Source organism: Ornithodoros turicata, chromosome 6 (assembly GCF_037126465.1).
Source record: "Ornithodoros turicata isolate Travis chromosome 6, ASM3712646v1, whole genome shotgun sequence".
Taxonomy (NCBI): Eukaryota; Metazoa; Arthropoda; class Arachnida; order Ixodida; family Argasidae; genus Ornithodoros; species Ornithodoros turicata.
The window spans coordinates 21,916,202-22,492,917 of NC_088206.1; the positions used below are offsets into that span (position 1 = coordinate 21,916,202).

The 576,716-nt window shown below is 46.2% G+C and overlaps 4 protein-coding genes and 3 long non-coding RNA genes across 8 annotated transcripts in view; 4 read left to right on the top strand and 3 right to left on the bottom strand.

The window, feature by feature from the left end:
* LOC135396414 (CCA tRNA nucleotidyltransferase 1, mitochondrial-like) overlaps window positions 1-980 on the top strand; it is a 1,618-nt gene extending 638 nt beyond the window's left edge. Inside the window, exon 1 of the mRNA XM_064627379.1 lies at window positions 1-980. This exon is cut by the window's left edge and continues 638 nt beyond it. Coding sequence (XP_064483449.1) covers window positions 1-894 — 894 coding nt within the window. The 3' untranslated portion in view covers window positions 895-980.
* A 5,218-nt stretch (window positions 981-6,198) lies between these two features.
* LOC135396416 (probable E3 ubiquitin-protein ligase makorin-1) lies at window positions 6,199-40,860 on the top strand. 2 transcript variants are annotated; one of them, XM_064627381.1, is made up of 9 exons: window positions 6,199-6,299; window positions 11,871-11,999; window positions 12,263-12,429; window positions 20,472-20,594; window positions 22,259-22,476; window positions 27,413-27,627; window positions 32,083-32,193; window positions 35,096-35,255; window positions 39,459-40,860. In XM_064627381.1, exons 1-9 carry the CDS (start codon window positions 6,265-6,267, stop codon window positions 39,603-39,605), a joined length of 1,305 nt encoding a protein of 434 aa, XP_064483451.1. In that variant the 5' UTR covers window positions 6,199-6,264; the 3' UTR covers window positions 39,606-40,860. The 2 variants fall into 2 exon arrangements, with proteins under 2 accessions (XP_064483451.1, XP_064483452.1); XM_064627382.1 differs by lacking the exon at window positions 20,472-20,594.
* A 1,323-nt stretch (window positions 40,861-42,183) lies between these two features.
* Window positions 42,184-342,297, bottom strand: LOC135396417 (adhesion G protein-coupled receptor E1-like). The gene is made up of 18 exons (XM_064627383.1): window positions 342,034-342,297; window positions 158,627-158,853; window positions 102,852-103,251; window positions 73,045-73,323; window positions 63,809-64,246; window positions 63,092-63,226; window positions 62,771-62,976; window positions 61,681-61,818; window positions 60,706-60,800; window positions 60,532-60,652; window positions 60,226-60,321; window positions 59,978-60,134; window positions 58,032-58,154; window positions 57,877-57,971; window positions 55,024-55,148; window positions 54,693-54,961; window positions 44,172-44,241; window positions 42,184-44,104 (listed from the first exon to the last, which is right to left on the bottom strand). Exons 1-18 carry the CDS (start codon window positions 342,095-342,097, stop codon window positions 42,934-42,936), a joined length of 4,209 nt encoding a protein of 1,402 aa, XP_064483453.1. The 5' UTR covers window positions 342,098-342,297; the 3' UTR covers window positions 42,184-42,933.
* On the top strand, window positions 143,443-160,385 carry LOC135396420 (uncharacterized). Its single transcript, XR_010423375.1, has 3 exons — window positions 143,443-143,525; window positions 159,325-159,619; window positions 159,713-160,385. It is a non-coding gene; the product is annotated as an uncharacterized LOC135396420 (long non-coding RNA).
* LOC135396418 (uncharacterized) lies at window positions 156,507-157,098 on the bottom strand. The gene is made up of 2 exons (XR_010423374.1): window positions 156,878-157,098; window positions 156,507-156,822 (listed from the first exon to the last, which is right to left on the bottom strand). It is a non-coding gene; the product is annotated as an uncharacterized LOC135396418 (long non-coding RNA).
* Window positions 342,298-385,867: 43,570 nt separating the features above from the next.
* LOC135397726 (uncharacterized) lies at window positions 385,868-545,615 on the top strand. Its single transcript, XM_064629329.1, has 4 exons — window positions 385,868-386,109; window positions 502,994-503,250; window positions 544,847-544,883; window positions 545,495-545,615. The coding sequence occupies exons 1-4, from the start codon at window positions 385,959-385,961 to the stop codon at window positions 545,599-545,601; spliced, it is 552 nt and encodes a 183-aa protein (XP_064485399.1). The 5' UTR covers window positions 385,868-385,958; the 3' UTR covers window positions 545,602-545,615.
* LOC135397725 (uncharacterized) lies at window positions 410,450-411,149 on the bottom strand. The gene is made up of 3 exons (XR_010423706.1): window positions 410,877-411,149; window positions 410,647-410,742; window positions 410,450-410,523 (listed from the first exon to the last, which is right to left on the bottom strand). It is a non-coding gene; the product is annotated as an uncharacterized LOC135397725 (long non-coding RNA).
* Window positions 545,616-576,716: the final 31,101 nt, after the last annotated feature.

Genomic DNA, 576,716 nt, shown 5'->3' on the forward strand with positions numbered 1-576,716 from the left:
GAAACCGATGCCAACCGCCGTGACCTAACTATAAATGCCCTGTTTCTCGGTTTGGATGGCACTGTGTATGATTATTTTCACGGCATCGAAGACCTCGAAAAAAGACGGGTGGCATTCGTGGGTGATCCCGCTCAAAGAATTCGCGAAGACTACCTGAGAATCTTGCGTTACTTCCGTTTCTACGGACGAATAGCTGTGGAACCAGACTCTCATGACCCTGGCATTCTGACGGCAATACGGGAAAACGTTGGTGGCCTTGCGGGAATCTCTGGGGAAAGGCTGTGGACGGAACTGAAAAAAATTCTTGCCGGAAACTACAGCAAAGAGCTCGTGGGACGTATAATTGACCTGGGCATCGCACCATTTTTAGGATTGCCAGATTCTCCCGACTGGAATCAGTTCGAGAAAGTCTGCAGACGTTCGCACGGCCTCGCCTTGCAGCCTGTACCACTGCTGACAGCATTATTAAAAGATGAAAGTGAGGTCATGAAACTTCATTCCAGGCTCAAATTTTCATCTTACGAGAGGGATTTGGCACTATTTATAGTTCAGCATCGTGAAAACAAAGAGGACGCTTCTCTGAAGCCCTACCAACGTCTACTGTTTGTGACAAAAGGGAAAACTGGAGATGTTCAAGAGTGGATCTGCGAGTTGCTAAAGTATGGCGGCCACAGGGAGCTCTTGGAATCATTTCGGTGCTGGGACATGCCAAAATTCCCTGTCAATGGTACCATGCTCCTGGAAAGGGGCATGCGAAGTGGCCCAAAGTTTGCAGCAGTGCTGGGAAAACTTAAAGAGTTGTGGTTCGACAGCGATTTTAGTTTAACGACTGAAGAATTGCTAGCAAAGTTGCCGGATGTATTGAGGGATGCTAAAGTGGGAAAGAATGGTTGAAGTTGAAACTGTCATTGAAACAATCTGTATAGCAATGTTTCTGGTAGCAGTAGTCATCTGTGATGATTAAAGAGAAAAGAATGTTAGCATTTTCCAGGAGAGATTTCCTCTCATCCATGACTTGAAAAACTGAGGGGAGGTAGAGGGCGAAAACAGACAACGCACCTCGTCTCGGGTTTTCAAGTCATGGATCGTCACCACCAGCTCGCTTGCTACCTAACTTTCCTTTCGTTATCATTTCCTCTCATGTTTGTTTGAGTGCAAGACTCCCGAGCTGATTGCAAAATTGGTAGGCACAACGGGGAGCTGTGGATGACTGATGGCATTTGTTCAGTGCATGTTACATCAGTCTTATTTGTTTTGACATTGTGTACTAGACATATTTATTTAATTCTGTACCTTCAGCACCAGAAGGCATTACAGTAGGGGGGATATCAGTCACACAAAAATGAGCACAAACAAATGCATGAGATACAGTAATATGCTATAAGAACACCCATAACAAAACATCATATAATGTTACTTTGTGTTAATATCAGATATACTACTAAAACACAAATTTACATTGGGTTGGCTGGTAATATTTTGAGGGAGACCATTCCACTGGGTCCACGGAAAAAAGGAGAACTTCAGTTTCGCAACCATATTCTCCAACGTTTTCACCATGATCTGTCCTGGCGGATACATAATCGGGGCCTACTGTGACAGAAGTAGTGCAAAGGAGAAGGGAACGTCATCTTGAAATAGGTCACAAAAATATATTTATTTTATGTGAAAGAGGGGAATGCTCTAAGTACGAAGTATTCAAATACATTTCTGAGCACTTGTAATACGCTTTCAGTACATTTCAAATTGCATGCTTTGTGCTGTACTTCCAGTTCCTTGCGAATCGCATACTTTGCACTTCAAGTATGTACTTTTGCCTGGTGCTTTACCCGAAGTTTTTCCGGAAAGCATCCATTACACAAAAATTACACTTTTGGAAAGGAAATGTGCAGTTGACAGTTTGTGAATATTGATATTGCATCACAACTAGAACATTTTAAAGAAAACACCAATTAATGCTGTCATATTGCTCGGGTGTTAAATGTTGCGAATATAAAAGTATATGCATGGAAAAATAATGGAACTCCCTAATCAGTTACAAATTCTTTACAAGGTCACAAAAGATTGCGGTGCAGCTAAAATGTGTCCTAGTTAGGACGGTGTCGAAGTTAGAGAATAGAGTGTAAAAAAAGTCTCGAGTGTTAATTCCATGGATATTCTCTTCAGCATTGCAGTACAGTTCACTTTCTCCAGGGCTTTGGTACAGTGCAGGGCTGAACACAAGTGGTGACACCAGAACAGGACAATGACCTGAGGCGGTGTACTGCGCAGTGGACAGTACAGTGTAGTATACTGACCACAGAGCAGAGCTGTACAGGTTACCCAAAAAAGGGAACAAAATATGTTACTTGTTACCCCAAAAAAGGAACTAAATACGTTACTCGTTCCTTCGAAAAAATAGTAACTAAATACGTTACCCGTTACTCACAAATAAAAGGAACGCGTTCTCGTTACCTGGAAGTAACGAGTTACTTCTATACGTTACATTTGCATACCAGACAGCAGAAATACGAAAGCATGGCCTATCTGTATCACCTACATATCTGATTGTCTCATGTACACTGTCGACCCGCGCTTCCATCAAATAAGCCCTAGGCTAAATGTACACCAAAGAACAGGGTTGAAGGCGGTGATCCATAAGAGGGATTTTCAGGAAAAAAACGGCGTTCATTAACAAGGAGGCTTTCACATGATCATTGACATGAGTTCACGAGGGGACAGAGAGACAAAGCACTAAACACCCTGAGCGCAGTGAATACTTGAAAAGAGGAACACCTTGAGTGTGCTGAAACACTGTGGACACTGGAGCAACGAGAAAGGCGTTGCTCTCTGGTATCCTTTTCTCTTCGCTGGGGATTTTTCCGCGTGCTTCAGCCTCGTGGAATATCGCCATGTGCGCGGGGAAATCCACAACTGGCGGTCGTGGTTGGTGACAGTGAGCGAAGAGAAAAAGTAAAAGGCAACAAGTAACTTGCACTAACGCGTTACCAATTTTTGTAACTAAGTACGTTATTTAGTTACATTTTTTAGAAAGTAACTGAGTCGTTACTTAGTTACCAAAAACAGTAACGCATTACGTACAGCTCTGCCACAGAGTACACTAACCTATGGGCGTACTGAGAGGGGGCAAGGGTGGGCTGTGCCCCCGCCCTGGAGGTTCAAGATCACGTGCAAAAATTAGGCACTCTTTTATTGATAGGTCGTCATGATTTTTCTCAGATGCCATAATAATATGAACCTCTCAACACCTGCAGAGTTTGCAGCGTCCATCTCCAGGAAAATCATCTTTGCAGTACTAAAGAAGGCTAAGCTTGAGGAAATCAAGACCACGTTTTTGTCCGACACGCAACCCCGTCCTACGTCCGATATAGGGAGGTGTGCGATGTTGGGAATTCTCTTCCCATGTATTTTCAATAAGGTCCTGCCAGTGCAGCGACATCTTGTCTGACATAGGGAGGTGCATGACCCGGGAGGTTACTGTGTTTCGTTTCCTTACACAACAATCGGAAAGTGTCAGGCAGTGTGGTACCCTTTTTTCTGTCTGCATTTTGTTTTCGTGGTTCAGGTTAACAGTTATACAGAACGTTGTATGCTGGCTTGGTGAATAACTCGGGGGAAGGGGGAGGGGAATGAGTAACACTTCATGATACAATGATGCTTGACAATGACTGCATGACACGTGGCATGACCCTTGGACAAACATTGAGGAGGTTCCTAAGTGGTGTCCTCAGTAAGCATTTATGTAAATTCTTCCAGTATTTGTGTGCTTCCAGTGCTTTGCCAGTGACTGGTACAGGTTACCCAAATGTTTTCTCCCGTTTGGTTTTCTTTTTCACGGGAAACTTGTTCAGTTGACTTGTGTGAGTGGCAGAATGAACACCACGGCTCGAGAATCCCAGTAAACCATACACATCCCAGGGATGTCTACGGAATATTGTAAGGTGGATATCCCTGGGACTTGCTCATAGAGCCTAGGGAGAACCTAGGGACGAAAATGGCTGATGTGAAGGCACACAAAATTAATGCTGTATTTACACCCTGTATGTTTATTGTAATCCTTTTGTTTATGTTTCTTAGTCACTCGTAAATTCATGCGCAAAAAAATCATGTAACAAAGTTAGCATGTCACTGCCTTATACCATTGACAGGAGTGGCCCACATGCTGGAAGGCATAGGCCGTCTGATTGATTTATGTAATAACTTTAATACGGTTTTTACATGCAACTTCACAACTTTAATACAGCATGGACAGATTAAAGAAAGCGCATGTCATTTTAGCGAGGTATAATACGAGAAAACTTATTACGTAGAAAGAGGTGAAATGAAAACGGTCCGGAAAAAGAAATGCACAGCAATTGAGGGCATTGCAGGTTACAGACAGCTGGTGACAATGTTGTCGAGTGTCTTCACGACAACAGCTGTTGTTATACTCTGTATGGTGCCCATAACAACTGTTGCGGCAAAAAGCGATGCAGTTGGTGATGGCATTGTATGTAGAAAAGAAAAGTGAAGTCAAATAACGATTGAGAATCCCTGTACAGGGTTCTTTTTTACTATTGACAGCAAGACTACTAGGGAGAGATATAACTCCACCACCCATCCAGAACAGTGGTATTGTTTACACTAAGAAAGGTTGTGCTTTCCCTGACCTCTGAGATACATTGCTTTCAGGGATTTCCCTTCACCCATGGCTCGCCTCCATGGCTTTTTGTGACACACGCCTGAAATTTCTGTTACTGTCCAATACCCCCCTGGAATCTCAGCACCTCCCCAGAGTTCTATTTCTGGCAAAATCACTGCTTCAGCTCATATTTATGCCCTGGCCTCCAATTTTGAAAATAAACATGCGAAATGATCCATTGCGGCCGATTGCAGCAGACCTGGCAGCGGCATTTTTCAAAGCTCCCAGTAAACCAGAAATATCCCAGGTACGTCCCACAAAGGTCGCGTGTTATTTTTCGGAGACATCTAGGACACGTGACCCATAGTGGCATGACGTAAGCAAAAGGGAACATTTTTGGGTTTACTACTTTATTTACCAAGTAATCACATTACAGACGGTAGCTTGAGTTAAAAACACAATATTTGCCAGGATGGGGCGTCAGGAACGTTTGCAGGTATACGCTGACGTCATTTGCAGACTCACAAGCTAACCGCTAAGATGTTGTCACCGTTGCAAACGTGATACACCACGCTACACTTGATGAACGTACTCCAACAATTTGTATTTCAGTATATGCTCACTCTGGTATCTCTTGAAATCCGCGTACGCGGTGGAGGGGCCAAAAAGGGAGCCTGCGTCTCATATGGTGAAAGGCGAAAGCACATTTACTAACGCGCAGTCTGCATTCATCTTGGATCATGGCCGAAAGGTCGCTCGGCTGCTAGCCTTTAAATAAAACATTGTTACATATCTTATGAGAATGTGTGGCACCCCACTGCATAGTATAGCACATTTCTGAAAGAACACATTTATAGCAATAATATGTGCAGATTTGAGAACATCCTGTGAATACCCAAATATCCCGAAGTTGCGTCTCTGGGACATTCGTGGAATGTGGAAAAAGTGGGACAAACCATAGTCGCCAGAACGTACATGCTACGTCTACGGGCTCTCTGCAATGATCTATGGGATATCCAAACATTCAATTTGGGATATCAGGTGACATCTCCTAGACGTCTATGGTTTACTGGGGTACATCTATGCCGTTTGCCGAACATGAATGCCGAACTTGACATGATCCTACCATAATGATCCTAACAACTGAGAGTAGGGCAGTAAACATAAAAGAATGCACAGTTCAACTGAAGTTGGTAGGGATGACAGAATTTGCGAAGGATGAAACATTAAAATTTAGAATTAAAAACGAGCTTTCGTGTGGAGTCCACACATCATCAGGTGTGTGCGGACTCTACACGAAAGCTCGTTTTCCAATTAAAAGTTTTTAATATTAAATTTTGATGCTTCATTCTTTGCAACGCGAAGACTGGCCCTGGTAGGGCCCCAGCAATCCAGAAGATATGGGTTCGAGTCCTACTGGCGAACCGACGAGCCTTTCCAGTGACTTCCTTCGTATTGTAAATTCTGCATTCTGCCATCCATCGCCATCACTCTGGGTCACACAGCAAGCGCTGTTATGGCATATAAGTGAACTAAGTTCCAGAGCACGCGTTCAACGGGAAAACCGTCGAGCTATCAGGCCTGGCGTAAAACACACGGAGGCCTATCGAAGCGCCCCCTAAAATTTTCACCGAGGAAGTAAGATGGCGGAGGGTGGTTCGGAAAGTGTTTTGTGTAGGTAAGTAAACATTCTGGGAATACATTGTAGTTTTCAAAAATAGGTATGTTTCGAACAACGTTGTTGGCGTAGGTAGGACGACAAGTTCTCGAAATGTTCAATTTTTAGAGGCATATGGAGTGTGTTCGAAACTCGAAGTTACAAATTCTCTTCCGTAACCATTCTAGCAAAAAAAAATTGGTCATCAGTTTCATACTTGACAAATTCTGCTAACTCAGTTTTTTTCCGTACAGGAAACGGAATGCGTTTTTATAAGTGCAGCGATCGAAATGATGCAGTGTGACATCTCAACCTGTTGTGATTTATGTGTGTCAGGAAGTCCGCCAAAACGCGGAATGAAGGGAAGATAGACAGAAAGGCTTACATGTGCTGTTTTATAACGGGGAGAGATTGCCTAACGGCTCTTGTTCAAAAGATAGCAAAACTGTCAACTGTGTAGCAGCTGAAGTTGTCACGCAGTATCTGCCACGAGGACCCCGCGTTTCATAAATGCACAAGTGACACCCTAGTGAATCACTTTATTTGGAATAGCGCATTGGAATTTGAAGCACAACAGATTACATCTCATTGAAAGTCGAAATTCCCACGCGCACAATGTACGTTCCTGTTCTTGTTTGAAGCATGTTATCATTGTGGGTATGAAGTGTGAATGAAACGAGCTAATCGCCGAGAAAGCCAGACAGCTGCGAGGCTCGAGCAAATTCTCTTCACCGTGTTCATTAGCTATCGGCTTCGTCGTTGTGTGTTTATGAGTGGTTCAGACAAAATGTGGGAGAGTGTGGGAATTTGGCATGGTATATCATTGCAAAATAAGAGTGTGTGACAAGAGTGCATGCCTATCCATAAAAATTAGTCCTTTGGTAGGATGGCCCGCCAGCGTGATGTAATGGTAGGGCAGTGGTGCGGTAACTGAGCAGTGAGTTATGCCATTGTCTAGCTTTTTTTGACGACTGCCTTATTTGTTTTCTGCTGATGGAGGATTTAGTGCAGCATATGAATGTATGTGCTGCTTCATCACTCCATATCAAACAACACTACATATTCTGTTAAATAACCATTCCCGCCATACTTGCATGTGTTCGACGCAGTGGTGAATCCAGGATTAAGAAAAGAAAAAAAATATGTTACACATTAGTTTTCCTCCTCTCCCCTCCCCAATTATGCGCTTTGACAATGAACCCCTCCCCAGGATCTGCCCCTGGCTCGACGTGACTGTTTCTCTTTTTTGCCGTTGCCATGTCCTTTCACCTTTGGCAGCAATCAGTAGCAGCCATGTTGCAATGCATATGTACTGTTACCAAACAGTACAAAAATTTCTATACAAGAGTACATATACAGGGCTTCTCAAGATATTAGTACCTAGGGCAGTGACAAACAAGTAGGAACAAACTTGAACAGGAATGAATGAAAAAGAAAATTGCCTTTTGGTCCAACTCTTCTCTGATTAATCCTGAGAGGGGAAAAAAAAGACGAAGCAAAGAAAGTAATCTCTTTCCGCCGTCGTGAGGTGAGTTTGTGCCCGGGGCAGGGTAAACGTGAGGTGCCCCCCCTCCCTACCTGCCGTCAGAAGCTCTATAAACAAAGAAAAGAAAACACTCATTTGCACTGCCGAGACTGTAAATTCAAATTCTCTTCATTCCCGCTTTATACTGTCCAACCGACCTGCCAGGGCCTGCCGCCCTCTCTGGCGAGGGCGGCTGCCCCTCTCTCCCCCTTATCGGAATGGCTCTGCTTTCTTCTAAGCCATGTGAGAGTTTGTGTGAGTGGGGTTTTTGGTTAGTTAGGTACCATCTTCAACTTTGTATTATATTTCTTGGGCTTCTTTTTCAAAAATACTGAGCTCTTTTTGTTAGGTCTTTTTTGGTAGCCACACCTTCTAGAGCTAATTTCAGAGCAACCGCTCACAAAACCAAAGGAAGAGGCTTTCGATGGTATACAGGAGGATCCTCTTAATTTCCGGAGGCAATACAGGAACCTTAACAATCCCTGCAGTGCTTTTGGTCTGTCTGTACATTACTTAAGAAAAAGATTTTACATTTGCTGTACCGCAGGCATTTTTGGCAGTATCTAAAGGACTTTATGTTGGAAGGTCCAGTATAAATGGTGTCCCAATTAACATGCACTTAGATTTTGAAAGAAGAGAGCTATGCGGGGTAGATGGTACATGATCTACAAGGTGCAAAAGCAGCCAAAGACAGAAGACAGACTTTCAGTCGTCTCGTCACTCTGTCTTCCGTGTTTGGCTGCTTTTGCACCATGTAAGTCTGAGCACTCTATGCAAATAAAACCAGCCGAATGTTTTTGGCAGTTGTGTATCATAGCCAGCATTTTTTCATTGTGTCTAATTAATTAATTAGATATGGCTAATTAGCTAACTTTTAAATATAGGTTTACAGGCTGAAGTTTTAGAATTAAAATTGTGCAGCACCTTGAGAAGCTCCCAACTGCAGTGTTCAAAACAAGATATGCTTTGTGTACACTTTTTGGCCTCAAAAGAATGCACAAGATGTACACGGTGTCCTTTTTTTCATACAGGTTTTTCATTAGAAAAACTATAGACATGCTGTTTTGACTTCTATCATCTCTGGGCCGGCGGATGTTCTTGGCCATATGTTGCTCGACCGCCAAATGACTAATTACCTAAAAATCGTTAATTAACTTTTTAATTATAAAAGCTATGAAGTTATCCCAATGAGAACATCTGGTCCTTTCGGTGACCTGATATCATAGCCGTTTTCAGAACAAAAATCCGTTCGGTAGATCGCCCGCAAAAAAATCGTGAAGCAACATAATTTTTTTCTTTATTTTGTTCATTGCGCATCTTCGGAGAAGCGTCTTTCCTTCATCCCCAATGTGAGAGGGTGAAGGAGCCTCATGCATCAAAGATGCCGCCACAGTGCCGCCTCATGCGTCGAAGATGAGCTTTAACTTGCGGAAACAAAACAAAAACATGTATCTGGTGACGCTATTTGAACTTCCCTTACCTTGGGTTGCATTTTATGTTTCCATTTAATCTTTTTCCAGAACGCAAGAGGCGACAGTGTGCTCTTTCACCCTCTCACACTGGGGGCGAAGGAAAGACTGGTCTTCGAGAATACGCAATGAACAAAAAAAAAAAAAAAAAGGTGTTCCTTCACGAATTTTTTGCGGGCAATCTACCGAACAGATTTTTGTTCTGAAAACTGCTACAATATCAGGTCACTGAAAGGAACAACTTGGAACAACTTCGTTCTTTTATAATTAAAAAGTTAATTAATGATTTCTAGGTAATTAGTTGTTTGACGGTTGAGCAACATAAGGCCAAGAACGTCCCGCCAGCCCAGAGATGATAGAAGTGAAAACAGCATGTCTATAGCCCTTATAGTTTTTTTAATGAAAAATCTGCATTGAAAAAAAAAAAGGATACCCTGTACAATAGGATACCACGTGGCGATGCTGAAAGACAATACACAAAACTCACTGTCAGCTTTATGTTGTGTCCTTTTGTATTCCACTCCTTCTTTGCATTGGCTGCACTTTCCAACCAGTGTATAAATTTCTTGTGTATTTCATATTTATGAGTTTCTCTTCTGTGGCATCGCTGTGAATCCACACTGTTTCTCTTTTTATTAGTGTGTTAGCATTAGGAGTGTCAAACTGGAAAAAGCTGTATGTAATGTGTGTATGTGCGTGTCCGTGTATGAGATGGTGAAGCCTCTGCGAGGCAGAGGTGTAAGTGGACATGTAAAGGGGATATAAGTGGGTAAATTGAACTGGAGGTGAAGTTGAAGCAGTCGAAGGTAATTAAGGGTAAGAGGCAAGAGTAATTAAGGAAATTAGAGGTAATTAAAGCAAAAAAGTTGAGTTTAAAGGCAATAAATGTATGATATACGTAATTAAGAGAAAGATGAAATTAAAGATTACTGAAGGTAACTACAGGCTACCGGAGGTAATTAAATGTACTGAAAGGTAATTAACGTCAGTTAGAGGGGAATTGAGAGTAATTAAGGCAAGTAGATGTAATTAAAGGGTAATGTAATGTAGGTAATGTAATGTAAAAGGGTATATGTAATTAACTGAAATTCGAAATTATCTCGGATAACCTGTGCTTACCTTCGGTAACTAAGGGGTAATTTCAGGGTAATTGAAAGTAATTGAGGCTAATTAAAGATTCGTTAAATGGACTTACATATAGTAATTGAAAGTGTCGAACCGTAAGCCAAGTTTGACTGGAAGTGGATACCGGAAGTCAAGTATACAAATGGGAAGTGGACAACCAGAAGTCAGGTTAGACCAGAAGAGGACAACCAGAAGTTGACTTGGATCGGTGGCGGATACAGGAAGTCAAGTACAGATGGGAGGTGGACAACCAGAAGTCTGGTTAGACCGGAAGTGGACAACCGAAAGTTTAGTTGGACCGGAAGTCAAAGTATAGACTGGACGTGGACAACCGGAAGTCAAGTGTGACCGGACGTGGAGGACCGGAACTCTTGTTTAGACCATCAGTGAACACCCGGAAGTCGGGTTTAGACCGGAAAAGAAGCTGAATGCTAACGCATTTCTCTTGCGTTTACCGCTAAATCGCCACTGAATTTTTTAATCCTAGAACCACCGAGGCTCTTCAGAAATTTTGTGTTCCGCATCTGTGTAATACTCACAATAGACGATTTCAGGAAATCCCAGTTCTCCTTGCGCATGCCTTACACCTCGTGGGGCCTGGAGAGGAGAAGAGCTTAGAGACCTTTTCCTCTTTTCTGATAAGCAACTTCCCATAGTTCAAAGCAGTGCTAAGCTCTCTGGGATTTTCTCGAGTCATCTATTGAGCAGGGCTCTAATCTCAAAAGTGTTTGATGGTTGATAGCCCCAGTTTGTTGCTTTACTCCTTCAAAACTCGTCTGCTGTAAAATTGCTTAATTTTGCAGTCCTAATAGTACACAAATTTGACTGGAAGCATGTTTGGGGGGAATGCTTTGCCAGACCTTAATTTCATGGTACGCATATGTTGCTGCTGCACCCTCTTCTGAAAGTGGACGTGGAGCAGTGAGATGATGCCCATACTTGGACAGATGGACAGAACTCGAAGTGTGACATACGTGCTGGGTTTACAGGCGCCTCCGGTGCCGACACCGAGCAATGGAACATTAAACGTGGGCGGGGGGTTTTAAAACTTCGCAAGTTGTGTCCAAATGTAAGAATGGCGCATTAAATTGCATACATCGAGGCACATCAAATTCGTGAACCTCATTTGTTTCAAATTTTAATGTCAGTATTTTTTTTCTGTTGTGGCTAGCAATATTTCATGAGACTTGAATTTGTAGAAAAAATGGTGGTTGTGAGGATACTGAGTATGAGGGTACTTTTACAGTATGACTTAAAAGTAGGGCGAGGAGTGAAAAGTTTGCATCATAATGCCCTTAAATTTGTGTGGATGCGATATAGGTGGCTCTCTAGCATGTGCTTTGCAGCCATTTGCAGTTTTCGTGACCGTGCTGCCTGTAGCACAGTATTTCTGGTTGGGGTCCGGACTGTGTCTTTAAAGCCACAGCATTGGTTAAATGTTGTGCCTGTATTTATTTTATCTGTTTGTTGCAGATATTTCTTGAGTGGAGCTTGTAGAGATGGTGCAGGGTGCCACTTCTCTCATGACCGCTCTCTTGGTGTGGTTGACAATGTTTGCCGATACTACCTGAAAGGCGAATGCTTCTACGGTAACCGGTGTCGGTGGGTATCAGCTGCATTCTTGTACCACTCAGTATCGGTAGCATGCCGTTGTTGTTAACTGCTTATTGAAAATTAGTACTGTACACTGGATGATAATGAAAAGTTTTTGGCAGGATTTGCCATATTAATGTGAAGATTACTTACCTACACTTACTTGCACTGTCTTGAGCGTATCTCTACTAACGTTGTTCACTATGTAATTTGTCCCCCTGGTCACCACTTTGGCACCTTGATCGTGGCTGACACGACAAAATGATATGCAGGTACGATCACATCAGGACGGGCCGCAATAACCTTCACAATCGTGGGGGTCGTGGGAACAGCAGAAATCAGGGAGGTCACCGTAATCATGGTAATCAGCAGGGTTGCCACAGAAGAGAAAACTGCGCTACTCAACCGAGCACGGCCAGTGGCAGTCGAGGGAACGCAGGTTGGTTGGCTTTATGAGCTCAAATGTTTGGTTGAGCACATTCGACACTATGTGTGACACTATGAAAGGGACAGTCCGCCTTCAAGAAGAGTGCTACAAAATTATTCGTGCAATGTTCTGTGCAAACACATTTTCTAAGCTGAACACACTTGAACCATTAACGTTGCGTAAGGTGGTTAAAAAATACGTGTCTTGCTGGCGAAGTTGTGCCAAAAGAGTAGCAACATATAGGTGCCACCCTAAGGTGTCTAAGACACAAGAATGGCATCGTCCACATGTCGAGCACTAAATGCCACGCATTCACAGCGCACTTACTGGACATAGTGCACCAGAATAGTATGGCAAAGTAAAACAGAAAGGTTGTCTGTCCTTTCTGCAGGGTCAGATTGTTATACTACTTCTACACTACAGAACAGGGACAGTGAGGTTGACAAAAATGAGGCATCTCACAAGTAAAGCCTGCAGAGATGATATAGCGTACATTTGCTTTTTTGCCGTGCTTTTGCCACTCAGATTTTAAAAGGATTTTCCAGATAAGATGCTTCGCACTGCTTCCGTATGTTCGTAAATAGTGTACTAGAGGTGCGCGAATATTCGAAATTTTGAATAATGATTCAAATAATTCATAATTCGAAGTGCTTTTCGAATTGAACAGTCATATTCGAAAAGTATTCTAAAGTTGGAATAATTTTCCGAATATCCTGCCACGAGTTGGTGCCAATCGACACTGCGGGTATGGGTGTCAGCGGCATCGATACGTACATCGCATAGAGCACTGCACAGGCTCAGGCTTACCCGAAAACCTGAGCCTTCTTTTTTGCAAGCCCGTACATTGCCGGACCCAGGTCGTGCTCGAGCCTGCGTTACCCCCTGTGTTAGTTAGCCACGGTCAGTTTTGCAGCCTGCAATACACTGGGCCAGGCCAGGTAGCCTATAAATTTCTCGGGCGGGGCTTTTGCCGAGAAACCTAGAAGCCTTCAGGCTTGGGCCGGGCCCGGATGGGTAAATCGAAGGAAGGCTGGGGTGGGGCCTAAGAATGCAGCCCGTGCAGTGCTCTAACATCAAGGCGGCAGAAAAAGAGCCCTATCCTCGTGAAGACATTCTGTGGCAGACATTGGGGATGTTGGACCGGACTGGCTGCTACCACCACGGACATCTTTAAAGTAGCACAGAAGTAATTTATAACACCCTGTTTTCTCTTCCTCTAAAACTGTCAAGTAGGCCAGTAAGATGCACCATGCGAAGTACAGTAAACCCCCGATAACTCGAAGTCGTAAAAACCGGAAAAAATTTCGAGATAAGCGGGGTTTCGAGTTAAGCGAACGGCGAAAATTACGTTGCCACGATGTTACCACAATGCGCTATGTTACGAAACGTAAAAAAAAGCGTTCCTACAGTAATAGGGCTCGTAAACAATTCCGAAGCCATTTATTTTTTAACATCATCTGAGACTGAATAACTCCGTAATAGCAATCTGCTTGGCATTTGCGTCTGTGAACAAGAAAGCATCTTCAAGCACTTCAGTGCAACGCATGAGACGCTCCTCCCGGCACGTCACTACCGCGGCCACTCTCGACGATTTCTGTATCACTCAGTTCACCGCTACTGGAACATCGCCGTCGTAAAGCGCATAGTCCTCGATGTTCAAGTCCTAAGTCACTCTCCCCAAAACATGCGAGGCGCATCACGTCGTTGCACAATTCATCACAGCCACTGAAGTGGTCTGCTGGCTCCGGTACGGCGGTGGAAGGCCAGAAACCCGCATGAATGAAACAGTTCATGCTATTGGCTTGATGAACTTGCTACCAGGCCTTTGATAAGTGCCACCTTCCGCGACTTTCATGCGCGTTGTTCAGCCATCATGGCGCCGCGAAGAACAAAACGAAGAGATTCTCGGACGAATGCAGAGGAGGAGGAGTGACGTTGGGTGGAAAGGGGAGTGCTGTCTGCCTGCCACAGCTAGCGGCGCGTGAGGCGTGAGTCACTAGGACTGAAAGGCTTTGACCTTGACCTAGCCTGGGGGACCGAAGAATGCACGTTATCAGCCGTAGGTACGCTGACCTACCGGTGATGGGATTTCGAGATATCCGTACTCGGGCAAAAAAAAGCTTCGACTTAAAAGGGCCCAAATGTATAGGAAGCATTGGGGCATGGATCGGGACGCAAAAAATATTCGAGATAACCGATATTTCGAGATAAGCGAGTTCGAGTTAACGAGGGTTTACTGTAGTTCACACCACTGAGTCATAATTATCGCAGAAATTGAACTCAAAGTACGCCGCAAAAAGCGACTGTGTGCAACGGCGGTGAAGAGCAGTACCAGCCCGTGATCTGCCTGGAACCTCACGCTGACGCTATCGGGAGAACGCTCGCTGACTTGTCTAGAGAAATGTTGTCTGCTACTCCTCTGTCGTTTGCTACTCGGCTGTTCGGGGTTCTGAAAAAACCCGGCTCGGTAATGATTTGGCCGCTCTTTCTATCCCAAATTCTCGGGGAGAACTGGCAAGACTGGTTTACGACGGCAAAGGGACAAGGCGCTGACCCCACTAAACCGGCGAACCAGAACAAGTTCTCCTTATAACGTCATCGGGGACGTGGCATCATATCTTCTCGTCCTCGTAATACCCGGAGTGGCAAGTTAAGGGTGAAGGCGCAGACCCATGTTTATGTGATTTTTTTTCCGGGAAACAAATTGCACACATCAAAACCTTTAGCGCCATTCGGTAAAATGACACACACACTTTCATCAGATGTCTTAATCTGAAAATTTTTTGGAAGGCCCTCTGTACTCCTTTAAACATCACCCTCTGCGGACCTTTCTTGACCACTTCAATATATTTTCCAGACATCACTTCAACCGCTAAGCTCTACCATTTCAGGGCTTTCCATTTCCATCTTGTTTTCTGTGTATCTCCGCAAGGCTCGGAGTCCACTTAGCCGAGGTTCATCTCCATTAACATCTTTCATCACTCACTGGTATTAAACCCATTTACGAATTGTTTCTGCGTAGCAATTCCTGGTCGTGTTACGCTAGTACCGCGTCCCAACCTTCGCTTTGACCGACCACCAGTCACGGCATATCCGCTCCAAGGCAGGTCCAGGTAAAGCTGGCACTGGGAGGCTACTGTCACGTGGCCTTCCGGTCTCCCAACCAACTGAAACAGATGCTGGCCGCATTTTTGCTTAGCATGTGGTATCTGCGCTAATCAGGGACAATGAAACCTGACGCTGATGGATGTGACAGCACCAGTACGGAGACGGCTCCTCGAGCTAATCTCCACAGACTACTTTGTGAGATTTCTTGGAACAAACGTCGTCAGGTGAGGTGAAATGCATGGCCTGCGAGGCAACATTAAAAACATCAAAAGGAACGCTCAATCATCTGAAACGTCATCCTGCTGCCTACAAGTCGTATGACGCGTGGACGCAATAGAGCTCAAAAAGACCAAGCCAGAAGCCACTGAGCTCCTACATGAAACTGAAGGCCACGGATGCCTGAGCGAAGCTGCTGACAAAGAAAATTGCGCTGTTCATTGCCTTCATTCGTACTCCATTGTTGAATAACTTGGGGTTTCTAGACCTAATTGGGACTGCTGCGCCGGAATATGTCGTCCCAAGCAGGACTAAGCTTTCGCGACCAGTCTTTGATATATTGCCTTCAAAATATTCGGTTCGACAGTGGCACTATTCGATTCGTATTCGATTCGGTCCTGAAAACCACTATTCGTACACCTCTACAGTGCACACATTCACTGTAGATGGCACCCACAAAAATGGGCAGTTAGTGTTGATGCTGCACATCTCTCAACACAATGATAGCTTCTAGTATCCAGACACTTGTGAAATGCGAATACTCAGCGCCTGAAATGCACTTTGAATATTTCTCCATACATTTTCATTTATATTCTATTCGAGATCTTCGGACACTTGAAACCGTCAAGTATTCAAAACATTTAGAATATCCTGTGATTCTGTATTCTTCAGTCCTAAAATGTGCTGAAAATTCTGGAAAGTGATGTTTCCCTTCTCAGTTAGCTCCCAATTTTCGTGATTAGGCTCTAATCTGAATTACACCTGATTTACAGCACGTCACATCACTTTTCATGACACTGGGAGTAACTTTGAAGGCCAAGCCATTTTGATAAATCCGTCCGATTTTAGCACTTATAGCAACATTCATTAATTTGTGTGTTTTATGATGCTACAGTTTAGCAGGCTCCTCTGAGGGGTGCTACTCATTGAAGTATGGAAGGTCGCAGACATTGTGGGCATTCAGCTTTGCTCATTTATAGTTTCCTCCTTTTTCTGCCTTTCCTCATGCGCAGAGGCGCAGTTGCATAGCGTACATGAGAGTGGGGACAACGAGAGGAATGTTGAGGGACAGCGAAGGAGATGCGGGGGAAATGGCTATGAACACGCTAGAGGTCACGATAGAAAGAGTGATGACGCATTCGTGCATTCTTTTACTGTTTCCCTCTCATTCCCATCTCAATCACCGTTTTGCGGACGGAGAGCACGTGTCCTTCTGCCTAATGCCGGGCGTCAGTGCAAGCCATGTGTGGTCAGCACGTGATCCACGGTGCAAATGGGTGGTGGGCGGGTTGTTACCAGTGCTGGGCGGATGGATGGACTGGTGGGCGGCAAAACCACTGCCGCCGACCGTGGGAAAGAACCCTGATCATCATGTATGAACAGCTGCAAAATTACAGGCCAGGATTACGTCAACAAAGTAGTACTGTAGAAGTTGAATGCCACTGAACAAGCCTGTTCTTTGACAGCACAAAAAAAACGTTTTATCTAGCTCTTGATCGATGCAGTTCCATGACGGCTTTTTCAAGGACAGCATAACTACTTGAGATTGATGACTGCGTCCAATACTCGCCATCACATAAGTCATCATCATTCACAGTGTCAGTACTGAGTTTCTCATTCGAAAATGCCCAATCTATGGCTAATTAATTGACACGTGTTTGAGTGGCCATGCACAACTGTCTTCCAAATTGGATTTTGGAAAACACTGCACTTGGCAACAAGATTTTGTACCAATATACTAGAATCTGTCACGCATTCTGTCATTCTGGAGCCTTTCCATATCAAAAAGCTTCTTGAAGCCACAGTCACCATTGATGCATGCAGCAACTCAGAAAAAGTTTTATGGGGAGAGAAAGATGTGTAGAGGGACCATTAATTCCAAAGTAAACATGCATCTAAGCCTTGTTGGTCAATCGCAGTTCGATGCACTGCACTCTCCCATCAATGCTTTCGGGGGCTCTTGAATTAAATCTTGTTTCCTGATTTTGTGCCATGTTCACATGTGTGTCAGTGAGGAAGCTGTTTGATCGTTACATTGAATAGTAAAAGCGTATAGGATCCCCAATTTCTTGCCCGACAGAGTAGTGGCTCATTATTATCCGAGCCTTCACGATTTCACTTTGTTTACTATATCGTGGAACATTATGTTACCAGGCGACCACATAATTATTCAGACATGTGTGTTACAGTATTTGGCCAGAAAACAACTAAGCAACAAAATGCATATTTGATGTAGGTTTGGATTTGTTTCCATATGGCTTCCAAATGTGCTCATTTTCTGACTGTTGTTTCATGTGTGGGCTAACTTGAATTTATCACACACCGTGTAGTTAATGCGAAACATGTCCACGTAAGTTACATATCGCTCTGCCGCTGTAAGCAAGCAGGTGCTCTCGGGATAACTTCTCGATAACGAACCTCGATGTAATGTAATTCGCAAGGTACTCTGTTGTACTGAAATTTATTACATTTGAAAAGATTTATGGGTCCACAAATTGTGAAGAGGCAAGCAACATAAATATGCATATGCTGTAGAATTCTGATTATGCGATCAAAATTTATCTTTTCCTGTACATAACGTGTTACGTTTTGGTATCCTTTCTGGATTGCTATGAATGATATGAACAGGCACTTGTCACGCATCACTCATACACACACCGGAAACTGCACTCCACAAATCGACTGCGCTGTTTCGGCCCTGATCTTTTTGTCTTGCCGACAAATGATAGTTTGGGAGAAGAACAGAGAAGCAGACGAAAAGGGGCTTGCACTTTTGCTTGTTTCTTATTAGGAATGGAGTAAACACTGTTTTGGAAACCTTCATTGTATTGTAATGTCAGCTTGAAAACTAGGGGGCGTGCAAATATTCAAGTTCTCTAATTCGAATCGAATATCAAACGCTCGAACTATTCGATTCGCGAACCGATTATAAAATACTCAATTTTTCGAATATTCGACTATTCCACGAATATGGACGACACAAACCAAAAGTGGGCTTCACCTGATGCTTCCGTGCATGAGGTGAAGCCTGCTTTACGAAATTGCCTGTAGAGGACGATGGTCTTCCTCTACACGAGTCCTGACCGGCGATGATGGAATGTCCCAGCGGGCAGATGGTCGTGGCCTCACGCTGGGATGGTGCCGGTAGAACTGACGAGCCAGCATACCAGCGCATGGCAGCAGGGGCACATCGTCGTCGTCATCGGTGGCCACCACATGCCTTGCTGCAGAACCAACACAGGCCGGACGGTGTTTAGTTTAAGATAACATTATCCAAACTTCGTTTTGTAGACATCGTCTGTGGAAGAGATGGCGCGCCTCCCACATAGAGTTTAGCGGTGCCGACGAGGGACTTTAATTTGATCTTTGTGAGGTTGCCTTTAAAAAGTTAAGATTCTTGAGTAATGACTACAGCCCACAAACAAGAAGGGTGTTTTAAAGGTGTCCTTTATGTTTAAAATTTCAGCAGTGCAGCTTCCTCGGGTGAGAGCACAGAAACTAAAGGGTGTTCATGGCAAAGCTGAGGCAGGATGCCAATTTGTTTGTTTCACAAATGGCCTGTGGTTGTCTGAAACAATTACAGCCTCATCCGTATAACATACTACTGCCTGACATAAAATTTTGAAATGAAGGTAACCACTCCAGTAAGTGTTGGCTCACCTGAAAAGCAGTAAGCACTCTGATGTAAAATTAAACAAGTAGGGGCTTTAAACAGAAGAATTGCATGTCTCTCTTGTGACAGTTAATGCCAGAAAAATTACACTAAAGCCATGGGCCACAAATTGGAAACTTTTAGTGCAAAAGTCACATATTGTAAATTTTGCACAAATATTCGATTCGATATTCGGAATTTTCCCCCCCATTCGATTCGATATTCGATTCGATTTAAAATATTTGGATTTGCACACCCCTACTTAAATCTCTTCAGTTCTAGTGGAGGTTAAAATATATTGTTCCCTATGGCAGCCTGACGGGGAATGTCAAATATTTTGTTTTATTGCGAATATCGTTGAATCGCATTCTGCTGTTACAACACTTGACTGTACTGTGCCAGCACATTACGAGGCAAGTTTGTGGACTAAGGTAGAAAAACGGACCTAAGAATAACACAGCTCAGAGACAGGGACAGAGAACTGCACAGTGCAGTTCTTTGTCCCTGTCTCTGTGCTGCATTATTCTTAAGTAAGTTTGTTGACATGTGTTGTCAAAGGGCTTCATAAATGCAGTCAACAGCAACCAAAATGACCTTGGCCTTGAAATGTCTGAATTTCAAATAAGTGCCACGATGACAAGTTTAAGACTAGCGAATTAGAGCCAATTTATATTTGTTCTCACTGCACTGGTGGCGGACTGTCTCTTTAAGTTGTAAACCATCGCATAACGTATAGGTGTCTTCTTTTCTGCAACCCTTTTCTTGGGATTCAAGAGCATCCCATAGAACTTTGCCCGACATATTGTGGGAAAACTAGTATCTTCATATCCATCCAAGCCTTCATAGTTGCAAGTACTAAACGTTTAATGCAAAATTTCTGTGGGGCTTGCAGTCCATCGTATTCAAGAGGCCAAAGTCAATGCCTTTTTGTGCAGAGCTGGGCACTTTGGAATGCTGTTGAAATTGAAAAGCAGAAGAGCCAGTCTGTAAATATAATGATAATGTAACGCTATCTGGGGAATGTCTGGAAATGTTCTCACATGTACATGAGCATTGATTAGAGAATGATTCTTTGAAGGCTGGATGACCTTGCTTAGAAAGAGCAGTCCCTCTGTGGAGCGTGGTGTCGGAGAGGACCCTGTGTCTGAGAACGGCTCCTACTCTGCCAATTGGGTCAACGCACCCGAATTTGTGCCCCGGAGTATGTTTCCTTCTCACTCAATTTTCCACCACTGTATAACGGCTATGGACAGACCGCCTTTTAGGGTATCCGAAAAGGCGCTTCATGCAAACTTGGTGGCACGATACCTTGCCATTTCATGTCATGTATTGTGTGCCTTGTAATGACAAGAAAAAAAAAGATTGAGATGCCCCAAGCACGTGGTGTTGAATATTCCGAGCCTCCTTAAACCTTGGGTGTTACATAATAACATTAAGGGTGACTGGTTCATTCTACTGCGAGAAGAATGAGACATTAATCATAGACACAGTTGCTCCATATGATGGCGTACATCCTACTATTACATTACTTGCATTATTTACAGGTAAGCAAAGTAGCTGTGTGATAACATTTTTTTCCACACGTATGATTTCTTCAGTTTCATTCCACGCTAACGCTTATCATTCGCTGTGGAATCAGTATGAGATGTTGTTGCTTGGAACATCCTGTCACGTAAACACTTTCCAAATGCATTTTGGAATACAGCAACCATAACTATGTCAGTGAAAAATTAAAACATACACTGTGGACACCGTTCTGTTCTAGATATTTACATGTTGGTACATGTATCGTAATTCTTGGAATTAACGAAGCCAGCAAGATAATTACTGCAGTAGCCTTGGGGAGTTGCCAAACATCTAATGCTTCAAAGCACCAAATCACTGAAGCGTGTTAGCAGTCTAACGTGTCCTGCGAAAAAATGGGGCTGTCATTTCAGTTTAATGTGAAAGACCTAAGCCATAGAATAGAGAGCTTTGGAAAATGTCGGAGAACATGATGCTACCTTACATTTCTGGGAACCTGTTACGGAAAAGGTTCTCTTAGGCCTCGTAGTACACGTGGACTGAAATCAATGAAAACATAAAAAGGGCTGTTTCCTATTGACAATAAGCACTTACGGTGTAGTGCATGCACACTGAGCACCAGTGTTCCTTGAAATCGTGTAATGCTATCAGCCAACTATTAACATCGTTTATTACTATTTTGGAATTCTAGAAAATGTAAAACCTCTAAGAATTTGTGGAATTTGCCTTTCGCCATGACAATTCTACGTATCCTATGGTAGAATTATATTGTTTGGGTCCTTCACATTAACCGCACTACTTTTGGCTCACCATTGTAGGGCGTGCTATAGGTGGTCATGTTTGCTGTGTATTTGGGGCTCCATATTTTTGTTGAGGACAGCATAATGTCCTTTCCCTTACTTATGAGTAGGGCCTGACTTTTTAGGGTTAAACCCGTATCCGCCCGATATTTACCCCCCGAACGAAATCTGTAAAATTAGGGTTTAACCCGAATCTACCCGAAAACATCCGGGTCGCGTGGCACACTCATAAGCGTGCATTAAAATAAAGTTTGATAACATTGCTAAACATTAGTTCCATGTTAAGACAAATTTTTATTAAACGAAAAAAAATCACCCGAATACACCCGAATTCCTGACGACAGAATATGCCGTAACGGGATTTAACCCGAATACACCCGAATTTTCAAATGAAAAATATCACCCGATATTTACCCCCCGAATTTGGCCAAAAATAAAACACGAAAAAGTCAGGCCCTATGAGGCTCTGAAACTGAAATGTATGACAGATGGAAATGCCAGCAAGGTGAAAAAGTGGATTTATGTTTAATGCTTGTAACAGTTCCAGCTGGTTCCTCTGCTAAGTCATATGCTTCCATGGTGCGACCTCAGCAGGAAGTAGCTGAGCCGACAGAGTTTCCTCCGCTGTGCCCGTACGAGTCGGCGAGTGGTTGTCCATTTGGGGACAAGTGTACCTACCTCCACGGTGAGATGTGTGACCTGTGTCAGAAGCCCTGCCTCCACCCAACTAGTGAAGCACAACGGAAGAAGCACAGAGAGGTAATGATGTGATGTATTCTGAGTCTGTTGCTTAGAGAAATGCCTGGACACACACTTGAAAAATGCTAACAAAGAATGGGCATTAATGTATTGGATTAACACAGTGCACATCTGTGTATGTATAGCCAAATAACGTTTAGTATTAAAACGGTGAATGTACGCCCTCATGAAGTAAACTGAAAACTGTAAAAGCAACTTCCACTTCGAAAATGCTTCACACATTTCACATTTTGGATTCCTAGCACTTGCATTCGTATTGCAAGTGTGGTGAAACAATAGATGGAATGGAACTACCGTATTTTTTTAAATGTATGACGACCCTGAATCTAGGACGACCCGCGAAGTCAGGGTACACGAATTTGAAAAAAAAAAAAAGGCAAATAATGATCGGGAGGCAGTATGGGCATAGAGGGGGCTCGAGGGTCGCTCGTGAAAATAGTGCGCTATTTCGGTATAGGTCGTAATGGTCATTCTCGGCTGTCATAATGGGGACGTCTGAACACCCGCAACGTCTCCCTCCAGAAAAAGAGGTCGGACGCACTTGGAAGCCCTGGAATCATTTGCCTCCCTTTGGAAAAAATCCTGGGAACGCCATGGGAGGCAGTATAACAGTTAGAAACGATGCACAATACCATTTATTCATCACCACTTTCTTCGACGCTCATTATCCTCCGTTCCATCCAAAGCGTTATGCAAACCTTTTTAAAAGCGCGCATGACAAATGTCATCAGCAACATTGCACCGAGCACCCAAAAATCCACTGCGCTGGCGCAATGCTTAATCTCTCCCTGTTGCTTCAGCCATCTTCTAACACTTGCTTCTGATACTTCAAATCACCTTGCTGCCTCTAAATTGTTGCTGCATTCAGTGGTGAAAGCGATAACTCTGCATGCAAACGTGGCAGACTGACGACGCCATGACAGTGAATGAACAACGTCCCAATTGTGCCCGTATTGCTGTATTTGCATTGCTTCATTGTTTCGTGCTGACCGGCGCCGACAACCACAACATGTGGTATTGGTCCAATCCCGTTGCCCCCCCTCTCCCCTGGCCTCGTTGTGGCACGGATATTCGAATCTAAGATGACCCCCGACTTTGGAACATGGGATTTTTTTGGAAAAAAAAAGGCCGTCTTAGGTTCGAGAAGATACGGTAAATCGAAATAACATATTGGGAATGCGGGATGGTTTATTGATTAGCACATCTCACCTCACAGGTTCTCACAAAGCAAAATCAAAAGGTACTAAGTGTTCTCTTCTTGCACTGGCAATGTCTTCCATATTTGCTGTCCAGTGTGTAACTGTCACTCATGGGCGCCATTCCTGGTGGCAATACACAGCCCTGTAACGCTATGATCCTCTAGCTGTGCTTATCTTGCGCAGTCGTTTCCATGATGTACATGCTTAGCACTTCTTTCCTTTCGTCTAAGGTTAACATTTGCAACAACTATAAACACAGTTTGAAATTATTTTGCAGCACTGTTGTTGTTTTGTTGCTCTTTTTAAGTTGTGATTGCAGCCCATGTACAATAAACTGGATAGGAGCATCAAACTTATTAACAACAAGCTTTTGTGCATGAGTGTGCACTTGAGGTGCCTGGAACACATATACGTACTAAGACATTAGGGGAGGAGTAACGAGCTGCGTTTACACGAATGCGACAGAAGCCCATCGACTTGACTTGTCGCATTGAATGTGCTCATGTAAATGGTCAGTTCACCAGCCGGATAGCGCATCAAATTCAATCCACCAGACAGACGTGGATCGAGTGACATAGAAAGTAAGTTCACATAGAAAGAGTGCATGTAAACAGAAGAAGCGCATCGAAAACAAGAGGAGGGCGCCCTCTGTGCGACGAGGAAGAAGTCGTACAGGTGACTGCAGGGTAGATTTCGTGGACGATGATGAAGTGACTTAATTCCGGTTTCCACTCGATTGGATGCACTATGGAAGCTGTCATGGTTGGGCTGCGTGAAAAAGAAATATACAGAAGCGAAACTGCAAAAAAGCAGATATAGTCAGATACCGTATTTGCTACTTTTTTCTGTAGTGGAATAGCGATCGCGCTACATTTTAAATTAGTAACGGAAAAAGTATTTCCGCTGCAAATACGGGTAATGGCGGACTATTTCTACGCTACTTTTCACAATATATGGAAGATGTGGAACACAGAGAAAAATGAGATAACGATGAAGCAGAACTACTGTTCCTTTTGGTTACTTCTTAATCAGGCAGACTGATATGACAATCTTCCTCAATTTCACTAACTTTCATAAGCTAACCGCATGTGTTTTCTGTGTCTTGTTTTATTCTGTGCGTTTTCTAACTTCGTAGCTCACACTTGCGAAATACAAACAGGTATGTATAACATACTGCATAATATTGGCTACGAAGTTAGTCTTTGTCATACAAGCAGATGCAAAATAGTATGACCGTATTGATAGCACATTAAAATTGTGTTTTGCAGCTGTACTGTTCAGAGCAGATATGCAAAGCGTCGTTTCTTTTAGAACAGGAATACGAAAATATACCCGAAATACAATGAGATATCGCTACAGTCATTCATCGTTCTTCAAACATACAGCCAACTTTGGTTTAAGGTGTTCCGGCGAGATAGAATTACCTAAGCTTACACAGATTGCCAAACACGGTCTAGTTATTTCCTCACATTCCATACGTTACATTATGGGTATATGAGCCACAGAAAATGAATTAGTAGTATTCTTCTGGAGTCTGTGTACGCCAACATGCTTATTAATGTTCGTTGCACACTTGCTTGGTGGCGCTAAAGACAGTGTGTGACATGTTCAGCGAAAAGCTACACGATTTTTTACGAGAGAAGCCGCCGTGCGGTATGTCAGCAGCACTGTGTTGGCCCTGCCGAGAGCAAACATTGACATTTGTTTCATCTTTTCACCTCCTGGTTGCCGCTTATTGATGGCGCGACCAGTGGTCGTTTATGATGGCAGTTGCGCCACTTGATCACAGGGAAAACTGATCAATCTGTCGACAGGAAGCAGACAGAAGAGTTTGAGGTTGGGATTCGCGGATATCTCGGACAAAATACTGTCATTGCAGGAAAACCGTCTTGTGTTTCAAACATTCCGAGAGCGAAACTTATTAAATGCACACATGCGCTACGCTCAATAAATTATATCCTAAATGCACATAATATCAAGATCAATGTGAACCTCTATATAACAAATTTGTAATTGCTGGCTCTTTGTTTCGTTAAATAGAGATATTCGATAAATGGAACACGCCAAGTGAAACAAAGATGGCCGCCGCCACTACCAGCGCCACGCGTACCGCAAAACACCATTTTGTCATAAAACAGGTGTCAAGCTAAGAAGGGCACAAAATATCAAGCTTTATTCACCACATAACGCTAGGTATTACGCAATTTGTGCACAATATCGCTCTGAGCGTTCATAACTTTTGTTCATAACTTTTGAGCGTTTGTCACTCCTCCTCGTTGCACTGTGCCCGTGCATGCACGAGACGATCCGGCTGTGCTACTAAAGTGGATGTGCGGAAAACGAAAAGGTACTGAGATTTTGGTGCACAACTTGGGGTGCATTCAATACACGAGTAAATACGGCATTTCACCGATGAGGTTAGAAAGCCATTTTGCAGCTAATTTAATAGTTCCAGTTTATAAAGACCTCACGAAGGTCCGTCAGTACAGTACTCTCCAGCTACATTTCAGATGGCGCTACTGAGCAAACGGAAGGTCGACGCTGTCGTGTGTCACCGGCATAGGTTGGCGCAATCATGATCGCAATGCCTTACCAAAGCCTGATGATCGCGATCATGAGTGCGATCATGAAGCACTGGCAGGGCTGCCGCGATCATGATCGCGCCGACCTATGGTCACCGGCAGGACCTTTTTTTGGCAGGGTGTCCTTCAAAATTTTAATGGACTCCCACCGCAAAAGAGTTTTAGCTAGTCAGGGGTATTAGGGAAATCTGGGTTAAAGGTTCACGGGTGAAAGGAGGATCCTGCGCCCTCCTTTTGCCCTGTGAACCTTTGAACCTTTTCGGATACAAAATTTGTGAATACAAATCGAAAATCGTACCTTTTCAGCTCGTATTCGAAATTTTGAATATTTGCACACCCCTAGTTTCAACTGTAGAGCTTCACCCATCTGGAAGGGAGCCGAACGTTTGCTTTGTTGATCCCTTGACACGTGATGTGAGGATAGTTCTGCAAGAAAGTAACTGCAGGTGTGGAAGTGCGGAGCTGCGTTGCATTTGTTACGCCAACTTACCCCAGGGAGACAAAACTGTGTCATAATGTCTTCCGCCTTGAGATAGTCCGGATTTTAGGAAACGCACCGCCGTTATCGCAAGTTGTAGTCTTTCGCTGGCAACCCTGGTCCAGTACAATCCAATGTTAGCCAAGCTAAACAAATTTAGCTTACTTGTTGCTGTGTAGCTGTTATGTGGTTGTGGCTGTGTAACACTTTCTCTTGGCCGTCTTGTCGACATAACGTGGTACAATAAACAATATTAAGTGATAGGAGCATTATGTGATACATCACATAATGCTCTTGCAGGCATTAAAGACCACCGTGCTGCAACGGTGGTAGTACTTTTCAGAACGAAACACAAGTTCAGCTATGACATTCTTGAGCAGAACGACTTACACGGCGACCTCGTTTCATGGTGGTGTCACCCAAGTATAAAAGAAATCCTTAGAGAAAAGGACGCAGAAAAGCACATCACAAGTGGAAACCATGTTCCCAAATTCCCTTCCTTACAATTGGCTTCAGACATGCTCCAAAACACCATCCAATTGCAGCTCCAAAAGTTCGGGCCCCACTTCCACCTCTGTAAATGTCAAAATACCTCACAAGAAGGTTTGAGTAAAAACAAGGAATAGATTATGTTGTTTTGCTACCATAGTGGTGTGACAAACTTTTCCCTCTTGCAGGAATGTCTGGAGAAGCATGAGCGGGACATGGAGTTGTCATTTGCGGTGCAGCGTAGTGCCACAAAGAGTTGTGGCATTTGTATGGATGTAGTGATGGAGAAAGAACCACCCCCGGAACGGCGTTTTGGCATTTTGGAGAAGTGCAGCCACGTTTTCTGCCTCAGCTGCATACGCAAGTGGAGGGGTACTCGGCAATTCGAGACCAAGACAGTCAGGTAACAAAGAAGCAAAAGTGCAGCATGCTTTCTACATATTGACAGTCGAGCATGCTTATAACAATGCGACCATCAAATGAAGTTGTTCAAACATATAGAATACAATCTAATGAAAAGGATTTGAACTAAAGAGAGTCAATCCTGGTCCGCACTATTGTATTTCAATGCGTCCATCATCGTTGTGTGCAAACCGATGCAAGCCCCTTCGGAAGGACGAGTTCAATTGTTGGACAGCAAGGAATGTTATGGCCGTGGTTATGTCCTCATCTTCTATTACTTCTGGTATTTATGTAATCTGCTGTAACTGGATATCTGAGGCCATTTCTCGCAAAGCATCGTCCCAAAGGTGCGGACATGAATTGGAAACCCATGCGTCCGTCACATGCAGACAAAAGGACACGTTAGAACGCGATACTGTGGACCAGGCTTCACTCTGAATATGAGCTAACAACAACTTTATTGATGATCATAATTGGGAAGTATTGGGGATTGAATAAGAGCTAGATGCACAAGCACCGCATGCTAGCTGCATTGGAGATGTGCCATAGCTTGAAAGGCCTTAATGTACATTTACGGTCACATGATGCCACAATTATTAGAGGATCACGTGTGTCAAAAATAGGACTGTGCGAATAATGTAGAAAGGTCGAATACGAATATTGTGGTGTTCCCCTACATGAGGCCTGACCGGCGATGATGGAATGTCCTAGCGGGCAGATGTGCGTGGCCTCAAGCTAGTACGGTGCCTGTAGAACTGGCTGGCAGGAGCAGTGGCGCGCGCCAGCAGAGGCACGTCGTTGTCATCGTTGTCCACGGGCCACCACAGTCTACAGCTTCTGTGACCTCACGGTCAACACTGTACTCTGGGCTCTGCATGTTCCAGTAAATGTACTCCTAACTTTCAGAATTATGTTCACGAAAAGATGGAAATATGTGCAGTTTCTAAAAAAAAGTACAGGAATGTAAACATAGAACTGAGAAGAGAGGGCAATGAGTGGGGTGCATGATAGAGCACTGCAAGACTGCCTTCGTGGTCCCGCTGTGCAGCTCTTTCAAAGGGTTCATAACATGTCTGAGGGGATGAAAAAATCTCTTCTCTATTCCAGTATCTAATGTTGAAAAGGAATTTGCTGTAAATGTAAAAAAAAAACGCATTGGCTCAATGGGCGACTGACAGGACCGCGCAAAAACTTTGTTGTAGCGGTATTTTCGTTAAAAAGCCGTTCATTGTATAAAGCAGTTTGACTGTATGTGATATCTTCAGTGATATCGATATAAGACCAGTAACACCTGACGCTTCCAACTTTTCAAATTTTATTATCTTTTGTTGGTAAGTGATGTTCTTGAGTTTCTGATTGAGTGCAAAAACATAGCAAAGGCCAACCCTCCTTATCAGAGCTAAAGAGGTATCCAACACCGAGTGCCTCCATGGCGTGTAATCCTGATGGCTGCAACATGTGGCTGGTGTGCTGCTGGCTTGTCAAGGACACGTTCACTTGTTGCTTACAAGACCATATTTATAAACCAATGATGTCTGCAAAGTACGCACATACAGCACAGCCGCTCGGCATTTTCTGGTCCTTTTAAATGCGAGTTGTGCTGTTTAAATTAGTCATTTCCCACCTCGAAAATTTGCTTTTCCACCCGACATACACCCACATAGTCCAATTTTTTCAGATTTATGACTTTTGAAGTAAAATCCGATATTTACCTCCCAATTTTTTAAAAACGTGAAACCTGGAAACACCTAATTGCCAAGTCTAATTGCTGTCTGCCCGGAGGTGTTTCGACGCTTGCCTGTGCATAAATATTTTGGAATCTGAATGAGGCCTCTTATATTTCCGATATTGCCACGAACGTGGGGCAAGACCCGGCACGTGACATGACACACTGTAGCTCCAATGCAGCTACAGTGGAGATCACTTATAACGTAACCGCTTACAGTGCGGGACTGCTTACAATGCGGCTTTTCCCGAGCCCCAATATTCTTCCCATAGAACATAATGTATAGGAATACCGCTTATAATAGTCCATCCCGACACGGGATACCGGTTATAGTGCGGTCACCGAAGGACAGAGCGCATTTGTCAGCGAATTCCAAAGCGTGAATCACCCATCGCGGAGAACGCTTCTGTTATCTCCTCGTGACGAGGGGGGCGAGGAGGTTGGATGCCCGGGAAAGCTTCCGACTTCTGAGACACGATCAACGCGCAAAACTTATCCAAAGATCTTGTAGATAACTACTTTGTTTCTTCAGTGGTCACTTTTGACGGGCACCGATGTCTGCATCTGCGAGCGAACAGCCACCGATGAAGCGATAGTGTAAGCCATCCGGGACTGTGAGGCGTGCGTCCCAGAAAACAACTCTGATAATGATCGGGACTTTGCGGAAGCAGAGATGTCCTGCAAAGAGGCAATAGTGTGTGTGCACAAACTAAGGGACTTCTGTATCCCGAATGGACTGAGCGACGAGGCATTCAGTTGTCGCGCCGTTGTTGGGGTCGCACGTGCAGACACGGTCAGGAAACTATGCCAGACAAAAATCACAGCGTTTTTCCAGGCTCCGTGAGAACATTGAATAAATTGTTTTCTCTGCAAGGAATCTCCGCGCTGTTCAGTCCGGTGCACAACATGGTGCGACAGAAAGGTGGGTGCTCAATCTCGGGCACGTATTGGCCTAAAAATGTGATACTATTTGGTTATAGTGTGGTACCACTTATAGGGACGTTAACCTGGAGTTTGCCAGCGCGACACTAGCGCCGCGTTTCTCCCCCGGTGGCACGGGGAGGCAAAGTTTCAAAGCAGACTTGTCGGGCGACGAATGTGATTACATGCGCTGTGCACGACCTTCCACCTGCTTCCGTGCAATATCTGAGAACGTACAGCCCGGGGAACGGGAAAAATAAAAGCCTGGACCACATTACTGTTATAAAATGTATTCAACAAAGAACACCGGGCTTTTCTCTTCTTCTTTCGCATTCAAACTCAAGCTGATAGCTGTGTGACTCTGCAAGCTTATAAACTTGAGCTGTCCGGTCTTTGCATCTGCTTTGTGCTGCACGCTCAGTTTTTTTTTTTTTTTATAATTAATTTCGTCCATCAGCTAGCCTGCGTCTGCGCCATTCTGTCGTAGACGTAGACTTATGTCTGGGGCTGCGTAGTACTATGTGAAGATCATGAGTAATGTGGATTACACATTCATTCATTTTATAAAATTCTTAGTTACATATTCTACAGATATAGGAGGAACAAATTTCTAGACAGCGAGTGCGTGACAAGCATAGGAGAAGTATGAGATGTCGCGAGTGCATGTGAATCCCAAAATAATCATACCTGTGCAGGATCCACCGGGACTCAAAGTCAATGTCTCAAAGTCAATAATCTCAGCAGCAAACGTGGTTTGGAGTAAGCAAAGAGGGAAAACAACAACTTTATTTTCGACCTTGGAGAGTGGGGAGTTTCATCGCCACAGGCGATACTCTACCCCATTGCTGGATGGAATGGGGGGATAAATAACGAGCCCCTTCACAATAACGATCGAAGTCCGATGGTGTGCAGAAATGTCAGAAGAGCTTTGAGCGCAGAGCGTTGCTGGCCTGGATTGGGCCAGGGACCAAGCAATTTCGATAGGGAGAGAGGGCGAGAGTCCAGCTGACGAAGAGACTCGGAGAGTGTGGTTCGGGAAGGTTCGTAGTGAGGGCCAAAGAGGGAAAAGAGGAAATGTAACTCTCATAAAGAGATCTGACTACTGGCTACTGACAAGTATGCATAGTGGTCGCTCCATTCATTTTATAAATCATTACTCCACCGGCTCTCACACCTTCTTCGTAAACCCGAGTAAAACATTTGAAACCAGAGATATCCAACTGTATGCATTCATGCTTTATTCTTCAGTCAGGTTTCGCACCGAGCTAGTAGATCTACGGCACCTGGGGAGCAACGGCATTTTACTCATATTTCGAGCCTGTCCGATAATATTCTGCCTTGCGCCAAAAACGCGCCGCTGTTGATGGTTTCCCTTCTTCCGACTTGATGGTGAAACAATCCTCGGTCTCTTTTGCCTTATAAAAAGCGCAACACAGCTTGGTCATTCCGACACAGCACATACCATGCGCATGATGAGGGAGCACGCTACTTTGGAAACTTAGCACTATCGCCACAAGTGGCGCTGACTGCCGTAATCAGGAGCGCCCTCTGGCCCAACCCAACAACCCTATAGTGCGGATTTTCGGCGGTCCTGCGACATACGTATAAGTGGTCTCCACTGTAGTATGCGCTGCCAGCACATCAAGCCCTCATTGAGAGGGACTCAGTTTCGTTTGAACCCCACTTTTTGGAACAAATCTTGGATCCCCTTCGAGTTCACATTAACATGATTGCACTGTGACGAACAAATGCTGTGTGACTTATTTGTGGTTGGACACACATACTCAAGATTCTGTTGCTTCATTTTAGGGCATGCCCAGAGTGCCGTGTTCCTTCAGACTTTGTTACACCAAGTAGTTTCTGGGTGGACATGGGAGAAGAGAAGGACAAGCTTATAGCAGACTATAAGAAGGCGCTCAGGTAAGCCTTGCGCAGTATTTCCAACTTATATGTGCCTATTGACGAGATGTGCAAGTATGCCACTCCGATTACTGTACTCGCTCACATAATTACATTTTTAAACCCGAAAACGTATCACCAGAGACTGGGTGCACTAATTATGTGAGGAGAGAGTTGGGAACCCAACGAGTGATGGAAGTGCAGCGCCAAACTGCTCCGTAGAGGGTGTTTTTGCTGCATTTCCGCCAAAGTTACCTCAAAGCGTGGAGCAGGCGTCTACTTCGTGGTCCACGGAGGTCGCGCGCGGTTTACATATTGAGAAAAGGCGAGGGGTCCCGACACCACAATATTTTTAAACTAGTATTTTCAACGGCGCGTTTATTTTGTTAAAGTACAGCGTGAGATGGTGCCGAAAAACATGTCATTACTCTCGTTAACAGCCCACGAAAACTTCGCACCTCGGCAAACCGACGGCGGCCATTTTTGTTGTGGCACACGTTTGAGGGCAATTTGTTTTAATGTTGGAAGAAGATTAACAGGAAGTGTTTCTAAATCAAAGAAAAACATTCTGAGGAAGGTATTGTGGCGCACGCCTAAAAATTTTGCCGCCGTTTATTCTTATCTATACTAACTGCCATCGCTACGTAAGTCACACTTACCGTGTCGGAAGCACGTAGTGAAAGTGACATTCGCTTGTTGGAGTGCACTACACGAAAGTGACACCAAATCATCCCTTGTGCCAGGGGTATTACTAACCTGCTAATCGGCCGGAGCCGATGCCAGCTAGGCCTAATCTAGCCCCAGCCAAGCTGTGTCTAGACGCACATGTGCACTGTCACGTGGACGCTCAATGATTGCGCTGTACCTTTTTTTGTGTTATCTTTGTGTTTTCCCCCAACCTCAGGGACATGTTGCCAACGTCAAGTAAGCACTAACTAGCTTTCATTTTGTTTCGATGTTCATCGCTACCTAAGCTGAGAGGCACAAGGTGATCTCCAAGCAAAGACTGCTTTTCGATTTCTACGTGTAGCTTGGCGTGTCTCTAAAGATATCATTTGGACCTATTGTTGACGGTCAGTAGCTTGCTGCCTTTGAGGATCGCTAGGCTCTTAGACAACGAAACACATTGCGCATGTGAACACGCAGTTCACGCCTGCTATGCACTGACTCCTAGGAAGCAGGTTAGGCTCGTTGCTCCCCAATCTCCCGCCTCTAAATTGAGTGGCAAATTGCACAAGACGCAATTAAACTGAAATCAACGTGGAAAGTGCTCATTCTACATCATAATTGGTAACCATACGCACCGACCGTGGATCTCGAAGCTGCGTCAAAACTTGATTTTTCCTGCGCCAGAACACTTTGAGGCACTTCCATCACTGAGCTCAACACTCTAAAGATAATTCAACTGCTTCCATCATAGACTGAATCATCACAAATTCGGTATGCTGGTAAAATACTAGCCATATTTGTGTGTCAGGATACTACCATACACTGCTAATTTCTCCTCCTTCTCATATTTTGTGGTTTTACTTCATTCATTGGCTAGCATGGCCTTCCTTTTCCTCAAGAACGTGTCTATGCGCTGTCGTGTGCAGCACTGTCTAATAGTGCTGCTAGAGTCATGGCGCATAAAATAAAGTGCTGACATCTCTGTGTCCAAGTTGGGGTGCATAATTACCCGTGCATGTCAATTATGCGAGTAAATACAATTTTACAGTTAGGGCAGGCATGTGCCACCTGGCACGTGGTCACCTGGCACACTTGCACGAACATTGAGGCTACTCCTCAGTGCTGCACTCTGTAGCTTTGCCAGGAATAGCCTCAAAGTTTGTGCAAGCGGGCACTGACCTGTTGCGACTATGTGAAGTCTTTGTATAACTGTTAATATACAGTTGAACCTCTATATAACGAATTTGTAAATGCTGGCTCTTTGTTTCGTTAAATGGAGATATTCGTTAAATGGAACACGCCAAGTTAAACAAAGATGGCCGCCGCACTACCAGCGCCGCGCGTACCGCAAAACGTCATTTGTCATAAAACAGGTACTAAGGTAAGAAGGGCACAAAATATCGAGCTTTATTCATTACATAACACTAGGTAACGCGTAATTTGTGCACAATATCGTTCTGAGCATTCATAACCTTCGTAACTCCGGATGACCTCGACTGCTTTCTCCTATGCGATCGCGTATCGAAGTTTCTTGGTTGGTTCACTTGCACTCATGACGTCCGGAAAGAACAACTGTACACCGCCGAAAAGAACGAGAAACGGGTACATGTCACGTAGACGTCTGCGCCGATGGAACCTTGAACGGCAGCGGCATCATGCCCATTTTACCACCGTCAGCATCAGCGGCGCGAACAAAAACAAGTAATGAAAAGGCACAAAACCGCAACGTACTGTCGTCTTCATCAACACAAGCAAATTAGACTTCGCGAGATGTCAGCAATGCGTGTTTTCTTGTCCGAAAACAGGTGCGAAGAGACCCTCGCGCCGGTTTCGAAACAGCGTCGGCGCAACGATTACCGGCGGCGGAGACGCACATGTCGGTACGCTCGTGCCTACAGCACGTGACAACCGAAGTAACCAACGAAAACTTGCGTAAGGACAACAGAGAGGGAAGGTTTCTCCTCCTTTTCTTCGTGGTGAAGGGGAAAGACACGCGCAGAAGAGCCCAGAGATTTCGTTAAATAGAGGTGACCAAACGAATGTATTTCGTTAAATCGAATGCAAAAATACATTGGCGTCTATAGGGATGCGTTCCTGCAACGGAAATTTTTCGTTAAACAGAGGATTTCGTTAAATCGACGTTCGTTATTGAGATGTTCAACTGTATTACCTTTCTACGTCAATACTAGAGGAATGTAAAATTTTGTGTTTGTGTACCTGTCACGTACTTATCTCAGGTCGTTCTCTTTCACAGTGCAAAGCCTTGTCGTTACTTCAAAGAGGGCCGAGGGGAATGTCCCTTTGCGGGGGCCTGCTTTTATAGGCACGCCTATCCAGATGGAAGCAAGGCTATCCTCCCGCCACCTCGGCCGCGTCGTCGCCAGAATCAGGAAGGCGAGCTGGAGATAATGGAGGTAAGCCCCACTAGTTGAGCGTGTTTTGACTCAGGTCAAACTGGGGTTTACTGACTGTACCTATATATTGCAGCAGCATTGTGCACTTCGAGCATAAGATGAGTAAATACAGTAGCACGACAATCTGACACTGTATGCTACAGTGCTTATGCGTAGAGCCTTGAGTTGTAAGGTAAAACCCGAGAAAAGGCACAAATGCAGTCACTGGAGAACACTAAGCACTACTCATTCAGCTTTGCGTCTCGTGTTCACCTGAAATGTGATACAAGCTCATTTTTTTATTTCCCACCTTGCGTGAACTGGTATAGCAAGATTTTACGCTATTTTATGGCTCCTGACATAAAACGCGATTTTTATCGAGTAATTTTAGAAGAGCATAGAACCCAAAAACGCTAGAATAGGAAAGCTGTATGGTCAAATAACTTGTATAGAATCTGGCAGGTCAGGTAAACTAAAACAAACTTGCGCGACCAGAACTGCACTAAAATGCGTGGTGCATACAAATGAGACAATACAAATTTTGTGCTAATGTAGGCGCTCTGGGAGAGCAGTGAAAGGTTGGTATTGAAACAACTGTCGTACAAAGTTGGCAATATTTCAAATACTTTGTTCAGTACTTCAATGCATCACTGTGTCAGAAGCAGCTATGATTGTGTTCAACAACATTCAACATGCGAACAACATTCAACATGCGAAAGACTCAATGGGTCACTGATCGATTTGCCCCCAACTAAAAAAAAGTTTTGAGTGATTTTTTTAATAAAACCATGGACGCCGTCCCAGAGAGCCGGTATATTTCTGCTTTCAGAATATTTCTTATTATTAGACAAGCGCGATATTTCGTATGCATTTAGGCTCGAGTATGCTTTGTTTTCTGAGCTGTGCATCGTCTGAAAGCTGAAGGAGCCTAATTGTAGTGACACAGTGCACCTATGTGTCAGCTGAACCCACATGAGTGTGCAATGAAAGTAGATAAATGTTGTCCCCTGTGTCCAGTGGGATAAATGTGTGTGGACAATGACTGTATTGTGTTGGTAGCCTGGTTGGTTGGTAAAAGCGGGTGGAATTATTGGTTTCTCCTGTCAACAATGGAGATTACTGCCGTCATAATCGTGCCTATCACCGTGTACCTCAATGAAACTAACTTACGGAAATTTGTGTTGGTCATATTCGTTAGCAGCAGGACAGACGTTAAGAGCCTTTGAAGTCTCTCTTCCTCTTGCTTGGATAAAGTGTTATTTATTTAAGAGGGGATGCGGGTTTCAATTCGCAGAAAATGACAAAAAGTGTAGTTTTTTTTAAAGTCACACTTTTCGCTTGTATAGTTCATTTTCTTTCTAATCCCGAAGTTTCATTGCTGAAAACTTTCGCGAAGTGTCCCAAAAAATTAGTTATATGAGCAAATGTAGCCAAAATGTTCCTCCAAAGTCATGCAAAATTCTCATTTTTCAAACGCCTGTACAGTCAAAGTCCTTTACAACGAAGTCCAAGGGGCCGCGGAAAATGTTCGTTGTAAAGGTGATTTCGTTAAAAAAGACCGTGGAGCGATATTGCAGTTCAAACTGACGGTAATAGTCGCGTTGCAATAGTACGGGGGTAGGCTCAGGGAGAAACCTATCACGCACGTGTGGAAACCAAAGTCGGAACGCAGAGTCGTAGTCCCTATTTTGGCATCAGTTTCCACTCTGACAACATATTTCTGGGAACGAGTTTGAATACGAACGTCGCGGAGGTTACGCTTCGCGGAGCCGATGACCGGTGTCGTATTAGCGCAGGCTCAGGAAGAAACCTATGGCGCATCGTGTGAAAACAACCAAAGTCAAGTCCGACCACAGAGTCGTAGGCCTCTTCAAGTTTCGCATCAGTTTCGACTCGAACACGAACCGCGCAGAGGTTTGTTCATGGCACGCTTCGTGTAGCCGATGACCTGTGTCGCCACCGTCGCGCGCAATGCGGTTCTTGTTTCTGAATGCACAGCATCGTAGAGCCCGGTTATGAACTCATACGGCTCATGACATATGCAAGCTTATTTACTCATTTATTTCTTCAGACTAGAAAAAACTTACCTTTTTTTGAACAAGTGTGTTCAAAGCACCACACTTGCGGTCAGTACACTGTCAGTCACAATACCAAAAAAAGACAGCAGTCCCTTTCTTTTGTTTGTTCGGCCCCATGTGAGTCAGTGGGCACGGGGTCTTGGGGGGGGGGGGGGGACATGACCTCCGTGTTCTCCGATAATGCGACAAAACCCGCGGAAATCGGAAACTGGGGGCGCGTGACTCAGGTGGAGGAGGGGGTAAACGACGCTGCGCGGCCCATTACCACGCGTCAGGAGCATTTTCTTTGGGAACTTCGTTGTATGGGTCGTGCGCTTCGGCAATCGGACCGCAGAATTACTTCGTTATTTCGGTAGTTTCGTTGTAAAGGATTTCGTTATAAAGGCTCTAATCATACATTACGCCCTATGGAGCGCTGACCGGACCGTAAAAAAGGCCTTTTCGTTAAAAAGGCGTTCGTTGTAAAGGACTTTGACTGTATCTCCGGAACGGCACCACCGAGCGCCGCCATCTTGGTATCTTAGAAGATCGCATTTCATCGTCTTCAAAGTTTGCGCATCCGTGATCTCGTCTAATGAGATGCAACCCCACCAAGAGCAAGAAATGGGAGGCCCTGCGGAGATAGACCACTGGTTTGCCGCGCCACGTGACTCCTGCGCGCTTCGTAATTGGCCTGCTCCGCTGTTGCCCCTAGCAACCGGCGCCTTTTCCATCGGGTCGTCTGCTCTTTGTCCACCGTCGTTTGCTCGCGGGCGTGCTTTCGGAGTACGTATCCAGTGTTCACGTGTGGCGTTTTTGAATTTCTCAAACTATTATGGGCCGACTATCGCTCTAGACAGACATTCTAACCACTCGCCACTTTGACAGCGGCAAGCGAAGGCGCACACCGACACTACTGTCTGTGCACCAGCTCCCTTCTACAGGGTTCCATTGCCCTCCTGGCATATGACTTTCCAGGGTAGCAACAAACCTACATGAAAGGAGTTCCAAATGTTTTTCAGTCTAAACAAGGAATTTCTTCCCCAATACACCCAACACATCCAGGGATATTCCCAGGATTTTCGTCCCAGGATGAGTGGGGGCTGTTCCGTGTGTGTGTGGAAGGGGGGGGGACCCATATTTGCAGCTTTTCTGGCTTTTTGGCCTTCCTTGCAGATGATTTGGAGGGGTGTCACTAGAGAGTTGGGTGTGGTTGGGGGTGTCTTAGGGAAGTATAGGGGGTGCTGGGAAAATCCCTGAAACATCCCCCCCCCCAAAAAAAAGAAACCAAAAAACGAAAAGCTGATATGTGTGTATTTGATTGAATGAACATTGAATATGAATGAATATAACTGGGCAAGGTTACATTCCCACCTCAGAATTCCTCACTCAAAGTGTGTCTAAATTTTTCATTCGGAAGACCAAAAAGATCACTTTTGAGAAGGGCACCAAAAAGTAATACCTCTGGTGCTTTTTAGTGTGGCATATGCCAATGTAGAACTTCAGGTGCTGTTTTCTCAAAAGGGGTTCTTGGGCTTCCTGCTCTGCTTGTGGAGCTGATATCTCAGCAATTACCTGGCATAATTTGATCCCATTTGTTTTAATATGCTAATTGATGCTATTTGTACACCATGACATTCTTGATTTTGCATTTTACTCCATTTTGAAATTGAGATACAGTTATCTGTTTCTACGACCAGTGTATTGATTGTAACCAGATGACAAGTATTGGAAACTAGAAATTCTAGTGCTAGAATGTCACGGCATGCAGCATACATTTGGTGATACACCCAAAGCTCAAGTAGTCTTCTATAACATTTTGTAAATCCTGCAGGCCCTCCACGAGATGTGGAGATCGAAGAAATTGTAAAAAAAAAACTTCCTTAGATATCACTGTGATATCTTGGGATATTCATTTTGGAGGCATTATCAACACTTATACTAACTATCTATCTATCACTATACTATCTTTTTGACTGGTGCACTGCCTAGAAGGCCTCTGGCTGTTGGCAGGTACCGAACAAAAAATAAACTCACTTATCACTTATACCAAGTTCCATCAGAATCTACCAATAAATAAAGAAGTTTGTGTTGAAACCCACGTCCCCCCTTAATCAGGGAGGTTGGAAGTGATGTGCAACTTAAGACCGACGTTTATTCCTTTCAGAGGCTTGTCTTGTGGGACTTCTTCGACTTCCACGATGACCATGACTTCCTCTCTCCATTCAGCTTGGAAGATGTACTTGAAATCATCACAGAGACAGAAGATGACTCTGATTCAGACTGGAGCGACATAGATATTTTCCTAAATTGATTTAAATAGTGGTTGCTAGCCAGCATTTCTTCCTGTTGTTCTCGTTGGTAGTCTGATTTCACGTTTTTTCTTGCCTCCCCCAATTGTGCATTTCTGAGAGCACTCTAGGGAAGCGCAATCTTTTTGCTCAGGGCGCACAACTCTTGAGACCGCACCACCCTTCCTGCACCTCCCTCCTCAAAGATTAGTAGTGTTTTCGTTTTATGTGGGGTGTGCGAAAATTATGTATCCCTTACCTGTTGCTTTCACTGCTGTAGATGGAAAATATTGTAATATGTAGTAAATTATATGCTATAAATTCACTAGAAATGTTCTCACACAATACTGCAATGCAAATGCATTTTGCTTGACCCCATTGGGAACCGTTGCGAGAATACTTCGCTCTTCTTTAATCTAGTGAGCTTGGCATGCCGCTAACAATAGCTACCTCGGGACCGTGTAGACCACCAATGCTTTCCAAATAGACAAAAGTCGCATTGTCTTTCTTCACTTTCTATAGTTACTCCACTGGGGAGAATCAATAATGCCACAATAATACAACACTGAATGGGCCTAAACAAGGTATTGATAGCTTGGCGCATGACATTCTTTAAGCTGTCCGTGCCTTGGACAGCAGATATGGGACATATCAAACCAGGACTATCGAATAGTACTCATGTGGTGCAAGCTCAGTGATTGAATTCGTATTGTTATTCACTAAGCATTTCCTGATTCCAATATTCGCACACCCCGAGTTGTTGTGCTTTTGTTTCCCAAGCATGAGCAACAAGCGCAACTTTGGAGTGGGGAGCATCTTTTTTTTTTTTTTCATGTGGGAGCTGCTCCACATTGCAGTAGCAAATGCTATGACGTCTGTCTTCTGTAGCCACAAAATACTGTGTAACAGTCATGCCTTATGTGAGGCCCAGTGAAAGCAAATTCTGGAACATACTGGAGGTGCAGTTAAAGTAGTCATCACATTTTTCATGCTTAACAAGCTGCTAAATATCAATTGCCCATAGAAGTTCTTTTTGTGCTCTGGATGCCGTTTCTGTTTTCTTCAGTTCCGAGTGCAGCAGCCGACCTTGAGACCCATTAGGTATACCTCAACTTAAAAGAGCAGTAGGAAGGGAAGCAGTTATGGAAATTGTCTCAGGCTTCTTTACAGTTTTGTATAAACATGTATATTTTGAAGTTGTGTAACAGATATTGTACAGCATAATCTCTTCTGGTGATGAATTAGGTTAGAACAAATAAATGTGCTTGAAAGAATTGATACCAACTATGTTTTCAGTCTTTGAATACTTGCAGTTGTGTATCTGTGCAGTCCCTTGCAATCACCACCACTTAAGTGTTCTATTACGTTTTCTACTTATGACCTATACTTAGGGTTCCGGAGGATTATTTTGGCATATTCCTAGGATTTTTTTAGGTTTATTATGTTCTTTTATTTATCACATCTGTTAATATCCGAAGTTAGGAGAAAAGCTACTGCTGTGCTGTGTGCCTGCTTCAAATTAAAGCAGAGCTCCCGCTGATTTTCTGTGCTCAATTTGCGGTCGATTTGAACACTTATTTTTTGCTAAAAATGCAAAATGGCAAGTTCCTGCTGATTATCTGTGCTCAATTTCAGGTCGATTTGAGTGCTTTTATTTTTAGCTAAAAATGGCAAAAAACGTAAGCCTTGGTTGCTTTGGCTTTGGTAAGCCTTGGCTTTTTTAAGGTCAAAATTCGAAGGTGATTTCCGAATAAAGTACAGTAGTGTACAGTAAGTAAAGTGTATTATCATTAGTATCAGTAGTTCGTATAGCGCTCTTCCTGGTAGACTGTTTGATGTACGCAGCGTGGTTTCCAGTGATGGCCACTAACTACTTCTACAGTAGTTTAACTATAACTACTAACTACTTCGCGATGGAGTAGTTTAACTAGTAGTTCAACTACTTTTCAGGGGAGGTAGTCAAAACAACTACTTTAACTACTGCAATGTATTTTAACTACATCTATAACTACTTAACGTTGTCGATTCACACCAATCGCATTCTATAGTGTTCTTGGACACCTAAATATGAATCACAAGCAGTGATAAAAATGAAGATTTAGTACACATGCACAGCACAATTGCTCTACACCTCCGTTCTCATCAAAGAAGTAGCTTAAGGTAAAAGTCGGAAGCACAATCGTGCCATAAAGCTTGCGGCAAAATCGGAAGTAGTTGGCGCCTGCAGTAACCTAACTACTGTAGTTAACTACTCAAAATAGTAGTTTAACTAGTAGTTGCCACTACATTTCTGCAAGTAGTTGATAACTACTTTTTAACTACAATCAGGTAGTTTAACTAGTAGTTTAACTACATGTAGTTAACTACTGGCCATCACTGGTGGTTTCCAACAATGCTAAACAGGAATGGATAATGCCATGTTCTGTGCCTTTCATATGACTCAATGCCATCTTACTTTACCCATTTCACTTACGTCCAATGTAAATTCGTCCAGCCTCCATTCGGCAACGTTCTTTGCACAATGATGACCAAGTACTGCGCAGGAAGGGTGTCGTATATGGAAAGCTAGAACACTTACGAAAGCAACGCATAGGAAACTCAGAGAAATATGACTTTTATGTAACACACCTTTATAGAAATGCATTGTGAACCTGTTCCTAACATATGTACAATGTTTCACGGCAATTGACGACTGGAATGAATATAACTTAAAATATTCCTCGAAAGAACACACACAGTCACACATAAATTACCCACACATTCACTGGACGTATAAGTAGAGGGTTTTCACAGGAGGACGGTGTTTTTGTTCAGTGCAGCACATCCTGGCGACGCACAAAAGATTCCCTAACGATCCTCTGAACAAATAACAGGAGATGCACAACAGTGGTACTTGTGATTTGTCGTTCGTAAGGCAACCCAGGTTCGATCAACACAAACCGCTGATCACAGAAGTCTGTCTTTGGCTATCACAACTCCAGGGATCATAAGCTGTACACGATAAATAATGGCAGGTGATGTCGGAAGTCCCCTCGCTGTCGACCACGACGGGATGCCAACGGAATCAGCGGACTGATATACGGTTGGAGAAGAGTGTGCCATGTGGCTCTCCATTTAGTTTTCTTAACGATGTCAAAAAACCTGTTGGATTGCATGCTGAGTTTAAAAATCGCATTCTAGTTAGGAGAGTATTCCATGTAGAATATTCTAGTGCCTTTCAAATGGACACCGTTTCCAGCCCGGAATGAGTGTCTTTCGATCCCATATTCGCCTCCGACCGGTCACGGTCTTTTCGCCGAAAACGAGGTCTCCATGAGGCCAGTAATGCCTCTGGTGCAGTCTCAGTGACGCTTATGTAAGGAGCGTGTTGCGTTCCGTATTCTCCTGATTTGGGATAAACGGGGCATCCGAGGGCGTCACAGGATTGGACCTGACGTTTTCTGGTATTCTGTCATCGTTTAAGGACGTTCGATTACCATGCAGTGACTGCGAAAGATCTGCCTTCTTGTTTTGCGGCGCAGGCTGGAAGGTGCTGAGACACTCCACTTTTGGTTTGTCGACGGGCGTGTGTACGACACCGTTTATCCTGATTGGCGGCCCGTCGGCGTACGCAAACAGGATATGCGCTTTCTGTACTCCATACCCATCGCAAGGCTGCTGTAAGGTAGTCGGTCTCTCTCCTTCCATGAACATTGCCGAATCTATCACAAGATTAGGCTGTAGCGCGTGCTCTACTGCGAGGTCCTCCTTGTAGATGTCTGGGACCTTGCTCAACGCTGCTACTTGCTCGGTGGACGAGTAAAATTCCATAGGCACAACACCGTTATGGCCCTCTTTGGTATCTTGCTGCTCGACCTTGGCGCCTTTTCTTTTGCGAGGTAAGCTATTAGCTTTCTTCTCTTCTTTCTGAAGGTTACAGTTCTTCAGTAAACTGCCCATGCCTGAAAAACGAGACAGCCTAGTAGGACAATCCTTTCCGGAAGACCTGTTCCATATGTTGCTGTTAAAGACCACCGTACTAGTGCTGTCTGTACTACTGGACGTCACTCGTACCATTGAAGAGTGGCTGTTCTGCTTTGGATTTGAGTTGGCATACCAGGAACCTCCGGGAGGCCCTGTACCACGGTGTCTCTTGAACGTTCCGGTTTTGAACAACTGCGTCCACGCACTACGCGCCTCAGGATACTGCACCACCCGAATGACGAAGATGGTGAAGCCCTGCAGCGAGTTGCAGACGCAAAAGATGTACTGGAAGATGGTCCTCGCTTCTCCCACTGCGAACACGCCAAGAATCCACGTGACGCCAAGTAGGGTCATGACTGTGAAGGCTCCTCGCACTTGGGCCGACGTTATCGGTGGAGTTGTGTTTGTGGCAGCACCGGCTGATTTACTCGATGAGCGTGAAGTACAGAGCACCCGAGTGACCATAATAAACACCAGTAGATTGACAGTCAGTATGAGACAGGAGAGGCCCAAGAAGCCAATGTAGTAGATGTAAGGGTTTGCTGAGGTCAAGTAGCAGCTGAGAAAAAGGAATATATTCGGTGGTTAAATTCTGTTGTTTGAAAGGATGTCAGCCTATAACTTACTCTTCTTTATGTGACCGGTAAGGTTCAACGTCTATAAGAACGCAGGCGGCCACAACTGCTGCTGGCATCCCTGTAATGGAACGAAGTAGCGGGCGATCAACAAGGTGTAAAGGCGCAGAATGTAAATTTTCTTGATTTTGAGGAACATGACGACACAGACAACGGAGAAGCGGATACTGCAAGACTCATCTGCCTTCCACTTATCCGTTGCTTTAATATATCCAAGGGTTCTTGTTCTTTATCAGATCAGTTTGCGTAATGCATGAGTTCACAACTAAACTGAATTGTAAACGAAGCACAGAAGCGTATATACGCTTCTGTGCTTCGTTTACAACCGCCGTGGACAACGTGGACAATGGCCGTGGACAACGACGACGATGGCCACGCGCCTGAAGCACCTGCCTCAGTTCCACCGGCGCGGCCATGGAGACAGGCCACCGTCACCGCCTCTCCGTGGCATACCATCATCGCCGGTCGGGGCTCATGTAGAGGAAGACCACCCTCCTCTACATTTGGTGACCCGAACAATGAACACCATGTTCGGAGCAATTCGGCTCTTTACTATCCCAAATTCCTGATGACGCCTTCGACGAGCACTACCACAGCGCCCTATACATGGACCCACCGCCGGCAAACCCCGCCGTTAACGTACCCGGCGCCTTTCCGTCTGCGGCCTCACCGTCCAGCACGGCCCGCCCACCTCTGCAGCCGTGCAGCATTTCACCGTCCGGCTCACGACGACAGCATCACGACTGCCCTTCTCCTGTCGACTGACGCGCCGACGCTCACGTACTGCCCCCCTCCACGGTACCCATTCGGACGACCATGCAACGCTCCAACCGGTCACTGGTCATGCGGTCCTCTAACCAACCATCGCTTTACGGATCCCGGGGACCGCCCTGCGCTGTGCACGGACCCCGGCACACTCACTACCCGCCACTTCCCTTCCGCCTCTCGACGCACATTCCCAGCCGGCCGCGACAACAGAGCAAAGTGCTCGCCTGCTGGTTTCGGCAGTCGCGGCCGCCGACGCCACGGCCCGCATTAGCCAGCGTCTCGGCAGTCTTCACGGCAATCCTCACGGGTACGCAGCATCACTTCCTGGGACCCTATGAGCTCACGCTCCCGTGCCGGTTGCGGCACCCTAGGCCACGACTCTCACGTCCAACGATTCGCCCTTCATCTGCCTCGCTCATCGAGAGCTTCACGCAACGGGTATTGTGCCGTCCCACGAATTCGTCCTGTAGTGCACGTCATCCACGGCCGCCTTCGCTCTCTCCCTCCGGTATAGACTTGATTCTTCCATCTTTCTTATCGCCGCTCCGCGTCTGAGGGGGGAGCCCTGTAGCGGGCCGTGGACAACGACGACGATGGCCACGCGCCTGAAGCACCTGCCTCAGTTCCACCGGCGCGGCCATGGAGACAGGCCACCGTCACCGCCTCTCCGTGGCATACCATCACCGCCGGTCGGGGCTCATGTAGAGGAAGACCACCCTCCTCTACACCTTCTTTTTTTTCTTCTTTTTTTATGCGTCGGAACACAGATGCATGCTGACTGCAAGCACTTGTACGCCACTGGCAGCCGACTTGAGTTCCGCAAATCTCTGCATCACTTACTGGGGTAGGGCTATAGGGGGACCGCTTGGGTATCCCGTTTGGATATAGAGGTACTGTTACCAACCAGTAGCCTCTATTTACGAATATGATGGAACATATACTAAAATGCAAAGTGTTGGGGTATGCCCGTTAAGTGTAGCAGGGCGTGCAACGTTTGCAACGGTGACCAGGATGCGTCTTTGAAGTTAGTCCTTGCATCTGCAAGAGTCAAGTGTACTCAACAACATTTTTGATATCCCTCCCTGTCATATGGTGTGTTTTTAATTCAGACTTTCGTATCTAATGTGAATACCTACTGTTTGGAGCTGTAAAACGGTAGATTTCCTCCGTGGGTAAGAGTATTACGCAGTGTTATGTTGCTGGAAAGTCAATACACAACGTTCACGAAACGTAAGATTCACAATGTCGCATGAACATTGGTGAGCGTCAACTAACGTTGGTCCATTTCTGACAATGCTGCAGGAACGTCCGGCCGCAACGTTGCTTAAACGTTGCCCTGCCATGTTGCTTGAACATTGCTGAATGTCGAGTAATGTTGGTCCACTTTTGATAATGTTGCAGGAACGTTGATAAACGTTGCCCCACATTGGACAACATTCGCAACATTGCTGCAACATCGAGGCCACAATATGTGCTACTAGGAAGTACTAGTAACAGGGAAAGTAACTCAGCTAGATCCTCGAACGTCCAAGAAATATTGGTAGAACACTAAAGAAAACGATCATTTCGTGCATCTGATAAATGTATTCATTGACAGAATAACGTATGATGGCGTACATATGTTCGAATCAGAACCAGTTTGTGCGCTTGCGTACTCGTATGACTTGTCTTCAACTCAAACGTCGAAGCAAACCGATATCGGCATTCCTTTGGTAGGCGTCACCATTTGAAAGTTGGCTTCATCTATCACTTCCATGTATTGCGGGCAAGCCCACTTTAACGAACGCTTAGTGTACGTTTGTAAAGTTTGCGGAACTTTTCATTTATTTGCGTTGCGGGCAGTGGGCGTAGTCACGGGAGATGGGGGGGGGGGGGGGGCTAGGGGGCGCTCGAGCCCCCCCTACCTGCCACAGACCGACCTACGCAAATCGTGCAAATCCGAGGAGAAAATAATATATGAGGGACAATTGTGGCGATCGCGAAAGTTCTTGCAGTTCATGGCGTCTATTTAAGGAGTACTCTTGAATGGTTTTCAAAGTATGAGGTTTTCAAAATACTTCAAATCGCGTGACACCGCCTCATTGGTCATGACAGCCTACATGTAATCGTATTGTGAACGCCCAAACCATATTTTTCCATCCGCATTTTGCGGTGTGCACAAGTATGTGTGTGTTGTCGCATCCAGGATCAGCGGGGGGGGGGGGGGGGGAGTTTTCGTATCGAGCCTCCCCTACCTTGGAGGTGTGGCTACGCCACTGGTTGCGGAAAAGCCAAAGCCAACTTTAACATATGACATCATAGACTTTCTTTACTGATAAATTAGGTTAGCCTCGCCCTCCCAACTTCATTATCGAAGCGGCTTTGGGGGCGAGGCAAGCTGCCATGGCCCTATTAATCTAACCTAACATCACTAAACTAACCTAAGACATCATAGACTTTGTTTAGTGATCAGTTAGGTTAGATTAGTGCGGCTGTGGCAGCCTGCCTCGCTCTGCCAACTTCATTATCGAAGCGGCTTTGGGGGCAAAGCAAGCTACCATGGCCCTATTAATCTAACCTAACTTCGCTAAACTAACCTAAGACATCATAAACTTGGTTGGTTTAGTGATAAATTAAATTAATGGGGCCAGTTCTGACTGACTGTGTCGGGACTAACCGCTCCATATTTTTCTTTCTTTTTCCAATCCAATCCAATCGAATCCCTCGCCCCTCAAAATGCGTTTCAATAATGAGGTGAAGCCGCCTTGCAGAATGGCAACGCCAACCAAAGGAATACACTGGTTTCGTACCAAAAATGACAAAAAAATCAGCAAAAATCACGCTAAACAGCGAAGAAACAAAGAATTAAGCAACGCTCTGCGTTCCTTGAAGTGGGCTTGCCCGCAATACACAGAAGTGTTAAGTGAAGCCAACTTTCAAATGGTGACGCCTACAAAAGGAATGCCCCATATCTTTTCTCCAATATCGCACAGTGACCTTAACATGTTATGACGTAGGATGTCGTCCTAGCACACTCATTTTTCTACCTTTTCACTCGATTCTACGTGTGTTGACACATCACGTTTTGCTGTTTTGACAGTTGGGCCATTCCACGCCAGATGATCAGAAGTGGGTGCTCGGCCATCACCGCCTTTTCTAAAAAAAAAATTGTGCAGGTAGAAGACTCACGTGCAACAGTAGTTCTGGAGGACGCTGCTCAAAATACATTATCTTTCATTCTTTAGAGCTGTGGCGGCTGGTAGCGCCATCGGTGCCTGGCTCAAGGAAGAAGACAGCATCTCGCGCACCCGGCCGCGGGCTTTTTCCGGTTCCATTAAAACCTCCATCGGCAAATTAAGACTTCGCTCCGCGCGCAAGCAGATCCATCTCTTTGGGTGGACAACATTCCACTGGTACTTCTCGGCCTTCGCGCCGCTCTCAAGACTGACTTACACTGCTCCTCAGCTGAGCTCGTCTATGGTACCACCCTCCATCTCACCGGCGCTTTCTTCGCTACTCATCAAGCCGCTCCCGCCAGTACTGACGCCTTTCTGCAACAGCTGCGTGACACTTTGCGTGACATCCGCCCGGTCCCCCCGCGTCTTTCTTCGGCCCCCTCCCCTTTCATCCACAAGGACATCGACAAAGCGTCTCATGTCTTCATCCGCCACGACCGCATGCGTTCCTCCCTCCAGCCTCGGTACCTTGGCCCTTACAAAGTCCTCAGGCGCGCCTCAAAATTCTTCGCGCTCGACATCGTCGGCCGCGAAGACACCGTCTCTTTGGACCGCCTCAAACCTGCGTATCTCGACGCACATGACCACCACCTCCACAGTGTCAGCTTCCCCGACCAGCCGAGTACCAAATCTGACGCCCCTGTCCCACGCCACGTCCACTGGTCTCCCCACTTGGTCCGAACCACTCCGTGACTGGCCGGGGGAGTGTCTGTGGCGGCTGGTAGCGCCATCGGTGCCTGGCTCAAGGAAGAAGACAGCATCTCGCTCGTCCGGCCGCGGGCTTTTCCCGGTTCCATTAAAACCATCTTCCCTTCTCGCTTGATCCTAGTCTCTTGTGGTCGCTCCTATCTTAGCTCCCACAGAGCCCTAAATAAGTGTGGTAACGTAAGAAAAGTATATACCTCACCTTTTTGCCATTTATTCAGCCACGCATGATATGGGGCGCCTAAACGGCGTCAGTTTGGCAGTTTTTAACTTCTTTCAGTTGCAACTCAGGAGTAAAGTGCCCTTTATTGAGTGGGGTTCCATGTAAAGTTTCATGTTCGTGTACATCGCGCGTAAGCGGAGCTCGAAAATGTGAAATTTGAAAATTTTCCCAACTTTCGACGGCCATTTTCCGGGATGTGGCGCTCCATGTCAAGATGTTGTTATCCAGCCCTGCTCCTTTGGGCCGCAACCAATGCCCGGAAGATGACATTGACGGATTTCGATGAACTGAGTTTAAGTGAGTTTGGAAAAGCGAACGTCATTCTCTTTGGAGACTCGAGTGTTTGATCTACATAAGATTATTTAAATCGAATCCGCTCTAAAGCTAGAGTCTGTGTTAATGTTGTCGTCGTGTTTTCCGTCCGTAAAAGGATGAATGTACGACAATTTCTATTATTTGGAATGAGGAAAAAAAAAGGACAATACTAAACAATAAGCAAGGAAATGGACGATACGCACGAAACACCAAGCAAGGAGATATTGGAAGACATCGACACAATGGCGTAGCCACGTGGGGGGGGGGGGGGGTTCATGCGCCGCCCCTACCTTCCACTCGTCGACCCACGCGAATCGTGCAATTCAGAGCAGTGAAAAAAGTATATATATATATAGTGTGTGTGTGGGGGGGGGCAGTGTGACGATCGCGAAAGTCCTTTCAGTTAGTGGCGTCTATGTGTCTAGTGCAACGTCTCCCTTTCAAGCCTCACACCGATGCACCTCAACGTAGACGTGCCTTTTCTTGCCGACCATCTCTGCAGAGTGATCCTCATCATCATCTTCATCTTCTCTTGAGCATATGATCTCTCTTGAGAGAGTTATACGGGACACAGACATTAGGACCTCGGTCGAAAATTATCCGCTGGGCGTGGGCTTCACGGGTGTTGGAGCTACTTGCGGCGTTGCGCTCTTCTCGTCTGTGTACTTCTCCTGGCCCCGACGGAATACCGAATCCAGCGATTTCAAACCTGGGTCATACAGCCTTGCATGCACTCCAACGTTTTATTAACGAGGCCTGGAGGGAGGGCAGAGTCCCGGACTGCTGGAAGGTGTCGCAAGTAGTGCCTGTGCTGAAGCCTGGAAGGTCACTCATGGCTCTTGACTCTTTTCGACCTGTCACCCTCGCAAGCTGCCTGTGTAAGCTCGAGGAGCGTATATGATCCTCGACCAGGTGGAGTGGCATCTAGAGGCAAACGCACTTCTGCCTCAGGTGATGGCCGGTTTTAGGAAGCCCCGCTGTACGATGGATTGCGTCCTTGACTTGGTATAGAGCATTGAGCACGAGTGTGGATGTGGCCGGTTAACTGCTGCTGTCTTTTGGGGCTTATGGTACTGGAAGCCACGCCACACGTGTTGTATGCATTGTACATCTTGAGTGTCGGTGTGTGAAGAAGTGTAGAGTGTCTGTGGTGGATTTCCTCACCTGGAGGGGCGGACGATCTTTCTGCGCACCGACAGTGGTGTGAGTCACTACCACCTTCAGTCATCGGGAGTTCCACAACGGGGAGTTCTGAGCCCCCTGCTCTTCAACGGAGTACTGGCTTCACTCCCGAGCTTGCTTTCCCGCCGCGTGAATATCAGCATGTACGCAGATGACATCTGCTTGTGGTCGTCAGGCATGCAATGGCAAGCGATACGGCATCCGCTTCCGGAATCTCAGACAATGGCCAACTTTCTGTCTCAGCGTGGCATGGATGTGTCTCAGGATAAAACAGTCGTCTTGCCATTTACTAGAAAGAAGCTTGCAGGAGTCCAACTGAAACTAGGTTGGAACCCAGTACGCAGAGTGACCTCTAATCGGTTTCTGGGCGTTGTGCTAGACAGATGCCTATCCTGGTCAGCAGAGGTATCAAGCCTTCGTGAAAAGGCTGGTTACGCATTAACGTCTTGAGGTTTTTGGCTGGTCAACGGTGGGGATCATATCTTATGCTTAGATGCTTGGCCTCCATCCTGCCTTGATTCGCCAGGTGCTAGGGTATCACTTGCTGGCACTCCATGACTTGTGTCAGTCATCTGAGCAAGTTTTGCACAACATATTGGCCAGAAGCGTGAAGGTCTGCCGTGGTCATCCACGTGCATCTCTGAACGACGGAGCTATTGCAGAGGATAGGGAGTCCCCTTTGCAGGTGCTACGCGCAACAGAGCCTTTTCGGCACTACGTTCGTCTTTCTACGCGTCTTTTCGAGCATCCGTTAGCTTCGGCCATTTATAGACGGTGTTTTTCAAGCATTCAAAACGCAGTAATGCCTTATAAGGATCTTATCCCTGCGCACAAGCCGTCGTCCCAACAGCGTAGTCCACTATGGAGTTTTCAAGCCCCCGTTGTTAGCACGGTGGTCCCCGGACTTCCTGACAAGAAATCTGTCTCAAGCTGCGTCGCCCGTCAGTGCAGCTTGGATCTAATGACCCAGTACAGCGACCGAATGGCTGTGTTCACAGACGCTTCTTGCACGGCAACGGGGTCTACTTGTGCATACGGGATCCCGGAGCTCCCCGTTCAAGGGTCGGTTAAGTTATCGCGCCGTGCATCCTCAACTGCTGCGGAGCTCTATGCAATGGCAATGGCAATGGCTCTTGCACTGAGCTACATCGAGTCTTCCTCCGGTGCCAATTGATGGATTATTTATAGCGACCCAAAGAGTGGCCTACAAGCGTTGCATAATGTGTATGTGTCTGACGCAATTTGTGCCGCCTTATAGGAGGCCATCACATCTTACAACTACTGTGCTTCAGCTGGCCACGACATGATATTGTAGTGGATATCTGGTCACTCTGGAATTCAAGGTAATGATACAGCTGACGCTGCAGCGTGTCAGGCACACCAGCTTGCGTCCACGCGGAAGGATATCTTTTCGCGATTTGACGCGAAATCCATGCTACGTTCCCTTCGGCAGCGGCTCAGTAGGAACCTGTGGTTTTCTGGCAGCGCACTGTCCCCTCTGCTGTTTACCATCGACCCTGAGTTAAGTTTACGCGCCCCTTCCTCTCTTCCGCGGTCCATGGAGTGCGTTATCCACCGGCTCCGCCTGAATGTTCCCTACACTGCTCAGCTACTTCACAAGACCCGCCCAACTGCCCTGAGTTTGGCGTCCCCGAAGATGCAGAGCATATCCTTGTGTTGCGCACGCGATACTCTGTTGCCCGATCAAAACTTCAGCGCTCGCTCGCGGCCCTAGACAGTCGCCCCTTTTGGTTTACCTACGCTTTTGGGTGCGCGACCCCCCATGAAAGCCAGTCTGCACTGCGTGCCTTGGTCTCGTTCTTGTGTGAAATTGGCGCTGACGATAAGTTTTGATATTTGAGCCTGTGTCGATGAACCTCCCCACTCTCCAAAGCCAAAATAAAGTTGTTGTTGTTGTTGTTGTTGACATTTGAGCCTCTGTTTCTGTTGTTTTTCTGTTTCTTTGTTTTTTTCCTCTCCTTTCTTTTCTGATTTTTTGTGATTGCTCTGACTGTGTGTGACTCTTTGTACCTGAGTGTCTGCACTCCAAGTGTGTATGTACGTTCATGTGCTCAGAGTTGTTCACGTGGTGTGGAGTAGCCGGCTTCCACGTTGGTGGCGCCAATTTCACCATGCTTTTCTTCTTTTTACTCACTCACTCACTCACTCAGAAAGAAAGAAATACAGACAAGTAACACACACACACACACACACACACACACACACACACACACACACACACACACACACACACACACACACACACACACACACACACACACACACACACACACACAGACACACACACAGACAGACAGACAGACAGACAGACAGACAGACAGACAGACAGAGAGAGAGAGAGAGAGACAAACAAATAAACAAAAGAGGGAAATCATGACATTGGCAGAATCTATTTCAACATCCCGCCACTTAGCTGTTGCACGGTTTCACTGCAGAACACGGCTAAAAAGAGGACTTTTTTTTTCTCGCAGTAGTAGATGTAGTCGCTCAAGACGTAGTTTCCCATTGTTTGCATGGTTGTTTAGTATTATGTAGTGGAATGTGTCGTTTGTCATTGCACTTATTTTGACATGGACCGCTACATCTCGAAAATGGCCGTCGAAAGTTGGGAAACTTGCAAATTTTCGAGCTCCGCTGACGCGCGATGTACTACGGACACGAATATGAAACTTTTTGATGGAGGGGGGGAGGGGGATATGTTTATTGAAAAAAAAATGAAAGGGAGGAAAGGTTAGTCAGGCGTAGGCCGACTTGCTATTCCTTCAATAAAAAAGAAAAGAAGGAACCTGGAACCCTACTCAATAAGGGGCAGTGAATACTTCACGACTGAGTTGCCACTGAAAGAAGTTAAAAACTGTCAAAATGAAGGGAAATGACGCCGCTTTGGCGCGCCATTAGAGGGTGAAGGAGAAACCCGATTTGCATAACGTACACTGTGGGTGATATTACGTCTTTCCACGACATAAAAATCACATGCGTCATCTTGCCACATCATGCGGGGGTGAATAAACGGCAAAAAGGTGATGTATACTTTTCTGATTTTATCGTACTTATTTAGGTCTGTAAAAAATTCAACATAATGTATTTTCAGCTGCGTCCTTCAGAACTACTGCTCCACGTGGGTCTTCTAACTGCACAATTTTTTTAACAGAATCGGTGATGGTCGAACGCCCACTTTGGATTATCTGGCGTGGAATGACCCAGTTAATGTTAATGCTCTACATCTGCCTTCTTGCAATGTTTTATAAAATGTAATGTGCTTCTGTCTCCGACTGGAGTTCGGTCTCGTTTTGCAGGGGCATACAAGTATATGAGTCGCGCCAGCAAAACAGGCTTTCCATTGTAGCTGCACTGCAGCTGGCCCTGCATATACCGCATTGGCTACGCCGGCCACCAACTTGTCCCTGCACCAGACGTCCATTACCGAAATCCTCGTTCGCGGCGCCAAGTCGAGACAAATAGAATGAAATAAATAATGAAATAAAGAAATCGAATTTCGTTGCACAAGATCCAAATAGGTACCTTGTTAATTACGAGGGATGCTTTCTGTGTGTAAGTGTACTGGGGTAGCCAGTTCGACTTCGTCGAAACTCACATCCCCATATTTTTCTTCATCACATCACATCACGAGGGGTGCTTTCGGATGTAACTTGTTAAATAGAGGATAATTTCCACCTTCTATGACTAATGTTGTTATGCTACAAAGCAAACATAGACTAAATGACTTTCTCTGAATATCGCATTGCAGATGACATGAAACTTTGACGCCGATATTATGCGTGCATGCCTCCTAAAGACTGGCTTACGCATAAGTTGGCTTACATTCACAACATTATTGCACAGCACTGCACATACAAAAGTGGAAAACGGAAAAACATGATTTGATTACAACCACGCAAGCAAATGCATCTTTTTTGATAATGTGCGCATAGCTGGATCTAACGGTTGAGTTTGCAATGGTGCACTTAAATTCACGCCCCCCCCCCAAAAAAAAAGGAAGTAGAAGAAACGAGAGAGAGAGAGAGAGAGAGAGAGAAAGTAGCATATCACGAGATTTGCTTGGCAGATTCCAAAGTTTCTCACCCCATGCGACGATGCATCTCTTGAACATAAAACATGTCTCGGAAGAAGCAAACACGTGGATGAGCATCTGGTACATGTTGAGGGCCTCAGCACCCATCCAGGCCAAGCTGGTGAGAAGAAAGTAGTGCATGGCAATGGCTACAGCAAAGCACAGGTCAATCCATCCGAGCTTCTCGTGTAAGGATCCCACCAGAAAGGAAGCATTTAACAGAAGCATGGACACGCAGAGATTCAAGAGGATTTTTCCAGAGCGGTCCTTGTTCAGACACCTACAGAGACGGCAAGTGTACAGTGGAATACGAACGCCTCGATGGCCAGTGAGAAGACTTACCTGAATAGCGTGTATGTCAGGAGCGTAAGACACAATCCGACGATAGACAGGATGCATCCCACGTAGGATATCATGGATAGAATTCTCATATGATGCGGAAGAGTCTCTACATCTGGCATGGGGTCCTAGAGGACAAGCAATTCAATCATTACGGCACGTGCGCCCATCATGTTGAATCGCGGTGATCGATTTACAGAAAGACAGAGGCAAGATTCCATTAGTGACGACCCAAACTGACTTGTCGTGAATTTCATCGATCGCCAGAAGCGACCTCAATTTCTGAGCTAACATATTTACCTAAAATTACATCCTGTGAACATCATAAAGCTTACAACTTATTCCTTAAGCTTTTGCGAATAATTGGTTGCGTTGTAAACAGAAATACTTAACCGAGTTTTTCACAAATGTGCTCTTGTCATTCGCATGGAAATTATGTGATTTTCGCGATGACGTCACGCATTATTGCTCTTCACATTCCACGTGGGTTGAATGCTGGGGCCATTTTACTACCTCATAATGTTTGCCGAATTTCACGAAACAGGGTATATTTATTGTGAGGATGTCGCCAACGCCAAAACATTTTTCGGCAATTATAACACTATCAGCAGTGGCGCATGCAGGTCTTTGAAGGCAAGTGACATATCTATTTGGTCATGAAACCCCAAAGATCTTTGCGGATATTACGTTCATGCCTACATTTATGTCGGGCGGCACGCAATTGCATTTGTTCGAGCATATAGGTTCTCATCATTTCGACCGAAGTAATTGCGATGAGCGAACTCGTTTACTGATTCAAACGTATCGTGAGCCACCATGCAAATTTTATGATTCCATTACAACTCGGACGCTGTCGCTAACGCAACCTTCGGTGTAATTTAAAATATCCCGTTAATGCAGAAAAAGAGTTGGGCATGACCTCAGTAACAACATGAACCACACGTTTTGTTACTAGTGATTTCCGGAGTATTTCATCATAATATATGATGAAATCGCCGCAATACTATGCAATTATTTCTATTACGTTAGATACTATTCAATTAACGCAGAATCATTCTATTAATGGAGAGTAAGGGCGAGGCTCGGGGGCAAAGCGTGTGACAGTATGTTGACTGTAAAGCGTGCTTTCACTGCAGTTGCGTAGTGTACGCAGGAGAAGCACTCAGGGCCTCACTTATGAAATGAAACTACTACATTTTGCTAATCAATGGAGGAATAAAGTATACGTCGTTTGAGACCAGTCCCGTGACGGGACGTAAATGTTCTATGGATGTGCAAAGTGTGATGGGACTACATCAAGTAGCAAGAAACGGCAGTTCGAATGTTACAAAAGAAAGGGGCGTTTATTGGGACACCTATGTATGGTGACGCCTTTGCGTTACGCCTTCAACCAGGTCACCCTCTTCTGTCACCACATTTTTTTCTGCGTTCAAAATAGAGGCTTAGACCCCATATCTTCACGCTTGTCCCTCGTGAACATTAGTGTTGCACGGTGATATTTGCTACACTCGACTGCGGTATAAATCATCTGCAGCAAATTCCAAACCAATCTCGTTTTCTTTGCAATTAGAGTTTAAACATTTGTGACTCCGTATTCTGGTAAATTATCTCTCCACATTTTCTAGTCATCTATCAAGTTTATATACAGTGTGCCTCAGCTAACTGCGAACAGATTTAAAAAAATATATATATATCACTTTTTTCCCAGATGAAATCAATAGCAACATAGCATATGGTGAAGGGCGCTCCTTAGGAGAGCACCAGCAAACTCCTAAGACAATGTCATCATTAACTTTCAAGAATTAACTTTTTATTATAAAAGCTACGAGGTTGTCCCAATGAGAACATCTGGTCCCTTCGGTCCCCTGATACCTTTGCCGTTTTCAGAACAAAAATCCGTTCGATAGGTCGTCCACACAAAAATTCGTGAAGGAACACTTTCATTGCGCATCTTCAGAGACGCGTCTTCCCTTCACCCCCCAATGTGAGAGGGTCAAGTAGCACAGTGCCGCCTCATGCGTCGAAGATGAGCTTTACCTTGCAAAAACAAAACAAAAACAAATGTATCTGGTGACGCTATCAGAGCTGCTCTTATCTTGGGTTGATTTTCTGTGTTCTTCTAATGTTTTTCCTGGACGCAGTGCTCATTCACCCTCTCACACTGGGGGTAAAGGCAAGACGCGTCTCTGAAGATGCACAATGAACAAAATAAAGAAAAAATGGTGTTCCTTCACGAATTTTTTGCGGACGACCTATCGAAGGGATTTTTGTTCTGAAAACGGAAACGGTATGAGACGACCGAAGGGACCAGGTGTTCTCACTGCGACAACCTCGTAGCTTCTATAATTAAAATTTAATTGTTGTAAGTTAATTAAGATATTGCCTAAGGAGTTTGCTGGTGCCTTCCTAAGGAGTGCCCTTCACCATATGCTATATTGCAATTGATTTCGTCTCGGAAAAAGTGATATATATATATATATATATATATATACATATATATATATATATATATTTAATCTGTTCGCATTTAGCTGGGACACCCTGTATATACTATATACATTACAAACGTATATTTTTCAGTTCTCTTTAGCGTCATTCGAAATAAGTATGGTTCGCGCAGAATGTGACGGCTCCATTGCCTTTCTGACTGGTTACGTACTGTCTAAAGGAAAAAAAAGTGTGCGCGAGGGAGGGAGCAATTTAAAGTGCCACTGCACCTAGCTTTACTCGAGTTCGTTAATTAACCAAAACTGCCAAATGCAAGAAATATGGGTAAGTTTCAGATTCCTCCTGCACCGTCTTGATTCCGATTGTGGTACCATTCAGCTGCAATACACTCAACGTTGGTGTACTTACCAGAAGAAGAGAAAATGCAGTCATATGGGTTGACGTGCATATTGTCACGTTACCAGAAAGGTTGGTTGTGATTCCTTCTGTGGACCATTCACTCTCTGTGAGACAAAAGCAGAAATCAATCTCAAAACATTCTTCGATATTTCGGGCCCACTTACTTTTCTCGTCCCAAAACGCACAGACATAATTTTCAGGAATGTACGTCGGATACGTGTACACCAGAGGATCGGTCAAGTTTTCGATTTTTGTGTTGCCAATTTTCGCTGTTAATACAACTTGACCTGCAAAAGTAAAACGTGAGGTGGATTTACTTTCATTCTCATTTTATTACAAGTTGCTTACCGTGTGTCATGTTTGTGGACATGTTTATATGTTTACCACGTCAATAAATTTGTACACGTGCTTTCACTTGTGTTCTAGATTTTAATTTTCTGCTTGCCGATAATATTAAATATTAGCCGGCGACCCGGCGGGGCGCCGAGAACGGAGAGAGAGAGAGAGAGCGCGAATGCGAAGCAAAAGGAGAGAGCACATAGCGCACATGCGCAGTTCAATCAAGTCAGTTTTGGCGCCAAATTCTGGCTCTGATCGCCATTCGCCACCGACGATGGTCCAGTGGGACGGGTGTTTCCGTGGTGGACTGTGATGCTGCAGCTGCACTCCACTGGTTCTTATTTACCGGGTGCCACCATGTTGGAGAAACTGGATTGGTTTGGACTGAAACAGATATGTCTGGCAACACAACAAAACGATGGATATTGCGGCCACTTTTATCAACGTCATCCGCATTCCGGGAAAAACGCAGAGCTGCAGAAACCGCTTCTTCGTACGCAGACGGCTACCGGTATGAACTTTCAATCACGTAACATAAGCAGATAGAATCAGAGATTGACAAATATGTGTATATAAATAAAATTAAACAAAAGCATTCAAAATTTTTCGCATAAGTGGCGTCTTTCCTACTATATCCATGCGATCGCGGTCCTCAATAGGCCTAAAGTCAACAACGAAACGTACAATTTTCCCATAAATAAAGATGGCGTAACGAAAGTTGAAGCTGATTTTGCAGATACGTACATAAGGATATACACTCACAGTATGCAATTAAAGTCGCCCGTGAATTTTTTTTTTGTCACGAAATCACAGTTTCGCCGTTCCACGCAACAACTCCACGTTGGCGAAATTTTGGTGTCATGGCGGCCCCCATAGAAAACAAGAGCCAATGAAAAACGCTCAAGTTTGATTGACAGGTCGAGCCTCTTTTTTAGGGTCCTCCTAATGGCCAGACTCCCTTTTTATACACGGCACTGGTTCAATGGCCATTGGTTCCAATCATCGTTGAAGACTGCCCGTACATGCGACAGCCTGGGACGTCGCCCCAAATCATTATCATTTACCATCTTCATCTTAGCGCAAATCAGGACGTTGAGTAGCCCATCAACGTGATGTCAATTAAGGCAAACATCTGTTTTAAGAGCGCGGAGCGTTTATTATAGGATATCGTGTTTTGGCGACAAACCGTCAAAACAACCAGCACTTCGGACACTGCGATCTGCAAACGTTCCGACTGGTGTTTCAATGCGCACCCTTCAACGAGAAAAACCAGTGCCTTCAACGACGTTGCGAAAGCATCAGTATCGGTATTTGATGACGAGATTGTTCTCTCCTTTATTTATTATTTTTTTTTGTGACCACCCGCCGGTGCAAGACCTGAATCTCAGGTTCATACAGACACAAAGAATCTTCTCGTAAATGCATTCCATAGAACGCAATGCGGGCTTCCACAACCCACGTCGCAGCGGAATCCCTCGACTACAGTTATTACGGGGCATAAATCAAGCCGTGCCAGAGTAAGCGATGGAAACAGCGACCATTTGCGCCAGGGGTGACGACTATTGCAATCTAGAACATAAAAAAGAAAAATTTTCTTAAAATATGTTTTTCATGTGTGCAGAGCCCTCGGCGTTGTCCCTTTACTAATGAAAAGGGTCCAAACAATGGTCTCATCAGCGTGTGCATTAGAGTTTACAAAGTGTACGTTTGACACACGTAAAATGACACAAGAGTGGTATACTTTCGCCCAGAGTGTTATATTAATTCTTACCAGTAGAGACAAGTGCACCACGTATCTTGTGCCTGGGTCGGAAGAACTTGTCGTTCCGATAAGACACGAAAGCTATTCGTGGACCTCGTTCACTCTCTTTACCCGAGCTATTAATGGCCACCGAGAGGGCTTCAAAGGGGATGGTGATCACTATGTTCTGGAATAAATCGTTAGGACTGTAAACTAAACCTTCGATAAATGAAAAGGGCACACAAGAAAATAATAGATATAAGTGAGAAAACAATTACCTCGCCTTCCTCTTGTTCGTCGCCATCGCCGGAGAAATCTTCGTGTAGGTAGTGGTCTCCGCTGGATCTCAAAGAAAAGCTCAATATGTCTTGTCCCTGGGAAAGGAAAATGTTGGCACAGTGAAGTCAGCCCTGGACAAACGACAGAGCCAAGAAGATCGCCTGGCGCAGGGGAGAGGGTAAAGTTTGGAGAAACCACGCGACCAAGTGTTTGTCCAATCACAAGTTCGCAATAAGGGTATTCGTAGTCCACGAAAGAAACCTTCAAATCCCTTATTTGGGATGTCGTTTCACGGCAATGCCCACCTGGGAGAGCAACTTGGGTGACCACGCAATGGCCTTCACCACCAGGTTTTCATTTTCGATTATCAAGGCGCCTGGTCCGAGGATAACTTCGGAAGTGAATCTTTCCACGATTCCAACGAGCCTGGGAAAAGAACGTTGCGGCTAATTGAAACAGAGTGCGAGGAAGACACTCACTTCTCAACTGCTGAACCATTGGCGTCTCCTTCTTCCAGGACGCTGTCATTCAGTGCCAGAAAATTACTAATCACATGTATCATGGCCTGGGCGATCTAAAAAGGAAAAGAAAGAAATGTGACCGCGGAGAAGCGGACAGCGCTGTCTTATTTACTAGTCTTGGCGCCTCCCCGACCTGAAGCCTCGGACAACGCTATAGAAAAAAAAAAAAAAAAAAAACTTGACGCTCATATTCTTGTTTTCGTCCTCACGCTATAAATACTCCTCATAGATTGCAAGGTGTTAAAAACCATTTCCTCCGCCGCAGCAGATGAAAGGCAGAGCCATATCGTATTTGTTGAAGCATTGTGAAAAGCTACTTTAATGGCGTTTTCTTTCTCTCTTTTTTTTTTTTTTTTTGTATTGTCCGTGTCGATGAAACACCCTAATCATGTTTTGTCTTCATTATGTGCTTACATTCTAAAAAACGGAAAAGAAGTTATTTTTTCGACTTGCCTCCAATATCTTCTGAAACAGTATCGATTTTTAAGAGCAATGTTTGGCATGGCTCTGCCTCGTTCGCGTAATACTAATTAATATTGAATATGTCAGAAACAAGCGTTGATGATGTTTGAATAAGCAGTGTGAGTGAACAGTAAAGGCCAATCACGAGAAAAGGAACTAAAACACGAGCTGCCGGCTAAACGTTTACCAATTCCATAAGCAGAACATAAATTGAGGCTAACAAAAAGAAATTGTACGACATACAAGCACAAAGACACAACGTACATGAGTGGCAGAAATCATTACGCTAGTTCCTTTTTTTTCTTGATCAAAGAGTAATTTGCTGTCGCGGAAAGTTTACATACAGTGTATAAACATACCAAAAAGCTACAAAGAAAAAAAAAACGATGAACCAGAAATTTTCGTTCCATTTTCCCGCGAGTTACGAAGAAGCATGACAGAACTCATTTTCGAAGTCGTGGTTGAACTGACCTTGATGTCCTTGACAGCGTAGTCTACGACTGGCTCGATTTTGTCAGCAAAATATCTGATCTGATCTGGTCTGATGCTGCTGGGATCATGTGTCAGGAACTCGAGCTCGGCTGTTATGTTCTCGGCAGCTTGAAAACTCTGTTACAATAGCAAAGAAAGTCACGATAAGAAAAGACGATACGAAAAGCCTTCGATCTGACATATTTGCTATTTTCTTATCCTGCTGACATTTCCTGTCCATGCGGGTTAGTCGGTACACGTCGCGAAAGTACGAGCAACAGAGGGGAGATTTACGAGAAAAAGAACAAAGAACAAATATTGGCTGACCTTTTTCAACACTTAAAAAGAAGAACTCTTTCTCTCTGTGAAGGATCTTTTGAGGTGATCAATCTTCTCCGGCAATCACGAACGACGGAACTAATGAATCCCGTTCCTTTTATGTTGAAGGTAATGGCATTTCGCGAGGAGAGGTGAGTTGAAGATCGACGCTCAAAAGTGATCATCACATTTGAAAATTGTTACTACTATTTTATACCCGTGAGACTAAAAGGCGCTCTTGCAGACCTCGGAGATGACTCTAAAAGATGGTTTATACGAACCGTCCAAGGCCACGCTGAGGTAGGAAACACTTTCACACCAGCAAACGAGTCCGCCATTCATTCCGTTGTGCGTTGCAGATACCATCGGTCCTTCGCGCACATCGTGAATCACACGTGAATGCATTTCTCTGTATATGTATACCAATATGCAATCGAATAGCGAATGGCTAAAGCAACTTTCTGTGTTACCAGCCAACAATAACGTCATTCGAAAGTATCGGCAGTTTTAGGAAACCGTTGATTTAAGGACTCTACAGTCATCAAGTGTTCCTGTGCAACATGGTCTTGCAAATCATGGACTTGAGAGACGCATGTAGTGTACAATCATGCGCTGGAAACGGCGAAGGATGCCATGCAGCATCAAGCACCCACTGCAGGGGCGAGTTTGTGCGCAGGGAGGCCCTTAATATATACAAGTATATTACGAACAAGGTTACGCTAGAAATGCCGTGTTCATTTAACGGTGACGGTATGGTACATCCGACACCTACCTTATATCTGCAATGCTGTGAAGATACCTTCACCCATGCTGCCTGACCGTTAGAAAGCAAGCGGCACTTTCGCCTCGCATATTTGTAGTCGCTTGCTGGATTGTATGCACCATACGGACACTCCACTTTGGCAATGGACCCATGCGGTATAGGCAGCCAATGAAAAAGTCCTTTGTCGGTTTGCTGGAATTCTTCCGGGCACGACTCTACGGTTGAACAAGGTTATGCTTTGAACGTGCTACCGAAATAATGGAACAAGAAGACGACTTGGTTCACGACAGACAGATTGAATGCACGCTCTCAGAGAACAGTGACGCCCACCTCGTATCTCGCACATGCTCCCTTTGTATCCGCCTTGGCAGTTGCAGATGAAGCCGTTGATGGCATCTTCGCACTCGCCACGATTCTTACAAGGGTTGGAAAGGCATTCGTCAATATTCTGTTCACACACATGACCTGCGGCAAAATTAGACAAATGTTTATGGCGTCAGAGACAAACGCTTCTTCTCATAGTAAGTCCTCGTAGGTTCTGAAGGCAAGAAGACACTTTAAATAGACCGAACCTTGGCCGTTTAATGACTCTCACTCGGAGAACACTCCATGAAACAACGCTCTCTAACTTTCATCATAAGAATTCAGAAAAGGTTCTTCGCAGGTCACAGGGTGCGTACTCAGCATTTATGGCGTGTGTCGAGGCCTAGTTATCGGGACACCCTTATTTGAGGGAGCCACGCACGATAAAGAAATACAGCACAATGCATTTGTCATCACAAGTACGGAAATTATAGCGTAAGTACTGCTCTTTAGCTGGCCATTGACCTCATGGAATTAGTGGAAGTACCTCATGGAAGTACTGTTCACTGCCTACACTTTAGCGGGGGTTTGCCCAAAAATAAGAGACATCCAGCTATAACGGGTTCGACAAAAGCGAGACGGTGCATGACTGCGAAGTAACACCCGAGACAAGGAGTACCGACAAATTAACGGGAAGCATTTCAAGGAGATATAACGGGCGAAGTAAAACGTCGGTCAACTTACCAGCAAACCCTGGGGCACACTGACAAGTGAACAAGGTATCCGACTGATTCCTACACTGCCCTCCATTGAGACATGGTTGGGAAAAACAGGGGTCGTAGTTACGACACGTCTTCCCATAGTAGCCTCCCACACAGTGGCAGGTGAAAGTATGCGATGCGTTAGATATGCAGACGCCATCGTGTAGACAGGGTGAAGGGTTCAGTGCACACGGATTAAATGTGGTGCAGTTGCGACCGGAGAAGCCCGTGAAACAGTCGCACCGATACTCGGCGTGGCTGGTGTTGACACACGTGCCGAAGGTCTTGCAGGGAGTCTGGGAGCACGGGTCAAAGCTGTCACACGACTGGTCGAAGTAGCCCGGCTCGCAGAGGCAGCGGTAGCCAGGCTTATCACCCGTAGTCTCACATGCGCCGTGCTTACACACGTTCATCAGGCAGTCTGCGAATAACATGACCGACCTTCATTAATAGACGACTTCAAGCGTTGCATGCTGGGTAGTTATTGTCACGGGAAAGGGAAACAACAACAGCTTTGTTCTGATGCTACTGCTGATGATTTGGGCGTTTGATCGCCACAGGCGATGCTCTACATTGTTGTTCGAGGCAATTTGTTGAAAATATAATGAGAAGCCTCACATATAGTATAATAGTTAGGAGTAGTGTGCGCGCCACCGTTAACCAATCTCTCGTTTCCGTGGCCTCGCTCCGATACCGGGGAAAAGTGGAAATAGCAATGGACCGGTCTTGCCGGAATGTACTGACACTTTGGAGGTGGTCGGTTGCTGACATATGTAAACGTGCGAACACGCGCACTTTAGCCCGAAGAGGAAAAGCACGGCGCAGTCCGCCGCATGAGTCAGAAGAGGCCCCCGAATCCCGAACTGTTTATGTGAACTTGTGTACCTATATCAGATATCATGTACATCATCGAAAGAGGAGCAGCAATCGAGAAATGCTCCCGATGATGCTCCCGAGGAGATGTCCCGAAGATGCTCCCGAGCAGTCGTCTGTTTTGAGTCTCTAGACAAGCGAGACATTGTCTACACTTGGTATCCTTGTTGACAAAACCTGAGAACGACGGCTAAAGCGCAATGAAAGAAGTCACAAAAAATCATTCAGGAAATTCACAGACAAGCAGCGTTCTTTCATTGCGCTTGAGCCGTTGTTTTTACACGTGCTATTGTCAACACGCGATACCATGCTGGCACCCGACCAACCCCGAAGTGACAATTGACCAGTCCATTGTCGTTTTCGCTGTTCCCCGATAATCGAGCCCTTATCGGAGCGAGGCCACGAAAACGGGAGATTGTTTAACAGTGGCGCGCACAGTACATTTACACGTAAGGTGAATCAGCCTGCATTGTGTGGCGATATCTTCACATGCCGCAGGATAGGAGTACAAATTATTTCTACCACACTCTAAGAAAAAAGGGTGTGAAAAGGTGGTAACTTCTATAGTTACCACCTAGATCAACATAGCGTCTGATAAAGGGTGTAAAAGGGTGGCAAAAGCGATTCACATATATCCAAGTTGCTCAAAAAAGGCGTACGCCACCCTCGCTCACGGAATCAGAAGTGGTAACCCTATCATTCGTGGCAGAGAGTGAGGTAGCAGGTATAGAACTTTGCAACCTTTTAGGCACAACATATGCGACAAATATTATCTCCTAAAAGGTCTAACTGCTCTACCCTTTTTTCTGTGAGTGCAGTTGGGGTTCTCTGACGTCCGCTGGGCGCAACCACACCGACACATTCACAACGAGAATTAACCGTTGTACTTAAGAAGAGGAGGTAAGCAAGCTGGTGTATACGATTGAACAATAACATCTGGTCTTGTGCGTCAGCCAACCTTCCGTTCTGGCCCCCAATCATTTACTCGCCCTACTTTACCCAGTGAGACCTGGATAGCCTCCCTCCTAATCTTGTCTCCAATCTAATAATAATTAATGTTGTAATGTCTAGTCTAATAATAATTGTTGTCGCTGTCTTCTACATGTCTACAGGGTGTCCCAGAAAACGTGTCATTGAATTATATTAAAAAAAAAAAAAAACTACACCACCTAGAGTCATGTGGTCAACGGCATTTGTTCTTACTAGGTTTTTGCCACCTCCTGATGTGAATGTCGTGTAACGTAAGTTTAATTATGTAAATTTTTGCGAACTCTTGCTGAACTTTTGCTGGGGTAATGCTTTCCCTCTCCCAATTTCAGGAACTGTTACTTTTTCTACTATGACTCTGTGGGCTGGGTTTGGAACCTCCTTTCGTCGGACTGAGGTGAAGTAATTGTGAGCTTCCAGTGACTTGTACGCTTGCACAGTATCAGCAGTGAACTGGCTCGGCGAAAATATTAGATAAACTACAATGCGATTGTGACCGGCGGCATGTTTTGTGGCTGGGCTGTCCAGTTGTCGATGTGCAGCGCAAAGGGATCGTCATGTTGTATACCGTTCATAAACAACTTGGTCTTGTAGTAACACTTGTCTCATTCCTTCAGAGCTCTAAATTATTTCGGTTATTGTGGAAAGAGACAGTCGAGAGCGGTGTAGCAGTTCAACACAGCCGATGTCGCACGGCTGCGTTCAGTGTGTTTTGCCAACACCAACCCCGCGCATGCGGAGATGGCGCATCTTTTTTGTAAACAGTAAAGTGGTCTATATGTCTACGTACGAAGGGGTGTGAGAAGGCAGTAAGCAGGCCTTCTGTATCTGCACTGTTAAAACGGAACTTTACCACGTAGCACGCTCGTAGCCAACCACCATTCCGAATGATATAATTATGTGTCCTGATTTGTTCGAAACATGAGGAAGCGCCTATCTGGGACATGCATAATGTATCCCAGATAAGCGCCTCCTCCCATTTTGAACAAATCAGGACAGAATGATGGTTGGCTACGAGCGTGCTGTGTGGTCAAGTTCTGTTTTAACGGCGTAGGTGGCATTGGTACGACCAGTGGGAGGGTGTCGCGTTTCGGTTTGTTATTGTCATCGTTACTCGCGTAGAATGAACGCACAGGCTGTATCGAGGGGGGTGGGTTGTGTTTGGTACGATATTCGCCTATTTTCTTTCGGATACTTGCGAAGTCTCCCTTTAAGAGAATGGTAACAAGAACAGCGCTACCTGTGTGTTATCTTTCCCTGCACTCTAGAAACGCAGAACCTCACGCGTAACGCGTTCAGAACCAATGATCATTTAGAATGATGTCGTTCCCTTTCCTGATTTGTTGAAAATGAGGAGTGTACGTCTTTTTGCATGAATTGGGATTATTAAGTAAGCAGCGTACACTTCTAGTTTCCAACAAATCGGGACGATACCATTTGGAATTACGGTTGCTTCTGAGCATGCTATGCGTATCCCAAGTGTTTCACTTAGGCATTCGAAGAAATAGATTGCTAAGCTGTTCCAACGCGGCGTTTTAAAGCTCTTCCGAGACGCAAATGTATACTCTCATTCGCCCGCAAGAGCTAAAAAAAAAAAAAAAAAAGAACCTGCAGAGACAGAAGAACGCTATAAAGAATCAAAGTGATCGACCACAATCAACTCCAACAGGCTCCAGGTTTTACCGTGTATTCACACGAGCGTGTTTTCTGACGGCGCATCGACTGAAGGAGCGAGAGGGTAAATGATTAGGCGCTGAGGCTACGCCCTTCTGGAATGCCTACACAGATAGTGTTCCAATGTGCTGTCAGCTCAGATGCCGGGGATAACGTTCGCGCTGCGGTTGTAGGTTGCAGCATTAATTTTATGTGCACGGCGCTTGGTACGCAATGGACGAAAGAAAGCGAAGATTGGTGGCTTTTGCTGTTCTCATTGACGATAGTGAATGCTGCCATGAAAAGAAGTGGTTAAGGAAGGATGTTGATTAAAGAGCAAGGTCTGCAAAATAGCCTTCTATGGGAGCTACGACACGAGGACCCATGTGCCTACCGCAAGGTTTTGAGAATGGATGCGGCCGCTTTTGAATACATTCTGCTCCGCATAGCAAAGCGCATAAGGAGAGTATAGAGACGAATATGCGGGACATTATACTAGCCAGTGATCGTTTTTCCTTAACCCATCTGCAACAGGTTCCTTCGAATTATGTGTGCTTAAACATGCCTCTAAATGCATAAAGCGTTCGCAAATAAGACTGAGCGGGAAAGAGTGTAGGAGAGAGTGCTATGAAGACTGTGTGTCTTCGTTTTCTACCGTGGCTCCGCAGCAGTGTTACGGTGATGAGTCTGATGTAAAGCAGAGACGGCTGTGGCGTAAAGGTCGCACCTTTAGAACACAGTACAAACAGCTTCATCCCATAGCACACTCTGCGCCAACCACTGCCGCGAATGATAGGGCTCACTTGTGATTGGAAGACAGAGTGGGGCGTACACCTTTTTGTCTCAATGATGTGTGTGTGTGTGTGGTAGTGTGTGGTAGACTGGTAGTTGTAGTAGTAGTGAGTGTGTGTGGTAGTGTATGTGGTAGCCGCACGTTCTGCTAAAGCAAGAAACCTTGTCATGACAGGCCATGTTTTTGTGTCTACTGCCTTCGTACACTACTCATTGCAGTAAAATGTTAATCGCATTTACCGGTGGCATAGTGAGGTAGAATTCACCACCATGAACCCGCACCGTTGGTAGTGCAATTAGAACGGGAGAAGTACCTCTCTTGGAAGTGACCCTCTCCCATTCAAACAACCCTTATGATCTTTCCTCATATTTTCCATTCTTTTTTTTTTGGGGGGGGGGGGGGAGGGGGTTGTGGGTGGGTGGGTTGGGGGGGGTACGTTCCCGTCCCATCCATACATATGAAATTATGGAACAAAACGAAATTTATTCGAAACGAATTCGCACTTTTTGCATATCGCGTTGTATAAGAAGGTCCCTCAGTGAATAATTACGAAATAATGCTATAGCAAAGCGAGACGCTATAACGTAAGTTCGTCAATATGTTGCATTTACAGCACTAGCTTTATCCAGATTTTAAACACGTTACTTTGAAGCGCTGTGGCAGTTACCAAACTTTGTGGCCGCGATGGATGGCAAACACGCAAAAATAGTGAAACCGAGGAAAACTGGCTCCCTTTATTACAACTGTTCGTCCTCGTTGATGCTTGTAAGGACACAATGTATGCACACAGTGGCCTCCCGCGAGCGCACTGCAAGACGTGATGGTGAACACAGGGTGCTACCTGTAAGTTGGTGTAATTACAGCCCTAAAATATGATAGCATTACACCGTTAATTTATGATGCAAGACAACTATGAATATGTGCGACCTCCGCAGTGGCCGGCTCGTGGATTAAATTTTGAGTCCCTTTGGCTTACCTGGCGTGCGACATACTGCTCACACATTTTCTCGTTTTTTAAACGAAACTACCAGCATCCTGAGTCGATACCTTTTGGTTTGGAATGCGAGCATGCAGCCAACTCGTTATTAATAATTAACGCGTTCTTAACTGATACAACGACTACGCCGTGAATATGAGGATCCAAAAAGTGCTCTGGTGTACATACATACCGTTGCTTCGACATCCAGGTGTCTCTTTTTCATTTCAAAAACGATCTGTTCTCACATGGCATGTTTCCATAGTACATTTCGGTATTGCTCATCGGCAAGTTTCCACAAAATCGAGTGTTGCACTATACCAGGTGTATTACATAAAAACAAAAGCGATCTTCACATTGGCAACATAAGGTGGCTTTTTTTTTTCGTCCTCCCGGAAGGTTCTGCGCGTCAGTCGTCAGATTCTGTGCCCCCGGAACAAACTATCCGCGTGGTTCTTTCTGACGGACGGAGCTGCCGAGCGCAGTGATGTTGCACAAGGCTCTTTCATATCTCGCGAAAAATAAGATAAAAATGTGCGCGCTTCCTAGATTCTGCTGTACGATAAGCCCCGCCCGCGACCGAATGGTTGGATGATTGGGTGATTACGCTGATACCTCCTTCTCCTCCTTCAGTCGCTGCGCAGTCAGAAAAGACGCTCGTGTGAATACACGGTACGTCATTGGAACGCGTTGACTGGCTGACCTAATCTCATCCAATGCCGCGACCAATACATTGTTTTCACGCATATCCTTCATAACTTCCAATGTTAATACAAGAAGAATGTATGTTGTAGTGTCTTTTTTGTTATTGTCGTGAGAAGGGGACTCATTGGGTTACGAATTCAATTTACTTCACACTCAAACCAATCAATCTGAGGAACAAGTAGGTGTCTGACATTAGCCCCAGAGATTGCCTCACGAATCGCATTAAAAAGGGAACACAAGACAGAAGGGAAAAAGTGTGCGCGAAAGAAAGCACTCGTCGGAAAACTCAGGCACCGGAAGGACACCCTTTTTGGACGACTGCCTCCTTTAGCTGTTCTTGTGCGTCGAGGCCTACGTGTTCTGTTTGTTCATTCGTGTATGCTAGCTTCCACTCTTTCCATCACGCTCCTCTTCTTCGTCAGTTCAGAGCCATATAGTATGCGCACAAAAGGTTCTCCAGAGCGGTTTGTCTCTTCTATGTTGCTTCGCTAAAGAAATTCATGGAAAGAGGCTTTTAAACTATTTTCTTGCAGTGCAAAGAATTATACATGTACTAGAATCGAAAATCAATGCCGGAGTCCCCTTTTCACTCAAACGATTCCCAATATCGTTCTCTATATCTATGTCATCATATATTATTCACTACTGCTAGACTTTGCGACATCTCGGTTATGATGAGAGCGCTCGAGCATGGGTGATTTGCGTGTCCGTTCTTGCGAAAGAATGAAACGTTTGTGTTTCACATAGGGCTGAGGTTTAAAGCGGCTCATTGAAAGCTGTAGATTATTGTTATTATTTTGTTTCAATCCAGTTTATTTTTCATGTATGTCTTAATACAAAGTTCTACGCAGTTTTTTTTAAACATATCTTCCCTCCTAAAACGGTTTATCAACACAAAATTTTCTCCTCATGGAATGAAAGATGCCGTTACCTTGACAGCAATGCAAAAGGAACGGGATTCATCCTTCTTTCTTCTCATGAGACCTAGTATACAGTGTCCAATGATGGCGGGAAATGGTTTGCGGGAACGAATGGGAGGTCTCCCCGTATTCTCGCTCTTCTTGGGAAAACCACGAACGACGCGACGGATGAATCTGGTTCCTTCCGCATTATTGTCAAGGTCATGGCATATCTCATTCCCCGAGGAGAAAATTTCGCACTTGAGTGTCCCTTCCTCACTAAAGTCTGTAGCGCCATACACCGCTTGACCTCGTCTCACGAATTCAGCAAACCGTTCATTCCGATGTCGACATCTTTGCTTTCCCTGTTACGTAATTCCTTCAAGGATCTCTCTTTGTGTTGTCTTTTGCATACCCGTATTTTCCGGTGTATAACGCGCACCCTTTAAAATTAGCGAAAATTGAAATAGTTGGGTGTATAACGCGCACCAATAGATAACGCGTACCAACGTCATGTAATTCACAGTTCTTTACTTTGGAGCGTGGGAGGGCATATGAGCCTCCATTGTCATGTAAACTGACAACAGCGGAAGCAAATAAGTTTCCTGATAAGACCATGCATTGCCCAACACCAGGCCTGCTACGCTCAGCCTATAAAGAGGTTTCTGAAATGAGCCATAGTGGGAGCAGATAGAAAGTACACCAAATTATCAGAAGCAACTTGACGACTGATGACCAAAAGGGACAAACGCAAGACATAGTGTTGTTTAAACACTATATATTAACTGACGTCATTACTTTCTCACCTCGTTTCATGAGTTTTTCTAAAAACAATTATAACTTTGCCAGCCAGTCTCAGCAACAAAAGAGACCTTTGCTTCCCGAGAGCAGTTGTTGTGCTTTCTAGTGAAACACAAATTCAGTCACAGGCAAAGTTATAATTATCACCTAATTGTTGTCAAATGAAAGAGCGAGAGAGAAATAAAAATAAAGGTGTTCAACTCTCAGATGTTTTGAAAATTAGATTCCAGTCTCTCTCTCTGTCCCTACCCCCAAAGAAAATATGGCACGTCCCTTTTTACAATACGTTCCAAGGAACTATATACAAGGTGTTTGCTGTATCGTACCTCTGAATTATAAAAAAATCTAGACGTTGTACAAGGATGCTGCTTGCCCCATTGGTCTTTGCGGCACTTTTGCCACCAGGAAAGACCAAGTCAATGTTGAACTGCAGTAAGTTGAATTTTTAAATTTGATCTCACTAGTTTGCAAAGTCAACCCCACGTTTCAACGGAAATGGAAAGCGCATGTTCGATTTACCACGATACATCACTGAAGGCATCCAGCACCACTTTGGAAACACAAGAAAAAACAAAAGCAAACCAAACCAAACACCGCCGTTTTGGGACTCGCAAGGTGCCTGCGCTCGTATTTCAACGCCATGCGGGCTGTCGTTGCTCCACCCCCTTGGTATTCATTCGCCTCACAAAATCTGCTTCCTCTAATCAGGGATGGGGTAACTTCGCCAATAATCCTGACGGTTACTGTGGTATAGGGAACATCCCAATGAGCACTACTGAGGGATGCTCGCATGTTTTCTGTCGTGGGTAGTCCTCTTGGACTACCCAGATCGCTCCCTCTCCTGTGCCACCATCATCTCTCCGTCCCTCTTTCACCCTCCCCTCCTCTCCCTCCCCTGGGTGCACCGAGCCGCCACTTTAGAGCAGGCTGACTGCACCTTCCCTCTACATTCCCCCCTCTGATCAAGTTACGCCTTCATTTTTACCTGGCGCTTCTGTCGTTCGTATTCCGGAGGGAGAATCGCGGCGAAGGAATGTCAAGGGGGTGGAGCAACGACGGCCCGCATGGCGTTGGCATACGCGCGCCCGGCAACTTGGGAGTCCCGAAACGGCGGTTTTTTCTTGTGTTTCCACTGTGGTGCTGGATGCCGTCAGTGATGTTTCGAAGTAAATCGAACATGCGCTTTCCATTTCCGTTGAAAAGAACGTGGGAATGACTTGGCAAATTAGCGAGATCAATCTTAAAAATTGAATTTATTGCAGTTGAAAATTGACAAAATCGGTCATTCCTGGTGGCAAAAGTGCCGCAAAGGCCAATGCAGCAAGCAGCACCCTTGTACAACGTCTAGATTTTTAAATACAATTCAGGGACACGTTAGAGCAAACACCCTGTATGCTGTCCTCCAACACAGCTAATGTAACACGATACTGCAGCGCTACTTGAAAATATTTTGAATTTCAAAGCGGTGATAAACACGACTTATCTAATCTACCAGTTTCTAGAACTCGACATTCGACAAAATAAGCACTCACAGTCCAGCCTGGTGGCGAATCGATCGACGGGACTGCCGAGACCTTCTTCACGGGAGTTCCAGCCGAAGACGCGGTACTCGTATTCGGCCCAGGGCTTCAGGTCATGAACGGGAGTGCATTTATCCTGGGCGTCGGTGGTAACGTTCACGTACGAGGTGGCGTTGTCTGCGGCCGCTCGGTACTTGATCACGTAGCCCGATACGTTGCCCGAAGACGGCCGGAGCCAACAAATACGGACAGCCGTCTCGTTGAACACCAAGGAGCGAACATTGAGAGGCTCTGCAAGAGACAACACAAAAGGATTTACAACAAGAACGGTCAAGAGCAGCATTCAGGGACACCCCCTCTGAATCCTGGCTTGACCTGATAGCAGAGGACTAGGAACCTAGGACTAGGACTAGGAACCTAGGACTAGGAACCGGCATAAGGCCGGATTCACACGACGTTTTCGCACGACCGTTCGTCGTCCGTGAGCCACAAAAACACAACGTAATGGCATTCGAGCCCCATAGATTCCAATGGGTCCGTTTTGCCTCCGTTAAAAACACGGACGCGAAAAACGTTCCTGTTAAGTGCCCGTTTCACACGACCGTGTTTGTCGTCCGTTTACTTCAAAAATAGAACCACAAGCACCGTAGGTTCCAATGAGTCCGTTGTGGCTCCGCCAAAAACACGGATGAGAAAAACGTTCGTGTGAAGCAGGCCTAAGGAAAAGAAAGCGTCACGTGTCTGTCTTCACGAGTGCTCTCGGTAGACGTGTAAGCGATTCACACGTCCGTGACGTTCTCGACGGTCGGGAAACACGGACGATAGGAATAGCTTTTTTTTTTTCTTTTCTCTTTATCTTTTTCTTCTTCTTTTCTTTTTTCTTTTTATCAGTGGGCACCCGTGTGTGCAGTCCGTGTCCCATACGCCTGGCCGTCCTTGTCTGCGGTGTGACGCTTTTTTTCCCCCAAGCGCGCTGCGTGCGCGGCTCCTTTCCGCGGGACAGACACGGACGTTATCCGCTGCCTTTTCAGACGGGACAACTTTCTCGTCCGTGTGGTATCTAAATTTCTGGCGGACATAGAACATACACACAGACTTCGGTGCAATATTTGTTGTTTTAACGATTCTACGTATCCCCGCCGTGAAACTCAGTGCATGCCCTATTCCTGTCCGTTTTTGCACGTACACCGTACAGGAAAGCCTCGAGTTTGAGCGTTCCAACCCATAATATCGCACACAAAAAATAATAACGAAGACAATAAAACGGGACTGGGAATTGTAGGTTTATTGGCGTTTCTTAGGACTTGCCCCATCTCATCATCGTATCTCTATTTGTGTGTGTGTGTGTGTGTTAGGACTTGCGGTAGCGAAAGGTGTGGTTATGAGAACTAGCACCACTCTAAATGCATCTCATATTTTGTGCATTGAGCAATTTTTCATCAATGGTTTCGGGTGATTTGTTGAAATGCTCAACAAATCGCAAATATGTGCTATGTTGCGCTATGGTGACAATGGTGGTGCGAAATCACTCTGAAAACCTAAACGTGCGTTTGTAGTACTGCTATATACCATCGACTGTTCGTCTCTTTCCCCATGTAGCTGTCAACGCATCCTGAATTTTGCTTATAAGATTGGCACAAACGAATGACGGCGAACTTGTCACATAGCGTGAGGTAAACTAATAATCAAAACTCGACTTGTGGGAAATTAACGGGGACAACAGTACTTTTCTTCGGCATTGTTTCGACATCGCTCAGGAGCACTTTGCCTTTCATTGGCAAGAAAACATTAATACGATTTTCACTGGAAAACTTGCTGGGGTGTTCTTCCATCGAAAGACTGCCTTGCGAAGTGGGGCACGACGCAGAATTCCTCTTGTCCTAACTGCGGCAGCACTGAGACTAATATTCCCGTCTTACGAGACTGTGTCGTAGTAGCGCTCTATAGTGGTCTTTAGCGCGCCGTCGTTTTGCTGTGAGACGGAATGATGTGCATGTTAGGAGCCGGTTAGACCCCCTACTCGTAATAACTGTCTGGTATGTGCCTTGGAAATTCCCGTCGTTCAGTGTCGTTCTTTCCGGGCCGTGTACCAGAGGGTCACCTCCGTGATCATATCCCTGCTTGAGTAAATGGAACACCGACTTTGCTGGCTTGGCGAGAAATTTTTTGCGCCAGTCGTATAACAAATATATTGACGTAAAAATGGGCATGTTTTTCTAAAAACCTTCTGTACTGAACAACGACAACAACAAATAAATCATGACTATGACCTGGGGTCATTCACCACTGGAGAACAGTACACTACCCCATTAGGCGCGAAACATTATATGTGAGATATGAAAATGAGGTTAAAGTTATGTGCAAGTACAACAACTGAGCTCTCCTCCACTGGCTGCGCTGTGCTACGTCACAAAAAGGAAGGTGAAGACAAAAAAAAAAAAAAAAAACATGAAAGAGGCACCAATGGTCATTGAGATACAGGGAGGACCCTACAGAGTCTGGAGCACACCGGTAGACAAGAGAAACTCCAAGAACATCAGAAGACCTCGACGGTGTTGCACGTGGCTCTGACATGGGCCAATAATTGCAGCCAAGTTGAACGTCTGTCGGCTAGCAGTACTCAGCTGAGCAGAGAGTTGCCGCCTCTCCGTTTCGTAGAGCTCACATTCTGTTAGGACGTGCTCAACGTTCGCTACGACGCCACATTTGGAGCATAGGCACTGAAACCACATTGCTTGCGACGCGTTTGCGCATGTGAACATAACTAAAACCAAACAGAGAACACTCGTTTGCCGATCCAGGTCTCCTGTCTAAAAACAGCACTCCACTTCATACACTCTAAACACAGGGAGAGGGGGGTGAGGCCGAAACGCACATATAGCACCTAGTAGTCATCGTATATGCCGTAACGTTGTACGAGCAGACACTGAGCATATTCCAATCAGCTGGCATGAAAGTCAAGAAGTGGCTAACCAATGACAAGAATGATTAAGGACGGTGGTGCTGTTCCGCCGAAACAGAGGTGGTGGTGCTGGTGAAAGTGCCCGCCGTTGTCGGCCTCACAGAGGTGGGCAACGTCACGACTGACGCCCTGGGGGAATGTGCGTCCTGGGCCGACTTCTAAGGGAACTGTGCCGACATATGTCTGAAAGCGTATGAGAAAAACCCAGGAAAAACCCCAGACAGCACAGCCGGCACCTGGATTCGAACCCGGGTACCTCCCAGTCTCGACGTGACATGGCCAGAACAGAGCCGAAACAGAGGGGGGGTGTCGAAATAGTTTGCCGTTGATGGCCGCATTCAAGTGGGCATCGTCACGACTATAGCGGAAAAAAAAAAAGAAAAAAAAAGAGGGGGACAGGAGAGTTGACGGTTTCAAAGTGAGGCATAGGCAGGATGACCTATAATGATGGGACGGAGGCACACTGTAGATGAGAGGTGCGCTAGAGTTCCGCGAGGCCCGTTTCTTGAAGAAAGCGCACGAGGCCACGGGTTTTTGAAAGTCGTTCTGCATAAGAACCTTGGGCGAAGAGGACGTCCGTCAGTATGCCAGGCCTGGCGTGGGGAAGGTGAGTTTCCCGCATAGTAGTATGGTATGCACGGCACTCTGTCAGGATATGTGCAATGGTCTCCGGATGATTACAGTGACCGCAACTGGAGTCCTCCCTGCAGCCGTCTTGAACAGTTGCGAGTTCGTGAACGCAGATCCCGTGTGTAACCGATGGAGCATTGTCTGCATAACACGGGGAAGCCGAAACAGAGCTTCACCACATAGCACGTTCTTAGCCAACCACTATCCCAAATGATATCGTTCTGCCCTCCTGATTGGTTAAAAACGGGATGCGTACGCCTTTTTGAACACTTATGCAGTTCCAGAAAAGGCGTACGCCCCGTGATTTTCACAAATGTATCATTCTGTGCAATGGTTGGTATTCACCGTGCTATGTGTTCAAGTTCTGTTCTTAGAGTGTAGCACGCTGAGAGCCAACAGTTTCACGGAATGATATCCTTCTCGCTTGCGATTTGTCAAAAACAGGGGGCGTACACCTTTTTATAACAACATAAGGACACAAAAAAGGTGCACTCCTCTTATTTTGAGCGAATGACGAGTGATAAAGATATCATTTCTTGCAACGGCCGCTCTCATTCTTTTGGAGTTCCCTTTTTCAATTTATTTTTACAGTGCATGACGCGAGGATAAGCGATTGTCCCTTAATGTTCTGTTTTGGGTGGTTGATTAGGGCGAGGAAAGGGGGTAGACTGTGCACTGTGAAAGCAGAACTTCACCACATACGAGACTGAAAACCAACAGCTACACTCTTAAAAATGAACTTCACCGCATAGCACGCGACTAGCCAACCGTCACCTCGAATGATATCGTTATCTGCCCTGATTTGCTGAAAACGGGAGGCATACGCCTTTTCTGTGACAATTATGAACAGCATAAGTGTCACAGAAAAGGCGTACGCCTCCCGTTTCCAACAAATCAGGGCAGATGACGGTATCATTCGAGGTGACGGTTGGCTAGTTGCGTGCTATGCGGTGAAGTTCATTTTTAAGAGTGTACACGAAATGACATCGTTGTCACTTCTGATTCGCTGAAGAGAGGGGGTACGCCTTACCTAGATGGAACGTACATAAACAATTTGCAACATATAATATCAATCTTGTTAGGTTGACACTGGGATTTAATGCGTTAAAGGCTCGTCAAGGAACGAATCCGCGAGTGAAGATCAAGGTGACGAATATAATGACGATGATGATGCAGATGAGGCTATTTCCTTCCGCACAATATGATAATAATGATTTGGAGTTAAATCAAATCAAAATCGTGCAACCCGTTTTATTTTGTCCAACTACTCATATCCGTCTAGTATTACCTTGTTAAAGTCATCCATCGATCTTCCCCCTCTTGCACTCCGTAGAAGATACTTTTGTTTGTGTCTCTTTCACAAGTTTTACATCAATCAAGCCATCCGACCCTCTTTCATTGCACCAGCACACTACATCTCCGCCCGGACTGATCACACATGCAAAGTTGAGCATATCCATTGTCGTTCATCCCAGTTTCTCAATTCCTTCTTTCCACATGCTATTGACATTTGGAATGACCTTCCCCAATCCATTGCCACCATCTCTGATGTTTCTGCATTTCGCAGACAGTTGTGTTCTTTTTTTGAATTATAAAGTGTGTCTCATTTACTTGTATTATTTTGTTTGTGTGTTACTTCACATATGTAACCTCGCGTACTAGTTATATTAATATATTCGTTATGTGATAGTGCTTGTTGTATTATTAGTTCACACCCCCCTCATGTAACGCCCCTCGCGGGCATTTGAGGTATTCACATAAATAAATAAATAAATAAATAAATAAATGGAACGAGAGCATCTAACATATCAACATGTGTTGTTCAATTTAGACTGGCCGATGCAAATGAGCTTTCATAGCTTGTGCATAAATTCAGAGAGGAAATGTTCATCCTTTTCTAGCACAATGCCCACCTGCTTCTTATCTGAGTAGGCATGCACTCTTAGAAATGAACTTCACCGCATAGCACGCTCCTAGCCAATCATCATTTGGAATGACATCGTTATCTGCCCCGATTTGTTGAAAACGGGAGGCGTACGCCTTTTTTGTGACACTTCTGCTGTTCATAATTGTCACAAAAAAGGCGTACGCCCCCCGTTTTCAACAAATCAGGGCATATAACGATATCATTCGAGATGATGGTTGGCTAAGAGCGTGCTATGCGGTGAAGTTCATTTTTAAGAGTGTGGAAGTGATAATATACACTATAGCAGCTGCAGTTAGCGGGTAAATATACCGACTTGTCTGTGCCACGCACTTCCCTGAGATCGCTACGTCTGACCCGAGGATTTGTTCTTTTACATTGTCAACGTGCCCGAATACCAGTAATGTTCTTCGCTTTTTGACATCGCTACTCGAAAAATCGTAACAATTTACCTAGGAACGCCCTGCACTGCGCGCAACAACGCGCAAACATATGCGAACGATACCAACCAAACGGCATGCTAGGGGAAATGTTTGCATATATTTCCCGTAAGAGCCGCTGAACGCCATGGAGCTGTGGCGCCGCCTGTGAAGCGCGTCGTCCCACGCACGTCTGCACGCTGGGACTCTCCATCATCGCCGGTCAGGACTCATGTAGAGGAACATCACCGCCTCTATATTTGGTGACCCGAACGTGAGTCCTGACCGGCGATGATGGAAAGTCCCATGATGTCGCAGATGTGCGTGGCCTCACACTAGGACGGTGCTGGTAGAACTCAGGAGCGGGTGCCATCCTCGTCGTTGTCCACGGTCCTCCCCACCACAAAATGGGCGTACACCCTCTGTTTTCAGCACATCAGGAATGATAACGATATCATTTCGTGCTGTGGTTGGTTTTCATCGTGTGGTGCGGTGAAGTTCAGTTTTTAGAGGTGGCCAACAACGGCAAGCCAGTTTCGACATTACTCCCCTCTGTTTTAACAGTGTGTAATCTCTGCTATACGAGTGACAGTTTCGAGACGCGATACTAAGCGGAGTGGTGTATCAGTGAACAGGGCTCGCTCATGTTAAATGCCATGCATAGGATTTATTTTCAATGATTTTTCACTTTTTTTGTTTTTCAATCCACACCATGCAGTTTTTCAGACTGGAAACCATTTTTGCACACTCTTAAAACGATGGTGGTGGTGGTGGTGAAAGGGCTCGCCTTCTCTCTCTTAAAACGAAACTTCATCCATAGCACGCTCTTAGCCAATCACCATTCCGAATTACATTCCGTTCTGCACCCTTGATTGGTTGGAGGCGTGCGCCCCGCGGTTTCCGGGGATCGGGTGTCATAGCGGCATCATTGTGCACTCTTAAAAATGAACTTCACAGCACAGCATGGCCCTAGCCATGCCGAATGACATGATTCTGCCCCCTGATTTGTTGAAAACGGGGGATGTACGCCTTTTTTGTACCACTTATACTACATAATTGATAAGAAAAAGAAAAGAAAACCGCGTACGCCTCCCGTTTTCAACAAATCAGGGGCGAGGACGATGTCAGAATACCCGGGTTCGAATCCCGGTGCCGGCTGTGCTGTCTGGGGTTTTTCCTGGGTTTTCCTCAGACGCTTTCAGACATATGTCGGCACAGTTCCCTTAGAAGTCGGCCCAAGACGCACATCCCCCCAGGGGCGTCAGTCGTGACGTTGCCCACCTCTGTGAGGCCGACAGCGGCGAGCCCTTTCCACCACCGGTTGGCCTTCACCGTGCATGTGGCGAAGTTCAGTTTTAGAGAACGATCTACAAAAACTCGTAACCTCGTGCGTTTTCTCCAAGAAACGGGACTTGCGCAAAGACCCCAGCGTACCTTCCATCCACAGTCCACATCGGTCTGATCGGCATCTCCTTCTTCTTTTTTTTTTTTTTTTTGTGCTATACATGACATTATCGGGTAAACATAAACAAGCTCCCGCCACAACTTCCGGTGCCACGAAGACTTCCGGTCCTTCCGCGACTAAGGACGCTCGGAACCAACGCCATGCAGAATTATATCTTTCGCTTTCCTGATTTGTTGAAAACGGGGTGCCTACGCCTTTTTGTGGCAATTTGAATTGCCACAAAAAGGCGTATGCGACCCTCTCTCTCCTCAAATCAGAAGCGATAACTGTATCAATCGGCACAGTGGTTGGCGCAGAGCGTGTTTGCTGTGAAACTGGATGTCGTTTTGGCACCAAACCCTAAGCGGTGAAAACGGCATGTATAGTCGTGACGATGCCTACTCGCGTATGGCCAGCAACGGCAAGCCTATCTCGACATCTCCCCCTGTTTTAGAGTGTAGAATGACACAGCATCATTGAAGCATCGAAAACACCAAGTAGGAACGCTTTTGTCCTTTGAACGCTGTACAGTTTGCGTAATGCAACCCCCACAGAACCGCACCTCCTTACAGCAATGAAGAGCAAACAGCAATAATTTGGCGTTCGTCCGCGTTAGTTTCAGCGCTATATGTAGCTTTGTTCGGGACAACCCGGCATACATTGCTTCTGCTGGCCAAGTTTCCACAACAGTTGAGCATGAGACTCAGCCCAAATCTCGATGGTGATGGTGCGATAAAGAAAAAATTGGAAAGAATGAAAAAATGGTGAAAGAAATCTGAATGTGAAAAAATGAGTTTCGAGGAAGTCGAACTGTCTACACCAGTGCGATGAACAGAGATGCTGAACAGAGATGAACAGAGATGATGATGGAGTTCAACATGTAGTTAAACACCGGGCGTTCACGTGTCTCTTCCTCTAATTATTCATTTTTCAGTTCCCTAGCTTACTGAACCTCCAACTTATTTCAACTTTATTTATTGAGTTCTCTCTACTGTGAAATGACACCACGGGAAGTGAAATCGAAATGACACGTTACAGCTAAACTTGTAGCACTGTACAAAAATGAAGGTTGGACGAATTTCTCCTTGCAAACACAATCCGAACTGATGTAGTTCCTCTGCCAAGCTACAGCACCCTCTGTGGAGCAACTTCCGCCATACTCGAAAGTAAGGAGAGAGTGTAGACTGATTAGGGAGGTAGAAAACCGAGAGTCGTGCGTGGGGACCAGCCCGTCCGGTTTTCTACATCCCTATTCCGCCATACTGTCAATTTCTGCTCTTGCAGTGTATTTCATAAAGGTAAAGTAGTTGGCAATCGATCGGCGAGAGATAAAATGAAGAATCAACGGGTATAGATAATGTGTGATCCTTCATGTTTGCGGAGTTCCTTTCGAAATCTACAACGATAACAACAAACAAAAAGGTTATACCTACAGTATTGCGAAAATGGGCAGTGTTTTATAAATTGGGTTCCGACTTTTCGGTTTTATCCTATAAACTCCGATAAATACTAGACGGTAAATTCTTGAAATGATCGAATTTATCTGAAAATCGCCGGGTTTCGTCAGCGTGATGATTGTAATGGATTCGTTACCTGGTCTGGGTTACAGTTCTTGAGAGCTGAATCCCAACATTTTCATGTACGTTTCTACGCGCAAGTTGCCAAGAACGATGCAAGGGAATTTTTTGAAGTTCATCACTCGAGATATCTGCGATAAACTCTGTCAAAATACCCGAGAAATTGACAACCCCGACCTTTGCAAAATGAAAGGTCGGAACCTCTTCTCGCCTTCTCTGGTCCTTAAACGGTACAATAGAAAATATGCTGCATGGTGAATTGGTGGACAGTAATACAACGTCGCTAGGTACACAGGATTCGTCCAAGGCACGGGGATCGGTTACTTTCTAAATTCGAAGCGGAGCGGGTGTACCGTTACTTTTGAGTACCGTTACTTTTGGTTTTCTGAGACGAAATACAATCTTGGTCTCATCCACCACTTCCACTGGCTCAGCCGCCTTTGACGTCGAATCTGGAAGGTGACGAATCACTGCACCGGCGGTTTTTCCCAAAAGCTGTAAGGTCTCATGCTGTTTCCCGAGGAACTTCCTTCTTTCAAAGACTGCACGGAAGGTCCTTACTGCTCTTGGTTATCGAAAAACTTCAAAAACTATATAAAAAAATCTCCCGGTTTCTTCTTTGGTTGCCTGTACGCATTTGTTTGCCCTGTTCTTTTTTTTTCCCCTACTGGACCATGATAACTGAAAAGATGTGACCATGCAGGAACTTTTACCACATAATCCAAAAAGACAGTTGTGCCCAAAAGCCAGATACCCATTAGGCTTTTCTCATACCCAAAACTGTGTCTTCGTTGAGGCTTTCAAACCATTTAACCACGATTCCCCTAATATTACATCAGAAACCAGTTTCCCCCATTCTGCCTGTATGGCCTTTTCGCCTGTTGTGATGCACTGTAAGGTCGAGAGAAGTGAGAAGGCGCAGACAAGCTGGTGCATACTGAAGGCTGGAACCGGAGACACGGAAGAAAACAAAAATTTCTCTGACACAGCAACAGTTTATTGAGAATGAAGCGCTTATATCCCCAAAAACCTCCGAAGGGGGGAAAGGGGTACGAGCGAGGGATTACTTACACAGTTTCCCCTCGTGGCGATCTCCCAAGATTCTAGTAACAACCGTTTCCATGTGTTCCTTTCAGTACGTAAAACAGAAGTCTCTTTAAAAATAGGTTGACAGCCATTACATTACCGAAAGTGGCCCACGAGTTCACTTGAAATATGAATCTCTTCTGTGCTCGGCACGTGTTTTCTAAGACTCGTGTGACTCTCAAGTGAACTCGTGGGCCACCTTCGGGAATGTAATGGGGATATAAGCGCTTGATTCCCAATAAACTGTTGCTGTGTCAGAGAAAATTCTTCCGTGTCTCCGGTTCCAGCCTTCAGAACTGTAAGGTGCCTTGCCCGTCCGTACCTTATCATTATTTTGTTGATTTTTTTTTGTCATTCTCTCTTTTCTGCTTGTTTGGTATATATTCCAGTGTGTGGTCTTTTTTTTTTTTTCACCTGTTCAAGCGCACTTTCTGCACCTATGCTCGTGATTAAAACTAGATGCTCGTAACCGTTTGAACTTTATTCGATGGGAAACCTTATTGGATAGGATTTTCAAATACTAAGCTTTATTAAATGAACACCACGAAATTGAATAGCAAGTTCGAATGCAGCATCTTTCCAGTTCGTAGACTCAAGGATATCTTGCCCTCTTGAAATCCAAAAATAACTCGCCTACGCCATTGTCTCGATTGACCGGTGAAGCATTCAAGAACGGTCCACCTCCGCAATACAGAAGAGAAGCCGCAACCTAATTCCTTCGTAAACTTGGGTTACCCGGGAGCAGATTTGCTCGTGAATAATCCAAGAGAGCTTACGTCAGCCACCTACATATTTGATCGGCTAATGCCGAAGTAGCGCGCACACAGCAATCTCCAAGTGTGTTGTTAGGTTACACGGTCGACGGAAGCTAAAAGCGGGAGCCTGCGTAAAAACGTCGCGTTTCCGAGCCATCATTTCTGTGATACACGCTCGAAAGATGCTGTCTCACGCGTGATGTATGCTGTTTCCTGCCTATTTCTTAAAAAAAAAAAAAAAAACGAAAAAAAGACAAGAAAAAAATTTCATCTGGTTTAGTGGTTTTCTTTTTGTAAAGCAAGGAAAGAGCATCGAAAGATGAAGGAAGAAAAAAAGTAATATACGACGCACGTGGTGAACAAATTGCGTTCCCTATTGGTTCGGGCACTTGACTACAACACGGGAGCGAAAAGGTAAAAAAAGGTAAAAAAAAAGAAAGAAAGAAAAAAAAAAACCAAGAGGTTCGTATTCTGGAAACGTTCGACGGAGCTGCACCGGCCCAAACGCAAGAAAGAAAATGAACCTCCACAATTCGATAGCACTACGCAGTTTTCTTTTCTTTTCGAGTGCCTTTGAATCTGGAGCGTGCAAAGGCGATATTTACAGAGGGGAGCGCGCCTTTTTTTCCCCCCGAGCCTGAAATTGTAGCCCTAACATAAATAACAACATTTTACTGGAGGAAACAAAAACGCCATTTCTAGGCCATCGGTTTCTCTCAGTGCAGTCTGCTCAAGTAAATGCAAAAGAAGAGGGACTGTGAAACGGAGCAAAACGAACCGGAAGAAAGCTCGCAGTGACGTCTTTCCGGTTCGCCAGTTCCCTCGTCGAGAGTCGAAAAATACGTCGCCAACCCCAGAAAGCCCAGGGGCTAAAGTTAAGCAGGTATATATGGGGGGCAAATGTATGAGAATTCTTATACACGCATTTTTCTTTTGTCTTATCCCTACAAATATTCGCCGAGGCAGGATCGAACAGGGACGGTAACGTTCTCTAGCTCTCGTTCTCTTGTCGGCACTGCGAGTGTTCGCCGAAACGAAGAAGAAGAAATAATAAAAAGCATAATAAAAAAGGCGGGAACAAAAACAGCGAGAATGACTTATGGTACTTTTAAGCGGTCCAATTAGAACGGAGAAGCGAGAGAATAAAGACACGCACGTCCGTTTTCGGGAAGTGCTTCGGTGTGGACGGCGTGGGCGTAAGCCTATATTTGGGCCTTAATTAATTTTCTAATTGGCGAATTTAAATTTTGAGATAAAAGGGGCCGAGAGAAATAAACGACCAATTTCCACAGCTGGTTGTGACATGATGGATAAATTGCACCTCTGCGCAGAAAATAAGAGAGAAAGGGGCAGTTTTACGCCCACTATTCAGGTTCGAACCACTTCTCTTTGCACCACCAAAGATGTACCGTCGGTGTTTTGTCCTTTGATACCCTTTTCTCTTTTTGTGGTTACGCATGCCTTAGTGGCCAGACACCTATGTACATGACGTGAGGTACTATACAGGGTGTTTATTTTTATTCGTTACAGAATTTTTATAGAAAAAAACTAGCAGAGCAAAATAACGCCGTTTCTGCAGTTGAGTTCTACGGCCAGCCTGACATTCTCTGGAAGAAAGTACGCAACTACAAGATGACTAATTATCTAAAATCCATCAATGAACTCTTTAATTAGGGAATTCCGGGCAAAAGCGGGAGATCAGAATGAGAGACCATCCTAGTTGAAAGCCATTCCACGTTTAAGAAATCCTGAAACACGCACGTGCGTGAAGATACCCAGCCCCGAATTTTGATATGCAAATGAGCCGAAACCGCGGCGACCTGGAACGCAGGGGGTACAGCCCTCATTTCACGTCAGAAGGCCATGCGATTTGGAGCGATAGGTAGATAGATATATGCTTTATTTAAAGTGCATTTAAAGTGCGATGGAGATGATTGGAGTAGGTGCCGACCTGCGGGCCAGATAAACCGCTTTCTCCCCCAGATAAGCCACTGTCGGCGAAAGTGATGCGCTCCCCAGGCGCGCTTTTTCAGTTTCAGCTCATTTGCATATCAAAATTCGGTGGTGGGTATCTGCACGCACGCGCGTGTTTCAGTATTTCTTAAACGCGGAACAGCTTTCAACTAGGATGGTCTCTCATTCTGACCTCCCGCTTTTGCCGGAAATCCCCTAATTAAAGAGTTCATTAATGAATTTTAGGTAATTAGTCATTTTGTTAGTTGCATACTTTCTTCCAGAGGATGTCAGCCTGGACGTATAACTCAACTGCAAAAACGGTATCTATTTTGCTCTGCCAGTTTTGTAAATAAAAATTCTGTAAGGAATAAAAATAAACAGCCTGTACATGCCCACAGACACACGCGTACACGCAATACGAAGCGCCGAACGCGCAGCTCCGCAGTGTAAAGCGCTCATCGTCCACCAACGAGAAAGCCCGTCATAGGCCGTAAGTAACCGGAAGAGACGTTACACCATCCAACTTCCTCTGCCCAGCACAATGCATACACCACTCCATCAAGAGCAACAAAGACAAGGGCGGCATATAAAGAGGAAATCACGGAAACCATCCATTCCCGTCGGAGAAAATTCAGCGAACATGGAATGAAAAACGCGCTTCGGACACCACAGCGATACGGCTGGACACGATCCATCAACGAAGGGAGCAGCTAAGAATGAGATGCTTCGATACTGGCTGTATGGTGGATGGCCTCCATTGAAGGCACTACATGAGCCAGCTATAAATGCGTCGCTCTTGTGTCTTTGTTGCTTTCTCGCTGGTGTACAGATGGATGGCTGTTGCGGTGAACCAATGTTTTTCTTTAGAAGAACTCGAGGTTCTCGCAACTCTTTCTTTCGCTTTCTGACGTTTCTGGAATGTGGCCCTTCCTTGCTCTCTTTCCCTCTTTTGTTGGCGTCTGCCTGGAGCTCCACGGATATATACGATACACGGATAGAAATAGCTAGCATCAATAATCTCATCCTAAATGCTGACATATGAACGGTAAACGAGCGTTTTTGTATGGCTACAGCTGGGTTCCAATGACATCGCACTAATAAATTCCCATTTATGGCAATTTTCATGTAATGCATTACTTTCATGGTGGAGTTTTTTTTTTCTCGTAAATTGTGATTTAACGCCCAATGTGAGGTTCGCTTCCTTTCTGAAGGCTCTTCCTTTTCACAGTAAAGGGAGGGAAATCATAGAAGAGAAGGATAGAAGAAAACATTCACTGCTGCTGGTGGTGGTGATGGTGGGGATATATGCTTATTATTTAAAAAAAAAGAGGGTAAGGTTAGCCTGCGCTACGGCGGCTTGCTATTCCCAGCGAAGAAAGAAAAAAGAAAGAAAAACGAAATCAAAAAAGGGAGACAACCACGAAATTGATCACAGTTCACCCAGAAGGTCACCGATCCGAATGAACAGAACTAGTGCCTTTGTCACCTGACTATGTTGTGTGTGTGTGTGGGGGGGGGGGGGATATGTTTATTGAAAAAAAAAAGAAAGGGAGGAAAGGTTAGTCAGGCGTAGGCCGACTTCCTATTCCTTTAAGAAAAAAGAAAAGAAAGAAGAAAAGAAAAAAAACACACACAAAAGGGGCCTTAGAGGCTGGACGAGAGGCCGGTGGGGGGGGGGGATATGTTTATTGAAAAAAAGGAAGGAAAGGCACGGCCGATGGCACGAAGAAAGCTGCTCAAGAGGGTAGTCGTAACCGCCCCCTGGTTGAGCAGGACCGCGCCGAACAGGGTGGGTGGTCAAAGAGACGTTAGGGTAGCCAAGCTGTCGCAAGTGGTGTTGGAGGATGAGTCTTTGTGAGAGGTACCGATTGCAGGATAATAGGTAGTGCTCAATGTCGGCTTCCACACAACAAGTTGTGCAATTAGGGGAGTTCAGCTGGCGCATTTTATACAGGAGTGAGGGTGTGCGTGCAACATTCATTCGAAGACGATGGAGGAGTGACTCTTCAGCTCTATTGCAACGGCAGGCAATTGTAAAGTCCTGCAGGTGGTCAATGAGACGTACGAAATGATTATATGAGCTAGAGTTCGCTTGGAACTGCCTGGTACGACACAGCGCCACTGGCAAATGTGCAGGGAACAGGCAGTGGTCGTTAGGGGTAGAGGGGTAGCAGGGAGAGCTCTGATAGATGTTGCGTGTCTTGCCATTGTGTCTGCGCGGGTGTCACCAAGAAGGCCTACGTGTCCCGGGATCCACTGAAGCGTCACAGAATGGCCAGTAGCCGCGAGTTGTGTCAGAGCTTGCAGTATGAGCGTGTGGAGAGTGCATATTGTGCTGGGGCGAAAATAGAGGAGCAGATCCAGTGAAGCCTTGCTGTCAGTCACAAAAACCCATTGTGCAGCCGGTAGACCGAGCAAGGGCTGTAGAACCGACAGGATGCCGAGGAGTTCTGATTCCATAGAGGACATTGGGTAAGGGAGGGCAAAGGGTTGCTGCAAGTCACTATCAGGGTTATAAAATGCAGCGCCCAAGCTGTTTGCCGTGACTTAGCCGTCCGTGTATACCTGGAGATGGTTCAGATACGTGGAGTGCAGAAACTCGAGAGCGAGTTGGAGGACTATAGGTGCGGCAGTGTCACGCTTGCGCTGAAGATCGGGGATGGAGGAGCAGATATCAGGACGTGCAAAGGTCCACATTTTTGAAGCATTAAGAGGAAGCGGTCGAGGAGGAAGGAAGATGATCCTTCATGCGGGCGATGGCCTTGCCGAAAGCTGAGTCAGGGCAGTCGTCGTCAATATGGCGAAGATGAGGGTGACGGGTGAGATAGCGAGTATACAGGGTGTTTGCTCTAACGTGTCCAGAAATTTTATTTAAAGCGAGCAATAAAAGAGAAACGAGCGCTACTTTTCAGCTACTTGACTAAGAAACAGGTGCTACTAGTGAAGCAGTACTTGTTTCTTACTCAAGTAGCAGAAAAGTTCCACTTGCTTTTCTTTTATCGCTCGCTTTAAATATAATTTCTGGACACGTTAGAGCAAACACCCTGTATACTCGAAGGGTATTAGCATCCCGCAGAAGGGGAACAGGCATTTCCCGGGCTTCAGCAAGATTACAGTAAGCCTCTGATGCTCGTTGTACTCCCAGACAAATGCGGAGGCCGCGGGCCTGGGTGTTAAGTAGCTCGCGCTCCTTTGTTTGGCTAAGGGCATGCAAGACAGGGAGGCTGTAACGCAGTGTCCCCAACACGAGGGCCTGGTGGACGCGATGAAGATCAGAGCAGGACGTGCCCCAGGACGCACCAGCGATACGTCTGAGGACGTGAGCTGAGGCAGCCGCCTTTGTAGTGATCATCTTCATATGGCGGGACCACGTTAGGTCGCGATCGAGTATTAGACCTAGGTATCGGCACGACGTGGCAAGAATCAAAGGGGAGCCGTCAAGGTAGAGCGGATACTTGCGGAAGCATTTGCGCGAGAACGCCATTGCAATAGTCTTCGTCGGGGAGACTGTTAGACCGCGGGAGGCAATGTAGGTGGTAATCACATGTAGAGAGCGCTGCAGGCGGCGCTGAATCGTATCTCGGCGGGTTGCAGAAGTCCAGATACAGATGTCGTCGCCGTATATCGTGATGGATGTGTGAGCAGGGAGCAACGGGGTAAGGGAGGCCATGATAATATTCAAGAGGAGGGGGCTAAGGACACTGCCCTGCGGGACCCCACGGGTCACGTGGTGCTTGGTGGTGTCACGGTGCGCACGAAAAGATAGCGGCCTGATAAAAAGTCTTGTATCCACCGCAGAGGGCAGCCGCCCACTTGAGCTGCAGCAAAAGCGTCAAGGATGACAGCATGGTAAACGCTGTCGTAAGCATTCTTTGCATCGAGGAACACAGCGGCAGTCAATAATCCCCCTGCTTTGGCTTGTATCTGGCTGACTAGGGTGACGACACAGTCCAGAGCTGAGCGGCCCGGGCGGAAACCCGCCATCACCTCCGGGAAATGCTCAGCAGTCTCAAGGAACCAACTGAGACGTGTGAAAATCATGCGTTCAAGTGTGTTCCCTATACAGCTGGTGAGGGCTATGGGACGGAAAGAGTCAATGTGGTGCGGCGATTGGCCCGGTTTGAGGATAGGAACCACCACTGCCGTCTTCCAATCCTCAGGAACTTGTCCGGTGGACCAACTCTCATTGAAAAGTCGCGGGAGGTGCAAGCGACCCGACAGGGGAAGGTGCCAAAGGGCCTTATAAGTAACTTGATCTCCCCCAGGGGAGGTGTGCAGAAGAGCGGCTGCAAGTGCAGTTTCAAGTTCAGGGAAGGTGAAAGGTGTGTCCAGGACCGGATGACTTGGCGCGTGGATTGGGACTGCAGGCGTCGCTGAGCTGGGGGTGCTGGTGGTAAATCTTGCGCGAAAATCTGCAATTTGTAGTTCAGATTGTGATGTACAGAGAGACAGGGAGCGGAACGGATTCCGCTGAGATACAGGGGAAGAGAGGACTCGGAGTACTCCCCATATCCGGGAGAGTGGCGTACGAGGGGATAAAGTGCATGTGAACCTGCGCCAATGGTCCCGCGCAAGGTGACGCAGATGGCGCGCAATAGCTTTCTGAACCCGCCGAGCTTCGAGGCGGTCAGCGTTCAGCGTCGAGCATGACCGGTGCGTTGCGCACGGCGTTCCGCGCGGCGACGAAGAGGACGAAGCCGCTCGTACTTAGCATCGACTGCAGAGAAGCACACCGGGACACGGAAGCAGCTAGTAGCAGCCTGCGCAGCACCTGCCATAGTACGGGGAAAATCCTGCTGGTTTCCCAGTGCATTGTTTGACGAAGCCGACTCCAGTGTGGTCTGATAAAGCTGCCAGTTGGTTCGCGTGATGGATCGTGAAGTAGCAGGGTGACGCGGTCGTCGGATGCCCATTATAACGGGCAAATGATCGCTTCCAAGAGTGTCGGCATCTACACCCCATGCGAAGAGACGAGCCACTGATGTTGACACAGCGGTAAGATCAAGACATGAGGAGAGGTACGTGGCTTGAAGAAAGGTAGGGGAACCGTCTTTTAAGACACTTAGAGTCCTGTCGGCGAAGAGGTCCGCAAGGCGCTGTCCTCTTGCATCGGTGCGTGTGCTACCCCAAACGGCATTATGCGCGTTGAAATCACCATAAGGCACAAGCGGCGACTAGAGGCTGGCAATAAGCGTGCCCAATTCAGCAATGTCGTAGGGAACACCAGGGGGCAAATAAAGGGAGACGACCGGGTCCCATTGTGTGGGGCCTAGCAGCGTAGCTAGGGAAAAGTTCGAAATACTGAGGCAGTGATGCGCGACCGTAGGTGAAGACCATCGTTTGTGCACTTCCTCGTCCGTGTCCCTGGCTGCGTTCCGTGTATCATTATGTACATGACCAGAATTCATGGACACGACACAGAAAGCCGGCTTCGCGGGATAAGAGACAACCATGCAATAAAGCCGACTTGACAGATTTGCACGAGGATATGGGAGGAGGAAAAATTCGGGGAGGGACGAGGAGGAGAGATAAGAAAGAGAACTTTTAACGTCATCTGCACGGCAATAACACTGTGGGCACGCGGGGCACGCACGAGAGCTCGTGCTCAGGTAAAAAAAACTCAACGCGTGGCTCAGAATTGAAATATGCATCAAGCCTTTTCTGTTGGTCGAATTATGGCGGGCTTCTAGCCCGCCATAGTCGAATGTCGTTGCGAAATCAAAAATCGCGCTATAGAAGCTCGTGAAGCGAAATGATTGGTCCGCGTGAGAAAGGCATGATCTTAATATTAATAATTGGTGGCACCGACTATGATCATGAGCGACGCCACGGTAGATACATTGGTCTACTTGTGAACAATTTCATGATGCAAAGGCAGCTATGGCCTTAGTGTAGCCTTTAGTGGAAATTAATATGAGCGATGTACTCGAGAATATTTTCTATTATAACTAAGAAAGAGTAGACAGGGACGTCCAGAGATCGCTATTGCAGACCTGCTGTTCGTCAATCAGTACCAATGTAGTACCAATGCGCTAGCTGCTGGGCTGTCGCCGACACACAGGAGCTGCAACTACGCAAGTTAAGCTAGTTAACGAAAGAGTCATATTGGCGAATGTTCAGCCGTTCTGCTTCTACAGGGACAGGCATAAACCAATCGTATACTGTGCTATCTTATCGAAACTACTAAATTACGTCGCGCCTACGGTAGTGATCTGCAGGCAGGTAAAGCCAATTTTATGAGCAAGTGTAAATACTATATGATATGTGTATAAAAAAAAGTACCACACCAAGGATTGAACCCAAGAACGCAAATCCGTAACGCGCTCACTATACCACGAGACCAACAACGCAACAACACAGCGCGAAGAATTTGGTTAGAAATACTCTGAAAGCCATCGTAGGCCTATCACGTACTTTTTTCGTCGTGGGAAAAAAATTAGGACCTCCTGCAACTGCGCGTAAAGTTGCAGAGCGCACAAGATAGGCCAGTCTTTCATGTCCAATGTGGACACTTTTTGGGGAAGCCCTAGTTTTGACGTAATTAAAGGATTAAGACACGCCAATGTATTCTGCCATGAAGCCAACATGGCGAAAATAAGTCTCTCAGGACAAAAAGTGTGACGGTCTCATGCTACCAATCCACTAGTGGAAAATCGCGGAACCTTCTGCCGTCACGCCTAGATGTGGACACTTTTTTCAAACCCTCAGTACTAATGGGTATTTTACGGAAAGCAGACGGAATGTATAGCTTCAATGGAGGGCATCGAGTTCGCAGGTTAAGCCAACTTTAAGAGTAGGTGTCCCGCAATTGTGGGAATGGGTGAAGACCATGTTGGCGGTAACGAGTGCTGTGAGGCAGCAGGTGGGGAATGTCTCCACATGACAGGTGGGGCAGTTGGGTGACGAAAGGTGGCCCATCTTAAGGCGGAATCGCCCCAATGTAATCTCTATGGGTATCACGGTGTCCAGTTCATCTCGCAAACCACGGCCCTTAGGTAGCCAAACTCTGGGCATAAAATAATGGAAGAGACCATGTAGGTATTGACACATTTTTAATTCATCTTCTGCACACGGTTGAATTTATACAATTTTTTGCTTCCTTGGAAACAAATACATGAGCCCTATGGGACGACATGAAAACGGTCGGTATAACGTCGGTGAAGAAAATTTTCCTTTTCATAATGGTGTCCAGCAGTGCAAATGTTGATCCTGATCACCATTCAATTGAAGTTTCGTGTCAAGGCACTCAAGTTTCCGCGGTGAACTGGCCATAAATTTGGCTGTTTGTCATCTGCTAGCAGCAGCTGCATTCTACTGCCACCACATCCAGCTTCCGCTTTGGGAGAGGGACCTCGGCTTTCGCACCTGGCTGGGAGAGGGGACGGGACATGGTGCGCGAGCAAGCGTGTATAGGGCAAACTGTCCGATAATTAAACTACATTACGAATTCCGACTTTGTTTTTCTTTGCAAACATATCCTCTATGTCACTCGAGGGCTCGTGACTGAAAGTGTTAGTGGAACATTTCGCTCACGAAACGTATTAGGGATCGTATAGTGTCTCAACTAAATAAAAAAAGCTACCGTTGTTGGTGCTAGCAAATTTTACTCTTGAGGAAGTTCCCCAGTTGCGTACGATCCGCCAATCCACAAATGACGAGGTAAAGAAAACGTCCATCAAAGGCAAGGAAACGAACGAAAAGAGCAAGGAGCATTGCCACAGCTCGCGAGAGGATGCGGCTTGTTGCCACATCATTGGCGGAAAACTCTGACAGGTAGGCGTCGCATGACATAATTTATAGTTGTCCAATCCCTAAAGTGGAAACATCCCCAAAGCAGTGCAAAACTTGTTCGTAAGAAAAGCACGAAATGCACCGCAAAAAAAGAAGAAGAAAAAGAATGATAAAATAAAATAAAAGTTCACTTCGTTTTTCCTTTTTAGCTTGGAAAGTGAGTAATGACCAGATGCAGCGTTTGCGCTTGCAGTGCGTTGTTGCTGACCCACGTTGGGTATACTATTCCTTACTTTACTAGAGGAAACGAGTGAGCGTTACGGTTACATGCTCTGGTGTTACCTACTCTCGCATACGCTTACAGGTCTTTGTAATTTCACCTCTAGGGATCAGTCCTATGCAGTTGATGCGGACGTGATGGACACTGAAGCACAATGGGTGTCTACCTCAAAACGTCCAAACACGGGAAAGTTGTCCGCAACCTCTGCGTGCGACTTTCCAGAAACCCCTGTCAACACAAGCCAGTCGACGGTGTCAGAAACCGCAGATGGTGAACGAGCCACCCTAGTCATCAACTTTCAACAAGTGATTGAGGAATACGGAAAAGCTGCTGTTACTCATTCACAAGACTGCGTGTTTTGTGGCCAACTCCGTTTCTACAAAGAAGTTAGAGTGGGGCTGAGTGTCACATTGGAATATCGCTGCACCAAATCACCTCTCTGCACCTTTAGCCATTTTGTGCGCACACAACCTCCACTAGATTCGAAAAACAGCATCAATGCTAATATTGTTCGAGGATGTCTCGTGGTCGGAATTGGGTTCACTCAAGCCCGAGAACTTACAGCGTCAGTTGGCTTTCCCTTCCTTTCTTACAAATTGTATTAGAAGTGCGAGGACAAAGTTGGCGAGAGTTTGCAAGCTGCAACGTTGGACTCTATGACGGCTGCCGCTCAAGACGAAATCGAATTGGCGAAGCAACGTAAAAAATGTCCTGATCCTGACGGCCCACGCCACATCCAGTCGAAGCCTGTGGAGCAAGGACTCTTCCTCCCTGGGGTAGCGGCCTACCAGTGTGTGGGCCATCGTAGGATCAATCGAGCGCAGAAAAGAATTCGTCCTGACAGCGTCTTCAGCGTCTGCACTAATTCAGAGACAATTCATAAGTTCTCATGGAACGGAGCACTGCTTTTGTCACGCCTTCGCTGTGACGACAGAGTATTGTCGCTAAAGTACAGACTGTACATCTCAGATCAAAGCCGCAAAGGAAACGCTCTCCCGAGAGCAGCGCCCAGGCTGCGACGAGACTGGGTATCAACAGACACAGCAACATGTTCCTCCGTAAAATTTTCATTTTCTGAGTAGCAGCGGATCGTAATACAAATATCACGAGTTCTCAGAGATGAAGAATCAGCTGAGATGAAATGTAGCGAGGGGTCTTTGTTCAACGCACGATCCTAGAATTCCTCGCACACGTCCCTCATGAGAATCCCATTCGAAGGGATCACGTTCACATCACACTGTAGAGACGAGGGGAGTGCCAATGAGATGGCTCGCGGCGTGACGTCAATCGGCTCGGCGGGAAGAGAGTACGTGATCACTAGTGCGGATTTTTAGGCCCTAGCAGGGTACGCGAGGGGTGATGCTGAAATAGCATGCCGTTGTTGGACGCACACTAGTGGGCATGGTCACGTCCATAGAAAAAAAAAAAAGAAAAGAGAGAAGGAAGAGGAAAGGAGAAGGTTCAAGGTGAGGTATGGGCAGGATGATTGACACTGATGCGGCGAGGATCTTTCCACGAGGCCCGTTTCCTGGAGAAAACGCACGAGGTTGCGAGTTTTGGTAGTTCGTTCTGCATGAGAACCTTCGGGGAATAGCATGTCCGCCAATATGCCAGACCTGGAGTGTGCAAGGTAGGTTTCCCGCATAGTGTGGTATGCGCGGCATTCTGTCAGGATATGTTCGACGGTTTCCGAATGATGACAGTGACCGCATCATCCCAAGAGCCGATCTTGCATAGTTGTGAGTTGGTGAACGCAGATACCGTGCGTAGCCTGGGAAGGCCTTTCATGGGAAGAAAGGGTCGATGATTTTGCATGATATCCTGTATACCAGGATGTCGCACTCCAACTAGCTGTTTAAAGGGGTTGGGAAACCAAATGCAACCCACGAAATGGATGGCGTCGTTTCATACGTTGTTGTCCATGGAGCTGACACGTAATGTCCCACATTCATCACTTGAACGTTTTTTTTTAAATATTATTATTGGGTTTTTAAAACACAATTTTTTTTCAAGCCACCGTCGACGGTGGCGCCGAACAATGCTGAGAGACATTGGAAGGCAAACAGGAAGTGACGTTTTAGTTGTGTGCGCTTGCTCGATGTTCGATCCCGAGGGTCACCGTGGCGAAACAGTGGCGAAACCGTGGTCCGGCGGCCGTCTCCCTCTTTACAACAGCTTCCATCGTCATGGAAACAGAAAAGAATGCGCTTTCTTTCTCGAACGTGAGACGTCACTCCGAAAACCGTCGAGGAGGTTAAGGGCTGAGAGCGATTGAGGAGTTCGCTCCGCTCGCGACCTTTGGATTGCAATAGTTTCGTAACGCGGGATCGCAGAGACATAGCATTTTGACATGCATGTTCGGTACACATAGATCAATATATACCAGGTGATTTCCTCAAAAGTTTGGAAATGGTTTCAGAACCCCTTTAATACCATTTGCCTGTCGGTGTGGGCTGGAATTGGTGAGGAAGGGCTGCAGCTGAGGTGCGCTGAGGATGCTAGCTGGTCCGCTCGTTCGTTGCCTCTCATGCCGACATGAGACGGGATCCATTGGAAAGTAAGGTCTCCTCCGATTAACTTATGCTGGGCATGCGACTTTCTTATACAGCGGGCTAGGATGCTACAGCACATGGGGTTCATCGCGGTACACAGGGAACTTCTCGAGTCCGTAAGTAAAACGGCCCTGACTATTCCTTCTTGACTATTCTTCCAGCTGCGAACTGCGATAGGAATTTGCCTGGTGAAACGCTCCACGGGCATGCCCTTGTGGGGTAATTGCTGCAAACGCCACGGTGGGTAGCTGCCTGGTTATGCCCTGCGCCCCCTCAAAATGAATGGACCTGTCCGCTCCCGCCAACATCTGGCCGCCGCTAGGGTGGCGCGGCGCCGAGAAAAACGCCGCTCGCGTGTTCCGTGGACTTTTTGCGCAAGCTGTACATGTGTCCGTGTTGTGCTGTTAAGAGTTTTGAGAAATAAACGTGGCCGAGGCTACTTCGGAAAGTGGCTTTCGAATCTATTGATCGATGTCATGATCTATTGAGGGCCATCGTGAACGACGGGGGATTCTGAATTTCGTTTTCCCATGCCTCAAGCGTTAGAGACTCCAGTTACGGCGCGGTGACTTCACGTACGTGCGTAAAGCACCCTTCCCAACAATATTCAACGTGCATTACATTGCAAACGAAACATAATTAGAAACCGAAGAATTAACCTTTAACGGGTTGTGAATCCGAATCCAAATATTGCACAAAATCATGTTTGGAATGTAGATTTGCGGGTGCCAAACATCTCCGTCGATACCCTTTCACGCTGCGCTCCCGCGCCACGGAGTTATGGCGCTTTGAATATGAGGTGATCCTTTAACTCTTGGCTCGCCTCCTCCTTGCCCGATCTCGGTATGACGTAGTACCGAGCGCGCCACGGAAGTGCGGAGTTCCCGTTCTCATGACGACGCCTGTAAACAGGGACGCGACGCGGCGAAGTGCAATGAGCGGAAGGGCTATGACGTAGAGCCATAGAGCAACTGGTCAAGGCGTCACTTCCCGCCCACTTCATAGAGCTGCCCGGCACCGTTTGGCGCCACGGTTGGCGGGGGCCTCAAAATGGGAGATTTTTTGAAACTCTGTAACATAAAAAGTAATAGGAGATGGGACTTTGGGTACGGAGTGCGTGGAGTAAGGCGTACAGACTCTGCCAGAGACAAAGTTCTATCCGTGTGGTTTCTCAACCCCTTTAAAAGTTGAAGAGGAAACCATAAAACAACAGAACATGCCACCGCTGCGGGCTCCTTAGCCGACAAGAATGTCTCACTAAACTTTCTAAACTAGCTCCCGTGGCATAGTGGTTAGGATGATCACTTTCCAGGCCGAGACTGGGAGGTGACACGGGTTCGAATCCTGTCACCGGCTGTGCTGTCTGAGGTTTTCCCTGGATTTTCCGAAGACTTTCCAGACGAATGTCGCTACAGTTCCTCCTGAAGTCGGCCCAGGACGCATACTAATCCCCCTGTCCCCCACTCCTTCCTGTTGTCCTCTCTCCATCTGTCCACGTCTGTACGACGCTCATAGTCACAGTTGCTTCGCCGGCGCTAACACGGAATAAAAAAAAATAAAATTTCTAACACCGGCTATGTGCCATGCATTACGCTGTCCCAACGTTAAAGGCAACGCTCATCGGTGATCGGATAAGACATTACCACGTACAGCGGAGGGACGGGACACATTGGATAGAAATCGTATAGCCGGCTATTCATCGTGCAGGACAGCACTTTAATACTGCAGCATCGCCTTGCAGTTGTGCCCTCAGCAAATTGATGGCTTTCCGTTCGCCTCCGCCGAACGGACTGTGCGTCATCAGGTTTCGAGGCTTCTTCGCTGCGCCTGAGAGCGCGATGATGTCGAGAAAGGGGGGATTGCCGACATCTCTCTTCTGACAGCCAAGTGCTGACGGGGCAGGTCTTTCAGAAATAAGCGGGCGCGCCGGGAAAGGATGCAGTTTCACGTAGACTTCAGTATTCGATGCACGAATAAATGTGTACTCATGATTATTCCAAGGGCAGAATGCCGTTGTGTCTCGTTAATGATCGGTTGATGAGGACGGCTCGATTCGCATGACGACGTCTTTTTACGTAAAAAAAAAAAAAAAAAATCTCGATACGTTTATATGTTTTTGAGACATCTTTCCGTAGTTACAATTCGTGCTATAGTTCGCACTGTTCCGCATCAATACAGTCAAACCTCGCTTTACGAACACCCTTCGTTTCTCAAAAAATCGTTCGTAAATCGAGGTATTCGTAAATCGAGGTCCGAGGAGTGCAGTGCACAAATACCTAAAAAAGCACGGGAAATTAATTTGAATAAGTTTTATTTTTGAAAATACTGCGTAATTGTGCTTTGCACCATACTTTCTGCAGGGTCTATCCTGTTTAGAAGAGATGACAGAAGTCTGACACTTGACTCATCCACCCGGTCCTCAAAGTGCCGTATCGCGCGCGGATGAGACTGTTTCCAACGGCAAATATTACGCTTGTCACCGGCTGTCAGGACTGAATGCCTTCTCTTGGAACGGCAAGATGTTTCCATCTCGGAGACCTGGTCCAAACTCACAAACGTTCGGCTGTAAACGCCCGAATTATTCTTTCAGGAAATGGTGAATCATGTTTGTGGAACGTAACGACGATGGGACATTGTATGTTTGACCTTGGCAGCATGTACTGAGGACCTTTCATTATCCTCCGGTCCATTGGCCTGGTCCTCTGTACGTTCATAACGCCCGTTCGTATATCGAGGTCAGAATGGCTTGGCTACTTTGGGTCCGTTCCCTAATAATCCGTTCATAGTTCGGATATCGAGGGTTCGTAAAACGAGGTCAAAATACACGGAAAAAGCCGTTCGTAAGTCCGTTCGTAAGTTGAGGGAATTCGTATATCGAGGGTTCATAAAACGAGGTCCGACTGTATTTACTACATAACTTGTATTTATTGCTGAAAAATTTCCTGCATATTCATGGCGATTCCGTTCGGTACTGTGCAATCCATGTGCGAAAAGAGCTTCTCTCTGGTCCGCTCAATGTAAATGAGTTTAGTAAATGATGACTGCGCAACAGTCGCGAGGGAACACATCGCGACATATCTCGCAGCTAGCTGAAACGCGAAGACATTTTGATTAAAAAAGAAAACGAATTCTTTTAATAGAGAGCGAGCAGAGGGCCGTACCGAACCTGAACCCGAACCGAAAACCGTTATTTTTGGCCGAACCGGAACAGAACCGGACCTAAACAGTCGACGCCATCCTGGAGCTGAACCGGAACTGAACCGTTAAAAGAGTACTAGTAACCGGTTCAAATAACGGTTCACACGGAACTAATGGCGGAACTTTGCGTATTGTGCATGAACATAACTATTTTATTTTTCGTCTTGTTTCCTTTTCTTTTATTAGCTTCGTAGCTTCCTCTCGTTTGCCGAAAGAGTGGTGCCCTACAGGAATGCTCTGGATTTTCTGGAGTCGCGAAATAACAGCAAAGATGCTAACTGAAAACTGTTATGACCTACTAATGTCTAAGACATACACATGAATATACAGGGTGTTTCAGTTAAATCCCCGGGCTAAATAATTCGCGAATGGGTGCTCCAATCGAAGAACTTTCTTTTTTACAAGTATCTGTCCTGTACCACCTACAAGCCGCGCACCATGTGAATAAGGGCGAGTGACTCAGTATTTAAGTCAAAATTCGAATGAGTTTCTTGAAAAACATGACTTCTAAAGCAGGGCGCAGTCGGCATTAAAAAGGGTACTACCCCGTTTGGTGTCCCCTTCGGTGGACACCTTTTAGAGAAAAATCTGTCACTGAAGCGGGTCATTTGTTGGAGTAATTAATTGGGTTCGGTTTACATATTCTTGTCGCGGCTGGTCGCGGTGAAGCGCAAAAGGACGCTCTTCCACTCCACTCCGTTATCCACCAACGAATTACGTGTTCTTGAGCTTACTTCGCAAAGGGGAGTGCTGAAGAAAAATGAAAGCATGTGATATCAAGGTACTATGTGATTATCTGTGTTTCGTCCGTGCGATCATAACAGAAAAAGGGCGCATATCAGTCAGATAAGCGATGTGGGGACTGGCGTAGCCTGTCTGACGCTGTTACTTTTCCTTCAGCACTCCCCGTTGCGAAGTAAGCTCAAGAGCACGTAATTCATTGGTGGATAAGGGAGTGGAAGAGCGTCCTTTTGCGCTTCGCCGCTACCAGCTGCGACAAAAATATGTAAACCGAAACCAATATATTACTGCAACAAATGACCCGCTTCAGTGGCAGATTTTGCTCTAAAAGGTGTCCACTGAAGGTCCCACAAGGGGTAGCACCTATTTTAATGCAGACGGCGCCCTGCCTTAGACGTTATGTTTTAAAAGAAACTCATTTGAATTTTTATTTAAATAATGAGCGCCTCCCATTCAGTCACACAGCACGCAGCCTGTAGGTGGTATCGGACAGATATTTGTAAAAAAGAAAGTTCATCGATTGGCGCACCCGTTCGCGAAATATTTAGCCCGGGGATTTAACTGAGACACCCTGTATATATAGGATTTAGGGATCAACGACAGTTTTGGGTAGCATTCATGATGTGACATATATTATAATAATATACTAATCAGCCTCAGTTGTTCAGGATATCCACCCTAAGTGCAGAAATGTTCGCTGACACATAGCGCTGTCAAAGAAAAACTGACAGCTCTCATATAACGTTTGTGTTACAAAGGGGCTGATCTTACAATGCAGCACCTGTTTCTAACACAAACGTCAAAGGACAGTTGTCTGTTTTTCCTTGATATCATATCTACCGTTATCGTGGGCATCCTGTAAATTCCATCCTGTGATTACGCGGACCAACCGATAGATATGTCGTCGGCTGTGCGACTTTCGGTTTTTCAAATTTTCTTCTCTTCATTTGTTTTTCCTCTTCTTCTGTTCTTTTTTGTGCAGTATATTGCAAAAACAAACTACCTGAGAGCTCAACTACACCATGCGTCCGTGTGTACAACGCAGCAGGATAAACTCCCAACGTGCGTGTGTGAACTTACATAAGCCCCTTAGAAAGTAAAGGGCCAGCCACCCTCATGCTGGTCAGAGTGAAAAGAATATCCCAAGCTGGTTTTCTTTCTGCATTTGAAATAAAAGAGGTAGAAACAACCATACTGACATCGTATTTAAAAACCGCCAATGGGTGGGAAATGAGTCGAACTCTCTGTTTGCACTTGCTCTTGCCCGTGCTGTTTGTTCCACAGACACTTCACTCTAACGGCGACATGCACGGTGGCGGTCAGTGATGATGACACGATAACGCGCCTTTTACGTAAAGACCCCGGACCAGAATCGCACTATTCCAATCGAACTACCATGAAGCGAAGTTTGCTGATTAACGTGTATTCACGCCTCCTGACTGGTAATCAATAATTTCAATGATTTAAATGACTTAGGCTAAGGTAGCAGGCCTGGTTGACTGTTACATTCCTGCCGAGATTTTGTGAACAACCCGGTGGTTTAGTTATCCAGCGCGACATGAGCTACGTGCGGGGACAGTCAAATCAAACCGATAATTCACGGTTATGCACCATGTCGACCACTACTAATCTTGTTTTTCATATCGCGCAAAATCTTTCAAAATCTTGAACGTCCGTGACGTTTCCCTCTCCACTTTAAGCACTGTACCCCACAAACGGAACTGTGTTTTAACCTGCCTGTTGTGCTTCATTCCCAACCGTGGACCCTGAACCGGTTCGTGAACCGAACCGTTTACAAAAAAACAGTTCGAACCATTATAGTTCCCTTCCGGAGCTGAACCGGAACTGAACCCCCATCGTCGAACCTAAACCCGAACCGAACCAATAAACATTTCGGTTCGACTCTCTGGAGCGAGGTAGGATTGGACGCCACTCTGCATTAGGTGTGAAGCACGACGTTGCCACAAAACCAGAGTGGGAATTTTAGAGACAGGCTTGTCGTTGTTGGCCACGCGCACAAAAACAGAGTGGGGTAATGACAGAATCGTTGTTGGCACAAAAACAGAACATAACAGGCTCTGCACCAATCATGGCGTCAAACGAGACGGTTATCGCTTCTGATCTGAGGAGGGAGCGCGGCGTACGCCTTTTTGTGGCAATCAACACGTACCCAGTTGGCCACGAAAAGCCGTACGCCCCTTATACCTATGCTGTCACACGGGTTTCAATGATGATTGAAAGCAATGGCCATTTAACACACCAGCTTCACAAAGAGCGTTGGTAGATTGACATGTTACAGGCCTGGTGGCGCAACGTGCAAGTTCAACGGCCATTGAAGACACCTGTGACAAGCTGGGTATTATTTTTAGCAAATCAGGAAAGAGAGCGGTACTATTCCATATGGCGGTGGATTCTGTCATAATAGAGTCATACGATCTAGGTCGGGATTTAGGGTGCAGATTATGTACAAAGGCAAAAGGAATACGACCAGCTGATTTGATCGAATGGGAACGAGAGCGAAAAACAAAACAACAATAATAGATATAAATCGGCAGATCACTCACCAGAGATTGTCTTCACCTTAATCTCGACTCTGGTCCACGCCCACTTCTTAGGTGAACCTCCGTCTTCAGCCATTATCGAGAAGGTGAGCGTGGTCTCCGACAGGCCTGATAGCGACCGGTTGAGCGTCAGCTCCCCCGTGATGGTGTCGAGTGCAAAGAACCTTGCCGCACCTCCTTCACTGCTCTCCAGACTGTAGTATACCTCAGCGTTGTAAGGCACCGGGTCGGCGTCGTGGGCACGCACCTGCATAACGCGGTAGCCCATCCTGGTGCGCGTCTGATGTACCTCAGCTCGGTACAAAGGCCTCTCGAACTGAGGAGCGTATCGGTTGACCAGCGTAACGCTAATCTGTAGCGTCTTCAGCTCTGTCACTCCTTGGCTCACTGCTGCAACTATAACCTGGAATAAGAAGAACGTAATTCACCGTAAGTGTCTTGAGCGGAGATTACTGGTCAGACCTGTAAGAATTACGCTCCAGAACTAATTGAATTAGAGTTATTTACAACTACATGCTGACAAAAGTAATTGAATTACAGTTGCAATTAGAAAATCATATTTGTAACTTAATTACAACTGTTACTCAGAAAAGGGAACTTAAACAGAGTGAACCATGATCTCGAGTGACATCGTTCTCCCCCCTGATTTGTTGAGAATGTGAGGTGTTCGCCTTTTTGTGACACCTGCGCAGTTATCTACATTACATCTATGTTAGCTACGCAGTTATCTACATGTATGAAACTACATTACAAGTATGCATGGGCGAATGATTTCGCTAGATGTGCTCCTATTTCAGGAATGATGTATACTACGCTAAATAAGCAGTTTATGCAGATATCGCCATTCTCTGTTACCGACCCCGGAGCAAGCATGGGAGATTTTCTGAACAGTCGCCCCGGAGCAGCAGGGAAAAACAAAATAAAGGGAGCGGAACACTGCAACAAACTATGCGTCTGCTTCCCTTCATCATCATCCGTTCTGCATCAATGCATTAATCAAGCAACGCGGAGTGCCATTCATATGCAGCACGGGGAGACTTAGTGCAGCACCAAGTGCGGCATACACGAGGTTTATTTCCCTCTTTGCTAATTGAATTGTGGTTGAGTTTGCACCTACCACGCCCATTGTTCCGACGAATGGCAACACTGCCTGCGGACTGTCATTAATGGGGAGTTGGGGTGGCAACGTTCTGGCGTATGCTGCAAGTAGCTTCTGGTGTCGTAGAAAAATCCAGACACGCTTCGCAGGTGCTAGTGCATAGGTTGTCCTCATTCCCACCCTCATGAAAAAAATTATTGACGGTCTATAAAAACTCTGCTGACAAATGTGAATACGAGTATAAAGAAACACGGTAGGTTGTCTATATAGAAATTCTATTGACGTCCTATTCCAAATTGGCCAACGTGTATGTATTGAGAAGTGTCAATAGATATTATGCAATAGAGACTCCATACAAAGATGCTAAAAAGCAGTTTCGGCAGCTACAATTCGCTACGCCCTGGCATCGTCCAGCCAGGTCAATGTCCCCAAAGGTATCGCATGTGCGTCCTGGGGCCCGTGTTGCCAGGACCTCCACCGGGTTCATACGGCTCTTGTTTTGGGAACCTCCCGATCCTTCATGCCCTCAGCTGTACCAAAAAAGGGCACGAGCTCCTGAACCTCCAAGCCCGCAGTATCCATGTTTGTCTTGGTGTCCCTCGGACAACGGATACATGTTCCATACTCGCCGAAGCTCGGGAGCAGCCTATACCCATTCTGCGGGACTCAGCCGCCCCCCGCCTCTACGCCCGCTGTCTGACGCAACCCTCTCATCCCCTTCGCCACATTGCTGTGAGCTGCCCTGCATCCGCTTTTGCCAATGCAGTTGCCCGCTTACGACACTAACTTCCGTCCTCGACGCCTGCCACTACCTTTGTACCAGCAATGTGGACCTTAAAACGGCCTCGCATTCATGGCACTATACCAGACCTTCCCCGAAAGCAGGCAATCAGCTGTGGGTAGCGTGTTCCAGGAAAGAGACAACGTTCTGGCTAATCCACGGAAACAACTGGCCGAGCGGCCCGTGCGCCGTGCATTTATTAGCGCGACCAATGTGAACGAGCGCTGATGGCGTTGCAGATGGGTCGGCTCGCTACAGGGCTCCCCCTCCCCTTCGACTGGCTGAGGGGGGAGTTGGAGACTGGCTGAGGGCGCTGGCCCAAGATACTGTACGACGGAGCGTGGGGGCCGGATGCGGAGGTCGTAACAGTGGAACAAGGAAGTGGTGCAGGAGAGTCGGACTCCATGTAAGCAGGCTTCACACGGTCTGACGACACCACCCGGTTGTGTCCGCCCATGTCGAGGCGCGACCAATTGCCGCGGCGCGACCAATTGCGGCCGGTGTAGCGCGACCAATGTGAACGAGCGCTGATGCCGTTGCAGATGGGTCGGCTCGCTACACAGCCCTGTGGTAGCCCAACATCTAGCTTTGGCCCACCTCACCTCTACTCATCCCCATTGCCGACAAAGCTTCACCGATGCCTCCGTAATGCCTGACGCATCCGCGCAGCCTTTTACGTTACCGATACAGACCATGAACAGACCTACCTTGCCACCTGGGAAATGGGTCGTCCTCACCGACAGCAAGGCATCCCTCCTCCGCTTGATGTCGCCCCGCCCCAACCTCATACAGGATATACCCAGCATGATATACAGGGTGTCCCAGAAAACGTGTCATTGAATTGTAATAAAAAAACTACACCACCTAGAGTCATGCGGTCAACGGTATTTGTTCTTACTGGGTTTTTGCCACCTCCTCATGTGAATGTCGTGTAACGTAAGTTTAATTATGTAAATTTTTGCGAGCTTAAGTCGGAAATTTGCCTAGTAAAAGTCACTTTTTTACCCCACCAATGTGAAGAGCGTGTCTAATTTACTCAAATTAATGATAATTGACAGGGATATTCAGTAGCTATCGCATCGGAAAAAATAGCCGAACATCATGCTCTACGGAGGTCGCACAGAATAGTGCACGATGAATTTTTCAGGGCAATCTCTGTCAGTCCGACGAAAGGAGGTTGGAAACCCAGCCCACCACGGCATCGCAGAAAGAGATAACGCAGACATGGCTTATCACGTCCGACTTTCGCTGGGATAATGCTTTCCCTCTCCCAATTTTAGGAACTGTTACTTTTTCTACTATCACTCTGTGGGCTGGCTTCGGAACCTCCTTTCGTCGGACTGCGAGCGATTGCGCTCAGAAAGACATCGCGCGTTATGGTCCGGTGCTCCGAAAAGCATGATATTCGGCTATTTTTTCCGATGAGATAGCTCGTGAATATCACTGTCAATTATCATGAATTTGAGTGAATTCGGCACGCTCTTCATATTGGTGGGGTAAAAAAGTGACCTTCCCTTGGCAAATTTCTGAGTTCAGTTCGCAAATATTCGCATAATTAAACTGGGGTACCTGACATTAACTTTACAAGGTGGCAAAAACCTAATAAGAACAAATGCCGTTGACCGCATGATTCTAGGTGGCGTAGTTTTTTTATTATAATTCAATGACACGTTTTCTGGGACACCCTGTATAGCGACTCTTATTTTGCTTTATTGCACGTTCCCGCGTTCCAGTTTCAGGACATACCTTCTACGGTGAACGGGATGTCTGCGGGAGTAAGACATTTATCCATTGTTTTGAACCTTGACCACCAGATTTCCTTTTCTGTTTCTCTATGTTCGTTTCTGGCACTTCCCATAACGAGCAACGAGCGCGGCAGCTTAAAAAGCAAACAGAGAGAAATATAGAGACAACCAAGGAGTTCAAAAAGCTCTCTGCGAAAGGTTAAGTAAATTGTTTACGAGGACCAATACTACAAGCAGTACTGCCCCGCGACTTCGAAAGGTACTGGCATTCCCTTCCTAATAGAAAACAGGTACTATATATTGTTTTTCCCGCAACCTTCCGCAAATTCGAGAGCCCTGCTTCCCTATGACTCAAAAAGAAGGGTGCTTCACTGCGCTAACACGGAATTAAAAAAAAAAGAATACAGAGTCAAATGTTCATTTTCGTAAGGGCAAGAATCCCTGCCAAAGTGGAAAGCACGCTTCACCTGATTCGGCGATGCGTTAGGTTTATAGAAATAGGTGAGGCATAGTTCGAAAGGCCGGAAGGATCAGACAGCCACCCCAGTACTGAAACAACTAACTATGGACATGATGTAGAGCAGGAATCATGCGCACACTGCACGGATGGATCTGCCGGTTCTCAATGCTCGACCGCTGCTTTTACCACACTCTTAAACCCGTACCTTTTATTGTAACTTTTAGAAACATGTAACTTCTGTATAGACGTAGATTTCGAGATTTCTTATAGGTTACACCACTGTAACGTATATTTAGAGGTTAAAAGCGACCAAAGTCATGTCTTTACAACACGAATAGAAGTTACATCTCGGAAAAAACAAAAACATCTTGTTGTAACTTATAAATGTACCCTCTACTCCGACACTGTAACTTCTAAGCGAAATCTCCAACGATAATCTCTTTGTTAGTTTCTTATCGTTTGTTTTCCTTTTGTTTTTCAGCATAATGCCGCGTTTCAGCCTCCCATTCGAGACGACAGTTGCGAATCTACGCTGTTATTTTTTATCTGTTTCAGCGTCACCTATACGTCGACTACATGTTATCAATGCTGTATGAACACAGATTATAAGTTCGCAGTCTGAAATACGGATAGTATGTTTCTTTCTAAAGGGTGGAAAACAATTGTCAATGCCGCAACCACCAAGATTTCCGATTTCGCTGCGTAACCGAGCCTGGTCTAGGTCTATCCACACTGAGAGCGGTTTCCTTGAAACGCTTAACGCTCGTCGTCCGTCCGTTAACAAGCGTAATCTATTTTAATCAGTGGTTTTCCTCGCGTTTATCATAGTATCGTCAGGAACACCGGAAAAGCTAGATGTCGCTAGCAAACAAGTATATTTTCGGTGTTCTGAGGGGAAAGTGTAGTGAGTGCGAAGATTGCAAAGAATATATAACCGAAAACGAACGTCACCACCGCAGCCCTAATTCACACACTTCATACACTGGGTAAGTGTACATTTTGTGCTAGGTACGTGCGTTATTTTGATAGCAAGAGCTCTTAGCGCATGTTTGTTGTGATTATGACAAGCGTTTTGCGGTCCTGCATATGAACGCCACTTACGCTTGCTACTTTTCTGCTCTTACTTGCTCGCCAAGTCAATACACCGGCGTGCATTTTGCGAGCTGCGGATATATGCATCGAGATATATGATTCGCAGCTTCCTACTTGTTGTATTCTTACGATATTCTAAGACTCAATCGCGGAGTGAACGCCTTCCCGCGTTTATGCTGATTTGTACCTTGTGCTTTGTACGGATTTGAATGGTTCCGTAAATGTTACTCTCATTGCCCAAACTTTTGTTCCCAGGATCCCACATGCAGGTTCACATACCGTCACCAGCGCAATGCAGTACCTCACAAACTCGTCCCAGAGCGCCTCCAACGCTGATAACGCAGTAATGTAGTGTCTCCTGCGTTACTGTACACTCATATTCCTCAAGGTTGTGTGCGTTTTATGTAATACTGTATTGCCATTTGCGCTCGCCTCTGCAACACGAATGTGGAATAAATTTTTTTTCTGCTGCAATTCTCCATTTCGTTGGGTGTGTTCAGCTTAGCAAACATAGGTCAGTTGTTTTGACTCGCTAGCTTCCTCGCACTTTTATGCATTGCTTCTCACTTAGAAGATAGTTCTTTTGTTCACATACATGGTAAAGCGACCATGGTTTCTCCTCACATCAGAATCGCACTAGTGCACAATGTGTCACCTCTCTACAGACTTCTGTTTTTGTAATATACATATGTTCAAGATCTCCTTTTCTGCTGGTTCATTTTGGTACCTTGGTGTGTTCTGTAAATGTCTGCCGATATCCCACGCACAGGGTGTTTGTTTTTATTCGCATCACACCAGCGCTCATTTGACAGGTGGGTTATGTTAATTTTCGCAAATTAACCCATCCGTAGTTACAAACATTTCCGACATTTCCTGACGCATGTGTTTGTAACTACGGATCGACTAATTAGCAAAAATTCACATAACCCACCTGCCAAATGAGCGCTACTCTGTTGCGAATAAAAATGAACATCCTGTACAAAAAGCCGCACGTTGGCGTAACCTTTACGGGCAGGTGCTGGATTGAAGGCCGTAACCTCTAATTAGTGGGTTTCCTTGTAACTTTTATAAAAGGGGTCGCTCAGAGGGTACCTGGTAGCTTCTGAAATAGAGGGTAAAATATTGCGATTTTTTACCCTTTACTAAAGGGTACGGAGTTAAGAGTGCATTCCGGATGACTCGGTTACTCATGGCAGAGGTCGGCACTTGTGGCTCCTGCTCACTCATCATCAGCTCAGCTCCTTGTTTGCTCACTCACTCACTTCTTGCTCAGTCCAGTGTAACCTCACTTATGCTCAACTCAGTCGTCACACTGAGCATGGGTGAGCATGAATGAGCATGCTCATCAATGTGAATTTTGTCAGGTATGCCACGTTCCACCATGTGGCAGCTACAAGCGTTTTCGCCATGTTGGTCTCAAATGGCCACGTTGGTCCAGCCCGTGTGGGGTGTTAGGACTGCATGCGGAAAGTTAATTCGGGGAAAAACCGGGTTTAACAACAACTTTATTTTAAGATGATGAATGGGGAGTTTCATCGCCAGGGACAATACTCTACCCCATTACTGGTGGTTATGTGGGGAATGTTGATGGATGCGGGGTTGTGTGGGAATGGACTGGATTTGGCCAGGGATCAAGCACTTTTGAGAGAGAGAGAGGGGGGGGGGAGTCCCCTGGCCTAGCTAGACGTTTAACGGAAGGTTGTGCGACATGACGACGGGAACGCCGAGGCCCCTCGTCCCTCTAGCTTTCCGCCGGCATCTCTTCGACACCTTCCACGAACTCCATCACCCCGGTATAAGGGTCACACAGCGGCTTCCCGCCGCACGCTTCGTTTGGCCTTCCATGAACCGGGACGTCCGTCAATGGGCCCGAACATGTCTGGCATGTCAACGCGTGAAGGTGCAGCGGCAGACAGTCTCTCCAACGCTGCCGTTTCCAACACCCGACAGCCCCCGTACGACGGTCCCTTATTCCTTGTCCACTCCCGCCACGACAAGACGTTAACCATCCGCCTCCCCAACCGTCTGGAGGTTGTTTCAGTCGACCGTGTCAAGCCGGCCTTCCTCATCCCTGACGACCTGGTAGACCATCCGTCGACGCATTCATGCTGCTTGCGCACGCCTCCTCCTCCTCGCCTCCTTCTCGAAACCGACAAGGCTTGTGGAAGGCGTCGCTTTACGATAACTGGTCGGACGATTTTTAAGTTATCTATTGCTTGAAAGGGTGGTTTTGACAAAATGGCTGATAAATAACAAGCTTGGGGTTTTACTGGAGATCAGTCACTGGTTCCTTACTACCAATATAGCGTCAGTGGATGGAACGGGTCACTTGGCGTAGAAAGCATTCTGTTCGATGATTTCTATGGGCAGCGTTCCAGAACTCACCCGAATCGACCCGAGAGTTGCTACTCTTTGCATTCCAGAATCAACCGGATTACGTCACGAGCCGCGTTCATAAAACGGGTCGCCTACACGAGGGTAGCGACTCCGGATCGCCTCGCGCTACACCCTATCAGGTCGGGGTAGCTAAGAGTACTCACATCAGATATGTCGTCTGCATAGAAATCTATGGTCGTCTGCTTTTGCTGCTGCTCGTCTCGGCTGCATCATAGAGGAAGCATCGAAGTTCCAGTGCGGATGTTTTCTTCAGAGCAGCATGCGCGGATCCATACATTGCATGTGAAGGCTGAAAGTTGCTTCTATGCGTTTTAGAGATAGTTGCGGACCAGAAGACCGCTACCGTTTCCCGGACTGCGCAGTAGATACCCCTAATTCATGGCGTGAATGCTTTACGAACTCACGCAGATGACCCCACACGGAAGTCAACACCGTCACAGCAAAGCGAAGCAGCTGTCGTCTGCGTGTCGCATCCGTTCCACAACGCCGACTCTCTTGCTCACATGGTGCCTACAACTCAATTTTTAGTGCCTTAATCGAGCCTTTTGTAGCCGCATAAAGCCAACATTTTCCATGTCTAAACACTCTAATCATCGAATCAAGGACATTTTCTCACCGTCTGAAAGTTCAAGGCGGGCAAATGCTCACCAAGTTTTTTTACGTACCGGCTGTTTTCGAAAGTTATATGTCGTGTTTGGTGGCAGAGTATAATAGGAAAAATTTGTCGCAGGAGAACATACTTCGTTGTGGCTGGGGGGATGACTGGTGGAAAATATAAAATTTCTGTGTAATGGTTTTCAACCACTGGCATGGCTGAAGCTCCTCAATGGTAGTTACTTAGTAGTAGTAAATTAGTAGTAGTTTGGTAATTAGTAAAATAAGATAAACATTGGAGCTTTCAGTAACACACCATGGGTGCTACCTGCTCCATTGCAAGAGCTGTACTGCTATTACTAACTCCGAATCAAAACTCTGAATCACCGCGGGATCCCTCACATGCTCACGGGCACTCAATCAATAGAGCGGGAAAACAAAATAGCACACTACAGATATACAAATACGGTGTCGGCAGTTCACATTAAAAGGGAGTCCGCACTTATTGTTCACAATACAGTTGTGAGACCAGTCTCACTCGGGAAGGCTACCAGCAGACGGATTGCCTTCCGTTGATTGCGCGGAGTGTCCCAAGGACCCAATAAACGAGCCAGCTCCACTGGGCGGTCAGTTATGCGAGAAATGCCGGCAAGGAGTGAATGTCTCTCTGATCTGAAGTGGCGGCACTCCAGCAAGATGTGACCGCCGTCGTCCACCACATCACACTCGGGACACAGCGGAGACTCAGCCAGACCGACCCTGTGCAGTAAAGAACGGCAGAACGGGACGCCAGCTCGAAGACGGTGAATAAGAGCCTCAGTAGATGGGTGCACGCCGCGAGGCTTAAAAAAATCTTAGGTTGGGGTCCATCTGTCGTAGAACATTAAGGTTATGGCTACTGTCTGCAAACCCCGACAGTCGACGAGAAACGTCGTACGTGACGCTCCGTAGTAGTCGGCGGGCGTCGTGCGCTGTGAATGGAATAGCACGACATCGGCGCATACTATGTGCCTCTGCAGCGAGACAGTCAGCCTTTTAATTGCCAGTGATACCGCAGTGTCTGGGCACCCACTGGAACCTACCCTTATGGAGAAATGTATGGGCGTGCTATTGAATTTCTATAGCAAGAAGTCCAAACAGGCAATATACTTTATTTGGACAGAGCTTTTTCTTTCTTTTTCCTCCCTTGAGCAATTTGGAACGGACAGTCTATAGACTTTGTTCTGTTGACCGGCTACAGACACCTTGTCTTTGGAAATGCTATAGACTACTATTACCATTTCCTCGTGACCGTCCAGGACAACAGCGTCGTGAACAAGAAGGGCGTCATACACAATCGAAGCACACGATGAGTATGAGTTGCATAAACATGTGCACAAACATAGAAGCATGGTAGGACTCATGTGGTAGTGACCTTGAAGAAACGCGTCTGATTGACATTTTGTGATACTTTCTGGTCCCTCGTGTGCGATAAGTGCCCCCACTGGTTCGGGAAGTTTGTCTCACCCCAAAAAACAAAGAAACAAAGATAAACAAACAAACAAACAAACAAAAACTACTGGGTTTTCTCCTTTTTTCCCCAACAAACTGTGGCTAAGTGGTTTGGGGTAGTCAGTCTGACTTCGTCGTGACTTAGGTCCCCATCTTTTATTCATCTATCACATCACATCACATCACATGTGGTACAGAGTTATGTCATTAAAGGCGGACCATGACTTTAATAATCGAGGGCTTTTATTGGTCGTTGCTTTACTAAAATATATATATATATATATATATATATTTAATAGTTGCAAAGCATGCAGACTGCTTTAGCTAGAGAAAATTTCGCCCGCCTGACAAGTGCAGAAGCGTATGAAAAATACGTATCAAAGCTGTTTTTACGAAATGCTGTGAGGGGTAATATCGGGCTTAATGCTAAGTAAACTAATCCAGCCACAGATTTTAACCCTGATTTCGCGAAATGCAGTGGGCACGCATATAAGCCCTGTAGTCGTTTTGTGAAAATTTGGAGCCTCTAGGGCCAAGTCAACATTGCTCCCTTCATGTGATTCATGCCAAATATTACTATAGAAAGGGTGCTCATTGAATGCTGTGTACCACCAAAAAGGGTCCGTATAGCTGACCATTGATGACCTCACTTGATTAGATACCGATGGCTCAACCGCTAAGGGGAATTGACACAAGGGGGCAACGGCGTGGAGGAAATGAGACAGGGGAGTTTGGACGGGGACCGGTAAACGAGTTTATGTTTTTTCTGCGGGCGAATGTCAAATCGTGTGTATTCCAATGATTTATGATGCTTCATGATTTGTTAATTCGTCTATTCCTCGCACATTATTGAGTTGGAATCACCGTCCCTCATCGATTTCTAGTATTGTGTGCACTAAACATTTCAACGATGTATTAGTTGACCATTTTTCGTGCACTGCATAACTTATAAATAAATATACAATTCGTTGCTTTACGCTGCGACACAACTGTGATCATGAGCGACGCCACAGTGGTTGGATTAATTTTGCCCATCTAAGGGTTCTTGAACGTGCGCTGAAATCTCACGGAACACCGGCACACCCTCGCGGAAGACGGCGTGTCAAGGCAACTTTTAACCTGCTACCAAGTTGCTGGCATCCTCGGCCGCGTTCGAACTCGCAACCTTGGAATCAGTAGGCGAACAAGCTACCACCAACTGAGCAACCGAGGGCGGTGACGCTGCATAACTATATTGATATGTATCATGGATAGTTTATCATTGCATTTCTTTGTGTTTCATGACTTCACATGCTATGTATACCATTGTATTCCATTTACTTTATAATCCACTTCCTTTTGTAAAGTTATTACCTAAAGGGCATTACAAATAAATAAATAGGGGGAAACTGTTGAATGTATAGCTTGTGGTGATCAACCGAATGACATTTTTTAAAAAGTGGAACGTCATGTGGATTGGTTCAAAAAGGCTAGCTGTAGTGCTCTGCACAAAAGTACGTTTTGAAAACAATGTTCTTGTCATCATTAACATCTTCCATTATATGAGCCGGAACGCATTAGACCAACTCTAGCGGCCAGCCACTAAACATGCTTTACCACCACGCAGTGCCCACAAAGCGCCAAATGATGATGATGAGCATGGACGGCAGCAATCCAGCAACCATTCTTCCGCTCCGTAATTGCTGGCTCCACACAACATTCCGTGCCACCAGTCAAAGAACTGTGCGCGGCGTTCAAACTCCCAACATCATCTTCATTAAGGTCGGGGTAAACTGAGTGCGAAAAGTGTCTTATCGCTTTGTGCGCTCATTTAGGGCGACACTTCAACGTTAACGCAAGAATTCTCTCGCAGGACAGCGTTAACGCGGTTCTGGAGTGGGCCCGGCGCTAATGCGACGTCTGCTTCCAGGACAACGCCGAGTTCCAGCTCGTGCACGCGACTGAAAAAAGGGTGGCGTTATTGTAGAAACAAAACGGTGCCAGGTAAGCATGTTGCGCTGTGCCGGCGTCCACTTGAGTCCACTTAGCGGGCACTCCGTTTTTGTGTGCGTGGACTGAGTGCTCTCCGAGGAAACGGAGCTTTTTCGTCGATGGCTTTTTGAAGAGCACTAGCCCAGATGGCTGCCACTGCCATAAGGGCCGAAGGAGATATATACGCCTCCACACTTTTTTTTGGTTTCCGTGGACATATCCTCAAGATTGTATCATCAGCAGGCACAGACTAAATGTGTGCCTACTGCAGATGCATAGGCTACAGGACAAGAAGAAAGAAGCAGAACACGATGATAAGGACACTTGCAGTGGCGTGTTTTGTGAAAATATCCAGTTTTTTTTTGTGGTGTCTCCAAAATCGTACTGCAATTTAAATCAAACTGAATTGAATAGAATGAGGGTTCAAATGGTGGATAACACTGTTAAAAGAGAACTTGACCATATACACCGGAGCCAACTGTCATAAATAATTATATATAAAACATAAAACAAAATAAAACAGAAAGTGTCTTTTGAACACATTATGCACAGTGTCCAAACTAGGCGGATCCATCCCATTTTGAGCAAATAAGGAGAGAGACTCGGAATGATGGGAGCGTATACTATGCGGTGAAAATTTGCTTTAACGATGAAAATCTTTTGCTTTGTTATTCAGATAAAATTGCGTGACACTCGCAGAACACCACGACGGAAGAGCAGGATTTCCCTGCGAAACTTTTTATAAGAGCCTAATAATAGGGAGTCTAGACGCTCGCGTACGCTATGCGTTAGCACTTGCGTGGCACACCCAGTTTTAGTATACAGCGCAGCGGGCACTCAAGCAAACCATCTCTGTGTCGTGTAAAGTAAAAGCCATACAATGTCCACTTTGAAGAATGAAGCAAGCCCAGTGCAACCAAGAAAATTCGCCTAGCTCAATGCCATTGGTGCCGTGTCTTTCTTTGCATGTTAGCGTTGAAGACTGCGGCCCTCGAGCGTTGAGCGTTAGTCGTGATGTTGCCCACCTCTGTGAGGCCGATAGCGGTGAGTTCTTCCATTAGCACCACCACCACCACCGCCTCGAGGTGTCTCGCATGCCACGAGAGCGGAACGCGCTGTGTACGCACACTAAATTCGAGAAATAGCTATTGTACATACGTGCCCTGTGCGCAAGAATTGCGCTTGACGCATACGCGGTGTCAGAGTAGCTCATAAGCACCAAATGCTCATAACCTCCAAGCATTAAATGCCCAGAACCATCGGATGCTCATATGCAGCGAAAGGCTGGCAACTACAGACGACGGGCATTCCTCTCCCGCATTTGGAAGTATAGGTCTCAGGGGGGAGAGTTGGAATGAATGGCGGCTAACGAGTTAGAAGTTTATTTAACAGCTTCGTTATGGTGAGCCCCGATCGCTAACACACATGTGCACCGTTCCCTTTCTTGTCATGGGCTACAGGCATGCAGCATTTTTCGATATACTGTCAAGTGCTATGAAATTGGTTACGGCCACCCGCTGGGGGGAGGGGGGCATCACACAGTAATGTCCCGGCTCGGGATTATCGGTTTCTGCAGTACCCTAATACATCAATTACAGCTGATAAGGTGCAACTGGACCAGTACTAATTACAGCTCAGAAGATGGGATACACGCTGCAAATACTAAACAATTCGCAGGACGGTTACGGTTGCGTACCGCGAATTTTCCGCGACAGCTGTTGTGGGTGAATGTTGACACTTTTATTGCTATGGTGAACTACTTTAGAGTGGCGATGTGGTCGATATTCTTGACTAGGTCCCGGTTTTGGAAGACCAAATCAATGCGTGCCTTTTTCGAGGTTGTTACGGCCCGTGTTCTGGTGGCGAGTTGCAACATCAGCGCTTGTTGTACATCGGCGATGAAGTTGGTGGTCCTTGCGTCGATGTTAAAGACTCTTTTTTGCACTTTTATGCCCTCCTTTTTAAGACACAGAGATTTTTGCACTTTATTGCCCCTTTAACGCAACTGCGCGCATTTCCGACGACTTGGACAGTGCTGACAAAAGTACGTTAATATCTCGAAGTCCGCGTTCAATGATACAACTCACAAAAGTTTGAACACATCGCGCGCAGTTGATGCGAACTACTGATTCCAATAAGTGCAAGGCTGAAAAGGTTCAAAGAATTCACTCCTGGGTGACAGGACAAAAGCGACTGGCGATCCGCGAAGAAGACACTGACCGCTACAAAGCTTGGAGCATCGATATTGGGGAACACGAACAGATGTTCCCTGGATAGATCTAAGAATGCACAAGCTCGTCCGCACCTCTTCAGCAAAATTCACCGAGAATGATTGCCTGACAGTTGTCATGTCATGCATAAACGGGAGGACGGCGTGGCACATTAGCAGACGGTCGCTTATGGCCGGCGATTAGAAATATACGCTGACCCAGCTGGCATCCCCGTTTACTCAGACGAGATTTATGATGAAGGACCAGAGCAGCAGGCGAGGAAATGTGAGACATATATTTCCTGGCCTTTAGGATAGTACTGGGCCGAAATGAGTCGGTAGTAATGGACAGAGTCTATGGTTGATAGTGGGTCATCAACGATCCCCGATCAACTCCACAGTTTACTGGGCGCCCGCTGCTCAAATACTAATGCAGCCCTGCTTCTTGGTGACTACGGTGCCGACGAGTCCACGGGAACAAGTGTTTCGCGCTCCAGACACATAGTTTCTTCCCTGTATACTTAAACGACCTCCTTACAAAGCGCTTTTTGTTCTTTCTTCGTTTTGCCCTTTTGTCCTTTGCTCGCTTCTTCGCGAGCAACAACTCCGCACCCTGATGCTTTCCAGCCTGCAGCCAATGAGGTTAACCAGTCGCACAATCGCCATCGCGTTGTTTGCGCACGGGTTGGCCGCTGACCATGGACACACTGATAATTAGATTGCTCAGTTACATCGTGCTACCGTGTGTGAACATACTGTCAAGTCCTTTCCGTCCGCGTTCACCATCCTTGGCACCATCCTTGGCACCCATCGTGCGCATAACTTCCAGGCGCTCAATGTCGTGCAAACCAGAGCAGTAAACGTACTTGAACTGACGAGGCGGTAAATCATCTCTTCACCGGCCTTCATGATGTCAATGTTGACGAAAGCCTCGTTTGGCGTCCATCGTTCTTCCACACCTGATCACTAGGGCCAGGATTTTTATGCATTTGCCTAAAAATGCCTATAAATGCCTAAACTGACCGTCTTGTCTTGTCTTTTTATTTCATGTTTTTCATGTTTTTATTTCATGGTTTCATGCTAAGAACCGCCTATTTAAGGTGATTTGGGGCATGACAAGACGGAACGGGAGGCTTGGACCCCTTCAAGCAAGTCTATTCTTGTCACATCCTTCACTGCTGGGACACAAAACCTAAAGCAACACGTCGACAACCACACATACACGCCTTACAGCCTTCTCCTCTGCACCGCTGTGACACATGGACACGTACCCGCCTTGAATGGAATACGTTGACCTCCTCCGATAGCCTCCTTTTCCGTACTTCTGTGACTCATTGACACATAGCCACCTTAAAATGAACTCGTGGTGTGATCTTTCGGTGGTCGTAAGATTAGTTGCACAAGGTCACTCACAGTAGGAGTCAGCTGCCGTCAGCACAAGTGCACGCGACAAACCGAGGATGCCGAAGAAAAAAGCGACACCAGCTGCCCGGTGCAGGTGGTGGGTAGCTGAGTTCGGAGACATGTTTTCAGCAGTGTCCTTTATTGCAAAGCCTGTGAGATACGGGTTTCCGGAAAGAAGCGATGCCATGTTCTCCAGCACCTGTCAACGAACAGGCACATCTCAAGCATAAAAGAGGAAGAAGGTGACAACGCCGCAGCTCCTGGTTGAAGCGTTTAACAGACATCCAACGGCAAACCTATTTCCCGGAGGCCTATGCAAGGCATTCCTGTCTGCCGACATACCGCTGTGGAAACTGAGCAAGAGCGAGCTTCGCAATTTCTTGGGAGAAGCACACCAAGCAAAGTGTACCCGACCAGTCAACGCTCCGTAAAAGGTACGTCACAGACTGCGATGAAGAGCCTCTTGCAAGAAAAAATCGGCTAGAATTATGTATGGGTGTCCGTCGACGAAACAACTGATAGCACCGGCCACTACGTAGCAAATTTTATTGTCAGGGAAGAGAAGGCCGAGGAAGCTAGGCGTCCAATCCTGCTAAACACAGAGGAACTAGAGAGGTGAACCACTCAACTATCGTACGGTTTTGTTACCTCGTCTTTGGAACTTCTATGGCCTGACGACATACAGTACGAGAAGGTTCTTCTCTTCGTGACGGATGGAGCGTCGTACATGTGCAGTGCTGCAAAAGGACTTGTACTTTTGTATTCTAAAATTATTCATGTTGTAGAGGAGGTGGCGTTCCCCTACATGAGACCTGACCAGCGATGATGGAATGTCCCAGTGGGCAGATGTCCGTGGCCTCCATTGAATAACTAGAAACTAAGCCAGCGAAGGGGGGCATCTCAACATGGGAGCCGCCATGATCGATACGGTAGGCCTAGCGCGTTACGAACAGTGTCTCGTGCGAGTTCCGTGCGCCGTTGTTTCATGTCGCAGCACATGGTTTAAACCGTACGATACTCGTTCCCTAGGGAATCCAAGCGCACAGGCGATTGCAGACAAAACAAACACACTTCGCACACGGCATGGCACACGGAGCCAAGCGGAAGCGACTTGCATTGGATTCGATACATTGCGCCGACCGCACCTGGTCTTCACACGTGGAAAGGCCATGACCTACTACTATACTAGAGACCTGGACATCCGCAATACTCCCAGCACCGGGGTAGTAGTTCTGGCAATCGCCGTTTGGCTATGGGATTTGGCGCTAGCTCGCACTATTTGTTACCACGTGACTTGTCGAAACCGCGGCGATATATGGTAGTCTGTGTTGACAACGACGAAGCAGTATGAGAGAGATAATAGCGCGTGCTTAGCAACAGCCTGTGTATCCCTGCGAAGCAGACTAAAGGCGGTGGCAAGGGTGATTCCCTCTCCCCAATAATGCTATGTGGCGCTTGCAGCGGTTACTAACGTAACTAACCCGTGACCCGTCTCTCCCATAGGGGATCGCCAGCTGTCCAGGTCTCTAGTATAGAGTACGTCGTGGGAAAGGCTGTGGCAGAATCCGGCCGAATCCAGAATATCGATCATGGCGTCCCCCGGACTTGGACATTGGGAGAGCGTCTTTCCTCCGTACAACTCCCTTGCTCTCCCCTTCACTCTCTCTCCCAGCTTTCCTTCTAGCCTCTCTCCTTATGATTTCTATGGTGGCCTCACGCTAAGACGGTGCCGGTGAGTGCCAAGAGGAAGTGGCACGTAGCCCAAAGGCGATTGGTCACGGTGCCGGTAGAACTGGCTACCAGGCGCAGTAGCTCTGTGAGGCCGACAACGGCGAGCCCTTCCACCGGCACCACCACCAGGCGTAGTAGCGCGCGGCAGCAGAGGCACGTCATCGTCGTCCACGGGCCCCCACAATGTGACGTGCATAGTTCATGCTACGCACCGCGTCGCAGAAGAAATTCGCTTGGCGTTTCCTTAAGTGGATTCGTCGGTGTCGAATACAAAAAAAAAAAAAAAGCTTTTCTCAAGGCTCCTTCCAGGATTGCCATCTTCAGAGAGCAAGCACCGGACATTCCTCTGCCGCCGCTACCTGTCCTAACACGAAGGGGAACATGGATCAATGCAGCCATATACTATATGCTCAGTATTTTAACACAATGAAGTGAGTGTTACAGCAGGTGGGGGATGATGATGTGACTGTGAAGGGTGCAAGAGACTGCTTCAACAATGTAGAAGTTGAAAGGAACCTCGCTTTTGTGAAGAAGCTGGAAACAGCCGGCCTTCCTCCGAGTGAATCTAAAAACTCTCCAACGTGTCCGATCTGCGCTCCAATACCTCGAAGGGAAATTCTCCAGAGCCACTATAAAGATGGAAGCACTTAATCAGAAGAGTCGGGGCCTGTCTCAAGATTGGAGATGTCCTAAACGGGAGCAACCCGCCCATACCAGCTCAATACCTAAGCCCGCACGAGGTTTCCTGTTTCAAGTTTGCCCCCGTGACGTCGTGCGATGTAGAAACAAGTTTCTCCCAATATAGGGCTCTCTTGGGAGCAAACAGGTCCACTTTCAAGTTCAAGAACCTGCGAATGAGTTTTCTTGTGGCATGCTACAAGAAAAGTGATTTTCCGGAAGAACTGGATCAATAAAAGCTTCCAATGTCATAGTGCCTACATTTGCCTATTTTGCCGTTGTTAGAGCCTAAATGCTAGCCTAATATGAACCTTTTTTAGTGCCTAAAAATTTTGGTCCTACTGATCACAGTTGTGCAACCCTGAGTGAATACATGCTCGAGCATTGCGGCCGGCATTATTTATTTATTAATACTACCTCAAGGGCCCTTGCGGGCATTACATGAGGGTACATAGTTGGCATACTGAAAAAATGAAGTGATGCACAGCAAACATCAGGAGAACATAAATGTACGTAGATGATTTCGAAATGTGTCTGCATTATCGATGACGGCCAAAGCTTTGGGAAGGTCATTCCAATCTTTGCTGCTGCGGGGGAAGAAAGATTCCAGGAAGGATGATGTGTGGGCGACATACAGCTGTACTTTCATAGGGTGATCGCGACGCCGAGAGATGTGTGAAGCAGATGAGATGTATGTGCTGCTCAATGGTGGAGAATGTATGAACTTATGAAAAAGACAAAGACGGAAGAATTTACGACGCGATGCAAGTGGTGTCAGGTCGAGGGAACGTTTGAGTGATGTGACGCTAGAGTGAAAAGAGTAATCGCTTAGAATAAACCGTGCGGCTCTATTCTGAACTGCTTCTAACATATCACAAAGGTATGCTTGGTGTGGATCCCAGATTGAGGCAGCATATTCCAGCTTCGGTCGCACGAGGGTGGCACTTCAAGCTCGCTCTCCGTCCCCTTCTCCAATTATCTGATGTGGAAGATCTGGGTCAGTACCAATACGTCTGGGTCTTGCAGATTAGAACCCCTGCAGCGAAAACGAGCTTCTTGCCCTTCCGTGCGCTCACTGTCAAGAGGAAGAAGTGCGTCTCCCTAGCTAGAGGCCTTGAACCCAGTTCTTCACTTGCGGCCGGACTGGACTGGGTTCCTACTGCTGTAGAGAAACAAGATATACGAGCCGCTTTTGTGAATTATGGCAATATAGAGGAAACCGCCATTCACCTGCAGTCTCCAGCAACAGAACTTCACCGCATAGCACGCTGCGCGCCAACCATTGCCACGAATGATTGGGTCGTCGCTTTTAATTCCAAGAGAGACGGGGCGGACGCCTTCTTGTGACAATTTGGATATATGATAATTGCAAGAGAAAGGCGTACGCCCTCCTCTCTCTTCGAATCAGAGGCGGTAACCCTATAATTCGTGGCAATTGTTGGCGCACAGCGTGCTATGGCGTGAAGTTCTGTTTTTAGAGTGTGGTCCTGGGTTGCGGAACGTTGGTTCGCTTTCCCGTCCTGTGAAGCTTTGACTGAAGCGAGATATCGCGCCTGCGGACGTCCCTAATCTAATTAATATGATTGGCCGCCAAGTGCTAGTCCTGTGCAAGGGATCGGCCTCAGCTTTGCCTGCGATGCAAGTGCCTGGACCATGTTCGTCGTGTATGCCGCGTCCCCGCAGCGCTTGTAGGTGATTCGGACATGAAACCGCCTTTTGTTCACAGTCCATTGCGGCCGCTGTCTCTGCTCAGGATCAAGACACGGAGCTAATGGATCACTGCGCTGATCAAGATGCGACGGTGGTGAATGAACATCCCAGCGGATCATATGCGCTGGCAGGTCTACACCCTGAGCGTAGCTCCCCGAATCTTCCGGCACCGGAAAGTGGCAAGGCACTGAACGCTGATGTTACAAACAACCCATTGGACTCTGGGGCCCAAGCGGCGGCTTCGGTCTCTGCATCATGCACCGGCGAGGTTGAGTACATGGGTTTATCCTCGTGGGCGGACACTATGGATCACTACGACGACCCTTGGAAGCGGAACTTACTGTACATTACATTACTGTGGAACATTTCGGATTAAAATACAACGGTGTTGCTGACTGTGTTTTCTACTTAAATTACTCGTCAAATACGACGATACCTCTTCTTCGAGAAAGTATCGTTGTGTACCCTGGGTGGTAAATGAGCTCAGTTGCCACCCTGAGTTCAGGTTCAGGTTCGCCTGAGTATGTTGTCGACCGAAAGATGGCGTGGCAATCGAGGAGGTAAGCAGTCCCGCTATACCCTTCCGCAAGGGTGCGCTGCTGCCGGGGTGGTAAGAGAGTCGCCTTTTTCTTTTCTTCTATCTTATCTTCTTATCTTTTCAAACTTTTTTCCTAAAGAGTGTATTTTTCTGTTTTTCTTCTTCTTCTTTTCGGGAATAGCAAGCCTCTTGTATGGCTAACCTTTCCGTTACCTTTTCCCCCAACTATTACACACATATCCCCCCCCCCCCCCCCGAATACGTTAAACCGAAAGCAAAATGCGTCGACACAATTTGTTTGTCTAAAAATGGTGCCTGTTAATCGGTACAGAATAAATGAACTGCTACACATGCCCACAATCGTGAGCGCAATATTACAAAACGGAACTTACTTGCTGGATTCTCCTTCCGGCTACGTCAGCCACCCTGTCTACCATCCTCCGTTTCAACCTACGTCAAAGTTATTCCCGTATTTCCCCCGATTTCAGTTATATTCCTATGCAAGGCGTGCTTCGACAGTGACTGTAATCAGCATCTGAATTTCCTCACACATCTTGATGATGATGACGATGATGATGATGACGACAGGAAAAAAATTGTGGAGATGCCTCACACATCTTGTTTATCTGTATTGGCATCGTTTCTCTCTTCGTATTTGTCTTTGCTGCTTTGACGAAAAGGGTAATTATCAAAGCGCATGAAAGATGGCATTGAGCTCCACGATAGGGGAAGAAAATGTGGGCAATATTTTTCCCCGAGACGGAACGGGCGGAGAGAATTGTCGTCCTCAATGTTCCCAATGCGATTCAGAGGGCCGTTTATGAGTCGGAGATGATGTATGTGGGACATATTCCTGTCTCAGAACTACCCTTACGCAGTAGATTCCTCCCCCACTATTATTGGCTGCGGAGATCAATGATGGAATAATACGACGAGCACAGCTGGCAGTGACATCACTTGGCGGCGCTGCGACGGGGAGAGGTACCTCCAAATCGGTATCTGAGGGAAACGATTTCGTAAGCAGGTGTACGTGAAAGAGAGCACGTTGACCTACATACGAGAAACACAGCCAGAAATTTCTATTGTTGCGTGAAAAATTTACCCTACGACTATGAAGAAACACACACACACACGACGGCACTGGCAATGCAATGACTCAACACGTTCAGCCGCTAATCAATTGATACGATCAATAAGTGCAAAATGTAGAAGCGTCCTGTGTCTCAGGCAGACCTCGGCAAAAAAACTGAGAGTTTGATAGAACAAAAAAAAAAAAGAAAAAAAAGAAACAAGAGTGCGATATATCACGACATGCACAATCACAATAACCGAAATGAAGAGTCTGACGTGACTGCAATCATTTCGACAAGGCACTTGCGATTATCTTAAACAAGGCTGATGGAACATGGAGGAAGTTATTACGATTGGAATCAGCTGTGATCTTATCTCGCTGGTCCGAACAATGCGATCACACGGTGGCGCCAAACGACGGTACGAAAAAGTAACCGCAGTACAGCCGGACTACGAAATCGCGCGCTTCATGTAATGATTTCGTGAGTGCGCTATCACAAGCTGCGGCGCTTTGAAGGCCGGTACTCTTTGCTTGTTGAAACAGCTCGCGCGCGTTCACATCCAGAAAAGGTTTCGCGCGGATATGTTTACTTTTTGTGGCATGATCGATTCTTTTGTATCGTATCACGTATCGATGCCGATGCGCATCTGTTGTACTGCGGGAACCGTTGGTTCTTCGTTAGATGCACATTGTCATGTAGCCTCACGTTTTTTTTTAATAACAGCCTCCACCAGGCTTTCAAGAAAATCACGGTTTGGTCTCCAGAACACTATAGTTTGCGTGTGCACAAACTCCCCTGCATGTCACTTGTGGAATGCCAATCGCTATGAAACGTTTGAAACACACTATATTTCTGGAGCCGGTGACAAAGCCGCGGCACAATGTCTCTGCAGTTTGCTACATGAAACGTTGTTCTACATTGCACTCGTATTGGCCGTTACCGGCCTCGGCGGCTCAGTCGGTAGCGTGTTCGCTTTCTGATCCCGAGATCGCGGGTTTGAACCCGGCTGATGACGCCAGCAACTTGGTGACCGGGTACAAGTTGCTTAGAAACGCCGTGTTCCGCGAGGGACGTTAAACACGGGGTGCCGTACAGACCGACCGCTGTGGCGTCGCTCATGATCTCAGTTGTCTCGCGACGTAAACCGTCAATAATAATATTCATAATTATTATTTTGGTCGTTCCTGTGCCGAGGACTGGAAGTCTGCTTTTATTGTAACTCCTATATGTCAGAATTTACAACCAATAGACTGTCGCTATTTATGATAACATAGCCCATCTCTCCCCAAAATGAAATAGTTATTTTCTCTCACAGACCGCTCCAGTATCATATCAGCGATGATACAGCGTCAGCCGCTCGCGCTGTGGGGTGGCAGGTGTGTTGTTATCGCTATCGTATGAGTGCACTAGTAATACCCCATGATCACGCTTTATACTATCGCGAACGTGTGACGGCAATCACCAATGTCACTTGAAACAGTGTTTTTTTTTTCCGGTAGCGTGGTAGCCTGCGAAAACCAGCGATCCCCGGCTGAGTGAGTACAGTATAGGCCTGTTGCACTAACCAGGCGGCGCTGCGATTTCCCGACACATGCGCCACGGGCGCCCAGAAACGAATAACTTCCTAGTTCTCCGGCGGTCGGTCGTGCTGGGCTTGATGTGATTTCTCCGTGGAGGACCTTTCTGCCATTTTTACTGATGTGCAGTACGGTGCAAAATAAATAATATGTTAGTCAACAGACATTTGTTTGATGATGTGAAGTGTAAGTTAGCTAGAACACGAGATCATTTATGTGTCTTATTCACACGTGAGATTAAAGTTACAGGTATGTTTCCGTTCAGGAGAACGTAAACTTTTACGCACTGAATGGCACGTTCGACATGGTTGCGAACTTGAGCAATGTAATCATTATCTTGCATCTGCTACTCACAAAACTGCGCGCTAGACATGAAATTGGAGGCATCAGCAGAATTGGATATTTGTTCTCACTTGAATTCCAGAAAGCCCTTTATCAATCAGTACGAGGTGTCTTGGTGAAATCATCTTAATAAGCTGCTGTTTTTGTCTGTTCAAAGATTCACAACGTATGTGTCATTGTAAAACGTGAAAACTCGTTTCCGTCGTCTGTTATTCCAAAGCTAGAATCACGTTCTTTCACATATTTGTTGCCGAACTTAATCACACCTGCTGTGTGCCAAATGACATGTGAAACGTCTTAGCTGAGTCCTAGATAAAGGTAGCTGGAGTCATTCCATTGAGAATATTGTAAACATTGATATCACACGGCGAACAGCATTAATCCAACGGTGGCTGCGACACCTTTCGCATGGTTTGTTTGTAAGGCTGTAGAGACATGTTTATCTTCTGAATTTCTGTACCTGCGTGGCTACAACCTAACAAGAATAACAACTAAATTTTAATATTGCGATGTTTTCGCTCTCGTGCGCTTCTTCCCTTTCGCAGGAAAATTACGCAAAAATGTACACATGGGAGGCCGCTGAACTAGGGACTAGTTTGCATGTCTGTCGCTAGCTGACTCTGCGAAAAACTCCAGCGCAACAGGCCTATCGCACGGCGCTGCCAAAAGTCTTGCTGTGAGTACGAGATGACGGACGCCATAGAAGCCACCGCTGACTACGCGTGAGACTGAAATGGCCGCACACTATATCAAATGATTGTGATCGTGAGTTATCGTGAGTCAAAATGCCGAGCTCTGGTCTCAGGATGGTATGTCTGTGCACGATAACGATACGAACTTGGACACAGTTTATAAAGCTACATCGAAATACCAGAGGTCATACACCACAACTTGACCGCGCATAGCACGGAGGTCAACCATTGCACAGAATGATACCTTTATCGCTGTTGATTTGTTCAAAACTGGGGGTGTACGGCTTTTTGTGACACTTGCGCAGTTATGTTAATTGTCACAAGGTGGTGGTTGTCATGGAATTGTCACAAAAAGGCGTACATCCTGCGCCTTCCACAAATGAACAGTGACAGAGGTATCGTTCTGTGCAATGGTTGGCCTCTAGCGTGCTATGCGGTCAAGTTCTTATTCAGCATGCTGGCCACGTCACGTCGAGACTGGGAGGTACCCGGGTTGGAACCCCGGTGCAGGCTGTGCTGCCTGGGGTTTTTCCTGGGTTTCCCTTAGACGCTTTGAGACATATGTCGGCACAGTTCCCGTAGAAGTCGGCCCACGACGCACATTCCCCCAGGGCGTCAGTCGTGACGTTGCATACCTCTGTGAGGCCAACAACGGCGAGCCCTTTCACCAGCATCACCACCATCATCATCTTATTTAAGAGTGTTCCGCACCCTTTCTCATTAACGCGAACTGTTGTTGGTAAGACATATCCAGAGGCGTTGGACATCCTTGTCCCGTTTCTAACTTCCCTGTTTCTAAGCCGTCATCAAAGGACAGACACTAACGCACGCAATAGTATTGGGAAACAAGAATTGGTTTTCTACGTGTCCTACATATGTATAAACCCACACGTACGCGTCAAGCCTCTGACGTCAGAGAGCCATTCCCATTGGTAGACGTAAGCACGTGACATCCCTCGCGCTGCCTCACTGGCGGGGACTTGTTGGACAAGTTGTTTTCCTTTTAACTTTCGAGAGTGGTGATCATGGCAGAACGAACAGAAAACGAGGACTGACACCGACAGCGTTCAGTCTGTCAATCGTTGTTTTATGTGCGTTCTACCGTGGATCCGTTTCATCCAACCTGCTCCCAGTGATTTTCCCAGAAATCAACCTTCGGGGGATATGTTTATGGGTATATATTATAGGCGTATGTGTTGGTAGCCGAGCTGTATTGGGTATTCTCAGAAATTTCATGGGGGCGTTGCAAAAAACGAGGGCGGTGTTGGGAAATCCCCAGCGTGCTCTACACCTCCTAGCATTCGAGTGTGCGCTAAGAATTTCGTTTTTGATACCTTATGTTGGCGGTATTAATTTATCTCAACCACCCCGCTTCAGAACCAACTTAAGTTCCATCGAAAAAGCCAGACGAAGAAATGCGATAACATTGCGGCAGACGAACGATGGTCCCTGCGCTGTCACCGTACATGACATCCGTGCTGCGCAATGGCAAGCCCGACCATGGATAGGCTGCTTATAGGCCTCGTACGGAAACACGGGTTTCGCCTGCAAAAGCGTTCACTTCCTGTTGAAGTCACTGTACTCTTTGGTGCGCATTTCTCAACATCTGGCCGTACCCACATGCGGAGAATCTGCGCGGAAACGCGAACGCGGCGCCGTGAACGCTTGCCGCTGAGTGGGAAAAGCCACCTCCACTTTCCGCGTTTTGGCGATCGCGCAGTGCACGATTTTTAGCGGCGTCCGCACATGCTCGGCCAATCAGGAAGTAAACGGAAGTTGCGTGCGTTCTTGTTTTCTTCCGGCCTCCCGCAAGGAGAGCGTCGTTGACTGGAAGGTATGTCGCAGTGATGCTCACGTTTTTCCGCCGACGAATTTATGACGGAAATAAAATGTCATTGCTACCTACATTATAGAGCGCTGCATTAAAATGACTTTTTGGGTCGACACTGGAATAAAGTTTGGGAGTGCAGGTAATTAAAATGTAAGATATTGACTGTCATAGTGTCAGAAAGTTGAAAGCTAAACATTAGAATGCGCTATCGCCACAGCGAGTGAACCCAAAGCCTGCATTTCTTGCGTCTGCGATGTTGATTTTGCAAAAGCTCAGATGTAAGAAAGCAAACGTTCACTACAGTAAGTAGCTCGACTTCGCTATCGTCATCGCCATCTTGTCAAGCTTTCGCTGTGGAGAGTCGCGGGCGGAGGCAGTATAGCTGGGGCGGAATGCATACGCGTCCGCTTGCGGCAGGCGGTTGCGCACATATCTACCGCATGTGGGTACGCGGCCTAATGGCGGCACGCTTTGTCGCTTCCTCTAGCATTATAATACAAAAAACGCACAAACAGAGGACACAAAGGGGACAACTCTCACACACTTCTTCACCAACTAACCCCACATTCATTCCTAGCAATATGGGCTGTACGCCACTTACGTTCCACATTTTCCTCACAGCGGCTGCATCTCCCGCAGCAGCATATCTGACAGATCTGCGAACTACAGGGTGCCGCAAGATCTTCGGACACATTTCGAAAAAGCGTTAAAAATCGTATGCGTGTCTAATAACCATGAGATTTGGTGCACTACCGTAGTTTTGTCAGAAGTTTTCAAAAAACATAAGCTTTAATTTATACAAACAGCATGTTTCGAGATACGAGTCGAAGAATGTCGGAGCCCGTGCATTTTGAATGCCGTATACCACTGTTGCTAGGCTTAGCGCGGAAGTTCTCTCCTTCCCTTCTAATAAATGCTTATCCCCCCCAGTACTCTCCGTTCTATGCCGTACCGGGTGCTGTGGCGCTGTCCCCGAAAACGAAACTAAAGTTGCGGATGTCATGAAGTGACACGAAAGACACTGTCTGTTAGCTGTCACGACGAAAACGAAAGAAAAAAAAACACCACACTTCATCACGGCCGGAGCGCAATTGAACAGACTGTCGAAAATCTTGGATATCGTTCGCTCCTCGTTGCAGACGACACTCTAGTTCTGCTTCGTAGGCTCGCTTCATCTGCTGTGATAGTTTGTGCTTCCTACCTGTTGTTCTTTTTGTTTATCATATTACTACTCTTGTTCAATATCCACAGTGTTATTTACTAGTTTAAATGTTCATATTTATCCATTATTTACGGGCGTGTACACGTTTTTGTCATTTCTCTGACAGCCGGCAAATCTCATGCCGCGTCTAACCACCGATGAGCGTACCCAGGTCGTGCTGTGGTACGCACGCCTGAATAGCGTGACCCAAGTAAAACGAAAGTTCAGAAGGACCTTCGGTAAACGTCCGCCATCGAGGGGTATCATACTACGATGGGTTGATAGATTTCAAGGACAAGGAGACGTGAAAGAAAAGAGACACCACTACAACAAAACAAAACGTAATGAAGAACTTGACAACGTTGTGCTAGGCGCCTTCGAGTCCAACCCCCACATATCAACAAGAGTTGCTGCTAAACTTTTCAGCGTGTCGTGCCGTACCATACAAAGAATACTGCAGGACGCACAGCAGCAGCAGCCATACAAGCTCCAAATCGTCCACGGTCTTCAGGACGGTGACCATGCTAGACGGATAAAGTTTAGCGTTGATGAGCTGGCCCCCATCCGCTCGGACCCCACCCACCTGCAGTTCCTCGTTACGACTGATGAAGCGACGTTCCACCTAAACGGGAACGTGAATACCCAGATTGCCGCTATTGGTCCAAAGAGAACCCACACTGGACAAGAGAGAGGACGGTGCAGTCCGGTAAGGTGACCGTATGTTGTGGAATGTGGATGGAAGGCATTGTGGGGTCATTCTTTTTTGAGGGGAACGTCACATGAGACGCGTACCTCAGTATGCTGAAAGAAGAGTTCTTACCTGTACTGGAGAGACTCCATATGCAAAAGGAGGTATGCGTATTTATGCATGATGGTGCACCACCACATTTTTCGCATCAAGTACGAGACTGGCTGAATGAAAACTGGGCCGGGGATCAGTCAACATGCCGTGGCCGGCAAGGTCCCCAGACTTGACGGTCTGCGACTTCTTTTTGTGGGGATAAGTTAAACACATTGTGTACCGCACGCCCGTTCAGACCGTCGGGGCCCTTAAAGAGAGGATTCAAGAGGCTGTGCTTGCCGTAACCGACGAAATGCGGGACAGAACATTTAAAGAATACAGAAGACGACTCCAATTGTGCATCCGACTTAACGGCCAGCACGTGGAAGTCAGCTCGTCACCTTCAGAGTAACCAGTGAACGCTCGTTACGCTCGTACAGCGTTGAAATGCAACGAACTAACCCACGTGCATGCGATCGACTGCGTGAGACTTTGTGCTGTGCTCAACTCCGTGTCAACTCCTCCCCCCCCCCATACATTTCGTTTTGAGCCACTAATGGGTTTTGGATTTGTAACATTGTTTATTTGTGACAATTATCGAATTCTGGGAACTATCCTTTGTAATTTGCTCGCTTCAGGATTGGAGCATTTTGGAGACCTTTGGTAACGGACCAATCCTGGGGCTGAGAAATGTGAAATTTGCATATTTGATTTTATTTGTGCAATTTGTGGGCGGCACCCTGATTTTGAACAAAAAGGCCCGTCGCCCATGTGTAGGAGTCTTTGATCTGATCTTTTTCGGACTTTCTTGTCGGAAGTCGTCTTGCTGTATATAGATGTAAATAAACTTCTTCCGCTGCGACCTGGACTGGCCTGGCTCTCTCCGCGGACCGGACTCGCGTCGTCCCACCACCATCCTTCACGACAACTCTCTTCCCCGGGACCCGAGGAAGAAGTTGACTGGCGCAGTCGACAGGACGGGATTGACAGCAGCGAGGTGAGCCGAAACCAGCCTGGCCTTTGATCATCAGGATGTCGACGAACGGAGGAGGCAACATCTACGTGAGAAGCCTGTGTCGCCGACGCTGAGTCAAGGCAGCAGCGGAATCACGGAGTGGTACCTTGGAGGGAGGCTTCGTGGAGAGCAGAAACAGCGACGAACAGGAGGGCCATATATACGTGAGAAGCCGTTTCGTCAGGGCTGTCTCCTGTGAGACCGGCGTTATCTACGCGAGAGGCCGGGAACCTTAGTGGTTACCAAGAAGATTCAGAGGTGGAGGCGAAGAGCGGCAACATCTACGTGAGAAGCCTGCTTCGCTGGAACGGAGACGTGCCGGCATTATCTACGTGAGAAGTCGGAGGCCTACGTTGTCAGCAACGGAGACGACGCCCGGGAGGCAGCGGTGAGCGGCGCAGCTTAGCGGCGAGCGACATCTAAGTGAGAGGCTCATCACCGGCTGTGCAGTGTCTTTGTCAAACGTAACGTTCTGTGCTCAAAACGTCACGCTTTTGGATTCATCAGCAATCCGGAGAAGGCATCGGCGTGGGAACATCGACGTGGGAAGATCGAGAGTTGACGGTGAGTCCCCTTTGCTTATCGGGTTCGAGGGCTCACCATGTCAGTAGTCACTAGAGGTATGTCTAGAAACGGGACTACGGATCCCGTTGACGATGCTGTTCAGGATGAAACGGGTGTAACTAACCCAGTGTCAGACGCGGAGGTGCCCGACAGCGTATTGAAAAAGCTACGGTCAGAGGTAGAGTTGTACAAGGCTAAGCTACAGATCGCTCAGCTTGAAAGTGACCGCGCAAGCATAAGTAGTCGATCGAGCACGAGTAGGTCCAGGGTAGGCGAGTACGCTAGGGACTTAAAGGGTGTACTGACAAGGATGCCAGAAATGGAGGCATTAGTACCCGCCTGGTTCACGGCGGTCGAGACCGTTTTCACTAATTTTGAAGTACCCGAAGATGTGCAGGGTCCGATCTTGTTGACCTATCTAAACGAAAAGATGAGGGCCGTAATTGCGAGGCATGGCAACGGGCAAATCCTAAAGTATGAGGAACTAAAGCAAAAAGTTCTAACCGAATTAAGGTTGACACCGGGCGAATACAAACGCCTTTTCTTTCAAGCAAGAAAGGAAGACTCGGATTCGTGGGGTGAGTTCGCGACGAGGCTCGAATCGCTCTTTGATCACTATGTAACGAGTCGTAACGTTAAGTCGTTGAATGACTTGCGCGACCTGGTTATTTCTGATCGGTTGAAAGCTGTAATGCCCCAGGACACAAGGTCTTATTTAATGCTCACAGAGGCGGACTCTTGGTTCAGGCATAGCAAGTTGGCAGAGCTGGCGGCAAACTATGACGACAGCAAGAAGGGCCATAAGCCCCAAAAGAACCAAGACCTTCCTACTGAGAGGAGGACACAACCGGGGGTAAAAGAAAAGCAATCAACAGCGAGTAGCATCAGTAGCAAACCCAGTGGTCCTCCAAGTCATAACTTCAGTCGCGGAAGCACTGTGAAATGCTTTCAGTGTGGTGAAACAGGCCACTATAGAAGTCACTGTCCGAAGACACCACCAAAAACGGGGTCAGCCGAGGAACGAACGTCTAACCTAAAGGGAAGGGGAGATGACAGCGCCGTGAATAAGGTCTCCCTGTTGTGTCAGGAGGTTAGAGAGGCGAACGGGCTGGGAGAAAAGGACCCTCCCACGATGCAACTTTGCATAGATAGCATAGTGGTAAATGCTCGTCTTGACTGCGGGGCCGATGTAACGGTAATTCGTAAGGATGTGGTGCGCGACAAATGGCGGGAAAAAGGGTGTCAAGAAGTGAAATTGAGAGGCGCCTTTGGTCATGTCGCAGAAGCTGAGCTAATGGAAGTTCCGTTAGGGTTAGAATCGGAAAGAGAATGCACTCAGCAGGTTCTGACGGTATGCGCGGTAACAAACGAAGTGTCTGCCGGTGTGGATGTACTGCTAACGCCGGAGGATTGCGAAGAGGTAAGGCGAGTCAAGCAGACTCTTGCGGAGGAAGCCGAAGCTATGACGTCAGACTTCGTGGAAAATGGACAGGGTCCTCAGGTCTTTAAGGATCGTAACGAGAAACAATGTCAGTTTGAGGAAGGGCCAGTTGAGGGCGAGCAGACTAATGACGCTCACATTGAACTAAGTGTAGTGGAAGCAGTCGCGGAAGACCACATTGGGAGCAGCGTAGAATCGCGCAAGTTTGCTTCTGAACAAAGAGCTGACGAGTCACTCAATGATTCGTGGGAACAGGCTAAGGAAGGGACCCATGGCATGGTGGTAGATGACGGCCTGTTGTTTCATGAGGAGAAAACTGATTCAGGGTTGTGCAGGCAGCTAGTGTTGCCGGAAGGACGCCGAAAAGAGGTGCTCACCTTGGCGCATGACTCGCCCTGGGGAGGCCACTTTTCAATGAAAAAGACTAAGCAACGCGTGAAGAGCGCTTTTTATTGGCCGTCTGTTGTGACTGACATAAAGAAATACTGCCAATCCTGCCACAGTTGCCAGGTATTCTCCCGAAGCAAGGAAACCGACCGCGTTCCCATTACTGCGCTCACTCGACCGGAGAGGCCTTTTGAAGTCATATATATTGACTGCATCGGACCGCTGGATCCACCGTCCGCTCGCGGGCATAAGTATGCACTGAGCGTTGTAGATTTAGGCACGAGATGGCCGGAGGTGATCCCGTTAAGAACCCTAACAGCTAAGGCTACGTGCCAAGCCCTGATAGAGCTATTTGCGCGTTACGGGACACCTGAACTGATCTGTTCTGATCAGGGGACGAATTTCACGAGCAAGCTCACCCAGGAATTGACAGCGAGAATGGGCGTGACAATGCGGTTTTCTACGCCCGACCATCCCCAAAGTAACGGCTTGGTCGAGCGATGAAATGGGACGTTTAAAACTATGCTAAAGCATGTAATCGACACGGAGGGCAGAGAATGGGACAGGTATGTACCATGCCTGCTATGGGCGTACCGAGAGGTACCTAACGAAATCACGCAAGCCTCTCCCTTCGAGTTCATGTTTGGTCGAGTGCCAAACGGCCCATTGTCCATCTTTTGAAGACGTGGACGGGTGACTGGACCCCGCCCATTAGCTTAAACAAATCTGCTGCTACATACCTGGCCCACTTGAGGGAACGTATGGCGTCCATGGCTAAGGATGTTAGCGAACGAATTGCTGCCAAACAAAGGGAGTACACTCTTAAACCCGTACCTTTTATTGTAACTTTTAGAAACATGTAACTTCTGTATAGACGTAGATTTCGAGATTTCTTATAGATTACACCACTGTAACGTATATTTAGAGGTTAAAAGCGACCAAGGTCATGTCTTTACAACGCGAATAGAAGTTACATCTCGGAAAAAAACAAAAACAGCTTGTTGTAACTTATAAATGTACCCTCTACTCCGACACTGTAACTTCTAAGCGAAATCTCCAACGATAATCTCTTTGTTAGTTTCTTATCGTTTGTTTTCCTTTTGCTTTTCAGCATAATGCCGCGTTTCAGCCTCCCATTCGAGACGACAGTTGCGAATCTACGCTGTTATTTTTTATCTGTTTCAGCGTCACCTATACGTCAACTACATGTTATCAATGCTGTATGAACACAGATGATAAGTTTGCAGTCTGAAATACTGATAGTATGTTTCTTTCTAAAGGGTGGAAAACAATTGTCAATGCCGCAACCAACAAGATTTTCGATTTCGCTGCGTAGCCGAGCCTGGTCTAGGTCTATCCACACTGAGAGCGGTTTCCTTGAAACGCTTAACGCTCGTCGTCCGTCCGTTAACAAGTGTAATCTGTTTTAATCAGTGGTTTTCCTCGCGTTTATCATAATATCGTCAGGAACAACGGAAAAGCTAGATGTCGCTAGCAAACAAGTATATTTTCGGTGTTCTCAGGGGAAAGTGTAGTGAGTGCGAAGATTGCAAAGAATATATAACCGAAAACGAACGTCACCACCGCAGCCCTAATTCACACACTTCATACACTGGGTAAGTGTACATTTTGTGCTAGGTACGTGCGTTATTTTGATAGCAAGAGCTCTTAGCGCAGGTTTGTTGTGATTATGGCAAGCGTTTTGCGGTCCTGCATATGAACGCCACTTACGCTTGCTACTTTTCTGCTCTTACTTGGTCGCCAAGTCAATACACCGGCGTGCATTTGGCGAGCTGCGGATATATGCATCGAGATATATAATTCGCAGCTTCCTACTTGTTGTATTCTTACGATATTCTAAGACTCAATCGCGGAGTGAACGCCTTCCCGCATTTATGCTGCTTTGTACCTTGTGCTTTGTACGTATTTGAATGGTTCCGTAAATGCTACTCTCATTGCCCAAACTTTTGTTCCCAGGATCCCACATGCAGGTTCACATACCGTCACCAGCGCAATGCAGTACCTCACAAACTCGTCCCAGAGCGCCTCCAACGCTGATAACGCAGTTATGTAGTGTCTCCTGCGTTACTGTACACTCATATTCCTCAAGGTTGTGTGCGTTTTATGTAATACTGTATTGCCATTTGCGCTCGCCTCTGCAACACGAATGTGGAATAATTTTTTTTTCTGCTGCAGTTCTCCATTTCGTTGGGTCTGTTCAGCTTAGCAAACATAGGTCAGTTGTTTTGACTCGCTAGCTTCCTCGCACTTTTATGCATTGCTTCTCACTTAGAAGATAGTTCTTTTTTCCACAACATGGTAAAGCGACCATGGTTTCTCCTCACACCAGAATCGCACTTGTGGACAATGTGTCACCTCTCGACAGACTTCTGTTTTTGTAATATACATATGTTCAAGATCTCCTTTTCCGCTGGTTCATTTTGGTACCTTGGTGTGTTGTGTAAATGTCTGTCCATATCCCACGCACAGGGTGTTTGTTTTTATTCGCATCACACCAGCGCTCATTTGACAGGTGGGTTACGTTAATTTTCGCAAATTAACCCATCCGTAGTTACAAACATTTCCGACATTTCCTGACGCATGTGTTTGTAACTACGGATCGACTAATTAGCAAAGATTCACATAACCCACCTGCCAAATGAGCGCTACTCTGTTGCGAATAAAAATGAACATCCTGTATAAAAAGCCGCACGTTGGCGTAACCTTTACGGGCAGGTGCTGGATTGAAGGCCGTAACCTCTAATTAGTGGGTTTCCTTGTAACTTTTATAAAAGGTGTCACTCAGAGGGTACCTGGTAGCTTCTGAAATAGAGGGTAAAATATTGCGATTTTTTACCCTTTACTAAAGGGTACGGAGTTAAGAGTGTATGTGTCCCGGTATAATCTAAGAGCTCGGACAAAAGAGTTGACAAAAGCCAGGAGATGCTGTTTTGATATTGGAGACAGACAGCACGAGCAAGCTTAAATCCAAGTGGAAAGGGCCGGCGACAATAAAAGACAAAAAGCGTCCTGATAGTTATGTTGTAACTTTGGAAGATGGGACGGAACGCTGGATTTACGCGAATAAGTTACGACCTTACGTAACTAGAGTCAATGCTGTTGGTGTAATCTTTGAGGATGACTAAGAATTTGGTGATATTAACACAGTCCCTCAACTGGCGGAACTGAGAGGGCAAAAAGGAGTTAGCAGTATATCTTCCGACCTTACTGATGCGCAGAGATCGCAATTGGCGGGGATTATCTCTAGATTCCAAGCCGTGTTTGATGACAAGCCGGGAATATGTAAAGTAGGTTGCCATCGTATTCAACTAATGGATGACGCGAAACTGAGTAAGTCATTCCCGTATAAGGTACCCGTTGCACTACCACAGGAAGTAGACCGGCAAATTGACGAACTTTTAAAATGGGGGCTTATCTACCCAGTCGAGAGCGAGGTGGCACACCCCGTCGTGTGCGTTGCCAAACGAGACGGCATCATGCGAATGTGTGTAGATTTCCGAAAACTAAATTCAGTAAGTCTGCCAGACCAGTTTCCTATGGAGAATGTCTCCGAATTGATCTACAAGGTTTCTAGATCAAGATATATTTCAGTTCTCGACATGACCGGGGATACTGGCAAATCCCTATGGAGCCGGAATCGAAAAAGCACACCGCCTTTGCGACCCCCCAGGGATTATACGCATGGAACGTTATGCCGTATGGGCTGAAAAATTCCGCGGCGATGTTCCAACGAGTAATGAATCGCATATTGAGTGCACACAAGGAATACTCTTGTGTGTATATCGACGATGTGGCGGTGCATTCGGACATGTGGGAGGACCATGTGAGACACCTGGAGGCAGTGCTCTCTGCACTGAAGGAATCTGGCCTGACAGTCAATGTAAAGAAATGCAGATTTGGAGAAGGGAAAGTGAAGTACCTAGGCCACTGGGTAGGCTCTGGCAGACACTCGCCAGATTCGGAAAAGGTCGCGGCCATCACTCAGCTAAGGAGGCCTGCTGATAAAACGCAGCTTAGAAGTGTCCTTGGTATGTTTAATTACTACAGAGACTACATACCAAACTACGCCGAAATTGTATTGCCTCTGACGGCACTAACTAACCGTAGGGTTCCTAACAAACTACCATGGAGTAGCGAGGCGGACGCCGCCTTTGAAATGGTCAAAAGAGAGTTGGCGAAACTTCCAGAGCTGACTCCACCGGATCCGACACGAGGTTTCATCCTCACAACTGATGCATCTGAAAAGGCTATTGGGGCATGTTTGTCTCAGAAGGTTGAAGGAAGGGAAATGCCCATTGCCTTCCTTAGCCAAAGCTAACTAGTGCTCCGTCAAAGTGGTCCGCCGTAGAACGTGAAGCATTTGCCGTTATTTGGGCTTTAGGCCGACTCGACACCTGGCTCTTCGGAGCAAAGATAAAAGTCAGGACTGACCACAACCCCCTGACGTACCTTTCCCGCTCTGCGTCTACAAGTGCTCGGTTGACCAGGTGGTCTTTGGGCCTACAAAAATATGACCTCGAAGTGGTGCATATTGCAAGGACACTTAACAAATGCGCAGATGCACTATCGCGACTAGTTCAGTATTCGTTTGTAAGCTTGGTGTGGTGAGCCATCGATTCGATGACAAAGGGACTCATATGTTGCTGAACTGAAGAGAAAGTGTTAGAGTGATTATGACAATTTTGAATTTGGTGCTATGTACGCTTTCCAGAACTTGTTGAATGATTCCCAGTCCATTTACTTTTTGTTTGCTATGTTGTGCTTGCTAGAAGCCCGCACAACATAGTTAAGGGGAGAGGTGCTCTCTCTGGAGAGGCTCTCTGGTGTTTGTATTTTTTTATTTTGTTTGCCGGAACCCGGTTTACTCCGTCGCCTATTTCTTTCCAGATAGTTTTGTTTAAAGTCAGTTTCATGGATACACTGCTCCGTGAATAGATGGGGATTATCTCCAGACATCCGTGTATGAATGGGCATTGTGACATGCGGAACACTGGCGTCTGTCTTCCCTCGGGGACTCGAGAAACATGAATTGAGGCCAAACTTGCCATATGTAGGGAACTCGTTTCCTTCGAGCCCTTTTATGTGTTTGTATACATTTCGTTTTGAGCCACTAATGGGTTTTGGATTTGTAACATTGTTTATTTGTGACAATTATCGAATTCTGGGAACTATCCTTTGTAATTTGCTCGCTTCAGGATTGGACCAGTTTGGAGACCTTTGGTAACGGACCAATCCTGGGGCTGAGAAATGTGAAATTTGCATATTTGATTTTGTTTGTGCAATTTGTGGGCGGCACCCTGATTTTGAACAAAAAGGCCCGTCGCCCATGTGTAGGAGTCTTTGATCTGATCTTTTTCGGACTTTCTTGTCGGAAGTCGTCTTGCTGTATATCGATGTAAATAAACTTCTTCCGCTGCGACCTGGACTGGCCTGGCTCTCTCCGCGGACCGGACTCGCGCCGTCCCACCACCACCCTTCACGACAACTCTCTTCCCCGGGACCCGAGGAAGAAGTTTACTGACGGTCTATAGTTTCCCCTGGTTTTTGGGGCAGAACTTTTGGGACGAATATTGGCATAGTTCCCCCTGAAACCAGCCTACATCAACCCCCTGTGCCCCACTCCTTCCTGCTGTCCTCTCTCCATCTGTACGCCGCTCACACCCATCGTGTGGCGCTAACACGCAATCACAAAGAAGCACACATTACGGAGCTGTGCACATCGGACGTGCTTTACGAAAAGGCAAGCTGGAATCTGTCATGTTCTAGATCAGCAACGTGATGCCATCCACTACAAAGGAATCAGGTGCTTGGCTTATCAGATTTTCAGAACCGTCATCGTAAAGACTTTTGTAAGCGTTCAAGATCTCCCCACTGATCCGGTGCCGCGATAAAGAAACGAACGAGGGGAGAATGAAAAGACCCCTCCCCACTGACGCTACGCTTTACCAAGATCCCAAAATGCGTTAAAGAAATGTTGTCACATTTAAAACACATGAGGACTGGGTTGGAAATTATGAACCGCGTGAGTACGGTACGCCTGTGAAGCGTGCTCTGCCGCAGCTTTTGCCGTTCATGCGGCGAAGACGACTACCTGTAAGAGCGCACCAAATGGGGGGGATCCGAAAATAGAAACAACGCTGTCTAGCTATTGGAGACTTTCCCGAACAAATTCCGAATTTTGACGGCTCAAATTTTCTGACAAGAATTACGCGATGCTTTATTTGTTGTGTAGCACACACGACTTCACAACTGTTCCCAAACAGTTATTTAAAGCAGCATGTATTACTTGTTATCTTACGAACTCCCCATACGAGATCCGTTACTATACAGGGTGTTTGCTTTAACGTGTCCAGAAATTTTATTTAAAGCGAGCGATAAAAGAGAAACGAGCGCTACTTTTCAGCTACTGGACTAAGAAATAGGTGCTACTATAGTGAAGCAGTACCTGTTTCTTACTTAAGTAGCAGAGAAGTACCACTTGCTTTTCTTTTATCACTCGCTTTCAATATAATTTCTGGACACATTAAAGCAAACACCCTGTATAGTAACGGATTAGCAAACGCCCTGTACATATGATTTGCTTGCAGTAAAGGTAGGAAGGCAGGGAGGTTGGGAAATAATAACTGTTTAATAACTGTGAGGATCCCAAAGCCCCAGGAATACGTCCACTTGCTCCGAGCCCCGGTGTAGGTTCTATTGTTCTTCCTCTCCACAGGCCCACGACACCTCTGTCCCGTGCCGATTGGCTGATGCCATGTCGCTGGTCATGGGTCTGCCGTTACACTTGCCTTAATTAACATTATGACTGCTATTTTTTTTTCGCTCGTTCCAGACGCCTAACAAAAATAGCGCACGCAAAAGCAGGTAGAGGGAGAAGCCTCGGGTCAGAGCCACCTGTCGGGTATTGTTCTTCTTGCAGGCCCATAAAAACTGGTCGTAAAGAAAAGTTTATGTCCCACCGTGTGGCGTGACCGAACGGACAAGCACTCTCTATACACACTGGCGTGTTGTATTGCTCGCCCGTGTCTCGGTCGGCGACACTTAACTGTTTCAATTGTTCCTCGCCTGTTTTCAAAACCTGATCGAAATACGCATGTTTACACTGGCCTTTTGTTACAAGAAACGACTGAGGATCCTTGCGTGTGATTGCGCTGCGGTCGCACAATATTGCTACGGTGCACAAATGCAAGGTAAAGTAGGGCAAACAGTTACGTCAACGGCCTTTACGTTCTATTCCGTGTCATGAAGTCGGAAACTAATGCATCTAAGCTTATTTTGAATGTGCACTCCAAGAAAGTAAGCTGGGGAGCAATTATAGTCTCGCATATTGCAATTACCCTCCTAAACCTGAAATTTAGTCCCCAGCACTGCAGATAATCTCTAAACTTGGCATAAATTTCCGCGCCTTAGTCCCAAAAGAGACTAATCTAAACGTCGGGACTAATATGATTGTGGCAATGCATCTTGTCCCCGAAGAACCCCCCCCTTTTTTTTTCTCAGTATGTGTATTCTACAGAGAGCCCTCCGAAGTGCTTCTCACGTGAGGTGTGATGATGCGGATAATAACGTAATTTAAGGTAGATCACTCAATGGATTAAGAACGCCTGTTCTGGGTGAATTGGCAAACGTAGGATAGGATACAGCTGAAAATAATTTTATGCAATGGAGTGTGTCTTACGTCGGTTTAAACGTAAATGGGGTTTTCTGTTTTTTATTGCTTCAACTGACTGAACGTCAATCACCTCCGCCATATCTTCAAAAAACAAAACTTGACCACATAACGTGCTCTATATCAACCACTGCACAAAATAATACCGTAATAATATCGGAGTAACACGCGAGCTACGAGGCTCCGGTACACCTAATATGCCTATTTTCGATAGAACACCTATTAGCCTGATGACTGAGAATGTTCTAGCAGTTGGCATTCAATAATTACTGAAGAGGATTACAGGGTGTACTTTTTTGTACTCGTGCTCGGCCCTCAGTGCCCTGTGATACTCTGCTGACAATAGCCATACGTTATCGTGGCGTTGCGTTCCATCGACCAGTCACGATACAGGACACATTAATTTATTGCAGTACCGGGGGAAGTGAGGTAAATTCGAAACAACCTTCCACTTGGTACCGTACCGAGTTCAAACTGTATCACAAGTCGGCAATGTTTCATTCCTCGCGCGTGCACTACATAATAGAATTGAAGTAGACAGAAAAAAAAAGAAAAAAAAAAAAGGAAACGTAGGTCGGCACTGGGTGCGCGCAGCTGTTCCATGACGCGCACTATATGTATTTTTAGCGCTGTACGTATTGTGCTACCAGAATCGGCACACAGCGGGGCCCCCATTGGCGCCAAACGTCACTGAGTTCCAGTGCCTAGAATGCGCCAATGCGATACGTGGGAGATTCGTGACTTAGCCGAGTGACCAATGGTTAGAAGTAACCGGCCTACAATTTAACTTTCTACCGTCATGATTTCAACATGTGATATAACATCTCATCTCATCCTGGCTACAGTCGTGACGCTGTCCAACAGCGGCAAGCCGGTCTCGCCACCACCGACGCAGAGAAAGAAAAGAAGAAAATTCCTCGTTTGAAGATCCTGTTTCAGCACGAGATGAAACGGTAGAATAAATAAATAAGAAAAGACGCTGTAATAATAATAATAATTGGGAGTAGATCTACACGCCGTCTTTTCTCCTGTCCCCATGACTGACCTTATCAGCGTTCCACGCTCTTTGGACGATTAGCCGTTTTTCTTTTTCTGTGCGTTTTCACTTTTGTAGTTCAGCAGGAAAGCGACCAGGGCGCCTCTCAACAGACACTCGCAGATCGACGCAGCGAATCATTTCTTCGGTGCGGACGTGAAATGTGATGCAAACGAAGGTTAGAGAGAGAGAGAGAGAAGTAAAAAAAAAGACGAAGCGAAGAAGCGTTCGCTCCGTGCCTCTGATTAAAAACGCTTTGCACAAGCGGCTCCCTGTTATTCTTTCTCGCAGCGAAAAAGTTTCGCTCAATCCAACAAAATGTACGTCAACAAGGCATGAAAAAGACGAAGAAAACCTTGGAGCAATTCAGAAATGCTGCTTTGATTAAAGTCACAAATACCGTTAGAGCGAAGAAAGCGCAATACGACGCTTGCTGAAGGACGTTCAGGGTAAAGAAGACGATGCAGAATTCTATAACTGACAGAAGGGCAGCTTTATCAGGGCCGCTCCAGTACTTCGATACGGTCGTGACAGCAATGAGTTGAAATTTAGTGCGTAGAATAATGCGTGAACATATTTTCTCGCGCTTGGGGAACACACTACATAGTACAAGGGTGGCAGCTATACTCATATTTTGGATTACCATACTTTTACAATACGATATACTTTGACTCCGATGTACTCTAATAATAATAATAATAATAGTTTATTTTACCAACGAGTTGGTAGGAGGCTCAGGAAAAAAACTGCTATATTACATAATGCTAATACTTTTGTGTATTACACGTCTAATACTAGTAATACATTGCTGCTTAACCCGTGGGCTCTCAAGAAATAAAAGGCAGACATATACGCAATTTATGTACTGCTTTTTGAATCAGTAATTATACTTCGGCACATGGATGGATGGATGGAGACTGGTAGTAGTCGAAGCTTACTATCATGGTTTACAACTGTTTTTTTTCCTTCGATTATAGCGCAACTTAGCGGCAAAAAATTTCCAATCCCTGTCTCTAGATGGGCCTAAAAAATGTACAATCCGCGTGCTCGTCCCGTGCCATTTCCTCTTCCCTCGTTTGAGTGCTGTGCGGTAACGTTCTTTTGTCGTCGTGCTGTGCACATCGATTTTCGCAAGTTTTCTACCTTCGTAAGTACCCTGTCGCTATTTCTTTCGTTTCTTGAATGAGCTCTACCCACTCAGATCAACGGCTATGTTTTACAATTGTATGCATTTTGATAGCGACTAGATCTAGCGTGTGCTTGATGCAGTTACTATGTTCGCTTTATGTGCAGTAAATTCGCTTTACGCAGCGATTAGACAATATCAAGAACAAACAATAGTACACAGATTTTCCCTTTATTAGTTTTCATTCATAGACTTTCATTCAGCATTCATAGACTTGCATTCTTGTCCTTTGCGACCGTGCGCCGAGTCCATCGTGACTGTACCCTAGATCCGCAGGGACTGAAACCCTAGGTCGGTAGTGAAACACTCTATGTCAATAGTGACCGAAATCCTAGGTCTATTAGTGACCGAAACCTTAGGCCCATTAGTGACCGAAATCCTAGGTTCATTAGCGACCGAAACCCTAGGTCCAGTAGTGACGGAAACCCTAGGTCCAGTAGTGACGGAAACCCTAGGTCCAGTAGTGACCGAAACCCTAGGTCCAGTAGTGATGGAAAATTGAGGAAGTGCTCGACCTACCAGAACTTGATGACAAAGATCCTGTGACCGCCAACCCTACAGCCAACACTGCCACCCCACCTCCCCATCTAGCGGACTGTGAACCAGTCTCTAGCTGGTTAGGGGCAACTGCAGGCCCATCACAATACCAGTACTCCAAACTTATTCCGGACTTTGTCCACGCTCGTTGAACTTTGAGCAGCAGAACCGAGCACAGAAAACATGTCAAAGAAACTTAGAAGCTACCACATCTGGTCTGCCTGAGGGTGCCCAATTTAAACCGGGATCTTGCAATCACGGGCCTGGTTTCAGTCGGGAAACGCAAGTCCTCCCTCAAGGAACCTGCTGGTTGACATCCTGAACCTGTGTTTTCGCGGTGCCATCTCGGGTCCCCCTACTGATGCAACGCCCCAACTCCCTGGTGTAGATGGCAGAGAAGAAGTAGAACAGGGTAGCTGCGTCGATTGCACATCTTGGTCAAGCTTTTGACATTCTTTCAGAAGAACGAAGGCGTTTTTTCATCGCGCAACTGCCTTCCCATCTGAAATCAATTATGCCTCATGAACCAGAGGACGTACGGCTCTATCCTGGGACGACGGTACGTTTTTGCTGAAGACGTACTGCACAGACTACTGAAACAAACTCAAGGAGTCCACGGCCTTAAGGCGGTTTCGACTTAAGCAGGACGTTCTTTCATCGGTGCGACTCATCACAGGTGCGACTCATCCTAAATCCCGAAGGCACTAAACTGTTTCATTCGTCACGCGCACTTCAAATGGAGGGCTGGCACTCTGTCCGTCCTCTCATTCAGCAGAACGCCTACATGGTGCAAATAGACTTAGCAAATGCATATCTCGCAGTTCCGATTCACCCGTCAGATCGCCCTTGGCTCTGCTTCGATTGGAAGAATCTCCTGTTTCAGTGGAATGTTCTTCCCTTCACACTTATATTAGTTCCCAGAGTCTTCACGAAGTTATTGAAAGCAGTTGTGGCTTTCGTCCTAGCTCAGGGAATTCGGATTGTTATCTATTTGGACGATATGCTTATACACCATAAGAACACCCACTCCCTGCTTGTCCACGTTCAGCTGGTAGTCTCTATTTTGGAAAATTCTCGGCTTTGTGATCAACAGGAGCAGATCGGAGTTGCACGCAGTACAGTCACTCACCTATTGGGGTTTACGATAGTCTCTGTTCAAATGCACTTAAGCCTTCCGCATCGGAAAGCCGAGCATCGCTTGCTAGAAATACAATCAGCCTTAAACTGCCCTCAGATTCAAATCGGTACCCTGCGCAGGCTTGTCGGGAAATTGAACGCTACTTCTCCAGCTGCTTTCCCCTGCATCCCTCCATTTACGTGCTCTTCAGCATCTCCAGAACAAACCCTCCCCATTCCAGCCGTTCGGGACCATGATAACAATAGACACCGAATCCAGAGCCGAACTATGAAGAATGGTCTGGTGATTTTAGAAATGGACAGTGTAGCGGCGATCGCAGCTGTCAATAGATTAAGGAGCCCGCACTCGACCAGTCTGGTGTATAGTAGCGAAGCAGCTCTGCGACTGGTGTCTGCAACGAGGCATCTCAGTTAAGGCAATACATCTCTCAGGATCCCTGAACTTCCAGGCTGACGTGGCGTCACGACGTTGTCACGACTCGAGCAGTTGGAAGTTACTTCCGGGTGTGCTCAAGAAAGTGTCGGAGCTCTGGGGCCCATTTATCATGGATCTTTTCGCGGATTGTTCAAACTACCAGGTTCCTCAGTACTACAGCCAGAAACCAGATCCCTACTCAATAGGAGTCGACGCACTAACACAGGACTGGACGAAGCAAGGGACAGCAGCAAGGGACCTAAGGCGGTTTCGACTTAGGCAGGACGTTCTTACATGGGAAAACCCCCAGCCGATATGGCAAGATTAGAGAAGCACCTATACCGTCCAGCTGGTCGGAGCCTCTTTCGACAGCGCTCCTTCCTTTAGAATTTCCACCTTTTAGCTTCGTGAGGAAATGTCTCCAGAAATTATCCGAATCCGCAACGACCCTAGTCATGATCGCAATAGTTTGGCCAACACAGCCATGGTATCCCCTCTTGAACATTTATGCGTCGTACCTCGACTTCTACCAATCACCTCGGACCTGCTACAGAACGAGAATCTAGAATATCACCCTCTGATTCAGACAGGGAGCCTCACCCTCGCAGCTTGGAAGATCACGAGCAACCCGATAGACTTGCAGCGTTTCGAAGGCAACAGACACAATCGACATATACATCTTGCTGGAGAAAATGGATTAGCTGGGGCAGTGAACGGCAGATCAATCCCGTTTCTCCGTCTATAACACGTTCACAATTTTTCAGCACACCTACATACACACGAGACTTGGGGAACATCCGGCAGTTTCACGGCTTCTACGGGGAATCTTCAATTCCAGACCCCCAGCTTGGTGTGTTGCTCAGGTCACTGCATTCCTTGGCAATGGACCATTTCTGGGTGCACGTGTGCGCATGCCCAGCCACTTCTGGCGGCCGCCGCCATGTTTGTTGACATGAAAACATGCTGTAGGCTGTGATGCGATCCATGACGAAAACCCGAGACTGGGAAAAAGACGAAAAACAGACGACACAACACAAAATCTCATTGAAAATTAAAAAAAAAAACTAAAAAAAATTGAGACTTTGTGTTGTGTCGTCTGTTTTTCGTCTTTTTCCCAGTCTCGGGTTTTCGTCATGGATCTTAGCCACCAGCTCGCTTGCTTTTTAACCATTTTATCTGTGTGATGCGAGTTGGAGAAGCTTTTTCTCGCAATGCCTGTATGTGTCAACTGCCGAAACATGAAAGGCATAAATGTCGGTGTATGAATCTTCCCCTTCCCACCCTAAAAGCATCACCGAAAGATGCGGGAGCTTTGCATTCGCGCCGTTGGGCGCATGAAGAAAGATGGTTCCGTGAGGATGCTGACGAAGAACTCTCTTCTTCTTCTTCTTCAGCCACAAAGGAGATGGCCCTTAGCCACACAGGGCGATTGGCCAGGGGTATGAGAGGGGAGTATAGTTCCAGGGGGGTGGGCGGGCGTTGTAGAGACGGGGACGGTTGTGGGGGCTAGGTGGTCAGGCTACATCTTCTTCTTCTTCCACCACTAGGAACAGTGGCCACCAGCCACACAGGGCGATTGGCCAGGGTTTCGTGCGGAGTAATCTCTAGAGGCTCATGGGACCCACGGTGACATGTTAGTAGAAGGAAGCCATAGCAGAGGGGAGGGAGGAAGCGGGAGGTACAAGATGTTTCAGAAGCGGCCGCAGATGGTCAGAAAGGCGGTGGCTCTCGACGAAGAACTCACGTGTCACGCTCTCCGTCCCCCAACATCTTTCTCTTTGCCGGTGTTGGCGCATGCGCTTTGAAGCTTTTCGCAATGCCTGTAATGTGTTGCGTCGAACAGTACGAGCGTCGCCATGATAGTTGGCATGAAAACAATGCGTGTTATGAATAAGCCTTAACAAGTTTCCCTGTGTTTTTTGGGGTGTATCACATGTTTGCTTCCACAGAAGCAGGCTATACTATTCAAAACAAATGTTATCCTGCTATATCCTCAAAAAATGCCAGCTACGCCCACGTGATGTTAATTTGTCATCATTGCTTCGTCGTCTTCTCATCATGCCGTCTCTCGCCGCTAGGAGCGACGCGTACATGGAAATGGTCCATTTGGGTCCAAATTGCCTGCGGCCCGTGGACGACGACGACGACGCGCCCCTGCTGCCGCGCGCTACTGCGCATGGCAGCCAGTTCTACCAGCACCGTCCTAGCGTGAAGCCACGACCATCTGCCCGCTGGGACATTCCATCATTGCCGGTCGGGACTCATGTAGAGGTATACCACCTCCTCTACATTTGGTGACCCGAATAACGAACACCATGTTTGGTGTAATTCGGCCATTAATCATTCTAAATTTTTCGGCAAACCAGCAGCGAACCACCTTCTGGCAGGCAAGTCGCACCGGACCCCAGTTCCGCCGGTGACCCGCAGGGAGATCACAGCAAGTTCAGTTTCCGGCCTCCACCTGTTTCACGATGGTCCTCCCCGGCATTTCTCTGACGACAACCAGCATTCATGCTCTCGGAGCGGTCGCGGTACTGTCGCCCACTCAGCAACGCACTCACTCAGCAACAATCAACGCTCAGCAGCAATCACTCAACGCACTCAACGCAATCAGCAGCTACTCAAGCACCCAACAACTCAACGACTCACACCTCATTGCTGGAACCCGCCCGGAGCAGCGCTCTTGTTTCCACCATCCCGCTGCTGCTGCATTAACTGCCACAATCACAAGCCGTGTGTCCAGTCCTCCATCCACGAGTCGTCCTCATTCTCCTTTTCATGGTATCAACGCGGACCTCAACTGCTTGCACCGCTCCGCGTCTGAGGGGGGAGTGATGTGGCGGCTCGTGGATGACGACGACGACGCGCCCTTTATGCCGCCGTGCTACTGCGCCTGGCAGCCTACCAGCACCGTGCTAGCGTGAAGCCATGACCATCTGCCCATTGAGACATTCCATCATCGCCGGTCAGGACTCGTGTGGAGGAAGACCATCGTCCTCTACAGATGCTAGCCTATAAGCTAGCAACACTTTTCGCTCTCGTTTCGGCATCGAGGTAATCAGATCTCAGCCTCTTTCCGACATGTGGCATTAAACGCGCCCAGGCATGTTGCTAATGGGCTTCAGAGGGCTTACGCAAAATATCTCGACCGGGAAAACCCCGCCCTACTGTTTTCACCGCGTTCTTCCCTGAAAACATACACCTGTGTCCGATCCAGTGTGCCGAGGCTTACTTACAGAAAGCAGACTCCACGTGATCGAGCACATCCAGACTGTTCCTCACAACAACAAAAAAAAAAAAACTTTTAGGGCTGCATCCAAAAACACTATCGCGAACTAGATCAAGCGCACCTTGGGTCAAGCAGGTGCAGACAAAACTCGGTTTTCAGCACATCCAACGCGAGGGGCATCCACGTCCAAAGCTGTCCAGAGGGTCTTAAAATCGATCAGATTCTGGAAGCAGCAGACTGCTCTCTCCCTCAACCTTCAATCGTTTTATCACAGATCAGCCGACTCTCGGGCAGAGTTTGGTCGAAATGTCCTTATTTACTTCTTACTTACTTCGTAGTTCGTAGGAAGCTGGAATTATACGAGGCACATGGAGGCACTTACTATCATGGTTTCTCCTGCCCTTCTTTGGCAATGAGTAATAGCGTCACCACTCTTCTCCGTTGCAGAATGCAACAGGTAAATGATGCCCCACCACAGGACATTACGTTGCAAGTTACGTGAACAGTGCACAAAGGGCGTATAGTTCCCAGGGCATTCTAACCAAGTAAACAGTTTCCCAAGTACTCTGGATCACATATTTCTCGTATCGTGATCATATTGTTACGACGACGACGGCGGCGTCAACAGCAGCGGGCGCATGTCACGACCGGCCATTCTCATTCCATCCATTGAATCATTGCCATCATGACGCTGTGCTGCTCATATCATTTGGTGGAGGTGTGGGCTATCCTTCTTCGAAAGCGCTGTTGTCCTCGTCATCAACGCCACAACCCCGACTCTAAGACCACACGAGACTACGACGACGTTCCGGACACGACAAAGCCCCGAAGGTGCCCCCAGCCACGAAGACGCCCGCGACGACAGCGCCCAGTGAAGGATACCCTCGGCACCGACCCCGTGGAGGCAGCACAGCATCATTTCGCCATCGTCCCATCGTCGTCCACCCGCCCACCTTTTGTACGTCACCGTGTCGACACATCTCCATCATCGGCCCCACCGTCGCTTCGCTCTTCGTCGGCTATATCACCTGTTGTGCCCCCGCGCAGCATTGCGTTCTCCATCTGTCGTGCCCCGGTGTTCACGCCCCCAGGAGGGGGCAATGTTACGACGACGACGACGGCGTCAGCAGCGGCGGGCGCATGTCAAGCACGGCCATTCTCATTCCACCCATTAAATCATTGCCATCATGACGCTGTGCTGCTCGTATCAATATCACCTCCTACCGGTGACATATCACAATCAATAACTGCCCGCCTCAACACATCCCACACTGATGCTGGTCCCCTTCCCATCTTCCCCGGATACTGGGGAAGAGGAAACTGGTAATTATCCAATCACGTTGTATTTAAGGCGGTTATATTTTGAAACGTTCTCGAAGAAGCAAAGGATCCATTGGAACCTACGGGGCTCGATTGCCCTTAGGTTCTACTTATTTTTGAAGCAAACGGCCGACAAAAAGTTTAGTGTGAAATGGGCCTTAGGAGGCTGACAAACGAGCCTCTCCTATCTGATAAGATAGCGCTGGTCAATTTCGAGCACAGCACATCCAGAAGCTGGTGTTCAGAAGCTGCAGAAGTGGTGTTCAGAAGCTAATGGATGGGATGATGGCATCGCTTAGAGAAACAGCTCCACCCAAGAAAGAAATCCACTTCAAGCTCGGCTCACTAACAAAGAAGTCATCACCTGCTCGCTGATCTGGATCATCAAATTGCAGCACTCATAAAACTGAAACTGAGCCAGAGATATGCGACTACTACCTGGAGCTCATCACCCCAGTTACTTAGAATGCCAAGCGCTACCTCTCGAAAAATGGCCTGACAACTAGTCCTAAATGTGCTCCCACAACATCATGAAATACATCGCAGCATGTAAGGATTACAGTTTTTCCTAACCTGTTAACACCACAGTTCATCGAAGCACCATCGCCAAAGCACCAGGACTACGAGCCACTAACATCGGATTTTCATGACGCCCTAAATGATAACGACTACCTTGAATATACCTATATGAAGGTTGAAATGACAGAACAAAATCCATCGACTATCTCGACTACCACCGGGGAAACAGTCAAACGAAACATCAACGAAATCCTCTCGACATGCTCGACACATTCGGCTCTCTTCAATGATCTTCAACTCCAGGAAGAGAAGGTACCACCGAATCTCACGGTCCTTTGGCTCTTCCATCAGATCCAAATGTGAACACCTCAATTGACAAGACTACGACCCCCCTGGATTGCCTGTTACCTCAAGGCTTGCGGCTACAGGGCATACCACCGCCATTGATGTGTAGTGCTACACGGAGTATATACATCGTATGACTTACACGCTGCACACATTGCAGCGCCACCTCTTTCGAAGCAAGACCCACTGCATCCTTTATACGCAACGAATCGCGAGTACTCTCCTTGTTGGGTAGATTGCGACCGCTACCACAGAACTACGAATAGAATGACAACTCTGTTCGGATCTGGCGTCCAAAAGCCAGCTCCTCGTCAGTATTGTTGCTACTGCCTCAAGAGACTGTACCATCTGGCTAACCATAGGCTCCGTCGTACTCTTGCGCCGCCCAGAGTGTAAGAAAAGGGAAGATGATTCGTCCCTTGACGCTCGTGACATGCACACTTCACCGGCAGTTGTTCCATCGTCATCGTCATCCGCACAGTTCTAATCATCCGCCATTAAAGGTTACCTAAAGCTTGGTTGCTACCCCTTTCCATCAACTATTACTGCCCACCTACCAGAACACACTGCAAGAGTATGTCGTCATCATGTGGAGCATGGCCATGAAGCTGGCTGTCTTACTGCTCATGCCGTTAAAAATCGGATATCGAACGCAGACATTGTGCTCTCCTTTTTGGAGATATTCTATCAGATTATGCTCCACGACATGTAATCATGGAAGCTACTCCCATGGCCTCAATTAATTTATCGATCCCTCAAACCACAGAAAATGAAATTTGTTCCTAATTGTGATTTACCGGGATAAAGGTACATTAAAGGATGATTACGACCACTATCTCTACGATTCGGAAATGAAACCTCACTCCGTTCACTCTTGAACCTTGAAAGGACTCTATTGCGTTCGTTAGACAGATACAGCAAAAAAAGCTTGAAATCTCGAGTCAGACCTGAAAGCTTTAATAATGCAGAAATGAACCGCAAGGCTCAAAGGATCTTTCGTTTTTGGCAGCCGCGGGTGGCAACAAGTACATGATGATGACGATGATGACGTGAGGTGTATCACCGTAGGAGTTGCGGTAACCTGCACGATTACATGTGGGTTATTTACGTGATTGAGATGGGAATGAAATGGATGGAACGTTGACGCACACATAACGTAGCAGACGACAGTATGGAACAGGAAATGACAAATCTCGATCGATGACACACGTGAGAGACCTGTCCGTGATGTCAGTGGTTGGATTCATCGCGAACAAAAGAGCTCTCCTGTCACCTTCTGCTAGTACAACGGGCACGAGCACGACTGTCCGGCGCTGATGGGCGGTCGCTGCCACCCAGTCTACTACCTCATCCCTGCTTAAACCACAGTGTTCCGGAGCCCACTGTGGGGATATATAGAATGGCCTTGGTCCCTCACACGCTGAACTTGGTGAACGTCTTTTATGACCGTGGGGCTGGATCCACGAATAACCGTGTTTGCTACGTATTGCAGTACATCTCTCATACAGTATTTGTTTTCATTGCATGTAGCACTGTTCTTCACTGTTTTATTGTATATACCACTGTTATTCACTGATGGTATGTACTTAATTGTACATACCATCATATCAATGGAATAAATTTTCTTATATATATATTCCAGAACAGCATTTCAGTCTGTGAATACTACCTAGACCCGCGGATTCCCATGTGGTACATACACCAGAAACAACAAGGTGGCAGAGGCACGGTTTCTCCAACGCTGGTTAACTTTGAACCGAGATCAAGGTTTGCTAAACCTTAAGTTAACACTCAATTCTTTTAGACAAACATTAGTTGGTGACGCTATGAATGTTTCAGTAACAATAGCTCCCTTTGATGACGCACAGTTAAGCGTTAAATTCAAGTTAAGGGACCGTTGATCCCGGTTCAAATGTTAATCGGCGTTGGTGAAGCCGGGCCATAGAGTTCTGCATAGGCATATGAGTTCGGCATACGATGTGAGACACGGTATCAATGGGACAGTGAGTCCGTCAGAATAACAATAGCGGTCATTGAGCATTCCGCAGAAGCGGATCAATCAGGGAAGACAGTAGTGCAGGGGTCTCCAACTACTGTCGCTAGGGGTCTCCAACTGAAACAGAGTCGCGGGCCGCATTGGCCTGGCCTACACCACGGCGGGCCGCAGATAGTGAACGTACACAAAAACCGCCTCTGATTTGGGGGACCGTGTGGCCGAGGTCGAGTGGCGTAGCGGCAACTTTCTCAACTGTGCCACAGAATTCGTTCTCCAGGCGATACATGGATGTCGTTGGCTTACGATGCTATCGTCTAGAAGAGAAGCCCGAAGGAAATACGCAGTAGAACAGACAATATCTACTTTATTACAGCCAACAGCAGGAGGCTGTGCACCTCGGAATAAACTAAACGCGAACACGGTTACAGGAAGACGGACTCGTAATGATGCGCTGACGACACTTGAGGCCTCTTCTTCCTCACCAGATTCCCGAGGTCCACTTGTAGGTTGACCGCAGTGGCAATTCTTAACTGGGCTCGAAGATGGTCATCAGACAGCTGGGACCTCAGCTTAATCTTGTTGATATTCATCATTGAAAATAATTGCTCCCATACGTATGTGCTTCCAAACATCGACAGAACACGGCTGACGTTAGACATCAGGCAGGGAAACGATTTCCTGTCTACGTATTTGTTGAACTCGGGAGCGCAGATTTCGTCAAACTTTTGTCGAATGGAATTGCACTGGAGATCTATTAGTTCCATTTGGGGCTCGGGAACGCCTTCTGGAAGAACCGAAAAGGAGTCAGCGAACAGTTTAAACATCGCCTCGAGGATCTCGAAGCCATGAAACCTTGACATGAACTCACGCCGCAGCACTAACACTGCCGACGAGTATGTGCGAAGCGTTTCCTTGTTCTTGCAGTCAACGGCTTTTAGACAGGGAAAGTGGAAGAGATCCTTTGACATTAGCTGTTTCTCCCAAAGTTCCAACTTTCTCACAAAATCTTAGACGCCATCTGACATCTCTGTGATCAAGCGAGCTTCCCCCTGCAGGCCCATATTCAGAATGTTCAGGTGGTTCGTTATGTCGACGAGAAACGCCAGGTCACGCAACCATTCGGGGTCGGCCATTTCAGGGCATTCTTTTCCCTTGTGAAGAAATTCCTTGAGTTCATCTCGAAGACTGAAGAAACGATGAAGTAGTTTCCCCATGCTGAGCCATCTGACCTCTGTATGATAAGCATAGATTAAGAAGTTACCCGTCAAAAAGAACTCGTTACAAGTTAAGTTACCGTTGAAAAATGTAACTAAGTTAATAACGAAGTTCTTCAGCCTGCAATGTAACTCACAGTTACTGAGTTACTTAAAAAAAAGAACAAGTTACTTCCAAGTTACTTCGGACACAAAATAGCATTACGCAGGTACAGCGCGCGTGAGCAGTTGAGTTAGACCTTGAGTTACCTGCGGAGGAATGCAACACGCTTAGATCGTTTTCGTTTGTCCAAATATAGACCTATCACAATTTGCAAACAAATGATTTCATAGTGTTCGACAGCGCCACAAATTTGGTAGAATTGAACTACGCTCGAAGCTAGAGGCGAACAAGGTCGCGCCTGAAAGCCACGGTCTTGAGAGGATTACGATATGGTCCCTTAAAGGGACGCGACCCTCGGTCCTTCTTGACTTTCAATGGGAGGCAGCGAACAAGTGCCCGTTCGTGGAACCCAGCCCTGTCCTTCCGATTTGTTTCGGTTTCAGTCTGTCTACCAATGTCATAATGGCGTTTCTCTGGTAGAGGTCTATTCGAACGCTTTGCATCTTACTCCCTGTGGGCGCACAATGGTTCAGCTTCATTTCAATGGCAGCGGTTCTTACTTTCTGAATAAAATATCAAAATGTCATTGATTGAATATCATGTTTTATGGCAAAAAATGCCATGAAGGAACCGGAGAGAAAGGAAGAGAATATGTGGACGTGTGTGAAAAGCGAGTTAAAAGTAACTTGGAACTTAACTTAAGTTACTTTGGCAAAGTTACCTGGAAAACGAACGAGTTCCTCTTAAAGTTACCACGGCGCAAAAGTACCGAGTTAAGCTACAAGTTACCAAAAAAAAAAAGAAACTTAGTTACAGTAACGAGTTACCTCGAACTCTGATGATAAGGCAGGTCTTTGTACGTGGCACCCAAGTTTTGAAGGAAATCGGCAAGCAGACGATGGTTCAAGCCTCTCGACCGAATGAAGTTAACGGTCTTGAGGACAACGTCCATGACGTGCTTAAACTTAACTAAGTTGCAGCACAATGCCTCTTGATGTAGGATACAGTCAATTGCTGGAAGGTTTGTGGGCACGCCTTCCTCTGCAAGCGTTTCTTTAAGGCGGGCTAACAGACCTAGATTGCGACCAACCATTGAAGGAGCTCCATCAGTCGCTACTGACGCGAGATTCTCCCACTTAAGACCTGCTGCTTCGATGCTGCTTTTTACCAGGCTCCACAGGTCACTCCCCGTCGTTGTCCCTTTCAGAGGAAGCCGATCAAACAGTTCCTCGTATATGTCCAAGTCGTGCGTGACACCGCGGATGAACACCACGCACCGAGCAATATCAGTTATGTCCGTGGGTCCGTCAAGTGATAAGGAATATGCACAAAATTCTTCGAAATATCGCGTAGCTGCATTTCCAAATCTGCACACATGTCTTCAACCTGCCTAGCGACAGTATTTGCAGAAAGGCTAATCTTCTCAAAAGAATCTTTTGCGGTTGGGCACACAATTTCAGCTGTATCGAATGAGACCGCTCTTGATAAAAGGGCCTGACGCTTTTGCGATCAACTGCAACAGGGCGAAGCTTGCTTCAACGGCGACCTCACTTTCTCTGTTAACCTTACGAAAAATACCCGTTTGTCTTGTAGCTGCCAATTTGAGCCGCATCACCTTTTCTTCACGGATCTTTCCAGTAAATTCCGCGTACTGTCCTTCGTGAAGCGCTTCGTAATGACGTCGGAGATAGTACTTTTTCGGAACAGCAACAGTTTTTTGGAGCACCAGCCAGACATTCCGGGACGTTGTTTATATCCGCGAACAGATACTTTACCTCCCAATGCTCTTGGAAGGTACGCTTCTCCTCCTCTACCGTCCGCTTCAGATTTGGATTCCAGCAGGCCATACTCCCTGTGTATGTGGGAAAACAGTGTATACCCAGGCAAAAATCTGGAGTGGGACCACTTCAAAGTGGTTTATTGGACAGGTCCCACTTTGAGTGTGGGACCACTTAGTGACTGGGACCAGTTGAAAGTGGAACCAGCTTCACGATGGTCCCACTTGAAGTGGAACCAGTGGAATTGACCCAGTGGTCCCCTCTGCTAAGTGGTCCGGGATCCGGCCACTTAGCAGCTGGGACCACTGAATGCATGACCGAAAATAATGCGTAGAAATGCACATATTGCTCAAGTAATTACCGTTTATTCTGCTAAAAGCATACACTGAGCAGAAAGAAATAATCAATACATCTCTACATTTACATACCACGTAGTATAAGTCTGATCACTCACTGTGTCTAGACAAAGCATATGCCTGACTGTGCGATGCACTCACGGACCACAGGGAGCTTTCGTTCGTTGGCCACCTCACATCTTGTATTTTCTTAGAGAAGATGACACAACACTCCTGTTTTCCATGCAGGTCGCGACATACACCCCATTCCTCTTCACCGTACGTTCGGAATCTTCTTATCCTGTTTCTCTTCAAGTTCCTCCGAAGTTTCTAAAATGAAACATCTAATTAATAGTAATCAAAACATCACGGTCATCACTCATACCTGCAAACATTCGCGACGTGCAGTCCGATTGGCGTTTCACAGTGCGTTCTTGCCTCTACGCCATTTACGTCTTCTTGGCGTCAAAACTCTTCCGGGAAATCGACAATGTGTTGCACAGGAACCATTGTCATCGCATTGTCTTACAAAGCGCACTGAAACACACGTAAATACTGCACAGGAGATACACCATCACCATCCTTGCGACCGTTACTGAAGACAAAACCAACTTGCTGCGACGCGTCGAAGTTCAAAGTTCTAACTGCCACCTGCCACTCTCGCCCTCTCGCTCTCTCCTCTCCCTCTCGGCTCTCGCCGTTTGAAGTTTGAATTGCCGTGGCGTCTTCACATTGCATCAGCCTCTGCAATTACATTTTCCTTTTTGTTGTTGTCTTTCTTCTAGTATTTAGCTTAATTTTTGTTGTTGTTGAGATGTATTTTTTTACATTTCCCTGATATTCACCTCAGATGAGAATGTGCACGAATTGGAGTTACAACATCTGCAGACGCGCGCACCTGGATAAACAGCAATAAAAAGAGACCATGCCTGTGCTAAAATAGGTCAGAGTAATATATCAAACAAAACATGGCAAGTGTGGACAAGATGAAATCTCAAAGGGGGAAGCTGGGAAGCTGCCCAACTTGGAGTCTCAGCGACCATTCTGGGAACAAAATGGTACTTGTGAGGCTCCAGCTGGAACTTCTGGAACCATCTGAGACCAGAGTGGTACCACTGATGTCACCAAAGTGGAACCAGCCACCCCACTTGGGAATCCAGCTGGGACCATCCACATTCAACTGGAACAATTCCGGGACCATCAAACATCCAACTGGAACCAGTCCAGATTCAACTGGAACCATTCTGGGACCAGTCCAGATTTTCGCCTGGGTAACACCGTTTTCCCGTGGACGCCGCCATATTGAAAGCGCAGCGCCGTCTAGCTCGGGGGGGCACGTTTAAAACTGTTTACCGCGCAAGCCAGACAGAAGGAAAGCACACGCATCGTGCGCTTCGTCCTTCCTGACTTGGGCGGTAAACAGAGGCTGGAAAAGCGCTGGGTGTGAGGCTGGCTGGAAAACGGCGTATTGCTCACACGAAATACGAGTGAGCGGCGGTAATCACCATGCCAGATATTAGGGAGTTTTCGGGAACCGACGCGACGCATACGGTCGATAAGTTGGATGCTGCGTGGCAAGGTGGCAAGAAAGCGATCGGAGCCAGGCCAGAGACCGCTTTCGGGCTTTCGGGGACCGGAGTAAGAAACCGCAACGATACATGTGGCGGCATCTCTCGTCAAAAATAGAGGAGAGAAAACAGTCAATCTTCCGAGGCAATGTAGAGAATCGGCCTCGCTCTCTTTATTTTCGACCAAAGATGCGTCACGTAGCTGTTTCTTTCTCAGATTCCCGAAAGTGTTTTCTCGTCTGGCTCCGACCGGTTCCTTGCCACTCCGTCACGCAGCATCTAACCGATCGACCGTACGTATCGCGTCGGTTCCCGAAAACTTCCATTTCTACTCGGAACGAACAATAGAGAACGAGCCTCATAATTAAAGGTGTGACAAGAGGAACCCATTGGGTATTCTCAACATGTTTGAGTACGTGTCCTCTACAAATATTTTATGTGTGTCTTTCGATAAAAGCGCTATATGCCTACAGTGGTTATCGCTTGCTTGGGTGACCCGACTAGACCATAGAAAATTAATGTGTCGCGGCGATAAGTCACTGCACCTGCAAGCTACAAGACCCTACCTCGTATTTTTCTCCTGCATTGCGGTCGATCTTTCGGGCTGTGGTCAAATTCCCCGTTGAGTGGTCCAGGCTGAAGCTTTCGTAGTCTTTCACATCGAGCAGGCTGTAGGCGACGGGGCGTTGCGGAAACGCTTCGTCCAGTGCGTGGATCCTGGTGACATGCACGTCGCCTGGGGCCCCTTCGTAGATTCGGGGGTCGTGGAAAGGAGACCAGAACACGAGCACTCCTGTAACAAAATAAACAATACCAGGCTATACGCATTCTGAACGATACTTTTTTGCTTCAGAGTAAAAGTCGGATACCAGTACGGATATTTTCCAGCGTGCAAGTGTAAATAAGAGAAATCCGCTTAACGTCTTTATGACTGACAAATTAGGAGAGAGAGCAGTACAATTCGGGGTGATGTTTGGCTAGAAGCGTGGTCTGCAGAAAAGTTGGCTCCTACCCCCAAGAATAATTTCGAATAACATCAATCTCTCTTCTGACGTGACGAAAGTGGAAGGCGTACGCCCCCTTGGAACACTCTGTACTTAACGTTAATGGCCATAGAAAGGGGTATTCTTGCTTTCTCCTAAAATCTGGAGTGATGACAGACGGTGTCAATCTGTGCAGTGATTGGAATCGAGCTTGTTTTGTTTCGCAAGATCTGGTTTTAGAGTCTCGCCTTATTCTTTACTTTCCTGTCTTTTCTTTTTAGGACTTTTGTTGTCTCCGCTATGAGAGATGTCGTAGTATACGTTCTTAAAACAGATTGTCGTTGCCGTCATATGGGCAGCGTCAAGACTGCAGCCAGGATCATGACGCTAGCAAGTTACGGAGTCACTGTTAGGAGCAAGTGAACTCTGAGTCATCATCGCCGGGCGAATCCCGTTTCCTGGACGAAGGTTGCGAGTACTTTTCGGTAAAAGCGCCTCTACTCGCTAAAGCACTCTCCTGGCCAACCATCAGCCCGAAGGACAACGTTCTCTCCAATGATTTGCTGAAAACGAAAGGTATACACCTTTTTGTGACACTTACGCAGTTACGTTAATTAACACACACACACACACAAAGACTCCATTCTCTTTAATGATTGGTCTTTTCAGTGTTATGTGGTGAAGTTCTGTTCCACGCTAAGACTGGGAGGTGACCCGGGTTCGAATCCGGGCGCCGGCTGTGCTATCTGGGTTTTTCTAAGACGCTTCAAGATAAAATGTCGGCACAGTTCCACGTGAAGTCGGTCCAAGACGCACGGTCCCCCGGCTGAGAATGGTCGACTATACGGCAAACAGTTTCATTACCACCACCGTCTGCTCTAGGAATACTGACATTGCGGAAGTTTCCTCAGGTTAACTGACTCATCGTGCAAGTTTTGAAGGCACTTTTGGGCAACCTTGAACTGATGATGAGATAAACTAATCGTGTCAGCAGTTCCCCTCGCAGATTGGGGATCAGTAACCTCACCGTCGAGGCAAGGAAGTCCCTTCTCAAGAGAGTCATCAGTCTGTGCACAACATCGGGTCGACAGATAACCGATCGACGACCGTAGTAAAAGCAACAGGAAAGAAAGACCCGGGGAAGTTGTTCTCCCCAAAGGCTTGCCATCGAACGAGCAACGCTTCACCGCGGGGGAATTCTGCTAATCGTGCTCGAACCCCTTTACCGCCAAGCCCGTGGCTGCGTTAAAGTTGGTCGCCTACGTTGGACGGAGAAAATCGAGTCTGCTCGACAGACGCGATTATCGTCATTAAGTGTTTTCCTTTCCTCCTGGGGGAGTAAGTGAAAAAATAAAAATAAAATAACCACGTACACTAGGTTCGGAAGGATAAACGAAGCTCTGACGACGGGTTTGGAAACTCATTGGAGCGTGTGTTCATTCCCCTGGAATAGAGTGAAATAAAGGCTGAAATTCGTAGAGGACGTTCGAAGGTATCATATGAACCGCTATTTAGGTATGCCGTTGGATAGATAGTTTAGCAAAATTGAGATTTTATGGACTGCACTTACACTCTTAGAAATGAACTTCACCGCATAGCACGCTCCTGGCCAACCATAATTTCGAATGATATCGTTATCTTCCCCGATTTGTTGAAGACCTCGGGAGGCGTACGCCTTTTTTGTGACAAATATGAACAGCATAAGTGTCACAAAAAAGGCGGTACACATCCCGTTTTAAACAAATCAGGGCAGATAACGATATCATTTGAGATGATGGCTGGCTAGGAGCGTGCTATGCGGTAAAGTTCATTTTTAAGAGTGTAGAACAGCAAATTTCATTTATTGTTCCCTCAGAAGGCCTTTGAAGGCCACTACAGAACGAACGCACATTTATCGCCTAAAGATGTGACACCATCTATAAACACATATACCTCACGTGCAGCCACGGAGAATACGCTAATTTCTCTCTCTGTATCTGTACTTGCTGGCTTTGCACTGCGGCACCCAGAGGTGTTGTTAACACCCTGGAACATTGATGTCTCGCAGAGACACAGTGTTCGTGCCGACCCTAGAGCGTGTCATCTTCAGAGCGGGCTGACCGCACCTTCCCCTATATCTGCCCCCCCCCCCCGCCACGAGAGGGTGTCACATCCATACGCAGTGCCCATGAGAGCCAAGAAGCTCGAAACGAAAAAAGACGAAAAAGGAAACTAAGGAACTAAGTATGGTCAAAGTACAAAATGTCCACTCCTCTTCCTTATAACATCACACCACCACCAACACAGTATGTCGGCATGAGATGTGAGCTTATTGCGGCAATCAATTCTTTGTGATCAACAATCACCTAACTTTATCACATGTTATCCAGCGCCATTTTGCGGTGAGGCCCTACCAAGAAGCCCTATTTCTCCACGATTTTGTGTTACAAAAAAAAAAAAAAAAAACAAATGCGGAAAGCAAATAGTAATAATGACTCTGATAGTTTATACCACTGTAAAAAGTAGTGTAAGCCATACGCACACATGAGTATTTTATACACCGTTTTCCAGAGAGCCTCACACCCCGCGCTTTTGCACAGAGGAGGCACAGTAAGCGAGTTTCGCCGCCGTGAAAATGGTGTTGAATAGCCGCTGACATTTCCCACCAAATTCCCGCCACTTGCTTTTCATTGGCTCCGGTCCCCCCACGTGACCATTCTCGATCATGATTGGCTGAGGCTCATTTAACCGGTGGATTCGGTCGCGTTCGTTTCTTCCGAGGCGCACCAGCTCCCGTGGCTCAGTGGTTAGCGTGCTGGCCATGTCACGTCGAGACTGGGAGGTACCCGGGTTCGAATCCCGGTGCCGGCTGTGCTGTCTGGGGTTTTTCCTGGGTTTTCCTCAGACGCTTTCAGACATATGTCGGCACAGTTCCCTTAGAAGTCGGCCCAGGACGCACATTCCCCCAGGGCGTGAGTCGTGACGTTGCCCACATACGTGAGGCCGACAACGGCAAGCCCTATCACCACCACCATCTTCCGAGGCGCCGAGCCGACCCGTCTGACCGTTGTGCTGCTGGCGTCTGTGTGGGCAGGCGGTTATTTCGTTTCGTGGATTTGGAAGATGTTCGAGCCACACACGAACGCCGGAATGAAAGGTAAGCAGACAAACGTATAATGCGTGTCAGTGATCAGACGTTTAATACTGCCGCCTAACAGTGTGCATAACTGAGTTACACCTTGTACATCACTTTCCGCCGGTTTCAATTTCATTTTACTCATCACTTTCTGCCGGAAGGAGCGAATGGCTCCTGCGCTTCACTACGTGCTATAATATGACAGTCACGCTTTCTGCTGTTCGGCAGTATTTATTCTTTATTTATTCTGCACTATTCTGTAACAATCGTGTAGCTTTACTTCCATTCACATGTTGCTTCTTGTTTATATGTTTGCCGTGCCAATAAATTTGTACATGTGCGTTCCTACGTCTTCTGTATTTTCATTTTCTGCTTCCCGATAATATCAGCAGATGGCCTGGCGAAGAGCCGGGAAGAGAGGTGGGAGGGAGCATCCAAGTGAGAGGGGTATAGGAGAGGGCACGCAACGCACATGCGCAGTTCGATCAAGTCAGCGCGCGCTTTTTGGCGCCATTTTTCCGCCACTTCTTCGCGATTCACTAGGGGTGATCACGTGGCCAAGGGGGGGGCGGTGGTTTTCGTGGCGAACCTGTAGAAGCAGAGGGGTGATACAAACCCGCCATTGTTGTAACTACCCTCAAGCGGGTGCTTTTGGCAAAACTGCCATCTTGTCTTGGTCGCACGTCATAGAAAACGTCATTTTCAGGTCATGTGACTTTGTTTATATGTCGTTTTGCCGCTTACCGACATATTTTCGCCGTCATAACAACAAGAGATTACCGTATTTTGCCAGCGTAAACTATGCGGGCTATGCGGTGCTTCTTCCGCAACATGGTAGCCCATTTCTCTTTAGTTTAAGTACATGGCATCGGCTCGGAGTGGTCATCACATCTTCGGAAGTCCACAATACGAGGCTTTTGTGTGCAAAACTGTGCGTTCTACTGCAAGATTATCGCATAGAAACAATTACCGTGATCGAAAAACATCCAAAACGTCGTCCAGAAACAACAACCGCATTGTTTACAAACGGTTTGGCCGCCGATCACGGGCGCCGCCATCTTTAAGGTCACGTGCGCCTTGACGTTTGCTGTGACGTGCGACCAGGACCTGTCCAGCATGCATTGCGTTCGCCCAGCACGCTTTCGTCTATGGAGGAATACATTGGATGCCACCCCTGTGTGTAGAAGCTACAGCCGCATTCCACTGCTTTTGCAGCCAGCACAACCCAGAGAGAAGGAAAGTGATACCAGGAAGGAATGACATGTGCTTTCCTTCTCTCTGGCTTGGGCGGTAAACAGTTTTCAACGTGCCCCCCGGCTAAGACGGCGCTGCGCTTTCAATATGGCGGCATCCACGAGATAATAGAGTATACAATAGATCGACTTTTACACAACGTTTCGTAGCTCCTTGCAAAAGTGGGATCATTAGCAATGATTATGCTCTATTAGGTGAATCATCACTTGGCAGTACGCCTAAGAACCGTAACTCGGGAGCTGTATAATATCGCTTTATCATAATTTTCGGGCCTCTTGCAGCGATGACAAAGTATGAGTTTATGGCAATTGTCACTTGACATTTTTGCTATGATGAGTCGCATATCAGACATGTTACCAAAAGGCAGTGCAGTTTAAATCTTGAACATAATCGCACGTGAAAGAGGCGCGACAATCGAGCTTTACAAATCATAAGCGACTCGCTGAAAATGATTGTTTAGGGTGGAGCGCTGGCGGAGACTACATCGCTTGATAACTTTTCCGTAGTTAAGCAATTACGACGAAGCAGTTTTCATAAATACTTTGCCGTGCACAATGTTTACTCCGTGCGAACAGGTGCCAGCGTGATCGCAACAGTGGCTGTCGGACGTTGAATAGGAATGTGAAGAAGCTTAATTAAGCGGCCCTCCCTCCTCCTCCTCATTGATAACACGTGCGAGCACTGCGGACACAGTCGTTGGCAATTTACGGACGCGCGAATCCAAACCCAATTGGGACTCCGCGTTTGATGGGTTCCTGCTCGAAGCCACGACAGGTGCTATACGGGAGGCTAGATGGACTCCATCTTTCAGGGTAATCAATGTACGTTCAATTCCAACAGAATAGATCAAGTCATATTGCAGTCGAACATAAGGAAATTTTAAAGAAGCAAAAAAGAATACGTATCGTCGCTATGCAAAGCGCGGCGAGCTGATGATGAAAGTGAGATGTTTAACGAACGCACCATTCTGGACGTCGAAGTTGCTGAAGCGACGAAGGCGGATCAATTTTAAAGCGACTTTGCGGAAAGGAGAAAAAACTGTCATTGAACGAGCTGGATTACCCGCACCCAGCTTACTGCATGCCAATGGCGCCTCATGTCGTCTGCGTAATGCCAAACCTTTATTGAAGGAAGATACAGCTCAACGTCTCGAAGCAGGAATAATGGAGGAGTTTCCGCGCCTATATTGAACTATGTTTCAACGTACGACGCACAGCCACCCGTAGCTTTACCTACCTTCTTAGCTTTTCTTCATAAATTTGCAGACTCAACAGCGTACATTTTGTGGAAGCGAGCGGCCATGTTCCCCACGGGCTGGACCGCCGTTTACAGTGGTTGTTGTGTGGGTTATTACATCATGCAGGTATTGTGCTGCACAATATACGTATACAGTAGATTCAGGAAAAGATTGTTTTCGATGGTTCTGTTTGGTCGAAGAAAAAAAAAAAAAAAGGAAATGTTCTACTCGGGCCGGCAGCACGCTTATAGGATCGCGAGTTGCCGCTACCTGATTCCTGGAAGGATAACAACGGCAAACCGAAATCGTCACAGCCAGCTCCAGGAGGATGAGTGTTTCACGAGAGTCCTAAAGAAGGACACCACAGGGTGGAACCGATAAACTGCACTTTCTTCATATCGAGAGAACCGTTGTTGGATCTCTTCACGATGTCCAATAAATCGCTCGCAGCTAAGCACTACTTCCTCCGTGTTCTCTGGCACAGCGCTTGGTCTGTCATTGGTATAGTGATCCACCTTGAGGGTGAAAGCATCCTTGACAACGCATCTTATAGTTGGTTGCACCTGAGGAAGGAAGGACTCCGTCCGAAAGCTTGTTCTTTAGTAAAATAAATTATTTAAATGTTTCGCTATCTTTAAATACTGATCTTATTGACGCCTTCGAAGGCAAGAGTCTCTAAAATAATGTCCAGTTCATATGAAAACGCATAGCATCTGCAGAGTTTATTTTGATGTGACTCTAGGTGCCTAGTTACTGCAAAGATTGAAACAGAAAAAAATATGGAGATGTGTCATGTGAGTCCCGACAAAGTCGGGAATCATACATACGCAAATACGAGAGAAAGTAGAAAAAGCAAAAGAAATCCTACCCAAGATGTCCAAAAGTATAAGAAAAACGAACATGGGCAAACTAATGATTAAGTTGAGTGAATGAGACACTAGTTCAAAAGCCCGCAGATCAAATAGAGCAATGGCTCTCAATGCACACTACATAATGTACTCCGCTCTTACACTTCCTTATACACTTTATATATATTTTCTTCCAACAACTCGCTTCGCCGTAAAACTTAACTACATCATTCCTCACAATTTGCTCGCTCATTTTCTTTTTTTTTTTTCAGACTGCAAACATTGATTTATTTTTAGCACGGCGCGTTCTGTACTTCTGAACAGTACCGTCAGCGTTGTGAGATGGAAAATAAGTCTGCAATACTCAAAACTTCCTAACAAGAAACACGTTATTGCCTTGCGAAAATAGTGTTCTGCAAACCTTCTTCGAATGGTAGTATACTCCAGTTCAGTCCGTGCCAGAATCAGAGCACATGGAGAAAGAAGGTAAGGGCGAGTATTGGAGCCCACTCCCAATAGACGGTTCGTTAACAGCCAAACTACAGAGGCCGCTAATTGGCTGCCCCGTTGCTGCGGAGGCGCTAACGTCTGCCGTAGAATTCGGCAAGTTCCAGGGAAAGGGCGATGCCACTTTAAAATCGGGGTCGGCGTTTCGAAAGACGAAATTGCTTCACTAGGCGAACACGATCGATACGTCTCAGCTTAACGAGTAACCATGTGGGTGTAACTTCCGTTCTAACGGCGCGTGCGTTCTATCAATGAGTCTATTCCAGGAATTCAAACGATTGATCCTCTTTTCATTCATGTCACAAACGACCACGTACACTGGATTCGGCGCTTAACCTTTCAAGTTGGACTCTTTTACAATTTCTCGTTTGCTTCTCAGCTACACAGCGGCGCTACTACTAGCGTCGTTATCATAATCGCTACTTGTTTGAGTAGCGATCGCTTTACATTTTATATTGGCGGCGTAACAGTATTCGCGTCACAAATTCCGGTAGCAGCTGCTCTCAGATGATGCGGGTACATTCCGTGAAATACAAAATGTGGGACAGAGAGAAAAAGTGTTTTCTTCTGATTCTGGTTATTTACTTGCAATTCAGGCGATCCTCTCATAACTCAGAGAAGAGCGTTCGCCAAGCCTTACTGGCTTTGAAACTGAAAGTAAAGCATGCTTGAATATAATGATGAATATTGCTGCTATCTTTCTTCTCATATTTTTTTCTTCTCGCTAGGAAAGGGACAGGCAGATACGATAGAAGACAGTAGAGGGAAAGGGGTCACGTGACAGCCAATCGAGAAATTTGGGGTCGAATCCAACCGCTGCGCTGACTGACTTTTTTTTTTTTTTTTTCAACGATTGCCTTCCTTGGTGTCTTGTGGGAGACTCTATGTGCTTTTGATTGTGTGTGATGGCCTCCGTGTTCTGTTACTTTCCATCATACAGAGGTGCCAAGGGTGTGTGGGGGGGGGGGGGGAGGCAGCCACCGCGGGCGCCTTCGCCAGAGGGGGCGCCGGACTGCACGTTCCGCGAGCTAGTTTGGACAACCACACGAATCAAGATAATTTTGAGCTCGAAACTGTACATGCGCTTTTTCTTCTTTTATTGTTTTCAGAGCGTCTAGAAGGGGGGGGGGGGGGGAGCGCTTCGCGTAATCGTGCCCCAGGCGAAAGCTCACCTCGCGACGGCTCTGGGTCGCAGAAAGAGACGGAGGAGAGATGGTCGAGACCAAGGCGGGACATGACATCAGCAATCTGTGAGAACCTTCCCTGGTTGGTAATTAACTTTGATGTCGAATTGTTCGCGTTCCGACGACCATCTTGCAAGACGTCCCCTGAAGCTTGCAGATGTGAGGATATGGGTGACGGGTTGGTGATCTGTGAATATAGTTTGTCCTCCCATCAAGAAACGTACGTAAGCAACGAACTGCTTTTATGACAGCGAGAAGTTCTTCCTCTTGTTGTCACGTCACGCTGGTGGAGGACGGCGCCCGTTTCGAATTGATAGACATCAGTACGCAGCTCAAACGGTAGCTGAAATTCCGGGTGTATCAAGATAGGGTGAAATTGCTGCAATAACATCTTGATAAGCAGCTTCGCATTCCGTGGTCCAATGGAAGCGAACGCCCTTGCGAAGCAAAGCCGTTAGGCTTTTCGTTCGTGCGGCATAATCCTGAACCAATGTACAAAAGTGGCAGCGAGGCGAAGGAACACACAGGGAGTGTACATAGTACGGTTTTATCCTGTGCTTGATTTTCTCCACAGATTCCTCTTCAGTTGTTTTGGTCATGCCATCAATGCATCTGCCTAGGAAAACGACAGTAGGTTTGCACCAAACGCCCTTCTCATCTTAAAGTTGATTTGGATGTTGGCCTTACTTAGCGCTTGTAGGACCAGATGGAGATGATGACGATGTTCCTCAGTGGACCTCGAGTAGACTAGGATGTAGCACAGATTTTCCAATAAATGTTAGAGTACAGCTGTCATCTTTGTTTTGTTTTGGTTGTTTCTTTGTTTTGTTTTTTTGAACCACGCAGACAATTTTTTCCATCCAAAGGGGAGACGATTATACTCGTATAAGTCAAACGGTGTGACAAAGGCCGTGTACTTTTATGTCTCCTTCGTTAAAGGGACTTGCCGAAATCCCTTGCAGTGGTCTATGCAGAAAAATGCCGTGCTTCCACCAGTTTCGTTAATGATGTCATCCACGTGGGGTGGGGAAAAGGTCGGTTTGACGATTGAGGAGCCCATAGTCGGTGCGAGAAGAGCCATCAGCAGCTTATGGGTGAGGCAAACGATGACGTTGATGGACGAATTATGCCACCGTCAAGCATAGCTTGAGGTTCTTGTCGCAGCCAGGTCCTTTTGTTGTGCGTTAAGTTATATGGTTTTCACCGAATAGGTACGGTGTCCCGGGGAACGAACGGGACCTCCAGCGCAGTAGTCGGCGAAGGGAATCCAGTGGGCGGTATCAGCTCCGGGTAAAGTTTCTGTACATCAAAGACGCCATGAATATCAGCAGTGGCAGAAAATGTGGCAGCCATGGTAAACAATCTGTGTGGGAGATTATAGAAGCACCCAACATTGATGTTCTTGGTGATAAATGCTTTAGTTCCCCTTCGGTAGCTCTTTCAAAGTTAGAAAACAATTATCTGGGTTGGCACCCACCTGGGTTGCCCCATGCTCATTGTTCGGGTGATAACACGCTCTTATCCTCCAGAAAGGAATTCTTCACAGGTGTCCTTCGCTAAGAACTAGTCTGGTATTCGCGTTTTCGACGACCTGTAGGTGGCGCATCTTAACTCCAACATGGTGGGCGTATCCAGGTCGGCACTTAGTTTCGATTTTGAGATTGCTGAACTGCAATGTTGATTCTCGATGCGTTGAAGGCGAACGAGTGTTAAACGCTGCTCATATACTTCTGGCAGGCGTAACCGAATTGTCCAAAGAGAAGGCTATAGTTGTCGCGTATTATTTGCTAAGTTCCGGCGTGTTTGATCAACCACACTTCGTGAAGATGAATTTCACGTTTACCGGTTGCGAGGCCGAAATAGCAAGCAGCGAGTGTCCTGTGCCGCAGGAATGTCAGAGACATGCAAGCACACGATATCTGTACTGATGCTCTCTTACAGATAAGATCTTCTAAGTGTGTAGCGCGTGTACGAATGTAGTTTAGAATTTATAGGGTAATGTTGCCACATCCGTGTGTCACTGATGCGTATGTTTTTGGGAAACCTTAACGAAACGTCGCATTCTTTCCCAAGTGATTTGACGCGCTGATTCAAATGCACAGTTACAAAACTGACTTGATATACGTTTTCGCGCTATCCCTTGTACTTTATTGCACATAATGGCTACTCAAGTTTAAAAAAATATTGTTGTGTTTTGCCTAGACTAGGTTTTGCTTCCCTTCCTGACGTGAATTGCACAGAAGTGTGCTCCAGAAAAAAAAAAAAAAAAAAGAAGAAAGGAAGGAAAGAAAAAGAACGTTCATCAGATATGTAGGCAGTACCGCTCCAAGAGCTCTGCCATACACACATAAGCATTGCTGATGTAACAGGTTTGCTGATTTTGCGTCGCTCAATCCATCTCTTCCGAGGATGCGTCAAAGTAGGCGGTGTTCCATGTGTGGAAAGAAGAAAATGTGGAAAGACAAACTGGCTGTCCCCTCGGCGCGCATAGTCGCGTTGTGGCACAGAACAAAAGTCGTTTGGTTTAGTTTGCTGGTCGTTGTCTGCACTGTTTCCTTCATCCATGATTTCAACAGCAAAATACAGGTGCAGCTCAGCGACCAATGCGAAAAGCAGCAAGTTCTCCGCAAGTGAACGCGGGGTCGTCGGCCGTGTGTACCTGGATCGGCTAGTCCCGAGTTTCACAGCTGTGCGGCGTCGATTTGGCGAAAAACGCGAATACTTACGCTGTTACTTGCTACCAATGCTTATCATTAACACGTTTTGTATAAATATGTTCTTTCCCATTAAGTTTTGACCAGGTGAGAGCTTACAGGCGTACTGTTTGTAATTATTGTCTTCGTCCCTGTGCCGCACTCAATCACTATGCATGGGCAGCCACTGGGCGCGTTAGGCTGACTCCCGAGCGCCATATCCCGGGTTCTCAGGGGAACGTACCCCAGGTGTCTTTACTTAATGGTGTTTGTGAGGCTATCCGGAAGCCGAGCGCAAGAACCGCTGAGCGCGCGCCACCTATCGAGATTTCTCCTGTCGTCTGCTTTTAAGTAAACATAGCAGTAGACCATAGCAGTCCCCTGTAATCGTATCAATATTTACCGCCGACGTCCGATGATTCCGGAAACACAAAGAGCATGAGCGGTTGCAACGTGTTGCAACGCTTCCGCCATTTCGAACACTTCGAAAGTCAGTACATCGGAACATGCGTCACGCTCCGGAACTGGCCCTGCTCTTCCCCAGCGTTCTCCGGCTCCGAAGAAGGGGTGCGCATGGTGCACCCGGGAACGTGCACCGGAAGTCACTTTTGAGGTGTTAAGTGTTCCCCTGAAAGAGGGAACGTTCCCGGAGCACGAACCTAACGCGCCCACTGCTAGCCAGAGAAAGCCTGTCTTCTTCTTCTTCGTATAACTGGATGGTATCCGGTAGTTTCTGGATCTATGTGGTCTGCCTGGTGGGCACCTGCAGCTCCATTTCTTTTAAGCTTCAGCGTAATTGCAAAGACGTGACAGGAGCGTCGCTGTTTCTTTAATTCTCTCATATACGTTGGTTTCGGCGCAATATCATCGCATCGGCCATGACGCACCCACACCGCTGTAACGGCGACCGGATGACGTCAGGCAAAAGGGGGAACTGCAGTATTGGTTGCGGCGCATATCAGTGGGCGCAGCTATGACGCCCCCACAGTGCTGTAATGGCAACCAGGTGACGTCAAGCAAGATGGCTGCTCTCCAGGAAACTGCCGTATAGAAAGCCTGTCGTTTGCGGCGATTGACTGAAGCAGATGACATCGCGGCTCAACATGTCACGTGACGGAGGAGTGAGAGGGAGCTTTGAGTAGGCTTTGTGCATCTAGGTAGCACTGGTGAAACGTGTTTCCCCAAAAGCATGTGGGATGTCAATACCCCGAGTTAGGTAACGCTGCTCCCTGTTTATCTCACAAGTGTACCAGCCCGTGCAGATTTATAAGACTGTTTACATACCGTTTATTATGCTCAAAGCACAGCTCCTCTGAAACGTCAGCTTGTTAGCCTAGCCAAAGTAATACCTAGTCGAGCCAAACATATTCAATGTACAGTACTGCATTCCATCGATAAAGAGGGTCTCCAAGGCCCAATGCTAGCCCGCCAAACAATGGCTCCCGTCGGATTAAGCCAGCCCTTATCCGTCAGACGTCTCTCCAGGGAAGTGGGTTTAATCAGCGGCGCACATTTATTCGCAGATTACGCGTCTGCCCTCGATAATGGTCGCGGCGGTTGTGGCTCAGAAGAGAAATTGCAGATAAATAAGCGGCTGCCGTCAGGGATAACTGGGGAGTCATTCCCAGCTGTGTCTGAAATAAATTCCATAACAAGGTGACCCTGTTCAGGTCTGGTTCTTTGTTGGTCACCCGATTATCTCGTTACACAGATTTATCGGTGCGCATTTAAAGTCGTGGAACATGACCTCGGCGGACAGATGCCTGTACCGTGATTACGTATAGAGACGAACCGGCACGTGCTTTTTGGATGTGGGATTTCAAGAATGTTTTGGCAATTAGTATACGAACATCGTCTTCCCAGTGGCCTTCCATCGTCGATAGTGATGCCAGCGCATTAGCGTACTTGTAAGGTTGTGCGGGCCACACATTCTAATTTGGACAGCACAGTTGGGGCGCTGCAAAGTTTTCCTTGTTGACACTGATACGGAGCCTGCGGGCGAGCGTCACAAACATGTTGCAGCAAGACCTATTTACACTATAGGAGGACAGGGTACCCGGTGTCGGAGGCGCGACCACCACCATTAACATTACAATAATTGGGAGCACATTTACACAATTGTGCGGCTACGTGCCGCGCGTGCCGCAGGTTAGGACTGCGGATAACTTGGACCACCTGGGGTTCTTTTGACGTGCGCCGGAAATCTCCGACACACGGTGCTGAAAGTACATTAACATTCAGGGTGCGCATGTTAACATCGTAAATGCATGTAAGCAAATGTACACAGGCATAGTCATGCACCTTGCATGAGGATGCGTACCTAGTACCTCATTTGCTCATCGGGATATTTATTTATTTATTTATTTATTGACATGCCCTCAGGGCCCGGAGGGTAAATAGAGGGGAGTGGGGTTACAATACAACAAGGGCAACAGCAGCAAAGGTAAAGTGAATATACAAATCGGTTAACAAAATGTTGATGTATATGAAACGATGAAAAATGATATGTAGTGCTGATAGGTGAATAAATTTCCTCAAAAAATAAGGACAAAAGCGGAAGTGTTTCCTATACAGTTTGGGACTAACAGGCAAAAATGGGAAACGTCTAGCACTCGCGAGTGAATAAGATAAATATTTAAAGGGATTCAAACATTTAAATAATTCATTATACTAAAGAACAAGCTTTCGGACGGAGCCAAGTTCACCGCGTAGCACGCTTTTAGCCAGCCATCATTCCGAATTGTGTCTTTGGGAGAATGAACGGCGGCAAAGTTGACCACATGAACGTGTACCGCCCTGTGCGGGGTCTTTTCGTCTGTTGTGTACGTTTTAGTTCTGTTTTGGACCAGCGACATGGCCAAGTGGCATTCGCTCCTAGGTGGTAAGGCAGCGAGGGTGATGGGTTCGAATGCTTCCACAGACTGTGCTGTCTGACGTTTTCCTTGTGTGTCCCGGCATACTTTCCAGACGGATGTCGGCACACTTCCCCCGAAGCCGGCCCAGGACGCATACTAACCTCCCCACTCCTTCGTTCTCTCTCCATCTCTCCATTGCAGTCATAGCCGCAGTTACTTCGTGGTGCAAACACGGAAATAAAAAGTCTTCCCCCTATCTTTTGCCTTTTCAGGGCACCTCGCCGCCCTTCCTTAGGGAGACCTCTTTTTTTTTCCAACGACAAGTCACGTGATTCCCAAAGTATATTGCCTTCCTATTTGTTATTTCACTTCATTGCTCTCGCACTAGAGTGTGGCAACCTATACGATGCGCATGCGTAGCAATGCTCCCCCTTGGTGCCCTTTTCCGGTTCGCCACCTTCAATCACTTTTAAGTTAATGAAATTTTTTTCAGGTTGTGATTCTACAATGCTTTTGACTACTCTTAATACCCCACAATGGAAACGCAGCTCGAAAGTTTAATCCGGCTGTGTTTTCCTGCGTCGTGACTAACACTGTTTCTGAAATGTTTTGTTCCGTAGCAGTCACTTGACCCACCATATTGGTTCACTGGCACATATGTAACATGTTATTTTCCAGCATTTGACAGGTGCAGTATTATCAGCGTTCGCAGATCTCACACATGAGCTCCTAGTGATTTTTGAAATGTTGCAAATGATGCACGAAAAGCCGCAATGAATAAGTCCGCCGGTGCCTTAGAGATGATAACTGCACGCGCACTCTCATCTCCTACGCAGGATAAAATATCCCCTTACGATATCGTTGATTTCTTAGGCAATTTGAGGCCTTGTTTGTATCTGTCCTTTCTATGTTGTTCCAGCCTCAGAACATCAGTTTCTCTCTTATCCCCTTACGTTCATTCCTCCCCGGATAAAAAGTTTCCTCACACGTGCCCTCATATTAGTGATTTTGCTCTCTCTGGGCGAGAACAAGAGGGACAGGACAAACCTGTTTTCCTGTTCCTCTAGTTGTCGCACAGGTTCAGGCTGTGGATATCACTTCAGCCACGTTTTCAACACAGTCCTTAGTTTTACCTCTTCAAGTGCATCAAGACATCGAGTCCTGCTTTATCCTGCTTCAACAGGATTGATAGTGACTCCCGCGTCTACAACCCGTCGACAGCAACCCGTCTTTCACAATCTCTAGAAATTATCCTATATACACCGGTCTGGACTGCATGCAGCTTCGCCTGCTCAGATTTCATCACGTGTTTGTTATTAAATGTCCTTTGCGTCTCGCTACTACCGTAACTTTGAGAGCACGGTACAGTAATGACCTGCACACACACCTTGAACGATCTCGGACCTAAGGGGAGCAAGCCTCACACACTGGCAGCTCTTACCCCATAGGAAGAAAATGATCTCTTATGCTATCCTTCGATATCACTCTATTTGTTCTCGTGTAGCTCTGTTTGCCTGGCGGGACTTACAGTCACTGAAGCTCTCCAAAGAGTTAGCTTTTGTACCTACTGACATTACTCGCTCATTATTTACTATACTTAGCCAATATTAATCAGTTGCGACAAACAGCACTGGGAGAGTCAAATATGCCGTGGTATCGACATAGCATTTCCACATCTGAGCCGATCAGGCTTCCATTCTGTCTTTGAAAACGGAACTGAAGGCCCGCTCAGAACGATATATGCGTCTTCTGTGGCGCTCCACAGAAGCACGTACAAGTGTCACAAAAAATAGGCGTAGTTGGCAGCTCTGCCGGTATTCCGAAACATTGAAGCCAGTGTGACAGACACGGAACGCATACTATTGAACTTGACAGCATGCCGTTGGGTGTTTCAAAGTGCCTTGGACAGATACAACAATAGCCCTCTCGACACCGCTGACAGTCGGGGACAGGTCCGCTGTCTATAGGCAAGCTATGTTCCGCTGTCTAATTCGTTTATGACGAGTCTCACGAACAGCTTTCTAGGCAGAGGGAAACGGAACTTGTTCGCTCCAAGCGCCGGGAGTACAAGTTCCATATTGGACAGAGGTGTGACGTTGCAAAGCGAAGGCAGGGACGTGACGTTTAACCACTTGTGGTGAAGAATGGTTCCAAACAGCCATGACAACCAGCGTCAGGGGAATCCAGTGCTGGCAGAGAGCGCCGCGGAAATCACAATTCCTCTGGACAATAGGATGATTCCTCGCTGGCGGGAACGCTCACATCAACCGTCGGCCAGAATAGCTACTGGTCAAAGGGGTGCGCGGACAATCATATTAGCTAAACACGTACGCACAGTGTGCGTAAAATGCTCAGGACTGAATGATATTGTCACCAATCTTTCGCACGTTATAACGTACAGTTTCGAACGTGTTGTGGACATCTCATGCGATGAAATAGGCTAAAGAAGTGAGTTGTTTTGTGAGTTTCTATTAACAACCGACAAGAAGAAAAAGAAAAAAAAAGTCGGTAATTGTTCCGAATTACACTCTCCTGAACTCTCGAAAAATGGGAGGGTACGCTTTTTGGGACAAATTTAACAAAAGTGCACGCTATAACGCCATTACACTTTACAGTGGCTAGGCTACAGAGAGTAATAAAATTGTCTTTTTAGAGCGAATAACAGCTTGTACACTCTACCGCCTGACATGGATGACATGCAGCGACAACTACAGTTTATGAAACTTCCGTCATCAGATTCTATTCGCTTCCACTACGCTCATAAATGTCAGCCGACGTCACCATTTATCTTCTTTGACGTCCTTTCCTTTTTGAGCCACGTCAATTAAGTCGTGGCGGCGCCATTAATTGCTCCTAATGCGACACGTAAAAAGAAATAACCCTTTATTGCTGAGCATGACTGGCACATCCGGTTGAGAACTTGGGACATCGTCGATATCACTTCTGTACAGAGAGAATATTCCATGCCCACACAGTTTGACGTGGATATATCCACTTTAATTAAGGAAGCCGTCAGACAAAGTTTTGAGCAAGTTACGCTTATAATTAACACAAGGTGGAGCGTCAAAAGAAGAGAAGCGCAGCCACGTACCGACTAGAGTGAAGCCGGCCTCGCTGGCCACGACTTTTTGTTAATCTCTTGCAGATTAAAGTACAGTGCTTCTTCCACTCAGTAAAAGATACTGACGGAACGGTAGACTTGTCAACGTTCGTCAATGACGTGTTGAGAAATAATAAATTCCAAAATTTTCACACTTGTTACAGTATGGAAAATCAAAAATCGGTCCTTGCCTCTCGTTGAAAATGTTTTCTTAATTAAGAACTCACAGGAATGACAAATTTGATGCGAATTCTAGCGTATATTACATTCCCCAACGTTCATGTTTACGTCGTGTTGGACGAAGCGAGAACCCGGTCGTGCAGTGTACAGAAAGGGATAATCCTTGAGATTCGTAATCCTTTTCGCTCCAGCGCAGCGGAACTTGATGTGCAGCACAGTAGAAGAGAAATAACGATGCCTTTTCTTTCACGCAGAGTACGCTTTAGATTGGATACGTTCCCACAGTTTACTGTCAGGGTTACCGTAATTGATTATATACAGAATATTTTGCACGTGTACTATGTAAGCAGTATTTTGATCCAGCTCCCTCTTCTGTCTCTAACTTGCACAAAGCATTGTACTCGGGCGAAGAAAGAAAAGCTTGAGGCTAAAGGACACAAAAAAAAAAAACACTATATATAGAACACAGTCCAGTCGGTGGCACTGAAAAACATAATGAATACAGGGGATGGAGCCCTCCGGAGACGTTAACTTTAATAAACTTAACTTCACGGGGGGGGGGGGGGGGGGAGTGCCTCATTCCTTGTATACAGAACAATACACTCTTAGAGAAGAACTTCACCACATGGCCCACGACGATTCGATACGACGTCGTTCTCTCCTTAAAGGGACGGTCCCATCACTTCCAGTCGATACTGTAATTTTGTTCCTCCTGGACCACTGATGACGGTATGACAAGAGCAGAGGCCGGATGTTCAGAGTATTCCGAAGTCCCTCTCTAGAAAAACGAGTAAACGAAACTCCCAAAGAACAACGAGGGCGCACCTTGAGGAAAGGAATGCCGTGCGGGCGACTCATGGAGTTACGGGGACGGCGCCTTTCCTCCTCCACTCCTCCGCACAAGGAGTGACGTCATGGCGCCGGAGCTGACCTTTAAAATTTGTTTATTTGATATCTAAGCACTTTTCGGAGGAAAATTTAGCCCGGTACACTCTTAAAAATGAACTTCACCACATAGCACGCTCCTAGCCAACCATCATCCCGAATGACAACGTTCTCGCCCCTGATTTGTTGAAAACGGGAGGCGGAGCCTATTTTGTGCCATTATGCACGGCACAGAATGAGCTCCGCCTCCCGTTTTCAACAAATCAGGGGCGAGAACGTTGTCCTTCGGGATGATGGTTAGCTAGGAGCATGCTATGTGGTGAAGTTCATTTCTAAGAGCGCAGATGGTGGGCCGCTGCCGAACATAGTGGTATCGGTTTCATAGATGGCTTTCCGGATTCGACAGTCCCTTTAAAAGTAGGATAAAATGAAACGTTGTGAACAACAGCCTTCCTGACGTAACATGAAAATAGGATGGAAACACCTATTCTCAATGCTCCGCATTTTGCACAATGCGTCCAAAACGGGAGTGCATTTCCTGTTTTCAGCAGGTCACGAGGCAGAACGATATCATTCTGAATGGCTCTGGGAGGGAAGTACACTGAAAACAAACGTTTACCACACACCACTCTCGTAGCCATTCATAATTTATCTTGATTTACTCGAAAATGAGAGCAGTACGGCGCCCTTTATCTATTGATTAAATAACTAGCATACACGCGTGTCACGAAAAGACGTTCGCCTCTTGTTTTCAACGAATCAGGAGAAAGTTCCGTCTTAAAGGGGTTGCGACAGGTCTCTCCGGGGGTATCCGAAAGAAACGAAAAAACGGTGCTTTCTACGGATGTGAACCTGCATTGCAAGTTTCACAGCGAAGATGGCAATAGAAACCGAGAAAATGGTCACTGCGGATACCGAAACTCATGCGGCTCTGATATCATAGACCTCACCGCCGCCAGTGAGGCAGCGCACGAGAAGTCACGTGCTTACGGCTGCCAATGGGAATGGACGGAACTCGGAGGTCTGTGACGTTTGCGCTTTGCTAGGGAGTGCGTTCGATGGCTTGTATCTCGATAAGTACGACACGTAGAAGATTTTTTTTTCAGTATTGTAGCGTGCAATACAATGCGTCCATGATGTAATGAACCACATCTATGAAAGTGTCTCAACCCCTTTAAGAGTTTCCAAAAAAATCACGAAAGGGAACTACATCATTCTGAATGACAGTTGGTACTGAGCCTGTTCTGCGGTGAATTTTTGCTTTTAGAGCGCAAGATAGAAGTCATATTGCTTCAGAACACCGACAGGCTTGTGGTCGAATCTGCTGACTTGCCATTGTTGGCCTTGCTCATGTGGACAGCGTCAGGGCTGTAGCCAGGATGAGATGATGACGGTCGAAAGTTTCAAAAGTTACGAAAGGCACACATGCGGGTCCCACGGGGACCCGCACTGGGGCCAATCTTTTATCTGTTTTATATATAAACCATCTCCCAACAGCAATAAACTCTAAAAGTACAGCATTATTCATTTGTGCAGATACTTGTATTATACTAGAAGCAAATGCTCTCCCATTAAATCGTTTTTCGATCGCATCGTAAAATCGTTGATTTCAACAATTTTTCAACACGGACAAACTGCACAGAGATAGCAAGTGTAAACAGCATTATAATACCTCGGTGTTGTCTTTGACGTGTTTTTGCACTGGTGACCTCATATTGCGTATATATATATGTGCTAAACTTTAATAACTAACAGTAAGTTTACACGTAAGGTGAGTCAGCCTATTTGTATGGCTATAGAGTGGCAACATGCTGCACGTGGGCAGGACTGCGGATAATTTGGACCACCTGGGGGTTTCTTTGACGTGTGCCGGAAATCTTCGACATACGGTGCTGGAAGCAATGTTTACCTCTCCCACATTGACACCGTCCTCGGTCGGGATCGAACCCTTGAGCTCAGCAAGCTACCGACTGAGCTACCGAGGCCGGTTGTCCATCTTCCACGAGTGTACCAGGTTTCTCAAGAATGTGGTGCTTGACTTAGGGCAGGAGAGTTGTTCCCACTAACCATAATTATATCATTATACTGTGCAGTTTCACTTGATAAATATTGTCTAGAATCACGACTTACAACACTATGTGTTGTGCAACTATGTTTTCTGGTGTCACAACACCCTTAGAAACCTTGCAAAAGCGTGCTCTCCGTATCTTGTCAAATTCACATCCGAGAGAGTCAAGTTCTATTCTGTTCAAAACTTCAAAAATTTTACGGTTTGACCGACTCTGTTTGGAAAAGATGTATTTTGCTTGTCAGAAAGCGCGCTTTCAACAATGAACTTGTTGATGGCGTACAATTCACACTGTCAGTTACCCGCACTAGTCGAACTATATTCCCACATCACTTAAAAACCCAGCGGTTCACAAATATACTATATGGAAAAAAGACTTTTGGGGCGCAATCAGATGGAACTCGTTACACAGTTTGGTTGCATTGTTGAATAATTTTCACCCTAACACCCTAAATGCCAACCAGGGCACAGAATGATGGCATTGTCACTCTTGATTTGTGGGAAGCGCGGAGCGTACACAGTTTTCTGACCATCAACGTATGTGCATATGTTACAGGCAACATGCAAAATTAGGTATTTCGTTAAATGACTGAACGATTCCAGACATTTTATGAAATGCCGGGTTAGGCCAGGCATTTCGCTAAATGCCCAGAGAAGCGGCCCAGCACGTCGGGCATTTAGGAAAATGCCGGAATGTGCCAGTCGTCAGGCCGAACCAGGTAGGTTTTTTTCTTTTTCTTTTCCTTTTACGAAACGGAAAGGTATAGACACTGCCTGTACAGTACGGTTGGTATTTATAGCAAGAACAGCACTCAGGGTTTTGGCTCTCGTGGGCCCCTGTGAGGAAACTTGCCTCGCCTCCCCAAATCCGTCTCGATAATGAAGCCGAGTTGCGGAATGGTGACGCCTACCAAAACAATGCCCAATCCGACAATGGCCATCCCGATGTGTCATTTCGTTGCTGCATATCCTTGTTAAACTCACGAGTAAAAGCGTGACGACGTTCAAATTTCATTGAGTTTGAGGGAAGATATACAGGACGAGAAGACACAACAATATGAGTATGTCGTGCATTCTTCTCGTCCTGTATTGGCCCTCAAACTCAAAGACATCTTAAGGTCGTCAAGCCAACACCAGCTAGCCTGCCTACTCATGTTATGTTCACCGAGTAAAAGCGCACGCACACATACACGGGGTGATGATGAGATGGGCGATTCTACGACCGCTATGACGAGTAAAGTCTCTGCTATTTTATTCTAATGTCATGCACATCGTAATTTTCTATATGATCGCCCTCATACTTTATTATAGCTGTCGCCTTCGGTTTCATTCTGAATTTTTTTCTTTTTTGTTTTGCGCAGATCACTCGTTGGAAAGCAAGTCTATATGATCCGTTCCTTTGCGTTCCGGCAACAACAAAACAACTTTATTTTGGCTTTGGAGAGTTGGGAGGTTCATCGCCACAGGCGAATACTCTAGCGGTATAGATAATAGAGCTTATGCTCTATTATACTCTTTTGTACTCTCATATAAACTATTGTTTTGTCGTGTGGGGTACTGCAGGCAAGGGTGCTTTAAATTATATTTTTAAAATTCAAAAAGATTCCTCCGTATCGTGGAGGGCTTGCCATTCTACTGCACAACAACTGGTTTATTTGAAAAATATAAGCTTATCTCTGTACATTTCATGTACGCTTATTTATAAGCTATGCTTGGCGTTCGGAGAATGTGTAATAATACGGCATTTCTTGAAATTGCAAATCTGTTGCGAAAAGTTGAATATTATCCGTCCGGTCATAAACACGAATGGACTGACAGGACATCATACGGTGATACAGCAGACACTTCCGCAACTTTTGAATAGAATTGATATGAAGCTGCTCAGGTCCTCCAGGAGTGTTATTAGACAATATTTTAATGGATAGAATATATTTCCGTTGATAAATCCATTTTTGTTCTTTTTCTATCACATCACATCACCGTATAGTAACTGTATTTTTCTGTGTAGTATGTTTGTGTGACTGTAATTTATGTGCTCAAAATGCTGCTACTGTACTGGGGCCAGTGACCTCGTCAAGCCACATAGTGTGGTTTTTGTCACTGGTCCCTGTCGGTCTGGGATGAAAAATAAATAAATAAAATAAAATAATGCGTTCCGGCTCCCACGTTGGTGGTGTCAATTTCTCCATGTTTTTCTCCTTTTTACTCACTCACTCTTTGCATTCCGTTCGTTGTACATAGCACTCCCGAAGCATTTTGCAAGATACCCGACGCTAACGGACATTTAATGAAATGCCTGGGCCCCTTCTCTAAGCATTTAACGAAATGCCTGGCTTTTTTTGGGCATTTTGCTAAGTGACTAACCGAAACGGGCATTTCATGAAGTGCCTGGAATCGTTTACGAGTGGAATTTTGCGTTCTGCCTGTAACACATACACAGTCAAAACAGAGGGGGGTCGAAGTAGCTTGCCGTTGTTGGCCGCACTCAAGTGGGCATCATGACGACTATAGCAAGAAAAAAAGAGAAAAAAAAAAGGGAGGAGAGAGTTGACAATTTCAAAGTGAGGCGTAGGCAGGATCACCGTCACAAACAGGTGGTGGTGGTGATGGTGAAAGGGCTTGCCGTTGTCGGCCTCACGTATGTGGCAACGTCACGACTGACGCCCTGGGGAAATGTGCGTCCTGGGCCGACTTCTAGGCCGACTGTATTTTTCTGTGTAGTATGTTTGTGTGACTGTAATTTATGTGCTCAAAATGTACTGGGGCCACTGTACTGGGTAACTGTACTGTACTGTACCACTGTACTGGCCAACTGTACTGGGGCCAATGACCTCGTCAAGCCACATAGTGTGGTTTTTGTCATTGGCCCCTGTCGATCTGTGATGAAAAATAAATAAATAAAATAAAATAATGTGTTCCAGATAGGCGCCTCCTCCCATTTTCTCCTAGCCAACCATCATTCTGATGATATCATTCTGTGCATTGATTTGTTGAAAATGGGAGGAGGCGCCTATATGAGACACATTATGCTTGTCCCAGATAGGCGCCTCCCCCTGTTTTCAACAAAACAGGACACAGAATGATATCATTCGGAATGATGGCTGGCTAGGAGCGTGCTATGTGGTGAAATTCTGTTTCAACAGTGCGGTGATGGAACAGCTTGCCGTAGTCGGGCAGGAAAAAAGCCCCACATTTTCAACAAATCAGGGGAGTGAGCGATGTCATTCAGGATGATGACTGACTACGAGCGTTCTGTTTTAAAAGCATGCGATGCTCCTTAGGAAGGAAAATATACGCATAACGAAGCAGTGTTTCTCTGACGTGAACCTCTGAAGCCAAAGTACGATTTCCTCGAGTTTCTCATGATGGACACTCCATCGGTGTTATTAAAAACGTACTTATGAAAATCGCCGTCCAAATGAAAGCGGTCTATGTATATTCAGACACACTCTGCAGCTATACGTTGCAGGAAACATTACTGGCTGCGTACAGGTTTGAAGGGGGAGGTCGTTGTCGGAGCGGGTCCACAAGTAGACCTAGGACACAGGGAGATTGACTGTCGACTTTTACGACTTCCTCCCTTCCTCTTAAACAGCTCTTAGGCTGTCTCGTAAAATTTACGAGGCACAAGAAGAGCCTCGAGGGGCGACCACTTTTGAAACTCACTCCTCCACCAAACTTTCCCCTTTTTTTCTTCTTTTTGTTACGTCTAGCGTCCGTCTCCAACTGCTGGACTCAGCGGGTTGATGATAACAGTAATTCCAAGTTTAATAACTTGTAGTGGTGCAACAGAACAGAAACATGAAAACAAGGTTCGTCCGCTCGTTACGAAACTCACAACGTTGAAAACAGCAAGAAAGGGCCGGGTGAGATTGCTTAGCCATACACTCTAAAAACGGAACTTCACCGCATAGCACGCTGTGCGCCAACCATTGCCACGAATGATAGGGTTATCGCTTCTGATTCGAAGAGAGAGGTGGGCGTACGCCTTTTCGTGGCAATTTGGATATATGAAAATTGCCACAAAAAAAGGCGTACGCCCCCCTCTCTCTTCGAATCAGAAGCGATCACCCTATCATTCTTGGCAACGGTTGGCACACAGCGTGCTATGCGGTCAAGTGATGTTTTTAGAGTGTAGCCGAGTATCATCCAGAATGACACCCCCCTGATTTGTTGAAAACAGGAGGCGGACGCCTTTTTCCAATACTTATGCAGTTACGGTAGTTGTCACAAAGGGGCGTACGCCCCGCGCTTTCCACAAAGCAGGAGTGATAACGGTATGCAGTCTCTATAGCATGTTATCTGTTTTGAGAGTGCAGAAGGCTTCCTAGATACGGAAGCCCTTGTAAGTGGGGGATATGTTTATCATGAAAAAAAAATAATAATAATAATAATAAGAAGGGAAATGTTAGCCTGCGCGGCTTGCTATTCCCTGTGTAAAATCATAGTAATAAAAACAAACTAAATTGGTCGCAGTTCACCTCGCGGGCCACAGACTCGCAGGAACCGAAAAAGTGCCACCTCCCTACGCCGCCCATACGACGCCCATACGCCTGTACGAGGCCCATAGCAGCTAACTAGGGAAAAGTCTGAGATACTGAGGCGAGCGACGCAGGAAACGTTGACGGCAGAGGTTTGCACGGCACATCAGATTTTAGCTTATGCCGAAGAAACCGACCAAGTGTTCATAATCGATCCAGCGTTATCGACCGAATAATGTTTATGGGAACCGCCTATTATAATCTTATGGCGTCCAACTACGGAAAAATAGTTAGGATGACCGTTTTCCACGCCGAGATTGGGAGGTGACGCGGGTTCGAATCCCCGCACCGGCTGTCTGGGAGTTTCCGGCGCACTTTCCAGACGCATGTCGGCCCAGCAGGACGCGTACTAACCCCCTGTCCCCCATTTCTTCCTGCTGTCCTCTCCCCATCTGTCCACATCTGTACGCCGCTCATAGCCACAGCTGCTTCGCGACGCTAGCGTGGAATTTAAAAAAAAAGAACAGCGGAATTCGCTGCCTCTAAAAACCGAAAAGACTTTTTCGAGCAATATACGGCCAGAGGGGATACGAGTGAAGCGGCATCTCCGATTCACGATTTTTTCGAATGTATGTAGATGGCGGGTCAGCTGCTTCCGGGTCTCAACCGGGGGAATGCCGGTACCCTTGTTTCGAGTACTCCTTCGCGGGATCGTGTACCCCATAAGCGCGCATGAAATATCTTTTGTTCTTCCGTTCAGTCCTCAGTATGCAGCAGCTTGTCTTTCACTTCTGTCGACATCCTTAGCTTTTGAGACCTCCCGTTCTGTTCGAGTTGCCAATGTGAACCCAGAGAAAGAGGTCCTGGTGAAAGCGGATTCTTTCCCCTTTGTGGGCTGCATGTACTCACTTCTCTGGGCTATGTTGCATTATAGCTTTACCCCTTTGATATTTTCGACGGTGAACTCTATGGGCCCGCGTTTATTTCTTTGCACCTAAATCATAATGAATTCGCTTGAGTCATAGGGACAAATCTGTGGCACCACCGCGCTAGAAGAGAATAGGTAAAGAAATAAATAAATAAAATAAATAAAAGACTGATTCGAGGTGACAGGAGGTTTACTGACTTGCAAGGGTTCTTTTCATTTTATTTATTTCTTTTACTGTTATTTTCTTGCTGAGGGTTCTTATACGGTGGTTGTGGTGGTGACGAAAACGGGGGATCGGGGGAATATGTTAAGGAAAAAGAAAGGAAAGGTCACCAAGGGTCGAAAACCGGCTTGCCGTTGTTGGCGTCACGTATGTGGGCTGCGTCACGACTGTAGCCAGGATGTGATAACAGATGAAGGAATGATGACAGCCGAAAGTTAAGACTTAGGGCAGTCACTGCAGAGTTGGCGGGAAGACCGAGCAGTACTCATAGCCTTTGACCGAGGCCAGATTCCTGGAGGGGGGAGGGGGAATCTATTTATTTTCACAGGGAAGGTCAGCCAGAATGGACGGCTTGTTATTCCTAAAGTAGACGAGGCTGCGAATTTTGGAGTGTCTTTCCGTGAAAGAGCCTCCGGGATGTAGGACATCATCTACACTTTTATAAATGAACTTCACCACACAGCACGCTCCTAGCCAACCATCATCCCGAATGACAACGTTCTCGCCCATGATTTGTTGAAAACGGGAGGCGGAGCCTATTCTGTGCCATGGATAACTGACACAAAATAAACTCCGCCTCCCGTTTTCAACAAATCCAGGGCGAGAACGTTGTCATTCGGGATGATGGTTGGCTAGGAGCGTGCTATGTGGGGAAGTTCATTTTTAAGAATGTACCATACAGTTCCTGCAATGGCCAAGGTATTTCTCCCGCACCGCAGCATATGCACAGCAATGCAGTAGGATGTGCTCAATAGTTTCAATTACACAAACGTTTTTACGGACGGAGTGTTTTGCGAATCCGGTGAGGCCAGTACGAGTCCCATGGAATTGAGCTGTACTGACAGAGAAAGTGTGGGTATTAGGGCATGGGTGCAGGCGAGCTGGTACATGGCTGGCGAGCTGGTACATGGCCCCCCAGCGCAAGACGTACATTACGCGGCAAACCTCCGGGAAGAAACATCCTGCTCCTTGCATGACAATGCTCGCCCGTACCCCTTACGTCAGCAACCCTTGCGAAGATGAAGTGGGGAGTTCTTCCTCAACTTGGGTTACTAAGTAGGCTTCGCGTCAAAATAGCTACACTGAATACCACGGACAAGCGCAGGACAGGCTAGGAGTTGTTTCCGCGTCATGCTAGCGTCGCCTAACGCGCTCACGACGCCATCTATTGAGGGCGGTCCGGAATGTTGAACTGGGGATGGCGCTGGTGTGGAGTTAAAACAAAATGGCTTCCCTGCTCGCCTCTGGAACTGAGTGTCGCTATTCTGATGCGAATCCTTGCAGCCTTGATCCCACTTCTTGTGAAAGATCAGCTTCGCGGTTACGGGGCAATGGAAGCAATCCAAAAAGCAGTGCGCCAATCACTTGGGATGGCTCGAGCGGATTTCTACTGCAGGGGAATTTTCAACCTTCCAGACCTCTGGGACAAAAGTGTACAGATTAGTGGCGAGTATTTACAGAAATAAAGGAAAGACCGCAGATTCAAATGGACCAATTTGTTTCAGACTAATAATGTTTTACAAAAAATCGTCGTATCTAATAACGAGTTCGATACAGATTGATATGCACGTAATTAAAAACGTGCACGCTTCAGAAATAAAAAACACTAGGACCCTAAGTTGTAGATAAAAGCAGCACCTGCCCGCATTATTAAAGATTTTAGAAGCACGGCTCTACGCTACAGGTAATAAAAAAAGCGCTTGTTGAAAGTTTCTTTCGCTGGCAACGAAAAAGGCCAGGTTGAAGAGTGGGAAAACAAGAGGATACTTCACCCCGAAGCTGTGCTTCTTGCTGAAATAAGCGAACTAGTACGCCAAAAGAAGGATTGCTACTATAGATAAGAGAAGGATTACGTAGGATTACCACTCATTTGCATCTAGATTAACTGACGGTTAATCCCCTCAACGAAGAGAGAAACGTGGGGCCCACACTGTCGCTCAACAGGAAAACTAGGGAGCGTGAAAACAAATTATGTTCCAAATGGGAAGGCGCAGATTCTAAAGAGCGTACAGTGGATGTACGGGGTTGCCCAAGATAAAGTTCGGGATTTGCGACGATGACAAAACAAAGAATACGGCCTTTCGGGAGCTTAAATATGCATCGGACGACGTATCAAGCACTAAAATTTGATGTCAGTGCAGCCACACAGTTCTGCTTACTGCGAACAATTCGTGACAATTAAAAAACCGCCAGCTCCTTAACATTTTCTATGGCTCATACATGTTTCCGTTCCTTCCCTCTAGATGGCGCCACAGTCGGAAGCGGCGTTGCGGCCGGCATTCAAGCTACTATAGAAAACAGCGGAAAAACGTGATGTCGTGGTTTTTCTACGTGACGCCTTGTCTCCGTGACGGCAAATCGCCCACCTCATCACCATCCAATGTCACCATACATTGGAAGGTGATGTGATGAACTCATCTATCTCCTCAGCCCTTCGTTTGCTCACTCATTTCCAGCTCAGCTCCTGGTTTGCTCGCTCATGCTCAGCTCATCCGCCACATTGAGCATGCTCATAAGTGAGTTTTACGGAGGTACGGTTAGTACAAAGTTGCGCCGGCACTAGCCACATTGCTTTCACCAAAATGTATTCTACGCAAAAAAAAAAAAAAGTGCTCAGTAAGACAGGAGCAGAAAGTCTTACCTAGCAGACTCATTTTTATTGAGACCCCTTAAAGGAGAAAAACAATCATCCACAGAAACGAAAGAAGAGAGATTGATAGAGACGGCTTTTCCAATCGCCTTTTCGCATCCTTCAAACGGGTCCGTTCGAAAGTAAACAATGGAGAGAAACACCCGATGCAGAACGTTTTAGAGCTCTGTGTCGATGAGACGCAACAGAATGCCATTCGACTGGCAATAATGCCGCACATCTTGCTGAAGAAGATCCACTTTCCATTTCAATATCTTCCGTCAGCCAGGGATAAAATTTACGGCGAGCAGTGCACAATTCCGCCTTGGCGACTTCTTGGAGTGCGCGAGCAAATATTGGAGATTCCGAGGAATGACGATTTTTCTCCGCCTTTCACAGAACGCACGAATGGAATGAATGCGTGGAAGCGGGATTGGTATGCGTCTTCTGCAGGAAATAGAATTGTTTTCTGCTTTCTCGAAGGACGGAAATATAGAAAGTGATACCATTTCCAGTTTGATCCGTTGACCTTCTGCTGAGAACAATGCTCTTACACCAAAGATGCCGATATCACACAAGCCCTGCAGCCAGCTTTTTTCCCCGCCTCCGCATCGTAAAGATGAAATAAAATTGATTTGAACTGAAGTGCATTGATATATAACGCAAGAGGAGTGAGGCAACCACCGAGGCAACGCGGGAGAAGTCACGTGGTTGCGAGCGCCAATGAGAATGGCCGTATGGCTGTGGCTCCCACGACGTTAGAGCGAGGCGCGTACATTTCTTCAAAGATGTGTACCTTGCTAAGTACAGGGTTGTCCAAAATAAAGTTCGGGGTTTGTAATGACGATAAAACAAAGACCTTTAGGGAGTATCGGACGCCGTATCATGCACTAAAATTTTATGGTCGGTACAGTCACTCAGTTCAACTTACTACAAGTAATCCGTAAATATATACGAGGGGTGCTCAAGTCAAACCGGGACTTTCTGTCTTCTGAGTGTACAAATGGCTCGCGCTACTTCTTTTTTGTCATTTTCACACGCGACAGGCCCACGCGTTCACCAAGTGGTGCTCCAAAGTTTGTGCAAAACAGAAGACACGTGCTGTACAAGATGGCCGACAACGAGGTGAGCGCGCACATCGAACAGCGAATTGTCATGAAGTTTCTCGTGAATGAAGGCGTAAAGTCATCTGAAATTCACAGAAGACTTCAGGCTCAGTATGGTCACGATACACTTAGCCGCAGCGAAGCGTTTGAGTGGTGCAAACGGTTCCGAGACGTCCGTACATCAGTGCAGGACGATCAGGCCGAGGCGGCTCAGAGCCCAGTGTCAGAGCTCCTGAGAACATCCAACTTGTGGAGAGCCTGATCCTCAAGGACCGCCGGATAACATGTCTCGAACCGGCTCGAAAGACGGACCTTTCTGTGGGAACGTTGAACACTATCATTCATGAACACCTCCAGTTTCGGAAAGTTAGTGCCCGTTGGGTCCCGAGGCAGCTCTCCTTGGTTTGACCGGCAGAGAAGACTGGAAGTCTCCCAAGAGCTAAGGTACCGTTTCGACACTGAAGGACAGCCGTTCCTTGATCGGAGCATCACGTGCGATGAAACGTGGGTGCACCATTTCACTCCTGAGTCTAAAGGCGCATCAAAACAGTGGAAGCATCCGGGCTCGCCAGCTCCCAAGAAGTTCAGAAGCACCCCGTCTGCGGGTAAGGTCATGGCCACGGTTTTCTGGGACAAGGCTGGCATTGTTCATGTTGATTTTCTGCCCAGTGGTACCACCATCAATAGTGCATATTCCTGCCAGGTTCTCAGGGATGTGCATAAGGCGCTGAAGCAAAAGCGGCCGGGCCTCGTCACCAAAGGAGTCCTCCTCCTACAGGACATTGCACGCCCGCTTACCGCGCATCTCACGACACGCACCTTACAAGAACTTGGCTGGGAGTTGCTGCCACATACCCCTTACAGTCCAGACCTCGCCCCCTGCGATTTCCATCTCTTCGAGCCACTGAAGGCGTTCCTTGGGGGCCGCCACTTCAGCTGCGACGACGAGGTCAACAATGCGGTCCGATCATGGTTGCTACGCGCCGGTAAGGATTTCTACGCTGCAGGCATCCTAGCCCTCGTGAAACGCTGGGACAAGTGCATTAGTGCAGCTGGAGATTGCGTTGAAAAATAAAGCTAATTTCTCGCCTGTAAGTTCATTTTACTTTTGCGAAAAATTAAAGGTCCCGGTTTGATTTGAACACCCCTCGTATATATATATGTATATAGTGAACATTGAGATAAATGGGAGACAGAAGAGAAAAGTAGGGGAAGTAAAAAAAAGTTTAATTAAAACTTAAAAGTTATAAAAGTTAGGGGCGACGTCTACGCTACGGCGGAAGCTCCGCCTTCGTCAGGACGAAATTTTTTTTTCGCCCCTTCTAGAACTCGACCTCGTGACAACCGCCACGTGGCGCGACCTGCTCAATCGTGACGTCACGTATGACTTTTGGAAGCCCTATGAGGCCACTTAATACTTTTGCCTTGACGAAGGCGGAGCCTCCGCCGCACCGTAGACTGAATGTAAATTTCCCTTAGCGCTTTTTAATTAAGTAGTTTAATTCACAATAAATCCTTCTTTTTACTTAGTACTCCTACTTCTGTTGTCTACGTCTCGTTTATTTTGTATTTATATTTATGTATATATATATATATATCTTGAAAAGTTGGCGTTGGGTCGGACGGCTACGTAATTATAGTGAACATTGAGATAAATGGGAGACAGAACCCCTACTTTCGTCTTCTGTCTCCCATTTATCTCAACGTTCACTATATATATATATATATATATATATATATATATATATAAAGTAAAAAAATAGCCGAAGCTCTGTAGCTGCACGTTGAACATATGTTTACAAATTGATCGTGCACTCCCAGCCAAGTATATATATATATAAAACACCGGCTCCTTAAAGGGACCATGAAAGGATATTTAACAAGCCCACGATCATTTTTAATTTGTTCCCCTGTTCTAAAGCGTTCACTCTGTGAAATATTAAGTTGAAAATGGTCCAAATAGCGAAGATATTCTATATTAACCACGGGCGTGAACGGCAGCTGCTACGGCCAGCCTCCGAGGCGAACTGGCCGTGACATCATACACAGAACATGTTGCCGATTCATGGACGGCCTTTTGCGAGCAAACTGCAAAATTTGCAGACAAGCTTGCATACTTCGGGTGTGGTTCCGTATCGGGACCACTCGTTTTTAAAAATTAGTGAAACGGTTAGGAAAGTAAATATTGTATGGAAGTGGAAGAAGATCATATACTGAATCTAAAAATGTAAGAATTATAAAATTCTGTGGACTAGAAGTTTTTTTATATGCATTTAAACAACCCCATCTGATTCACTTTTAGCGCAGGAGAAACACGGGAATGCTAAGCCTAACGGACTCGAAACTTGCCGTCTTGCGAAAGGTAGGGCCGTTGAAATGGGCTAAATCACCTCACTTTAGTGAGGTTAGGTTAAGTTAGGTTCTACAGATTGGGGGGTCTGCCCCCCCCCCCCCCCAGGCACGCACTATGCGGTGCGGGCGTCGAGACTGTGCCTCGGGTTAGGTCAGTAAGGTCCTCAGCCAAGATGGCGGATCGCCATCAAGAAACCGGCGATAAAATTCAATTTTTATACGGTTTACGCAATATACGAGGGTCATTCCCTGTTTAATATCGTTAGTAATTATTTCCACTTTCACGTAAAAGCGTTTGATTTTTGTTTTTGTTAGTTTTTCTTTAAAAAAAGCCAGTGGTCCCGATACGGAACTACATCCCATACTTCGCCATGAAATATGTTTTAATTTGACCTGGAGACAAGATTGTATCTAACCGTTGACACAGAATCCTACGAGAAATGTAATATAGCCGTTGACTGTCAGCATGGTTACCGGAGCACGTTTTCCTCTTTAAACTTCGTCAGAACATACCTCTGTCGGTGACATTTTACGAGTTGCTGAGTACCGAACGATCCATAGGCGCTGTTTGTGTCGCATAATCTCTTCCTCCATTGCTGTCAATTTGCCTTTCGCCATATTTCAAGTGATTTCGACGGCAGATATACGACATCGTTGTTGTCCAAACCGAAACCATGCACCCACATGGTCCTGCGGGGTGTGTCCTCCTCTTCGTTCACAGTTGGCTGAGAGAATTGGATGGCGATGACGTAAGCCCACTTAGAAGGCAAATATCCAGCGGTCACGCCCGGCTATTTTTGTCCGGTAACTGCGCCCCCGTTGTACTGAATACGGTTAAAAGTCGATGTGTGTACGATAGTGAGGGATCGTGAGAACGGTTTCCTGCAGAGTACTCGGAATTCGCGAAAATCATTTCATGGTCCCTTTAAAGGGGCTATGAACTCTCCAAACGGCGATTTTAAATTGCTGGCTGTGACACCTTTTGTATAGATGAATCTGATAGGTCCGTATCTTCACGCTGCTAGCCAACCATCATCCCGAAGACAACGTTCTCGCTCCTGCTTTGTTGATAACGGGAGGCGGAGCCTATTATGTCGACTATTATGTACCGCATTATGGCTACAAAATAGTCTCCGCCTCCCATTTGCAACAAATCAGGGACGAGAACATTGTAATTCGGGATGATGGTTGGCTACACTCTTAAAAATGAACTTCAACACATAGCACGCTCCTAGCCAACCATCACCCCGAATGGCAACGTTCTCGCTGTAGATTTGTTGAAAACGGGAGGAGGAGCCTATTTTGTGGCCATTATGCACGGCACAAAATAGGCTCCTCCTCCCGTTTTCAACAAATCAGGGGCGAGAACGTTGTCATTCGGGATGATGGTTGGGTAGGAGCGTGCTATGTGGTGAAGTTCATTTCTAAGAGTGTAGGCGCGTGCCATGTGGTGAAGTTCATTTTTAAGAGTGTAAAGCAGAACGTTATGTGTACCTCCGCGTTGGCGTCTGATTGGGTGCTACAATTCTTCAGATGACGTAACAATGGATAGAGGTATCTGGATGGCGGTGCGTCTACTCGCCCGTATCCGAAAATAAAGTGCATTTTTGTATTGACGCTGCACACATTATGAAGTAGAAGAACTGAACAATAAATTGTAAATATAATTAAGCGTAGAAGATCAATATTACACCTATTAAACCCATAACAAAATTCATGCAGATTGGAGTTCTTACCCCCTTTAACATTTACTATTGCCCATACCTGTTTCCGTTCCTTCCGCAAGATGGCGCCACAGTCGGAAGCGGCGTTGCGGCGGCATTGAAAGCAACGGTGTGTGTCAAACTTGATGCACAAAACTGCTGTATAAAGCGATTTTGTACATAAAAAAAAAAACTGATTGCAATACGTAACGTAAAAGCGCGAAGGCGAAATATGGGAATGAAAGCAACCAGCAAGCGCTCAAGCTGAAAATTCTATCTTCCTAGCAACTGTCTGCAAATGTCTTCGAGTTATTCGACGTGTAGTTTTCATTTTATCGTTCACTGTCTTCTTTTTGTTTACTGTGTATTCATCTGCTGTCTCTCCCCATATATACCGCGTTCCAAGTTCAAACTTTATTCATATTACGAACAATGTGCTAACAAACTGTACAGGAGCGCACAAACATAGTGCTCTGGTACACGAAGTCCAAAGGATCGACACATTCTTTCTAAAAAAGTCGGTGAAAACATGTGTACAATGCGCGGCACGATGTGGTGGTGGTTGTGGTGGTGATGGCGATAGGGCTTGCCGTTGTCGGCCTCACGTATGTGGGCAACGTCACGACTGACGCCCTGGGGGAATGTGCGTCCTGGGCCGACTTCTAAGGGAACTGTGCCGACATATGTCTGAAAGCGTCTGAGGAAAACCCAGGAAAAACCCCAGACAGCACAGCCGGCACCGGGATTCGAACCCGCGGCACGATGTACATATGCAGAACGCGTGTATGTGGCGAATGACGCTGTTTGTTGCTTCTTTGGTGCACTGGGGGTGCCAAAGTATAAATTTCATTCTGAGAAAAATCAGACTTAGCAAGAACGTGGCAAAGACTAATTCACAAGGTGCTCATCGAATTCAATGGGGATTTAACAAAACGCTCGCCGTTATAATTGAAGATAGTTGAATAATATTAACGGGACATCTAAAAGAAACACAAACTGTTTTGTGGTTCAACACCCAAATAGTTGCTCTTTCCTGGGACCTCTGAGCGAACTTCTCGACTACTTAGATTTGGAATCAGCTATCATATGTCCGCCTCGTTCAAACAGACGTCTAACTTTTTCTTAATGCGCACGGAAACAAAGGTTGTGCACATATACACGAGGCTATATATTGTATATGTATATGTTTGTAAGAGCTCCAAAGAGCTCCGGCTATATTTTTTTCCTGTATATGTATATATGGAGTTTCTGGTGACGAGGACCCAGTGAAGGAATTGATCAAAACAAGTGAGCTGGTGAGTGTAATTCATTACAGTAAGACCAGGAGACTAGGGACGACGAAAACAGACACATACAGATGTCTCCAAACTCTGTCTGTGTGTGTCTGTTTTCGTCGTTCCTATATAGACTCGATATCTTACTGTCACACAGCGACAATTATCCGAAGCATCGGCTGCACAGTCGACTTTTAACATAAAAAGCAGAAAACTGCAAAGCGAATACAAGAAAACGAAAAGTATATCTGGTCAAAGTTTTTGTGTTCTATTTCAATAGAACGGATGCCGATATTTGCCTACTATATAGCTGCAATAATTATACGAAAGCAGAAAAATAGGCGATGTCAAGTTGCCGGTGATGAGTAGATCAAAGAGTGATATTAAACGGTAGGAGCAACTTATTTATTTACACATGGTGACAAGTCTTTCGTGCACGAGACTGCACTTCTTCAGGTTACACAATAATAATTATACCTGGATATTACATAGCCGCAATGTAAGTCTATGACTGAAAACCGTAAACGGCGGCGGCAGTCAGGAATAATTATTTCAGGGCTTCATATTTTAAGAATTAGCTAGTTCTGGAGTACAAAAGATAATACAGCCGCCTGCATATCGCCGGCAGCCGGAATAGCACTGCCAGTCGGGGACATTCCTTTCGGGGACATCTTTTCCGGGGACTTTTCTTGGGCGGGCAAGTTTTTGCCGTCGCCATCTTCTTGCTGCTATGCGTACGACACAACAGCAGTTTGCGATTTTTAGTAGAGTTCGATTCCATTCATGTAGAGTTCGATTTCGAAAAAACAAAACAAAAAACGGCGCACTCTTTGACGCGTCCTCCCGTTGCTATCAGTTATGCATGTTAGCGCAGTGTTAGAAGACCAAGCAATAGTCATCTGTTCCTGTCAGCTGCTGCGAACCGAGGCTGCGTTCCAATACCCCGGTTAGTCGGCTGCCTAGCGGTCTAACCGGAAGTGCCGCCATGTTAAGTCTCGTTCCAAATCTCGCCAAGTCCGCTATTCAGTCGGCTACCGCCTAGTGCGCATTGATGCAGTCTAGTTATACGCCTGACCACCTGACAGCCGGGTTAGAGACGCGCGTTGACGGTCTGCCCGCAGCTTCTGCTGGCTTTAAATGTAAAGTTGTACATAGTGGTATGTTTTTTAAAACTGCGTAGAGAGTTGCAACACATGTTTAGTTGTGAAGGTGACAGTCTATGCATGATGTCCTACAAACTTAGCGCATTAGAGTCCTGCTGCGCTTGCGCCGTACACATTTCTTGCGTGAGCAACGAGATGGCGCCACAGGCGCCTCGGCTAGGCAACCCTGTTCCAATAGTGACAAGCAAAGGGGTCTACTCAGCTGCCTAGTCAGGCGGCTTCGCGGGCGCGAGGTATTCGAGCGCAGCCCAAATGCCCGTGGGCAGTCTCGTGCGCCGTAACAGTCAGCTGTTTTTTATTGACAAGACAAAAGTGTTGCACGCGATGATGCTGACTTTAGTATCGACTGGCGCGAATCCTAGCAATCTCCCTCCCAAGCCAGCTGATACGACGTAGTCATTTTATCGCGATCAGGTGATCAGCCCAAAACCTTTTGCACACAGGATGTTCTTGTCATTCGGAACCGGCTTGGTCAACGAATCGGCGATCATGAGTTCAGTGGGGATGAATGATACCTTGAACTCCCCCCAAGCAGCACAATGTACTGAAAGTCGAGTGCAATATGGGTGGACGGTATGTGTGTTATCAATGTTCTTTAGCTTCAAGAGTCTGTCCAAGGTCTTCCACCTACCCGTCCACCCCTATCGCACTCGACTTTCACTACATTTTTTTTTTATTATTACTTTTTTGACACATGCTTTAAACAACATAACTGCATAATCCATACGGATCATAGCCTAAGGCTAGTACGATCCGGTAAAGAGAGAAAAAATACAGTAACAATGTTCAACAGCAGCAACAGTCAAATGTCAGTGCCAAGCTACCGACATCCAGTCGACAGCAAACATAAAAACGTAATCATACCAACTAACACTTATAGCAAGAAACAGTAATACTAACACTTATTCAGTAGGAACCTTCGCACAGCTAATTTTAAATTGTTGGACATTATAACATATAGAGGCAGAGAGTTCCACTTGATAACTCCTTGGTGTCGCAGAAGACGCTTACCATATATATTCGAGAACTGCGCAATTGTCGAGAATCGAGAATTGCACATTGTGCTGCTCGGGCCGGTTCTCGATTTCATTCCTTGCGTAGAGGTATTTCAGATGGATATGTTTGGAACGCTGATGGTGGACGGGGTTTTCAATCAGTTTGATGGCAGATTGGTTATCGCAGTATAACTGTAATTCCCCCGTGCAATACTTGTCGAAGCCAAGTTCGCCCATGAACATCTTTAGCCACTTTCCTTCTTTCATTCCTTCCGTAAGAGCCAGATACTCAGCTTCGCAAGTTGAGAGTGCTATCGGCTGTTGTCTCGTCTGATGTCTCGTCAGCCTTTGACATTGTGTACACGTAACCCCTCCGTGATCTTCCAGATTCATCTTCGTTCCAACTTGCGTCGGTATAGCGAGCGATCTGGGATCCACATGCAGAATAGGTGATGCCTACGTCTCTTGTTCCGCTTGAATACCGCAATACCCGTTTTGCCATTTGCCAGTGTGATTTGTTAAAGTTGCTGTTAAACTGGCTAAGGTAGTTTGTTGCAAACGCTATGTGTGGTCTTGTAGCTTGCGCCAGATACATCAAGCTACCAATGAGGTTTTGGTAGGGGACACTTTCGTTTTCAACCTTGGATCCGTCGGCGTCCTTGGATCCGTCGACGTCCTGTTGTCGTCGACCCTTTCCTAACGGAGTTTTAACTGGCTTGCTATCCGCCATGCCGAACTTCGTCAATACTTCGTCGATGTATTTTCGTTGGTGCAGAGTTAATCGGCGGTCACGTTTGTTGTGATCGGCTTCTATGCCGAGAATATACTTGGGTTCCCCCAAATCTTTGAGGTCGACATGTTTACCTAAAGTATCGATCGCTCTCGTCAGGACACGCTGATTGTTCGCGGCCATTAACATGTCATCAACGTACACGCTGAGGAGGACCCTGTCATTAGCGTCCTCCAAGACATAAACGCATCGGTCACTTTTAAGCCGGTGGTACCCTAGCCCTCGTAGGGTCCTGTCCAATGTTTGGTACCAGGTGCGACCACATTGCTTGACGCCATAGAGCGATTTTTGTAATTTGCAAGCTTTGTTTGACTTCATGTTGCTGCCAGGAGGTTGCTCCATGTAAACTTCCTCCTCCAGGACACCATGAAGATATGCTGTCTTCACATCGAGCTGCCGCATTGGCATGTGTTCCTAGTTCGCTAAGGCAAGCAGTAGGCGCAGGCTCGTCAATTTGACCACAGGGAATAAGTCTCGTAATAGTCAATACCTTCCACTTGACTGGCTCCTACAGCGACGAGACGAGCCTTATACTTTTGAAACTCCCCTTTTTCATTTCTTTTGATCCGGTACACCCATTTCGATTTGATTACTTGCATTCCTGGTTCTCGGTGTACTAGCGTCCATGTGCTAGCGTCGTGGAGCGAGCGTAGCTCGTCCTGCATTGCTTCTTGCCATTTTTCGTGTTCTGGAGATGACTCTGCTTCCATATACGTGGACGGTTCTACTGGCTCGTGAGTGGAATTCTCCTTTGGACTTTGAGCCGCTTCGGGTTCGATATAAGTCTTTTTTATTGGGTCAACTTGAAGTCGCTTGGGCGGTTGTTTGACTCTTGTTGATCTGCGAAGGTGTGACTCATCAGCTTGGTCGTCGTGACTATCGACGCTGTCACTTGAGTGAGCTGGAGATCCTGTACTGGTGCTTTAATAGCTTTGAGTAGAGTCGTCCTCTGAGGTGCCTTTAGGAGTTTGATTAGAGCCATCTGCTGGAGATGAACCAGGATAACGTGTGATCTCCGTTTGAGAAAGGACTTCAGTATTCGGGTTCGTTTCATAGTGGATATGGATGCTAGAAGGACCAATACCATAATCGATGTTTTTCAGGAAATCGGAGCCTTTTCGGTGTTCCAAAAAAGTAACATCTCGACTGACAAAAATATGTTTGTTTGCCGTGTTATACAGCCTGTACCCTTTCCTATATAATGAAAATAACCCACAAAAATGCTTGGAGTGCTCTTCACTTGCAGCTTACTTCTTGTGTGCGGGGGGATCCAAGCGTAGGTTGTGCATCCGAATACTTTGAAAAAGGCAACTGGGTGCTTCCGTCGGGTATAGATTTCTTCAGGGATAGCTCCCTTCAGCACTTTTTTGCTGCACCTGTTTCTCACAAACGCCGCGGTATTGACAGCCTCTGCCCAGAAGTCTTCAGGTAACTGGGTGCGCAAGTAACACGCGGGCGGTGTCCAGTAACGTGCGATTTGCGCGCTCTGCAACTCCGTTCTGAGCAGGAAAATAGGGCACCGTCTTCTCGTGCACGATACCTTTGCTTTCCAGACAATTCACGAGTCTGCTTGCAGTGAACTCTCCTCCATTATCTGTGCGAATCCTTCGGACCGTCTCTCTGGTTTGCGTTTCCATCCGTTGAATCGTCGCTTGAATGACGGAAGGCGCTTCATCTTTAGTCTTCAAGAAGTGAACAATCATCTTTCTACTGCAGTCGTACACAATAACGAGTAGAAACCTGCTTCCTCCGAGCAAGGGTGGAAAAGGACCACACAAATCCATATGGAGTAGATCATGGATCCTGTCCCTTGGCGTATTGTCAGTGAGCTTGAATGGCTTTCTTGTAAACTTGCCTAAAATGCAGGCCTCGCAGTTATCAACAGAGAAGTTGAAGTTTGGCAACCCGTGGACCAGGTTCTTCCGGGCCATTGCAGCAAGGGTGTTGAAGTTCAGGTGGCCCATACGTCGGTGCCAACCAGCATCCTCGTTTCTTTAACTCTCTTTGCTTGTTCAGTAGTAGGCAGTACGACATCCGCTTGCATCTTATATGCGCCAGCTACTTGTTTTGCATCAAAAACAACATAGATCTTCTTTGCGATAGACTGTACAGTTGCGTCCTGTGAAGTTGACCTCTACGCCTTTATTAGTCAGTTTAGATACCGAGATGAGGTTATCCACCATGCTTGGTATGAAGAGCACATCGGTTGCTGTCAAGTTGTTTTGGACACCGTTTTTCTGTACGCTGAATAGGACTGGTCCAGTTCCCAGGCAGTCGATTTCCGTGCTATCTCTCAGTCAACACACATAGTTGACAGAATGTAAAATCCACGTTGAATATAGTTGAACAATGTGAAACGTGAATTGCGAACAGGAATTTCACGCAGATTTGACGTAAAATTTCAACATGCGAATTGTAATGCAGGAATTCAACGCTGATTGAACACTCATAGAGGAATAGATTGGAATAGAGCACGTTATGACAGCGTTGATACTTACGCTGGAATTTAACGCAACTGAAAACGTAGAACGAACAACGTGTGTTTCTGCACAAGTTTTACTTCAGGATTTCACATGCAAAGTGTACACGCAGAAATCACGTTGGTTTATCATACGTAAAGCAACTGCGTTATCCAATTTAATCCCATCCACGATCCAATTCAAGTTCATTCCTTTCAAAGCGAGGATCGGGGAAGCCGCACCAGACGCCATTCTCCTCAGATCGTAACCGCCATTGACTCATGTTGGCGTTTCAAGTTTATTTCGCTTTTGCGGCTGCTTGTTCCTTGTTTTGTGACTTGTTTTGGTTTCAAACCGGGTTGTGCTCTGTGACATCGGTAAGCACAGGTTTCGCTCACACTGCTGGGATGTACGAGTTGGTCATGACGGTTACGACAGACTCTCTCTACTACCAGGAAGCTGGCTCAGAGATTATCACCGCTGCTGGCAAGTCCAGTGTGTGCGGTTTATGCGTGATTCGTGGAAAGCGCAGGTATGTGCACGTCGGATTTGCGCTCATAATTGTGTTTACATTTGTAGAGTGTGCAAATAGGGCACTATTACATGGTGGGCTCTCGAATTGTTTTCCAGCGTTGTTGGCCGTTTCAAATGTCTTCGTATGGTAATTATTGTCAGTTGTATTTCAGGACAGAGGGCGATGCGTGAATGAAATGCAGATGTTGAGCAAAGGGCGAGCCTGTACACAGATGTAACATAAGTTTTCTCTTAGCTGTTCGAATTGATCTTTTGCGTTGTTTGTGTTCACTTTTATGAAGGCGTAGTCGCAAAGAAAGAAGACAGCCTGGATGCCGAAACGGCGTGGCTTCTCGCGAGGTTCTAGCAGTGATGGCCACTAACTACTTCTACAGTAGTTTAACTATAACTACTAACTACTTTGCGATGGAGTAGTTTAACTAGTAGTTAAACTACTTTTCAGGGGAGGTAGTTAAAACTACTTCTTTAACTACTGCAGTGTAGTTTAACTACATCTATAACTACTTAACGTTGTCCATCAACACCAATCCCATTCTATAGCGTTCTTAGCCCCCTAAATATGAATCACAAGCAGTGATAAAAGTGAAAATGTAGTACACATGCACGACACAATTGCTCTGCACCTCCGTTCTCATCAAACAAGTAGCTCAAGGTAAAAGTCGGAAGCACAATCGTGCCGTAAAGCTTGCGGCAAAATCGGAAGTAGTTGGCGCCTGCAGTAACCTAACTACTGTAATTAACTACTCGAAATAGTAGTTTAACTAGTAGTTGCACACTACATTTCTGCAAGTAGTTGATAACTACTTTTTAACTACAATCAGGTAGTTTAACTAGTAGTTTAACTACATGTAGTTAACTACTGGCCATCACTGTGTTCTAGTACCTTTCAACAATTAGAACGGTCAGTTAACGGTCCTTATTGTTCACAAGAGAGAGTACGGAAAAATGTATCAGTGCTAATAAAACGTAAGGAGAATAAAACTTTACGGCAAGCATATTTATGTGTCATTATTTTGACTATTATGAGTACATTATGCTGATTTGTGAAATCATCGAGAAATAACATCTATTGAATACTAATTAAAAATGTAGTTGCGTTTAATTTGCATTTTCATCGCACGTTTATTATACGTTGTCAGTTTGCTGTTAATTATTCCACTTTTTCAACATTAGTATACGTTGAATTAACGCGTAAACTACGTTTCAGTGGCGTGGAATATGCGTTCTGGTCGCTGTTAATTTAACCAGTTTCTGGCTGTGACATTAGCCAGGTTGAATCAACGTTAGTCGTCAACGTTGATCCTGCATTCACATGGTTGATTTTCAACGTGTTTTCAGCGTTGAATTTGCAATGTTGTGTTGACTGGGAGCTGCGAGTGTCACCATACGAGTATTGCCCTGTCGAAAATTCTGCAGAAGATCCTTTCGTCCCGCGTCATGTGACTACTCGCTCCCGAGTCAACTGACCAGTCCGTCGCTAAGGTCGTTGGTCGATGAGACGATGTGGCACGAAGAGCGAAATCTCGTCGGGTTGTGGTGAAGTCCTCCTCGGCTTGTGCCATTCTTGCCTTGCGGTGGTATGTCCCCCCTGCTCCGGTGCGTGTAGGTGGACGTGCTCCTCTGAAACTTGCGGAGTTATTACGGGGTGGGAGTCCCTTTGTGTCTTGGGTGAAACAGTTTCTTGCGAAGTGCCCAGGTCGCCCGCAATTGTAACACTTGATAGGCTCATCATACTTCCTGTGGACGGCCTTTGCGTTGTAGGCGGCCTCAACGAGGGGATCACTCGCGGCCAATGGTTGCTCCTCACGAGTGGGCGCGTATCGTACCTTTTCCGGAGTGAGGTCTGATGCTGAACAGACGTCGAAACTTCTTACGACTCCTTGATAGCTTCTTGGCAGTCCTTGTATAGGTATCGAGACGACTTCGGCGTCATCTATGTTGTCTCCAAGAACACGTTGTTGCTCGCTCAAAGATTCTACCCTCTGCATGTACTGAGCAGCATCGTCCATCTTGCTCCACTTCACAGAATTAAGCTCTCGTCGGAGGCTAAGGTTTTTTCCAAGAAGCCGTCCTCGGCTGACTCCCTCCAAACGGTCCCAAGCCCCCTTCGCAGTTGTCTGGCTGATTAGGTAGATGGTCTGGCTTCTTGAGAGAGTTTGAACAATAATGTTCAGCGCTTCCTGATACTTTTTGTACCAGGAACGTCGTGCCTCAGGATCCGCCGGTGGGGTGTCTTCAACAACAGTCCAAAGGCCTTTGGTCCTCAAGTAAAGCGCGACCTTGAACCTCCATGTTGGGTAATTCGACCCTTCCAGTTTCTGAAGACAGGAACTCAACCTTAATCCTTCCTCTGCCATATTTGACCGAATCCAAGAGGTTATGCCGTTGAAGCGTCGAACTAGAGGCGTTTTGGGCCCATAACCAATGTTAGCACAGTGTTAGAAGACCAAGCAATAGTCATCTAAGGTGGCGAGAGCGGCCGCGTGTCGTAGCATTCCGACGGTAGGGGTCAGAGTGGCGCTCCAGTCGCCCTTCTCAAACTTTAGCGCAACAGCCCTAGACGACCTTGGCAGAGCTCGAGGCACTCCACATGCGGAAAGAAGTCTGCATATTCATGCATGACGGGGCACCTTCTCATTGGCGCTTTCACCTGTGGATGAGCAGAGGCTCCCTAACATGAAGTGGCCATCCTGAGCTCCCGATATTACTCCATGGGACTTCTTCGTTTGGAGTTACGTCAAAGATCAGGTGTACCGCGGCACTATCAACACGGTCGGAGATCTCAAGCAAATGGCTGTGCAAGCGCTTCGCTATATTGATGATGGCATGCGGAGGCGGGTACTAAAGGAGTACGAACGTAGACTCCGTCGCTGCATCAGTGTTCGCGGAGCGCATGTTGAGGCATACCGACCTTCTTGAACGACTAGAAGAGGTTTCCAGATCGCAAAGACCCTTTTCAGGGCCAACCATTTGATGCCAGGAAGACAAGACGCCTGTTGAAAAACTGCATCACGTTTATACTTTGTTCTCTACGTAGTTTCAATGCCGCAGCGCCGCCTCCGACTGTGGCGCCATCTACCGGAAGGAACGGAAACAAGTATGGGCCGTAGAAGCTTCTTCTTCTTCTGCTGTTTTTTTTTAATTTTCACGAATTATTCGCAGTACGTTCGACGGAGTGGCTGTACTGACATTAATTTTGGTGCATGAGACGTCGCCCGACTCATAGTTAAGCCCCCTAAAGGCCGTATTCTTTGTTTAATCGTCATTACAAACCTCGAACTTTATCTTGGGCAACCCTGTATAACATGTAGAAAAAAAAATTTCTCCCTATGTTGGCGTGCAGTACAATGTGTATATGATACAATCAATGTTATTAACCGTGTACATCAAGGTTTCACAATTCCTTTAAACGCTTTAACCAGAGATTAATGTGTTGTGTGACGATATACAGCAGCGTGTTTGAATAACGTCGTATTCATACCTCGCTACTTGTCACAACGACGGACTGGTATACGGACGTTTCGGTACAAGACATCTCGGTACACGGACTTTGCGGTGCATGGGCACCTTGGTACATGGACATCTCGGTATACGTGCATCTCGGTATAGGTCATGCGCGGGACACGGCGCGCATGCGTTGCGCCCGTCTAGTTTGTAAACGAGGTTTAAAACCTGCGCGGAATAAATTATCGTACCGAGGTGTTTTCGTAACAAACACCAAGGTTATCTCATGAGTCGAAAACACTTATGCTCATTTCTACTTACAACGTATCAAATGCTATGGATGTGAAGAAATACTACGTTGAGAATGCTGCGAACAATAAGCCGTATTATTCCGTATTATTTTTAGTCCGTCCAACTCCAACTCCAACAATAAGCCTCTACTCCGAAATTTATTTAAATATTATATAGATATAGATTATATAGATAGATTATATAAATATAAAATATTATAAAGTGTATTTTTGGCATGGCCGTTTCCCTGGAGGAAGGGAACAAATTGACTATTCAATCAATTATGCAGCACAGTCATTTATGAACCACGGCTAATTTTCCCGAAGTTTTGTCGTCTTTTCGAAATACTGCGCATCTTGCAGTAGCTGTGCTTAATAAGGCTGTGCGAATATTAAGACATTTCGAAAACTGAATAAGCAAATACTTATGTATTCGATTCGGATTCTTATTTTCTTCTTTGCTAAACTGTCGAGAAGTGGAGCGCCCTTCCACCAGTCCGTCTCACCTCTCCCAAGCGTTTTCAAGAGATAAAAGCTTCGTTTGACCTGTAGGGCCTTTTCATCTTTTTGTGTGTTTGTTTGTTTATTCTTGCTTATTATTATGTGTGTGATTTATGGTGGTTATAGGTTGTTTTCTTGGGAGTCAGGTTACGATGTTTGTTAACTTTATACCAGTTTGAGTGTACGTATGTTACCATTTAACATGCTTGGGCCCGAAATGGACCAGCAGTATCACTAAATAATAATAAAAAATAAAAAAATCCGAATCGAATGTGGAATATACTACATTGGAATTTCGAATCGAAGCGGTTGCTCTTCGAAACCGAATATATTGGAATAGTTCGGAAGCTGCGCTCATAAGCGCAAAAACGAAAAAAAAAAAAATGTCTCCTAGTGTCAGAAATATAACGATGATTTACTTCAGAGCTCACCTGAACCTCAGCGGCGATCCCGATCGACACGAAAATGGAGCAGAGACAACATTACACCCGATATAATAGAGCTTTTGGAAAGTGGGTGTTGCTGCTTTCTATAGGCCTCTGCCGCAGTCTCGAATTTACATTGTCGAAAAAATCGCAATGTATACCCCCTTTTTCCAGCTGGGCATTCCGTTAATTTAACACGAAAGCTCGAACTTCTAATGGCGAACGAACTAGCGTGCAAACGTTTTCCCTATGAGACAATTCTTGTACCGAGATGCTCGTGTATCGAAATATTCATGTACCAAGACGTCCGCGCACCGAAACGATCGTGTACCGAGGTATCCGTACCAGAATGCCCTGTACCGAAATGTCCTTGAGCCCGACAGACTGTCTCCAGTATGTTGCTGAGATGCTGTGGATGCACTTGGGTAATAGATACAGAAGCAATGGCTCCAACGGAGGACTCGATGTCTTGCTCTATTTTACTCAGCCATTAAGAAATGATTTATTGCGGAGCCCTTCTGACGTGTAACTGCTAGTATCACTCCCCTTGTTCCTCATCAGGACAAGGAAAATAGCGCTCCCCGAAAACGCTCGCAGCGCATCCTAGTTTCGCATTGCTTCGCCTGATGCAAACCACCGCATACGAAAATGCTTCCAACGCATATCATCGCAGCCGTCGCATTCAAAAGAGCACGTTTCGAAGGGTGAGGCCTCTGATATAAGTACCCCCTTCTTTGGAGGGACAGCCAGAGGGCACTTTTCTTATAAATCTCCGCCAGATCACAACTGCATGCGCCCCCACTGTCATTGGCCCCGTGATTTATGATCCTTTATAGGTAAATGCGCCCCGCACAAGCTCGCTTCAGTATGCGCATTTCAAAACAGACCAGCTTTTGTCTTTTTTACCGAGGAAAATATGGGAAGCGTCGCAAGCAATATCTCAGATGGAAGCGGCTCTGAGATATCTCCCACAGAGGGTTATTTCCCTGCCTCTCAGTTGTGGCAAGCATTGGGTTTCGTGGAGGAGCTATGTTTATGAATGTCAGTCTGCTCGCATGATCTACAACATAGCCCAGAGTGAATAGGCGCTCATGAGACATTGTTCTCGGTTCGGGCTATTGTCCGTTGCAGCGCCAACTCCTATACCTTGAACACTGATAACGCGGAAGAACTACCTAACGAAGATGTAGAATGTATGGAGAAGACACCAAATGCAGGCTAGTTGGTGAAACATGATAGAAACGAAAACCCGAGACGCAGCAAAAGGTTCGTTCCACACCTGGACCTTTTAAACCAAGAAATTCTAACAGGGAGGGAGAAAGAGCGCAATTGATGAAATGGCAGACATGCAGGCCGAACACGAAGCGTCCCTCCCTTGTGTGTCTCGGGGATTTCGTTTCTGACTACACTGTTAAAACAGAACTTGTCCAGCCCAGGACGCATACTAACCCCTCTCTCCACGTCTGTACGCCGCTCATAGCCACAACTGCTTAGCGGAAATCGCGGGGCGTACGCCTTTTTGTGACAATTATTATATCTGTATAGGTGTCAGAAAAAGGCACAGGGGTGGCATCCAATGTATTGCTCTGCAGACGAAAGCGTGCTGGGCGGACGCAATGCATTCTTGACAGGTCCTTGTCAGACGTCACAACGAACATCAACGCACACGTGACCTTAAAGATGGCCGCGCCCGTGATCGGCGGCAGTCTGCCGTTTTGGACATCTTTTCACTACGGTCGTTATTTTAATCCGATAATCTCGCAGTATAAACCGCGCAGTTCTGTACATAAGGCCTCGTACTGTTGACCGCTTCCAAAGATGTGATGACTACCCTGCGTAAGACGCACTCAGCGGATGCGATGCACTTTGTAGAGGAGGTGGTGTTCCTCTACACGAGTCCTGACCGGCGATGACAGAATGTCCCAGCGGGCAGATGGTCGTGGCCTCACGCTAGGACGGTGCCGGTAGAACCAGTTGGCAGGCGCAGCGGCGCGCGCCAGCAGAGACACGTTTTCATCGTCGTCCACGGCCCGCCACACACTTAAACTATGGAGAAATGGGTTAACATATCGCAGAAGAAGCCCCGTATAGTTGGCGCTGGCAACATACGTTCATCTCTGGTTTTTACGCCGACGAAAATATGTCAGCCATCGCTAAGACGACATATAAACAAAGTCACATGACCTCAAAATAACGTTTTCTATGACGTGTGGCCAGGACACGATGACGGTATTGCGAAAAGCACCTGCTTGAGGGTAGTTAGAAAAAATCATGGTCGATCCATTGGTGGATCTAACGGAAATGCGTTAGCATTAAGACTTGAAAACCCGTTCGGAACTACCCTTCACAACCCTTCACACGACCCCACACAACGCTAAAGCAAGACAGCATCCGCAGCCAAACAAGCCTTTCGTGCTTCCTCGGATTCAGCTTGGCGGCTCCGTCTTGCAGCCTCAGCCTCCTTTCGCCGTCGCTCCTCCGCACAGCTTTCATATCTCATGGCGATGTCGCGCCCACGCAGACACGTCTGAATAACCTGTCGACTCCTCTGCTTCTCTCTCCACTCGCCGTGCCGTGGCTACAGAGAGACCACGCCGCGATTATTTCGTAGCGAGGACACTATAGCTAAGGCATTAAAATGTCACCAGCTCCCGTGGCATAGTGGTTAGGATGGCCGCTTTCCACGCCGAGACTGGGAGGTGGCACGGGTTCGAATCCTGTCACCGGCTGTCCTGTATGAGATTTTCCCTGGGTTCCCACAGCTCCCCTTGAAGTCGGCCCAGGACGCATTCTAACCCCTCTGTCCCCCACTCCTTCCTGCTGTCCTCTTTCCATCTGTCCACGTCTGTACGCCGCTCATAGCCACAGTTGCTTCGCGGCGCTAACACGGAATAAAAAAAATGTCGGTTTTATGTCACCTCTGTGCATACGCCCCCCGGTGTCATCCGAGACGGCTAGCAGGGTGTTATGCGGTAAAGTTCTGTTTTAAGAGTGTGGAGTTGAGGGCGGCGGAACCAAAACTCTTAATGCGCCGATAGGACATTACGTCCGAGGGCTGCGGAACAATGAAGCTGATTGCAGTCAGCGCTTATCTGCTGACCGATAACTGCTTAACAGTCCCGATAAGTCACGGAATGGGGGATTTCCTTCCATGTATAAAGAGCGCATGCTTTCGGTATCGGCTCAACTCCACGGCAAAATCTGTGATGGACAAGTCAAAGTACGTGCTCATCCTGCAATTTCACATTTGCATGAAAACTTGTAAATAAACTTGACTAAAGTAGAGAAACGGGGTAGTAACGCAGCCTTCCTGTCTGTTTCTTCTGTCCTTGTCTCTGTGCTGCTAAAAAACCTTAAACTGTAAATAAACAGTTGATTCGCGAATTTTAGGTAATTAGTCATCTAGTAGTTACAAACTCCCTCGCAAACAATGTCCCGTCTGATCCCATATCCCACTTGCAAAAGCTGCATCTGTGCTGTTCACAAATCATGTCCAATCCACACTTCATTCGTGCCTTATTCACCAAAGTTTGGATGCGGGATAGTTGGTACGTAATTGGCACGGTGATGTAACGCAGCAGAACAACAACAATACATAGTGAGTTTTAGTATATCGTGTATCGCAATGCGGAAAGCTCTGTTTAAGTCTTGCACAGCAACACCAACGCTATCCCTTACGTACGCAAAGTCAATAGCGTAAAACTCACCAATAAGAAAGAACACACGAACGGTAAAAGAAAGAACACGCAGTATACACGAGTATACACGCAGTATACACGAGTATACACGCAGTATACACAGCATACACGACGCTCACTTGCTCCAAAAGCACCGTTGCTCACTCATGTCCACGCATGCTTAGCTCATTCCCCACAGTGAGCATGCTTATGAGTAAGGTTTACCGTGGTACATGAGCGGAAGTACCGGAGTAACACAACAGCGGAAATATCCAGCCTGTAAAGCGTGTTCTTCCACGCGCAGAGTGTGCATGTGGGAAAGACAACTTTACTACACGGGAACCTATTCGAGCTTTCGCCGGAATTGGCTACAGACTTCGTCCGCAGCACTACTTTGCAAAGGCAGCCAGCGGCATTCTTGTACTCTGTTAACACCTGGTTTTCTGTGTTTTAGACTTCGTCTGGTTAAACGCCTCCAGAGTATCGAATGTTATCTTACCCGCAACACGTGCCAGTGATGTGAGGCTGAACTGGACTGGTGGCAACAACCTACGTAAAGTATACGCCGCACTCTCGTCAACAAGCTGTTCTGCACCAACTGTCGACCGATAAAAGGACCACGGCCACCAGGAGAGACTGCAGTCAGCGGCATTCTTGTACTCTGTTAACACCTGGTTTTCTGTGTTTTAGGTGAGGGAGGTTTTCCTGTACTATGAAAGTTTGATTCCGCCGCTGACTGCAACACTGTGATTTAGCAATGTCTCATTCGGATGACACCTGTATTGCATGCCAGGAAGCTTGTCATGATATGTCTTTGAAGTGCTGTGAATGCAGCTTTCATTATCACGTTGGTAAATGATCTGGTACAACGGAACAATTGCTAGCAAAACGAACCTTTGATAAATGCACATGGAAATGTGCCACTTGGCTCACGGTTAGAGCTCGCAGTAAACAACTAACGAAAGATGGCGATGGCGGCATGAAAGCTATTCAAGACCAGCTAAGTGCCATGAGTAAGAGCCTGATGTGTCTTGCCGAAATTAAGACAAATGTTGACAAGGTGCTGTCAATGAAGAATACGGTAGACAACATGGAAGCTGCAGTTGAAATGCTATCCAGCAAGTACGATAACAATATGACTCAGCTAGCAGATCAGGCGAAAGAAATACAGGATGTAAAGAAACGGGTCACTGTGCTTGAGTCAGAGAACCATGGTATCCAGCTCCAAAGTGTGCAAGCTGATTTAAATATACTTGAGAAGTACAACCGACGAAACAACATTGAAATCCACGGTATCAAGCACACCATGAATGAGGACCTCTTCCAAAAAGTAAACACAATCGCAGCTACCCCAGAGCTACCGCCTCTTACCCGTGACAGCATCGAAGCGATACATCGCTGGCCCCCAAGACCCGGGAAAATAGCGCCAATTATTGTTAGGTTTATCAACAGATTCCAAAGGGACAAGTGGGTGGAACGTAGGAATAAACTACGATCTGCGACCAACATGCAATCGGTTTATGTCCAAGAGAATCTAACGCAGCAGGGAATAAAACTGTTCTGGATGGCGCGTATGAAAGCTAAGGGAAAGGCCAACTCCTTTGTATGGACATTCCAATGAAGTGTTTATGTCAGAAAAGCCGAAGGCCATCCTTCTATTCGCATTGAGTCATTGTCTGACCTTGACAAGATCAAATGAGGACAGTTACCCTTCTTATCGACCTCCGTTTATCACTATGGCTGATTAGAAATATATTTCTAGGCATGAAATAGGGATGTTGCAGGAGTCACAATCCTTGAAATGTGTGCATCTGAATGTGCAATCATTGAGTAATAAATCTGATGAGCTTGGGATATTTATTTCTAAACTGTCGGTCAAAATTGACGTACTGATGCTATCGGAAACATGGTGCCAGGATACGCACGACTATTTCACCCGCCCATGGTACGATCATTTTTACTTGAATAGGGAAGGTAAACCGGGAGGTGGCGTAGCTATCCCTGCTGGTAGAGACCACCATTGTGAAATGATGCCTCAGTTCTCCACTGTAACTGCAGACTACGTAATCTTAACGTTACGAAGTCGTAAATGTTTGTTCTGTGTGGTATACCGCCCACCACAAAGGGATATAGTCCCACTTCTGAATGCCCTTGAAACGTTATTTGCGTTCATTAACGATGAAAAATACACTCTCATACTAGGGGGAGATTTCAACATTAATATCTTAGTAACTTCACGTCTCAAAAAAGAATTTACCAGCGTGCTCCAGTTGTATGACATGCGCAATGTAGTTAATGCCCCTACTAGAGTAACGGGTTCGACTTCAACACTTCTAGACTTGCTCATTACGAACTGCCCCGAAGATTTAATCACCTGCAGTGGCGTAATAAACGTTGGTATCAGTGATCACATGCCAATCTTTATATCTGTGAGATATCAGCTGAGGACAAATAAGCATCCAGACGTATGACATAGAACCATCTCGGAAGAAAACCTTGTGGTATTTCGAGAGTCCATTCGTTCGGTGAATTGGGATTCAATAGCGAATATCACTGATGTGGAACAGGCCTATAACGTCTTTCTGTCCATGCTACTCGAATGCTACAATGCTGCCTTTCCCCTGCAAAAGCAATCCGCAAACAAAAAAGCAAGAAGTCCCTGGATGACCAGAGACCTTTTAAAATTATTGCGAAAACGGAATAATAACTATAAGCAATTTGTAAAGACAAGGACACAAGAACATCTAGCAGAATTTAAAAAACTGCGAAACACTGTAAACGCTAAGATTCGGCATGCTAAAGCTGACTATTATAGCAAATTATTTTCTGGTGTCACAAATCAACGAATTGCGTGGCCCAAATTAAACGGCCTACTGAGTACTAGCAAGTCCTCAGGGCCACCGAGTACCATGCTGATTAATGGTCAGAAATTACATAGTGAGGAGCTAGTTCATTGTTTTAATACTTACTTTACCTCGGTTGCAACAACGTCACCATGTCCAAATACTAGCACACCAAGCAGCGCCCGCGCCGCATCCGTGTTCTTTGCCCCGACTGATCCTTCCGAAGTGACCGAAATAACGCAAGGGCTAAACAATAGCAAAAGCTCAGACATAGATGGCCTGCAGATTGGCCCAGTCAAATATGTAATCGATCTCCTGTCACCGCATCTAGGGCATATCTACAACTCTTGTTTCAGCAATGGCGTCTTTCCTGGCAGGATGAAGAGGGCTAAAGTTACTGTATTATATAAAACAGGCGATGCGAACTTGCTTTCAAATTATAGGCCAATTTCGATCTTGCCAGTTTTTTCAAAAGCACTTGAAAAAATCATTCACAAAAGACTAATGCCATTCTTGAATAAGCATGAGTGCATTGCGAAAGAACAATTTGGGTTTAGGGCAGGACGATCCACTGAGCTAACCCTGTTACATGCTAAAGAGAAAATCGTAAAGAATATCGAAAATCGACTTATTACACTGGCTATTTTTCTAAACTATTCGAAGGCGTTGACCTTATTAATCATAAAAGTATATGCTACTTGAGCTTCAGAGCTATGGTGTATGTGGGCTTCCACTCAAGCTGCTAGAATCATACCTGCAAAACAGGATGCAGCAAGTTATGATAAGGGAAAGTGTTTCCACACCATTAAACATCAAGTCCGGCGTTCCTCGTCAGGGAAGCATATTGGGCCCACTTCCTTTCAATTTGTATATTAACGACATTGTTACGCTCTCAGTAAATGAAGACTTCATTCTTTATGCTGATGACACCACCAAACTAATCACTGGGCGTAAATTGGACAGCATCATAAATGATGGCAACGAGATTCTGGCACAAATAAATCAATGGGCGAGAGCAAATGCACTAGTAATAAACCCATCGAAAACAAAGGCCATTATTTTTAGGGCAAGGAATAAGCTGTGGGTGTGGTTTGAGACCTGCGATTGGGCACGTCTGCTATCGAAATCGTCGATAGAGTTAAGTTTTTAGATGTACATTTCCAAGAAACATTATCATGGAATATACATATTGACCTCCTTTGTTCCAAACTTGCTAACATTGCTGGCAAGATTTACAGGTTTAGAAACATACTCCCCTGTCATGTTAAAATAGCATTGTATAAACACTGTTCTTTGGTTTATTAAATTAATGCCATTTAGTATGGGGTAGCACCACCCAGCAAAATTTGATTTCAGTTGAGAAAATCCAGAAGCGATTTATGCGTGTCATTGGGAATGTCGACAGACACCATTCGAGCAAGGTTCTTTTTAAGGAATACCACGTAATACGAGCAGCCGACTTACTTAAATATAGATGCCTAAGTACTTACAGGTCATCCCTTAGGAATAAAAACCTTGAATTTTTATCCCTGTTCAACCTCATTTTGGATAACAAGAGTTATCCTACCAAAAGAGACGCTATGTGTACTTGCCCTGGCGTGCGGACGTCATGTGGTGAGCAAAGCTTGAGTGTGTTACTACCCGGAATATTAAACGAGTTTGGTTTTGATACAAATGCTACCATACCTACAAATAAAGAACTAAAAAAGCTATTTTTATGAAACGGGAATTTAGCGTGGTGCAAGTCTGCACTCTTTGTATAAAGTTGTGTTCAAGTGTACAATTTGTGTTATGCAAACATTTGCAAATATATTTGTTTCCTCCTATGTGTATACATTCGATGGATTGTGAAGGTTGCTGCTGTACTGCTTTGGAGTCGGGGCATTGCCAAGCTACATTGATAGCTTTTGTCCCGCCTCCTCCACTTTGTGGAAAAAAATAAATAAATAAAAATAAAATGTCAGACCCCTTTTGTAGCACCCAGGTCCGTTTCCAGCACCGAGTCTGTAGCGCCACCAACGGTGTGACACAACTGCAAATGCGTCTGATTGTAGTTAGTGAGCACGATTTTGATTTTAACTCAACAGTAAACGTCGAAACGATGTATCGAAGTAAGTTTAGGGACTTCAATACAAAAGGTTCGGCCTTGTACAGATTCCTCAATTTTTGTGCATAAGTACATGTAAATGCACTTTAGCTCGCATCTACGTTGTTCATACATGTACAGAAGAAGGAGATGCAAAAATGAAACAGTGCGATTAATTCTCCAGACTTCTGAGACTATCATACAGTGGAGACTGTCAGTGTCTGACACTGTCATGCAGCTAAATCCCTAAACGGGAGAAATGCTCATGGAGGAAGAAGAAGCCAAAGTACAAACTGTGCGTTTTTCTTTCATTTCGTCATTTACGTTTTAGCGTCGAAAAACTAGTGCCACACCTCAGCGCACCTAATGCCGATGATTTTTCTTCTTCTTTTTTTTTGTTCCGTAGAGGAACTGCTTTCGACGTAATTTACTGTCGTTCTGCTTTACGAAGAGAAGACTACTTCTCTTACTGGTGCGCTTGGTGATTAAGGCAAGATTGAAACTGCGAGTTGCTGTTCGGACTTTCAGACGCAAAGCTTGAAGAGTGGCGTCTTTCACGAATGCGAATAAATAAATAAATAAAATAAAAAGAAAGTAGGAAAAAATCTTCGACTGTATTTCGGTGGAAGTATCAGCCTCTCTTTCCTTTTAGGACTAGCAATAGCATAATATCTGTACCAGGCAGAGTGCGCGTATCCAGAAAGGCGAACACGACAGACCAGAACAGTGCCTCTTTTTGGTTTGCTGCATGCTGAAAGGAGGTAAGAACTCCTATCTGCAGTTATTTAGTTACGGGTGTAGTACGTGTAATATTGTTCTTCTATGCATCGTAATTCCATTTACAATTTAGTGTTCAATAATTCTCCTTCATAACGTGTGCAGCGTTAATGCGAAAACGTACTTTTTTCGGTTGCGGGCGAGTAGACGTACCGCCATTCAGATACAGTCTACCCGCGTTTATCCGGATCCTGCGCTACCCGGACAAATAAGCATGGGTACGAATTTCTCCCCATCTATTTCGCCCTCGTTTATCCGGACTTCAGCTTCCGGACTCGGACGAGAATTCCAGGGAACAGAAGTGACCAATACCCAACAGTCGGCTTCAGTTATCCGGCCATTGTCCAGGAAGGACACTTGGCCCACACCTAGTCAAGTCAAGCGAGGTCGAGGACCCTGGTCATGGCCTCCTTTTTACTGACACAAGGAGGGTGTTGCTAGGAAGAATTTTCTCTCTTTCCGAGTCTGTACGTTAGACAAAAGTAGTCCACCCCCTGAGCAGTCTGGTCATTTCAGACTGAGAAGGTCCGCAGCGAGGACCCATGCGTTGCAATCACAGTCGTCAGTGTCGTCGCTTCCGATAGTGTTCAAGAAGAATCTGATGATGAAAGCGGGGATGCACCAGCTGTTACAGTAGAAAATGCGCGGGCGGCACTGAGAACAGCGCTAGTATTGTCCGAGCAACAAAACAATATTTCACAAGTTAATGCCATTAGCAAAGGTTTGCAGGAACTGGATCCGTGTATTAGAATGAAACAGATGACAATGGATAGTTTTCTCTGTAATGGTCAATAAAGATGTCCTTTTAGGATCACTCTAGATTTTCGTGTTTCACTTATCCGGTTCCCCCGCTATTCGGACATTTTCACAGGAAACGAGGCCGTCCGGATAAACGCGGGTCGACTGTACGTCTATCCATTTACGTCATCTGAAGACTTGTAGCACCCAATCAGTACGCGAACGAGGAGATACACATAACGTTCTGCTCTGCACTCTTAACAACGAACTTCACCACATAGCACATTTCTAGCCAACCACCATTCCGAATCGCACCGTTCTCGTCCCCGATTTGTTGAAAACGGGAGGTGGCATCTATTTTGTAGCCGTACATAATAGATACATAATAGCTCCGCCTCCCGTTATCAAGAAATCAGGGGCGAGAACGTCGTCATTCGGGATGATGGTTGGTTAGGAGCGTGCTACACTCTTAAAAATGAACTTCACCGCATAGCACATTCCTAGCCAACCATCATCTCGAATGATATCGTTATCTGCCCTGATTTATTGAAAAACGGAGGCGTATGCCTTTTTGGTGTCACTTACGCTGTTCATAATTGTCACAAAAAAAAAAGGCCCATTTTCAAGAAATCATGTCAGATAATGATATCATTCGAGATGATGGTTGGCTAGGAAAGTGCTATGCGGTGAAGTTCATTTTTAAGAGTGTATATGTAGTGAAGATAGGAACCTATCGGATTCATATATACAAAAGCTGTCACAACCAGCAAGTTACAATCGCCGTTTGGAGTCGACACAGCCGGCGGGCTAGCTTGGTAGAGTTCATAGCCCCTTGAAGGACGTTCGAGTGCGAAATTCTACACGGGCAGAAAAGAAGAAGACACGGACTAGCACTCACTACCAACAACTCTTTCTGACGACCTACGCCCGGTTGTATGCAGAAAGAACTCCCAGTTATTACTGTCGAAAAGCGAAAAATCCAATTTCCTGTTGAGTGTAGATCGAAGCACATTTAAAGGGCCGCATTAAAGCAGTGCGGCCGTTGCGGGCCTACACCTGCGTGCTCGGAAAACGAAAAAAATAAAAAAATAAAAATAATAATAACCACTATCGCTTGTAAGACTTCACAAGATTGTCATCTAAGTTTTCCTAGTTTTTTTCTTCCTACACGCTTACTATTTCATAAAGCATTACATCCGAAGCTCTCTCACGATTGGTCGAAGCAAAGGCCTTACGGCGAGGGCCGACGACATTCAGAGCAGAGACTGCTCGTCAACATGACACTGTCCTGCACTTTTAAAAATGAGGGGGGCGGGGGGGTAATGGCAGGATCGGCTCGCCATTGTTGGTCACACAGAGGTTTGCTTCGTCACGATTAGAGCCAAAAAGAAAAAAAAGAAGACGACGGAAGAAAGGAGGACGGACGGGCGAGTGGAGGATAGAGGATGAAGGGTGGAGGTGCGTAGAGGGTGCATAAGTTCGTCGGGGAGGGCAAAGTATTAGATGGGTCGTTGAGCAAGACCTGCCTTCTGCAGGAAGAAAAATGAACTTCACCGCATAGCACGCTTCTAGCCAACCGACATCTCGAGTGATATCGTTATCTTCCCGGACTTGTTGAAAACACAAGGAGTACGCCTTTTTTTTTTGTGACACTCATGCTGTTCATAACTGTCACATCAAAGGCGTACGCTTACCGATTTCAACAAGTCAGGGAGGATAACGATATCATTCGAGATGATGGTTAGCTAGGAGCGTGCTATGCGGTGAAGTTCATTTCTAAGAGTGTGATAACGGAATGCCCACCATACCAGAATGACTTTCATCTCCTGCGTACGTTACTTAATATATTACAAACCTTCTTCCCGAGCAATCGCGACATGGAAAGTTTCATATTTCCGTACAGTATAAACAACAAAACATACAAAGTTCTTTTTCTCCATTTTTCGATCCCATCCTTGTTTGGCTACGTCGTTTGTTTATCTGAACCCTGATCCGTCATACGGGCTTCATTAAAAAATGAGAAATGCCCTAAGGCAGATCTGGCTTCTCCTTGTGTCGACTCCGGGTTCCTTCTACTGCCGCGTATTTGTTTTCCCAGAAAATCCATTTGTTCAAACTGTCAGTAAACCACATATTCAGTTTTGTCTCTCGAAGTCTCGTTTCATCACCAGTCAGATATCGAAATATGTCCAATTCCATCTGTTGCCGAAACAACGTCCTTTCTGTTTTCAATTCCTGCAGCATAGCTTAAGGGCAGAAAATATATGGATGTCGGCACTTGTTTCGAGGTCCCTTCTATCCATCTGTGTTTCAGCTCATCATGCTTGTTGATCGCAAACAGCATGAGCTTATTTTAACGTACCGGACGATGTTGCTTCATCAACTCTTTCTGTGCACGCATATGAAATTTGTGGTGACGTACTTTGCTTGCGTGATGCGACTTTGACTGACTGTTGTTCGCTTGGCTCGGTGGTACGCGAGGAGATGTATGAATATCTCATGGATATGGATTATGAGGGTATATCTGATATGATCCGTATGGACAAGAGGAAGGGCGAGTATATGAGTGATCACGAGTATATCCAAGTGGACCGTGCTGTGATCTGACAGACGTGCTTAGCATCAAACACGTGCAAACAAAGTCCACCTCTTCCTAGCAGCTAAGATGTCATCACTCGTATCAGGAAACACGTGCAAATGGCGGAGGAGTCCTCCTGTACACTCTCTCCCAACCCTAGGGGTTTCTCTTTTTGCACCTGCGCTGTGTCAGTTCTTGGGTCCTTGTTATAACTAGGGTTCCGCGCTTTCGGTTTTAACCGAAAAACACCGAATACAGAGGGACATTCCGGGGCATGACAGAGATAAATTGCTGCACATGCCCTGCGAGTTGTTGATGCAGATCAGAAAACCGTTCAGAAATACGATAGTTGCGAAAAATGTCCGTTTATTTTTGCGTTAGCCCTAAGACGCCACCGCAGCGAACGGCGCCATGTTGAAGGAGCGTCGTGCGGAAATTACATTGAGATTCCTATTAGCCGATAACTGTCGGGCAAACCATGTGTATGCCAGCATAAACGTGGAAAAACGCCGATTTAGTGAAAGTCAATAAACACCGAAAAACATGCGCCGAACCGGCCCAAGAATAAAAACCGAAAACGCGGAGCCCTACACTCTTAAAAATGAACTTCACCGCATAGCACGCTCCTAGCCAACCATCATCTCGAATGATATCGTTATCTGCCCTGATTTGTTGAAAACGGGAGGCGTACGCCGTTTTTGTGACAATTATGAACAGCATAAGTGTCACAGAAAAGACGTACGCCTCCCGTTTTCAACAAATCAGGGCAGATAACGATATCATTCGAGATGATGGTTGGCTAGGAGCGTGCTATGCAGTGAAGTTCATTTTTAAGAGTGTAGTTATAACCTTGTGCAGCACCGTCAATGCCTGCACTCATTCCATGTGTTCTTGACGTCTAGTAGCCTGCTTGAACTCCTCTGACCTTAGAGCTTTTGCCATGAATGCGGAGATGTGATCTTCACAGCACTACATCTGCGGTGGCCGACCGGATGAACTACTATCCCCATCAGTTACAACGCACCCGCGTGTGTGATATCGCATTTGCGTGTGTCATGTGTGCATGCGAGTGTCTATATGCCCCATCTTTTTCATCGTCATCCCACTTATATGTTAAAGGAAGTAAGAACTCCTATCTGCAGGTATTTAGTTACGGGTGTAATAGGTGTAATATACTGTTCTTCTAGGCTTCGTAATTCGATATACAATTCATTGTTCGATACTTTTCCTCCATAAGGTGTGCAGCGTTAATACAAAAGTACACTTTTTTTCCGATACGTGCGAGTACACGTGCCGCCATCCAGATAAATTCTGAAATAAAGTTGAAATCCGGGGTGTTGGTGATCCACTCTAAAACCCAAGTGCGAGGGGACAACGAAAGGGACAAAAACTTCACAAATGCTTCACTAATAAAAGTATTTGGTTGGCAGTACAATGTTGTGTTTGTCTCGTCCTCTGTCCCTTTCGTTGTCCCCTCGCACATGGGGTGTTATCGCATTTAGAACATCCAGATACCTCTATCCATTGTTACGCCATTTGAAGAATTGTAGCACCCAATCAGATGTCAACGCGGAGGTACACATCCGCGTAGAATGTAGAGCGTTCTGCTCTATACACAATAAGGAACTTCACCACATGACACGCTCCTAGCCAGCCATCATTCCGAATGACAGCGTTCTCGTCCCTGATTTGTTGAAAACGGGAGACGGAGTCTATTTTGTATCAATTGTGCCGTACATAATGGCATAACAGGCTCCACCCCCCCCTTATCAACAAATTAGTGGTGAGAACGTTTGTCATTTGGGTTGATGGTTGGCTAGGGGCGTGCTATATGTGGAGAATATATGGACTTATCGGATTCAACTATAGGCTTCACAGCCAACAAGTTAAAGGGACAATAAACAGGTATGCAAGGTGCACTTTTTTCTAATGCAGTATGATTCGTTTCCTACATTGACGTTTAGCAAACATTTTTGTTCCAAAAATGTAAATAATGGCTCCAAACCGACCGAATATACACTGCACTCTTTCGCGCTCATGCCCCGCCCTGCGATGACCTGGCGACAACAACCACACGTCATTTTGACGTCGGGCACCATCAATCATTCAAAATGCGGGACGCCTATACAGAGCCGTAGTGACTGGGGTGCGAGATGGGCAGCCGCACAGGGCGCCCTCGAACGGCAAGCCCTGGCGGGTTGGTTGGACAGTATAAAGTAGGAATTAAGAGAATGTGAATTGACGGTCTCGGCAGTGTAAATAGGCGTTTTCTTTTCTTTGTTTGCAAGGCTTCTGACGACAGTGAGGGAGGAGGGGGGGGGGCGCTTCAGATCTTCCCTGCCCCGGGCGCAAACTCGCCTCGCGACGGCTCTGCGCCTATACATTGATTTTGTTGTAATATCGGGAAGTGAGGTCAATTCTAAACATATTTACACTTGTCAATCCCTAGGTAGCCAGATCAAAACGTACCAAAAGCCCACACTATTCCATTTCATGCGCGCACTATGTTTTCAGCGCTGTATTGCTCCGCGAGGTCACAGCGATGTCCCCACAACCGCGGTTCTCCCCACACGCCGCTGCCTGTGTCAACGAGGCCCGGTCCGAAATCTCCCCCTCCTCTAGAGACTGGAATGCAGCTTTGCTACACGTGCGAGACGTGTGACGTAGGTGCTCTCCGAGTAGGAAGGAGAGATTCACGCGGATTATGCTCTTTGAATGGCATTGTTTCATGGTAAAGACGCTCGCTAGAAGTAAATGAATTTCATAATTGGATACCGTGATTTCAATCATGATTCAGCGCGGATTTCAAAACATTGCATTTCTATCCGCAAAGCAGGATGTCCTGCGCATATCCGTACGGATCCGCGGATACAATCGCACCCGGGCTCAACACTTTTAAAACAGAACTTGACCGCATAGCACGCTGTACGCCAACTGTTGCCTCGAATGATAGGGTTACCGCTTCTGATTCGAAGAAAGAGGGGGCGTACGTCTCTTTGTGTCAATTATCATACATCCAAATTGACACAGAGAGGCGTACGCCCTCACCTCTCTTCGAATTAGAAGCGGTAACACTATTCGAACGATTGGTGCACAGCGTGCTATGCGGTCAAGTTCTGTTCTGTTCCACCACCACCACTGTTCTGTCTGGCCAACAACGGCAAGTCGGTCTTGTCATTACCCCCCTCTGTTAAAAAAGAAATATTATCTCAGCTGTTAGTTGCCGTCCATGTATATGCGCCTTCGTTCCAAAAAGACATATAGCCGTGGGCGATTATATGCTCCCCATATCATCGTCATCATGTATTTCTCTCTCTCTATATATATGCTACCCTTCAACATGATCGGATTAATCTGAAAATAAGTAACCAAATTGGCTCTATAACCTCTATCGGCGACAATGCCGGTGTTCAATTATGATAACTGCATAAACTAGTCGCTCGCTCTGGAGGTTATTTGGCATAATACAATAGAGCGCCAGGCAGGGCTATGATAAGCCCTTTATTACAGTGGGCGAAGCATTTCAAGCTTTATACTTGACAACGAGGTCTTTATTACAAATAGTTGTACATTATGTATTGAGAGGATTGTGTCGTGAACACGGAACAACAGGCACTTTGAATAAAGCAGACCACAATTAGGGACGACACAGATCAAAAGACCCAGGTTCAATTCCCGGCGTCAGCACATCTTTTCCCTGAGTTTGTAGTTGGTTTACATTTAATCTCGATGCTCGCAAAATGGACACTGCGTAGAGAAAGGACAGTCTACGGGCGTAAAACAATTGCGTCGCGACCAAAGTGGAAATGCCAGACGGCGAAACTATGCAGGCATCTTTGAAACTGGTAATGTAACGAACTTAACTTCCCGGCGTAAGACGGTAGAGCACACTCGTCGAGGAAGCACTCTTAAGCCAACATAGTTGCAGCGATGTGAGTAGACGTCTGGATGCCATACCGCGGATCGTCAAGTAAGTTGGTTCACAAAGACGCTGCAAAAATTTCGAAACTTGGTGTCGCGTTGGGTTTAGCGGTTCATTCTCGACGTTTATGATCTAACAACAACGTCTCTGCGTATGGTACCAGTGAGTCCGTAGTAAACTTGTCAGTGTCTGCTTACTATGAAGGCTGTTTTATACACGTTCCAACTGCAGCGGAGCTGTAATCGCGGTATGGCAGGGACCATAGTGACTTTCGTAGCACACGTACTCAACAGAAAGCACAAGTCGCGCTTCATTATCTCTGAGTGCCAAAAATTAGTACCAGCTTGGTCCTACTAACAGGTCCCCACTCTGGTGATGTTACATAAAGCGATATGGGGTTCGTTATAAGCGAAGGATATCAATGGCGACCAAATATACAAGAACACGTGTCATCTATGCTATACAGAGCGAAAGTGAGTCTTACGCACGTACGCTTAAACGCGCCCAGGCATGTCCAAGTCCATATCCGAATCAAAAAGGAGGTGTCACTCCCGTCGAATATTCCCTTGTGTTTTCACCGCTGCCAGGTCTCTGAACGAAATTCATGAGCACTAGCACTCTTTGGCACACACCAAAACATGTGTCCATAGCAGACGCGGCGGTTAAAAACAGATTGCGTAATCAACCTTCACATATTGCATTATTTCCAAGACTTTCCTTTTTTTCTTTTTTTGCACGGAATCCCACATTTTGCAATATAAAGCAAAAGAACGAGTTGACAAACTGACAAAGTAAATAAATTATCCGACGAAAAAAGAAGACAGAAAAAGCAGAAAACGGACCGACAAAACATCCTTCCCTGCGTAAGATAGCTGTTGTTGACTCGCCGTTTCGTCCAACATGCAGAACCTTGGAGGAGGCGCAGCACGTGCTGGTCACCTGACGGCGCTTCGACTCTGGTCGGCAAACATCGAACAATGCCCTCGATATACCCTTCCATCCCTCAGCGCTCAGAAATGGATGGGGGAGTTGGCCAGAGCAACACCGTCAACCCGCGCTGGCTTTGTGCCCGGGCGCGTCACGGCTGAAGTAATGTTGTAAGACGAGCTCTCAGTGCTCTAACATACCAAGCGTAATGAAGCCGCCAGTCTTTATTGTTTTCTTTACTGGACAGAATATTTATTTCACTGGTTGACCAAATATGCATAACATTTTTCTTTTCTAGATATATCATCTATCCTCCAACTGTGATGCTCGCCACTGTTGAAAGGAGCATGGAAGGGGCGAGGGGTATGTCAGGAGGAGAAGAAATTACACATATCCGCACGAAAACTATGGGTCCTGGTAGGTAGGCCTTTCAATCTCGCAGGTCAGAAAATCCCTCGGCTGCCACGTGACATCAGTTCCCCAATAGCCTTTTCCATCTTTCATTTTGCAGTTGTATAGGGTGGGTGCCTGATGGGTGAACAGAAGTATGCGCAGAGGTTGCGTTTCTGAACAAACCCTATAATATTCTACGAAAATCATAACAGTCTAACGCCTAAACATGAGAAACGAAAAGAAAAACACCAGACGATACTCATTCCCTGACACACTTCTCCAGGCGTGCCCCGTTTGCGAACCGTGGTTACGCATAAGCATGTACATAAGAGTTCGTTTCGGTTTCACTCCTAGCGGTGGCTAAAGACAACTGTGCCCAGATTTGCATTGCCTGCATGCCCTATTGGAAATGCATGGAGAACAAAGTTTGCGTGGTTAACGGCTTATTACGCACAATTTGATGACCACGACTTTTTTTTTTTAAGTTTGTACCGCGTGAATACAACGTTGTGCACCGCCGGAAGTTCGTACGGTATACAGGGAACGCGCCATGTTCGAAAATGTGGGGCTACTTTATCTATACCCACCCTGTATTTGGCGGCGTCTGAAGCGGAACAGTCGCGTCGCCAGCAAACGATCTCGGTAGCCAGTATGAAGCGACCTGATGCCGCAACACGTACCTAATCGCCTCTGCGCGCATTCCAATTTTCTCAAGAAATTCCACTTCCCAACACAATTTTTCAAGGTAGCATTTCTATATCTCACGTCAAAAAAAGAAAAACGAAAGTCCACGTGCTTTTTATGCTCCTTTAAAAGCAGTAAATATGTACCCGCAGAATTGCAGATGCGTTTCAATACGTATATGAGAAAACGAGGCCCCGATTTAGGGACGAAACGGCCCATCGACGCAGTGAGCCTTACCCGAGAAGCCACACGATGCTCGACTGTAAACGCTATAGAGAGAAAGAGGCAAATGGATAAGACAGCCTGTGATGGCAGCTTGGCTCTTCTCCATACGGATTGCGCGCATGCATGCGTTCTCTGGAGGAGCACCTTCGTCCCATATCTTGCTTTCTTAAATGCAGGGTTCGCATTATTCCGCATTACATTTAAATGCACGTGCTCGAAAAGGACGAGTATGCTTGCCGCAAAAAACGAAGGATTACCGTGGCACGAAGAACCACGGGCGGCGCTCAGGAGGACCGTAAAGTGACACCTACACTCTTAAAAATGAACTTCACCGCATAGCATGGTCCTAGCCAACCATCATCTTGAATGATATCGTTATCTGCCCTGATTTGTTGAAAACAGGAGGCGTACGCCTTTTTTGTGACAATTATGAACATTTTTAAGTGTGTAAAGTGTCACCATGCAAAATTGATCTTTATTGCGGCACAGTATGGGCCCTCACTTCTACGTACATTTCCCACTAATGAATTTCCAATATTGATATTTTGCCAGTCTCAACTGGTCACAGACGTCCGCTCCGAATATTGGCGGACAGGTACCACGTGACAGTAAAATATTACCTATATACAGGTTGTCCCAGAAAATGTGTCATTGAATTATAATAAAAAAACTACGCCACCTTGAATCATGCGGTCAACGGCATTTGTTCTTACTATGTTTTTGCCAATTCCTGATGTGAATGTCGTGTATCGTAAGTTTAATTATGTAAATATTTGCGAACTGAACTCGGAAATATGCCAAGTAAAGGTCACTTTTTTACCACACAAATATGAAGAGTGTGCCTAATTCACTCAAGTTCATGATAATTGAGAGTGATATTTACGAGCTATCCCGTCGGAAAAAATAGCCGAACATCATGCTTTTCGTATAGCACCGAACCATAACGCGCGACGACTTTTTGAGCGCAATCGCTCGCAGTCCGACGAAAGGAGGTTCCAAACCCAGCCCACAGAGTGATAGTAGAAAAAGTGACAGTTCCTAAAATTGGGAGAGGGAAAGTGCGATCCCAGCAAAAGTCGGATGCGATAAGCCATACCTCTGTTATCTCGTTCTGCGTTGCAGGTGTGGGCTGGGTTTCCAACCTCCTTTCGTCGGACACACAAGGATTGCGCTGAAAAATCTGTTGCGCGCTTGCTCCGTAGAGCACGGTGTTCGGCTATTTTTTCTAATGGGATAGCCCCTGAATATCCCTGTCAATTATCATTAACTCGAGTAAATTAGACACGCTCCTCACATTGAAGGGGTAGAAACGTGACCTTTACTTGGCAAATTTCCGACTTCAGTTTGCAAAAATTTATATAATCAAACTTACGTTACACGACATTCACATCAGCAGGTGGCAAAAACGTAGTAAGAACAAATGCCGTTGAGCGCATGATTCTATGTGGCGTAGTTTTTTTTTTTATATTATAATTCAATGACACGTTTTCTGGGGCACCCTGTATATTATTGTTAATTACTTGGTACTACGCGTAGTTTGAAGAGTGAATACAATTCTTGACAAGTGTGGGTGTAATAAGTAGGTGGAGCCTGCAGAAACATCTGCGCCCTCTGGTGGCCTCTCTCGGTTGCTCATTGTCTGCTTCCGACTGCCATGCTAGTCCAGCACGCCGCTGGTGCCAGTCCTGCGCACCGATATTCTCTAGGGATGAGCTTTGCGCGTTTCATATCTGGGCACGTGGGGAACCTCAATTCAGTCTCGTTCTCCTCATTTGTTTAGAAATTGAGGATAACTCATATTGGCGAGCCTAGATATGTCTGGTTTCATGGTTTGTCCTAGTCAAAATGTGAACCGAGAAGAACTTATTTCTCCAATGAACCCTGAAAATGGATTCCGCTTTTATGACCCAATTATTTCTTATTCAAAAACGTTGTATGCGGGTGGGAAGGTAACAGAGACTCCCTGGGTTTCAAAAACACTGTTCCATTATTGTTGAAAAGTGTAATATCCAGCGACGCGGTTAACGTAGGTTGAAGCAAAACACTCAGGCCGGAAGCGCCGATATTTCTAACACAGATAACTACGTCCAGCAGGAGAACAGGCAGCTCCATTCTGAGGCAACCACTGTCTCATTATTGCTACTCGACATAATAAAACTTGATTATACACTCATTCGCAGATTTGCTCATCACGATGTGGTTGTAGACAGTGTTCGCGAAAGACGCTTTTCTGTCACCGGTGTGAGCAGAACTCCATTCGTACTTGGGTTTGCCTGAATTACGTTGTGGTGTTCCGGAACCATCCATGTACGACGACGAGCGTTTTTTTTATTACAAAATTTAGAAGGGCATTGCGCGAGGGCGAAAATGGCTCGACAGTTGTTGCATGCGTTCTCAACAGATGGTCTCGTCACTATGGCTAGATGAGGGGCCACGTATAACGCCCCCTCACTAGTTGGATTACTCAAAATCTACTCTATCTATTGCAGAGCTATTATGCGTCTAAACCCAGAACGTGATGAGATAATTTATAATGGACTTTTCGATCCCTGCAACGGTATCGCGGACTGACCGCTGCGTGGCATATGTGGACAGTTTTGTAGAAATTCGTTCAATATCACATCATAGGCCGTACGCACAGCCCGTTACATCACATCAATATTAGAACCCACCAAGAATATAATCATTCCACACCCGCACACATTCAATGATAAGTGAATATAGCGTGAAAGACATTGAGTCACATCCGATGAATTAATGCAGCATCGTGACGAGAGGTATTTCGTAGAATCCGGGCAGCCAGCGTTGGATCAACTCTTGCAGACATATACGCGGAAGGAATGTCAGTCGGGACGCCAGCGACGCCGCTGAGCAACTAACGATATTGACGGAGCCAGCATTTCGTCATTTAGCGAGTTTTAATACACTCTAAAAACATGAAGCGATGAAGCTTTGTTTTTAGAGCGTACATCCGAATAATTCTACGAAAACGATTCAATAAAGGAAGTTATCAAATCCAATCTTAACACTGTGATGTCACTCGCTCCAAAGAAACAGGGTGATTGGCTTATCATATATTCCGAACTGTTATCGTGAACACCTTCCAATGTACTAAAACTCCCTTTTATGTAACCGCTTCTAGATTGTATCACGTTGAATCGGTGAATGAACTTCAAGGTGGTGCAGGAATGTACCCGTGTTGCACTTGAGTCTTGACGAATTCGAATGTAGGAATTGGCGATACCCTTCTGGGGGCCAGACGCGTGTTTATCAATTCCACCCCAGAACCAAGCAGCAATTGACGCTTCCGGGCATCGCTCGGCATTTCGGGTCGCGAGACTCACGATAACAATAATCTGATAAGTAGGGCCCGGGACTTTATGCACAAAAATCTTCCAAAATATGCATGCCAATATGCGAAAAAAAAAAAAGGACCTAGTCAAATATGCTCACAATATGCGCAGCAAAATTCTCGCTTCATGAAACGTGATGTCAAGAGTATGGCACAAAAGCCTATTGTATACCTCTTTTGGTGTCTGCAGCAGCAGAGTGTTGGTTCTTGCAGGATCCGCCCTACTTGTCTCACCAAAGCTATCTGTAAACGCGAACTTGGCGTGATCAGTGTAAGACTAATCGACTGTAGACCCAACGCTGTCATACCGACTGCCTGTAACGCTTCCTCGTCCTCTGAAGTCACTCATCCACAGGCTACGTCTGAATGTGGCCTTCACTCCTTCCTATCGATACCAGCTAGGCTGTGAGGCTAGCCCTATGTGCAACGAGTGTGGCGTACTTGCCAACGTTGAGCACATACTCCTCCGCTGCCGGACCTATGTCAACGAGAGGCGTACACTGCAGTCGCAGCTTGCCACCCTTGGCTGCCGCCCCTTCAACTTGTCGACCATCTTCGGCCCTTGGGACACCGCGGCCGACTCCAGGGCGGCCTTACGTCACGTGGTTGACTTCTTTGAGGCGACAGGCCTAAATGACTCACTATGACCCCAGCAGCGCCCTCGGGCACTCCCACCACCACGATCACGTCCAGCATCGTCATCGCCACTTCGATCATTCCTGTCATCTTTCATCGTCATCACTGATCATTGTCACCACTCATATTAGACCCCTAGCTATGGGGTAGCGTTCCACTCCTAGAGTGGAAAACCTCCCCACTTCATCATCACAATATATATGTTGTTGTTGTTAATCGACTGTGAACAATAGAGTCGCAATCGAAATATTGAGATTAAGGGTATCTCCTCAACCGAAATGCAGGACGTACCGCATCTGTTATCTAAGATCGAGCTAGCACTGGATGAACCCATTACCTCGGACGACATCGACATATGCCATTCCGTTCCTGTACCGAACTCATCTGCCAAAAACATAGTAGTGCAATTTAAGTTTCGTAACAAACGTGACGCAATTATCAGGAAAGCTTGCAAACAGCGTATAAACACATCGCATGTTGGGTTGCCATCGCAAATGCCTATTTTCATTAATGAACAGCTATGCCCAGGCCTAAAGAAGGTTCTAGGATTTGCCCCCGCAATGAAAAAGCAATCTAAACTTGATTACGTTTAGGTACGGAACGGCAAAGTGTGTATTCGGAAGACAGAGGGCAGTCCTGTGGTTCTTGTTTACCATGTAGACGATGTGGCTAAGGTATCTGGATGAAACTACACGGACACCTGAATAATAAAAGTGTCAACCCGACATGCTAGTATCCCCGCAAAGTGTTACTAAGCCTGAGAAACGTTCATCTGTTCTTCACATGAATGTTCGCTCATCAGGTAATAAAGCCGATGAGCTCTTGCTGTTCTTTGGGTGCCTTAAGTTTGCGTTTGACGTTGTCATGTTCTCGAAAACATGGTATCAAGATGATAGCGATGTCTTTGTTCTGCCAGGTTACACGGATTTCTTAAATCGGATCTTATCTTATCTTATAAATCTTAAAACGGATAAATCGTGATGGTAAAAGAGGAGGCGGCGTGTCCATGCAATTTCGTAGGCCTATTGCTTGTGATGTATTACATGATTCCACATTCACAAGCAGTGATTGTGAAATATTAACTGCCATAACAAAAAGAGACGTTTTTAGTGTTCTCTATCGCCCTCCCACTGGAAACCTGGAATTGTTCCTTCAAACGTTAGCAAAACTGTTTGGCTTTGTTTCTTCGTACAACTATACCCTCTATCTTGGAGGTGATTTCAATATAAACATGTTAGAAGGTTGTTCTTCCTCCCAATCACTCCTGTTGCTGCTTATGTCTTATGGTCTTTCAAATGTTATTTGTGTAAGGATAACAGTGAATAGTTGCACGCTGTTGGACCTTTTCATTACAAACAATGAGGCCAGTGTCAGCTCTGGCGTAATGTCCTGCGATATTAGCGATCACTTGCCTGTATATATTTTCATTGCACCTTGCTATCGGTATCGCACGACTGACTGTACACACTATGTACAACATATTAACGAGGTTGCCTTACAAAACTTCAGGTTAGCCATAGAACAAACTGACTGGACACGCGTTTTTGCTTGCATTTGTGTTCAAGAAGCACACAACACTTTCCTTAGTATGTTTGAACACATATATGATGAACATTTCCCCCTTAAGGCTGTAAAAACGCGCCGTAAATTGCGTAAGCCATGGATGACTACGGAGATTCTTTCGCTAGTCAAGAAGAAGAAGAACAGGTTGTTCCAACTGTCTTTAGAAGATCGTAGTCCTTCCAGCCTTGCAATTTTCAAGAGATATAGAAATCTGGTATCACGAACGGTTAAACGTGCGAAGACTGCCTACTACTACGATCTGTTCAATAACTCAGGAGGAGGCTCAGCAACAGTGTGGAAAGCTATTAATCGAATAATGAAACCGTTTCACGAAAATTGTGATCAAATTCTTCATAATGGAGTAAGGCACACTGGAGATGCACTTTGTAAGGAATTTAATGATTACTTTATAAACCTAACCACTCGTCCACCACTAACGAAGAACGATGCTCATACGGCATGTAGTTATATAAAAGATTTATATATATAATATATATTATATTTAATAATAACATAATATATATTTCTTTTCCCCATTTCGGAAAACGAGGTGAGGTTAGCGTATACTAATATTAAACAGAGCAAATCGCGTGACTGTAATGAGATACAAATTACACCTGTCAAGGTTGTAATCGACGCTATTGCTCCTGTCTTGGCATATCTGTATAACCTTGCATTTACAACCGCAACATTTCCTAGCAAAGGGGAAGACAAAAATATGTTTAAAAATTATAGGCCAATACCTATATTACCTGTTTTTTTCTAAAGGGTTGGAAATATTATTATATAATCGTCTTGCGAAGTTTTTTCTTGAAGCACTCAGTAATGAATGACCGTCTGTTCGGTTTTCGGAAATCTCGCTCAACGGAATTTGCACTACTTGCCCAGAAAGAATTGCTCATTCGTAATTTTGAGGAAGGGCTATACACTATTGCAGTGTATCTTGACTTCTCCAAGGCCTTTGATTTCATTGATCATTCGTTACTTCTGCAAAAGCTTGAGCGTTATGGGGTTCGCAGTATCACCCTTTCTTTACTATATTCATAACTGTCAAGCAGATTACAATATGTTTCAATAGGCCATCACTCCTCTAGCGCGCAGAAAATAAGCTCTGGTGTACCACAAGGTAGTGTACTTGGACCGCTCTTGCTTAACGCCTACATAAATGATATTGTCAATGCCACCGAACGTGGGGAGTTTTACATATAATGCGGATGACACCACTATTTATTTCGCAGACAGAAACTTCGTAGATGTTGTGAAATGTGCTAGTAATGCACTGACTGCTGTGAATGAGTGGGCTATCAAAAATCGTTTTCTAATCAACAATGACAAATCCAAAGCAATAGTATACAAGGCAAAAAACGAACCTGTGCCCCCTCAGATAAACATTGCTCTGGGCGACCAGGGGATTGAATTTGTTCATTCTGTAAAAAATTTAGGTGCGTTTTTTTCTGGAGACTTGTCCTGGGATGCTCATATTGAGCAGATATGTAATAAACTATCAAAAGTATGTAGCATCATGCTGAAAAGCAGATCTATATTGCCTAAGCAGATCAAGTTATTAATATACCAATCCCTCATACATTCTGTTCTTTGCTATTGCAATCTCGTGTGGAGTACCACCAGCTCACATAACCTCAGCAAACTGCAGAACTGCAGAACAGAGCTGTTAGGATCATAGAGGGAGTGTCATTCTCTGCCCATACTACATCAATATTTGAGGAATTACAGATCAAAAGAATAAATTCCTTATCAGATTACGTATTAGTCAGATCGTATCTAAGATCTGTACGCGAAAATAACAGTACATGGGTATCATTGTGTAATTTACACAGATCCGCTGTGCGACCTACCAGGCAGAGCAATTTATGGCAAGTTCCGTTTCATAGGACGAATTATGGAACACAGTCTTTGAGTTACAGAATGGCGAGAGTTCTCAACCGTTTCTTGCTTGCGAATATTAACATTTACTCTGCTTCTCCCGCGAGCCTTCGCGATATGTTTTGAGTTCTACAAAGAGGTTTTTGTTCCGTGTTCCGTCATATGTTGCGTTGCATACTACTGAACAACGTGTTGTAACCACTGTATATATCTCTGTTAGCATCAGGTCTTCTTTTTTATCATTGTACAGTGCTGAAACTTAATGCAATTCTTTGACTTGCTGCTGCGGACGCGAAATGCAAGGGGCTACTGCCCTAGTCAAGCAGCGTTTGCTGTTTTTTGGCGTACCTCCTCTAATTGTGCTGTAACGCAAAAGGAAAATAAATGGAAATGAAATGAAATGAAAATACCACGAACCTCTTTGTGTAGCAAAATAATGAACAGAAACGGATCAATCAAACGCACATTTTTTATTGAAGCCAACTCTGAGCTATACGACATTACAGAACGTTTTTAAGTTTTCAAATTTGAAAGACATCCTGGATTGGATTGGATTGGAAAAGAAAGAAAAATATGGAGAGGTTAGTCCCGACCCAGTCAGAACTGGCTACTCCAAAACGCGTTTGTGGGTGAAAAGAAGAAAGAAAGAAAAAGGTTAGCTACGAAAAATAGAAGAATAAACAAACAAACAAACAAAAACAGGAAACAAGAAAGGGGTAGAGTGGGTGCAGCAGGATAAAGCATAAAGGAAGACGGGGGGAAGGAAGGGGGGAGACGTTCGACGCCGAGAAACACTCACTGCACAATGTCAGATATAGTGCGAACACAATGTCACCGACTTTTTCACAGAGTGTCAAGCAAGTCCGAAGCGGTAAGGAAGTCCACAAGAGCGCGCAATGCCGGCACCTGGTGTTAGGCAGGCCAGCAGCCTAGAACCTTCCCAAGGGAGAAAGGGCGATTGTCGAGGCGGACTAGTGCCGCCTCCAGGGAAAGACGAGGCTCTCTGTATCGAGGGCAGGCTTCTATAACACGCTCTGTGTCCTCCAATACCCCGCACTCAGAACAATTCGGTGTGGAAACCTTCCCAAGTTTAAAGAGGAGGCGGCCGGTATATGGCACATTGAGACGTAGCCGGTGAATGATGGAGGTAACGGCCCGGGGGAGCGCTGGGGGCATTAAAAACTGCAGGTCTGGATCCACTTTGTGCAGCAGTGAGTTAACTGGGACGCATCGACGCCAGTGTTCCCCGCTCAGACGTTTCACTACTGCGTTTATCGTGCTCTTTGCATCCCCTCTTGTGAAGTAGACGGGGTGCGTGCGAACGCCACGCGCTAGATGGGCACGCCTGGCAGCTGCATCCGCAGCCTCATTTCCGGGGACACCGCAATGGCCAGGGACCCACTGCAACTGGATGTCGCACAATACAGTCTTGTATCGAGAAAATGTGCGTTCTACATCGCAAGACGCTATCTTTGCGCTACTTGAAATGAGCTATAGTTCATCCGCGCTATATGCAGACAAATCTTCGGAGTCTTGCTCTTTGCCTTCAAGAATGGCGCCCACGGAGTGCAACACTTTCAGCCTTTTATTTTTGTCAAGTACGGCTTCAAGCTTTGCTTCAACAGCAGATGTACATGCATCTCAAGTCCTTTGTAAGGAATCCTGCACGTCCTGAACGGTGTCCAAAACCTCCACGAGAGTCAATTTTGCGGACTCCAACTTTGTGATGGAAGCGGGAACGAACGAGAAATTAGCTTTAAAGGGACTATGAAATTTCCCGAACCCCCATACTTTTTTCGATGGAAACTGTTCTTCCCGCAGAGAAACTAATATGCCACAAATTTTTCCGGACGAAATCGCTCCACTCTGCGAGGAGCGCGCGCTGGAAATGTCTCTTCCGCATTCCTCCTCTCCCGCGCATATTTCCCTGCCGATGGTGTAACTGTACGGACCGCTCCTCGGTTCCCCGTTACGTCACCGGTGTTGCACAATGGCATGTAATGCCGCGAGCTCGCGCTGTGGCTGTCGCCACTGCCGAAATCTGCCGATCGCGCGAAAGCTGCTGTCATGGAGATTTCCACTCCCGATGAACGCATACGCGGGATCCTACGGCGCATGCTCCTGGCGGGATTCCTCGGCTCGGCAACACGTCACGATGACGTGTTGCTGAGCCGGCCGTGGTCGCGTCAAGTTACCCGTTGTGTCTCCGCTCGGCAGCTCGTCACGGCGCGGCGCTAGCTGTCCTCCCTTCGCCGCTCCGTTTAAATTCGCTCCCGAGAAATCCGCTCGCGCGACGAAAGTAAAATTTCGGTTCTAGACTCAGAAAAATGTCTTCTTTCGAACGAAACGAAGAAAAAAATCGTTTCATAGTCCCTTTAATAGCTGGGTCATTCCACGCCAAGTGATCCAGCGATGTTGCTCGACCCCCGCCGATTTTTACGAAAAAAATCAGAGTTCATTGTGGTGGTAGACGTATCCCAAATCCAAAATATTAGCCTCAAATAGCGACGCGTTCCGGCGGTAGGGGGCTCTGAAGTTCGCGCTAGCAAAAACCGTGGCCCCTCTGGAAGCGTGTTGTGAGCGTACTACGGCACCGAAGAAGCCCGAAATTTAAACGTGTTTTCTAGAAGGACAATATCACCAACTGACCGAATTTGAACAGTTCACCGCAAAATTTGGGATTTGCGAGATTCTGGGAAACACTTCAAAATTTCCCCAACTTTGGCATTTTTTATAAAAATAGCTACTGCATCTACCAAAACGAAATTTTGCAGGTGTGAAGCCCCTCTGGAATAGTCTATAATAAAAAAGTATTAACCCTTTTCTTAACGATCTAGGTGTTCTAAAAAATTCGTAAATTCGCTGAAATCCTTAAGTCCACATTTCAGTGTTAAAATTTTCAATGGCGATAACCAGCTAGAAATATGCGCTTTACATAGAACTGTAGAAGAACTTCTCATTTATGCGTGGAGAAAAAATCAGGAAGTTTTTTTTTTATAAACTGAAGAAATAATTTGTTTTTAGGCGCTATACTCGCGACGTAGGATTTGCAGCGCGGTCACCGAGTATAAGCGCACGCTGTTCTAGGTTCTAGGTAGTCGGTTTCTATGACAAAGGATAATTATTGCTTGCATTGGTTTTATTTCTCATATATTAAAATAACGTTGGTAGTTGTGATATAGAAAAGTTAGTGTTTTGTTGGATGGCCCATTGCGGAGGGTGATATGGAATAATTATTGTTAGCTCTGATTTAATTCTTTACATTTTATAGAAATTGCGGTGTGCGTTAGTGCTGCTATTGAACCTTACACCCATCTTGAGTTGATTGTCGTTAATAAAATATTTGTACTTGTACTATTGTGTATGTCTAAAGCTTGCCGCTGCGCCATACGATGTCAAATTAAGTTTCGGCTGGTACATTCGAATTGGTAAATTTCCAATAATATGAGCATAGAATAGCTAACTTGGATGAAATAACATAATGTTGTGGGTGATGTGCTTTATACTTCCTCTGTGGTGCTCTTCAACTGATAGCCTTCGAATAATATTTGCAACGTATTACTATAAAAAATTTAATTTTGATTGTTATCGTATTGATTGAGAATCTCTTATTCAATTAAAGTTTTATCCTCGACATAGACTAATTATTGCTAGCTTTGCTGCTGCTATTGATCCTTACACTTATCTGAGTTGATTGACATTAATAAAATATTTTCACGCGTAGAACTGAATTAATTCTGTTTGGGTGATGACTTTCTTTAATGGTAATCAATTATATCCATATGGCAGTTGTGAGATTGGCAAGGAGTAAGTATATTGATTATTTTGACGTGTGTACTGTCTTTCTTGTCTCTTTTTTTTAGGTCGTAAAGGTTTCTGCTGGGTTTTTCTCATTCACCTGATTGGCATTATAATTGGGACAATTCCCAGCACTGCTGGCATATAACTGGCATTAACAAATATTTACACCTGTACTTTTTCTGTATGTCTGTTTTTGCATCTGCATGCTCGCGCGTAATCTATATCGTGCAGCTGGCTGGGGTCAGGGACCGTGTCGCTAACAGGGGTTGGTAACCGGGTTTACCTCGTATTACTACTCATGGGGCAACCATGACGCCTCGTCACTGTTCAGCATATGGAAAAATACATTCTTAAACAACTTGATTTTACAGAACTGGTTTTTTAGCAAGGAAATCACGGAAGGTTTCAATTTAAGGTAGTCCTACATAGCTTGCATGATCGTAGAAAATGGAAACTGAAAAAGGTTAGGTCAAGTGCTCTTCTTGGAAACTGGATGGTAATAAACGGACGACCTACTGTACATTGAACTTATTAATGGATATATCGCACGGAATAGTCGCACCGAGGTAAGGCATTTCTATTGACTTTGCCATAATTTATACTTATGAAGCAGCATAAAAAGTATTGACCAGGCAGAAGGGCCCCCACCATGTACGCTGTCCCGGCCGGGCCCCAGCACTACTGTAAATCCGGCTCTGACCTGGACGGCAGGAGGTCCGAAAGTTCTCCACACACATCTCCTTCCACATGACGTCAACTACTCGGTTGGCAAATAGTTTGGCTTTTTCCTTCAACTTTTCCTCCTGCTTGTCAAGTTTCGGCGATTTAGTTTTGCAAGTCGAAGCCTGGTTTCGCTCTCGAAACGATGGGTAGCCAGTTCGACTTGGTCGACGACCAAGTCCTCCTCCTCCTTTTCCCCCCCTTTTTTTCCCCAATAAAGATGCCCCTCCCCCATTTTTTTCTTTATCACACCACCATCACCATCGATGGGCGCTGAACGTGGCGACCGCGAAGAAACGAAAGATTTGAGGAGAAAATAAAAAGGCCTCCGTCAGTTTTTCCATGACAAGCGTCGCAAATTAAAAACTGACATGTACGTGCGCCGTTGCATGTTAATGTCAATCCCGGAATCCTGTCAGCAGATCCCGGGATTCGTGGGGAACAATCAACGGTATTGTCAACCACTATAGTAAACCGTACTCTGCTAAAAAAAACAAAAAAACAATAAAGACGCTGAAGGGAACTGTGACACAAGACTGTCGTCACCTCTTCGTAGCTCCGCAAGAGCTTAAAAGAAATAAAGCTGCCACCAGGGATATCAGAAAGCATCCAGATATTACAAGAAGAAAATGTAGTACCAGCAGTTGTTCTACAGTAGTTCTGTTTTAGATTGAACAGGTGCGCTGGTCTGGTTTTTGACTTCGTGCTTATCTACGACAACGTTTCAACAGCAACATATTATAATCTATAGTAAAAGTATATACACGGGTAGAAAATCCGCTAAGGAAATTTGACGAGAGTAAAGTATAGGTCCGGAGATCATCGCAGGACAATATGGCGTCAGGAACTTCAATTGTGATTTTGGTTCCACTAGAATATATAAAATGCAGAGCGAAACCCCCTTCGAGCCCGTTGACGTCAAATCCACTTTTTGTCTTTATGGCAACAGCCAATGGGGAGACATTCCCGAGAGGCGAGAAGCGCGTTGCCAGCGGAATTTTGACGGCGTCCTACCTCTCAGCGACGGCTGTTCATAATGCGCGTCCCCTGAAATTGCTCTTGTCCGCTAATTAACATGGCGAGCCGCTGTTTTCGGCGCCATGCAAAACTTTATCGAAATATTCATCAATTAACGCGAGCGGAGACAAACTGACCAGTTTGCGATAGACGAACCGTGGAATGTTGTACGCGTTATTCGTCGCGTAATTTACGAAAAATTGTGGATCTCTACCATCGCATCCTAAACGAGTGCCCCGAAAGCCGAATGGAATGTGCATTCATGGTAAAGTCATTTCAGAGTATGCATGTAGATGCATCGTAGCTGTCTAGCGTTTAGGCGGAAGCGATTTGTTTTTTCTCGAATAATGGTGAGATTGTTGAACGGAGATACCTCGCCACGGAAACGACGGTGACAGCTATCCGTGCAAGGAACCAAAAAAGTGATCACTCGGTAAAACCTGCTCACGAACACGAACCGATAATTCCAGCTTCTATTGTGTGTGTGATGTATATATATGTATATATATATATGATGACGATGATATGGGGATGACTTGCGCTCATTGAGCAGAATGCTACCCCATTGCTATTGGGGGGAAATGGGAGGATGGTGATGCTGACGACGCTGACGGGGTCTTAGAGGGAGTCGATCAGGCCGGTAGTTTCAAGGAATTTGATAAAGGGTCGCAAGACGGACGTCTGCTTTCGTTTGTCCCATGGTCCCAAAATGAGTCCGAGGTCAAGGGGTCGACTGTCAATCCGCGCAAACTCGTTTGCCAACAAGTGACGCTCCCTCCTGTAAGTGGCACATGCGATGATCACATGGTCCGCGGTCGCTGGCACACCACACTCCGGGCACAGGGGGCTACTGGCACACCCTATCTTGTAACGGTAGTACGGTGTAAAGGCAACATTCAGCCGTAAGCGATGTAGGACGGTCTTAATGACGCGTGGTAAAGATGACGGGAAGCGGCACGATAATGTTGGGTCCACCATTCCCAGTATCGTACTGACAGGGACATCCCGACGCCATTGTTCGACGGATAAGGAGGCAGCCCAGTCACGAAGAAGGGACCGTCTATCCCCCCTTGGGAGTACAATCGGGACGCACTTGCGCTGGTGATGGGCGGCCACTGCCGCAGCGTCGGCAACGTGGTTGCCAGAGATTCCGCAACGACCCGGAATCCATTGAAAAGCGATGATGTGGTCGTGGGCAGTTATGGACTTCAGTAGGCGTAAAATATTTATCACAAGTGTGGCCAGTGAGCCGCGGAGACCTACGGTTTTCAGGCATCGATGAGCTTACTTGGAGTCCGTACAGGCTACCCATCACCGTGGGTCGCAGTTGGCCGCATATTGTAAAAACAGAAAGCCTTCAAAGGGTGCTCGAGTACCATCAACAGCAAGGGATGACAGTCAGCATGCTCATCACCGATGGGCACAGTTAGGCGCATTCATCTGTGAATCATCAGTTTGACGTGCTGTACGTTGCAAGAGGTAATAAGTCACATCTCCTTTGTAGAGCACACCGTCATAACACACATGTGCAGTCCAGCTTTTGTATGTTGTTCGACAACATATTTCGTATTAGAAGGGGTATATTTGGGACAAGCTTCGCTGTTAACATTATTGATCACATTTGTAGCTTAAATGTGCAGATGCTCTTTGCACATTTTTTAGCAATGTTAGCCTTAACCGGTATAATTACACTACTCTGCTTCTCCTTGCTCAGGCCTCAGGAAAAAGATACACGCGGGAGCACTGGTGAAGCAACATCCGGTGCTACAAAATGGTGCCACAGCATTGTAAACCACCTCTACTGGTGCGCATGGACAAGCAATTATAATGGGAAGGTGGGTCCTGGTAAAGTGGCTCACGATATTATCATGGATATTTGAATCATGGTGTTGCTTCATATTTTCATGAGAATCAAGGTCATGCAAGACGTGCATATCGAGACACTGGAGAGCAGCTTTGGCTCTATGAAGGTGATTTACAATATTTCAAGCTAGCAAGGATTACTAGGCAATTGTCCTGCATTCCTCACTTACAGGGACTAAAACATTCGAACAGCTGGAGGGGATAATGGATGTGCCTCCTCTTCCGAAGGACATCCTGTCATTGTGTGCACTACAAGTTTCCTCGCCTCAATGCTGTTTCTCGGTCATGTTATCAGAACACCACTTCTATCTTATCTGTGTGCCACATGTTGTGTCTGCACAAGAGGAATGCATGCGGGAAAACTACTGAAATATGAAATTGCATTGTTCCTTTGCTGTGCAGGCTGGTTCTGTGTGTTTTAGGCGTTCTAAGAATGCTAATATTCATGTTAGGCTAAGTCCAGGAGCTTACTGGAGCTGTGCTGAATCTCTATGTGCGGTGGATGTTCATGAGACCCTGACCAGAAGCAAGAGGCTATACAAGCTCACCACAAGAGATACAGTGAATGAGTCACTAAAACACTGATAACTCTGCAAAGCATTAACTGCAAGTGGACAGCAGAAGGACTTCAGTGAACGTGTACAAGCAGTCTCATACCTATAGGATTTTTTGTTTTCGGCACCTCATTTGCGATTAACCGGTGGCTTCTGTAGAAGTGTAGGGATGGGGAAATCAACACGAGTTTCCTGTGCACACGGTAATCGATACTCCAGGTTCTTTACCCACGTGAACTATATGAAGTGTCAGGGAAAGATTAAAGAGGTTGGGACGCTTTCATATAGATGGTATGTTACATCATAGGTGCATGTTCTCCACACCACAATACTGATATAAAAGAATTATTTTTGTTTCGTGTCATACTTCGCGAGATAGAAAGCCTCAAACAAATGCCACAGACCTCAGAGCTATAACCAATCCCATTGGTAGCCGTTAGGGCTGTGACATTAGAGCTGCAGAAGTTTCGGTGTTCACGGTGCCCATTTTATGAGTTATAATTCCCATCTTGGTTGTAATACACACATTGGTACAAAAGAGGCTTCTTTTACGTTTACGTGGCATGATGATGTTGCAACCCCTCTGTGGTTAGTGGGATATGACCTCATTTTGGCTATAAGACTGACCACAGAACACTTCAACTGCATTGAGGATTTGTCCAACTTGCAGTGTCCTTGTTCACACGTGGTGAAGATTATGCAGATCAGTCTGGCAGTTCTATAATCTATGTATGGTGATAAAATTGTGTTATGTGTGAAACTACAGTATCTGTGGAATGTGTGGAAATGTGCATTGATACTAGAATTAAACTGGCTGCTGAAACCAATATCCAGATCCAGATGTAATAATGACATGGCCAGGTGATGTATGCGAGCAACTCGTCATCTCACTCTTTTTTTTTTAGTGGTTGATTAATGTGTTGCGGCATGACTGCACTCGTCTTGTGTACCAGCAGAAGTGAGATGCAAAGACGTCAATGATAATTACTTTCACTGTGTACTTGTACTGTGCAAGGTATTGCGCCTTTATATTTTTTTTCTTCTTTCGTTTTGTCCTGCTCTTGAGCTCTCAAAAGCCATGTATGCCCTCATGTAAGTATCTTGTTTGTTCTTGTATCTGCACTCTTAGAAATGATCTTCACTGCATAGCAGGCTCCTAGCCAACCATGATCTCGAGTGATATCGTTATCTTCCCGGATTTGTTAAAAACGGGAGGCGTACGCCTTTTGTGTGACAATTATGAACAGCATAAGTGTCACAAAAAAGGCGTACGCCTCCCGTTTTCAACAAATCCGGGCAGATAACGATATCATTCGAGATTATGGTTGGCTAGGGGCGTGCTATGCGGTGAAGTTCATTTTTAAGAGTGTGGTGCTTGTTCCTTTATCTCGTGCTTGCTCTCTCAACAATGCACAATTTCGGCAAATACGTTCATCAGGAATCTGCCGCTAGAGTTGCCATTCATGCCTCATTCTTTAGAGTCACTGTCATTCTTACGGACGTACGCACGTACACTGTGTATTCGATACCATGTTGTTGCCAAGCACGACTCGTTCACACGATTATTTATAATGCCCTTAAAGCAGTTTACTTATTGCTCCTGGAACGTCAAACGCCAGCCATTCGAGAGAGAGATATGTGCGGAGTGTGTGACTTCGCAAGCAGCATGTGATGCAGCGGTTACGATACGAGAGTGAAGTCTCGCAATTAAGCAAGCAATTGACTTACTTTATCAAAGGTAACTACAATTCCAACAAAAATATCGTATGTAAGCGTAGCACAGCTCTGTCCATAATACGTGACGTTGACGCCAGTAAGCCGCAGTCCGGCAACGCGACAGCATAATTGCACGAATCCTAAGCGCACTGGTGGCATCAACAACGTGTTTTTGCATTTCCAAACCATCCCACAAGTAGACAAACACTGCAGTCAAGGAGCCTACGTCGATAGCAGACGCTCACTGCCACCATCGCTTGTTTACATTCCCGTATGCTCCGTAGAGAGGGAGGGATGTCTTGAAGAACACTGATATCACTTACGTCAGCGGTATAGACCGCCTAGACCAATTCCGTCATAAAAACGGCGGCCCCCTTGTGTGTTTCTTGATGGTTAATTTACGATTATTTAAAATATGGGGCCATTTTCTGGAAGTGAAGGGTGGTTTCAGACATAGTTCGATATGGACTTCCAGAATATCGTTACAGTTTCAATAAGTCAAGGTACCCCCGGAGCTGACATTTAAGAGTGTGGAGCAAAACATTATGTGTATACCTCCACTTTGGGGTCTGATTGGGTGCTACAATTCTTCAAATGACGTAACAATGGATAGAGGTATCTAGATGACGGTACGTCTACTCGCCCGTATACAAAAAAAGTGCGTTTTTGTATTAACCCTGCACACGTTATGAAGGAAAAGTATTGAACAATAAATTGTAAACAGAACAATATTACACCTATTACATCGGTAACTAAATACATGCAGATAGGAGTTCTTACCTCGTTTAAGGGAGTCGAGCATTTCGTCGAACATTCAGTAGTTCAATGTTCTTAATACTGCTGGAAAGTTAGTACGTATAGTAGTTTGTACTTGCTTTCTCAAACTCCATAATTATGGTACAGGATCGGATACTGTGATACATGCTTAGGCTCCAGCTGCGATGTCGTGGCGAACATTGAGCACGTCCTTACAGAATGCTGGCTATGCGAAACGGATACTTGGTACTCAGTACTTTACAGTATCAGCAGGAAGCCCTTCAACACGGCTGGAATTATAGGCCCCTTGTCAGATCTCTGTTCAACACCGTCGATATCTTGAAGTGTTTATGGAGTTCGTCACGACCACCAGTTTGCTCCGGACGCTTTAATGTTAGACTCAGTTTGTTTTTCAATCACCTTGGTGCTCCCTTCGGGACTTTTTTTTATCTCCTTTCCATCCTCTCTTTCCATAGCACAGTGACCCAAGGACACATCAAATGTTCTCAACTCACTTTACTTCAACTTTTTCAACTGAACTTTTACTTCACTCTCGTATCGCACAGACACATCTGATGGTACTGCACCCCAGCGGTGAAACACCCCATGTCATCGTCATCATTTACGTATTTGTCGTCGTTGTCTCAACAGGGTGGTGATCGGTAGTTAGCGCTATGTGTGTTACCCGCAAAGGCATGTTAAAAAGTGTAACGGAAAAGTAGAAAACAGTACGATATGCACGGCTTTGTGATTACGTCATGAGACGGGTGACAATCTTTCTCATTAGTTGACTGGCTATGTTATTCTTGCCGATAGTAGACCACAGTGTATGCGGTTGTAGATGATCTGTAATGCTCACTGTAATAATTCATACGCACTCATTAGGAGGGAGCGTGTAATCTGGTCCCGATGTCGTTATACAATTTAACGCATTCACGAGCAAACATGTTTTCCTCTCCGAGCATTCATAGTGTTCTCTCATTGGCTACTTTTGGGTACCTTCAGAAGAACTGCAGTAATAAAATCTACCGAGCTACATCGCTAATGGACATTATAGAATGTCGATATACCTACAAACGTACCACAATTTCTTGCGTTCGCAAACGATACCAGCATAAATGTCCGCGGAGTCACGAATGGAGAAAAAGACTTTAATTAATACCCGCAGAGATGGGGCTCCATATTCTAATTAATTTGCGAAGCGTAACTGCCTTCGGCCAAAACCCTGAGGGCTTGTTTCCCAAACAAGCTCTGTCGTGGCAGCAGTTCTTGCGCGTCTAATCCACGAAAAGAAGCTCCGCTTTGTTTATGAACGCGGCAGAATAGGGCACAATTACTCCAATTACTGCGTGAGGTAGCGTTTGAATGCAAGCAGAAGGCTGTGTGTGTATTTCTATTTCTAAGCACTGCGAAGGGACTGTGGCTATGTGGGATGAGCGCGTGCTGATGGAGAAGTTACATGTAGGTATGCAAATTGTTACAAAAGTTGCGTAAGCCTCTCTTCTCGCAGAATACACAGATATATCATTCCGAACGTTTGCTGGCCTTGTGCGTGTTGTGCGGCCAAATTATGAGGAGAGGAAAAAAGAACACCTTGCACACTGCAAGGACTGCACCTGAGGGATATTTTGTACCCTAGAGGTCGATCCTGGGTGCCAGTGGTATCGTAGCGAAGGTATACTCTGTCTCGAGTAATGACAACAAACTTGTATTACGTGGTCGAAATATCAAAGATAGCAGTTATCCCGCCTCTTTTAAACCCACCATTGAGGATACTGATGTCGCTCATAGAATATTGTCTAACCAGAGTCAGATCCACTTTGCTTTTGATTCAAGTCCGCGGCTTGCTGACGGGAATCATCAACGGCTATAACACAAGGTTAATTTCCTTTTCCCCAAAATAGGCGCAGGGTACGTGGGAAGGAGACCTCATGGCACAGCGAGCCTAGGCGAGTACTATATAGTGAGAGCCCAGAAGCTTCTATCTTGAAACAGGTCTACCTTCGGGATCTTTCTGAGGTGTTACGTCAAGTTTTTGGACCTCTCATAGCTTGGACTATTTATAGCTTAGACTTGGACTCGGACAATCGATCTTAATCGACGCTCATCTCATCATCATCTCGTCTCATTTTCTCGCTACAGTCGTGACGAAGACAGACCCACCACCACCTCTCTCTTCAAAGTATAACACTTGTCTATTCATTTGTTTTGTGCGAACTTTCTTGTAATAACTACATTGATACTTGAAGAGGGCAACATATCCTTGAGCCCGAGGAAAGATAGACCAACTGGAGAAGTATATAAGAGTGGAGAAGACATGGTTTAGCTTTCCTCAGACCCAACGATATGTTACCCTCTTCAAGTTCATACCAGCTTGCTTGCCTCTTGCTACTATGTCGTAGCCCAAACTATTGTACCTCTATGTGACGCGCAAGTGTAATAAAATTTATATATACATATATAGATACTCATGGAACAATGCGACAGCACCAGAGGACACGTGTTTCGCCGTGTTTGCGGCTCGTCAGCTCTGGGTAGCTGCGCATCGTTCGGAATTGGCAAACCAGGGGTCACTCAGCGAGCGATACACACCTGGGAGGGTGACTGAGCACTCCTCAATGCCACAGTGCAAGCCAGTGAATCATAATGAGGGGAAAAAAGCCAATAAAGAAACAAGTAAATGACACTAGACGTGTTTGAAATTCAAAATTACAGGTTAAGATGGCTTCACTGGCTGCGCGCAGAGAAACAGATACTAATGGAACGATGCGACAGCACCAGAGGACACGTGTTTCGCAGTGTTTGCGGCTCGTCAGCTCTGGGTAGCTGCGCATCGTTCGGAATATTGGCTTGGCTTAATTCACTGGCTTGCACTGTGGCATTGAGGAGTGCTCAGTCACCCTCCCAGGTGTGATCGCTCGCTGAGCGACCTCTGGTTTGCCAATTCCGAACGATGCGTAGCTACCCAGAGCTGACGAGCCGCAAACACGTGTCCTCTGGTACTGTCGCATCGTTGCATGAGTATCTGTTTCTCTGCGTGCAACCATAGAAGCCATCTTAATCTGTAATTTTGAATTTCAAACACGTCTAGTGTCATTTACTTGTTCCTTTAATGGCTTTTTCTCCGTCATTATATATATATATATATAAATATATATGTGCTTCGACAGCTGTGGGGGAAGGGAAATCGCAGTGCGTTGAGGTACGAGTCCTTTCTACACAAATGCTTCTTAGGGAAAGTCCCCCTCACCCCGAAACCCCCACCCACGTGCGAAACACACTCGACAGGACCTCGCACACAGATTTTATGACCTCCCTTCGGCGACCTCAACGCACTGCGATTTCCCTTCCCCCACCGCTGTCGAAGCACACGAAAGTGAGTGTTTTCTGTTTGACCAACTCAGTATATCTTTTCACTTGAAAAAGAACGGTCCACCGTTCGAAACGTCGTGTCTATGTAATTTCAAAATGAATTAAATGAAGTCATCTAAAAATATTCCTTTGGTGGTGCTCTGTGTGAACTTATTTCTTCTGTGTATTAATACGGTGCCGTCTGAATCTTCAAGAACTTCGAGAATATATATATATTGTCGTCATAGAGTTCATAATCTACCATACGACTGACAACGTTGCTCCTAGAAGGTCGCTTTTCCTCACCACAGATGCGGAGAGGTACCCCGTAACTTGGAGAATCACTCTTGGAGAATCCGAAACTATCACGTTCTTTCGACTTCGTGGAAGCGCGTGGAATTCATATTTTGAGCCTCTGAGTGAGATTGATGTATAATACGAAATAAAATAACTATCATTTTTTTTATTCCGTGTAGTTGTAGTTAAACATAAAAAATTGAAAGCGATAACTTCTGTGAAGCCAATTTTTTTATAATCAATCTATCTATCAATCTATACCTCCTCTCGGACACACCAGAAAAAGAGCACTTTCAGTCGTCGTTGCATATGACGTGACAGACGTGATAGAAGCGAATTGAAAAATCTGCAACGACAGCCGTTCGCAGCAACGCATTTGTTCTAATCATATTTCCCCTTGTGAGCTGACAGACGCATTTTGAAAGAGGATATGATGAAAAATCGCGACTCTCCTAATATTTGATGGAGAAAAAGAGCTTACGATAACTGAGTAGAATTTCTCAGGCAAAATTTGCTTCATTATACCATTTTGAAGCGGAATCGTTGCGTGTAGGATACTGAGAATTTCTTTCCATAGGAACGAAAAACAGAGGTCTTGCAATGCCATACATGTATGAGAAAATTTAGTCGCGACATCGTTTGTAAGATTAGCAGTCCATAAGCGAAAACAAAAAACAAGGCGAAATATAAGTTTCGCTACGAGACCGGTCGCTATAAATACACGCAAAAAATGCCAAGTATCGCCGTCGCGATTACATGCCTCATTCAACGTCACCGAAATATGTTGTTGTGATGCGGTAATATGCAAATAACACAATAGCTCAGTGCATGTTCAATTCAATTCGATTTCAATTTATTTCCTTGCGGTTGGGAGAGCAGCAAAAAGCCAATGAGGCTTGACACCGGCTCCTCCCCCAAGTTATACTCTTTACAGCAACAATACAGTAACGATCACAAGGTACAGAAACAAAAAAGACCAATATTGTAACAATAGCCAAAGAGAGTAAGAAAAAGGGAAAGAAGAAAGATTAATGTCTATAATACAAATAAATCAACTAACAGTTCACAGTTGACTCAATTAACAGTTAAGTACACAACATAAAGCGACAGAGCTTTCCATTTGACATCAAAAATTAATGGGTCTGGCGACGTCCCAATATACTGATTAAAAATAAATGGTGACATGTATGTCAATGACTGCTTGCCGTAGTTTGTTCGATGCAATGGGACACACCAAATCCTATGTCGAAAAGAATACATAGATGTCAGCGTAGTTAACTGACATAATTCTAGAAATATCTCTTATTTTCACGGACGCTTATTGAATAAGTTAGGGTAAGCTTATAGTTGTAGAATTTCGGTATCGGAATAATATTGTACTGTTCAAACAATTCCGCAGTATGAGACAGTCGACTGACACCAGGAATAATCCTTATAGCACTTTTTTGCAAAACAAACAGCTCGTGAATATTTCCAGCCGTCGTCGTTCCCCAAACTAAGAAACAATAATTGTACCGTGAATAAAATAAAGAATTGTAAAGCAGCAATTTAATTTTACCTGGAAGAACATAACTATGTCTGCCTAAAACGCCATTTATAACAGCAAGTTTTTTAACGACATAAGATACATGATTGTCCCATTGCAGATGTTCCGAAAACATTACCCCTAAACATTAAAGCTAGGGGCTACATCAAGTTTATGACCGTCATAATAAACAGAAACGTCTTCAGCTATGAGTTTCCCTTTAGGTCGAAAGAGCAACACCTTAGTTTTCGCCGTATTAAGATTAAGACACTCAGACTCTGAGTTGTTTAAGGGCGTTATTTGCTGCTGTTACAACTTCCGTAACAGATTTTCCAGAAAAAAGCAATGTTGTATCATCGGCATATATAATGAAATCTAAGTAAGTCGTACCGGCTGTATGTGGATAAACGTTGACTATATCGTTTACATATATGTTAAATAATAAGAGCCCTAAGATACTGCCTTGCGGGACTCCCGATTTTATAGTCTCAAAATCTGATAGAAAATTATTTATAGAAACTGCTTGTTCACGTAGGTGTAAATAAGACCTTATTAGATCTAACGGAACACCGCGAATACCATAATACTCCAACTTTGTAATAAAACGTTGTGATGAATACAACAAATGCTTTACGAAAACCTACGAAGACGGCTAAGGTTAGACACTTTTCTTCTAAGTTTTTTTATTACTATTTCTTTTAGTTTGAACAAAGCCGTTTCGGTTGACCTATATTTACGAAATCCAAATTGCTCATTAATGATAACACTGTGCATGTCGAAAAACTTTAATAGTCTATTGTAGACGACTTTTTCAAGACCTTTCGAGAATATAGGGAGGACGGATATAGGACGGTAGTTCGACAATTCATTTTGATCGCCTCCCTTATGTATTATTGAGATTTTTGCCTTTTTAAGTTGCGCGGGAAAGGTTCCCGTAACGAAGCACATGTTATATAAAGACACGAGGACAGGGCTAATCAAGTCAATTACATACTTGACCGGTCTAATTTGAACACCGTTAACATCACAACATTTGGAATTACTTAACGTCAAGAATGTTGCGCACACTTCACAGACATCGGTTGGTTGAAACAAGATGGAATCATCAACTGAATTTTTTAAGAAACCAAGTGCACCGCATTTAGGTTTCTTGGTAGCTATGTTAACGAAGAAGTCATTGAATTGGTCCGATAAAGCTTTCCCAGATAAGACGGTGCCATGAACTACAATATTGGCAAAACTGTCAGTGTCAGTGCTTTTCTTGATTATGTTATTAAGGTTTTTCCGTAATAGGTCCATGCGATTTGACGATTATTCAAATATTTTTGAAAAATATTGTGTCTTTGCATTTCTTATTTCAGAAGTTACCCTATTTCGAAAGCGTTTATATATTTTTAATTTTTTGACATCACGGGACCTTAAGAAATCGCGGAATAGCCTATTTCTTTCTTTTATAGACCGGTAAAGCAAAGGACTTATCCATGGCTTCCTAATATTTTTGGTATAATTCTCCTACGATTAGGAAAGTGTTTCTTATAGATTTCTAAAAACTTCGCAATAAACAAGTCATAACAAGAATCAACGTCGTTGCCAACGCATATCGCGTCCCAATTTTCAGAAGTAATATCTTCTCTGAAATACTTCAGAGTATCGTCCGTTATGGTTTGTGTCATCATTGTTTTGCTTACATTTTTTTCTCTTTACCTTCGTGGTGCATAACATATATACTGGCAAGTGGTCACTGACGTCTGCCGCAATCGTGCCAGCTACGTTAACATGAGTAACCGCATTTGTCAATATGACATCAATTGTAGTAGAAGTGGCAGAGGTGATTCGTGCAGGGACAGTGATGGCATTTACTAAATTATATGACAGAAGCATTTGCTCAAATTTTTCTTACGATGAAGATATGCAATGCATAAGGTTCAGGTCACCGCCAATACATTGGCCTCCGCGCAGCAGAAAACTTCTTCCATAAATGTTAAAAAAGCAGTTAATCTCCCATTTGGTGGCCGATATAGTATGACGCAGAAAATGAGATCATCATTGACAAGGGTTAAAGCTTCGAAATTATTCGTGATAACAGAGAACTCTGAAAGAATAGTGCATCGCCCGAGTGTGCGAGAAATTTGAATCGATATACCACCACCGCGTCTGCAGGTTCTGTTTAGGTAAAAATGCTCATAATTTGGCAACTCAAACATATATGAATTTTCGTGGTACAATGTTTCGGTCAGCATGACCGCATCCAATGAAAATTTCAGGCTATCAAATAGTACAGACAGAGCGTCCACTTTATTTGATGCAGAGCGCAATTTATATGAAAAACACTCAAAGGATTCCAAAATTGCAAGCAACACTTCACAAAATCTTCAGGCAAGAGACCGCTCGTCTGCATATGCAAAATTAAAGAAAGGCTGAAAGCTTAAAAAAAAAAAGTAATATACGTGAGAAACAATATACAGGTTACTAAGAACGATAGGCTTCGAGGTCATCTGGATGCTGTACAGATTGTGGAGCGCAATTTTCACCTGACCTCATATACACCTTTCCGTTCCGTGCCCAAGCCTGGTGTAACTTTCTTTTTCTTTCTTTAACTTTTTTTTCTTTTTTTTAGGGCAATAGCTGCTCCCAACAGTCGTTTAATGTAGGCACAAAGATGCTCATTCACAAAGACTGGTTTGCCACAGGAGATACCGGTATCTACACATTTGATACGCTTTGCTCGCACCTTTTCAATTACGGATTTTCTTTTCTGTCTCGTCTTAAACTGCACAATGAGGTTTTTAGAATCTGTGTTGGTGATAGGCACAGTGTGACATATCTCGATATCGTCCATGGAAATGGTTTCACTGATTACGACCCCGATCTTGCAAACAAGTTCTGGAATGTTCTGAATTTGAGCAGGTGGGATGCCTTTAATCTCGATGTTACGATTTCTCGAGTACTGCTCCAGCTCTGCAATTCGCATCTCATTGCGTTTCAACTGAGCTTTGTTTTCTACACACTGTTACACAGACGTTCCGTCTTATAGACTTGTAACGAAGTGCCGTGCTTCATAAAAGAGACGTGTGATACGTGACAGGATAAAGATGACTTCATGGAAAGCTGACTAGCTTGAAGCAAAGAAAGGTGCCATCAGTTAAACGATTACGGAGCGGGAGGTGACAAAAAAGCCGGAGTACCAGAACATGATGTTACATATTTACAATCGTAGATCCTGACTCGATGTCCCCTTGAGGTCCTCCTCGGAGAGACTCTTGCTAAGCTCGTCGAGCTTCGTGCGCAATAAGGAGGAGATAAATGCATTTTGATTAGGGATACGAAATTACGAGGCTGAAACTTTCTTAACCTATTTAATCTCGATATCACACTGTAAACTTTTTCACACCTTTAAAGGTGTGCGCTATGAACATTCAACCTGGTTGCGTAACATTGCACCTCCAGGGTGATATTTTACAAAATTTGGAAAGCATTACTAAAGATCAAGTGTCAGTGCAAATATTGCTTTCATTATGTCTTGGATATCGTAGGTACGAGCTAATGCATATATGCATCGCTATCGATAATCGAGCACGCGCAAGTGTCTACAATACTGTTGAACAATGTTGAGATGTTGCAAGACTGAATTCTTGGAGGACAGACAACACTCGAGTAAAGAAAATCTGTGCGAAACCGTGCTCCATTATGGTGTTACGAAAATTACACCTAAAAAGGCGTGCGCCATGCACGCTATTACACCTTTAAAGGTGTGAAAAGATTTAGAGTGCACCATCTACGAGATTATAGTGACCATGCCATAATCTGCTACTCCTATGGAGGGTCCGTTCCGCATGATCCGCTAGGGGAGCTCACATCGGCCTGCTGGATCTCCATAATGGATGGACAGTCGAAATTTGAGTTTTGAATGGCAGAACCCAGCCGTATACAGGGTGTATCAGTTAAATCCCCGGGCTAAATCATTCGCGGATGGGTGCACCAATCGAAGAACTTTATCTGTCCGATACCACCTACAAGCCGCGCACCGTGTGAATGAGGGCGAGAGGCTCAGCATTTAAATAAAAATTCGAATGAGCTCGTGAAAAACACGACTTCTAAAGCAGGGCGCAGTCGACATTAAAATGGGTACTACCACTTTTGGGACCTTCGGTTTCTCATATCAGTCAGATAAACGAGGTGGGGACGGGCGTAGCCTGTCTGACGCTGTTACTTTTTCTTCAGCACTCCCCGTCGCGAAGTAAGCTCAAGAACATGTAATTCATTGGTGGATAAGGGAGTGGAAGAGCGTCCTTTTGCGCTTCACCGCTACCAGCCGCGACAAAAATATGTAAACCGAAACCAATAAATTACTGCGACAAATGACCAGCTTCGGTGGCAGATTTTTCTCTAAAAGGTGTCCACCGAAGGTCCCAAAAGGGGTAGTACCCATTTTAATGCCGACGGCGCCATGCTTCAGAAGTTATGTTTTTCAAGACACTCATTTGAATTTTTATTTAAATAATGAGCGCCTCCCACTCATTCACACGGTGCGCAGCCTGTAGGTGGTATCGGACAGATACTTGTTATAGTTCTTCGATTCGTGCACCCGTTCGCGAATTATGTAGCCCGGGCATTTAACTGAGACACCCTGTATAGCAGACTACAGCAACTTAGCGCGGAGAGTGATAATGATTATAAAGTTATAACTTTTGCAAGAACGCATACCATTTGGGACATGCACTGCTTGTACAAAAGTCTTAATGCCAACTCGAATACGTCGTGTTACAGAAAATGAAGAAGAAGCAGTAAACTGGTCGACGACCATATAACGTGGGCGCTACCCTCGAAATTGCGAATTGTTTCGTTTCTACTGTCAGTCGTTAGCGAGCATCGTCGGAACATGCCTGAACACTATTCCGGGTGACGCCGCTGAGAGGACTCAGGACCTTTTGCTCTGATTCGCCGTGTATACTCGGACGGACATAAAATACATGCATGTGCTTCTAAGACAAAAAAATTATGCCAGCACGCTATGCATATCGTCTTTACTTTTTCACAATCGCGGGGAGAGCTGCGAAGCAGATTGGAGACAAAGTCATAAAATGCCAAGTCCCGCACTAACCTGACTACTGTAGTTAACTACAGTAAAAATTAGCTATAATTACGTTCCCAGTGATAGTTTCTAACTATATTTTTAACTACTATGCAGTAGTTTAACTAGTACATTAACTACATGTAGTGAACTACTTGCCATCACTGCCGTTTCGTAACGACACCAGAATCTCTTATTGTTTTAATAGTCTATTGACGTGAAATGACGAGCAATTATTGATGATGCTGTGGCAGCCTCATCTACATCGCATCGGAACTCGGCCTCGAGCCCGTTCCATCGAGGTTTCATATAGCGTTCTGGTTCATAACAGTACCATTACCATTATTCAAACACTAAAGCTGCTGCTTGTACTGGTCGCCTCCGAGGCATTGCCTACGCGTGCAAGTGGCGACAAGTAGACATATGACGTATCATACGTTTGGTTGTGTCGACGCGCAGGCACCGACAGTTTTCTCGGTTACGTCCCGAGCAATTTATCACCTGCGTTATTCGAACCGTGTTGTAAATGGTTCTGGTAACCTGTCCATGGACGTTACAAACAATGAAATTGCTACCGAACTCTCATTGTTCGATCGTTTTATGAGCATCATATGTCTGTCACATTCCCCTCGCACACTCACGCAAACGCACGTAACAAGACGGGAAGTAATAGACGCTTATTTAGAGGGACAAAGAAATAAAGCTTCATGACGTCCAATTAGAACCACTGAAGAACGCCGTTGAACGGAAGCTGAACGAGGAACCGGAAGCCGACGAAAAGGTCAGAGTCTGGCAAGTATAAGGAGAGAGTACTTTTCCCGAGTGTAATGTAAATGTCATAGTTCCTCATAAAGTCGGCCCATATCAAACAACAGAAAGGCGGGAACTACATCACCAAAAAAGGACACAAAAGGCAATTGGAGTGTCGGAATGTTGTATATTCTGCTGGTCAGGACACAGCCAACGAAAAACGTTTTTTTTTTCCTGGTACAGGTGGTATAAATTTATGGCGGTAAAAACCTCCTTTCTTGTACCATTTATGGAAGCGCATGTGTTTCGGTACTGTACGGTAGTGTGTAAGGATACGGTCGCTTCATCTGGGGCACTTCATCTCATGGTCGGTAGAATTGCTGAAAGATAGTAAAACAACTGTTCCTCTGTCCAGTCCAGGATATCACTCTTTTCAAATCTACCGAGAAAGCGTACCGTAGTAGTTCAACTAAAAGCGCGTTCGACTAAAGCGCCGGCGACAGCGACATTTTTTTCTGTTCCGCGCAGGCCGTAGCACTAACAGGTTTATCAATAATAGGTTAAAAGGAGAGTTACGATTATTTTTGCCCCAATATACATGGTTGCCGAAGACAAAGTTCGGGATTTGTAATGTGATGTAATGTGTAATTGAAGAAAAAAATAAAAAATACGGTCTTTCGGGAGCTTAACTGTGCATCGGAAGACGGATCATGCACTAAAATTTTGTCAGTACAATCACTCAGTTCAACTTACTGCAAATAATTCGCGAAAATTAAGAAACCGCCGGCTCCTTAACATTTTCTATCGACCCATACCTCAGTTTCCGTTCCTTCCGCCAGATGGGGCCGCAGACGAAAGCGGCGTTGCGGACGGCATTGAAAGCAACGGAGTGTGTCGAACTTGATGCACACATCAGCTTTATAAAGCAATTTAAGAACGACGAAAGCAAACAAACAAACAAAAAATAAGATTGCAATACGAAACGTAAAACTGCGAAGGCAAAATATGAGAATGAAGGTAACCAGCAAGCACCCAAGCAGACGATTTTGTCTTCACAGCAATCGTCCGCAAATCTCTTCGAGTTATTCGACGTGCACTTGCTTTATGCGGTTTATTGCGGTTTATCGTTCATTGTCTTCTCACGGTTTTCTCTGTATGTCCCGCGTTTCCACATTTTTCACATTACGTACAATGCGCCAACTCTTCAGGAGCGGAAATGCGGATGGAAATGAGCGTATGGAAATCCAATGTATAAACTTGCGTAAATGTGTAAACAGCGCTGTCGTCAGTGGATGCGCAGATGCTCTTTAACATGGAGTGGTCAACCCGATCCCCAGATCTTACCCCATGTGACTTCTTCATTCGGGATTTCGTCAGTTGTACCGCGGCTCTATTAACACGGTCGGAGATCTCAAGCAAATGATGGAGCAAATGACTGAGCCAGCGTTTCGCTCCCTTGATGGCATGCGAGAGCGGGTACTGAAGGAGTACTAACGTAGACTATGTCGCTGCATTAGTGTTCGCGGTGTCTGCGGCGCGCATGTTGAGGCATACCCTCATACAGACCCTCGTGAACGACTAAAAGAAGTTTCCAGCTGGAAAAGGCCCGTTTCAGGGCCAACCTGTTGATGCCACGAAGACAAGACGTCTGTTGAAAAACTACGACATCACGTTTCTCTTTTTTTCTCTACGTAGTTTCAATGCCGTCCGCAACGCCGCTTCCCACTGTGGCGCCATCTAGCGGAAGGAACGGAAACAGTTTTTAAATTTTCACGAATAATTCGTCGGGAGACGAGTTCAATTTCTCTCCCCCTTTTTTTTTTTCCGTACAAACAAGCAAAGGAATTATTCGCAGTAAGTTGAACAGAGTAACTGTACTGACATAAAATTTTAGTGCATGATACGTCGTCCGATGCATACTTAAGTTCCCGAAATGCCGTATTCTTTGTTTAACCGTCATTACAAACCCCGAACTTAATCTTGGGCAACCCTGTCCATCAACTGACTCACGAAGATCATTTTTTAGCCGTTACGCCCATCAGTAGAGAAGCCAGAGAACAATGACATCACCACCACTTGCGGGCGCAGAGGCGGAGCCTATAGATTAGCTACGCTAGCAGATGACGTATAATTTTTAATTCCATTGAATTACTTCCCCGTCTCTTACCACCAGCGACCGCACGCGCACTCATTGTTAAGCGTTGTGCCGCTCGATGCCTTGGAGGTCGTCGATATCCGAGACGTAACGACAAAGGAAATCTCCCCGGGAAAGCAGGGGTGGTCTACTCATTCACTTCACACGCGCGAGGTTCGGCCCTAATCAGCCGGCCTTGTCGTTTCCAGGTCCCTTCATTTTGGAGAGAGCACGACATGATATACACCAGGAGGGTTCGTTAGCTGCTTCTGTATCTCCCTTTCGGTGAACGAAGCGTACAGGTATCACTCTTTTTAGAAGATCAACCAGTGGGAATTGCGATCTACCCTAGGCGGCTAAACAAAATAGTTTTGTGTATGTGGACCACAAAGCGCCTGTCTAGAAAACGCCCACGAAGCCGTGCTGCTACGGATCGCAAGTGCGGTACTCAGCGGCTTGGAAAAGTATTGACGCTATTTGTTTTATTCGTTCTTTTCTTGTCGTGGGAACAAAGTGTACTTCGGTCGCAAATACGCAAGTGGTGGGACACAACCATGCTGTCGTTCATGTAAACCTGCGCATCGAAGCACTCCCCCGGCAAGGCATCTGACAGCCGCAATATTACTTTATTTCATGTATCGTATCCTCAGGGCCGTAATAAGCCACAGTGTTACACAGAGGGTGAGCTTTTAAATGAAATATAGATACAAGCTTGAATACAGAAAAATGAGGGTCAACATGCCATATTATCATCATCATATTGTTGGCATCATAACATATTTTTCTTTCAAATCCAATTTAATCCATCATACCACGCTCACGTGGCTTACGACGCGAGGGATGAAGACATACCTGGAAGGATGAATCGTTTTCAAGTAGTCATGTACACTGACATGAATCATTCATCCGCAGGTGGAGCACGGAAAGATTACGTTCCTTACAAGTGAACGGTATGCCGTCACACACTTGGCTGTTATGGACAGCAGGGATTCTCCAACATCTCCCCAGACACCTTACAGCACCGTCAGTGGTCGTCTTCTATACCACCGAGGTACAGTGTGTTAACATCGTCGTCTTCAGTAACACTCCTGACATCCCCTTTCTCAACAAACAAGAAAAGTCAGTCTGGATAGCGTTATGGTTGCTTTTTCATCCTTGTGCCCCTGCGTGGAGGTATACTGGAGCTGGTTGCCCTGTTGATATGTCTTGCCGTAGCGGCTGAGTGGACGCTTGGAGTCTCAGATACTCCCTGGTTCCTGTTCTGGTCACTCCATCCGGTGAAAAAACAACGTAGAATCTAGGGCTTGGAGAGTGTCCTATTACGATGGCCGGAGACCATGTTTTCATCGTTGTGTCGTAAACGGTTACGCTTCATCTAGTTTCTAGCTCGGGAAGCTGCTGTGTGCCTCGGTTGTAAATTTCGTTTGCTGTCTACGTAGCTCGTTGAGCCTTTCCCGAACTGAGTCCGGTGGAACCACGACAGGTTTGTAGTGCTCTGTAGTGCAGGGTACCAAGGTTTAGTTTGTAGACTCATTAACCTTCGCACTGGAGACTTGAGAACGGCGTCACTAGGGCTATTACGCCACTCCACGAGTGTGTAATAAAATTCTTCAGCTATCGACGTTCTTCGAAGAAGCTTCTTGGCTTCCTGCACAGCATGCTCATGCCGTTACTTCTGAGATGATATGGACTAGCAGTGACGTGACGAATCTGGAGATTTTCCAAGAAAAGCTTGAACTCATCACCGCTAAATGGAGGACCGTTGTCACTCACAATAGTAACTGGCAACCCATGTGTGGCGAAGACACCGCAAAAGCTCTTGACTTTGTTAGCAATAGCAGCCTTCAACTCTTGCACTTCAAATTGAAACGAGTAGAATAAATCAACCACGACTATGTACACCTTCTGTTCATGTGGTGAACAGGTCGAACCCGACACACACCCATGGACGATTCGGAATATCATGGGACAGCATCGGCATTTTTCTGTTTTTCGGCTTGTTTGCTTGGCAATCGGCACAGCAGTCACAGACCTTGCCAATATCATCATTCAGCTTTGTCCAGAGCACGGTGCATCGTGCTCTTCTCTTCTTTGCCGACATGTGCCGCATGGAGATGTTTGAATACAGACTTCCTCATTGAAGGCCGAACGACGACTCTGTTTGAACGCAGAACAATGCCGTCTTCCACGTAGATATCTTCTCGATGAGGCCAAACACGGCGGCCAAGCTGAGTACTTGCGCCCGACGTTCAGGCCAACCACAGTCTGTGTACCCGCGAAGACGCTGCAGCTGGTCATCTGTCTTCGTTGCTTCCCTAATCAGCTGCAGTCGCGCCTCCACGATTGGAAGCTCTTATAGCGTGTTGACTTGAAACAACCCGTACGCTTCATTCATGACTTCGTTCGCTGGGAATCTGGATAAGCCGCCTCACAAAAGCTGCCCCTTCCCGGGCCTGTACATTACATCCAGCGAATAGGCTTGCAAGCAGAGTCTCATGCGCTGCAGGCGTTGCGGACACTGATGCAGAGGTTTAGCGAAGATGGCTTGCAGCGGCTTATGATCCGTCTCTACCACAACTTCATGCTGCCCAAATATGTAGTGATGAAACTTCTTGCAGCCGTGCATAATTGCGAGCATTTGTTTTGTGGAACCACGACAGGTTTGTAGTGCTCTGTAGTGCAGGGTACCAAGGTTTAGTTTGTAGACTCATTAACCTTCGCACTGGAGACTTGAGAACGGCGTCACGTGGGCTATTACGCCACTCCACGAGTGCGTAATAAAATTCTTCAGCTGTCGACGTTCTTCGAAGAAGCTTCTTAGCTTCCTGCACAGCATGCTCATGCCGTTACTTCTGAGATGGTATGGACTAGCAGTGACGTACACAGTGACGTACTACAGTGACGTACGTTTTCGATTTACGCATATTTTTCTTGTGCTTCTGTTAAGGTCCTTGACGAATATGTTAGGGTTTTTTTCTTTCTTGCAAAATTACGACCCCATGCCGTGCTGACTGGCGTCAACAGATAAAGTTATCTGCTTTCCAGGTTGGTAGTAAGCGAGGACCGGCGTCTGTGTGAGCGCTTCTTTCAAGTGCTCTCTGAAGCGAACTGGTGCTCATCTGTCCATATCCAAGCGTTGCCCTTCTTGAGGAGCTCTCGGAACGTTGCTGTTTGATCCGAGAGCCTCGCGACAAAGTTGGAAACGTATGTTATCATTCCTAAAAATGTTCGGAGCTCATGCACATTCTTCGGTGGTGCAATGGGCCTGATATCCTTCACCCGATTTGGGTCAACCTTTAGTCCTTCGGCGTGAACGTTCGAATGTCGCTGCCACTATGTAAGCGTGTCAGGCGCAATCAGCGACCAAACATCAAAGAGGCTTTATTGTCGTCTTCTATACTACCGAGGTACACTGTGCTAACATCGTCGTCTTCAGTTAATACCCCTGACAGTACCACCATCAGACGATCTGAGAACCAGGGGCGAACCCAACGGTGAATAACGTCTTCAGTCATGCACAGACTACATCAAGGTGGTGCGGCGTCAGTCGTTCTGTCAAAAACCGGGCGATATAAAGGGGAATACGCGGAAAGTCTGGTTCATCGGAGGTACTAAATCGTAGCAAGTCAGACCACGACGACGTGCGGAGAAGCATCCAGAACATGACTGGGACGCACATGACGAGAACAAACACCAATACTTTCGGTGGTATATACAAAGAAGAGATGTTGCTAACTGATTAGCTTGAGCAATAACATCGAAGCGCCCGAACAGACGCTGCGGCGGCGTGCTAGGGTGTTCGTGAGCTCTCTTTCGCTTATCGGCCTGATACCATGCGGCACAGGAAAGCTGTAGCAGAGGTTGCTATAGGTGACATGGGGACACCTACTACTGATCGATTCATAGTTATCCATGGTACCCGAAATGTCTGAAACGACAATAATGAATTGAACTCGCAGATTTATATACCTTCTAAGTTCTTAAGGAACAAACGCAAACGTCTTACGCTAGCACCGAGATCCGTCGGGTGGAGATGAGGATACCTAAAAAGGGTTTTGCAGAGCGGTTAATCGCAAAAACAATTTGGACCTCCTGCGTCGCATTCATGGGAAATTACCTGCATGCAAATAAGTCTAAGCCTAAGGTCCTACCAAAATGAAGGCAAGGGTGTACAGCTGGTGCGATACACGCAAACGTGCCGCTTCAGCCTTGACATATTACGACACGGTTCAAGACGAGAGGCCAGTCTTGAGTCCGCAAGGGAGTGTTAGAGAATTTTTCATGGCAATTATATTATACTCGAAAACTGCACAAGAGCTACTGTCAGAGAGGTGTATCTCCGCCAGTGGAGAATGTAGTCCGCATATTGAGAGGGCGTCATCGAAACGCCGATTCATGTGTTTTGTTATCGCCAATATTTACGTGATTGCTTTGAAAGCATGCGTTACGTCTATTCAGACTAGTCAGGCCATTCAGATTATAAGACTATTCAGTCTATTCGCACAGTGATCAGCATACGATCAATATTTTGAGTTTTAGATAGACGGTGACAGGCTTTCAAAATAAAACGCTGAAATGAATCGAATTTAGTAGTCTATCCGCCGTATACCCCCTTTACAAATCGTCCCGGTGAAAAAGGACGCAGCTGCTCGAATACGAGGGAGGAAAAAAAAAAGGAGAGAGAGAAGAAATATGGGTAGACATAACTATGATTTTTCCTTAACCTTTAACCATAACTACGTTGTTTATTTCTACGTTGCATCAACTTCACAACAGAACGGCAGGCTGACATATTTGTCGAAAATGGGCGTCCTGCCTCTTTGTTGACATGAACAGAGTGCAGTCCATTCATCCGCTTTGTTTCTGCGACACTGTGAAGAGCACTTTTGCAAATTGCGTTAAAGTGCCAGGAGACCTCTCTGCGCCGCGAGAATATTTGTTCTCGATTTAATAGGATTTCGATATGAAAATGGAGAGTGCATTTCCTATTCATCGTCACTTAAAGCGTTCTTTGTTGCTGTACTCCAATTTTAATTAAATCTACCATGTGCATGATGGGATCACGAAGCCTTCAGCAAATCAGCAGAAAAAGTGATATCATTATAAAGGTTGGTTTACTTCGAGTGGGTTATGCGATGGAGTCTACCCGTACTCTACGAGTATGTGATGTGCCATAATAGTAATGGAAGCTATGGAGGTTTCTTATTGATCTTTAACATTAGCACTTATTATTATTATACTTAGTTTACCTATTGAAAAGAATGAGCACAAAACTCAGCATTCTATATTTCCTCCCATCATCAACAACAAATAAATTAATGATAATTAATGGGGAACTTCGCCACATAAGGTGCGGCCCACTACCCCAAGGCACAATGGGCAGGATGAGATGTGTTCTGATGTGTGAGGTGGTGAACGATGCTAAATAGGGGTCGATAGTCAGTGGAGTCAGTAAGACATCAGAACGGTAGGCAAAACCTCAGCACACAAAAGCACACATATAGCACACAGGTACGCAGGCACATCATAGGGTAGAGAGGAGACCAGTGTCCATGCAAGCAAGCCGGCGTGCTGCATGGCTGACCTTTCCCCTTTCCTTTATTCTTATTTTTTCTGCCAATAAATCCCCCCTCCCCCAGTGTCCCGGAGAAAAATCTTGAAGTGCTCAAGAGCTTGGCGATGCACGATCTGGTTAGACCAAGGGCCGAGAATGGCTGCCAATGTAAATGTTGCGGCCGTGATCGACTGCAGCGACACTGTAGAGCTGCTCTTTGGGAGATGTAAAGATGTCAATCGAGGAGCACATGCTTGGTATCCGCCAAAACAGCACAGCGACAGCAGAGCATAGAGTTGGAGCGGCCGATCAGGTGCTTGAAATGGGGGGTGAATGCAACCCCGAGACGAAGACCCCATCAAACCACTCAACCAAAGCAAAAACCATGTAAGACAATGCAGTTATTCTAAGGCGTAACAGAGAATGCACTACTCTGAAAATATCTCCTCTCTTTCTTCATACACGTTCACGATCCTTCCACAAGAAGCACGCAGGGCATTCTCATCAGGTTCATTCACAATGGCACCGCTATTCAGATGTTGAATAAGTAAGTGTGGAAGATTGAAAACGGAGTGTTTGCCCGCAATAATTTGTACGAGAAAAGGAAATTGCCCACCTGGCACCTTCCACGGAGCCAGATATTCCATCGCATTAATTTTGACAGCACTTCCGGAATTCTTGATATTCTAAATTACCGAATTTGTATGCGGAAAGTATCCTGCAGGAGCCACGAATTTTATTTATGTCGGATATCTCGAATAAACGTTCGCTTGTGTCAGGTAAGCTATGGTAACATACTGAATTTGCCTTTGTAATAATCGCACACCAGCTCCCGCGTGGGTCAGGGTGGCCGCTTTCCATGCCGGGACTGGGAAGTGACGCGGATTGGAATCCCGGCGCCGGCTGTTCTGTCTGAGGTTTTCCCCGGGTTTTCCGGCAGACTTTCCGGACGAATGTCGGCACAGTTCCCCTTGAAGTCGGCCCAGGACGCATACTAACCCCCCACTCCGTCCTGCTATCCACGTCTGTACGCTGCTCATGGCCACAGTTGCTTCGCGGCGCTAACACGGAATTTAAAAAAATAATCGCAGCGTGTTCATCAACATTAGACTAACCGCCAACCTTATTGTTTCAGTCACGCAGCTCGAGTGACGCGGTCTCTGTTGGACGGTCTTCACTTAAACTATCACTCTTAAAAATGAACTTCACCGCGTAACACGCTCCTAGCCAACCATCATCTCGAATAATATCGTTATCTGCCCTGATTTGTTGAAAACGAGAGGCGTACGCCTTTTTGTGACACTTATGCTGTTCATAATTGTTACAGAAAAGGCGTACGGCCCCCGTTTTCAACAAATCAGGGCAGATAACGATATCATTCGAGACGATGGTTGGCTAGGAACGTGCTATGCGGTGAGGTTCATTTTTAAGAGTATAACGATGCAGTCAAGTATCCGCAGTCTGTTTCAAGTTCACTTGGGACTCTCCAATAGAAGGAAGGCGAGAATCAAAGAGAGGAGCCCTCTCTGAAAGGGACAATAAACAGGTATACAAGGTGCACTTTTTTTAATGGGTTGTGATACGTTACTGACGGTGAACGTTTTCCAAAAATTGTTGTCGCAAAAAAACTAAATAATGGCTCCAAACCGACCGAATATTCACTGCACTCTTTCACGCTCATGCCCCGCCTTGCGATGCCCAGGCGACAATAGCCACACGTCATTTTGACGTCGCGTAAAATCAGCCATTCAAAATGCCGGACGGTTATACATTGATTTTGTTGTAATATCGGGAAGTTAGGTGAATTCTAAACGTCTTGCCACTTGTGAATCCTACACTGTTAAAACAGAACTTCACCACATAGCACGCTACTAGCCAACTGTCATACCGAATGATATCATTTTGTGTCATGATTTGTTCAAAACAGGGGGGAGGCGCCTATCTGGGACAGATTATCTTGTCCCAGATAGGCGCCTCCCCCCTGTTTTGAACAAATCGTGACACAAAATGATATCATTCGGTATGATGGTTGGCTAGTAGCGTGCTATGTGGTGAAGTTCTGTTTTAACAGTGTAAGGTAGCCAGATCAAACGGGTACCAAAAGCCCACAATGCTGCATTTCACGTGCGCACTATGTTTTCAGTGTTGCATTGCTCCGCGAGGTCACCGAGATGCTCCCGCAACTGGTTCCTTCGCGAGCTGCCGCTTGTCTCAATGGGGCCTGTCATTGGCTGGGAGATCGAAATCTCCCCTACCTCCAGCGCCTGGAATGCGGTTTCGATATGCGTTCGAACCTAGTGACGTGTCCCCGTTCCAAGGATGAAGGAGAGGCTCACGGGGACTATGCTCTTTGAATGGCATTGTTTCGTGGTAAAGACGCTCGCTAAAAGTTAATGAAATTCATATTTTTTTTATATCGTGAGCCACGTCTTTTCATAGAGCATAATAGAATGTTCGTCGAGTTGTTTAGTGCGCCTTGAAGAGCGAGAATACATTAAACAGGCCACGAGACCATGTTTTCTTTCACTGAAGAGGTGTTCCCGAACATATAACCGCGGCATTATGTTCGGCAAGCGAACGATTTTCTCACGGGAGAATTTAAACCAACTACCACCAATACACCGCGGCAGCAGGAGTGCTGTGCGGATAATTTTGACCGTGGGCAGGTTCGAATAGTACGGAAGACGTCAACAAGGGCGCATACCACAAAGACTTGAGAGGTGCGCTAACGGGCGCTTGGTGTTAATGCAGATGACACTCTCTTCTGTATATACATCGTCTGCAAACTGTAAATAGGTGATGCACCAGAGAATACGTCGGGCTGCTACAAGTTTAAGTAATTGTTACACAGTAACTACACTGTACTAAAGAAACACTGTAAAACAATGTAAAGTTTCCCAAGCTGAATGAATCAACCTCTCAACCAGTTTGTAAATTGTTGTAGTACACACTTGTCACAAAGCATTCGCTGTCGCTAGCGTTCGAATACTCGTCGGTGAAGGCGCTCCTATGGCGCACAGAAAGACAGCAACTGTGGCGCATAGAATTACCCCTGTCGCCGTTGTGCCTGGTTACGTCACCGACGACGTCACTGCACACCGAATAGGACGCCAATCATTTGCGGACGCTTCTTTGTGCGAGCCATGTGGAAATCCAACTGAAGGCGGGAAGAAGCGATAGGAAGAACACGAGAGAAAGGGGGGAACGCAGATGAGAGACATGAAGGCGATTTCAACCGTGCGTGGTTAAAAAATGGCGTACTTTAAAGGAGCATTAAAGTGGTATCTAACATGGCCAAAAACTGCTTTCATCGTGTAAAGCAGTATGTGAAAAGCATTCCCACAAAATATTTCTGTCCAAAGTTGTTTCACCACGGTGCAATTAATTTGGAAAATCGCTGCCGCGGTGACATGCAGGAGCGCTCCAACTGCAGACCACGCCCACTCTACTGTGACGTTGGTGGTAGAGATCCCCTCATTCGTTCGTAGGAAAAACCGTCTGCTACGAACATTGCGAGCGGTTTCTTGTTGACTTCTATTTTTTATATGATTTATATCACGTTTTCATAAAAAAATAAAGCATATATGCAGCCTGAGAAAATAAGATTACGATCACAACAGTAATATATCCATGGCTTCTGTGCAAACTCAGAATTCACAGTAGCAGAAAGCAAGCGATGGCGGCGGTATTGTGGCGCCACCTGTTAGCCACTGAACCAACTGCGCGGTGAAAACGGTCGGACAGCATGGAAGAAGGAAACACAGGAGCGGCCGTTTCGAACAGATTTCCGTGGGACCCCTCTGGCGGTCGCTCCTGTCAAAACCGCCATTACTTCCTGTCCAGCACGTGATCCTCTCTAAAGTTTCGGTTTAGCAACGCTTTGTTGCTCGCGCTGCTTTCCGTGCTTTTATGCTTTTCCAAAGTCATTTACTCTTAAAATGTGAGGACAATTGCAGAAACAACGTTTAGTTAACGTGTTCTTACCGCGGTTACGGCTGTCGTTCAACAGAAAGCAATTCTGTCAAGGGAATAACGTCTCATTCGTAAGTGCGTACTTGATTGGTTGTTTCGTACCTCTGTCTGTATGAGAGAGTAATCTTTAATCGTTCGTTTGCAAGCTGGCGCCGTGCTACAGCTGCAGATTCATCTGATTTCCTTCATTGTTGTAGAAGTATCATTACTGGCACCATTTACCACTTCAGCAGCAGACACAAAACGTGGCCACGTCGTCACACAAACGTCGCTGCCACGAATGATGTTCCTAGTCCTGCGTGCTTGTTCTGCAGACCGTGGCCGGTCTTGGTGTAGAAGGGTAAACCAAGAGTAAACCTCCGAACACACACAAATAAACCTGGACGCGCGGCGCTCATCCACGTACCTGAGCTTCAAGACAAGCACGACTCCCGTCGTCTGCTTTGGGAGCTGGCCTGCGCATGCTCTTGGGGTCACGTGAGCGGTCACATGGTAGACAGGAGCATCCCAGAATGCAATGCGAGGGCCGGCACGCCCGTCCCAATCGTCCCAATGGCAAGGGCAAAGTTGGAAGGGCCGCTCCTGTGTTTCCTTCCTCCATGTCGGACAGGCTGCACAATGTCGGTAAGCACGGGGTTTTCGCTGTACAAGCGCAGTTAATTTCGGGCTGCACCACTCGTTCCCGTGGTGTCTGCGGTCCCAAAAAATCGTGGTTGTGTCGTGGACAGCCTTCAAACCCTCCGTTTCGGACATCACGTAGCCGGACAACGCATGGCGTCTCCAAAGCGGTAGCAGACGCTCCGGCCTGCGCGGTGTTGCTCACCTCGATCATGTGATCCCAGGTCCAATGAGGAGCGTCCTTTCCACTTGCGTCACGTAGTGACGCGCGTGGTGGCGCTCATCACGTGCCTATCGTGAAGGCGAAGGAGGGTGTTTCGCGCACGGGAGGTTCGGGGAGCTATTGCAGGCGTCCCAATTTCGCTACGGTTGCACTTATTGTGGGAAAACTGTTTTCGGCCGCCTAACATTCCATACTGACCAAAAACAGAAACAAAGTTGTGGGCCTCTAGACTGCTCCTCTAATGCGAAAAAAAATTCTAGTGTACGAGGTTCTCGACAGGACGAACCATTTTCACCAATGATTATTTGGTGTGTGCGGGGAGTTACAGAGTCCCTTTAAGGGGGCTATGAACTCTACCAAGATAACCCGTCGACTGTATCGGCTCCAAACGGCGATTTTAACTTGTTGACTGTGACACTTTTTGTATAGATTAATCCGATAGGTCCGTATCTTCACCACATATATCCCGCTCCTAGCCAACCATCATCCCGAATGACAACGTTCTCAACCCCTGATTTGTTGATAACTAGAGGTGGAGCTTGTTATGTAGCATTATGTACGGCATAATTGATACAAAATAGGCTCCGTCTCCCATTTTCAACAAATCAGGAACGAGAACGTTGTCATTAGGGATGATGCTTGGCTAGGAGCATGCTACGAGGTGAAGTTAATTTTTAAGATGTACAGCAGAACGTTATGTCACATAACGTTCTACTGAGGTACACATAAATTATGTGTACCTCAGCGTTGGCGTCTGATTGGGTGCTATAATTCTCAAAATGATAGCGGTATCTAGATGATGGTACGTCTACTCGCCCGTATCCGAAAAAAAAAAAAAAAAAAGTGCGTTTTTGTATTAACGCTGCACACGTTATGAAGGACAAGTATTGAACAATAAATTGTAAATAGAATTACGAAGCGTAGAAGAACAATATTACAGCTATTACACCTATAAGTAAATACCTGCAGGTAGGAGTTCTTACCTCCTTTAAGTTGTCTGTAAGTGAAAACACACGCATAGAGCAGCAAGGTGAGTAGAAAATATGTAAATGGATTCTAGTTATCCAGCCACGCTGTATCATGCGGGTGCAACCTTGTTTCGACGGCGTGTCCATTGTCTTCAGATACTTGAGACACGTGGTCGAAATCACTAATGTAAGATATTAATATAATATCGAAGGGTCAAAAGTGAATTATATCAGCTCCCCAAAAGTCCTCTCCCAACAAAACAAGTAGGGCATATCTATACCAGGGCTTCTGGTGCAGACAACCGGTCAAAGGGGATACTAATTGTAAAAATTTTCATCGCCGAATGAAATATGCTGTTAGCTTAACACCAATGAACGGAATGCATCCGTTGCACCCGTAAAGTGCAAAAATTGCCCCTCTAGAAATGAAAGATGCCGTTCCCTTGACACCAAAACAAACGGAACGGGATTCATCTGCTCATCATCATTCGTGATTTATGAAAGAAACACTTTCCTTCTCAAGAAGCGCAGCAATGAAATCGTTTGACGAGAGAAGGAATAAGAAGAGAGAACGCTTAGGCGGACAACGTCACGACTATTGCAGGGAGGATCGTGCGACTTCACACCCACAACCGGATTCGAACCCAGTCTCGGTGTGGAATAAATCGCATACATCCAACTCTGTCTTTCATTCCGCTGAGACGGAGTTTCAGAGGAGATTCCCGTTCACCGTTAGATGGTACGCATATCCACATTAAAAGCCCCGGTGGACATGCCGCACAAATGTACATCAACAGGAAGGGGTACTACTCCCTGAACGTGCAAGTACGTTGCTAAAAAGAGTACAGTAGAGTGCAGAGACGAGGGTGTTACGCTAAAATCTCACTCGCACTCTCTCTCATTTTGGGACCATGGGACAAACGAAAGCAGATGTCCGTTTTGCGACCCTTTATCAAATTCCTTGAAACTACCGGCCTGATCGACTCCCTCTAAGACCCCGTCAGCGTAGTCAGCATCATCCTCATCCTCCCATTTTCCCCCAATAGCAATGGGGTAGCATTCTTCTCAATGAGCGGAAGTCATCCCCATATCATCGTCATCATGTATCTCTCTCTCTCTCACTCGCACGTTGTTATCTTTTCCCCTTTTTCGCACTTTACTAAAAAAAAATTACACTTTAGTGCCCCATTAAAAAGTCACGAAGAAAATAATTTATTTGTTTTGTAATCACTAAACGGTTTAAAATGCGACCCGTTTTGTGTCATTATGTCTCCTGTTTTTCTCGTCGTTTAAGCATGGAACGTACGAGGGGCGTTCAAGTCAAACCGAGACTTTTCATTTTTCGCAAAAGTAAAATGAACTTGCAGGCGAGAAATTAGTTTTATTTTTCAACGTAATCTCCAGCTGCACTAATGCACTTGTCCCAGCGTTTCACGAGGGCTTGGATGCCAGCAGTGTAGAAATCCTTACCGGCGCGTAGCAGCCATGATCGAACCGCATTCTTGACCTCGTCGTCGCAGCCGAAGTGGCGGCCCCCCAAGGAACGCCTTCAGTGGCCCGAAGAGATGGAAATCGCTGGGGCTGGGTCTGGACTGTAAGGGGAATATGGCAGCAACTCCCAGCCAAGTTCCTGTAAGGTGCGTGTCGTGAGATGCGCGGTATGCGGGCGTGCATTGTCCTGTAGGAGGAGGACTCCTTTGGTGATGAGGCCCGGCTTTCCGAAACTGGAGGTGTTCATGAATGATAGCGTTCAACGTTCCCACAGAAAGGTCCGTCTTTCGAGCCAGTTCGGGACATGTTATCCGTCGCTCCTTGAGGATCAGGCGCTCCACAAGTTGGATGTTCTCAGGAACTCTGACACTGGGCTCTGAGCCGGCCCGGCCGGGATCGTCCTGCACTGATGTACGGCCGTCTGGGAACCGTTTGCACCACTCAAACGCTTTGCTGCGGCTAAGTGTATTGTGGCCATACTGGGCCTGAAGTCTTCTGTGAATTTCAGATGACTTTACGCCTTCATTCACGAGAAACTTCATGACAATTCGCTGTTCGATGTGCGCGCTCACCTCGTTGTCGGCCATCTTGTCTAGCACGTGTCTTCTGTTTTGCACAAACTTTGGACCACTACGTGGTGAACGCGGAGGCCTGTCGCGTGTGAAAATGATGAAAAAGAAGTAACGCGAGCCATTTGTACACTCAGGAGACAGAAAGTCCCCGTTTGACTTGAACGCACCTCGTAGAATCATTTTCTATGTTCAGTTATGATATTTATTATCTCATCAAAAACAACACGCGTAAGAGTATCCAGATCAAGAACGTATTCTACGTTCGCCGGGATTCGTGGGTCAGACTTCGTATAAATCAGTAATAACGTACTAACAGGACATAACTGCCTCACTTTTATGAGAGTTAATTTTTTACCACAGCTCGTTATAACGGTTCATCGTTCGAGATCGTACAGGACCGAAAAGTACCGTCGTGTCATCGGCGTGTAAGTGCATACTTTGTTTTTGTGACTGACGGCCGCTACAACATTTATATAAAAAAGACACGCGCCTCCCGCACGCTTCGTTGATGTCTACCAGAAAGTAAGGGACGACATAAATGGCCGCGCACTATATTATACGGCAATATCGGTTAGTGAGATGGGACCTCGAAGATGTATGACACAAAACTGGGAAACCGTTATGATGCAGCTCGTATAAACGATGCGCCATGCTGAAATGAGCTTTGGATGCGGGGGAAACAACCGATATCGTCATCATGTTGTTGTTCTTTGGACGTGATTGGCGGTGTATGCGTTACAGCATGTACAAGTGGTGTTGGGTGGCGCCTTTTCTGCAGTCGCAGTTCCGTTTCGGTTAAAGGTAGCTTCAGGCACGCGGGTTATGTTGGCGGTATAGTTTACTAGTGGGGGCACGAGATCTTGCAGCGCGGGATGGCATTCAGTCTACCGTCGCCCTTTTAAGGCTGTCGCCTTATGCAAGTTGCTGGGTCCCTGGCCACTCATATGCATCAAGGTCTCCGTCACTTTGGGTAGTTTCTGTCATCAACCGGCCCCTCCACCATGCTTTGATCACCTGAACAGCCATCTCCATCACCATCTTTCATTCTCTACAGGCCGGCATTAGCCCCATCTCATCAGTGTTTCTTTATGTGTGTAGTTTACCAGCTTGTTGCTTCTCAGCCCAGAGCATCAAGTTATGCATGTCCTTTCTGGCTGACTTTTCCTGCCAAAATCATCTCCTATGTGAGAGAACTGTCAATATTGTGGGGAAGGCGTCATCATCGTCATCGGAACGACCGCTGGAGTGTCCGCTCTAGAGTCACTAAATAAGCTACGCTACAATAAGCGTAGCTTATTTAGTGACTCTAGTCCGCTCTGGTCTCTGATCTACGCCCCTACTGATTCGGCTCCAAACAGAGGAGGACGGATATGGGCACTCACTTCCAATTACATTTGTTACACGGTGAACGAACGCTTTTATACAAGAGGCGCTGTCGTTACTCCCAAACTGGAGCCCAGCACTTCGAAATATTTGCTTGTGATTGAATACACTCATTGCTGATACACTTATCAGAAGCTCTGATAAACGTTGCCTCAACCAGTTCGCGCCTTACCACGTTGCTGGATTTGTAAAGCAACTGACATTCCTAAAGAACGGTCTGGCATCGGCCCGTATAATGCAAATTACCTTCCAGGGTTCTTTGGTGTTCTTTCAGTATGACATTAATACCCTGGACAGTCTGCCCGATGTAACAACTCCCACAGGTCAACCGGAATCGTTAGACCACCCCTTAGGTACAGGGTCTGTATTTGCGAGCATGGCCGGTGTCCCGAACATTCCTCTCTGATCTGAACCCTGTTAACCTTCTTGACCAGGGTGTATAACTTGTTATCTGTATTGAAAACCGGCCTGACTACAAGTCTCTCTTGCCTTTTTTTTACTCTATAAGAGGCTCCATGTATATAACGTATCACCGCAACTTTCTGATAGGCATTGCTTTTTTCACTATCCGGGTTTTGTCGCCTGCATGTGGAATCATTGTGAATCACATCATACTCTACTGGCAATGATTCGTGACATGATCCGCGAAGAATTGGATCAAGCTCACAGTCTGCCCTACATGACTTATCCCGCTACAGTTCTATCACCTCCTGCGCTTTCAATGTCTGCTCTGAGAGACCTCGTTCGGCGAAGCCAGCCACAACACTGAGCGGCCCGTCCCCCCATCCCAAGCCCAGTTATGTTGATGTCATTCGCCGTCTGCAGTCGTCGTCGGTCCATCTCCAACAGCCACCAATGACAGCGCTATGCCAACATCAGTACGGTCCTCCCGCGCCCCAGCGTCAAGCAGAAACTCGTACTCAACTGCGGCATACGCGGCCATGTCGTCCGGTATTGTCGCCGGCGTCGTCGGGACTATACGAGAAGGTTTTCAGGAGATTTTTGTAAGATTCCCTGATACAAATCTGTCGTTTCCTGCGTACTACCAACCCAGCGTTTCGTACCTCCCAGATCCTAGCTATACGAATGAATGCGGCAATAATCTCCTCCTGCATGACGCGGTTCAATCTCGCACCGCTTGAACCGCTCTCCACATCGCCGAACCGTAACGGCACCACTCATCAGCTCCACCGACGTGGCCGTACCGAGAGTGGGGCAAGGGGGGCCGTGGCCCCTCCCTGGAGCTTCAAGGTCATTTGTGAAAATTGTGTACTCTTTATTCATAGGTTGACATACTATTTCTCAGATGTCATAATAATATGATACATACTTTGAACACCCGCAGAATCTGCAGCGTCCGTCTCCAGGAAAGGAGGTGAGGGGTTTGCACGCTTTGCCCACCTTGGAAAAAATCCCGGGAACGCCTATGTCCACAGGGAAACATGTAGGCCGACGATAAGAACGAGAGAAAAGGAAAAGCGCATATTACGGTTTCGTTCGTGTATAAAATCGAGCAACCAACGCAACGGATGCGTTCCTTCTGTATTGCTGCCAAGGTAACGTCATCTTTCATTCCGCGACGAGAACACTTTCGTGCCTGTTTAACAAGCTCGTTAATTGATCTTCTTCATTGCTGATATGTTTTTGATCATTCGTGCACTCTAAAAACAGAACTTCACCGCATAGCACGCTGTGCGCCAACCATTGCCACGAATGATAGGGTTATCGCTTCTGATTCGAAGAGAGAGGGGGGCAATTTGGATATATGAAAATTGTCACAAAGAGGCGTACGCCCCCCTCTGTCTTCCAATCACAAGCCATAACTCTATCATTCGTGGCAATGGTTGGCGCACAGCGTGTTATGCGGTTAAGTTTTGTTTTTAGAGTGTGGCATTACGTCGCCACGGTGGTCTGTCTCTGGATTAGCTTTTTTTTATTAGATTTGCCCACCTTTAAAAGGGCTATGAACTCTACCAAGCTAGCCCGCCGACTGTGTCGGCTCCAAACGGCGATTTTAACTTGTTGGCTGTGACACCTTTTGTATTGATGAACCTGATAGCTCCGTATCTTCACTACACATAGCACGCAGCTAGCCAACCATCATCCCAAATGACAACGTTGTCGCTCCTAATTTGTTGATAACGGGAGGCGGTGTCTATTGTGTGGATCATTATGTACCGCATTACGGCTCCCGTTTTCAACAAATCAGGGACGAGAACGTTGTCGTTCGGGATGATGGTTGGCTAGCAGCGTGCCATGTGGTCATGCTTATTTTTAAGAGTTCGGCACAGTTCCCTTAGAAGTCGGGCCAGGACGCACATTCCCCCCGGGCGTCAGTCGTGACGTTGCCCACATACGTGAGGCCGACAACGGCCAGCCCTTTCACCATCACCACCTTATTTTTAAGAGTGTAAAGCAGAACATTATGTGTACCTCCGTCTGGATGCCGGTGCATCTACTCGCCCGTATCCGAAAAAAAGTGCATTTTTGTATTAACTCTGCACACGTTACGAAGGAGAAGTATTCAACAATAAATTGTAAATAGAATTACGAAGCGTAGAAGAACAATATCACACCTATTACACCCGTAACTAAATACATGCTGATAGGAGTTCTTACCTCCTTTAACGTGCGCGCAAATCTCAGCACAAAACACACCGTATGTAATGCCCCTCACGGAAGACGACCATGTCTTAAGCAACTTGTACCCGCAGAAATGTTTCCAAATGACCGGTTGTAGTAAATGGATTTGCTAGTTCGCTGTTCATACGCTATCTTGCTTTGAAAGAACGTGTAAGATATTAGTGAGTTTTAGTTCACCGTACGCTATGGCCTTTGCGTATGTAAGGGATAGCGTTGGTGGTTCTGCGCACGCGCAAAACATAAAGAGAGCTTCGCTTATTGCGCAGAGCCACCATGCTATGCCTTACGTAATCAAAGGCGACAGCGTACAATATACTAAAACTCACTTCTCAAGGACTCTGGACCTGATAAAGGGCTTAAGGGATATTGTATTAGCCTCAATTGCTTGGGTGGCTCGTACCTTTTTCTCTTATACTTATAATTTTTATAACGTAATGGGCGCTTACAAGCCCTCAAAGCCCTCCACCCCCACGCCCGGGGTGGATGTGGACGCACCCATAGAGACAGCAAGCGCTGTAAACACGAGCAAAACGGACTCATTATAGGGACAGCAAAATGAGCACCAGGAGTAAAATCGCCCACTCCAAAATCAATGGCGGTGGTTTTATGCCAACTGCTCCCGCCGGGAGGATCCACTTTCGCAATCACTCCCTCCTCTTCTCTCTTCCCGTTTGTTTTATGTACTTTACTGGTATGTTTGTTTTATTTACGTGGCTTCTAACAGAACAGTCTCGTGCGGGTACGCCGCCTATACGAGCCTTGCTCTGCAAATGTCAAGCGGGCGAAACAAGTATAAATATGGTCCGCACTTTCCTGGTTGGTACATCATTCGTTTGTGGTTGGGATTTTCCTGTTGGAAGGGAAGGGTAGAAAGGACCTAACGGTTGGTGGGTGATGCCTCTGAAACAGCTCGCCGTTGTCGGCCTCATAGAGGTGGCCAATGTCACGACTAATGCTCTGGGGGAATGTGCGTCTCAGGCCGACTTCTAAGAGACCTGTGCCGACATATGTCTGACAGCGTGTGAGGAAAACCCAGGAAGAAAACCAGACACCACAGCCGGCACCGGGATTCGAACCCGGACACCTCCCAATCTCGACGTGACATGGCAGGGACGCTAACCACTCGGCCACGCGAGTTGGTGCCTGACGGTTGGGCAGAGATAGTAGAGGAAGAGCTTTCCCTCTTTCTCGTTTCTACCAATCACTTTTGACGCCACTCTGTTGGGTTGGCTGTTCTATCGTTACTCATGCGCGCCGTTGCTGCGTTCACTGTCGGTGCAGTGCTGCTCCGAAAGTATGCTCGCTATTGTTGCCACTGAAAAAAGGCATCGCGGCAGACAACCCTTCCGCGTTCTACACTGTTAAAACAGAACTTCTCCACATAGCACGCTCCTAGCCAACCATCATTCTGAATGATATCTTTCTGTGCATTGATTTGTTGAAAATGGGAGGAGGCGCCTATCTGAGGCACATTATGCTTGTCCCAGACAGGCGCCTCCCCCCTGATTTGAACAAATCAGGACACAGAATGACATCATTCGGAATGATACCTCTTCGGACTCCCCTTGCATCGTTTCTGGTTTATGAGCGAAAGAAACCTCCTCTTCTTCTTATCAAGAAGACCGTTCTCCTGACACGATTTGTCCAATCATCGAGGGAGATCATTTGAGGAGACCAATCCGAGGACTGTCGGCCTTCTCGAGAAGGAGAGGGAGCGCATTGGGCTTTCTTTCGCTCGTAAATCACAAACGACGCGAGGGATATAAAGTCCTGCAGCAGACTGACGAGCGTATTATTGAATAGCGTAATAGCAACTGAGGGCAACGGCACAAAGAGGAACAAGAGGACACACCACTACAATCCGTACGCAAAACCAAGATAAACAAATGATGTCATCTACTTTCGTACGTTGGTCAGGGTTTCGGTTAATTACCAGTCAATTCTTTATAACAGAATTTTAATGCTTTCCCTGACGTGACATCAACCCCTCCTGTTTTTGTTCTGCCGCGTGATCAAGGCGCCGATTCGAGACAAATCTTGCTCATTACGTCTTATCCTATGTTAAAACAGTCACCTTCATCTCGGTCGCACACCCTTGTGACGTTCACTGATATGCGGCAGTCACTGTGAAACGGGAACCGGATGTGCCGTCCGTTTTTCTTCTTTCTCAAACACGATGACGCTCTGCTGCTTGAAATTTAGTATATGGCATCTCCACGTAACTCAGAGTCGAGTATTAGACTGTGCCCTCGCAACGCCACTTTGCATACTTCGATCATTAACTGTGAAAGTATTCAATTTTCCTTTTTTTCTTTTTTCGCGTGGACGTTTTCTCGTGAATCTTCAAATTGTCCGTTTTTAAGCATATTCGCGGATATTTGATTTTGCGACTGGCGAGGCATTTTCTCTTGCAAGTATGTTCAAGTTACTCCACTCAAATAGAATGATGATGATGAATGGGGAAATTCGCCACCTGAGTTGTGGCCCACTACCCCAATACCGACGATGTCGAAAGGGAGCTTGGAAATTATCGTTCGGGAACTGGTATGCCGTGGGCGTAAAAATAATTATGGACAAGGACTGTTCGCCTTTCGGAAGTGACTTGACGAGACCCCCCCCCCCACACACACACACAAAAATAAAAATAAAAAATCGAAGACACACCCCTGCCTTCCTCTGCTGTGCACCGCTCCACAGGGGTGCCTCTGTTGCTTCAGCTTGAGACATATGTCGACAATGACACATAATGCTGTTACGACCTAACTGTAATAAACGAACCCCCCCCCCCATTTTTTTCAACACCCCTCCGTGCTTGCGATTTTGAATAAACCACTGGCCTTCCGGTACCAAGGTGGACCTCCGCGGGCGGGCGGCCATCACCAGGCCCCTCCGCGTTTTGGAAAAGTCTCTAAACGCGAAGATGCGATTCACGACACCGGTTATCACTATCAGTGGCATAGCCATTTAGGGGGTTCTGGCCCCCCGAAATCGAGTCTTTGGTAGTGCATTTTGGAGAGCGAAACCAGGGGGAAATCCTCCTCTACCATGTAAAGTCCCCATATAACCCTCAGAGGCACACACTGTGTTGCTGTACAGGGACGATTAATTCAAGGACAGTACAGAAAAGGACTCTCTTCGTTGAACGAACCACGTACTGCGGCATATGACAATGACTCACGATAGAATGTCTATGCGATGTACAGAGATCTTTCCCCTCCCAGAAGAATGCAAATACAATAAAGTGTATTGGAAATATGTATTGAGAAAGCGGACAGCGTTTATGCTTCCGTTACAAGAACGCTAAATAAAATGAAAGCTTTTTCCACAAAGAGTGCGAGCAGGAAGGGATGTTCTATTTCCTGCTCATTGTCTTCCAACATGTTTTCAACCGCAGCTGACCAATTGCGATGACCTTGATGAATCCATTGTGATGTGGCAAGCATCCGCTTTTCGGAATGACCATTATTTTGTTCGAAAGTCGCTTCCACAGTTTCGCCTTGTTCGCCCAGTGAAGGTAAATGCGGAGGTAAGCGTTTGATTGTGCTCTGCAAAAGTGAATGGAGCGTCTATTCAAAGGAAACGGTGTCGCCCCCTTATATGTTATCTCTTATGTTAGGTAAACAAAGCGGAAATGGCAGCGGTTTTCCTTCACCTTGAGTGCGCTCGAAGCGCGCGTTCAACTGTTCGACGCCGGTGACGTTTCGCACACGAACGGCAGTGCTTACAAAGCAATCTCTTACGCACTGCCTTACAAGCCGCAAGCCCATGCGCTACACTCATTACGAGTGTGTACGTTTAGCAAAGCGTTACAATACAAGACCTGCGAAACGGCTTGAGTTGTCAAGTCGTTATCATTCAGTCAAATTCTGACACCAAGTACGTGGACGGGACGCATATCAAAATCTTACTGAAACCTCTACTTCTTCAGTGCAGTCCAGTGCAACGTGGTAACTCAATTCAAAAATAAATACAGGAAGAGAAACAACAACAGATGAATCTCCCCTGTTAGCAAAGCGCGTCGGGCCAGGTACTAGGGAGCCGCAGCAACCCATGGAGGCTCCCTATGAGGTACGGGAACGGAACGACACAGTCGGCTTTCTGTTGCTCGATATCGCCCAACCGGTTCCCGGTCTCGCGTGCGAGGAGGAAATGAGTGAGTGGAAAAGATAGGATCCCGCCACGACATATCACCGAGAGACTGCCGACAGATGATCATGTGGCCATGGGACGGTAGTGTGGCTTGAAATATAGAATTCTTCCCCGATCTAGTTACGACATAATGCCGACCAGGATCACGTGATAGCTGTTTCGCTGTGACATTCGTTAAATTTTACAATCTCTGAAACAATTAGGAGTGTCACTCCACACACCATAGTATTTTCAAGCCTTCAATCATGATTCATTCGGAACCTTTCCTTCCTGGGTGCCCCTATAACGTGCTTCCAGACTAAGCAGACAGATCGATAGTTCCACATAACATTAGCGCTCCTCTTTCGTACGCATGGGTCCACATTTCAGTTTATACTCGAAGCGTATATCAAGGACGCAAGATACACGAAAGGACATACATGATCTATTCCTAATTTTCCAAATTGCCCGTTCGGAGTTCCTGTGGTGTTTGGCGCATTAAAACATTCGCCTTTGCAGTGTATTTGCTGCAAAAAAGAGAAAAACTCACTGTCGAGTGTTCCACAGTCCGTCAGTTCCGAGACGAATCCCAGCACGCTAGACATTTTTCTAGTCACTTTCTGAGTTCAGTTAAGTGCAATGTAAATACGGGGGGGGGGGGGGAAGGCATTCGAGCATTAACGTTACGTTAAAATTTTTTAATGGCAGAGCTTCTGCTGCTTAACCGCAAAAATGTTTGAAGGGGGATTTAGTTCTTGTCTGTGTTTTATGGAACATGTTGCAGTTAACAGTATAACATTATTTTTTTGTTTACTTCAACAGGAAAGCCGTTACCTGTAGCTGGCACTGACTGACATAAACGTTGTTTAATGCGCAATAAATATGCCATCGTTCCCATAAAACAGTTTCGTGGTCGTTGATTCTCCATCAGAAAACGTCAGAAACGCACTAATAATCGCAGAGCAAGGATGCGGGGGAGGGCGAGGACACCGTGAACATGATATCGGATGTGCGTCGAAAAGGCGTTGCGGAACCATATCGGCAGCCGATATCGGACCTTTCACATCCCCGTGTTGCAAAACGCATGCAGGACCAATATCGGCTCCCAAGCTCTGGCCGACTCGGTCGGATCGTTCCCCGCCGGCGGACCGACAGAGGGCCATCGGGCTGTGCTACTTGGGTCCTCCTCATTTCCTCCTCCTCCTCTTTTTCTTACAAACAAACAAACAACAGATGCATGACGATGATGATGGTGATGATGATGAGTTTCACCGCAGGAGGGAGCAAACTAGAATTTCCATATCTCGATCAAATACTTCTTTGATGCCCAGCCCATTACCATCCAATGTATGTGTGTGTGTGTGTGTTCTTTGATGCGTGGCCATTCGTCAGTTTGCTGGCACCTGTTTCTCTTTAAATAAACACAGCCACCCGTAGACGGCGTTTTTTTTAATGCCCCGAAGGGAATTGGAGGGTGGCGCCATCATTTCTCCTCCCGTGTGTTCCTGGGAGCCACACAGGATGCATGGCTTCGTGGCAGAAGCACTGAGAGGCCTTGGAAGTAATGGCCCATCGGCAGATTCTCGTCACTTGACATTGGCACTTATAATCATGGTTTACAACTGCTTTTCCTTAGTTTCGCGTTCTCTAACGGTATTAGCTTGGGAAACGTATAGGTCTTTCGTTTGTAGTGTACAGATGTCCAATAGGAGATATGCGAAATAGCGCCATCTTTCGAGTGCGCCGCTCCCGACCGCCATGGCTAGGGCAGATCTCTCACGAGCTGCAGCGCGGCTTGCGGGGGTTCCGCTAAAGAGGAATCCACGGCCGCAATTTTCGAAGCACGACTTCTCGGTGGAGTACAGAACATTTCGGTGGAATGTGCGAATGACAAACAGTTCAGAAGTCTAGTCTCAGCAGCAGAAATATAGTCCTACAGTTTTCCGGTCGATTCCATTTTCAGCGAGATCTCACAATGCATTTATCATCGACGTTCGGCATTTACATTTACTTTGTTTTCCGCAATACTTCACTTTTTAGTTTTAGCTGCTATTGTGATGGTAAGATTAAATGAGATACTGGTCTTATAAAATGGTATTTTGATGCAGGAGTTTTTCATACCATTTGCCGCACTCTGTCGAGCAATCTCTTCGTTAATGTTTTGAGATTCTGGGAACCACGCCACGGTTGTAGTGCTGCTGCATTTGGTATTTGTGATATATAATTAGACGATATAGTACTAGGTTTCAGATTTAGATGTTGGAAGGTATCTGGTTCTATCAATGCTGCTTGCTCCTCTTAAGCCACGACTTGACCCGTTTGTCGAGCATGTGACTTCATGACCAACATTTATTTATGTTATTCAATAAATAAATATTTGATCAACATAAATGCCATGATTCTGAACCTGTAATAAGAGTGGTTTTATCCTACGTTGTTCAACTACAAGAAGTGATCTTCCTTAACACACACACAAACACAAATAAGATTTAAAAGCAAATATTCATAGATGATGTCCTATTGTCGCGTTCTAGCCTATTTAGTGGCTCGACTAATTTATTTTCTTACTGTCCCTTGTGCACGAGAAACTGGAAGACAGAAGAGAACACATGTAGAGACCGCAAATTATTGTGCACATGCTTATTTGGAGTTAGGATGTACGTCAAGAGCGCGCGCTAGGTACATATGCAAAACAATATTCCAATCTATCACATCTGACAATTCACCTGCGGGTTATGATACAATTCACCATAAGTTCAGTGATTTTACAAAAAGAGTCAAATCAGGATCACTCATATCACATTAGGGGTCTGCCTCTCAGGTTCTGCATCAGTGGTGCATAAACGAGCGTCAGGTGTCTGATTCTAAAGTGACTGCATACTCGTATTAATTCTGCATGATCGAGAATGTTAAGCTTTACTCGTTAAGCTTTAGTCTGGTCCGACAGTAGCCTCAACTACAGGATACCACTTCAGGTTTTTTCTTCATGCCATTTTCCTCCTAGCGCTCAGTTACAGCGATTCATGAATACGCACCCTTTTGTCGTTTTATTCCTGCTAGTACAGCTTCGCGCAGCAGTTCGGTGACACCTTCATCATTACTAAATAACATTGTGTTTTGTTCTTCAGAGTTTCGACATACGAAGTTCTTTTCACGACAAAAAGTTGTGGTAATCAGACGGTTCTTTACTAAGCAGAACGAAAAGCTTGCAGTGTCGTTTACACTATGCTGCCGGCTGCTGCCTTGCTGCACAACAAACTTTTACTAACGCAGTGGTACATGAGGCGCTTACACATAGGATGACAACAGAAGCCCTTTTCAGCTGCCACTATTCAGTCAAACTTACTCAGGGGCAACGCAAACCGTGTACACGGAACAGCGGGGCCATGCTTTCCAAGCATCGCCTCGACGAAAATGGCGCGAGCGCGTTTTCGCTAACGGGCAAGAGAGGGCGATTCATTTCGCATATCTCCTATTGAATTCTACAAGCATATGGCCAGAGCAAAGTTTCCATGTCTATAGTGGCGCGTTCATAGCGGGCAGAAACATGCAGTCACTGCAGAAATCGAAGCTTTCCACACCCTCGCCAATATCGTCGTTGGCAACCGTTACTTGTCAATTCTTCCTCTTACATCCTCATGCACGGTGTCAAACCGAACAGGAGCTTATTTACTTATTGTCAAAGCCCAAGGACCTTTCCTTCTTAATAAACATATCCCCCCCCCCCCCCGAAGGACCATACGGCATACGATCTGAACTGCAATCTTTTCCCGAACCGAACTGGTATGTTTCCGCCGTCTCGGACGGAAGCTGAACCAGAGCAAATGAAAATACTGCTCCGAACCAGTTGGACAAATAGTTGAGACTGTCAAAAAAAAAGAAAAGACGTTAAGGCAGACACTGGGCAAAGAGAAGAGAAACGTTGTGGAATTAAAGAAGTCAGTTATCAGCGGTTCATTCCTGAAATTCCGGGTCGAGAGATCAAAACCAAACAAGAAGTAAAATTTCTGCAGCTGCCATTTAAAACCCCACGCGTGTGCCCGAATGTGGTATACGCATAGTCTTGCTCATAGACATTCCCGAGGGATTCAATTTCAGCTGTAGTCGATGTTATTGACAGGGCCCATCGATCTCGTTTTCCCGAGAAGATGTGATAGTTCTCCAATGTTTCTCTCGTCGTTTTGTTTTTCACTTTGGCCGCCACTCGAAGATGTTTCGACTGAGCACTTTCCACTTTCTGGTCTGAGGGGCCAAAATTTCCGGCGCTTATACGTTTTCGCACGAGTGCTTACCGTAACCTTTTTCGTTAACCGCATACTTCCTCGAGATAATTGAATCTTGTTGACCTCACTACGCTTTCAATCTAGAATTTCGTGCGCATGGCTGATCCACACAAGTTTTAATACAGAAAGCATTCTAACGAGAGCACCAAATTCGCGTGACATATAGTCTGACCTCTCCCACGGCGGGCGTGTTCGCCCTCTGACTTTCCTCTCCACTTTCATTCACAGAAAGAGCATCAAAATATATATTCCCGTTGCCAGGCCTGTCTTCGCCGTTATCGGCCTCCCAGTGGTGGGCAACGTCACGACTAACCCTCTTTTGGGTGAATGTGCGTCCTGCGCCGACTTCTAAGGGAACTGTGCCGGCGTATGTGTGACACCGTCTGAGGAAAACCCACGAAAGACCCCAGACAGCACAGCCGGCACCGGGTTCGAACCCGGGTACATCTCAGTCTCGACGCGACATGGACAGCGAAGATAGAACAAGGGTCACTTGCTTTGGCAGTCAACTGTACCTTATCACGGCGCTCCGTGAGAGCTACTGTTGCACGTGCTCTGTCTAATGTCTGTTTCTTCCTACTTGGTGTACAACCCAACGCCCAACAAACGCTCACACAAAAAACGTATCGAACGTGTTTTTTTTTTTTTTTATTTGGAGCACACACTGAGCTCGTTTTGTGCGCCCTCTCTATATTTTGGTGCAAAATTTCTATCATCTTCTTTTTTCTTTCTTCTTCTGCCGACAGTACTGAGGGTAAACTGACAGAATGTAGCATTCTGCATACGAAAGGATCAGTCAGTAGCACCAAAGGAACGCCGCAAGTTCGTTTGTCGAACTTTGAACAACAACAACTTTATTTTATTGATGATGAGTTTCATCGCCAGGGGCGATACGCTATCCCATTGCCGGTGGTAATGTGGCGAAATGTGATAGTGAGTCGCTTCACTCGCTCTAAAAACCGAATTTCACCGCATAGCACGTTGTGCGCCATAACTACGAATGATAGTGCTACGAATGAAGTGCTGCGGCTCATTTGGGGATAAAATACGACGTTTTGCATTCCGACGCCAGGGGCGACATGTACATGGAAAAGGTCCATTGGCTGAGAGGACTGGATGCTGATGACGTAAGCCTGCTTCGAAGGGATGTATCCGGCGGTCACGCCTCGCTATTTTTGCGTGGTAACTGCACTCTTAAAAATGAACTTCGCCACATAGCACGCTCCTAGCCAACCATCATCCCGAATGACAACGTTCTCGCCCCTGATTTGTTGAAAACGGGAGGAGGAGCCTATTTTGTGCCGTGCATAATGGGACAAAATAGGCTCCTCCTCCCGTTTTCAACCAATCAGGGGCGAGAACGTTGTCATTCGGGATGATGGTTGGCTAGGAGCGTGCTATGTGGTGAAGTTCATTTCTGAGAGTGTGCGGCCCCGGTGCACTGAATACGGTCAAAAGTCTATGTGTTTATGATAGTGAGGGAGCGTGAAAACCGTTTCGGGCAGAGTACTCGGAATTCGCGAAAATCATGTCATGGTTCCTCTGACCAGCTCCGGTGGCGCAGCGGTAACGCGTGCGCTTGGAGACTGGGAGGTCCGCGGTTCGAATCCGCGGGCCGGCCGTGCCGTCTGGGGTTTTTCCTGGGTTTCCCTCAGATGTGTAATAGGCGTATGCCGGCACAGCTCCCCTGAAGTCGGCCCATGGACGCAGCTATCCTCCCCCCGAGCGGATTCCGCTCGGTCTTCCACTTCACCCTTTCCTCTCCTCCTCTCCACCACCTTTCCCTTCCCGAGAAACATGCCGCCTAATCAGGCAGGCAGACCTCTCGGGTTTCTCCCAACGACACTCCTCCTCCTCCTCCTCCCCCTCGGTTCCTCTAAAGTAGAACTCTACATGTCGTGTCCAAAAGGGGTTCCTGTTTTCAACAACGCGTCAGGATGCAGAACGATATGACTCTGGGCTTATGTAGCGAAGTTCCGTCGCGACCAGTCGCTCTTCATACGGAGCGCCTCACTCGCCGCATTGCACGCTCCTAGGCAACGATCGTCTCCGAATGGCACCATTCTCTTCCCTGATTTGTGGAAACCAAGGGGCGGAACTGTTGGCTCCGTCCAAATACCCTCCCTCCTGCGCAAGAAAAGAAACCACACCACAATCACACCTTTCGCCTTTATCAACTCGTCTGTTGTCAGTCGCTAGTTGACAGGCGAACTTCACCCCGTTTTCCTCCCCCTACGACACTCTACTCTACTCTACTACTAGTCGCCAGCCACTGATAATGACTGGTTGCGCGACAAGGCCCTCGATCGGTCCACTCGCCCAAATGCCCTACTTGCGCTGTTGAAGCTGATATTTCACATCTTCTTCTCGACTGCCCCAGATTCGACACCCCTCGAGCCGCGCTCAGACGACACCTGCTCGAGCTGCGGTGAACAGACTTTTCTCTGGCCACCCTGCTCGGCCCAGCACGACAACCCACACAGCGATCTGTGACCAAAGCAGTTTTGAGGTTCCTCAGCGACACAAGTCTTATGCAAGGCGTGTGAACTCAAGTCTTGTCATCTGATTCGTCAGTCCCTCACCTCTCACCCTCATACACATTAACCTAATCTTTTTTTTAAAATCTCGTTTGTCTTTAATCTATCTCATCCTTTTTCACCTTTTGTTAGTTTATCGTTTATTTCCTAATTCCTTTGTTCCCCTTTTATATTTTGCGGAATAGCAAGCCGACATACCGTTTGGCTAACCTTTCCTGCTTTTTTCTCTGTTATAATAAATATATCCCCCCCCCCCTTCTCGATCGGGATAAAACTGTGTCACTCTTTCGACTTCGCCGCGATACAGGTGGAGCAAAGAGTTCCGCAAATGCAAGTTTCACCGAGCATACTTCGCCCACCTGCTCCTCTATTACCGCATGAATTATCCGCCCAGCCGACGGATTTTCGGCTGTAAAATTTTTGGAGAAATCTTGTGAAACCCCCGTTATTTTGACTGGAATAGTGTGCTATGGCGATAGGCCTCCGAATTCATGCAGGAAAATGCTACCTTTGCTTGGCTAATTTGCAAGTTCAGTTAACAAAATTAGCTTAGCTAATGCGTGACACGAATGCAAACGGCCTCAATCTGCTGTGGCAAAAATCTGTATAATAATAATCTGTAAGTTGCATAATTTTCTGAAATCAAACCCATTCTTTAGGAATCTAATGAGGACATCCTCTCGTGGAACACTCTGTATCGGTGATGTGCACGTGACGCCACACCAAAGCTTTACCAACACCACCTAGCCTGCGCACTGCGTCCTCTCCCTCTTTCAATTGAGTCAGAATTCGTCTGCTACTGCGATTCACCGTTCTGCAGATTCAAGAACCCGCAAATGATTGCAGCTCACCTGGAACCTGCAGACCTAAATATTTAGACAAAAAGTGCAGGACTCTTTCCAGAAAATCAGTTTTGAGAAAGACTGAGACTATTTTACTCTTTATTTCCGAGTTTTTCCATTTAATATGCGGGGAGGTTCAATCACAACTCGCAGACGACGGTGGTTCTTCTCCATGGCCACGACCGCTGAATGCACGTTCGTGATTGGCTACGGCCGTTGAAAACACGATCCTGATTGGCTGACTCTTAATTGTTACGTCACGTCGACCAGCGCGCAGGCTTTCTCTGTCTAGGTGGTGCTGGCTTTACCCGTGCTTTTTCCCTGAATCTGGTAAAGCAGCGCGTCCTGCCTATACGCGTACTTCTTTTCCCTCTTTCTGGAGAACCGGCGGACCCAACCTATATTGTTAATTACGAAAAATTGCGGTATATTCTATAGGTCATGCAGACCATCTTACGGCAGCACTATTAATCTGCTGGGGCGTCGTCCATGACTTGTAGTTAAGCGTTTGACGTGAAATTATGATGTGTTTCGTTTGATGGTTCCAGTCCCGGCCGTTTCGGCATATGAACATTTTTTTTTCAATGTTCCACGTTCTTCCGAGACAGGAAAGTAAATGGAGGAACACTGTCTGTGACGGGTGAGGAGGAACGCGGGAGAAGGAGAACTCTGAGTTGACACCCTTCCACACTCTTAAAAAAGAGGGGGGGGGGGGTGATGGCAGGATAGGCTCGCCGTTGTTGGCCACACAGAAGTGGGCGTCGTCACGACTATAGCCAAAAAAAGAAAAGGAAAACGCATAGCAAAACAAAACACAAAGGAAGGACGGACGGATGGAGGATAGAGGAGGTTGAAGGATGGGGATGCGGTGAGGTGCACGAGTTCATCGGGGAGAGTACAGTATTAGATGGATCGATCAGCAAGGCCAGTCTTCAGCAGGAAGAGAATGAGGTTTCTTGCTTTGGCGGAACGTTCGGCAGAAGAACCAGCGGGGTAGAGGATGTCTGCTAGCGAGCCCGAGGTGGAGCGAGGGAGATGTGTTTCGCGCGCAGAATGGTATGCTCGGCAGTCTCGCAGGATGTGTTCGATTGTTTCGGGTTGTTGACAGTGGCCACAGCAGGCGTCACCCCTAGAGCCTATCTTGAACAGATGAGAATTGGTGAACGCGCACCCAGTGCGGAGCCTATGGAGCATGGTCTGGATGCTTCGAGGAAGATTTCTCGTGGGAAGAGGAGGGCGATTATGATGCATGATGTCCCGTATTCCAGGGTGGCGCAGTTCAACAAGGAGCTGAACAGACAACTGCCTGTCGGCGTCGTCCGGAGTTGGCAAAACATTGCTGCAGCCCAGGTGTGCCGAGGACGCCAGCTGGTCCGCCCTTTCGTTGCCGCCGACACCGACGTGGGACGGTATCCATTGGAAGGCGATATCGCCTCCAGCTTGTTTATGTTGGGCGCACGATCTTCTGATGCTTCGCGCTAAGATGTTGTCACACATGGGGTTCATCACGTCCCATAGAGCGCTTCTCGAGTCTGTGAGTAGGACTGCTCTGGCAAACCCTCGTACCTGGACCGCAGCAGCTGCATGCAGGAGAGCCAGGAGCTCAGCAGTCGTGGAGGATATCAGGTAACGCGATGATCTCCCTTGCCAGGACACGTTCACTGACGGGATGTGGAAGGCACACGTGGCACTTTTGGTACGATCGTCAATAGAGCCATCAGTGAATACCAGAGTATGTGAGTGGTAGACGTCAGTTATGAGGTTCTCAGCCGCCGTTCTAGCGACCAGGGCGCTACATTCCCTCTTTTTATGAAGGCCCGGAACGTCGAGCGTTACACCCGGTACAAACTCTCGCCATGGCACTGAAGGTAACCCAGCAGGATGTTGAGGCGATCGCTCACTGTGGGCCAGGGCGCTAGTAGCGTATACGCTGGCCAACCGGCCGAGAGACGTGTGTGACCTTTTTACGAGGGCAGAAAAAAGAGAGTGCTTGCTTCTGGACGTGGCCAAGTTGTCTAAGTGGCGGAGCCCCCTAAGCTCGGAGTGGATACTGACAGGCTTTTCCTTGGCTTCCAAGTAGGTCTGGGTAATTCCAGAAAAGCTGGGTACTCCAAGCGCCGTTCTTATCCCTGCCCGATGGAGCCGCTCAAGAGCCTGCCATTGTGAAGGTCTCAGATCCACGTACGGCGACACGTACAGGATACGCGAGAGAATGAGGGCTTTGTGTAGCGTGAGCAGCGAACTTGAACTGCAGCCCCATGATTTGCCACTGATCCTTCGGAGTAAATTAAGAGTCTTCTTGCCTTTACACACCGTTTGGCTTACTAGCCTAGACCAGCGTAAAGAGCTGTCAATGGTGACACCAAGGTAACGACAAACCTCACATCTTGGGATGCGGGTGCTGTTGATGGAGAGATTAGGGAAACCCTTGCCCACGTACTTTCGGCGGGGAATGCAAACCAAGCATTGGGATTTTTCTGGAGATACGACAAGCCCCCTTTCAAGAAGTGCCGCACTGAGGCCGTTTGATGCAATTTCGGCGGTGTCACGAAGCTTCTCCTTGTTGTCTCCCACAACGCGGAGGCAGATATCGTCCGCGTAGAACTTCACCTCTTAAAAAAGAACTTCACCGCATAGCACGCTCGTGGCCAACCATAATCTCGAATGATATCGTTATCTGCCCTGATTTGTTGAAAACGGGAGGCGTACGCCTTTTTTGTGACACTTATGCTGTTCATAATTGTCACAGAAAAGGCGTACGCCTCCTGTTTTCAACAAATCAGGGCAGATAACGATATCATTCGAGATGATGGTTCGCTAGGAGCGTGCTATGCGGTGAAGTTCTTTTTTAAGAGTTCATGACAATGCATTTTGCGTTAATTACTGATGGATAGGAATGGCATTCAAGTATGTGGGTCGAGGTATGACCATTCTATATACGTATAGGGAGCACACAGAAATAGCAGTCTATCGCGATCTTCCTTTCTAAGGGATAAGGGCAACTGTGTTTACTTGGACACTTGCAATTGTGTATACTTTTAGTTGAAGCTGTAATCTCTAAGGGATATCAACAAAAAAGTCATGCAAAGTTCTCCAATTATAAACGAACAGTTACACAGGACACAAACTGCACGTTGATTTGAAGAAATCACTTGCGCTTAAAGCGAACCCACTTCTTTAGAAGTGCACGGGAAATTTTCATTCATACACCACGCCCACTGGAAGACTGGAACGAGCTATAGATTTTTAGCGAATTAAAGTTTACCGGATCCTGAATACGTAGCGATAATGACACTGCCCTTCTGGACGCGAACGGCTTCGATATCTGTATCGAAATTGCCTCATCTCCTTAAGCTTTAGTCAAGAAATCCAATAAAGAAAAAAAACTCGGTTCAACTCGTTTGCGAGTCTTATGCGAATAATAGCAGACGACAAGCCGATTTTCCTCTTTCACGCAAGACCCACAAACTGCAACGAGAACCGATTTTTTTTTTTTTTTTTACTTTATTAGATTCCTGAATCTTCAGGGGATGAGGCAATTTGGGTAGAGATATCGAAGTCGTCCAGAGAAGCGCCCATAGACCGCCATGTATTCGGTATCCGGTAAACTTTAATTCGCTAAAAATCTCTTTCCAGCCCTCCTTAAATTGTGCATTCCCTAGGGAAAATACGCCAGTATCTGCCCAACGCTGATATTACTCGTCTCTCTCTCACACACACACACAGAAACGCTTTCTCTCTCTCTCTCTCTCTTTTAATTTTTATTTCCCCGTGTTTCCCACAAAGAACTGAACACGGTGGCAACTTTTGCATACAATTTTAGCGGAGATTACGCCTTCCACGGTACGGCTTAGTAAAAATAGAAATTTTCGTACTTAATTTTCGCGAATTGCGCGATCGAAGTTTTTTCGCGAAATTAAGCTTCCGCGAAATATAGGTAGCGGGGATGAAAAAGTATGGGAACTGGTATTCGCAACGATATGAGCCCCACAAAGACGAATCGACTTACTTGAAGACCTTCATTCAAACAAATTTGTTCTTGTCAAACATTTCTATAATTGAAACACCACTTCAACATCAGTGGTTTATTCGCATACTGTATCACTTGGCACTGCAGATACCTGCTTTCACAAAACCAGCACATATGTCATTGTCACGGGATTGGAGTTCACGGTAAGCCTCTATAAGCCAGCCAGAATGTAGAGGCTTCATGACACTGCCGGTCATAAACCCCCGATCACGTGATTTCCGCTTCCGTCCACTTCCACACGAATTCGCGAATTATTAAGACTGCGAAATGAACCGCTTTTACAGTACTTCCCATAGAGCTCATTATATATTTGTTACAAACCGAGTTTTCCCCCATTTGTTCTTCATCACATCACCATCACAAACCGAGTACACTTTATCTGTGGGGTAAACCTCCACAATAAACACACTGTGCTTTTCCCGTCTTCGGCGAAGCTACATCCTGACCTGAGAAATATACTGTTCACTAGCCCAAAGGAAAGCCCGCCTTTATTTTGATCTCGCTACGCCGGTGACGTCAGCAAAAAGAGCGATTCGCATGAATGCCTCGATACAAACTGGTTGTGGGTCGGTTGTTTGTTTCCTTGATGTATCTCGAAAACAATAAAATCTCCTTGTACGAAAGTTGCACGCATTGTTTACGATTAACAAGGCCGGAATACCTCAACGGTTGGCTGCTCCAAGCCCAACCTTGTTGTGTACTGATATGTTGTAACAAAGGCAAAAAATAATGACGTACGTAAGGCAGGTGAATTACCGTAAAAGCTATATTCTATTTCGCTACACCACCAAGTGTAAAATATGTACAACGTCGTTGCGCTTCTTCTTTTTTATCTTGTTTTCCCCGAAGCACCCGAGGGAGCACTAAGTTCGCGTGTCGCTGACCGAAAGTAATTTGAGTATGCTTCAAGTTCCTTTCAACACAGTGTTTGCACAGCCGCTTAGCATAATCATTTTAAATGCGATGAAATAGTAGCGACACGTAGGATGAGCCAGCTGTTGCTATCGTTACTTAGAAATACGTTTAAACACTTTTTTTACACTCCATAACGGAGCGCAAACTTCGAGGGAAACTAATTTAATTTTTATCCTCATTGGACATACTGTGTATATAGCAAGGAGTGTGTATGAGAGCCGCTTATCTGGAGAGTTTGGCCGTTGGGAGGAGCCTATATTTTAAAGCGTTACACGACGGGCGGCGCCATTTTGCTCCCCCTTCATTCCGGCCAAATGGGCGGAGTGATGACGTGTCAGACGTCATCCCCTTCTCCGGGCGGAAGTAGGGTATTAAGTAGGGCGTATTAAGTAGGCGCCCGGGAGCGCGAGTGTTTCAGACTCCACTCACTTAACGCGACACACCACTCGCGCACCCGGGAGTGCGAGACTCCGAGCCGCTCCCCGCGCACCAGTTTTGAAAAGGGGGCTTTGAAGCAGACAAGCGCCCGGGTGCTTGAGATTTTCCGTGACGTACTTCCTGTTGAGCGCCGGCAGGACGGCCTTCGAAATGTGGGCTCGGAAGCAAACTACGGACTTTCTATGCTACCCAATGCTCCGATTTCAGTAAAGTGTAACATTTTTATAACTTTTATCATGCTTTTGCATTAGTGGACAACTTCCACACTTACTTGAATGCCCTACTTACATAGGGTATCGCATAATTTGAAACACGTTGTGGTGTTAATGCGACATTTCCTGCGCCTATCAAGTTGCAATCTCTGTTAATCAGCCAATGCAGCCACCCGGATGCACGGTCAAGCCTAGAAACCCATATTTTGAATGTAAGGAAGGAACTCTCCAGTGCGGGTGTATCTACATTAGACAGTCAGGGCGGAACATTAGTTTAATGGAACACACCTTCGTGATTGCCGTCCTGAGTTTGACCCAATGCAGGTGTTGTCTAAACATAGACAACAGCGTGTTAGAGAGATGTATTCATAAATGTAAGGGTGTCTGCACCCCATCAATTGTGGAACATGACTCCGGGGCAATGGGGGACTGGCAGGGGCAGCACTTTATGCATGACTGCCTTGTTATCTGGACTGCTTTGTTAGTTCTGATACCGCGGTGACGCACGTGTGGCGCATCACAGGGGGAATGCTATCATTTTTTGTGAGCCAAGTTTCCTATCAGTGTAAATAACTATAGCCGCGTTTACATGAACTCGACAGAGCGGGTCGAGCTGACTGCCGAGTCGAGTTGAACTCGACCCGACGCTGTTTCTTTATTCAACCCGGATAACCCTCAGGTAAGTAGGTGACGTACGAGGGTAAGCCGTCACGTGACCAGAGGTCGACAGCTCTCGCGTTCAATTTTCGCCCAACGAGGGTTACGTGGCTGCCGAAGCAGACGCTCTTTTCCAAGTACTGCTTGTAGAGACATTCCTAACGGACCACCATCGAAGGAGTGTGCGAGCGGTGCGGCTGCGCAAAACGTAGTCTCTATTATGACAGCGATAGTAACTGTTGTTGCAGTCAATGCAGGCGCACAACGCGCGTCACAACGTGACGCACATCTCCTTCATGGTGCCTGTGGAAAGGCTCGGATTGTTACGCATAGGGCTGTTGCAGTGGAGTTTTTCACAGCGCCATTTCGGGCCCAAGCGGCCACGGATCCAACAGTAGGTAGTTTCATCAGCGGGTTCGGCGTGGTGTTTCAAGCGGTATGGCGCCAAGGAAAGCTACAAAAAACCCTCGGAAGCCCACTGAAAAAGCGGTGCATCCCGCAAGTGCGAACTACTCGAGACCATGTACTTGAAAGTGCCGCGTCGTCTGCTAAACTTCCGCGCGTTGCATATTTCGAGGCGCTGACGTTGCTGCTCGCTCGCGTCACCTGGCCCGCGGAAACAGGTCTATCGGAGCGACGGAATTCGTTCGGTTTTCATAGCACCCTATTTCTGCACTGATCTGCAGTGTTGGTGCTTGGTGCAGGTGTCACGTTTTCTGCAGGTATGCTGTGTTCAGAAGCCAAGTTCCGTCCGAGAATATGTGTACATAGAAAATTGACGCTACGGACCGACTTAAACCGAAGAAAAAGAAGAGGCACGATGCAAACGCGACACATAACTCCAAACGCGGGAAAAGGACGAGGTAAAGCTTTCCAGGAAAGATTGTGATTGTAATTTATTTGACCTGGTGCCTGACAGCTGGATTAGAGCCTACAAGTCAATACACCTATGCAAAGCAGATAGGTAAATTATCAATTGTAAACGGGATCAATATAGCGCAAGTAATGTCCCAACAGGAGTGAAGGAAATGTAAAACACAATAAGTATGGACTAAAAAATAAACAACAAGATAGAGAGACAAGTAGAACGAGGTCAGACACACAGACACAAGGGGTGACGCTGCTTGAAACCATTTAAAAATAAAACTTTTAAAAATAAATATCTTAAAATTCCAACTTCATTTCATTCAATTCAAACTTTTAAAAATAAATCATGTAAATACCAACGTGGTCAAAATAAATTCTGAAAAATAAGCTTGGCAAAATCAATGCGTGGAAATCAATCTTCCAAAATCCATGCTCTCTAATTGGTGGACAGCCGAAGCTTTTTACGTCCACGTTGGAAAATCTTCACTCTTAAAATGAGCATACATCTGAGAACGACAACTTTGCTCTACTGAAAGTGTGTTGTGTGCACATTCTCCGTGACTACGTACTTTGTATATATTTGTATTTCTACACTAAAGGAGAACAGTAAAGGGGACGGATTCGAAGCGTCAGCTAGCTTAAACCTACGTGTATAGCCGTCCATGCATCCACCACTTTCACTTGCAATGACTACGTAAGGAGCATATCCCTGAGTGTCGGGAGAAAACAAGGGAACGAACAAAGAAACGTAACACTAATCCCTTTATACCATGAAGCCTCCCAGCGTATATAAGAATGGGATTGTTCCACTACCTCAACTCTGAAATGTGTGTGTTATATTCTTGTATTCATACGCGTCGTTTCGATTTTCTCGACTATTATGTTTGAAGGAGGGATGAATAGACACTTTATTTATGACAATACCTCACGTGCCCTCGGGGGGCGTTGTGTGAGGGGGAGGTTACATCAGCAAGCATATAATACAGAACAGAAGCAATTGAACACTTTGCAAAAAAAAAAAACGAAAACACTTATGTGAAAACGTTAAGAAAACATATGCGATGATAGGGAAATTAGACACCAAAACGAGAAGCTAGCTGGCTGCGAAAAACTGAAAAGTCGGAGTTAGCTACGATAGACTGGGGAAGGTCGTTCCAAGCACTGACGGTTTTGGGGAAGAAAGAAAATTGGAAATGAGATGTACGACATGGAATGTGGTCGATTTTATGGGCATGATCGATCCTAGAGGAGATGTAGTGGGCCATAGTGATGTACCCTGGACGGATGGTTGTGGTGTAGTAGAATTTGTGGAATAAACACAGACAAAAGTATTTCCTACGGTGTGCAAGAGGAGGAAGATTGATAGAGGCCTTGAAAGATGTAGTACTGGACGGATATCCTCAATTAGCTCTTGCATTGTTGAGTTCAAAGAATTGGCAGGAGCATAGCTGTCAAATGAAAAACTGAAACCACGCATGATTTCAGAACCCTCGCTAACTAACCTGGTCGAGCAGGGTAGCCAGGAGTAGGTACCCCCCACAAACGGCAGGTTATGACGTCATTTCCGGTAACCCAACGCGACGGAGACACGGACAAAGACACACCTCTGTCCGTGTGTCCGTCGCGTTGCCTCGTCATGTTTCAAAGGAATATCCTTTATTTAATCTAACTCAAAAATGCGAAGATATAGGGCGCAACAGAATGACTCATACTAAAAGAACAAGTGCAATAGTTGACAAGAATGACTAAACAGGCATTTGTGGCCTCGTTTATGCATTATATTTTATATGCATATTCTTTTCTGATTGGAAATTTTGGGCAATTTTGCGGAAGTCGAGGAAAAGAACACGAATCCACGATGAAGTCTGAGCGTGGGCTGCACAAAACACGTTATATTTAACGTTAAGTTTATGGTATTAAAGTTATGTAACGGTTTGTGTTCTGTATGTTATTGTGTAGCCCATGCTCATGCTTCTTCATTATGGATTTCGTCCGCCATCGCGTTTGCGCTACCCTATCAAAACGGGAAAAGAACATTTTCGTTTCCGACAATTTTTCAGCTTTTTTTCCCGAGCCACCGCATCTCTAGCTCTGGACCCTACTTCACATAATGCGTGTTATGTTACATAATCCGATCATCGACCATACGATGCCTTAGAGTTTGATTCAAAAAGAGCTTGGGCCACGTTGGCATGCTGCTGCCATATGACGTCTGAACAGGCTTCAGCGTAAAGAGTTTGGAAGAGAACGCTTCCCAGCATAAGAATATTGAGAGAGCGCACGCAGAGCAAAGTTATTCCGCAGGCCTTCAAAATATTCATGTTGATAAAAGGGTCACGTCTGCCGGATGCCTCGTCTTTTGTGGTCCAGAGCGTGCATAAAATATGTATTTTACGGGATGCTTTCGGAATATCTCCGAAATGGTTTTTTCGTCTTTCTAACCTAACTTAGCCTAACCTAGCGTAGCCTACAGTCTTAAAACTGTCACTTCTAATAGAGGTAAAATGTGTATGCGTTTTTACCTCTAAAAGTAAAAGGTACTCTTTTTAAACGGCCACTTTTAAACGGTCTGAGAACGGATAACTCCTGCTGTAGAGGTTGCATAATCGGTAACGAGCTTAGACGAAACTCTCTGGTAGCCAGAGGTTACAGGCAGCGTTATGATCACCCGCAGGAGTTACACGATCACAATGTTCTCTATGTAACCCGTAAACAAACTGTAATTCGTAAACAGGTAACACTTATGACGGTTCTGTGCGCATTGTGTCAGCGGAATACTTAATACGGAGACGAAATATTTCATAAACCTCTGTGCACAAACATTACTGCGTACACAGCGCAGAGAAAGACCAGTTTTGGGAATTAATTTCAGTGTATTTTCGGCATACTTTCGATCATGACAGCCAGACACGTCCCGGTACTACGCGACGTTGTACAATTTCGTGTCAATGCTCGGTCACGTTAGTTGGAGGTTATCCTATACCATTTACTTTTAGAGATAATAACGCATACATATTCTTTACCTCTATGAGAGGTGACCGTTTTAAGAGTGTAGTGTAGGCTAGTCTAACCTAGCCTAACCTAACTGCCACTCTTTGCAGCAATATTTCGACGTACAATTTACGTGTTTCCGACAGTTGACGTGTCTGGCACTGGTGTAATTTCATGCTTTACGGCTACGGCTTTGATGTAGGATCAAGTATCGAGTAACTTACTTTGTCAAAGAAAGTAAGTAAATTAGATTAAAAATCACAAAAGTACGAGTATATACCACGCCTAAAAACCTCGGGGACCTGTCTAATGGCGAGAGCTCGCCCTATTTTTTATTTTTATTTTTTCTTCTGACATACATCGTCGAGGTTTCTGAGATACGATGGTAGCACTCACATATGCACATGAGGACAATCTTAGCCGTATGTTACCGAATTTATACCAGTGCAATCTAAGCATGTGCGTGTTCTCCCAAAATATTGCTGCTCTATGTCAATGAATTTCTAGTTTTGAGGAGTATGACGTCTGGCAACATTCCTCGAAGGTTTACCGGCCTCGGTGGACAAACGCGAGCCTCATAACGCCTAGCTGCGGGTTCGATCCCGGTCGAGGCATCTTGGTGGCAGGTGCTTAGACACGCCGTCTCTCGCAAGGGACGTTAAATACGGTCTGCTCATACTTGGAAGCACATTAAAGAACTCGCGGGTGGACAACATTCATCCACAGACATCTGCCTCTCTGAGGGAGTTTTCTCTACATTGCATCATGAACCACTCCACTTCTGAGGGAAATAATCTTGTACCACACACGTAATAGCTACAACTTGTACGTGGTAGGATCCTTTACGACTTTGATAGATTCCTTATTGAAAGGCGTCCGTGCCGCCTAGACAGGCGATCTGACTACGCCTGAGCGCGCGCTGCCAAAAATGCGGTGCAAGCTGTTCAAAAAAGCACTAGGAAAGCAGTACTTGCAGAACATAAAAGAAGAAGAAAGGAAAACGCAACTCAAAACTGTATCTGGTATGACGTCTCCAGATGGTCGATCTCTCTTTCGGAAAACATATTCTCTGTTGCTGTGTGTCAGTGGACAGAAATTCCGTTCGGAGTTGTGTCCTTCTCCCGAAATGTGTTTACTGTGTCAGGGGTATTGCGATGATGCTGAAGAGTGGGGAGGAAACGAATATTCGAACGGGGCCAAGTATACGCCACCAATTTGTTTGCACAGTAAAAACCGCATCGTATGGACATATTGGACGTATTCCAGTCTCCGCGTTTTAATACCCTGACCCCGAAATTTACTCCATAGCTCTGGAAATTTTCCCTAACCTTCGCATAAACTTCCGTGCATTTGGTCCCCACTTTTTCGTACCTCGAGTGTCATTATTAGAGACGGGGCTTTATGCACAAAAATCTACTAAAATATGCATGCAAATATGCAGGAATATTATATTGTTCCGGGAGCTTTTACGTACCTTGGAACTGTATGAATACGCAAATTGCCTACGAAACGTTCTCCAAGTGAAAATGCACATCCCTTATTGGCAATTGGGACGTACGTGCACGCGTACACACTCAAGCTATCCTTGCTTGTCATTGTAGTATGCCACCATGGCCATACTCAGGATTTAAAAGGTGCCCATACACCTACATATGCATTTTTACGTGGGACGATTAAAAACTTCCTGCCGACCATCCTCGGCCCTTGGGACACCGCGGCCTACTCCAGGGCGGCCTTACGTCACGTGGTTGACTTCTTTGAGGCGACAGGCCTAAAGGACTCACTATGACCCCAGCAGCGCCCTCGGACACTCCCACCACCACGATCACGTCCAGCATCGTCATCGCCACTTCGATCATTCCCGTCATCACTCATCGCCATCACTGATCATTGTCACCACTCATGTTAGACCCCTAGCTATGGGGTAGCGTTCCACTCCTAGAGTGGAAAACCTCCCCACTTCATAATCACAATATATATGTTGTTGTTGTTGTTCCTGCCTTCCCAGTTACGATAGCCACCGTGAGATTGTGAGCTATGTCGCTGGATGTTATTCCGGCGAATTAGCTAGCTAGCAACCCCATCTACATCATGTGCATCAGACAGCTCTTTGTTGCGCTTTTCATTGCCCTTGAGAACAGCGCTCACAGACTGCAATCTTGATTCTCTTTATCAACTCGCTGGCTATACTTGTGGTGCGTTAAGTTACGAGAAGTTGGTTCTCGGTGCTAGTGGTGCCAGTCGAATCCACCGATTGCGTAGCCGAAAGCAGCGTAGCAAATTAGATGTGTAGCTGGAACACAGGTTTTGGGCCAATGAACCCCATTTCAAATAACGTGAGCAATGACAAAACAAAGTGAACGGCAAACGTTAAAAAAATGGCTCAAATGGCGTCGAAACATGACGTAATATGCAACCAAATGACACACAAAATAAAAAATATGACATAAAATGCAACCGTCGTATTATATGACGCTCGGGAAGAAATATGCAATTATATGACGCATAAAACATTGTAGATTTGTGTCGTTGTGACGGCAATGTGTGGAGAAACGTTAGAACGCATATAAAAAATATGAATTTTGCATGAATTCCCGGGCCCTACTCATTATTATAGTGGTCTCGCGGCGTAAAGCCGATCATTATCAATGCGTTTCTCCTCGCGTGGTTTTCAGTATCATAAAAAAAAAAAGAAAGAAAGAAAGAGTGAAACCAAACCAAGAGCACATTCGTCCACTGTGACCAATAAAAAGCCGCTGAAGAAAATGAGAAGAAAGTATAAAGAATACTTCTGCTCAGAATAGATTTCATATTCGACCACTCTAACGTTAAGCCGTATTGCTACAGCAGCGACGTTTTCAAGCTGTGACATTGTGCCAGCTTTGTTTAGCGACATGTAAGCGTTTTCAGGTGCGCGGTGTGGGTCTCCATATTAGTGGAGCCAACCTCTCCATTTAAGTTTTTTCCTTTCATCATCAATCTGCTTCTTTTGCTTTAACACAAGCCGACGATGGATCTTCCTACCATACATATAGTGTATAATGCACCGGACTCCATCAGTTTCTGATCCAGACACAAGGCTCTGACGGAGCGTCACTAACAGTGCTTGTTCTGCTTTTTTTTTTTTTTTTTCATTCCATTTATGCCCATTTCACACTAAGGTTTTTGTCGTCCGTTTCCTTCAAAAATAGAACCAAAGGGCAATCGAGCTCCCGTAGGTTCCACTGAGTCCGTTTTGGCTCCGTGAGAAACACGGACGAGAAAAACGTTAGTATGAGGCCCGCCTTAATGTGTCATGTTCCGAGTGTGCTTGTTGATGTGTTATCTGTTGTTGAAAATCTTATCTCTGAACCTTTGCACAAACCCTACCCGTACCCCTAATACCCCAAGCAGCACGATGTACTGAAAGTCGAGTGCAATAGGGGTGGACGGGTAGGTGGAAGGCCTTGAACAGATTCGTGAAACTAAAGGACATTGATAAGACACATACCGTCCACCCCTACTGCACTCGACTTTCAGTACATTGTGGTGCTTGGGACCTAGCGATGCTGCAGAGTATTAAAATTAATAGTTACACAGTGATGCACCTATATCAAATAAGAAAATAATTCGAAACAAGGTCAAAAGCATTAAGAGAATACAAGGGAAACAGCCTACAAGCAAAGCACGTCAACTGTACGTGAATGGAGGAATCACTAAGTCGCTAGAAATCCCATACTGCTGCCTATACGCGAAATTTCGGTTATGGTATATAGTGTTCTATAGTACAGAAAGTGCAATGGCTTTCTCAGTCGTTACCTACAGTAATTTGTTGTCTAAATATTGTGTTTCGGTGCATGTTGTTCTCACCAAGAACAGTGGAATTCAGAGCGGTAACGTTTCCGTTATTCGATGAAACCCGTTGAACTTGTGACATTTATGCATCCGATTTCTTTTCCTAAAGGGCAAAGGTAACAAAGAGTTTCATGTGGTAACAATGTGCTCATGAAGGGAATATCTACAGAACCGTATGAAAGTTCATTCACCCCATTCGCTCAACGACGCGTGTTGAGAATGGAAGGCGATGCATCTTAGGTGTAAATCCACTCATCAATTATACAAATATTAAACGTATCCTTGTCAGAAATCAGTATAGTATATTATAACTGTATTGCACGGGGTGTTTCACCTGTGTCGTTTTAGAGAAAATAAGCGCCAAAACAGATAAAAGCGCCCGATAAACAGCAACACGTTGCGAGCTCCTGCTTTCGTTTTTGTTGATTTTCTCCTTACCGCTCATCGATCCCGAGCTCGTATGATAGGAATCGTCTTTCGCCCCCGGGTCGTCCTTCCATCATGAGGAGCAGGGAGCCCTTTTTGCCGCATGCAGTGCTTCGTTCCAGATGACGGTCCTTGAATAGGCCTCGTTAAGCCTAAGGGGTGATCCGACCGCTTACCGTGACGACCTATTGTTTTGCGTTCGCGTAAAATCCAAAGGAATCAGACCCTGCTGCTTTTCGCCATTTCCGCCACGTTGTAAGGAATCCATTCAAATACGGCAGCAGACGCATAGGGATGGTAAAGAAAGAACCAAAGGTGCGGGATTTCGACGGCAGCAGACTTTACTACCAATTTGCATTTCGCATTTTCCTTTCGCCTGTCCCGTAAACGGAGGTCATACAAGCCTCAAGAAGTCCAAGTCTTATGCGGTCCCCCATTGATATCATGACGCCGTTTCGCAATTCTTGTTGACATTCGCAAATATATTTGGATGACGAGGTAGCTTGGAGTAGGAGTTTGGAATACGTCGAGCTCCACGTCCATTTCAAATCACTGACCCCCTCCCCCCAACTTTATTGGACTGCCCTGACCAGTACACCTACTTCTGTCATTATTCCGACTTTTACGGTCGACACATAGCGGCCGTTCTCCTCTCTCTTCCCTTTCCCTCGGGAAACGTGCCCGGGCAGATCGCTCGTCAACGCAAAGTCACCACCTGTCTACAAGGTATTAGTTGTTTCGTCGCGGACCGAGTTGGACTACCTCTGAACCAATCGCGGCACACAAATGAATTTTGTCTGCCCGTACTCATGCTCCAAAATACGTCTGAAGGTGTAAAAATTGACGTTATTTACAACAGGAGAGGTGATGATGATTATTTTTTCGGAACCTCTATACTATGGCTTTACTCCTTTGTGTTTATTCCCGCAATGTATATGTTTGCCCGTTATCCTGCGTCGTCGTTGTCATTGTCATTCTTAGATGCAAACAACAACAACTTTATTGTGAGATGATGAATGGGAAGCTTCATCGCCAGGGGCGATACTCTACCCCATTGCTGGTGGTGATACTGGGAATGAAATAATGAGCCCCTTCACAATAAGGATCGAAGTCCTGTGGTATCCAGAAAGGTGAAGAGGGCTTCGAGGGCAGAGCGTTGGTGGGCTGGACGTGGCCAGGGACCAAGCAATTTCGTGTGTCTTGTGATCAGCAAGCTGTTTCATTCTCCCTTTTTATTTCATTCGTCCTTCCTTCACAAGTAATAATTCCTTTGTCGATCCTGGTTTGCTGTACCGGAGAAGATCCTCGTGAAACTCGACTGTGTTTCATTTATGTTTCGTTTCCGTTTCACTCTCTGAATATGTTGTTATTAATTGTTACTGATGTATTGTTTTGTTGTTCGTGGTAGCGAAGAAGGCCCGGTAGACATTTTGATATACGTTGCTCTCTACGTCGTGCGTATATTGTACACTCTTAAACCGAAGGGTGGTGACGAGGTGTTAGTCTCACTCATGTGGACAGCGTCACCGCTGTAGCCGAGACGATATGATATGATGACGGTCGAACATTAAGATGTAGGTCGGTCACTGCCCGGCCCCGTGAGCAAATAGTAACTCTATCCATAGTCTCCGATTCCTGGAGGAAGCAGACTAGGCTGCGAGTTTTGGAGTGTCTTTCCGTGAAAGAGCCAAGGTGAAGGTGCAATTTCTGCAATGTCCAAGGTCACGCATCACAGCATTGACACTGCAATGAAGCAGGATGTGCTCGAAGTTTTCGGTTTGCTGGCTGTGTCCGGTTTGCTTAAACGGGAACTTGACCACTTAGCAGGCTGAAGGCCAGCCGTTGCACAAAATGATACTCCTGATTCATGGAAAGCGTACGCGCCCCTTTTGTAACAATTAACGTACCTTCATAAGCGTCACAAAAAGGCGTGCGTCGCCCGTTTTCAACAAATCAGGGGAGAGAACGATGTCACTCGGGATGATGGTTGGCTGGGAGCATGTTATGCGATGAAGTTCCGTTTTCCGTAGCCAACAAGGGCGAGCCGATCCTGCCATTAACCCGCCCCCTTCCCCACCCCCCTCCGTTTTCCCTCCATCCCTTTCTGGCAACAGTCGCGACGATGCCCACTCGCATGTAGTCAACAACGGCGAGACGATATTCGACCCTCTGTTTTTAGAGTGTACACTCTCGAAACAGTGCTACATGTGTAGAAACAAAAATATTTCCCCATGTATCGAAGTTAGCAAGACAGGAACCCTGGAAAAAACTTGAGCGTCGGGCTCTGACGTCAGAGGAGCGAGAGGAATTCTTATTAGCTACCCTAAGCACGTGACCGCACCTGAGTGACGGAGATGCCAGCCATAACGTCACAGGCGGATAATACCCAGGCTGTTTTTAATGACCATTGAACATGCGCCACAACGACCTGTCGAATGCACTTTGAGAAGTTGACGCGCATTGTCAATGAAGGCTTCCCACCCGTGTGACAGCCTGGCCATAAGTCCCGATGTTGTACGCGCCTATGACATGTATCAACTCTAACTTGGGGTCACAAGCCCCTTAGTCAAACACTCAGCCTTCAGATGTGCCGCATGGAGTCTTATCCTCGTTCGGTAACCTGGGCTTCATGGCTCTCATAGGCTTCGTCTCAATGTAGTATTCACTCCACAGCTCAAGTGGAGGATCGGATACTGTGATCCAAGTTTATATAGCGCCGTGGCGAGCATTGAGCACGTTCTTATAGAATTTGAGCTCTATACAAGACGGAGAGTCAGCTGAATGGAAACACGTTTGCAATTACTGGCCCTTGTCCAACACCGTCGGGATCTTCGAATGACGATCATCGGTTTGCTCGACATGTTTTCCCAACGACCCTGGGTGCTCTTTCTCGTTGCATTTCGTCCTCTCTTTGTTCTCGTAAACACGAAACTCGAACCGAACCGTGGTTCAGGTGGAGGGTACCCGACGGGTTACCTAACCTAACCCAACCAGACACATCTGTCGAAGGTGTACGCGTTATTTTTGTTCTGTATTGCACAGCCACCCGAGGAACCCTTTATGTAAACAACTCCTCATTTCACTTCATCGTCATATTTGGAGTATAGAGTCCTATGCTCTTTAACATCGTTCTCGACGACTTACCTGGTGTTCTACCCCGTGGAGTCCGCGTCAGCATGTTTGCGGATGGCATCTGTATTTGGTCGTCTGGCAAACAATGGCCAGCGTTGCAAGCCAGACTACAGAGTGCCATTGACAATGTACTACTTTACCTCACGGAGCGAGGGATGGATGACAGCGTACTTATCTTTTACTCGCAAGCTGCTGTATAGGTGCCATCTGCATATTAACGGGGCCGCCCTCAGAAGAGTGAGCCACCATCGGTTTCTTGGTGTTATTATGGACCGCACGTTATCCTGGAACGCTCAAGTGCGGCTCTTAAGAGATCGTGCAGAGTGAATGTGCTTCGACACCTTTGTGGTGGTACTCGTTGGTGCTCGAGGTGCCGCGCTCTGCTCGGTCTTCACTCATCCCTAATTCGACAGATGCTGGCGTATCACGTTCCTATCTTGACTGGCATGTGCCCCTCTGCTGAAACTATTCTGCAGCGAATCCTGACTAAAAGTGTGAAGTTATGCCTACACTGTTAAAACAGAACTTCACCACATAGCACGCTCCTAACCAACCATCATACCAAATGATATCATTCTGTGTCATGGTTTGTTCAAAACAGGGGGGAGGCGCCTATCTGGGACAAGATAATCTGTCCCAGATAGGCGCCTCCTCTCATTTTCAACAAATCAATGCACAGAATGATATCATTCGGAATGATGGTTGGCTAGGAGCGTGCTATGTGGTGAAGTTCTGTTTTAACAGTGTAGGAGTCCCTACCGCAACGTTCAACATTACAGCCTTAGCAGAGACGAGGGAACCACCCATACGTACACTTCGAAACGTTGAAGCCCTGCGTCATCACACTCGTTTTGTAACCCGCCGTGCCGCCGGTTTTTGACGCTTCTGCCATCCCAGTGCTCGCTCATGACGTCGTAACGCTGAGATTCATTTCCCAATCTGAGGGAGCCAACATTTCTATCCATTTATTTACCGTACTTCGACCTGGGTCCCAAGTGCTCCGATTCCATTTCAGCTTCCATTCTGATTCAACTTCGATCCAGAATAACTTTTCTCAGCCGAAGCATATCTGCACACTTGCCCATCAAATTGTCCGCTGTACCTTATTGTACACTAAGGGATATGGACGTGTCTGAAACCTGCCCCAACCAGCTCCACCCGCCGCCCTAAATTTCAAATGGTTAGAGTCTAGGGGACCGCACTGATCCGCGCTCCTAACCACGTCATGGGATGAGGGGATACCCAGTGCGGTTCAAATAACTATTGTAAAGTTGTCCCATGAAACAACAGGCCCCCCTTCCCGTTGACATCCTACTGGATGAGTGCTAAAAGCGCTGCCAGGTTTCCGGCATCCAGTGTAAAAGAAAAGATTTCACTGTATAACCTATCCAGCACCACTATTTTTTTTTTTTTTTTTCACAAGCATGATCCTTCCACATTTCAGTGGCTGCGACTGGGAATTCCAAGACAAATAAGTTTCATCTACTGTTCCCCCGAGAAAATGAGCATCGTTGAACAAACAATAAACAAAATTTGCAGCTGGGCTACGCTGCTAGTGTTTGTGCTCCCGCATCATGGTCAACGTCGGCCTCGTCGTCATCCGGCCACGTGCAGTGGTATATCATTTCCAGCAGTCAAATTGTTGTTGCTTGTGACGACACACTCGATGAGAGATGGCAGCACTGCGCTGCCCATTCTGAAGCGGTGTACTCCACGGATGACCATACCTGACAAAAACTCGTGTGCCGAGTCAACGGCTTAACATAGATGAAATCTTTTTGTTGGTATTGGTTCTTGATATGTTTTTCTAGTGCGTGATCGAGCCAGATTTTCGATTTTGGGCGGCTCTATTTTGTAAGCGAGCGGAATCTCGAAATATAGCTTTTCCCAAACCTTTCGACGACGATATCAAAATTTCTGAGTCTAAAACGCAAAATCTGCCTCGATCAGGCACTAGATCTAAGCATCCTCTTCCATTTAAAAGGAGTTGCACGGAGATCAACCAAATTTTCGCGGCGCTACGGGAGTTGAAAAATGTATGGGGATTCCCATAGAGCGTCGGTGGTGATGCACCGCCTTATATTGCAGCACATATTCTGATGGACGGTACTGCTGCGGGGTGTAAGCGTAATTGCAACACAAATGCCTTGTATATGTATCATCATTAAAAAAAATCACTTCTGTCCTTTATAGTGATATCTATAGTTTAATTAATATAATGATTAAAAATAAACAAACCATTTCAATTTCAACATGAAAGAGTACTTCCATCCGTCGTCCGTCACGCATCCCGCATTTTCAAATGGGACCGCCGTGGGAAGTCACTGGGATGTTCGAGGAGCTGACAAAACAGTGCCCGTGGGACGTCTTTTGTCAGCACGTCCGCTAGTGGAACGACAGCGCGTGGAGTGGTGCCGTCGAGCGGCCGCTTCCGGTCTTCGCCGAATTTTTCCGTCCACCGCTGTCGTCGAGAAATCGGTGAAGTTCCCATTGCTCGCGTCGGCTCACCGGAAAAACGGTGACGGTGACCGATTTTCCGTCGAGAATTGGTCGTATGCGGTTAGCGCTTAAAGACGCACACAGTCGTCTTTGAACGTATCCTGGTTTTTGACTCCACGTTGGCTGAAGTTACAACAGTGGCGACCGAGCATGGGATACTGATGTTCGGAGACGGAGAGACTTCAGCACTGAGGACAGGAGATTCCGTACAAGGAACGGAAACACGCAGCCTCAGAATCAGTTACCAACTGCCGACGTTCGAAGACGAGAAAGATAAGTGGAACGCTTATCTGGTTCGAGTAGAGGCCTACTTTGAGGGAAATAATGTGACAGGGGAGGTCACAGAAGAGAGCGTTTCTAGTGTCTGCGTTAGGCACACGGGCTATTGAAGTTTTGAGCGGAAGAGTAGCACCTCGGAAGCCGAACGCACTTTCGTATAGCGAGGTGGTAAACGCTCTGGACGACTACTACAATCCGACGCCGAATGCAATTTCGGAAAGCTTCAAGTTTTTCAACCGTTCTCAGTTAGAGGGAGAGCCCATTCAGGCATTTCTTGTTGAGATCAGAAGGCTTGCAGATAACTGCAATTTCTTGTAATTTCTTGCAAATAACTTGTCGCGAGAGCAGCCAGCTGATGGGCTGCATAGGCTTAAAGGCAAAAGAGACTATCCTATCACTTCAAGATAGGCGCTCAGCCTTCGTCGTTGTGTTCAACATGTGGTGTGTGTGAAGATTCGGAACATATTCTTCTCGAATGTGCACGGTTTCACACTGCTGGTTTGGAACAGAGATCCCTGGACCGTCCTGATAGCCGACCCTTTGACGTCGTGAAAGTGTGGGGCGAATGGCCTGCGATTCATCGTCAGGATGCACAGCGCTCACTCATCACCTTCGTTAAGAGCATAGCAGAGCTCTCGTCTTTTTGGACGTTTTTATTTTTTCCCTTTTTCGTTCTACTAGGTCTGGAGTAGCTTGTCCCGCGGTGAGCGGGCTCACATCTCAATATTTTTTCTCCTACCACCACCATCGCCGTCGTCGTCGTCGTCGTCATATCACTCATCTAATGTGTCACACGTAATGTGGTAAAGTACTGCTGCACTCCAGCGGCTACACACCCTGTGTTGTCGTCATTGGCTTCACAAAAGGGTGCCTCATATCCGAATAAGTAAGTGAGCGGGTTCGATGCAAGGAAAAGCAAGAGTGTGTATTATAGGGAAGACTTTTACATGGCGAACCGTTACGATACAATATAGTGTATACCACTAGCACATGAGTAGAGAGCCGGATTTTCTGAGTCTACTTTTTTGACAATGTCGGAGTGTGCTTCTCGGAAGTCATCACTTTCTTCAAAGTTTCTTGGTGATTATTTGTTACTTATATAACCGATTTATGGCCCTAACTTGGGAGAAAAAGCGATGGGCTGAAACGACGTACTTACAAAAGGAATGAGCAGCTTCCTTGCAACGGCACCATCTACTTTTCCGCATGTGTGCAGTTCGAGCCTGTCGAGTTTGTTGTCATGCACAGTTGCGTATCTACGCACTAGAAACAGGACTTGACTGCATAACACGTTCCTTCCGTGACTTGTTGACTTGTTGCTTTGTATTTATGTTAATGCTTACAACTGTGTGTGATAGCGCACGTATGCCCCGCTCTCTATTCAAATCAGGGCGGCTTCATTCTGTGCGACGGCTGGTCTTGACAGTGGCATGCGGTGAAGCTCTGTTTTACAGTGCACATTACGAGTGTGCTGAGCTCATGGCGGCTTCTCGGTTGCTGCAGCCCACAAGATCGAATCCTCTCGGTTAAATCCCAAGAGCTAGGCATTTTCCCAGCAAATGTGTTTTCCAATTTTCCTGGATGAATCACCCACACGGGACGCACCGCACAACGCGCTCCTATAGTCAACCATCATGCCGTATGGCGTATACGCCTTTTCGTGAAACTTATGCAGTGTTTCGTCCGGCGCCTCCCACAAATCAGGAGTGATGAAGATACCATTCTTGGCTATGGTTCGCCCTCATCGCGACAATGCGGAGCGACCTGTTATTGGTCTCCTCAAACGATCTCCCGCAATGACCGCCGTTTCCAATAACGCTATATGGATGAGTCCCATTCCTTTTGTATTGTTGTCAAAGTAACGACATCTCTCGTCCTACGAGGAGAAATTTTTGCCCTTTAGTGCCCCTGTAAGGGGGGTGGGGGAGGGGATATGTGTAATGGTGAGAAAAATACAACTCGTTTTGACGCAAATGTTCACTACTCGCGAGCGTTGTACGGTGTGAAGTCGGTTTATAGGAGGTTACCTTTCAGTCCGAGTGCCATACAGCGCTTACTAATTTACCGATTTCACGAAGGTCCAACCACGCAGGCCGATGAAATCTTCCTTGTTCCGCACTATACGAAAGAAAGATATTCCACTCCGGAACGCATACCTGAAAGGAAACAAAAGAGGCACGTTAGGGGGCTTACCAATAAGGATACAAATCTAATTACTCTGACATACATACATGCAGAGGCGTCGGAAGCCCTTCATGGCAGGAAAGGGGGGAGGGGGGGAGGGCGGGCCCTGACCTAACCTAGAGGAGAGCACTACGGTGCATGGTTCTAGATTGAGAAGTGTGGCAAATACAAAAATGGGAGCCATTCATGCGCTTATTAGAAATCACTCGTCCAAGCAATCCCATGACGGTGGACAACAACAACAACAAATGAAGAAGTGACGATGACATGGGATGCTTCCCCGTGGTAGCCACAGGACCCTACCCCACTTCACAGTGGTTAATATGAGAGGATGAATTATGGTGAGATTGAAGCGACGACAGGTCGGAGTTCTGTTTAGAGCTCATCCAGGAGTCCAGTGGCTTGCATGAAAGCAAAAAGGGAGCGAAGAGCCCGGCACTGATGCGCAGGGGAGCTCCATGGGCCAAGTACTTTGGACAGGCTGAATGGTCTATTGTCGAGGAGTTCAAGTTGGCGTCGAAGTACCCGGAGTTCACACGTATACCGCTCACAGTCCTCGATGATATGGGATATCGTAGCTGGGGTGCGGCAAGCTAGGCACAACGCCGTGTTACTGTAACCCAGCTTAACACGGAACACAGGGGTGAAGGCGACGTTGAGTCGTAGACGCCGCAGGAGTGTCGTAAAGCTGCGAGGGAAGCCACCTGGCATCCTCAATGATAAGGACGGGTCCACTGCATGGAGGAGCGACCATTAAATGATGTCATGCAGCCATTGCTGGCGGGCCAAGGGTGACACCAACGCAGACAAGTAGGAGCGCCTATCTCCGTTGGAGAGGATAATGGGCACGGCTCTGGAGATACGGCGGGCCGCAGCAGCCGCCAAATCTGCCTCTTCGTTGCCCTGAATGCCGGTGTGGCCGGGGACCCACTGTAGGGTCACCCGGTGTCCCTGTTCGCCGAGAATCTTGAGCGCCGTCAGGATACTAACAACCACCGGGTCAAAGTACAATGATTTCCTCGGCAAAGGGTGTCATTATTGCTGCACTAAAAAGGTTCTGTCGAGTGTTCTGGCCATGACTCAGGAAAAAACAGCCAGATATGCCACACGAGTCATCAAGCGTACCAGCGAACTGCTTCAAAACACCTCGGCGCAGGATAAGAGCTTCCCTTTCTACACTTTCAGAAAAAAGGGTGGAGCAGTAACACCTTTTTGGAGGCAATAGTTGTCGCATATGTTGTGCCTAAAAGGTTGCAAAGTTCTACCTGCTACCCAAGAAAGATAAGGCTACCGCTTCTGATTTGGTGAATGAGGGGGGCGTACGCCCTTATGTAGCAATTTGGATATATGATAATTTATTTTACCACCCTTTTACACCCTTTATCAGACGCTATGTTGATCTAGGTGGTAACTATAGAAGTTACCACCTTTTCACACCTTTTTTTCTTAAGAGTGTAGCCACATTTCTTCCTTGCGTTAATCAAAAACAAAGCGGCTTTGCTAGAGAGAAAATCTGCGTTTTCTTATACCGTCTAAGCAAGGCTACTGAATGGCGTGCCGCAGCTCTTCACGGAGGAGGTCCGCACACACAATATCATGTTGGATAATTGGAGGCATAGTATACCTATTCGGGTGCCGTCTGCACATTGATGCACATATTTAATGTTGTAATGGCGGGCATTAAGGGTTGCATTCGAAGTAAGGTAAACTTGTCCCTTTACGCCGACGACATATGCGTCTGGTCCACTGGTACATCTCGCCCTCCCATTCGACAACGCCTCCAGGCTACACTGGACGACATTCACACTTACCTGCTCCGAGCAGGCATGGAAATCTGCGCGGAGAAAAGTGCGGCACACGCCTTCTCCCGCAAATCCATGCAGCGATGCCGTCTCCACATTGGGGACAGGCCACTTATAAATGTCCAGCATCACAAATTCCTCGGCGTGGCTCTAACCACCAGCCTTTCTTGGAAACGTCACATCGATGGCGCGGAGAAGTAAGTTCAGCACTGGACCGCTGTCATCCGTCACTTTGCTGGAATGTGGTGGGGACGCGATGAGAAGGACCTCCTGATGCTGCATAACGCCTTGATTCGGGCCACAGTCGCCTACAGTCTGCCTGTGCTTCACGATCTCCCCAGCACCTTAGCACAGAGAATCCGCGCTATGCTGGCACGGAGCCTATACGGGTGTGCCTCGGAGCAGACACGGGTGAGACAAGGTTAGTGGTTGCGGAAGCCCGTGACATCCCTTTTGAAGTTCTCCGAAACACTGAAACTGTACGCCAGTATCTCCGCCTGATTGCACACCATCGCCACCACCCGCTCATCCGTAAACTTCGGGTAAGGCGAAGCACGCCGATCCAAGGATGTATAATGTCATTCAAATCCCGTGTTCCGAAATACGTGATCAGCCCCGCGGCTCAAAGCACCGCCCCGTGGACACTTCCGTCGCCAAGCGTCACCGCCTCTGTCCCAGGGATCACGGACAACAAAAGGAGGTACCCCGACCTCGTACTACAGCAACTGACTATGGATTTCATCGGCACCGCATATGACGGGTTCTGCACTGTCTTCACGGATGGCTCCTCAACGAAAACTTCGTCATCCTCATCTTTTGTGATACCCTGGGGCTGTCGGTTGTCCCATCGTACCTCTTCGACCTGAGCCGAGCTGTACGGAATCCTTCTGTTTTTACAATATGCGACCAACTGCGACCCACGGCGTAGTCTGTACGGACTCCAAGTCAGCTCTTCGATGCCTGAAAACCGTAGGTCTCCGCGGCTCACTGGCCACACTTGTGATAAATATTCTACGCCTACTGAAGTCCATAACTGCCCACGACCACACGATCACATTTCAATGAATTCCGGGTCGTTGAGGAATCTCTGTTAACCACGTTGCCGACGCTGCGGCAGCGGCCACTCACCACCAGCGAAAGCGCGTCCCGATTGTACTCCCAAGAGGAGATAGACGGTCCCCTCTTCGTGACAGGGCTGCCTCCTTATCCGTCGAACAATGGCGTCGGGATGTCCCTGTCAGTACGATACTGAGAATGGTGGACCCAACATTCTCGTGCCGCTTCCCGTCATCTTTACCACGCATCATTTAAGTCCCCCTTACGTCGCTTACGGCTGAATGTTGCCTAGAGGTTGCCAGAAGATATAGAGTGTGCCAGTAGGCCCCTGTGCCCGGAGTGTGGTGTGCCAGCGACCGCGGACCATGTGATCATCGCATGTGCCACTTACAGGAAGGAGCGTCACTTGTTGGCAAACGACTTTGCGCGGATTGACAGCAGACCCCTTGACATCAGACTCATTTTGGGAACATGGGACAAACGAAAGCAGATGTCCATCTTGCGACCCTTTATCAAATTCCTTGAAACTACCGGCCTGATCGATTCCCTCTAAGACCCCGTCAGCGTCGTCAGCATCATTCTCATCACCATCATCTCATTTTTCCCCAATTATGCCCGCCATACCTCAATAGCAATGGGGTAGCATTCTGCTCAATGAGCGGAAGTCATCCCCGTATCGTGGTCATCATGTATCTCTCTCTCTGTCTCTCTCGTGTGAATTTCGTCTTCTACTTTTTAAACCGCTGTTCATTTTCATTCTGTGGTAATAGAAAAAGAATCTGTTTCGGAGACCTACGGATGAAAGATGTGGTGGCGGGACCACACATTACGCACAGATTTGGTTTTCCGTAATTTACCAGTACTTTATAATCGAACACGCTGTCTAGAAGTAGTCGTGCATGGACTGCAAGGGGAGTCCATGTAGAATAGCAGCCAAGATTGGAGGGAGGGGGGGGGGGGGTTAATGATTGAAAAAAAAAAACAGAAGAATGAACTTAACTTTAACTTTACTGAGTACACAAGTGCGGGAAACAAGGACAAAAGAGCCGTGAGGCTTCACGAGCCGCAGCTTTTTCACGGCAATGACATACTCGGTGACAAACAACAATAAAAAAATGAAACAACAGGTATGCACACGTATGACGGAAAACAGATTGTGATAAATTGTCCAATGAGAGAAATTCAGTTTACAATAACCATGAGCTATTACGATGCAAAACAATATAAATAAATTCGACAGGATAGTGGAATGCAACAAGCCAACTGTTACTCAGGTCTGGAATAGCTTCCTGATGCTCCAGATGTTTAAACCGTAAATATCAATGTTACCTGACGTCAAGTCGTTCAATAACTTTGATAATCTATATTTCATTAACTGAAAGCCGTAACCTGTTCGACATAGCGGTAGTAACCAAGGAAATGGATCGCTTTGTTGTAAAGAAAGTGCATTTATGAAAGGACTACCTGTCTCGACCAATTTTAAATAAAACTGTAACAAGCGGTACTCATTGATGTCACTAATTCGTGGAATTTCACGCTTAATAAAAAAGCGTTCCACATCATATCTGAAGTTTAGCCCTATAATAGTACGCTGGACTCGTTTCTGTATCATTAGAATCTTTTGAATATTAGTTCTTGGTTTCGTAACCCAGATTAGAGCACTGCACGGGCCTAATTTTCAGGCCCGGCCCAGGCCCGGCTACTACGGCCCGCACCCGGCCCGGGACCACGTCTTCTATAGATTTCCAGCCCGGGCCCAGCCCGCACCCGACTGTTTCCATGCTCAGGCCCGGTCCTAGCCCGCCTCTGCTGTATGTGTTCTCGAGGCTCGGTGGCGTATTTAGATTTACTAAAGAGCACAAATGGTACTGTGGTACTGTGATGTTACACGTGAGGTTTGTCTGCGCAGTGTGGTCACGTGTTGCACATGCCGCAGGGTAGGAATGAGTATAATTTGGACCACCTATGATTCTTTTGACGTGCGCTATGCTTTGGTCTCTGCTCTGATCTCCCTTCAAATCCACGTGTTGAAAGAGCACAGCCCAGCGAGGAAAAGGACGCAGCTAATTGGTGCAGATTGAGGAGGTACGCTCTGTGTTTTACAGGCTCAGTGGTTAGCGCGCTGGCCATGTCACGCCGAGACTGGGAGGTACCCGGGTTCGAATCCCGGTGCCGGCTGTGCTGTCTGGGGTTTTTCCTGAGACGCTTTCAGACATATGTCCGCACAGTTCCCTTAGAAGTCGGCCCAGGACGCACATTCCCCCAGGGCGTCAGTCGTGACGTTGCCCACCTCTGTGAGGCCGACAACGGCGAGCCCTTTCATCACCACCACCACCGTTTTACAGGCTGTGTTTCTCTGCCGGCAAGCCGCTGTGTGCTTGATTGCTTGGGAAGGCAGTGGCGCATGGGCGGTATGTATGTACCTTGCGGATCAAGAGAGACTCATTTCCGCTCTATTGCGCATGCACCGGTGTTATTCCCCCTTCTCGAACTCTCACGCGAACGAAATATGTCAGAACACCTAACCTAACTGACCCTCGTACAGCTCTCTCACGGGAACGAAATATGTCCCAACACCTAACCTAACTGACCGTCGTGCCGGACTTGCTCAGTGCGCCCGCCACACCAAACGTCCCCCAAACGTGTGTGAGTGCACGTATTAAATCCAGACCCATTACACGAAATAAGCATGATCACACATAAAAAAGAGATAGTTCTCAGATGAGAATACCATGATACACCATACCCAATGAAAAAAAAAAAAAGAACAGTGGCATTAAAATTCAGCTGTCCAGTCTCGCGAAATATGACAATGAAAACATGGCTTGGAAGCAAGCCGGCTGGTGAAGAGCAAGCGAGCTCGTGTTCTGTCTGTCTCTCCGTGTTCCCTGTAATACTACGTGGAACAGGGATTGAGATGATTTTCTTCTTCTTTCAAACTATCATTTATCTTCCTATCATTTATTTTCTTCTTTCTCCTTTAATTTATCAAATCCCCGCCCCCCTCCGTGTTCCCTAGTCTCCGGGTTTTACATTATGTTTGCGACTTCGTGTTGTGTCTGTCCCTCCGTGTTCCCTAGTCTCGGGGTTTTACATTATGCATCGCCAATGCCCCACCATGGTTGGCGTTGTCAATCCCGTACCCGTCCCGTGCAAGTGGCTGAAACCCGAGCCCAGCTCAGGCCCACATAAAAAACGTAAAGCCCGTCCCGGACCGGCCCGCGGGCCGGGCCGGGCTTTCGTGTAAGCCCGGGCCCGTGCAGTGCTCTAACCCAGGTTAAAACACAATAACAAAGTTGCGAAAAGAAGAGTGAATTGTATAACGTTAGCTTGACTGCTCCGGGGTATATGTGCTTCCACTTGCAGAGAAAGCCAGAAACTTTAGACAATTTTGTTACGAGATACTCACACTGATCGTTCCAAGACACGTCATGGGAAAAGATAAGACCAAGTGATTTCACGCTATTAACGTATTCGACCAATGAACCCTTCAGGTGCAATAAAGAAGTCATTGACATTGGCCTGTTTTACAACCTCAAAGCAAATGCCTTACTTGTTGTAGGATTAAGTCGTAAGCAATTTTCTTCAGACCAAATCCCTATTTTATAAAGAACTATGTTTCCTTTAGTTATTAGGTCAGGTTCACCACGTGCGGTTATTAATACGGTCTTCTTTGTCTATCGAAACTGTGTCGTTGATATAAAAGTAAAAAGTAATGGACCGAGGATGGTCCTTTGGGACACTCCCGTTTCAATATCAAGCACCGTTGATTTGGCCGTCCTTAATGAACAAATTGCCTTCTTCTAACCAAGATACAGAAAGAAACAGGTTGAGATACTATCCCTCTAAATCCGCGATAATTAATTTATGAATAAGGATATCATGATTTAGGCAGAAATGGAAAGGTTGGCCATAGAATAGGCTCGCTATTGCTAAAATAAGAAACAAGAAAAACAGAAACACAGAAAACTGCTCCTGCAAGTAGCCGCTGTGGCATCAGGGAGAGAGTGTCCAGCGTCCTGAAGAATCCGTAGCAGAGGACCTCTGCGTGCTCAGTTGGGCCGCACCGAGAGAGAAAGTTCTGGGTAGCCCAGATGGGTAGGCAAGCTCGACATGAAGACAAAAGGGTACACACAGACAAGACAACTGTTTACCAACTACCCCTATGTCTACGCTTGCGGAGAGTGTGTTGACTCATGTTAGTGCAGCGTTTACACAATTGTACGTAACCGACGTTGTATCTCTATCACGGTATCTCTCCTCAGCGTTAGATCATTGTAGCAGGCCACATGGTACTCTGCACGGGCAAATGAATTCCTTCTGAGATCTCCAATGGGTCAACAGAAGGTCGCGAGAAGTAGTATTTCTTGCGTAAGCGTGTACAGCAACGGTATCGCGCCGTATCCACTTTCCCGGGATCTCCAACGGAAATAAGTCGTGTTTTCGGTGTCCTGTGTTCTTTTTTCTTTTTTTGCATATGTGCATAGATATTTTCCGAAAAAAAAAAATTGACGCAGAGAGCATCCATGTGCGTGTGGATTCCTTTCATTGCGATTTCACCGCCGCTGCTTGGTGCAGCATCATGAAATCTTGTGCGGACAGACCGTGAAACGTATCAGATACGACAAGTCTTCGCCCGATCCAAAATAAGTAAAACGGTACGAGCTATAAGAGAAGCTGTTTGTGAGTTACAGTGCTACTTTTTCTTTCATTTTTCTTCTGTTCTTTTGTAGCAACTTTATCATTACGCAGTGTCACTGATGAAGTACCCTTTATCTCCTACTATTACTAGATCTGATCTAGTAGTTTTTATCTAGTACTGCTGCTAAAGCGAACTTATCTACAACCATGGATGCGTTCCTCAAAAGAAAGAGCAGGTTGACTATACCTTCCCCCTGCATCACCCCACCCCACCACCATAAAAATAAGAGGGAAATGGTGACATTGGCGCTCCGGTTTGCTAGAGTGTGCTAAGATCCTGAGGAATGTGAAACAATTCCAGATGGTCCAAATGGTCCAGAAACCGGACCATTGTATCCAAAACCGCCTTAGTGTTAGGTGCGTAGTACCAATTATACTCTACGGGCCCTATTCTCATCAAAGTAATCGACCTCGACTACTTTGTGTCTCGCCTATCATTGGTCGTAACGTGAAGACGGCGTCAAGAACAGAGGTCAATGGCACGCGCCCTCAACCGATAGTCGAGCTCTTGATCCTGCAATCTTCCTGAGAACGAAGAATGCTTGCCATTGACATCTGTTCTTCACGCATTCTTCACGTAACGACAGGCGAGACGCAAAGTAATCGAGGTCGATTACTTTGACGAGAGTAGGGCCCCCAGGTGATAACTAAATGGAAGCTTAGCAGCCATGCGATTTTTGTCCTGGCTCGCACAGAGACCTAGAGGGTCAGTGAGGTAGCCGTTGTTGCAGGTAGAGTGGTGAAATCTCCCTGAGACTTTACGCAGCCTGCATATGAACGGGACATATCGATCTATTTTGCCAAGGACGTCATTTCATATTTCCTGAAATAAGAGCGTTAGAAATAAGAGTGTTATATAATAGAACGGCATTGAGATAGTGAAGTTCTTACCAAGCTAGAACAAACCGCTGCAGCAAAGGAACAAATCAATAAAAGAAGCCGCATTGTTTGCAACACGAAAGTGGGACGTTTTTAGATACGTAACTGAAATATCCATAACGGAATTAAGCTCAAAGTTATTCATGCATCTCTTCCAACATAGCTTTCCAACTATGTCTCTTCAGAAAACTTGACGAAACGGGACAAGTCTTCCAATGTGGAAGAGAAAATCGTTTTGCGCGCATGACTTTTACTTAAGTACGGCCGCGAAATGGCGTCGATGGAGTGAATACGAGTAGAGGGCTAGCGGGCACTGTAGGGCACTAATGATGCGATGGGTGCACGCATGCATCTGCAGATGGAATAGTGGCCCAGATTGGGCGGCTTTTCCTTTTCTTCCCTCCGATGTAACAAAGGCGTGCGTTTCTACAATGCAAGGGACGCGATTAATCTTAGCGGCTGCGGTTTTTCGTCGCCTTTTCTGGCATTTACTTCATTGCCGTACTTCCCTTTATTGCTCTCCCTGCGCTGCCGTAATACCACTTTCGGCTTGCATTTCAATATGGTGAGACTCCTTCGACGGGTTCCCTTTCGACGCATTTCAGGGCATTTTGTGGCAATTCCGTGTTCGATCAGCGAGTCAACCCGACTTCAGACGTTCCAGCGCGTCGTTATACCTTTCATTTTTTTCTTGGCTCGTTGGCATTGTGGAGCGAATACTCTGCCACTTTTTGAGGATATGCCACTAAGCTTACAAAATCCTGACTCCATTTGTTCGTGATCTCTCTTTTCTTCTTGTTCTAGCCTGCGAGTGCAACGAGGACGTCCTGGACGGCATCTTCTCTGCACGATATTGAGTGCAATCAAGAAACTACCGGCACATCCATCACATCACATCACAGTACAAGATTATATCCGATGTCACTGCGAAAACTATTCTTAAAATTATATTTCGCTCCCTGCTACAGTACCCCATCTTGCCTCTCACCTTGACATATTCCACACGAAAAGCGTTCTGTATAAGCACCCTTGTTTTCTCCAGAATAAAACCACTTCTCGTTTCTTCGGAATCTTACCTCATTGTTTCTACACGGAAGTACAATAAAATTAATTTATAGTATGACGTCATGGGACGTGCCAACCCATCTGGCAACATTGCACCTAGGAAGTCTCCTCACCAAAGCTGCTGACAGCCTTGCAACGTGGGGCGGAGACGCTGCTAAGAGAGCTCTCGGTGTCGTCATGTACTCTTTAAGAATCCGAAACTTTCAAGTTTAGCGACTTCTTTCGAAAACTCGTGTCATGTTTACCGGCGGCAATTATATTTTGCGTACCGAGTCTTTGAGCAAAGTTGGTTTAAAATACAATATAGATTAAATACCATTTTTAGTTGGTGATTACATATTCTTCGAATGATACGACTGTGATACCATGTTACCGTGTTTCTACTCCCACTCCACATAAAAGCAAGTACACCAATCCGTCATCGTTGCGTTGCACAAGTCTCGTAAACGTCTTCGAGCAACGAATCGATGGCCTCATGTCGTTAGAAATAGCGCTGGGGCACGTCACCACAGAAGGTTCCGCTTCCTGGTTCACACAGCAACGCCTCTCCGCTGCGGTTAGGCGGTTGTCGTACGACACGCTGTTCAGACATATGCGTTCTTGATACGGAAAGCGCTTACGTATGGCCAATGACGCCTCCACTCCACCACGCCTCAATTCCACAGACAGCCACGAACTGGCAACAGTGATGTGGTCGGCGAAACTTTGAGTTGTAAGGCCCAACCGCATACGTCGATTTCTCGAAGGGAAACCGACGAATTTTCTCACCGGCACGACAACTTGGCAGAGAAACGGCGGGACAAACCGTATGCACAGATTTCCACTGCGGCGGACGGTGAAGCCCTAGCGGGTGTTTCGTTAGTCTGTCTTAAATATTGGCTTCAAATTAACTGACGCTGTGTGCGCTCCGATTGGTCGACAATGCTTTGAAATCGCGTTTTGTACGCGGGCATATTCGTGCAGCGTCTCGGCTGTTCCAGCATAGTTCCGAAATAGCACGGCGTCCTCCTGTGGTCCGTGTTCTGGTGGTGCCAGTCGACCACAGTTTGTAGAAATACGTTCGCGGGTTTATTCGTGGGACAAAGTGATTCTACGCGTGTTGTTCTGTTTCTGGACACAACTATTATAACTGCGGAACTGGAATGCTGTCATGAGTTGGAGCGGTTGGGCCCGAGAGTGAAGAACATGTTCGGGCGCCATCGGATTTCGAGCACTCACAACAAAGACAGGACTACGTGTCAAGCAACTTGATAAAGTGATAAGTAAATTTAAAAACAAACAAGTGCTTTCCGCTTCGCTGTAATGTATGGTGCACTGTAAGTAGCGAAAGAAGATGCTCATCATGAAATGGTACCACGCACTCATGAGACCGAGTAGCTCGGTATTAGGAATTTAACTGTGTGTTAGTTTTGCTTCAAGTTCGAACTTTGTTACAGTGTGTCAGCAACGCAGTGGGCTTTGTACGCACAGTGCACCCATGTATCAGTGCTTTGTGTCAAATAAATGTTTCTTTTAGCCAAAAGTCGCTTTAGTTATTTTGAATCGCAATAACGGCGGCAGGCGTGAAATCCAGTAGATTGGATTGGATCTATTTATTTATTTATTTCCATACCCTCAGGGATTGGATTGGATTGGATTGGACTGGGCTAGTTATGCATATAATGTGTACAATGCTGCAATTTCACTGGTCGTGTGCCCAGTGCTGTGTGAATTATCTCGAACTATGGGCTCTCTATGAGGGAGCTGTTGGAGCCTGGCACTACCAACACCAGCACCGTACCGCGTGGAGTTCGGTCAAGCTCAACTCTTTCAGTGCGTGTGCTTTGCGGTCCGCCGTGCTTCGTTACTATGACAGCCGTGCCACGCCGTATCTGTAAAGGCTGGTTTAGAGTCCGACGGAGCGGGGCGTAACGACGCCCAGCGCACCGTCGCGTATCGCGAGCCGCCGCTGGTGAGTTCATAGTTAGACGACACTCGGCGAAGCGCTATACGTCAGCCGCCGTCAGGAGTTAGACCACATCGCCTAGATAACAAAAGTGAGCAACAATTATTAGCTAGCCATAACGTACGAAAGAAAGAAATAAGGACAAGAGAGCAGGAGAAATAGGAAAATGCAGAGAAAGCAATGAAGCGAAAATCATAAGAAATAAGTGTTGAAAGATGTGTGTGACTCTAGATACAAACTGATTGCCGAAAGCCTGTAAAAAATATCCCTGAAAGAAAGAGAGAACCCGAGCACGGAAATAGTCAAAGTTTTACATTTGTGAAATACACAAACAGGCGCCCTTTAAACGCAAAATCGGCATATGGCCGCAGGGTGGTTATGAAATGCTAGAAATTCGCAGTTGTCAGTTCCTGATAGTTCATACCTGTTATATCATACGCCGAAACCTGCATTCGCATAGGAATCCGCGAATGACAAAATGTTCCTACCAAGCGACTCAAGTAGCCCCAGATGGAAATCGAACCTCTACACCAAAAAGCGTGACGAAAATCATCAATTATGTCGCTACCTGCCTACAGAAGCGTGTATCAAGCATCGCTTTTGTATGATGAGTTCCCCGAGCAGCATAAATCATAAGGTATACAAAAACGGTATTTCCTTCTCGTAGCTTTGTTTCCGGCGCAGGAAAACCCGAAATGGCCGATCGAAAACGGAAAATAAATAAAGAGCGCGTATCGTTCGGCATCATGGCAGTTTGCTGCTTTCTCCGGGCTAGAGTTTCCGCATCCATTAAGTGGATAATTATTGCGCCGGCTTGTGACGGCATTAACCAAAGTAAAGCGAGGCGTAGAGCGAGTAATTACATTTACTCGCCAATTAGATTGGAACGAGAGAAGAGGGCAGCACGTGGGGTCACGTAGGGAAGCATCGTGACTTGGAATCCTACCTCATTAGTAGCGGGACCAGATAACACTCTCCTGTCGTCTCAGGTGTTGTACATGTTTGCAGCGTCATCCATAAATGACGTCGCAGGAGAACGTGGGCTCGGGGGAACGATAAACCCTGACGCCTTTTCCCCATTTGGAATGGAACGTGCCCACGCCAGGTTATTAAGGGGTTGCGAGTTTACAAAGAGGTCGTCTTCTCGGAGCATGCTGGAAATCGCACTTAAAACGAACGTTGAGTTTCGGGAAGCAAAGGCTCAACTACAGACTCAGCATCGTGATTCGGGTTTGTGTACACTGCGGGTTAGTACTCTCGGCAGTTTATTATTCGCCAGTTAAAGTTTGCGAGAATCCATGTTTCCATTTCTATTTCACTTTCGGCGCATAGAGCAAACCGTATTGAAGCGCAGACGGAGTGAACTAAATCCTGAAGCAATTGATGTTCTGAGGCTGGAATACATCGAAAGGACAAATACATACAAAGCCTCAAGTGCCTAAGAAATTAATGATGAAAGATGGAAGTCACTGAAGAGGTTTGCCCTACAGCTAACCTTTTCAGTGACTTCCATCTTTCATCATTAAATCCTGAAGGGCACATCAAGATAAAAAGAGGTACCCAAATCATGAGCTACGTTATACCTAAATCTACACCCTAGAAAGGATGCTGTCTACTAGATGTTAGCCGAAATGGACATATACTGGGGGAACTATTTCAAGGCGATTGGCGTCCCAATGACTCGCGCTTTTGTAGCATATAGCAAGCAAAAAGCGGCAAGCATCTCCGAAATATTGCTCACTAGCCTTTCTAACTCAAAACAGAATTGCATATTGAAGAGTGAAAGTTTCGAGTTTTAAGGCGCAAGCAGCAGTGAGGTACATTCCGCGAATGCCTACCCAGCCGAGTGCCTGAGGGATACTAAGGAGTGAGTTACTTTCGAAGCAAATTTTTGCAAGGTTCTACCTGACATAAATACGTGACAGGAACAACGACGACATGTAGCGAAAGGAAGTTTCACTGCGAAAAGTACGTGTGCTAAGTAAGCAGCTAAGTATGGTCGTTATATGACAGAGCTGCCAATTTGTTGGCATGTATAGCTCTGGGGGAATTGTGCGCCCTGGCTTACTTCATTGGGACCTGTGCTGGTATGTGCCTCACAGCGTTTGACGAAAACACGGGCGAAACACGCGGACAGCACACCTCATACTGGGATGAATAAAAATGGAATTAATTTGAAAATATTTGAAAGAAATGGATAGTATCATAAAAAAGTTGGTTCTAGCAAAACTTTTTCTTGACCCCTAGACTTTTATCTCGTTTTCGTTATAACATCGTCAGCACTCTAACCTACATCCTTTCGAGGAATGTAATTATAACAAACAGACAATTTGCCTCGTGTGCGAGTGGCGAACAGTAAACCCCCTACCGATGAAACGTCATCAGGTCCTGGGTCCGAGCGTCCTAGCCTTCCGGCCTATTGCACTTCGTCTGCAAGAGACGAACCAAGAGGTTGGTCAACTTATTTCAGGCTGTTGATTTTAGCACCACGGAGGACCATAAGTCCGAAAAATGTATATATTTTTTCTCTTCCGGTGTTTATTTTTAATGAGAAAAAAGTATGCAGCAATTTGCATTTATAAACATCGTCCGTTTCTTTTTCTTTTTTGCCATAAATAATGGTTAACCGAGGTTGGAGACAATGGATCCCTTCTCAGCCCTTCATCCATTTGTATCTGCTGCAATGAGCTCTGCCACGCTCGGTACGTGTAGTGTGAGGTAGGGAAGGGGACCGAATCGAACAAAATCCGGATCGTGATTTACGGGCGGGACCCCCATTGAACTACTACAGTGTGGCACACGGAAGACCACCCGCGCGGTCCACTGCACCTGCTAGCGTCCACGAGTAGAAGGCATCATTCGGACAAATGGCGTGGTACGAAGAATCATAAGCGAATTTTGCTTCCTTACTGGTACTGTTATCCTCCTTATGCTTATTGCAAGTTCATTACGTACGTAAGATTTAAGCCTGTGACCGGCGACATGGTCGAGTGGAATTGCTGGTAGCCAAGGTCGTGGTGGGTTCGACCAGCGGCTGTCCTGTCTAAGATTTTCCCTGGGCTTTCCGAAAGACTTTCCAGACGAGTAAATTTCTCCGTCAAGTCGGCCCATGACGCATACTAATCCCTGTATGTACGCCTCTCATAACCAGAGTTGCTTCGCGCCGCTAGCGCAGAATAAACATAAGACGGGGGGGATCGAGGTAGCTTGCCGTTGTTGGCCGCACTCAAGTGGACATCGTCACGACTATAGCCAAAAAAAAAAGAAAGAAAGTGGTAGAGGGGAGTTGAGGACTTCAAAGTGATGCAGAGGCAGGATGATCGATACTGAGGGGACGGAGGCACACTGTAGGTGAGAGGTGCACTAGAGTGGTCTTTTCGTTAGGCCTGTTTCTTGAAGAAAGCGCACGAGGCCGCGCACTCAGAACTTGAACACATAGCACGCTGAAGGCCAACCATTGCACAAAATGATACTCCTGATTTGTTTAAAGGGCGGGGCGTACGCGTTTCTTTCATTTTTTTTAATTGCATTAGTGTTCCAAAAACTTCCCGTTTGTAACCAATCAGGAGGCAGAATGATGTCATTCGGGATGGTGATTGGCGAAGGACGTGTTATGTGGTCAAGTTCTCTTACTGTACTCTCCCCGATGAACTCGTGCACCTCACCGCATCCCCATCCTTCAACCTCCTCTATCCTCCATCCGTCCGTCCTTCCTTTGTGTTTTGTTTTGCTATGCGTTTTCCTTTTCTTTTTTTGGCTATAGTCGTGACGACGCCCACTTCTGTGTGGCCAACAACGGCGAGCCTATCCTGCCATCACCCCCCCCCCTCTCTTTTTAGAGTGCATACACATACTTGCAACCAGGGAACCAGGGGGGCTTTTAGGGGGGGATTTAGGTGGTGATATACTGACGTCACCCATTTCTGTCATCACCATGTGCTTCGACTGATCTTATAGGCTCCGTGCATTTCGCCAGGAGGCAGCTCGACGCTATGCCTTCGGCGCAATTCAGCGGCGGAACTGTTCGCAACTTGGTAGGTGAGCCGGCTGCAATGGCTGTAGTTTTGTACGCCGTGGCTTTGAGAATTCTAATTTATCTGTTATGCTACTTCTTCCAGAGTTCTAACTTGGCAAAATGCATTACGCTTGAGGAGAGTGGTCATATGAACGGCGTCCGTGAAACTCAGAACAAGATAAGCGTTTGACCCTGTCGTAATTGCAATATATACGCTACGTTGCGCAAACTGGTCAACATGGTACTGTGTAGATCCGTTCAAACAGCCAGCACTTCTAGCAACGTGATGAAACATTATTTCCCCCGTTGTCTGTGTACTGCTGTCTTTCCGAGCCGTGTTACCCATTACGGCGTCCCGAATTTAGCATTATGTATTTGATGTACGATGAACACATACAAAAAGTGGTCTCGTATAGTTGAAACTAGTTTCGGGATATCGTGTTACTAACAAAAAGAGATACCGAGAAACTCTTCCATTCAATGGAGTACATTCTAGAGTAACATAGAACACAAATGAAAATGTGGAAAATGATCATCAATCAGTTATTACAATATAAGTGAATATATATTACTTTCCGTCTATTCACTTGCCGTGTCTTTGATTGCACGGCCTATAAAACGGTCGTCGGAGCAGCATCCTTTCCGGTGACAGATTTTGTGATTTTATGCCCGGGTGTTGTTCCCGGGAAGATTTTTTCCTAAAAATTGTTTGCTCTGACTTGTCGCGCTTAGTACAAACCAAAATCAACAATAAATGAAGAAGTGATGATGACATGGGATGTTTCCCCGTGGTAGCCACGGGACCCTACCCCACTTCACAGTGGTTAATATGAGAGGATAAATTAGTATGCGCTTAACATGTGTTGGAAAAATTGTATCATGCTGCAGTTTTCTGGATATTAAGCACACCAAAGTTTAGTGAGTTCAGAACAGTCTTCCTGGGGTTGGTAGTTGTTGGCCGCAAAAGTTTCCGAAGTTCAGCAGCAGGCGCTTGTGTTGCCGTCAGGCAAACACTGATCCCCATCTTGTCTGTGAAAAAATGGTTACTCTTCTTCTTGAAAATTTAGAATCATATGCTTGCTTTAACAAACAAACGAAAACCTTAGTCGTTCGAATTATGTTGAGTGACAGACACCAAGCGCTGTCGCGATCGGCTTCCCTATTTTGAACTTCAAACGCTGCCCAGTTTCGTTGTCAACGTCGCTCTCAATGTTAACACAACGAACAAAGCAACAGTATCTCCTGCTGTGACCATCCTTGGTTGACACTTTTTAGTGTTGGAAAATGCGTTTTCCATTGCCCCGCATTGCCACCATGTGTCAACCACCTACTCAGTTGGAAACGGCCTTCACGGGAGAGGGCGCTACCAGTACTCCAAAACTTGAGTGCGCGGGGCCTGTATGCAGTCGGAGACCCCCTTCTCAGAAAAATCCTGCACCCGTCCCTATACATGCAGCACACGACGAGGTGCCTGGTGAGCATAATGGTTATACCGTACATTGTGTTTTTAATTCCGCACAACTCGATGTCAAGATCATGGGCAAGATAAGTTCGCCTTGATGGCTAATCTAGTCAACCACAATTACAAGTCTATACGAAAAGCCTGTTTGCTGCACACCCGTTGCACGTTCTTATCGTATCCGTTAAGGTGATGCTCCCAACTCCATAAGTGTAAAAAAAAGAAAAGGAAAACATAAGCTAAGTGCCCAGGGACGTATACCACCAAAGACAATAACTTATCTACTTTTAGAAACAGTCTCCGTGAGAGCTTCGAGAAGAAAAGGGCGTGCGACGACTTTGCTCATTGTATTTTTGCGGTCGTTATTTAAAAGAATCTACTCTCATTGTGTGAAAACAAAAGACCTAAGGAGCTTAACTTCTAAAAGAGAACGGATGCTCAGTCGTTTTTGTACACAAACCCGGTTTTATTTATTTACTTCAGGCAAAACACACAAAAGAATAGATATAGCGTATTCCTTCAAGCCGTATGCGTATTGGTGACGTAATCCGTCATCTGATTCGAAAAGTGGAAGAGAGAAAAAAAAAAAGTGTCAACAGAGCGCGATCAGCTCGCATGGCTCAGTGGTTAGCGTGCTGACCATGTCACGTCGCGACTGGAGGTACCCGGGTTCGAATCCCGGTCCCGGCTGTGCTGTCTGGGGTTTTTCCTGGGTTTTCCTCAGACGCTTTGAGACATATGTCGGCACAGTTCCCTTGGAAGTCGGCCGAGGAGGCACATTCCCACTGAGCGTTAGTCGTGACGTTGCCCAGAGGTTGCCCACCTCTGTGAAGCCAGCAACGGCGAGCTCTTTCAATAGCACCACCAGGCAGAGCGCGAGACAGATGACTACAAACACATATGAAGACTGTAAACACATCGAAAGCTTTCCTTTACTCAAAAAGAAACTGCGACGCAAAGAGAAAAAAAAAAGAGAGAACCGTGAGAATAAAGGTGGGGGAAAGTGGGGCTCAGCGTTCACACGCTTAAAACGAACGTGTTAGCAAACGAAAAAGAGACTGACCTACCAAAGAAGCTCTAAAAGTGGAACTCGATGTGCACGCTTCGAGCCGAACAACACTCTAAGGGGCGTGTCACACTGGTGCGACGCGACAGGACGCGACAGCCTGTGTTCAGTGTCCTGTCGTGTCGAATATCAAGTCACACCGGCGAGACACGTCAGTTCCGAACACGACATCATTCCGCGACAAGTTGAGTCGCACGCAGTTTACAACACCTCTCGGCAGGTGTCCTGTCGTGTCGCGAGTCACACTGGCAAGGCCCGGGCAGCCGACAGACACCGGACACTGTATGGGGAACGCAAATGGCGGAGGCAGAGGCGTACGCTGCTTTTGCAGCGCTTTCAGTTTATCTTGCTGTCGATAGCAGCGTAGCGAGGCAAAAATATCGAAATTTTCTAAATCGATATATATCGACGAAGTAGAAAATAATCGATAAAATCGATTAAAATATCGATATTTATATCGATAAATTATCTCTCTCTCTATATATATATATCGATATTATATCGATATTTCGATGTTTGAAAAGCTGTCTCGCTTTTACTCGAACAATTAAAAAGAAGTTGTCCTTGTTTTATTTTCTTTCATGCGCATTACCACATGAGGCACGTGATGACGATGGGAGTGGTGGTAATGGCAGGATCGGCTCGCTGTTGGCGGTGCCGACGAACAACCCGCATTACGAGGACCAATGAGCATACGTCCTCAATTATCGTCAGAGAAATATTGGAGAATAATTAGTGCAAGAATTTAGGTTAGTGTAGAGGATGTCGCCCTCTTCGGATCCGCACCAACTTGCCTCCTTCTTCTTCGTCCTTCGAGGAGTGGATGTCTGCGCAGACGGAGCCACGCCAGCAAGAGAAAATCCTCGGTTTCGACTGCCGCGTACGTTGCGCGCTCAGTGAACTCGTTCTGCACTTTCCAATGCGTCGTTCCGCACAAAATGCAGCCCCGGACGACCCACTGACTTTTAGAAACCGACAAAGTTTTCCCCTAACTTGCGCCACATTTTTACAGGAAATATCAGCATTATGTCGAAAAACCAAATTAAGAGGGAGAGAGGGGAAAAAAAGCCTTCAAGTTTGGTTGATAAACTCGTTGAGCCGCTCCTTTTTTTATAGCGTGTCCCTGCGCAAAAGCCGCGTAATTACTATACTATCTCTATCAGCATACGTATCGATCTCTGTATCGATGTAATATCGAAATTCATATCGATGTGAATACCGATATTTTTACCAATAAATATTCATATTTTAAAATTATCGATAATATCGATAAGAATATCGATATCGTTCCACCACTTAGCAGTGACGACGAGCCTGAGGGGAAGCGAATTTGGTCGCGACCATGACTGCTGCACTGCAAGTGTCTCGGTTGTTATCAAAATCTGATGCACTGGAAGATCGCAACGGATATCGAAGACAGCAAAGAAAAACGCAAATGAACGTGTTTATCTGCCAAAAAAACGTAATAGAATGGTGGAGAATGTGCCTGTTTAACGAGCAGTGGTCACAGATGTCTGAACAGAGATTAAACATCACACGACACGTGTCATCCGACAGTTGAATAGGTTCTGCGGTCACACTGACGAAACAAGTCTTACGACACTGATTCTGTTGTCGAGTCGAGGCGGTGTCACGTCACTGTGACCGTATGTCGGCGACAATGACTCGACACGACAAGACTGCTTTCGATTTCTTGTATCGTGGCGTAATACATTGCACAGTACAAGTGCACAGTGAAAGTGTAATTATCAGAGATAGATTTACCAATACAGTCATGCCACAACACATTCATCAACCACTAAAAAAGATGACAATGACGAGTTGCTTGGATACATCATCTGGCTACGTCATTATTACATCTAGATCTTGATGTTGGTTTTAGCAGCCAGGTTACTTCTAGTATCAATGCACATTTCCACACACTCCACAGATAATGTAGTTTTACACGTAACACTGAACAGACCATCTTTGATGAAAATATGACAAAACCTGACTGCTGAAAAAACTCGGACTTGTGTGGCACACGGCCGCAGTCCTTTAGAAACAAAACGATGTCATTTATCTTCTCCAGTCCCAGTACCATCTTTGTTGTTAGCGTACCTGCTCATACTGCGAGTAGCACTGCATTCTCACGATTCTCTCACAAGGTGACACCTTAGATGAAGTTGTGTGTACTGACCAGCCGGATGAAAATGATGATGATCAAGTTTGGACGAAGAGAACGGTGCTCGTGGTGCTTGTACGTAGGGGCGACTCCCGATTTCGCTTTCAGCCTGATGATTGCTGGCGATTGCGAAACTGCGAGCAAGTAAACAAGCCAAGAAGAGCCAAAGCGAAAGCTGACCGTGACGTCAGTGGTTTTAGCAGACTATCAGACGGCAAACCAAAAAATCGATTTCTCCGTAAATACAGGGTATTTGTCCAAACTATTTTGGAGGCACCTTCAGTAGGCACCAACCTTTGTGCCTGCTCGCTTTTGTTCTGATCTGTGACAATGAATTTTCGCCGTAGCTCACCTTTAAGTTGCATGCGGTCGTCTGCCAGCAACATCTTCCTGGGACCCTATTCTCGTCAAAGTAATCGACCTCGCTTACTTGGTGTTTCGCCTATAATTGGTCGTTACACAAAGAAGGCGTGAAGAACTGGGGTGAATGCCACGCGCCCTCAACCAATAGTGGAGCACTTGATCCTGCAATCTCCATTCTTTATCTCCTTTATCACGAAGCTTGTAGGATCAAGAGCTCGACAATCGGTTGAGGGCGCGTGATATTCATTACTGTTCTTTACGCCCTTCTTCGTGTAACCACAAATGACAGGCGAGACACAAAGTAATCGGGGTCGATTACTTTGACGAGAATAGGGCCCCTGCCCACCCGTTCAAAGTTTACAGATAACAAACACGACAAACAAGGAACGAACCGCATTTACTCGTATTGGAAATTCAATACTTTAATCCGGAACAGAACCTGAAACCGAATTCTATTAACACGGCCTGCAGCGACTACAAGTTCCGCGAATATCTCACTGTCTTAAAAATACACATAAGGAAGAAAGAAAGACGAAATGCAAATCTGTTTCTTAACTAGAAAAGGTCACCTTCTCAAAATGTGAGCTGCGTTTTTGGGTTTGTAAAGAACATGGGATGACCTCAAGTGGCTGCGAATGCAGTTGTCCCGACGTTGTCCTTGGGGAGCTGTGCCGCTGCCTGTTACGTTTGCAAATTGCATTCAACTCTTGCCTGCACAGAGACCGTATGAGAAATGATATCCTTCCGCTTGACAGTCTACGTGTTTTCTTTTTTTGTCGACATCTGGATGTGACTATACTAATATAGGTGCTCGAACAAAAACGCAAAACTTCTCTGTCTTCTGTGATACGCCAGGACGTATGACTTAAAACCGGAAACTAAAATGAGAAACGACATTCTGGAAAGTGTCGGCGATAGTAAAATATACAGGGTGTCCAAGAAAACGTGTCATTGAATTATAATAAAAAACTACGCCACCTAGAATCATGCGGTCAACGGCATTTGTTCGTAATAGGTTTTTGCTACCGCATGATGTGAATGTCCTGTAACGTAAGTTTAATTACATGTAAATATTTACAAACTGAACTCGGAAATTTCCCTAGTAAAGGTCACGTTTTTACCCCACCAATATGAAGAGCGTGCCGAATTTACTCAAATTCATGATAATTGACATTGATGTTTAGGAGCTATCCCATCGGAAAGAATAGCCGAACATCATGCTTTTCGGTGCACCCGCGTATTACGGGCGACGACTCTTTGAGCGCTATCGCTGCCAGTCCGACGAAAGGAGGTTGCAAACCCAGCCCACAGAGTGATAGTAGAAAAAGTGACAGTTCCCGAAATTGGGAGAGGGAGGGCATGATCCCGCGAAAGCCGGGCTCGATAAGCCATGCCTGTGTTATCTCTTTCGACGATGCCATTGTGGGCTGGCTTTCCAACCTCCTTTCGTCGGACTGACAACGACTACGCTGAAGAATTCGTCGCGCGCTATCCTCTGGGAGCTCCGTACGATGTTCGGCTATTTCTTCCGATGGGATAGCTTCTCAATATCCCTGTCAAATATAATTAATTTGAGTAAATTCGGCACGCTCTTCACATTGGTGAGTTAAAAAAGTGACCTTTACTTGGCAAATTTCCGAGTTCAGTTCGCAAAAATTAACATAACTTATTAACTTATACGTTATATGACATTCACATCAGGAGGTGGCAAAAACCTAGTAAGAACAAATGCCGTTGACCGCATGATTCTAGGTGGTGTAGTTTTTTTTATTATAATTCAATGACACGTTTTCTGGGACACCCTGTGTATAATACAGAACAATTTGCCATCACACTGTGTATGGAACCACTAAGTACAGTTCACGACATTAGATAAAGACCGGTTTTTCATAGACACGGTGGCGGGCGTAATATTTTTGCCGGCATCAGCCCCATCTCATCATCGTACCTCTATTTGTGTGTGTGTGTGTGTAATATTTTTGTCTGACCAGGAGTATGACCATATCAGCTGCCTTCCGTCGTGCATCGCACGCTGTCGCCTTTGCGTACATAAGGAATACCGTGGTTCCTGCGCACTGCGCGACACCCTGCATATTTTCCGCGCGCGCAGTAGCACCAACGCTATCCTTTACGTACGTAAGGGCGACAGCGTACACGCTGCACTAAAACTCCCTATAAGTTGACGTGGACTTACACGTAAGGCGAGCCAGCCTACCTGTACGTTGGCTGCAGTTGTTCCTTTGGGGGACGGGCAATAGCACACCGGACAAGAGCTCACAGGACAAACGCTCACCCATGAAGTGTTGGAGCCGGATAATCGCTCACCACATTTGCAACGTCCTTTTGTCACCCAATAATTGGGATAGGTTAGGGTTATATTGGTACTGTATATGGGACTACGCAGACAAAGAGAATTAAAAAACAAAACGGTAAGGAATAAGTGATGTAAAAATGAACTTCCCAAAATAACTCTTCAAAAATAAACGGTCTATATCCACGGCGACAAAATGGAGGTATCCCGAAATGCCGCCGTTAAGAATCCCATATGTTCAAAATCCAAAGCGTAGCGTTGCGCGCGTGTCCAGCTCTGGCGAGCCCTCCAACCGCTGGGTAAGCTGCCAAAAAACAAACATAAACTAACCTAACCTCTGAAAACTATCCTAACCTAACCAAACCGAATTCTTACCATTTCTGCTGATCCGATGTGGCCGCCATGCAATAAGGCTAACGGTCACCAAAGACCTGGCTTTTATTCACGACAATGACTTCTACCGACGTCAAAATCACACAATACTGCGGGGCATGTATTATTCAACAGTCAACACTATCATTCCGCCATTCTTCATATTAAAGCTTTAATTCAGAAATCTAAGATTTTAAACATTTCGGATTTTAAACGATGGGAGGAGAACTTAACTGAGGGATATCGTGCAAAATCAACTCGCTGAAATAAACTTGACGACTGATGGAGGCGGAAGGAAGCATAGCCCGCGGCAAGAATAGGTTGGTTAGTTCGTTATGACATAAGGCCAACTGATGCAGGTGGAAGGAAGCAGCCCGGGGCAGTAATATGTTATTTGGAAATGCTTATTTTGAAGGTGTGGATTTTTAAGCAGTCTATTTCGGAAAGTGGATTTTCTAACGTTTTATTTTTAATAATTTATTTGGGCATACACCTGACTGATGCAGACGCAGAGCAGTAGCTGGTCACGGTTAGTGAGCTTGTGTCCGGCTTCAACGCTTCCAGGGTGAGCTTTTGTCCGGTAAGCGATTGTCCGGGATGCGTCGCATGCTGGGACTGCGGATAATTTCGACCACCCAGAGTTCGTAAACGTGCCCCAGAAATTCCTGACACAGGTTCGGGAAGAAATATTTACCTCGCGTAAACCGAAACAATTTTACGCAGAATAACCACATTGTATTGATGACATACGTTGATATCGCGTGATACATTCCAGAATAATCAGGGTATGTTCCCGAACGAGCGAGAACGCTGCTTTGAAGCACGGCGTTTGTCTAAACATGTCTAAATATGTCGAAGCAACGCGTTGCAGATAAAGACGGACACTAACAGCGACTAGCAAATAGTGTATTGAAACACGCAGGTAACTACTAGTCGCTACAGTGCAATGCTGTCCGTGTCAGTCTAGGTCAGCCAACACGCCCTATATCATCTTGCACATTTGTTTTGTGATACGACGCCGAGAAGCGCGAGTTTCAATTGGTTCGCAAAAAAGAAGAAATAAATCCTCATAGCTTTCTAAATTTCAAAACATGTGGTGCGCTGCCCCCGCTCATGAAAAAACGTCGTGTAACAAGGTGAAGCTACACCTCTGCGTTTGTCTGAACCACCTAGGATACAATGAGCCATGGATAGCTCGAGCCCTCGTGCGAGACATCGTCGAAGAATGTGGCCGCCGGGTACGGGAGGGGAGAATGATTTGAAGATGAAGCGCACGGCAATTCCCCGAGGGGGCGTCAGGCGTGCCGGAAGCAACGCCAAGGTCTTCACTGCGAAGCCGCTTAGGACATTATTAGAGGCAGGCGGAGGGGTGGGAACTATTCCACGTTCCACACTCGTCGCGTCACTCGGAGAACTATTAGTACGTGCCGATGCAAGTTGTCACGCAAAGGGGTCATCGGTCAGGCAATGTGGCAAACTCTATTATGAGCATGAAAGCATCATCGTGGGCATCATGCATGTATTGTTCACTCATTTCGACTGAGAAAGGAAGGAGTGCACCACATAAGCATCAACTGAACTGCGATGGAGTATATGCAAGAAAAATGTTCCCAGACGACTATCAAAGCATACTTGTGTAATATACTGCCTTGGAGTTGGACGGACTAAAAATAATACTGCCTTACTTTCTTGCTTCGGCTTGCTTTTTTTGTGGCAGTTGTTGTTTGTCGTATGAGTGTTAAAAAAGAAGAAAATGAATTCCTTTCCTGAATAATTTTGCCTCTCCTATGAGCCCTCCCAAAGTCCAATTGTCTCCATCACGAATGTGTGTCTAGCAAAAAGGTGCGAGCTTAAATTTACAGGAATGTGAAAGTGCCGTATGCTTTATACTGAGTGCGGAAGGTACGTACAAATAGCAACAGCAGTGCAGTCGACGGATTCCCGAAATTCGCTGGCATAATAAGAGGCTAGGACGCTGACGCCCGCAGTCAAAGTGCGGCTGAAATCCTTTTACCATCGTGATAAACCTGCAAGGGATGAACCCTCTCACGTCATATCCGGATGAGTTCACTTGAGGCATGCTTCAAGCATTCAGGACAAAGGCAAGTTGAGTTTCTTCCTAGTTGAACACAGTAGCTGCTGTATATATACACAAAGAGGAGGGCTGGAGACCCTCAGACAACGCGTTCTTCACATCCTCTCAAGAGTGTTTACGTTTTCAACGGCTCCGCTCAGCTAAGAAACCCCAGTTTCTTTTCTTTGTAGCTCCCGTAGAAAAGTGTATTCAACTAACAGTAAGGCTACGGTTGTGAGGGAAAGTTTTGTTTTACTTGTTTCTTGCAACAAGCCAAACTAAAGCAGCATTGGGATGATGTTAAAGGAGCTATGAATTCTACCAAGCTAGCCCGCCGACTGTGTCGGCTCCGAACCGCGATTTTAACTTGTTGGCCGTGACACCTTTTGTATAGATGAATCTGATATGTCCGTATCTTCACCACATAGAGAACGCTGCTAGCCAACCATCATCCCCAATTACAAAGTTCTCGCTCCTGATTTGTTGGAGGCGGAGCCATGTAACCATTATGTACTGCATTATGGCTACAAAATAGGCTCCGCCTCCCGTTTTCAACAAATCAGGGACGAAAACGTTGTCATTCGGAATGATGGTTGGCTAGGAGCGTGCCATGTGGTGAAGTTCATTTTTAAGAGCGTAGAGCCGAACGTTATATGTACCTCCGCGTTGGCGTCTGATTGGGTGCTACAATTCTTCAGATGACGTATCAACGGATAGCGGCGTTTGGATGGCGGTGCGTCTACTCGCCCGTATCGAAAAAAAATAGTGCGCTTTTGTATTAACCCTGCACACGTTATGAAGGAGAAGTACTGAACAATAAATTGTAAATAGAATGAGTGAAGCGTAGAAGAACAATATTACACCTATTACACACGTAACTAAATACATGTAGAAAGGAGTTCTTACCTCCTTTAAATCCAACCCATGCACTTGAGACCTAACGAACGTGCTCTAACCATGCATGTGGGTAATTCAGAAAACGGTCATTTTTAGTTGAGCGTATTTTTAACGCATTCTTGAAGTGGTTACTCTTGAACGTGCTGTGACACTTTAGTGCTATTGGCTAGTGTTATGTGTTCAAGTTCTGTTTCAAAGGTAATTTTCCTCGAGGAGGTCTTGCCCGTGCCTTGAAAGCTGAAACTTGATACCCCCGTATCCTGTTCCTCCATGCACTCTTGAAACAGCACTCTGTTATCCAACCATCTTCCCGAGTGTTCTTTTCCCTGATGTATAAAAGGAAGACAGCTCACGACTTTTTGTGACACTTATGCAGTTGCGTAAATTGTCCCAAAAAGGTCCGCGCTTTCCACAAATCAGGAGTGGTCCCTTTACATGTCGGTAAGAAACTTGCTGCCACGTGCATTTTTGGTGGCTTTTCAGACTCCTGGTGGATTTCACATTCATTCATTCATTTCTAACAACGTTCTGGCATTCGCTCGCAATTTACACTTGAACGCCACTCAGTAAGACAGCTTCTTCTCCAAAGAAGATTAATGTCGAGTAAACTGACTGTTTCTCACGTTTCGTTTTGAACGTTAAGCTATCTACGCCACCCTTAAAAGTAATTCTAGACAAAACGGTGCGTCACACGACAACATGTGCCAAAAACGTCCACTTTATCAACTCGTGATTGATGATGTATGGCCGAGCAAACAACAGGCCTGTAGCAGACGCATCGGGCCCGTTATGGGAGCTACAATTGAACCGTTGTACGCAATAAGGGGATAAGCCGAAAAAACCTTAATCGAGAAGAGCTGAAGCGAATATTTGGTAAGGCAATTGCAGCTGGTACTCCTTGAGTAACGTTACTGAAAATGTATAGCATACATAGCATACGCGGCATAGCCTACATAGCATAGCATATATATATTCGTATGTACCGTGGATGCATGCGCTCTTTGTGTTTTGTGGTACAAAAGCGCAAAAGGACGTATTCCATTGGTGTAAGGACGCAATTCATTGGTGGATAAGGGAGTAGAAGAGCGTCCTATTGCGCTTTACCGCGACCAGCCGCGACCAAAAAATATCTAAACCGAAACCAATTAATTACTGCAACAAATGACCCGCTTCGGTGGCAGATTTTTCTCTAAGAGGTGTCCACTGAGGGTCCCAAAGGGGGTAGTGCCCATTTAATGCCGACGGCGCCCTGCTTTCGAAGTTATGTTTTTTTTTCACGAAACTCATTTGAATTTTTTGTTTAAATAATGAGCGCCTCCCACTCATTCACACGGTGCACAGCTTGTAAGTGGTATCGGAGAGATACTTGTACAAAAAAGAAAGTTCTTCGATTGGTGCACCCGTTCGCGAATTATTCAGCCCGGGGATTTAACTGAAACACCCCGTAGAAGGAGCATGCTAACACTATCATGTTAGGTAGAAAGAACTCCAGCTTTTTTTCTTTTCTTTTTTTTTCTTTTTTTTGGGTGGGGGGCATATGTTTATTAACAACAAAAAAAAAAAGGAAAAGTTAGCCAGGGAAGTTTTTGACTCGTATGCGGAACAAACTTCTAAGCTACACGAGTGCTATACGAGTATGTAGAAAGGGGGCGTAATATAACGGTCCGTTCCGCTGACATATTCCGTTGTTGCTCTCATGCAGCGGGTGAATAAATTGCAATGCAGTCCTGAATTTTCTTCACCACGTACATACTGGTATCTACATGTCATTGCAGCAGAAATACTAAAAGGGTCAACTTCTCCCCTCATAATTAAGGGCCTATATTGGGGTAGTTGACATCAGGAAAAGTCACGGCAGCACAAGAACGAAGACAAAAGATATACGAAACGTTTTGTTTGTGTAGTTTGATCAATTGATCAGCACCCCCATTTCCGAAAGACAAATACTTTAACTAAGTAGCATCACATGGAATACCTCGACACTGAGGGAAGCATAGTCTAACAAATTGGTGTACGAATACAACCAGCGAAAACATGATATAGTACAGATTACAGTTACTGGTTTTCCGTCAATATATTTCCGGAATTCCGCGATGAAAACTTCTAAACGGTGGGGGATATGTTTAATGGCAAATAACAAAAACGGAAACGGTGGGTTTCAGCGGAAGCTTCCTATTATGTCTGATATGCCGAAAGAGGCAACAATAAAGACTGAAGTTTGAATTGGTTTACGCATCTATAGTATACCAGGAAAGACAAGCACATCTAGAACTTGAGTTCCTTGCAGTTCATTGTCACGTACATATTGAAGAACTGGCATGACATGGTATATTTTCTTCCTCGTCGTATTTTGTCACTGACTTCCTGACAGGATGCAATGTCTTCACCGTGTCCAAACAGTAGTCATTCGTAATGCCTGGAATGGTTCTCTCCGTTACTTAATTCCCCACTTGTCGCGAACATCATAGAAGTTTTGTCTTTCTTTTTCTTCTTTTTATTTTTCCTTTTTTGTAAGCGGGAATAGCAAGTCGGCTTCTGGAGCCAGGCTAACCTTTCCCCTCTATCGTGTTTTTTTTTTTCTTTGCAATAAACCTATATCCCCCCCCCCCCCCATAGAAGTGCAGAAATGCCATTTTAGGCAGCCTGATGCGCAATCGCATTCGTCGCAGAAGCATTCGAATTGAAAAACTGGGTTCGTTGTCTCTCGCTATACCATTACTGGACCTCGTAGGATTATTCCCACTCTGTGGTCCCGAACCCTCTGCCGAAGGCTTCCGGAAGGAAGGCACATCATGCCCTGGTGCACTAATAACGAGGGCTTATTACCATACTGTCCACACGGAATCCAGAAATCCACAACGTCTTCTTGCTTATTCCAATCCCCGTGTCGTTCCCTCGCAAGGACTAGCGCCGTTGACCCGCTTTTTTTCTCCGCCTCCTTTACCCCGCATACTTGGCTTCTTCGCTTCTTAACCGAAGACCAAGCCCATCGAGGATGCCTGTCACGAGGGTCGCCTCCGATTTCCTTGCCTTCATTGTGTCTAAAATAACAACAGTTCCCCGCAACAAAGTTCGACTCAACTCGTACTGGCCCATTTTTGGCGTCATGGGGTCGCTAAGGTGACGTCGCTAACGGCGGTCGTCAGTGTTCACTCGTTTTCGCCAAATGCAAAAAAAGCATGTCGGAGGACGTATATAGGCATTTTTACGGCAGATTGAAGAAGCCCTATAGGTATAACACGCACACATAAATGGGATGGGTACACAAGGTGGTGGGTAGTTATAAGGTATACATGTGCGTATATAAGATTGAATTGAAATTTATTTACCATGAACTATTATGATATGATGATATGATATCTATATGCTACCAATTTTGTCGGACCTTTAAATATGATGCCACCGAAGTACCCTAGAGACCTACAGAGATCCAATACCAATGTGGTGTCCACTGTGTTCATCCGGGAGATTTTCACGGGGGTTGCTCACGGAAAATATGGTGTTTCAAAACCATTTCCGTTGTTTGCCTCGTAGAAAAAAAAGCCTGAAGTTTAACGAAAAATCTGACAACCATAACAAAACAAAAAATTTCAGAGCAAATGTTTCAACTTTCGGACGAAGGTTATCTTGATCATTGGGTACCGAACTCTTTTCTTTTCTTTTACCGATGTTTTTTCTGATGTAGGCTGCACCATTATTTTTAGTGTTTGCGAATGAGAAAGGCAAAAGCTAATTAATAATTTAAAGTAGATTCACATGTAAGCAAATGTAGTTAATGTAGTCTCGGCGTTCGCATACCTGTGGTAACGACAAGTCATTTGTGTGCAAGCACAATTTAACTACCGTTTAAGCAGATAAACAAGTATGTGAACGATGTACTGTGGTGTATTCAAATGGTTACTCAGTATATTCCGTATAAGCCGTTGTCTGAACAGCAAATAAAATCCCACGAAGCTTAACTATCATATCGGCTAAACAACATAAAAACTCTCATTCACTTGATACACGTACGCCTTAGATTATCTTAACAGCAGGTGCAGCATCCCCTGCAGTCCACGAAAACATGTATAGTTGACGGTTTCCGTCAATGTGAGAATGTAGTGCTTTCCTGATCCTCAAAAAAAGAAAAAAAAAAAGAGGTGCACACGTATCACGTAACATGCTGTCTAAGAGGGCTAAAGTTACAGTAAGACTCGCATTTTCTGTGACACGGAAGATGTCATGTGTCAATATGTAAAACAGTGTCGGTATAATATATGTGAATTTGTGCTCATAATGTTTAATAATAATAATTCCAATAGCAAAAAGAATATCATGCCTCGCACGATTCATTGGTAATTCAAGTCATTGTATGAGAAACATGACGTTGACATGCTTATGTTGTGTGGGTGTGTTTGTCTGCTCTCCCCATCATGACCACCTGTACCAACTATCCTGTCTTGATACGCTTATAGTAAACGTGACGTACTTCTTAAAGAGAGGTAAAACAAAACATGTACAGGGTGTGCCCAAGTGGCATTTGCAAACATAACTCGTTGCCCGTTCATGGGACGACATTCCGGTGCCAGCGAAACCTACAGAAAAATCGTGTCAATTAAGCTCAGTGTAACGAAATACATCTAGTGACGAAAACTTGAAATTCCGTGCATTAGAATAGGCGTCTCAGGAGAGTGCAGAAACGGAAACGATGTTACAGTGGCTAGATAGATTCTATAGTCCCATATCGGTAGTGTCCCTAGCGGTACACAACTCTCCTGAGACCACCGTGTTGACATCGCCTATTCTAATGCACGGAAGCGCAGGTTTTCGTCGCTATATTTATTTTGTTACACAGGGTGTAACTGCTACGCTTTTACTGTATAGGTTGAGCTCGCATAAACGCGTCACTGTGCGCCACCGGATGAACATCGTCCGATAAACAGGCAGCGAGTTATGCTTGCAAATGGCACTATTGGTTTATGTGCACACACTGTATGGTTATGTAGCTTCACAAGCACTGCCCTCTGCTAAAACTGGTCTTCATGCCTCTTTGCGTGTATGCAAAGTGATACTGCAATGTCGCGCTTCACGTTTACAACAATAGCATTCTGAACGTTGGTTGATCTATTGCGCGTCATGAAACAGTTTTTACAACAAACGAACCAATTAAGTGCGTGTGGAATTGCAACAGCTGTTGTAAAATAACTGTTTGCAAAAGTTCCAAGAATGCCCGACGTACGTATAGTGGCACAAATGACCTCGATAACGTCCTCCCCCTCCTTGCACGCTTGAGGAGCGTCTTCCGTTATGCTAACAGGAGTACTTAACCTTCTGCAAACACTTCGCACGAAGACACCTGCAGCGCCGGTACCGCTATAGGGTTACTTTGCAGAAACTTCCAGAGCCTTCCCGAAAAAAAAAAAAAAAAAAATTGCGATACCTCGTCGAGAAGACTTTCCGACGTTCTCTTCACTGACGACGGTTTTTCGTTCAATTACCCAGAGATCTCCCTTCGGGCAGATGTCGGAAAGTTGCTTCGGGGATTACGTTCCCCACCCTAGTTCATAAACGGTGTCTCTGCGAAAGTATTCGCCGGAAGCGGAGAAAAAGTGGTCGTTTTTGGAATCGAAACGTTAATGGCGTGAAATTAGCGGATCCTCTTTGTCCTGTCATTAAGTTGCGAACTTAAAGATTACAAAACATAAAAAAAATAAAAGACACGCAACGTTACACGCAAAAAGAGGTGATTGATCATCGAGGATCCACCTAAAATAGAGCCGCAGGGAAAAAAGGAAGGCACGTCTGCAGCCCCGTCATTGGGAATACTAGCCACGTCCAACGCATCGCATATTTCGGTTGAGACCCATGCCCTAAACCACGACACCCCGTTAGCGCGGAAAAGAAAAACATTATTCTTGAGGGGCGGTTTTTTTAGTGGCCTTTCGGGGCTTGAACACCGAGCACGTCCCTAACCCACAACGGATCCCAGCTCGCGTCGGCACCCGAGGGAATCTGTGGGGAATCATTCCTCTTCGGCGTTTGCTCGGAGATTAACTTCCACAAAGGGTTAGGCGTGCAATAAAGCCGTAAGGGCGACTCATTTCCACGAGTAGTAGTTGCTTCGATGTCATGCAGCGAATTTTGTGGACAACGTTAAGAGCACAGAGGGCGTCAAACCATTTTGGACAGCAAATAACATCTTTAAAGCCTCTTTGACGATCTCTCGAATGCACCCAGTGTCACGTGGTCTTCTTCGGTTGAGTAGGAAGTTTATTCTATCGAGACTCGCAAAAAATTAATGCCGAGGTTTCCAACTTGCAATATAGGAGAATACGTACTGCTTGCGACACACTTGTCTGAGTTCTCCATGCAGCGCCTACTGAGGTTGACTCGGGAAGGACGCATGAGGGGTGCCCAGACTTGTACAGTACCTTGAGTACAGTATCTTAACTGGGTTTCTCGCAAATACTTTCAAATGGCAGTATTTAGTAATCTAACTTACATACTTTTTTTTCTTCAATAACTTAATCTTGTCATTTTCCAAGTTACTTTGAAGATACTTCTCTGTGCGTGACACGGAGGTCGAGCGAAAGATTGCCTTTTTTTTTTTTTTTTGTCTAGAGGGCACGTAAAATATTGGTAAATAATAACTCTTTATGAGGTTAAAGCAACGGTGAGGAGAAAAACGATAGTAAATTCTGTCGTCTCTGTAGAACATTCATTCGCATCTGTAGAGCGCGTGTTCAGTATTGGGGGTAATATATTAAAAACAAAAAAAAACTGGGCAGGCTATCGGATAACAATTCTGAAAAGCAATTGTTCCTTCGGGCTAATAAATCTTTTTCGTAATGCCATTTTCAACTTGACGCTCTTCGTATACCTTTGATAGCGAAATCCAACTGTGACGTCAAAATATCTTGAAAGTAAAGAGTTCCTTTTAAGAGCATTTAATACTCTACCTGAAATATTTTTCAGGATAGGGTATTTACTACTCTACTCGGTTCCTTTTTTTATTTTGCCCGGTACTCACTTAACTTAAATACTCATTGTGAGTATCTTGTGCAAGCCTGCATCCTTCCAACACCCCTACGGCTTGCAGCCTAGTCTTTGATAGGCAGTACTTGGGGTACGGTTCGATATTTCAGACAGGTGTGCCGCGAGCAGTACACCCTAAGAGCACGGGGGGAGGGGGGGGAGGTACTGTCTGAATCGGCTCGCAGTTGTTGGCCAGACAGCAGTGGGCATCGTCACGACTATAGCAAAAAAAAAAGAAAGAAAACGGATGGAGGATGAAGGGTGGAGATGCGTACAGGGTGCATGAGTCCGTCGAGGAGTGCAAAGGGCTAGAGGAGTCGTTGGTAAGACCCTACGAGCAGATGGTGGTGGTAGTGGTAGTGCTGAACAAGCTCACCTCTGTCGACCTCACAGAGCTGGGTCAACGTCACGACTAACGCTCTGGGAGAATGTGCGTCCTGGGCCGACTTCTAAGGGAAGTGTGCCGACATATGTTTGGCAGCATCTGAGGAAAACCCATGAGAAACCCTAAGAGCAGAACTTCCCAGCATAACACTCTCAGAGCCAACCACCATACAGAATGTTGCCGTTCCATTTCCGGACTTGTTGAAACCGGGAGGCGGCGTACGCGTTTCTGTGACAGTGGAGTTCGTTGTGCAGCGGTGTTCCGTTATGACAGTATAGACGAATAACCCAACGTTACTTTCTGCGTGTGTGCACCAACCCAAGGCAATTACATTTTGTACACGCAGTACATTATCCACTGACCCATAATGAACGCCAGAGTAATGGAATAATTTCCGCGACCTTGATATCCCTCCTCCTATCAATAGTGCTTTCCACGGCCATTTGGGCGATTTGCAGAGGCGGACCAATTGGCTACTCTTATAGGTCGGATGACACGAATTTCCACTCGGGTTCAGATTGCTTCCGTAGAGCAATCTATCTAATGACTGTGACCCAAGTGAAAAGAAGAGCTGTCGAGTAGGAAAAAACAAAGTATGGGCGATCCGGAACAGAAATGACAATCATTCTATTTTCGGTTCAAAATGGAAGCGTCTGTGTTAGATACAAACAATATCAGACGTTACCTCAAACCCAGGTTCGTCAACAACTGCACAGAAATTGTCGTTATCACTCCCGATTTGTGGAAAACGCGGGAGGTACGCCTCTTCGTTACAATTAACGTAAGTGCATAAATGTCACAGGTGGTGGTGGTGGTGGTGCTTGTGAAAGGGCTCACTGAGGTGGGCAACGTCAAGACTGACGGGAATGTGCGTCCTGGGCCGACTTCTAAGGGAATTGTGCCAACATATGTCTGAAAACGTCTGAGCAAAAAAAACCACATACATAAATGTGACAAAAAGCATACTCTCCCGTTTTCGACAAATCAAGGATGAGAACGATGTCACTCAGGGCGATGGCTAGGGGCCGCTGTGTTCCATTCACCACTACCACCTTCCCTTATAGCTTTTTAGCCTGCGTTATTTTCGATTTTGTGATAAACAACGAACCAGCAAGCCCAAAACCACTTTATTTCGCCTGCCATTTCCAAGTTTCATATTAGCAGACAGTTCTAGTTATAGCGTGCGCACAAGGAAATAACGCGAGACGATGTAGAGCGTGTTGTTTGAGTAACATGGTAACAACCGCGAAGAAACACTGACGTGCAGTATCGACTGCCAAATCCGGTGGAAACAGCTTGACGGCCACATTGTTGTCCGCGCGCTCAATGAAGGTATTCGTAGTAAAACGCGTCTTCTGTCCGTCCGTGTTTCTTATCATGTAAGGAAATAGCGCACTCGGTAAACGCACAGCCACGTTCGGCGCATGCGGACTTCGCACACATTATTTCCATGCGTACACAGTACTAAAATCTCTAACGGTTCTGTCCTGAGTCACATGAAATATTCATTCTGAAAACAGAAGGTCGCCGCATCGCACGCTCCTAGCGCCATTACTCGGAATGACATTCCAGAGTCGCTGAAAATGGGATGGATCCGCCTACTTTGGACACATGGCATTCCGCATAATGTGTCCAAAATAGGCATACAATTCCTGTTTTCAACAAGTCACAAGACATAACGGTATTCCGAATGACAGTTCAGTCCAGACGGTGTTATGTGGCCAAGCTCTGGTCTAACAGTGTAGCGGCCTCATTGGCCGACACTGCCTTTTTCCTGACATTCTTGTAAAATTTATCGGCACCCACAACTTAATAACCGAAACTGTGACGCTTGACGTCATATTGCTACTTCAGACGACTGCTCAGGATGCGCGTCCAAAATTTACTTACCTAAGTTTCGTTTAGGTGAAATAGAAAAATGTCGAGACCCCAGAGTGAGGGACTGGCTACTCCGATACTTGTAGACGGCGAAAATATAAGAGCAAGAACAAGTGTCGCCTTTCCCTTATATTGGATGATATAGTCAACACAGTTTCCCTCATTCATTAGAATGGTTCCTAACCCTTACGAACTTGAACCGTTTCCAGCACGCGTGACACAATATTTTCTGACGTCGGAGCTGAAACATTTTCGTCGAACGTGAACGAAGAGCGTTCGACGCCTACGTTAAAGTAACGGCGCTTTTGCAAGCACAATCAGAGCTGACCGGTTGTTGTTTTCTTCGAGTTGGACAAAGATATGACTATAAACATGAGACTCGATGACAGCTTGCAACCCATTTCCAGTAATCTTGCTTAATCGCTTCGTAGTACTTTTTCGATGCGTCAGCTGAACAGCGATACATGTCTGATGGATCTATTAATGACCCTAACGGACCTCGATGGATGTTAACTGCGTTCGCATCATTTCAGGGTCGCGATCCTAATGACATGTTTGGCAAGCAGGGAAATTTGTAACGCCTCATAACGGCTTTACACATCGGGCTTGCGATGTCTCTCCGAAAACTGCTAAATATTCAAACGGCAGTAACTTTGCGCAGTAAAACATTCCCTGAACGATGTTTTCACGTCTTATTGCACTAGACAACGCGGTCCTATTCTTTCTAATGAGCGCGCCATCCAACAATCTTTCACGTCACTAGGCGGCGATTTGTTGCCTTCATTGCACACACATATGTTCACCTTTTGAAGGGACGCTACATCCTAGCAGTAGAAGCAACCAGCAGGAGAAAATGGCCATCTTCATTCCGGTCGTATTATCCGTTAGCGCAGCAGACGTCGGTTGCTGTAGCAATTAGTATCACCACACAGGACGAAAACACGACACCAGCTCCAACATTCATCACCACTTGACGCTCAATTCACAATTGACGATTCATTCTTTATCGACAACAGACTCAGCATGTGACAAGACGAAGCACGCGCATAGTTGAAGACTGCGGAGCTCCGGCGGCAGCGGTAGCCGTTCGAAGACTGGCGGTGGCGACCGAGCAGAAACTCGGGAGGAGAGAGACGTCGATTGGAGCATGCGCTTTCGAAGGGTGATGCACGCAATGGAAAAAGGGAAAAGTGGCAGCGGAGGAAATGCGCTCATACACACAAACAGCGATGCGTCTTGAGCGAGTTGTGATCGACTGCGGGCATCTCTCACAGAAAGGGAGTGGATGAAGACATTCGACGTTCACGTGGAGGCAATTCACAGTAATGAGAGCTAAAAACAGAACTTGGCCGCATAAGACGATCCTAGTCAACCATCATCACGAATGATTATCTGATTTGTTGAAAACGAGAGGCGAACGTCCTTTTGTGACACTTATGCGGTTGTGTTAATCGTCAACGCCATGTGCTTTCTACAAATCGTGAGTGATCATTCTCTGCAATGATTGGCCTTCGAGGTGCTATGTGGTGAAGTTTTGTTTTAGTCTTCACCGCCACCACGTTTGTTTTAGTCTGCTTCCTCCAGGAATCTGGACTCGCACAAAGACGATGAGATATAGTTTCTTTCAGGGATAGGCATAAATACATTTTTTGAGTATTTAAATATAAATACGAAATACTTCGTTGAATGGGGTATTCAAATACTCTGCATAAATACTTTTCAATATGTGTATTGAAATAGAAAATATAAATACAGTATATAAATACAGTAACTACTACCATAAATACTGTGAGGAAAATGTCATCTGGAATTACAGAAATAAGCATGATCATAACAACAAATCAGCAACCAACAATAAGCATTTATTTGTGAGATTATCATGGCGATTTTAATATTAGAAGTTTCTCGAAGACTATGCATCTTCAATTCGGCCGTACAATCAGATTCGTAAAGGAGAACAGCATCTCCAAAGGTGCCGATGAACAAATGCTTGAATTAAATTTGACGAAGATGCTTCGTACAACAGGGTAATTGGGTAGTCGCGACCGTTGTTCGCAACAACAGTGAAAAACTTGCCATCTAAAGTGGTTTGTCGTATGCGCAGGCTAGCGCAAACACGGCATAACTGCGCCACAAACCTGCCCTTCTCCCCGAAAGGTCAAATGCAACACGACTTTAAGATATGAGTCAGTGTATACTGTATTTAGGAGTATTTATAAAGTATTTACAAGAATAAATACCAGAAAATTGGTATTTAGATATAATTATAAATACATTTTTCGTGTCTGTATTTAAATACAAAATATAAATACATGTATTTATATTTTAAATAGTATTTTAATTACAATGTATTAAAGGAGCTATGAACTGTACCAAGCGAGCCCGCCGACTGTGTCGGCTCCAAACGGCGATTTCAACGTGTTGTCTGTGACATCGTTTGTATAGGTGAATTTGATAGGTGCGTGTCTTCACCACATGGCATGCTCCTAGCCAACCATCTTCCCGAATGACAACGTTCTCGCCCATGATTTGTTGATAACGAGAGGCGAAGCCTATTATGTATCTATTATGCGCGGCTACAAAATGGACTACGCCTCCCGTTTTCAACAAATCAGAGACGAAAACGTTGTCATTCGGGATGACGGTTGGCTAGGAGCGTGCCATGTAGTGAAGTTCATCTTGAAGAGGGTAAAGCAGAACGTTATGTGTACCTCCGCGTTGGCGTCTGATTGGGTGCAACAGTTCTTCAGATGACGTAACGATGGATACAGGTATCTGGACGGCGGTGCGTATACTCGCCCGAATACGAAAGAGAGTGCGTTTTCATATTAACGCTGCACAAGTTATGAACGAGAAGAATTTAACAATAGATTGTAAACAGAATTACGAAGCGTAGAAGAACAATATTACATTTATTAAACCCGTAACTAAATACATGCAGATAGGAGTTCTTACCTCCTTTAAAATACTGCCCATCCCTGGTTTCTTTTGCACCTCTGACCAATCCTGGCAGTGACATCTTAGCTTTCCCCCGTCATCATTCCAACGCCTGTTATCATATCATCTCATTTCATCCTGACTACAGCCGTGACGCTGTCCACATAAACGAGGCCAACAACGGCAACCAACTTTGTTTTAATTGGCTCGCGTGTGACCAACCTCCTCTCTTTTAAAGGGGCACTAAAGTGCAAAAATTTATTCTCGCGGAATGAAAGGTGCCGTTTCGTTGACACCAACATAAAAGGAACGGCATTCATCCGCCGGGTTAGAGATTACATTAGATATGGATTAGGAAAAAAATAAGAGTAAAGGTTGGAACTTTCAGAAGCCATTAAAGGCGATACATGCTCCACTGCCAGGGATGCGTAACCGCAGCACGCTCCGAGATTAGAACGAAAAATACGAGAACACAGAAATAAAAGAAAAAGAAGGAAATAAAAAGACTTTCAGGTGGTCCTACAGTTTGTGTACGGAATCAGCGCAAGAGCTATTCATTTTCATTGTCCACATTTCATTGCTGAGTCCACTCTGGTTCAGGAAGACAGCTAGAAGAGAGAGGCTTGTCTTTGATTGCGGGGGTTATCCCAGGGACCCAATAGCTGAACGAGAGAAGCGAGTGGTCTGTCATGCGCGAAACGCCAGTCAGAGGCGATTCTGTTTCCGATATAAATCGTCTACGCTCTAGCAATATGTGGTTGACGTCATTCACTACACCACATACGAGGCACATTGGACAGTCTACCAGCCCCATTCTCTAAAGCACACGCCGGCAAAACGGGACACCAGTGCGTAGACGAGGGATGAGCATCTCTGCCGAACGAGAGATGCGGTTGCGGATGCAGAATCATAAGTTAGGGCCAGTTCTCACTTGGCGACGCCACACGCGGCGTCGTGAGCAGGGGCGGAAATAAACGCGCATTTCCGGAGTCGGGAGAGGAGAGACGTCAAGCAAAAAACAAAAACAAAAAAAAAAAAACAAAAAAAAACCTCCATGCCGACCTTCTTTCACAATGTCGGCGAGAACTGCCGAGAACGACAGCTGGCGACCAATTAGGTGACACAGAAAGGCCACGCCTCCTGATTTTTCGTCTGCTTTGGACGACGGGATGCCACTGTGGTGGGAACATGAAATCGTTCGCGCTGACGGGGCGGCGGAAATGCGACTCTACTTCCGCCGCCCGCTCACGACGCCGCGTCAGGCGTCGCCAAGTGAGAACTGGCCCTTAGGATCCAGATGCTACAGCCACAGACGACGGGAAACGTCTTGTGCAACGCTGCGCAGTAAACGACGGGCATCTGATGCTGGGAAAGGAATGATGGGATGTGATCTTCGCATACAATGTGCCTCTGCAGCCCGCCTGTTCATTTCCCGAGATGGCACAGTGACCAGGTAACCGCTGGAATACAATCTCGTGACCACCCTGGACAACAGTATATAATGGATAAAAAGGGCGTCATATACCAGCGAAGGGCACGAGGAGTACGGGTCACGTGCACGAAGCGCAGACAGAGCGACTTCGCTGTCCCAGTAGAGGACTCAACGATTAGGCTTTGCTGTCTGCAGAGCCGAAGAGCCTGGATTACTGCATAGAGTTGTGCACTCTAAGATAAAATGTAGATATTTTTGTACCCATCTCGGTAGAGCTGTATTGCAACCACATTTCTACTCAAGCCACCTTTTGGTGGTTTGAGTGTTTTTTTCTAACTGCAGAGTAGAAACTGTCGTTCTACCAGCTTGGGTAGGAAATCCTACCCTTTTTTTTCTTACAGCATACGTGAGAGAGAGGAGCAAGGGAAAGGGACGCCGCCGCTTATGCCCGCGGAGGAGAAGGCGCGCGTGGATTGGCACGAAACAGTAGAACTACTGTCGTTCTATCAGCTTGGGTAGGATGGGCTTTTTTTCTTTCTTAGGGTGTGCTGCAGCGGATGACGATACATGGGATAACAGGAAACGCCTTTCAATGCTGGGGGGGGGGGGGATATGTTTAATGATAACAAACAAACAAACAAAAAGGAGGAACGAGGGAAAGGTCAGCCAGACAGGGTGTCGGCTTGCTATTCCCCAAAAAATAAATAAAAAGAGATAAAGAAAAAGAAAAAAAGAAAGAAAAAAAAGAATCAGAGAGAGAATCAGAATCAATGCTGGTGTGAGGAATCACAAAGGCGGGAGAGGAAGTGTCATGTGTGCAGCATCCATCCCTGTAGACATGGACATGACCTCTATGGAACTCTGCCATCATGCTCAGGACGCACTGTTTGTTCACAGAAGGATTCATAGCTCGCTTACTTGTAACGCCAGGCACATAAACAAAAACAATAGGTGAACTTAATGCCCATGGCGCAAGCCGGCTCCTGCCTGGCTAAGCTTTCCTTTCTTTTTTCTTAATAAGCATATCCCTCCCCATGGCGCAACCGTAGGGGGTGCAGATAGCATGAAAGCTACAGGGAGCTGATCTTCATATTCAGTGACAAGCTTATAAAACTTGGAATGATGGTCGGCTGTTAATCCTCCGAACCAGTGGATGTTTCCCGTGACGGGTCATAAGGCGCATGTGGTGGCTCAGTGTTTCTTGCACCCGCAAAGCTTGTACAGAAGGTTCCTTTCCTTCCACAAACACACAGCTGTCGGAAGCTGCTCGAGGTAAACCCGGCACAACACGTAAGCTTCGAGGGAGTGCTCTTTGCAACACGAGTTATGGTGCCCTCGAGAGCCCATGAAGGACTGGCAAAGAGTTTGGCACCTTCGGGCGCACCAAGGACCTGTGTAGTCGTAGGAGAGACTGTCAGGAACTTCCCCATCTCATGCCGCCCAAGGAACGCAGGATGTTGCGATAAACATCTGCCTTCAAAGCGATTTTGTTGACGTGTGGCGTCCAAGTCAAGCCAGCGTGCAGAAATACGCCCAGAAAGCGGTGCTGCTTTACTATGTCCAGAGTAAAGGCTCTCAAGCGTAAGGGGAACCGCTTTAGACTTTTACGTGTAAAGGGCAGGACGTCTTAGCCCACTACAGTGTCATGTGCTTTCTGAAGTCGCTGTTGTATTCGTGGTCGAGCTTTGCCTGACGTCAATATGCAAACATCATCTGCATACATAGAAATGTGGACACATCTAGGGAGGAACTTCGGGAGATCACTTAGCATAATATTTAATAGCACAGGGCTGAGGACACTTCCCTGCGGAACTTATCGTGTGCTTCTGGCTCGATCCATTCTCTGTGCGCACGAAGATCCTCCTGTCCTCCAGGAAGTCTCCTATCCAGTAGATGATGCGCTCCTCAACACTTGTGCTTTGCAGCGCTGTGATAATACTGTTCGTAATTCACGAGCGAAGGAAACCGCAATTTACACTTTCACTCCCCTAATCACGATGGCCACGATGCGAAGCGGGCTCTCATTGGCCTCCTCAAAGGTATTTATTTTATTTATTATTCCCTTTAGCGTCGCGAAGCAACTGTGGCTATGAGCGGCGTACAGACGTGAACAGATGGAGAGAGAACAGGGAGTTAGTATGCGTCCTGGGCCGACCTCAGTGGGAACTGTGCCGACATTCGTCTGGAAAGTCTTCGGAAAGCCCAGGGAATACCTCAGACAGCAGAGCCGGTGGTAGGATTTGAACCCACCCCCTCCCAGCACGAGCTTGGATACCACCAACGAGCGGGACGCCCCTCCTCAAAGGATCTGTCCAGTCACCGCACACTCTAAATCGTTTCACACCTTTAAAGGTGTAAAACAGGTGTATTAACAAAGATCACACCCCTTTCACACCCTACAACTTTGTATTGGAAGTTCCTGAGTGCGTAACAATGGAGTACTACACCCTCAGGTGAAATATCGTGATAAGTGTGTCGCCTGGGTGTAGGAAGGGAGTATGTTTATTTTCGATCACATGAACAAACATAAACGTATACAAGAACCGGGAACGGGAAGTTACATTACAAAAGTGCATGGCGTGGATCTACAACACGTCTACTATCTACAGATTTAGAAGACCTGTTGAGATAGTGCCTAAATTTCTTAAAACACGTTGCTCCTCATTGCAAGACAGAACAAATACATGATAGTGCTCATCATACTCTACTGTAGTTAATGTTTGTATAAGAAAAATGATATCAGAGTTAATAACATATATGGCTCTAATAACACGGGTAAGTCCTCCTCGGAATAGTATTTGGCAACAACACAGCCAACAGCAAATGTGTTATCATTATCAACTGCACTTTTCGCATAGACTACAGATTCTGCGTGAATATCACGGTTATGAATATAACTCTGAATTGCTTCTGGGGCATGTTGAAGTAGTATCCCCTTGGAACCATCAGTAGATGTGGCATTTCTGATTAAGGGCTGCGACCACACATACATTTGACAAAATTGATGTCTTCTTGCTAATGAAAGGGTTATGTTCTTAAAATGTCGAGTTTTTCTAGCAACATCTTAAAATGGTGGTGTTTCCCTTCGAACCGCATACACAACACAGCTATAGGAGAGGACCAAACATCCTGATGAGCCGCGGGTAATGAACAATGTAATGCATTTTACAGGGGTTAGATATTTGTGGGTACAACACTGCAAAGCCTTGAAGAAACGAATAAATGCAACGTCCTAAGTAATGAACATGCATATGGGGGAGGTGCCTGCTCATAAGAAGGTCTACAATTTCACGAAAACTATACAGCTGCCACGCTTCATTGCCATGCACAGCTGCCACACCATACATGACTGTCTGTATGTCGGCTGTCCATGTTTACACACATATTTAATCACCTTGATTACATACATATATGGACCTCAATATGATTATATGCAATATGCTGGAAATTGTGAATACAGGGTTACCAGCATATTGCCACGAACTCAGCAGTTTTATTCGGCGTAACAACCTTTACACACCACTTGCCACGACGGTGTTAAAATACACCTTAAAAGGTGTGCGCCATGAACATTTTGATTTACACCCTTTAAGGTGTGAAACGATTTAGAGTGCAGGAGGTCGTTTGAGGAGACCAATCCGAAGCCTCAACGCGCTTCTTTAGAAGGAGAGACTGTGGTTTGTTTCTTTCTCTCATAAATCACGTATCGGATAAATTAAGTTCCTGTTGTGTTGTTGTCAAGGTAACAAAATTTAATGAGAGAAAACTTTAGAGACACTGCCACGAAAAATATTTCGTAACATTACAGGTTATTCCAAAAGTCTGAGCAGAATTTTCACGGACATGAACCTTACATTTCACATCCAGCTACATCGACCCTCCGCACAGGGTCACTCTGAGTCGGTACCACTCGACTAGGAAATGTTTCCCTGGTGCATTGCTCGAAGCTTTTCCCACATTGAGACCCGGATGCAGGTAACCTTAGTCTTCTCCCGCATTCCCCGGCGACCCTTTTGCGCAGTTTAGTCTGAACATTTCCAAATTGAAAGCAGTTTAGTCGCCTGACGCAGGTGCCTCGAAAACAGTTAGGAAAGCCGTGCAACATTTTACAGTACTACAGACTGCCCGTTGTCTACAAGAAGGGGGATTCCAGACGAATGTGCTTTGTGGTCTCTTGAAAATGATCCCAAGTGAAGTAGAAAGGAGAAAGTTTCTGAAGAAAGGCGATGTGAAAGTTGGTCGTGATACTATGGATGCGCAGGACTTGGTACCATCTTTAAAACATCATTTAGCATGTCTACTTCTTCAAACAGCATGTCTGCTTCTTCTTGTCTTTATCTTGGATGATCCTATGTGACGGGTTACTGAATGTACAAACAAACCCAAATACTATACTAGCTATACTACTGCTATATAGTGCCACTTGCCACTTGTGCTGTATAGTGTGAGTCGTTGAATAAATTTTCTCAAACACATACCCAAATTACCCTTTTGATTTGCACTGGGGTACCTTACCTTATTGCCTTTTGAAAACGAAGCTGGAACCAACAGTGCACAACGAGACTACGCTTTAAAACAAGTAGCTTCCAGAAATTTTCTAGAATTTTGTCTCCACTTTCAACTAAACGAAACGATAAAACAAAAACTTAAAACGCCGGTTCTGTTCGGGTGTCGACGTCTCCACTTCGTACATTATTTCTCACTTATGTGAATCAACCTGTTCGTGCAGCAGCAAGCGTGCTCTGTGTTATGAAAAGCTTATTCAACAAGCTGAGCAGGAAGAGAGAGGCCGATGCGTGTATTATAGCGCTCGCATTTTGGGTCGGCTATTCTAGAACTCTCTGTTAGCGGATAGCAATTCGTTAAAGGAGTTGCGGCACTTGGTCCTAAGTTATGCCTGATAAATGTAGACCACAATTATTTCCATGGATGTGAACCTGGCCAACATCTTGGCCCAATATTGGCTGGATGTTGGCATTACTGGTCCAGCGTTGAACAAGCTTTGCCAATACTTTGCCAAGATGTTGTGTGAGTCCCAATTTTTACAACGGAGGGGCTTCTAGACGTGCAGAAAAACGGCACGGTGAATGCAGGCGTTTCCGCCAGTAAGGCAGCGAGGGAATGGCTCTCGTACCTCTGTCGCCAGAGCTTCACCAACCCGCATAGAAACAAAAGTCTAAACGACGTGACATAACAATTAATCACTACCGTGCTTTTGGCTACCGTAGCTACGACAACGAGCCACAATCAGCCACATGGGTAGCCACTGGTGGCAATCGAAAGCCTCGTTTCAAATCATCTGCGGCGATTGGCTCACATCCTGACCACGCACGAAGGAGTGAGAAGAGGCGTGACGTTGCCCACCCCTGTGAGGCAGACAACGGCGAGCCCTTTCACCATCACCATCACCACCACCACCAGTGAGGAGAGGCGTTAAAGGGACTGTAAAGTGAATGGCAAACCTGCAGAAACCTAGCTAGTGAAAGCAACGAGATAGAGAGGGAATAAAGAGATAAACCGGCAGCCATATTTGAAGCCACCCTGGATGGCGCCATGTTGACCTCACCTTGCCTTCTTTGCAAATGGCGGACATTAGGGACTCATGCGGTGAGCGTCTTTGCGTTCATCATAATTCATCCTCTCATGTTAACCGCTGTGAAGTGGGGTAGGGTCCTGTGGCTACCACGGGGAAACATCCCATGTCATCATCACTTCTCCTTCATTTATTGTTGTTGTTGTTGTCCTTGCGCGCGAACACTTCGAAATTCTGTGGGATTTATTGGTTCCCTAATGCCGCCAAGCCTATGGAAGAGATACTATGATAGTCACATAACCCAACAGATAGCGAGATGTACCAAGGATGTACCACCAGAGAAATCATTGAGGCCGAAAGACAGCGGAATGTGGAACGTCGTATGTCAGCACCCCGTCTTTGGCGCTGTCTGATGAGGAATCGGCTTTATAGCGAATTCAGCTGATTGTTTTCGAACCGGGAACCAAAACACTCAAACGGCGATATCAGCGATCTGTGTGCCTTCACCAACATAATCAATTTCCGCGGATGACAATGCAATTGAAGGAGCGCTAACGCAATCGAAACCATACAGATAAGTGTTGAAGGCCTCGTGTATCTCCCTCACCATTTCATTGGGATGCTTGGCCAGCGTAGAACCAGAGAAATATGATAACATCCAGGGAACACACACGAAGTTGTTGAAACAAAGTTGTGCGAACAATAGGAGAGCTTAAGTGGCGGTGTTCTGTCAAAAATGATTGATCCTTAAAGTTCGGCAACATCTGAAGCCTCTCAATCATACACTTTCTTTCTGAACATTCGCCTTTAATCTTGAGTTTCTTACTTCAAGTACATGTTCTGTATCTGGGTACTTGATCGAAAAGTGCCGATCAGAAGCATTGAAAGCACTGCAAAGTAGTTTTTTGTAACATTCAAACTCAAATTCAAACTGCAGAGTGTATGTACAAAATTTGTGTACGTTAAGTACAGAAAAAAGTTAATTGCAAGCAAAGTACAGTCAGTCAGAAATGTATCCAACATTGCGTGTTCTAGGCATGTGTTGTCGAGTTCCTCGTTCCTGTGATAGTTTCTCGCAATTCCTTTCACTTCTAGGGGACGCACATGCAGCACATACAGTTCGGTCACCGGGAGTTTTTTTTTTTTTCTTTCTGTGGGGTTATATTTCTACTTTGCTACTCTTGGTACGAATGGTACCTTAAATAAACCACATCACCGCCTCCAGACTAAAGGAAGGTTGCAACAACGTCAAAGCACATGCGTTTCTGGGAATCGCGCGCGTTTAAAAACAATGACCTGCGCATGCAAGAGGATCTCTACTCCGAGGGGGGGGGGGGGTATGTTGAAGAAAAAGAAAGGAAAGGTCAGCAAGACGAAGGTCGGCTTGCTGTTCCAAACAAAAAAGGCAAAAAAGGGAAGAAGGAAAGAAAAGGGGAAGAAAAGAAAAATAAGAAAAGAAAAGGGAAGTAAGAAGGAGAAAAAGGGAAGAGAAAAATAAGAAAAGGGAAGAAAAAGGAGAAAAGGGGTAGTAAAAAAGGGAAGAAAAGGAAAAAAGAAAAAGAAGAGAAGAAAAGGAAAAGAAAAAAAACTCCGAGGTCATTTACATGTCTTATGGAAACTGCATCCTTCCTTTAACTACTTTAAAACCCTTCCTTCCCTTAAACGGTCCTTTAATACTGATGTACGGCATTGCTACTCTATCTCTCCCCTCGTCCCCTCATTGTCATTTTACATCTCATGCAGCCCCGTCGGCGTTTGGGTAGGGGACCACAACCCAGGTGGCGAATTTCCCCATTCATCATCATCAGTGTCTTTGTTGTTGTTATGGAAACTGGAAAAAGTCGTTTTAAGGTAGTATACAACAAATATTTTTCCATACGTATAGAGGATCATACTCGTGGTGCTAAGGGGTGACTCTCTGTAACAACATGGTTGACTGAACAACGTATATAAGATAACGTAAAGTATGGGGCCGGTTGGTGATTGCCCTGCTCTCCGTCGACAGATTGCGCAGCACATGAACAGCTGTAATCTGGCAGTCATCGAAAAATGAAGAAAGCGGCGTAATCTCTCGATTGACCAGTTCGACCACGCTGGCATCCGCTTTCTGATGGGCCTCATTTGACTGACGCATTCACTCTCACACTATCTCCTATAGTTCTCCTATAGTTCTCCTCCTTTCATACACACATACATACGACACGAGGCATCTGGTGAACATGATGGAAAGAAATTGTTCTGAGGTTGGAACATACAAAGGGACAAACGCAACACAAACCTGAAGTTGCCTGGGAACATGAGCCTGTCCCCTGTCATGAATTGTCCCTGTGGCCGTTCTCATTGGTGCTCGTAACCATGTGACCTCTCCCGCGCTCCCTAACTGGCGGTTGGAGCTTCGGTATTCGCGATGTCGCGTCTATTAGTGCTATTTGCTCAAGAAATTGGAACGCAGGTTCATATCGACGCAAATAACCGTGTCTTATACTTATCCGGAAAGACACTTGGGGAAACGTTTCACATTCCCCTTCACGGCGATCGTATTTCTCTGCCATCCAACTTTCTACCCTGCATTTCTTAAACCAGATATTTTACATAGCGGTGCAGTATTGTATTGCACGCGCGCATGTATTGGCGCACACAGCAAATTCATCGGCGAGAGAAAGAAACTCATTAAAGGGTTGGTAATGTCATAGTTAATTACTTTTTCCTCTGTCATTATTAGGCAGGCGTCATCGCAGTCCCGCCACACCTTACGGTACACGCATTTATTTGCTACGAATTATGCAAATCAGTGACCAGCAGCCGGCGTCTGCCAAATTTCACTTATTGATCCGGTTGGGCGCGGTGCCTGTCCCGCGCACCTGCCCAAGATTTCTATTTGCTTCTTTCGATTCCCATCGGGTGACGCAAATGGAAGAAAATGAACCAAGAGCGAAACTTCCTCGGAAGAACACAAATATTAGACTCATAAAAGAAGGAATGGTTCTTTACGAACGGTCGTTATTCAAACTTGCGATCGAAAGCTGTGTGTCGCAAGGTCATCTGACTAGACATTTTTGTCGTGAACAGGGACGTGGAAAGAAATTACGTTTCTGGAAGTCGCTTTTCATAGCACATTTAGGAAACTTGCGCTGATTATGCGTTTCTTGGTGACTATTCCACGCGCTCTTCGTGCCCTTGTATTTGCCTGGTATAAGGTGGACATAGCAGTACAGTTATTGAAAAATATAGGTAAATGGCTCTGTTGTAAACTGACAATTTAGCTGTTGAACTCATAACGTTAAAAACCATTCTCTCCGTAGCTGTTGAGTTGACCAAAGTTTTGGTAATTATTCTGTTGTATCCCGTTGCCAAGCTTGCGGCTCTGCTGTTAAACGGGAAGAAAGACCACAACGTAAGGCGTAACGATAGTTTGCATTAAAAATCATGACAAAAAAGAAAAGCAAAAAGAAAGAGAAATGGAATGCGAAGGCATCTTCACGCTGGGCATCGAAGATGCTGACGCCTGAAATGAATGGAGTGAAGGAGTGTTTTCGGGGAAATATATATGCACCAATATATACTATCATTGACCTATAAAAAAGCAGCTTTTGAATATAACGCCGCCTTCTCGGGGTAGCCAGCTTGTCACGAACTCCTCTCACATATTTTCATCGTCACCAGCAAACATGTCTCATAACAAAATGTAGAACAGCATGTAGTAGATGGTAATATACGCGTACACTGCCTATTTTGCTCAGTAGTATTGATATTGCTCTACTGAAATCCTCCAAACCGTCGGTTAGAGAATACGTACTTCTACAGTTAAAAGCTGTTTTCCAATGTCCTGCCTGTTTGTTATGTATAAATAATAGTTACTTTGTTACGTTGACTAGTTTCTGCTGCTGCTATATGGGAGCAGATACATCACATACAAAGCACGAAAAGTGGTATTTGGTGTTTGCTCCCAATCACTCCTGCTATGAAATACATAAATAAATAATGTTGTTATTATCAAATATTAGCCAGGATGAATGCATGAATGAGTACTCCATCTATACGCACTGTAAACTGAAAAACTCCCTTTTGGGTGTATTTGGGGTGTAAATAGGGTGTAAACTTGTATATACTCCTTTTTTACTCCCTTATTACACCTTCTAAAATAGGAACACCCTTTGAACGGTGTTAAATGGGTGTGAGAGCTTTGGAACACCTTCTGCGCAGCCCGTTTACACGTTTTTGGTGTGAAAAAGGTGTACGAGGTAACAACTCTCTCAAATCTGTACCTCTTAAAACCCCTTTTATAAGGTACATTTTTGCAAAAACGTACCCATTATTTTATGCGGTACGAGTGCTGTAGTAGTGCTGTACCTAAAAGGTACAGCACTTTTAAGGTACTGCCGTCTAACAGGTACGTCCGTCCAAGAGGTACTGCTGTCTAACAGCTACAGCCATTTTAGAGGTACCGTCGTCTAAAGGTTACAACCGTCTAAGAGTTACAGCCGTCTAACAGGTACGCCAGTCAAAGAGGTACTGCCGTCTAACAGGTACATCCGTCTAAGGGCCGTTTAAGAGGTACGCCCGTCTAACAGGTACGCCCGTCTAAGGGGTACAGTTGTCCAAGAAGTGTACAGTCCACACACAACGGAGAGGAACATGTTGTGGTGACATAATCCGTACGTGACGTATCGCACGCACACAGTAATTTTTTTTACGCCCTTCCCGGTGTGAAAAGGGTGTACTATGAGGACGCACCCGAATTACACTTATACTACACTCAACTAAGCACCCGTGTTGGTGTAAAATGGGTGTAATGTATACCAATACACCCCGATCACACTTATGTTACACACCATGCTAAATTTTGGAACACTCATATCAGTGCAACAGGGGTGTATGCCGCACAATGCTCAAAGCTCCTGTAGTTTTCCTTTTCATTGTGATAATCTTTGCAATATATATATATATAACTTCTTATGTGTGTTATGGATAACTTGGTACATGCAGATGAATGCGAGAAGATATAGACCATAAGTAACGGAGAGACTTGGGAAGCCGTATAAGGATTAACAACTATTGCAACTTTTATTGCATTAACAAAATGAAGTAGGAATTATGGGAATTACTATAAACAGATTTACAGTCGTATTGCCAACTGTAGGACATCTGTAGTCAAAATTAGGGGTCGACGTTTTGGCAGTCAGCGCTGCCTTCAGCAGGACTAAACTTGAAAATTGGTGACAGGGGCTTGACCCCCTGGCTGGAAGGTTTACTGGCGCGGGTGACCTTGAAATTAAAATACACATGTGTATGTAAGTAAAGGGCTAATTACTGTGAGTGATTGTGAAATTAATATACGAAAAGAAAAAGTAGAATGAACCAAAGATTACGAACAGTTAGGAACAAACAAGGGAAGTTCGACAGCAGCAGCCTTCAACTGGGCTTGCAAATGTCGAAGGCAGGCTACTGTTGAAGTGTCGACTTGGTTAAAGCGGAAGCACTTGGCTTAGCTAGCAAAGCCTTTCTAAGCTCTTGGAGTGCACAGCTAGCCAAACTCTAAGAGACCAGTTCCCGTGGCATAGGGGTTAAGGTCATCGCTTTCCACGCCGGTGACACGGGTTCGAATCCTGTCACCGTCTGGACTTTCCCAACGAATGTCAGTTCCCCCACAGGTCGGCCCAGGACGCACACTAACCCCCCTGTTCACCAATCCTTCCCGTTGTCCTCTCTCCATCTGTCAACGCCTGTACGCCACTCATGGCCACAGCTGCTTCGCGGCGCTAACACGGAAATAAAAAAGCTCTAAGAGTCTAGATAATTAAGATGTTCACACTTGCAAATGCAGGTTGCACTGCATCAGTGGAGCTAGTGTTCCGTGAATTTCGGGAGCAAGCCTCCTTCTTTCGTTTTTGGGTCAATACACCCAATAAACACCCTTCTTTTGGGTGTAACATGTGACACCCCTGTTACACCCATTATTGAGGTGTAGCATTTACACCCATAAGGGTGTGAGTTATCTAACACTCATTTTACACTCATAGGGGCGTAAATAAATTTACTGTGCACAGCAAAATGCACGACGCTCATCATGTATTGTGCGTTTACGCTTTGGTATCAGTAGTGGTAATACACACTCGCCGAAGTGTGCATCTGTAACATACGCGAAGGTGACCAACGTGTTGCAAGCACATGCGGGACAAAGACAAAAGCCGATCTAAATACTGAACCGCTCTTTACTTGACCTTCAGCGATTTTAGCAGCTGCGAAAGCCGTGGCTTTCTGTACGGCTTCGAGAATTCGTTGTCGCCCACAACATATATTTGCAGCAGGCCTAACAACAGCAGAGCAGCGCAAACTCAAGCATGCCCGACGGTTCCAGCTGCACAGCCTCTCCGTCACTACACCAAACAAGGCTCTCCTGCCCGAAAAAGTGTTTCGATCCAGGGGAGACTACCTCTTCGGGGACGATCTAGAGAGGAACGCCGCAATTAGTTCGTGTTTGTGCCTTCCAAAAGGATTGTCTCAAACAAAGCAAGCAGTCCACATACCGTTGATATCAGGTCATACTTCGATTTTTTCTTTTTTTTTTTTTACGTAAGAATACGTCCACATCGACGAACGTCGGCGATTCTTTTTCCTTCATGGCTGAAAAAGCCGCCAGGATGGATGTTGGTCATCTCCGCCATTGCTTGATCAAGGCTTTTGCGGAATCTGACGTCGAATTCCAGTACCAGCTGAGAAACAAATGAAGTGTAAATATTAGAGATAAAACTGCACTGTCGGCTTGAGCAGTAACAGCACAACAAAGCCGATCACTTCGCTTGATTTATTTCGATCCTATGAATAATTAGTGTTGGCAAACTACATTACTAACATGACAAACTACATCGCTACGCCGTTAAGTGAAGACGTCATTCTGACCCATGGGTGTTTTGCCGACTGGCTACTCTTGCTGCCTGACTTTCCAGCAAAGCAATGAAGCCCTGAAACTTATATCAACGAGGCCCCCAAACAACTGGACTGTGCTTACGGACAGCAAGGCGGCGCTGCAAATATTATCTTCTCCTTGCTCCAAGATCGTCACAGACATCTGCTCCCTAGCCCTCACGACATACAGCCGTCTCACCGCCTCCGGCCACAGCGTGTGCCTTCAATGGGTCGCCAGCCACTTCGGCCTGCCGGGAAACACCCGCGCTGACGCTGCTGCGAGAGGCGCGCACGGGGCAGCTGCCACCACAATGACCACCACCATTCCTCTCACTCCATCGGCCTGCCTGATACAGATCCGCCGCCAGACGTCTCGCAGCACCCTCGCGTTTAGCTCAAACGCTGTAGCGACAAACACGTTCCTCCAATCCATCGACCCGAGGATGGAACTCACCCTCTCCCAGCGGCTGTCGCGACAGGAGGAGTCGATCCTCCATCGCCTACGCCTCGATGTTGCCCTGACCCCGCTGCTCCTCTCTAAGATGGATAGACGGACGTCCCCGATGTGTCCCTGCTGTGCTGCAGTCGCCGACATACGCCATCTATTGTTGCACTGCAAGCGGTACGCCGGCCCCCGAGCCGTCCTCGCCACAAATCTCACTTCCTTAGGCCACAGGGAATTTTCCCTGGCGACGCTGCTGGGACCTGTCCGGCACTCCAGACAGTGGGCAGTCACCCGAGCCCTCCTGTGTTACCTGAAGGACACTGGGCTGCTCAGCAGCCTTTGAGCCACCCCACCAGCCACCCCATCGTCCCCTGCCACTTTCTCTTTTCTGCTTCTCTTTTGCCTTTCTTTCTTCCTTTTATTTTCTTTTTTTTCTCTTTTGGGAATAGCAAGTCGGCCTTGGCCTGTCAGACCTTTTCCCCTTTCTTTATCTTTAACAAACATATCCTCCCCCCCGCCAATGTATCAAGGCGATCAGATTTCACTCCAGTATAGAATTATAATTTTATTCCTTACCCGGAGCGCTGGATTCGAAAGAATTCATTGGAGGTGGCCATGCATTGGGGTAGTAATGTTCGTTAATTGACTGACGGGAGGTACAGTGGCGGGCAGACTTGTCTTAACCAGCGGAGCGCATGTCATTGGGCGCTGATAGACATGTGGCGGCCCGTGGACAACGATGACAACGACGTGCCACTGCGCCTGCCAGCCAGTTCTACCGGCATCGTCCTAGTGTGAGGCCACGCACATCTGCCCGCTGGGACATTCCATCATCGCCGGTCAGGACTCATGTAGAGGAACTCCACCTCCTCTACATTTGGTGACCCGAACAACGAACATCATGTTCGGCGTAATAGGCGAGTTCAGAAAATCCAGAGTGCTTAGCGTCGCTTTGAACTGTGGGAGTTTGCTAATACGAAAGGAAGGGGTGGCCTCCAAACTGTTCCGATTTTTCCCCTACCGGTCCATGGTCCACGACGTGTCAAGGTCAGCGAAAGCGAAATCGGAAGGATTATTCTTTGTTCCCCCGCTCAGCAAGCGCCCAGGATGCAATGCGTGCGCAAAGAGCACTGAGATTTTCTGAACTCGTCTATTCGGCCACTCAACATCCTAAATTTTTCAGCGGCGAACCAGCAGCGAACCACCCTCTAGCAGGCAAGGCGCACCGGGACCACTGTTCCACCGGGGACCCGCAGGGAGACCACAGTAAGCTGACTTTCCGGCCTCCACTTGCTTCATGATGGTCCTCCCTGGCACGTCTCTGGCGGCAATCGGCATTCACGCTCTCGTACCGGTCGCGGTACTGTCGCCCACTCAGCAACGCACTCACCCAGCAGCAATCAACGCTCGGCAGCTATCACTCAGCGCACTCAACAAGGGCTCAACGCACTCAACAGACACTCAACACAATCAGCAACCACTCAAGCACCCAACCACTCAACCAATCGGCATTCACATCCCATCACTGGAACCCGCCCGGATCGCAGCGCTCTTGTTCCCGCCATCCCGCTGCTGCTGCATCAACAGCCACAAGCACAAGCCGTGTGCCAAGTCGTCCACCATCTACGAGCCGTCATCATTCTCCTCTTCATGGTACCGACGCGAACCTCAACCGCATGTACCGCCCGGCGTCTGAGGGGGGGAGTGATGTGGCGGCCCGTGGACGACGATGACAACGACGTGCCACTGCGCCTGCCAGCCAGTTCTACCGGCATCGTCCTAGTGTGAGGCCACACACATCTGCCCGCTGGGACATTCCATCATCGCCGGTCAGGACTCATGTAGAGGAACTCCACCTCCTCTACAGACAGCTGGAAGCGAGGTTGGGATGATCCACTATACCCTTGAAGGGAGGGTCGGTACGCACAGCGGATGAGTTAGCGTTTCGACATCTCCGTTGTGCGTACCGACCCTCCCTTCAGCGGGATAGTGAATCATCCCAATCTCGTTTCCATCTGTGTATCAGCGCCCGATGACACGCGCTCCGCTGGTTAAGGCAATTGTACGCACCACTGTATCTACATCGAAAAATATTTCAGCGCTACAACTGGGACGATAACCTTCAGCACTAGTCAAGCCTGAAATAATACACTGACGTGAAGCGCTTCTAGGTTGTTACAACCCTCAATACAATCGCATACGTACTCTGGCAAGCTACCGTTCACTACGCTCACCCTACACATGCACATTTTGGGAAACGGCATGCACGTAGTTGTAGCGGAAATGAACAACGTTAAAGAGCAACTTACCATGAGCAGGTACACCTTCCCGGCCTTTCCATGTCCCTTAACCGATCAACTTAACCGTGCGAAGACGGCGGCTTCCTGATCACTAATAACCTTCACACGCGGACGCGGCTGCACTTATAACGCATGTTTCTTCCGTAGGTATCAAAGGTTCGATTCGCTAGATATGAGGCAAGATTAACAAAAAATAAGAAACTGACCCGCCTGTTGACCTGACCTGGCTTGTTGGTTCGTCGACAGCTAATGTGTTCCGGAATGTTCTTTTTCTTTTAGTTTTCATGTTGGCCAAAAGAAAACCTGCCTCCTTCACGAACACACGGAGAGAGTTCAATCTCTTTCAATTTTATCGATGTAAATACCTAATAAGCAATAAACATCACATATACAGAACGGCATTTTCCTTGCTCACTGTCTAGCCTGTGTTCGTAATATACTTGAAACAAACGCAGACAATTTAAACAAAAGTACCACGGTTGAGGCTCTTTAGCTGACTTCATAGACAGGAAACGTTTCATCATCTGCCGTGAATGATACAATCATAGTTGTAAATCAACAGCTAATCTTTATCTCCGAGTCATTCATTTCAGTCAGTCTCCGAGTCACTAGGAAGGCACAATAAACAGTCACAGCACCGGGGCACCAAAACCATCACGAAAGACGATTCCCGAGCGAGAGCCCTCTAAACATTCGTCTGAACGCGTCCGACGCGAAATTTGAATGAGCAGGAGCAGGGAGCAGCCCAGGGAAGCGGGACGCGCTGCACACTCCAAGGGCGCTGCCTGTAACGGCTCTCCCCGCGCTATATCAAGAAAGCGGAAAGTCGCGCTAAGACGGAACCAGAGCTATCGGAAAGAGGATGTTTTCCCCGTCAAAATAAGTCCTCGATCACGTTCCTACGCCAAGAAACAACCGATATCGAGAAAAATTCCACCTGTCCCGTGAATATAAGGAGCCGCTCTTGCGATGTTGTGCTAACTCGAGAACGGAGATGGATAGAAAGATGCCGCAAGTTTCTACGTATTCGGCTTGCGGAGTACAGGAACTCGTTAATAGGTGGTTCAGAGCCCCCGCAGGGTTCGAACCTAATTACAGGGACAAAAATTGCAGAATTGCGGTTAGCCTAAGGAATTTCAAGAATAACGTCATAACCGGTTGCAAAAAGACTGGTGGTGTGAATAGGAAAGTTGTAGCGCAGAGAACAGAGCACGCGTGTCCAAAATTTCGAGTAAATTGGACGTAAGGTAAGCGAGTTACGGCACAAACCAGAGGGAAGCGTTTCCGGGCGGCGTTACCCAGACTAAGCGTCGCCAAGTGCAAAGCCCTCATACTCCAAAGCCCATATCTGTAGAATGGAACGTGGCGCGCCTACGGGGTTAAAACGGTTGGAAGGAGCATGTCGAGACCTTCAAAACTATATCACACACGACCACGTAGCTGCAACAGAAGCTGTTTTAGGAACAACTGCCGTCAGTCCCATGTATTAGAAGGAGTGTAAACACGGAAACCGGTAACTCGAGAACCGCAAGCTTAGAGAGCCGACGTAAATTTTGTTACGCTCACCTAGTCGAGACGAGTACGGCAGCAAGATGAACATCTTCCGACGCGTATATCCTTCCGAAAGAGGGGCCCAAAATTTGACAAAACGGAGTTACAAAAGCGTTTCTGCCCGTCTCTGAACGACAGAAAGTTTTTATGCTTGGGCATGGCTGGAAATGACGCAAAGCCGACGAAAATTGGTCCCTTTCTTGCGGGAATTTCCTAAAATTTCCTGAAATTCTGTGTCAAACTTTGAATTTCGCGATATTTCGAAGTTTGCTGACAGGCAGAGACCTTAAGCATATTACCTGTGATCTACACGAAACCCAGCAGAGATGCTGGACTCAATATGGGATGCACCACATACTCGACAAACTAAAAATTCCATCCCTGAGCATAACAGAAGGGGCTTGTTGGTTGAAGAGAAAAGAAAAGTAGTGGATGTTTGAACGCTGGGTCACTGATTTACAGCAGTGTAGACAATCGTGTGATTGTTACTGGCTGTTTCTTATTCATTTATTCATATTACTGATGCGCTGGTGGTCACGCAAGGTGCCGTACCGGGGTCCATTTCTGTATTGCAGCTACATATCTTTGTGCATGTTTTGCCAAGTATTTTGCCGAATTTTCGCTTGTGTATTTTGGACGTTTGCAGTGATATCAATCGTCAGTCTGCTAATAACATTTACTATAATACGTTTTTATTCAGTGTATTAATTCCCTTACTTTGATTGACAAAGAGTAAAGTGTTTGTGATGGCTTCAGGAAGGCTTCAAAGTTATGAACAAAAAATTATCCCAAACAATAGCGCGGATGTGTATCATTGTTACCTCGTACACCTTTTTCACACCAAAATGGTGTAAACGGGCTGTGCAGAAGGTGTTCGAAAGCTCTAACGCCCATTTAACACCCTTCAAAGGGTGTTCCTTTTCTTAGAAGGTGTAATAAGGGAGTAAAAAAGGAGTATATACAAGTTTACACCCTATTTACACCCCAAATACACCCAAAAGGGAGTTTTTCAGTTTACAGTGTGGCAGCAAATTTTTCAATCTGAGAAAGGCCTCATACACTGCTTACTGACTACTAGAGGTGAGGACGGGTGTGCATGGGTATACCGCGGTTTCCCGGAGATGCCCGCGCAGTTTTGCAATTTGCGGGTAAAAAGTTCGTGCTGATTCGACGCACGGATTTGCTTTCCGATAGCAGCGCGTCATTCGCTTAGAGCTGTGCAGCACAAGTTGAGAGCTCTTGATCGACAGCGTTGGCGCCGGTTCTGTGAGACACTTTCGCCCTTCAGCAGACCCGCCAGAATTTGGCAAGTGGCGCGTAGCCTGCGCGATGGCCTTCCACGCACCAATCAATTGGGGTCACTTGCTGTGGCCCTCAACAAGTCTGAGGTAGACGTAGATCTTAACTTTTGCCGAACTGTGGCGGCGGCGGCGGCGGCGGCGGAAGTTGCGGGAACTGCAACGTTTCATGCCTACATGTTTGAACTTCGCGAGGATCTTGAGCGTATAACGCTCCCCTCGAACGCACAGCTGGATGCGGAGTTTTCACTGCCAAAGCTTAAAACTGCCCTTCGTTTGTTCCGACCCAAGTCGTCCAAGGGTGCAGACGGGATCACTTATTTAGCTCTTCGAAATCTTGGCGCTGAAGGCCTTCGAACCTTGCTGTTTATATACAACAGCTCATGGAGATCTGGTCAGGTACCCGCCAGCTGGAAGGAGATTTGGTGGCCCACTTACCCAAAATTCTCGGGCCATGGTCAGACCCCTCACATCTGATGCAAGGCCTACGAGCTGTTGCTGAGTTTCTCTCCACTACTGGACTAATGGACGAACTCTAATAGGACACCTTTCCATCATCATCACTTTCTCATCCCTTCCACAAGCGCAATGGGGCAGTGTACCGCCATATCGTCGGAGAATGACCCACCACATCATCATCCCATTTATGTGTGCGTGTGTGTCGAGAGGAATCACGTTTTCCCTAATGAGATGGCGGGCTTCCGTCGGCACCGTAGCTCAGTTGACTGCCTTATGGATCTTGTGACGACTATCCTTGCATCTGCTGATGAAGAGCGAGGAAGACTCCGCCTCCTGGACGTGGGCAAATAGGAGGACGAGAAGGGCAGGCACTTCCCAAGCCCCTGCTCTTGGTCGCTTGGTCGCGCACACTTGGTCGCTTTCCGCATGCCACGAAACACATCTCGTCAGGATGCTGCATTAATCCACCGCATGCGCCTCGATGTGGCCTTTACAGCTCAGTGGCGTTACCGCTTGAGACAAATTGATTCTCCCACCTGTTGCCACTGTGGTGCTCTTGAGGATCTGGAGCACATTCTTCTTCATTGCCCTCACTACGAACCTTCCCGAATCACACTCTTCGAGTCTCTTCGTCAGCTGGACTCTCGCCCTTTCTCCCTACCGAAATTGCTTGGTCCCTGGCCCAATCCAGCCCAGCAACGCTCTGCGCTCAAAGCTCTTCTGACATTTCTGGACACCATCGGACTTCGATCGTTATTGTAAAGGGGCTCGTTATTTTATTCCCCCCATTCCACCAAGCACTGGGGTAGAGTATCGCCTGTTGCGATGAAACTCCCCACTCTCCAAGGCCGAAAATAAAGTTGTTGTTGTTGTTTTGAAAAAGTGGCGGCTGCTCCTGATTAGTTCGGTTCAAATCATGGTTGTAACCTGTACAAACATCATGCGTCTGAAGCGGCCTCCAACCACGTCTGTTGCGCCATGTGTTGGTCTCTCTTCGCGTCGTCTGCTCCGACGAAAGTCGTGAAAGTCGCTTTTCTGTTGCTGCTGCGTGCAGTACCTCGCACCCAGCTAATTTCTACAAAAGTCTGGTTTACGTTGTATTGTTCCAGGATACACCAACCGTGCATCTTCGACGATTCGACGACCGCTGTCGACAGTAGGCCGTTCCACTGGCTAATGTAGTTGCTTAAGTTCTCAATAGATTGCGCGGGGGTCACCTCAGGGTTGTCGCATTGGAGTCCGCAAATTTTGCTTGGGGCGGCAATATTTAAAATTGGATTGCGGGTGTAACCGCACTGCGTCAGCGGATAGTGCGGGTATACCCGCATCAAACGCCACGGGTTACGGGCGCGGCTCCGGTGGCACATCTGCGGGTGCGGTGCGGGGAGGAGTTTGTTTACCCGCGCTCACCTCTATAGTGATTACATTCTACAAACCAAGGAGTCTCCGCGCATGAGAGGAGGTAAATCCACGTGTCAAAAGGTCTCGTTTCTTCACAGGAAAGGTCACATGCATCTCCTTTGTCCATTACTTGGGACAATGATGTCGCTCCCCAGGCACGTGGGGAAACTGCGCAAGCAGTTGACGTACCTCTATAGCGTATTACGGCCAAGTAGTCGGTCGATTCGTACCGACCACAGTCACCGATTCGATCGACTACACACAGTTTGATGTGGTGAAGGTGCGGGACGATTGGCCTGCTGTCCATCGAGAAACCGCTCAACGTCAACTCGCATCATTTTCAATATCCTAGAGAAGAAGACTTTGTTTTAAGATTTTTTAGTCTTGTGCTGCTAATTGTTGCGAGCAGCCGGTCCCACAGGCTTATATCTCCGTATTTTTTCTACTACCGTGATCACCGTCGTCACCATCATCGGTGGTTGGATTTTGCCAGACTGTTAAAGAAAAACGCCGGGGAAAGTTGAGCCGAAAACCGCGCTGTCCGATGACAGTGCTCCGGCACAAACATCCTATCTCGCAATGTGTGAGACTGCTAAGGAATGTGTCAAGTCGGCCTATCACGATTTCAGACCTTCCCTCCAGTGAAATTTTCCTCCCCTGTCATTTGAAGAAGCACCTACGAATTAAAGATTATGATGATGAGCCCAAGTCACTTCCAAGGGGTGCGAACAGAATTAGAGAGCTAAAAGATGGCTCATGGATGGCTCATGTGGAGAGGGCTGAAAAAATATGTGCGCCATATTTATTACTTATGTGCCGAGTATGTACAATAAAACCCATCTGCCCGCGCTTCCTCTTATACTCGTGCCTATAATTTAAACGCCCCTGATTAAAGCAATGCAGCTGCAGACAAAACCAGAAAACGCTTAATGTGGAGTAATTACATGGTTTGGTGTATCGAAAAATGAAATGTCCGTGAAGATATTTGAGTTCAATTAGAGATGAAATCAAGTGGTAATGCGTGCCGCGAAGCAACTGCGGCTATGAGCGGCGTACAGACGTGGACAGGGGGATAGGGGGTTAGTGGGGGCGTTCTGGGATGGCTTCCGGGGGAACTGTGCCGACACCCGTCCGGATGAAACAAATTAACAGAACCGAGAATTAACACGGCAGACACAGACCACGTGGTTAGTGACAGTGAAATCGCAGCGCCATCTTCATGTCTGTAAAAGAAACTGCAGTGCTATAGTAAGTGTTTTCTGGGGCTCCCAGGACGCGAGACTTGGTCGCGTTAAAAGGTCTGCAGTCCAGTTGAGCTAAAATTGCCCAGAGGTGCTGCCGATGCTAGTGATACCGTCCACGGCACTGCATGATACAGGTGACACGAGTCTATCGCGAAGCGCCGCCACATTCTGATCCAGTTTGACAGAGTTTTCAAGTGGAACACTTTCTAATAAATACAAATAAGAGTTTGGAAAATGTGTGAATAAAGCGATTTATGACAACATAGAGTCATGGGGCGGATCCAGACACTCTCTTCGGGGAAAAGCGGTTCCCTCCTCGAAGTGCGTAGGGGGCGAGCTGGCGTGGCGTGGCGTGGCGTGCTTGATTGATTGATTGATTGATTACTTAAAAGAAAACGAGGGAGAAATTGAACTTGTCTCCTGACTAGTTCTGCTACTCCCAAAAACAAAACAACCAACAAACAACCCAAACAACCCAAAACAAACAACAACAACAACAAAAAAACACACGCTTTGTCCTGCTCCAGTGCATTAAACACTTATGAAAATGAACATTGTTGCACTATACGGGGCATTTCTGTCTGTTGTGTTGTGTTGTGGTTAGTTCTGTTTACTTTGTTTTGACGCGAAACGTCTTTCTTTACGGTAAGTGGGGGTACACGCTAAAACCGCATGAACGAAAACATGTCGCCTTTGTGGCGCTTGCAGCTCTCTATCTGCCTGGCATGCGCGATTCGTTTAGGTATTGTTCTGTAGACCAAAAGAGCCATTACTTAAGATGGGAGTGGTCGCGTTTGGTATAATTCGTGGGCCTCTAAATACGGGCCTACATAACAATACCCAAATGTGTGCGCATCAAAAGTTATAGTCGATATAAATAAGAATATTTGGAAAATTTCAGACTTCTTCAGCTAAGGCGCCCCTCGACGGAACAGTATGCGCATAAAAAGCGGGAAGCGAGGCCAAAAAGAAAAGAGAGGAAGCCGAGGGACCTTGACCAGGGTTGCCAAATAGCAAAAGCTGCACGTAGCCAATTTTTTTAGCTCAGGTAGCCAAAATGTAGCCAACCAGGCATAATTTTTGTAGCCAAAAAGTAGCCAACGGTTCACGACGTTTACCTTTACTTTTTCACATTGCCTCTCGTGGCGAGTTTGACTGACCAACTGCCTGAAATGTTTCCGAGTGCTGCTCATTGCTAGCCACATTCCTACTACTGATCAAGCCCTACCGGGCAGGCAACTCTTCTCCCGAACTCTAGACAGGGAATGTGCGCTGATTTATGGAGTTTATTACATGTAGTATATATGACGTAACGTTGTACATAAAATGTAGATGACGTGAGGTAGCATTTAGCATACACTCTAAACCCAGTGACGGATAGGTGCCATCTGATCAACTTGCACATTTAATAAGAAATGTGCCAGAAGACTTCAAGAAGCCCGCGGTGCCTGCGAAAGCTGCGGGTGCTCTATGCCCCCTGAAACAACTGGTACGACATCCCTGCAGATGCCAGGAGCTACAGTGTACCGGACGTATTGAACGGTTGCTCGTACCCCTTAATACACGAGACACATTGTGCCTCTCGAGTTCCCAACAGAAAAATGTCCTCCAGGATTCGCAAAGAAAAGAATGGAAAAACAAAGGAAGGAAGAAAATGCACCAAGGACATCGAACTTGAAACACTACATTTTATTGGTGTGCACATACCTCTACATTGCATCCAGTACATCATCGTTTGCCAGATGGAAAGCATACACGATTCACTAATCCCAACACACGCATATGGATCACACGTTGCACGGACACACAACCCATCCGATGCACCAGGCAGTCCTCCAAACATCGAACACACAATCCTCGAAACTTCGAACTGGCTGGCACTGCAAAGCTCAATCAAGACCATCCTTATTGACGAACACAACTGTTCCTCAAACGAAATAGCCGGCGAACAATTGGCCAAGCAAGTGCACCAGACAAGCTTCGATGTGAGAAGCAGTTGCAATTTTGCTTACGTACGTGTGACCGTTGAGACAGGAAACAAGCTGTAAAGAAACCGAAGTCAATATCAGGCTGGCATTGTTCCAACGTGAATGCTGGGACGGTACACCATTTTGTAACGCACGTTCTTGCAATCGATACAGTCACACGGTCACCTATAACGAAATAATAGAATTAGCCTCACTTCTAAGCAGGGTGTCGAACCGAACCCGAACCGAAAATCGTCCCCGTTATTTTTGCCGGAACCGAACCCGAACCCGAACCGAAATTTTCATAACACTGTTGAACCCGAACCGGAGCAGAACCGTAAAAAATAATAGCGGTAACCGGTTCGCAACAAAACGGGTGGGGGATATGTTTATTATATAAAAAAATAGGAGGGAAAGGTTAGCCACCGCTACGGCGGCTTGCTATTCTCAACAAAACGGGTCGGACATAAAAGAAGTCAGCATAAGAGTTCCTCTCAATCCCCGAACGAAGACACATTGGTATCATCATCATGCATCTATATGATGGATTTCGGAAATTTTCACCTAGCAGTCAGACGAGGACGTATAGTAAGTATATTTTCAGCGTCTTTTTAACATGTTGAAGCGCAGTTTTCCTTGTGAGCGCCGCGGCTAGCGCCCCACGCACGCGCTGCGGCGTCTACTCTCCAGAGACAAGGCGCCACGCGGACGAATGAAACAGGAATGGAGTAGGCCAGTTATATAGCTCTACAGGACGAATATGGATTAAGTAAGCGCCCAACATTTCCCTTTACACGTGAGCAGTAAAAATTAAACATGTCAGAAACATGAGAAGTGGAGAAGGAGCGTACGCAGAACGGTGCCTGTTTGATTGGTCGTGGTTTGAAAAGTAAATGCAGTTCTGCTTATTGGTAGTGCAATTGTGTCGTGACACATTGCCTTTGTGTTGTGGATTAACTAATACACTGCTGTGAGCTCGGACAGAGTAAGGTAGGCAGGCTTATTTTCGACATGCTTCAGTACGGTTTCAGATCGATTCACGCTGCGAATTCAGTGTACCGGCAAGTACTGCCGTCTATGTAACGCTGTACATCTTATTAGGCTTCCTTTAAGTGTATCTTGCTGGCACTGTGCGTGTGAAAAAAGAGATTTCGGGAACAGAAAGCAGCAGGACTACAACGCTTCATCAGCGTGGACTCTATTGGCAATAAGTGTTCATCAATTTCTCCTTTCTCTCGCTAAAGGGCGTACCTCACCGCTAAAAACGTCAATGCAGACAACAGCAGTAAGTTATTAGCCACGCATTTCCTGATAAAAGCAGTTTTATGGAACATATAAAATGGAAGCGTTGAACCGGTTTGCGAACCGGTTCAATTTTTGGCGTGGCCGAACCGGAACTGAACCGGAACGAAATCAAAGCAACGCGAACCGAACCTGTATTTTTTTAGGTTCGACACCCTGCTTCTATTTGCGCTTTGGGGTGATGCATTTGGGGCACTTCTTTTCTGCCCCGAACCCGAGCGGTAGAATCAAGTGGTGCGGTCAGAGCAAGAGCCGCGTGTTCGGATAATGCACTACGGAGCAGTGCGCTCGCCCCAAGAGCACTTTTTTGGCTCTAGCTGCGAGAGGACGATCCAAAACGGCCCTCAACTCTCTTCTTCCCCGCTCTTGACGGCGAGCATGCGTATATATGCGCCTCGCGAGTGTCGTCTGCTACGTATTGCTCCTGCGGCTGTCCGCCTGTCACATGGCCTGTCATCTGTTTCTTTGTTGCGTTCACCATTGACGGCATGGATCTTTACGAAAGTAGTAGCGATGAAAGTTCAATTGACACCGATAATGCGAATGAGAAAGAGAGAATGAGATGAGACACCGATAATGCGAATGATGTGACCTGCTTCTCGCAAGCTATGTTTGTGATCAGGTGGAAGTGCGCGACGACGCCAACGATGCTGCCGGAAGTTCACGAACATGACGAACGCACAATGCGTAGCGAGCGCAGCGACCCTCGTAGAAGAGCGGTATAGAGCGTCCGACAAATTCGGGTGATGAGTGCCCCAGAGCGAGTCCCGTGTAGAGCATGCACTGGACCTGGGCGCTCTCGCTCGGATTACCAGGTGCATCACCCGAACCCGCCACAAGTACATAGTGGCTTCACGCATGTAGCCGATCCTCACCTGCCGCCATTTGCAATGCGTCCACCGTCCACAACAGAACATACTTCGATGGTTACAACACAAGTAAAACGCAGGCGTCGTACGATGCATCACAGCTAGGTTGACTTACCTTTCTTTTACTTAAGTAAACATTAAACCTGTACTCAAAAGCACGGTTGTCATCCTTCTCAACAGCTATGTTGCAACGCAGACAACGAGTGGAAACGCGAGAAAACAGAGAGGAATGCACTGCGGAAGAATACGCGGTGCCATGTCACTCCTCGGCGGAGCAACGTAGCACGCTCCAACGAAGGCACACATATTCAGCAAGCACACGCATTATTCAACAAGCACACGAGCTCATGAGGCACACATCTTATTCAGCGGGCACAAAGCCGTTGCATATACCGACGTGACGGCTTTGTACCTGCTGAAATTTGTCGATGGGGAGCGCTGTGCTTGCTATTTGATAACTGTTACGGCTGTTTCCAGACGGTTACGGCTGTGTACCGGCTGTACTTTCTGAGGGAACTTTTTTAACCGGCACCTGTCCGTCAGAGGATTTAGAGTGTAGAGATAATGAAATACACAATAGGGCTGCTCAAGCCGCGAAGCCTTCAGTTGAGTTACCAGAGACAGAGCACATCGAGTCATTGTGGTTCCAGAAGGACTTGAAGGCCGTGACTGCCCCTGTGGAGAGCGCGTTCCCTGGCTCTGCCCTCACTGAGCAGGAGTAACCACGCATCCTAATGAGCCGTCTCTCTCGTGGCAGGCCTCTTCTCTGTGTATACGACACACCCCTCGGTGGAAGTTTAAACGCTTCAAATTGACCGTGAAACGTTCTGGATAGTTTTGGCTATACGCCGGCTGCGGTTCAGATTGATGTTGGATTGGGGTCGTAGCACGCTGCTATCAGCTATGACTCAACTTTGTTGCACACTTGTACAATTTTTACTTCGACGGAGATGTGGGTGGGGTATTTTTTATGCTGATAACAAAGGCTCACAATACGGTTGCCGCCGTGCGCAAGGAAAATGTAAACGGGTAGCGAGAGTCAGCGACAATACCATGTCAGGCTTATATCGACACATGTATATTTAGCTCTGTATATTTAGCATGTATACACTATGTGCGCAATTATAAGACAAGTTCTATTTTTGAGGATTAATTCTATTATGGAGCAACTACGCTGCTCTCCATCAACCCAAAATGTTTATAAACATTAAAACGGTTTATTTAAAAAAAAATCAGAAAGTGAAGTATCGGCTTTTTTAGGAGAGTATCGACGTGTACACAATTATTCAGCAACTATTAGTGTGCAGAATTATTGTGCAGCCAAATGAAATATGAAAATTATCACATATCATTTATTTCCATCTGTCAAAGTGAAAATAGTAAACAAACAACTCAAAATTTACGGGTCAACATTTGCGACGTTTCAAAAAAGAAAAATAAAAGAGAGAAAAAGAAAGATCAGTGACCAATGCAGCAGTCTCCCTTCTTTTCAATAACAGACATAAGCCCTCCATTCATGGAGTCGGTCAATTTCTTGATCCGTTGACGGTCAATTTTTTGTGCAGCAGCAACCACAGCCTCCCAGACACTGCTCAGATAGGTGTACAGCTTACCTCCACCATAAATCTCCCGTTTAAGAAGGGCTCACAAGTTCCCAATAGGTTAAGGTCAGGTGAGGAATGGGGCCATGCCATTATTTTTTCATCTTTGATGCCTTTACTGGCTAGCCACGCACTTGAGTACTCCGGTGCATGCGATGGAGCATTGTTCTGCATAAATATCATGGTATTCTTGAAAGATGCAGACCTTCTCCTGTACCGCTGCTTGAAGACTCTTGCTCTTGAAAGACCGCTTGCTCTTCTAAAATCTGGCAATAGGCTTGAGAGTTCATTTTGATTCCATCTTGATCCCGACAAGGTCCAACTATTTCATATTGATAATACCAGCCCATATCAGTGGCCGATGTCCTACCGGCGGAACCTCTTCAGGCATTGACCTCTTCAGGCCGATCGCCCTCACCAGCTGTTTGTCGAAGACGATGGAGCGCATGATTCACTCACGGCTAAGCTGGTTTTCTGAAAGCATGAAGTACTTCCCGGAGGTCATGGCTGGATTCCGGCAGGGCAGGTCATCCACCGATAGCGTGATAGACATCGTCTCTAGTGTCCAGCAAGCGCGGTCTGAAGGGCAGCTCAGAGCAGCATTTTTCCTAGACGTCATGAAAGCATAAGACAGCGTCTTCCACAGCGCCGTCATCGCAACGCTGCAAGAGTCTGGTGCTGGCGCCCGAGCCGTCTCCTGGCTCCGGGATTTCCTATCTGATCGCATCCTTTTTGTGCGCACTGCTCACGGCGACACAGCTCCCTTCCCTGTATGCCGCGGGGTGCCGCAGGGTAGTGTGTTAAGTCCATTGCTGTTCAACCTTGTCATCGCCTCACTCCCCGCACACCTACCAGCCCACGTCAAGATCACAATTTACTGGACAACAACATCAACAACAACATAGATGAATGGATGATGATGATGATGTGGGATGTTTCCCTGCGTTGAGTGAAGGACCCTATCCCATTCCAAAAAGGTTCACATGAAAGGATGACGAGGGAAGGACATCCCTACAGTTCTTGAAGGAGGCCGGTGGCCCTCAGAAAGGAAAGAAAAGCGCCAAGTGCACTGCACTGATGTCCAGGGTTACTCCATGGGCCGAGAACTTTGCAGATGTTGAATGGCCTCTGATCCAGCATTTCAGGTTGACATTTAAAGGCCCGTCGCTCGCGTACGTACTGGCTGCAGTCTTCGAGAATGTGTCGGATTGTTGCCGGGAAACCACAAGTTGTACACATCGCCTTGTTGCTGTGGCCCAACCTGTACGGAGTGCAGGGGTGAATGCGACGCTAAGTCGTAAACGACGCACGAGAGACGTAAAGAGGCGAGGGAAACCGCCTGGCATTTCAAATAAAAGCGTTGGGTCAACAGCATACAGAAGCGACCACCGGGTGATGTCATGACACCATTCCTGATGGGCCCAAGGCGACGTCAACGCGGACAAGAGGGAGCGCCTATCCCAATTCGGAAGTATGATGGGGACTGCTGAGCGGCGATGGTGAGCCGCAGCAGCTGCACAATCCGCTACTTCATTGCCTCTTATTCCAATGTGGCTAGGGGTGAGCCGGTGGCCCCTGTCTTCTAAAACCTTGAGCGTGGTCAGGATGTTCACTACCACCGGAGCCAAGGAGCCACGGATGCCCATGTTGTCTATGCACCGCAGCGCTGCCCGCGAATCTGTGTAAACCACCCAGAAGCGGGGGTGGTGATTAAAAATAGGCTTTAGGAATAGCAGGATGGCATACAACTCCGCAGAGGTGGCCGAGGTGTGGTGCCACAGGCGGAACCCACGTGAAATCGACTCCTCTGGAATTACAAATGCCGCAGATGAGGCGCCAGTAGTGGAGGAACCGTCCGTATATACGGCGGTTTGGTTTCCGTATGCAGCGTCCATCCACTCCAGAGTAGCCTGCTTGAGGACTGGAGCAGGGGTTTGGCTCTTCGGCCGCTTGATCCCCGGGATGTGAGACGATGGATGGTTTCGGCACTGTCCATGGTGCTACTGAAGAAGCGGTTGGGGCAACAGTGAAGGCAGGTATATGGTCCGTTAGTTCTTGCGCACACTGCGCGATTTTGCTGCGGTTCCGCTTACGAAGCTTCTGTACCAGTGTGCGACGGCGATGGTGAGCGCGCAATCGCAAATAGTGGCGGAAAGTTTCTCTCTTGCGGGGGACGCCAAAACTGGACCAAAATGTAGAGAAAATCCGACTTAACACAACAAAATAACAAGGTTTACTCAGGTTATGTTAAGTCGGAGTTTCTCTACTTTTTTGTCCAGGTATGTCGTCTCCCGGCTTTTGGAGTATTTTTGCATCACAATTTATGCTGACGATGTCTGCATTTGGACTTCAGGCAACCGGAGAGACGCGATTCAGCGGCGTATGCAGCAAGCCCTCGACGTCATTGAGTCATATCTCGCCGACAGAGGCCTACGTGTCTCCACAAGCAAAACAGTCGCCATGACGTTCACCAACCATTCATTCAAGAACTACCCACTGTACGACGCGGGAACGCCACTTGATTTCGTCCCCCGCTACAAATATCTCGGCGTCATCGTAGACAAAAAGCTGTCATGGTTCCAGCACATCAAGGCCCTCTCTACCAAGACGAAGAAATTCATGAACGTGCTATATGTCTCGAGTGGATACCCAGCCACATTGGCCGCGGCGGGAACGATCGAGCCGATGCTGCGGCCAGGCGTGCACACGAACAACCCGACGCCGCGGCGCACATACCGCTCACTCCGTCGGCCTGCCGCATCCAAATCCGCCGCTGGGCCGCTCAAGAGGCGCGGTGCTTCATTCGCGAATCCGCCCGTTCCAACGAGTTTCTTCGCTGCATCGACCCGGGGGTGGAGTTCTCCCCACCACCACGTCTCCAACGACCACAAGGGAAACTCCTACACCGGCTGCGCCTCAACTTGGTATACACGCCACCGGTCCAGCGCATGATGGGGAGGCAGAGTTCGGCCCTCTGCGACGTTTGCGAAGTGGTTGCGGACACGTCGCACCTCCTGCTGACCTGCCCCAAGTACACTAACCATCGCGCCACCCTTTCCCGCTGCCTCGAGCGTTTCGGGCACAACCAACTGACGCTGGCCCCACTTCTTGGCCCTGTGCCTCAGCACCAACAATGGGTCGTCACAAGTGCTTTATTGCACTTTCTGAAGTGCACTGGCCTGGCCTCCAAGCTCTGAGATGCGCGCTCCAGGAGTCTGGAATAGCATGCAGACCTTGGTCTGGCAGACCTTTCCTTTTAATAAATGTATATTTCCCCCTCCCCCATATCAGTGCTCTGCCTCACCTTGCTGGCGTCTGAGCCGAAGTGGTTCTCTGTGCCCGTTACTGATCCAGTCAGAGGCACATCAATCTGGGCCGTCGGGAGTCAGTCTCGTCTCATCATCCATAAAACCTTTGAAAAATCTATCTTCAGATATTTCAAGTCCAGTCTTGACGTTTCAACTTATGTGTATTGTTCATAGGTGGTCGGGTTTCAGTCTTCCTTACATTGGCCATGTCTTTGAACACTGAACACCTTGTACTTCTGGCCACTCCAGGTAGGTTGCAGTTCTAGAATATGACAACACTGGAGAATAATGGGTTCCTGGTAGCCTCACGTTTGATTATTGTCAAATCTTTGGCAGTTAATTGGTGTCTTTTTTTCTCAACACGTTTCTTGCGAAACTGTTGACTATTTGTAGCAAAACGTTTGATGGTTCTGTGATCATCTTCTGCAATATCTGTTCTGTGGATCTGTGAATATCTTTGCAATTTCAAGTGTGCTGCATCCCTTTGACAAACTTTTTACAATTTTTGACTTTTCAAACTCATTAAAGTCTCTTTTTTGTCCCATTTTTCAAAGGAAAGCAGCTGTCTAATAGTTATGCACACCTTGACATAGGGTGTTCATCTTCTTAGGCCACACCCTCTCTCACACACGCCCCATTGCACAAAGACACATCACCTGATATGCAGGAATCCAATAAGCATTCAAGTTTATACAACTTGAAGTTGGAAAATATGCATAAAAATGACGATATGGTCAAAATACTCACTTTCCTAATAAGTGTGCACACAGTGCATTTAGAGAAATGAATCTTAAGTGAACCCTTCAGTTAAGCATGCTAGCAGCGCATCAAAATACAAGGACATAGAGAAGTTTCTGTGTAGTCCTTCTCTCGTCATCACGATGCTTGGAGTTGTCAACACCCGTGATATCTGTATTCATTAAGAATTGCCATGTATCATTAAACCAGTGGCTTACGGATTATTTTTCTCTGTTTTCGTCTCGTATAGTTTGGTTAGGAAAAAGGTTTGGTGAGCCAAGTGGCTTTTTGGAATGTCTGTTTCAGCTGCTCGGAATGAAACTCAAACAAAGTGCACCATGGCTAATTATGTACTGCTCATTATTCACACTGTCTGACGTCGTTTGTTTACAATCGTAGTAGTCCGCACAACAGATTGATGGCGCTGATGGTTTCTATCATGGCGTTCTTCTGAAGACGTATACTATAGGGGCCAATGAGAGTTTCATTGCCTGTCTACATATACCTTGCTGGGCGTTTGACGCGAAGAATAGGAAGAAATACGCGGGAATCTTAGGAATGAGATGTTCCGTGTCCTCTGCAGACCCATATATTCAGCAGTTAGGGGGGCCCTAAGTCATAGAGTCATTACTTTATACTGCATGCTACCGCGTTCTACTGCGTGGTACTGCGCCCGAGGCGGGACAGGCAGCTACGAGAAACATGGGCGTAGAGCTACATTTGTTTGCCTTTTACCTGCTAATGTCGACCAGACGATGACAGCTAAATATTGGTGCCTTACTTTCAGGGTTGAAAAAAAAAAAAAAAAAAATCCGGATATCTTTAAAAAGATCCTCTCCAGTGGACTTTTTTGGATAAAACCCGGATATTTTTGGATAATATAAACAAGGATAGAAATGTGACACAGGGTAAAAACAAATGTGCTTTGCTGTTCTTGATTTCGGGTGACCTCTCATAGTTTATATTTACGGAACTGCCTATCGCAGCAACATTGCATGAGTTTCTATTGTTTTCCCAAAAGTGGAGTTCCATGCACGCGGGGTTGAACGGTGTGGATCCTATACACGCCTGGATTAGCTGTCGTGTTTCGGCGCACTTCTGTTACAGTGTCTCCAGGAAGCGGAAGAAAGTCTCTGCCTGATGGGCAGAAGTAGAAGAAATAGGGGAAAAGTTAAATCTGAAAAGTTACAACTTAAAAGAGTTAAGTTAAAAAGTTACAAAGTTAAAAGGTTAAAGGCTAATGTTGCGCGTACCTGGGCTTTTGCAAACCGCCAACACTACAAGAAAATAAACTGGGAGTTTCCCGTGTGACATTGAGTTCAGGTTGTCTTTCACATCACATCTGGATGAAATCTCTAAAAAATCCGGATAAAATTGTGTGGATAAAATACATAAAAATCCACCGGATAAACTCCATGTGGAATAAATCCAAACAACCCTGCTTACTTTCCCCTCCTCGTGCTGCGTTATTCCATGCCTTTTTTACAGCACATACTAGCCGATCCACCGATTACGCTTCGTATTGTCATGGAAGGTACTGTACGGCCAAGTTTGTCTTGGTAGGACATTTTTCTGGAGACGTATTTGCGCCATGAGCCGTACACTCTTACCTGAGTTACTTCTATTGTTACTTTTAGACCGTCGTTACGTGTATTTAGAAAGCACATCGGCTCAAAGGAAGAGGTAACACAGGAAATTGCGAATTTTAGAAGTAAATTGGGTCTCGAAGAGCTGGGGTAGAGGTAACCTCTGGGGAAAACCCCTGTCTTCTCCTGGTTACTTGTACGTGTTACTTGTAGTGGGAGCCAGTTACTTCTACGTCGTAATGCGTTCGCAAACAATCACAGCCGCTTTTGATCGCTTTTGGTCACTCATCCGGCAACAGTTTACAGTATCACACGAGAAGGGACACTACATCGCGTCCTCGTGTTTTGTCGGTTGCACCTTTTGAAATGTGACGCCTCTGTGGCTGACAAGTTAAATCACGCTCGTTGTTGTAGATGTGTTGTGAACTGCTTCCAAATGACGTTTACAAACAAGGACTTCTGGGGAGTGCCGAGAGGCAGATGCAAAGAGTGCGAGGACTGCAAGAAATACATGGTGGAGTCAGCAGTCGTCATCTATATTAATACTGTGCGCACAGCCCGGTTTCACATAACAGGATACGTGAAATAGGTAAGTGCGTATTTCATCAGGATCGTTCTAAGTAGATTCGCTGTTGATTCCTGACTTATGGCAAGTCATACATGATGTGCTGTCTGCGCACGTGTAAGCTGTTGGTAGCAGTGTCAACGCTCGGCCTTAGCGCATTCTGCTTTCTCTTGCCAGCTTTGCTCTCTACATCGACTTTACTTTGTTTTCTCTCCGTGTCGCCTTCTTGTCCCAGCATCTTTCATATGCTGAAGGGTATACAATACCTATAGAGCCATTTTGACATTGGGTATGTGTAATGAAATTTAACTACGAGCAAATTGTTTCCATTCAGCGTTGAAGAAGAGTGATAAGCGCTATAGTCTGTGTGTCGTAGCAATGACAAGTAAAGAAACTGGATTTTTCGTAGTACATTGTTCTGAGAAGTATTTATTTCTCTTATCGTGGGGTTATACTTTTCATTTCGTTTTTTTTTCTGACGGACTTAATCGATTTTGGTGTATGGGCTAATTGCTAAAAAAAGTAAATCCTAGTCGACTCACTAATGAAACGATGCGCGATATGGAGTTCCTCATGAATAGGCAAATAATTGACCACTACAGTAATTTTATGATTGCGTTTCTTTATGCCCAGGTGTGTGTGTGTGTGTGTGTGGGCGTTTACTATTTCCTTTACTTCTTGATACGGCTTGATTTTGACTTGTTCAGGGTCGTGTTATCAATGACAGGTTATTTCGTCGTCTTACTGGTTGGTTGATGAATTGACTCAGTCATTTTCTGACTGATTGCCTTCGTAAATTTCACTGACTTCGTGGTGAATGGGTCTACTGATTGCACGGTATGACTTAGCCACGGTGATTGGTCGATGTGGTTAATTGAGCGGAATGGTTGCCCACATTGATGCCTTAATTGGTTGTTCTCAGTGGTTTGCTAGTACAACTGACCACCACATAGCATCTCGCAAATTATACCAATGAAGAAAGTTAAGACAATCAATCAATCAATAACACCGACTAGTCAGTAAACTGTTAAAAACTAAGAAATCACATCTGCTACTGAATTACATTCAGATGAATTTATCTACCAGGCAACCTAAATCGCCATCCCGATGAGTCAGGCAGTGGAGGAGCGGGTGGGCTGGTGGTAATTAATATGTCAAGGGCCTGCAAACTAATGTCGACTGATTTCCCTCAGGTGGTGAAGAACATGTTCAGGACGTGAACTTGCAGCCACAGGAGGAAACAGGACATAGCTGTAACGTTTTCCATGGTATTTATTTTCTTACATATCTACCTGCCATCCACAAAATATTTTGCCATCTGTGTTTGTTGGAAGCTAACATTTCAGCACTCTCTTCTTTTTATGTGTATGTATACACTCTTAAACCCGTACCTTTTATTGTAACTTTTAGAAACATGTCACTTCTATATAGACGTAGATTTCGAGATTTCTTACAGGTTACACCACTGTAACGTATATTTAGAGGTTAAAAGCGACCAAAGTCATGTCTTTACAACACGAATAGAAGTTACATCTCGGAAAAAACAAAAACAGCTTGTTGTAACTTATAAATGTACCCTCTACTCCGGCACTGTAACTTCTAAGCGAAATCTCCAACGATAATTTCTTTGTTAGTTTCTTATCGTTTGTTTTCCTTCTGTTTTGCAGCATAATGCCGCGTTTCAGCCTCCCATTCGAGACGACAGTTGCGAATCTACGCTGTTATTTTTTATCTGTTTCAGCGTCATCTATACGTCGACTACATGTTATCAATGCTGTATGCACACAGATTATAAGTTCGCAGTCTGGAATATCCCAAGCAGAAAAATGTACTGAAAGTCGAGTGCAATAGGGGTGGACGGGTAGGTGGAAGGCCTTGAACAGACTCTTGAAACTAAAGAACATTGATAAGACACATACCGTCCACCCCTATTGCACTCGACTTTCGGTACATTTTGCTGCTTGGGATGTTTCTTCCTAAAGGGTGAAAAACCATTGTCAATGCCGCAACCACCAAGATTTCCGATTTCGCTGCGTAGCCGAGCCTGGTCTAGGTCTGTCCACAGGTTTACTTGAAACGCTTAACGCTCGTCGTCCGTCCGTTAACAAGTGCAATCTGTTTTAATCAGTGGTTTTCCTCGCGTTTATCATAGTATTGTCAGGAACAACGGAAAAGCTAGATGTCGCTAGCAAACAAGGATATTTTCGGTGTTCTTAGGGGAAACTGTAGTGAGTGCGAAGACTGCAAAGAATATATAACCGAAAACGAACGTCATCCAGCGCAGCCCTAATTCACACACTTCATACACTGGGTAAGTGTACATTTTGTGCTAGGTACCTGCGTTATTTTGATAGCAAGAGCTCTTAGCGCATGTTTGTTGTGATTATGGCAAGCGTTTTGCGGTCCTGCATATGAACGCCACTTACGCTTGCTACTTTTCTGCTCTTACTTGGTCGCCAAGTCAATACACTGGCGTGCATTTTGCGAGCTGCGGATATATGCATCGAGATATATAATTCGCAGCTTCCTACTTGTTGTATTCTTACGATATTCTAAGACTCAATCGCGGAGTGAACGCCTTCCCGCATTTATGCTGCTCTCTCAGCGTACCTTGTGCTTTGTACGGATTTGAATGGTTCCCTAAATGTTACTCTCATTGCCCAAACTTATGTTCCCAGGATCCCACATGCAGGTTCACATACCGTCACCAGCGCAAAATGCAGTACCTCACAAACTCGTCCCAGAGCGCCTCCAACGCTGATAACGCAGTAATGTAGTGTCTCCTGCGTTGCTGTACACTCATACTCCTCAAGGTTGTGTGCGTTTTATGTAATACTGTATTGCCCTTTGCGCTCGCCTCTGCAACACGAATGTGGAATAAATTTTTTTCTGCTGCAATTCTCCATTTCGTTGGGTCTGTTCAGCTTAGCAAACATAGGTCAGTTGTTTTGACTCACTGGCTTCCTCGCACTTTTATGCATTGCTTCTCACTTAGAAGATAGTTCTTTTTTCCACATACCTTTGGTAAAGCGATCATGGTTTCTCCTCACATCAGAATCGAACTTGTGCACAATGTGTCACCTCTAGATAGACTTCTGTTTTTGTAATATACATATGTGCAAGATCTCCTATTCTGCTCGTGCATTTTGGTACCTTGGTGTGTTCTGTAAATGTCTGTTCATATCCCACGCACAGGGTGTTTGTTTTTATTCGCATCATAGCAGCGCTCATTTGACAGGTGGGTTGTGTTAATTTTCGCAAATTAACCCATCCGTAGTTACAAACATTTCCGACATTTCGTGACGCATGTGTTTGTAACTACAGATCGATTAATTAGCAAAAATTCACATAACCCACCTGCCAAATGAGCGCTACTCTGTTGCGAATAAAAATGAACATCCTGTATGAAAAGCCGCACGTTGGCGTAACCTTTACGGCCAGGTGCTGGATTGAAGGCCGTAACCTCTAATTAGTGGGTGCCTTTGTAACTTTTATAAAAGGTACTGCTCAGAGGGTACTTGGTAACTTCTGAAATAGAGGGTAAAATATTGCGATTTTTTACCCTTTACTAAAGGGTACCGAGTTAAGAGTGTAGCTGGCCTCACAATTATGCTGCATTACACCTTGCCTTGAGGAAGTTCAATGTGAACTCCATACTGTGGCTGGTTTCATCACTGCCGCTACATGTACAAATATGGAAGCTCGTGAATCGGAAAATCCCCCGTTTTTGGCAAACGACGCTATGATACCGAACACCGAGTCTTCCAACATATCAGGTATCTACATTTTTTGCATTCATTACTCGTGCTTGCACAAGTGTAATTAAGGTGTGCTTTTGCTATTAATGATGTACCCAAACAAAATGAGAATGATAAATAAGGAGTGCCCATTCCATTTTAGATATTTATGGTGAGGAAAGCGGCACCGTCCCCACAACAACAAGCAAGAATGAGGACAAGGTCCGTATGCATGCATGCCGCCCCTGCAATTTTACAACACAATATTTCACGCGATTCTGTGAACACATCAAAGGCCCTTTGGAGCTGTGTTCCATTATACAGGGTGTCCCAGAAAACGTGTCATTGAATTATAATAAAAAAAGTACGTTACCTAGAATCATGCGGCCAACAGCATTTGTTCTTATTAGGTTTTTGCCACCTCCTAATGTGAATGTCATGTACTCCAAGTTTAATTATGTAAATATTTGCGAACTGAACTCGGAAATTTGCCAAGTAAAGGTCACTTTTTTACCCCACCAATATGAAGAGCGTGCCGAATTCACTCAAATTCATGATAATTCACAGTGATACTCACGAGCTATCCCATCGGAAAAAATAGCCGAATATCATGCTTTTCGGAGCACCGGACCATAGCGCGCGATGACTTTTTGAGCGCAATCGCTCGCAGTGCGACGAAAGGAGGTTCCGAAGTCAGCCCACAGAGTGATAGTAGAAAAAGTAACGGTTCCTAAAATTGGGAGAGGGAAAGCATTATCCCAGCGAAAGTCGGACGTGATAAGTCGTGCCTGTTTTATCTCTTTCTGCGATGTCGGGGAGGGCTGGGTTTCCAACCTCCTTTCGTCGGACTGACAAAGATTGCGCTGAAAAATTCATCGTGCGCTATTCTGTGCGACCTCCGTAGAGCAAGATGTTCGGCTATTTTTTCCGATGGGATAGCTCCTGAATATCCCTGTCAATTATCATTAATTTGACTAAATTAGACACGCTCTTCACATTGGTGGGGTAAAAAAGTGACCTTTACTAGGCAAATTTCCGACTTAAGCTCGCAAAAATTTACATAATTAAATTTACGTTACACGAAATTCACACGAGGAGGTGGCAAAAACCCAGTAAGAACAAATGCCATTGACCGCATGACTCTAGGTGGTGTAGTTTTTTTATTATAATTCAATGACACGTTTTCTGGGACACCCTGTACATAGTCTCACATGTGCACTACATTGAGAAACGATATCTTCGTTATCTTACGTTGCCAATGCTGGATTGTGTTTTCCTGATATTCAAAATAAAATACGTGTACAGGAAAGCCCATGATCATTGTATTTTGGTATGTCACCCGTGTCGTGTTTCGTGTGTGCCTGCATGCAATTTGCTGCATGCATGCACGGACGCGAGGAACGGGCGAGTGCAGCCCCGGAGCCCCGGGAACGGTGTTACTTCTAAATACACGATGCATCTGGTTACTTTTAGAGAGGTAACCTCGGCAGAGGTAACGTTGTACCCATTTAGTGTAGAGGTAACAATATTGCAATTTTTTTACCTTTAATAGAAGTAACTGGGCTAAGAGTGTAGCGAAACGCGATCCGTACGTTGATTGAAAAAGGAAAATTATTTATTATTATTTAGTTGTCCTCCTCTATTTACTCAATAGATTCGAGAAGATGTTTACGATGAGGCATGCTAATCGAAAATGTAACAGAAAGGCGTAAAATAACATAGATAAAAGGGCGAAGAAGCAGGAGAGCTGGGGAAAATGAATTCCACTGCTAATGCATTTTCTTCAACAGCCATTTTTCAATGTATCAAGTATTGCCATAACGAATGAATTAAAACACAGTGACCGTCTGTGTTACCCCAAGAACTTTACTTCTCCACAGTGTTACTTTCATTTTAGGGAACCATCCATAGAGCTGGGTGGCATCTCTTATCATGTTGAATTGTGCGTGGCCGTGATAACGTTAGCAACTCATAATGTGAAAAGAATATAACTGAAGTCACAGCTTCGTCCCAAACTAAAAGCGGTCACAAAAGCGGTGCTCCGCTTTCTGCGTGATACGGGCCGACATTCGTGCCTGCTGGAAAACCCAGGAGAATTCTCAGACAGCACAGATCATGGTAGAATCGGAACTGACCACCCCCTAGCACGACTCTGTAGCTACCAGTGAGCGGATGCTTTTATCCAATCAGCCGTGCCGCTGGTGATAGCAATGTACACCCGTTGGGACAGAATCTGACAAGCACAACATTAGCCTCCCTAGGAACATGAAAGATTGAAATATGTCAGTTGTCGAAAAAGCAAGACGGCGCCAGGAATGGAACCTGCTCTTTGTGATTACCGGTCAAGTGCGCTGATCAAGTAATCAACAGGTGTCCCATCACTGCGGTTTTCTCGTTGACAGCCATGTCTCAACGCATGATGGGGCTATTTTTTCCAAAGCTGTCCCACTTCCGTGAGTTTGAGTTCGAATGTAAAAAAAAAAAGAAAAGGAAAGAAAAATGGAATTCGTCACCTGACGAATTCTGCTACTTCCACATAGAACCCCTAAATGGATGGACCCCACAGAAAGACCCGCGGAAGACCTCTGACCCCCCATCGCCTTACTTTTAACTACCGCAGGACTACGCACTAACGAATCATTTAATAAGGAATAGCAAGCCGTCCTTTCTGGCTGACCTTACCTGTGAGAATAAATAGAACCCCCTCCCCCCTCACACACACACGCACACAGAAAGGAAAAAGAAAAAACATTATCCCTCCCGGTGACCGAACTGTATGTGCACGTGCGTCCCCTAGAATGAAAGGAATTGTGAGAAACTATAACAGGAACGAGGAACTCGACGACACACTTTTGTGTTTTATGAAACCTCCCTTCTTTTCCTTCATTTCCCCCCTGAGAGGTTAGATGGGAACAGAACTGTCCTGCCGCGTTTCATATCGTAAGCCGTCATTCCTTTCTTGACGCGTGATATAAACGTTTTTTTAGAAGCTGGACATACGAGTTATTGTTGTAGGAACATTTATTTAACACCACAGACCATCAGTTAGACATTGTCGAGCTGCTACGACACGGATAATGTGTACATGTTATGCAGTACACGTGCAATGCGATGCAAACATATGCGAAAATACACGTACATTGTCATATTTGTGAGTTATTAACAGCATTTTGTGTAAAGCCAATATAATACCGATGTCCGGTATTACGCCTTCCTAGTTGGAAGCCCCACCCACGTGTAATACCCACGACATAGTGCGCTTCGGGCGAGATTTAGTAAGCAGGTATGTCCACAAGGCCTCCCCCTAAAAGCAAGAGGGAGCTGCAACCTCTCAGCTGTTGTTCTCGGTAGGAGGCGAAGACGATGGACGCGCAGTGCTCTCCCAAGATATTTTTAACGGCGCTTCAAAGGGGCCGACATAGATTATACTATGGAAGACCAAGGAGAGGCTATGTAGCCTTACGTCTTTGCTTCTTCTGGCCCGGAGCAGCAAAATGGAACCTTTATCGCCGAGGGTTCTTTATTCCGTGAAAGTGTACCGGCTCGCTAATGGCTGTTATCGACTTCCCTCTGCATACATCGTTCAACATCGAACGTTTTTCAGAGAATAGCTACGGCCATTTCAGCTCCATATCTCAAGAAGCTAACATAGGAAGGCTTGTTCCGCTTATCCGAGACCGGGTCAGCTTTTTGATGGCGGGTGAGTACTTACGCTAGGTACTTGATCTATGAATATAGTTCAAGTAGTTGCTTATTTTGCAAAAGTGCTGCTGTGACTTTAAACGAAACGCTGCGACTAACTAGAAAGTACCGGACTCTTAGTGTGCTTTACACACGCGCTAATTTCTCCTCTCATTTCTTACATTACATCAAATGACCCTTTCCTTAGCAGCCACCCAGGGGCGGTTCTAGAGGGGGGGGGGGGTCAGGATGTACTAACCCCCTCCCCTCCCCTCAATTTTTGTCTTCACATAGTGTTTAGTTCACCTAGATCGTGTATCTACCATGCTGGCCAAGGCTGACTCCCCCCCCCCCCCCCCCCACCAGGCCTCCTGTCAGGCCCCCTCTCAAAAAATCCTCTCTCTTCTAGAGAAATATTCGAAACGGGACTGTTTGGGTAAGTGCCGTATTATAGTTCCACATCTCGAGGTCCTTTACGCATTTCGAATGCAATGCTCTGGCAGTGAGGGAGGCCACTAGTGTTTCACTTTCGTGTATTATACGGCGGCTGCGGTGTGTATGAGACCGATATGGTAATGTTCGGAACCGCTTCACAGTCAATTTGTCAAGTTTCTCTTCCGAAAGCAGCTTACGTATTAAATAAACGAGTTTTAAAGATTTGCGCTCCCTCCGCAGCTATAAGGAAGCCCCCAGCGATAGTAGTAACATCATGATGACGTAAGTGACCAGACATGTACAAAATACTGCGCAAAAGTATTTAAAATAAGATACTAAATACTCCACGTAAGAAGTATTTAAAGTACAGTACAAAATATCGAAAACAGACAGTAATTTGAGTAGAGTGCTACATACTCTAAACAGTATTTAAGATACTCTTTAAAGTACTTTAGTATTAGCAGTAAAGAAATAAATGGAATAAATATAGGAAAATAAATAAGGAAAAAATAGAAAAATAAAGGAACTAAATGCCGGGATTCTCTTGTGCCTAATGGAATAGGATCCAATATGAATAGGGACTGTTTTCTGACGAAAGTGTCGGGCTATTGATAAGCTAGGCCAGCGTGGGACCAGCCAATTGTACTGGAGGATAAATGACAGATGGGCGAATTCCCCCCCCCCCCAAAAAAAAAAAAATTAAAGAAAACGGAGGCGAAGTTCCAGTGAGCTGAATGTCTGGAAATTGCGAGGAAAGTGTGCTGGATACGGCTTGACGAGAATGAAATGTATTTTGAGTACCAAGTAGCAAATACTGAAAAAAATATTTTAAATACTTTAAATGTTCTCATCGCAAGAAGTATTGAGTAGAGTACCAAAATACCAGAAAAACATTTAAAATACTGTATTTTGAGTACGTACTCAAGATACGTACAAGTCAGCGTAAGTCAGGCACACAAATGGGGGCGATTGTCTCCGAGCTCGTTTGCTTCGCGTTCGCACCACAACATACTAAGTGAAAAGTCATCGCTACTGCGCCGGCTTTGGAGTGTAATTTGTGACGCGACCACGTCGCGTGGAACACGGTGTTACGAACACGTCCGACGCTACGAGAAGTGACATTCCGATCACAGACTCTCCGCAACGCCGTCCCACCCTCACACCGGTCGCCGCACCCTGATTGGCCTTGTCCGAGTGACGTTTTCTCCGATTTCCAGAGTGGGAATTCCGCAATGCTCTAAACATCTGTCTTCAGTGGCGTAGCCAGGGGGTTCAAACTCCCCCCGAAAACGTACCTTTGGTAGTAGAGGGAAAAGAGGGTGCAATCCTCCTCCCCCATGTAAAGTTCCCTTAGTAACCCCACGAAATATTTTTCTGGCTACGCTACTGTTTGTCTTGTGCCCTTGCCATGTATTACATCAAATTGCACAGAAACTGTTGCACCTTTTCCCGACGAATTTTCGGCGTTATTTTCGATGATGAACGAGGAGTAAAACGGCACGATAGTTTCGGAATCGACCGGGACGGATCCGTCATTCCATTTAAGGTGTACCTTAGGGGTTCTCCATGCTATTCGGAACTGCTGCATCATACAGAGCATGGTTCTGATGAACGCAGGTAGTAATCCGTCTAATGGCAATACCGAGCCGGCACTTCATAAGACATCCAGCTTGCAAAGCTTACGATCCGTATTGCATTCCATGGTCTTTCCTAAAGCTTATGCGCCTTAAAGTGACAGCCGCCAACGGAAACAAGTGCATAAAACAAGTACCTCAATGGTGGTGGTGGTGGTGGTGATAGGGCTTGCCGTTGTCGGCCTCACGTATGTGGGCAACGTCACGAAGTACCTCAATGTTTAACATTGTACGACAGTCTATTTAGCCAATCTTCTCTTCCGAAAAATGCATAGATATTAAATAAACGACTTTTATAGGTTAACAACAACATATATATTGTGATGATGAAGTGGGGAGGTTTTCCACTCTAGGAGTGGAACGCTACCCCATAGCTAGGGGTCTAATATGAATGGTGCCAATGATGAGTGATGACGATGAGAGATGACGGGAATGATCGAAGTGGCGATGATGATGCTGGACGTGATCGTGATGGTGGAAATGTCCGAGGGCGCTGCTGGGGTCATAATGAGTCCTTTAGGCCTGTCGCCTCAAAGAAGTCAACCACGTGACGTAAGGCCGCCCTGGAGTCGGCCGCGGTGTCCCCAGGGCCGAGGATGGTCGACAAGTTGAAGGGGCGGCAGCCAAGGGTGGCAAGCTGTGACTGCAGTGTACGCCTCTCGTTCACATAGGTCCGGCAGCGGAAGAGTATGTGCTCAACGTTGGCAAGTACGCCACACTCGTTGCACATAGGGCTAGCCTCACAGCCTAGCTGGTATCGATAGGACGGAGTGAAGGCCACATTCAGACGTAGCCTGTGGATGAGTGACTTCAGAGGACGAGGAAGCTTTGCAGGCAGCCGATATGACAGCGTTGGGTATACATTTCCCAAAGAGGACATAGTTGGAATGTCGTGTTGCCACTGTAGGGTAGACCAGGAATCGGACAAATGCCTGAGGAGGGATCTTCTGTCTCCTCTCGAGAGTATAATGGGCATAGAAGGTCGTTGTTGGTGTGCAGCGGCAGCGTCGGCCTCGTGATTCCCAGTTATTCCGTAATGCCCTGGAACCCACTGAAAGGCAACGTAGTGGGAGCGATCTTGTAGGGACTTCAGGGCGCACAGGATGTTTATCACCACTGAGGCAAGGAAACCGCGGATGCCCACGTTTTTAATGCACAGGAGAGCTGCTTTAGAGTCTGTGTAAATTACCCAGTGCCGTGGTTCAGTCTTCCGCATATGTCAAGAATAACAAGATAGCATAAAGTTCAGCGGATGTCGATGAGGTACGGTGAGATAGACGACACCCACGTGTAACAGACTCTGATGGAATGGCAAAGGCTGAAGATGAAGTGGCCCTGGTGGACGATCCATCCGTGTATACAGCGGTACTGTTGCGGTATTGAGCCTCGATGAAGTCAAGGGTAAGTTGCCTAAGAATAAAACCAGGATAGTTCTTTTTGTTGTGCTTGAGGCCGGGGATGGAGACAGTGACAGGCGGCGATGGCAACGTCCATGGAGGCACTTTGGGTGCCGTCTGGTCGACTATGAATTTGGGGATATGAGGTCTGAATGATGTCACAGCAGCATGAACCGTCGCGTTCCGTCTAGCGTGAAGCTTGCGAATCAGAGTGTGACGGTTATGATGGGCACGTAGACGCAGATAGTGGCGTCCAGTTTCCCGAGTACGGAGAACCTCAATGGGGATGTCCCTGGCCTCAGCCACTACTAGACGGGTTTCAGCGCCTCGCGGGACCCCGAGACATACCCGAAGACTGCGCGCTAGCATGGCTCGAATCCTTTGAATAAGTGTCTGAGGAAGTCCGTGCAGGACGGGAAGGCTGTACATGGTTTACAGTACTATACTATAGTTTAGTATGTCACACCAACGTGCCTTCCCGTGCCAAATCCCTTTCTGCTAGCGCCCGCTTCTACTGTAATGTGCTCCGGCACCTCTGTGGATCTGTAGCGATACAAGTAAGAGACAACCTTCCTGGTAGCTCGCAAGGGAGCAAGTGTACGAACGTTTATTTTGCTGGCGCCTCAACAACAGCGGCGCCGCGATGCCGATGGCAAAGTCGCCACAAATTCCCCCCCTCCTAGCGCGTCGCTGGAAGGCGACGGGTGCGGACCAGGTTTTTGGACCAGCTCACGGAACGGCGTATGGTCGATGGAGGGGATAAGCCTGGACCGGGCGAGGAAGTTGAGAGGGCGAGTTCGGGTGGTCGATGGAGGTCGAGGTCGATAGAGGTCGAGGGAGGTGGATGGGTGTCGAGAAAAGCAGGCTTTAGGCGCTCGATGCTGACATTTTCCTCTTTCCCGTTGACGAGAACGGTGTAATAGCTGGCCGCTCGGCTCAAAACACGATGCGGGCCGGTGTAGGGGGGCTGCAGAGGTTTTCGCACTCTATCACAGCGAAGGAAAACGTGTGTAGAGCTGCACAGGTCAGAATGTTGGTAGGGACGCCCAGAGTAGGAACGGGAAGGTGCAGGGCGTAAGGCAGCCATGGCGCTGCGTAGGCGGGTGACGAAATCGGATGGTGGGAGTACGGCGGGAGTAGATGGGGGTGACACGAGGTCACCGGGCAACCGGAGCGCCATGCCATACACGAGCTCTGCCGAGGAACACTCGAGATCTGGCTTGAACGCAGAGCGGATTCCCAGCAGGACAATGGGGAGGGCTTCAGGCCAAGGAGTTTCGGGGGATGACCGTAATGCGGTCTTGAGCTGCCGATGAAGTCTTTCCACAAGGCCGATGGATGCGGGATGGTAAGCGGTTGTTCGAATGCGGCGAGTCCCAAGAGCGTTGGTAAGGCTGTAGAAAAGCGCCGACTCGAACTGCGGGCCCCGGCAGTGGTGATAATCGACGGGACTCCGAATCTGGAGACCCACTCACGGAGAAGAGCCGCTGCGACAGTTGGGGCCGTGGAATCTGAGAGAGGAACTGCTTCCGGCCAGCGGGTATATCTGTCGATGATAGTGAGGATATATCTGAAACCTTGAGCTGGTGAAAGCGGGCCCACGAGGTCCACATGTATATGGTCGAAACGTTGATCGGGCGGGGGAAAAGGAGAAGGCGTCAGGCGAGTGTGGCGGTGAACTTTGTTTCGTTGGCAGGGCAGACAGGCCTTCACCCAACGGCTGATGTCACTGTTCATACGCGGCCAGACGTAACGCTCGCAAATGGCCGCTCGCGTCGCGCGGACGCCGGTATGGCACAAAGCATGGATTGTGTCGAACACAGCGCGACGGAAGGCCCGAGGAAGGAAAGGGCGGGGACGTCCTTGGGAAGTGTCGCAGGCCACAAGCTTGGACGCGCCTGGCAACGCAATGTCTTGGATGACCAGGCCAGACGACGAGTTGGCGCGGAACGTGGCGAGTTCAGAATCCATGGATTGGGCTTCGGACAAGGCGTCCAAGGACAGCGTCGACGGAGATTTGGCAGAGTCAACGGTTGAGACAGATCTGCTGAGGGCGTCAGCGACTGGGTTGTTGGTGCCAGTGACGTGACGGATGTCTGATGTGAATTCAGCAATGTAGGCCAGATGTCGGGTTTCTCGTGGCGTATAACTGGTGCTGGCGGATGACAGGGCGTACGTAAGGGGCTTGTGATCGGTGAATATGATGAAAGAACGTCCTTCCAGAAAGTGTCGAAAGTGCTTTACCGAGAGGTAAGCGGCCAGCAGCTCGCGGCCGAAGGTGCTATATCGCGTCTCAGGTGGTTTCAGCTTCTTCGAGAAAAAAGCGACAGGTTGCCACCCGGATGAGACCTGTTGTTGCAACACTGCGCCAACCGCGGCACCCGAGGCGTCCACCATTAAGCTTGTGGGGGCGTCATGCCGAGGGTGGACAAGGAGTGTAGCTGCGGCGATATCTTCTCGGATCTTGTCAAAAGCCTTGGTAGCCTCTGCTGTCCATTGTAGGGTTGGTGGCGGAGGTTTGCGTGAACAGAGAAGCGCTTCCAGAGGCTGGAGGGTAGAGGCGCAGGCGGGCACAAAACGGCGATAGAAGTTAGCCATTCCGAGAAACTGCCGGAGCTTGGTGGCTGAAGTTGGGCGGGGAAAATCGCGGATGGCAGCTATCTTGGATGGTAGTGGTAAGATTCCCGCGCTGTTTATGCGATGGCCCAGAAAATCGAGCTCTGCTACACCGAACTCGCTCTTTGCAGCGTTGATGACGATGCCATGATGTTCCAGGCGTGCAAAGAGGGCGCGGAGGTGTTGGGCGTGCTCTTCTGCAGAGCGACTGGCCATCAGCAGGTCGTCTAGATAGGCGTACACGAAAGGGAGCCCGCGGGTGACAGAATCTATAAACCTTTGAAAGGTTTGGGCCGCGTTTCGCAACCCGAAGGGCATCCGTAAGAATTCAAAGAGGCCAAATGGGGTGGTGAGGGCTGTTTTAGGGATGTCCTCCGGCGCCATAGGAATCTGGTGGTATGCGCGAACCAAGTCAATTTTCGAAAACGTTGTGGCCCCTTCCAAGCTGGCTGCAAAATCGAGGATGTGCGGAATGGGGTAGCGGTCAGGGACGGTGATGCGGTTTAAAGCGCGGTAATCACCGCAAGGCCGCCAGTCGCCCGTTTTCTTAGGCACCATATGGAGGGGTGATGCCCAGGTGCTGGATGATGGGCGGATGATGCCGAGCTCCAACATGTGATCGAATTCGGCCTTGGCAATCCTGTACTTCTCGGGAGCGAGACGACGTGGTCGAAAGTGAACAGGAGGGCCAGTAGTGAGCACATGATGTAAAACGTCGTGTTGGACGGGCTGGTTCCAGTCAGGTGGTTTGGTGAGTGCGGGAAACTCCTTTAGTATGAGAGCATAAGGAGGAGATGGCTCAGCAAGCGAAAGCAGTCGTTGGGGACTTGCCGGGGCGCGAATTCCGTGCACAGACAGGTGTGTCAAGGAGTCGACGAGGCGCTTCCCAGAAACGTCGACGAGCAGGTTAAAGTGGTGTAAGAAATCTGCTCCTAAGATCGCCTGGTGAACATCGGCGATCAGGAACAGCCAGCGGAAGGTTCGTCGCAATCCAAGGTTTAGGGTTAAGGACTTTTGGCCGTATACAGGGATGGTGGTTGAATTGGCCGCCTTCAGGGATAAGCAAGGTTCTCGGGAGCGGCCGCTGAGTTTCGAGGCAGGGATTACGCTAACTTCAGCGCCAGTATCCACGAGAAGACGCATGCCGGAGGTACGGTCCACGATGTGAAAAAGGCGGCAATCATTAGGGCCACGTCCACTCGCCGCCACTAGTGGTTGGCCGGCGGGTTTCCCGACCACGCGCAAGGTTGGAAGCAGTGTCGGGCTTCCTGGCCGAAGCGGTGATGGTACCAGCAAAGCCCGTTCCTGTCGCGTGAACCTGGGCTGCGATGGCGAGGAGACTGGTTGCGGGAGCGGAAACGCTGGCGACGTGGCGACGGAGAGCGGGATCGAGTGGACAAAGCCGCCACTAATTGAGTCAGGTGAGCGACTTGTTGGGAAAGAGTGGCGAAATTCGAGTTGGCGTCAGGGAAGGGAGGTACACTTGGAGGAGCATCGACTTGAGGTGCTTGGACGGAATCCATGGTCATAGTAGCAGGTGATGCGACTTCCATGACTGCGTCAGCCAAACTCGCTAGTTCTTCAATGCCGAGGTTGTGAGCGCTGGCAAGAACCATCTGGACATTTTTAGGGAGCCGTTGGAGGAATAGCTCGCGGAGGAAACTGTCGGTACTGGCATTGCTTCCTTCGCCGAGTAACTGTTTCATCCGGCGCAGCAGTTGGGTTGGGCGCCGGTCGCCTAGTTCTTCAGCTGACAACAGCTGTTGCAGACGGGCGCGGTCGGACTGCGATGTACGCTTCAAGAGTGCCGCTTTCAGGGCTTGGTACGGGGTATCGGCGGGAGGGTTGGCAATGATATCAAACACTTCCTCTGCCGCTGATGGTGAAAGGGCCGCGATGACGTGGTAATACTTGGTACGTTCGGCCGAGATGCCGGAGAGGTGAAACTGTGCTTCCGCTTGAATAAACCACGTCGCGGGGTTGCGATCCCAATACGGAGGAAGTTTGACGGCGATGGAGAATACCGGAGTAACTGAGGCTGTCGCTAAGGCTTGTCCAGTTGGGGGAGCATCGCCAGTAGACATAATGGCGGATGGAACGTTAGGGTTCCACGTTCGGGTCACCAGTTGTAGCGATACAAGTAAGAGACAACCTTCCTGGTAGCTCGCAAGGGAGCAAGTGTACGAACGTTTATTTTGCTCGCGCCTCAACAACAGCGGCGCCGCGATGCCGATGGCAAAGCCGCCACAGATCCACATGGGGCCCGTCCTGTGCTGACCTCCATCGTGTGCACTGCTCCCTGTTGCTTGGTGTTATGCGCTATAGCCTGTCTGTCCTTTATGGGATCTCCAACACTCACGAGCGGGAGCTGCTCAATATTCAAGCCAGAAGCCTCCGTCTCTGTTTGGGAGTGCCAAAGACAACGGAAACCTTCTCTGTCTTGGCGGAGGCACGCGAACCGTCCGTGCTTATTATTCGCGATAGTGTCGCCTTACACGCGTACACACGTTATCTTGCCCGCCATCCAGCCCATTACCTCTGTGACATTGCGCAACGTTATCCCGCATCTGCATTCGGTCAAGCTATTTGCCGTTTACGAAGCAACATCCCCTCAACCTCAAACTCCGCCCGGACCTCCTTTGCGCCACCCATGTGGACACTTCACTACCCCACTGTACAAACGTCAATTCCGGGCCTTAGGAAAAAGAAGGTTGTGCCAACAGTTGTGGCCTGCCAACTGACCTTGTACCACATCTACAGTCACCACCGGCATCGAACCCAAATATACACCGAGTCTTCAGTTTCTCTAGTTGGGTCGTCTGCTGCCCTCTGCATCCCAGAGGATGGAGCTGAGCACGGCTTCAAGCTCCCTCTTACGTCATCTTGCTGAGGCCGAGGCATTCGCACTACTGGCCGCTTTGAGTCATGTCTCCTCGTGTGCTCCCAAGGCCTGGTCGATCCTCACCGACAGTAAAGCGGCTCTGGAGGCGCTGGCCTCTTACTCTGCCGCAGTCATCAGTGACACCTACACCGCGATCATCGCCCTGCACTCTGAACTTGTATCGCTGGGACACGAATTGGTGTTCCAATGGATTCCGAGCCATGTCGGAATTTCAGGCAATGATCGTGCTGACGCTCTTGCTCGGCAAGGCCACGACACTGATCAACCAAGTGTCTTTCCCCTTGCGCACTCTATGTGCAGGCTCAGAATCCGCCGCTTCACTGCCAACCGCACACAGCTCTTTCAGCAAGAAGCTATACGAACCAATGCCTTCTTTAAATCCATTGACCCTTTAATGACATATGCTATGCATGGCCGCATCCCGCGCATCGAGGAATCGTTGCTTTATCGGCTGCGGCTGAATGTGGCACGAACTCCTCTCCTCTTATTTAAGATGAATCAGCACCAATCCCCTCTTTGCCCAACGTGCAACGTAGAAGCCCATGTGCCACACATCCTCATTGCCTGCCAGCGGTACGAAGATCACCGATCGAGTCTCCGGCGCCGCCTTGCTCATCTAGGCTACCGAGAGCTTTCCCTCGCAGTGCTACTTGGCCCTACCCAGAACGTTGAAGTTACGTCTGCGCTGACACGATTCCTTCGGGAGTCTAAACTCCTGGGCATTCTCTGATACGTCCTATGCGCAACGATTAGTGAAGGAGCTGTTTCTTCTGTATTTTTTGATAATTTTCTGTATCCCAGCTGTTTGTATCTTCTTTTGTTTGCTTAGGGAATAGCAAGTCCACATCGTGGCTAACCTTTCCCTTCTCTTTTTTTTACTTTGCATCCCCCCCCCCCCCCAACGTGCCTAAGTTTTAACCTTGTTTTTATACGTTAGCGCAGGAACAGTTGGGATGGTTGGTACATCACGTAGAAGAGCAGTGAACATAAGGCAGGTTTATACAGATAAATAGATAAGACAGAAGATTGCTGTTGTCCCTGTGTAGTGTCTCTGTCTTATGTTCACCGCTAGGGTGCCTCAATACTAGCTCCCTCTGCATAGGGTGAAGACAACCGCGTCGTTTGCTACGCCCTATCTATCTTTACGCCCACGAGCACGTCGCGATGCGCTGACAAGTGTAGCTATACGCAGAGCTACACACTACATTTTGGAGTTCAGTAAATACATAGCAGAGGAGTTTCAAAAAAGTAGGCGAAGTAGGTAAGCTTGGGCGTAAACATGGCGGCTTTGCGGCATTTGACAAAGGGTGACTTCACCCTACAGAGATGGAGATAGTATTCAGGCACTTCATTCACCGCTCTTCTACGGTTTATAGGTTAGTATTGCCGCTGCAGCTGGGGAAGCCTCGGCAGCAAAAGCCTAATGATGACGTACCTTTGTACGTCAATCAGACGTCAGCGCTCAGTCGACTGACTTCGCAGACGATTGTTTCCGAGCTCACCTGCTTTCTCAGACGACTGCCGCTCAGGCGGATTTTTTGCGGCTTTGTCAAAGGCGGCAAAGGCGGCTTTGTCAAAGGCGTGCCATGGTTGGTCGGTTACAGTATGACGTTTTCTCATTTCTCCAGCGAGAGTTTTACGCCATATTCTCAACATCCGGCGTCTGCTCTTGCGATGTGTTTCATCAAATTGCACGTAAACTACGCGAGCAGTTCGCATGGGATTTTCGGCACCATGGCCAGTGATCAACGAGGAATACAATGTAACGTTGTAGCGGCCGGCCATCATTGAATTGAGAGATACAGTACCACCATAGTTTCGGAGTCGATATGGGCGAATGTGACCGTCCCTTCACGGTAAACAAACAAGGGTTCCCGGATGATATTAGCAAAAGGCTCAGCTTATTGCACTCTTATGGCCCATAACCAAAGTCGGCTACGTCATACGGAAGTCATAGTTTAAAATGACGGAAACTGCACGGCGAAAAGCTACATGTGGGTCGCTATCGCGTTTCTCGGTAATCTGTTAAGTTTTTCGTGATAACATAACAAAAAAGAACAAAACGAATTCCGCCAGGTAGTGATCGTAGACATACGTATTGATCTGTCCCTGTCCCACGACATGCCGCAAGTACAACACCACTTTGTTTCCAAACTCACATTTTGGGGGTTTGCGAGTGAGTTTGGCAGATTTTATTCTTTCAAACACTCGCCGCAACACCATTAGGTGTTCCTCCCACGTACCTGTGGCAACCAGTATATCGTCGATATAGTGCTCGACGTTCGGTATACCCATGGTAACTTCTCTCACAAGCTTAGTAAATACCGCAGCAGTAGCCCAAAAGGCATGTACTTGAACTGGTATAAGCCACTTTCCGTTGTCGTTTCTTTAGACGAGGCCGACATATCCTCGGGCGAAATCCAATTTAGAAAGGTAACGTTTTCTGCCCACCTGAGACAACATGGCATCCACCCGAGGTATCGGCTCAGCATCAACTATCAATACATCATTTAGCTTGCGGAAGTCCACACATAACCTTTTAGAACCGTCTGGCTTTTTCACCACTACACTCTAAGAAAAAAAGGTAGAATGTTCTACCCATCTCGGTAAAGATGCATTGCAACCACATTTGCCACACAACCACAACCAATTTTAGCTTTTGGGTATAACTGCAGAGTAAAAACAAACTACAGAGTATAAACTGTCGTTCTATCAGCTTGGGTAGGAAATTCTGCTCTTTTGTTCTTAGAGCAAACCTGAAAGAGAGGAGCGAGAAAAGGGACGCTGCCGCTTATACCCGCGGAAGATAAGGTGCGCGTGGATGACCCCGAAATGGTAGAAGTACTGTCGAGACAACGAGAACTTTTCGCTATTGGAGAGGCTGAGTTCACACGCAGGTGGCGACATCATCCTTCCCTTATTGTGAGGCGAGGGGCTGTGAGCATCGTTGGCTTCCCTCCATCAATTTCATTTGTCGCACCGCCACCATTGTCATGTTTCTTCATCTTTCTTCATCTGTCGGCACAGTTCTCCTAGAAGTCAGCCCAGGACGCACATTTCCCCAAGGCGTCAGTCGTGACGTTGCCCACATACGTGAGGCCGACAACGGCAAGCCCTTTCACCATCACCACCACCACCACCACCTTCATCTTTCTTTCGTATGTAAATACTCACCGGAATGAGTGTACATAGACTGTAGATATAACTTGTACATATTGTAATTATTGTCACTGCCTCACGGGAAGTTGACTCAAGTTGTTGTGTGTAAATATTTTGTGAAGCGAATGTACATAATATTGTCTCTGTACTTGTAACTGTTTGTTGTATGTTCTGCTTCGGGTGTTCGGGTGTGTGTGTTGTTGTTACCGTTAATAAATTTTCCTATTACAACTAGTACTGTCGTTCTACCGGCTTGGGTAGAAAATTCTACATTTTTTTTCTTCGAGTGTACCAGTGGCGCCCTGTATGATGGTTCCGACTTCTCCATTACCCCCATAGAAACCCAACAACAACAACAACAATAGATGATCACGATGAGATGGGGTGTTCCACCGCGGTGGTGCGTTACCTTACCCCATTGCACGTGGAACACCATATGATGAAGAAAGGACGAAAATACGAGAAAGAATTAAAGCTTCTGAAGCAGTCCAGTGGACGATAGGAAGTCAGGTGAAGAACCCGACGATGGAGCACAGCATCTTCATAGGGGCCAATGAGTGCAGCTAAATTGAGCGATCTCTTGCTGATACGGGTAAGCTCATCACGCAGTATGCGCCTTTGCGTTACCCCTACCTAACATCTGTTGGACCTCATTTTCTATCGTTTCTTGCAAAGCATGGGGTATTGAAAACTGATTTGCCTGTATCGGCATGTGGCATCAGGTACATTTAAGCACATCCGTACGACCCGGAGGATCTTAAAAAAATCTGTTGGAATTCCTTGACCAACCTTTGTGCTTCCACCTTTTGCCCTTCGGCTAAAGTATCTGCGAACGCCACATCATTGTACGATTGTTCATCAGGAACGAAACCCAGAGCAGGGATATCAATCTGCTCATCAAGAGGTGCTTCATCAGCCGCACACGCGGTCGTGTCACGAAAGGTTGTTTCTCCACATTCAGTCGTGTCACGGGAAATGTTAACCTTCAACAAGTTCATATGAAACAGCTTGATACATTCGCCCATGTGCACCTCATAATTCTGGTCGTTCCGGCGTTTGACAACTGTATACGGTCCTTTCCACTGCATAGTAAGTTTAGTCGGTACCGTCGGTAGTAAAACTAGCACCTTCTGTTCCGGGCGTAGTGCTCGTACATGTGCCTTTTTGTTGTATATTCCGGAGTGACACAATTTGGCCTTCCGGAGCTCCGACTCCGCCCACACGTTTGTTCCAACTTACACTCTTAGAAAAGAACTTCACCGCATAGCACGCTCCTAACCAACCATCATCTCGAATGATATCGTTATCTGCCCTGATTTGTTGAAAACGGGAGGCGTACGCCTTTTTTGTGACACTTACGGCATAAGTGTCACAAAAAAGGCGTACGCCTCCCGTTTTTAGCAAATCGGGGCAGATAACGATATCATTCGAGATGATGGTTGGTTAGGAGCGTGCTATGCTGTGAAGTTCATTTTTAAGAGGGGTGCGCGTTCACCAATTCTCAGCTGTTCAAGATAGGCTCTAGGGGCCACGCCTGCTGTGGCCACTGTCAACAACCCGAAACAATCGAACACATCCTGCGAGACTGCCGAGCATACCATTCTGCGCGCGAAACACATCTCCCTCGCTCCACCTCGGGCTCGCTAGCAGACATCCTCTACCCCGCTGGTTCTTCTGCCGAACGTTCCGCCAAAGCAAGAAACCTCATTCTCTTCCTGCTGAAGAGAGGCCTTGCTGATCGACCCATCTAATACTGTACTCTCCCCGATGAACTCGTGCACCTCACCGCATCCCCATCCTTCAACCTCCTCTATCCTCCATCCGTCCGTCCTTCCTTTGTGTTTTGTTTTGCTATGCGTTTTCCGTTTCTTTTTTTGGCTATAGTCGTGACGACGCCCACTTCTGTGTGGCCAACAACGGCGAGCCTATCCTGCCATCACCCCCCCCCCCCTCATTTTTAAGAGTGTATTCCTTAGGTCTAGAACGTATTGGTACACGGGTAGCGCCACCTCTGGTGCTTGGTTTGTCCATAGCTCCCTGAGGACAGCCAAGAGCCCGCGTACAGTTCGCCCGTACACAAGTTCAAAAGAGCCCGCGTACAAAGTAGGGCCCCTGGCAATGGGGTAGAGTATCGCCTGTGGAGATGAAACTCCCCACTCTCCAAGGTCAAAATAAAGTTGTTGTTGTTCCCTGTACGCAAACAGTGCTGGCGCAATATACCGGTCCCAGTGCCGTGGCTGCCCCTGAACCATACGCCTCAACATTTGTTTAAGGATCCTATTGAATCTCTCTACTAAGCCATTCCCACAGGGTGATATGGGGTGGTATGCAGTTGGCTAACGGACAGCAATATCCTTCATCAGGTCGCCAGTAAACTGTGGCCTCCAGTCACACTGTCAATAGCTGACCAAGACTTTCAACGTGCCGTTCACATCGCTAATGTGATGGACCACTGCATCCTGGGGGTTGACTTCATGAAGGAATATGGATGCATTGCAAACCTACGAGATGGAACGTTACCTCTGGGGCAACGACAACTGATTCTTGGGTCTTGCAAAGTCCCTGAACCCGGGTACAACCCTTGCGTCATCTGTCGTCAGACAGTCATGTTGGAATCGTACGCGGAAATAATTGTGCCCGGTACGGCGCAGTCGAGGCAACCGTTGAAGATTTCCGCCATTGAACCATGTCCGGGACGGCCACCAAGTCCTGGAATTTTAGTAGCTCGTATCGTCCGTCATGACGGCGGAGTGGTACCGGTTCGCGTGATCAACGTTACTCCATCACCTATTATGCTTCACAAGGGACAGCGACTGGCGAAACGCTCCCAGGTTACACAAGTACATGCTGCAAATTATGAAGAGGATACCACCTCACCGAGCCCTCCCAGGTATCACAAGGCGTCCCTACTTAGCTACATAGATTAATTTCTCTACGGTGCATACTCGGCATTCCTACAGGAACAAAAGACGAAGATACGCGCCTTGTTCCTGGAATTCCCTGATATTTTCTCGTTTTCCCACCCGGCGGACCTTGGTAGGACTAATGCAGTCATGCGTCATGCATAGACGCTGGCACTGCCTCTCCCATAAAGCAGTCTCCAAGACGCCTTCCATTGGCTAGTACTTCTGAGGTGGACCAGTTACTGCAGGAGATGAAAAATCAGAATATTATAGAGCCCTCTGCTAGCCCGTGGGCATCTCCTATTGCGCTCGTAAAAAAAAAAGAAAAAAAAAAGGACGGTTCGACAAGATTTTGTGTGGATTATCGGCGACTGAAAGACGTGACCAAAAAGGACTCTACCCTCTGCCGCGCGTTGATGACACCCTGCACGCATTAGCAGGAGCCTCCTGGTTTTAAACCCTTGACTTGCGCAGCAGGTCGAATGATATCGTTATCTGCTCTGATTTGTTGAAAACGGGAGGCGTACGCCTTTTCTGTGACAATTATGAACAGCATAAGTGTCACAAAAAAGGCGTACGCCTACCGTTTTGAACAAATCGGGGCAGATAAAGATATCATTCCCGATGATGGTTGGCTAGGAGCGTGCTATGTGGTGAAGTTCATTTTTAAGAGTGTGCGTCGTCTTTACAGACTCAAGACCCGCGCTCCAGTGTGTGGCCAACTTGGGGAAACGTGGATTCCTCGGTGCTGTTGTCTTTGACATCCTGCAAGCTTATAAGAAGGCGACCATTGCAGGGCACACTGTAGTATTGCAGTGGATCCCCGGACATGTCGTATCAGCGGCAACGAAGAAGCAGACAGAGCCACATTGAACGCCCATCAGCACGCAGCTTTTCCCCCGATAATGATGTCGTCGGGCGACCGAAGACACCTCCTCTCGACACTCACCGGTCCGAAGATGCAGGCTCAGTGGGAACACGACATAGCTCACTCCCTTCTCTCTGATGTCGACCCGACGCTTTCTCTCGTCCTTCCTCCGCGACTACCGCGCCCCTTAACTGCTCTCATCCACCGCATGAGGCTCAACGTTGCTTTTACACCGGCCTTTCAACACCGTCTCGGCTCCACCTCGTCACCCTCTGCCCCACTTGTGGAGTACACGGCGACCTCAGCCACGTCATCCTGGCTTGTGGGCAATACCAGCACGAGCGTGCACTAATGGAGGTCTCTATGCAACGCATTGACAAGCGGCCGTTCAACCTAGCGAAGATCCTCGGTCCGTGGTCGAACGCTGCCCACCAGACGCAGGGCCTTCGCCTTCTGGCGGAGTACTTGTGCTCCACCGGTCTGGCGACGGCTCTTTTAAAGCCCCCCATCATCATCCCTTCATCCTCTCCCAACGCGAAATAGGGCAGTGTGCCGCCTCAGCGGCGGTGAATCGCCCACCCCATCACCATCCAATGTATGCGAGTGTGTGTGTGTCGTCTATCTTGGACATCTCGTCTTGGCCAGCGGAGTCCAGGCTGATTCTGCGAAAGTGGAGTCCATTCAGGCCCGCACCCACAGAGAAGCCCAGCCTTCGAACATTTCTGGGATTCTGCTCCTACTACAGGTCATTTGTCCCACACTTTACTGAATTGAGCGACCCCTCTCTACCAGCTGCTGAACAAGGGACAGCCTTTCCATTGGTCTCCTTCATGCAACGAAGCATTCCTCGCATTGAAGTCCTGTTTGACTACTCCACCGGTGCTTGCTTTCCCTATGCCAGACGGCCCATTTATCCTTAACACCGACGGCAGCAAAACTGGCATTGGGGCTGTCCTCTCGAAGGTGCAGGATGGGCAAGAGAAAATGATTGCATGCTTCAGCAGAGCTCTTAGAAAGCCAGAAATAAATTATTTTGTCACGCGGAAGGAACTACTGGCCGTTGTAAAATCTGTTCAACATTTCCACAACTACCTCTACGGTCGGCACTACACTCTCAGGAGCCACGCCATACTCCCACGCAGCCAGGCTTCCTACCTTTCGCAACCCAGAGGGACAAGTCACCCGTTGGCTTCAAACCCTGCAGGAGTACGACTTCACTTCAAAACACCGTCGAGGCGTCAACCACGCAAACGCCCATGGTCTGTCCAGAACACCCTGCTCCAACACGGGCTGCGGTCGCTGCAAACAGCACCTCGCCCTAGAAGACAAACTGTTGACAGACTCAGCACAAGCTGACAATTCACAGCATAAGACCTGCGTGATCGGCGCAGGTGTCACCGGCAACAGGGGTTATGTACGAATGGCCGAGGATGGAGACCCCAATATAGGCCCCGTTATGACCTGGATGCGAAACGGGACCCAGTCCTTATGGTCCGAAGTGTCACGACAATGAGAACGGCAAAAAAGCTTCTGGGCGATTTGTGGATCGCTTGAATTACATGATTACCTTTTATACGGTGTGTGGGTGTCAGCAGATGGAAGGACTTCGAAGGGCACTAGCTTATACTTCCAGAGGAGCTTAGAAAAGAGGTCTTCCACATGCTTCACAGTGCAGGCAGTGCTTCCCGCACGTGGCCACTATGGAGTGAATAAGATGCTCTCGAAAGTTCGGGAAAGATACCACTGTATGGGTCGAATACAAGCGAGATGTTGAAGAATAGTGCTGAGCTTGCTGCCTTTGTGCTTCGAAAAAAAGACCGCACACTCGAACAAGAGCAAAACTTCAGGGTTGCGTCTCGGGCATACCGTTCGAAAGAGTTGCCTTGGACATTCTCGGTCCTTTACCGACTACAAGGCGTGAGAACAAATATATTTTGGTTGTCATGGGTTACTTTACTAAGTGGCCTGAGACTTACCCTCTACCCCAAATCAAGAGGCGGTGACAGTGGCCGAGGCGTTGGTAAATGAATGGGTTTCACGCTTCGGAGTACCAATCCAACTGCACTCAGATCAAGACCAGAACTTCGAGTCTCAGGTGTTCCAGGAAATGTGGAAATATCTCCGCATTGCCAAGACACGCATGACACCGCTACATGCTCAGTCGGACGGAATGGTCGAAAGCTTCAACCCCACCATCCTGCAACATTTGAGCCTTTTCGTTTCCTATAAGCAATGAAACTCGGACGAACTCATTCCTCTTTTCATTCTATCCTACCGGACAGCGCCGCATGAAGCCACACTCCAGTCATGATGCTCACCGGGCGGAACTTGCGCCTCCCCAATGACCTAGCTCTTGGTCCAACGCCGGACGTTGAAACTAACGTTTCCACCTACCTCCAGGGCCTGCCCTCCCGCTTGGAAACGGTGCATAGCTTCGCGAGAGCTCACCTACAACAGGCATTCACACGTATGAAGACTCGTTATGACCTGAGAGCATCAGGTGCAGGTTTTTCAGAAGGCCAGTCGGTGTGGATCTACAACCCAGTCGGAAAACGCGGGCTTTCTCCAAAGCTTCAGTGCCCTGTCATGAACCATACGTCACAACGAAACGTCTGAACGACGTTGTGTACCGTGTCAAGCGTTCTGGACGTTCCCGGCCCATTATCGTCCACGTCGACCGCCAAGCCCCGTACCGTGGATAGTTGGATTCAACAAACCTATATCAACTGTCGTCGGAGCATCCTGGTCATTCTCAACACATCACAAGAGCGCACGTATCGCCTTGGGTCGCCTTGAACACCAGGCCAGAAAACTCTGACAAAACCCGGTCAATCGTACGTTTCTGGCCTTGGTGCCCTTCCATCAACGAGTCATGCGCTTCACGTCCAACTGTTCAACCTGGGGCGGCTCCGTGACAGTCTTTACTGTCCGCACCCCCAGCAGATTGCATATCATTACATCGAACAAAGGTTGATCAACACAATACGGTGATACTATGCCCTCTAGATACGGAGTATGCAGCTCCACCCGTGCTTCTGGCCAGGTACGTCGCGTGTTCTCGGTCAAATACACTGTGCAGCTGTCCCCAGTCAACTGCTGTCCCGTGACCAAGCTGCGGCGCACCACCACCATATTACTCCCTGTGTCTCTCAACATCTGAACTTTCGTCTCCCCTAGAAAACCTTCTCATGAGGATAGTTCTGCCACAAAAATAGCACCCGTGCAGCCCTGAACCATATGAACTACCATCTTAGGCTCTGTCTGGTGCTGATCTGCTTCCCGTTTCGAGCATTCCTCAATGCCTCCCTCACGTGACGCACACGCGCTTCGACTCTGCTTATCAATGTCGCGTGTCCTTTTCGCGCAGTTACGTGCCTGGTGACCCACGTTACCACATGTCCAACAGGACCCTCTATCTTGCCGTCTCAGAGTCACACGGCTGTTTGAGGCCTTATGTCCTGCCCTACCACACAATCCACAAACGGGGAGCTTAATACTACCACTACCCTTCCACGTACTACTTGCTCCTTCGCTATGGAGGTCCGAGGCTCTCCAGCGCATACCTCGTAATCCCTGTGCCTCCAGGCAACTGTCGGCACGTTGGCAGAGTTCATCCAATGTATGACACTCCCCTTCCCTCAGGAATACCGCTAAAGCCGAAGTACACCGATCAATAAGTTGCTCGCGGAGTACCAAATCTCGAAGGCTCTTAAAGTCTTCAGTAGTTTTCGATGTCGCTACCCACTTGTCGAACAAATGGCTTAAAGGTCAGCTATGCCGATATCCCAAATAGTCGAAACGGTTGTGATATTCTGAAAGCCCACATCCAGCTCTCCCCAAAATGCACCTTCATTCTCTCAGTTCGGTACAGTACCATGTAAAAAAAAATAGATAATTCATTCCGAAACACACATGGGCGCAGCCATTTTTATGACGTAGATGCGCCCGAACGGGCATTGTGACGTGTACGCGCCTTCGTACTTGTCAGTGGATTTCAGCTACGTCTTCTCGCGGCTTCACGTATCTGTGCTTGAAGATGGCGGACAGCCGGGTTCCACCGTTCCGCGATAAGTAAACAGTGCGGTAGCTGCGAACTCATTCGCGAACCAACCTCTGTGCGATGTTGTGACTGGAATTCGTCGTTTGTGTTTTGTGAGCACGTACAACTTGTATCAAGTCGCGTCTGCGTTAGCCCCTTTACAGCACTTGCCCATTGTAGAGACTGACGTTTCGACAGCCGTGTTAGCAAGAAAATGCCGACAGGGTTTTATTCCTGCAGGAAAAAATTGTGCTATGTATTTGAGAAACCGCGTACTGCTATGGGATAAGTTTTACGTACGATTTATCAATGTGCAACAGCGTCGACGATAGTATGTAACGACGAGAGACGTAAAACGAAATACAAATCACATTTTAAACTTTTTGTGGGATTCTGTGCGTTTTCCAGAAGCTTTCTTTGAATCACACCCCCACGCTGCGTTGTGTGGCACGCTACAAACTACTGCATTTTATGTCTAACATCTGGATATTGTTTGTAATGAGCACCGTCGCACAAAAACATGCACACGAAAGCTCCAGTAGCCATGTGGTTGCACACTATGCAGACGCAAAAGAAGTACCAGTGCACATATTGCCACTTAGAAATGGTGTTTTTAGAAATGTGGTGTCTGAAGAGTTAGGGCATAGCATAGATCCTAGAAATCAGGTGCACCTTATCCTTCTGTAGAGTGCTCTTTCAATTCACAACTCAGCCCATGGGGTGTAAAAGTGTTAGAGGCAATTATGTGACTTGTCGTCCTTGTTATTATTGTACAAATCACTTTGTATGTAGGACATGATAAGCAATATGTAAGTTGCAACCTTGTCTGCAGCATTCTCGATGGCCTCTTACAGGGGCCGTGTAACTTGAGTTTTGAATTTATAAAAATATAAGTATACAATATGTAATATGAAATTTATATAAAATAAAAAATAACATTTATAAAAAGAATTTATAAAAAATAAAAAGGATTCATGGAAGCAATCCGTTAGCCCATTGCGCATGAAGCACAATTATATATGCTTGGACATCATCTAATTAATCTTCTGAACCATGTGTGGCTGCATACGAAATTTTTTATGCGCATGCTCTACCTTCCTATTTATACATGTGCACACGAATAACAGTGAATATATGTGAAGTGGCAAAAAGCAACGCTAGACTCTACCATCATTGTGCCCCTTTAACTTTTCTGCATTTATGTCTGGTGAACAGGGAATATCTCACTAGAAAAGAAGACATTTGTGCATTGTTTGGCAAGCAAATAAATATATTTATTTACATTTTCCATCAATCAACAATGTTGTGACCTGGTGCAAATATTAATGTCAACAAGGAAAGTACTTACAAATTATTCCTATGTGCTCAAATGCAGATATGGCAATTCTGTTTTTGTACCTCAGCACAGTACAGTTTCAAAATTAACAAACTGCACAGCATCAGCAACATTAAAGTATCTCAAGAGGGGAATCACATAAAGCTCCAATAATAGACTGTGCAAACAAAGCTCCAAAAAACAAAGTACTTCAAGAAAAATCTGAATAATCGGTTGACGTTGTGATATGTACTACTATGCACAGTTCATGAATGGAACATGTTACCTCATTGCATTGCCTCCATGTGAGCACTAGAACAGGCAGCTTTTTAGGTCGCTCTTTTCGTGTTTTTCTATTGTCTTTTTTCGTTTTCTGTTCTTGCAATAGCAAGCATGGCCATAGTGAAACACAAGCAGCCAAGGACAGGATGAGACATCTGCAATGTGACTGCTAGCTCTAAACTCATATATTTATTAGCAGACTCTGGAATATACACATATATGCTGCTAAGCAAATGACAATTTAACAAATAGAATAACAGACAAGAAAAAAGGGTTATATATCTTCCCCTCTCCTCATTCTATTTCACAGGCAGCCCTAGTATCATTCTGAGTGTGCCTGTGCGTTCCTTTTGAGATAACGTATCTCGGACAGAAGCAAATCCAACAGCGGACTGCTTACACATGCAACTGTCTTGGATTTCTCTAACCACTTATTATTTAACCGCTGCCTTGAGCTGTGTGTTCTGGAAATTTAGGCAGCATCCAGAGTCCCTGCATTGTGTTGCCAAGTTTCTCGAGGGCATCAAAGGTCTGTCCTTGGCTGCCTGTGTTTCACTATGGCTCTCAGATACAAACTACCCCATTTCAACACAGTAGAAAACACAGATTTGTAAATAGCATCTGTTGACTGCACTGTACCTACCCCCCATATAAAGGATCATAGTGGACTACATCTCGTGCGATAATGTCAGGAACACAAAAAAGCTAGATTTGAAACCACTCTTACGTCGTTGTAGTAGTATTTGTGTGAAGCTACACAATTGCTGTCCTGCAAATAATTTAAACCATATGTTTCATCTGCCAGCGTGATGATCCCCTGAAAAGCAATTCACACTTGGCGGGAACCACCGGTTCTGAAACCTATCCCTGACATTTGTAGCCATCAGGGAGAAAACCCAAGGGCTGCGGTGGAAAAGACAAACACACACGGGCTATGTCCTCACTGTGTATCAGCTGCTCTGACTACTAAGAACACGTTCCAAATTGATATAACATGGCTTGACATGATACGCCGGCGAAAGCTAACCTATAAAATTCGTAGTTAAATGTACAATACGTAAACACTTGCCATAACATGACAGTTTCCTTCCTGCATTCATGTGCTACCATTCAACCCACATAAACAGTGTAGTGAATTTTTTTATAGCATTACACGTCGTTTGACAGAACTTGAACAAGATTATATAGCACATGATAAAAGTAGAGTGAACATAATGTGCAGAAAAAATGGCTATGAAGCAAGCGAGCTGGTGAAGATGATGCATATGTAAAACCCCCGAGACTAGGGAACACAAAGGGACGTGTTTGTGTCTGTCCCTTCGTGTTCCCTAGTCTTGGGGTTTTACATCATGCATAATGTGGAGCTTTCCATTCACGCTTAATGGCCATAGCAGTAATGCATGAAGGCCACTGCTAAGTTGTGTTGAGAAACACCACTTTATGTTTGCCATGTCTAAATGAAACGTACCTGACCTGATCCAAATTAACCATTCTGAGTCTGGAACACACAAAGAGAAAAACGCAACACACGCCACAACATTAACAGATAGGCAAATGAGCTGTGGCGAGCTCCACCTTGGGACAAAGTCAACAAGTAATTCACCAAAAGTCAATGAGCGCCTGAAATGTAACATCTCTGACTGGTAGCAGGACGGTCCACGTTCAATTCCTGGTGCTAGCACTGACTGGCTTCTTCATGAATTATTTGTTGAAGTTTCGATGTACTTGAGAACCATTCGTCAAGCATTGTATCCTCATGAGGTGATGAGGGTTTGTCATCCCAAAGAGACTCCCTTTCTGGCATGTGTCCTTATGGATGCTCATCACTGCAGAAAAAAAAAAAAAGAAGAAGCATTTAATGGATGGAAGCAAGAAATGGATAGTCGTATTTACTGTATAATGATTGTGCACAACAGAAAGAAGACTTTTGCACAAAAGGCTGTACTTCTTGAGGTCTAACATCAAGTCACAAAATTCCAGAATATATGACATGTTGTAAGGTAGAGAATAAGTAGAGTTATTGAGTTGTATAATTATTTTTATGTCTGTACCAACCTCGCTCTCTACATTACAACATGTTTTATATATTCTGGGATTTTGTAACTTCATGTTAGACATTAACAAGAGCAGCCTTGTGCACGAAAGTCTCGTCTCATTAAAATTTAGATGCTCTCAACAGTCTTCTTTCTGTTGTGAATCTCTATCGCAGCATACCTGCACATTGCTGTTCTACGTACTGTGACTTTGCAGTAAGAGTATGGACTTTGAGTAAAACGACTATACAGCACTGCTCAGGTATTTTTGCCTATTGAGCAGTATGTATGTATGCAGTATGCACACAGTATTTGTGCACCGGACCCACTAAAAATGTAGTGAATGTGGCATTGCCCACGGTAATGCACCAAGTTGAACACAATTATTGTAGAATCCAGGTATTTTAGCTTACATGTCAAGCCAGTACCACATCCAGTGTGAAGTTGTGACAAATAAATAGTTTCCATTTTTTTTAGCTCTCAGAACACAGACAGTGAATTAATAAGAGTAGACAATGTTAACATGAATTCTGGGCTATTCTTCAATTAAAGATTCACAGATAGTAAAGGCACCTTCCTCAATGGACATTGATGACACTGAAAATTCTAAAACGTTATCAGCTTCAACAACATCAGCTTCGGTGTGTCAAAGGATTGGATGTCCAACAGTAATCCAGCTAACAGTAACAAAAATGTGCAAAAGACAAATTAACTGAACTAATGTAACGTAGCTTCTATATCAGACAGTGAAGCTTGTAACACCCCATCCACAGGAACCAGTGTCCAGAGAGCAAAAGTGCTTGAACTGGGAGATAGCAGCTAATCGGAATGGCGACCTTTGTTTTCCACCCTGAAAGCACAGGTTGTAACTTTGAGGGCAGATTTAAAAGTGGTGTCAAGATGTCTGCATGCGAGTGCACGTGAAAAGTTGAACATAGGTGAATACTCAAATTATAACATCACATTGTCATACCTGTTGGTGGAGGTAGACTGCAACTAACGTGTCAGCAATTTCTTCATGCACCAGATGCAAGCCAGATCATGCTTAATTTCCGCCTTCAGCGTGCACCTGTGATAATTCAGAAGTTAGATTATCAATACTATTGTGTTGTTAATCGTGGTTATATCAGAGTAAGTGCAGTAGGACAGCTGCACAATCGATTCATTAAGCTTGCTATTTTTTATATCTGAACCTCGACTTACCTTTTTTGCTCTCGTTTTTTGCCTTGATCCTCCGTGGCACGTTCAAAATGTTGTGCGTCGGGCACTTCAGATTTTCATCAGACGATTTCGTGCCGAGATTCCAAATTGCCTCTGGAGTCGCTCGTAACCTATGATAACATTCGTGGACGAAATCCTTGCAGTGGAAATTAGCAGGCACCACTGTCAGCCAAGAGCTTCGCACTGCTTGGTCTTTTGGCAGCTTATAATAGGTAACACTTGAATGCTCCGATGAATTGTTCTAACAGCGTAGCACCGTCGCATCTTTGACAACTTCGCCGTGGCATATCACGTATCGTATCGCTCCAGCCCATAAAAGGCAAGGTCAGAACAAGGAAGTGCACTTTCCAAACAACACCGTGCCAAAAAAAAAAAAAAAATATTCACATGCTTTGTTTCCGGCTTAGCAACAACATAACAGCTGTTCGCTTATGTACGATGCACAGAGGACGAAACGAAAGAAGCCAAGCGGCCAAGCCAAGAGTTCATGCCAAGCCAAAGACAGATAAACCGAGAGCGGTGACGTCGGTGCGCCCGTGCGCAGGGTTTGCCGACGGTCTGACGGCCGGGCGTGGGAACTAAAAAAACTGTTTTCTAAAAAACTACGAACAGTTGGAGCAAGATATTTCGCACACATATTCAGTGTTCGGCAATGAACACACAGCGCGAGTATTGCTCAGTTCCGCGGCACTTCAAAATCGGCATATCTGACCTTTAAACGGGCTCCGAACTGCACACAGGTTTCTTTCTTGTCGGGTACGCAGGCCCTAAACTTCTCTCTAAACCCTTCGGGGTTATACCGGAAACTTTGGAACACTGCAGCGCTAACCTTTTCATAGCTGCTTGAGTCCTCTGCTGACAAGCATCCGAAAACAGCCAAGGCCTCTCCAGCTAACGACAGAGTAAGAGCCGTGGCACACTGCTCACGCGGCCACCCTAAACCGGATGCCACTACCTCAAACCTGTGCAGGTATGTATCAAGGTCGTCCCTCTTCTCGTCAAACACAGGCATGCTTTCTGCATTCCCGGCCAAAAGCCATACCCATCCCCGTTCCTAGATGGAGTACGAGAAGAGGGATAACTATTTCCATTGACTCCCAAGGTCTGCACTTGAGCACGAACGGACAAAACCCTTTCCTAAGCCCATAACAACTGCTCTTCTGCCTCCCGCTCCGCAGCTCTTGTGGTTCTCTCTTCCTCCCTAGCCTCTTCTTCTGTACTCCAGAAGACCATAGACATATGTCGCCGGCGTACATACTAATGTACACATTTTTGGGCAGATAATATGGTAAACTTGCCATAACCACGTTGAATAGCAGGGGGCTCACGATGCCGCCCTGCGGAACTCCGCCTGAAAGATCATGATGATCACTATCTCCATCTTCAGTATGCATATACACTGTCCTGCCGGTGAGGTAGTCTGCTATCAAACGGAGGGATCGACCACGGATCCTTCGGCTGTACAGAGCATAGATGGCGTGACTGTCGCTGACCGTGTCGTACGCTCGTTTGATATCTAAACACGCAGCCGAAGTGATACGATGACGAGGACGTTCATGTTGCGCAAAAGTCGCCAGATCTAATACTCCGTCCATAGTACATCGACCCTTGCGGAAACCAGACATATATTCTGGAAGCAGTTTTTCTCTCTGCGCCCATTCTACGCGGCTGAGTACCATTTTTTCCATAGCTTTGCAGACGCAGCTCGACAGACTTATATGCCTGAACGATGCCAAATCTCTGGGGTTTTTCCATGTTTCAGCAGTAGAATCACCTTGGAGACCTTCCAACTGGAAGGAAGTTTTCCCTCATTCCAACTCTTATTGATAATATAGGCAAGGCTTCCTGGGCAGTGATAGACAGGTTGAACATATGCTGATAGGTGATATCGTCAGGACCATGCGATGATTTGCCTCGCCTTGATTTTGAAGCGACGTCGAGTTCTGCCAGACTAAAGTCAGCATCGAGGGCTGCACACAGCACATCATCAGTTAGCGCGGTATTCTTCGTGGCATCGTCCACATGCACTCGTCACTGAGGATGCGGAAAGAATTACGCGCCGAACCTGTGTACCTTTGTGTTATTTTGTTGTTGTGCGTTATTTCGTGTATCTGCCCCTCTTACACGGATCACCATGTGGTGGTCTGTAGTATAGTATGTATAGTCTGTAGTATGTGGTGGTCTGTAGTATGTGTAGTAAAATAGGAAGGAAAAACTAGTCGGGTGCATGAACTGTACAGGCAGGTGTTGTATGGCACAGGGATATCATGGGAAGGGGCTTTCAGTATGTGCTTAAATTGGGTGACAGGGTCAGGACGTAAAGAAAAACGCAGGACCTATTCATAGTAGCGTTTTCATTACCGTCTTCCAAACTCGCTTGGAAACACTTAACGGCAAAGTGGTACTATCAACGGCTCAGAGACAAAGTCGATTAACTTTAATATTTCTCGTGTCAAAGGACGAATAAATTGTAACGCGATTTTTAACGAAAAAAAAAAAAGTAGCGCACGCATAGTTACACCGGATGCATGTACCTTCCATGGAACGGAGATCAATGCGCCATGGGGCAACGTCGGATGAATTCATTCGCACACTTTCTCTTCCGTACCAGGAACTAATTTGGGAAGATTAGGCCAGAGTGCTAGCGCAAACTGTTAATCCTCTTTTGAAATGCGTTTCTCTGAGATCCTCACCCTATAGCCAATGAAAAGCGTTGCAAGCTTAGCAGAAATACCTTCTTATAGCAGCCACCTGCTTTCGCCTTGGAATGAATTGGATAGAACACGTAAGGGGGAGTCGCAGAGACTGTGTTGCTGCAGGCAGAAGCTCTAGGATACAGTATGTATATTTGTTAGGAGCGCGCGAGACAGTGACGGGAAGTACTTGAAGTACCAAGTACTACTATAAGTACATTTCTCAGTACTTGTACTTTACTTAAAGTACATTCAATTTGTGTACTTTGTACTCCACTTTAACTACTTTTCTGTGCTACGTTCCTTTCAAGTACTCAAGTACCCAATTGGCAACACAAACGCAAAATTTGGTCGCAGAATCATTTCTTTCGGTTCATATTAATGAGTCAGCTCTAAACCATCCATGTTTTTTAACTAGCACTTGGCAAAAATACTTGCTAAAAGCTTTCGAGAGATAACAGCCAAAACAACAACAATTACATGAATGAGGATGGGATGAGGTGACTCACCGCAACAATTGCGGTAAGGTACTTCAGTGCATGTCGGTTAATATATGAGTGGGATGACGATGAAGAAGATTAGGCATACACACTCGCACACACACATGACACACGCAAATGAAATATCACACACGCCGGTGCGTCGTAACTGATGGGGATAGTAGTCCATCCAGTCGGCCACGCCTACACGCCGCCCTATCCTGTGTCCTCTACTGAGGCGGAACTGTGTGCCATCTTCGCAGCCATAGAGTACATTGCTGGCCTGCCACCTGAGAAGTCCTGGGTTGTCCTCACTGACAGCAGGGCGTCCCTCCTCCTTTTGTTGTCTTCCCACACCACCATCATACGTGCCCTCCCCAGCATGATCATCCAGGCGTACAAGCGGCTCTGTGCAAATGGTCACGTTCTTTCTCTTCAGTGGATTCCCGGTCATGTGCGCTTATCTGGTAACTCACGCGCAGATGCGGCTGCACGACGTGCTGCACAAATTGTGACTCATGCTACGGTACATCTGCCCCTTACTGTTTCTGCTTGTTGTATGTCTATACGCCGCCGGTGTGCGGCTCCGGCCCAAGCGTTCAGAGCTGAGGCTGCCTCATACAACAGTCACCTGCAATCAATCGGCCCCGCAGTGGACTTCTTTATTACGTGTCGCTGCACTCGTCACGAGGAATCGCTCCTTCACCGTCTCCGTCTAAACGTCGCCCGCACACCGCTGCAACTGTTCAAAATGGGTCAATCTAGCACTCCCCTCTGCACTAGCTGTGGCGTGGGAGGTGATATTCCCCACTGCATTCTACACTGCCGGCAACACCTTCTGCACCGTGACGCCTTCTGTCGTCGTCTATCCCAACTTCGCTACGGCACTATGATACTGGCTACCTTACTGGGTCCTGTTCGTCAGTCGACCCGGTGGGCAGTCACCACTGCGCTCCTCCGCTCTCTCCACGCTTCGAAGCTTCGAACCTTGTCAACGCCTTGTGATTGTGTAACCGTGTGTGTGACTTTTCAGTTTTAGTTTTGTGTTCTTCCTTTTCTTTTCTTCGTTGTCTTTTCCTTTTCATTTCTTCTTTGCCTTTTCCTTTTCTTTTCTTCTGTGTTTTTCTTTTCTTCTCTTCTTTGTCTTCCCCTTTTCTTTTCTTCCCCCATTTTTCTTTTTTTTTAGAATAGCAAGCCGACCTCCTTCTGGCTGACCTTTCTTTTCTTTTTTCTTAATAAACATATCCCCCCCCCTGTCGGCCACCGGAGATGTAGTGCTGTGAAGATCACATCTCCGCATTCATGGCAAAAGCCCTGAGACCAGAGGAGTTCAAGCCGGCTAGTAGACGTCAAGAACAGATAGAATGAGTGCAGGCATTGACGGTGCTGCACAGGGTCGAAACATAATTACATCGCGTTTTGTCACTACCACGTTTTGAAACGTCCAGCTATACTCTCTGAATTTGTAATGTACTTGAGTACTTTAAGTTACTTTGTAAATGACCTTGTACGTTACTTTAAGTACATTTGCAGTAATGTTCCCTCTAAAAAAGGTAAAAGATGATTATTCCCACTACATTTCTTCATACCAAATTCTTCTCTGTTCTGGGCGTACTGAATGCAGGTAAAACTGCGAAGCAACTCCGAACAGCATGCGTAGTAAGATCTCCATACTTTCTTTCATTTCCAATTCCAATTTCAGCACGCGTAGTGATTATGACTAGTGATGGCTGCCATAACGGCTCCTCGACTAGCAGGAAGTAAATGAAAGTAATGGACGTATAGCAATTTAGCACTTCTTAATTTTGTTTTTACTTTTTGCTTTTGCCATTTTTGGAGTGGACATATCATTATCTGTACAGAAATGTTTTACGTATTCTGCAGGAAGTTTTGTACCCTTCACTGAGTAATGTAAATAGGGGAAGAAAGAAAGGCAATATGCAATAATTGCTAGGAAGCAAATGAGCTGGTAACTAGAATTTAATGAAATCAAAGTAACTAGAATTTAATGAAATCAAAGTAACTAGAATTCATCACGGTAACAACCCGAGACAGGATGAGACCTGTGACGAGACTCCAAGACCATGATAAATAATATGCTTCGGCACATTTCCAATCACAACGACACAATTTTACGGTGTTTCGTGTATCATATAATTGCATATTTCTTCCTGATCGCTATATAATATTACGTTTGCATATAATGTCATATTTCGGCGCCCTTTGAACGATTTTTTAAAACTTGCCGTTCCCTTTATTTGTGTGGGAGAGATTTACTAGACGGATTTCACATGGTACTATACAACAAGCACAACACGCACATAACATACACAACACAAGATCAACGATACAGGGCGATGCAAATTGCGGCTATTAACAAATCAGAGGCAATGAATGATAAATGATCATGGATGGGAAAAAATATGGATGGTGAAAAAAATATGTACAAAATATGAATTCGCTTATGATGGGACGCCGGCGATGGTGACGAGACCGCCGACAGCGCGAACAGAAGGGTGATGGCCCCAACGGCGCACAAAACCACCCTCCCCTAGCGCAAGCAGTTCCCTCTGGAGGACGCTGACGACGCGAACCCGCAAAGATCTCACAAGCAGGAAGATCGGGACGTCGCGCCTACGCTGCGCCACAGCCTTACATCTGGCACCCCACAAGACCTGGGCCCCACAAGCCGTCACAAGCACACTGTACCGCTGACTGGCACATCTCCGGTCAAGGGGTATTGGGCACATAATGTTTGTATGCCGCCTGACTAGCTGCCAGAATATGCGGGCTATGCGGCATTCGAAGTGCACATGACAGTTGGTCTCTACACTGGCGCAGTATGGGCAGATATTCGTCGGAGTAATGTTCCACACGTGGAGGCAATCACGCGTCGGCTGTATGCTCCCCCCTTTATTTTGCCACTGCTAACGATATTTCAAAAGGGAGGTCATCCGACCAAAACCCGTGTTCTAGCCAGGGCCTCTTTAGGGACCCGCCCAACCCAAGGTCCGACGGTTGCTAGCACCAGGAGACGTGAGGAGGGGGCCCGGACAGGACTCATCCAGAGCCATCGCCGGACCCGTAAGTTCTTTCGCCGGCTCTGAGTGAGTGGGTGAGTGAGTTTGTTTGTTTGTAAGGGAAAAAAACCGAGGAGAAATTGAACTCGTCTCCCGACTTGTTCTGCTACTCCTAACATAAATTGAGTGAGTGAGTGAGTAAAAAGAAGAGAAACATAGAGGAATTGGCCGTGGAAACCGGCTACTCCATAGCATGTGAACAACTCTGATCACATGAACGCATATATAGACACTTGCAGTGCAGACACTCAGGTACAAAGAGTCAAAGAGTCGCCGGCTCTGGTTCCAGCTACATCATCCAGCGTCAATTCTACACCGACTACGACTTAATGTCGCCAGGACCCCTCTGCTTCTCTATAAACTGAGTCTCTTCCACTCGCCCAAATGCCCTACTTGCGCTGTTGAAGCTGATATTTGACATCTTCTCCTCGACTGCCGAAGATTCGACACCACTCGAGCCACGCACAGACGACGCCTATTCGAGCTGCGGAGCACAGACTTATCTCTGTCCACTCGGCGCGGTCCAATACGACATCCCACACAGCGGTCTGTGACCAAAGCAGTTTAGACGTTCCTCAGCGACACTGGTCTCATGCACATGCCTGTGAACTGAAGTCTTGTAATCTCATTCGTTAGTGCCCCACCCTCAATTCTCCCCCTCATACACATTACCTTTTTTTTTAAATCTTATTTGTCTTTAATCTATCTAGCCGCGACACAGTTCAAGGCATAGGTACGCAGCAGGGCTCATGATACCAAAGGCAGGGCGTCGCCGTTTTGTTCAGGTTTGTTGCTCGACTGTTCACCCTGTGTTGTTCCGTCGTTGGAGCTGCCGTTTCGACTTGTTTGCGAGTTAGCACCGTAGCATTCTCATCGTTCTTTCACAATTTTTATCCTGTATTTCCTTTTATCATTTATTTCCTAATTCTTTTCTTTACTTTTTATGTTTTTGCGGAATACATGCCGACATACCGTTTGGCTGACATGTCTTCCTTCTTTCCTTTGTTCTAATAAATATATCCCCTCCCCCCCAGCTACACATCTACTACGCTGCTTTTAGGCTGATTCGTGCTACGCAATCAGCGGATTCGGCAAGCACCCGAATAAGCCAATAAAGCTGATAGTGCCCACCCGCATGCTTTTCGTGGAGGCGTTACGTTATCAATGACGTAGGGGCTGAGCTAGGTAGCGAGCTAATAACATCCAGCGCACATTTTCGCGGAACATGGCTTTCTTAACTGGCAAAATAGGAAGTTTTAATCGTTCCATGTATGTAACGCATGCAAATGTAAAATGCAATGGGCACTTTTTAAAGCCTGGAAACATCCCACAACATCGTCATCACTTATTTGTTGTCGTTGTTTTAAAACCTGAGTATGGCCATGGTGGTGGTGCTGCTGGTGGTGGTGGTGGTGGTGGGGGGGGTATGTTTATTAAGAAAAAAGAAAGAAAGGTCAGCCAGACAGAGGTCTGCCTGTTATTCCAAAAAAAAGGAAAATGGGGGAAGAAAAGAAAAGGAAAGGTAAAAAGAAAAGGAAACGAAAAAAAGAAAAGAATAGGGGAAGACAAAGAAGACAAGAAACGAAAAGGAAAAGAAAGAAAGGTCAGCCAGACGGAGGTCTGCCTGTCATTCCAAAAAAAAAAAAAAAAAAGGAACATGGGGGAAGAAAAGTAAAGGAAAGGTAAAGAAGAAAAGGAAAGGAAAAGAAGAAAAGAATAGGGGAAGACAAAGAAGACAAGAAACGAAAAGGAAAAGAAGGCCATGATGGCATACTGAATGACGAGTAATGCCTGACTGTGAACGAACGTTCCAACTGCCACCAGCTCCGGTGGCGGAAAAAAAAAAAAAAAAACCAGCTCCGGTGGCGCAGCGGTAACGCGTGCGCCTGGAGACTGGGAGGTCCGCGGTTCGAATCCGCGGGCCGGCTGTGCCGTCTGGGGTTTTTCCTGGGTTTCCCTCAGATGTGTAATAGGCGTGTGTAATAGAAACATGCCGCATAATCAGGCAGGCAGACCTCTCGGGTTCCTCCCAACGACACTCCTCCTCCTCCTTCCAACTGCCAAAAAGGAATGCGCATTTTCATTTGTACAACGTTTTTTAGACAATAAGGTATAGATACAGTTCGAAGATACGCAAAAACGTCCGAAGTAATCTTCCCGGCATTATGATATTTCTGCTCTGCATATCTTGCGCATATTTAGACGTTTCGCGCCGCATATTTGCATGCATATTCTGGAAGATTTTTGTTATTATTATTATTATTTATTTATTAATCCATCAAGGGGCCATTAGGCCATTAATATGCATGTGCATAAGGTCACGGGGTCTACTCATGAGCTTCAGCAATAACCGCGTTAGACTCTGTTGTCCTGGGGACGCCTGAACAGATCCTGCGTGCTAAGATGTTCGTCAGCTCTTTTTCACTTGTCTGGCTGATTCCATGGAGCACCAGGAATCCTAATATAAGGGAGTTGTGTACACTCCGTAGATTGCGTTGCGTCGGACACCATGCCGCCTCGGCTGAGCACCGCATCACGTTCAAGTGCCGTTGCGTATCTATTGCAAGTATCTATTCAGGCGCCGAGATATCAGTGCTGACTGACATACTATACTACTGACAGCCGCTTCTCATAGTTCTGTCCCCTATCTTGTCAAGTTATAGCTGTAATATTCCAGCTAGAGTATAGGCCCTAATTTCGGAGAAACACCCTGTGCACAGGTGATGGAGATGTGGTAAAGAAAAAATAGGAAAGTGAGTCGCGACGAAGTCGGACTGGCTACCTCAGGACGCCTACACACGTTGAATACAAACTAGGGTTGTGCCAACCGAATCCGCGAATCCTGGAATCCTTGGCAGGGATTCGAGATTCGGGAATCCGAATCCCGGTGCTCAAAACGGCGAATCGAATCTTTCGAATCCACTAACGCAGTTTCCTTGTCTCTTGAAGTTTACTTGTTACTTACTTGTTTCAATGCCTACTTGTCAGAACCGCTGCTTCCGCACCCTTGCGGACATCTTCAAGTACTGGAAGGACAACCAAAAATGTCCCGATTTGAGGAAACTCTTCCTGATCACACCCTAATCGACAGTAAGACTCTTCAGCACATCGGGTGTCATAGCTGATAAAAAAATGAAGTAGGCTAGACCCTGAGCTGGTGAAAATGCTGGAGTTGTTGAACAAAAATCTGCATTTAATTTAAAACTTTCAGTTGTATTTTCTTGTTTGCTTGTTTACATTCCTGTGGACTGAAAGTGTGCACGCAGGAACGCTTACATTACAAGTTTAAAAGTAACATGATCTTGCTTTTGATTGTTTCTTAGTTTTATGGAAATAATTCAGACTCGAGAGTTTATGTATTTCCTGTAGTCGATGAACAACATGTTAAATAAATTACATTTAAGAAGAAGTATATGGGTATGTTTTCTCCTGAAAGTGAACTTTTTTTTTCGTTAAACAAAGATATCAAATTCTGCTTCAACACACTTTTTCAGTAGAAGTTTTTATTTTCCTGGCTTTTTCAACTCATTTTTTAAGAAAGGATTCGAAAGATTCAAGGTTCGTAAGATTCGTGGATTCGCAGAACCTTTCTTGGATTCCGATTCGGATTCCCATCTCTAATACAAACAGATGATGAACTGGTTAAAGTGATGGAGTGCAACATGTAGCTCAAAAGGTTCAAACGAGCGAGTGTAAAATGTCACTCGTTCATCTCCTTTGGTCCTGCGACGACAGACGAAGAAACGAGACAGCGACGACGCAACTTTCAACCATTTACTAACGATGAAAACAAGTGAAACATTCATTCTAACCGACACTCCCCCCACATGACGTTATGTCACAGATAACACTTGATGCCAAACACCGATATCACCCAAACCAACAACCTTTCTTTATCACTTCTTCTTGCTTCTTTGTAAGCACCGCGGTGGGGGCACTAACACAATCGCTACCTTGTTCTATGATGAGTTGCGTTTCCACGGTCTGCCTGAGATACACATCCTTTGACCTAAACTTTATCTCAGTGGCTTCGAAATCATGCTCACAACCGCAACCCATTACGTGCTCCGCTAAACGGGAAGAGCCGACCTCAGCATTTGATACCTTGTTAGCATGCTCTCGTAAGCGCTCATTTACGCATCGGCCCGTCTCGCCTATGTAACACTTCCCGCATCCCAGAGGAATGGAATAGACCCCCCCCCCCCCACTAAGCAAGGGACCTGTTTTTTCCTATGCCGTACGGTACAGACACCCTCCTTCCTTCCACCATTCACAATGGCAGGAAGGCATCCCAATTTCCTCCTGATAGACACTACTACCTTTATACCATTCTTAGCTGCAACTTTCTTTAACCTGTGGGTGGCGGTATGGATATAGGGTAAGGTGACTGTCGGCTGACTCGTACTGGAACATTCTCCCTCCTCAGGGGTCCTCTTATTCCTCAACAACCTCCTGACTACCCCTCTGACAAAATCCGGGGGATAACCCGCTCTCGTTAGCCTTAGTATCTGATCTTCAATGCTCATCTCTACCTGGTGAGAACAGGACTTCGCCACTGAGATGAGCATTGAAGATCAGATACTAAGGTTAACGAGAGCGGGTTATCCCCCGGATTTTGTCAGAGGGGTAGTCAGGAGGTTGTTGAGGAATAAGAGGACCCCTGAGGAGGGAGAATGTTCCAGTACGAGTCAGCCGACAGTCACCTTACCCTATATCCATACCGCCACCCACAGGTTAAAGAAAGTTGCAGCTAAGAATGGTATAAAGGTAGTAGTGTCTATCAGGAGGAAATTGGGATGCCTTCCTGCCATTGTGAATGGTGGAAGGAAGGAGGGTGTCTGTACCGTACGGCATAGGAAAAAACAGGTCCCTTGCTTAGTGGGGGGGGGGGGGGGTCTATTCCATTCCTCTGGGATGCGGGAAGTGTTACATAGGCGAGACGGGCCGATGCGTAAATGAGCGCTTACGAGAGCATGCTAACAAGGTATCAAATGCTGAGGTCGGCTCTTCCCGTTTAGCGGAGCACGTAATGGGTTGCGGTTGTGAGCCTGATTTCGAAGCCACTGAGATAAAGTTTAGGTCAAAGGATGTGTATCTCAGGCAGACCGTGGAAACGCAACTCATCATAGAACAAGGTAGCGATTGTGTTAGTGCCCCCACCGCGGTGCTTACAAAGAAGCAAGAAGAAGTGATAAAGAAAGGTTGTTGGTTTGGGTGATATCGGTGTTTGGCATCAAGTGTTATCTGTGACATAACGTCATGTGGGGGGAGTGTCGGTTAGAATGAATGTTTCACTTGTTTTCATCGTTAGTAAATGGTTGAAAGTTGCGTCGTCGCTGTCTCGTTTCTTCGTCTGTCGTCGCAGGACCAAAGGATATGTACCAACCGGCCCCATACACTATGTGTGTGACTCGTTCATCTGTTTGTATTTTCTGTGTATAAGCGTCCTGGGGTAGCCAGTTGGACTTCGTCGTGACTCACATCCCCATTTTTTTCTTCATCACATCACCATCACAATGTCACGCAAGATGAAACAAATGTCATACAGGCCATGGCTCATCGCCCCTATTCAAGGGGGTAAACAAGTTAACAGGGGTAAACACCGTTCTGCACCCTTGTGATCGAGTTACCCAGTGTTGCCAGTTCTGCTGAAATTTCAGTAGATCTCCTGGATTTCAAGTCTGACTACTGAAATACTGAAAAAGGATCAAAATGCGCTTAAATCCACTGATTTTTTTGCGTGAAACGTGGTTTCACTTACAAACTCCAATTCACGTTTGCTGACACTCTCTGGCTGCATCGTAGTCCTCGTACAAAGTGGGAAAATCATGTCGTTCGCACTGGGAGCACGATTTGAGTGCTGCACAAATCTCCTAAATAATTATTTTTGGCGTAATGATGGGTCTACGTGTTGTGTGGCAGTTGCAGGCAGTCACCTTAAGGCGGTGCATCACCACCGACGCTCTATGGGAATCCCCATACATTTTTCAACTCCCGTAGCGCCGCGAAAATTTGGTTGATCTCCGTGCAACTGCTTTTAAATGGAAGAGGATGCTTAGATCTAGTGCCTGATCGAAGCAGATTTTGCGTTTTAGACTAAGAAATTTTTATATCTTCGTCGAAAGGTTTGGGAAAAGCTATATTTCGAGTTTCCGCTCGCTTACAAAATAGAGCCGCCCAAAATCGAAAATCTGGCTCGATTACGCACTAGAAAAACATATCAAGAACCAATACCAACAAAAAGATTTTATCTATGTTAAGCCGTTGACTCGGCACACGAGTTTTTGTCAGGTATGGTCATCTGTGGAGTACGCCGCTTCAGAATGGGCAGGGCAGTGCTGCCATCTACCATGGAGGGTATCGTCACAAGACACAACAATTTGAGCGCTGGAAATGCTATACCGCTGCACGTGCAGGTGGACGACGAGGCCGACGTTGACTGTGACGCAGGAGCACGAGCACACGCAGCCTGGCCCTGCCGCAAATACGTGAACGGACTATACTATACATGAGCTGTTCATTCATCGATATGTATTTTCTCGGGGGGAGGGGGGAGGGGCGGAGAAGGGCATGAACGTGGCATGTTATTCCCCCATATAACGCCGGGACGATCGCGTTTAGCCTCACTTCATTGGAAATTGTGTATTAAAAACAGGAATGCAAGAAAAAATTCAGAGCACCAGTCAGCTATCGTATAAACGAAACATTTGAAGCAAAACCATTGCGGACAGGCACGAAAACTGCTGGCTGTTTGAGACATGGAAATAATTCATGAGTGCAGAACAGGGTTGCGCACTGAGATCACACTAAGTCACTGAGTCACTAAGTCACTGAGATCACACTAAGTCGTGTTGCAGGCAATGCTCGCAGCTTGTTGATGAATGTTGACAATAACGCCGCCGAGCACTTCAATTCCGTTATCGCGAAGTTTCTTGGGGGAAAGCGGATCAACTTCTGTCAGCGGCGGTCTTACCAAACACGCGCATTTGCCGCAGTCGTATCAGTGAACTCACGTGAAGGTTTGCATCATCGTGTGCACAAGGAGATGTGTCAAACAAAGCCAGGGAAGTACACTTTGAGCCTTCAAAAACGTTGTAATGCACGTGAAGAGGCAAGGGCCAAGCGCCGTCTGAACACCAAAGCCAAGAAGGCCAGCCTTCCAGCCCTGCGTAAGAAGCCCGAGCGCCGAAATGCTGACTATGGGGAACAGGCGCAAAGACCAAACATGGAGCCAACGTCCTTCGCAACGGCATGCATCGACTACAAAAAATTGCTTGAGCTCTCAGAGGAGGAGCAAGCCGCATTAGAGGAAGACACCATAGAGCAGTCGCTAAGCCTCCGGTGGAAACAAGGAAGGAGAAAAAGGCTTACGGCGTCTTTTTTTGGTAGAGTATGCAGGATGCGCCCATCTACAAGTGCTTTAGTTACATGACAATATTTTGGGCTTTAGTTACATGTCAGTGTTTTGGGCTTTAGTTACATGTCAGTATTGTGGGCTTTAGATACATATGTCTGTCACTAATGCATCTGTCCAGTAGCTTCAAGGCGCTCGGAAACCATCACCCATTGTTGTGCACTTGCGGACATGAATGTCGTTTCTCAGCGCAGAAAAGGATTGCGCAGTGAACTAACACTGCGGTGCAAAATGTACAGACTAAAGGGTGTGGCTGACACTGAGCGTCCACCAAGCATCGGACAAGATCATATGGACGTGAACATCGCTGTAGTTTTGGAAGTCCTTTCTAGTGGAGCGCGATATTGAGCCCATGCTCAGTTCTGTGCTGCGCTGAACATGCCTTGTATAGTGACCGGAACACTCACGAAATATCAGGACCAACTGGCGGACGGTAGCAAGCGTACAGGACAGAGTCACGTACCGGAACTGAGGAAGTGCGGTCTGTGGAAGTGCACGCATGTCTACTGGTACCAGGTCCACGGCCAACTCCACGTATAACCAACCGGCAGTACTGCCTCTTCGTTGTAGGTACTGGACGACGCCTTGTGGAACGAGAAAAGGGTGGTGTACCTTGCGCGAATTTATAACGACTACCTCCTGCTAGAGCTTGTTGACCCTCGCTATCCTCGAAGCATGCGAATTAGAGTTCCCGATTACAGAAGGAAGTACGCCAGGCCAGAAGAATTGTAATCAGTGTGTCGTGTGCCTTTTGCTAATCGGGACAAGGTCGTGATGTCGGCAGCCACGACGAGGACGAAAAAGAAAGCTATAGAGAGGATTTCTGGAAGTTCCTGCGCGGATAGGCAAGATGACACTCACAATGACAATTTGTTACGAAATGCTCTCACTCCGAGATCCAGACTGACAGAACCACGAGCTGAAGGTCACTTCCAGACGAATGGGACATCAGAGACCCAGTTCACGGCATGCTGATCTGTGCTTAGGCGAAGTCTGGGCCATGGTTAGTGACGACCAGGATGAGCACAACAGACCCGAATTATACAGACGACCAAACTGGAAACCTCCATTCGCACTTTACGTTCCAAGCAGCTGTATGATCCACATTCACACATTTTTCTCCTCTACCCTGCTTTTCTTGTTCTCCTTTGCCTTTTTCCTCCTTCTCCACTGATGGAAACGTTATGCAGCCTCTTTGCAGTTTTATTTCATTTCCGCTGACTATGCAAGTAAATGAAGCGTTTTGCACCACCACAACGTGGTCTGAAATTTGTAAGCCCAGGGTGACAGGAAATAACGAAAACAGGTTGCGGCTTCGTTTCGCAATTTCCGCGTAATGTCGGTAGGCTATAACATGCCGACACCAACGTGTATCAACCGCGTCGTGTCCAACCTAGGTTTTTTGTGTTACGAGGAACATTTCATTTATTATATGCGCAAGCATTGCAGAAATCACACGAAACGACGGGTGACTAACCCTTCGCCCGACAACAACAAGCACGGAACAGCAACAGATCGACGAAGAAGTTCAGGAGACAGCTGGACAGCCTGTGCGCATTCAAAAGCCGCGCCACTAATTGTTCCGTCTGGCTGAGCGCGATATGCGTGCTTACAGTATTGGACTTGGCATGGGTGAGCACGAGCGGTCATATGTTTGCACAAGATTTCGCTTGGCCCGTCGCGCGCCAAGAGAAAACAAAAATAACACAAAAAGAAGACGTTACATCAGCGGTACCGCATTTCCAAGCAAGCGCCAAAATGTTGTGAAGCGGTGTCTGCGCAAACCATTTCGCTCGCTGCCCCATCCCTCGATTGTAGACGACGAAGTGCCGGCTCTGATGCACCGCCTTAAAAAAGTGAGCAGCTGCCTAAGTAAAACGATTTATAGCAAGAGCATTATCCATGTATTCCACGGGCCACCCAGGAACATAGGAAATTAAAAAAAGCTCCGACAAGCTGATGTTTCCGATGTGATGAAGTTGCGTTGCATGCAGCATTCAAGCGCGTGCGTGGAACAGATACTTTCTGAGGTCAACCTCATGAAAGCGAAACAAGCTTTCGACAGAAGCTACCCGGTAGTGTTGCACACCAAGTGACTGACGGGAGACAAGAACTCATACAACTTCACTGTGAATGCTGACTTAGTCGGAACTATGAATGCGTATCTATATTTATGAAAGAGAGAGAGAGAGAGTGTGAGGAATTGACGGTGTGCAGGAACATCTTCACTGTGTACACCAAATAACAAGTATATTTTACAATTATTCTATCGCGTGTATATCGTGGTAGTTCGTGTCTATATTTATCATATGAACCACTAGTCGAGTCGCGGAGAAGCGCTTCGCCCTTTTCTTTTGCAATCAAGTTATTTTTAGTGCATCTACTAAATTCAACTGAGTTGTCTGATGCTGACCTCCTGAATTTCCGGCAACGTGACCTGGCAACACCGGTGTTACCGCAGGAGCCCGCGCTGTGAGCAACGGTATGTAATGTATTTTGACGCCCAACATGGTGCTGTGCTAACATATTTTGAAATTGTATTTCTTGAAGGCTATGCTCGTGCGACGCGGCTGGCATAGGTGCGTCGGCATTTGTCAGGAGTTTGTCAAAACGGAATCTCGCTGAAGTTTGATGGTGTTAATTTTCACGCAAGAAACGGAAGCTGGACGGGCTATCGCGAATCACCTACGAAACACAAGAGCATGACAGAACTCACTGCTTCAGGTCTTCAAGTTCTCTTGTTTTTTCGTCAGGACTGTTCAGACATTGGGGACACATATCCCTATAAATCTACTCATCGTTGATCGACGTTGTGTTGGTGATGGACAGTATGCTTTCAGAACATGTAAGTGGTGAACCAGGTTTCTACTGTTGTTGTTCTATGTCTTGCTAGCGATTTTCAACTGCTAGGTGAATATTCCCACATAAAATTTGAAACATATAAAATAATCTGAAATAGCTTTCACATTTATATCTATCACTTGTAGTATTTTCACGTCTACTGTATTGTTATATGTGCAAGAATAAATGTTCACACAAAAACGGCATCAAGTGTAATTTCTTTTTACAGCTAAAACATGCTTTCTGCTCCATTTCGTTCCCATTGACATTTCCGTGATTTATTATCGAAACCCACTAAATTCTTGTTTCTTTCAAATGGTATTTGTCCAAGATCGTTGATTGGGAATGGCAAGTTTTGATTACTTTCAATAAGAATTGTGAATGCGATATCTACTTTAACCGAATGAGATATCTGGGCTATTTTGAAATGGATTATTTTCAGCAGTAAGGCAGCTTGAATAGTGATATACTGTACAGTAAATCACTGTAGAAGCTTCTTGACTGCTGGAAATAGTCCAGTTCAAAACAGCCCAGAAATCTCATTCGGTTAAAGTGGATATCGCATTCACAATTCTCATTGAAAGTATTCAAAATTTCCCATTCCCAATCGACGATCTTGGACAAATACCATATTGAGGAAATGCTATAAATTCATACATTGTTGTAACGTTGCACACGTACATTACTGTAACGTTGCAAAATTTACGTTGAGAGGACATCACAGAGGCATACATTGATGTGATGTTTACAATAGATGTTGCGGTAATGTTGCAAATAAAAGTTACAGATAACATTGAAGTCGCGGACATTAGCAACATATGAGCAATGTTCCAAGCTGACATTTAGACAACGTTGCTGCAACTTTTTGTGCTACCTGGGGTGTTTCGGTGCGGCAAGCCATAAGCGGTGAAGAAATCAGCTTACCCATGGCAAACGTGCGTTTGAGTGGTCCGTTTGGGGAATTTAGGACAACGGCCGGTGTTTCGCATGCGCTTCCACAAGAATTCTTCTATGTGCTATCGAACAAAACAGCCTATCTAATGCGCAAGAACGGATTCAGAGTTGACTTGGAGTCAGCTTGCGAAGGAGACGTTGTCACGAGAGAAATAACTGGTGATAAAAGATGGCGTTGGAGGGGACCCAGAAAACGGTGTAGGAAAAAATGTTCCCGGAAAAAACGTCCCCGAAAAAAATGTCCCCAGAAAAAATGTCCCCGAAAAAAATGTTCCCGAAAAATGTGGCAACGTTCGCAGCTCCTCAGGTAGGATTAAAGCGCAAAATAATGCACCAAAAAATATACCAAAGAAGGTAATTAAAATTCAACTACATACCTACAACTGCGGGTGGAGTAGAGTAAGTTACAAGAGTGAATAAAGGCACGAGTCAATAGGCATGAAACAACGGTGAGGCCAGTAGAAGCAAATACCACCCATTATATTTCTTTACTTTTTTCTGCAATTCTATATTTATTCACGTACTTCGTGATCCACATGTGTTCGGCTGATGGTAAAAGCGTATCGTCCGTCCAATGCCACGAAGAAATTGCTCCAGGCTCTTCTCTCCCGGTGTGTACTGCACACAAAGATTCCGAAGCCGCATTTGCAGATTCACTGCTTTACACGCTTTTTCGGCGGTATTCCTATTGCTTCTTGATGAATTAAAGCAGACTTGTGTGAGTATCAGCATGTAAATGCGACAGCAAATGAATTCTTAGACGGTAATTGTGAACAGGCTTACCTTCAACTTGCTCCTTGGAACACGTTGGCCCTTGCTTCTCAGCGCAGAATAAGCATCGGCAATGACAGGACGATCAATAAATGTACGGCAACAAACTGCGGCCTAAATACCCTGCGATCGTATCCTCAACACCCCGTTCTGTTCACTCGCACGTTCTGTTCGGACACCTGTTCTGTCTATACCTTATGTCCTCGTCTTTCGCGTCGCCAAATATTGCAGCAAGTAGTAATGACTGGACACACGTTGCCCACAGCACTACAAGGCATGTGGACACGATTAATTACCAATTAGAGCTAATTAGGACCCCCCACAGTAATTAGGATCATCCAGTGAGTCATCATACTAATTGGGGAGCATCTAACTCGTGTCCAGACCACCCTGTGTGTCGTGGGGAACGAGTGTCCATAAAAAAGAAAAAATAGATAGAGATAGAGTGGAGAGAAGGAGTTTAGTTGAAGATCAATGACGCCATCTTGAATAAGAAAGCGGTCCGGAACGGCCGCTGACCATCGCTGGGCGACGGAGCAGAGAGGCAGGTTGGAAAGCATCACAGCTGTGACCACCAGTTCTGGACATCCTGTGACGTCAGCTGTGACGTCATCATGGGGTGTCTGGGCAGGTTAGGACAGCTCTGGACATGCAAGGAGAGAAACACTCATAATACAGAGGCAGTGAAAGCAAGAGTAAATATGCTAACTATCAATAGCTATCAACGAAAAGAATCAGGCACAGAAGCAAAACCCGCCAACACAGCAGACACGGAGAGCACAGAACGATGCGACTGCTCCATCCGACAGCAAGGCAGAGAACTGACTCATAATGCTTTTTTCTCCACTATAAAGTCCCGCATCTGCATCCCCTAGCGGTTACTTTCTCAACTGATCTCATGACAAAATTATTAAGAATCATTCTGGCATTATTCCCATTTAAATCAAGGGTGCAGCAGCACTAGCGTCATCGTCAAGACAAGAACGATCAACATGAACCTTTCGTGTCTAAAAAAGAAAAAAAAATACAGAGCGTCAACAAAGGATAAGCATGCATGTCAGGGTATGTCAGGATATTGCTCAATGAGTGCTGTTACACCAGGAAAAATCGCACGACTGGTGGGCAACAGAGGAAAGCAAACACAGAAAAACATTTGAACAGAGTGAAAAAGACACTCACCATCATCGGAGTATTTTCACGTACATTGCATTCCTTCATTGTAAATCCCCTCGACACAAAATCCACCAGAATCGTCGCACACCATTCACCAGTGACGAACCACACATCGTACCCCGTCAGAGGCAAACGGAATCCAACCGAAGCTACGCTTCTCCACCAAGGGACAACCCAATTGCAGGGAACAGAATTTACGCGTCCACACCCGCCAGTGTCCAAGAGAGAAGTGAATCCTTGCGCCCTCTGCAGGCCTTGCTCATTGGTCGTGACGTCATCCTATTGTCTGTTAATGCCCAACCCAACCGCCCTGGACAAGGTCCATCTGAAACAATAGAGCCCCTTCATGACGTCATCACCCAGGCATGCAGCTGTATGGTTCAAGGACGCGTACGCTGTAGACAGGGGACCAGTTATTTATTGAATCACTATCCCAAGATTATTTCTTTTATTCTATTGTAATACTGGCCATACTGTACCGTAATACTGTACCACTGGCGATATCCTAATACATCCGGAGCGATGCTCCATTGTTTCATCGGCACGCGTATATAGTACATGTACGGCCTTGTTTTAACGTATGGACAATCATTGACTTACAGAAATAATACCGATTTCTGTGGTCGTGATGATATTTTTGGTTTTTGCTCGTGGTGTGTGTATGTGAAAAATGGCAGTGAGTGATGTGTTTGTGAAGCTGGGATCTGGCTCGACAAGTAAGTTCTTTGTGTTTGCCTTTTTGCATAACATGAGTGATAAATTTATGGACTATTGCGTGAAATATTGGTTTAAAAAGTAAGGGTTATCGCGTTTTTATTGCAATTTGTAGGATGTGTCGAGCATTTTTCACTGAACCTGGTGAAGTCCTTGTTTTGGGCAGACTATTTTATGAGTGCCCGACGCCGGTCCTGTTGCGCTGCATTTCATATGCTTTCCTGAAGCGGTGTGCTTTGTTCTTGTGGTGTGGTTCACGCAATTCTATAAGTAGAAGTGATTAGGAGTGTTTGTTTGTCTGTTGTTCGTTAGTATGCGTCTGTCGCGCACGTAGCGCTGTTCAAGCTTTGTTTTCTTTGCAAAAATTCAGACTTTATCATATTATGCTGTCCGAGTAGAAGTGACTCTCCCTACTCGCTTAAGATAATTTGTGTGTCTTTTTTCTGTGCTCTCTTTACGCAGGGACAATGCGATTGTGGATGTAGCATTATGCAATAATTATCCGATAGCAGAAATGAGTGTCTTCTTCTCAGTTTATTAGCGTGTGCTTCGGATTTTGCAGTTACAGCTATTCGAGCACAAGTGCGTGTAATTTTTCGCTGCTTTTACGCAGAAGAAGGTCGCTTGGTTCAGCTGAATAGTGTTCTATCAGGAGAAGTGGGTTTGTATGTTTGTTTGTTTGTTAGATGTTGGTGGGTGCTCGATATGTTGATGAAGTAAGCTGTTTGCAGGTATGGGTAATTGAGCAGAAATGCAGGTATCTGAGCATGGTGTAGAAATTCCTATGAAGCACGTGTTCTTGTGCATTCCTGAGCTGCTGTGTGTGTGTGTTTTTCTTTCTTTTTGTTTCGCATTTGTGACGTCATCTGGCATGTCTAGACTTGTTTAGCAGTGCCTTGCAATTTTCTCCCGTGAAAATTCAGCGTATCTCGTATTATGCTGTCTGAGCACAAGTGAGTTTCCCTCATCGCTAAAGGGAATTTGTGTACCTTTGTTCTGTGCTTTCTCTACGCAGGGACAATAACAACTTTATTTTGGCTTTGGAGAGTGGGGAGGTTCATCACCACAGGCGATACTCTACCCCATTGCTGGTGGGAATGTGGGGAATAAAATAATGAGCCTTTTCATAATAACGATCGAAGTCCGAAGTCCGAAGTCCGAAGTAGGAGGTATTCCTAACCCACTTCTTTTTTTATGCAAATAAACCTGATATGAATGTACACAGCATTTGGCCAGGTGGGATGGCTGTCACACTCCCTCCCTCAGCATAATTTTACCAACTCTTCCATCATAATGAGGTATTGCTAAAGCACAGGGACAGAGGAGAGAAGACAGTATAAGAGTTAAACTGTGAACTGACACAGGGAGCCCCCGCTTTTCAAAGCCTGCCACCTTCCTGTGCCGCACTTACAAACTCGTTATCATACAATGCTACCAATGGCTGGGGGAGGGGGATTTATTGACAGACTATCCGAAGACTGTCCGAAGTCCGACTGACAGACAGTCTGTCGAAGCAGGGACAATTCAGCTTTGTGTATCGCATTATGCACTATAGGAAAATGAACTTGTGTATGCTCTATGATTTTCTGTCGCAGGCTTAGGCCTTTTCCCCGATGACCAGTGTTTCGTATGCGATGTTGCATGTCTAGACTTGTTCAGTAGTGTCTTTCTTGCTGCAATTTTTACCCTTCGCTAATATCTTGTTGTCGTCGTCTTGTGTAAGCCGTTGAGCCTCGTAGCGATGTGCGGAAACGCTGCGGTTATTCCTGAGCACTCCGTCTAAGCCTTTTCCCCTTCGTGTGTTGTATGCATGTACTTGATTAACAGTGCCTTGCACTTTTCACCCATAAAAATTCAGCGTATGACGTATTATGCTGCCCGAGTAGAAGTGATTTTCCCTGTTCGATTGGTATACCCTTGTCCTGTGCTTCTTTACACACGCACGGGCAACGCAGCTGTGTGTATCACACTGTGCAATAATTTTCTGATAGCAGAAGTGAGTGTCTTTTTCTCAGTTGATTAGCGTGCGCTACGGTTTCTTGCAGGCACAGCTATTCGAGCAGCAGCGCCTGATCCGTTCGCTTCGCGCCGTTGGCTGGCGGGAGTGTCTAGCTCGCTGAGTCATGGTGTGACTGTTCGTTCGTGCTTTATGGCATTATCCACGGAATGGTCTGACCGCTCCTGATCGAGTGAGTGGTAACTGGGCTTGGACTGGTTTGCTCTGGACTGTTTGGTGTTCCGTGGCTGATCCTTTACGGGGATGGATCCGTTCGGTAGATAACGACTTAATTATATCATTAAGCGGTCTTAACGGTAGCAACCCCGACGCGTCCGTTCAAAAAGGGGTGCAACCGTTGCCGTGCTAGCGCTGTAACCCTTCGTCGTTTTATTAGGTTTTGTCCATTTCTCGCCATATGAAGGCGATAAAACTGGCAACGTGAAGTAATGAGATATGCATGAAACTGCTCGAGACCCAACTTTAATGAAAGGCGATGCCCGTAACATATACATTAGCGATGGCATACATTCGGTATGGTTTACGTCAGAAAACGGATGGAACACGAATGAACAGATAATTGTAGTGAACAAAAGTGTAAACATGACGTGACTTGCGTTTTGAGTTCGAATGTTCGAGCTCTGGTTACCAATTTTTTATTTCGTGTTTGTTCATTTCCTATGAGTGTCGTGCTGATTGTGAGTATGTATTGTATTGTATTGTTCATCAACATTAATTTATCTCTCATAAACATATCCCCCCATTAATTTATCTGTCCTTTTTGAGTATGTAATAATAAGCAGAGATAACCACAGCAACGTGCGGTTGCCAGAAAAGCGCCGTTCTTCTCTTGACCTCTTTCTTTATAATAAATGTATGCTATCACGTGACCTGATGACGTCATCACGTGTGTCGTGACGTCACTGAATCACTGAACGAATCTTTTGAACGAATCACTAAAAAGAACTGAATCAAACGAATCGATTCACTAAAAAGAGTCGTTTTGCCCATCACTAGAAATGGACGCCGGCGACTCCGTGGACACCGGTTCCAACCGGCACAGCCGCCGCGCTGTCACCTGTTCGAGCGCTCGCGAACAAATTTGAAAACGGCCAATCATCGCTGAGAAAACGAATTCATCCTCATGGGAACCAATCAGTAATCACTAGCCACCGGATGTCTCCATGTCGTTCAATTTATGACGTTTTCTGACGTCCGATGACATGAAACGCATGAAGCGCCTCACTTTATCCCGCAAAGGAACTGGCGAGTTTCGGGCAGGGTGTCGGAGCGAACCGGAACCGAAAACCGAAAAAAACCGCTATTTTGGTGCGAACCGGAACGGAATCGAAACTGTATACGTTTTTTTCGGTCAGGAGGGAAACCGAAAAATATATTTAACGGTTTTCGGTCAAAGAAAAAAACTTCGCCGGTTTGGACTACGGAGGCGAATGAAACAGACGTCGTGTGCTCATGTCATGTCATGGATACTATACCAGGGATACGGTTACGGTGAAATGTATGTCGGTATACTATGACCCTTAGGCTCCCTTTGTAATGGTTTATCGTTCGCGCACGCACACAGACTTAGAGGTACATGTGACACTCTAGCAATGTGCCGTAGTGTTCGTTTTAATTTGATCCCCCAAACTCTCCTCAACTAAACTGCGACCTAAGGGGGCTGCATAACGGCTTCTGTATCAGTAATGTCGCGCAACGCGTCCCTTGTTTGAGAGCAGCTAAGTTGAATACATTTACGTATACGCGAGGGCAAGCCCGTGTGAAGTGGCAACTCTTTTGTGGACAGGACACGAAGAAAATAAAACGGAGCCGTCGAGCGCGTTTGTGAGAGAGGGTGTTCCTCGATTTGCGTCGTACTTGTGCGGTGGTGCTTGCTGGCTACACCCCAGCGAACCAGATACATCCAGAAAATGTCCGTAAGATATCTCACCCGGGATGTTTGGATATCCATTGGAGTTTGCCACAGATCCGTTTTACATCCATGCGATATCCCAGCGACTAGCATTTCTGCCATGTTTGTAGATCCACTGAAAGTCCCTGCGACGTCTGTCACGGATATTTGGATATATACGGGAGGTTACGAATATCGTACATATTTTGCTTTCAAAAATTTTGTGCATCAGATATTTAGTGTTTGTAGAGTCCGTAGAGACCACTGCGTACCAGCGAATAATATTTATTGTGTGTTTTAACCCATTTGATACTATTGTTCCCATTTGGGAACAGAATCATTACCTTAGCCTAACAGGATTCATCACAGTAAAGAAACACCGTGGGACCTGCCAGCATAAATGCCGAACCCTGCCCGCCTCACTTGGACCACTTGGGAAAACCCGCAGTAACCTCTATTTGCGAGCTGGATGGAACATATACTGAGATATAAATCGTTACACACACGTTCGTTAGGGGTAGCGTGGCGTAAACCATTTGTAGCGGTGACGAGGATGTATCTTCGCAATTCCTGTGTTTCTGCGTCAACCCGCAGTATACCCAACAACATTTCTGACATCCCTTCCTATCAACCACTGTGTTTTTAATTCAGGTTACCTTCTCTATAAGGACAAACAAATCTTTCCTGGATCTCCCATAGACATCCCTAGGATCTGCAGGCTACCTATCATGGGACATTCAAACATCCAGAGCGCGATATCCTTCCAACATACCAGGGACATGTGTTGTTTACCCAAAACGCAATGGAATTGTGCGATATCCCATACATATCCTATGGATGTCGAGATATTCAGGACGTTCGCGACCTTGTAGAGATGTCCGAGGGATATTAATGGTTTGCTGGGACAGTAGCAACAGACATTCGGATGGGACGCGATCGCTCCAACCCAGCAAGAAAGTACTTTACGTATGACATCACGACAAACAAGTCCGTTTGTAGCATGCTTTTCAAGAACTGAGAGAGCCCATTTGGACAGACAGTAACCTACCGAAAACCTGGAGCTACCAATTTCACAGCTGTCTATTAATATTAAATACCATGTATGCGGAATAAACGGGTTTACATTTGCAACGTTGATTTTTTATTTGTGGGGATGAATATTCCCAGCAGAAGCGGAACCGGTTAAAAACCGGTATGAACCGCTATTTTTTTGCTCCGGAGCAGAACCGGTACCGGATCGTTTATGATGTAACCGGAACGAAAACCGGAACGAAAAACGTTTCGGTTCGACACCCTGGTTTCGGGCCCTTGCTAGTGGCAAGGGAGTCTCCGGTCTTTCAGACGCGGCGAGCGCGCCACAGCTTTTGCGTAAGCAAGGGACGACCTCTGTTGTAGTCCAGGGGAAGTGCGGCGTGTATGGGGAGGAGGGGGAAGGAGGACCCTCACAACACATTGTTCGAAACAGTCAACATACGTGGCAATCCCATTGTAACGTTCACTAGAACTCGACAACTCAGCTTTCCACTTTCTGGAAGCAGCCGCGAACTTGCTTCGCGATGCGAATGCCAATCGGTCGAACCAGCTCTCTCCAACTCCCCATAGAGCCCCGAGTATAGGTAAATTCACACAACACTGGGCACACGACCAATGAGAATGCAGCGATTGCTCCCTCAATGCTCCAATCAGAAGTCTTTCCGTCCGGCTCGCAGCCCGACCGGTTCTGGCTGTTGTTGACTTATGCTTTCCATACTGGCGTGTACCGGCTACCCCTGACCTCTAAGTCTACTAGCTTTCATGCACGCCGTAAAGTTATTCCGTGATTCCCAAACAACTGTGAAAATTGTCGTAATGAACAGAAATTTATTTGAGTCATTATACTGACACAATCGGCAGGTTGACGCATTTACATGCACTGACCGTGCTGAGTCCATTGCGTAGCGCTTCCTAGCACACTGGTACAAAGTTCAAAAAAAAAAAATAAAGTGCAAAACACGCATATCGGCACAGCTTATTCCCAGCAACGAACAACTGTCACATACTTGCGCACAATCTCTTGATCATCATGTCCTTGCCTGCTACACGTCAAACATAAAATGCTGCTGCTTCATGGATCCTATTTTCTTGTCACCGCTATGCAGATCTGACGACGCTCGAACATGTTCATCGAGCCAGAATTCACGGCAACACTTCAGTTTGAAATCAGATTGGCTGTTCGTAGACCGATGCTTGCGTCGAGAACCAGTACAACACGATCAAAAACACTATAATACACGGATAAGACGGCGAACGACTTTGCCTCTCAACGAAAGACACCGCCGACCCGGCGTCCACCGTTGAAATTTCAAATGAAACCGCCGAGGGAGTACGCAGGCGAGGAAGCGCGAAGTGCCGTTTTCAAACTCCTGCAACCAATCCTGGACACGCGCTTGTGGCATCCAACCAATAGAGAGGCACAGATTGCTCCGTGTGCAGTAGCACGCATTTTGATACAGATTTTGCGAGAGCTGGGGGGGGGGGGGGGGGGGCTGGTCGAACCGCCTGAGAGCGAGCGTGGTCGTTTGAGCGAAATCACGTGTCCTACAACTAATGCGCATGCACGACAGTCGGATCGGACGTTCATACGGGCTAAAATGTCGCTGGTTCCTGTAACGATAACGGAATTGCGGCAGGTCAAGTAAAAAACACAATGTTTGATAGGAAGGGATGGCTCTTCTGTAAAGTTAGGTGCTTTCAAGTTGCTGCAACCAGTGTGAGTTGCTCTGGCATACGTCCGTCACCGCCACAAAGGTGTTTCGCTCCTTTGTACTCTCGGAGCGGGTTGGAACTTTTTGTTTCATAGAATATTGCGATCCCAATGAAAACTTCTGAGGGATGTTTTGCATTGGCAGTTCCGTGGGGCTGCCTGCCTAGCGTTAGTTGATCAGCGAGAGCGGATCGATAGGCGAGAGCAGTACTATTTTTGAAATGTGATGTGCTTTTGCTTGACCCATCCTACAGATGGCATAACGACTGCCTGTGTCTTTCAGCAAGACGGGCGTTGCACCCTTTCTTCATTTTTGGGGCGATGCAGTGTTGTTTTTGTAATTTTATGCAACGTGGATCAAAGAGATCTGCAGAAATGGACAAGCAAAAAGAAGAGAGAAGTAATCTCAGTTGTGGATATTAAACTGGATGATGCCTTATTATTACACGGGCTCCCCGTTGGCGTTATGACAGAAACATTGGCAATGTTGGCGCAAAATGGGCTTGCAAATATATGGGCAGCCCATATTGGTTGGAGCCTGGTTGCACTCCCCATATTGGTCCAATATCGGCAATCTTGGCAGCCCATATGGGTCTAATATTGACCAAATATTTGCGTGCTGCTTGGGATGGCTTTTTTTTCACTGTTCCCTCCAGACTTTCATTGCTGTAACCGTCTCAAATGAAAGAGTAAATAAATAAATATCTTAGTACGCCTCCTCAGAATCACTTTCACAAAACCGTCCTAGTCAATACTGGGTAGAATTCGCTGACCCTCAGTTTTAGCGGCCAACATTGTTGAAACTGTGTTCGGCGTGGGATCCCTGCGAACAGTGCTAGATGAAGGGAGTGACGAAGCCTTCGGTGGCACAGATGCGGCCCAAGTATAGATGGTAAAACGTGTGCACAAGTAGAATGCGCCGCGCGAAGGCCTTGAATTTCAGACCTCAAGCAAGATACTTCCTCAGAAAGACAGTCCATCCTCTCGGGAAGCACACGAAAATTTTTTACTGCCGTCGACGGTGAACTTGGTACCATATCAAGAACACCCGTCGTATCGAAGCCCCTCGGGGCTGCCGGCAGGCTTAGCTTTAGGGGGAGCCGAACGCCGTCCGAAAACATGAAAGTTTCATATGCAGGTGCACCCACGTTGATGCATTTCAGACTATATTGGCTATTCGCGACTCCAATAAACTATAGATGGCGCCCCGAAATTCCAAGATAGCGGAGTGCAGGTCTGCCGAGCAAAGCGAGCGTAGGTACTGCGGTGTCGACCGAATTATGTTAATCTGTTTCAGTTTTTAATATGCACAAATTGACGTGCTTCATGACAAAGGAATTAATTTTGTCTTCTGGTCATCTTATACTGTGCCAATTCAACTCAGAGAAGCAGGCAAAAAAGTTTCCGTCGTCGGGTTTGTTTACAAACGTGAGTCGAGCGAACGAAGGAGGCATTTTAGAATCTAAGAAGGCAAAGCAGGGATTAGTTACTTAAGAAGAGTGACTTGGCATGTGTTATGGAATATGGATGAGTAGTCTGCAAGGTAATACCATTTTTGAGTTTCTCCTCCGATAGTCCCGTAGTATGTGAGTGCTGCAAATGAACAACAGCTCCGTTGGAAGTGTAGCGTCTCTAGGAATTATACAGTGTTTGTCCGAAATTTGAAGAACAAGCAATCATAAAAAATTGTAATGAACAAGTTAACGAAGATTAATTTTTAATTAATTAATTTAATTAATTTTAATTAATTAAATTAAATTTTCTGAATATTAATATGAAGATGAAACCACGGCGACACAGTTGATCACGAAAGTCGTGCGATGGGTCAACACATATGAGAATTCTTTTCCGTTCTTCTTGATTAGGAAATGATGAAAAGAAAGCGTGGCTTATTTCCAACATACTGAGAAGAAATTCGTACTGCAACATTCTTGTTTTCGATTTCGATACATCATTTGTTGCCGGCATTCTGTCCGTAAGCAAGAGAAACGTGTACCGCTGTACTGTCTCCCTGCCCCGACGCGACCTCGAACCTGCACTCGCAGCTTTTCTAAATTGCCGCCAGGTGGCTACGGCTTCGCTGGAGTCGCGAATAGAAGTGCAGCGCTCTGCATTGTCCTTGTATCATTTTGTGAATGAAATAAACGGAAACACGATACTCGAGTTCACCATCCCTTTTTCGCTGAGCTGGCATTCTGTGTGGGACAGAGAGGCCTGTTCTTGTCCCGTCTCTGTTTTCTGTCGCTGGACTCCGCAACTTCGCAGTAGGAAACCAATACACTTGAACTTAATTCGCCCACGACTTTTGGGTCTTGGCTGAGGTTAGGCTGTCCGGCACTCACCTGCAAGAAGAACGAAAGAAGAGGATAAAGATTGGGTGTGTTACATATAATGTACAGCATGAGATCTGCTAATGAACGCTTTGTGAGTTAGTTTTCGTTCAGAACAATTCGCGAATGGTAGAGCGGGTGATTAATGAGACGGTACTCAGAATCTAATCGGTTGGTGGCGTGTTATTGCCTAGAGATCTGCCTGCCGAAGCTACAATTATACAAGACTGGCTCTTTGTATAAATCAAATTGCGGGCACTCTCATCAAACCGAAACTATCGAACACATCGCGATTCACTGCAGTGTTGCACCCGCTACTAAAACGAAGTAACTGAATGCCTCTACCCGAAAAAGTACCGTAATACTAGTGCCGCTACAAATTTGAAAAAGTAACGCGATACCCCTACCGCTACCAAATAAAAGTAACGTAAATACTATTCCGCTACTTTCCGCTACCGTACCCTTCTCTAGCAGCGCCTTAGCGTAGGCATCTCGATGCCGAATGTGCCTAAAGACGTTGCAATTTTATGTTTCCTCACATAGTCAGCATGCAGCATAAAGTATGTATACCACTACTTACAGCCTATATATATTATTTGACATTGACCTTGGGATGATGTGCATTTCAGACATAATTTAATGCACATATCGCGTATGTGCATTAATAATGCTCCCGCCAAAATGTTCGAACACATGAGTGTTTTTCTGCAATAACAGTATTTTGTTCGAGATATCCGCGAATCCTAACGTGAAACTTTTCTATCTGCTTACTGTCGACGGATTGGTCAATTTTCCCCGTGGCCAAGTGGGTCAACTGCCATCATAAGCGACCATTCATCGAGTCATCAGTTAGTATCTACTAGGTGGTAACAAGACCAAATGAATGGCATAATGTTTGCTCATGCCTTCGCTAGGGTCAACGCCTCCAAGAAGAATAGACAGCCTTCTGGGTGCTGCGTGCATACCGCATAGGTCTCGCAGGAATTAGGGGTTACTGTTGTGGCCCGCTTGTGGAAGAAAGATTCATCGGGAAAGAACATCCAACTGGGTCACGTGACGGAGGAAAAAAAGATGCAAACGAGAAAGCAAATCCACACGGAAGAAACATCCGCAGAGAAAGAAGATCCAAACGAGGAAGTGCGTGTATCCGGCCGAACTATCGTATGATATTTATAATAACTTAGCAAACTAACGTTGACGGACTCTAAAATTTGCGAACTTCGAGGGCACTCGAAAATTTCGCTAAAGAGATGACGGATGGGTAGCGTGGCGTGAAGAATTCGCGAAAGTTAGTGGTCACGAATATATAGCGCCTGAATTTTTCGTGTTATACCCGATTATACCCGATATTTACCGCTCGATTTCAAACAGGGTTTAGCACAATATTTCCCCGAAAACTGCTGGACCAAGGGGATCCGAAGTCATCACAACTATCACACATCACACATGTTAATGATCCTTCCGGAAAGAGGATTGATTTGCCTTCCGACATTTCCAACGCTTTTGCGGATCATTTTTCTTTGGTTTACGCCTCACAAGGGGCAAGTTACTCATGCACGCCTATTTCAATAACAACTGATGATTATCTTCATGTACCTTTTATTGATTCCTCTGAAGTGCAGACTACAAATCCAGATGCATAAGCCGAAAATGTCCTTAGCCTTGGACAATGTACCTTCTTTTATTATCACTGTGCTGTGCCTTTTGTTATCCCCCTGACACATATATTTAACTAACCGTTATCGTCATGTCGATTCCCTAATGTTGATGTTGGTGTTGATGAAGAAACATATAGGGAGAGGTAGAATTCGTCACACGACAAATTCGGCTACTCCCATAACCCCTCCCCCCCCCAAGGTGAAAAAAAAAATATATAAAAGATAACCCCTCCACCCCCACTTTCGCGGGAGGGAATCGAGTATCGGGATTCACTAAACTTTGGAAGAATGCCATTGTTATTCCTGTATATAAGTCTGGGAACAAATGTGATGTTAAACACTTCCGTCCAGTATCACTGTTATCTGCATTTGTCAAGGTTTGTGAAATCGTCCTGTTTAACCGGCTCACGAATTATTTTAAACGGAAAATCGTACCATAGCAGCATGGTTTTAATAGAGGCAGGTCTACTGAATCTAACTTGGTTTCCTTTTTGAATGATGTATGTCCTGTATTTGAAGAAGGCGGTCAGGTTGACTGCGTCTATTTCGGTTATTCAAAGGCTTTCGATCTATTTTTGCACCATGCCCTTGTGTCAAAGTTAAGTTGTTATGGTGTTCGTGATCCTCTTTGCTCATTTTTCTTAGACTATCTTACACATAGAAAGAAATTCGTACGTGTGTTTGTTTGTCGCAACCATATTACGCTGTACATGGGGTTCCCCAGGGCTCAATACTTGTGCCTCTTTTGTTTAACGTATTTGTTAACGACTTATGTTTTAACTTAAATTTCGCGAAGGCACTGCCGTACGCTGATGATATTAAGGATTTACAAGCCTATATCGCTTCGACAAATGATTGCTTTGTTCTTCAAAGTGAAATTAACAAAGTAAAATTATGGTGTGGACAAAATGAGGTAATTTTAAACGCATCGAAAGCATGTGTAATGTCTTTTACTAGGAAACGTTCTTCTATTGACTTCTCGTACATGCTGGGGGATACCCCTTTGAAAAGATCAGTCGTAACTCGCGACTTCGGTGTTTTCGTAGGCAGTAAGTTGAAATTTGTCGAACATGTTAATTATATTATTAGCACGTCCTACTCTGCACTAGGGTTTGTTTCAAGGGTCACGCGTGGATTCAGCGATCCTCATTGTCTCGTTAGATTATATCGTTCTTTAATCTTGCCAAAGCTAGAGTACTGCTCCGTTGTATGAAATTGTATTGGAAATGCTTTGGCATCAACCATGGAAAATGTACAACGCCGATGTATTAGAATTTACTTTGATAGATTACTCGGGAGACGCTACTTTTATGAATATAACAGAATACTTAGCCGTTGCAATTTAGACACGTTGGTCGCGACACGCAAAGTCGAGACCTTATATTTTTCTGCAAATGCGTGCACGGCATTTTCGGCAGCCAGTGCTTGATTGAATCAATTAGTTTTCATGCACCAATGAGAACTTTCCGTCAGTGTCATGTTTTTAATGCTCCAAGATTTAGCCCACTGCGTCCCCTGTCCCGTGTGCAGCGTCTTTAATAATGAAATTTGTGACATTGACGTTTTTGATTGTACAATGTTTAACTAATTAATTTTCCACTGTTTTGTACTAACCATTGTACCATATTAGAAGGCCATAGCGCTGTTTATGGACAAGCTAATAAAGCTATATATATATATATAACACAAAACTTTGGAAACTGTGTTGTCTCATACAAAATGTCAGAACAGAGACCCTGCTGCCTCTTAGTTGCATGGACTACATATCGATACTCTGTGTCTACTGGTGTGTCATGTGTATTATGCCAAGTAAACCGAAGATTTACGTCTGATTCAACCACGATTGGGTTAAATCAGGTTCAGTTGAAACCCGTTACACCTGAATTATTGAAGCTGGGCATTTTCAACATACACACCGTGGTCGTGAACCTACAAGTACCCAGTGATCGCGTTCGGCTCCGCACACCGTTCTTGGGCTTTCCTTTGAGCGAAGTTATTTGCCTCGCAAATGCACGGTGCCTTGCGCCCGACTGCGCCTGGCACAGGAGATCTTGTGGACAATACAATTCCACGGCGTGAAGTGTCCAACTGTTCAGAGGGCTTGTCGGCCACGGAAATTTCTACTTTTGCTAATACACGTGCACAGACAAGAGTTCCAAAAAAGCCCGCTGACGAAGAGGAAAAACGAATTTTCTACAGTTCCTTTTTTTTTTTATGAGCGAAATATTGAAAATGTATTGCAAATTGCGCCCAACATACACGGCTCGGCAAGACTGAGCTGAGAAATGTGTGTGCGAAGGCAGTACCGATGATGCCTCAGATGAGGATTATTGCGTTGAAATAACGTTAGTTCACGATATATATTATCCGTAAAATAAGGCTGTGCCTTGCATTATTGCATTTCCTTTGACCAATTAAATACGCGTGTCAAGTGAAAGAAAAATGTTCTTCCACTACTGTGTTATTATTGACTTGAGGACTTGAGATATGAGTAACCAAAAATGTCAACTCGTCTTCCTTAACATTTGGTCCATCGACCACCGATATCCTGTACCATGGCCAACAACCGAGACCAGCTTGAAAGCTATGCCTCATTGCTTTGCCTTTGTTGTTGTGTAAAAAACTGAAGAGAAGGCTTTGAAAAAAAATAAGAGAAGAAGAAAAAAGCTCTCAGTCGATTTTGAACTATAGCCAACATTCAACTTTGCTGGTGCCATTGTGTCACGTACTGCTGGTGATTTGGATGGCTTCGAGTGAGGTGACGGACTGTCAACCGACGTGAACCAAGAGATGGCTTGTTGGCGGTATTAGCGACAGGCGATCTTTATGAAATCTTCATTGCAGTTTACATATTATTATTATTATTTACCTTTTCAAAAATATTGATTATTAGGAATCAATGGAACAGGCAGAGCCAAATGCAAACCATGCAGTGGATATTGGTTTTTAGCAGGGAAAAAAAGTTATGCAAGGAGCGCATTGCCGTGAAAACGCTGCGGGACGGGTGTCCTAAGTCTGAATGCGAACTACTACTGTACCTAGAAATATTTTGCAGCAAAACAGACAACGACAACAAGGTGTTTAGGACGACCAAAGGTAGTGACACAGACGACTGCACGGGCGATTGCAATCGTCCGTGTCACTACCTTTGCTCGTCCTAACCATCCCTGTTGTCGTCGTCTGTTCTGCTGCAAAATATTTCCACGTATGTACCAACTACCCCAGCTTGTTCATTAGTACAACTGTACAACACAAAGAAGTTCCAACGGGGTCACGTGACGGAGGGAAAAAGATCCAAACGAGAAAGAAGATCCATGAGGCAAAAAGAACCATAAGGAAAGAAGTTTTACTAGTGGATAGTTTTCCCCTATGGATCTTTTTTCCTGAAATAATTTTCCAGACACATGGCGGCTTCTCTTACCAAGCACTTAACTCTACGAAAAACTAATTCATATATATACTTATATACAGGGTGTCCCAGAAAACGTGTCATTGAATTATAATAAAAAAAACTACGCAACCTAGAATCATGCGGTCAACAGCATTTGTTCTTATTAGGTATTTGCCACATCCGAATGTGAATGTCATGTACTCAAAGTTTAATTATGTAATGTAGTGCCCTACATGGAGGAGAACGACGGAGGCGCGTGAGAATAAATCGTTCTCCAGTTTTGGGGATGCTCTCGGACCGACTGGTTTGGTCTCTTACATTGGCGCAGCCGACATTGACTCCACTCCAAACGCTAGGCAGTTCCGGGGCGGACCTCCCCCACGTCAACGAACGACCGCACATGTGGAGGACTATTCCCTTGCCCCATCCGTCGAGACTGACCAAAAAAACTAATAAACGAGGGTCACAGTTTCCTCCCTCTGACACAAAGTGAAACTGTCTGCCGTAATGGAAGCAAACTCCTCTATGTTGACATTTTCCTCAATAACGTCCCTGTCCAGGCTCTTATAGACAGTGGCTCCTCTGTGACCATTGTTAACCGCCGCTAGCTCCAACCTCACGAGCTGTCACCAGGCAAAATTGTGCAAATCAAAGCGTTTGATGGGACCACAAAACGTTTCAGGCATTGGGCTCAGGTCACCCTGAGACTCTGTGAGCAAGAGATCAAAACTGATGCACTCGTCATAGAAGGTGTAGACTACGACCTCCTGCTATCACGTCCCGATATGCGAAAAATGCGCCTGAACATCTACTGGGATGATAGCGTTGGCGTTGACAACGCTCAGTCCCAGTGTTCAGTCACCACCTCTGTACCAGAGATCCACGACAAAGAAGACGTCGCAAAGCACTTTCCTGAACTCCTTTCTGTCACAGGGTATCCTGGAGCCACGTCAGCTCTAAGCGTACCTTTTGAGCTGGCGAATACGTCGCCTGTGCGGCGAAGACCGTATCGTATGACCCGCGAAAAGAAAGAGTGGCTGAAGTCTGAAATACAGCAGATGCTAAACGCTGGCATCATACGCCCGTCAACTTCGACTTTCGCGTCGCCGATCACCATAGCGCCGAAATCCGACGGGTCTTTCCGGCTCTGCACCGATTACAGAGCAGTGAATAAGCAGACTGACATCTTTCCCTTTCCAATGCCTCACGTGGACGACATAATCAATGACACTGGCGGCTGCACGGTCTTCTCCTCCCTTGATCTCTGTAAAGGCTTTTGGCAAATTCCACTGACAGAAGAAACCAAGCAGTACACCGCTTTTGTAACACCGTTTGATCTATACGAATACAATAGACTGCCCTTCGGCTGGAAGAACTCTTCAGCTTGGTTCCAGAAGCTGATGACGTCCGTTTCGGAACCGTACATCGGGAAATTCGTCCACGTATACATCGACGATATACTCATCTACTCCCGCTCCTCTGCTGAACACGGCAGCCACGTCCAACACGTCCTTCAGTCGCTGAAAGATGCAAAGCTTTATGTAAATCTTAAGAAGAGCGTGTTTTTTCAGCCAAGTGTCGTTTTCTTGGGCAGGGTCTTCGACGGGAAGACGAAAACTACGAAACAGGACTCCGTTCAGAAGATCAAGAGCCTACGAAGGCCGCACGACGTCCACTCCTTGAGAGTATTCCTCGGCCTGGCAGGCCACTTTCGTGCCTTCATACAAAACTATGCGAGCCGCACAAAGTGTCTTACTGCACTCCTGAAAAAAGGTGTCACCTTCACGTGGAGCGCCGAGTGTGCTGCAGCGTACGAAGATCTTCTGCAAACGATATCTTCGAACCCTGTCCTCTAAATCCCCGATTTTCAACTCCCGTTCGAGCTATGCACCGATGCTTCCCAATATGGAACGGGCGCCGTTCTATACCAACGAGACGTTTCCAAGTGTCGGGCGCAACAGCTCACTGTCATCGGATTCCACTCGTACACCTTCAGTGAAGCGGAGCACAACTACTGCACCACAGAAAAAGAGTTGTATGCTGTGGTTCAAGCTACCAGGTATTTCCAAACCTTTCTAGAAGGACGGAGGTTTAAACTGTTCACTGATCACCAACCAGTCGCCCACCTCATCACATCCGCGGACCCAAAAGGTAGACTGGCGAGGTGGATCTCGGAACTCCAACACCACGACATTGATGTTCAGTATAAGCCTGGGAAGAGCCTGCTAGATGCCGACGCTATGTCGCGCCTGGGATTGGACCTCCAAGCTGTTAACGCGGCTGATGATCCGCGTCTTTGGGAAGGAACTGAACTTCTGATGCTAAAGGGGGATCGCTTCGAGGTCCCAGACACCCTTCGCCAGAGAGTTTGTAGCAGCCGCATCGCCAGTCCCTGACATCCAGCACCTGCCCCGTGGCTCGAGTAAATAAACATCCTCGGGCCAGTTGGAATCTGGTAACCGAGACAAACGGACTACTGCATCCTGTCTCCTCTAATTCCAACAAGTTCTTCGCCTTTACCATGACAGCCCTCATTCAGGCGGCCATGATGGACTGCGGCGTACGTACCGTAAAATTTCAAAAAAGATTCACGTGGCCCGGAATGAAGAATGACGTTACGGAATATGTACGGTCATGTGACAAGTGCCAAAGGTACAAGATCACGTATCACCAGCGAACAGATCAGATGACCGTGCCTGAACATTCGAGTACACCCTTTGAGGTAGTCCACCTAGACTTTGCGGAGTTGAAGAAGAAGGCTGAGGGCGTTAAGAAAACTCAAGCTTTCCTCCTAGCCATAGATCAATGCACTCGCATGGTTGCCACCCGACCGGGTCGCGAGGATACGAACAGTGTAATTGCCCTTCTTGAAAGGGAAATGTTTGCACAGACTAAAGTCATCATTTGCGACAACGGCCCAGCTTTCGCAAGCAAACGCCTCGAGACCTGGTGCCAACAAAGGCGAATCCGTGTTAAGCTCACTGCCCCCTATCACCCTGCAGCAAACGGTTTAGCTGAGCGAGCCATACGGGACATCAAGCAGTTTCTTCACCTATATCCAGACTTCCCGCATGGGTGGCGTTCGTGCCTCGAGCCTCGTGCCTCCTTCACGAATTTTTTGCGGACGATCTATCGAACGGATTTTTGTTCTGAAAACAGCTTTGGTATCTGGTGACCGAAGAGATCAGATGTTGTCATTGGAGCAACTTCGTAGCTTTTATAATTAAAAAGTTAATTATTGAAAGTTAATTAAGACATTGCCTTAGGAGTCTGTTAATGCCCCCTAGGGAGTGCCCTTCAGCATATGCTATATTGCAATTGATTTCATCTCGGAAAAAGTGATTGTTATATTTTTAAAAAATCTGCTCACACTTAGCGTGGACACCCTGAATACTTATACTTATATACTTAAAATATACTTAACAACTAAAAAAAGAAAAAGAATAATGTAACTTTTTCCAAACATGTCAAACGCTGTCAACAATCACTTCTGTTAAAGTTAATCGCCTGTGTATAGCGCCACCAAGCAAGTGTGGAAAGAGCAATAATAAGCATGTTGGCATGCAGTATACACTGACTGCCGAATAATAATATTTCTTCATTTTGTGTGCCTCACATACCTACAGTGTAACTTAATCTAACGTGAAAAATAACTATATCGCATTCGACAACTTGTGTAACTAAGGTAATTCTGTCTCAACAAAAATGCTTCACCTGTGGCACAAACATCTTAAAGCAAAGTCGGTGGTATACATTTGCAAGGCAATGATTTTGTCGAGATCTCGTTGTGTTTCCGGTCTATGTTGTATTCCTGTACCACAAGACACGATGTTTTGTTTCTCTGCCCCGAACAATAAAGTTGCAAAGTTGCACAGTTTGGAATGTGCTATCAACACTCATACTATACTGCGCTCACACTATATATATATATAGTTTCGAACTGATTGTACGACGGAAACTAGCGTCGTACCCCGTCGTACCCTGCTTGTGTTTAAATGTGAGTTCAGTGCTAAAAAAAAGGCACGGAATAAAACATTATATTTCTAAATACTCGATTGCGCTTAGCGTACATGAAATTGAGGAAGATCCTCAAATCTGTCCGCGAGATTAACAAGTAACTAAAAGGAATAACCAGCAAAAATTCGGGTTATTTCGCCTTTTTTCCTGCATTCCATGTCTTCCATATTCTGAAAGGTAGCGGTAACGGTAGCGCGGAAAGAATCTGCAACTACCCATATTTGTAGTAGCGAAAATACTTTTTCCGTTACCAATTTAGAATGTAGCGGGATCGCTTCTCCGTTAGTAAAAAAAAAAGTAGCGAATACGGTAGCGGCGCTATAGTAGTAGCGTCCCTATGTACAACACTGATTCATTACAGAGTTTTAGTACATCGTCCGCTATCGCCTTTGCGTACGGAAGGGATAGCGTTTGTGCTTCTGCGCACAACGCGAAGCTCTCTTTCTGTTCTGGGCGTGCGCGGAACAATCAACGCTATCCCTTACGTACGCAAAGGCGATAGAGTACGATATACTAAAACTCTCTATTGTAGCGCATACGCTATTGTGCGAGAGAAATACTTTGGAAACTGCAGAAATTATGCACTGGATGATGCTCTACATCTCAGAGGATTTTATGGTCTGCTTCCTCGAAGAATCTGGACTCGCACAAAGACTGTGATTCAGTTTATTTGCTCACGGGACTTGTCACCATCCCTAACAGTATCCTGCCTGCAACTTAGCATTCAATCATCGTCATTTCACCATCTCATATATCATCCCATCTCATCCTGGACGCTGCCAACATCAGTGAGGCCAACAACACCACCCCCGCCCGCCCACCTTAGGGAAGTTTATTGTTTTCGGAGAATCCGGGGAGGTGTTCGTAGTTTATTTCTGGCAACCGAGCTAATGTCGGATCTTGGAGAAAAAGTGACAAAACTAAGGAGAAGATGCTATGCGGTAGAACTTGCAGGAAATGACAACTTTATCACGACGTGCACATATCGAAACATGCGAATATTCCTTGGCATTGTCATAAGGAAACTATATCACTTGCGACTGATCTTACAGTCTGCCTTAGATGCACTTTCAAGAAAGCAATCTGTATCCCTTGTTCACTTTGTTGAGGAGGGGAAGCACGATTCACAGAAGGAGGAGAGGCACTGCATGTTTTCCAACTAGACTTGGGACATGGCCGAAATGATATTAAAATGTTCTCATGTCGAGTATAGAGTCACCGAATGCGGTTCTCTATACAATTACTGCAATGTCCATGATCAAAACCACCCGCATTACGCATTACACATGGAAGCTTCGAACATTATTAAGTGAAAGTCTGCTGCACAGTGGGTTTGGTTCGAGAGAGTCACCCTCTCTTTACAAAAGGAAACGAATCCAGTCATCAGGGCATGGCTTTTCCTGCTAATCTCTCCCTTATTGGAACCCCCTCGTCTACTGGAACTGGATATATGCCAATTGCTTTAAATTTTACTCGCATATATTTCTCGAATTTTGACGTAGAACTATGCGTCTTTCTATGGGGTCTCACGACTGGGGAGGCCGCGTCACATTGCAAACCATCATAATTTCGAAATTATTCAAGATGAAAAGAGGCGCTGTATAAATGACAAGCACAAGTTTTATGGCATAGCGGACGCGGGAATCCTGAGTGGGGATATTCAGATCACGAACATCGTCACACAATCACCGCACGCGTAGCACAAATGATGATTCGTCTCTAACCGTATACGTGTGTCGTAGCGTAGAAAACTCGCATTTGAGAGTTATACAGGATATACGTAGTGTTTAACGAACTGTGACAATGTCGGCATATGAGGCGAATATATATGATCAAAATAAAAGAAAACGTGTCCTACAGGAAAGAGCAGGCTCTATAGGTGACGAGTAGCAGACTCTAAAGAATGTTCTACTCACTGCTGCAGAACGTTCTATATAGACAGAACCATATAGACAGAGGAAGAAAAAGGACCCAACAGCGACATTACATCATTATCGACATCGACATCGGGCGTTACAGCTACCAAACGAGTATGGCAAAACGAAGGTACGAGACAGAGGAAGGCAGACAAGTAGACACACAAACGCCCCAACACTTCTTTCTTGAGAAGGTGCACATATATTGTACAGGGTGTCAAGTAAAAACTATCGTTAGGGGAGCGTTTGTGTGTGTACTTGTCTACCTTCGTCCGTGTCTCATAGTGCCAGTTCATTTGCATAATGCAGGTTTACCAACAAGTCCCATGACTTCAACCATCGCGTATAACATGCCCGTATAGTTCTACATCAAATCCCCAGCGACTGTGACCCCGAGCACAGCCACTTTTTTTTTTATCCGATAACCCGGGACCCTAATAATATCACATTACCAGGGCATGCAGAGGTTTCTGAAGCAGCGAACTGTGAATTCTGCAAATACCATATTTACGGATACCAGCAACGTGAATGAGTACCGTGGTTGAAACGCTTGCCATGCTTTGGGACGTCCTGTCGGAAAGGCATTTTTAAGAGAAGCAAAAACGATCGTTCAACTCTCTACATCTGCGGGAATTGATTCGCGGTGAATTAAACGACTCCGCAATTCGGTTCCGTCAACATTTTGATTTTACGAGAAATTTCATTAGCGTACAAATTTAACTAAGCAGTATTCATAATTTCAGGTATCTCATCACGTGTGATTCACAAATGGTGACAAATCTCATACCTACCAATCTACTTTTCATGCGCCATGAAGTCTAATAATTTGTGCCCGGCTGTATATGACACCCTGTATAGAGTGTATTATTTTTCCAGGCATCAGTTAAAATATGCTCTATAAGAAATGTGCTCTGAATGAGGCGCCGTTTCATTGTTCAGCTTTTTTTAAGTCAATTTCTCGCCCTTTTCACTCTACACTTTATCCATTAATCAGTCCTTAACACATGTACATTCAGCGACGGGCTGCAAGAAAGACACTGCGAAACCGGAATATCCTCCGCTGCGGTTGTCCCAAGAGCAAGTCACTGGCACCGTCAATATCGTGCGTATCGATCCATTAATTATGATTGTCGCCTCGGGCAACGGCCCGAGCTGTGCGGATAAACACACTAGCTGAAGAAGAGAGAGAGAGTTTATTTACCAGTACGCTTCTTCCGCTCTTTTATTCCGAGCACCGAATGCTATCTGCAACGTGTACTCGCAGGAACCAATAATTAATGACTTGACAATGTAACAACCTCAAGTATCGAACGCGTCTCGCGTAAAGTGAAGAAAGTTTGCAAACACGCGTACACACAAAATGAAAGCAATCAAGAGTTAATGCCGTCCCTCGCGTCATCAGAAAAGTCGAAGAGGAACCGTGTGGGACAGAAGTCTGATTTCGATTACAATCGAACAGTGTATGCTATTCAAGGCTTGCACGGGGATGTATTTATGAGAAAGAGAGGGAAAGAAAGAAAAGGTTCATTTCTTGAAGACTGGGGGCTTCATGCCCTATTTAAAACATACACCTTATCATTCTAATACGTGAATACCTTGGACTATACCATTGAACACTAAAAGAAACTGTCGAACTTGCGAATAGAGCACCTGAGAAGTAGTTTTTGGTGGTGGGGTGAGAATTTATGTTAGGAGTAGCAGAACGAGACGAGTTCAAATTCTCCTCGTTTTTTTCCTTACAAACAAACAAACAAACAGAAACTGTCTCTGTTCTCTATCGCGCTATTCCGTGATAAAATAATTGCATGAAGTAAGCTCATACACTCTGTACACAAATTCAAGCGTAACGTCCCAGGTCAGTAACATAACTGGCTCGAGAACTTATCGTTTAAGAATGCACGGTCACTCTCTCATCCATGCGTGTCAAGGACCTCGTCTTCTGAAACAGTGTAAATTGCTCAGACTGAGCAAACAACATATCAGCTTCACCAACACCCATATGAAATGATCTGAAGAAAGCAGTTGACGAAAACTCAGCGAGCGCCGCTGGCGGGACAAGACTCTTTGATTGCAGGTCAGGTGTGCTCACAAACACCGTGCTCACAGAGACATCGTGCTCTCGTTCTCGTTCATGCAGACACGCATTCACTCTGGCCCATTTTCTGGCACAATTCAGGTTTGCCACCTTCAATAATATTTGTATGTGGTGTGGAGTGGGTAACGGTGAGATACAGGCGATAAAAAAGCGATACATTTCGTGAAGGTACAGAGAGATATGATCTTGAGCTAGCTTGTGACAAACCTAGAGGGATTCTGAAAGCATTTTCGAAATATTGAAGAAATCATGTAGCAAATACCGATGCATATCGAAACGCTGTGTATCTCTGTATAGCGCTACGAAGCTATTGCAGGCGCGAGGATCCTGCTTCATTCTCAACTCATGACCTCCTTGCCCGTTTCCGTCGTCATGTTTTATCGTGGAGAAAGCGAGACCGTGGTTTTCCATTCCTATGACTATAGTGACTGGGAAGGGAAAGTCCAACCTCCATGGAGCGAATGTACAGCGAAAAAGCGGCCAACTTCGCTCAGCGTCGGACGCCCTGCGCGAGGCGTCAAAAATGTGAGCCTACGCCGTCGTTCTGCATGCCAGATATTTTCGCCAGCGTCCGTGCATTCCGGAAGCGTCACCTACCGATGAACATGAGGCCGGCCAATCAAAGCGCTCTTCCGCTACGATTTTGCGCCACCTACGTCTCGTTGCCTTGTCGTCTGCAGGCTGCACAATAGTGTACTAGAATATTGGGCAGTGTGCCGTGCGCCGGCGGAGAGCGGATAATTTTAGCGATGACGACGCCGGAGGGCGCTGCAGGAGTGCTGTGCAGACCAGTGTCGGGGATTTGAAATCTGGGATTTGATTTAAATCCAGATTTTTATCCACAAGAGAGATTGGTAGATTTAATGGATTTGATAGGCGGCTTCATTGTGAACAGGATTTGTATTTGGATTGAATCACGTTTTTTCTCAAAGATTTGGATTTGGATTCGGATTTGCATAATTTGCCATGAAATTCAGCCCATATATCAACATAAACATAATATATGTATAAACATAAATAAATAACTATGCATGAGCGATGCGCATGCTAGCGCGACCGTGGCGCAACGCTTGCTCCGGCTCTGGCTGCATCTGCTATACTTTGTAATGTACTGCTGTCAGTCAATCAATGGACTTCAATATTCAGCAAATCGGCCACTCAGAAAACCTCGGTGGCTATCATATAGCATAAAAAGCTGTCCTTCGGTGGCACTGCAAGAACACTGCAACGACTGTTTTGCAGGCTGCTTACGTCAATTTACGTCAATTTACGGCCTATGATACGTCATGCGCGGCGAAAAAAACAAAAAGCGCTAGGACCCATCTTATCCTTCCTACTCCCCACCAATTTTTGCAGTGCTGTATCAATATGCTGCTCTCCAATCTCTTTATTTCACGTATTTGTTCGTACGTACTGCACAACAAGAAATGTATCGCGTGGCAGGAGTACCGTACCAATGCCCAGCGACAAGGAAGTAATAAGCACGGCGTTTCCCGCCGCACAATATTCGGTCCTGCAATCAAGTTCCCCTTTCTTTTTGCCGCAGTTTATGCTCGTGGGGCTCCACTGAAGTAGATGTCTTCCATATGTTTCGCCTCTTTTCCTTAGTTCCGCAACTGTTAGGAATTCGTCTGAGTAATTATGTATTATGTGTAAAAATCTGAGCTTCGAAATCTGCGGTCGATTCTGAAATCGTTCCACAGCAGTGTTAGTTCCTCTTCCGTATTTGTGATGGATTTGAAAAAAACGTATTTTTAGAAAGGGATCTGATTTGGCGTGGTGAAAATAAATCCGGATTTAAAGTGATTTCATTTACACGAATAAATTTAAATCCGGACTTGATTTGGATTTGATTTAGCGCCTTCTGCAAACCGCGGATTTGATTTAAATACGATTTGTTGCCTCAAATCCTCAACACTGGTGCAGACACCCCCGCGGCCTGCTCGCCAGTCGCAACGTCTCAGTTATTTGGCAAATTGTTACTGAGGATGGTGGCGATTGTGAAAGGGCTCGCCGTTGTCGGCTCACAGATTGCTTGTCGTGCCCTCCAATAAATGCTTTGCACGATGGACACAGAGATTTTGACACAGCACGCGATGCAACACAAGAAGCGTGGCGAAAATGATTCCAGCGACCATGCAAACAAGCCTGTGACGCCAAAGTAGGGGTAATCTTGTCCAAGAATTAATTATCAATATCTTCGAAGATTTTTGCGAATGTCACCATATCCAAGGAACAATCCCAGGCAGAAGTTTGATCTGGAATCCAAGTGGATCCTCTTGGGATTCCAGCTCAAATTTCTGCCTGGGAATTGATTAATCTCAGCAACCACGAATGCGTAGGTAATCAGTGCCTTTCCCAACACTTTTCTCATGATCTTATGCGTAATTCTGTACCGTGTACACACAGGCGGCATGTCCCAGCGGGTTGAGGTGCCCCGCTGAGGTAGAAAATTATAGTGCACTTAGAAACCCAATATCCCTAAAAAAAGCTAAAACTTCTGGAAGGAGGTATAAGAGGCTCATCACCTAGCAAAAGGGCCGGATGTAGTGGCATGTGATCCCGATAAAATTCGTGAAAATAATGACGACGATGAGGTTCGTGTGATGGATAGGTTATCAGGATGTGTAGAACAGAGCGTTGCACCCCACAGTTCAGACACTGGGCTGCATCCTCCCTGCGTAGCAGAAAACCAAGTCAAGTGTGTGTGTCCCATCCTGAGTCGGCTCAAAGTTACTTCATGTGAACGATTTTGGAAAGGGAAAGTGGAGCTGCCTTTGTTACCCTTAACGAGATGTAGCTTGTTCATTTCCAGAGAATACAAGTCTCGTTGCCATGCTTCGTTGATTTTCTTTTTGAGGACCGGTCTAAGGTCTAGGTCGTGCACTTTATGGTTAAGGAACCTGAAAAGGAGTTGAATCACCACAAAGAATAGCTCCTGAGGGCTATCCCGAGTTGTGCTGAGAGCGAACCTTTCGTTTTGGGAGCACATGTAGCTCATAGCCTGGGCTATGTAACTACAAAATATGAAGGAAATCAGAGGTGGGGTTTTTGAGAAACGAGATCCAAAAAAAACCCATTTTTGAGAACATAGCTGTACTCTACACTGCCTTGCCGAAAATGTGCAAGGTACAGACATGTAAATTTGACATCAATTTAAAGAGCACGCTTCGACCTACATAGCGGTACGTCATATATCTCGATGGCGTATACAGCAGGGGTACAGCGTAAAGACAAATATGAGCAAAATGTGAATTTCGTTGCAAGCTTGGCGATTTTTAATTAAAGATCAAAATAGGATTGACCGGTGCTGTTTGCGCACGCTGAAAGTCGTTGTACCTGACATATTGTGCAAAAAAAAATCTATAGTTTGGGACAGTTCGATGGCGAGGAATAAAATGTCAAAGTCGTTCCGTCGGAAAGCTCCGTCGCCGAGTCAATTCCTTTGGGAATTTTTTTCGGGCGGACCTCAACACATAGAGCCAAAATATTTATTGCTCCTGTGTGTATGCGTGCAGAGTTGTGCCTAACTCGTTACAAGTAACTCGTTACTTGCTAACGGTTACTTTTTTTGGTAACGAAGTAACGATTCAGTTACTTTTTAAAATATGGTAATAGTAACGGAATCAGTTACAAAATTTGGTAACTCGTTACTGACGTTACTCGTTCCTTTTCTTCAGCGCGGGGCAGCACATTTCGGCACTCCGTGTGGCGCAATGCGTGCGGATCTGACCTGCGTGACCCGCGACCACGTGTGACTCAAAGTATTATTGCAATCCCTGGCTGGATGTGTTGTTATCTTTTGTCTTGTTTCCGTAATCTCCGACCACCACTCCTTCCCAAGAATGGGCACCAATTGTGTTATGGCTACAAAAAACGCGTTTCGACTTCTAGCCTTTTCTTGTCTTTGCAAGGCTTCTGAGCGCCCTAAATTATGACGCAGCCCCTCGTCTGTTTTCGGGAACCGTTGGTGATCGGTGGCACGAAAACCGGTGTCTTTTCTTGTGTCTTCATAGTCTCCGATCACCCCCACTTCGGAAAGAAGGAAGGGTCCAGGCAAGCTGATATAGACTCATGGTAAGGGGCCGAGAGACACGGACCACGAAGGACGGACGACACGTTATCAGACTCAGCAAAAGGTTTATTACAATGACCCAAGACGCGACGCAGAGGGGCAACAAGACAAAACGGAGGGTCACTAATCACGTTCACACGTGTGGCAGCATGTCTGTTGGTAACGTAAAAGTAACTCGTTACCTGTGAGTAACGAGAACTCGTTACTTTTGTATGTCGGTAACGAGTAACGTATTTAGTTACTTTTTTCTGAAGTAACGGGTAACGGTATTTAGTTCCTTTTTTTGGGTAACGGGCACAAGTCTGTATGCGTGTTGCGGTGCAACATATATTTTTTCAATGGAAATCGGTGATGGTATCCGGACCACCCTGCCTGAGTTGAGATGGAATCACCCAGTTACCACTTTTTCACACCCTATGCCCTTCACAGTGTGCCTTTGAGCGTTCCCCGTGATGGCTATAATGAGGCTTGTGGTGACGCTAATCCCAACAGGTATGCTATTTCCCATGAATTTCAGAATGACTGTTTCAGACCATAAAGTATGAGAAGTCGAGGACCAATTATTTATCCAGAAACACCTGCACCCCCAACACCCCCAAATGTTTATCGACACTACGCTAACCTTTTACCTGTGCACTCCCTACAAGGTGGGAATCGCCCCAATTTTTGTAAAATTCCCACTTCAGGATAAACCATTGTCCGAGACAATGTGCACGCGACACAGGCAGCACGAGTAAAATATGTGCTACAACCATAGCTGGGCGTCCTCACTCATGAGGACCCTCATGAAGACGCCTCACCCTCTCCTCACGACCATGAGGTGAGGGTGAGTGAGGCCAGACCACGCTGAATGTTCCTCACGAGGACAGTCGTGAGGCATTGTCCCTCATGAGGCCCACCGTAAGGGCCCTTATGAGGCCAGTCGTCGTGAGGCCATCAATACGTGAGGGTACAACGTATACCGTGAGGAGCCTCACGGATGAGGCCGTGAGGCCCTTTGTGAGGAACCTCACGGATGAGGCTTCGAGGCCTCTCGTGAGGAACCTCACGGATGAGGCGATGAAGCCTTTCGTGAGGGACCTCACGAATGAGCCCATGAGACCTTTCGTGAGGGGCCTCACGGATGAGGTGATGGGTTCGGTCTCCTCTTTGCTGATGCCAAACACTAACGTTAAATCTCATTGTGACAGTAACAACTGTTACCAAATTTATCCAAGCACAGCAGGAAACACTATAAACAGTTTAATGCCGCGCAGTATCATTAGTACCAACTACTGACACAGTAGTTCAACGCCGACGTGTCATGTGAACACGACGGAAAGTTCTTTTGAGGCTCGTGTGCCTCCTAGTGACTTGAAGACACGTCAGGCCATGAGGGTATTCACGAGGCGAGGGCTCGTGAGAATGAGGGGTCGTGAGGCCATGAGGGCCCTCATGAGATGAGGGCACGTGAGGATGAGGACTTGTGAGGCCATGTGGGTCCTCATTAGGGGAAAGTACGTGAAGCGCCGTGAGGAATGAGAGCCCTCATGAGGTGAGGACACGTGAGGACCTGAGGGCCCTCATGAGGTGAGGACATGTGAGGATGAGGACCCTCATGAGGTGAAGGCATGTGAGGATGAGGATGGTGAGGCCTCTCGGGATCCGGATGCCCTGAGGTGAGGTTAGTGAGGGCAAAATTTAAAATGGAATGTGAGGGTGAGGGTGACTGAGGTTTAGTTACTGGTGAGGAAACTTTGGTGAGGGTGAGTGAGGCCAATAAAGTATGTGCTTCGTGAGGTGAGGATGAGTGAGGCCTCAGGAAAATGCCCACCTATGGCTACAACAGAGATGAATATATCGCTTTCCACGCCGAGACTGGGAGGTGACACGGGTTCGAATCCTGTCACCGGCTGTGCTGTCTGAGGTTTTCCCTGGGGTTTCCGAAAACTTTCCAGACGAATGTCGGCACAGTTCCCCCTGAAGTCGGCCCAGGACGCATACAAACCCCCCTGTCCCACACCCCTTCCTGCTGTCCTCTCTCCATCTGTCCACATATGTACGCCGCTCATAGCCACAGTTGCTTCGCGGCGCTAACACAGAATCAAAAAAAAAAAGAAAAGAGATGAAGGTTTAGGAAGGGGATGCGTCCCCTTGTCTTCATCCCAATTAAGCCAATTCTCCTCTTGAGTTCCTCAACTTCCTTGTCGCCATGTGCCTTTGGTGTCACGTGTTGGAAAATACAGATTCATCTATTTCTACACTCCAGCTCAGCTACAGCCTTCATCAGGAACAACAAAAACGTATTCATTTCACGTGTGCTTGCTTCGAATCATAAGAGGCATTGAGACCGCACACGGGTGCTTTAGGTACCAACGTACGACCCACATGTAGAATTACAACAATTTTATCAAATTTTTAATGATATGATTAGGTAGTTTCCTCGACACGGGCGATATTCTACTCCGCACATGTAGCAAGCATGTAATGCTGTATGTTGTGTGTTGTTACCGTCAATAAATTTCCCTATTACAGCATGTAATTCGTTCTGCATCGACGCAAGCATACAGGGTGTCCCAGAAAACGTGGCATTGAATTATAATTTATTATATATATATAATATATATAATATAATATATAATATTTAAGAAAAACTACACCACCTAGAATCATGCGGTCATCGGTGTGTGTTCTTACTAGATCTTTGTCACCTTCTGATGTTAATGTCATGTAACGTAAGTGTAATTATGTAAATTTCTGCGGCCTGAACTCGGAAATTTGCCAAGTAAAGGTCAGTTTTTTACGTCACCAATGCAAAGAGCGTGCCAAATTTACCAAAATTCATGATAATTCACAGGGATATTGAAGAGCTATCCCATTGGAAAAAATAGCCGGACACAATCATGCTCTACGGAGCTCCCAGAGGTTTCACGCCATGCAGGCGTTTGTGCGATTTTGCGCAGACTCCAAGTTGGTGGACACAGTGTGACTGACAGTGTGTGTGAGTGATTGACTGAGAGTCTTTGTCACTCATTGGTTTTATTGCAGATCGCCATTTGTGTTTTCCTAAGTGATCTGGAGTAGCCAGCTCTCGTAATGAGTGCCTATTTCTCCATTTTTTTAATTTTCTTATCAACTCAACTCAACTCAGGATAGCGCGCGACGAATTTTTCAGCGCAATCGTTGTCAGCCCGACGAAAGGAGGTTGGAAACCTAGCCCACATCGGCATCGTCGAAAAAGATAACATATGCATGGCTTATCGCATCCGGCTTCCTCTCAGATCATGCCTTCCCTCTCCCAATTTCAGGAACTGTCACTTTTTCTACTATCACTCTGTGGGCTGGGTTTGAAACCTCCTTTCATCCGACTGACAACGATTGCGCTGAAAAAGTCGTCACGCGTTATGATCGGGTGCTCCGAGAAGCATGATTTTTTCCGATGGCATATATACCTCCTGAATATCCTTGTCAATTATCATGAATTTATGTAAATTCGGCACGCTCTTCACATTGGCGGGGTAAAAACGTGACATTTACTTGTCAAATGTCCGAGTTCAGTTCGCAAAAATTTACATAATTAAATTTACGTTACATGACATTCACATCAAGAGGTGGCAAAAACCTAGTAATAACAAATGCTTCAGTTTCGAACTCAGCCAACAGTATATCTCCCACAAATAGATAATGATAATGATAATGACGGGGGGTTTACGTAGGTCGCGAGACACACAAGAGGTGGCTTTGCAACGGCATTCGAAAGTGGTAACCAAATCAACTGTCGTGGAGTGATCGGCCGCAATAGTGTGGCCTACGTCTCCTTTTTCTTTTTTCGTTTTGGGCATCGTCTAAGGCAAACCAAGACCGCATTCCCATCTACCTTCGGCACCGAAGTGAAAGAGATGCAAAAATGGCTCATTCCTAAGCGGAATACCTCAGTATTTTGGTCAGGCAATACTGTCCACAGATGAACATTGAATGTTGGGGTCTTGCCATTGTGTTTATCTGGTGTTTTCCTAAGTGATCGTTCGAAGTAAGCACACGTGAAATGAATACGTTTTTGTTGTTCCTGATGAAGGTTGAGCTGGAGCGCAGAAATAAGTAAGACAAGGGGACGCATCCCCTCCTAAGCCTTCACCTCTGCGTTGCAATTTTACTCGGGCTGCTTGTGTCGCATGCTGCCGTGCCCGACTTGTCATACTTTATGGTCCGAAACAGTCATTATGAGGTAACAGAAATTCATGGAAATATCATTTCTATCGAGAAGTTAGCCAGGAATCAGGGTGTGGAACCGAAACGTTTTTCGTTCCGGTTTTCGTTCCGGTTACGTCACAAATGATCCGGTACCGGTTCTGCTCCGGAGCAAAAAAATAACGGTTGATACCGGTTTTTAACCGGTTCCGCTTCTGCTGGGAATATTCATCCCCACAACAAAAAATCAATGTTACAAAATGTAAACCCGTTTATTCCGCATACATGGTATTTAATATCAATAGACAGCTGTGAAATTGGTAGCTCCTGGTTCCTGTAGGTTACTGTCTGTTCAAATGGGCTTTCTCCTTTCTTGAAGCGCATGCTACAAACGGACTTGTTTGTCGTGATGTCATACGTAAAGTACTTTCTTGCTGGGTTGGAGCGATCGCGTCCCATCCGAATATCTGTTGCTACTGTCTAGCCAGCAAGCACCACCGCACGAGTATGACGCAAATCGAGCAACACCTTCACTCACAAACGCGCTCGACGGCTCCGTTTTATTTTCTTCGTGTCCTGTCCACGAAAGAGTTGCCACTTCGCACGGGCTTGCCCTCGCGTATACGTAAATGTATTCAACTTAGCTGCTCTCAAACAAGGGACGCGTTGCGCGACATTACCGATAAAGAAGCCGTTATGCAGCCCCCTTGGGTCGCTGTTTAGTTGAGGGGAGTTTGGGGGAATCAAATTAACGAACACTACGGCACATTGCTAGAGAGTCACATGTACCTCTAAGTCTGTGTGCGTGCGCGAACGATAAACCATTACAAAGGGAGCCTAAGGGTCATAGTATACCGACATACATTCCACCGTAACCGTAACCCTCGTATAGTATCCATGACATGACTTCAGAGCACACGACGTCTGTTTCATTCGCCTATCCGTAGTTCAAAGCGGCGAAGTTTTTCTTGGACCGAAAACCGTTAAATATGTTTTTCGGTTTCCCTCCTGAGCGAAAAAAAAAAAAAAAAAACGTATACGGTTTCGATTCCGTTCCGGTTCGCACCAAAATAGCGTTTTTTTTTTTCGGTTTTCGGTTCCAGTTTTCGGTTGGCTCCGACACCCTGCCAGGAACCTCATTATAGCCATCAGAGCGAATACTCAAGGGCACACAGTGAATTAACCCAGGGGTCGCCTTATCAATTCAGCATCAGAATCAACATTTATTTTCTTGCTCAAGAGTCTCGTCCGGTGTCGCTCTCTCTCATTCAGTTTATTTTTCAAGCATGTTTTACACTCTAAGAATAAAAGGAGTAAAACGGGGAGTATATTTACAGATTCTAGTCCCCTAGATTGCAATTACTCCCCATTTTAGTCCCCTGACTCCGAAATGTACTCCCCAGGGCTGCAAATAGTCACTGAACTTCGCAAATGGTTTCCTGATCGCAAAGTCTACGTAAATACGTGCTCTTCGTGAATTTGATGGAATTAACTTGGCTAACTTCGCAATTTTCCACCCACACAGAAGAAAAAATAGGGAAAGGCTCTTTCTTGCGAAATTGTGTCTATGCATGCCGCAAGATTTTATATCACTCGACATACATCACGGTTGATGGTTTAATTCAAAGTATTTTCATTCATGCACACAAATTATGTATACCCATGGGATTGTTAGAACTGAGCGTGAAATGCACTCATTTACCCCTAAAGAGACTAATTTTTGTTGCAATGCATTTAGTCCCCAAATTGACTAAAATTACTCCTTTTTTTAGAGTGTACTCTCCGCCTGTCCCGGTACCACCAATACAACAAGTCCCATCCGAAATAATGACAGGAGGCCCCTCGCACATACTGGAAAGCACCCTTCCTCAACTAGGAAGCTTTCACACCGTTCGAGCGCGTCGCTTGCACATTTTTATCTTTCCAGCCGGGGATAATACTCTGCTCAATCATTACGCGATAGATTAGCAGACTATGATAAGCGCGGGCGCAGGACCGAAGGCGGGCATGAACAGCGCGCTCATTTTCTCGTTATTTCGGTTTCGCCACTGATCATCCTCTCCCATTTCAGAGCCAATCAAATCTTCCTTACCTCCTGAGTAGAAAATATGTCCTGGGGCTTTAAGGATAAAATTGATGCCGTGGAAGAACCAACACATACGTATAATTGATAATTCTAAATAAGGTAGAAGATGTTCTGAATTTTTAGCTTGAGATCACTGGGGACAAATATGGTTGAAAAACACTTGTGTAGGCAAGTTGAGATAGACCACCCTGTACAAAGTTGAGAAAGTTGAGACCCGTTGGGAAATTGTGAAACATTTGGAGCTGTGCAAGGGTTGCTGTCCCTTGTGGGAGGATACTGTAGCAGCACTATAGTGCCATCGGATGATGGCAGCTCAGTTTGAACGTGAGCGCGCAGAGCGCGATTAAACCAGTTGTTCTCCACCAGTCACCGGGTACGGTTGTCAGTCTATTCCTGCGCCACATTTGGTGACCCGAGCCTGGACATACGCAAACCTTCGGTTGGTTTCATGGAACCTCTCCCGCCGCAAACTGTCCCCGTTGCTGGCGCACCGCTGCCCGCAACTTCGACAGCGGACCCGGCCATTTCGGCAGACGCCCCGCCACAGCTGCGACTTTCCCCTTTCTGGCGACAGAACCCTCGGTCGTAGTTCCAGCAAGTGGAGGCACAATTTGCGCTTCGGCACGTACAGAGCCAACAGTCTAAGTACTTCCACGTCCTTGCAGGCCTTCCTCCGGATATTGCGGCCGAGCTGGATGATGTCCTCACCACAGTCTCGCTTACTGAGGCCTACGACGTTCTTAAGAGCGCCATTTTGGATCGCCTGAAAGTTTCCGAACGTGCCCGGTTTCAGCAGCTACTTTCTGAAGAAGACTTTGGTGACCGTAAGCCTTCACAGCTGCTGCACCGGATGAGGCAGCTGCTCGGAGATCCCGCCAGTCACAGCCAGCAGTCGCTCTTGCGGGAATTATTTCTTCAGCGCTTGCCGCAGGCAATGCGCATGGTTCTGGCAGGATCCGAAGACCTCAGCCTTGAGAAGCTTGCTGCTCTGGCAGATCGGATCGCAGACTATTCTGCGCCTGGGCATCCGCCGGTGGTGGCAGCGGCAACGCCAGCTCAGCCTTCACGCTTTGATCGCATAGAGGAGAAGCTTCCAGAGCTAACGGACGCGTTCCACTCACTCTCTGCAAGTCGCTCGAGACGTCATCGCCGCTCCACTTCCCGACCCCTACCGGCCCGTCGCTAATCGTCCACTCCTCCGCCTCCGCCGTCAGAAGATACTCGTTCCCGTGCCACCCTTTGTTGGTACCACCACCGTTTCCGACATCGAGCCCAGCGCTGCATTTCTCCCTGTGCCTGGCAGGGAAACTCGCCGGCCGATCACTGATGGCGGCAGGCGATCCCAGCTCAAACCCCAGCCGCCTTTTCGTCGTATGTGACCGCGTTGCTGGATGCCGCCTTCTGGTTAATACCGGCGCTGAGATCAGCGTGCTCCCAGCGTCTGCCGGAGATCGTCGCCGTTCGCCCAGCGGCTTTAACCTTCGAGCTGCCAACGGTACCGCAATCAGAACGTACGGCCTACTCTCCTTGACCTTGGACCTTGGCCTGAGGAGGACATTTCGATGGGTCTTCGCTCTTGCGGACGTCTCGCAGCCTATTTTAGGCGCCGATTTCTTGGCTGCCTTCAACGTGTCCGTTAACGTCCGCCATCGACGCCTCCTTGACAACACCACAACGCTTGAAGTGAAGGGCCTGTCTTCTCCGGAAGTCCGAACTGGTATCCGCGCGCTGCGTCCCGCTTCCCCGTATGATGCGCCCTTGGACGAGTTTCCGGACATCACCAAGCCCTGCAAATTGAAGGCACCGGTCAAGCACGACGTGACCCATATATTACTACCACCGGTCCTCCAATCTCCTCCGGCTTCCGCCGCCTCCACGGTGACCGCCTGGCTATCCCCAAACGCGAGTTTGACCACATGCTGGACTTAGGTATCATTCGGCAATCGTCGAGCAGCCGGGCATCCCCGCTACATATGGTGCCGAAGAAGGACCCAGGAGATTGGAGGCCATGCGGCGACTATAGGGCCCTCAATGCCAGGACTATTCCACACAGATACCCTCTACCTCACATTCACGATTTTACTGCCAGTCTTGCGGGCTGCACCGTCTTCACGACCCTGGACTTGGTGAAAGCCTATCACCAGATTCCGGTGCACCCGCCTGACATACCTAAGACGGCCGTCATAACACCCGTTGGACTCTTTGAATTTGTCAAGATGCCTTTCGGGTTGCGCAATGCTGCCCAGAGCTTCCAACGCTTTATCAACAACGTCTTGCGAGGCTTGCCTTTCGTCTACGCCTTGACGACCTCCTCATTGCAAGCGCCTCGCAGGAGGAACATATTGTGCATCTCCGGCATGTATTCGCACGTCTCCAAGACCACGGCCTTGCCATTAACGTTAAGAAGTGCAGTTTCGGGCAGAGCGAAGCGAGGTTTCTGGGGACACCATATCGATCAGCACGGCGTTCGTCCTCTCGAAACCAAAGTGCAGGCCATTCGTGAATTTCCCCGTCCGCAATCGGTACGGCAGTTGCGACAGTTCCTTGGCCTGCTGAATTTTCATCGGAGGTTCATCCCCGGCTGCGCACGCATTGTCCAACCGCTCACGAACCTCCTCTGGGCGCCCAAGTCGGCGACCTCCCAGTTGTCCTGGACGCCGGAAGTCGAGGCCTGATTTGTCGAAGCGAAAATCGCCCTTGCCAATGCAACACTGCTCGTCCATCCAGTTCCTTCTGTCCCAACCCGCCTGATGGCTGATGCCTCTACCACGGCTGCTGGCGCCGTTCTACAGCAGTTCGTTGATGGCATGTGGCAGCCGCTTGGTCTTTTCTCCCGCCGCCTCAAGCCCGCCGAGACCCACTACAGCACGTTTGGGCGCGAGCTTCTCGCTGTATACGCGGCCGTGCGGCACTTCCGCTATCACCTGGAAGGGCGTGACTTCCACATTCTGACCGACCACAAGCCGTTGTCATATGCATTCTCTGGCAACCACTTCGGCTACTGTGAGCGTGATATCCGTCAGCTTGCTTTTATCTCCGAGTTTTGCTCCGACGTTCGCGATATCCCCGGCGTTGACAACTCGGCAGCTGACGCTCTTTCACGCATTAATGTAGTTCCCTACTTGTCATGCCCGGTGAGCGTCAGTGACCTCCTCAACGCCCAGGCTCATGACGCTGAGCTCAAGGATTACCTCGCTGGCGAATCCTCCCTTGTCCTGCAAAAGGTACACCTCCCTGGGTGCGTCGACCCTCTTTTCTGCGACGTGTCCACTGCGCATCCTCGCCCCTTCGTCCCAGAGCCGCTACGCCGCCGGATCTTCAGCGAGTACCACAGCCTCGCCCACACCGGCGTGCGCGCTACACAGAAGGCCATTGCAACCCGTTATGTCTGGCCAAATATCAACAAGGACATCCGCAGCTGGACCCACTCCTGTCTTGCTTGCCAGCGGACCAAAGTTGAACGCCACATCCAGACGCAACTAAAAGCGTTCCCCTCGCCCGAAGGCTGGTTCTGCCACGTTCATTTGGACCGGGTTGGCCCACTTCCCTCTTCACTCGGCTGCCGGTATCTCTTCACCTGCGTGGACCGCTTTACGCGTTGGGCAGAAGCTGTACCCATCCCCGACTCGACGGCGGATACGGTCGGCCGCGCGTTTCTACTCGGTTGGGTCGCCCGTTTCGGCTGCCCTGACATTGTGACCACCGACAGGGGACGCCAGTTCACATCCCGCTCCTTCACCTCTCTTCTGAAAGCTATCGGAGCTAAGCATATGATGACGACGGTCTACCACCCCGCGGCGAACGGGATGGTGGAGCGGCTGCACCGCCAGCTAAAAGCCCCCCTCTGTTCCCAGCCTGAGCCCACTAACTGGGTTGACCATTTGCCGTGGGTGCTCCTCGGCCTACGCTCTTCGCTAAAGCAAGATCTGAAGTGTAGCTCGGCGGAGTTAGCCTTCGGCTCCCCTTTGCGCTTGCCTGGTCACTTCCTCGATTACAGACCGAAGCCTCCCATCACCGGTGACGAATTCGCCACGCGCCTCCGTCAGCATTTCTAGGCCGTCAAACCCGCCCTACCTCGTCAGCCTTCCCATAGGAAGATTTTCGTGTCCCCAGATTTGGCCAACGCCTCTCACGCCTTCGTCCGGGTGGATCATGCCAAGCCACCCCTGACCCCTAGCTGCATATGCTGGCCCTTGCAAGATACTGGCCCGGAGCGACAAGACTGTAACAGTCGACCTTAATGGCCGCCGCGAAACCATCTCCCTCGACAGGGTCAAGCCCGCTCACCTTGAGACACTCGTCGCCCCTGTGCACCTCCCCGACCTTCCCTCCCTCGGTGGAGGCCCTCAACGCCGACGCTCTGTCCATCGGCGCAAGGCTTACTGGCATTCTCCCCTGGTTACCACCAGGGTCTAGTGGGGGAGGCCTGTAGCAGCACTAGTACCATCGGATGATGCCACTTGTTCTCCACCAGTCACCGGGTACTGTTGTCAGTCCATTGCTGCGCCACAATACTTTTGCGGTTTGCAGAAAGGATAATCAAGAGAGGAGGGGGCGGATATATATTTATTGTGAAAAAAATAAAATAAACAATAAGGGAAAGGTTAGCCTGCGTTACGGCGGATTGCTATTCCCAGTTAAAAAGAAGTCAAAGCAGTTCAGTCAAAGCCTGTAAAGATAAGAACCACAGCTGCAACGAACACACAACAGGTGACAGGAAAGTCAAGGAGGGAAGCAGTGATCAATAACGTGGAGATGAGCATGTGTAGATAAGTCGGTAGGGCGTGACAGACGTGACAGGGTAGGGCGTCGGCAGGGGGTGACATCGTGGCAGACAATTAGGTCGCGATGAAAAGCTATGACTGTGCCTGGCTTCTCCGAGGGCCGACCACAGTCCACTGGGTAACAGAACTGCCATCTCCCGACGACGGTTCTTCCATGCCGGGCACCAGGTCCACATTGAGAAGAGTAGCGCTCGAACGTTCAGAGATAGCACTGGAGGAATCAGTCCTGAGTGCCTTGACTAAGGCACCAGCCAGCGACGTGGAGGGCTTCCACTTAAAAGAATGCTCGTGGTAATCAATGGTATCCGGAGAGGTAAGAAAGGCAGGGTCAACAGCCCCGTCCCCATCAGGTACGAGCATCGCAGCTGCAGCTTGGACATCAGAATCGGGCGTAGAGTCTACAGCGTCCAGGGCGGCATCAGCGGCAGGAGCTGTCAAATCCAGAGGACCGGGGCCATTCAGAAGTCCCGCAGGCAAGCCGAGGTCACAAGCACCCAGGAGATCTATGTCAGGATCCTCTAGAGTAGTGGCAGCAGTCATTGCAGCAGCATAGGTCCTGGGGCAGCGAGCAGCCTCATGCCCGAAGCGCCTGCCAGCTAGGGCACTGAGGCAGGAAGGCAGTCACGGCGAATATGACCCACACACTTTCACCGAAGGCACAATTGGGGTCTGCCTTTGCACAACACCAACACTCGGAAGCCTCTAATGAAGATACGATGCGGGACGTCCGTGAAGATGGAGAGGACACAGTTCAGTCGCAGAGTAAGGACGGGGTTAGAAACCTCGAGCAACAGGCATGTCTTTCCCTTGACGGTCACCGACCTGTTTGACATGAAGTTGGACTTCGTCGTGGTGGCCGTAAATTGTAGGAGCAACACGTGGTTATATTGGAATTCACCAAGGTCTGCCACGACAGTAGACTGGAGGAGCAGATGAAGGGCGACCTTGAAGTACGCCACGGTGTACGGCCTCCCGGTCACGTCACCGTGTAATACAGTGCAAGGCTGAAGCCCATAGATGGTGGAAACGTGGCAGAAGGATTCTCTAATCAGTAGGTACGGGCATCGCACTAGGTAGAATACTAGAGCAGGTTACACAGAGACAGAATCTTTGGTTACCTGGCCTTGGGCTATTAGAATTGCGCAGCTCGGGGATAGAGCGGCTGTCATGCACGCGAACTTCGCGGAGGCTTCTTAGATAAACGTTCATGATCTTGGGTTGTGAGAACTGTGTGAGCAATCCTTCAGTGACTTTCCCTCCAGCCTTGAGGAAGCTGGTGACTCTCTCTTTGTGACTCCCTTGTTGTCTCTATGTGTTTTAAGTACGATGTTGTGGGAATAAACTCCCCAGCTCTGTCTGAGACGTTGTCTGTGTATGTCCCTCCTTGTCCCTCGTTTCGGGATTTTTGCCATCATGGATGGCCACACAGTCCCTGGCATTTTCATGGATTAGTCCAGATCCATCTTCTGGATACCATCGGATATGTGATATGTTCGACGTTCTCCACGCCTCCCACCCCGGTTGTATCAGCTTACCTGACACAGTCGTGGCCCGCGAACTACTAGTGAAGCTATTAACTACAAGTTGGCAACAGCACCACGACAGCACGCTCCACACGACGCCACTCGCTCCGGTGAGGGTCCTGCCAGACTAAAAACGCGTGACAAACACTTACAGGGGGGGGGGGATATGTTTATTAAAGATAGAGAGAGGGGGAAAGACTTACAGCTTGGGACAAAAGTTTACGGAACGCGGCACCTTGCCTATTTCTTTATCGGAGCGGCCTCCTGCTAGCTATCAGGAAGAGATAGAATAAGGAACGGGTGACCAGCTATTCTAGCCATCTCTCAGTATGTGTGTCAGCTGTTTGCTGCTAGGTCGCATGTGTGTCGCTCTCGCAGGTCGTATGTGTGTCGCTCCAATTGAGAAACGCGACACCCCGGTGTTCCGTGTTCCGTACGCTTTTGTCCCAAGCTGTACAACATAAGAAGGGTGTTTTCACATATCCTGCCTCCATGCAAAAGCCAAGTTAAAAAGCTGTTGGCAGATATCGGTCTAGTCAGGAGGCTGTGACGTCAGGCGAAGACACGAAAAAAGGCGCTCCCATGCCCTGCCGCCGTATCTTCAGGAGGATTATAGGAGAATAACTCCCGTTTTCTGTACCAAACATCAGCAATTTCTCCTGAGCTGGGAATGCCTGCATGCACTTCAATGCCAGCCAGTTCCATAACGGTGAGTTATGCTCCCATGCGGACCACGCGAGAGTGCATTTATTATGAGGCTGCCGGCTTTCGTGGTATGATCTGACATTATTTACTCTAGCCTTATCTTCACTGCATCCGTACTATGTAGACCAGGCTTAACTCCTCTAAAATGCGGAGATGTACATAGCGGTGCTACGGTATTCGTTACTTTATTGTATTGCAGTGTCGATAGCGCTAAATTCTGAATTGATAGCGGAAATACTTTTCTCGTTGCAGCTTCGGGTAGCGGCGATCTTTTCCTCCGCAACCGCTACTTTTCATTAAAATAAGAAACGTAAGACGAAGAGAAAAAGAACGACACACTGGCAAAACGAAATATGATTCTGTTTATGTACTGCTTGCGACACACTTGTCTGGAAACTCCATTCAACGGTACAGCTGCCCGCAATAGCCTGTGCGCCCCTGAAGGAGCTGTACCATTATTGTGTTTCAGGGGAGGCAGTATATGTCGTACGAATATATTAGCCTGAGAAACAATCTCGCAACACTTGGAGACTTCAGACGGGATAAACTGCGAGCTCTCAGTTTCAGACAACTATTTCGCAAGCGGTACATGCAACTCGGGGAAAGAAGTTTTTCTAGCGATACTCTTCCATTTTAATGCGGTCTGCAAGTTGCTCGATCCAAACATGTCTTGAGCAGGGACAAGAAGTTCGCAATGGGCATGCCCCAATTTCTTGTCCCAATGCTCAAGACCTATATTTGTACTCCTTGGTGGCCAACTTTGGTGAAACCACCTTTGCTCAAAAAAAGGGCGCCTGCATCGGGCCTTGCGTTGCCCCTGTTCTCAGTGAAATTTACTTGCTCGCCGTAGACCGTGCCATGCTGCAAGACCTCAGCGCCTGATTTGAGGCGAGTCGCGTAATTGTTTTCAGATACGTGGAAGCTCACCCTATTGAAAAAGGCACTAGAATCATTCTGGTGTTTTTGGTGGCTGTGATTTGGGACATTCCTAGTGCTTTCTTCTCTGATGTTATCATCAGAATTCCCTGGTGTTCTTAGTGTCTGTTCTCTGATATTCCACACCAGGACCTCTGATGTGTGTGCTCTGGTGTTGCACACCAGGATCCCTGGTGTTCTGTGACGCTCCACTGTTGAACATTATGATGTCTCACGCGTTCAATCCCGTGATGTACTTGGTCCGTCAGGAACCTCACAATCCACTAAAAGCTGTGCATAGCTGTACACGTGTAAGAGAGAGAGAAACAGGACACCGCAAGCGCGGCACCATAGCACGAACATGGTGTTAGTGCTGTTCTGTTTGTTTTTCTCTAAGCGTTCAAAACTATGCACAGCTTTCAGAGCCTCGTGAGGGCGTTGAGGAGCCAAGTACCTCACGGGATCGAATGCGTGAAACAGCATAATGTTCAATAGTCGAGCATCATAAAACACCACGAAGGGATCCTGCCATACATACATACATGAATGTGCAACATTCACCAACACGGTCTGCTCGTTATTCCGGTACTAAAGCTGCTTGGGATGTACTCATTAATGTTAGCGACTCGGCAAACCAGTCAACAATACAACAAGATATCAAAGGTTTCTTTCTACTGCAAAGGTGTCCCAGCTGTTAGCAGGCTACTAATTGTTTGCATATAATATACTAAGAATCAGAAATAGGAACAGACAAGCACGTGTAACAAAACTGTCTACATTACTGCTACCATTGATGATACACATTTAGGAGAAGTATGCACTCCACAATATAAAAGTACAAAAAGGAGCAATGTTATTTCTTCTGAGAGTGTGAATACATCCCATGCGGCACAGTTATAATTTAGAATAGCATACTCGATCAACTCTGCAGTCATTTTCCGTCCTCTCTTCTGGTAGTCCATATCCCATGAATAATCAGTTCACATGATGCCAGACGAAATGCACATTCAAAGACGTCACACCAAGGACCAGTCGTCACATCTGCCCCGAATGCATCTCTTGTATTTTCTCATACTTCCACTTGTGCACAGGTTGGAAAGCAAACTACGACATATAATGCAGAACTTCAGAAACACGTATTCAAAGCTATTCACATTCGTGCACAGTTTTTATGTTGAAAACCAGGACGGAACGCTAAACCTCGGCCAGCTCGTTGAGTTCAAAACAGACACTAATGCCGATGTCGCTGTCGCTGTCTTATGTGATAATGAGAGCGTAAAGTTTCGTTTTCAAACTCGAGTGAAAGCCACAAAGCGTGTCAATTTCGACACTCGGGGGAATTATTTGCGATGCGAATTATCATCCCTTTGGAAAAGAAGTTGCGCTAAGGAACTCATGATCATTGTAAATTGCGGTTTTCATGGTAACAACGTGCAGTGCTCGTACCCTGGCGCCTGTAGGTCTGGTGTCTGTGAACCACACCAGACCGCTCTAACGGTCACATTAAAACACTACGTCTGTCTAGTGCGCACACCAAGCATTCTAGAAGGCACCAGAATCATTCTGGTGTCGTAGTAGGCCACTCTGGTGTTGACATCAGGAGAACTCGACAGCACCAGAATCACCCTGGTGTCACGCCAGAAATTGATGTGCACATTACTAACATCAAAAGAGTCTAGTGTTAACGCCAGGAACATTAGGAAACACCAGAATAATTCTGGTGATTTTTTCAATCGGGCAGCGTTGTCAAGTGGACCCTACAGGTCTTCCTAAACAAGTCTTGCCCACACTTCGCCGTGTCCAGTGTCACCTTCCAACTGAGCCGAATTTTAGCTGCTCGCTACCCGTCGGATCTAATTGTGAGGACCGCCCGCCGCGTGTTGCGACAACCACAGCGCCCGAATCAACCCAAAGAGCGCCGCCCGTCGTCATCCTATATATTCACGGCATATCGCACCGAATCAGAAAAGAAGCCTCCAAGTTCTGCGATGTTGTCTTCAGTTGCCAGTTCAATCTTTCCCACATGATGTCCCGCGTAAACAACCCCAGGAATTTGGAGCCTGCCTTCAAAACCAACCACAGGCATCATTTTGTCCAATGTGATCGAGGGTGTCCCAGCTAAATGCAAACATATTAAATATATATATATATATATATATATATATTCCTCCCAGGTGTATATCGCTTGCTGAGTGACCCCTGGTTTGCCAATTCGGAACGATGCGCAGCTACCCAGGGCCGACGAGCCGCAAACACGGCGAAACACGTGTCCTCTGGTGCTGCCGCATCGTTCCATGAGTATCTGTTTCTCTGCGTGCAGCCATAGAAGCCATATTAATCTGTAAGTTTGAATTTCAAACACGTTTAGTATCATTTATTTGTTTCTTTAATGGCTTTTTTTCCTGCATTACAATTAACTGGCTTGCACTGTGGCATTGAGGAGTGCTCAGTCACCCTCCCAGGTGTATATCGCTTGCTGAGTGACCCCTGGTTTGCCAATTCGGAACGATGCGCAGCTACCCAGGGCCGACGAGCCGCAAACACGGCGAAACACGTGTCCTCTGGTGCTGCCGCATCGTTCCATGAGTATCTATATATATATATATATATATATAGATACTCCATAGATATCACTTGTTCCGAGATGAAATCAATTGCAATATAGCATATGCTGAACGGTACCCCTTAGGAGGACATTAGCAAACTCCTAAGGCAATATCTTAATTAACTTTCAATAAGTAACTTTTTAATTATAAAAGATACGAAGTTGTCTCAATGAGAACATCTGGTCCCTTCGGTCACTTGATACTGGAGTCGTTTTCAGAACAAAAATCCGTTCGATAGATCGTCCGCAAAACATTAGTGAAGCAACACCATTTTTTTCTTTATTTTGTTCATTGCGCATCTTCGGAGACGTGTCTTTTCCTTCACCCCATGTGAGAGAGTGAAAGAGCACACTATCGCCTCTTGCGTCCTGGAAAAAGATTAAAAGAAAACAGAAAATGCAACCCAAGATACGGGCAGTACCGATAGTCACCCAATACATTTGTTTTTGTTTTGTTTCCGCAAGTTAAAGCTCATCTTCGACGCAGGAGGCGGCACTGTGCTCCTTCACCCTCTCACATTGGAGGCGAAGGAAAGACGCGTCTCCGAAGATGCGCAATCAAGAAAATAAAGAAAGAAATGGTGTTCCTTCACGAATTTTTTGCGGACGATCTATCGAACCGATTTTTGTTCTGAAAACGGCTCCGGTATCAGGTGACCGAAAGGACCAGATGTTCTCATTGGGACAACTTCGTAGCTTTTATAATTAAAAAGCTGACTATTCAAAGTTAATTAAGATATTGCCTTAGGAGTTTGCTAATGCCCTCCTACTGAGTGCCCTTCAGCATATGCTATATTGCAATTTATTTCATCTTGGGAAAGGTGATATACAGGGTGTCCCACCGAAAAAGGACCCGGGGCTAAAGAAAAAACGGAGTGCTGGACACAAATGGAACCAGCTGTACGTGTTTGCCAGTTGTGTGGTCTATAAATTTTTTTTTCATCGCCTCTTGTTAATTAATTAGCGGTAATTAGTTTTTTAACTTTTTAATTATAAAAGCCACGAAGTTGTTCCAATAAGAACATCTGATCTCTTCGGTCGCCTGATACCAAAGCCGTTTTCAGAACAAAAATCTGTTCGATAGATCGTTCGCAAAAAAATCGTGAAGGAACACCATTTTTCCTTTTTTTTTGTTCATTGCGCATCTCTAGAGGTGCGTCTTTCCTTCATCCCCAATACGAGAGGATGAAAGAGCACACTATCGCCTCTTGCGTCCTGGAAAAAGATTAAAAGGAAACAGAAAATGCAACCCAAGATAGGGCAGTTGCGATAGAGTCACCCGATACATTTGTTTTTGTTTTGTTTCCGCAAGTTAAAACTCATCTACGACGCATGATGGGCGCGGCGGCACTGTGCTCTTTCACTCTCTTACACCCGGAGTGAAGGAAAGACGCGTCTTCGAAGATGCACAACGAACAAAATAAAGAAAAAAAAAAAGGTGTTCCTTCACGGTTTTTTTGCGGACGATCTATCGAACGGATTTTTGTTCTGAAAACGGCTTTCCTACCAGGCGACCGAAGAGATCAGATGTTCTTATTGGAACAACTTCGTAGCTTTTATAATTAAAACGTTAGAAAATTAATTACCGCTAATTAGGTAATAAGGGGCGATGAAAGAAATATTTTTAGATAGACCACACAATTGCCAAACACGCACAGCTGGTTCCATTTGTGTCCAGCACTCCGTTTTTTCTTTAGCCCCTGGTCCTTTTTCGGTGGGACACCCTGTATATGTCTTTCAAAATTATGTTCGCATTTAGCTGCGTCACCCTGTATATTCCGTTCCCCTCTCATGCGGGCGACGGTGCACTGGACAGACAGACCAGTGTTTGAATGAAAGACTACTTTAGCACAGCAGCAAATTGGGGTCTCAAGATACCCCTCCCCCGATGAAAGAACACGTGTCGTTGGCAACATGTCCCTGAGCTTGGGGGAAGGACAAAACACAAAAACGAAAGCACAAGACAAGGCTCAAAGGCCGGCTAAGCTTGTCTTGCACCAACTGCTCACCTCTCTTCAACGAAACGAAGGTTCGTCTAGGTCGACACCGCAACCGTATCGGCAGGGAAGTCACGGAGTCGTATTACATCGAGAGAGCTACAAACAATGGGGTTTCAACAAGGAGGAGGGAGGTTTGACACCCCCCCCCTCCCCCCGGCTACATTCATGCCTGTTGGGATCATCTGCATTGCGGGTCGCTCGACTTAGTACATATGACGCAAACGAACGAGATCACTGCCCATATTCCGTTGCATGGTGGTTTCGTTACCCCACTTTCTAGTTATTTTTATGTAATCTGACCAAACAGCGCGTATGTGTCTACGCGTGGCAGATCTCATGCAGGCAGGCCCCGTGGACTACCAATGTTCTTGATTCCTTCCTTTGTTGTTGTTCGTCCACACTATTCTTGTGGTGTGATTCTGTGCATAATATTGGTAGAGCAGGTCACTTTCTCGTAATGTGAAGCATGTACTGTATATTTTGAATGCGCATATTGAAGAGATACTTTATTTCATAAAGAAGTGGTGAAGAAGAAAAACAAAAGATCAAGGTCCAGGTATCGGTACAGCTTGGGACAAAGGTTTACGCATTTCTCCTTTGGGGCGACATCCTAGCAGCAAACAAGATCGGACACACATACTGAGAGATGTATAGAATAGCCTGTCACCCGTTTCTTATTTGATCTCTTCCTGAAAGCCAGCAGGGGCCCGCTCCGATGGAGAAATACGCCAGTGCCGTGTTCTGTGAACTTTTGTCCCAAGCTGTACCTCAACACAGAGCATCGGCCGCCTTTTACAAGGGAACCTGAAATGTATTATTGATATCCTCATTATAAGGAAAGACTCAAATATACTTTTTTTTTCTTACAAAGAAAGAAACAAACAAACTCAAATAAGACACGAGGAAGGTAGAGTGTATCATCAGCCGTACCCGTGTTTCACGATTAAATGCACCTGAGTTACCATTAGCGCAGACAAGTCCGATACGTCTGCGTGAACAAGCGAGAGCACGTTCCGACGAGGGAAGAGGACGGTTTAATTCTAAGCGCATATTAAACTGTGTATCGAAGACTGGCGCTTTAAGACACAATACGGTCCAAGGAAGCGACAAAGGATAATGACGGACGGTCATAGAGGAAATGGAGTCCAATCATCCATCACTGGCTGAGGAGCAGAGACGACCGGGAGCGAAGTAGATAAGGGCCATTTCCGGTTCCTCCCTTATCAGCGCTGTCCTCAGCTTTCATCTATTGCCTGTCTGTCCCCCGATGTCCACCTGAACACGCCATGCGAAAGGATCGTCATTCGTTGGTTGCCGTTCATAATGGAGGAGAATTACGCGGGAGGAAACTCAATCGATCACGAAACCTCGTGAAGAAAGGATAATTATGCGTTGTCCGCTCACAATGTCCGTTGCGCCATGTGAGATGCTGTAGTTAATGCATACTAAATATACGGTAGTACTCTAGTATGCTAAGCTCTCACTTATAAGTTACTCCAAATAAGTTACGAACGTAAGAAAAATATTTGTGAAATAAGGTAACTGTTACGCACTGCTGCACGATTAGAAACGGTACGTTGCTCCCTAAAGGAAGTTTGAGCAGTCATCCAGAAATGGTCACACATTCTGAAGTGCATTTGTTCATTTCTACAGTGATGCAATCTACAACATGAGTGGGTTCACATGCTCACTTACAGAATGAACGTATGTCCCTGCAACTGCTCCCATCATGAAGTGTGCTTAAATGGAGCATGTACGTGTTCTGCAGTACTGGCGGGTGAGGCATGCGACCGACCCCTCTGTGATTGCAGCAACGGCACCTGCGACGCCGAGCACCAACGATGGCACCCGGGCTTCAAAGGAGAGCACTGCAGCATTCCAGTAGATAGCCCCGCATACGAGCTAGTCGAAACAAGTGGCTGAATTCGCAGTCCTCGCACTGAGGGATGCCATGTGGGTCGAGGTTGGGGTGGGGGTAGTGCCTCACAAAGTTCGATCACGACCTCGATAGCCAGGTTTGACTTGACCTACAAGTGGATCTCTGTGAAGCCCTCTACACCCAGTGCCCCCTCTAACCGCTACGGCCATTCGGTGGTGCTCTCTACATGTTTGGTGGCACACTGCGTGATGGTAGCACATGCAAGGACCCGTGAGGGGGGGACACAGCCTTGTTGAGCTGGGCACACATCTCTCCCCACCAGCCCGAGTGTCAGTAGAAGGGGGGGATATGTTTATTAAGAAAAAAGAAAGGAAAGGTCAGCCAGACGGAGGTCGGCTTGCTATTCAAAAAAAGGAAAATGAGGGAAGAAAAGAAAAGGAAAAGAAAAAGAAGAAAAGAAAAGGAGAAGCCAAAAGGAGAAAAGGGGAAAGAAAAGAAAAGGGGAAGACAAAGAAGAGTAGAAAAGAAAAGGAAAAGACAAAGAAGAAAAGAAAAGGAAAGGAAGAACACAAAACTAAAACTGAAAAGGCACACACACGGACACACAATCACAAGCCGTTGACAAGGTTCGAAGCGTGGAGAAAGCGGAGGAGCGCAGTGGTGACTGCCCACTGGGTCGACTGACGAACGGGACCCAGTAAGGTAGCCAGTGCCATAGTGCCGTAGCCAAGTTGGGATAGGCGACGACAGAGGGCGTCACGGTGCAGAAGGTGTTGCCGGCAGTGTAGGATGCAGTGGGGAATATCACCCACCACGCCACAGCTAGTGCAGAGGGGAGTGCTAGATTGACCAATTTTTAACAGTTGCAGCGGTGTGCGGGCGACGTTTAGACGGAGACAGTGCAGAAGCGATTCCTCGAACGAGTGCAGCGACACGTAATAAAGAAGTCCACTGCTGAGTCGATTGATTGCAGGTGACTGTTGTATGAGGCAGCTTCAGCTCTGTACGTTTGGGCCCGAGCAGCACACCGGCGACGTATAGACATATAACAAGCAGAAACAGTAAAGCGCTAACCGCATACGACGAATTCTCGACGGAAAAACGTCCACCGTCACCGTTTTTCCGGCGAGCCGACGCGAGCAATGGAAACTTCACCGATTTCTCGACGACAACGATGGACAGAAAAATTCGCCGAAGAGCGGAAGCGGCCGCTCGACGGCAGCCAATAGGACCGCTCCACGCGCTGTCGTTCCACGAGCGGATGTGCCGGACCAGTCGCGGGCATTTCGAATGCCCGTATGGCTAACTTTGGAAGTGGGAAGCATGCTGTCGCTCGCCCGCTGCTGTCTGAGGGCGCTTTTGGAGCGCTCGCTTCGCGAATATGCTTTGACCGCAAGAACTTCTTCTGTGTGCCACTATAACTTTTCTATGTGTAGGAAAACATTTATCAATTAATTTGAAGTCCAAATTTAACACGGAGTAACGAAACGCCCGCTAGGACGCCACCGTCCTCCGCAGTGGAAATCTGTGCATGCGGTTGATCCCGCCGTTTTTCCGTCGAGTTGTCATGCCGGTGGGGAACTTGGCCCTTTTTTCGTCGAGAATTCGTCGTATGCGGTTACCGCTCTAGGGGCAGATTACCGTAGCATGAGCCACAACTTGTGCAGCACGTCGTGCAGCTGCATCTGCGCGTGAGCTACCAGATAAGCGCACATGACCGGGAATCCACTGAAGAGAAAGAACGTGACCATTTGCACAGAGCCGATTGTATGCATGGATGATCATGCTGGGCAGGTCACGTATGATGATGGGGTGAGAAGACAGCAAAAGGAGGAGAGCCGCCCTGCGGTCAGTGAGGACAACCCAGAACTTCTCTGGTGGCAGGCCAGCAATGTACTCTAGGGCTGCGAAGATGGCAGACAGTTCCGCCTCAGTAGAGGACACAGGATAGGACAACGTGTAGGCTTGTTTGCGGTCCGTATCTGTGACGTAAAAGGCTGCCCCTGATGTGTCACGCATCATAGATGCATCTGTGAAGATTTGACGACAGCAAGGGTAGGTGGAATTGATATGCGCCAAGGAGAGCTGATGGGCTACTACTGGAGGAGCTTCGTGTTTTCGATGAAGGTCCGGGATTGTAGCTTGAATGACGGGACGCCCAAGGGTCCACATAGCCGGCGCAAAGGAGAGAGTAGATGTCGTGGGCGGGAGATAATCCCTTAGGCGGGCAATGGCAGTACTGAAGGTGGAAGCAGGGCAGCTTTCTGCAATCTGACGAAGAGGATGGGAAGGGTGGGTCAGACAGCGGGCGTATACGCGCAGGGTGGTTGAGTCCCGTAGAGTCTGAATGGGGTGTTCTCTAGCTTCCGCGAGGACGGAGTAGGTCTCCGTTGCCCGAGGGACCCCTAGGCAGACACGGAGGCTGCGGGCTTGAAGGTTGAGAAGCTCTCGGTCTTGGGTGGGGCTGATTCCATGGAGGATAGGGAGGCTATACCGTAGCGCCCCAAGAGAAGAGCCGAATGAACTCTGTCGAGGCACGGCAGGAGGGGCACCAGGACGCACCTGTGACACGCTTAAGGACGTTAACCAGGCTTGAAGCTTTGGCAACAAGTATCTTCACGTGAGGAGGCCACGTCAAGTCTCGGTCAACGGTAAAACCCAAGTAAGGCAGGTTGAGACAAATGTGATGGGCGACCCAGCAAGGGATAATGGGTACTTGTGAAATGACTTCATTGAAAAGACCATCGCTACAGTCTTGGCAGGTGATATCGTTATAGGCCTTGGTCGGCGAGATAATGACATATTGTATCCAAGGAGCCTTGCAGAGGACGTTGGATCGCATCACAACGAAGGGCAGATGTCCAAATACAAACATCGTCCGCATAGAGTGTAACTTGAGTGCGTTTTGGCAGCTGTGCTGAAAGGGAGGCAATGACGAGATTAAACAATAGGGGGCTGAGTACGCTACACTGTGGGACACCTCGTTGGACGTGGTGGGAAGCAGTATCCCCGTCCGTAGCGCGTACAAAAAGAGAACGGTCTGTGAGGAAGTCTCGGAGCCATGGCGGGACGAGAACTCCTACGTTGGCATCTTGGAGTGCTCGCAAAATTGCCTTATGTTGCACACTGTCATACGCCTTCTTAACGTCTAGGAAAACAGCGGCGGACAAGAAGCCATCCGCACGAGCTTGGTGCACTTCACTGACGAGGGGGGGGAGGTTTATTGCAAAACAAAACAGAAAAAAAAACACGAAAGAGGGGAAAAGTTAGCCTGGCTCCAGCAGCCGAGTTGCTATTCCCGCTTTCAAAAGGAAAAGGAAAAAAAGGAAATATAAAAAGAAAGAAGAAAAAAGAAAGACAAATCGGTAAGAGCGAAAGAAGAGGCGCAGTCACAGGCTCAGCGCGCTCACTGACGAGGGTAAGAACACTATCAAGTGACGACCGGCCTGGGCGAAACGCCATCATTGTGGCCGGGAAAAGAACGGTACTCTCTAGGTACCAGCTCAGCCTGTTGAAGACCATTCGTTCCAGGATGTTTCCCACACAGCTGGTAATGGCCATCGGGCGGAAGGAGTCCAGGTGGTGAGGAGATTGGCCGGGTTTGAGCAGGGAAACTACCATTGCGGCTTTCCATTCCTCGGGAAATCGCCCTTGCCACCAGCTGTCATTAAATATGCGTAGGAGACATATTCACCCCGCATAGGGAAGATGCTGAAGTGCTTTGTACGGGATCTGGTCCGCTCCTGGTGAGGTATGCTGTGGTGATGCACCTAGTGCAGCATCCAGCTCCATGAGAGTAAAAGGCAGGTCTAGGGTTGCGTTGCTCGTACATTGCACTACTTCAGGAACAGCTTGGCTTGACGCAGGCAAAGCGGTGAGGCGGGCACAGAAGTCCTCCGCAATTTGCAGTTGCGTGCGCGACATGGCCAAAGAGAGGGAGCGGAACGGGCGACGTTGTACTACAGGAGTCGAGAGTCCCTTAAGCACACCCCAGATCTGAGACAGGGGCGTACGGGGCGAAAGGGACGACGTAAATCGACGCCAGCGGTCCCCTGTGAACTTCTGCTGACGACGCTGTATAACTCTTTGTATACGTTTTGCGGCCTTCCGGTCTTGGGGCCGGTCAGTACGAGCTGTCTCCTCCTCTTATGGCCACGGGACATACGACAGTCATAGTTGACAACACTATGGTGGTTTCTTTGGTCACAATTAATGTTTGTAGAGGAAGAGCCAGAGAGACGGATAACTATGGTGAAGATGTTTAACGACCGGAGACCGGAGAATGAATATTACCAAGGTATCCAAGCTCTTGAGTAACATGCGCGTGATCCCAGCTGATCACTATCGTCTTCCTTAAGAAGGTGAAGTAACTGAATAGGGCGCCTTATGAATGTGCCACAGGAAGTCCTGAGCGTGCATGACGAATAGACGATCACGTCCAGCATATACCTCATTCACACGCGCAAGCTTCCAAAACACCCTAGGCATCCGCTGATCTGCAAGCAACACAAACTGATGGTGTTGAATGCGGCTCAAAGTTTCTTGCTGTGGAAGACGAGACAGCGAGGCAGGTTGACGATGTGTTTATTATCGAGCATTAGGTAAGAATGATATGAACGAGATGCTCATCACGTGAGGGGGAGGCAGGTGATGACTCATTGTCGTCTTCAGCCATGGGTTCAACAGGTTGCCCCTTGCGGCGATGATTGACTACATGGTTGCTGTTCTTCCGACGTCTCTATTTTGTATAAATGTTGCACTGGCCTTCAGATGATGTTCTGATTGGAAGTGCGCAGTAAGCAGGCTCGAACCCTCCCATCTGTGCTTGGGAAGACTTTCTCGACGATTCCAATCTGCCACTGTAGCCTAGTACACGGCTAGAGTCCTTAATTAGAACCACGTCTTCCACTTTGACGTCAGTGGCTCTCAAGCCCTTCGAATGGTACGCGGAGCGCAGTTCGGCCAGGTATTCTTTGTGCCACCTGTTCTAAATCTGTTCGAGGTATGCTTGCTGCCTCCTCCACGTGGCTCTTAGCATATCTATGGACTGGGCGGACTTCCTTAGAAGACTCGCTGAAGGTAGCGCCAAGTGAGTTGACGGTCGTGATGTTAAAAGACGTCCTATTATCATGTCGGCCGGTGTTAGAGGTCCGGGTTCAGGTATGGACCAGAGTAGAAATTATCGATCAAGGATTTGGTATGAACTTCATGCGATGAGGCATCGAACACTATCCTTTTCTTGGTTGTTACGCGATCCTCCCTTATCACTGCGTGGTGTGGCATATGTCTTGGGCCCTCAGCTGTGTCCAAGAGCTCAGTGACCTTTCCTGCCACACCCGAGAGAAGGTATTCACGAATGGCAGTGTCATAATTCTGCATGAACTGATGGGAAGAACTCAAGAGCCTCTTTATCACTTGGGCGAGTCGTCTTTGCGCTATATTTTTTTTTTTTCATCGAGACGTCATGCTTCCACGGTAGAGCGACGTATCTGTCCATGTTGACATGTGACTGTGCTCTCGAATTGTTCTAATTCAGGGTGCTGTTGGTTGTTGTTGCCACTGTTTTTTGCAATAAAGCGACCTGTACAGTCAAGGGGTTCCCGAGGCGTAGCGCGTGACACCGCTAGACATATTAAAATACAATTTTGCTCGTCAATTTTGTTGCTTTTCAATGCTGGGGATCAATGCTTTATGGTCTACTTGTTCTGCATGGCATGTCCCGGACATCGATCTCCAAACTTCGTGGTACCTTGGCACGCAGTCTGCGGGTTTGCTTAGGAGTGCCGCGCTGTACTGACACACGCATGGTGATGACAGAAGCGAGAGAGAACCCGATTGAGGTTCTGTGTCAGAGAGAGACTCTCCGGCATCACATGCGCTTGTTGGCCCATCATCGCCGTCACCCTCTGGTCAGAAAGATCTATAAGCGAAGAAACAGCAAAGTCTCCGTATATATCCGTGAAGCGCGTCAAGAGCTCCCTGGTTTCACAGTGCAGCATGTAGCTTCTTCCTTACCTCCGTGGACACTCCCAACACCGGCAATCGTGACCTCTGTTCCCGGGATCAAGGGCAAGAAAAAGGAAGTCCCAGTTTCTCTTTTGAGGCAAGCGACACTGGAAATGATGGACGCGGTATACACAACTCATTCTGCTGTCTTCACCGATGGGTCTTCCACTCAAGAAGGTTCATCCTCCACTTTCATCGTACCAGAGGAGTCCCTGTCTTACTTTCCTATAAGCTTTCGCACCGCACGTCATCCACCTGTGCAGAGCTCTACGCTATTCTTTTTTTCACGAAAAAGCTACTGGAGCGTCACAAGCAGGGACATTAGAGGCTCCTTGGCATCAATCGCTACTGACATACTACAACTTTGCAAGCGACTACACGAACAGGGACACCGACTTGTTTTACAGTGGATCCCGGGCCACATCGGTATACGTGGTAATGAAAACGCAGACTTAATAGCTGCAGAAGGACACCGACGTCGACATACGATCTCCATCTTATTGCGAAAACGGGATAGACGATCTTACCGGTCGGCGCTTGCATCAGTAAAGGCATCAAGACATCCCGGAAGGATCCCGCCTCCACCCAGTAGATCCCACACTGTCCGTCATAATGCCGTCTACTCTTCGTCGGACCATTACGTCTATCATCCGTCGACTTTGTTTGAACGTCGCATTCACCCCATACTTTCGCAACACGCTGGGTTATAGTAACACAATGCTATGCCCTTGCTGTAATATGCCAAGTACTGTCAAGCATATTCTCATCGACTGTCGGAAGTATTTCACTGAGCGTCCTCCAGCGCCAGCTTGAGCCACTGGGGCACCCTCACTTGCCCTCCCTCAACTGCTTGGGCCTTCGGTCAATCCTGCGAATCAGCTACGAGCTCTTCAAGCCCTCATCTCCTTCTTAGCAGCAACAGGGCTCCTGCGTGAACTCTGAACATTCATCTTCATCATGACTCACCATCTTCTCCCCGTCAAGCAATGGGATAGGGTGCTGCCTCAGCGGCGAAACATCCCACTACATCATAATTACTTATTTGTTGTTGTTGCTTTTCTCCCTGCATTTTATTTTCCTTTTTACATATCACCCTGCACGTCGATCCGCGCAATCTTAAGTGATGTGATGTGATGTTATGTGAATCTTAAAAAATAACTTGACGTGTCCATAGCCATTCCGAATGATTTGTTGAAACTGGGCTCCGTACGCCTTTCTGAGACACTTTATATCTGTGTTAATCAGCAGAGAAAACGTTTTCCTGTGTTAGAGCCGCGAAGCAACTTTTGCTATACGTGGTGTACACACGTGGACAGAGGACAGCTGGAAGAAGGGTTACAGGGGCTTAGTATGCGTCCACGACCGACTTCGGCGCGAAGTGTGCCGACATTACTGTGGAAGGTCTGCGGGAAACACCAGCCGGTGTGGGGAATTCGAACCCGTGCCTGTCTCGCCCTGGAAGGCGATCATCCTAACCGCTACTCCACGCGAGATGGTACAGAAAAATGTACGTCCCGCTCTTCCCTCAAACCAGAAAGGACAGCTGTGTCATCAGGCTTAAAATCTGCAGTCGCAAAATCCCGGCGCTCTGATTGCACACCAGTCAGTGTGACGTCACGCAGTGTACACTTCTTAGTATAAGAAGAAAGAAACAAAAATAAGGATATCCCAGCCACGTGCTCATGTTGTATGGAAGTTGAAGTACGAAGTTGCTGGATTTAATACTACAGGATTTGCCGCATGTAATAGACATTTTTTAGTGAAAGGTGACCCAAGTGAAAGTGGCCCAAGCTTTCCACGTAAAAACACTTAATAGAAGGCTAGGTAATTTATTTATTTTGAGTCGGGGGACTTCAAGACCGGGAATATCGCAACCGGGGATTTCGCAACGATTCCACGCGTTCTATACGTTCCACGGACATTTCTTCCGGGGATATTTTTCCGGTTCCCAATTGAAACTTGGGGGAGACGGCGTGAGACAAATGAGACGGCGGAGTTGTGAATCGTGCTACACCCCATTGGATCTTGTGCATGTGAATGTGTGGTTAACAGAAGGGGTGTAATTGCTCGCAGTGTTTTTGATGGAGTTAGCGTGTTAAACGTGCTTGCATGTTTTGCAGCGCGGGAGGTTGCAGGGGCGTGTTCCATTGTAGCAGAGGTACGTTTTGCTAATTTTGGCGATGACCAAGGGGCTGCTAGGTTCGTCTGCTGCAGTGCTATCGCATTTCGTACGCGTTTGGCTATGCACCAAAGAATACACGATTTCTTTTTCTTTTTTTTTAGTTTTAAAACACGAGGTAGAGTTGTTAAAGAGGAGTGTTTTGAAGAGAGAATGTACAACGGAAAGCATTATCTCTAAGATAGTATGCCACGAAGTTGGAAAGCAGCATGATTCGAGTAATACCGGTGCAGGGTTCTGATTCCATTCACGTTCTTATGACATCTCCTGCAAATCTAGTCACTAAAAATTTCCCCTCTTCAACACCCCAAGAAGTGGAGGGGACGATGCGATGCTATGCAGGTATACAATCCAATGAAAGCGGTTTGCTAGAAAAAAGTTTGGAATAAAAACACGTATTGGACTATCACAAATTCGCCGCTTAATCTACCCCGTGTTTTTATTCTGAATCCATTCTTAATGTATCTCTATCCACTGACATGGCTCCGCCTAAGCCGTTTCTTTCTCAGGTACGCTCTTTGTCGCAATAAAAAGAGGATTGGATTCCTCCAATTGTGCTTTCTGAGAGCATCGTATAAGGAGACAGCTGTCGCGCACGGGAATCACTGAGCGTCATCCCATTATCCTTGTCCCAACAGAATGACGCGATGAGAGCTTCCCGTCGATAATACACGCGTTCTTTGATCGTCAGATTTCCACTGTGTGTTGGTTGACAGTCGGTGTATTTTAGATAGACTCAAGATCCTGCATGATGAATGTCGGTGTGAGCCTGTCAAGTTGTCGTCTATCAGTGACCTGGCAAACGATATCTACCCGGTACGTATGAGTTCGTGCCTCGTACGACAGTCTCTTTATAGTGGGAAATAATAAACAACAGACATCTAAGGAAGCGAGAATAAAGCCGGAAAAACCTCGAGTGCTTTTCTGAGCGTCTCAATACTTCCATTGCGCAAAGCGCTGCGTACTTGGCATAATTTTTTATATGTGCTCTAACGCATTTCATAGGCGAGCGTGCAACATGAAACTTAGAAGGATAGCTCGCTCTCATTTCGTACACTTTTTTTTTTTTTTTGAAAGGGTAGTGCATTTCCTACTTTCTGCGTTGCTTTCCGTGAAGTTGAACGGTGAAACAACAGCTTGATACCATAACAGCTGATTTAAATAAGTTAGAACAATACGGCAGATGAAATAACCTCGAGGCGCATGGCAACCCTGAGACAAAAAATGGGGATCTTATCGAAAAGATTGGAACGATTGCAGTAAAACTCTGCGTACCCAAACCAGATAAGGATCGAGTTGAGGCTATACGTCGGGTGCCTCCAAAGAAAAGGAAAACGTGTAGTGTGATTGTGAGATTTGTGAACAGGAGCAAAAAAAAAAAAAAATATGCAGTGGCTAAAATCTAAACGTAAGCTGCGCGAAGAAACAGATAATCAGATTTTCACATGCGCAAGATGACGAACACGTCTCCCTAAAGTTCGTTTAGCCTAATAGCACGTGTTGTGTAAGTAAGACAACTTTACGTTTGTACACGTGTATAGGTGACAGGAGGCATGGAACCCGAAGGGAAGGAGGAGTACACGAGAGAGCGAACACTTACCACGCGGGTCACTTCCTTTTGATTGGTGATAACGGGCGCTGCGTGACCAGCTTTACTAACGATTCTTCAAACTATTTCATCCCTTTCAAATGCTTTAGACGAATATCGCCTGGTACAAATGGCATTCTCAATTACATCATATCTCCGACACTTTGTTTTCACTATTATTGCGGGGCATTTAATTTCAAATGAGTGAAACTTTTTTTTTTATAAAAATGGTGCATTGACTTGAACGAGCCTAATACCCAAAACGCACTGTCGCACACGATCTGAATCGCCCAATCCCGCCCAATCGATCTGAAGTCGGCCCAATCCCGCTTGACACGCCGCGCCGTCCGCACTTCACGTACGCGATCCAGGTTCTCATTTGACACCGTCTGGTGAGAGTCACCATCTTTGCACAATACCTACTGAAGTTTCAAATTAAAAGAAAACATTGGTCCAGGATGTCTACTTGAAATATATTCACATTAATGCAAATGCTGTTTCAGCGTTTGTCCATGTTGTTTTCTTCGTTATGGGCCGCTGTCATCACCGCCATCTTGCCAGCGCGGAACCGGCAGGGCGAGTAGAGAGAAGACGAAGAAGTGAAAGGAAGCCACTGCGCGTGTGCCAACCCTCCTTGAAGTGCGTAATCATGTTCGCTATTATTTTTTATTTTTATTATTATTATTTATTTACTGACACATTGCTCGTACACTGATGAAATGTGGGACTACGAGGCCGCAGCCTGTTATGTAGTCCCGTGTGAGCAAACAATATGAAAACTATGTTACATGTCTTATGGGTCAGCCTATCAGCAAAAATGTAATAAAATGAAACCACAGGTAAATAATAGATGTACGACAAGTTAACAGCATCAGTAATAGTTATCTCAACTACAATGCTAACACCTAAAGTAAAATGACTAGCCTTAATAATACTAAATGACGTGCATCACGCTAACGCGGGACAAGCGTCTGCGTTGTGGATCTCTGTCGCCGAGACTCGCTTTGTCCGCACCTGAGCACGACCGCAATCGCTGCCTATCACGATTGCGTGCGATGTAGATCCTGTAGAGGAGGTGGAGTTCCTCTACATGAGCCCCGACCGGCGATGATGGTATGCCACGGAGAGGCGATGACGGTGGCCTATCTCCATGGCCGCGCCGGTGGAACTGAGGCCGGTGCTCCAGGCGCGTGGCCATCTTCGTCGTTGTCCACGGCCCGCTACAGTGCTCCCCCCCTCAGACGCGGAGCGGCGATAAGAAAGATCCAAGAATCACGTCTATACCGGAGGGAGGGAGCAAGAGTGACCGTGGATGACGCGCACTGCTGGACATGTCCACGGGCGGCACAGCACACGTTGCAGGCAGAGGTTGATGAGTGGGGCGGGAGCGGCCGAGATGAGGCTTGCCAGAGATGAACGTTGACGACGTCGAAGTCGTGATCTGGCGTTGGAGTCGTGGCCTGGGGTGCCGCAACCGGCACGGGAGCGAGAGCTCGTAGGGTCCCAGGAAGTGACGCCAGGTGAGGCTGCGTAGCCGTGAGGACTGCTGAGACGCCGGCTGATGCATGCCGTGGCGTCGGCTGCCGCGACTGCCGAAACCGGCAGGCAAGCATGTTGCTCAGGTGTCGCGGCCGGCAGTGGGTGCGAGTTGAGATGCAGAAATGAAGAGGGTGGTGAGTGTGCCGGGGGCCGTGGACTGCGCAGGTCGGTCCCTGGAAGCCGTGGAGCGGGTCGGTGGGCGCATGGGGTGATGAGTCTGGACGTTGCGTGGTCGGTCGGATCGGTAGCGTGGACGGAAGCGGGACGGATGCGGTCGGCGTGTCGGTCGTGATGCGTCGGGTAATGGCGGTGGCTTCCAGGGATAGCTTGCCTTGGTAGTGCTAGTCGATTTTGTCAAAAATTTGGGATCGAGAAGGGCCGAATTGCTCCGAACTTGATGTTCATCGTTCGGGTCACCACTGTAGTGCTACTGAAGACTAACGAGACCAGACAACAACATGGCGGTGGAATTGCCAGGTCAGAGCGAGAGCTCGGGCTGAGCGAGGCAAGGCTATTTATTATTCGCGCCTTGATGTGATGGCGCTGGCAATGCCGCCACAGGGCCTCCCCCCTAGCCAAGCGCTGGAAGCTGGCGAATAGGGGGGGAGTGATGTAGCGGCCGGTGGACAAAGACGAAGATGGCCACGCGCCTGGAGCACCTGCCTGAGTTCCACCGGCGCGGCCATGGAGATAGGCCACAGTCATCGCCTCTCCGTGGCATACCATCATCGCCGGTCGGGGCTCATGTAGAGGAAGACCATCGTCCTCTACAATCCTGCGTCAGTGCGTTTTGAGTATTAGTGCGTAATGTTACAAAGGGTCTAGACGTACTCAGTCTATTTTTATGTCCTCGTTAATTAATTAATTCGTTAATTGAAATTAATTGGTGATCCTTTTAACTGCAGGGACTATAGTAAAACTCAATGGCGGAGTTGTAGAGGGGGAGGGGGTCTTCGATTCTCTTACCCGTGATTGTGTACCACCTCTCAGTTCTGTTTCTGACTTTCCCGACGAATGTAGGCACAGTTCCCCCTGAAGTCTTCCCAGGACGCATACTAACCCCCCTATCCTCCACTCCTTCCTGCTGCTCACATCTATACGCCGCTCATAGCCACAGTTGCTTCGCGGCGCTAACACGGAATTAAAAAAGTTATTTTTCTTTTTTTTTTCGCTTTGCGCGCCCGAAGCTTCGAAATACCAGAGCCGTATATTAAAAGGGAGTCTGGCCATTAATGGGTCATGCCTATACCTGAAGCTCCACCCACTTTTTCAGCTTTCCGACCAATGAAGTCTTGAAATATGGGGCGCTATCAATCAGCCTATCCTCACTATTTGCCCCCTTATCCAACATGGGCAGCGCCATTTTGGGTGGCAAGTGGATTGGATGGGATTGAAATGGATACCTCTCGCAATCTGCAAAAGTAGTGGATTGTTGGTGCAAATTTGATGAGCGCCACCTAGGGAGCGTAAGGCACGTCGGGAATTGTCGTCTGCTTCCGTCGCTTCCGTCGTTGTACCGCTGCCGGCAGAACTACCTGCCGGGACACATTCTGTTGTCGGTATGATTTTTAAACAAATCTACATGAATAGTTGGAATATAAGAGGCAATAATGTTTATATCCATGAAATCCAGCAATTAAATATAAGATTGTACAGCACAGCGCCGTTTTTGTTGTGATTTCGTTGTGATCGTCGTCTTCACTAGGCCTAACACCGGCGACAAAACGTATTATTTTCAGTTAGATATCGATGGATGACCATAATTTGAAACTGATTTCCGAGAAACTTATATTAGGATGTACATTTGCAGCGTAAAATAATAATAATAATAATAATAATAATAATAATTTTTATCAGGTTAGTCTGTGAAAATTTTTTGTCACGAAATTCTCGCTTCACTGCGTTTGTCTTCGTCGCCATTTTGGGTGGCAGTATGGTGTCATGGTGACCCCCTTGGTAAAAAGCAAACCAATCAGAGGAGCGAAACTGTGATTGACACGTCGAGCCTCTTTTTGTGATTCCTCCCAATGGCCAGACTCCCTTTTAATATACGGCTCTGCGAAATACTGCCCGACAGCAGCACAAACGCACACGGAATGAAGTGATCTCTTCGTTCGTTCAAAATGTATACAGGGTGTCCCACCGAAAAAGGACCAGGAGCTAAAGAAAAAACGGGGTGCTCTACACAAATGGAAACAACTGTACGTCCTTGGCAGTTTGTGTGGTCTATCCAAAAATAGTTTTTTCATCGCCCTCTGTCAATTAATTACCGGTAATTAATTTTCTAACGTTTTAATTATAAAAGCTACGAAGTTGTTCTAATGAGAACATCTGGGGGCTTAATCGCAAGTCCACCTCACGAGCTAACGAGAGCAACGGGTATCGTTTAAACTAGCGCGAGACCGGTTTCACGGGGCATATTTCGTGCTCGCTTCGTCAAGGGGACAGTGGCGTAATCTCTGACCACAACTTCGACCGCACATACTCGGCTGCATGCCGAAATGGTGGAAGGTACAGAACCCGAGCGATGCGCGCGGCCCATCTCATCCTCTTCTCCGTCTTTAGCACGGCAAGCGAAGCAGGAGGCTACCGAATAGAACAAACGTATCCCCTTATGACGATATCCCCTTGGCGCAATCGCATTTCTTCGTCAACCGATGTCGTTAAGCTGTCGGTGTCGTTACGGCCGTGCACGTGACATTAGCTGACTACGCCTGGGGCGCGAGCGCGTCAACGTCATTTCCGTCACTTCACTTCTTCAATTTTTCGACTATTCTTTGGAAGGCAGCAAACATGCCGTCGTCGCGTGGTTCTCGGAGTGCTCGAACAACTGCCCAGCAATACGAGGTTACGGCCGGATGCATGCAAACCAACGGTATTTTAGGGTGTAGTTCCGTATCGGGACCACTCGTTTTTAAAAATTTGTGAAGGGGCTAGGAAGGTAAATATTGCAGAGAAGTGGAAGAAGGTCATATACTGAATCTAAAAATGTAAGATACATAAAATTCTGTGGACTAGAACTTTTTTATATGCATTTCAACAACCCCATCTCATTCACTTTTAGCGCAGGGGAAACACGGGACTGCTAAGCCTAACGGAGCCGAAACTTGCCATCTTGCAAGAGGCAGGGTCGTTGAATTGGGCGAAATCGCCCCCTCACTTTAGTGAGGCTCGTCTAGGTTAGGTTCTACAGATTGGCAGGCCCCCCAGGTACGCACTTTGCGGTGCGGGCGTCGAGACTGTGCCTCGGGTGTGGCCTCGGGTTAGATCAGAAGGTCCTCAGTAAAGATGGTGGATCGCCCTCCAGAAACGGGCGATAAAATTAAATTGTTATACGTTTCACGCAATATACGAGGGTCATTCCTGTTTAATTTCGTTACGAACTAGCTCCTCTTTCACGTAAAAGCGTTTGATTTTTGTTTCTATTCTTTTTTCTTTAAAAAATGCCTATGGTCCCGATACGAAACTACATTAGTAATATATTCCGAGGAGCATTTTCGTCCACCATATACTGACTGGGAAGACTTCGCAGCCAGGCTGAATGCTGTTGGGAGGTGCCGTGAAAATCGTGCCGGCGAAAGCAGCCCCACATTTTCCGAAGCCATGTATTATACCAGTATCTGTTCTCCATTAAATCCTCCCACGTTGCTTCCTGCGTGGCGAGTAATCTGCAGGAGCTCTCCTCTCCGTTTTACACCTGCACATTGTGAATGTGGGTTTGTGGGTACGTTTGTGTGCGTTCGTCTCCAGGCATTTTCTTTCTCCCTTTCCTTCTCGCGGTAGTTGATGTTATTAAAGCACTTGTCGCTGAATATTATTTTGTTCTAATTGTGTTACGAGCTAGATCATGAAAGTGCCACTCTTATATAAAGCGCTGAAATAAATCGAATATACCAGTTTTTCAGGATTAGACCCCGGGTTTGAAAATACACATTCAAGGGGATATATTTTTATACCATTAGGTGCAAATAATATACCTTCAGGGGGTATAAAATTACTTTTATACCTGGGACAAGCTGTTTATACCCTAAAAGGTATAACATTTTCGAACAGTGTAGTACGTGGGCTGCTCTTTTTGACAGACGGAATAGCTTCCTAAAATCTATTTCACCTAACTGAAATCCATCTTGAAGGTTACGGCTGCGTGGTTCACGGTTTGCAGCTTCCGTTATTTTCCAGGCAAAGAAACCTTTCACCATTTTCTTGTTCTCTGTGGGCGCAGGCAACGTTAACGTCTTTTACTTATTTATGTATTTATTTATTTACTTATTTACCTTAAGAGCCCGAAGGGGCATTACATAAGGGGGGTACAACTGATGCATCCAAAATGAACAGCAACAATAGAACAATCTTACATAGATAACAGAGATATTATAAGAGTTAATTAGATAATGAAATCAGACAAAGCAGCCTTAAACAGTGCTGCATCTTTAATTGTGACTATGGAAGATGGTAATGTGTCCCATTCTGAGATGGCCAATGGGATGGGTGATTTAATAAATGTAGTGGTTCGAGCCCTTGGGCGGGTAATGTAACATGCATGATGAATACGCGCAAGTCGATGAGGCGGAGGAAGCAAACTCAAGTCAATTTCGAAACATGGAGAATAATAAAGATTATGTAAGAGACACAGCCGGGATATTTTCCTCCGGATTTCTAATGTTTGGATACCATTATCTTTTTTGAGAGCGGAGACACTTGTGAATCGTGAGTAATTTGAAGTTATGAACCTGACGGGGGGGGGGGGGGGGGGCTCTACTTTGGATATTTTCCAGCTCGTTGATAACAGTCGACTGATAGGGGCTCCAGATAACTCCAGCAAACTCTAATTTCGGTCTTACAAACGCCTCGTAAGCCATTCGTTTGACGTTACTAGGTGCCGACCTTAGCTGGCGCTTAAGATAACCAAGGGCCCTATTTGCTCCGGATGCTATGTGATGGACATGAGATTTCCAGTTTAGGTCGCTTGTAAAGTGTACTCCAAGGTACTTGTATCCAAAACCTGTGCTGAGCGCTTTGTCGCCAATCTGGTACAAGTGACGCTGTGGGATGCGTTTCCGAGAAAAACAGACATGCATGCACTTTGAGTGATTAAGTTGCATCAACCAGGTATTGCACCAGACTTGGAGATTGTCAAGGTCAGCCTGCAAAGCGACCTGGTCCACGGAATCCACTATTTTTTTGTAAATGACGCAGTCATCGGCATACAACCTAACTGAAGAAGACAAATGACACGGGAGGTCGTTTATGTAGATTAAAAATAAAAGTGGTCCAAGGACACTGCCCTGAGGGACGCCCGAGCGTACGCTGGACCGATCAGAATTCGAGTCATTAACAGAGGTAAACTGAACACGGTCAGTTAAAAATTGCTCTATCCACATTAAGACCCTTGGATCAATATTACACAAAGAGAGTTTATAAAGTAACAGTCTATGGGGGACGCGATCAAAAGCCTTTGAAAAATCAATAAATCGTCTACTGGTTTATTTTCGTCAAGAGCGCGATGCAAATCATAAGTGAAACCAAGTAACTGACTTTCACACGAATAACCTTTACGAAAACCGTGTTGGAATTTAAAGAAAAAATTACGTTCCTCAAGGTGTGCACTCAATTTCGAATACAGGATATGTTCTAAAACCTTACAGCAAATACTGGTGATAGAGATTGGACGATAATTTGACAACACATTCCGATCTCCGGATTTGAAAACTGGTACGACCTTACCCACTTTCCAATCTGCAGGCAGACAACCAGTGTCTAGGGACTGATTAAATATTAGCGTGAGAAAAATACCAGAGATAAGTTTGGTACTTTTCAGAATCTTTGAGTTAAGGTTATCAGTGCCACAAGATGATGATAACCGTTGCTTTTCTATTATTTTTACGACGCCAATAGGGTCGATAACCATGGGATTCATTGGCATGAATGAAGTGAATGAGTCGAGGTGTGCGCAAATAGATGGTTCACATGTAAAGACAAATAGGAATTGAAAGCGGTTAACCATCTGGTCATTACTCATAATTTTACCTTCAGCAGTAAGTAACTGCATGTCAGTGTTACCATTGTTAGGGGAGATTGATTTCCAAAATTTCCGAGGGTCCCGGCATAATAATGAGGATAGCGTCTCATTAAAGTATTTGTGTCTTGCTGTCTTCAGATTTGCTCTATACAGCCGAGAACAGTGTCTGTAACGATCCCACGCTTCAACAGAGTTTTGTGACCTAGCGGATCGGAACAGACGTTTAGTCTTGTTCGACAGCCTTTTCAGTTGTCTGTCATACCAAGGAGAGCCAGCAAATCTCTTGATACGGATTTTTGGTATGTAAAGATCAGCAAGCTGACACATCTTATCTCTGAACAGTTTCAAATTTTTGTCCACGTCACGGCTATTGAAATCCAAGACATAGTCATCGAAATACGCTTCTAATTCACGATTAAATGTCTCAAAGTCTGCTTTAGCATAATCAGAAATTATTTTGTAGTTCGGAAGCAAGCGGGGTGAGTGAATCCGAAGAGACCCACAGATGACTTTGTGGTCGCTGAAGCCATCCAGTACATGCAATTCCTTTTTTCACCTGGGTTACCCTCTCGTATAATACCAATCACTGTATGTAGTTTGCATGAGCGAAAGATGCGAAGTAATTCACACCACACAGTCATAATTATCGCAGAAATTAAATTTAAAGTACACCGCAGAAGGCGACCGTGTGCAACGGCGGTGAAGAGCAGTACCAGCCTGTGATCTGCCTGGAACCTCGCGCTGACGCCATAAGGAGAACGCTCGTTGATTGGTCTAGAGAAATATTGTCTGCTACTCAGCTGTTCGGGGTTCTGAAAAAGCCTTTCTCCTGGCTCGGTAATGATTCGGCCGCTCCTTCTATCCCCAATTGTCCGGGAGAACTGACAAAACCGGTTTACGGCGGCAAGGAGACAAGGCGCTGACCCCCACTGACCGGCGAACCAGAACGAGTTCTCCTTATAACGTCATCGATGACGTGGCATCATACCTGCTCCTCCTCGTGATACCCGGAGTGGCGAGTTAAAGGGACTATCGCATCCGTCTCGGTCGATTCCGAAACTGTAGGGCCGTTTTAATCCGCGTTCATCACTGATAATAACGCCGAAAACCCGACGCGAATTGGCAGCGTTGTTCCTGTGTAGTTTGATATAAAACTATAATAAAACTTCGCAACAGCAGACGACGCATTCCGGGGTTCCCTCTCTGGAAACGTCACACGGACGAGGCCAATCACTGCGTGGCCTTCGACATGGAGAATAGCAATCACGGAGCGGCCGGAGGGACCTTGGTAGCCTTGGCAACGGACAGACAGGCGACCGGGCGGGCGGGCGAGCGAGGAGGAATGCTAGGGAACGGCGTCTTCTCTGTTATCGGCTCGCGGAATGTTGTTTCTGGTTAGTGTCGAAGGTGTTCGTACAGTCAGGAGCGTAACGTCATGTTTCACGAAACATGGTTACATCGGCACTCACACTGGTAAGCGAAAGCCAGCGTATTTACGGAAGACTTTTCACTTAGTATAGTGCGATGCGAACGCCAAGCAGACGATCTCGGAGACAATCGCCTGCGCTGCGCTCTCATTCGTGTGCCTGGCTTACGTCATCATCATGTTGGCTGCAGATGGAATGCGGGCCTTTAAAACTCGTTGACTTACTATCTAAGCTGTTTTCGGAAGGGAAATTTGGCAAAGTTGACTCTGAAACGGTGACGAACATATCCTATCGTTATCATACATACGTTCCCGGATGCGATATTCCCGTTAAGGGTGAAGGCGCGGACCCATGTTTATGTGAGTTTTTTTCTGGGAAACAAATTGCACACATCAAAACCTTTAGCGCCATTCGGTAAAATGACGCACACACTTTCATCAGACGTCTTATACCCTAGTCAGACAGCATTTCAAATGCCAATTGCGAGAAATTGCCTTCGGCCTCTCAAATGACCTTCGTTCGGGGGCGCCTGCCAGACAGGCGGGAAAGGAGTGCTCCTCAAATGACTGCCCTCACCGGCTCCCTTTTTCGGTTTCGTTTTCCCCGTCTGCTGTGGAAATTTGAAGTTGGTCTTTGCGCCACAAATCAAGTTGCAGAAGCCATATGCACTTCTCTAAATGGGATCTAAATACGTTTACACAGTTTCACTCCATTATCCGCATTTTATAGGTCTACCTACATTCAGCTGCGAAGGTAGCGAGGGTACAATGGCGTAACACTGTTGTCGAGATTGCTCCTTTCTGCTCCTCAAATGTCGTTGGGGGCCTCCTTTCGCGTTGATTGTCATTTCTTAGAAAGGTCCTTTGAGCTGCCGTCTGACACGGCTGTCAGAGGTAATTTTTTGCCAATGAAAATTCCCCGAAGTCCTTCGAGCATGCCGTCTGACTGGGGTATTAATCTGAAATTTTTTTGGAAGGCCCTCTGTACTCCTTTAAAGCTCATCTTCGACGCATGAGGGGGCACTGTGATCTTTCACTCTCTCCCACTGGGGGTGAATGAAAGACGCGTCTTCGAAGATGCGCAATGAAAAAAAAAAAAAAATGGTGTTGCTTCACAAATTTTTTGCGGGCGATCTATCGAACGGATTTTTGTTCCGAAAACGGCTTTGGTATCAGGTGACCGAAGAGATCAGATGTTCTCATTGGAACAACTTCGTAGCTTTTATAATTAAAAAGTTAATTAAGACATTGCCTTAGGAGTCTCCTAATGCTCTCCTAGGGAATGCCATTCAGCATATGCTATATTGCAATTGGCCTCATCTCGGAATAAGTGATCGATATATTTAAAAAATATGTTCACATTTAGCTGGGACACCCTGTAGACCACTTTACTGTTTACACGCGGCGTCATCTGCGCAAGCGCGGAGCTGGTGTGGGCAAACCACACTGAACGCAGCCGTGCGAATCCTTTCCCCAAGTGCGACATCGGATGTGTTGCACTGCTACATCGCTCTCGACTCTCCCCTTCCGCAACATCCGAGTAATTTAGAGCTATGGAGGAATCAGACAAGTATCGCTACAAGACCAATACCCTTGTCACATGGACAGTCTTAACCGCGGTTATGCTTAACCACCTTTACCCGAACAAACCGCAGTTATCATGAACCACAGTTTGTTGTTGTCGCACGGGAGTTTATGACATGTTAGCAGTGATCACGTGATTGTGACACAAGCGCCAGCTATATTTTGATTACGCTGTATATCATAAAAAGAAAAGGGCATAATTGTAATTAAAAAGCTTCACGATCATTAAATACAGCGTACGCACACGATGATATGCGGGAAATGTCACTACACGCGTATTGACGTCGGGAAATCGGAATCGCGAAACCGTTGTTACTTCACAAAACCGAGAATGCCAAGCTCGGTTTCGCATAGCGGTTTCCCATACGTTAGCGCTGCCTTTGTGACAAGGGTACAAGTTGTTTATGAACGGTATACAACGTGACGATCTCTTTGCGCTACACATCGACAACTGGACAGCCAAGCCACACATGCCGCCGATCACAATCTCATTGTACATTCTAAGACCGGTGGCGGATAAAGGACGGGTAAAAGGGGCATATTTTGCTACTGTAGTTATTTATCTGCCAGCTTTATCCGCCACACAACCGAAACGTTAACAACAACAAAAAGAACGCAATAACAAGACAAAGAAAACAAGCTCCCCGCACGTGTTCACTGAAAGAAAAGTGGACGTATTTCTTTGTTTTGTTTGTTGAGTGCCTCGCGAAACGGTGTGGCGGATACAAGCGTGGCGCTTACCAATGCTCCCAAGTTCGCAGCTGTGTCATTGCTGCAGGTTGCATCACGACGTGCAACGGTCGGCGCCTTGATGGTGGTATAGTTTATCTAATACCCCTGTCTTCACCGATGCTTCCGTAATGTCTGACGCAGCGGGCGTGGCCTTTTACGTTGCCGATACAGACCATGAACAGGTCTACAAACTGCCCTACCCCATGTCGTCCACCGAGGCTGAACTGTTCGCCATTCTTACTGCCCTAGAATATATAACTGACTTGCCACCTGGGAAATGGGTCGTCCTCACAGACAGCAAGGCGTCTCTCCTCCGCTTGATGTCGGCCCGCTCCAACCTCATACAGGGTATACCCAGCTTGATCATTCAGAGATATAACGGACTCCGTGCCAATGGTCATGCTGTGTCCCTTCAGTGGGTGCCCGGTCATGTGGGCCTGACCGGTAACACACGCGCAGACGCGGCTGCTAGACGAGCCGCCGCAGCTGTTACCCCTGCCACTGCACGTCCACCACTTACACTTTCGGCTTGCCATTTAGCTATTCGCCGCCGGTGTGCAACCCGTGCCCAAGCATTTAGATCACAAGCCGTCGCCTACAACAGTCACGTGCAGTCCATCGACCCCTCGGTTAGCTTTTTCATTGCGTGTCGCTGCAGTCGTCAGGACGAATCATTGCTGCACCGCCTCCGTCTCAACGTTGCCCGCACCCCATTGCTCCTGTACAAAATGGGCCAATCCAGCTCCCCCTTGTGTTCCAGCTGTGGCGAGGTGGGCGACATTGCTCATTGTCTTCTGCACTGCCAGCAGCACATCCCGCAACGGCAAGCCCTCCATCGCCGTCTAATACAGCTGGGCTACAACACACTGTCCATGGCCACCCTCCTCGGTCCCGTCCCTCGGCCTACTCAGTGGGCCATCACCACAGCCCTGCTCCGCTTCTTAAATGACTCTGGCCTTGCGTCTGCCCTCTGACTGGACGTTCTTCGAACTTTCCTTCGTGCCTGTGCTGCACTGCACTGCGTGCCAGTTTTTCTGTCATCTTTTCCTTTCTTTTATTTCTTTTGTTTCACAGTTCCTTTTTCTTTTCTCTCTCGGAATAGCAAGCTGGCAATAGCCTGGCTGACATTTCCGTTTTCCTTTTCACTATTAAACATATCCCCCCCCCCCCCCCTGTCACACGGGCATTTCGATCCTTCTCGAATCCGATCTGCATCGAACTTCCCGAGCACGCTCGAGTTTTGACGCTGCTACACGGCCACTTTCAATGCGCATTGATTGATGCGCATAGGCAAATGAATAAACGGAACTCATTAATTTCGCGTTTCCTATATAACAGCGATATTGGTGGTAATTTATCGTATACCGATGTAAGCATCATTTGTAGCTTCGCGCGCATGTCACCGGGGTCGAGGATGCAAATGGCGGCCGTCAAGCCGTCTTGAAATTCTCAATCCTGTTATGGGAACTGTCTTGAGTCAAGCAGGATCAAAGTTCGATCCTGCTTGGAAGCGGCCGTGTAGCACCATCCGATCTGCATTGGGTACAAGCAGGTTCGGTCGAGCAGGATCGAAAATGCCCGTGTGACAGGGGTATAACATTTTCTCCGAGCCAGTTCACTGCTGATATTGTGCAAGCGTACAAGTCACTGCCCAAGCAGCACAATGTACTGGAAGTCGAGTGCAATAGGGGTGGGCGGTATGTGTCTTATCAATGTTCTTTAGTTTCAGGAGTCTGTTCAAGGCCTTCCACCTACCCGTCCACCCCTATTGCAGTCGACTTTCAGTACATTTTGCTGCTTGGGTGGAAGCACACAATTACTTCACCTTGGGTGGAGCCGTTTGATCGGGGCGTTTCTGAAAACAGCGCAGATTTGCTATGGTGCACCTGTTCGTGTTATCGTGGCTTGTTTGTACACATGGTATCGTGAGCGAATCTCACAAATGCGATGTCAGGGGATCTTTCCGTTTGCCAGATCAAAACGGTTCCAGCAAACAAAAACGATTCGCAATCAAACGATTTCTTCGTTCTGCGTTGCGCAGAAACTTCTGAAAAGTGATTTCAGCCTCTAATAATATGATAAAAGTTGGAAGTTGGACATTTCCTGCCTTCCTCTGCGTTGCTTTCGACGTCTTGGCTGATGACTCTCTAAAGATGTCTCTGCTTCAGCTAGATTTTTAGTCGATTAGTATTACTAGTACATTCCTACCAAATTTCTGAGCAAGCCCTGCATGGCCGATTTGTAATATTAATGCCTTCAAAGCTACCAGAAACCGTAGAAATCTTACGGAGAGAGGCTAGAAGGAAAGCTGGGGAGGAGGATCGGAGGAGAGCAAAGCACTTGAACGGGGCGCTTCCCTCTCTCAATGTATGCGATCGGAGGCAGCCACATTGAATCAGCCGAGGAAACGTCGTGTATTTCCAGCCCGTGAAAGCAGCCACAGTTCCAAAAACTGTTGCAACACTTGCTCGGTTGTTCCTCTGCTTCCGTCGGCTACATATTTTGTCAGTGTCCGCCCCTATCCAGGCTTGTAGTCAAGGCTGGTTGAGGCATCGGCGGAGACGATGTCCCCATGTGGCGTCCGTGTCGTGTCTGTTTCTACGTGTGTGTGTGTGTATGTGCTTTCATATATCTTACGGTATCATGGGTTCTGGTGGTGTGTTACTGTTCCAAAACATTTTTGGCGTTATGTTTGCTGCATGCTTACTGGTTTCCTTTGTTTGCATGCGCCGCGGCAACGGCGGCAACAGTAGCTGATTCAATATGGCGCTCCCCTCGCCCGTACGTCCCAGTTTCGTAGGTTTCCTTCTAGCATACTCCTTAAGATTTCTATGCCAGAAACGGACCGGTAGGATTGGTGTTCTCCTGAGTGAATTCCAGCATCTATATCAGAATCAGGCTACCCCAAAGCAGTCGTATGCGGCCCGCGTAGTTCCTCCATGGCTCAATGCGGCCCGCGGACACGAATGAGTTAGGCGTCCCTGGTGTACACTAACAAAAGAAGAAAAGAAGGATGGTCGGGTATCGCCATGGTGATGGGAATAATGGGGTAACGTTATCTTAGGCTATTGACAGTGCTTTGTCGAAGGCGAAGTACAATGTCACCTCCCGTACGTGTTTGCGAAAATCGCCCAGGGTGCACTATTTCACGCGCAAAACAGGCCCCCAAAATAAGCAGGCAGTTGTACAGAACGATGCATATCTGCGATGCATATTGCTTAAAGGAAGGATAAAAAATCGCGCTTCTGGCAACGTATTGTCAAGTTTCCGCACAGGTACATCGCCATGATCGGCTTGAAGTCAAGAAAACATTGACACAACACGATTATATGCGCCAGGTTCGAGTTGTGTTTGATGCACTTAAATGAGTTGAACATAGAAGCATATGTCTCACTTAGATGACATTTACATTTTGTTCGTGAATGACGGAACCGGAGAGCGCAGGCACAACGGCTCGGCCATGCACAATGTAAGCATGCTGTCACCGAGACAAGTGTACGCATGAAGAAAAGAAAAAGAGGTATACAACGTCGTTAGACAAAATATATGAGCTCACAGCCATTAAGGTACCCATCAAATTTCATACTGGTGGCAACCAAGCTTCCCCGTGGTGCTACGAGGAAAAATTAAGAAAAAGTGTGAAGCATAAAAATAAGCATACATTATATTCACGCAAAAAACACGAGGGTCACAGATTAGGTAAAGGTTAACAGGGAATCATTGGCGGACAGATCACATGGCAATAACGGTACACTACAGTCATCTTTTTACCTCCATAAGTATTTAAAGATTTAAAAAAATATATACTAAGGGCCCTGTCACACTGGTGCGACACAACATTCAACACCCTGAGACACGACACAAGAAGTCGAAAGCAGTCGTGTCGTGTCGTGTCGAGTCGTTGTCTCAGGATGTCGCCGACATACGGTCACACTGACGCGACACCTCCGCGACACGACAATAGAATCGGTGTCGTAAGACGTGTTTCGTCAGTGTGACTGCAGAACCTATTCAACTGGGTCTATTTATGTCTCTATACCTATTCATGTCTCCAGTCGGGGCACGGCACTGCGTGCGAAACGATGCACTCACATTTGGTTTTTCTTCCAGTACTGCTAGCTGCCTCAGCGTTAACTCCTTACACGTGCGGTACATCGGTGGTTACTCTACCCGCTGTTCCTGTTATCGCCCACCTGTCTACCGACTGGACAATATTCTCGGCGCGTCAAGCTACAGTCACATCTGCCGCCTGCCAACACTGGTCTCTGTCTGGATCGTGGTTTCTTCAAGAGGAGCTGAGCGCCTGGTTCCAGTCGGGGCACCGCACTGCGTGCGAAACAATGCACTCACCTTTGGTTTTTCTTCAGGTTAGTTACCTCAGTCGTGCATTATCCGTCCGCAGCAACGATATATATCTGTTCGCAGCGCCGTGCCTGGGCTTCTCTAGACGTTATGTTTGTATTCACTGTGTCTTGTATTCATGGGTTCGTGACTTGCTCGCTTTGTCCGGCGATATAGAATTAAATCCCGGCCCACCTACAACTAGGTCTCAGGATGACGTCCCAGCAGCTTTGGCATCTTTGCAGCAGGGTCAAGATACTCTTCTTCTAGAATTGCGTAAGGATAGCCAGATATAGGATAGCCAGAAGGTCGCTGAACAATGCCTTCAGTCCGTTACGAACAAAGTCACTGCCATTGAAAACGAACTAGTTAACCTGCGTGGATTGTCAGTCGACATGACCACCATTAAGTCCTCAGTTGCTACGCTATCGGGATCAGTTAATGCAGTTTCTTCACGCCTTACTGACCTTGAATATCGCTCACGTCGCAACAATCTCTTGTTCTTTGGGTTAAACGATTCCCCTACCGAAACATGGGCGGAGTCTGAGCAGGTTGCTATATCTTCCTTTTCTACCTGTCTTCATATAGAAGTTGCACCGAGTGATATCGAGCGTGCTCACCGTCTCGGGAAATACGTGCCAGATAAAAATCGCCCTATTATCATCAGGTTTCTCTCCACGAAAGTCAAAGATAACGTTCTTTCTAAAAGCAGTGCTCTCCGTGGAACAAATATGTCTGTTTCTCAGGATTATTCTGCCGCTACACGACGTGCCAGAAAAAAACTCATTGAATACGGACGCTCACTTGGCGTTCCGTTCAGGCTCCGCTTTGATAAATTGCACATTAGAGATAAATGCTATGTGTTTGACCATGCTAATGACAATATCCACGAAATCCAACCATACACAGTAAATCATTTTACACCATTATTCGCTCAAAAATGGAGTATTCTTCTAAAAACACCTTTATCTATTCCGCATAGGGTGCAAGAAAAGCATTACTAAAGGTGTAATATCGACATACACCACGTTTTATCCAATGTCGATCATTCATGGTGTAAAGTGGGGCGTTGAAACAGGTGTTTATGTCTAATATACACCTTTTTGCACCCCATTTGAATGGGGAATATGGTGTTAATGGTGTTTTAATTCGTGAGAGAGAAATTATGCTGGTTTCACAGCTCCGCTCACCAAGTAATCACATTATAGAGGATAACCTGAGTTAAAAACACAGTATTTGACAGGGAAGGATGTCAGGAATTTAGCTGATATCTTGGACTCGTTGCAAGCGTGGGTGTTAATTGCAAAAACGCATTCCCGTCACCGTTACAAACGTTTCCCGCCCGACCACATTTAACGAACGTGCCCAAACTTCAGTATATAATCCAAGGTATATCTAAACTGGTAGCGAAAACAAGCGAGAATACTAAATCAGACCCATCGACAAGGCTACCATCATGAGGCGCGAGCGATCCTGGGTGTTGACAGTAGAGGTACGATCGTAAACACAAAAACTTTAGAACGTGGGCATGGGTTGTGTGTGTACTAATAGGTTATCCATAATTTCAATGTAGAAAAAACTTTCTGTTGCCCCACTCGTGCACATACAGGGTGTCCCAGAAAACGTGTCATTGAATTATAATAAAAAAAACTACACCACCTAGAGTCATGCGGTCAATGGCATTTGTTCTTACTGGGTTTTTGCCACCTCCTCATGTGAATGTCGTGTAACGTAAGTTTAATTATGTAAATTTTTGCGAGCTTAAGTCGGAAATTTGCCTAGTAAAGGTCACTTTTTTACCTCACCAATGTGAAGAGCGTGTCTAATTTAGTCAAATTAATGATAATTGACAGGGATATTCAGGAGCTATCCCATCGGAAAAGATAGCCGAACATCATGCTCTACGGAGGTCGCACAGAATAGCGCACGATGAATTTTTCAGCGCAATCTTTGCTAGTCCGACGAAAGGAGGTTGGAAACCCAGCTCTCCCCGACATCGCAGAAAGAGATAAAACAAGCACGGCTTATCACGTCCGACTTTCGCTGGGATAATGCTTTCCTTCTCCCAATTTTAGGAACTGTTACTTTTTCTACTATCACTCTGTAGGCTGGCTTCGGAACCTCCTTTCGTCGCACTGCGAGCGATTGCGCTCAAAAAGTCATCGCGCGCTATGGTCCGGTGCTCCGAAAAGCATGATATTCGGCTATTTTTTTCGATGGGATAGCTCGTAAATATCACTGTGAATTATCGTGAATTTGAGTGAATTCGGCACGCTCTTCGTATTGGTGGGGTAAAAAAGTGACCTTTACTTGGCAAATTTCTGAATTCAGTTCGCAAATATTGACAAAATTAAACTTGGAGTACATGACATTCACCTTAGGAGGTGGCAAAAACCTAATAAGAACAAATGCTGTTGACCGCATTATTCTAGGTGGCGTAGTTTTTTTATTATAATTCAATGACACGTTTTCTGGGACACCCTGTATACGAAATCATCTACCACCCGAGTACGTTTCCGTATCCTGCTCCTTTGCGCATGTGTCACAGTAGGCGTGTTTATCCGTGCATCTGTGTATCCGTGCATTGTAATGCGGAGTTCGTATACTTTTTGGGTTAAACAGGTAGCGACATTGACATCTCGGAGCTGTAGGCCAACAAATTTCATGGGACGAGCGGCCATGATAGCGTGAGTGTTAGCAGGAATCAGCTGTGCACCAACGATGACATGTTTCGTTGCAATGGCCACTCATTGAATAAACGCAAACGTCTAATCACTGCGTGTGCGTATTGCTCTAGGTGAGAAATGGAGCTTAAGTGAACCTTCCTCGTTTCTGTGTGATATGACGGTGCCCTTCTGTGTGGAGTTGTCAAGATATGTGATAACTATATGTATTTCGTATTGATATGTTTCATTAAACCTGATACGATTTATTTTTTCTGTGTTCTCGTCTGGTACTGTTGCACGGGTGAGGAAAATGGAATACAATGCAAACGAAGTGTGCTAACAAAACGTGCCATAGCCAATTATGCACTACTTATTATTCATACTGCTGACGTCACCTCTGACGCCATTTATTTACAATCGTAGTAATCCGCGCAACGGATGGATGGCGCTGACCGTCTCTATCATGGCGTCATTCTGAAGACACAGGGGCCTATTGGAGTTGCGCTACCTGTTTAGATATACCTTGTATAATCCATCCGATACGCCAATATAGGCTACTGAGGGTGCCCAGGTCTCTTCAAACCTCGGCACTCACATTGGTCCCACATTGTTACCAAACTAACGAGGCGTGCCTGTGACGCATTGCGCATCGGATGGAACCACGACTGGAAGTGTGCCGTGTTCAGGGTGGTGCTTGCTATAGAAGCAAGAGCGTCGAACTTATGTCTCGGCCACTGGTCTCGGCATGCTGCCGCGGAAGCTCGTATTACACTAGCTATTTGAGAGGGAATATTTGCCAGAAAACAATTCCATCCTAAAATGTGTTTTCAATAGAATACACCACTTTTAAGGATGCTTTTTGTTTTTAAACGGCCATTATAAGAGTGTTTTATTAGGAATACACTTAACTAAAGGGTGTTTTAGAAAAACCCCATCATTCGAGTGTAAAGGCAACACCAAAAAGGTGTGCGCCATGGGACAAGCCATTTACACCAAAAAAGTGTAAAAAACTTTACTGTGTAGCTAGCCGCTGCCGCTACATATGACACTCATATCTGTGAACTGCCACGGACCATATCAATAATCTCCGCCAATGTTCGCAGCATTGTAAATAAACATGATGATGTATGTAGTCTTGTTTAGGACTCTTCTTGCGATCTTATCGCTCTCACCGAAACTTGGTTATCCTCAGATATTTGTAACAGTGAAATATCTTCATTGTATCCGTCCTTCAATATTTTTTGGTGTGACCGTAATCAACGTCGTGGGGGTGGTGTTTTGATTGGAGTAAAGTGTGACCTTCAGTGTGCGGAAGTGAACGTGTCGTCACCATTACAAATGTGCTGGGTCACCATGCCGTTTGACTATGTGTCACTGTTAATAGGTGTGTTTTACAGGCCTCCCGACTACGTTGATTTTGTACCTTTGTTCACCGAAGCGTTATCACTGTTAACGTCCCGCTTCTTCAGTGCCAAGGTTTGCATATTTGGTGATTTCAATTACCCCGGTATTGACTGGACAGTACCATGTGGTACGTCTCCTGAGGAGTCACGCTTTGTTGATGTATGCATGAGTTTTGGCGTATCGCAGTTGGTTTGTGAACCTACTCGAGTCTCGTCCTCATCTCAATCCATTCTTGACTTAATACTAGTCACTGACCCTTCCATCCTCGGCTCTGTTTCATTGCCCTTGAGCCTGAGTGACCATAAAGCAATCCATGTGCCACTACGCTTACCCCGCCCTGCCAGGCAGCGAGTACCTAAAACTATAAAGTTATAGGAGCGGGCCGATTTTTCATCCATCAATAATGAACTTTTTTCATTATATGCAACTTTTCGTAGTCTGTTCGACACGCGTTCAGTAGAGGAGAATTGGCAGCTTTTCCGCAGTACACCCAACCATCTGGTTAAAACTTACGTTCTATCAGTGGTTATCCGGGCACCCGCAAAAGCACCATGGTACTCCAATTGCGTAAACAAACTGAACAATAAGAAAAAACGCTTGTATCTATTGGCAAGGCGTACTGGCACTGAATGCGCTCATTTAAGGTATCAAGAGTGCTCCCGACAGTATTTAAGCGCCCTACGCAAGGCATAACGTGCCTTTTACACCACCCACCTCCCCAACTTGCTTTCTTCTAACGCTCGAAAATTTTGGAAGGCTATTAACCCGTCACAACCCGAGCAGATGCACGTTCTGGATTCAAACGGTTTCAAAGTTACTGGAATAGAGTGTGCTGCCAAGTTCAATGAAGCTTTTGCTAGCGTCTTCACTAATGATACTGATTCTGTCATACCTGACTATATGGCCCCCATAGGCATCCTAACACCCATGAGTAAGCTCACAATATCTCGAGCAGGAATCATAAATATCATTGATAACCTAAAACTCTCGTCTTCATGTGGGACGGATTGCATTAACTCCAAGATCATTAAAAATACAAAAGAGGCGTCATCCTTGTACCGGCGTGACATTTTCACTCAGTCACTCGATCACGGGTATGTGCCTCACGACTGGCGTCTGGGGAAGGTCATTCCTGTTCATAAACATGGCGATATGACGTCTCCTTTGAATTATCACCCCATATCATTAACTAGCATATGCTGTAAAATGCTAGAGCACATAATCTATTCAGCTGTCTCTTCTCATCTCGAATCTAATGATTTTTTTCATGAACACCAACATGGATTTCGCAAGGGTTACTCCTGTGAAACACAGCTATCTTCTTTTGTCTTTGATGTTGATTCTCACATGAATCGTGGTATTCAAACGGATGCAATCTTTCTTGATTTTAAGAAAGCATTTCATTCCGTTTCTCATATATGCTACATATTATGCTAATACGCAAACTCTCATCGCTTAATATTCACCCTACTGTACTACGCTGGACTCAGAATTATCTCAGTGATCGTTCTCAGGCAACCCTTGTGAATGATTGTCTTTCTCCTTTCCTTCCTGTTTCCTCCGGTGTTCCACAGGGTTCCGTCCTTGGCCCACTGTTATTCTTCATCTTTATTAACGACCTGCCAGGTACACTCCCATCCTGTGTCAGGCTTTTTGCCGACGACTGCGTTGTCTATCGTTTTGTAACATCCTCTTCTGACCAATTATGCCTTCAGCAACACCTAAACTCAATTTTCTCATGGTGCTCCACATGGCTTCTTTCTCTCAATTCTTCTAAGTGTTCCTATGTTCAGTTTTCTCACTCCAGGTCACCGCTTCTTTACCAGTGCCACGTTGGCCATTCTCCTATACCACTGTCTTCGTGTAAATACTTAGGAGTCCATCTCTCCTCAAATCTCTCCTGGTCGGATCACATCCGTAGTGTTGTGCGTGATGCCAATCAGAAACTCAGCTACATTCGCCGTAACCTTCGTTGCGCACCCTCGAATGTCAGGCGCTTGGCCTACTTAACTCTAGTTAGGCCTAGGCTTAAATACGCGTCAAGCGTCTGGGATCCGCACCACGCTAACCTCATCAGCCTTCTGAGTCAGTTCAAAACCGCGCCACTCGTTTCATCCTTTCAGACTTCCTACCCTTCTAGTATCTCATCACTTAAGTCTTCTCTGGACCTTCCGCCTCTCGTAACTCGCAGAAGTTTCTTCCGTCTTTCCCTTTTTCACAAATTTTATTCCAGCCCATCTATACGGCCATCAATCATCACAGCCGCACCTTACATCTCAGGCCGATTAGACCACCCGTGTAAGGTAGAACCAATCACTTGTCACACTTCCCACTTTTTGTATTTTTTTTTTTCACTTACGATTGCCGATTCGAATGACCTTCCTCAGCCCTTAGTCACCTCGCCTCACCATCAAACTTTCCGTAGAAACTTGGCATCATATCTACACATTTAGTGGGCAAGCATTATCTCATGTCTTGCATGTCTGTGAAATTTTGTTATTACCTTAACTATTTGGTGCACTGTTTGTGTTGTTTCATGTACTAATGTTCCATATATTGTATGTATCCCCCTCATGTATCGCCCCAATGAGCTCTTTGAGGTATTTACATAAATAAATAAAACTGTCGGATGACACGTGTCGTACGACCATGTCGTGTAACGTTTAAGCTCTGTTCAAACATCCGTGATCACTGCTCGTTAAACAGGAACATTCTCTACCATTCTATTTCACTTTTGGGGGGAGAATCACGTCCAGTTGCCTGAGTTTGAGTTTGATTATAGAAAAAAAAACGGAAGATAATGAATTCGTCACTGACGAATTCTGCTTCTCCCACAAAGGAAATTAAATGAATGAAAGGAGAAAGAAAGATGAAAAGGTAAAAATAGAAAGACATCACCCCTCCCAGTCACCGAACTGTACGTGCATATGCGTAGCTACATCTCCCAGAAGTGAGCTGAAGTGCAAGAAACTAACAGGAACGGGGAACTCGACGACACATGCCTAGTATGCTGTCCTAAAATACAGATTCCATCTCACTGCTCACTATGAAGTTGACAAGCGCTGACAACGCCGCATCTCTCTTCCCGGGTTCCCATACACCCAGCACCTTGACTATATCAAAGGTTCTATTGTCCAAGCGGTCTAGAGCAAGCTTCAATGTAGCCCTTTGGGATGCATATCTTGTGCAGTGCATAACGATGTGTTCCGTGTTTTCCAAGATGCACACACTGGACAGTTTGCTGAACTAGCCCTGCCGACTTTATGGAGAAACTGTTGACCTTTGACCATACGGAACGTTAAGGCGAAACCGATGCAAAAGTGTTTGTATAGGTCGCGGTATGCTGGACGGAACACGGAATTTCAGCTCCGGGTCAATTTGATGAAGCAAGGATGACCGCCTGTCGACTTGTAACCATTGTCTTCTGCAAATGTCTTCTGTCAGCAATTTTAATATGTGTTTCACATCTGACGTGGAATATGTCACCGTGTGTTCCGTTGACGATAGGTGCGCTATATCCGCCATCTCATCTGCAGCTTCATTACCCCGTATGCCAACATGTCCAGGAATCCACTGAAGCAGTATGTCGTGGCTAGTATCTACTGCTTTCTTGTATGATATGAGAATGTCCCGTACTGTTGGCGCCATACAGCCACTTCCCAAGAATGATGTTATGGCTTGGAGGCCGGCCTTTGAATCGCAATATATGACCCATTGCGCGGGCTCCTAGCGTGCGGCCACATACTGCATTGCAAGCTGCATGGCTACCAATTCCGCTGCTGTCGACGATGTTCTGTGGGAAAGCCTTGCCATTCCTTCTCTACTATGCTGTGGTACAACAAACGCTGATGAAGACCCAGACGTTGACGTCGACCCGTCTGTGAAAATTGCGGTCCTAGCACGATGGTTCAGCATCAGAGACAGACAGTACTGTTTCAACACTGGAGATGGTAGTGAAACCTTTTGGTGATGTACACTAGGAACAGCCAGAGCGATACAAGGAAGTTGCAGTGTCCACGGAGGATCGACCGCCGTTAATGTCAACTGTGCTTTTGGTAAAGCACTGCGATATGGAGCTACCACGTTGATGAATTGCGAATTTGGACGTGCCACCTTCCTTGCAATGGGGTGTTTGTGATGTCGCGTGCATAGACGAACGTAGTGCTGCACTGTTTCCTGCGTCCTCAGTACATCTAATGGAAGTTCTCTAGCTTCTGCTGTAGTTAGGACATTTGAAGTTGCACAAGGTACACCGAGGCAGACTTTTAAGCTTTTCGATAATACGCTTTGCAGTGTCCTCTCTGACGTGTTCTTTCCTTGAGGTGTTTAATGTGCGCAGCCCATGAGAGCCGCGAGTCGATTATTACTCCCAAGAATCGGTGATGAGACACTCTCCTTATTGGCTGGCCGTCAAGCTTCAGTTGAAAAGTCTTCATTTTCTTTCGACTGAAGGGAAGAAATACAGTTTTCTCGACTGATTTGTCCATGCCCCTCTCCGTAAAGAAGGAGACCGTGCAATCTAAGGCATTTTGAAGGCGCTGCCGCAATGCGGGCATCTGCACACCAGAGAACCATATACAGATGTCGTCGGCGTACATACTAATGTGCACGTTCTTCGGCAACCGTTGCTGTAGGTTCGCCATGACCACGTTGAACAGCAGGGGACTCAACACGCCACCCTGTGGCACCCCGCTTAAGAGGCCATGACTGTCACTATTCCCGTCTTCGGTTTGCACATACACTGACCTCGCTTCAAGGTAGTCTGCGATCCACCGTAGAGACCGACCTTGTATTCCTAGGCTATACAGATCATATAGGACGTGGCTGTAACTGACCGTGTCGTACGCCCTTTTGATGTCTGAAAATGCTGCCGCTGTCGTGCGACCTTGCGCGCGTTCATGTTCTACGAAGGTCACCAGGTTTAGTACGCTGTCCATAGTGCACCTGCCCTTACGGAAGCCAGACATGCATTCTGGAAGCAGCTTTTGTGTCTCCATGACCCATTACACTCGACTTAGCACCATCTTTTCCATTACCTTGCACACGCAGCTCGACAAGCTAATTGGCCTGAAGGATGACATATCCCTGGGAGATTTCCCCGGTTTCAGCAAGAGCACTACTCTGGAGATTTTCCATATCGCAGGAAGTTTGCCCTCATTCCAGCTCTGATTGATTAGACTTAATAAAGTCTTCTGAGCGTTGATGTGTAGGCTACCTATATGCTTGTAGGTAACACCGTCGGGACCTGGCGACGATTTGCATCTTCTTGAACTTGAAGCGGCGTCAAGTTCTGCTAGGTTGAAATCAGCATCGAAGGCCGCACACAGGGCGTTATCGGTCAACACAGTACTCCGTTTGGCATTTCCCACTGATACATGATATGCAGTTGTCGTGGATGATAGAGATGGCCTAGTAAACAATTTGCAAAATTCATTTGCGGTAGACCTCTCATCAGTATCGTGATGAATAGCCAGAGCCCTGAAAGGGTAAGATTGCGAGTTTGCTGTCCCAAGCGACCGGACTACCTGCCATACACGCGTCATGGGTGTGAATGGCGAAAGTGTGGAACAGAAAGACCGCCACTGTTGCCGAGATAATCTTTGTAGGTGACGCCGTATTATACGCAGCAGCCTGCATGATTCCCGATAGTCGTCTCGGCTTCCGGATCGTCGGAATCTCTTTTCCGCTCTGCGTCGAATCGCACGAAGCCTTTCGTATTCCGCATCTACGCGTGTGTAGGTATCGGGAACCGTGATAGCTTTCGATGCAGATTCTGCGGTTTTTGTCACCGCAGCTGCAAAATCTTCAGCTGTATATGTAGCTGCGCGGGCGATGTCACGAGCTGATTGGAATTTATAACGCGACCAGTCCGTTACATTTACGCGTCGCCGTTTTTTCAGTGACCCTGAAGGACGGTGCTCAATGAGCACTGGCATATGGTCACTCCCCAGTGAGTTAGTATGCGTGCCCCACTCAATACGCTGAGCAATTTCAGTGGAGCACAGGGTGACATCTATACAGCTGTGGCAACGCAGGCCGCGAAAAAACGTTGATGACCCATCGTTGAGAACAGTGACGTCAAGGTCAGTCACTACACTTTCAAATATTCGCCCACGAGAGTCAGTGTGCTGGCTGCCCCACAGTGCACTGTGGGCGTTCATATCCCCGCAGACAATGACCGGAGCAAGTAGGCCTCTGATCTGTCACTTGGTAACTCTTACGTTCGACGCTACATACGCACTGGTCACAGTAATATAGGTGCTCTTGAGTCGAACGGGGCACGTGACGTATTCGAAATTTTCATTTGTCGACACCCGTATGAGGGCACACGGTATGTCGTTTCTCACGCACAACATGGCTCTACTCTGGCTATTGGGTCGACGGGAGAAGTGCACCTCGTAGCCTGACAGTTTGAAGGCGTCATCGACTCTAGGTTCACTCAAGGCCAATATTGGGAAACGATGACGGAAAATGAAGTTACGAAAATCTCCCATTTTCTTCTGTAGACTGCTACAATTCCATTGAAAGATAGTAGCAGACTTGATTGCTTTAGTCAAGTGAAGGTTCATTCAGCCGTCGACGCAGGTGATCCTGGTGTAGGACTGCCTCCATTGCTAGTATAGCTTGTACCTCTGGAAGATCCCCCGAGGTCGGGTGGTCTCGTAGAATTGCGCGTAAGACAGCAAACAGCAAGGGCACGATAATATCTAGTACTTCTGATGACGATCTGCTACAGTGATCTTTTGCGGTTTGTCTAGGAGCCCGATGTAATGACTATTTCGACCTGGTATTGTACGCTGAAGTGGTCTTCCTGTCGGAGGGCTCAGGGAAGGACTCTTCGAGATGTTTCAAGCTTACGTGAGATTTAGAGGCAGCTACATTGGCGTATGTGTTAGATCCCTTGGACTTTGCTGATACTTTCTTCTTCGTTAAGTTTTGCTTTGGTGGCTGCGAGGTAGCGGGCTGGAGGACCTCCTGCTCGACGGCCCTCACGAATCCTGGGTTCGGTGGAGCCAACTTACTAGTGTTAGAGGGACCGAGAGTCACTCTTTGCACCTGCGCGGCGGCAGCCGCTTTAGCTATTCGGCATGCACCGTAGGTTGCTGTATATGCGAGACCGCTGCGCACTTCGGCTCTCGCCTCGCAGAGCATACCTTATAAACATGTGGCCCCGAACAGATCTTGCACCGTTCTTCATTCCTGCAGTGCCGAGCAATGTGTCCAAAACGTTGGCAGCGGAAACATTGGGTTGGGGGTGCCACGTATTTATTTACCACATAACTGGTGAAACCCAGCCTTACTTCCGCTGGAAGGGGTTGTCCTGGTTGGAACGTAAGGATTGCGCTGTCTTTTTCCAGAGGGCTGGATGTGCCGTCGTCAGCTCGGATAAATACGACTTCTCGCTTCACGGTTATGATGCCGTAAGAGCTCAAATAAGCTTTTAGTCGCTCTTCGGAGTACTGCATGGGGACTTTACATATTCTCCCAATAGTCTGAAGATATGATGATGGCACAAACGTTTCGACAGCGACTGTGGCGACTTTGTCAATTTGGAGCAAGCTTGTGGCTAATGCTTCAGTTGCGACATTAATAACTAGTACCATCTTTGTTAATTCTGTGAGAAATGATTTTCTCCTGAGTTCCTTTCATGATATCTTTTGCAATCGTATTGGGGTCCACATCCCAGAACGACTGGGCTGGGCCTTTTGGTTGAAAGACCACAGGAATGCCCGTGAGACGGTTCTTCTTGTATGAAACCACCTGGAACGGTGTTGAGTCGTCGTCGATTTCGAAGTTCACTACTGTATCGTCAGAATCCAGGTTCGGGTCCTCGTGATTAGGATTCTGCCTCTCGAACTCATCATTTTCATCACGAGGCCGTTTTGTGGGGGGTTCAGAGTGCCTAGGATGAGCAGCACTTCTGTCAGGCGGCTCTATTGATGTTATATGCTGGGAGTGTTGGCCGTCCATTGCTGCTGTAGCGACCCGAGCCCGAAGCCCGAGCGAAGGGACCCGAGGTGTGACTCGGTGTGATGGATTGAGGTGCAAAGCTTGCCTTTCGTAAGAATCGTTGCAGAAAATTCCGTAGCTCGATAGACACACGTCCGCTTGGCGCGAGCACTTCGTCGTTTTTCCACGTCGAATTGCGTTTTTCGTCGCTGCCTTCGATATCTGTTGCGATCTTCCAGTTCAAGCTCGCGCATCAAATTCTGACAACAACTGAGACGCTTGCGGTGCAGCAGCCATGGTCGCGACCACATTTGCGTCCCCTAAGGCTCGTCGTCACTGCTGTAGGGATGGAACGATATTGATATTCTTATCGATATGTTATGCCTGCGATATTATCGATGATTTTAAAATATCAATATTTATCGGTAAAAATATCAGTATTCACATCGATATGAATTTCGATCTTACATCGATATAGATATAGATATTACATCGATACAGATATCGATATGTATGCTGATTGAAATATTAGTAATTTGGCGGCTTCTGCGCGGGGACAGGATATGAAAAAATGGCTTTTTCTCCCCTCTCTCCCTCTGAAATTGATTTTGCGACATGATGCCTGATATTTCCTGTAAAACTGTGATGCACGTTAGGGGAAAATTTTGTCAGTTTCTAAAAGTCCGCGGATCGTCCGGGGTTGCATTTCGTGCCGAACGACGCATTGGAATGTGCAGAACGAGTTCACCGAGCGCGCAACGTACACGGCAGTCGAAACCGAGGATTTTCTGTTGCTGGCGTGGCTCCGTCTGCGCAGACATCCACTCCTCGAAGAATAAAGAAGAAGGAGGCAAGTTGGTGCGGATGGTGCAAAAGGGCGACATCTTCTACACTCACCTAAAGGTGATGTAAACTGCGTGCGACTCAACTTGTCGCGGAATGATGCCGGGTCCGGAGCTGACGTATGTCGCCGGTGTGACTTGATATTCGACACGACAGGACACTGAACTTCCGGCTGTCGCATCCTGTCGTGTCCTGTCGTGTCGCACCAGTGTGACACGCCCTTAAGAAGAAGAGGGCGTTCGATTTCCCAAAACGCGAACCTCAGGGGAACGCAATATCTGCAGCGTTGTCGTTTCTGTTTTTAAAGCAGATGTCACCAGAAATGTTCTTCAGTCTCTTTGGCCGTGAAAGCACACATTTATTTTGTCGATGTTTTTATCAAACCCATCTTTCGGTGCTGGTTATCAGAGGAGAATGCGAGCTGAACTCTGATAATTCCCCTCCCTTTCGATTTTCATTCCTCCTCCCATTTTCACGTGCCCAAACGCACAGTCGGCTTTCCTACATGTGCAAATGTCGTTAGGCTAAGCCCCCTTTAAGTGTGATGTCTCGCATTTTAGTCGCACTTTCTTGCCCTCGGAAACAAAATTGGCTCGCTACATAACCAAGATATTCACTTTAGGTACCAGACATGGCTGCAGCGACATTAACTGCAGTGGAAAATTACCTAAAGCGGATAGCTTTTGATGTATAAGACTGTTAAATCACGATGGAGCGTGAATTCTACTTCTGTCGCATTGAGTACAAGGTGTAAGATTTCAAACGCCTGGGGATAAAAGCCTTTCTAGATATACGGATAATTCTTTTTCGGCATAATTTCTTGTATGTAGCTCTCACAGGATCCAGTGTGGAACCAGTGAAAAGTGTCGACGTTTTCCGTCAAAATGAAATTATACGTTTCTCATACATTGCGTCTATGGGTGTAATGCAGGCGAAGCATGTTTTAAGTTTTTGTCCGCGAATATTGGGCATGTTCATGAGAGTCTGACCCAGGCAAACAGAAATGGTTTGTTTCAAGCCAGGGCGCGAGCGAAGACTTTGCAATATAAATTTGTGTGGACTAAAGAAGTAGTTACCCACGTCAGGAAAGTTGAAGGAGCAAAGGCTATGAAGATAGTGTCAGAAAGTGAACTTTCAAACATTCAAAATCGCTGTGTCAATCTTTTTCATCTTAGAGCAAATGGTGGACTAATGTTGTGGCGATTCAGGATTGAGCATCCTGTATTACTGTTGTATATAACAATATTCGAAGTATCAGATTGCACTGGGATGAACTAATAGTGTTATCAAAAGACGTCTTAGATGAGATCGATGTGTTGGTACCAGTGATGGGCAAAGTATCCAAAATTGTACTTTAAGTAAAGTACAAAGTACCTGGCGGCTATGGTACTTGAAGTACTATATTTTAAATGTACTTACAGTAAAGTACAAAGTACTGGGAATTGTACTTTCAAGTACTCGTCAAGTAAGTCCATTGCAACTGAGTTACGGCATAGTCAGGGAAGCAGAGGGAAGATGTATGTGAAGCGCAAAAGTCAGGACGAAGGTTTCTTTTTTATGCATTTTTTTCATGCATGCATTTTTTCATGATGCATTATGCATCCCAGCTAGTTAGTGCTTATCCGTGAATATCAACTGTAACAAATGGCATAATTTCAGTTTACAACTGCTACAAGATGTGCTAGTGTAAAGTATTTTTATTTCCTGATTTATTCATTCATTGTATACTCTTGGTATACTATGAAAAAGGATTACATCCCTTTCATGTTCAAAAATACTGCCTCTAGACAGCAAACTTACTTAATATTTTCCGGGCTTGTCTTTGCATTCCAGTCGGGTTGATGAGAAAGTACTAGACAAAACTACTTAAAGTACAGTACAAAGTACACAATTCGAAATGTATTTGTAGAACCATGCGATGTAGAACCATGTTGTAGAACCATGTGTATGTAGAACCAATGCGAGGGCGGCTCATCGCCGACGCCGTTCCCTCATTTTCTCTCGGAGATGGCGTCTGCTTTGGAGATGGCGTCGTACATGGCTACGAGTATGAAACGATGTTGAGTATGAGTATGGCTACGTATGAGCCTATTTCTTCGAAAGTGCTGTGAGTTTCGCTATGGTGGGCTAGAAGGACTGGTGAGCCGTTCGGCGGTTGTCATATGTACCCGCCGATGTTCCTGCCGAGAGATGGCGCGAAGCGTATCTCGGCGCTATGCGATCTAATCGCCTCTCGCGGCTCATTTCAGTGCTACTGGTCACGTGATTACACACCTGCCGTTAACCCATGAGCGTGCCTTTTCTTTGCTCTGCATGCACAATGCCCCTTTGAGTGTCACCTGCATGAGCAAACGAATGGCACACCCAGATATCCGTGCTGACATTCGTCGGCGCGTCCCTATCAGCCCTCGGGTCTGGAACACGTGTACTTTGATAACGATAAAGACGTGTTCGAGCAGCCGGTTCTGCCTTTGGGTAGTGATATTCGTGATATGTGCTCATCGTTCCCTTCATCTCAGCGACCTTTACCTTCCAGGTTGAGAGGTCCGGTGACGGGGGATTTTGATAGAAATGTTTAAATCGGTGGTGGGCTATAAGCGTGAGATATACGTTAACTGCAGCTAACCAACGGAAGCGATAGAATTGCTGATTACAGTCTGCATATGAGCAGTCAGTAGAGGGAAGGAATCCGGAAGACAAAGGGGACAACACGAAAATATAACGATTTATACATTTATTTCAGAATACTGGTCCCAGAAAGAACCTGGGAAAGAGTAGGGAACGTACATTAATTATATAATATATACACATAATACACTCGTATAGTGGCGACAATTCGAAAGAAACCCGCAAAAGAGACGCATCAAAGGGGTCCCAAGTTATCTTCGCGAACGTGACGATCGGTAACACGAGTGCTCTATATACCGGTAGTCTGACCTAAGCAGTAGCATAATGAAGTGTATAATATTTCTTTTTAGTCTCACTTAATTTCCTCATTTCCTCCATCAGTGCCTTCGTCAAACCTGAAACCAGGGTTAGTTTCCATCGCCGTCTAATTTTGTTTATACGACGTTTAATATGCTAAGCTTAGCGTGTCAGCCATGGTCTTTGAGTGTAAACCTTGTCTTTTTCGTTTTCCCCGTTTTTTCCTTTATCTTTCCTTCCTTCTCTTTTTCGTTTTTCCCATTTTTTTGGAATAGCAAGCTGGCTCTTTGCCTGGCTAGCCTTTCCTTCTTTTTTTTTTCTTAATAAACATATTACCCCCCTCCCCCTTCTTGCACACAACTTTCTTGTGGACATGTGTACAGTGGCATTGAAAAAATTTCAGGCCATATTAACATTTCTCGAGATGCTACAGATCCAGTTAAAATTTGTACAATGATCAGCCCAAGGAATATCGTGGATTATCTGGATTTTAGGTCTGTCATGCTTACATTTTATATGGTGCATCTCAAGAACCACCTTGTGATCTGAATGTCAACCAAGTACTTGGCAATCCCATTTCCAGTGAAGGGTGTTAGGCACCAGGAACAGATCACGTATTGAAGCAGAAGACTCTTGACTTCTAGTGTACCTCATAGCAAAAGGCAATATCAAGTAGTGCATTTTCATTTATGAAGTCTCAAAACTCCGGTTGGGGTTTCCTAATTTTACACTTCAACATGGGACCATATACTGAACAATCATGACATTATATCCTTAACCGTGTTCAATGCCAATGGGTTTCATTTGTAACTATGTTACACCCTTTTTAATATAACTTGATGATGGCGGTGATGAGGTAACAGAAAAAGATGGGGATATGAGTCGCGACAGAGTCGGGGCCACCCCAGGACTCCTACAAGCGACCAAAATGCAAACAGATGCACATACGGTGAACGGATCAATTGCAAAATGTAGGACAAAGGTCTCAGAACGAGTGAGGGTAGTATGACACGAGTAATATGGCGGGAGGGGGGGGGGGGCACACCAAGCGGGCACTTCACAAGTCATAGGGCACATGTATCTTACGCTTTTCAACTTGAATCTTTATAATCTATAATGACGGCATTAAGGCTGTCGGTTGTGGGCCACAAACCCAGGTGGCGAATTTCCCCATTTATCATCATCAGTGTATTCGCTGTTATTGTATAATGTCACGCTAGCAGCGCTCTTAGGCCGCTCAATCAGTGGATAGAATGAGTTTAACATGATGTTCTAGGAACCCGTTGTATAACATCAATTCCCTTCAAGCATTTTCGGTTAATAATACAAGTGTGGCATTTTTCTTCTCTCTCTCTCTCTCTCTCTCTCTCTCTATATATATATATATATATATATATATATATATAGGTATTCAATAAAGATCAGATATATATATATATATATATAGAAGTTCAAAAAAAGACGCGGAAACAGATTTTAGGGAAGTTAAAAACACTAGTTTATTACATGGGGAGACGTTAAAAAGTAAAATGGGCAAGGGGTCGACGTTTCGACAGTGGCACTGTCTTCGTCAGGACAAAAGATGCGTAGCTGATTACATAATGTATGATGTAATCAGCTACGCATCTTTTGTCCTGACGAAGACAGTGCCACTGTCGAAACGTCGACCCCTTGCCCATTTTACTTTTTAACGTCTCCCCATGTAATAAACTAGTGTTTTTAACTTCCCTAAAATCTGTTTCCGCGTCTTTTTTTGAACTTCTGTAAAACTTCGTGGCCGTTTGATAATCCTCACCCTATATATATATATATATATATATATATATATATATATATATATATATATATCGCTCTCTCTCTCTCTATATATATATATAGATACTCATTGAACGATGCGACAGCACCAGAGGACACGTGTTTCGCCGTGTTTGCGGCTCGTCGGCCCTGGGTAGCTGCGCATCGTTCGGGATTGGCAAACCAGGGGTCACTCAGCGAGCGATATACACCTGGGAGGGTGACCGAGCACTCCTCAATGCCACAGTGCAAGCCAGTGAATTTTTCCCTTTTCCCCCCTCTTTTCCCCCTCTTTCCCCTTTCCCCTTTTTCCCCCTCTTTATAATTCACTGGCTTGCACTGTGGCATTGAGGAGTGCTCGGTCACCCTCCCAGGTGTATATCGCTCGCTGAGTGACCCCTGGTTTGCCAATCCCGAACGATGCGCAGCTACCCAGGGCCGACGAGCCGCAAACACGGCGAAACACGTGTCCTCTGGTGCTGTCGCATCGTTCAATGAGTATCTGTTTCTCTACGTGCAGCCATAGAAGCCATCTTAACTGTAAGTTTTAATTTCAAACACGTCTAGCATCATTTACCTATTTTTTTAATGGCTTTTCCCCCCTCTTTATAATTCACTGGCTTGCACTGTGGCATTGAGGAGTGCTCGGTCACCCTCCCAGGTGTATATCGCTCGCTGAGTGACCCCTGGTTTGCCAATCCCGAACGATGCGCAGCTACCCAGGGCCGACGAGCCGCAAACACGGCGAAACACGTGTCCTCTGGTGCTGTCGCATCGTTCAATGAGTATCTGTTTCTCTACGTGCAGCCATAGAAGCCATCTTAACTGTAAGTTTGAATTTCAAACACGTCTAGCATCATTTACCTATTTTTTAATGGCTTTTCCCCCCTCTTTATATATATATATATATCTGCAACAAAATAAGGAGCAAGGAAGAAGGAGCAAAGAAATGAGGAATATATCTTTCGCGCTATATATATACGTATATATATGACTCGGTCGTTCTACTGGTCAACAGTAAAACCGGGCGTGCAGAGAGAATACTACTGCGGTGCTACAATTTCGTTTTTTATGGCCGATACCATGTTCCTTTATAGTTACATAGGGAGCAAAAGAATTACATAACAACTAAGATGTGCGGCGAGGTACACTCTATAGAAAGCGCCATGGTTTAGCTAAATGACAATTTAGTTGAACAATCTACCATCGGCCTATGTTCCGTGACAAAGTGTTCCCAGCTTCCTGTACACAGCAACCAAGGTATATTTAAACAGGTAGCGTAACTCCCATAGGCCCCTGTGTCTTCAGAATGACGCCATGATAGAGACGGTCAGCGCCATCCATCCGTTGCGCGGACTACTACGATTGTAAATAAACGACGTCAGAGACGACGTCACTAGTATGAATATTAAGTAGTGCATAATTATCCATGCACGTTTACATTGGCCCGGCCCACTTCGCTTGCCTTGTATTCCCTTTTCCGCGCCCAGTCAACAATACCAGACGAGAACACAGAAAAATAATGCATATCGGATTCAATTAATCATATCAATTCCAAATACATGCAGTTATCACATATTTTTGCAACTCCAAACAGAAACGCATCGCGATGACCATAGAGAAATTAGGAAGGCTCACAGAAGGCCCATTTCTCACCTTGAGCTATACGTACACCTAGTGATTAGACGGTTGCATTTATTCAATAAGTGGTCGTTATAGGTACATTGCAACAAAACACGACATCGTTGGTGCACAGTTGGTTCCTGCTAACACTCACACCATCATGGCCGCTCGTCCCATGACGAAATCTTTTTTTCCGCGAGCCCAGCAACATGGGATCATTGGATTCATCTGTTCACTCGTGTTAATCTTGGTTTACAGCACGGAGATGTGAACGTCGCTTCCTGTTTAACCCAAAGAGTGTACGAACTCCGTATTACAATGCACGGACACACGGTACAGATACAGAGACGCACGGATAAACACACCCAACTGTGACACATGCGCAAAGGAGCAGGATACGGAAATGTACTGGAGTGGTAGATGATCTCGTATATGTGCACGAGCGGGGCAACAGAAAGCTTTTTCTACATTGAAATTATGAATAACCTATTAGTACACACACAAGCCACGCCCATGTTGTAAAGTTTTTCTGTTTACAACCGTACCTCTACTGTCAACACCCAGGATCGCTCGCGCCTCTTGCTGGTGGCCTTGCCGATGGGTCTGATTTGGTATTTTCTCTTGTTTTCGCTACCAGTTTAGATATACCTTGCAGCAACTCGATAATCTAGGCTGAAAAGAAAGAATGAAGAGAAAGAAACCATCAAGGAGGCGAGCTCTCGGACGCAGTAGCCGCTCTTTATTTTGTTTTTCGACCCTATCTGTCATCATCCAACGAAGATAAGACATGCGGTCACGTGCTTCGCAACATTCCAATATCTTTCGCTTGCAGGGATCGTCGGCTAGGCAGACGTGACGGTAGCAAATGTCACGTGGTTTAGTTACAAAGAACTGCGGATGCTAGTAAACAGTCAGTGCGGCAAACCAACGTAGTGCTGGTCCAAATATATTCACTATAAAAATAGTCAAGCACACATACACCGTCACACACGGCACATGTTGGACTAGTTCAACGAGAACCCGCTTGGTTCGCAGCGAGCGCATAGCGCCGGAGCTCAGGAGCTTGGCTTCAAAACAGGGGCATCGCGCATTCCATGTATTGAATATGGCGGTAAGCACACCAGTCTTTCTAGCCCACCATAGTTTCGCTCAGAGGTGAAATTGCTACATGTCATTGAGTCCGGGAACGCGTCGTGGTGTTCCTGGCTGCAAAAAAATCGTCTGGGGGAAACCTGGAATTGACATTTCACAGGCCCAAGGACAGGGACACCAAACGAAAGTTGGAAGCAGCAATCGACGGCGGGCTTCCTGTCGTGGCAAAAGAATTGCACGTTCGGCACGTATGTTCCTCGCATTTTGCCGACGAAGCCCCCAACAACACCGAATATCTTATCCGAATTTTTACGTCCGAAGGATGTCCCTCGGATATCCATCGGACGCACGAATCCGTTAGGACATTACTGGTACATCCAGAGGATATTCGGTGTTGTTGGGGGCGTGCGTGGAGGCGGATTTATTGCAATTCCATACCCTGGGTAATAGTATACGACTTGGGTTAAACTCAGACTATGCGAAACTCATACATTGCCACCAGGGCAGCGACACCGTCGTTCGCGTATTTTTCCCCGCGCTTATCGGCGGGTTGAGGGCTGCGTGCGCGCTTACCCTCTTAGATTTTTCAGCCTGGGACAACTTCTTTCTTCATTTCTCCGCCTGGGACGACTTCCCTCACAATTTTTTTTCCAATACAACAGGTGTGGGGTGGGCGGTTTACATGCAAAGGATAACCATACACAAAAGTACAAGTGAAAATATATATTTATTAAAGTCATTAGTGTCACGAATTATGTTTTGATTCTGTGGGAAGGAGAAAAACTTAGCCAAAAAATCTGATGCAATAGCATTGAAGAGGTATCACAATTTTTTTATCAGTGATAATCACACAAGTTTTCAATTAAGCAGAAAGAGTAGCACATTTTAATCAAAGAATATATTTTTAATCAATATGATTACAATCAAAATTCAAAGTTTTATTATAAAAAGTCTGACATTATTATACGTGACCACCATAGTGGAGCTTTAATTACAAGTGCCGATAGATGTACGTAGTTAATTGTGGACAGCAGAGAACCTGGAAGACCATGGGACACGAATGACACGAACACAAGAGGAAATAAAATCTATAACACTACATTTAACCAAAGTAGATATTCTTAATCAAAACAACAGAGGAGGAGAATAATCTATCATGTTAACTATCATAAACTCATCCTCGTGACTTAATCTAGTCGAACCGCATACAATTTTCATTCTAAGAGACACTACAAACCTTACTTTGTTTTATGAATCCAACACAGAAAATATATTAAAAAATGAACTTCACCGCATAGCACGCTCTTAGGCAACAACCAGCTCTAATAATATCTGACCTGATTTGTTGAAGACGGCAGGCGTACGCCTGTTTTGTGACAGTTATGAACACTTTCGAGCGCAATAGGGCAGTTGATTATTCCAACATTACACAATTAATCAATTCTTATTAAGTAAACAGCATAGACACACGGAAATAATGAGAAACAAAACGATCAACAGCTAGCATTAATAGAGAGCCAAAACAATGCACAATCCAACGTGTAAACGACAGACACATGCAGGAAAATAATTGGAAAAAAATCTATCAAAACGATAAACATGCACGGATGAATAGCAGAGAAACACTTTGAACGGCACACCATCCACACGTAAACAATAGCACACACGCAAGGAAATAATGTGAAACACGATCAACAGCTAACAGAGAACCAAAACCCATAACATCAACAAGAGGTACACAAAGGATAAATAATTGAAAAAGAATCTATCAAAACGAGAAACATGATGAATTTAATACAACACAGAGCTAACGCTGAATACCATAGAAACACTCTACACAGCGCACCTGTCAAAGTGTAAACAACAGACAGGAAAATATTATTGAAACAAGATCAACAGCTAATCGAGAGCCAAAATCCAACACGTAAACAAGAGGTACACAAAGGATAAATAATTGAAAAACAATCTATCAAAACGAGAAACATGCACGGATGAATAGCAGAGAAACGCTTTGGACGATGCATCTGCCAACATGTAAACAACACACAGGAAAATAATAGCGAAACAAACTATCAAACATTACAAACTGAAATTGAAATAATATATCTTTTGAACTATCATAAAATCGACCTTACGACCTAACAATATAGAATTTTCATCCTACTCAGGCACTATAAACATTACCTTGACAGAGGTATCGAAACACGCAGCACAGCTATGCAATACGCAGTACAACCAGACTCTAGACCGGCGGGGTCACTCTCTCCCTCTATACAACCCAAAAGCAAAGAAACCGCACATCCTTTGTCAATCTATGGGGTGGGGAAACCCTCTATCTTTTTCACATTCTTTCCTCCAAAAGAAAATATTCTTAGGACTGGTGTACAGAGACGAAATTTTTTATTGATCGCAAATAGACATTGGAATTATTCGATTCTCAGGAACACAATAAGAATTCTATAAACAAACAATAGCACGCAAAAAATCTAAGAATAGACTTTTATGTCAGTGCAAACTGGTTTTAGAGAAACATTATCTAAGCAAATGAGAAATGCTATCGGCGCAAACAATACTCAACCAAAACGTGAAACGATGCATTTTAATGTATTTCAGATCTGACACAACTATTATACATACATTATTCTCAACTCATAAAATATCAATCGAGTGAATATCTGAAACAAAAAGAGAAAGTCAAATTTATTCAATGATAGAAACAATACTCATTCGAAAACCAGAATCAAATTTAACTACATCGTTTTATGATAACTTTGCAATAGTAATTTCTACACGCAGAAGCCGCAAACAACTCATCTGAAATCCAAATTAATGTAAAAGTTTGCTACAGCGAAAATCAACGCACACAACTTAAAAATACTTTCCCAACTAGTAGAATATTTTTATTAATATCAATCGAGCGATCATCTGAAGCAAACTCAAAGCAGTAATTAATTTAGGGAAACACTTTCTGACCAAGCAGGGCGATACATAACAGGAACACATCTTTTTCATTCATAGCCCACTAACAAAAAAAAAAAAAGAACGAGTGAGAGAGGGAAGCTGAGCTCCCATGCACTTTCGCCAAGGTTACGCCCCGCATGGAGAAGGGGGATCCCACAATGGTGGTGGTCAAAGTCATAAACTAACTCCAACAACTCAAGCCGGGAATTGAGAGCTCGCGTTTTTCTCGCTCATCACATCTTTTTTGTAAATTGACTTTCATAATTCTCACGTCAGGAGTATTAATAACATTCTAACCGCGATAACATAATACGTTTTTAATAAATAAAATCAGCATCGATATGATTTAATTAAGTGTCGAGGCACACTGCAAAACAGAACAGACAATTGCTAGACATTGAAGAGATGGACCGATTTTGTACTCGTTACGATAGGTCATTTGGAGTACCTGATAAAAAGCTGCTTCGAAAAGGAGGAGCCTCGAAACGATTCAATTACCGCTGCATTTCGATACGTCCTAGACATGGTCGTATTCGGAGATATGGTGCAAATTATGGAATTCAAGATGCGAGAACTTGTATGCCGAATCTACAATAGTTATAAAAATATTTGCACGTCAACATCGGAAGGTCCGCTGCGATTGATGGTGGAGTTTTTGGGGTTTGCTAACGAAGAATTGAAATACACTAGACCAAACGTAATTGTAATCATTGCAATGAGCATTGCATTAATCAAGAAAGCAATCAGATCAAATTATCATATACAAGCAGTCTATATCGCACGATTCATTACGGATTTGTTGAAATTACACCTAACGGTTGAAATGGAAAGTACATAAAAATCTTATCACGTGATATATTCCACTAGAGCCTCTACACATTTATTTTATTCTATCAGTCAAGGATGTCGAATGAACAGAAGTGCAATATGATCGTGCAAGGTCTGATGTATCATCACTTATTGAAACTCAACAAACATATCAATTGCGGTGGACCACCGGACGAGTTTCATCTAGTACTCTCTTGTATGCCATTCAATAATATTCATACAAAGAAAGGAAACATCAATAAGAGACTGTGCAAGTTCATCGCGACAAAGTGCAAATTGTTGAAGCAATACAAACACAGCGACAACATAGCGCCTGCGTTAATCAACACTGGATTCAAACGCCCAATAATCAGAATAAACTATTTAATGTCTTCGGAATTCGTCAATGAAGACAACAAACGAAAACTTCAGAGTTTGGAATAGAACTGTAATTTATCGAAATAAACAAGTGTATAATTGAAATAATAATTCTATTCTTTGTCATCATTGTAATGTATTCTACACATCGCAACGGAAACAGCTTATGATTAGACTGAAGATTGCTAAGGAGACGTTTATTCCACACTATGTACAAGGATCTTCACGTGGAATCAGCGCTGGCAATCAAGGAGATTTTACACGACAACACCGACACCCGACGGAAAGAATTGTAGAAGAATCGCTAATTGAAATTTAGAGGCATGTTACATCAATCTTTGTTTACAAAAGAGGATCATTAATATTTTGTGAAAGCTTATTTTATGAATTAAATTGCACAGTGTATATATTTTCTCAAACGATTGGACAGTTGTCAATACTATATTGAAAGGAATCTATTATCAAATGATGCGATGCAAGTGATGGACAAGCATGATGCGCAGGCGGAGTCTACAATTCTAATCATCATAACATGTAGCACACAGTTACAATAAGATTTTGGGAGAATCGAATCACACAACTGTCATCAGAAATGTTTAACCACTATACAATGAAGATGAGCACTATGCATAAGATATGTAACTATAATAAGTAAATATTCCTTTTGCAAACTTAACCAAAGCAGCACACATAAACGTAGCTCCAATTCACAGAATCTACCCGAGGTTTTTCATTAGCCATACTGAAAAACTATGAGTCTATTCATTATGTCACGGCATATGAGTCCCAGGCAAAAAAATGTGAGAGTGTAAGCGCGTTCGCAGCCCTCCCCCGTCGATAAGCGCACGGACAACCCTCCGCACACACGCCGCGCAGGGAAAAATACGCGAACGACGGTGTCGCTGCCCTGGTGGCAACGTCTGAGTTTCGCATTGTCTGAGTTTTACAAAAGTCGTATACTACTCTCGGTGCCCACACTGTGGGGAAACAGAGGAGCACGTTATTATGGATTGCCCAGCCACATCAGATGCAAGACGCAGGCTGCAGCAAGCTGTGCAGCCTACCGGCAAGCCTGGTCTCGAGGAGATTGTCTATCCTCGTGGCAACCTCCATCGTCGGAAGCTCATCCAAAGAGCTCTTCTGGACTTTTTCAAGGTCGTGAACCCACAAGGGCGACTGTAGGAACACGTGATGCCTAACAGCAACTAATGTAACTGTTCTTCCCTTCCCCTCCCTCCTTTTCCCTCCCCCCACCCCCGAGCAACATACCGCCATCGTCTACCCAACGTTACCCCCCCCCCCCCTCCCCCCTATGAGAGCGTCAGCAAAACGAAAAGGCTAAAGTCCGATGCTCTGCCCACTTCGTTCCATGTGCAAATGGACACCACCGACGTGCCGAATGAGAAGGTAAGCATTTATTTTCAATTCATCTCAAATGAAGCCCCCAAAAGGTAGACTGGGTGTGGCTCGAGTAAGATCAGACGCGCGAGATCTAGGTGACTCAATGTCCGGGGCGAATCCGGGATTTTTCATAGGGAGGGGAAGCCTGCCTTGGAAAGCATGCTATTACACTAGAAAGGTAAATTGACATTGTATGTAACGACTGAAATTGAGTGAGGGTAGGGCATCCGGACCCCCTCCCCCCCAAATCCACCCTGCTCAATGTAACCATACAATCGGAACGTAGGCATGTAGAATAAAGCGGAGAGTATCTCACAAGATGTCGGTTGTGCTGTTCTGGGATCAACTCCCAACAATATAACAAAAAGTATGTACGCAATACGCTTTTTTCACGCTCTTAACGGGGATTTCAACCATTCGTTTCTGCGTGCATCGGAATATGTATATGAACCGCGGCCGGCAGTGATGTACCAGACCCCTTTAGACCCCACCAGCACTTCACGGAAATTTTTGACGACATCCCTCTAACTTTCCCGGTTGCGATATTCAAATTCACTGCTATATTCTGAAGAAGTTTCTCACATCTTTCTTTGCTCATGTAACCCAGCATGCAGACACCATCATTTTTGTGAGTCACAGAGAGAGCCAAGGAGGCAGCTTTCTAGCAGAATAACGCCATTCGGCATTACGCTTTTATGCATGATATTGTACAATCAAACAGCCCATGCAACCGCCCATGGAGGCCCTCATGACCAAGAGCGGACGAGTCACCAAGCAAAGTGAAATAGCCATTGTGGCAAGAGAGTTCTACGCTAACATGTTTGAGAATGGACTCACGGCAGGTGATTCCTTCTGCGGGGGAAAGGCTGGAAAAGGCATAGAACTTAGCTGCAAGGAGGTGCAGCAGGCTGTTAGAAGCCTGAAGAATGGGAAGTCGCCGGGACCCGACGGGTTCCCGGCGGAGTTCTACAAACGGTATTGGGACATCCTGGGCCCCTCTTTGGTGAAGGTGCTTAATGGTGCACTCCAGAAAGGTACACTTCCAGAAACCTTCCTGGAAGGAACGGTCACTCTGTTGTGCAAGGACCAGCAGCGTAAGGAGGAGTTGGGCGCCTGGAGACCCATAACGTTATTAAATTTAGATTATAAAATATTAGCAAGGGCAGTCGTGGGCCGAATACAAGGAAATATGGAAGAATGGGTGTCACTAGCACAGGGTGCTGCAGTTAAAGGTCGAAGAATTCAAAGGAAAATATGGGAGCTAAGAGATGTTATACAATGGACAAGCAGAAGGAGAATAAAGAGTATTCTCATGACCTTAGACCAAGAAAAGGCATTTGACCGGCTTAAACACGCGTATTTAAGAGATACATTAGAAGGAATTGGGACGGAAAATCCAATAATAAACACAATAGGAGCCATGTATGAAAACGCCAGGAGTAGGTTACTTATCAATGGGCAATTGGGAAAGAGCTTTCAGGTCAAAAGGGGAGTAAGGCAAGGTTGCCCCCTTTCTCCCCTGCTGTATGTGTTAGCCTTTGATAGGTTATTACGAGGGCTGAACAAGTCTGAGGCAGTGAAAGGGGTTGGATTACCTGGGGCAGTACAGTGTAAAACCATTGTGGCCTACGCAGATGATCTCACTATGGTAGTTCAAGGCGAAAAGGAAGTTGAGAAAGCTCTAGAAGTAATGGAAGAATATGGGACAATGAGCGGGGCGAAAATAAATAGAGACAAATCAAAATTGATATATTTAGGTGGGGAGAAGCCGAGGAAAGATCTGGGCTTGAGTATTGTGGAGGAGACCAAAATCCTCGGAGTCAGGTTTAATAAGGACGGGGTTTCACACAACAATTGGATGCAGTTGGAAAAATGCGTGGAAAAATTGAAGGAAGAGTATGTTGAACCGGGAACGCCACTTACAGCTCGAGCGCAGATTGTCAAAAGAATTATGATACCGAGATGTGCGTACCTGTTTTCTGTCGCTTACCCTTCTCCTGAAATATGCCGTAGAATTGAGAAACTCTGCTTTCAGTTTATATGGGATGGGAAAACGCAATGGGTAGCGCAAGAGAAAATGAAACTGCCTATTGATGTTGGGGGCCTACAGATTGCTGATCTGAAACAACTGTCAGAAGCACATGCTTTATATGGAATATATAGGATGTTGGATGGCAACGACATCGCACAGCAGGTGACAAAATTTTGGCTGGGAATAAACATAAGACATTTTCGCCAACACGGGATAGATCATAGGAGTCCAATGTCGGAATGGCAGCCAGCAATTTATGAAGCAGGGAAGCACACTTTGCTGCAATTGAAAAGATCAGACAAGAGCAAAGACTACAGCGGAAGCTCAGTCGCTGAATTATACAGAGATCTGAGGGGGAAAGAAATAGAGAAATATCCATCTACAATAACAGCGGAAGCTTGGAAAAGAATTCTTAGTTACTGGTTAGAAGGCAAAAGAAAATCATTCCTGTGGAAAATTGCGCATGAGGTCATACCAGTGAGGGACAAGTTTTATCTGTGGGGTAAAAGCCGCAGAAGAGACTGCGAGCTTTGCGGTCAAATAGAAACGGTGAGGCACGCCGTCTTCGAGTGCAAGGTACCGATGTACCTGTGGTCCTGTTTTAAGAAATATTTTGGATTAAGTAACTTGACATTTGAAGAAGCTATGGGAATACATGTTGGGAAAGTAATCAAAAGACAACAGAAATTTTACATGTTAGTAGCAGTCGAAATCGCATATCAAGCTTGGGTAAACAGGTGTAGAGTGGTGCATGGTGGTGACTGCTGGGGTAAAGAACGAATGAGAAATATAATCAGCTATTACGTACGAACTTGGCTTGGGAGGGAGCGGTTAAGGTTAGGAGCAAAAAACTTCTCGAAACAGTGGCAGTGTAAAGGGTTCAGGGTAGTGGAGGGTATTATTAAATTTAAATTGGCAGATTAGTTAAATGAATTTAGAATATACTACCGCCGCAAGACAAGGAGGAGATCTATCGGAATTTTGGGGTGAGTTAACTGTAAAGCACAGGAGTGTTGACGCTCTTCTGAAGCACACGATACAGCGTTACACTCAAGTGCAAAAGCAATGGGGCAGAGTTTTAGAACTGGCCTCAGTTGTTGACTTGGTTGGGGAAAATAAAGCAAATCAGTAAATTAAGGATATAGGGAGTGGTAGGCTAAAAGATAAGGAAGATGGGCTCACTAATTTTGTGACTCATCTAATCAGTCAACAATACAACAATCAAACAGTTGGCAATACAATCAAATGCCGGTCTTCCGCCTCGATGCCAATACACAATCAAATGCCAATACATGTCAAGGGTATATAGGGAGTGGTAGGCTAAAAGATAAGGAAGATGGGCTCACTAATTTTGTGACTCATCTAATCAGTCAACGATACAAATACATGTCAACAAGCCAATGCAGACGGTCTTTCCAGATTCCCAGTTGGACCAGATCCCGACTTCGACGCGGCCATATCGGACGACACCTTCGTCGGGGGAATTGGGTCTTACCTCCGCCGTCCTCTCTATCGCTATAGAGAAAGTTCCTCTGAAGGCGTTAGAAATCACCAAGGCCACTGCAACTGACCGTGTGCTTTCCCGAGTGTACGGATACGTCATGGAAGGCTGGCCTTCTCACGAAAGAGATCCAGAGGTACAAGCATTTCACGCAAGGAAATAGGAACTAACAACGGAAGAAGGATGCGTCGTATGGGGTATGCGTGTTGTCATACTTTCCCAGCAGCGCGACGTTGTCTTGAGCCTTCTACATGATGGGCATATCGGCCAGACCAAAATGAAGATGTTGGCGCGATCATATGTATGGTGCCGGGAATGGACAAGGATATTGAACTGGCTTGTCGTCATGTGGTACGTGTGCCGCTTCAGCAGATCACCAGGTGCCAGTCCATCTAAATCAGTGGGAAGTTCCAACGCAGCCGTGGTGCCGGATACACGCCGATTTCGCGGACTTCGACGGGAAAAGCTATCTCGTTGGTGTCAGAGGCGGATCATACTGTCAGGGTTTTTCTTCAGTTACAGGTCACCGCATCAGGCAGGAGGAGCAATTATATTGTTCCCCTCTTTCGTTGGTAACGTCCGTTGGTACGACCGTGACAGTGACGGCCGGGTGGTCATGGTGGAGGCGGACATGACGGGGTGTTTGGTGCGGTTTATTCATCTGTACACCCCCGCACGGCGCGGAGACCGTGCGCAATTTTTTCGTCGCCTCGACTGCTTTTTCCTAGGTAACCGCAATATTGGGCTTGCGGGTGACTTTAACTGTTGTATTCACGGTTCCGGCAGTAGACAACGGCCAGTGAACCTCGAGTTGGCCCAGCTAGTAGATGATCTCGGGCTGGTCGACACGTTCAGCCTCCTGAATAATGGGCAATACCAGCACACGTGGTCCAATACCCGTGGTGCACACAGCCGCATAGACCGTTTCTATGTTTCTCCCGGGCTGATGTCGCATATGAGGGAGTGCTTTGTTTGTCCGTCCAGGTATTTGTCGGACCATGGGGGGGTCCTCCTTCTCCTTGGTGGGTTTCGGCACCTCCATGGTGGTTCAGGTTGTTGGAGGTTGGATGTCGCTCTGTTGAGTGACGTTGAAATTCGTGGCAGTGTAAGTAGCTGGCGTGAGGCTCGGTGGGCTATGGCGTCCTTCTCCCAAGAATGGTGGGAGGAGTCGAAAATTGGGGCCGCGAGGCTTTTTCGTCAGTGGCGGGCTCAGCGGGCGCGGAAGAGCCGAGAGGAAATGCAACACCTTCGGCAAGTGCTGTCAATTTTGCGTCACCTGGGGTTGAGGGGCCCTTGCAACCACGATGCTATCCAGGACGTTCTGAGACGGCTTGCATCTCTAAAGATCCGTGCCTGGGAACACTTTGCGGCGTTGCAGGCAGCTGAGCGCTGGTCGCAGGAGTCCTGCTGCTCTCGCCTTCTTCTTGGCCGTTTTTTCCGTCGCCCTCCAAATGCTGTTGCGGAGCTGGTGACCTCTGGCGGGTCTGTGCAGGCTAGTTCTGAAGCCGTTCGGTCAATTTTTCGTGACCACTTTGCCGCCTTGTACAGCGCAGCCGTGCGTGCCTGCTGATGCCGAAACGCAAAGCTTTCTGCCGACTCACAAACACTTCGTCCATAGCGCAGATCCGTTTACTCTGGACGCGCAATCCCAAAATTCGCGGTCACCCCCCCGCCGGCGCACTCCGTCACTATACTCAGCCGCTATGCGGGAAGCTGCCTTACAGGACGTTAATTCAATGGGAGACAGCGTTTATGCCAATTAACAGCAAAACAGAATAAAATTGTTAAGATGTCATCGCCTAGTAGAGAACAACACCATGTAAAGAACCCCTGGAGACATGAAAGGCACCAGCAGAATATAAGCCTAGTGCACCCTGGCCAAATGAATTTTAATGCATTGCGCCTATGGGGATTCCGTCAATTTTTGCACATCGCCCATGTTTAGACTACGATTTTTCGACAAAGGCAGTCAAATTCTGCAAATGTCATCGCCTATTTTCGTTCAGTACGTCCTCCAGGCCACATACCAACCACGGCACGATGTGTGAGTGTTAATCCTGATGCACCCAGGGCCTTCAAAGTTTGCGACTCAGACAGGGTTCCCCTCCTAGGCGCTCGACGGACTGAGTCCCAGTATTATCGTAATACGCATGCGCTGAGACTGTACGGCCGGTCTGAAGGAGTTCGAAACGAGAACGGTCATTTTTTCCAGAACTCGAAGTGGCTGACAGAACACACAACTTTATTTTCAGTGAGTAATGTACAAATGATACCGTTTTGTATTTTATATCGCTTTTATATTAAACTATACAACTTGATAAAACTGTCCATTTCGAGTGCCTTTTTGGAAGTGCTTTTGTCAAACGCGACCTTTCAGGGTGCAACAGGAGAACAAGGTACGGGGTTCAAACTCCGTGATCGTACTTTCACATATACATACACATATACATTACATTACATAATCAGCTTAGGATATCTTTATTATCATCGTTATATCAAATGATATTAAGCCCCGAACTTGAAGAAATTCGCCATTTGGCCGTTTTGGAAGCGATTTTGTCAAACGCGAGCTCTCAGGGAGCAACAGGGGAAGATACGGGGTTCTAACCCCGTGATCTTACTTTCACGTATACATATTATAATATCAGCTCAGGACATCTTTAATATTAATTTTATATCAAATGATATTAAGCCCCGAAGTTGACGAAATTGGCCACTTGGCCATTTCGAGTGCCGCTTTGGAAACGATTTTGTCAAACGCGACCTCTCACGGTGCAACAGGGGAACAAGATACGGGGTTCAAATCTCGTGATCTTACTTTTCACATATACATACTACAGAATCAGCTTAGGACATCTTTAATATTATTTTTATATCAAATGATATTAAGCCCCGAAGTTGACGAAATTGGCCATTTGGCCATTTCGCGTGCCGGTTTGGAAGCCATTTTGTGAAACCCGACCTCTCAGGGTGCAACAGGGGAACAAGATACGGGGTTCAAACCCCGTGATCTTACTGTCACATATACATACTACAGAATCAGCTTAGGACATCTTTCATATTATTTTTATATCAAATGATACTAAGCCCCGAAGTTGACGAAATTCGCCAGTTGGCCATTTCGAGTGCCGGTTTGGAAGCGATTTTGTCAAACCCGCCCTCTCAGGGTGCAACAGGGGAACAAGTTTCGGGGTTCAAACCCCGTGATCTTACTTTCACATATACATACTACAACATCAGCTTAGGACATCTTTAATATTATTTTTATATCAAATGATATTAAGCCCCGAAGTTGACGAAATTGGCCATTTGGCCATTTCGCGTGCCGTTTAGGAAGCGATTCTCTCAAACGCGACCTCTCAGGGTGCAACAGGGGAACAAGGTACGGGGTTCAAACCCCGTGATCTTCCTTTCACATATACATATTACAAAATTAGCTTAGGACATCTTTAATATTATTCTTATATCGAATGATATTAAGCCCCGAAGTTGACGAAATTGGCCATTTGGCCATTTCGAGTGCCGGTTTGGAAGCGATTTTGTCAAACCCGCCCTCTCAGGGTGCAACAGGGGAACAAGGTACGGGGTTTAAACACCGTGATCTTACTTTCACATATACATATTACAAAATTAGTTTAGGACACCTTTAATATTATTTTTATATCAAATGATATAAAGCCCCGAAGTTGACGAAATTGGCCATTTGGTCATTTCGAGTGCCGGTTTGGAAGCGATTTTGTCAAACCCGCCCTCTCAGGGTGCAACAGGGGAACAAGTTTCGGGGTTCAAACCCCGTGATCTTACTGTCACATATACATACTACAGAATCAGCTTAGGACATCTTTCATATTATTTTTATATCAAATGATATTAAGCCCCGAAGTTGACGAAATTCGCCACTTGGCCATTTCGAGTGCCGTTTTGGAAGCGATTTTGTCAAACCCGACCTCTCAGGGTGCAACAGGGGAACAAGATACGGGGTTCAAACCCTGTGATCTTACTTTCACATATACATATTACAACATCAGCTTAGGACATCTTTAATATTATTTTTATATCGAATGATATTAAGCCTCGAAGTTGACGAAATTTGCCACTTGGCCACTTCGAGTGCCGTTTTGGAAGCGATTTTGTCAAACCCGACCTCTCAGGGTGCAACAGGGGAACAAGATACGGGGTTCAAACCCTGTGATCTTACTTTCACATATACATATTACAACATCAGCTTAGGACATCTTTAATATTATTTTTATATCGAATGATATTAAGCCCCGAAGTTGACGAAATTCGCCACTTGGCCATTTCGAGTGCCGTTTTGGAAGCGATTTTGTCAAACCCGACCTCTCAGGGTGCAACAGGGGAACAAGATACGGGGTTCAAACCCTGTGATCTTACTTTCACATATACATATTACAACATCAGCTTAGGACATCTTTAATATTATTTTTATATCACATAATATTAAGCCTCGAAGTTGACGAAATTTGCCACTTGGCCATTTCGAGTGCCGTTTTGGAAGCAATTTTGTCAAACCCGACCTCTCAGGGTGCAACAGGGGAACAAGATACGGGGTTCAAACCCCGGGATCTTACTTTCACATATACATACTACAACATCAGCTTAGGACATCTTTAATATTATTTTTATATCGAATGATATTAAGCCTCGAAGTTGACGAAATTTGCCACTTGGCCACTTCGAGTGCCATTTTGGATGCGATTTTGTCAAACGCGACCTCTCAGGGTGCAACAGGGGAACAACGTACGGGGTTCAAACCCCGTGATCTTACTTTCACATATACATATTACAAAATTAGCTTAGGACATCTTTAATATTATTTTGATATCAAATGATGTTAAGCCCCGAAGTTGACGAAATTCGCCACTTGGCCATTTCGAGTGCCGTTTTGGAAGCGATTTTGTCAAACCCGACCTCTCAGGGTGCAACAGGGGAACAAGATACGGGGTTCAAACCCCGGGATCTTACTTTCACATATACATACTACAACATCAGCTTAGGACATCTTTAATATTATTTTTATATCGAATGATATTAAGCCTCGAAGTTGACGAAATTTGCCACTTGGCCACTTCGAGTGCCATTTTGGATGCGATTTTGTCAAACGCGACCTCTCAGGGTGCAACAGGGGAACAACGTACGGGGTTCAAACCCCGTGATCTTACTTTCACATATACATATTACAAAATTAGCTTAGGACATCTTTAATATTATTTTGATATCAAATGATATTAAGCCCCGAAGTTGACGAAATTCGCCACTTGGCCATTTCGAGTGCCGTTTTGGAAGCGATTTTGTCAAACCCGACCTCTCAGGGTGCAACAGGGGAACAAGATACGGGGTTCAAACCCCGGGATCTTACTTTCACATATACATACTACAACATCAGCTTAGGACATCTTTAATATTATTTTTATATCGAATGATATTAAGCCTCAAAGTTGACGAAATTTGCCACTTGGCCACTTCGAGTGCCATTTTGGATGCGATTTTGTCAAACGCGACCTCTCAGGGTGCAACAGGGGAACAACGTACGGGGTCCAAACCCCGTGATCTTACGTTCACATATACATATTACAAAATCAGCTTAGGACATCTTTAATATTATTTTTATATCACATAATATTAAGCCTCGAAGTTGACGAAATTGGCCACTTGGCCATTTCGAGTGCCGTTTTGGAAGCGATTTTGTCAAACGCGACCTCTCAGGGTGCAGCAGGGGAACAAGGTACGGGGTTCAAACCCGGTGATCTTTCTTTGACATATACATATTACAAAATTAGCTTAGGACGCTTTTTGCTTAGGGAGTGTCGTTTCGGAAGCAGTTTCTTCAAACGCGACCTCTCCATGTACGGCCTGGTACCAGGATTAAAGAGGCTTCGCACGTTTCGGCACGCAAGGGCTCGATCTGCTGGCAAACGTTCCGGTATCGTCTGTTACAATCCCAGTACAAGCCGTTCATAGTATCTTTTTGGCACAATGATACAAGTCATTTGAGTCATTGTAAAGGGCCCTGCTGCCGCCTTTTCCAAATTTTGCGGTGGTTTCCGATGCAATCACAGGAGAGGGGCATAACATAAGCCGTCGCGTCTTTATAGGTGTGTAAAATGTCTGCCACCATGATTAAAGGGGTTTTTGTCCGTTTTAAAGGGCTCTGCTGTAGCCTTTTATGGAGTTTGCGGCCGCATCCGTTATAATTCCAGTAGAACGGCAATACCATGCATAACCCGTTGCGTATACTTATATGACTTTGGAACTATGATACAAGGGGTATCGACCGTTTTAAAGGGCTCTGCTGCCGCATTTTCCTTATTTTGCGGTAGTCTCTGTTATAGTCCCAGTAGAACGGCATTGCACAAGCCATTGATGACATGTCATCGGCAGCATGATACAAGGGGTCTCGCCCATTCTGAAGGGCTATGCTGCATCCTTTTCCCTTTTCCTTTTCCTTTTGTGTTATGATCTCGGTAGAATGACATAGTATAAGTTGTTGATAATATGACTGTGACAGCATGACACAAGGGGTTTTGCTCGTTTAAGAGGGCTCTGCTGCTACGTTTGCCGAATTTGGCGATCGCCTGTGTTATAACTCCAGCAGAATAGGATTGCACAAGACACTGGTAACTTTCTTTCTTTCGCTCCATGATACAGGGAGTTTCGCCCGTTTTATAAGGCCTTGCTGCCGCCGTATCCAAATTATGCAGTCTCCTCTTGCGCAATTCCGGTAGAAAGGCACAGGGTAAGCCGTCATTAATATGCCTTTGGTACCATGATACAAGGGGTTTCGTATGTTTTAAAGGACTCTGTTGCTGCCTTTTCCGCATTTGGTGGTCGCTTCTGTTCCGATCCCTGTAGAAGAGCATCATAAGCCGTTGATAATATCTGTTTCGAACCATGATTAAAGAGGTCTTGCCCGTTCTAAAGGGCTCTGCTGCGGTCTTTTACGGATTTTGCGGTCGCCTCCGTTACAATCCCAGTGGGAAGGGCAATAGCATAAGCCGTCTCGAATATGCCTTTGACACCATGATACAAAGGGTTTTGCCCGTTTTAGAGGGCTCTGCCGGCGCCACTGTCAAAATCCCAGTACAAGGGCCTTGTATAAGTAGTTGATAATGGCTTTGCTATGCAGAATACACCAGTGACTCTTTGTTGTGTATTCCTTGGATGCCCCTGCCATCATCGGGGTTGCAGAAAGGTTACTTTTTACTTTTCTCAAAGAAGTTGGCAAGTGATGCAATGTTTCAGAAGGATACTGTGGTGGTGGTGGTGATGGTGAAAGGGCTTGCCGTTGTCGGCCTCACGTATATGGGCAGCGTCACGACTGACGCCCTGGGGAAATGTGCGTCCTGGGCAGACTTCTAGGGTCACTGTGGGTCATTTCTTGCAGGTCGAGGTGCAAGCAAACCATGGACTTGTTTATTCGTGCTGCACTTCGAGAAAAATTGGTTGATTACCATGAACAGTGAAATTCAAACGGCTTCATAACGGATACGCTCTCAAGCGGTGAACCACCCCAGGCCATAGTCATGAACTATTTGTTGTCGTTGTTGTAACGGATCGGTATTTTCATCTATGATGTCTTTTCCTCAGACTTTAGCACCAGTGCTCGTAGGTGTCTGTTGCCGTGTAAATGTTCGGACTGCCGGCGATTTGCTGTGCAAGTTCACTTTGTGGTGCCGGGTCTTGGCAAGTTTTTTTCCTTGCCGTCGCGGCTCTCTCACGCTGAATTCAAACGGAAGGTATCAGCCTTTGGTCCGTTGCGCAACTCGTATCAGCAGCGAAGAAGAACGACAATTTCTTCTTTGTCATTGTTGTTGCGGCTGCCACTATCATCAATGCACATAGAAGCCAAGATGCGCCCGGCGTGATAAGATGTCTGCGTGATTTCGAGTGGAGAGAACCATAGGGTGGTATATCTATATGGATACATATCTATCAGGGATGGGCAGTAATACTCATATTTTGTATTATAATACTAATACATAATACTTCCTAGAAATCGGTATTATAATACAGATACAAATACATTTCAAAAATGAGTATTATAATACATAATACTAATACTTCTGTGTATTACACGAGTAATACTTGTAATACGCTTGTAATATACTTAACTTGGGAAGACAAAAAAGGAAAAGAACAGAAGAATTACTTAGATATATGCCCATTACTTATCGAGACAATCATTCTCCAATGACGTTTTATTCACGCTTACATTTTTGCACATGGCCTGATCTTTCCGAATAAGATCAGATAGCGCTGATCAATTCGATCGCAGTGAACAAGTTGCCCTCACTGTGGCAGAGCCCTGATTTCATCCACTCTGGACGATAAAATGTGGGCCGTTCAAAAACCTGTGACTGCCCATAGTGCAACCACATACAGGGGTGACTGGCTGCACTGGACGCACTCTTTCATAATACAAAGGGCTTGTACAGGTATGACTCATCCTTACGGATTCTGAAGTAGAAGGAATGCGAGGAAGCCTCCAGTAACCTCTGGCCCCAAAGTCACTTGCTTTGGGATAATTTGGGGCAGGGGAACACTGTAATAGGAGCCTTGTTCGTGTTCAAATGTTTGTGGGACCCGAAAAATTACTGATAAAGTGCATGGGTGACACTTTGCAGGTCGAACTTACGACCTCTGGGAAAGTATTACACCTTCAAAAGTATTATAATACATGTAATACCTCGTTTTGTGTATTATAATACAGATACAAATACATTTCAAAAATGAGTATTATAATACATAATACAAATACTCAAAAGTATTACAGTAATAGTATTATAATACAAAGTATTACTATTACTGCCCATCCCTGATATCTATGCGTATATGCATTGGTGGCCAAGGTGTATCGGGAAATCTCATGAATTACAGGGGAGTGGTTGGAAAAATTCAGGGGGAGTGTACACCTCCCTGGGGGTGGAGGTAATCACCCTGGAAAGGACCGCAATTATAGCAAAGTACCTTAGCGTAAACAGCTGAGCGGTATAGTTACTAGGCATTCGCATATACAATTCGTCAATGAGAAACTTCACTTGACACACCAGCAGAGACAAATGAGCTTCTTTTCCAAATTAGACATTGAAAATTTGAAAGGCGTTGCAAGTTCTTCGTACATAGTTCTTCACGAACGATTATCCCAACGTTCAGGAGCACTGAAATTGTCGGTTTACACACTGTATTGATGATTTTGCTTGCATTTTCAAAGTGAAAAAGAAAAAGGAAATCATGGAAAGAGAAATAATTGAAAATATTCACACAATGACCCTCGAACATAACTACTCCATGTATTTTTTTTTTTTTTTTTCACTGCACCTCTCTGTGCTCAGTATACAGTTTTTCGCGCATGATATCCGGAGAGGCTGCTGCTATGCTGTGGAAGCCCATAAACTTAGTGTAATAATTAAGATTATGTCATTCTCTGCACTTGTCTCCACAATAACTTCTCAATTATCATATTACTTACAGTGTAGTTTATCAAAATACACGTTCAGACCAGATCGCGAATCGCTATAACTACTAGCTGAGATTCATGAGTCACAAGAACTGCTCAAATGTGAATGTCCTTCCTAACGTCGACAGGAGCAGCACTACATCGAGCAAGGGTAAAAACAATGCCTGAAAACCTGGTTTCATTCCGAATTCTTCATTACTGGTGTGCGCGTGTGGGTGTGTGTGTGTGTGTGGGGGGGGGGGGGGGCAGCTTTATTCTATTTAGTGGTCAAGAGCCCTCGGGACACAGAATAGCTGACTGCAAGCCATGCACATGCGGCCCGCGTGTGTGAGAGCCCTGATTGCCCTGATCTAAGCATTACTTCATCTTAAGCGAGAAATAAATAATGTACTCGAGGGCGCGTAGCACTTGTTTAGCGTTATCTCCAAATCTGGTATTTAGTTCTGCTCCAAAATATCTGGTCCAAAGAAGTCGCGTTTGATCAAATTATTGCCACTCGCATCGCCACAGCACTCGCAGACGCCAAACTGTCCGTATCTTCCATTTCATTTAGTAATAACTCTGGATATAAACGTGATATCGAAGATGTCATCACTTAATTACGTAGTCTGTGTATAAATGCTCAATAGCTATGAGTCCGCGGCCCATACCAGAGCCCGCGAAGTAGCGTTTGGTCAAATCATTCATTTTCAAGTGACCAAAGAACAAACAGGAGACAAGATCAGACACAAGTCGCTCTGTTGTTGTTTCGTGTTTGTTCTTTGGTCGCTTGTAGATTTACACCAACCAGCCCAATCTATATACTTCAGACAGTTTGCCAAATCGTCGCGCAAGTGGCACTCACTGGCACCAATTTGTCAGTTTCCTCTATTTTAGCTCGTAATAACTCTTGATACCAATTTGATACTGACGGTATCATCATAAAATTACGTAGTCTGTGTATCGTCTGCGGACCATAGCTGCTGTCCTTGCTGCACTCTTAGAACGCGCATTTAGTGTATTTGTCGTCCAGAAGGCTATCACAGGCGCCAACCTGCCAATTTCATCCGGTAATCTCCCGATATCTGGAAAGTCTCATGCTCGTTCCCAGAGTTATACATCACGTCTTATTCTTTATCTTACGCGAATGCTCCCGGGCGTGTTATCGGTGTTGTTATCAGGTCTGGGCGCGAAACGGGAATTGTTCGCCTCAGATATGTCCTCCTCTCCCTGCCCAGATCTGTTCCTCCTCACGTACTCACGCACCACCCTGTAAACTTAGCTTCCTTGCGTAGTCCTCTGCTATCAGGTCAAGCCGGGTTTCAGAGGGGGTGTCCCTGAATGCTGCTCTTGCATGCGGCCGCCGTTAAAGCCCTGCGAACGGAAGGTCTCCCGCCTCCGGCCGAATTCTATAAGTGCTTCTGGCGTCCGCTTTCTGGCCCGCTGACAGCGTTATTGAATGGCTGCTTCGCGGACGGCCTCCTCTGCCCGTCCATGCGAGAGGGTGTGGTAACGTTACTATGCAAAGACCCGTCTAGGAAGCGGGACCCGAATGCGTATCGCCCCGTTTCCCCTACTTAATACGGACTACAATATAGTTTCGACCGCAATTCTGCGTAGAATTGCCTTAGTCCTGAGTCTTGTAGTTCCCTCCTGTCAGGTCTGAGCTGTTCCTGGACGGTCAATCAACTTCCACACACAGGCCCTGCGTGACGCCATCTACTGGGCGCACAGCCGTCAGCAACCCGCGGTACTGGTGTCTTTTGACCAAAATAAGGCGTTTGACAGGGTGCATCATGGGTATATGTTCCGTGTGCTGGAGGCGGCTGGCTTTCCTCCCGTAGTGGTGGGCTGGATTAAGGCTCTATACAGAGATTCCTCTGCCGTTGTCGGCGTGAACGTGGGCATTTCCGGTAGGTTCCCCATGATGACCGGTGTGCGGCAAGGCTGTCCTTTGTCCCCGGCGTCGTATGCTGTGGTGTTTAGTCCCCTCCTAGAAACCTTAGCAACCTGCCTTCGACCTGTTATATTTTCGTTGCAAGGCTCGTGGAACCTTCCTCTGTTCGCGTATGCAGATGACCTCTCTTTAATCCTCAGTAATAAGAACTCGATAGGTCCTGTTCTCGTTATTTTAGAGAGTATCGAATCGGTCGAGTATCGAATGCACGAATCAACAGAGAAAAAAGCGAGTCGAATATCGGTCGAGTATCGAATGCACGAATCAACAGAGAAAAAAGCGCTGCGCTGTTCATTAACGTCACTCCCTCCTGTCCGTCTCCATTCGGGATCCCTGTTAGGAATGAGGTGCGGATTCTCGTTATCCACTATAACAGGACTGGGGTCTCTCCTCTTTCTTGGTTGCGTGTTCACGAGCGCAGCGCCTCGGTTCTCACTGATTTGAGGGGCCTAGTGCTCCCTATCACCTGTAGAGCTCGCCTGGCTGCGTCGTGGTTCTTGAGCAAATACTGGTATCACGGGTCAGTTTGCCTTCCTCCTCGTCAAGTTTTCCTGCAGCAAACCGTACGGCCTTTCGGTTCATCTGGGGGAACGGAGCTGAGTGGGTATCCCGGGTGGGTTTCCCGGGAGTATTCCGTGAGTTTTGGTTTGTTGCGAGGTGGCATCTAGCACGTACATCAATCCCAGACCTGCCGTGAGCTCGTCTTCGGGTGTTGGCGTTGCGATGGTTGTAGACTAGTGCGTGTGTTGCGTTAAAGGGAGCCAGTCAAGAGATATGGCTGGTCTTCCACCATGATGCCAATACATATGAAATGCCCAATTTCTATCACAGGTGGAGACAAGCAGCTTGATGGAATCTGCTTCAGGTGGTGAGTACGAGAAGCTTCCATTTACAGATTGAGAACGTTTAATATCTGTGTTGTACGGTGAATGAAATGTGAATTCTGAGTCACAGTGAATGTTCGTGTTGTGAAACCGGCAGCTTACTCAGGAGTATCAGCGTCTACAAGTGATATATATTGCTCACATACTGTCATTGCTTGATGTTGCTATATATCGTGAATTTTATTTTTTTATTCCAGAAGTGAGGCTTCCATCTGCGTCACACACTAAACCAGTCAGTGAAACTAAACTAAAAAAAAGGCCCCTTTCAGGGCCACCACATGCTTCATGCAGAGACAAACATTGTGTTATGAACCCACCAACGAGCACATTATTGTTTTTGGTCTACCTGAAAACACTTTTCTGAATTGTGTTGTTGATTCTAATGAACTTTTCTTTATATTCAATTTGAGCAACTGGCTATGAACGGCGTCTAATGAACTATATGCACACCTGTGACTTTTAGTGCAATTCCAGTTACAGTTACAGTGCATAGAAGATACTCCTATGGTACAAGAATATGGTGGTATTGGGCACTGATATGCGCACTGATATGGCTAAGTTTTTTCTCTTCGTCTTATTTTTTTTTCTTTTTCAGAATATCAAGCTTCACATGTGCACTGCTCCTATATTGTATGGAGGGAAAGAACCTATTACCACCCTGTCAACCTGAACCTAAATGCCAGCTCTACACACAGCAACTGAAAATAACGACGGAAATAAAGCCTACTGACATAATGCAGTCAGCTTTCGTTTGAAACTTTAAATATTTGTATCAGGTTCACAAAGATTTCACGTACATTGGAGGAGATAAAACTGTGGTAATACACACATTGGCACTAACCTCTATCCTCCATTTAGAAATAAAGCATAAATCCATGCTTAGGGCAAAACGCATCAGTCTTTTTTTTTTCACACATAGGTGAAAAAGATGTACAGAAGAAACCCCTTTATGAAGAAGCTGGATAGACTATTCAAAATATGCATTACACAAGTACCAGTGTTTGTCCTCGTAGTGTTAAAACCTTGGTTTGTACCCTAGAAGGATTTGCAATGAAAATTATATACACATTCCACTGTACTTGCAACATCTGACTGCAAGTCCACACTGCATTGTCCTGATCGGCCGATAGACCTCCGACCGTCATGTCACTAATGTTTTATGCCTCATTGCGACTGGGAATATTCCAATATTGCTTCAAAATTCAGTTAAATATGGTTGGTGGTATGTGACCCCCCATAAAACTTCCCTAGAACTGATCAGCGCTCGGAGATTCAAACTGCGAACGCCCCAGCGTGTAAAGACGATTGAGCATCGTGCGACGCAATGCAGCCTATAAAAGGCCACGTGCTACACGTGCTATGCGCCAGTCCTATAAGCATCCATAAACCGATTGGGAGCTTCATAGGTGGACGTCCCTTTCCGTATATCCGCCGGATGTCGCGTGTCGGCAGTTTGAAAAATTTTCCGAGTCCTGATGGAATTCTCTGATGGAGTGGAGTGTTGCCAGAGATAGAGAGAGAGAGATAAAGAATGCCCACGATTGCACTGCGGAACTTCGATTCTCGATGGACCACAAGAATGTGTCAACCAAAAGCAGTAATAAACACAGACGTTGTGTTAGTCTTGACTACCCCAAGCCATTCCTCACTTCAGTAAGTCTTCAGTGTAAGTAAATTAAATAAATTTAGACACTTCACCCCTTTTATTTAACCGCGGCAGCAAACAGGACTCTCGGATTCGCGAAACCACGGAAGACAAGCTATATGTACAGTACTTGTGCTATCTGCATTCACTTTCTGCTAAGTGAGCTTTTGGGCCTTCAGTTCTGGAAAGCGTATTTTTTTTTTTACTTTTGTTATTTCCTGAAAGGCTGTGCGCAATGCATATTTTCAAAAGTCTTGGAAACAAAAACAAAAGGAAGAACTGAAGCGAGAGAGATTAAATTGTGTCATGACAGGAGCCGGAAAAAAGACAGAAAGAAACAAATTTCGTTTTCTACTTTTTTTTTTACTTTTGTGAAGCTCCCATCAAGCCATTAGACCCTTAGGTCCTAATGGTCCCATCAAACCGCTAAACCGTTGGTCCTATTGGAGATGTCCGAAATTACGACGGGCCTATTGGCCTAACGGTTCCATTAGGATTGGCTCTGATGGATTTTTCGATGGGGCTGGACTAGCCTACTGTGGATTCTATTTAGTTATGTCAAAAGAATCTGGCAAAATTGTAAAGTGTGGAGCTGTAGTCTGCAATCTGCAAACAAGGCAATTGGCAGGCGTTACCGTATTGTGCACTTATGTTGACAAAATAATAATTATTATTATTATCACAGTATCGGCATTGCGAAGCATTGGAATGACTTGAAATTCCAGCGCGTAAAAGCCGTCATCTCATGGAACAACATTGTGATGTCACGATGGAGTTCCCACCTGGGCAGCCTCATCTTAGTTCCCACGACATCATGGAATGCGCGCAAAAGACAGGACGAAGGGTGGGGACAACACCGGTGTTATCATTGGCAATTACGCCCCCGTGATTGCGACATATCGTTTGAAACAAGTTGACTCTCCCAGATGCTGTCACTGCGGTGCTCTAGAAGATATAAAGCACATTCTTCTTCGTTACCCACACTACCAACCTCCCCGAACCGCACTTTCCGGGTCTCTTAATCAGTTGGACTCTTGTCTCCCTCTCTCTCTCTCTCTCAAAATTGCTTGGTCCCTGGCCAAATCCAACCCACCAACGCTCTGCCCTTACAGTTCTTTTGACCTTTTTGGACACCATAGGACTTGGATGCTTATTGTGAATGCGCTCATTATTTCATTCCCCACATCACCACCGGCAATGGGGTAGAGTGTCGCCCCTGACGATGAAGCTCCCCATTCATAATCTCAAAATAAAGTTCTTGCACGCTCCCCCACATGCAAGGCCACGTTTCCGGACCTGTTATCAACCGCGTATCTATGTTCCAATAGCCGCGTATTTACAATGACGATGATTCTATGTTGCATATAAATTAGGGCTCGGGATCTAACACGTTTTTCCGACTTTCGTTTAAAACGTTTCCGTTTAAACGTTTTATACGCCGTTTAGATTCACGTATAGTCTGGAAAACGTTTCCTTACGAAACGTTTAAACGTTTTGTTAATGCGAAACGTTTAAGCGTTTGGTTAATGCGGAACGTTTAAACGTGTCGTTAATGTGAAACGTTTAAGCGTTTTGTTAAAATGAAGCGGTTGAACGTTATGTCAAGGTGAAGCGTTTAAGCGTCTTGTTAATACGAAACGCAACGCCTTTCGAAACGGGTAGCTATTTAAGCAAATTCTTATCTTTATTAATGGGAAACATGGACGCGCCAGGCATTACGGGGACAGAGACAGACGTTGTCCCCGTTATGCCAGGCGCGTCCATGGTTCCCATCAGTAATTACTAACTACGCCAGTTTCTCACTGTGTTGTAAGTAGCCTATTACTTCAGTTCATATTTGGCTTGGCTTTTAAGCCGCTCTATCAGTGTTCATTTTCGTCGTACATTTCATTATGAACCGACGTGTTTCACTACAATTTTAAACATGTCGAGCTCGTAATGTCGTTGATAACGTTTGAATCATTTGGGTAGTTTATACTAAAAATTCCGTATTTACCTTCTTTACGCGAGTAGTATTTTGGTGAAAAGACCAACGCGGAAGATTTTATCCTGACTACTTTTATTTTATTTTTATTTATTTTATCCTGACGCGACTACTTTATCCTGAAGCATGTAACCTGCTCTTTCCTACTGGTTCCCATTATTGCACTCTAAAACCAGAACATTTGCCAGTTACGCGTGAAGAACCAATCACTGTCCCGAATGATATCATTCTTGCGCCAGAGTGGTAAAAAGTGGATGAGCACGACTTTTGTGGCATGATGCGCTGACGCGAATTCCCACAAAGAGCCGTACACCTCCCGTTATGAACAATTGGGATGGAGAAAAGGATAACACCCAGAATTGTAATTGTGCTGGACGATGTCGATGAGATAAAGCTCCGTTTTTGGAGTGTCAGCGATCCTAATGCCATGAGTGCACGCGGAGCGTAGTTCGGTGTACGCTGCGAACGGGGTCGTGGCAACGCTCTATTAACCACCAAGAAACGGAGTAAAATGCGCTCTGCGCTGTGATTGTTCTTTATTAAACACAAGACCGTCACAAATGAGCGGGACAAAGTAACATGCCACTTTAACGATACCCTGCACTGTCTTTCAAGGAAAGTAAGCTGCAGTGTTTAGAGGAGGAAAGACAACGATTAAACGTCTCCTAAGAAAACGTTTATATATGTATACGTGCCGCTGTACGTTTATGCGAACGAAAACGTTTAAATGTATCCTGGGAAAACGCTTAAAATCGTATACGTGCCGTTGAACGTATATCTAACAGAACATGTTTAAACGTGTTTTAAGAAAACGTTTATCTGTGAAACGTGTTACAAAACGCGTTTCTTAAGAAAACGTGTAAACGTTTTGACGTTTAAACGTTTAACGTAGAGCTCTAATATAAATGCATACATTGCACGTTGTTGCATATTTCGCATAAAAATGCATGAATAGTGCATATTTTGCCGTTGGTCAGCCAGTGAAGCCTAAGCCACCGGTACTTTTTTTTTTTTTTTTTTCAGTAGCTTTTCCCCCTCTGTTTTTCGAGTTCAGTGCGGTGCTACGACCTGAAGGTTTAGAGAATACACTGTAATTTCAATCCACACAGATGCCGGGGAATATCTCTCCTCGTTATTGACGCCGCAGCTCCTCGCTCCTCTCGATTGGCGCGCCAGAGCGTATGCTACTGCGCGTTCACTAGCGGCAGGCGGGACGCCTGCTGTTGCTTTGTCACCGTTTGCATCGAGGAATGACGTACACTGCTCGCCTCTGAATCCGAATCGCAGTGTGATGCCGAAAACGAAGCCTTCCACTGCTAACCAACTCGGAAGATGCGTTCGGGAGAAGGCGGATTTCTCTACAGGCGGAAGGATAATATTTTGCAAGGTTTGCAATAAAACAGTAAGACGTCACAGACAGTCCTGAGCCGCCTTCGCTTGTCCTGAAAACTAGACGTGGGGCTAAATGTTGGGTAAATCTTTTTTCATAAATGTTTGATACAAGTTAATTTGAACTTCCTGCTGCTGAACGCCTCACGGAGCGGTGGTAAATGGTTGATGGTAGAGTGAAAGCTCCGTTGTGACGAAAGCCGTATGTAGAAAGAAAACAACTGTCCCTGCGCGTGATGTTAGAAGGACATGACATGAGATAGTCATTCGAAAAATGTTGCTGTTGTTTCTGTGTGGGAATGATAATAGGAAGTAAATGGAGGGTATGTACCATACTTTCCCCCTGCTTTGGCCAGGTTGTTGCAACAAAGAAGTTCACACTGGATCAGCACACGATGACTCTTTACCACGTATCGCAAAAGGCGAAGGAAACTGCCAATGTCCAAGCCCACCACCAGCAGCGGAGTAGAGTATCGCCCCTGGCGGTGAAGCTTTCCATTCATCATCTTAAAAATAAAGTTGTTGTTGTTGTTACAACCCCTGCTGCCTTGCGCGCTGCTCGCTGCCCCAGAGTTTGATGAGATTTACAAGGACCTTTGTGAAACGCTCGTTGCCGCTAACATCCCATGGCCTAAGCCCGACCATCCATGACTAGGTTCTTGGAAATTTACTCAGGTAGGAAAATGTCAAATGAGTCAACGTTCCCCAAAAACGATTTGCCACTGATATACGAGAATGCGTTGAACGAAATATGGGACAACATTGGTAACGGGGGGGGGCGGACATGGGCCGGTGCGGACGAAACAACGGATGCCTGCGGCAGGTACGTGGCGATCTAATTGTGGGGCGGCTCGACGTAAGTCCTGGATCGAAGCCACACCTTCTCTCCTGCTCCACTCTTGAGAAGCACACCACGCTACAATGGCCAGGTTTGCGAACAAATCGCTGACGCTCCTGTGGCCACAAGGAAAGGAGAACAACTTAAGCATACTCTACACAGACGCCGCACCATGGATGATAAAATCAGCGGAAGCACTGAAAGTGTTTTATCCGAACCTTCTGCATGTTACGTGCCTTGCCCATGGACTAAATCGTGTCGCGGAAGAGGTGCGAAACTCGTACCCACTACTTCTCACGAGATACTTTCAACGATGCCATACGAAGCTGATACACCTGGCGATGCGCCACGACGGCGGAGAAATTTGACCCTCTCATCGCTCACCGCATATGGTACACCAATGGCTTGGCGTGACGCGGAAAAACTTGTGCTGTACTAGCTTCTCGACAGGATGAACCATTTTCAGCAATGGTGTGTTCAAGAAGAACCTATTCGAGATGAATTTCCTTAGGATAATTCGGAGAGCTGTTAGAAAGGAGAAGGCATAAACACGAAGCAACCCATCTTTCTACGCGCGATGAGCAAGCGTCTTCCATTTTCTACTTAGTGGTGCTAAAGTAATCATGCCTGCAGAGGTCGCTCCTTCATCACAGCCGTTTGCGCTGCATTATGCAAACGAGAGCAATTAAAAGGAAGAGCGCACGCGAGTGTTTGTAACTGCTAGACAGATGTTCATCAGGCAAACTTGCTCTAATGGGAGGGGCACTTCGTGCAAGAAACAGAGAGGGACAATGTGTGGAGTTGCATCAGCAGTGCAGATGCGGCACTGCTGCAACATGTCGGTTTCTTGATGCACAGGGGGCGGATGGCGAAAACTCCGGATTTGCCTCAGGTCATTAACAAAGAGGCCGTGGCCGTGTAGTCGAAGCATTACAACCCCTTGCGAAATTTTGGTGGAATGAATAAAAGAAAGAAAAGAAAAAATGAAATGGAGAAAAGAAGATAAAATCGCCATGCATGTGCTCATTGCGGGAGTGGGAAGAGGGAATGTGTAAAAAAACAAATTATGTAAAGAGGCTGGTCAGAAAAAAAAGAAAGATGGGGACATGGTACGCTGCATTCACGGGTTGTTGGCTGCTAGTAAATGAAGCCTCCGCATTGCCTTATTTTTCATCGCAATAACAACACTGCGGTAAATTAGACAGCGTCACACGAAGGTGGTTGTAGCAATGGCTGTAGTAGCACGGCTAGGGGAGCCTGTTCACTATTATTCGTGGCGTATGTACACTACGTCGTGGAACAGATAAGTGCTGTGCGCACCTGCAGTAATCATGCGTGACTGCTCACACAGAAACACAACAGCCTGTGCATAGTTGAAGCGGTGAATGCACGAGCACGGCCGTGACTTGCTCGCCGTCGTACTCGCAACTAGGGTGGAATTTCTCCTTATGGATTGAAAGACTCATCGGCTGAAGAAACCGCATTTCGCAGCTTCCCTCTTTTCATCTTCTCAATATGCGCAACAATGCGGAGCGGCCTATCACTGGTCTGCTCAAATCATTAGATCGGACCAATGGCAAGCCTTGTCGGGCGCTTATTGAGAAGATGAAAACAGGAAGTTTCCCTAGCGCATAAATGTGTTGTAAGCAAAGACACTCCGCGATTTATGTGGAATAAAGTGAAATTTTCCCAAGCAGCACAATGTACCGAAAGTCGAGTGCAATAGGGGTGGACGGTATGGGTCTTCTCTTATCAATGTTCTTTAGTTTCACGAGTCCGTTCAAGGCCTTCCTCCTACCCGTCCACCCCTATTGCACTCGACTTTCAGTGCATTGTGCTGCTTGGGTCCGTTTCCAGAGTGGACGGCTTAGCATTGTTGGCTCGACTTGTGTGGGTGGCGCCACGACTGATCAGATAAGAAGACAGCATCAAGGTTGAAGGTATGGTTGGACGCATTGTGGAAAACAGACTGAAGCAAGCTGTAAACAATGTCCTGGTATCATTTCCTTCATAGTGAGGAATACTCCCTCAAGAGCCTGAAATAGGCGGTCATTGTATTTGACTTGGTTGTGTTTTCGTCTCCGTCCCATTGTCGCTTACTTCATGACACACATTCTTCCAATGCTCATTCATGAAGGAGCCTTGGACAGTAACTTGAAACGCAGAGTTAGAACCGTTCCCTGCAGACTTGTGCCCGTTACCGAAAAAAAGGAACTAAATACCGTTACCCGTTACTTCAGAAAAAAGTAACTAAATACGTTACTCGTTACCAACATACAAAAGTAACGAGTTCTCGTTACTCACAGGTAACGAGTTACTTTTACGTTACCGCAGCATACTTTCAGTTAAAAGAGCCAACAAACATGCCGTCACTTACCTTCAACTCTTTATTAATGAGGAATTGCACTTCAGAAGAAGCTGATAATCGAAATTTGTCGTCCGTCCTTCGTGTTCCGTGTCCCTCGGCCCGTTACCATGAATGTATATCAGTTTGCCTGGACCTTCTCCCTTGCTTCCGAAGTGGGGGTGATCGGAGATTACGAAAACACAAGAAAAAACACTGGTTTTCGTGCCACCGATCACCAACGGTTCCCAAAAACAGGCGAGGGGCTGCGTCGTAATTTAGAGCGCTCAAAAGCTTAGCAAAGACAAGAAAAGGCTAGATGTCGAAACGCGTTCTTTGTAGCCATAGCACAATTGGTGGCCATTCTTGGGAAAGAGTGATGGTCCGAAATTACGGAAACAAGAGAAAGGACAACAACACATCCAGTGAGGGACTGGTCACGCAGGTCAAATCTGCACGCATTGCGTCACACGGAGTGCCGAAATGTGCTCCCCCGTGCTCAAGAAAAGGAACGAGTAACGTCAGTAACGAGTTACCAATTTTTGTAACTGATTCCGTTACTATTACTATTTTTTTAAAAGTAACTGAGTCGTTACTTCGTTACCAAAAAAAGTAACCGTTACCAAGTAACGAGTTACTTGTAACGAGTTAGGCACAACTCTGGTTCCCTGGAGGAAGGGGACTAGTCTGCGTGTTTTCGGTTCAGGTATCTTTCTGCGAAAGAGCCTCGAGGATATATAAGACATCATCCAACGTCTGAGATATTTCACCCGCACTTTTTTTTGCATGCACGACAATCTCGTACTATGCGTTTGACAGTGTCTGCAGTTCGCGATGTCCAAGGAGCCAATGTGGTATAAGTGTTTGGTGTGCATGTAAGCATTGAATATACAGTGAATGCAGATGATAGAACATGGTTTGTATGTTTTAAGGAAGTTCTTTTAAAAGGGGATCAAGCCGATGATTTTGCAGACTCACTCTAATACCAGGGTTTATAAGTCCCAAACGTCGCCACACCAGCATTGGACAGCTGTTTCGGCCTTATTGGGCCTTCATCAGCAATGCGTAGGTGGGCGACGTTTGAGCGAGTGGCGTCGGAAGGTCACGTGGAACGTGATATCCTCCCGTCAGGGTGAGAAACTCACCTCTGAAAGCCCAGTGCGAAGCCAGTAAAGTATTAAGTGAAGAAAAATAGCATAGGCTCTTTGGCTGCACGTTGAACATATGTTTATAAGTCCCAAACGTCGCCACACCAGCATTGGACAGCTGTTTCGGCCTTATTGGGCCTTCATCAGCAATGCGTAGGCGGGCGACGTTTGAGCGAGTGGCGTCGGAAGGTCACGTGGAACGTGATATCCTCCCGTCAGGGTGAGAAACTCACCTCTGAAAGCCCAGTGCGAAGCCAGTAAAGTATTAAGTGAAGAAAAATAGCATAGGCTCTTTGGCTGCACGTTGAACATATGTTTATAAGTCCCAAACGTCGCCACACCAGCATTGGACAGCTGTTTCGGCCTTATTGGGCCTTCATCAGCAATGCGTAGGTGGGCGACGTTTGAGCGAGTGGCGTCGGAAGGTCACGTGGAACGTGATATCCTCCCGTCAGGGTGAGAAACTCACCTCTGAAAGCCCAGTGCGAAGCCAGTAAAGTATTAAGTGAAGAAAAATAGCATAGGCTCTTTGGCTGCACGTTGAACATATGTTTATAAGTCCCAAACGTCGCCACACCAGCATTGGACAGCTGTTTCGGCCTTATTGGGCCTTCATCAGCAATGCGTAGGTGGGCGACGTTTGAGCGAGTGGCGTCGGAAGGTCACGTGGAACGTGATATCCTCCCGTCAGGGTGAGAAACTCACCTCTGAAAGCCCAGTGCGAAGCCAGTAAAGTATTAAGTGAAGAAAAATAGCATAGGCTCTTTGGCTGCACGTTGAACATATGTTTATAAGTCCCAAACGTCGCCACACCAGCATTGGACAGCTGTTTCGGCCTTATTGGGCCTTCATCAGCAATGCGTAGGTGGGCGACGTTTGAGCGAGTGGCGTCGGAAGGTCACGTGGAACGTGATATCCTCCCGTCAGGGTGAGAAACTCACCTCTGAAAGCCCAGTGCGAAGCCAGTAAAGTATTAAGTGAAGAAAAATAGCATAGGCTCTTTGGCTGCACGTTGAACATATGTTTATAAGTCCCAAACGTCGCCACACCAGCATTGGACAGCTGTTTCGGCCTTATTGGGCCTTCATCAGCAATGCGTAGGTGGGCGACGTTTGAGCGAGTGGCGTCGGAAGGTCACGTGGAACGTGATATCCTCCCGTCAGGGTGAGAAACTCACCTCTGAAAGCCCAGTGCGAAGCCAGTAAAGTATTAAGTGAAGAAAAATAGCATAGGCTCTTTGGCTGCACGTTGAACATATGTTTATAAGTCCCAAACGTCGCCACACCAGCATTGGACAGCTGTTTCGGCCTTATTGGGCCTTCATCAGCAATGCGTAGGTGGGCGACGTTTGAGCGAGTGGCGTCGGAAGGTCACGTGGAACGTGATATCCTCCCGTCAGGGTGAGAAACTCACCTCTGAAAGCCCAGTGCGAAGCCAGTAAAGTATTAAGTGAAGAAAAATAGCATAGGCTCTTTGGCTGCACGTTGAACATATGTTTATAAGTCCCAAACGTCGCCACACCAGCATTGGACAGCTGTTTCGGCCTTATTGGGCCTTCATCAGCAATGCGTAGGTGGGCGACGTTTGAGCGAGTGGCGTCGGAAGGTCACGTGGAACAATACAACAATACAACAAACTTATAAACATATGTTCAACGTGCAGCCAAAGAGCCTATGCTATTTTTCTTCACTTAATACTTTACTGGCTTCGCACTGGGCTTTCAGAGGTGAGTTTCTCACCCTGACGGGAGGATATCACGTTCCACGTGACCTTCCGACGCCACTCGCTCAAACGTCGCCCACCTACGCATTGCTGATGAAGGCCCAATAAGGCCGAAACAGCTGTCCAATGCTGGTGTGGCGACGTTTGGGACTTATAAACATATGTTCAACGTGCAGCCAAAGAGCCTATGCTATTTTTCTTCACTTAATACTTTACTGGCTTCGCACTGGGCTTTCAGAGGTGAGTTTCTCACCCTGACGGGAGGATATCACGTTCCACGTGACCTTCCGACGCCACTCGCTCAAACGTCGCCCACCTACGCATTGCTGATGAAGGCCCAATAAGGCCGAAACAGCTGTCCAATGCTGGTGTGGCGACGTTTGGGACTTATAAACATATGTTCAACGTGCAGCCAAAGAGCCTATGCTATTTTTCTTCACTTAATACTTTACTGGCTTCGCACTGGGCTTTCAGAGGTGAGTTTCTCACCCTGACGGGAGGATATCACGTTCCACGTGACCTTCCGACGCCACTCGCTCAAACGTCGCCCACCTACGCATTGCTGATGAAGGCCCAATAAGGCCGAAACAGCTGTCCAATGCTGGTGTGGCGACGTTTGGGACTTATAAACATATGTTCAACGTGCAGCCAAAGAGCCTATGCTATTTTTCTTCACTTAATACTTTACTGGCTTCGCACTGGGCTTTCAGAGGTGAGTTTCTCACCCTGACGGGAGGATATCACGTTCCACGTGACCTTCCGACGCCACTCGCTCAAACGTCGCCCGCCTACGCATTGCTGATGAAGGCCCAATAAGGCCGAAACAGCTGTCCAATGCTGGTGTGGCGACGTTTGGGACTTATAAACATATGTTCAACGTACAGCCAAAGAGCCTATGCTATTTTTCTTCATCTAATACCAGGGTGTTGTGCTTGTACCATACTTGTGTAAAAATATCATTACTTAATTAAATTACAGTAATGAATTACTTTTTCTGGTAATTTGTAATGTAATGCATTACTTTTCACAATATGTAATTTGTAACGTAATTTAATTACATTTGGGCAGTGATTTTAATGACATTACCCATTACTTTTTACAAAAAATCGTGTGTGTGTTCTGTTCTGGCACTTGGCAGAAGAGAGTTGACCACTGCCGAGTTAAAAGAATTCCAACGCCCACTATGAACGTCATTCGGCCCCTTGGAAAGTCGGTTGCTTCTACGCTGCAACATGAGCTTCTTGAAATAAGAGAGAGTGACAATCCGTGTGACGCACACCATAAAACATATCTTGTTGTTACAACATAGTGCTGTCTGACAATGAATTTCCACATTCTCAATATCGTTACGATTAAGCTCGCAGTCATGACTTTGTAATGTCATTACTTTTTCGTAGTAATTGTAACATAATTTCATAACATTTCAAATGCAGTAGTGAGTAATGTAATTTAATTTAATTTTAACTAGAGTTAATGAGTAATGTAATTTAATTACATTTTAGAAGTAATTACCCAGGTATGGCTTGTCATAGAAGTCACCCCCAAAATATTTTTGTTGTTTTTCGTTTCGGCGTCTTCTGCAACGAATAATACCCCTGTCAGACGTACTAATTTAGTGTCACTTATTTGAAGTGCACTCCGTCCTGTAATGTCACTTCCACTACGCTCCTGCTACACGGCATAAGTAAGTGTCACTAAGCAGTCATGGTGATGACGATGGGCGAGCTTGAACTCCTACCTAACGTCGGGGAGTGCGCCATACTTTCTAGGTAAAATCATAATTTCTTACGTCCAGAGACGTTTCATAAGGATTTTCTTCGCAGTTGAAGTCGATTGAACGTCATAAATATAATTGTTGCGAACCAACACAAGTATATTTATTTGACAAATGTTCAATCTTCTTCTTCACCTCTTTGGTGGTCTTTACTATGTCTTGCGCGTGCAACTGGCCCGTGATGTCAGCATACACTTTCGCGTTTCGCTTGGTCCTCCCATGTTCTGATAGCATAGGTTTCTATCTCCGACCACGACGCCCTGTCTTTTTTGTCTTCCATTATTCAGTGCTTCGCTGCGAGTATTTCGCGATTTCGCCGGTAACACTTAACCACCGTGCAATGTCAACAAATATGGCTGCCGCGAAGTGGATTACGAACTCTACTGGGCAGTCTGTGAACGAGAGTACCGGTAAATCACGCCAAAAATCCTTAAGTCTTTCTTATACAAATCAGCGCTGTCTTAACAAATTTGTCCAAAAATAAATTCCGATTGGGTTGTTTCTTTCCTTTTCCAAAAATAAGCTTTTTGTTACGCAATCCCTGCCGTGGAGGCTACGTACTTGATTGTCGCAGGCAAAGTGAAGTGAGTTTGGCGAACTCACTTCATCGTAAGTGTACTTTGCATTTAGTGTCACTAAAAGATGCCGTGTGACTCCGAAAGAATGATACTTACTGCAAGTGTACTCGCTGAAAGTGACACTAAATTAGTACGTCTGACAGGGGTATAAATTTAGCTCCTGCGAAAGAACGATGCGCGCGGGTGACCCACAGAGCACGCACAAGGCTCTGTTCCGCGCACCTATAAAAACCCCTCTCCACGTGCAAAGAGAGCATCGGCTAACGAGAAGACGTTGTGACGTATCACGGGCTCAGACACGTGACCAGTAACGTCCAATGGCACAGCTCAAGCATGTATAAGCGGCGCGTGAGCTGAGAAGAAAAAACAAAGCAAAAAGGCACTGAGCAGTTTCTACGTCACGCGAGGCTGGTGTCTCGTCTCTCGTCCGCGACTGCTTTTTGCGACTGTCTTTTGTGAATTGTATTGCGCAGTGACAATACACCGCAGAGCGAAAATATTTTGAATGGTGACTCCTGGTGGGCAGCTTCACAGATGAAGCAGGGTTTCGAACCATGTTAAATGTCACTTTCATGCTCCTATAAGAGCCTCTGTCGCTCACTTCCACGGGTTGGTTATCTTGGGTCGCAGCTGGCAGGCCGATGCTAGTTTGTCCGCTTCTGCGTCGCCGCCGATACCGACGTAGGAAAGGATCGATTGCAGGGAAATGTGTCCACCGGTTGATTTGTATGTCAATCAATATGCCAAGTTAGTGAGTGCCACACGGATTGCAGGAATAATAGCTCCTGGTAGGAACGACAATACGAAGCTACCGCGGCACTTTTACCTTAGATAAATTATTCACAAACTATTTTCCAACATGAACCGCAACATATCCCACCATGCGGCTCGTCGCTTTTGACCATGCATGTGCGAGAGAGCAGTGGATGAGGGGCTTCATGTTAGTGCTGTTGAGTCTAGACCGTTGGTGTGGCAACTCGCTCTTCTGGTCTTACATCAGCCCCATCAAAGGACACATTAGGCGACTTTCACCACTGTTTGGCGCATTCTTACAGGCCGAGATTGACTACCACACTGTAGGAATGTTTCCTTTCTTTATTTTCTTTTTCGGGTAGGCTTTTCTGGCGTTACATCGCCGTGGTTAGAGGACGTCAAACGACACATCAGACTTTTCTGGTGTTATATCAATAATTATAATGGCACATCAGACATTTTGGGAGTAGCTTATATTCCATGGGAGTAGCTTCCATATTGTTTATAATTCAACCCAGTCCAATTGTGCCTGCGTCGTATGCACTATCGTCAGCTTTATGAAAGGGAAGACGCGTGCGTTGCAGATAGCCACCACTGGCACTTAGAATAGAATACAATAGAATAGAATATTTATTCTGCTCAACATGTGGCGGCTTTCTGTGGCAAACTAGGTTTGTTGTTTTGTCTGGTGCCGGCACCCCCGCCATGCACTACATCGTGCTTGCGCATGAGTTCCATGATGTCGTACAACTAGAAAACTTCCATACATAATTGACGTCTGTTGCCGATAACAACAATGTTTAATAATATAAAATGTGGGGATCTACTTCGACAAGAACGGTTCTATCGCGGTTTGCAGCAATGCGAAGAGGGAATATAGCACAATTTTCTAGCGCTTATGTAGCAAAGCGCTATATGTGGGAACTGGCCTTAGAGTGAGAACTGTAGAACTGCCACTGAAAACCTGAAAGGGTGTAGCGGGCGAAGGGATGTTCCCTTTGAAGACAGGAGACAGGATTGTTCAACGATAACGCGATGATGCATGACGAAATCGGTATCAGCTGCCAACAGAGTATGGTGGGAGCAATGTTGTACATAGCGGCGCTACTAGTAGCGCCGCTACTAGTAGCTCAGTATGCTACTAGTAGCTCAGTATGCTACTAGTAGCACCGCTACCGTATTCGCTACTTTTTTCAGTAGCGGAGTAGCGATCCCGCTACATATTAAATTGGTAACGGTTAAAGTATTTCCGCTACAAATACGGGTAACGGCGGACACTTTCTCGGCTACCGCCACCGCTACCTTTCATAATATGGAAGACGTGGAACACAGAGAAAGGAGCGAAGAGAAAAAAGAACGGCGAAAGCGTTTTTTTTTTCTTTTCTTTCTTTTTTTTTTCCTTTGGGGTGTGTGGGGCGTTTATGGGAGTAGCCGAATTTGTCATGTGTCGAGTTCAATCTCTCCCTATTATTTTTTTCGATAACATCAACAACCACGGAATTTAAAAAAAAAACATCAACATCATCAACAGTGAAGCAGAATTTTTTCTTGTTATTCCTTTTAGTAATACTTGTTAATCAGGCAGGCTGATGGCACAATCTTCCTCAATTTCACTTACTCTCACAAGCTAAACGCAATCGACGATTTAGGAATAATAATAATAATAATCAAAATTGGAATGGCCTTTGTTATTCTGTGCACTTCTTAAATTTTTTAGCTCACATTTGCGAAACACAAACATGTAAGTGAACCCTCGTTAATATGACCCCCGTTAATCTGACATACTCGCATTACAACCGTTTTTCTCGGGAACCGTTCCGCTGGCATGTAAATTTTCCTCGTTCATATGACAATCCGTTTATCGGGCAATGACCAAGATTTTTGTCACAAGTAGGGTCAAACACAGGCATCATCTTCCCGCTATTATGACCGCGTCACATGACCCTCAGAGTAGCCCCCGGGAGAGGCTATCACGTACCTCGCTCAGAGGGTGACACGTGTTAAAGTAGCGCGTCAAGGTTTGGGATGTCCCCTGAAATCGCTGACCTCGGGATTATACTCATATCGCTTTTCGAACAACCGAAGTGTTTAAAAAGCTGCACTGTGCTGCTGTTTTCACGTAAGGATGGCCGAAACAAAGCGGAAGGGGGATTTGGCAGTCGGAATGAAGAGCTGCGTTACTCGAAGGAGGCAAGCAAAGCACTACAGCCCTGACCTTTCCACTTTCTCTTTTCTTTTTTTCTGCCAATAAATTCCCCCCTCCCCCTTACAGGTTGCGCTGTTATTTTTTGAGCGGATAAAGGTCGATAACGTGTCCACAACTGATGGTGCTGTTGCCCATTTAGAAAAATTAATGACTGAAAATTGCTTGACGTAGTCATTGTTAACAGATTTTTCAGAAAATAAATCATAATTACGTCGGCTTTTGTTGTGCGTAGCGGTGTGTCCGGTCTGCGGAGGATGCGTTTTTCCTTAATATGACAATTCGCTTTATGACCAAAATCCGTCGGAACGGCAGTGGTCATATTAATGAGGGTTCACTGTATGTGTATATACTCCCTGATATGAGCTACGAAGCTATAGTTCCCGTATACAATCAGTTGCAAAAATAGTGTGAGCGTGTTGACAGCACATTTAAAACTGTTTTGCAACTTTATTGTTCAGATCAGATAAACAAAGCGTCGCGGAACAGGAATACGAAAATATATCGGAAACGCAACGAGATATCGCCATAGTCACTGCACTCCAAACGTACAGCCGACTTTTCTTTAAGGTGTTTGTACCGCAGGTAAGCATTTCTGGCAAGATAGGGTTACCCTACACAGGTTGTCCAACGCGATCTAGTTTTTTTCTCACATTAAATGCGTTACACTGTGCGTATGTAAGCCATACAAAATGAAGAAATAATATTATTTGAGAGTCAGAGTATGGCCAACATGCTTATTAATGCTCTTTGCCCACTTGCGTGGTGGTGATGACACAGACGATTAACTTTATACAATTGATTGTTTGCAGCGTTTGATGTGCTTAGGGGAGGGATATGTAAGGTTAAAATACATGATATGTTCAGGGACAATTTACATGATATCTTTTCTTCTTTAAATGCTTCACTGCGGAAATAATCTCACACGGGTAGACTCTTCCTGAGGAATTCATACTCCGGAAAAAAGTATTAAACGTAGTTTTTCGAAAAGTCAAATGCTTTGTAAGAGAAGCCGTCGTATGGCTGGAAGTATGGCAGCATGGGGGCAACAACACTAACTCCTTATTCCCGTGAGGCCTAAACTGTGGTGCAATATGCCAACAGCACTCAGAAGACTGTCTATTCTGCTCGAAGGCGTTGGCCCCGGCGAAAGCATAAGCAAACATTATGCCATTCGTTTGAATAAAATAGAATAGAAATAGAAAGAAAAAAATGGAAACGTAGGTCGCACTGGTGCGACCAGATGTTGCAGACCGCTTGACGTGTGGAAGCACTGAATAATTTAAAACATTATTTCAGCACGTATGTCCTTGAGGTGGGTCGTCAGTGCACACAGCGCAGGTTGCTTGTGCTGCCTTGGTCAGCTCCCCAGTACCTTCTCAACATTAAAAGGTCGGTTGTCAAGTTTCGCGAGGGCGTTCTTCAGTGTTCGCCGACTAGAGTCGAAGCGGTGGCAGGTGACCAGCACGCAGTGTTGTACTTAGCGTGTTCTCTACTTTTTTCAGTAGCGGAGTAGCGATCTCGGTACATTTTAAAATGGTAACGGAAAAAGTATTTCCGCTACAAATACGGGTAGCGGTGGACTCTTTCTCCGCTACCACTACCGCTACCTTGCGTAATATGGAAGACGCGAAACACACGTTAAAAAAGCGAGGTAAGAGCGAAGCAGAATACTTTTCTTTGTATTCCTTTTACTTACTTGTTAATCAGGCAGACTGATGTCACGATCTTAGTCAGTTTCAGTAACTCTTATAAGCTAAGCGCAATGAAATATTTAGCGATTTAATTTGCGTTATACAACGCAAATTAAACCGCTAAATATCGCAACAAAATTACACAATATTGTGTGATTTTTTTTAGCTCACGTTTTCGAAACACAACCAGGTACATATAACTTACGGCATAATATGGGCTACGAAGCTAGTTTTGTCATACAGTCACTTGAGAAACTAATGTGAGCCTGTTGATAGCAGATTAGCGAGAATATATCGGAAACATAGCGTGATATCGCCATAGTCAGCACACTCCAAACGTACCGCCAACTTTGCTTCAGGTGCTTGTGCCGCAGGTGGAGCACTTGTGGCGGCAAGATAGTATTGAGTCTTAGTGGATCGCACGCTATCACCTTTGCGAACGATGAACTAAAGGTCACTAGTAGTGGTCACTATAGTAGGCACTAGTCACTTAGCTTACACCGTCCGCGCTTAGCGTACAGGCTACGGAACGCGATCTAGTGATGTCATCCACCCCAAAGGAATCGGCCGATTGGCTTATCATGTTTTCGAAGACGTTACCTTGAAACATCTACGTCTTCCTAAAACTCCATATTAGGGATCTTTAGTGCATCGTATGACACCTCCTTTGCTTACGTTATGGATGGCGTGGTGATTCTGCGCAGCTCCATATGTGAAGCACACAGAATGAAGTAATATATTCGGGAGTCAGTGTACGCCAATGTGCTTTGCACACTTGCTTGGTCGAGGTACACGGGTGATTAACTTGGAAACAATTATTTAGCGCGTTTGACATGTCAGGGAGAAGTTATAGGACCTTCATTTATATGTTTATTTATTTTTCTGTGAATGCTTCATTACGGAGGTGACCTCCCACGGATATATTCTTCCATACTCCCAGAATAAGCATATTAAACGTAGTTTTTCGTCAGTCAAACAGTTTGTAAGACAAACCGTCGTGCGGCTGGAAGAACGGAAGCAGAGTGTATTAGGCAAGAACAGCAACTCCTAATTCATGTCAGACCTAAACTGGTGTGGTATGCCAACAGCACTCAGAAGGCTGTCTATTCTTGGCGGCGTTGGCCCTGGCGAAAGCATGAGCAAACATTATGCCATTCCTTGACTTGACCACAGGAAAAAATTGATCAATCCGTCGACAGTAAGCAGACGGAAAAAGTTTTGATTCGCCGATATCTCGAACAAGATACAGTTATTGCAGAAAAACAGTCCTGTGTTCAAAACATTCTGAAAAACATTCGGGAAAATTATTAAATGCACATATGCGCTATGTGCATTAAATTACCTATTAAATGCACATCATCTCAACGTCAAGATCAATGTGGAACAATATATCTTGACTGTAAGTAAAGCTTTATGCTGCATGCTGCCTGTGAGGGAACATAAATATTGCACCGTCTTTAGACACGTTTGGCAAAGAACGGTATGGTTTGCCTAGAGAAAGGCACTGTAGCGGAAAAGTAGCGCCATAGTATTTACGTTACTTTTATCTTATGTCTCTTGTCATTTTTATCAGTGTGCCTCAGCGGCACAACTTCGACTTGGCCGGTGAGATCCAAAGGCTGGACGACACACGAAGGAACGATATAAGGAAATCGGTAGCTGTTCATAAGGCGAGAAGGGACGTGATTCTACCTACAGTTGCGTCAATTTTATGCACGATCCGAACTCATTACACAGCGAGTAACATCGATGATGTTTTTCTCATTTACACAAGATATCGATATCGTGATCACGATCTGTATGAACGGACGCTTTGTCAAGCTATATTGCACCTTGTCACATTCTTTCATTATTTGTACTGCTTATGTGACAGCAGCCATGTGCGAATGCTTAGCATTCAAATGCTAAAGCCTTGTGTAAGGCCCAACGGGCTCTATTTTGAGAAGTAGTCTTCAAAGTTTTCACGTGGAAATTAAAATGTTTCAGGTGCGCACTGGCGTTCGTCCATTCACTTCACGATTGAAATTACGATTCTTCCATACGCACCTGATACCTATGTGGACAAAATAGATCCTTCACAGGTCCCTCGACGTCCATTTCGCATAATTTTGTTTTGATTAGCAGGGTTGCACGGGCATGGTTGAAACGTGTCCGGGAGCAAATGTGTACGTACGTGAGACGTACTCAGGATCCACAACGCGACGTTCGCTGGATGTTGATGGGCAGTTAATGGTTCTGTAGGTGGCTATGAGCACCGTACAAACGAGGGCACATGGAGAGCAGGACGGATGAGTAGGGAAAATGACTCAGAATGTAATCCTCCTGTTTGGCAGCGGCTGAGTCATTCCAGAGCCCTGTATCCCTATACACGGCTCTGAGTCGTTCGAGCTTCCATTGTGGAATAACTATGCGTCCACCTAGCGTGATATCGCACTCTGTGTAAAATGGTCTTGCTGTATTGTAAAAACTGCGGAGGTCGTATCCGGCGCTCCACAGGGTGATCTACATAAGTGACTTTCATGAGGAAAAAAATATCGTTCTCAAGTTTTGTCGCTGATCTCATAGTCTCGTAAGAAATGCAGTGCAGAAAGTGCTACAAGTAGTATAGGACTTATGAGAGTTAGTGCCCCTAGGTGCCTGGTTCGAACCCCACAGTGTCTGGGCCGACTTCACTCGCGTATTTGTTCCCGCGCGCGGCGGGCAGAGCGTGTGCGGAGGCTCTTACCGGTGGCCGGGGGGCCGTGTCTGCGCTTACCTTCTCACATTTTTCAGCCTGGGTCGACTTCTTTCGTCATTTTTCAGCCTGGGCTGACTTGAATCGCAATTTTTTTCCCGCTACAAAAGGTGTGCAGTAAGCGGTTTACGTGCAAAGGATAGCCACACACAAAAGTACAAGTGAAAATATATTTATTAAAGTCATTAGTGTTGGGAATTATGTTATGACTCTGTGTGACGGAGAAATACTTAGCCAAAAATCTGAGGCAGAAGAAACACAATACACGTAACAAAAGTTATACTTATTACAGACAATGCAATAGCATTGAAGGGGTATCATACATCATACACAATATTTTTTTTTATTAATGAAAGTTTTCAATTAAGCAGAAGGAGTAGCACATTTTAATCAATACGATTATAATCAAAATTAATAGTTTTATTATAAAAAGTCTAACATTACTATACGCGAGCACCATAGCGGAGTTTTAACTACAAAGTTCTGATAGATGTACGTAACTTCAAGAACAATAGCTGGGCCGACTTCTCTAGCGATTTTTTATTTTTTTTCCAGCGCGCGGTGGCTGGTGCGCAGGTGAGGGGCTCTTCGAATGCTTATCAGCGGCCCGACGGGTTCGGTGCGCTCTTATCGTTGTGCACCGTGGGCCGACTTCTTTGGCGATTTTTCCGCCCGGGCTGACTTCCCTAGCGATTTTTTATTTTTTTCCAGCGCACGGTGGGTGGCGCGCAGGTGAGGGGCTGTCCGTGTGCTTACCAGCGGGCCGAAGAGCTGAGCGTACACTTACGGTTGTGCACCCTAGGGCGACTTCGTTCGCAATTTTTTCATGTGGCGCGTGAGTGGCTTACATGTAAGTAGGGACATGCACACTGTCATCCCAGCCAGGCGATAATACCGTCACACCTGGGTCGACTTCGTTCGCGATTTTCGCCCTGGGCCGACTTCTTTCATAATTTTTTCCCTCTACAACACCTGTGCGGTGGATGGTTTACATGCAAGTATAGTAAAGCCAAATGGTCGCAGGAATTATGTTGTAACTCTGCGTGAAGCCGAAAAATTCATCCAAAAAAAGAAAGCAGAAGGAACGCAATACGCATAATAAAGAATATGGCAACCTAAGTTGAATATTCCAACACGACACAATTAATCAATTTCTTATGATGTGAATAGCACACACACAAGGAAATAATCAGAAACACGATCAACAGCTAATAGAGAACCAAAACCCATCACGTAAACAAGAGGTACACAGAGGATAAATAATTGAGAAACAATCTATCAAAACGAGAAACATGCACGCACTTAACACTGAATAGAGAGAAACACTCTAAACTGCGCATCTGCCAACGTGTAGACAACAGACACGTGCGGGAAAATAATATTGAAACAAACTACCAAACAACAAACATTACAAATTTAATAAATTGAAATGGAAATAATCTATCTTTGGGAAAGCTAAGTTGCGAGAAAATTCATCCAAAAAAAGAAAACAGAAGGAATGTAATACATGTAATAAAGAATATGGAAAGCTAAGTTGATTATTCCAACACGACACAATTATGCAATTTATTATGATGTGAATAGCACACATGCAAGGAAATCACGAGAAACACAATCTACTGCTAATAGAGAGCCAAAATAATGCGCAATCCAAACAAGAGGTAAACAAAGGATAAATAATTGAAAAACAATCGAAAACGAGAAACATGCATGGATGAATAACAGAGAAACACTCTAAACGGCGCATCTGCCAACGTGTAAACAACAGACAGGAAAATATTATTGAAACAAACGATCAACCATTACAAATTTAATAAATTGAAATGGAAGTAATCTATCTTTTGAACTATCATAAAATCATCCTTGCGACCTAACAAGCCCTGGTGCGAAAGGGCGCCCCACACGCTCACGGAGTGCCGTCCACTGGAGACCACGCTGTGAACGTACTAGGGTAGATATCTGGAAAGGAAAAAAATGAATAGGGCCGGCTCGAAGGAGGCGCGGACTCGGACTCCTCTCAAGGTATTACTTGCAGTTAGGAGGACGCCAAACCCGCCTCCTCTGGGACCACTTCGTACTAAACGTTGCCTCATCAGTGAACAGCACGTGACTCCACTGCGCGTGGTCACACTCCCCGTAGCGTAAGGCAAAGTCCAGTCTTGCCTCTCGGTGTTCCGGCTTCAGCGCGGCCTTGTGAACCGCGACTACGGAACGGACACCCGCGAGGCACGCTAATCTTCGTCGGACGGTTGTACTCGACGCTTGCAGGCTCAGCTCCTTCTTTAGATCAGAAACGGGTTGACCACGTTTGCAGCAATTATTGCTCAGGCAAAATAAAAGGAAGACGAGAACGAAAAAGAGGAAAGAAACTGCAGAAGCCAACTGTTGTCGCTCTGTGTCATTCCTGTTATCTTCCAGCTGCGAACTGCGATAGGAATTTGCCTGGTGAAACGCTCCACGGGCATGCCCTTGTGGGGTAATTGCTGCAAACGCCACGGTGGGTCGCTGCCGGTGTTATGCCCTGCGCCCCCTCAAAATGAATGGACCTGTCCGCTCCCGCCCACTTTCGGCCGCCGCTAGGGTGGCGCGGCGCGGAGAAAAACGCCGCTCGCGTGTTCCGTGGACTTTTGGCGCAAGCTGAACATCTGTTGAACTCTGTTGAAATCTGTCCCTTCAGATGACGCACCCTGGAAGTCGCTGCGAAGGCGTGTTAGCTTAGCTCAATTGGTAGAGCCCTGGACCGGCAATCCAGAAGATGTGGGTTCGAGTCCTACAGCTGGCTAACCTTTTCAGTGACTTTCATCTTTCATCAAGTAACAAAGATTGGCTGTACTGTGTGCGTCGGATATCTTCGTCAAGGTAATCTTTATAGTGTCTGAGTAGGACGAAAATTGTATATGTATGCATAATAGTTGTGTCTGATTTGAAATACATTAAATGCAATGTTCCTCATTCTGATTGAGTATTGTTTCCTTCGTTAACATTTATCGTTTGCTTAGCTAATGTTTCTCTAAACCAGTTTGCACTGACGTGGAAGTCTGTTCTTAGATTTTTTGGCGTGCTACTGTTTGTTTTGATAGAATTCTTATTGTGTTCTTCAGAATCGAATAATTCTAACGACAATTTGCGATAGTTGATCAATAAAAAATTTCGCCTCTGTACACCGGTGCTAAGAATATTTCCTTTTGGAGGAAAGAATGTGAAAAAGAGAGAGGGTTTCCCCACCCCATAGATTGAAAAATGATGTGCAGTTGCTTTGCTTTTGGGGTGTATAGAGGGAGAGAGTGACCCCACCGGGCTCAAGTAGCATAGATTGGCTGTACTGTGTAAAGCTTAGCTGTAGTGCGCGTTTGGATACCTCTGTCAAGGTAATGTTTATAGTGCCTGAGTAGGACGAAAATTCTATATTGTTAGATCGCAAGGATGATTTTATGATAGTTCAAAAGATAGATTACTTCCATTTCAATTTATTAAATTTGTAATATTTGATCGTTTGTTTCAATAATATTTTCCTGTCTGTTCTTTACACGTTGTCAGATGCGCCATTTAGAGTGTTTCTCTGCTATTCATCCGTGCATGTTTCTCGTTTTAGATTGTTTTTCAATTATGTATCCTTTGTGTACCTCTTGTTTGGATTGTGCATTATTTTGGCTCTCTATTAGCAGTTGATTGTGTTTCTCATTATTTCCTTGCATGCGTGGTATTCACAACATAATAAATTGCATAACTGTGTCGTGTTGGAATAATCAACTTAGCTTTCCATATTCTTTATTACATGTATTACATTCCTTCTGTTTTCTTTTTTTTTTGTATGAATTTTTCTCTCGACTTAGCTTTCCCAAAGATAGATCATTTCCATTTCAATTTATTAAATTTGTAATGTTTCTTGTTTGATAGTTTGTTTCAATATTATTTTCCTGCATGTGTCTGTTGTTTACACGTTGGCAGATGCGCCATTTAGAGTGTTTCTCGCTATTCCGTGTTAAGTGCGTGCATGTTTCTCGTTTTGATAGATTGTTTTTCAAGTATTTATCCTTTGTGTACCTCATGTTTACGTGATGGGTTTTGGTTCTCTATTAGCTGTTGATCGTGTTTCTCATTATTTCCTTGAGTGTGTGCTATTCACATCATAAGAAATTGATTAATTGTGTCGTGTTGGAATGTTCAACTTAGCTTCCCATATTCTTTAATATGGTTCCCCTACGGTTTAGAGAGCCTCGTTTCAGAGAATTGCGTTTTAGAGAACAGGTCACTTTTTAGCGAGTTACGTTTTAGGGAAAAAGAGTCTCGTTTTAGCGAATACCGCTTTAGAGACTCCGGGGCACGTTTTAGGGAATGCCGTTTTAGAGAAAACAGATTTCGGTTTTGGTATGCTAGCTCCGAAGAACAAGAGGAGGGAAGCACAGCAGAGATATAGTTCTGGCTACTTGTTTGAGCGAAGACGAATTATTTTGCAACCGTCATTCCAGCAAGCATACATTTCTTACATAGTTTTGTTACACATAAGACATCGTAATAACTAACTCCCTGTGCTCCCTAAGCGTATCAAGACGGGGTAGTTTGTACAGGTTGAGCTTATCTTGTGTGCTTGTGTTTGCCTTGCTTGCTCTCCCCATCATGGTATCCTCCCCGTGAGAATACAGGGTGTGTTATTTGTTTTTGGAAACGCATCATATCACAGCGCGTTCAGTTAAGAAAGAAAGAAAATCAATAATAATAATAATAATAATAATAATAATAAATAATAATAATAATAATAATAATCAAATAACAACACACGCTGTATATTGCTCACAGTGTAGAAAAACTAGCAAATAATATTTCATAAATTTAATTAACTTAAAAATTATTATTACTTAAAAATTAGTTAGGATGCAGCCATACATAAACCTCACCAACTAGCCAGACCTAAACACCGGCTTCTAAACTGAGCATACAAGAAAAGGGGAAAAAAATGCGTTGATGATTAGTGGGAAGCGAAACCTAAACCAAAATCGTAGTGGATTTCGCTAAAGCGTTATTCTCTAAAACGGGTTTCGCTGAAACGTAACCTACCGCCATCTTCTCTAAAACGCTATTATCTAAAACGAGGCTCTCTAAAACGGGATCTCTAAAACGAGGTTCGCTAAAACGAGGCTCTCTAAAATGAACGGCTCCCCTTTAATATGTGTATTGCGTTCCTTCTGCTTTCTTTTTTTTTGATGAAAATCGCCTTTACGCAGAGTTACAACATAATTCCTGCCACTATTTGGCTTTACTATACTTTCATGTAAACCATCCACCGCACAGCTGTTGTAGTGGGAAAAAATTATGAAAGAAGTCGGCCCAGGCGAAAATCGCGAATGAAGTCGGCCCAGGTGTGACGGTATCATCGCCTGGCTGGGTCGTCAGTGTGCATGCCCCTACTTACATGTAAAGTGCCCACGCGCCGCATGAAAAAAAAATGCGAACGAAGTCGGCCTAGGGTGCACAACCATAAGTGTACGCTCAGCTCTTCGGCCCGCTGGTAAGCACACGGACAGCCCCTCACCTGCGCGCCACCCACCGTGCGCTGGAAAAAAATAAAAAAATCGCTAGAGAAGTCGGCCCGAGCGGAAAAATCGCCCAAGAAGTCGGTCCAGGGTGCACAACGATAAGGGCGCATCGACCCCGTCAGCCCGCTGATAAGCATTCGGACAGGCCCTCACCTGCACACCAGCCACCGCGCGCTGGAAAAAAATAATAAAAAATCGCTAGAAAAATCGCCCCAGCTATTGTTCTTGGAGTTACATACATCTATCAGAACTTTGTAATTAAAACTCCGCTATGGTGCTCACGTATAATAATGTTAGACTTTTTATAATAAAACTTTTAATTTTGATTGTAATCGTATTGATTAAAAATATATTCTTTGATTAAAATGTGCTACTCCTTCTGCTTAATTGAAAACTTCCATTCATAAAAAAATATTGTGTATGATGTATGATACCCCTTCAATGCTATTGGATCATGTCTGTAATAAGTATAACTTTTGTTACGTGTATTGTGTTTCTTCTGCATCAGATTTTTGGCTAAGTTTTTCTCCTTCACACAGAGTCATAACATAATTCCCGACACTAATGACTTTAATAAATATATTTTCACTTGTACTTTTGTGTATGGCTATCCTTCGCACGTAAACCGCTTACTGCACACCTGTTGTAGAGGGAAAAAAATTGCGATTCAAGTCAGCCCAGGCTGAAAAATGACGAAAGAAGTCGGCCCAGGCTGAAAAATGTGAGAAGGTAAGCGCACACACAGCCGTCCAGCCACAGTCCGCCAGCCGGTAAGAGCCTCCGCACACGCGGGAAAAAATACACGAGTGAAGTCGGTCCAGACGCTGTGGGGTTCGAACCAGGCACCTAGGGGCACTAACTCTCATAAGTCCTATACTACTGCTACAGCCTAACATTACAGTCATATCTAAACAATCTTGGAGTTGAGTGTCTTTAAATGGAAAGGTACGTGGAGGTCACCACGTCCGAAAGTAACATAAAGAGGTTACAGTTTGTGAATATAAGTGCACGTCTATAAGCTGTTGCAAGATACAAGGAGATATACCAAGCCGTACCATATCTGATCGATTATATAGGGCGTTTTCTTTATCCATATGTTTTAAAAAAGCTATCAGCATAGATATCGTTCTTGCAGTTGAGTTACACGGTCAGGCGAACACCCTCTTGAGGAGAGTATGTAACTACAAAATGACTAATTACTTAAAATGCATTAATTACATCCTTAATTAGGAGTGTTTGGGCAAAAGCGAAATAGCAGAATGCGAGACAATCCTCGTTGAAAGTCATTAGATTTTGAAAAACGCCTGGAACGCGCACATGCGTTGAAGTATCCATAGCCGAATTTTGATATACAAATGAGCCTGAACCAAAACCGCCCTGACCTGGAGCGCAGGGAGCACGAGGGTGCAGGGAACAGGCACCTGGAGCAGGGAGCGCTGGAGGGGTTCATTCCACGTGATTTGAAGCGATGAAGATGATTGGGGTTGGTGCTGATCTGCTGACCAAATCAACCGCTCAGATATCCTTTCTTTTTTCCTCCTCTTCCACTCCACTTCCTCTTTTACTGCCCCTTTTCCCCTTCCCTTCCCTTCTCCCCTTCCCCTTTCACAAATGAATGAAACTTGCCGCCTTGTCTGAGCAGGCAGACCTCACTCCTCTTCCTTATAACATCACACCACCACCACCACCACCACCTCAGATAAGCCTCCTCATGCGTGCTGTTTTGGTCTGCGCTCATTTGCGTAGCGAAATTTGGCGATGGGTATGTCGCGCTCGTTTCAGGATTTTTAAAAAGAATGACTTTCAACCAGGATTATCTTCCATTCTGCTATCTCGGTTTTGCCCGAAATTCTCGAATTAAAAAAGAGTTAATCAATTAATTTTAGGTAAGTTGTCATCTTGTTTATCCATACCCTCTTCTAGAGTCTTAGTGACTCTACTCTCTTCGAGAGGATGTCGGCCTAGTCGCGTAACTTAACTTCAAAAACGACATCAATGCTGCTTTCGTAGGTTTTATAAAAAATATGTAAATGATACTGTGAAGAAAGGTGGATCTTTTCATATTCACAGACCCCATGACCTCGTTTTCGTTTTTTTCTACTCGCGCCATCTTGTATTATGAAACAGTTAGTTCGTTGCCCTGACAGGACGTCCTCTCTTCTTGTCTTAACAATTTGGTGCCGAAACCCGGGAACCCCGTTCCGCGGAGCAAGAAGTACTCAGCGGACTTTTGGGCAGCATTCTGACTCTGACGCTCTTGGTGGAGAACTTTGAGCGCTTGAAGAAACAGCCTACCGCGGCCAGAACAACGGTGCCGCGAATAATATCCGACCTGATGTCTCTCTCGGCATCGACTCCTTTGCCTAAGGACCAGTTGGCAGGTAAGCTCACCTTTTTGGAAGCAAAGGCGGGGTCTTTGGCGCAGCTAGATGAAATAATTCATACTCTCATCGATGAAGATCTGTTGGAAGAAGACTGCGCAGCCTGCGATCGGTACCTCGAAGCAATCACTGCGATTACAGTGCTGGTCCGTATACTGTTGTCAGCGTCGTCTTCCATTTCGACACAGGCTGAGAGTAGGAACGACCCTCACACGCCATCGCAACGCGGTCCCCATTTGGCTACTACCGGGGATGGTATCACCTTGTCGAAGCTGCGCATTGACACCTTCAATGGTGAGCTGTCCAAATGGCAGAGTTTTTGGGATCAATTCCGAGCCAGCATACATGACTGAACTCGGTTTTCCAATGTCCGCAAGGTGAAATACCGGGTGTCCCTTCCCAGTGGAGAGGCGGCTAGAGCCATCGGAGGGTTGAGCATCATCGATCAGAATTATGCGGCAGCGGTTGACCTCTTCAAGTCACGCTTTGGGCGGAGCGAGTTTCTTGTCAATGATCACCTCGACTCTTGGTTTTACCTGAAGCCAGTAACGTCTATGCAAGACGTCAAAGGTTTTTGCAAGCTTTAGGGATTCCACAGACCCAGTATGAAATACCTGTTCACAGAGCCATCGTGCGTAAGGTACTACACGAGCTCGAGTTGGAGTATTATCGAATGAACGGAAGGGATGCCACCGCGGCTGCCCCTGCGGACGCCTGCGGAACCAGTGGAGTCAGAAGAGCGGATGCCTCCGCAACGCCCGAAAATTTGTCAAGTGTTCTTCAATTTCTGGAGAAGGAAATTTAATGTCGTGAGCGACTTCGACGGGACACGTCGGTCATAGACTACGGCTTTCGCTTGAGAACCCAGGATAACCGCAATGGTTTCAAGCGTGGGTCTTAAATTCCAGCGTCTCAAGCGTCTTTAACGTGAACTGTAAGGGAATCTCAATGTATTCTATGTCATTCAAAGCAGCATGCCCTTGAGGGTTGCACCATTAGCATCAGTACGGAGGAAATTAGGCAAATTCTACGTCGAGAAGGTCGATGTTTCCTCTGTGGAAAACGCTCGCACTTGTCCAAAGACTGCCGTGTCCGTTGGAGGCTGCGTTGTCAACAGTGCAACAGGCGTCATCTTACTCAATTATGTCCGGGCTCTTCGGGGCTTATTCAGAACCCCGCTTCGTTACTTGCATCTGCTGAGGACGTCGTCACGTCCTTGTCCTCTCCTTCACAAGTTTGTGAGCGACCCTCTTGGTCTGAGGTCCTTGTGCATACTGTAAAATTATGGATTGGGTACCACGTGGTCAGAAGAAGCTTACCAGAGACCTACTTGATGGCGGGAGTCAACGTTGTTTTATTCGTATTAACATCTCCAAGGACATGGAATGTCAACTTGTACGCTCCCAAGATCTGCGCATTCATACCCTTGGTAACGTTGTGAGCTCTAGGACTCAGTATCGTTTTGCACGAGTTCTGCTGCGAAGTCAGGTCTCTTTTCGAAGTGTTGTCATTAATGCGATCGAATATACGACATGATCTGTTCGTACACCCTTCCGTCTCTGCCTTGCAATGTGGCTCAGCGACTGAAGGACAAGGGTCTTGATCTCTGTCCTCTGTCGACGCCTGCCGACGTCTCGCTTTTGATTGGCTCTGACTATATTGGCAAGTAGTGACTGGGAAGACAGTTCGGCTGTCGGATCACTTGGTCGCAGCAGAGACGCTCTTTATTGGGTGGACTGTCCATGGTGTTCGGGCGCCAGACGACCGCAAGGGACGTGATATCCGAGTAATGAAGATTGGCGTGGAACCGGATGTCGAGGTTGATACTGACAGAGAGAGAGAGATGCATGATGACGATGATATGGGGATGTCTTCCACTCATTGAGCAGAATGCTGCCCCATTGCTATTGGGGGAAAATGAGAGGATGGTGATGAGGATGATGCTGACAACGCTGACGGGGTATTAGAGGGAGTCGATCAGACCGGTAGTTTCAAGGAATTTGATAAAGGGTCGCAAGGTGGACACCTGCTTTCGTTTGTCCCATGGTCCCAAAATGAGTCTGAGGTCAAGGGGTCGGCTGTCAACCCGCGCAAAGTCGTTTGCCAACAAGTGACGCTCCCTCCTGTAAGTGGCACATGCGATAATCACATGTTCTGCGGTCGCTGGCACACCACACTCCGGGCACAGGGGGCTACTGGCACACCCTATCTTGTAACGGTAGTACGGCGTAAAGGCAACATTCAGCCGTAAGCGATGTAGGAGGGACTTAATGACGCGCGGTAAAGATGACGGAAAGCGGCACGAGAATGTTGGGTCCACCATTCCCAGTATCGTACTGACTAGGACATCCCGACGCAATAGTTCGACGGATAAGGAGGCAGCCCAGTCACGAAGAAGGGACCGTCTATCCCCCCCTGAGAGTAGAATCGGGACGCACTTGCGCTGGTGTTGAGCGGCCGCTGCTGCAGCGTCGGCAACGTGGTCGCCAGAGCGTGGTTCCATTAAAAAGCGATGGTGTGGTCGTGGGCAGTTATGGACTTCAGTAGGCGTAGAATATTTATCACAAGTGTGGCCAGTGAGCCGCGGAGACCTACGGTTTTCAGGCATCGAAGAGCTGACTTGGAGTCCGTACAGACTACCCATCGCCGTGGGTCGCACACTACTGACAGGATATGGTATACATGGGATACTGACAGGATATATTCGCAACTACAGTGATTTGGCCTATAGTTGCATTTGGGCTCGAGCCAAATCGAGCGATTTGGTTTTGGCCTCGAGCATCTAGGCATTACGGACCAGTGTTCAATGTCCAGTTCCTTCAAGGGCCCAATTCTTCAAGATTTTAGCTTTTCAGCATGCCTACAGGACGGGCGTATGTGGTCCGTCTCCCCTGGAACTTGGAGACGCGTCACCTGCTGGGCGATAACAAGCTGCTCGCGTTCCGACGGTTGAGTTGCACCACCAAGCAGCTGCTACCATATCCTAGTTTGATGGAAGAGTTCGACACTACGATTCGTCAATTTCTACTTAATGGACCTTCTAAGCACGTACCTGAGACGGAGAACCCCGATGCAGGGCCTATATATTACATGTTT

Coding starts and splice junctions, on each gene's coding strand:
- LOC135396416 (XM_064627381.1), top strand. CDS start 6,265: ATGGCGGAGGGTGGTTCGGAAAGTGTTTTGTGTAG. Junction 32,194..35,095: donor GACTATAAGAAGGCGCTCAG/GTAAGCCTTGCG, acceptor TCTCTTTCACAG/TGCAAAGCCTTGTCGTTACT. Junction 35,256..39,458: donor GCGAGCTGGAGATAATGGAG/GTAAGCCCCACT, acceptor TATTCCTTTCAG/AGGCTTGTCTTGTGGGACTT.
- LOC135396417 (XM_064627383.1), bottom strand. CDS start 342,097: ATGAAGATGGCCATTTTCTCCTGCTGGTTGCTTCTACTGCTAGGATGT. Junction 62,977..63,091: donor GAGCATGTGCGAGATACGAG/GTGGGCGTCACT, acceptor GTTCAACCGTAG/AGTCGTGCCCGGAAGAATTC. Junction 54,962..55,023: donor CTGACATACACGCTATTCAG/GTAAGTCTTCTC, acceptor CCGTCTCTGTAG/GTGTCTGAACAAGGACCGCT.
- LOC135397726 (XM_064629329.1), top strand. CDS start 385,959: ATGGCTGTTATCGACTTCCCTCTGCATACATCGTTCAACATCGAACGT. Junction 386,110..502,993: donor GGTCAGCTTTTTGATGGCGG/GTGAGTACTTAC, acceptor TTTTTCTTCCAG/TACTGCTAGCTGCCTCAGCG. Junction 544,884..545,494: donor GATGGAATCTGCTTCAGGTG/GTGAGTACGAGA, acceptor TTTCTTTTTCAG/AATATCAAGCTTCACATGTG.